We start from the raw sequence: 475,272 nt of genomic DNA, 5'->3' as shown, positions 1-475,272 counted from the left end.
ATGAGTAATGTAATAGTTCACCTCCATTTGAGGTGCGTGCCTTTAAAGTACTTTATGTATTTTGTTAAAAAGTGCTCTACCTTTTCTGCTGCAAAGACTGAGAATGGTGAAGGATATTTCCCTTTACATAGTTTCTTTTTTATTTTTTCCCAGTCACCCTCAGACTTAAGTCCCAAAAACAGAAGACAATCCCAACACCATTGGTTTGATATATATATATATATTATCCTCTACCCTAATTACAGAAAGTAGCACCTTGGCCAACACAATGCCTCTAGCTCAATTCTCTGCATCTAGTCTGCCCATGAAAGGAACCCAAAACACCGATTTTCTTGTTTGACTCTGACTCCATTATATAATCTGCTTTCAAGATCCTCACCCACTTAACTGAAATGGGAGAGTCCTCCTTAATCCGTTTTACATTAGTTTCCCTCCCCTCCACCCCCCAATTCCCCTTGCCAGTATTACATTATAAACTTACTGTGGTTTTGTGGACCTGGTCCTTTTTGCAGGGTTCTCCAGTACTTGTATCTTTCATAGATTCACATAGTTGTACTTACCCGTCGTCATGGTGGTAGCTCGCGGCATTTAAAATATTTACTAAAAAGTAAATTGAAATACCATAGAAAAAGCAAGTGACGTTATCCAATTCACATTGTTTTAATAAATCCAATCTTCAAACTTGCTCATCTAAAATCACACGTCCATTGAAGCTGCTGTAGCTTACTGAGCTCGTCACATGATCAGTGCTGCTATACCAGTAGAATGTTAACTGCTGCAAGGCAAATGGCATATTCACTTTCAAATAGAAAATAAACCCCTCAAATGAAATGCAGGTCTCGGTGAATAGAATGAAATAGGAAAGCTTATTCAAAAGCTGATCGGAGGTAATTTACACAGTAGACATCTTTGGTGACCCTAAACCATCATATTTGGGATGCTCCTAAATCTAGAATAGCTGTATGAACCTACTTCATTTTGGTTTACCTTTTTTAATGTTTCACTTAATTTCTGTGGGATCTAAAATGTAAAGTTAACATTTTTCTTTTCCCTACCACCTCAACTCACTTCCCTTCTTTAAAACCTTTCTCCACTTGGACAACATGCGCAGAACTTTCCTGAAACAATTGAAGGTTTATTGCAATTTGTATTTAGATTCACCAAATGGGACCCAAGCAATTGCAGAACAATGTAAGTTTCATAAGGTTAACAAACGTAACCATATCTAACACAGTGCTTTCCCTGCTGGTATGGTTCAGGTTACATTGCACTTTTGTAGGAAATCAATTATGCCATTTGACCTTGAAAGTCTGAAATGTAACCCAGCTGTGCACAAAAACATGTTGGCCACCTGATGGTACATGCAAATGATGGTTAGCTATTATTTTGGTATAGACATTACTCCACATAGTCCCTACCAATCTTTGCCATTTTCCCCATGCATTCTAATTCTGTTTTGAACTTCCCTTTTTTGGTACGGATCCATGCGAGGGATGTGGTTGGAGTTGTGCACCACAAGACAGCGAAGCAGCAGTGGTGAGGGAGCTGCTGCAGGATAGCTGGAGCCAAACAGGCTGATAGGAAGACCTAGCTGATGATGATCTACCCTCAGGGGCTAGACCTGGGGCCTGATACTAGCCTTTAGAGGTACCTCTGAGGCTGCCGAGGTTGGGGGGGGGGGGGCAGCATCTGTCAAAAAGGCTGACTCTGCATTGGCACCCGCTGCGTCTCCCCTTGTAGGGCTCGCAGCTCCCCCGTGGAGCCTAGTACGACCTGTGACCTGCCCAACCCGCTAGTGATCTGTGAGTGAGGTGAGCAGGGTGATGAGAAAGTGGCGGTGAGAGGAGCATGGGGGGGAGAGGTGCAGCTAGTGCCACTGCTGTAGGTTGAACCCGGAGTACTGCGGAAGCAGCTCAACTAGGTTCGGGTGCAGCTTGCAGTGTGATGTTCTACCCCCCTGCTCTCCCCCTCCCTCCAATTGCCTTGCCACATCTGTGGGCTTCAGCCAGGCTGACTAAAGCGAAGTCAAGCAAGGCAACAAGGGGCACTAAACAGCTGCACTCATCAAACCAATTAAACCAAGTGCGTAATTAGGGGATTTAGCGATCAGCAAGAGACTTACAAGCACTTTGTAAGTGCTAGACCAGTGACATCCGAGTGTGATGGATATGTGTCAGGCAAGTGCAAGCCAGGGAGGCCTCGAGAGAGATTAACAGCGTTAACTTGGTACGGTTTAGTTTGCATTGAGGTCAGGAAAGACCAGGACTAGTGTATAAGTCAACCAATGGAAAAGAAAGCGGGAGACCCCGGTACCTGAGATGCCTCACCCAAAAAGCAGTACAGTGCGAAAAATGACAGCTAAGACCCCCTGTCAAGGGTAGTCCTGCATTAGTGGATGAAGTAATCGGCTAAAACATTGGGGGTAAGATTGGTGAAGATCTTCTGCGGCCCATCAGTTACATGGAGTGTGGGAATTTGGAGAATGGCTACAAGAACTCAGACTCTAGACTTTTTTTTTTGCCTCTGAATGAGGTGGATCGACACTTAACCCACAACCCTGGCCCTAGGATTGATAACCTAGAAGATGGCTTTATAGATATAGGCTTGGAGATACATCCACCACCAATATCAACCACAACCTTTCTGGCCAGCATCCGTCGCTACCTCCTGCGTTGGCACTGCTGCTGCGCCTGACAGAGCCTACCAGCTCTGAGTCACGGTCCACCTCCACCCACAGTCACCCACCTGGGCCTCATCCCTAGTGGTGGTCTGTGTCTGCGGGTTTGTCTATCTTTTCTCTTTTCCTTTTTTCAGTTTTTTGCTGTGTACTTTTTCTGCTTTTCTCTTGCAAGAGTTTCTTCCTACGCTTCCCCACTCCCTGCCACTGCTGCCCCCGTGGCCTTGCCCCCCCCCCCCCTCCCCCCACAAAAGTGCTTTCTCGCCCTCCCAGCTGACCAATCCTGCCCCTTCTTAAGGGAGGCCACTGTGCAGTGACCTTTCTGGCCAGTGTCTGTTGCTCCCTCCTGTCACTGCTGCTGCCGCCGCACCTGACAGACCCTACCGGCCCTGTGTTCGAGGCCCGCCTCCACCACAGGCGCCCGTCTGCGCCTAGTCTCTGGTGGCCTAGTGGCCATTTGTGTCAGTCTGGTTTCTCTCTTTTTTCTCTTTTCCTCTTTTTTTGTTTTTTTTTTTTGCGGTTTACTCTTCTACTTTTTCAGCTTTTCTGTTGTGAGCATTTCTTCCCTACCACTGTTGCCCCCGTGGCCCACCTCCCAGCTGACCAATCTCTCCCCACCCTCCTCTTCTCTGTGGCTGCACAGAAGGGGCACCAAAGGCAAGCCCATTTGCTCCTATCCGTGCCTGGACCGTGCCCAGTGCCACAGACCCTGGCTCTGCCACCATCCACGATACAACATCCAAACCCTCCACACACTGAACCCTGGACGTTCGACCACCTCGCTTCCCCCTGCGTCACCCACAGACCTTTTTACCTGCTGCAACTGCCACTACACTTTCTCCGCATTCCAAATGCCAGAACCCCCAGCTGCAGAACTGTCAATCACCTCCAGACTACCTCAAGTGCATCCTTCTCAACATCTTCTCCCTGCACAAGCACACCGTGGACACTTGAGACCTGATAGACCACCTGCCCTGACGTTGCCTTCCTCACCGAGACATGGACAAACACAGCATCTGAACCAGACATCACCATCGCCATCCCCAGTGACTACAAACTGGTCCGCAACGACCGACCCTCCAGACCAGGTGGCAGCCTAGCCATTGCCTACAAGATCACCCTCTGCCGATCGATCAACACACAGGAACACTCCCACCCCCCCCCCCTCATGGAGCACCTCCACTTCCATGTGCACACCACCCGAACATGACCACCCACTGCACCCTCATCTACAGAACACCCGGCCCACGCCCAGCTTTTAGTGACGCCATTCGACGCATTCGACGCATAAGCGCTTCGACGCCTCGTCAGGGGTAGTAAGCGCTATATAAATACGATTACAATTACAATTGTCAACCTCATAGCCCCTCACGCACTTGCCTCCACCAACTACGTATTCCTTGGTGACCTAAACTTCCACATCGACAACCGTAATCACCACAAAACCTCACTGCTACTCGAGAACCTGGGCACAAGCAACTGGTCACCTCACCAACGCCCATCGCCAGACACACACTTGACCCCATCTTTACTGCCAGCAGCAACGTCACCACTTTTCCATCACCACATCTGCAGCTCATGCCTATACCGCTCACCCCCGCCAGAGGAAATGGAACCAAACCAGAGAGGAGCAACTCGTCAACACCCTCAGCAACTCACCCCTGACAACAGATGCGAACACCTCATCACGCAACCTCTGCCAATGGATCACCAATTGCGCCAACACCCTATCTTTACTCTGAACGACCACTGGAAAACACACCACCAAGAAAGCCCGCTGGTTCACCCCCTGAGAAGAAATGGAGGGACAGCAAATCCCCTGGTGGACCTTGCAGCCTTCAAATCTGCCACAAGATCTTACCATGGCCTCATCAGATCCACCAGAAAAACTGCCCTCCAGGACTCCATTAACACCACCACACACTACACAAGTCCTTTTCAACGTCATCAAGGAATTGGCCAAACCACAAGCTGAGGCCACTGACATCCCTCCATCTCAGGCCCTCTGCGACAGGCTAGCTGCTTTTTTTTCATTGGAAAATCAAGGATATCTACAAAAGCTTCAGACCACAAGATTCTCCGAACCCACCAACAACGCCCCCAACCAGGATCCACCAAACAACCACTATTCCTGCACGCCTGGTCCCCCCTCACAACGGACAAGACTCGCTCCATCACAAGCAGGGTCCACTCTGGAGCCACGACACTCTTGACCCCACTACATCTTCAACAAGGCCAGTGCCTCGATCGCACCCGAGCTCTGCAAGACATCAACTGCTCCCTAGAGTCAGCCACCTTACCAGAGAACTGGAAGCATGCTGCGATCCGCCTGCTACTGAAGATGCCCACAGCCGACCCAACGGATCTCAAGAATTACCGCCCCATCGCACTACTGCCTTTCTCAGCCAAGGTTGTTGAAAAAGCAGTCAACGCGGACAACAACCTCCTGGACATCTCCCAATCAGGATTCAGAACTAATCACAGCACCGAGACTGCCCTGCTCACATCCACAGAGGACATACGCCATCTCCTAGGCTGTGGCAAAACAGAAGCCCTCATCCTACTAGACCTATCGGTTGCCTTTGATAAGGTGTCCCACCACACCCTATCTGCCAGACTCCACACAGCAGGCATACGCGACAAGGTCCTTCAATGGATACACTCCTTCCTGACAGGCAGAACGCAGTCAGGCTCCTGCCACACCTGTCTGACCCTACAGAGATCCGCTGTGCCATACCCCAAGGATCCTCATTGAGCCCAACACTGTACAACATCTACTTGGCCCTGCTTGACCCAATCATCAGGAACTACGGACGGAACATGGTCTCCTTCGCTGATGACACCCAGCTGATCATCTCCCTGACTGAAAACCCTTCAACAGCCAAGAAGAACCTTCCAAGACTGGATGGAAGCAGTTGCTGCCTGGATGAAGGCGAGCTACCTTAAGAACGCTGACAAGCCTGAGATACTCATCCAGGGACCATCCTCCTCAGCCTGAGATGACTCCTGGTGGCCCTCAACACTTGGCAGCCCCAACAAACCACGCATGCAACTTCGGCATCGACCTCGACTCATCGCTCCTCATTACAGGAGACCAATCTAAGAATGACAATGTCCTTACAATGTGTTCTTGTAAGGAAATTATCGACAAATTGGTGCAAGTTCAAATTCTCCTAGAGGAAATGGTTGGGGAAATAAGAAATGGATAAAAAATTTGTAATGGGCAACCATCTGGGTGGTTGCCCATCAGGGATACAGGAAAAGTATCCAGTTCCTGGGAGGGATAAATATCAGAGATGGTGCTGAAATTTTTAATGGCTAACCCATCAAGCCCATTAAGGATCCAAGTGACCAGGAGACTAAGCAAGGCCCTAAGGCCAAACAGATTGCTCCATCCAACATCTCCCTACATGACGAAGCCGAAAAGGAAACCTTCAAGGAAGGACAAAAACCAGGTCTTCCCGACGAGTGCCTCCACAGGGCAAGCTCATGAAAAGACCTATGACAGGGGAACTGGCCTCTCACTGACAGGTATGCACTGTGACCATCAGGACATTGGCAAGGACCCATATTTTGCAAAGGATGAAGAGGGACAGCCAGAGATCATGAAAAGTTTTCGTCACCCTTGAAGCCAATACCAATAAAGAGGAGTGAAAAGCCCATATTAACCCCACCAAGCGCTGCCCCAACAGAATCGTACTGCCTCAGACACCTTGGGAGGCCTTAATAAAAGAAACTAGGTTAATAGTAGCCCTGAACAGAACCATATGGCACCCGAGTCTTCAGGTGGATTCAAAACAGTAACAAGCTCTGGGGACATCCTCTGTCTGTTGGTTTACTTTCCGGTGCACCCTGATTTGGAACAGATGACACTGTTGGCGTGCCCTGGCGGTAGGATGGCTATCAGTTATCGTGGATTTCAACATGAGGAAAAGACTGCACAGAACACGATGCCACCCTGCGCCCGAGGGGACAACAGTCAGGACACAAAGGGAAGAGAGTACAGGATTCTGTCTTGGCATTAGGTTGGTTAGTAGCCAGTGCAGAATCCAACCTGAAGAGGTTGGTGCATCACATAATGCCACCTCATGCCCAAGGGGGCGACATCGATGAAAGCGTCGGGACAGGAAAAGAGCACAGGTTCCCCAAGAAAGATTGTTCCCTAGGAAAGATTGCAGGTAATGCCAGGACCCCTGTCGAGCACTCTGGTTCTAAGGCAAGCCTACTGTAGATCCCTGAATTTAGATGTAGAGGAATATACAATCTGAAACCGAGCAAATGTCCTAAGGGTAATCAAGGTCCTTGTGGGCCTTGCAGAAGCAGGGTCTCAGGAAATCTTTACCATTACATTTTTAGCACCTCGAGGTAAGCATGCATTGGAACCCACACTGGTTACATTCAATTTGTCACTTATTCAAGCCAAAACTATGGCCATTAAGGAGCTGCTGAAAAGTTGGGATATTAAAAAAGTGCAACTTCAGGAGGACTGTTATCCCCTCCTCTTAGTACCAGATCAACCCATGAAGGAGAAAGTAACTTACACCCCAACTCTCCCGGAAAGTGGGTCTGTTGCAACAGGCACCCTCAATCCAGTGGGTTGGTCATCCTCTCCCAGAGTCTCTGGATTGCCAATCCAAACAATGAAGGCCCAAGAAGACTAGTAACCAAACAGGGTGAAATGGACAACTGGAGTTGGCTCCCATCAGTTTTATCAGTGTAACCCCACGAAGATTGAAACAAGATGTTCCCAGGGCACCGCGCAATAAAGCACTTGTATCTGAGCATCTGCGTCTGGAATCTGGGAGGTTTCGCTGTCTGAGTACTTTAATAAGTTGGATATTATTGCAATTCAAGAGACATGGGCACAATCCATAGGGTTACCAGAATTCTAAGGCCAAAAACCGGGACATTTTCCCAAAAATAGGACTACAATATTACTTCAACCGAGCGCACAGAATGACGGCGCTCAACAGCACAGAACTACAGAAGAGGCAGTAGGAACATAAATAAAATGCAGTTTTTGAAGCCAGTATAATGCCTGTTAATTAAATTCCTTTCTGATAACACCTGCTAACTATCCCTTCTTTGGAAAACAAATAACTTCCAACAGTCTTCTGGAGACCCTCTCTAAAAACGGGGATATCAGCAACATTTGCCAAAATCTGCTGGGCCAGCTGGTGAAAAGTCAGGACCATCCTGGCAAATCCGGGACACCTGGTCACCCTCAATTCAGCATTCCACTAATTGGGTTTATTGAATACAACAGGTCGGCATGTAAAAGCAGCATTTTTGGAAGAGCAAAAGAAGGCTTAACCACCTTCTGAACTCTAACCTAACTGAACAGGTCACGATGCTAGATATAAATGAGCCATGGGTACCGGCGCTGTATCGGGATAAGTGGGGCAAGCAGCAGACAACCCGGCCAGTCCTGGCTAATATTTGTTACCTGAGAGAATGCAGCAATTGTGGACAATCTGATCAACCTGCTCCTCGGATGGAAAGGATACCCCTGGATGGCAAACTTGGTAATCACTGAAGTCAATCGGAATCTCTTCCAAGACACAAATGAGGATGGTGGCGAAGCACCATATGCCTTACCCGCTGAAAGATATCCCCCATGTGGAAGGAAAGACAACCTTGGAAAAAAACTTCTGAGGGCCTTTGAACTAGCTTGATGATAAATGGTCGTCTTCCAGGGGACATTCCAACATCTTGATAAGGTCCTGCAACAAAAAGAAGTATTTTGATTACACCATGGTGAGTGCCAGTTTTTTTAATAGCAGGATAATTGATTTTAAATTTAAAATCGATCAGAGACCCGAGAATGATCATCAACCACAGAGAATCTGGATCGGTGTCAACACTATTGGGCTAGGCAGTACCCAGATAGTGCCGGAAGATGCTTATGCTGGAAATCTAAAGCACCTCAAATGGGGTACGGACAATATTCAAGCCTTTGCAAGCGTGGTGGTGGGACTTCTGAAAGCAGCATCAGTTAGCAAACAGAATCCAATAAAGTCATGGGAATGTCGCTCAGAGCGCCCGGTGGCAAGGTATCTGGTAAACAGCTAGCATAAAGGTACAAGCATCACACATAATAGAGCCTTTAACTGGCCAGGGTCGATTCGCCTCATTCGATCTCAGATCAACAGAACTCTCCAGCAAATATGGCGCTTACTGCAGAACCCTGCATTGTTAAAGTGCCGTCGCATTGATCGCAGGAGATTAAAGAGAGGTCTGGTCGCCCAGGAAAGGCAGGTATGAAGCACTGTGGTCCAAGCTTCTCTACTTCTTGAAATAAAACTATTGTAGGAAATTCTGGATGCTAATCAACAAGCTCGATAAGGGCCCCTGGGTGGTAAACAAAGTTAGTATAAGCGAGGAAAAATGGATGAAGTTTCTGAAATCACATTCTAGGCAATGTGCAGATGTTTCTACCACAACAGGAGTTTGTACTGTGGGCATTCAATATGCCACTTAATAAATACAACAGCAATGATGAGTCAAACATCTTGGAATATTCAACTGCGTCACTGGTGCAAGTTATTCAGAACTTGCACACCAACTGTGCATCTTGTCCTAATGGAATTCTGCCTGCCCTCATCAAAGAAAATATTGCGATCTGGGCAAGTTTCTTGCCCTCGACGTTAATCACATACTGTCAACCAAGAACATTCCAAAATTTTGGAGAGGGTCAATTATCCATTGTATTTTTTAATTGTGGGGCAGCTGCTTCCCCAAGTAACTATCGATTGATAGCTTTTTTTTTTAGGGGAGGACCTCAAATACTTAACTTTACTCCTGCAAGATCTCTTGGTTTGGACTAGAGGCAAGAAGGTAGCTGCTTAACCAACCTGGGTTCACCAAAAGGCAAGGGACTCTTTCTAACCTGATGGTTGTGGGCCTTATCATGGAAAGGGCGAGTGATATCTGCATGCTGCTATTTATGTGTTTTGAACTTTAAGGCGGCCTTTGCCATTGTCCCCGGCATAAACTTTTCGAAAAGTTACAACGCTGGGGGATCCTTCCAAAACTTCTGAGGGCAATACTGTTATACACAAAAACCTGGGTTAAGATCAAGGTAGGGGACAGACATTTCCTGTCTAGAGAGGTCCGCACCTCTCTAGGATTGAAGCAGGGATGTGTGCTAGCGCCGCTCCTGTTCAACTTGTTTATCTCTGATCTCCCATCATCCCTTGCCGAGCAGGCCTCTCATGCACCTAGTCTTGCCTGCCAACCGTTGTGTAACATCCTATACACAGATGATCTGCTCCTGCTAAGCAACACCTGAGCAGCCCTTCAAAGAATGACCAACAGGGTTGCTGAGTATTTGGCCAATAATCAACTGGAAATAAACATTAAAAAGACCAAAGTAACTCCCTTAAACCAACAATCTCCAAACAGGGGAAATGGCATCTAAATGGGTCCACGAGCGAAGAAACAGCGACCTATATGTACTTGGGTTTTAAATTGGACTCGAGGGCTTCCATGCTGCACAAACAGACCGCTTTCGTCAGATGCTGCCACAGGTTAAGGAGTGCCCTTAAGGATTTGGTCTTCTCCCATCCTTGGGCTTCATAGCGAAATGGCAGAAGAAGGGACAATCGGAGGAAATACTGTGCTGCTTGTGCCACTACGCAAAGGAAACGTTCTTGCACATACTTTTTCTGTGCCCTATTTCACTAGTGAACCGGAGGGCCCTGTTACTTAGTGTTTTTAGCCCTGGGAGTAAACCTGCAGGTTGCGGCCATAGAGGGCTTAAACCCACAAAACTTTATGCTGAATACTCTATTGGTGCAGTTTCTATACATTTTTAAAGACCTGACAACTTATACCATAAGGTTTAGATAAGGGTATATGCCCATGGCACACTAGGTCTAGTTTTCCCTTGCTAATGTGTTGCTAGGGGGCGAATAAGAGAAACTTTTCCCCTTATTCCTATGTTTTTAATGTTCTATTGGTGGGTTGCGAGGGGGAGTGTACGAGGAATATTGCCCCCCTATCCCGTCTCTTTCTGGCTAATTTGTTTCTATCACCTTCAATTAATCATTCTGGATTATGTTATAACGCCTCATGGACACATTGGCAGCCTCTGCGTATAATCAATGTATGCATTACGTCCTTACTCGTCTGTATAAGATTTCTTTCTCATTGAGCCTTTTAGCTAATCTGACAGGGTCTGTCAACTAACTGCAAGTCATTTCACATCTAGCTCTATGGGACAATTAATTATTGTTTGTCACTCTGTAGGTCGTCCGTTGATTGCTCGCATAACGCAGTTTTGCAGGATTGCTCTCCACAGCATGCATGGTTGGATAGCAGGCTATTTGTATATGCCCATGCGTGTTCTTTGCCCCTGACCGTTTGCACAATGCACCTTTTTGCACGATGTTCCTGCGTTTAGCCAGGTTGAAACGGGTGTGATCCACCAATTTTAAGTCGTTTAATCTTGTTTTTGGTCTATGTAAATGAAAGTATGATATTATCATGGATCGAACTGTGCATGTTTGTCTTTCTTTCTTTTTTACTTTTCTTTTTTTAATAAACTAATAAGCTAATAGCCATGTTTGAAGTGTTGGAAATCTGTAAGTATCTTATAGTAAGCTGACTTTTTTTGAGAAATTCGCATAATTTGCTTTCACAAATTGACTCCCGAATTATGAAAAATGCAGATCTGTTGTTTCCCGCTATACATATATTTTTTTTACCATGACATGCGTCCTTGCAGCATTATTTGGGGTCAGGACACATTTGAAAAAAACACTGAACATCATCCACTTGCCTTCTGTTGTTATAGGGGCTTTGTGCCGGTTCTCTTTATCCATTGGTCTTTGGTCATTCACGTTTTAATTCTGCCAACTGCAGGATACAGCATGGCAATGAGAGTCGGACCACTTCAGCCACTGGTTCTCTTCACTGTGAGCGATGACATTCCAATCTTTGATCTGTGTCACATTGAAATGCAACTCCCTTCTTAGATGAGTTCTGGCATCCTTTCGTATTCATCTGTCAGTAGCAGCCATGATCGTTAACGCAGTCATCTGTGGATAGAGAAGATGGCTTCCATGGTATGCACTCCACTCACGATTTAGCAGACTCCCACATACGGGTGCTTGTGCTGTTTTCAGTCCCCCCCCCACCCCCCATGGTTATGCACAAAAAGGTACAGAATAGGGTCTCTAGGCGCGTCATTCGAGTTCCATGATTCCTCAGCATTTCGGTCCCTATTTGAACTTTTTGTCAATTTTAGCACGTAGTTGTCAACAAGTGTTTTTGGCTCAAACGCGTGAAAAGCGACACTAGAAGCTGCATTTGCAAATTCAGTGCTCTTTGTGACACGTTGCTAGGGATCAAAGGCTCACCTCCCATTGGGATCAGTCTACACAGCGCTCAAACTATGCATGCCGCTCAAATGGAAGCGTGGCCTCCAAAGGATGGAATGGGGGAAAACCTGTTTTTTTTCTGTTGCAGGAAATTATTAAATATATTAGAACAGGGTGGAAGAATGGATGTCTTTGTCATGCATGTGCTTTTATTTTACAAGCCTATAAATGTTTAGATACCACGTTCTCTAGGTGGTTTCAAGATCGCAATCTGAGTATCCAATGTCTTAAATGTCAAGGTTTAATGCCTTGACTCTTAAAGTGCCGTCCAGGGGACCTGTAACCCTTCACAGGGACCCCAGCCCTTCAGGGGGCCCCTATTGTGCACAAGACCAATTCATATCTGTGAGGTACATGAGGCTGAGGGCTCACTCATCTCTATTTTACAGGATGGGGCTCCATAAGTTTGCGTTACGCCTTTAACCCCTTCTATACCAATACGTACATAATAAACTTTAACATGGGGGCCCAGATGTGCTAACACTCTGCTCTGGGTTTCCATAAAACAATTAATGCAAACCCAGTGCAAGGTTTTATGGTGGAATTTACTTTCCAATGCAAATCATGATTTGTGTTGTAAAGCTGCTTAAAAGTAACACAAAGTAGCGCACGTGTACCATGGTCCCTGGGCATTCCCATGCAACCACCCCTGAGTTTCGAAGCAAATCCCTACTTACATACATTTGAAGATGGGGACTTTTGCCGAAATATAGTGCCTTCTTGAGGCAGATGTAACGGGTGAGCAACTTGTATAAGTCTCCACGGTTTTCACACCTTGCAAGTGTCATCCACTGTACTGCACACATACATACTCACTGGGAAAAGTATTAAAGCATCGTTTTTGTAACGCAAGGGACCCCCTTAAGAACAAAACCTATTCTTGACAAAAGCACCCACACTCTTGTACTATGGTGCAAGGGTGTGTGCATGGAATCATGGCAGTCTAAAGAGCGCCTGCACTGGGGGGAGAGAGAAATGCACCATAACTTAGTAGATGTGGTGCTGTTTTTCTCTCGCCCTGTGAAATGACACAATGCAAAACTGCGCTGTGTTGCTCCAAAACATAGTAAATCTGCACTCTGATGTGCACTCCTGATCTTTTAAACGGTTTCTTGTGGAAAAGAGGTTCAATGTGTTCATCCTCCGAAGTCAATAAGTTAACCACTTAGCTCTAGTAATCGCTGTTTAAGAGACAGCTAGTTTGCCCAGAATAAAATACATGCAGTTTTGTCACAAGAACTGTGTACACCAAAGTTTGTTGTCAGTGGATTCCAGTCTTGTATGTTCTCTTTAAATTGCGCAGAGTTTGCCATTCCGATGCATCATGAGAAACATTTTTGTTAGTTCTTTTAGTTTTTTGAATTTTTTTTAGTATTTTCTTCAGGAACCTTTCTATTTATGTAGTTGTTGTAATGAGTTTATATAGCGCAGACCAGGCCTTTTCTTTAGCATTGGGACGTCTCCTTTTTTTGTTAGGTCTCAGCTACAAAACGCTTATTAGGCAGACCTATTGTTTTCTATACATAACACATGCCTCTAGTGGGCTGCAGATCAAGCTTTTTTGACTGCTTTATTGTCCGTCTCGGTTGTCTCCTCTTAATAAAATTGCTTTCCTATTTTTTTCCAGTGTTGACCAGCCTGGAGCATTTTAGTCTCACACTGTTGTGATTGGATGAGTAATATCCTTACACTGCATACTTATGGGGAATTGTTTTTTTTTCTTTAGCATTCTCTGGGAGTTAGGGTGACCACCTGTCGGTAATTTTCACAGACTTCCCGTAATTTCACCCTAAAGTCCGTTGTCATTATACAAGTTTTAACGGATGGCATTTGTCCCCCAATTTGGCTTTTGAGCCAAAGGACCAAAATAAATGAGAATTCCCCAGCTGTAGTGGAAAGGAGTCTCTTTTTCTGTTTTCGCGAAGGACGGGTAGACGCATAAACAAGCTTTCTTAGCAGGGGACCTGCTTCCCAGAAAGAAATTCAGATGTGTGCATTTCGTTAAATCTGCAATCCTGAGAGGTCCACTTGATCAGGGTGTAGCTCGGTCAGTAAGATTGAAGGGGGTGGAGGGTGGGGGATTTTCAGATTTCCCAACAATCACGCTGACACACATAGTGAAATTACATTATGACAAGCAGAGCACACGAGGGCCTAAAGAGGCAGTGGAAAAGGAGACAAATGCGGTTTGGTAGGGGAACTAATTGAGGAAAAAACAGAATATTTTGTGAATTAAGCAACATTTTTGAAGACTTTCAAAGCAGAGGGTTTGTGTGCATTTTTGTCTGTGTATGTAAAATGTTCTTGGATAATCAGACAGACACCTCAGCGTACCTGACTGAAAGCACCTGTACCCAATAATTTTCTAGAAAATATATTAGGGGGTGTAACACCAACCCCCATCCCTACCCCAACTGGAACTGCACCCCTATCTGTAGCCAGGACAGGCCTTAATGGATGGACTCACTTGAAGCTCCCTGTGACAAAAATATTTTTCTTTTTGAGAGTACTGTAAGGGTGCTAGAAGATGAGCTGTGGAGTGCATGCTTGTTATGGGCAGATATATAAAAAAAAGTTTGCACTAGGTGTAATCTGTATATTACTGAAATATATACTTTAGCTCTTTTTATCTTAACCTAAATTTATATGGACATTTTGTGTCAGACTGTATTATACTCTAAAAGGATGACTTACACATTCTGAATGCTTTCCGGAACGATTCAATTCTTTGGGCTTCTGGTTGCACACAGGCATCTGTAATGATTGCATTAACAAATAGAGGTTTCATGACATAAAATAGTGCACCCCCATTGAATAATTTAACTTTCTTTTACTTTTCATTCAATGTGTCTTATTTTATATGTAGTTTATTGATGGTGAAAGATCTACAGAATAGTTCAATAATATTTTGTTCTTTTTAACAACACCCTTGATTCTGTCTCCGCATTCACTGACCCCGTCCCAATGGCAGTATTTTTACTTTTTTTCAATGCAGTTCGACTGTTGCTTTGAATAGTTATGTGGGCCAGATTTACCATTTTTTAACGTAACAAAACAACTTGAAGCACTGCAGGAAGGGAGAGAGCAGGAATATGCCTTATCAAATTATGGCACTTTGCTGTCCCTTGCCTGCACTAGCGCACAATCTGCAACCTAGTGCCAAAGCAGGTACTTTTGCACCATGGTGCAAGGGTGCCTGTGTTATAATCAGTATTGTTTTTGTGCAGGATGGGACACGTTCTTGCACAAAAGCAATCCTTGGAGGCAATTTAGTCTGAGTGTGCTGCAAGATGCAGCACACTCAGAAGGAGGAAACAAGAAGAAGAAATAAACATATTTCTCCTTGTTGCGCCTCCCCTGGGAAGGCGTACCAGTGTTGGTAAATCTGTGAATCCTTAGAATACATTGGTGGATGCATGAAACATCCAAGCTCCACCCATGTAACACCTTCCCGGCGTAATGTAACGTAAGGCAACAACATGTGCTGCCTTGCTTTATCACAGAGTGACCAAGCCATGCAGGGTGCCTCTGCGTGGCATGGTAAATATCATTCTACAATTTGCGTCGCCTTCAGTGGCACAGGGGAAATGCAAAACCTTGCTAAGTCTGCCCTGCAATACCTAAAAAAAAGTGTTCTTAGGAAATGGTATCCTGCCTTCTCTTACCTTCATTATGTACCTTTTTTTAGAGTTGAGCCTGGGAGTGCATGTGTACCGCATGCGTCTTGTTTGCAAAAGACTGTTGCAGTGCTTAATTTGAGCCGGTGGGAGGCAGCAGCACTTATTTTTGGGGACCTGCACTTATTTGCCCGCATCATATATTCATGGAGTGAAAGAGTGGAAACACACAGATCGGTAAGACTGAGATAGAGAAAGATGACAAAACCACTGCAAAGTAAGGAAGCAGGAACCTGCAAGAGCGAGTAAAACTGTTAGGAACTGTCTGGTAGGGGATTAAAGTCTACCATCCTTGGAATTGGCCTCACTGATGTTTAAGTGCACCGGCCGCTGGCTTCTGAGCAGAGCTTCGAGCACCAGCACTTTTGTTTTACGAATTAAGCACTGCTCTGTGTGCAGTAAAGGGCCTGGAGTCCCCCTGTTGCTTGCCATTTGTTAGTTTGTGAGGCTCTCTTGTTTACAGCCTCATACTTTGTCACTGCTGGTCAATCACCATTTCCATTCCTCTGTGTGAAGCAGGGACAAAGCACTGATTGATTCAACTTAATCAGTGCCCGTCCACTGCTCCTGACGTGATAAACATACTATTTTGGTTGTTTTTAAGTTCCAGTATCCTGCAGACAGAAGGCGTGACTGGCAAAAATGTGCCCAGCAGGACAAACAAAATTGCAAAGTTTTTTTTTATTTTTTTGGAGCAACTTTCTTTTATTTTGCCAAGGCATCTTTTCTCACTTTGCACTCATGTTTTCTTTTGTTTTTTTGTGTGGGCGTTGTTCTCAACAAATGATGATTAACTTGTTCTAAATATTGCAAACTGACAACGTTTCTTTATTATGTGTAACTGTGAAATAATGCTTTAACACATAATCCTGCAGTACACCCCAATCCACCCCACTCCAATCCATATCTGTCCACCCCACCTCACACCAATCTACCCCACTCCAATCCACTCCCACCCACTCCAATCCCACGACCCACCCCAATCTAATCTGCCCCACTCCAGTTTGCCTGTCTCCAATCCAAAACAATCTCCACCATTCTAAAACAATCTACTCCACTCCAAAACAATCTGCCCCTCTCCATTCTATCCCAATCCAATCCAAAACAATATCTTCTACTCAAATCCGCCCAACTCAATCCATAACAATCTGCCCCACTCCAATCTGTTCCACTCCAAAACAATACACACCACTCCAATCCCCTTTGCCCAAATCCAATCCACCCCACTCCATCCCAATTCACTCCACTCCAGTCCACCCACTCCCATCAATTCACCCCACCCCAATTCAATCCATCCTACCCCAGCCCTATCACTCCCATCCAAACCACCCACCCAAACTAATTCACCCAATAAATCTACGACAATTCAATCCACCTCGCCCCATTTCAGTGCACCCTACAGCATTCCAATCAGCCCCACTACAGTCCACCCCACCTCACACCAATCTACCCCAATCCACTCCAACCCACTCTAATCCTCCGACCCAATCTAATCTGCCCGACTCCAGTTTGCCTCTCTCCAATCCACAACAATCTGCCCCTTCCAATCTGCCTCACTTTAATCCAAAACAATTTGCCCCACTCCATTCTATCCCAATCCAAAACAATCTGTTCTACTCAAATCCGCCCCACTCCAATCCAAACCAGCTGCCCCACTCCAATCTGTCCCACTCCCAAACAGTACGCACCATTCCAATCCAATCCCCCTTGCCCCAATCCAATCCATCCCACTCATCCCAATTCACCCCACTCCAATCCACCCCACTCCCAGCCATTCCTCCCCACCCCAACACTGTCACTCCAATCCAAACCCATCCGCCCCAATCCAATCAAATCCACCCAGTCAAATCCACCCCAATTCAATCCACTCCATTTCAATCCACCTCACCCCATTTCAATGTACCCTACTGCAATCCAATCTACCCCACAATAACCCACTCTACCGCACTCTAATCCACCCCACTCAATCCACTACCTCAATCAACTAAACCCACACCATCCCACTCTGACACTTTCTGCCACTGAACCACTTAACTTTACTCCCCTCTACTCTATTGATATGACACTCTAGTCCTCTACTCCATTCCACAACACTCCAACAAATCTACTCTGACACTCTACTCCGCCACACCACTCTGACGCTCCACGGCACTAACATTTGGCCATGCTGAACAGCAGTCACACTTGTGTACAACATGGCAAAACATATTGTCAAAACCAATAGTTCTTGTATAGGCGAGACCTATTGGCTTTGCCAATGCTTTTTCTTTATTAGTTATTGTGTCAAATTATCCTGTGGCATACATTTATTTAACATAGTGTACTATTAAGTTTACAGAACTGTACCAAAACACTGCCTTCTAGTTTTGTACCTGTTGCCTAGTGGTCTTGTTGTCCTGTGTATTGTGCCGCTTTCGCTCTCTCCCCTTTGCGCGTCTCCCTCCTCCTCTGGGCCCCCCCACCCTCAATCCAGCGCCATCCACCCGCTTCCCTGACTTTTCTCCCAGCCTACACCCCCTGCCACCTCCCCCGCCCCTCTAGCTATCTAGTGTTATTCCCCCCCCCCCTACTCGCCGCTTCCTCGCCCGTTTGCCACTGCTTCGGCCCCGCCCCCCTCCCGCAGCTCCTCCTCCCTCCACCCCCTCTTAATGCAGGTCGCTGCGCGACCGCGCCGGAGGCAAGCCCGTCCGTGCCTGGCCAGCGCCCAGCGCCAGGACCCCTGGACCTCGCACCGCACACCACCCAGGCTCCGCTACGCCGCCTGCCTCCACGCACTCAACTACGACCAAGACCGAAACCAATGCTGCTACCAAGCCGCCCCGAAGCACACCCACAGACCTTTCGCCTGCCGCAACTGCCTCTTCTCATGTGACCGAACCCCCAAGCCAATGACCACCAGTCCGAACCACCTCCGCTGCATACTCCTCAACACCCGCTCCGCACGCAAACACGCCGTAGAACTCTGGGACCTGCTCGACAGCACCGTCCTGGACGTAGCCTTCCTGACCGAGACATGGTGGAACGAATCATCCGCGCCAGACATCCCCATCCCAGACGGATATAAGATCTCCCGCAGGGACCGCACCAACGGCCACGGAGGAGGACTCGCCATCGTCCACAAATCCTCCCTCAAGATCACTACCCACACCGACGACCACTTCAACACCGCAGAGCTTCTACACTTCCGGATCAACACCGACCCCAACACCACCCTCAGAGGAACGCTCGTCTACAGACCCCCCAGACCACGAGCCCAGTTCTGCGACACCATCGCTGACCTCTCAAGCACCCACGCACTCGCCTCCACGGACTACATCCTCCTCAGGGACCTAAATTTTCACCTCGAGAACGACCACAACTCCTCCACGCTGATCAGCTACCTCACGAACCTTGGCCTCAGACATCTCGTCACGTCACCAACTCATGCCGCCGGACACACACTGGACGCGATCTTCTCCACCAGCGACCACGTTACCTTCAACGACACCACCAAACCCTACTGGACCGACCACCACTGCGTCCACTTCACCTACAACAAAAACACCGCACACCACCACAGCCGCCAACTCCCCCGCCGCAACTGGGGCAAAGTCACCAAAGAACAACTTCTCAGCACCCTCTCCCAGAACCATCCAAACAAGCCCACCGACCCAGACACCGCAGCCTGTAACTTCAGACAATGGATCAACAACTGCGCCAACATCCTCGCCCCACTGAAGAAACCCCCCAACAACCCCGCCAGCAAGAAAGCCTCCTGGTTCACAGATGAACTCCTGGCCTCCAAACACGCCTGCAGGAAACTGGAAAAGAAATGGCTCCAAGAACGCACACCGGACAACCACGCAGTCCTCAGACGCAACCCGCCGACACCACCACCACCTCCTCATCAGGACCACCAAGAGGTCCTCCTTCAGAGGCCGCCTAGACAACAACGCACATGACAGCAAAGAGCTCTTCCGCATCGTGAAGGAACTATCCACCCCCAACACCAACGACATCCCGACCTCTCAGGAACTTTGCGAGTCCCTCGCCGCCTTTTTTCACAGCAAGATCGCCGACATCCACAGCAGCTTCAACACCCCGACCGCACCCACCTCCGTCACCACCTCGTACCCTAGCATCACCAACCCCATCACCGCCTGGTCCAATGTCGACGACGACACAACACGCAAAATCATGAACTCTATCCACTCCGGTTCTCCGACCGACCCCTGCCCCCACCACATCTTCAACAAAGCCGACTCCATCATCGCGCCCCAACACTGCAAGATCATCCACGCCTCCTTCGAAACAGGCACCTTCCCAGAAGACTGGAAGCACGCAGACATCAACGCCCTCCTCAAGAAACCAAAAGCCGACCCCAAGGACCTCAAGAACTTCCACCCCATCTCCCTCCTCCCCTACCCAGCTAAAGTCGCAGAAAAAATCGTCAACCTTCAACTGACATGCCACATCGAAGACAACGTCCTCGACCCCTCACAAACCGGATTTAGACGCAACCACAGCACCGAGACAGCCCTCATCGCCGCAACAGATGACATTAGACGCCAACTCGACCGCGGCGAGACCTCCGCCCTCATTCTCCTAGACCTCTCTGCGGCCTTCGACACAGTCTGCCACCGCACCCTACTGTCACGCCTCCAAGAAGCTGGCATCCAGGAAAAAGCCCTAGCCTGGACCTCATCCTTCCTCTCCGGCAGAACACAGACCGTCCGCCTCCCACCCTTCCGCTCAGAAGCCAACAACATCTGCGGCGTCCCACAGGGCTCCTCCCTGAGCCCTACGCTGTTCAACATTTACATGGCCCCCCTCGCATAAGTGGCCCGCTGGTTCGACCTCAACATCATCACCTACGCCGACGACACCCAGCTCATCCTCACCCACGACCCTGCCACCGCCAAAGCCAACCTCCACGAGGGAATGAAAGCAGTCGCCGACTGGATGAAGAACATCCGCCTGAAACTCAACACTGACAAGACAGAAATCCTCATCCTCCGGACATCTCCCTCCGCCTGGGACGACTCGTGGTGGCCCACCACCCTTGGAAATGCCCCGACGCCCACCGACCACCGACCACGCCCGCAACTTGGGATTCATCCTCGACTCCGCACTCTCCATGGACAGACAAGTCCGCGCCGTCACCTCCTCCTGCTACAACACCCTCCGCAGGATCTACAAGTGGATCCCGACCGACACCAGAAAGACAGTGACCCACGCCCTCATCAGCAGCAGACTGGACTACGGCAATGCACTCTATGCAGGAATCCCAGCAAAACAACTACAGCGACTCCAACGCATCCAAAACGCCTCAGCCCGACTCATCACCAACGCACCCCGCCACTGCCACATCACCCCTCACCTCAAAGGACTCCACTGGCTCCCTGTCAACAAAAGGGTCACCTTCAAGCTCCTCACCCACGCACACAAAGCACTCCACAACGCCGGCCCCTCCTACCTCAACGACAGACTCAACTTCTACACCCCGACCCGCCAACTGCGATCTGCAAGCCTCGCCCTCGCCACCGTCCCTCGCATCCAACGAACCTCCTCCGGCGGCAGATCCTTCTCCTACCTCGCCGCGAAGACCTGGAACACGCTCCCTACCTACCTCCGACAGACCCAAGACCTACTCGCCTTCAGAAGACTCCTCAAGACCTGGCTCTTCGAACAGTAGCAGTCCCCCGCCCCCCCCCCCCCCCCCCCTTCTAAGCGCCTTGGAACATTAACGGGTAAGTAGCACGCTATACAAATATCTGTGATTGATTAAAGGGGACTGAGAAAAATAAATTAATCTAGTCAGTGGCTTAAGTGCACTATGTGTGATCGGAAAGCCTGGGTTCAAATCCTGGATTCGGCGCATGACTAAATTGTGTGATGTAAGTTAAATCAACTGTGTCTAATTTACTTGATAGCAATATTTGAGAGCACTTTCAAGTAATTCAGTTTAAGATGGACTGTGTACAAAAACACACTAGTATGTTTTATTAGCCTGTAATGTTCCACCATCCATAACAATAATATTGGCCATGATGTGAGGTAGTTAATTGGTTCACTGTGTTCACTCAGAGTTGTCAAGAGGGAGGATTGATGAATGTTTTAAAGTTCATGTTTAGAAACTTTCACTTCATATAAATGTAAATATTGTGATCTAATGTACTAAATTGAAACACTACCATATGTTTTTAAAGATGTTATTGTTGTATGCCAAACGAGGTTGCAGGATAGAAGCCAGGTAAGTAACAACAGATTCCATTGTACATTTACAGAAGAACAGTGCTGGGCTATACACATTTATGAAGAGTTGGTACACAATGTTTACATTTTTCTGTGTAACAAGCTGATCCAAAATAGACTGTCCATCTTTTCCCCCACCCTGTTGACGCTGCCTTACCTATTAGAATAGGAAGCAGAGCAATTAACCCTGTGGAGCTTAGTAGAAAATGTTCTAGCGGGGAAGTTAGGACAGTGTATCAGAAGTAGGTGCCCTTAGACCACTGCCTTGTGTAGTTACCTAGATGTGGCAAGAACTACTAGTAGACAGAATCTGAGTGTGTATGTGTTGGGGTGGTTTACAGGGGGGAAGTTATTGTCCTTTGTGCAGTCTTTAAAGCTCTCCCCCCCCAAATATTCCACTTCTGTGCAATAAAATATTTTCTCAGACCTGCTCATTTCTCTCTCTGTAACAGGGTGCTCTCATTTCGAAACCAAGAGAGCGAAACCTTGGTCCAACTTACCGTAGTCCCAGCAAGTGAATCCTTCCAGTGCAATGATTTTACATTTTGCTAGAAGAACCAGGTCAAGAATTTTGGTGGAGGGTTTCTTGAACTTAGGGCAGAGAATATGCCCAATAGGACCATTTCTGGGGAATTCATTAGTACACGGGCCATCATGTTTGAAAATCACCTCGAGAACTCTCTGGCAGTATGAAAGAATGTGGGGCAAGACCAGAGCATATGAAGTAACTTGACATCTAATTGCATACAATAAGAACAAATGCAGCTGCGGCTCCCTGGTATATTTTGGTAAATCGGGCAGTTGTGAGGTAGGTGCAGTTCAGAATATTAAATTAAATATACTTTAAAACAGAAGCAGTGGGATACTTTCTGGGGATATTCCAATATTTTAGCCCAGTTCGCATCGTGCAGAGATTTGGCCAGGTCACTTTTCTAGTTAGTAATGTTTCCGAAACTGTATACCATAGGTTTTAAAATGTTTAGAAACAAAATCAAAATGTTGCTGTTGCTTTCTCTCCAAGAAAGATTGGGTAAATTTGGATAAGGAAGGTGCCCTTAACACCGTGCTCAAGGGCATTAATTTACTATTGAACAAGGACATAATGTGCCTCTTGAATGTAGCATGCCTAGATGCAATCACATAAAGACAACAGTGACTAAATAGTGCTATGTAGAAAATAATAAATAAATGTACTGATAAAGTTGTCTTGTTTGGACTCTGCTTGGATGTGTCAGTACAATTGACTTTTGTTCTGAATTTTGACCCTCTTTCCTGACTTTTTTTTTTTTTTTTTTTATTGAATGTTTTTTTTTTTTTTTTACAGTCCTGTCCAGAATTTGCCTCCATACCAGGTGGCCATCCTACTGGGAGTTCGTGTTTTCATGCTTTTTTTTCTCCTGCTCTCTCACTCGACTCTTTTGACTTTCACAATCCCAAATACTTTTTGCTTGGCCCCCACAGGTTCAGTTTTATTTATTTTTTACTCATGCTGTGCAGCTGCAAAGTGCTGCTGGGCTGCTTGCATGATGCCGTTCCCTCTTCAACTTCCTGGGTGCTTCTTATGGGTGAGCACGAAGTGCTCCATCCATTCTGTAATCTCTCTTTGGGCTTGAAACCACGCCCATGCCACGTCAGTCACTTACATTGGTTTGTGGGCTCACCTTCTAAAATCCGCTTGCTTTCATTTGTGAAAGGCATGCATATGTCATGCCTTTTCCAGTGTTTAGCCCACCTACACAGCACCGGTAAAGTACCAAAAACATACGAGGCTTGATGTTTTCAGCCTGGAGTCCGGACTACTTTATCTGTTTATTTTCCACGCAGCGCGATAGCGCTGCATTTTACATAGCACGATAACGCTGTGTGTGTTTTTTTTTTTTTTTACAACGCTAATAGCTCGAAGTCGAACAAATGCGAGACCAGTTGCATTGAAAATGCTTGTTTGGACTCCTTCCACCCGGTCACTACCCATTGTCATTTTTTGATCGCACATTTGAATTTACAGTTTTAACATGCCCATCTGCCCTGTTAGAATGGTAAATTACAAATGTCTGCTTTGCATCATGCTTATGTGCTCTGATGTGTCGCGACACACCATTTCAAGATTTGCGAACCACGTGAACGCTTGCATCTTGATGCATTTGTTTGCTTGTGCTCAGCAAAACACACTGACAAAGCCGAAAACTGCTCAGACTTTGAGGCAACTCCTATCGGCCGTGCCAGTGATTTTTGTTAAATTTGATGTAAATAGTTGAGTTAAATTGCACCTAGAATTTAGCAAATTTTGTTTGGAAAAATGCTACTTTTTCGTCAGCTTTTTTCAATGTCAAATGGATAGCTAAAAAGTCCATGCTTTTATGTGACCGTGCATAATTTACCTAATTCTGAAGGACAATCTTCACATCTTCCTTCCCAAGTGTGCGCCCAAGATTTAGAAATCGTGTAGGCAGATCTTCAAGTAAACGTACATAGTTGAACAGAATGAACAGGCTGGTTTCATAGGCAAAAGTGCATTGTTTAGATCTGGCTAAAGACAGCTTTAGTTGTCTCACAAAAGTTTATTAGGTCGGATTAGTAGTAAAAGATCAGCCCTGGTTGTGTTGAGATGTTGAAGTTCTGCCATCTGCAAATGGCAGCAGTGATGGCTGCCAATAATCATGAAAGAGAGCACGGGGGAAGAACCGTACGGGGTTGCATAAAGGTCCCATTTGCCAGGGTTGGCAATGTGGGATAAACTAGGCCACCGCTGACGTCACTGAGTGTACAAGTAATGAAGAGCTCCCTCACTGAAACATCTCAGAAAATCTGCACTCACCCATATATTACCTCAACTGACCTAGTAACCATCCCCTCAGATTTCAATAATCGCTCCACCACACTTATATCCACTCACACACTTTCATCCACCCATTCATCTACTCAATACCCCAATCATTCATCCTTGCTCTCACCCATCCATTCATTCATCTTTGTGCTCGGCTATCCTTTCACCTACAAAGGTGTAAAATAAATAATTTCCAGCATTCACTCTCAAATTGATTCGCTAATCCATGCATACATATTTACAGATAAACTTGCCAGACAATGATGAAACACTTCCAGTAACTAACAAAGCTTGATCTATTAGATTTATTGGCGCCTGGAAATGTATTAAAGCTGAATTAAAGATAGTTAATTTGGATTCGGTTCTGATGCCATCTACTGCACATATTTCTTTTGGAAAAAAAAAGAAACCGACAGCAATGTGATCGTGATGTAAAAATAAGGATGTAGATTTACAAATCAGAAAACCCAACAAATGCCTGCAATTGACTTCTGAACAAAGAAAACATTCTGCGTAAAAGCCACAAAACTAAATAACAGAAAAACGTTTTAATGTTTATTGCAAAGTGCAAGTATTACATAACAACGTAACAAACATCCTTTACCACGCAGGTGCCTTCACCATGCAAGCCTTTATCACGCAAGGTGTCTATAGTTACGGTAGCGGTGTGTGTCTGTATGTATATATGGGCTATAGGATAGTAAGGGTATTTATAGGGTACAGGGATGTGTAAGGGTGGTAAGGGTATTCTTAAGGTATAGCGCGCTCAAGGTATTCCTAGGGGTAGTTAAGAGCATAGGGTGGTAATGATATTTTTAGGGTCTAGAGATGTGTAATGGTATAGGGTGGAAGGGTATTTTTATGTGTAGATAAGGGCATAGGGTGGTAAGTGTATTTCTAGGGGTTAAGGGTTTTGCGTGGTAAGGGTGTTTTTAGGGCTTGGGTTGAGAAAGGCTATTGGGTGGGAAGGGTGTTTTTAAGGTTTAGGAGTGGGTATGGGGTGCAGAGGGCAGTGTTAGGGTTCCGGGGTGGATAGGGCATATGGTGGTAGTGGTATTTTTAGGGTTATGGGGTGGGTCGGGCCATAGGGTGGTAACAACATTTTAAGGTTCAGAGGTGTGTAGAGGTTTAGGGTGGTAAAGGTAACTTAAAAAAAGATGGGACTCCACCAAAAAAAGAAAAACAAATTACATTTATATATGTATTTTTTTTTTTTTTTAAAAGTTAATTAAGTTAGGCCCAGTTTTCATAGAAAAAGCATTTTTTTTAACTTGCTTTGGCGCTGTTTGGTGAATCTTCACTTAATTTTCCAAAACAAAGTGCTCTGCTGATTCTAGGTGTGCATGGAAAGTCTCGGGGCAATACATCAAGCAGGCTGAGAAAAAGGGGGGGGGGGGGGGGGCATAAAAAGTGTTTCCTACAACCTGAACTCCTGGACGGAATTGCACCAAATTTGGCAGAAATGCAGATCTTAGTCCAGAAAGCATGCGTCTAATTATTTGGTTTAAATCCATTCAGTAGTTTTCGAAATATTAAAAGAAATCCTAATTTGTATATTTAGGTGGGCTGGTACTTTGCGACCCAATTTGCGATGAATCACGAACGCGAGAGCCAGCACTTATGCCGTGATTGGCTGGCGGCAACCTGAGCAGAAAGTTGCAGCTGCCATTTTAAGTAATGGGACAAAGTCCCCTGGGCTAAAAGTAAACATGAAAAGTGTTATAAGGGGTCAGGGTAGAGTTACCCTAACCCCATGGCTAGAATGGAGGGGTTTCAGAGATCCCTTATGTGTAAAACACATCAAAAATATTTTGTTCCCCCCACGTGCAATATTCACAAAAGCATTGTAATACTCCGGGTTGCACTCCGTGTAACATCACAATGCATTTGCATATATCGGGCAAAAACAATTTGCACACTCACTCAGACACTAATGCACTCACTCCAGGACCCATTCGGACACTCATGCACCCATTCACAGGCCCACTTAGACACACTCCCACTCACACAGACACTCAGTTATGCACCCAGCCCTGCACCCACTCACAGACTATCAGACGTTAACTCACCTACTCAGACACTGACATAACCAGTCAGAGACCCACTCAGTCATGCACCCACTTATAGACCGACAAAGACACTGATGCACCCACTGACGATCCTCTTACTCCCACTCCCTGTCAGATACTCATGCACTCACAGACCCACTCAGACACTCACAATCCCACTCAGAGACTGAGACACCCATTCTGGTAGTCATGCACCCACACAAGGCCAGTCAGATTCACATACCCACTCACAAACACTGAGACCCTCTCGGACACATACACACCCACTTACCCACTCAGAGACTCATGCACCCACTCATGCATACATTCAGAGACTCAGGCATCCAGTCACAGATTCAGTCAGGCACACATTTGCATACTCACCAAGCCACTCAGAGACTCAACCATCCACTCAGACCCTCTCAGCCACTCACACACCCACTCAAAGGCCCACTTAGACTCTCACGCCCCTACTCACAGACCCACTCAGTCATACACCCACTCAAAGACCCTCTCAAATACTCACGTACCCACTCAGAAACCCTCCCACACTCATACACCCACTCACAGGCCCACTCATCGACTCACACACCCATTTACCCACTCACACTCATGCACCGACTCAGACATTCATGCACTCACTCAGGTACCCACTCACATGACCACTCACAGACTCAGTTACAGACCTACTCAGAGACTCACACACTTAGTAACGGGCCTACTAAGAGACTCGCACATCAACACACAGGCCCACTCAGAGATTGACGCTCCCATTCACACACCGTCTCAGACACTTACGCATACACTCACAGACCCACTCAGCCACTGTCATACCCAGTCAGAGGCCCACTCAAACACTCGCTCACACAGCCACTCATGCACCCAGTCATAGAGCCACTCAGACACTCATGCATCTACTCACAGACCAAGTCACCCACCCACTCACAGACCCCTCAAGCACTCCTGCATCCACTCATAGACCCACTCAGATACTCATGCACCCATTCAGAGACACACACACTTACACCCACTCATAGACCCAATCAGATACTCATGCACCCACTCACAGACCCACTCATGCACTCACTTGCAGACCCACTCAATTACGTAGCTACTTACAAAGCCACTGAGAGACTCATGCATCCACTCACAGACCCACTGAGACTCATTCAGCCACTGACAGACTTGCAAAGACACTCATACATCCACTTATCCACTCAGTGCCCAAATCATCCACTTACAGAGCCTCTCATTCATACAGCCACACACAGACCCACACAACACACACTTAGACACCCAGTGATAGAGCTACTTACACTCTAATACTACTCACAGACCCACTCAGGCATTCATGCACCCACTCTGAGACCCAGAGACTCATGCATCCATGTATAGTCTCATTCAGACAGTGATGCACCCAGTGTGATGCACAGACTGAGTTACATAGTTGTGAATTTAAATTGTGCTTATGTATATTGAATGTTTGCTTTTGTTTTGCGTTTTTGCGACATATATTACAAATGTTGAAAAGAACTAAAAAAAAAAAAAAAAAAAAAAAAAAAAAGATTTGAAAAGAAAATTGATGATAACTACACATAACAGGTTGCAGTGGTTCAAGTTGTTGAGAAACACCCTGTTGCTATTCTCTGTGAAGTGAACTTCAGCACTTCTATATATTCCATCCATGTCAATCAACAAGTTGTTGTTGTAGATAGAGCCCATGGTATGGTCTCTGAGGAATGCAGAAACGATTTTATTGACATGTTTCCTGTCTTTATCTGTGAAGAGAATTTGCTTGCCCACTTTCATTTCTGCCTTTGGCATATGTTGGAGAACAGCAAGGCAGTCTTAGGGAAAACTACCATTAATTAAGCAAAGATATCCTTTTTTTATATTGTAAGTAATTCAAGTGCAAAATAATGAATTGCATAGTGTTAGAAATGGGGTCTTTGATTGGCAGTCAGATTGTCCCCTGTCCAAGCAAGGACCCTCACTCTAGTCCGGGTAAAGGAGAATCACACTCAGTTAACCCCCGCCCGCCCCCTTGGTAGCTTGGCACGAGCAGGCATGCTTAACTCCGAGACAATGTGTTAAGTATTTGTACCAACACACAAGCGAGGACCACAGCTTTGGTTGCAGGCGGCATCACGGGATTCAGCAGCGGTGTCTGTCCGGAGTCGCCCGAAGTCTGTTTTCTTGGATCTTCTTGGTTTTCCACCAGCTTCTCCTTTCAAGGGCCCAGGGATTGGATTAGGCACCACTTTGCAGGGCAGGATTCTCAGCAGAGAATCCAGGTGCTGGCACAGGACGTCTTTGATGGCCCTGAGACTTCAGAACAGGGGAAAGCTCAGTCCAAGCCCTTGGAGATTCTTTTCAAGCAGGAATGCACAACAAAGTCCAGTCTTTGTCCCCTTTCACAGGCAGAAGCAGCAACCGCCGGATAGCCCAACAAGCACAGTCACAGGCAGGGGCAGCACTTCGCCTTAGCTCTTCAGCTCTTCTCCTTTGCAGAGGTTCCTCTTGAATCCAGAAGTGATCTTGAAGAAAATCTAAATTATGGGGTTTTGGGTCCACTACTTATACCCCTTTCTGCCTTTGAAGTTGGCAAACTTCAAAGGAAAGTTTCTGTTGTTCACAAGATCCTGCCTTGCCCAGGCCAGGCCCCAGACACACACCAGGGGACTGGAGACTGCATTGTGAGAGGGCTGGCACAGCCCATTCAGGTGTAAGTTTATTAAAATATGTATTTTTAAATTGTGATTTCATAGACACCAAACTCCACATTTCTTTCTGTTCCCAAAGGGAATCTGCACTTTAACGTTATTTAAAGACATCCCCCTTGTTAGCCTATGAGAGAGATAGGCCTTGCAACAGTGAAAAAAACAAATGTAGCAGTATTTTACTGTTAGGACATGTACAACACATCAGTACATGTCCCACCTTTAATGTACACTGCACCCTGCCCATGGGGCTACCTAGGGCCTACCTTATGGATGGCTTACATGCATAAAAAGGGAAGGTTTAGGCTTGGCAAGTGGGTACACTTGCCAAGTTGAATTGGCAGTGCAAGACCGCACACACAGACACTTCAATGGCAGGTCTGCGATATGTTTACAGGGCTACTCTTGTGGGTGGCAAAATCAGTGCTGCAAGCCCGCTTGAGGCATTTGATTTATAGGCCCTAGGCACCTTTAGTGCACTTTACTAGGGACCTACTAATAAATCAAATATGCCAATCGGGGATAAACCAATCACCAATACAATTTATACAGATAGCATATGCACTTTAGTACTTGTTAGCAGTGGTAAAGTGCCCAGAGTCCTAAAGCCAACAAAAACAGGTCAGAAAAATTAGCAGGAAGGAGGCATAAAGACTGGGAATGACCCTGCAAAAAGGGTCAGGTCCAACACATAGTGACAGGGAATTCGCTCACAAGAGGAAATATATTAGTACAAATATGCAGAAGTCACTTTTCAAATGCTGCAATTATTATTGAATACTATGCTTTTCAGTGACACAGACATCTGCAGTGCATTAACTAATATAGGAACATTATAGTTAGACTATAAAAACCAGTGTAATTTACTGAAAAAACAAGGATAACAGGGACATTGTAGTTAGGAAATAGAATGTAAAAAAACCTTAGAAATTCACTAAAAAGGTTAGAGGGATGTTATAGTTAGGAAATAGAATACAAAACCTTAGAAATTCAGACGTTATAGTTAGGCTCAAATTTCACTCGTAGAAAACCATAGAAATTCAGCAGTTATGGTTACCTGACCTAACTGTAACTGACGCCCCAGCAATGCACTGCTTAGATCGGAGTGACTTGCCATAGAGTGGCATGTCATAATGTTTTACAGTGGCCTACCGTAACATGCAGTGGTATTTTGTACAATGTAATTTTGTATTTATTTTTTATTTCCACTGTTCTACCCAGATGGTTTCGATGAAATATTGCTGTACTCTAACATTTTTTTAAAACATATAAAAGAATAAAAATACTTTTTCCTAACTCTATATACTTTTCTAAAGTGTCATTTGTTTCTATACATTATAAAAACAGTATGAGACAATTTTTTCCCTTTAATCCAACAACAAACAATATAGCTGCCTTTTTATATTGTAAAGGCCGTCATTAGCCAATAATATTGTTTTGTCACGTTTGTAATTACAATGTACCGCAAAAGTGCTGTGGTCTAAAATGTCAGAGTTTTTTTCCCCAGTACCAAAAAACTGCTGAACCGATTTTGATAAAATAAGAAAAAGCACCCTTCCCACACCAGTCTATATTCCTGCCAAATTTCATAAAAATCCATTCAGCCATTTTACAACTACATCTGCCTAAAAAGTCATTAGTGGAAAAACATGTTTTGGGACCCCCTTTTATCTTTGCACTCCTTTTACTAATCACGAGGAATCTTTACATTATCTGCTAATAAAGAAAAAACAATAAGTCTGCACTTTTGTGGAGATTCAACAAATGGCAGCAAAGTTATTACCAATCAAAAATCTGAGGAATTCTTATCTCTTGAAATCCTAACTATAACTACAGAGTGGTTACCCCCCACTCTGTAATGTTGTTATATTTTTGTGTGTGAATATATATATATATATATATATGTATATGTAAAGGGGTTTAATTTTCCTTAACTTGTGCGGTAAAGGAATGCATGGTAACTGCATGCATTGTAAAGTCATACATTTGTATTACATTGTACATCCGATTTAAAGCCCAAAGCAAAAAAGCACCCCTGTTGTAGATTAGATATTAAGGTTTCCTTATCAGCCCCAATGACTAGTTATCTTACTGGAGATTGATACTTTAACCCAGATACGTTGAGTTTAGAGTGCCTATTTTATGGAAGAAAGAAGATCTGTATTCCAAAAGAGGGCCCGCAAATAGGCTTTACCCCACTGTATATTCGAGGTGACCACTAACAAATGCTCTGAGGTCTAGCTGCAGGTTCCTTATGTTGGAATATTCCCCAGGTGTCAGACTGGATCCGGAAATTTTCAAGCAGTACCTCTGTGCACGGGTAGGTGGTATTGTTCAGCTCCTCATCGGAGTTATCTTTGCCAAAAAGTTATGTGTGCAGTGCCTACAGAGATGCCACCCCAGCGGCTAACATCAGTTCTTTTCTTTCTGCACCATCATTTTAGATCTGCAGAGAACTAACTCTGTCCACTTTTTGGACCTTTTTCAACGTTTTGTCAAGTCTTTCGGAGACTTTGTCTCCCAGTGTGAGAGATGTCCCACATAAATCTGGGTTTTTAACCCTGTGGTTTCTGTCACAGATAATATCAATGACAGACACCCATCTTGTTTGTCTTATGTGCCCTGAGCCGGACCATGACTCCAAGACCTATGAGGACTGTCACACCATGAACCCCAAGGCACTGCAGGAGCATTCCTTGAAGCTCGTGGTAACCCAATGCTGGTCATCTGCAGAACATTCCTGACCACAAGGAAGGTCCTCGGTCCATTCCCAGAATCATTCAAGGCATTAGTCATCACGCTTGAAGTCGTCAGGTAAGTCCCACAACAATCTGAAGTCAAAGCACTCTTTGACTTTGGTGAGTGGGTCTAGGTCTTCGGATGAGGTGCAGGAACGTCCTCACTCTAGACCCTTCTCGCATACAGAGCCTGTTTCTGGGTCCACTCCACACCTCTCTGAGTTCCAACAGTGACCTCCACCCAACTGCACACATTTTATGAGGCCCTGCAGAGCATCTTTGGGTAGATCAACCTCTGTGGTGTGCCTTCAAGCCTCATGGGTTTGGTGGGTGCCTCCGTGGATTTCCGCCGGTTGGACAACCCTTGGCACCAGTCATGTCCACTGGATCCAGTTCTGGATCCGAAATGGCTCAGATCGCAAGTCCACAACCTTCCCTGGTGTTTATTACAGCGATGTTGTTCCCTGTGTCACAGACTCCTCATAGCAGCACGGACTGCATCATCATACTGTACTCCGATATGGAGCCAGATCGGTATTGGCTTACGTTGACTCAGGTGTCTGCCGAAACTCGACCTTCTGAATTGGAGGGACTGGTGGATGCCAGTGGTCTGGACACCTCCACAGGCACCGGCTCGGTCTCCCCCCTCTCAGTGTGGACATGAAGGAAGGGACTTCTTTTGCCGTGGCTGAGGTGTTGGACCTTACACTTCAGTCAGTCAAAATGAACATCTCGTCCAAGGTGCTTCAGCTGGGAGTCATCCCCACAGGACCTCTCATCCCTTTTAATGAAGCCCTCAAAGATGTCCTGCTCAGGGCATGGGCAAAGCTCTGCACAGAGGTTCCTGTTTACAGGACAACGGTCTTCTGCAATCTCTCCTGAGTTTCCAGCATCCGTCACCCAGTACTCCATGCTGGAGAATCTGGTTATCCAGGCCTTGATGTCCAAAGGTAACCCTGGCGCTTTCCCTGCATCACCATCAGATAGGGAACCCAAGTGGCTGGATACCTTTGGCAAGAGAATGTTCTCTTTCGCCAGCCTTGATCTGCAGTCAGTGAGCCCGTGTGCCTCTTTGATCCATAGACCCACACAGTTTGGGACTGGGTTTTGCAGGTGCTGCCAGTGGTCTCGGAGGAGGCCCAAGCCTTCCTGACCCAGGCTGTTGCTGATGGAAAGGAGGCAGCAAAATTCACCATTTACCATGGACTGGATACAACCGACTCACTAGGCAGAGCAATAGCATCGTCAGTAGCACTCAGACGCCATTCCTAACTGAGGTCTACTGGCTTTTTGGGGGATGTCCAGGCAACTCTTATGGACATGCCTTTCAATGGCGCCCACCTATTTGGTGATAAAGCAGATTGGGCTTGAGCACTTTGAGGACAGTCAGGCCACTGCCCTGTCTCTGGGTCTTTCCATGGTCCTGCACCAAACCCATTCTGCTTTACGCCCCTTCTGAGGCTTCCTTCCCAGCCACCAAAGTCTACGTGTTCCCCAGACCTTTTGTGGCCATGGATGCGGTTCCCACAAGCTTTGTGGGAACACAGCCAGAGGTGTACCCAGTCCACCACCTCCCCTCCCCCAGCAGCTGCAGTCTCCAAACTCATTTAGTTTGCCCTGTTACTGGCCTAGGCACCCAGTTGGAAGTAGGATCCATAATTACTTGCCCCACAGGCAGTCCATAACATTGGAGAAGTGGTCTACTCCAAGCAGGGTTACACCTTACCATTTTAGATATCCCAACCCCCACCATCCCCAGACAGGCTGACGGAGGACCACCTCTCCCTGCTGCGTCAAGAAGTACAAGATCTTTTGGCCAAAGGAGCCTTCAAAAGGGTGCCAGCATCAGAAGTAGGTCATGGCTTCTATTTTTGCTACTCTCGGGTGGGCACAAATGACTGAGGCCCCCACCCTATTTTAGACCTGCATCCTCTCACCTTCTTCCTGAAACGAGAAATTCAAGATGTTCTTGTTAGCTGGGGTTCTGTCTGCCCTGGATTCTGGAGACGGGATGGTAGCACTGGACTTGCAGATTGCCTACTTCCACATCCATGTCCTACCTGCCAACAGGCATTAACTATGGTTCACAGTGGGACACAAGCATTTTCGGTTCACTGTACTCATTTTAGCCTCAGCAGTTCTCCCAAGGTGATAGTTGCAGCACATCTGCAGAGGTCAGGGGACTGGCTGTTGGAGGCAGGCTTGCCCCAAGCAGTCATCTCATACCTCCAGACTGTGGCAATAATCCGGTATTTGCTGCAGTTCATTATCAATGTGCTGAAGTCACATCTGGCTCCCTCTCAGACACTACCTTTCATTAGAGCCAATCTAGACGCAGTGCAGTCTTGGGCCTCTCCTCCACAGCGGCAAGTGCAGGATATTCAGACTATAAATCTGTTGTTTCAGCCTCTCTCCTAAATTATGGTGAGGCGGACCATGAGGCTGCTGAGCCACATAGCCACATAGCCTCCTGCATCCTGCTGGCATATACAGACTGCAATGGACCTGAAATTGCAGCAGGTGCAGCATCAGGGTTATTGCTCTGATCTGGTCCAGATATCTGCGGGAACTGCACAGGTTCTGCTGTGGTGGCTGATGAACCAAGGTTGGATCAATATAAGGCACCTCTCCCTACCCCATGCAGAACTGACTGTAGTGACAAATGAGTCACTATTGGGTTGAGGCGGCCATCTGGGAGATGTGGAGATCAGAGGATTCTGATCTCGAGTTTCAGCTTCACATCAACCTGCCTGACACTGAAAGCTTTTTTTCCTTTTGTCAAGGGTAGGCTGGTTCATGAGTTCATGGACACCACCAGCACCAAGTGTATTTGCAACAAACTGGGTGGAGTGTGAGTTGCAGACCCTATGACAAGAGGACCTAGGTCTCCGGACTTGGCTGGAACATCAGGACATAGTCCTGGTGGTTAAAAATCTGACAGGTTCTCTGAAAGCCAGCGCCGACAAACTTAGGTGTTGATGCCTAGCAGATCACGAATTGCGGTTCCATTGGGTGGTGCAAGATCCTTTTAGAGCTTGGGGAGAACCTTGGTTAGGTCTGTTTGCCACCACCGAGAATATGCAATGTGAGGACTTCTGTGCACTGGAGAATCTCACTTGGAGACTTTTCTTCTCAAGTGGAGCTCAGGCACCCTGTACGCTTTTCTGTCAATACCAATGTTGTCCACTGTTCTCAAGAAGATCAGGAATGACAAGATCAAGGTCATTTATGTGGCTCTACAATACCACACTTTCTGTGCCCAATCCAAACTCCTGAACATGAGTGTCTGTCTTCCAATCAGGCTGCCCCTTCGGGAGGATCTATTGTCACAGTAGCAGAGGAGGGTCCTGTACCCAAATGCTCTGCCTTCTTGCATGGAGATTAAGCTCTAGCAGTAAACAGTTTCTGACCTCCCTACAGAATTCTGTGTTGTTATTTTGGCAGGCAGACCTCCCTCAACCAAGAAAGTATACACGTGCCACTGGAACAATTGTATGGCTTGGTATGCTTCCAAAAACGTTGATCCCATTTCTGTACCTTTGCTGTTTTGTTGTTTGTTCTCTTGTTAGCCCAGCAAGACTTTGGAACAGTCAAATGGTATCTTTTGGCCATATTGGGGTCCTTGCGGCTGCCGGATCAGCCCTCACTAATTAAGTCACCTGTTGTAACTCACTTCTTGAGAGGACTATAATGTATGTCTCCCCCAAAACCTTTCATCATGTCCCAATGGGACCTGAACGTAGCTTTGACCTTCGTGAAGTGCTCACCCTTTAAGCTCTTTCATTATTGCCTTCTAAGACTCTGGTCTATTAAAACAGCCTTTCTAGTGGTCCTTATCATTGGCCAGAAGGGTTAGTGAACAGCAGGTACTCTATGTGCATCCTCCTTACACAACTTTATTCCCAGACATACCGGTTTTGAGAATAATGTGTCTTTCCTTCCAAAAGTGATGTCACCCTTTTACGTAGGCAAAACCATCACACTCCCAACCTTCTATAAGGAGAGACACTGCTTCTTTGAGGAGATACTCCCCAGTCTGGATGCTAAGAAGGCGTTCTCATTCTACATTGATTGTTCCAAAGAATTCCAGGTGGATGATAAACTCTTCATTGAGTTCATCAGGGCAAAGAAAGGAAAGCCTGTGCAGAAACGGACCATCTCAAGATGCATTGTGCTCTCCATTAAAATCTGCTTTGCACTGGCCAAGAAGCAACTGCCTGAGGGCTTGCATACTCATTCCACAAGAGCCAAAGCTGCAACCACTGTGTTAGCTTGCGCAGTCCCTATCCTGGACATCTGTCAGGCTGCAACATGAGGATCTCTGCATGTTTACCATGGACTACTGCATGGACAATGAAGTCTGTCCTGACAGGCACTTTGCCTGTTCGTTTTTACCAGATCCAGTTAGTGGCATATAGGATTTACAGGTCCACTTCATTTCTGTAGAGAATATTTTTTTTAGCATGGGAACAGGGTACTACTGTTAATTTCAATGGTTGGGTCCTCATTATACAAGTTCCTTGCACTTGGTATTTCTATTTAAACTGTAGAATTTGCATTGTTTTTTCTACTGTGAATCTGAAGGCCAATTTCCAAAGAAACCTTGTGCCACAAGTTGATCCAAAAGAAACCCTTTGTAACTAACTGTTACAGTGGAACACTGGAATTTTTACCAGTCTAGTTGGTTATGTAGAGCGATGAAAATCTCCCTCTTGGTGCAGAGAGAGCTGAATTGCCGGAGAATGGAGCACTCTCTTTTAACAAATGGCTTTGATTAATTGCTCTTTTTTTCTCCTACATAACATGTCATCTTTTTTTTCCTGAAATTCCGAGAGTATTCTGTGTGATGGAGGATGCAGTACTTTAAGCTGGGAATGACGTGGAAGAAACAAAAATACTTTATAAACAATTGTAGTGGCCTTAGCAGTAGTATAAGTAATCTTATGGGACAAGTCAGTCTGTAAGACTTTTGTGCCTAATTCAAGGGAAAACTATGGGGCATATTTATAATCCCATAGCACCACCTTGCCCCACATTAACGTCATTATTTTTTACGTTAATGTGGCCCAACAAGGCCGTAATCCCCCCGCTGTATTTACAGAGTGGTACAATGCATGCATTGCACCACTCTGTAACCCTTTGCGCTACATTATGCTTGTGCCAGGCATAATGTATGCAAAGAGGGCGTTCCCCCGTTAGGGGGGCCCAAAAAAAAATGACAGAAGGAAATCTGAGATTTCCTTGCGCCATTTTTTACGGCAATTTTAACTCCTGCTTAGAGCAGGTGTTAAAAGGGGGATTCCATTCTTTAGAATGGGCCCCTGTGTACTCTGCAAGAGTAGCGCCAATAGTTTGGTGCTACTCCTGCAGAGTTCATCAATAGCATCACATTGAATTATGCTATTGCCCCCTACCCTGCACACATGGTGGTGGTAGGGAGGTGCTAAGGGGCGCAGGGAAAGTGGTGCTGCACTCAGTGCAGCACCCCTTTCCATAAACCTGCCCCTTTGTATTTCTTGAAGTGTTTTGGATAGGTGTGGGATTCTAGGATTTTTTTTTTTAACTTCATGCCTTATTCACAAAACGACAAGGAATATGCACTGTGAGTAACTTTAGGAATTAAGGGCCAGGTGCACTAACATTAAGAATAGCAATTTCCTAATTGCAATGATCTCTGACTCGCAATTAGGAAATCGCTATTCTTAATTTAAAAAACGTTCTTTTTTAAAATAGCAATTTCTAGTAGGTTGCAAATCCACCTACCTCCTGAATAATAATGAGGTAGGTCGCAATCTGTGACCCACTAGGAATCACCGCAACTAACAGCGAAAGTGCCATGCTTGGGTCAACCGACCACTATGTCTGTGACTGCTTTTTAACCAGCAATCTGTTTTTTTTTTTTTCTTCAAATGAAGGCTGTTTTCCATAAAGGAAAAAATGGATGCATATCAAAATAAGAAAATTAAATGTTTAAGTTTAATTTTTTTAAAGCAGGCATCGGTCCATGTGAATGCTGCCCGCTTCTTAAAAATATGTTTTAAAACATTCTCAATGACTAACGGGTCCCATGGCGATCCCTCTTCGTTTGCTAATGGGTTCCCACCAATTTTGAGCTAGCGGTAAGGTATAACTGTTTTGTGACTGTAATACACCTTCCAAATACGGAATGAGAATTGAGTCACAAACGCGAATTGTGATTCAATAACAAGTTTCAATTTGGTATACATTAAACAAAGCTTTTTTTTTTTTTTACTTTTGCACACAGCCCGATTCTGTGAATCTGGCTGTTTGAGACCTCAAAAAAAAGCTTGGCATATCTTACGAATGTTACTTTCCAGGAGCACCACAACTTCCCAACCCTACAAATGCAGATTCAACTAACTGCAGAAGTGTTGGAATATTTGTAAAATGTTACAAAACTTCCCATGGAACCATTTCACTAAAAGAAGACTTCATTCTCCCACACAACCTGAAAAATATACGAATCCTTCAGTTCCCCCCCCCCCCCCCCCCCCCCCAATTCACAACACTAAATGATGAGAACCGTGGAAAAGGCCCATTCTCCAGACCTACCTCTGATTATTCATAGGAACGTCCACAGCTCCTGTTGTGGCTCTCACTTGTGCCGGTGGCAGATATTCATGTTTTGCCCAACATCTTCAAGCCTAACTTCTTTAAAATTGTGCTTCTACCATATTTCAATGCATCCTGGGTAATAGGGAAATAACCTACTGGAATTTCACAGTCTACATTGAAAGATACAAACTGAGCCTGTCCAACATATTAAAACTTACTGTGGAAGTATAGATGTTGTAGAAAGTAATGTGTTTTGTATTGCTTTAAGAAATAGGATAAGTTGCCCCTTGCATTGAAAATGCCACCAATCAGACATTAGAATGGCAATGGTAGCAGCCATCGTTCCTAAAAATACAACTTGTGTATACCATGAATAACAATTTCAAGAACGGTGGCAGTTGGTGAGAAACATCTGAAATACTTTAATGAATTGAGGGGCACATTTATTAAAAAGTCAGGCAGTGCAGCGTGTCACCTCACTACCTCATGGGGAAAGGACAGGAATGTGCCATAGCTTCCATTATATGGCGCATTCCTCCCTTTCCCAGCACTGGCACACAATGTGCTGCCTAGCGCCAATGCAGGCACTCTTACACCGTGGTGCAAGGGTTCCTGCGTTGCAAGCAGGATTGTTTTCGTGCAGGAAGGGGCACCTTCCTGCACAAAAGCAATCCCCTGAGGCATTTTCCTCTTTCTATGTGTGCTGCAGGATGTATCACAAATGGAAAGAGGAAAAAAACAAAAAGAAATGAACATATTTCTCCTGTTACGCCTCACCTGTGGAGGTATATCATTTTTGGTGTATTCCCAGGTCTACCACTTATGCTAAATCTGGGAATTTGTCATAATTGATGGGTATTGTGTGGTAATACCCACTCATCACCCATGGAACCTGGGGCAGAGTGAGGGATTGCAGCGATTTGCGCTGCATTGCATTACTCTGGATTAAGAAGCCACTCAAGGCCATGCAAGGTGGCCATGGGTGGCCTGATAAACCGCATTTTAAGGGTTGTGTTGCTTTTGCACCCCGCTGCGTGGTGCAAAGGCAGCGCAACCCTTTAATGACTTTGCCCCGAAAGTTCAAATTAAGGAGCAATTTCTCAGTTTAGGGGATATGAGAGAGGGGTAACAACGTATTTTGCAGCTTAGGATGCATAAAGTGACTTCACATTTTGTCTGGGAGAATAAACTTAACATATGCTAACAGTGAGTGAGGCCATACCTCCCATCATAGGCTCTCATCTGGCAAACCTGTAAGTGCAGGAGATATCCCACCAGTCTAAGTGTTGTCCGGATATGCCGTACAACTGCCTACAAAGTGGCCTGTGATCCCCTAAGACTAATCCAATGCTGTGTGAGGATGCAGGATCACTTTGAAACCCTTTCTTGATGGCATGCTCTTGTATCAGAGTTCAACACCACGTGTGTGAATAGGGTTTGCAAGTCAGCTCAGTGCATCTCTGTGACTACAAGCTTCTCTGTCAAATTTGCACCATAGCACCATGCTCAGCTATTGTCGGCATTTGGTGCTTTGGCACGATAGCCAACTTCACCGCCGGGATGGGAATTTTATGCACAAGATAACAACTCAGTCAATGTTATAGATCTCATCCTCCCACCTAGACTTGCTGGGCACATTTACCACTTTGCACCAGTTGAACATGACTAGGTGGATTCTGAGTCTGATTTAGTCCAATACCCAATGGAATCTCACTATTGTACGTCATTACTGGAGATTCAGTTGATTGTTTATTATCTTTGATCATCATTTTGCTCGGTAATTCTTAGTTAATATATCTCTATCTTGCTATCAAGCCTTGACATGGCTCTTGAAGTTCTGATTTTTTTTTAGGGGTCTGTAGTTGAAAATTCACACGTGCACCACAAGCGTTTTTCCATAATCTACAGCTTGCTGCTCAGGCAATGCTACCACAGGTCAGCCATGAGTTACTTACTGGTGGTCCTGTTTGCTTCTGTTTGCCTTGTCCGATGACGGGTGAGAGCAGGGCATTAAGGGCAAAATGTATGGAGCTCATTGGCAGGTTGCATCAGCTCGTCTGCGACTAGCAAAAAAAGGATTGTACATGGCAAAAAGCTTTTTACCAGTCAGTAATCTATTACCGACTCGCAAAATAGTGTTTGCGAGTGGCTATTAGGGAAGAGCGTGCCAAGGGCGTCCCTTACTAATAACGAGTCGTAGGGGGTATGTAAGAATGATTTGCGTCCTGCCATGCAGTCGCCAAACATTCACAGTTACCACCAACTTCAAGCTGGTGATAAGCCGTTCGCAAACAGGAAGGCTTTTCCAAGGAACCCTTTCCCTTAGCCAATGGGGGTTCAAACATTTTTTAAGAGCAGGTGGTGGTCCCACGGACCACTGCCTACTCTTAAAAAATGAAAAGAAAACTTTTCAAATTTCTTTTTGTAATGCATCCCATTTTCCTTAAGGGAAAACGGTCTGCATTACAAAAAAGTGCTTTATTTAAAACCAATCACAGAAATGGTGGTGCACTGACCCCATCAGGTGACCACCGCTGTGATTACAGCCATTCACAGTGAGTAGCCACAATGGTTAGCAAATTGAGACCTGCCTCATGAATATTGATGAGGCAGGTCCAATTGCGATCCAATATGAATCGCTAACAGTGTATAACACACTGTCAGATACCGCAGTTTGCAATTTCCTAAAAGCGAATCTCTATCATTTGCTAATAGGAAATCACAAACATTAAACAACATACATCTGCCTTAAGTACGCCAGGTTCCCCTAAGTCTCGGACTGGGTAATTAAAAAACAGTGAAAGGGATCCCACCCTGGCCCACTATTCATATCCTTAGCTTTAATGGCAAATAACACTGATTGAACAAATAATGTGAAAAAGTTAAGATAATTAATCTCAGTGTTTTACCTCCTGTTTATATTTCACATTATATTGAATCCTCCATTCCCTAAGAGCGTTTCTAGGAAGTTGTTTCTGCATGTTTTTCGTGTAGCATATTAACTTTTTAATAGTGCTATTTTGAACGGTGGCGTCTACAAGTGCATATAAAAGGCCACGATTCAGACCTATGGAGCAGAAGCTGAAAGCACCTTGAGTTTCTTACCGTGCCAGCACAAAATGTTTGAGAATCTCCCCGTGGTGTTAGATATGCAGATAGATGAAAAGTGCATGCATTTCTAACATAGAGTGAGCATAATAATTGTGATTGAGACAATCAGAAGACCACTACCCCTTTCACAGGATCCAGTAATGTTTAATTCACGGTCTCACAATTTCGAAATGAAACATTTTCAATATCAATTATTTCCAATAAAAGTATTTATCTTAAACAGCTAACAACCACTGGTGAAGCCAATGGTTATGGCTTGTTTTAGGTGCATTTCAGTTGTTTCTGGATGCAATGTCAGAAAGCTTAGAGAGTAACCAAGATACCAGTTGGGTGGCACACTATTGGAATCACAAAATTTACAAGCCCCATGCACTGCCGGTGTCACCTTTTGTGACGCCCCAGTGACGCATAGTGCAGGCCCATATCTACAAGGCCATCGGAAGACACTTTGTGTGGCTTTTCATGGAATTGTAGATATGGTGTAAGGCAATGCAGAGCTAGTTGTTGCATTGCATTACAATGCGTCAGGGAGGCGTACCATTGGTGTTGCAGCGGGTGTTCCCACGCAACACCTTTGGGTTTTGACGCATTCCCAGATTTACAAGAATCTGTAAACCTGGAAATACGTAAAAATGCATGCCTGCTCAATTCAGGCGCAACGAGGAGAAATATCTTTTTTTTCTTCTTGTTGCACACATAGAAACAGGAAAATGCCTCACAGGATTGGTTTGTGCAGCAAGATGCCCCCTCCTGCACAAAATCAATCCTGCTGACAACGCAGACACCCTTGCCCCATGGTGCAAGGGTGCCTGTGATGAAGCAGAAAATGAAGGTTTTGATTTATTAACGCTTAAACGTAGTGCTGAAATAATCATGTGTGACATTAACCGAACTAATTAAGATTGTACGGGGACAAAATGTGCCCTCAGAGTAGTTTGCTATCATTTATACGCGTGCTTTATATAACGTGGTGTATTAGAATTGCACTAATCCGACATAATCATAAACGTGTGCTACGATTTGCTTGTTTGAAATGCTTTAGCTTAGCATTACTTTAGCGGAGGCTTTGGCCTAGTTGCCTGGTCTCACAGTTTAGATGCTCGTATTTTTCCACTGTGCTAATAAACGTGTATTTTTGCTTGAAGCTGTACTTTTCCACAGAAGCTGTTCACATGCTTATCTTAAAATTAGTGCCAGCATGGCATATTTTCTCTTTAATTCAAGGTCGACTTGCAGGTGCGGACAATGGAGGCTCTGAAAGTGAGCTAATTGGGAAACAATGTTGCGATTTGCGTACCCATCTCCAAGGATAATGTATGCTTAAGTAAAAGCTTGAGAACTGTCGTTTTTGATTGGACAATTTGAAGCCAACCTATGAACCCTCCAATGGAGACCCTACTGGATTCGAACTGTTGTCTATAAAAACCAGGTGCACGAGAAGAAGGTAGCCATTACCAGCTCGATACCCGCCATTTTGCAGACTTCGTAGCTATTATGGCCCACTTTGCTGCGACGCCAATTTGAAAGAGACTTTTGATGCTTTCTCTAATCGAGAGAAAGAGACTTTAAATGATTCTTGCCCTAGAGACTTTAATTTTGATTTGATCCCTTTGCATGAAGTAGTAGTTTTACCTTGCCGCCGTGAGGCAGTTGCCCCGTCCACCCTGCCCCTTTGTCCCGTCCTATGATGACCGAAGAACGGTACCTGTGAGACGAAGATTCCTTGTATGCTGATCGTAATTGGTAAATATGAAAGGAAAATTGTAAAATTGCATTGTGTTTCTTTTAGGTAACCAACTGCTGATTTTGATAAGAGCCCTAGCTAGGAGTTTTCTAAATTAATGTTGCTAAATTGTTTTTGCATGAAGTCCCACATGCCGATGCTAATTTGAGGTTAGACGAGGATTCCATATGTCGCACGATGCAATTTGAGATCTTGTTATGCTGACTAAATGTACGCAATTAGCCCATTACAGATTATCGTATTAGTGCTTTGCATTGCCATTATCGAATGCCTTGTGATTCAAATGCTACATAGATTACACTTGTTTCGACGATATGGACAGCTATTAATGTTCATTTACGTTTATCATTTGGTGTTGAGACACATATATATTGTGCTAGCTTTGTTAATATAGGGAAATAAATTCACTAACTTCGCAATAAACTGGTGTGGTTATTCCTGACTGAAAGGTCAGGGTTCGCCGAAATGTATTCTGGATTAATTGTAAAGTGTTATGTCGTCCAAGGGGTTGCTTATGTTCGTTATTGATTATTGATTTGATGCGACTGATCGATTAGGAGTACAGAGAGTTCCCACTTAGTCAAAAGATTCATCGGCCTAAAGAGCGTCCGAACACAGGTAAATTATTACCACGTTCCGCTCTATCAGTAGATGGTAGCAGAGGATGGTTTCGTCTTTTGGGACCCTGTACTATTAAAGTACATGGTGTCGAATTAACGGTTACGCATCTTGAGACCCCATTCGAGAAGTTGAATTAGATTTTTCTTGGATAAAACTGATTGACAAGATGATGATGGGCTAGGTCCACCGCGACTTTCCCGGGATCTCGGAGCTTGCGAATGGAGAGAACGGAGGTGTGGAATCAGCGTTGGCGGTACTAGTGATGGTATGAGAGAAGTTAGGGTTTTGCGCTTGCACAGCTTATCGCCGCAGGGTGTGTGAAAAGGTTGTGAGGATTTTCTTTTTGAGGATAGCGGAGGTGCGACTCCGAGTGTAGAAGTAGTGAAGTCGTCGAACTTCATAGAGATATCGGAGGTGCGGCTCCGAGTGTGAGAGTAGGGAAGTCGTCGAACTTCATGTGCGTCTGGCGCTTTGTGCATAAAAAGGTCCACGTGGTTGTTGTTGTTGAGACGGGCCCTGCGAGGTCAAGAGACTCCGGAGTATGTTGATCCATGTTGTGGTCTGGGCGGTTTAGTAGGTTGATCGGGCGTGGTCAACGAGTCGGGTACGTGTGTTAGGGAGTGAAAGAAACTTCGACTTCAGGCTCTGACAAGATTCTAAGTGCACTAGAACAGATCATTGACAAGTTGAGAGTAGGTCTGCGGGTCAGATTTGCTTGCGAATGTGGGGACTGAGAAAGACGGAATAGCGGCCAGAGGCTAGTGAAAAGTCCCGAGGCTAGTGAAAGGTCCCTAAGGTCCTGAAGCGATTGTGTTACCCTTCCTGTAGTAAACCGACAGATCTGTTTTATTTTTTGGTAGCTCGCAATATATGCAAGAAGTTGTTACGAGAGGAGGTGAGTGAAGGAAGACTAGCCGCAAGGCTTTGTCAGCCGCAGTGTGTGTGAGTGTGACGTCACTAAGAGCCGCGCTGGGATAGGTTGGTTGGAGAGAAGGGTCGCGCACGGATTGGACGCAGTCTGTGGGACTCGATTGGAAGGGGAAAGGCAGGTGAAGAGTATTCCGGGAATTAAAGTCACCTATTGATTACAAATTGTGTGGAATTAAAGTTACCTATTGATTATAAACTTTGTGAAATAAAAGACGAGAAAATGAAATTCCTTAAAGCATTTAGGAGTGCGATGAAGGGGGAGTCTTACATTAAAGCGAGCGTAGGAGAAGAGACGCCACCCGAGGGTACACCAGCTTACATTGTAATGGAAGAGAAGGGGGTAGCTCCGTGTCTTTGGCTAAAGCAATGGCACAAGTTGACAGAGAAACATGGGAGCGTAGCGTTCCCAATATATGGGACTTTCAATATAAAGATTTTAGAGAATTTGAGATTCACGATGTACGACATGAAGGTGCCTCCAAGGCCAGCACAGTTTGAGGCTCTAGCAATTTGGGAACTAATGGCCAGACAGCAACAGCAAAAGAAGTTCGAGACCAGAATGAGGAAGGTAGAGAAGACACTAGCGGATGCTAGGTGGGATAATGCACAGAAGGTGTGGAGGTCAGATGTATTGCAGGGGATAAAATTGTTCCCCGCAATTACTAAGGAAGGATAGGAGACAGGTAAGAAAGCCACCTGTAAGACAGACAGAAAGTGTCCCAAGGATAGAGAGGACGAGGAAAAGTTGAGAAGAGAAGAGGAGTTAGAAGATGAGGAGTTAATAATGGAATTGCTGAACGACCGTCCACCGCCTTATGCAGAGAATGGACAAGGTCTGAGTACCAGTTCTGCCCCTCCAGCACCGGTACAGAACAATGAAACTCAGAGTTCAGGAGCATCATCGGGACCAAAGGACCCGAGTCTGCTGTTCACCCCGCAGATACCGCAGGTTAGGAGAATATATCCAGATGTGCCCGTGTTGAAACAAGCAGAAAATTATCAGCCGCAGATGCCAGGGTACTACAACAGTGATAACAGTGCAGGAATGATTCTAGATCCAACCGTAAGGGGAGTACAGAATGGTTACAACCAAACGATGGCACAAGCTGAATCAACTCAGTTTTTGATGCCTCAAAAGCAGATGCAGGGAGGAAATGCACATGTTCAAATGACGGGGAGCCAGATGGGCATGCCGGCAGTGATGACCCATGGTGTGGGAATGAACATGCCACAGAACATGGGGAATGGACAGAACCCAGACGCGATATCTTTACCCATTACTGTAGGTCCAGCGGTACCTCTGTATAGTCAGCCTAATTCGGGTCTGAGCAGTCAGGGATCAATGCTGCAGAATGGGACAGAAAGAAGGTGCATAGAAAACACTCCAGGGATAACTCCGATAGCGGCTCAGCCAACTGGGTCTGGGTCCCTGATGGAGTTTAGTCCCATATGTGCTCAGTCAACACTGGTGAGGTCGAGCCCCCCACTGATAATACCTCTCACATCGAACACTGAAAAGCTGCCGCAGCCATCGATGGCAGTCGATGTGAATGCTACCCTGATGGGGGTGAATGCGCAACAGCTGACACAGTGGTTCAACAGTCTAAATTCCACACAAAGTTCAGACAGTGGGAAAGGAGAAGATTACTTGAATAGGATGAGGCTGAACATGGAAGCACAAGAATTGGTGGAAGGGAATATGGGTGTGAATAGGTTAGAGTCCTACACAGAAGAAGAGCTGAGGTATCTATGTCCAAAGATCACGAAAGAAGTAAACAAGGTGCATAGAAGTTTGCAGGAAGTAGCGGACAGAAATGGGATTGACATAGGCAAGACGAAACACTTGAGCAGGAGCTATAGGTTGGATTTTGGGACTACAGATTTTGAACACATGAGGTCAGCAGGCATACCTTAGAGAATTGTTGCAGAGTGCACAAGTGTGGAGATGCTTAGACAAGTGGGAAAGCAGGTGGGTAAAGAGGAAGGATAAGAGGAGGGACAGTGCTACAGAACACAATGAGAAAAGACCGCACAGTAGTGATACAGTAACAATGTTACCAATGAGGGAGACAGCAGGAGGAAAATTGGTACATGTACCATGGCACAGAAGCGACATTCAGTCTTTTACGAATGATTTTCCCAAACTAAGAGAGAAGCCGATTGAATGGTATCAACAGACTGATAGGTTTGTGAAGCTTGCGAAATGTCTCTGGGAAGACCTGAACACTCTGTTTGAGATTGTGGTTCCGGCAGATTTGTGGGAGGATTGCAAAAGAGCTGTAGGTTGGCCGACAAGTGAACCAGAGAGAGACAGAGAGACGGGTGCACCATCACCTATGGTGATGAGCTTGTACTATAAGGTGATTGAGCATTTGAAGACGAAGGTTGCCGCGAAAAATGTGGATTGGCAGAAAATTGATCGAACTGCCCAAGAGGCTAAAGAATCGATTCATAGTTACTATGAGAGGTTGTTGAAGGCGTTCAAGAATTACAGTGGCACGGAAACAATAGAGGCGAAGGACATGCTCCATTTTGTGTTCAGATTTGTGGAAGGGCTGAGACCAGAAATAAGCCAAATGATAAAGTCGCATTTGATTTGTTGGCAGTCTAAACCGATTGATGAGGTCTTGACTTATGCGAAATACTGTAGCGACGAAATTGAAGTAAAACAGAAAAAGCTGAAAGAGAAGGTGATGATGATGCAGCTTAAGGCAGCTCAAACAGGTTTGCAAGGTCTGCAAGGTTTGCAGGGTTTGCAAGGGATGCAAGGGTTCCCACAGCAGATATCGCAACAGCAGCCACAGTTGCAGGGAAACATGGCGTTTCAACCACAGGCCAGAGGCAGAGGCAGAGGAGGTTTTGTGAATAATGGTCCGGATTTGAACACTGTTGTGACGGGTGTGCAGGCAATGAAGAAGGTGATGCCGTGTCACGCGTGCGGAATTGTAGGTCATTGGAAACGTGAGTGCCCGATGGTGGTGCAGGAAGGTGCAGGTGTAGGTGTAGGTGTAGGTGTAGGTGTAGGTGTTGGTCAGCAAAACAATGATGTCAATGCGTTTCAGACAATGAGGGGACCAAAATTGAGAGGTCCAAACCCAAATTTTCAGACTGTAAATCAATTGCAGGGATTACAACCTATGCAGCCGCAGCAGGTGCAGATGCCTCGTATGCAGATGACGCAAATGCATCCGATGCAACAGCAGTTACCTATGGTACCTAATCAGCAAATGCAAATACCTTTGGCACCAATGAGTCAGCAGCAAGTGATGGTTCCTCCGCAGGTAACGGGTCAGGTAATGAATACAAACGGCACAGTACGACAGTTCCCATTACACAGTGAGAGTGGAATAAACAACGTATGGGAGAGTGAAAGTTCAGGAGAAGAAGGAGATTGTGTGCTTGCGGCATCCTTGGAAGTTGATCAAAGGGGTCCGTACGTAGAGGGAAGAGTAATGGGTCACCGTGTCTCATTCTTGGTTGACACGGGAGCCACGCGTTCAACTGTTAAGAGCAGTGAAGTACCAAATTTGCCACTCTCAGGGTGGACAGTTCAAGTGGTGGGAGTAGCAAACAGACATCTGACGAACCCAATTACAGATCCGGTACCAGTCAGCATCGGTAACTATCAAGGGGTACATCAGTTTGTGGTATGTGACTCAAGCCCGATAGCACTGTTAGGGAGAGACCTGTTGTGCAAATTGGGTTGTTCGATCATGTGTTCAAACGAAGGGATAACAATACAGACGAGCAGTGATGGGGAAGAAGAGGACAGTGTAGAGGGGGATGAGATGGAAACGGTTGACGAAGAGTATCCTCTGATTTGTCTTTTCCCGATGATAACTGAAGAAGATATCCCAGCAGAATTACGGGAAACAGTCGGAAAGGAAGTGTGGGACATGACAGGGAAAGAGGTGGGATTGATGAAAGGAGTGGAACCAGTAAAAGTGATGGTAAAGCCCAATGCGATCTTTCCCCAGACCCCACAATACCACATACCACATGCCACAAGATACCCTCATGAAAGTTGCTCAACTCATTGACGAATTTGTAAAACAAGGGGTACTGAAAGAAGTGTTAAGCAGCCCATGTAATTCACCGATAATGGGACTAATAAAGCCAAGTGGGAAAGTCTGACTCGTGCAGGATTTGAGGAAAATAAATGACATCATAATAAAGTGCTGCCCAGTAGTACCGAATCCAGCTGTGATAATGTTTCAAGTTCCTTGCGATGCTGAATGGTTTTCAGTCATCGACTTGTCACAAGCATTCTTTTCTGTGCCTCTTCATGAGGACAGCCAATTCCTCTTTTGTTTCAAATTCCTAGACAGAGTATACAGTTGGTGTCGAATTCCTCAAGGGTTTTCTGAGTCACCGTCAATATTCAATCAAATTCTAAAGAAAGATTTGGAAGAACTAGAATTGCCATTCGAGTCAACCCTAGTACAGTACATTGATGACTTACTGGTTGCATCAAAGACAGAAAGCAACTGCACAGCTGATACCATTGCTCTGTTGAATCATTTGGGAAGGAATGGACATAAAGTGTCCCCTTCCAAGTTTCAGTTCTGTCAGAAGAAAGTGAAATACTTGGGTCACCAAATAGAGAAAGGGTCACGGAGAATAATGAAGGAAAGAATTACAAGTATACTCCAAATGAGTCCACCTAAGACAAGGAAGGAGGTGAGGAAGTTTTTGGGAATGGTGGGATATTGTCGGCAGTGGATTCCCAACTTCTCGTCTCTAGCAAAGCCCCTACTGAAATTGACCCAGAAGGATGCCTTGGATGAAATTGAGCTGAAAGGAGATGAGATGGATGCTTTTGTTGAACTGAAGGAATGCATGTGCAGGGCTCCAGCTTTAGGTATGCCTGATTACACGAAGCCTTTCACACTGTTTTGTCATGAACGTGATGCATGTTCTTTGTCTGTCTTGACCCAAGCCCATGGTGGCGTAAACAGACCAGTAGCGTATTTTTCAGATACTTTGGATCCGGTTGCAGCAGCACTCCCAGGGTGTTTGCGCGCCGTAGCAGCAGTTGGTATCAGCCTCACTCAGAGTGAAGGAATAGTGATGGGACACCCAGTAACAGTCATGGTCCCTCACTCAGTTGAGATACTTTTGACCCGCTCCCGAACGCAACACATGACTGGAGCAAGACTCACAAGGTATGAAACGATAATTCTGGGCTCACCGAATGTGCAGCTGAAAAGGTGCACTACGTTGAATCCAGCTACCTTGCTTCCTGGAGAAAATGCTGAAATTGAGAACGCTGAAGACGTCGAGCATGACTGCCTTCAGGTGACTGAATTTTGCACAAAACCCCGACCGGACATCAAAGATACTAAACTTGATGAAAATGACCAGATTCTTTTTGTTGATGGTTCATGTCTAAGAGATGGGATGGGGATTTTGAAAGCAGGATATGCTGTATGTACTGTAACAGGAGTCTTGGAAGCGGGATGGCTTCAAGGAGTCTATTCTGCACAAGTAGCAGAACTTGTAGCCCTTACTAGAGCATGTCAATTGTCTGCATTGATGAAAGTCACCATTTACACTGATAGTCAATACGGGTTTGGGATTGTGCATGACTTTGGACAACTATGGTCACAGAGAGGTTTCCTGACTTCTTCAGGATCCCCAGTGAAGAACGGGGAAAGAATAAGGGAATTGTTACATGCCATTCAAGTGCCAGCCGAAGTTGCAGTGGTAAAGTGTAGTGCTCACACGAAAGGACAGGACTATGTGTCTCTAAGAAATGCATATGCGGATCAAGTCGCAAGATTCTGCGCCTTGAACTGTATATTACTAAGGGATGATTGGAATACAATAAGTGAGCCAGAACTGGAACCAGCTGAAGCATTTGCCTTGAAGGTCGTAGATACAATAGAGGAACTAAAAGCATTACAAAATAATGTCAAGGAGGATGAAAGAGATTCATGGATTAAATCACAATGTATAAAGAGACAAGATGAGTTATGGGTTTCACATGAGGGAAAATATGTTTTGCCAAATAGTCTCTTATCACAGCTTGCGCGGTTCTATCATGGGCAAGCTCACCTAGGGAGAGATGCCATGATAAGATTGTTCAAAACTGATTGATTTAACCCCAGATTTCGTCAAGCTGCAGAAGCAGTTTGCCATCGATGTGTCACTTGCCAGCAGATGTACCCAGGAAAGGGAACAGTCGTGAACGCGAGTCACATTGGTAGGGCAAGCGGACCTTTTAGCCGTATGCAGATGGACTTCATTGAAATGCCTGTGCATGGAGGTTTAAGATATGTGTTGGTGATTGTGTGCATTTTTAGTCACTGGATTGAGGCATACCCCACACGTAGAAATGACAGCCTTACAGTTGCCAAGCTATTGTTGAGGGAGTTGATACCACGTTTCGGATTCCCGATCTCTTTAGAATCAGATAGGGGAAGTCACTTCAATAACGAGGTGATAAAGTTACTCTGCGAAGCACTGAACATTGAACAAAAGCTGCATTGTAGCTATCGCCCTGAAGCATCAGGACTGGTGGAGCAGATGAATGGTACGCTGAAATCGAGAATGGCAAAAATATGTGCATCGACAAATTTGAAATGGCCTGACGCATTGCCCTTAGTGCTAATGTCAATGAGAAACACTCCTGATAGAAAAACTGGATTGTCTCCGCACGAAATTCTCATGGGCAGGGCTATGAGACTTCCTGCAGTTCCCGCAAACATGCTTTTGAATATTACAGATGATATGGTGTTAGACTACTGCAAAGGTCTGGCTGACGTGGTTCGCTCTTTCTCTCACCAGGTGGAAGCAACCACCTTGCCACCGATCCAAGGTCCAGGACACGCACTGAAAGCAGGTGACTGGGTCGTGGTAAAGAAGCACGTGAGAAAGTCGTGTCTGGAACCCCGTTGGAAAGGCCCTTTCCAAGTGATCCTGACGACAACTACCGCTGTGAAGTGTGCGGGGGTTCCCAACTGGATTCACGCCAGTCACACAAAGAAGGTGTTGTGTCCCACCGATGAGGAAGTTGAAGCGCTGAAAGTGCCAGTGCCTGATAAAACAGTGCCGAGTGCTGAGACAGAACAAAAGCGAACTGAAAGCGAACAAGCAGCAGCAGGAGAAAAGGAGATATTATTGGAGAACGAAGAGTCTGACTCACTTGGGGAAGACCAAGGAGAAAGTTCAGACAGCGACGAAGAAGCTGCAGGTGACAAAGAACCTGAAGCAGCTGAGGGTAGCAAAAAGCCTGAAGCAGCTGAAGGTGACAAGGAGCCTGAAGCAGCTGAAAGTGATACAGAGCCTGACGAAAGTAACGGTGACGAAGGGCTCGAAAAAGGTGAAAAAGCAGGAGAGCCTGATCAGAAGAGGGCTTTCCCAGAAGCAGACGATACAGAAAAAGAAAAAGAGAACGTGATTGATTCCCCAGAAGGAGGGAACGAGGCAGAACAGAACGAAAAAGTCCAAGCTTCCACAGAAAAGACAGCAGGTCCATCAAACGGACACGGTGCAAAAAGGAGATTAAGTATCTCACCAGTAAAAGAAAAGGGTAAAGAAAGTTTGAATGAGGGAGGAAGGCCAAAAGTGAAAGAGAAAAGAAAGGAAGTGACTGTTGTGGAACAATCGTCAAGTGAAGAAAAGGACTTGACAAAAGAGGAAAGTACCAGCGAAGCAGAGTCGAGAAGAGAAGCAAAATTGAAAAGGAAAAGGATACCGAACAGAAGGTATTCCGGTCCCGAATGGGCATATGCAGTCAATGATGATTGGACAGACGAGTTTGTATCTCTAAGCATCGAGAACGAAGAAGAAGAAGAGATACCAATAGAAAAGAAAAGTTTCATAGACTCTGTCGATTGAAAGAATATATGCTACAATATAACGTGAAAGAAGCAACCAGCTGAGACATTGTTAAACCGGATGAGACATTTGCTATACTGATAAGGACTGAGTTATTGCCGAATTGAGACAAATGCTGCTAACCGATAAGTGCCTGGCCTTTTGAAGAAAACGGTGTGAACATTGTGCTCGCTCAGCTTTGTAACTGAATTGCTAAAATAGTTTCATTTATAAGTGCTTCTAGCTCTCTGATTCTATACAGATCATGACGCAAAATAATAGAAAGAAATATTGTAAATATGTGTGTATAGGCTTGGTAATTACATGTGTAATAATAATAATGGCAATTGTGTTTGGAATGCATGGAAAGGGTGAGAATGAGACTATTGCTGCTTCTACTATTGCTCCTGTTACTGCCACTGAACTAACCCCGCTGAAAAGACTAGCACTGGATGAGAGACTCTTGCATGATAAGAAAGAGCTTTCGTATAACGTTTTCTATCGCTTACTAACAGAGTATGTTGAAACTATGGATGCGAAAGATTGTTATGTGTGTACCCAGATACCGACATCAGTAAAGGAAGGGGTAACTTATCACCACATGCCTCTTACATATGGGATTACATGTAGTATAGTAATGTCTAGGTTTTATGGTCAATCTAACATACAGTATTTTTACTCGAATTATGATGTTACCTTTGCTTATGTTCCTATAATAGCGCAGCTAAGCCAGACTGCAAAATATTGGGATTATAAAATTATGAGGGAATTTTTCGAGCCAATGCTACCCTTTGAAACGGCTCATGCTCATAGGGAGAACCTTACTTGCTCAGTTTCTGCTGTAGAAATAAGCTTTTTAGATCGCACAGATGATAGGAGGGCACAAATGAATGCGAAATTAGAAAAGGAGCTACATAAGAGGACTTCAGTAGATAATTATGATTTTGCTGCTATAAAGACACAAGGGAAAATAGCTTTAGATGCTTGGCATGTAGGGAAGTTTTGTATATATCGAGGGGAATCCTATTACGACAACATTTTTGTAGGAGCGAGTGAGTGTAAACATACGTTTATTTTTAAGGCCAAATGGACATTCATGATGAACGGACTTGACCCTGTCATTCCAGGTGTATATTACATTTGTGGGCATAACGCTTATTATCGTCTTCCAAAGGGATGGTGGGGGAGATGTTATTTGGGTATAGTGTTCCCAAAGGTTTATCAACTGGATGACGTATCGATGATTCAAAAGACATCTGGATCCCATCGTATCCAGAAAAGAGAGACCGCAGCTGCTGTGGTAGGTGATATATTTGGAGCCATGATTCCTTCATTAGGAGTTGTGTTGAATTCCATCAAAATAAGAAAGTTGTCTACTATAGTGGATAACATGTTGACAAAGTTTTCAGGTGCTATAATCCTGATAGATGCTGAACTTGCAGCGGAAAGAGCTATGACTCTTCAAAATAGGCTTGCTTTAGACATTCTTTTAGCAAAGGATGGAGGCGTTTGCAAAATGATTGGTGCACGTCATTGTTGTACCTATATACCGGATAATAGTGTGAAGATTAAAACTATGCTTGCTAATCTAACAAAAGAAAGTGCAGGTTTGAAAGAACTGAAAGAACTGAAAGAACCAGGAGTGTGGGAGAAGGTTGGAAAGGGAATAGCTTCAGTGGGACATTGGATTGGGGGAATTTGGAATGGAATATTATTGAAAATAATAGAAGGAATATTAATATTAATAATTTGTGTATTTGGAATATGGGGAATAAAAAGGGGAATAATAATGATTATGGAAAGAATAAAAAGAAGAAAGGAGGAGAAAATTATGAAAAGAATGGCAGAAGAATACAAAGCGCAAACTAGGGGAATTAAAAGGAAGAGGGAACTGACAGAATTTTAATGGAATAAAATTTGTGGGCTAAATTTGTGTGATGACAAGTAGTCATCAGAGGAGGGATTGATGAAGCAGAAAATGAAGGTTTTGATTGATTAACGCTTAAACGTAGTGCTGAAATAATCATGTGTGACATTAACCGAACTAATTAAGATTGTACGGGGACAAAATGTGCCCTCAGAGTAGTTTGCTATCATTTATACGTGTGCTTTATATAACGTGGTGTATTAGAATTGCACTAATCCGACATAATCATAAACGTGTGCTACGATTTGCTTGTTTGAAATGCTTTAGCTTAGCATTACTTTAGCGGAGGCTTTGGCCTAGTTGCCTGGTCTCACAGTTTAGATGCTCGTATTTTTCCACTGTGCTAATAAACGTGTATTTTTGCTTGAAGCTGTACTTTTCCACAGAAGCTGTTCACATGCTTATCTTAAAATTAGTGCCAGCATGGCATATTTTCTCTTTAATTCAAGGTCGACTTGCAGGTGCGGACAATGGAGGCTCTGAAAGTGAGCTAATTGGGAAACAATGTTGCGATTTGCATACCCATCTCCAAGGATAATGTATGCTTAAGTAAAAGCTTGAGAACTGTCGTTTTTGATTGGACAATTTGAAGCCAACCTATGAACCCTCCAATGGAGACCCTACTGGATTCGAACTGTTGTCTATAAAAACCAGGTGCACGAGAAGAAAGTAGCCATTACCAGCTCGATACCCGCCATTTTGCAGACTTCGTAGCTATTATGGCCCACTTTGCTGCGACGCCATTTTGAAAGAGACTTTTGATGCTTTCTCTAATCGAGAGAAAGAGACTTTAAATGATTCTTGCCCTAGAGACTTTAATTTTGATTTGATCCCTTTGCATGAAGTAGTAGTTTTACCTTGCCGCCGTGAGGCAGTTGCCCCGTCCACCCTGCCCCTTTGTCCCGTCCTATGATGACCGAAGAACGGTACCTGTGAGACGAAGACTTCCTTGTATGCTGATCGTAATTGGTAAATATGAAAGGAAAATTGTAAAATTGCATTGTGTTTCTTTTAGGTAACCAACTGCTGATTTTGATAAGAGCCCTAGCTAGGAGTTTTCTAAATTAATGTTGCTAAATTGTTTTTGCATGAAGTCCCACATGCCGATGCTAATTTGAGGTTAGACGAGGATTCCATATGTCGCACGATGCAATTTGAGATCTTGTTATGCTGACTAAATGTACGCAATTAGCCCATTACAGATTATCGTATTAGTGCTTTGCATTGCCATTATCGAATGCCTTGTGATTCAAATGCTACATAGATTACACTTGTTTCGACGATATGGACAGCTATTAATGTTCATTTACGTTTATCATTTGGTGTTGAGACACATATATATTGTGCTAGCTTTGTTAATATAGGGAAATAAATTCACTAACTTCGCAATAAACTGGTGTGGTTATTCCTGACTGAAAGGTCAGGGTTCGCCGAAATGTATTCTGGATTAATTGTAAAGTGTTATGTCGTCCAAGGGGTTGCTTATGTTCGTTATTGATTATTGATTTGATGCGACTGATCGATTAGGAGTACAGAGAGTTCCCACTTAGTCAAAAGATTCATCGGCCTAAAGAGCGTCCGAACACAGGTAAATTATTACCACGTTCCGCTCTATCACCTGCATTGGTGCTAGGCAGCAGTTTGTGTGCCAGTGCATGGGGAAAGGACAGAAATGTACTGTATCTTGTAGAAAGGCACATTTCTGTCCTTTCCATGTGGCACATGGCAGCACTGCAAGGTCACTGCCCTGCACCACGGGCTTGTAGATATTCCCCTTAGTTTACCTGTTTAAACCACGCCCTTCATTACACAGGCCACACCCCTTTTAGAGACCAGACACCTTTTGCATCCCACTTAAAACCCTTGGTAAGGGAGATTGGCTACCACTCACATCACGTGTGTGCAGAAATAATTATGTGAATCTGTTTATCTCTTTCTGCCTGCCAGGGTAATGAAGGTAACAACTTAGTGAGTGTGGTTACTTAAATAGTGCACTCTGTGGACTTCCCCTCAGAAAGTGCAATTTCAAACCCCCTTTTACATGGGTCATGGGTCCTTTAATCAGTACGTCTTGGAGCCATAATTTTATTTTGGCCCAGATTAAACGAGCTGCATTATTATCCAAGCATATCAAAGTGAACCTAGCAAATGCACATAAATGTGGGCCAAGTAACACCAGAACACATGCAGTTTTTCTTTTAATATAGTGCAAAGTATTATTAAGAATCATCGTTATTTATTAGCCCAATGCTGTACTGTGAAAAAAAAAAAAAAAAAAAAATACAGTTGAATTGTACCATTAAAGTTAGGTTCATTTTCACACTTAAGTGCAGGATTAAATAACCATCATATAGATTTATAGAAATAAATCTACAAAACAAATGCTCCTAAAATTTCCAGCTGAGGAGTGTAGCAAAGCAGTACATTAAATGGGAAGCTCAAAACACCTCATTAAATTGCAGGCAGGTTTCTAATAGTGACAGAAAAATTCAAACATGAGCCTTAGTTATCAAACATGTATACATTGTCTGACGTACTGCACACTGTTTTATGTGTAAAGTGTACAGTTTAGACAAAAGATGCTGACGAGCACATACTTGGTTTAGTGTCTGCAATGATTTTACAGCAATAATATATTCATAATTTATTAGCATTGTAAAATGTTTTCACGTTTCCTAAATATTTTGAAAGGTTATATATATGAAACAAAACATCTAATACGTTCTAGCGTTGTGCATGCTTGTGACCCTGGGCCCAGCCTCTTTTTCTTATAAGGAGTAAAACTTACTGCCTTCATGCCCTCTTTGTCCTTGGGCAGAAAGGGCATTGCTACGAGTGCCAAAGAGCAAGATAAAGGTAGTAGGTACTACCACTGACAACCCCAATTGATTGTCCTGTTTGGCTCTGTGCCAGTGAAAGCAGATACATAATTGTTGTTTAGGACCCTGAAATCAATACTTTTTTTCTAAGGTTCGTGGTCATATTAGAATGAAGCAAATTCCATGCATTAGCAACAGATGGGTCCCCATCGCTTTCTTCCATTTCTCTATTTCCACTTCTGAAATTTTCATTTTTTTCTTCAACCCTGAAAGAAAATAATTGTTATATTGGCGAGAATTGTGTACAGAGTAACAGCTGTACTTAGTTTCAAAAAGATAATATTTTTTAGCAACAATTTACAGTGTGGCCCACTAGATGGTATGTCTGAAGCCTCTTTAGGATTAAAGAATTCCCGTTGACTTCTGGAAAATCAATATTGTTTGTATTCATTCACCTTCCAGTAAAATGTAACCACTGAAACTTTCAGCATACTATTATAAGTTGGTTACCTTAGTCCAAATATTACATTATGATGATATTGTAAGCCACCAAGGGTTCAATGACCCTCTACAGGAGGTAAGGAGTTTCTTTTTAGTGTATGCTATCCTTGGCCTTTCACAAAAAGGTCTTATGGGTTGTAAATGTTCAGTAGTTGTGTAATGCATCCTTAAAAATACACATTCTAATAATCATCCTGTAATTTGTTGAAAAACTTTAAGCATTATAGTTATAATAATGTAAGTCAATATCAAAGCCAGCATTGAGATGTACTATGTTTATGTTAGTAGTGCAGTCAACAAACATACTTTTCATCTTCTGAATTACTGCTTACTTTCACAGAATAAAAAAAGTGTAATTATTTACCTTGCACTTAACAGTCCGCTTACACAGTTGCTTTTCCCAGCTCTATACTCCCTAGCATCACGCATTGGGCCTGATTTATACTTTTTTTTAGCACCGCATTTGTGCCATTTTTTGATGCAAAAGTGGCACAAACTTACAAAATGTAATTGAATTTTGTAAGTTTGTGCAGGTTTTGCACAAAAAAAGACGCAAATGCAGCACTAAAAAAGTATAAATCAGGCCCATTATGTCTTTACAGATGAACTATAATACATTGTTACAGTATTGTTGTGATGCCATTTCTCAATACAGATGACTAGAGATGTCACAACTATTGCTGGCTTCATTGTATTACATAAGGGCTAACTCACCAGTTATTGTACATTATCAGGATATTGCACGCCACTGAAGAGGTCTGTTACCATACATAGGAACACAGCCGAGCTTCTGGTTGTGATGCCATTTTCTCATTACAGATGAATAGGGATGTCAAAACTATTGCTGGGATCCATGTATTACATAAGGGATAACTGACCAGTTATCATACATTCTTAGTATTTTGTAAGGACTGAAGAGTTCGATTACCATACATAGGAACACACCCAAGCTTCTGAATACGATTATAGAACTCTGAAGGTGACTTTAGTTATAGACCTTTCATGTATGGTAGCAGACGTTTTATTCATTTGAATACATAGTCACCGACATCACCAAGTACCAATCTTCGTTCTCTCATCCAGACTGATTCTGCACTTGCAGATATTTAGAATAACGTGAAAAAGTGATGATTGAGTTCTGATTTCTTCAATGAACCGCAGCTATGCAAAAAATAAACACACTACATCAAATGTCTCCTCACCTGCTAGAGAATGACATTTCTGCGTGATATAGCTTGGAGGTGAGACACCTGAAAATCTATGTATTTATTTATTTTATTTGGGATCTTCTAAAGCAACTCTGTCTTCAGCTTTTATATGGTCACAATTTATATGGTCACAACACTCTTTGGTGACTTGTAATAACCCTTTAAAGTACAGCAGAAAGTACTTTATCCCATATATTGATGTGGAGATGTCCTGACCTTTTCTCATTGTAGACAAGTAGTGAGGTCAGACCTAGACTGCAAATAAGGAAATCTAACAAATGTTTTATACAGAGATTGGAGGCTTCTCCATAACGTAATATGAACATAATTTATATTAGTTTTCTGTGATGACGTTATGGGGGTCATTACGACCTCGGCGGTCTTTTTGCAAGACCGCCGAGGGACCGCCGTGCGGAAGACAGTCTGTGCAGGCGGTTTGCTGCTCAACGTATTATGACTGTTGGCTGCTCTCCGTCGTTATTCCGACGGAGAGCCGCCAACAGCCATACATGCGGGCGGCGGGGGAGTGGAGTTTGCTCCACCTCCACCGCCACGCCAACAGAACACCGCCCAGCGAATCACGTCCTGTGATTCGCCGTGGCGGTGTTCTGTTGGCGGAGCTGCCCCCATGGCTCCCGTCCCCTCCCGGAGGATCGACGGAAAAGGTAAGTCGATCGTCCATTAGGGGAGGGGGTGGGGGGTGTTGTGTGCGTGCATGCATGGGTGTGTGTGTGTGTGTATGTAGAGGGGATGTGTGAGTGCATGTATGCTTGCGGGGGTGTTGTGTGTATGGGAATGAGTGCGTGTATGCCTGTGGGTATGTCTGTATGATGTGTGCGTGTATGTTTGAATGTGGGTGTGCGTGCCTGACTGTGTGTGTGACTGTGGGCATGTATGTCGTGGTGTGTGCGTGTGTGTGTTGGTGGTGCCTGCATGCGTGTCGGGTGTGTGTGAGTAATGTGATGTTGGGGGTTGGGGTGGGGAGGGGGGCCCTGCCACTGTTGGGGGGTGGCAGGGGTGGTGGGGGGTGTAGGGGAGGGAGTCTGGGTGGTGGGTGGTGGGGAGACCCCTATCAGTGCCAGGGAAGGAATTCCCTGGCACTGATAGTGCTTACCGCCATGGATTTCATGTCGGTTCAAACCACCGGAAATCCACAGCGGTAAGCCGGGTCCAAATACCGCCGGCGGTATACTGACGGCCGCAGGGCTGGAGACCCAGGTCTCCAGCCCGGCAGTCGTTTCCGCCCTGGCGGGCGGGACGGAGAACCGGCGGATGACCATGGCGGTAACCGCCATGGTCATAATTCACCAAGGTAAGACCGCCAGCCTGTTGGCGGTCTTACCGCCGGTTCTCCGGCATCCGCCAGGGTTGTAATGACCCCCTATATCTTTTGGTGCTTCTTGTTAGGCATTCTTAAATTGATGTTCCTAATTTGAATTTCAAACAAAGCTGACATGGGCAACACAACATTGATACAATGCTAATCTGTCCAGTCTTGTGTTGCACCCAAGACACCATATTTTATTTCAGTAGTTTCTTTATTCTTGCTCTGCATATGAATGTAATATCTTGTAATGTAATATATTGTGCTATTATTACAACTATTTGTTTGCACTTTTGAAACCGCTTTCACTATCTAACCTGACTATTGTTTTTGCAAAGATCTCATACATGATATACAGACATAGATCGCCTTTCGGCCCGAAAGCCTCATTCAGTGGGCTGTTAGACATTCATTTACATTTTGCTTCCGCCCACCAAAGCATTCAGCCTGGCCTCCTTCACTTTGATTGTCTGCACAGCTCCAGATCAAATTGTTCACATCCTCTTTAAAATAGTTTATTTTTCTTCAGTGACAAATCTGGTTAAAAGTGTTTCTTTTTATGTTAACTTTAAATACTAGAAATCTATTTTGTTTTCACTTCTGGTGCCCAGTTAGGTGGTGAATTATTTTCTGCCCATTTAAAACTACTGTTATAAAGTGTTTAACTGACGCTGTTATTTGTAGCTTCATGCAGTTTGAGTACTTGGTTAGGTATTGATTAACTTTTTATTGCAAGCATATGGTGGTCATGCTTACGTGACATCATGTTTTCTTTTTATCCCTTTCCTTGCATCTTCTTGCAATAAAAAATAAATGTAACATCGCACAGAAATGCCAGGGCCAGACCTTTGGCTTTGCCAATGCTTGCTTAACCTTGCATCACAAAATTACATTTCTTTTGGCAAGATGTTCATGCCAGTACTAAACACAAATATTAAAATAAAAGATGATCTAACTGTAAACCATTACATCACAATGGGGTCACCCAAGAGACAGTAGGACCTGGGTACAGTTTGGTACAAAGAACAAAAAAATTAGAATCAAAATTTGCACAAAACAAACATTATTACTCGAGTGATGAAACGTATAAAGTGAGTCATGTCCGAAGATATACGGAACCACGTTCTATAGGTGCATTTTCAACAAGACTGCTACACCGTGATCCTCCATGTTGGGAGGACCGTGGAGTCCTCGAGCATGCACGTTCACGCTGTGGTACTTCCCATTATGTTCTCTCCCTCAGGGCTGCTCGCAGTTCTGTGCGGCCAACAAGGAGAAGAAGATACATTGTAATAAGAGCGATAAAAAGGGAGCACTGCCACTTCTGTGGTTTTTATTTTATTGAATCCCTATTATTGTTAGCAAACAGCCCTGTTTGTAACAATCTATCATTACCTTTTGCAGTCCATCTGGAATCTTTATAAAGGGCTCTCCCATTCTGTAACTGTTGATTCATGCAAGAGGACTCAGTGAGTACTTCGCATTAAGCACCTCTTGGTCTTATTATCTTCGTGACTTATTCACAGTGTTTCATCACCAATTTGATTTACACTAGATTTAATTTATTTTCCAGACCTACCTACAGTATAGAGGGAAGGGTGCATTTGTTTGTATGCCGCGCCCTTGCAATTATTGATGTACTTTGGGTGAGTGCCTATACCTATTCAGTATGTCTATGCATATAAGTTTATTACATGTAAGGTTGTACATGTGGATTCTTCCACGTCATATAAATTCTTGGATGCATCAGCCTTCGATGAGTAGCCCATGTGCCTTTGTTTACATTAGTTTAGTTTGTTCACTAATTTGCAGGATGATTGACTATGCTACTTTTGGTGAGTTTTTGCAAAGCAGGAGAACACACCAGACTTGTTATTTAGCCACAAGTATTCCCATGCAGGTTCCCCACCTATCTGTCCTGATGAAGACCCAAATCCAAGGGTTTGAATAACTGTAGGAGGCCGGCTTGGTGTGTAGTGGGTACCTAAGGTACTTACCTTATACCAGGTCCAGTTATCCCTTATTAGTGAAATATAGGCAGTGTTCTAGCAGCTTAGGAGGTCTAGCGGTAGCTGTAGCAGAGCAGCTTAGGCTGAACTAGAAGACATGCAAAGCTCCTGCAATACCACTATAGTTACACATTACTTATACACAATGAAAGACAATACTCAGTGTTACCAAAAATAAAGGTACTGTATTTTAGCGACATAAGGCCAAAAATATCTTGGAGGCAATATTCCTTCTGGAGGTAAGTATTACACACAATATATACACTAGTAACTAAAATCAGGTAAGTACACAGTCAGAAACTAGTGCAAACAGTGAAAAACACAATAGATTGCAATAGGCCTAGGGGCAACACAAATCATATACTAAAATATGGAATGCGAATAACCAATTCCCCCCCCCCCCCCAGGCAAGTGTAGTGTGTAGAGCGGCACTGGTAGTGTAAGAAAACACCAAAGCTAAGTAAAACACCCCCACCACAAAGCCCAGGAAAACAGGAGTAAAGTCCAGAAAGTTTCCTCAAGACACACTACAAGTCGTGATAAACGATTTTGCAATGACCAAGCAAGACTGCAAGAAACCCACAATGTATTCCTGGACCTGAAGACCTGTGAAGAAAGGAGGCCAAGTCCAGAAGTCGCAGAAGAGTCCAGGAAGAACAGGAGCTCCTGCCAACCTGGAAGAAGGTGCAAAAGTGGATTCTTCGGTCGGAAGAAAAGCACAGAGATGCACCAAAGAAGATAGCAGTGGGTTCTTGCTTGCTGCAAGAGATGTCCCACATTGAGTCGTTGGATGCAGGCAGTTTTCAGTGCTGGATTCCTCTAACAAGCCTTGGTTCATGCAAGTTTACGTTTTGCATCAAAATGGTGCTGCCCGGGCCCAGGAGGAACCTGGGGGTCTCAACTCAGATTGAGGAGACAGAGAGGGATCTCAGCACTTTAGGGAGCCCTCAGAAGACCAGGCAGCACCCACGGGAGTCCCAGGACACTGGGACAAAGAAGATGCAATATGCGGTTGTTGCAGCACTACAGTGGAAGGTCCCATGCCGCCAGAGAATAACTCAAGGAGTTTAGTGTAGCTTTAGAGTGCTGGGGACCTGGGCTATGCTGGACACATCGGAATCTTGGAAGAAGTGCACAGAAGCCCAAGGAGCTGCAGAAGACACAGTGCATAGGTGTACTGTCGCAGCACAGGTAGGCAAGGTCTTACATCCACCAAATTTGGACATCTGGATCTTTAGACAATCTGAGTCACTTCAGTCCACTACCTGTGTTCCAAGGATCACGCTTGTCGCCAGGAGAGGAGTCCCAGAGTACCGGTTGTCATCCCAGAAGGGGGCCCTGCTGAAGAAGGGAAGTGACTCCGTCACTCCATGGGAGATTCCTTCAGTTCTTCTGGTGCAGGGTGAAGACAGGCAGTCCTCAGAGCATGCACACCTTGGAAACTGTTGCAAATGCTGGCTGGAGATGAAGTTGCAGGTCAGGGTAGCCTTCCTGGATACCTTGTTGCAGTTACAGTGGTTCCTGGAGCAGTCTGCGGTTGATCCGACGGTCAGAAGCTGAAGCAGAGGACCTGGAGGAGTCTTGTAAAACAAATCTGAGGAAACATCCAGAGGAGAGACTCTAAATAGCCCTGAGAGGGGGATTGGCTACCTACCCAGGTATGCACCTATCAGGAGGGGTCTCTGAAGTCACCTGCTGGCACTGGCCACTCAGAGGTCTCCAGAGGGTCCCCACACCTTGGAATCCAAAATGGCTAATACCAGGTACACTCCTGAGTGGGGTGCGTGATGGACAAGGGGAGTGGTCACTCGCCTTTCCTTCGTCCAGTTTCGCACCAGAGCAGGGACTAGGGGCCCCTGAACTGGTGTAGACTGTATTTGCAAGGAAGGCACAGTTTGTGCCCTTCAAATCATTTCCAGAGGCCATGGGAGGCTAATGCTCTGAAGCCTGTAACACCTATTTCCAAAGGGAGAGGGTGTAACACCCTCCTCCCAAAGGAAATACATTGTTCTGCCTTCCTGGGACTGAGCTGCTCAGTCTCCGGGAGGGCAGAAACCTGTCTGTGAGGTGGCAGCAGCTGGGGGTGCAGTGGCAAACCTCAGAGAGCTGGTTTGTCAGTACTGGGGGTCCACGGTGGAGCCCCCAGGGTGTATGGGATTGGCCCCCCCAAATACCAGATTTGGATTTGGGGGGTCAATTCCATGATCTTAGACACCTCACATGGCCATATTCGGAGTTACCATTGTGAAGCTACATATATGTATTGACATATATGTAGTGCACGCTTATAATGGTATCCCCGCACTCACGAAGTCTGGGGAATTGGCCCTGGACAACTTGGGGGCACCTTTGCTAGTGCAAGGGTGCCCTCACACACAGTAACTTTGCACCTAGCCTTCAGTAAATGAAGGTTAGACATATAGGTAACTTATAAGTTACTTAAGTGCAGGGAAAATGGCTGTGAAATAGTGTATGCCCTATTTCACTCAGGCTGCAGTGGCAGTCCTGAAGAAAGGTTTGTATGAGCTCCTTATGAGTGGCAAAAGAAATGCTGCAGCCCATAAGGATCTCCTGGAACCCCAATGCCCTGAATACCTAGGTACCATATACTATTGACCTATAAAGGGGGAGGGGGGGCTCCAGTGTGCCAATCAGAATTGGAATAAGGAGTCACTAAACTATAGTGACAAATTTGGTAGAGAGAGCATAAGCACTGGAGTTCTGGTTAGCAGACTGACAACACAGATAGGCCACAAAATATGGCCACTGGGGTCCTGGCTAGCGGGATCCCAGTGAGACAGGCAAAACATACTGACAAACAGGTAGAATATGGAGGTAACATGCCAAGAAGGATGGTACTTTCCTACACCCCCCCTCTAAAACGAGGGACAATAAGGCTAACCTTACCCAGATGAGTCTTCTAAGTGGAAATATCTGGAGAGTCCATCTGCATTGGAGTGGTTACTCCCAGGTCTATGTTCCACTGTAAAGTCCATCCCCTTTAGGGAAATGGACCACCTCAACAATTTGGGGTTTTCTCCTTTCACCTGTTTTAACCATAAGAGAGGTTTGTGGTCTGTCTGAACAATGAAGTGAGTCCTAAATAAGTATGGTCTCAACTTCTTCAGGGCCCAGACCACAGCAAAGGCCTCCCTCTCTATGGCTGACCAACGCTAAAAGCAACAGGTTGATCCTGGCCCTCTGAGTTCAGTTGTGATAGCACTGCCCCAACCCCCAGTTCAGATGCATCTGTCTGGACAATGAATTTATTTAGAGTAATTTGGGCTTTTTAGGACAGCTGCAGTACACGTGCCTTCTTAAGCTCCTCAAAAGCTCTTTGATAGCTGGTTGTCCACAATACCCTTTTAGGCATCTTTTTAGAGGTGAGGTCATTAAGAGAGGCAACAATGGAGCCATAGTTCTTAATGAACCTCCTGTAATACCCAGTGAGACCAAGACAGGCTCTGACCTGGGTCTGAGTAGTAGGGGGAGCCCAGTCTAAAATAGTCTGGATCTTCCCCTGTAGTGGTTCAATCTGTTCTCCACCTACCAGGTGGCCCATATAAACCCCTTTCCCCTGCCCTATCTAGCATTTAGAAGCATTGATAGTGAGTCCTGCCTTTTGCAGGGCCTCCAAACCTTTCCACAGGTGGACCAGGTGGTCATCCCAGGTTAAGCTAAATACAGCAATGTTGTCTAGGTATGTTGCACTAAAAGCTTCCAGACCTTGGAATATAGTGTTCAGCAGCCTCTGGAAAGTGGCAGGTGCATGTTTCAAACCAATGGGCGTAACTGTAAACTGATAATGCCCTCCAGTGGTTGAAAATGCAATTTTGGCTTAGCATCCTCGGATAATTTGATCTGCCAATACCCTGTAGTCAAATCAAAGGTGCTTAGATACTTGGCAGAGGCTAGTGTATCTATGACCTTATGTGCCCTGGGAATAGGGTGAGTAACTGTTTTAGTTACAATATTGAGCCCTCTATAGTCCACACAAAACCACATTTATCGCTTGCTTTCTTTGCTATGAGGTTTGGGGACAACCACCACTGGGCTGGCCCAGTGGCTATCTGAGTGCTCAATAACACCTAGGTCTAACATTTTCTGCACCTCAGACTTAATACAGTCTCTGACATGGCCAGGCTGCCTATAAATCTTACTTTTGACAGGTAAACTGTCTCCAGTATCAATGGTATGTTCACACTAAGTAGTGGTGCCAAGTGTGAGTGAAAAGAGGTCAGCAAAGTGGCCTAGTAAATTCTTACAGTCCTCCCTCTGCTCTGCTATGAGGCAGTCTGCAAGTACCACTCCATCCACTAAGCCATCAGCTTCAGTGTTGGAGAAGAGGTCAGGGAGAGGGTCACTCTCTTCCTCCTGCCCCTCATCTGTGGCCATGAGTAGGGTCACATCTGCCCTATCATAGTAGGGTTTAAGGCGGTTGACATGAAGTACCCTAAGGGGATTTCTGGCAGTGCCAAGATCTACCAAATAGGTGACCTCACTTTTTTTCGCCACAGTAAGATGGGGTCCACTACATTTGTCCTGGAGTGCTCTTGGTGTCACAGGTTCCAAAACCCACACCTTCTGTCCTGGGTGGTACTCAGTCAGGACAGCCTTCTGGTCATGTCATTGCTTTTGAGGCTCTTGGCTGGCCTGAAGGTTCTTAGTGGCCTTTGTCATATACTCATCCATCCTTGATCTTAGGCTAAGTATATAGTCCACAATGTCTTGTTTAGGGGGCTTCAATGGTTGCTCCCACCCCTCTTTCGCAAGAGCAAGGGGACCCCTAACAGGGTGACCAAAGAGGAGTTCAAAGGGGCTGTAGCCCACTCCTTTATGGGGTACCTCACTGTAGGCAAAAAGGAGGCATGGCAGGAGGACATCCCATTTCCTGAGTTTTTCAGAGAGTCCCATGATCATGCCTTTGAGAGCTTTGTTAAATCTCTCAACCAGTCCGTTTGTTTGTGGATGATAGGGTGTGGTGAATTTGTAGGTTACCCGACACTCCTTCCACATAGCTTTTAAGTATGCAGACATGAAGTTACTACCCCTGTCTGATACTACCTCTTTAGGAAAGTCTACCCTGGAAAATCTTCCCAGGAGGGCCTTTGCCACTGCAGGTGCTGTAGTGGTCCTTAAAGGGATGGCTCCTGAATATCTTATGGCATGTTCCACTACCACCAAGATGAACCAGAAGTAGTTGAAGGGTCAAGGGGGCCAACAATGTCAACCCCCACCCTTTCAAAGGGCACCCAACCACTTGCAGTGGGAGTAAAGGGGCCTTTGGGATGCCACCAGTCTTGCCACTGTCTTGGCAAGGCACACAAGAGCGACAAAACTCTTTTGTGTTTTCTGACATGTGAGGCCAGTGAAAGAGAGGGACGGGTGTGTCCCAGGTTTTGCTTTGCCCCAGATGTCCAGCCAAGGGAATATCATATGCCAGAGTTAGGAGGAATTCTCTATACTGCAAGGGAATGCCCAGTCTCCTGGTAGCACCAGGCTTAGTGTCCCTTGTCTCAGTATATTTTTTAAAACTTTGTTTATTGGTATTTTTCTTTAAGGAATTACAATCATCTTAGTGTTGTGCCCTTCAGTTCAAAGCATCATTTTTAACGAATGCATTACAATCGGTGTATATATATAGTAACATAACTGTGGCATGGCTTTGCCGGATGTAATACAGATAACAAATATATACAGTATATCAGGATATGTTCGCCTGGTTGTACAGCCATCGTTCCACTTTGGACTTGCAGTATGCACTATCATCCTATGTGTTACCTTCTAAACTGTTAACTCAACTAATGTGAATGTGGAAACAGTGCGTTGTAGGGGCAGTTCTCTGCTGTGGTGTGAATGGGGCGTGCACTTGCATTGAGCTTCTTCATCTAGGGGGTCTGTATGATAACTGTAGCCACAGTCCTCCCCTTATTCCAGTGTGTTAGTGAGGTCTGCTCTGGCTGAGTGCCATTTTCCTCTCTAGCTTGGATGCCCAGGCTTGGCTTATTTTGGCCCAGTTGCAGTGAGTCCCGGTCTCCTTCCCCGTAATCAGTTACTCCGGACCTCACCCTGCCTTGCTGGAGCTACAATTCACAGTCCCCCACATCCCTCCTCCTCCTTAAGTGGTGCCATTGTCCACCTCTGGCAGGGTTTCATCCTCTCCAAGCTCCCTCGCCCCACACCCCGTGTCTCTGAGTCTCCCAGGTCTCTAATATTTCTGTCCACAATGGGGCTGTGTGATGCACCCGCACCCCCCGGGCCTCCTCCCTATGCAATACCTGCAACTCAGCCTGGGCCCCGGTTGACACATCTCGTCTCCAGTCCACCAAGGCTGGGCCAGCGGCTGATTTCCAGGCCATGGCAAGCTGAACAGGACTAGGGCGAGTGCCACGAACCGGCTACCAACTTTTCTAGAGGCTGGCCTCGTATGTAGGCCCAGCAAACACAACGAAGGGGCCAGTTTAGCTGCCTATCAAGGGTTCCTCCAAGATTCCCCAGAGCACCGCTCCAATACCTCTGTATATTGAGCATTCCCAGACCATGTGGTTGAAATCTGGGTCTACAGCGTTACATCTGGAACATTCCCTGGGTTCAATACCATATATTACTCTGAGCCTGTGAGGGGTGAGGTACGTTCTGTGCACGTAATTATATTGGATATATCAGAAGCGTGTATTTTGGGACACTCTACGGGGGTATGCCAGAACCTTCTGCCATTCTGCGTCCGTCAGCTCCTTGTATAACGTCCCCTCCCATTTCGTCTGAAGGATATGTATGGACTCCAGGACAGCTTCGTTATGGGCTCTGTAGAGCTGGGCGATCAAATGAGTATCTTCCCCTATTGTCAATAAAAGGTGTAGTATTGTATGTGTCTCTGCATTGATCGTGGGCCACAATGCCCTCACAGCATGTATCAACGTCCGATACATTAGAAATTGTCCCCCTCGGGCCCCATCCTCCTCCATTAACTCCGTGAATGGGTGCAGAACCCCCTCTCAGAAGATGTCCCCTAGGGTCATCACCCCGCCTGAGTCCAAGCCCCCATTTGGCTTCGTAGCAAGGTGTGGCTCAGTGTCCCCAGAGGTATCCCAGTCAGTCGTATCTCAGGGGACTAGGCCACTGTCACTCCCGTGCATCTCAGACACCGTCTCCAGCAGGTCAGGGCCACCATCAGCATGACGTTCCACTTTGGCAAGGTGATCCTGGCACCAAGCATACCAGCCAGCAAAAGGTCAGTACTTATGTTCCCTCGGGATTTGGCGAGATCCAAACGGTTCGCACTGGCCAACCAGTTAGCGACCCCCTGGAGTTGGCATGATAAATATAATTCAAAGTCTGGAACAGCCTGTCCGCCTCCTCCAGTGGGGCGGCGAAGGGTGGACAAAGATGTCCGCTGTCGGCCCCCGTCCCAGAGGAGCTCCCTAAGGTGCGCATTCAATTCCCTGAACCAGCTCATTGGTAGAGTCACCGGGAGATTAGTAAAGTAGTACAATAGGCAGGGTACCATAATCATTTTGGATAACAGCACTCAGGCCATCATGGAGAGCTTAAGAAAGCGCCAGAACTCCACACACCACCTTCAAGACTGGAGTGCTGCACCTAGATTCCCGTTGCTGAGATCTTGTAGATCATGAAATACCTGTGTGCCCAGATATCTGAAAGTGCGGGGGGACCATGGGATATCAAGAGGACAGGAGGAGGGGCGCTCCGCACCCGCAGTCAGTGCAAAAACAGATGTCTTTTTCTTTGTTACTCGGAGGCCGGGCGGACCACCAAATTCCTCAAGCAGATTGAGCACCAACGGGATTCCCAATGTGCCATCCCGTAGGTGATTAAGTAGGTCGTCAGCGATATGACATGTTCCACCTGACCCCACTGCACCCCTCTACCATGCTCCTCCATTCAAAACTGTGCTGCAAGAGGTTTGATGGCAAGTGGAAACAGCAGAGGTGAAAGGGGGAATCCCTGCCTGGTGGCTCGGAATATAGGATAAGTGGCCGACACCACTCCGCCCACCCTCACCACCGGTTGACAGTACAGCAGTTCGACCCATCGTGTCCCTTTCTCCCCCAAGCCTATTCGAGTCATCACTGACCGCAGATAATCCCACCTTAAGGAGTCAAATGCTTTCTCGAGATCTACTAAGAGAAGGACAGCACCAGGGTGTCGCTCCTCACGTGGTATATGTGGAAGTGTGAATAGCCGTCTCAGGTTCAGGGAGGTGTTATGCTCAGGTACAAAACCATTCTGGCCTTTGTGTATGAGGTGAGGTGCGTGTTGTAATAACCTATTAGCTAGGGTTTTGCTCAGGATCTTGAATTCACAGTCTAACATGGACAGAGGCCTGAAGTCAGTCACTGAAGCCTCGCATGTTTTGTTCTTGGCAGGGGGACCACTAACACCTCCCGTAGTGTCGCAGGGAGTATGCCTCTGTCAAACACCTCAGTGTAAAGGTCAGCTAGTGTGGGTGCTAGAATATCTGCATATGTCTTGTAAAACTCCATAGGAAGTCCATCCGAGTCTGGCATCTTGCCTGCTGCTAACTGTGCAATAGTGTTTTTTTTACCTCTTCTAGAGTGATTAGTGCACCCAGGGGGTCCCTATCTTCCTGTTTTATAGTACTGAGTGGAAGGGACTGTAAGTGATGTCCCAGCGACTGTGGCAGGTTTTCCTTGGGTGGTCTATAGAGGGTTGTGTAATATGATTTAAAAGCTTCATTTATTTCAAGAGTGGCATACACATGTCTTCCGTACGCCCCCCACACACACGTGACCGGGGCGCTCTCATCTCTGGGTCGCACCAACCATGCCAGTAGTCTAACGGACTTGCCCTCCTCTGCATGTAAGGACGTTAGGTGCCTCTGGTAGTCGTGACAGCATAGCCTTTCGAGTACTTGGTTACAGGACTCCCTTGCTTTGAGAAGTTCCTGCTGCGTCATCAGTTCCAGGCCCTGCTTGTTATCCCTATCATGTACATCTTTTTCCAATTGGTTTAGTTCAATCTCAAGGGTGCGTCGGATCCACACCGATTGTCCCAGGCAGTGGCCTCGCGCTACCACCTTTAGAGTCTCCCATTCTATGTGGTGAGATTCAGTGCATCCCTTATTAATACTCAAGTGTTCCAGGAGGTGAGACCTAAGTCCCTTCCTGTATACTGGATCCTCCCGGGTTGTCGGTTGAAGCCTCCATAACGGGGTGGGGGCCCTCACCCTCGCTTCCTGCCAGGTGATAAATAACGGGCTATGGTCCGATAGTGTTCAGCCCAGATAGTCAGAGTATATTATCTCAGAGGTAATCGTGCCAGTGCACAACACCCAATCAGTTCTGGTGTGGAGCTGGTGGAGGCATGAGTAATGTTCCTATCCTGGGGGTGTTGGACCTGCCATACTTCCTCTAACCCCCAGTATGTCATCCATTCGTTCAGTATCTTCGACATCTTGTGCGCGGTCACTTCTGGCAAGGGAAGGAGGGAGCGGTCCAGTACAGTATCTAGTACACAGTTGAAGTCTCCCCCAATCAGTAGTCACCCACCCGGCGACCTGGCCAATCGCCCCTTCAAGACCTGCCGGAAGGGGGTCTGTTCCTGGTTAGGGGTGTACACACAGATCAGCACCACTTGTCTGCCGTGCAACCTGCCTTCTATTATCACATATCTGCTGTCCTGGTCTGTGTCTATGTATGTGGGCTCAAATTGAACCCCTGCCCTTACCCATACCATGACGCCCCGTGCAAATGCCAAATACGTGGTGGCAAATATCTGCCCTCTCCATCTGCATCGTACCTTGTCTACTTCCCAGGAGGTGAGGTGTGTTTCTTGTAGTAGCGCAATGTGTACCCCCCTTCTCTTTAGGTATGCCAGGATCTTGTGGCGTTTGATGGGCGACCCCATCCCCCAGATATTGCAGGTTATCGGTTTGTAATCCGCCATTAGATGGGGTCTGGGTTGAGGAAGAATGTCCACCCCCCTCTGTAACATCTATACTTCACTGCCATCTCTGGGCCCCATGACACCACAGTCAGTAGTAATTCCTGAGTATCTAACCACCTACGCGTACTAAAACCAAGTAACCTTAGTCCCCAACTCTCATTCCCCAGGGCAGCACCGCAACAGGCGGTTGTCCAGCATGTGCAAAACCAACATAATAACAACGATAAGTCATATAGGGCCATATGTATGAACACATTTTCCCATAGACACAGAATGGGTAAAACCCTTTGATACATCTGGCCCATAGTGTTCTCGCCATTCAGTTAAAGGCGGTCGAGAATCTGGATGAGGGCCGTGGTCATCGTGGCCCCCATTGCAGGCTAGTGCCCTGGACATGAGGTTGGTGTCGCCAGATAAGGATCATCCCATATCATCAGCAGTTTGGGGTGTCATTCTTTTAGCCTCATGGAGTGGCGAGATTCTGAGTCTGTGGAGTGGGTCTGATGATCCGAGTCACCTCCGCCGACCTCGCCTGTCGATTCCGCCTGTCTCAGCGAAGCGACTGCTTCCAGGGCAGCTCGCCAGTCCAGCACGTTTTGCACTGGGGTCGGCCCCGCACCCAGGCGGGGTCTGTTCCGTTGTCTCCTCGTTTTCCTGGTACCTCGCTGTGATGACAATTCTTTTGTTGCGCGGGGGTCGCCTCCTGTCCTTTGCACCTCCAATCATTCACACGCCTTCTCGGGAGTTTGGAAAAAAGTAGTGTGGCCATCCATGATCACCCTCAGCCTGGCCTGGAATAGAAGCGAGTACTGCATGCCTGAGTCACATTGCTCTCTTCACCATTGCGTAGGAGGCCCGTCTGGACTGCACCTCTGCCGTGAAGTCCGGGAAGAGGGTCACAGTTCCATTTTCCATGCAGAAGGGCCCGGCCTCCCTGGCTCACTGCACAAGATGTCCCATCTCTGTAGTGCAGCAGTTTAGCCACCACTGCTCTTGACGGTACTCAGTGAGCTCTCCCTAAAGCAAAGAAGGGGGTGAGTTGCTCCGGGGTGACACCCAACCTCATCCATTTTTCTATGTAGGTCACCATATCCCTCGGCCTCCTCCAGGAGTCCTATGATCCGCACGTTGTTCCGCCGGTTACGGCCTTTCGGCATCTTCGACCCGTCGTTCCAGTCATTGGACATGGTCAGTCAACAGCACAATGGTGGCTTATATCTCCTGTTGGGCGGGTCTAAATCCGTGAGTGCAGTCTTCCTGCCTTGAACCCTATCCGCCAGCTTCTGGTGGTCTGTTCTCAACAGCCCCAGTTCCACAGACACTTGTCCAATCTCCTGCTGGAGAGTAGTTTTTGATTTCTCGATGGCTCCCAGGATCTTGTCCAGCATGTCCTGCAATGAGTGCGGCACTAGGTTTGTAATATCCATTTGGGACATGTCACTTTCACGTTGCCTCCCCTGTGACTTTGCCCTGTTTCAGCCTTTAGTAGTCATGCGGCCGACCAATGGTGGTTTCAATAGCAGGTTGGTTGTGGTTCCAGCATCCACCCTGAGGGGTACTCGTTCGCTCCCTTCACTTCATGTGCCCCATGGTGGGGCCACTGCAGCGCCTCAGTGCCGCCCCCCCGGGCCCCAACGTTCATGTAGGTGCCCTGCCGGCCGGCGCCCCCAACGTGTAAGAAGTGGCACCCTCAAGCTCTTCGGGCCTCAGCAATCCGCAGCGCTCTCCTTTGTGTGCCTGTTGCCTCTGGTAATGGCTATATAGCCGTTACCAAGCATGTTGGTCTCCTGGCACCAACCGATAGCGGAGACTCCTCTCTCGTGCCCCCGTTTCTCCTCGCATCCAACGACCACCTCAGACCCCTGCCGGAGCTATATGTTGAGGATTATCGTCTGGCCCAGACGGAGTGGAGCGCTCATGTGTCCGCCATCTCTGCAGGTCAGGCCAAGCCCTCCCCCTTGTCTCAGTATAAAGGAGATTGTTCTCCCAGTAAACTCTGTGTGAGTCACTGATATCCCCATTTTGCTGTTTGACAGCTTGCTGTCTTAGACCCTCTAGTGTGGGACAGGTCTGCTGTGCCACACTCAATTGATCCCTGGCTGCCCCCCCTGCACCCATGAGCTCAGCTGTGTCAGCTTTAAGATCCTCTGCTGTAGGTTCTGCACGAGGAGTTGACTCCTCCTCATCAAAAGGGGAATCTTCTGGAGAGGGAGGGATAGTAGACAAGGGCTTGCCCTTTCTACCCCCGGTTTTTGGGAGCACTTGGTCCATTGTTCCAGGATCCAAGTTTCCCTGTCCTCTTTGCTTCTTGCCCAGAGTCTTGGTAAGAGCAAAGATATGCCCTAGAATTCCCAGCATGGCTGCATGGGCCTCCAACTCCACCTCAGCCCAAGCTGAAGTTTCCAAATCATTGCCCAATAGAGACTCTACTAGTAAGTCAGTGGATAACAAAACCTTTTTAGGACCAGTAATCCCCCCCCACACACCCAAGTTGAGATTCACAACAGCCATGGGGTGGCTAACAGTGTTGTTATGGGTGTCAGTAACTTGGTACTGATGACCAAGTAGGTGTTGCTTAGTGGCAACCAGTTTTTCCATCAACATAATGACACTGGCATCTGTGTCCCTGTAAGCCTCAACCTGAACACCATTTATTAGGGGTAGTTGCTTGTACTTATCCATATTAAGGGGACAAGCAACTAAGGTGGCAAAGTCAATGCCACCATCAGAGACTAAAACAGCTTCAGTGGTCTCCCTAACTAGACCAATCCCAACTACATTACCAAAAGTGAGCTCAGCTACACCCTTTGTTTGGCTATTTGTAGAGTTTTTGCCACCACCACTGCTATTACTAGGGGCCCTAGTGGAAGCAGTGGGGGTTGTGGTAGTGGGAGGCTTGGTGTTTCTCTTGGGACAAGTAGTGTCACTTGCCCAATGGCCTTTATTCTTACATAAATAACACCAAGGCTTTTTCTGAAGATTAGAAGAGGATTTGGACCCACCACCCCCAGATGATTTTTGTGGGCCTGATTAAGACTCTGATGACTTATTATCTTTGTCCCCACCCTTGTCATGAGACTTACCATCCTTCTTCTTGCTGTCCTTGTCACCCCCTGTATGACCTTTTCTGCTCAATCTTGTTCTGACTCATTTGTCTGCCTTCTTTCCCAATTCTTGGGGAGAGGTCAAATCCGAATCCACAAGATATTGGTGCAACAAATCAGACACACAATTGTTAGGAAAATGCTCTCTCAAAGTCAGATTGTATAAGCTTTCATAGTCAGACACTTTGCTGCCATGCAACCAACCTTCTAAGGCCTTCACTGAATAGTCTACAAAATCTATGCAATCCTGTGAAGACTCTTTTCTGGTTTCGCTGAACTTGATTCTATATTTTTCAGTGGTTGAGCCATATCCATCCAAGAGTGCAGTTTTCAGAACATTGTAGTTGTCTGAGTCATCTTCTCTAACAGTAAGGAGTCTATCTCTCCCCTTGCCAGAGAAAGACAACCACAGGATAGCAGCCCACAGTACATGAGGGACCCTCTGAACTTTACAGGCCCACTCAAGTGGAGCAAACCACTTGTAAATGTCTTCACCCTCCTTGTGAGGGGGGCAATCTTGTGCAGGATTCTAGAATCAAGTGTGTTTTCTCTAACACTAGAACTTCTAAAACTACTGCTGCTGCTGCCGCCATGGGGAACTAACCCCAACCCCTGTCTTTCCCTTTCCACAGCTAGGGTTTCCCTATCTAAGGCCAACTGCTGCTGTAGCCTCAGTCTGGCCTCCTCCAACCTCAGCTTTCTGAGTTCCCTGTCTAGAGATTGATCCTCAGGGTTGGATGTGTGGAACACTTCTGATACAGAAGTGACTTGGGAATGAGCAGATGTTGACCTTTCTCTAACTTGAGTTACTCTAGTGACCTGACCTCTGTGTGTGACACCCTCCCACTACCAGCTACACTAAGAGGTTTGTTAAGGGAAAGATCTGTGGAAGGACCCTACTCTCGATCTTCGGGACCCTCTCCTGAATCTACCTGGGTGGAATCTCCCTCTCACCCCCCCACTTCTGATTGTACCAGACCAGTAGGATGCTCCTGGTCATCTTGCAAGAGGAGATTCAAGAGAAATTCCTTGTTTGGGTTGGTCCCAAACCCTAAGCTTCTTTATAAGCAGAGACCCTCAGATTTTTTTAATTCGGACTTTCATACGTGGTTTTAACAACCCTGGGAGTAGCCTCTACATCAGACAGTGAAAGAAAGGTTAGGGAGAAGAGTAAAAAGTTAGTAGACTATTTAACCTAACTTTTAGACGAGAAGAACAACTTTTCAGAACTTTTGAAAACTTTTAGAAAGTTTGAAATAATTTTTTGAAAGTGAAAAAATGACTGCTGGGTATAATTGTATACAGCTCTAAGTATTGGAGTACACATTTCTTGTGAAAAGCACCAGTAACAAGTGGTGAAGCAATTGCAAGTACTTATTCAACCGCTGCACCACCAATGTAGGAGGCCGGCTTGGTTTGTAGTGGATACCTAAGGTGCTTACACCTTATACCAGGTCCAATTAACCCTTATTAGTGAAATGTAGGCAGTGTTCTAGCAGCTTTGGCCGTATAGAGGTAGCTGTAGCAAAGCAGCTCAGGCTGAACTAGGAGACATGCAAAGCTCCTGCAATACCACAATAGTTACACAGTACTTATACACAATAAAAGACAATACTCAGTGTTACCAATAAAAAAGGTACTTTATTTTAGTGACACAAGGCCAAAAATATCTGAGAGGCAATACTCCTTATGGAGGTAAGTATTATACACAATTTATACACTAGTAACCAAAATTAGGTAAGTACACAGTCAGCAAATAGTGCACACAGTGAAAAACACAATAGATTGCAATATGCCTAGTTGCACCACTAACCATATACTAAAATAGCGGAATGCGAATAACAAATTCCCCCCCTAGGCAAGTGTAGTGTGTAGAGGGGTGCTGGGATTGTAAGAAAACACCAAAGCTAAGTAAAATACCCCCACCCCACAGCCCAGGAAAAAAGGAGTAAAATACAGCAAGTTTCCTCAAGACACATTACAAGTCGTGATAAAGGATTTTGCAAGGACCAAGCAAGAATGCAAGAATCCAACAATGGATTCCTGGACCTATAGACATGTGAAGAGAGGAAGCCAATTCCAGAAGTCACAGAAGAGTCCAGGAAGAACCGGAGCCCCTGCAAACCTGGAAGAAGGTGCAAAAGTGGATTTTCTGGTTGGAAGAAAAGTACAGAAATGCACCAAATAAGATAGTTGCGGGTTCCTGTTTGGTGCAAGAGATGTCCCACGTCGTGTCGTTGGATGCAGGCACTTTTTGGCACTGGATTCCCCCAACAAGCCTTGGTTCAAGCAAGTTTGCTGTTTGCATCAAAATGGCACTGCCGGGCCCAGGAGGGACCTAGGGATCTCAACTCAGACTGAGGAGACAGAGGGGTCTCTCAGAACTTTAGAGAACCCTCTGAAGACCAGGCAGCACCCACGGGAGTCCCAGGACACGGGGACGATGAAGATGCAAAATGCGGTTGTTGCAGCACTACACTGGAAGGACCCACGCCGCCGGAGCACAACTCAGGGAGTTGAGTGTCGCAGGATAGAGTGCTGGGGACCTGGGCTATGCTGTGCACAAGGGAATCTTGGAAGAAGTGCAAAGAAGCCCAAGGAGCTGCAGAAGAAGCGGTGCACAGGGGTACTGTTGCAGCACGAGGAGGCAAGCTCTTACCTCCACCAGATTTTTACAGCTGAAACTTTGGACAGTCTGGGTCACTGAAGTCCACTACCTGTGTTCCAGGGATCATGCTCATCGCCAGGAGCGGAGTCCCGGAGTGCCGGTTGTCATCGCAGAAGGGTGCCTGCTGAAGCAGGGAAGTGACTCCATCACTCCACAGGAGATTCCTTCAGTTCTTCTGGTGCAGGGTGAAGACAGGCAGTCCTCAGAGCATGCACACCTTGGAAACTGTTGCAAATGCTGGCTGGAGCTGGAGCTGAAGTTGCAGGTCACAGTAGCCTTCCTAGATACTTTGTTGCCATTACTGTGGTTCCTGGAGCAGTCTGCGGTTGATACGACGGTCAGAAGCTGCAGCGGTGGATGCAGAGGAGTCCTGGAAGAGTCTTGCAAACCAACTCTGAGGGAACACCCAGAGGAGAGACCCTAAATAGCCCTGAGAGGGGGACTGGCTAACTACCTAGGTATGCACCTATCAGGAGGGGTCTCTGACATCACCTGCTGCACTGGCCACTCCGAGGTCTCAGGAGGGTCCCCACACCTTGGAATTCAAAATGGCTAATGCCAGGGACACTCTGGAGGAACTCTGGGCACCACCCCTGGGTGGTGATGGACAGGGGAGTGGTCACTCCCCTTTCCTTTGTCCAGTTTCATGCCAGAGCAGGGACTGGGGGTCCCTGAACCGGTGTAGATTGGATTATGCAAGGGGGGCACAGTTTGTGCCATTCAAAGGATTTCCAGAGGCTCTGGGAGGCTACCCCTCCCAAGCCTGTCACACTTTTTTCTAAAGGGAGAGGGTGTAACACCCTCCTCCAAAAGGAAATGCATTGTTCTGCCTTCCTGGGACTGAGCTGCTCAGTCCCCAGGAGGGCAGAAACCTGTCAGTGAGGTGGCAGCAGCTGGGGCTGCAGTGGAAACCTCAGAGAGCTGGTTTGGCAGTACTGGGAGTCCATTGTGGAGCCCCCAGGGTACATGGGATTGGCCTACCACTACCAAATTTGGATTGGGGGGGGAGGTCAATTCCATGATCTTAGACACCTCACATAGCCATATTTGGAGTTACCATTGTGAAGCTACATATATGTATTGACATATGTAGTGCACGCTTATAATGGTATCCCCACAATCACGTATTCCTGGGAATTTGCCCTGGACAACGTATGGTCACCTTTGCTTGTGCAAGGGTGCCCTCACACACAGTAACTTTGCACCTAGCCTTCAGTAAATGAAGGTTAGACATATAGGTGACTTATAAGTTACTTAAGTGCAATGAAAATGGCTATGAAATAGTATATGCACTATTTCACTCAGACTGCAGTGGTAGTACTGAAGAAAGGTTTGTATGAGCTCCTTGTGGGCGCAAAAGAAATGCTGCAGCCCATAAGGATCTTCTGGAAACCCAGTGCCATGGGTACCTGGGTACCATATGCTAGGGACATATAAGGGGGTCCAGTGTGCCAATCAGAATTGGAATAAGGAGCCACTAAACTAAAGTGACAAATTTGGTAAGTAGAGAGAGCATAAGAACTGGAGTTCTGGTTAGCAGAACTTCAGTGACACAGTTAAGCACACTGACAGCACATATAGGTCACAAACTATGAGCACTGGGGTCCTGGCTAGCAGGATCCCAGTGAGACAGGCAAAACATACTGACAAACAGGTAGAAATTGGGGGTAACATACCAAGAAAGATGGTACTTTCCGACAATAACCCCCTGTATTTTCTGGGTCAAAACGTTGACAACTCCATAATCTGTGTCTGGACTGTCCGAGTAACCTCAAAGATATACTAAATTGATAAAAAGATAAACCTCAACCATATGATCATTGAATAGGTAACGGGCCATTAAGGCAGACAGGCTGTATTCAGTTGCCTGTGTGCACTGTGATTCATCTTCCATTGTTTTACTAGTAAATATCTGTCAGTTGTCACTTTGCACAAGCACATTTTCTAGCACTTTTTGAACAACAGAGCAATTATTCTATTTTGAATTTTGTGTATATATTTTTACCAAACTTTAATAAACATGATATTTGCATGTTTCATAACTCTGGTGTTTTTCTCTTTTGCTCTCTCTTTTGTTGATATTTAATAGGCTTCAACATACGAGTATTAATATTGTTTGTTTTGTGAGAAATTGTTTCTAATTTTAAATGACTTCTGTAGTTCCCCTTTGGACCTTTCTAGGGCTGAGCCAGCAAGTGCATGAGCTAGCTCATACGTCTTGCTTGCGGGACATTGTTGTGTTCAGTAAAGGGCTTGGAGCCGTCTGTCCTCACTATTTGTTGGTTTGCCTGGCTCTCTTCTTTACAGACTTGTAATTCATCGAGGCATGTCTGGCATCCATTCCTTTGTGTGGAGTAGGGAACAAGCATTAATTGATTTCAACTTAATTAGTGCCTGTTCGCTGTACCTGACTGATCGAGGGAATATTTTCCTCTAACTTTCAGTGTCCAGCAAACAGACTGGCAAAATCGTGCCCAGCAGGACAAACAAAATTGCAACGTTTTATTTTTTAAAGCTAACTTTATTTTATTTTGTTAAGTTGTTTTTTCTCAGTTTCTTCTTATTTATTTTTTTGTTTTTGCTCGTGGGCGCTATTGTCAAAAGATGACAATTAACTTGTTTGAAATATGCGAAACCCATTGTATTGCAAATGCTTTTTGCTGCTTGTACCAACTGTAAACCAGTCTGCCATTACCAGTATTCAGCGAAATTCCACTTGACTTATTCTTCATTGCACAGTTCTTTGGCTGTTTGGCATGCCAGCACAGGTACAATGTCGATTGCTTTTTTTGTTGTTTGGAAGCAGGGTGCATAGTGATGGATGATCAGTTTTTGCTGTTCTTACTCCATCATAATTTCATTAAACGTGTGTACTCGATTTCTCGATCTGACATTTTCTGAGCTCGAGTCTCATAATATTTACCTGAATCAAACTAGTGTCTTGTGTGAAGTTTCCTTTTGTTAGAACTAAGATCAAACCACATTTCATTTTTGACATAGGCAAATTGTCTGGATGCAAGCCTTCACAGACAGCAGTATGGCCCTGTGGCAGGACCAGATGTCCCGATGTCAGCAGGACACCAACACAACACAGTTCGAATCTGAACTCTAGCTGTAAATAAGACTAAGGAACATAAAGGAAAGAAAGTCATTTTTTTGTTTTTCTCTCTCAACTATCGTATACTTTCACTTTTTCATTATAAGCACAGCATGCCCGGAGTGGTTGGCTGAAACTCCAGGTTTGGTTGGGAGTGACTTTCATCTACAGGACCACAACACATTAGTTAATTATGCTAGTAATATATCTAATTTTCACTTTACCTTAAGTACCATTTTCCTTCCTCCAGACCCAAAACGTCCCCTGGGGTTCCGCTTCTCGGCCAAAGCCAACGTGGAATATTTCTTTCCATCAATAAAGTTGTGGTAGCGATCTTAAGAAAACATTGTAGGGCGATTAATAAAATATAAATGCATATCTTCCAAAAATATACAGTCAATTACATTTTAAAGGTACTTTTCAAGCCTTTATTATTATACACATTCTTCGTTACTAGTTTCATATATTGGTACAAATTGTGTTCTGTGTAATTAAGCAAGGATTTCCGGATTGGGCATAGTGATGTGTTGGGTTCTGCATGTAATGTGGGTGTTTGTTCAGTATGACTTAGGAATGCTGCACAACATTTTAAATTTGACCCTTGCATCTTCTGGAAGCCAAGTGAGAGTTGTAATGCCAGGTTTGAGGTCTTACTTATAAAGGTTGCTTGTTGCAATAATCTTCATAGCCTGTCAGTGCGTTGCCCAAGTCTGTAGTCAATTTGGAGAAGAGAATGTTTTTTTTATTTTTATTGCAGATTCATCCCGTTTATCAGTGGATAAAAGAGCAAATGAAAGTCTGGATTTAAAACGTGTACCCAAATTCCTTATATTCAGAGTGGTAGAAGAATGGGTTCCAAGACCTGGGGTGGGTCTAAGAGTGGTGAAGAGGGTGCAGACTCTATTTTTACTTGTATCTCAGTCTTACTCATTTTCATGCGCAGGAAGCTTGGATGGGTATTTACTTTCAAGGTAAAGGTAATTTGTGCTGAAAATGAGACATTTTTTCAGTCCAAATTGCTTCACATTTTCGAAGAGTTGAGTCTTTTGATTTTACTTTCTATTTGGTCTATGCCTACTTTAACAGCACCTGCATTCAGTAGAAAGGTAGGACCACTACCATTTTCTCTCTTTGTTGCTCCATATGTTTAGATATTGAGCAGAGTTTGACAATTGTTAGCATGTGATATCTGAAATATGTTGATCCCCCCCTTTAACATCAGGCAGCATTACCCCTCACACCCATTTATTCCAGTACCCACTCAGTAAAAACACTGCCAGGATTTTGATGCACTTCTGCTGATCTGTTTTCATACTTGATCGAACTGATCATATATTGATTAAATATTGAGAATTTAAAGCAAATGGTGTAGAAAAATATAAAGAAAAGAAATTTGCTGGTGTAGAACTCATTGATTTTTTTGCAATTTACAGAGATCGATTTATCTGCGTTACAGTAGTCTCAGAACAAAGAACATTTTTAGCGTGTCAACTCTCTGGATATGTAATTTAAGTTCTTCATGAAGTTGCATTTAAAACCCTCATCTGCAATGTGACGTTTCCACGTTTTAAGATTCTAAGAGACACCGGTAATGTAAGAGAGCTCTTTCTGGATGTTACACAGAAGTTGAAACTCACACCAAGTGTGTGTAAGGAATCTGGTTGGAAACCATGATGTCTTAAGGTGATATAAAACATGAAATCCAATATCCTTCAACATTTACTGTCTGAACAATCAATATATTTATCTTCTGATACAAGGAGGGTTCTAGTGCCCCAGTAAACAGCATTTCTCTTGAATGTATACAAATGTTCTTGTTATAAAACGTTTGTCCTTTTTCAATTTTCAATTTTGGGCCACATGACGTGTGATGTCAACATGAAATTAGACGTTGATGAAAGCACAGATCTGAATGGGTGCCCATACCTTAAGGAAATGGGGGGAAGGGGAAGAGATCAACGTCTTCAAAATGAATGTAATTAAGCACCATTATTGCCTAAATAGGAGTACACACAAGGATGGGCAGTGTTATGTAATGGTATCCTTGTTTAACCTTTAGTAATCTGACCTGAGACGTGAGATGAGGGTAATTAAAAACAGTTTCAGGCATTATAAGTAACAAAACAACCACTAAAAAACACCACCATTTAACAAGACAGTCGTATAAACATCTAAATCAAAGGTCTGATCCAAATTGAACTCAGAAGAAAACAATGTAAAAATTAAAGACAATCTGTTATGGGGATCAGAAGATATTACATATCAAATTATTTTCATCAGAACCCAGAGAAGCCGGCCTTATCAGACGAAAAGAGGTATTCTCTCATGAAAATGTTACTGCGACCTATGCCTGGCTATGAGTCCAAACAATCAGGTTATTTTTGGTGTTGTGCTGGTCAGGAATTTTACCTTTAGATGTAGACATTTTATTGGAATTCAAATCAGTCCAGCAAGTTGACCAAACAGACTATGGCCCTCATCGCTGTGGTGGTCCCACCGCAGACGGGGACAGTGGTGTGGACCACCATATTACGAGTGTGGCGGTTTGGCCTGTGCCAAACCGCCACTTTCCCGTTCCTATCCCCAGGGCAGTCAGACACCCGGGCCGGAGATAAGCATATTTGACCCAGTGGTCCACCTAAGACCGCTGGTATATTACGAGTCCCCTTTCTGCCAGGGTTTTCATGGCGATTGCATAGCCACGAAAGCCCTGATGGAAAGGCTACTGGCGTCTTGAATTTTCATTCCTGTCACAGGTAGACCACTCCCTGACACCCCCTACATCCAAGAGCCTCCCACCTCCCTTCCCTTACAACATTCTCACCCCTTACCCCCACTCACTGTAGTAAAACTGCACCCCATACTTGCCCCCCGCATACACGCGCACACTCAAACGCACACACTGACCCACACACAACCACTCACACTCACGCAAACACACACTACACTCCCCCCCAAATCCATACACACACTCATAGGCACACACATAACACCCCCTCCCCTTTTGGACAGGCACCTTACCTGGTCATTGAGGTGGTCGTCCGGGAGTTAACAGGACCTGGCGTTTGCAACGCTGCCAGCACCCTGCCAACACAACACCGCCATGCCGTTTTGCAAATTGAAATACGGTAGGTGATGTTTTGTTGGCCTGGCGGTGTCGACAGTGCAACTGCCACAAGACCACCAACTGACAGTAAGACTCAGAGCAGGTGTTAAAATGACACACCCATTTTAATCAATGGGCCTCCATGTGCTTTGCTGCATTAGCGTCAACATTTTTGATGCTAGTGCAACAAAGCATCACAATAGCATAAAAAATGTTAAAGCTATTATCCTAACAACTGCTATGTTGCGTGGTATTGTAAATACACCACAATCATGGTGTCGTTAGGTGGGGCAGAGGCGACACCAGAAAAGTGGTACATCTGGACTGATGCTCCACTTTCTTGCAAATATGCCCCTTGGTGTTTCCCACCTCATTGGGGATAGTGTAATTATCATTGGAAGGATGAAAGCCTGAGTGGAGCCACTTGAATTCTATTACATGACCAAACTGATAAAACAAAAACAGCACATTTACTAAAAAAGAGCACTACATAGCACAGCATAGCAGCCAAAGCTGCTTTGCTGTTTCCTGTTGCGCTGGTGGTAGAGATCATTGTAGAGACATAGCTAGTAAGATATGGCTCTGCTGCCATCTTCCCCAGTGCTAGTGCACAAACAGCCTGCATAGCATCATGCAAACTCTTTAGCTTCATAGTGAAAAGGTGTGTGACTCATACCTTACATAGGTTTTGTAGTGGAATGGTATCCTCCCAGTACAAAACATTGTTTAGACTACGTTTAAAAAAAATAGGAGGGTGGGAGCACACTGCTCACCATTCAGTTTGCCCCAATGTATTATGGCATATGCTGTACACGGTCACGCGTACTTCAGTGGTATTCTGAAGCTTTTGACCTTTGTTGGTGCAACTTGTGCTGTATATCTCTAGACAAATGTTTCTGGATTTAGTCCTTCATCAGTAGAGAGAAGCAGGCTTTTTTCTGGGGTTTCTGGAAATGCTGCCAAAGTCTTCCCAGGTCTCAGTACCACTTACTGGCACACAGGTGCATCAACCAGAGCTTGTCAGCTCATTGGCTCAAAGGAGCCTATTTAACCAGAGAGAGGGTGAGAGCACACTACTGCTGTCTACTGTGCTCCCACACTCCTTAACTTTGAAAAAATGTTCACACATTTGATGTGGTCTTTACAGAGGAGCATGCGTTCAATTTGTGAAAAGCTAGGAGAAATTAAAAAAAATTTGTTCACGAGTGCTTCAAGGAGGGATAATATTTTAGCACAAAGATCTATATGTCAATTTTAGTACATAGGGCTTAGCATCAAAAACTCTGTCATAATGGGGGAGTGGCCGTGTACTACCCATGTGACAGGCCCTCGATGCAAAGCAACGCAAAGCACTCTTTTTAATACTTTTTGGATTACTTTCCGGCGCACAAAAATAATTACGCTGGAAAGTAAATACTTTATCAAGACTGCACCTGTTGGTGTCTGTCACTTTCATGACTTTGCACTCGTCAATCTCAACTTTGGTTAGAATACATTAATTCACTTGGCTACCTGAATAGTGAATGCTAGTCACTGAATGAACATACGGGTATGGGGTAGAGATTTGAAAATCTGGTCCTTGTTTAAAACCCATCTTTAAAAACGAAGATGCCAAACCTTTAACTGGAATTTTTTTTGTGAATTATGATTTCACAGCAGGTAATTTAGAAATGAGCTGGCAGGTTGCCAAGTTGCTGGAGGCTGCCTCCACCCAGGTGGCTGAGGCTTGTCCACCACGACTAGACTGAAAGTATTTAATGCCAGCCCTCTACATCATGGCATTGAGTCAAGCACTAGCATTTTCTTTTTTTAGGGTCTGAACCCTGAATTGTATATTTGCTTTCCCCTGCTTTTTCCCTGGCACTTTGACAGTTTTCTCCTGTTGGTTTTCCATGTTTGGGTGTGCCAGGCCAGGTAGGCTGGGTAAACTGCTTTGTCTCCTATACTCTTCAATTAGCGGAAGATGACTCACCCAAAATGATCTCAACTGGCAATGTCGACTGAGGCTGCATATTCAGAATCAAAACAGGCATGGTGTCCCAAACAGAAAAAATAACGTGAAGCTCCTCTTTAAATCGATCTTTCCTTTGGCTGCCATGACGCCAGCCCCGCCTGGGATTTCTGACAGCAAAGCAGGCTGAGGCCTGCTGCCAGAAACAAGGCATTTTCCGAAACAAAGATATTTTACGGCAGGGCAACCACCGACTTTTGCCACCTGTCCTTACCCCAACCTCTAAATTAGGGCAAAGGTCTCCGTTTTAAGTCATATATCTTGATTTGTTTGACAAATAAAACTTCTCTTTAGTTTTACAATATGTAAACCTAAGATTAAGTAGTAAAAACAGTAGTGCTTACCTGTGCTTTCCATAAAGACTTGCGCTTGCCGGTTACTCTGAAATGAGTGTCGCCCATCAGTGCAATAAGAAGGTTCAACAGCAGAATGAATGCAAAAAACATGTAGACCATGTAGAGGATAATGACGAAATCTGGAAATTTAACAGCTGGAGGACCTGGAAGATCAGTGAGACCCATCATGAGCTGGAACACAGTGAACAAGGTGAATGGAAAGTCCCTGAAGATTGGGCATAAGGTTGTGTTTAATGCCTGGAAGTGGACATCAAAGGCTGCAAAAGCAAAGGAAACATTGTTAGTAAAACACTAAAGTTGCCTGGAAGAAGAACACTTAGGCCCATACTTATTATTTTTTAGTGCTGCATAGCAATTGTATTTTGTAAGTTTGCGCTGATTTTGAGTAAAGAAACGACGGAAATGCGCGCTAAAAAAGTATAAATATGGGCATTATATTTTTTGAAACATTTAGGGCCAAGTGTATACATCCTTGGGGGACTGATCACTACGATTTGTACAGGCACTCCCTCAACTCTGGATTAATGTATGTCTCTGTCATGAGTCAACTTGTGGTACAATAAGCTTTACTGTTAGGTACTTTCACATCATTAGTGCTCACCAGGGAGTTTTGTAATTTTATGTGAAGAATCTCTTTAGCGCTTTGTAAAATGAATAGAGAAGGACACCATTCAGGTGCTACAGGGGTAGCAGATCTTAACTGTAACTTGCACTTGATCTGGTCCTCTTAACTCTCCACTTGCCACCTCTGGCCTAAAATCAGGGACACTAGAATTATGTGATGTGCAGCCACAGCGTTTCTTGCATATTTATAGATGTGCTGCTTTTGCCCCATAATCCATCATCTGCTGCATAATCTGCTGATTTTAACAAAACAAAGTTTTTAGCTCAACTGGTTCAAAAGTTACAAAAAATGAGGCAGCATGGTGTAAGGCCCATTGCAAAGGTTGACTGACCACCTTTCTGTTGCTTATTTCTGTCAGGGTGTTAAACTTGTACTAATGGTTGCACCCAATGCCCAGACAGTGTTAACAGTGTAAACATGACAAAATAATGAAGTATTACAGTTGAGGCAGAAAACTCCTCTGCATCCCACTGCACTGCTGGGGAAATATTGTGAACCATACATTTTCAAATAATGTTCTAGGTATTTGGAAGGTTCAGGTGCGCGATGTAGCACACAATGTGCAGGAATCACACAGTAAAGTTTTTGTATATTTTCACAAATCAGGCAAAGCTTTCTCTTACTTGCTGTTTGCACCGCTAGGAACAGGGCGTAAAGGTAAATGTGACTAAGACTGAAGAAGTGTGAATCACCCCATGGGACCTGGAGCACCAGTGCTTCTCTGATTCACAAGATCATTATGCCCTGTGAGGAAAAGGAGAGCATCGGAGGGAGCAAGAGGATTGTCGGTATCATATAGTGGTTAGTACTCTGTGTTGTGGAGGGAAGGAGAGAATTACCTGAGAAAGATGTGAAAGAACAGCTGTGCATTGATCAGGTTGTTGACTGTGTGCAGTGTTGAAGTTGGGGATTCCAGTATGCCAGGAAAGGGCCGCAGTGGACTGAGCCGTCAAATAGCACATGCAGGACTTGCCAAACCAATATTGCTGTGTTCCAGGTGACTCTGTATGCCAGGAGGGGTCACTGGTAAAGTTGTTACTGTGAGAGCACTGAGACTCGTAATTGCCATGTCAGCAGCGTTTGCACCGGAGGAGTCTTTGTTCGTACTGTAAAGTACTGCAGCATCCTCATATGCCAGGAGGGGCTACCGGCACCAACATGCCAAGAAGCTTTAGGCTGTCGCTCAAGGAATAGATTGATGGTGCGTTTGACTGGTCGAGCCCACACAGCAAGAGAGCTGCCCTCACAGATCCAAGAGAACTGCCAAGGACGCCATGGACGATGTCTCCCCCTCACTGAGTTCCAGTCAGGAGCTGAAGAAAGGATTCCCCTGCCCTCTGCTGGAGAAGATCGATTTACTGCATCTTTGTGAGCTGAAAACTACTCCGATAATTGAAGAACTCCGGCAGTGCCGCTCAGAAGACAGAACCTGTGCCGCCGGGTTCTGCTCTGTGAGCCACAGGAAGCCTGACTTCTCCGAGCAGCATCAGAATTTGTGGGTGCTTGTTCTGAGGGCACTCGCTAAAAAAGCTGAACACTTCTGTGCTGCAGGAGTGGCTAAAACGTGAACTGGGCCTGTTGGTGTCTGGGGACTTTCTTCTAACGGTGCTGTGGCACCATAGACACTTTTGACTAATTCCTGAACAGTGAAAGGGGAACTCATGAATACAGCCTAGCAGTAAGCATTCCCAGGAGGTGGCCACCAGTGAATAGGGAATAACCCTGACCACGTTTCAAGGAACAGGAATTTTCCTGACAAAAGCTAGGGACCCGACATCAAGAGGATTGTGGTGTTGCTAATGAATGTTGTAATTCCTCTGCATGTCTAGAGGTACAAGTAAAATACTTCTTTGTCTTTTTTTTTTATTACAAAAGCAAGTATTTGACTGGACATTGATTTATGGTTCGTACTATTTGCGATTTGAGTTTTGAATCATGTTTACTTACCTCTATATACTGCCCCTCCCCCCGAGGAAGTCTGACGGCTCATCCACAGCTGCCACTGAGAGTCAAGATCATTAATGGTACTTAGCCCAGTTGCACAGAATTCATAGTAGACTGCACCCCTGGACATCAGGAGTAAAAGGGTTCAGCCATCACAGTTGTGCCCAGTCCCATCTACGTGCCCTGTGGACCTCTGAAAGCGGTTTTGACAATTACTATCACAAAATGCGCCACATTATGCCTCATAATTTACCTTTTCAATCGCTATTATTACCACACCCATCTTCTTTGCAGCAGCAATAAAAGATGGTCTGGTGTTACTGTTGGGTCTAGGGTTAGAAACTCACAACTTTTGTTTCTTCCTAGACAGGGGCATGACGCTGGTCTCTGCAGTCCCTGCTGCACAGATGGATAACAACTTTTAAGGAGCCCCCCAACCCTTTGCTGAGCCCCATTTCAGCCAAGGCCAATGAGTATCTGTGAGATATGGGAGATTCTGGGGTCACTCTTCGCATTCTACAGCACTGTCTCTCAGTAACACTCTGCTTGGTGCTTTGGAGATGCAATGCTTGACAGTCCTCCCTGCCCTGCATGACACAGATACACTGGATGTTGAAGACACATTTGCACATGCATTGGCTACATTGACTACATTGAAGGTTACAGTGGAGGCCTTATGTGAATGGTGGAAGGCTAACATATGACATTTCAGCAAGATTTGCTCATGGGGAGGATCTGATGGCGATTTGAAGACAAATCTGTTTATCGAGATGCTAGACCAGCCCAGCCATTTGAAACCATAATTTCATGCATGGAGGTTGCATTGGGCATTTTAGTCTATAACTTCACTGAGGAAGCTGCAAGAGGCACTCAAGGCTGAGCATGAACATGGGGAGACAGTACTATGAATCCAAGGCAAAAATCAGTGAATGTGGATTCCAGTGAAGCCAGAACCAAACACAGGTAGAACTGTAAGGACATTTATGGCCAAATCTGCATCTATGGAAGCTGCCCTCAGCAACTTAGGCCATACCTCTGTAATGGTGAAAGAGTTAGTGAGAGTGAACTGGTCACTAGGTGGGTAAAGTTATGGCAGGGAATGGTGCTTAAAGTGCATGACTATTGATGAGCCAATAGATGAATGTGTAACACACACGCTGGAGGGAATAGGCTTACTGGTAGGGTGCACATAACAACAGGAAGGAAGAAATGGGACTGCTACATAAATCCCTCATTGCCGTTGGGCCTAATGGGTGGGTTTGATGGCTTGAAGGCCATAGGGGAGTTTTTAAGAGTTACCTGGACGAGAGAGTCAATTGATGATTAAATGCATTGTGGAGTGCATCTTCAGTAATCCCCGTGGTACTGTATTTTGTAGGTGCTCTGACATGGGATACCCAATGGTTGTGGCAGAGTCCAGCAATTGTGATCCCAAAGCCTTTTAGGGGTGTCACTCAGAGTATTTATATGGTATGAGGGATACGTATGCCCATCGGGAATATGTATTGGGAATTTGGAGTCATACTTATGCCTGGAAGGGGTAACAGCACATTGGACGTTCAGGAGGACGCTTCGTTGACTATTTCAGACCACTCCTGCTCAGGGGCAGACTTCACAGGGCATTTGAAGCCAAAACACTGACTTGGGAATTGGGTATGTGAGAGTGTATATATGATTCGGAGGCTGCAGTTCCTTTTACTACACCGTGTCCTATGATGAGTAATCCGAAACCCTGCATCCTGGGGACGCAAGGATGGTACAGTGTAATGCACCGTGGTGACACTAACCCTGCTCACAGCATTGTCCGAACAATATCTCACCGAAAAGTACAGCACTCAAAAGACATCTAAAAGTCATTTATGCAGCCTATGGCCCAGTCGTGGTATCACTGAACCACTGGTTTTCAAAAATGTCCTAAGTATTTGGAAGACACAGGGGGGTGATGTAACACATAATGCTTGCTCGGGAATCGGACAATAAAGTTTTTTTTTGGGGGGGGGTTTACGTTAAATCAGGCAAAGCTTTCTCATACTTGCCCTGTACACAGCTGGGAAAGGGCATGAGGGTAATCGTAGCTCCGATTGAAGAAGTGGACGCAGTATGAATTAATGAAATGTGGCAAAATTACTTCGGGGCGGATATGGCAGGGAAAATTAACATTTCCCTTCACTGCCATGCCAAAAGTAAAATAAAAGATTCGATGCAGTTGCTGAAACTGGGGACAATGATTTCGTTTTTAGACCTTAAACCTGAGGGTAGCGAAGGAGAGCAGTCCGTGGGGGTCTCTGTCTCAGGGAGGTGCAGTGGGCTAGAACCTTAGACTTCTGCAAGGCACACAAAAACAATAAATCAATGTCCATTCAGGCGTTTCTCTATATAAAGAAAAAGTGCTTTAATGCACTCACAGCTCAATACCACCCACAAAATTACTAGTATTTTCAAGATTTCAGGTAGAATCACACATTAGAACTCCTCTTAACAGGCCTCACAGAGAGTGGCCAAGATGCATATCGTGTACCCTAAAGAAATATCACAGGAGGCAAATAACTCTACTTGCTGTGGCTTTATTTTCTAATTTAATTATGAAATGAACTGTGATTCTATCAGTTTGGGCATACTATTGTTTGAAGCTGTTTGTGTTTTTTAAACATCTGTCAAAATTGTATGGTATTGATAACTTTATTTTATGGAAGTGAAGTCTAGAAAACAAATTTACTAGTAACATAAAAGTAACCCCATAAATATGTTTTTATTTAGTAATGTGCAAGGTGCCATGAGGTGATTTGTGTACCAGATAAACCTATCCCTAAAACCCACCAACACCTCTATTCAGGACTGCTGAAATTCACAAGGTTTTTCACAATAATTCTCATTAAACTTATTGGCTTTGTCAGGTTGTTCAGCATTCAAAAACAGTAATGGCCACTTGTCTTTAACAAGCATTTCTCAATTAAAACATATGAATACAGGCTTTAAGCTACCATAAGGTCTCCTCCCAGGAAGAACGTAAACACATGTTTAGGTAGACCTGATAGCAAACAGGCTAATATTCAGGGACTGATTAGGAAAAGGCCCCTTTGAATGTGGTAAATATTGCATCCGATTAAAAATAAGCTTTGTGGGAATAACATGCAGATTTTGGTTCTTACTGCAGCGAAATACACATATCCCATAAATACCGTGCATTTTCCCCTTCTTAAATTCCAGCCGGTTTGGCCTGCTGAAATGTAACAAACAGTGCAAGGTTTATTGCACCTAGTAATTACTGGGTGTGATAAAAATTGCACTAGACTAAATTAATCTGAGTATAATCATGTAATGGTGATGGCCCATGTGCACCACTGAACACACAGCATGGTCTATACTTAAGGGCATATTCACTAATGTTTCATGGAACGCAGAACAGAAAGCACTTACTAAAATATGTCACACTTCTGCCCTCATAGCTCTGGCTGCACTGTGTGCTGCCTAGCACCAACATAGGCACCCTTGCACCATGCTGCAAGGGTTCCTGTGTTATGGGCTGGATTCTTCTTGAACAAAATCAATCTGTAGAAGCAATTTCCTCTTTCTATGTGACGCCAAAAATATCATGCATAGAAAGAGGAAAAAACTAGGTAAAAAAAAGACTTTAATCCTCAGTACCCCATCTTCTGGTAGGTGTACCAATTTAAAACAATCCTGGTTTACATAACTTTGTAAATCTGAAAATGTGTCAAATTCATGGGTGGTTGCAGGGGAAGGCCCATGCTCCATCCATGAAATGCCTACCAGCTTAAAATGTACGAACATGCAACAGGAACTGCTCTATTGCATTACAAAAAAAATCTCCAAGGCAGCACAAACAGACCTTGTGTGGCTTTGTATGTCCTATAGAATCCTTTGTGTTGTACTTGTGTTGCCTTACGTGACACAAGGACAACGTAAATGCTTAGTAAATCTGGGCCTTAGTGCCTGTAGATGGCCACAGATTAACTTAACTCCAAGACTGTGGAGTCAGCAAAACAATAAGAGACTACCAGCTCGTAGCCCTCGAGAAATGTGTCAGCCAATTGGTAGGTCTGAGCAGATCAGCCTTCTGCTGGTCTGTGCATGTGTGACAGACATCTTCTTGCAAGGTGATTATGAGTAAATAATCCCCTTGATTGTCGTGAGATGGATTCTGCACTGACCTGGCACCAGAGTCTGCTTTCCTGGAAGACCTATTCCCACAGCAAGGGCCCAACCTTTGGAGTAAACCCATGTGAGGTATACAGTGCGCCAAGAGTCTGAACGCCTTGAGCGCTTTATCCATGTATTAGGTTTGCAAACTGTAAGGTAGAAAAAATCTATTGGAGTAATGAGTGGCAGAAATTCTCTGACCTTCTAAGAACATCCAGGGCTAACATGGTAACTTGTAATTAAATCTTGTGTTGTCTAGGGGGCACACTCTGGGGGGGCTTCTATTAGAGAGCAATAACATTCTGTTACTTGCATGAGGGGAAAAAAGTTATTTTTTTCCTGATGAGGGTTCTGCATCTTCCCCTTAGAACATGGAGTTCAGCCCCAGGAAGGAGTTTGGATAGATTATGAAGATTTTCCACGCATCCTATCCCCAGGTCATTAACAGCTCTAAGTACATTATCCTAGACTCATGCTGACCCTGACCTGAGCTGATTCTTTTTTCCTGAGGATGCTTTTAGACCTGATGTGGTGTCCAGCTTGTGAATGGACTAGAGCAGTCATCTGGCCCTCCTGACCTGTTCTTGCGTACCCCTGGTCATCAGCAGCAATGGACTGCTTTTGCCTAGACTTGGCACTAACGTTAAAAAATGTCAACTAAACACGCTTTCAGGATAATTGAAGTTACAAAAGGAGATAACTAGGTTGTCTTGCACCATTTAACTTTAGGAACACTTTCATTTGGAAGACATCACGCATGAAAAGTGTTGAAATATGATAACGTCTCAACAGAATTAAAAAAAAAAATTCATTAGCATGCTGAACCGTTTCAGTTTAGTAAATCAGATTATAATAGTGCATTAAGAGGTTTTGCTTTTTTTTTTTTTAAAGTGATAATTTTTTTAACTTGAATTTGGAAACATTAAGGGGCATATTTATACTCCGTTTGCGCCGAATTAGCGTCGTTTTTTTCGACGCAAATTCGGCGCAAAACTAACGCCATATTTATACTTTGGCGTTAGACGCGTCTAGCGCCAAAGTATGGGCAAATAGCGTAATTTTTTTGCGTGAACGCCTTCCTTGCGTTAATGAGATGCAAGGAAGGCGTTCCCGTCTAAAAAAATGACGGCGACGCAAATGCGTCGTATTTATACTCCCGGGCAAAAATCACGCCCGGGAGTGGTCGGGTCAAAAAACCCCGCATTTGCGCCACTTTTTAACGCCTGGGTCAGGGTAGGCGTTAAGGGGCCTGTGGGCTCAAAATGAGCCCACAGGTGCCCTCCCCTGCCCCCAGGGACCCCCCTGCCACCCTTGCCCACCCCAGGAGGACACCCAAGGATGGAGGGACCCACCCCAGGGACATTCAGGTAAGTTCAGGTAAGTATACATTTTTTTTTTTTTATATATATTTTTTGGCATAGGGGGGCCTGATTTGTGCCCCCCTACATGCCACAATGCCCAATGACCATGCCCAGGGGACAGAAGTCCCCTGGGCATGGCCATTGGGCAAGGGGGCATGACTCCTGTCTTTACTAAGACAGGAGTCATGTAAATGGCGTCTGGGCGTCGTTTAAAATGGCGCAAATCGGGTTAAGACGATTTTTTAGCGTCAACCTGACTTGCGCCATTTTAAGACGCCCTAACGCCATTTTTCCCAACGCCGGCGCTGCCTGGTGTACGTGGTTTTTTTCCACGCACACCAGGCAGCGCCGGTCTGCTTGCGCCGGCTAACGCCATTCAATAAATACGGCGCCCGCATGGCGCTTCAGAATGGCGTTAGCCGGCGCAAAATGTTTTGACGCTAAACTGCGTTAGCGCAGTTTAGCGTCAAAAAGTATAAATACAGGCCTAATTCTTTCCGCACCCTAGCAACACTGCCAATAGTGAACTAAAAGGCAAGTCAGTTGTTATGTGACCCTTTGGGTGGGCTGTGTTCCTATTATACATGACCAACATATTAGTTTACTAAATCAAACACAGGAGACAGATTAGTACAGTGTGAACCCTGAATTCTTGTCTTTCAGGTCCTCTTAATGTGATAATGGAGGGAAAGTGGAAAAAACACAATTGCCTAGGATCACACAATTTGGTAAAGGGGGAAACAGGGATTAATCCCAGGTTTTCTGGTTTCACATTGTGCAATTCAGTCAATAGATGCATATGCTTTACTTTCCCTACACCCACCTTACCTCCAACACACCACGAATCAACCCCCCAAACATTACCACTACCTTGTTGGCATCAGTGCAGCCCTCGATCATATCACAGACCAAAATGTCCCCCCCCCCCCACGGGAAAAGCTTTGCGAGTACCCATGGAATGTATAACGGTTAAGCTGTCAAATGATATCATACCCAGTCCATAATATATTTGATTTAGTTCATAGTTCAAACAGCCAAGCACAAGATAAATGATAGAAAATGTACCTGCACTGAATCCGATGACAACAAGAATTAGAATCATGCAGAATCTTAGAAGGTCTCCCAGTATCATCTGCAGGAAGGAAAGCAAAGTTCTTATCAATTCTCAAGACAACACACACATCCTTCAATTTACTACGTAATATGTTTTAATTTCAGGAATGTGTAATCCTCTAAATTATATCTGTGTAACGTGTGATTCGACCTCAGGTGTAGCCTCACCATCACCTGGAAAAAAAGGGTCCATGATTAGTGCCTTATTTTGCCACAGTAGGAATAAAACACGTGGCATTCCTTTAGGGCTCATACTTTTCCCCTAGAAATATTTCATGTGTGATCCTAACATATTCTGTGTATCTCTATCTGCATTTTTGCGTTTTGCTATACCGTGGTTTATATTTTTCATTTGGCTGTGATGATTCTTTTTTCGTAGACACTTTCCTTGTAAAATATTCTTTGTAGCCCTGTGTGATGTCAGGCCAGCAGCTTTTGCTCCATATTCCCTTTATGCTTTACTGCAATGCTACAGTATTACAATGACAGCAACGGAGCCCCTGTGATATTGTGTGGATGAGTTAAACAGAATATGGTATATGCAGTAGCATAGCAAGGATGCCATGGACCTTGGTGCAAGCAAGAAAAATGCCCTCTTTGCCTGCAGTTGGTGTAGTAAAGTACAGCAGTTATCAGTTTTCAATGGGTTTCTTGGTTCTCTGGGTTTGGTGCCACTGCACCTTCTGCATCAATGGTAGCTAGGCCTGTGTATGAGTGCACACATGAAAACATGCTAGACCCTTGACAAACACTCAGTTTAACACAACATTAAAATACAGTACGCTGAATAAAAATATACTAAGGGGTCAACTCACAAAGGCCTACTGGAGAAACCTAGAGTTCCTGTAGTTCTCTTTTACTTACTCATACATGCCTTCAGGAGTTGACACTAAAACATCTAAAATGGAAATACTCAAGAAATATTCATATATAGTTAGTACAAATAGAAAAGACTGCGCCCTTTTTTTAAATGTATTAAAAGAGAGTTGGACGCTTCTCGTCCGATTCTGGAAAGCTCTCCTGTTGACTACTACACATACTCATAAAGGACTTTTTCAATAGCCCCTAAAGTAGTTCACAAAATAAGTTATATTAGGCCAGACCTTTTCATATCAGGCATACTGATATTACCATCTTTATTAAATATATCCTTCGATTTTGTTTTCTCTTTCAGTTGGCAGAATCCCCTAGGCATATTCGATGCCTGTAGCTGTGGTTAGTGAGTTCTGCGCCACTTTGAATTTATGTTTTTTTTTTAATGGAACCACATCAGTTCTCAGTAATGCTGCTGCTAAATGCAACACCAGTTGTTTTTTATTGTCTGGGCGACTCTTGTGTTACATTTGGGCTATTGCAGTTTGGTATGTTTGTTTCACGCTTTTACCAGAGTGCCGAAGTTCCAAAAGTCAAAAGCGTGGGTTTAACGGAGACAAAACTGCCAGGATCATTTAAGTCCAGCTCTGCAATCTGCTTAGTGCTTCCTAGACAAGAGGGATATTGCTGTGTAGTCCGTTTTCTACCTTTAAAGAGAGTTCTGGCTATCTGGAAGAATTGACATAATGATGACATTTGCCTCGAAATCGTGTCTCATATGTCTTTAGACACTGCCTAGCACTCAATGAGGGCTAGTAATCCTTAGGGAGGAAGGACAAAAGGTAAGCCTGACTTCCACTTGAAAGACTACGAAAAATGCCCCCATTAGTACTGGCTCCCTGCACCTGTTCTCTGCCAGACTTTTCATGGGGTAAAACCGCCATGAAAAGGCTGGCGGAGAACCAGGTCATAATCAGCAGGGCGGCGCTGTGTTCAGCGTTGTCATGGCTGATTGCAACCTGCGTCACCAGCAAAGACGGTCGTACCCTGGTGGATCATAATGTGGCGGTTGGACCACCACGGCAGAAGGGGTCTTGACCGCCACCGTGAGTCTGGCGGTCTAGTGACTGGCAACCTCCTAATGAGGCCCTTAAAGTTATGCACAAATCATGTACGCTATGGTCTCTTAAAGCTGCTTCAATTATCATTTAGATATAACATTTAACTGTATGTGCTTGGAGGGTGAGTCGTGTCCTGAAACATCATTTTTTCAGTTTTTTAAAATGCAAGCATTTTGCTATCAAATAAAAAACGTTTCATTTTGAAACAGTAACCGAAATTTCTCAGAGTAAAAAGTAATAATTTGCATGAAAATACACCGTTTTATAATAGCTATTGTTTATTTTTAGTAAAAGGCTGGTGCTCAGTTTGTCATTTTCATGAAATACTTATATGTACTCCTGGCACAAGTGGATATATTCTGCCTGTGTGCCTTGGTTTCACCATCTCAAACTATTGAGGCCCACAATATTCTAAAAAAGTACTTACATTATGTCAAACGTTTTACCAGGAATGAGCATTTTCATGCCATTAATGACCAAAAATGCTGAGAATTACCACTGTTATTTCAGGGCCAGAAAAATACAAAAGTAAGGTATCATTATGCCATCCATGCTCATAACATGCAAGGAACTGATGTTCAGCGACATTTATTTTATGCACTTTTGTCCTATTTCTTTGATTAATTCCATTACATAGATAATGGGCAGACTATTTTAGATGTCTTGAGATTTAAGCCCATCACAATATTGTTTCAGATATTCATTATGGGTTCAGGGCGAAGTTAGGCACCATTGAACAGTGTTTAAGCTCACATTTATTAATTAATACTCTAGCTATACTGTATCAGTTAACATCTATTTAGCACTCATGGGTTTAAAATGTGCCTTTGACCACATAAATTGCATTAAGCTCTGAGCCATAATGGACAACATGAAGGTAGAGGCAAATATTGTTAAGTTCTTAAGGCCACTGCATGGTGAGGTCATGGTCAGTGTGAACTATGGGCACTGAGGTGAAATCACTGACTCGTTTAAGCTCTCCTCTGGAGTGCGACAAGGCTGTGTCCTGGCAACTTTTCTTTTTTACCTCATACATACATGGCCTGGAACATCACCTTGTCAACCTTAAGTTTTGATGTTTGTCAGTGTGAGGGCCCATCTACACAATCCACCTTGAACTTTAGGCTGTTTTGCACATTTTATCATGATATTAGGAAAATAACATTATTACCGTTATTTAAAGAAACTAAAATAAGACTTTATAAGTAAGCCTTGTTTTATCTACAGTCATCGTCCTCCATGAGAATTTGCTTAACTAAAGTGAATTCTATTAATTGTACATCTAAATCCCGGAAACATGCTTACTTGTAATAGTCATTCTAAGTTTTTATAACCCTTGCGCTGGAATGATGTTTTTAACTTGTTTAATTCCTTTTGGTATGATGGTACAGCCTGACAACATGTTTTTTTTTATTTAGCCTTTAAGGCCTTCCATGTGGGAAAACATGATTGAGTGATTAATTGTATTGACAACAGAGCAATTAGAATCCACATAGTAATGACTTATATGGTGTTCTTATTTGTGGTCCATTACATTTCTGCTAACAGAGCGAACCCATATTTGAGGTTTTTGTTGACAGGCTTAATGTTGAGTGAGTCTGCTGTTGCCTCATTATTACCATTATCTAATTGTCTGCATAAATTGTTGTTTGCCCATGTTTTATATTGTGATGTTTATATCCAATTAATTTGACTCTTAGCTGTTTCAGATTGCTGTTTTTATGTACTTTTATGGTTCATTTGAGCCAAATAAAGCAAAGGATGATGATGATGATGCGTATGTCTATTTACGTCCTTTCTCTTCACCTTAGTAAGATTGAGGCCTGGACTTTGACCTAAACATTTTAAGATCGAGATTCTGTTAATTTTTAGCTATTCAACTTAGTTATGTGTTTTGGATGATCATTTTTCTGTTGTGTGATCTACTTCTGGCTAAGCTTTAGCTTTTGGAAAGATAGTTTTGTATTTCCCTCTAGAATCTGCTGATATAGAGAAACATTAATTTTCAACGTAATGATTTTGAGTTATGCCAGTACTGAGGCTGCAAACCAATACCAAATAATTTCCTATACACCGCCATGCTTAATGATTTTTCCAGGTCTAGTCATCCTAAGGTTCATTGAGATTGGGTTTTGCAACATGCAACGAAATAATGGAAAGAATGCATGAATTAATCACAGTGACATGTGATTACTCAGGGTAGCTTTCCAGTACATCATTTTTTGCCACCATGCCACTCTAGACAGAGATGACCCAAATGCACATCAGTCTTAATCCTGCTCCAATGGGAACAGCCCAGCCTGAACTAACAGTCCTAGTCCTCCCCAGACGGGAACACAAGCAAGCCCTAATTTGTTTTGACCTATTAGTCTTGATCAGTAAGGTATAACTTGAGTCCATGGCAAAGTGACCACGGGACCCTTGTCTTGGTACACCTGTTGCATTTATGGTGTCTACTGCAACAAAGTGACGGACAGAATGCGTCAATTACTCTCAGCACAGGCCCAAAATTGGGCTTCAGTCTAAGAATATTATGTGGTCTTACCATGGAATGCATATGCTGGGATGCCCCCTCCTAGGGATATTGGAAACTTTCTTGAACTTATTACTTTTCAGAATATTCATTTTCGCTGTGGAATGATTTACTTTTTTTTGTTTGGAAATGGCTTTCTAATTCTTCTCGATTAATGAGCTACAGCAATTCCTTCTTGGAGGATGCCACTTATATTGTTTGACCTAAGTATCACGTATGACAAAAACTGAATGTTCCAGACTAAACTGGCAGAGTTTCTGATATTATTTACAGATATTAGCACTTCCTGATGATTACGATATATTGTGCACTTGTTTAGTAGGACCCAAATCTAACAACATTCTTAACAGATTTGCAAGCAGTAAAGATGGATTTACTTTTCACCCACGGCTTCTAAATGTTGGCTGCTTTTTGCTGACGAAATGAGATGGAAAAGGTATGCTTATGAGTGTTATTGATCACATTAGATGAGTTTATCTACTGGACATGATGAAAAGTAAGTGAAGGTCAGATAGTTCTTAGGTGCATATTTAAAAGCCCCTAGCTCCACCGTAGCATCACTTTTTGTGACGCTCTGATGGCACTATGCCCAGTGCCGTATTTACAAGGTGGCTTAATGCCACCTTGTAAATACAGCCCTTTTACATGCAGCACTTTGCGTGGAAGAGGCATGCAATGAGTATTGCTGTGGGCATGCCACAGAAACACCCATTGCATTTTGATGCTGCCCCAGATTTCCGAGTTTTCGTAAACCTGAGGCAGTGCCAAAATCTAATGTTACGGTGGCGTTAGAGTGGCACGAGGAGAAATACTTATATTTCTCCTCTTTTTTTGCTCTTTCTATGTGTGCTGCATTTTGGAGCACACATAGAAAGAACAAATCACCATTTAAGATTGTTTTTGTGCAGGAAGGTGTTCCTTCCTGCACAAAAACAATCTCCCCCTCAACGCAGCCATCCTTGCACTACGGTGCATTTCCATTAAATCTGGGGCTTAGTATGTTAAATCATAACATATTAAGTAGGTCTACTTTCTTTTTCACATCAATGTAGGCCACATTCACTAAAAGTTATGTAGATAATGCAACAGTTCTATTGACAATAGTGCACTATATACATGACAATGACAGTAAAACACTCAAAGACGAACCTTTCAATGTATGGCAACTGACCGCAAGTCTGTATTTAGTCTGGGCGAGGGAACGTATAGTGATTTGACAGCAGATGTTCTTGGTCATTATGGGCCAGATGTACAAAGCATTTTTGACATCACAAATGGTCTGATTTGCTAAAATTATTTTTCTAATGCACAAAAAGCAAAATGTGATTTGGTAACTTGTTACAGAATCAAAATTTGCATTTGATATTGAGTATTTTGAAGAGGCTGGTTTAGGGTGTCCCTTCCAAATACTGAATCCATATGGTACGAGTTACTGTTTTGTGACCAAATTCCAGTCACAAAACAGTAATACTCTACCACTAGTTTAAAAGTGGTGTTAGGGGACACGCCCAATATGGCAGATGGATAAGGCAGACTTTTGTGCCTCTCTGCCTTCCCGCCACGAGCCCCCCCAGCCGCCGGCCCCCTGGGGCGACCAAAGCACGGCCTCCCGCCCGCCTTGTCGGGGGAGTGACGGGCCGAGAGGGGAGCCAAGAACGGCGGCAAATGAATAGTGAGGAGCAGACAGGGCCTGACTAACGAAGGCCCCGAAGCTCTGCAAGATGGCGGTGCCCACCAGGGCATAAGTGAAGGCTAGTGCCTGCGGGAGGGGAGAGCCCTGGAGCCGGGTGAGCTGACTGGTGGCCCCCTCACAGGGGAGATGCTGGGGGCCCGAGAGAGAGAAGGCCGGTCTCGGGGTCGGACAGCCCTGAGGCAGGCCTGGCAGGAGGTGCAGATCCCAGCGGGCCCTTATGGTGAAGTGGATGTTGCGGCAGAGGAGCAGCTTGCCGCAGAAGATGGAAGAGCGCAGTCCGGGGCCCGCCTGCCTGGTGACAACGCACAGCACTGGACTGCTGGGGAGCCTTAAATCCGGCCAAGTGAGTGAAGGAGAGGCGCAGTGAGGTTGACAATGACCGGGGGGCTGTGGATTGGCGGTCCACCTTGCCCGAGTTGGAGGTCTGGGTGGGGGGGGGGGGGGACTGGAGGTGCTGCTGGCGCTGGTGCCTCTTGGTAGAAGTGGCCGGGCCGAGCCCCGGGCACCACCTCGGCCCTGAACATATCTTGCCTCACAGAGAACCCCATAAACAGAAAAGGCCACAGCCCGGGTGATTGCGGGACACTGGCCTGGGACTAGACAAGCAGCTGTGTGAGGTGGCTCGTTGCGGCTGGAGGTGTGTGCAGAGCGCACCGCTGGGGCTGCAGTTTGACACCCTCGAGGGAGCCGTGTGACCCCTGAGAGGAGGAGGAGGTGGAGAGCTGAACCCAACGGAGCTGGCCGGAGGGAGTGAAGAACGATTGCCACGACATGATCCAAGAAAGAGAGAATAGTGAAAGACATGCTGACCAGGCCCACAACAGGTAAAGCCGAGATGGTAGCCCAGCTATGGAGCGGCACAAGCGTGAGGAGGAGGGAGAGGGTCCTATCACCCAGGCCTTTCTCGAAGGACTATTTACATTGCTGTGAGTGGACCTACAGGTAGTAAAGAGAGACCTGTCGAAGGATCTGAAGGAGGTGTGACGTGAGCTAGAGGAGGTCGGTGAGCTCTGGCTCCCCTTAGTGGGGTTGTTAGAAAATACTGTTTGGGTTTATTTCATTCACTATTGGGGTAGGGTGAACAATGTTCTCACACAGGTATACATACCTAATCGAAAGGAACATGGCCTCCATTATCATTTATCACACAGGGGGTGGGGATGGCGGGCTATGGGGGGGTACCTACCGGCTAGCGACACCACGCTTGTCCCATCTAAATAATTTAAAGTAGTCACACTCAACGTTAAAGGGCTGAACAACACAACCAAGCGCAGAGGGTCCTCTTCTATCTCGGGGGCCGAGCTGTGCCTTTTACAAGAGATCTGCTTACTTCCCGCAGATCATAACACACTACGATCAAGATCTTTCTCAATACAGCATTTTTCTTCACAGGAGACCAAGGTGGCACTCCTCGTCTCGCGTTCCTTCCATGGGAGGGTGGGATACAAAATTGCTGACATATAAGCTCACCTGCTGGCTTTCAGGATACATTTAGGTGGCTTTCAGGTCATCATGGCATCCATATACACGCCTAATGAGAGGCAGGAGGGGTTCCTAGACCGAGCACTGGCTGAGGTTATGACTATGTATGACAGACAGGTGCTCATAGGAGGCGACTTTAATATTGTCCTTAACAACGACTGGGACAGGTTGGCTTCTCTATACAGTGGGATGGGCGCTCTGTCACTGTTGGGACTGGGGAGGCTGGAGGTGCTAGGTCTTAGAGACCTATGGAGAGGTAGGCACCCTACAACCAGAGACTACACCTTCTACTCCCATGCACACAAGACATTCGCCCGCATTGACCTTTTCCTGGGCACTCAGGAAACCCAACAGATATTGAGGGAGATAGACATTGAGCCTTGTGCGTTGTCGGATCACGCAGCTTTCTCCTTGGCACTAAACGTCCCCCTCCCAGCCCAAGGCCCACCGCCCTTGGTGGCTTAGAACTACTCTTTTGCTGAGGACTGAAGTGGTGGCCCAAATAAAGAAAGCCATAGCCTGCTTCTTAGAAAAATGACACAGCAGATACAGCTATTTCCCTACTGTGGGAAACGCTGAAAGCAGTCATTAGAGCTGAATTTTTCTCAATATCAGCAGTGCACAATAAGATCCGGTGGGAGAAGAGGGCCCAACTACAGCTGAGGTGACGGAACTCAAGAGGATACATAAGAGAAACGGGCCCAAGAGTTTGGAGACAGCTTAGCGCAGCCAGGGTACAGCTTGCAAGTCTTGATATTGATAGGGTGGAATATGAAGCACTTCTGCCACTTCACTCCTTTTACGTGGGGGGTACCAAGTGCAGACACCTCCTGGGTAATAGGCTTCGAGCCCAGAGGCAGACAATGGCATTGGAGGCAATCAAGGCCCAGGATTCGACCGAGGTGGTTAGCCATACTCAGATAGCCTCGGCCTTCTGTGGCTTCCATCGGGACCTCTACTCTCCCCAACAGCTCAACTTGGACACCTCTTGCCAGTATCTCAACCAGGGCCGCACAAATAAACTTTCGGCTGCAGAGGTAGCTCCACTGGAGGCCCCAATCAGGATAGAAATGGTAGTCTCTGAAATAGCTAGGCTGGAAACCTCAGAATCCCTGGGAACCATCGGCTTTCTGGGTCTGTTCTACAAAATCTTCTGCAATAGCCTTGCCCCAAATTTGACTCGTCTTTTCAATGCCATCACAGGTCCGGGAACGATACCGCCATCCATGCTAGATGCATCCATCGTGTTAATCCCTAAGAATGGGAAGGACCCCACACAATGCGGGTCCTACAGACCTATTTCCCTACTTAACGTGGACATCAAACTTCTCATGGGCATCTTGGCATTCCGCCCGAACCCACTGATGCCTGGTCTGTTAGATCCAGACCAGGGGGGCTTCATCCCACACCAGCAGTGTGGGGACAACACCAAGAGGATTATGCAGATATTAGACAAGGCTCAGCGCAGGAGCTGATGCTGCTCAGCATAGACGCCAAGAAGACGTTCAACCTCGTTCACTGGTCACACTTTCTGGCAACTCTGTAGCACTTTGGTTTGGGACCCCAGTTCCGAGTCTGGATAGAGAGTGACTACAGCCACCTGAAGGCCTCAGTAAGAGTCAACGGGGTGACCTCTGCCTTGTTCCCGGTTGATCGCTGGACCGGCCGAGGGTGCCCACTTCCCCCCCTTCTGTTTGCTTTCTAAATGGAGCCCTTTGCGCAGAGGGTGAGGGACAGACCAGAGATTACTGGGACTATCTTTGGTGGTGAAGAATATACTATTGCATTCTACGCAGATGATGTGGTGGTTGCCTTGAGTGACCCGCTAAGGGCCCTCCCGGCTTTTTTTGAGGGAGGTGGAAGCTTTCGGGGTGGTGTCGGGTTTTCGGATAAACCTCTCAAAATCTCAGGCACTTAGGGGCATATTTATACTCTGTTTGCGCCCGCTTTGCGTATTTTTTTTTTACGCAAATCCGGCGCATACCTAACTCCATATTTATACTTTGGCACTAGACCCGTCTAGCGCCAAAGTTGCCTCCTTGACAGGGATGGCTCCTATGGATGTGAACTTGTGGGAGGCCACCTCAAGAGTCCTGTATACATCCCTTACAGCTCAACAGCATATACGTGCACATGAGGGGGGGAATAGGGGGGATGGGGTGGGGAGTTGGTCGTTAGACCGTACGTTTTCCCTTCTATGTTTGGTGGGTGAATCGTCACCCCTTGTTTTTCATATTGAAACTTCAAAAAAGAAAATTGAACCATAAAAGTGGTGCTAACCCATTCACAAATGGGACGGGGTCCCTTTGGGGACCTTCACCTTTGAGAATGTTAAAAAATATTTTTTAAGGGCAGGCAGTGGTCCAAGGGACAAAAATTAATACATTAGGAATACCGATGTCCTAATTGTGATTCAGAGATAATTGCAATTAGGAAATCAGTATTCCTAATGTTTATGGCCCTGTATCTTCTGGGATAGGAGTCTGAAATAACCGGCAGGTTGTGCCTGGCAGTGCACAACCACTTTGCCCCATGCTTCTATTTGTTGGGCTGGGTGAGGAGAAGTATGAAAGAAATATTTTCCCCCAAAATCCCTCCTCTAGCACTCCTCATCCTGACCCAGATTTGCATATTTGGCCACCTCTTTCACACAACCAGTGCATGCTCATAAGACCATCTTCTAATATGAGCTTCACAAACTGCACATCAGTGTCTGCTCTTCATCCTGCCCGCTAATGTTTGCTTTTCACAAGGTCTACCAAAGCTGGCTTTCAATACAGTTCACCAGTGCTAGTTTCACACACTGCCCACTGGTGCTAGTTCTTCATGATGCACGCTGGTATCAACTTCTCTCACCATGCACCAATATCCACTCTTCTTCCTTCCCACCAGTACTAGCTTCTAACATTGCCCGCCAGTGCCTCATGCTACCAGCATGCCAATTAGTGCCTGCTTTCACAATGTCCATTGTTGCAAAATGCTGCTGGCCATCTCCTCACAGTGGCCACCGTGCGTGATTCCCATGCTTTGTTTCAGGACTACCTTCTCACAGTACCCATGTGACCCAGCTACTCATATTGCCAGGGAATGCAATTTCCAAGCATGGTGTACCTCTGCAGTGAGTTTACACTATCAAGAAGTGCAATACACCAATCTTCCTACTTGTGACAGCCCTGTCCACCACCCAACAATGTGAGATTCTCATACTTCCTACCAGTGCAAACATCTCTCATGTGACATATCCTGCCAACGTGAGATTCCCACACTGCATGCTATTTCCAGATAATTCCTTGCAATACTGATTAGTTTCAACTTCTCTCACTCTCCACCAGTGCAGGCTCTTCACAAGGCCCAGCAGTCACCTCTCGTCACACTGACTTCAGTTACTCGTATTTTCCTAACAGCGCTGGCACTTTACACTGGACCCCAGTGCCTGATGCTGTCACTGTCATCAACAATCACTTACCACAGTTCCCTCCAGTACGTGTTTCTCAGCGCATTCTCTTTAATCTGTTCAGCAGTGCTACCCCATAACACAGCCTTCTAGTGCCTTTTATCTCACATCTCACCGGAGTCAGCCTCTTTCAGTGGCAACCAACAACACCTTTGCATACTGCTCTAATGGTGCTAATCTGTGTTAGCTCATCACATTACCCAACAGAGCAAGTTCCTCTTACTTCCTATGAGTGCTTGCTTAACACTCCACCAGCAGTGCCAGTTACACATACCGGTCACCAGTGCCAGTCCTCTCACGTGACCATCATAACATATATCAGTTTCTCCTACTGCCCAACAGATCCTCTTCTCAGACTACCCATCAGTTCTTACTCCTTACACTGCAACCCAGTGCCACTGCTCACATTTCCCACTAGTGGCAGATCATCAAACAAACCACCAGAGCTATCTCCTTGCACTGCATATTAGGGACCATGCATAATGTGGTGAACCAGTACCTCTGTTTCACACTACTCATCAGTATCCATTCTTTGTTCTGTCTATAAGTACCAATCCCTCGTGATTTCCGCCATTTTATTTCACTCCTGCCAACCAGTGCCAGTTGCTCACAGTATCAGCCAATTCCAGCTCCTCATACTGCACCGCAATTTCTTTAAGTTTTTGTTTCTCATACTTCCCAACTGTGCTATTGTCTGATATTGTCAATAACCATCAGCTTCTCTCACTACACAGAAGGGACAACCTTCTGTAGTTAACAGATGAACCCACTATTTTAAAGTGCCAGCTTCTCAAACCGTTCTCTAGGGCTAATATTACACACTGATAAAGTGCACAGGTTTATATACTGCTCATCCATGCCTACTCCTGAACTGCCCACTAATACCAGCTTTTCATACTGCCTACCACTGGCAGATTTCACACCACTGACAAATGCTTGCACTGTCCACCAACTCTAGTATATCTCACTATCAATCAGTGTCGGCTCCTAATATTGACCACCAATGCTTATCAAAATCAACTCTTCATACCGCCATCCAGTGCCAACACCTGATACTTCATCAATTCCAGATCTTCATATTACTCAACAGTGTCTTCTACTCACATTGTCCACTCGTGAGCTTTTCTTCCAACTTACTAACACCAGTTCATCGTTTGCCCATAGGTGTTATCCTATTTAGTTGCCCTCCAGTGCAAGATGCTCAGACTGCCATCACAGACCTCTCATCACAATTACCCCCAGTGTACTCTCTTCACATAGCCCATTAGAACCAGATCATCATACTAATCACCGCTGTGTGTGTCACACGGTTCTTTCTAGTGCCCACACTTTACTTTATTCACAGGGTCCTATCCTCACAGTACCAATCTTTGTGTGGTTATCATACTTACCATTAATACTTCTTTTCCACTCTCCCCAGCAATGCCTACCCCTATCCTGCCCACCAGCCCTGGCTCCTCACTGTCTCCACTACTAAGAGTTCATCACACTGTCCCTCAGTGCAAGCTTCCCACACTAGGCACCAGTGTTACCTCTCCACACTTCCTAGTGTTCAGCTTCTCATACTGCTTATTATTGTCAGTTCCTCGTGGCATCAACAGTGCAATCTCTTCACACTGCCAGCAAGTTCAGTACACTGAACAACAGAGCCAGCATCACATACCTGGAACCTGCACTAGTTAGTTATACATCACGGGCTCCATTGCCAACTCCTTCCACTGCTCATAATTGCCTTCTTCTCATATTTTCCCATAATTCTAGCTAGAACAAACTTTTCCACGAGGGCTAGTTCTTCCTACTGCCCACCGATAACAGTTTTTCACACTGCACCTACTTGTCTTTTCTTCTTTTATGTATCATCATCATCTTCGTCATCGTGCTCTTCTTTCAAGCTAAAACCCTATTGGGAACCCAGCTGGCAGTAATGTCCTCAATTGACATGCACGAGTCTCAAAAGTCTGACCAAACTATGGCTCCATCTGAGGTGAAACCAACCTCAGTATACCCTGTAAGCACAGACTACGAGTGGGGTCATTCCCTTTAAAGTATAAGCTTCATATAGTTTGATACTTTAGGTAACTCCATCTGCTTGAAATGTTCCCCTTGATTTTGCTACTGAACCTATAGATGTTTGACCTTTGTGGTGGGCTTTGGTCTGCTAACCAGACCCCTTAATATTGCTATGGAACCTATAGATGTTTGTTCTTTGGAGTTGGCTTTGGTCTATTAATAAGACCGACCACATACCCGTTTGCTCTGCTAAAATGTTCTCCTTGTCTCTGCCACCAATGCAACACCCACCACAATGTGACTTATCAAATTTGTGCTTGAATCAGCAGTCACAGTGCAGGGTGGTCATGCCTAAGTAACCAATACTCTTGTCAGATGATGTCATGGCCACCCTAATGCAGTTAGAGGGTATGCCAGCTATGATAATAAGTGGGGAGGTCTGTTATTCTGGCTGCTATGAACTATTTTTTTCTTTGTCCATGGCCACATCTAGATGGTCAACAGTGTGTATCTCTTTATAAGGGTTTTTCAAAATCATTACATATCCTAATTGGCCGATTTCACCAAAGGAGGAGGAATTGGGAGGCGAACTTCTAGGCCACACCTGAAACTGAAAAGTATGCATAGGATTCCAACTGCTGCTTCTGGACTAAACAGAGACTTCAAAGTTTCCTTTTCCAGATACCACTGGGAAAAGACAATGTTGGTGAATCGCTTTATTTCCATATGTGTAGGTATTTAAATCAGGGAGTGTACCTAATAGTGGGAATGGGAGAGGCACCTACCTAGGAAAGCAAAATTTCAAACATCTTTGGAATTCATAGGATGACTTTCTGAGATCTGGAAATTTTGCTAGATTTTCATGGGTTCAAATTGCTCATGAATTGGGAGTGCAAATTGTAAGAACCAGCTGGGAATTGGGCTATGCCCACCAGATCCAAATTCTATACAGAAGTTGCTTGGAAAAGGAAGAAGAAAGAAGAATGAAGAATCTGCAGAAGATGATTTATGAACCTGTTGTTGACCTGTCAGTCTTCCCCCAAACTTTTTGCCTTACTCCTCATTTTTGATGGTTTTGTTTTTGCTGACCTTTGGACTCTGTGCACTCTACCAATGTTGACCAATGCTAAAGTGCACGTGCTCACTCCTCGAAACATGGAGACATTGGCAAATTTAATATACTTATAAGTCCCTGCTAAAGTGGTAATACCTATACCCAGGGACTCATTTACAAGGTTTTGGCACAGGGCAGCGTCACAATGATTCTTGCTGCCCTGCCCTGCCCTGCGTCTAAAGAAAAGGGCAGTAATGCACTGTAGCTATGAGATACAGTGCATTCCTATCCTTTCCCTCTGCGCTGGCAGTACTATTGGCTGTCATGCGCCAATGCAGGTACGCTTGCACTATGGTGAAAGGGTATCTGCGTTGTAGGAATTATTGCTTCTGTGCAAGGAAGGGACAACATCCTGCACAAAAACAATCACTGGAGGTGATTGTCTCTTACTATGTGTGCTGCAGAATGGAGCATACATAGAAAGAGGAAAAAACAAGCAGAAATAAGGATATTTCTCCCTGTTGCACCTCCCTTACGGAGACGTAGGCTTTTGATGCATTCTCAGGTTTATAAAATCTTGTAAATCTGGGGATGCGTCAAAATCCATGGGTGTTGCCTTGGAACACCAACCGTAACACCCATGGAATGCCTCTTTGATGCAGACTAAGGCAGTGCATAGACTTGTGCTGTGTTGCCTTACTCCATATGTACAAGGACATGAAAAGCTACACAAATCAGCTTTGTGTGGCCTTGTAGATATGGGCCTTCATCCTGCACCGCCGAAGCATCACAAAAAGTGATGCACCGGCGGCACAGGCCACTTGTAAATAAGCCCCTGAATGCTACAAGTGGGCCTGGAGCACCTTTCGTGCCAACCACTTTAGTAGCCCTTTAAACATATCTCAGGTCCGCCATTGCAGCCTGTGTGTGCAGGTTTAAACTGCAAATTTGACCTGGCAAATTAAACCTTATGTCAGGCCCAGACCCTACTTTTTGATACCTATGAATGACCCCCATTGTAGGCCATGGACAGCCCAGAGGGCAGGGTGAAATGTATTTAAAAAGTAGGAGATGTCATTTTAATGTTTTACATGTCCTGGTAGTGAAAAACTCTTAAATTAGTTTTTTAAATACTGGAAGGCCTACTTCTCCTATGAGATAACATTGGAATTTCCTCATTATACTTAACAAGCTGTAGTTTCCAAATGGGAACAGGTAACTGTTCATGTTTGGTGTCTTTGAAATTGTAACGAAAAATCCTCTTTTAGGGTGAAGCCGAGGTTTAAATTACAACTTTGAAAAGGCCACTTTTTAAAAGTTGGCATTTTACTGCATTACCCATTTAGTGCCTGTAACCTGCCTCTGGGACACATGACTGGGTGTAGCTGACAGTTGGACTTTGTGTATTCTTCCTAGACAGCCACCCACAATAGAGAGCTTAGGTGTGGCTGGATGGGCCATCACTGGTAAGATGGGAGGGCGGAGCTGGGTACAGCCCCACTTTCACTTGAATAGACTGTGTCCTGTCTCAACACAAAGGGCTGCATAACTCCTGTAGTTAGTCTGGAGCCAGGGCTGGGAAGGGAGGATGCCTGTGGACTTCAAATAGGAAACCACTTGAAGCTTCTACCACTTCAAAGAATGGCCCAGATATAAATATTGGACCTCAAACACCAACAGCTCTTCAGTACACTTCTGGACCTGTGGATACTATGCCAGGAAGAAGGACCACTCTGCTGCCTGAAAGGACTGCCATTCTGCTGGACTACTGCCTTGAACGACTGCCTCCCTGCTGTGCCTATCTGCAACATTCTGCCCTCTTGCCAGGGTGAAGATTGGCCCTGCATCTGTTGTACCCAGGATCCCAGAATGCCTTCAAGGGCTGGTTGACTAGCCTTTTGACTAGAGCCTCAGGGACTGAAGGTTCCAATAACCTTGCATCCGGACTCTGACCTCTGTGAGTCCAACCCTGCCAATTGGTGTCCCCCGGTCCTGGACCGTTGGAAATATGCATGAAGTGGGCCTGCCCACCTTTGGACCCAGCAGAACTGATGCACCTCCTCTGCTGTGTGGGCAATCCTGAGTCGGACCAACACATTGCCTCTGCTGCAAAGGCTCTCTCAACGCAAGGACTCCACATTGACCTCGCAGCCTGCATTAGAACCCCAAATTATGTTTGGCCCGGGGTCCTCGAAATTCTTAAGATGTCCCTGAATGTACCACTATGCATTTTCTTTCCTTGTGAAAATACTAATGCATGCAATAATTCACCATCATTCCAAATTTAGACAACCGTAACATAAACAATTTAAAATATAAGCAACAGTTTTGGAATTATGCCTGCACTGCGCCTTTTAATATGTGCTGAGATTGCATTTACAGCCAGAAATAAGTAGTAGCAGACTCCAGTACGTGCCAGTCTAATTTTAGGGAGATGCAGGCAGTTGGTTGTTGCAGGGCACAGAGCATTAGAAGGAATATAGGAAGTGACTGAAAGCTGAGAAACAGGGCCCATTTTATGGAGAGCACAAAAGACTAAGGCAAAACATCTTGAAGGTAGATTAGTGACTGAAAGGGAATGGAACGTAGTACAGTGAGAAGAGATGGTATAGAAAGGGGGCATGCATAAGTATTTTAAAATATTTGCAAGTGAAAAATGTGAAAGGCGATAAGATCACGTTAGTGTTTCCATCTGGTGAACAATAATTTAATTTACAATAGCCTTATGATTCTGAGTTGACTAGACTGGGTGAATGGCACAGCTCCACTGTCATTAAAGAGACTACCGTATTCTAGAAGGCAATCCAAAGATGAGGCCCTCAGTTTTGTCACCATTGAATTTTAGTTATACTTCATCCATGAGACAGCTTCTAGGATACAAGACCAACATTTCTCTTGGACGGACCCAAGATCATTTCTGAAGAAAAACATTATTTAGATGTCATCTGCAGAAGTCGTCAGAGAGAAACCAAAGGGTTGTATGAATAAAAGAAACAGGATAAGATAAATAAACAGTGCAAAGTTCAGAGAGAAGTCACGAGGGATTCCGCAAGACAGAGGTTCGAAATGGGGGTGGTGGTCTGTTTGTGAAAAAAGGTGAGTCACACCAGGGCAGTAATACTGCATTGTTCCAATCAATTGCTTATTTAAAAAAAAACATTTAACTGAGATTCCCAAAACGTACATGTAATTTCAGTGAATATGAATATCCCCATAAACCACATACATTGGTATTTTAAAGTTTACTCTTCACATGATATATTCTATGCTTCCTAAAGAGCGAATGAAAGATACATACTTCAGTAAACAATACAAATAAACTCTGTAGGGGTTCAGCTTTTGCCTGTTTTTATGGGAGGCCACAACTATGCAATACTGTAATGTACAGTTTTGGGCCCCCAAGTAACTGTGTCTGCCAAGTTGGTAGGTCTACAACACTAAAGTGTTTTCGCCCTTTCAGAGAGGTGTGTGTTCCATCCCTTAATTCCCTCTGCCCATTATACAGTCTGGGCATAATTGTTAATCACTCATCAGTACAGTGTGTCATTCTTTCACGAGGGTATGTCAATCAGGATGACCTATAATCAGAAAGCTTTTCGATTTCCAATAATAATAGTTCCTGTATTACCAAACTTTCTGGCCCCTGTAGGTGTATAACTATGTGTCTCACTGTTCTCCATTCTGCCTAGTCCAATTTCTTTGTCTCCCTCAACCAGTTGTTTTGTCAAGTGCTGTCGTTGGTCTCCAAGACATGGCTAGCTGACACTTTGCTATCACCAGGGCCAGGTCTGCAAACCTATACTCTTACTTTGTTCCTTTGGATGTGGCATCAGGCCCAGCATGCACACCATCAGAGAAAAGCCTGTTCTGCCCACCCCTTAAGCTATTGTTTCAGTCATATATTCCCAGTAGGCTGCAATATTTGAGCAGCCCAACCCATATTATAAAATCTGGCCTCAGAACGTTTACATCTGGATCATTTAGCTTTAAACTCAAAATCCTACTGAGCTTCCTCGTGGTGACAGTGTTTTGATTAAGAAAAATAAATTGTATTCATTTGAACCAGGCATCATTGGTCACCTTTGCCTTATAGTTAGTGAGCCTGACCCAGTCATCTGTGAATTCCACTCACATTTGCCTCCCACTCGCCCTTCACATCGTTGAGTTTCTACGAAGTACCATGAAGAAGTGAGGGATATAGTGTTGTCACTTCTCCATGTCCCATCCATGTGGTAGTGTTATTCTCAGTCTCTCATGTGTGTCTGATTTGTTTGTATCTTATCTACATGTGTCCTTAACGCCTTTTTTTACAGTGCTGTACACGATAAATTGGCTTTTCTCCTTCCAAGAAAGTGTGCACTATACACCAATCGCCTACTCTTGTTGGCCCAGCCCTGTCAATATGGTACTCTCTCCAAATTTCAGTGTTGTTTGATACCTTGAGAGGCTCTACCACCTGAGCTGTGGTGCATGTAGTACTTGCATCTTTAAACAACAGTTCTATCAATATTGTATTGTCTGCAGAAGAGTCTGAAGTGCCTTTCTTCCTGTCTCTCCACATAACCTCTGCAAATTTTAAAGGGTGGATCTCTTTTGGTAAAAACAAGCACATTTGTACTCCTCCAGTGAATCCAATCGGTCACCCACTGTAATTGGTCTGTGATATAATACAGTTCAAAGTCAGGAGCCAATAGCCCTACTTCAGTCAGACGTAATTGACTTTATAGAAGCATACTGTATGGCTCCACTTCCTATTAAATTGGTGACTAATGCTTGTATGACTTTAAAGTAGGATTGCAGAATAACCATTAGTATATTTATGAAGAAATGAGGTAAGCGGGGTAGCATACCCATTTTCGCTATGCCCACCCTAACAATTACTGGACTGGCAGTGTACCCCAGAATTTCACTGAATCTTCTGAAAAGTTCAGTGCTTGTCCCAAGTTCTCAGTCAATAAGTCATCTCTAGTGTGATAAAACCACATGTTGGTCACTTAATCATAGGGCACCTCTGTCTCACTCTTCTACCCACCTACCACTGGTATAAGATTAACTCCCCATTTCTGAATCTCTCAGTGGGTTCAGTCAATAGCGGTCAGTTCATCCCACATATTCCAGGCCAGAATGCATAGATTCTAGGAGCTGATGTAAATGGTTCGATCTCAGAGAGCATGATTTTTTTTCTGTTTCTGAAAATGCTATTGCTAAGACATGGTGAGGATTGGAGGGCTGTCATCAAGTGGATCAATCTTGTCAACTTCAGGAAGTACCCCTGCCTAAAATGAAGCCATTGTTATAAAGATGAATATAGTCCGAAGAGAAAAGGCGAAATCTATTTGCTAGCACCTTCCCCAGGGTTTTATTGTCTAAGTTAAGCATTGAGAGTGGTCTATACAAAGCCCTATCACAGTAATTTTTTGTTTTCACTACTACAGTTGCCTTCTGGGTCATTGTGGAAGCATCTGAATGGTTCAAAACCTGGTATAGACCTCCAAGCTTTGAAGAGTCAGCAGTCTTTCGCACATCAAGTAAAATTCATGTGGAAGGCTACCTGACCCTGGGTTCTTTACCCTAGCCATTACTTCTATTGCTTGCCTAATTCTGTTAACATGGGAAGAGCTTGATGCCCTTAGATGGCCAGTAATTGGGCATCAATGTCTCCCAATGGTGGCGCATACAAGACAGTGTAGTAATTAATGGAACTGTTATTTACATTAGTCTCCGTATAGTGCACACGTCTGGTACCTCCTCAAACTACCTCTACTACTAAATGATCACTAAAGCTAATGGAGGCAGGATTGGTAAATAAAAGGCACACAGATTTTTCCACAATCTGATATTCAAATACCAGCTCACCTATATTTTTATCTGCACTTTAAATACAGCACCCCGCCCTCCCCCACCCCACAACCCTTCATTCTTTGCAAAAGAAGCAATGTCTGCTGTGAATGGATCTTATCCTCTTTTTATGATGTGCGTTTTGCAAGTTACTCTATTGTTCTTTCCTAGACAGGTTGGTCTGCCTTAACCTCACAGTAACACCCACTGCCTAACTTCGAGGCCATCTCATCGCTGTTTTCTTGCAGATGCAGCAATTAAGCCATGAAAGGGCTCTAAAAGATATAAAACAAACATTTGCAATGCAACGGGTCTCGCATTTGCTCGAGTTAGAGCTATTAGCACTGTAAACTCCTAAGCGGACTTTTCTTGCCACACAAAATACAAGAAAAAAAAACACAGCGCGATCGCGCTATGTAAAATGCAGTGCGATCATGCTGAAATTGAAAACAGAAAAACCGAGCACAATTGCGCTATGTAAACCCCAGCGCGATCGAGCTGCGTGGAAAATAAAAAGATAAAGTAGTCCGGAACCATGCTGAAAACATCGAGCCTCGAATGGTTTCAGTAGTTTACTGGTGCTGAGTAGGTGGGCTGAACACCGGAAAAGGCATGACATATGCATGCCTTTCACAAATGAAAGCAAGCGGATTTTAAAAGGGAAGCCCACAAACCAATGAAAATTCCTAACATGACATGGGCGTGGTTAGAAGCCCAAAGAGAGTTTACAGCATGGGACGGAGCGCTTTGCGCTCGCCCATAAAAACAACGATAACTGCAGAGGCTTGTTTTCTGTGCTTAAAATGCCGGCCTGCCCCAGCCCAGTTCACGGCCCCTGACGGGTGGGGGAAGCCCTTTTGGCCTAATGGTCGATGCACGCCTGATCACTCTTCCACACCACCATCAATGCAATCCTTTCTCCTTTCGTCGGGTCGGGGTGCGTCGTTTCTTCTCTCCGCAGGAGAGCGTGCGTCGATCTGGTCAGCACATTCAGGTCCGGGCAGGCCTTGTGTCGTTTTTACACGCCCAACGGTGTTTGGGTAGGAAATCCAGCCACACAATGATCCAAAAACCACGCAGCACGAGTTGCGATCTTACCCGCCTCCGTCAGCGATGCTGTGCGTCGTTTCTCCAGCCTCGGGCTTCGATCTTCAGTTCGTGTTGCAGGTGAGCGTCGATTTTCAGCCACGAAGCCAGCGGTGTGTCGATTTTTTAGCTGCAGATCGGAGTCACGTCGATCTTTTCCCTGCACGGTGTTCTGTGTGTGGATTTCTTCCTCTTAGGCTGCCAGCTTCTCCTTTCAGGGTCCCAGGAACTGGATGGGCACCACTTGGCAGAGTAGGAGTCTCCCCAGAGACTCCAGGTGCTGGCAGAGAGAGGATTTGCTGTCCCTGAAAATTCAAACAACAGAAGGCAAGCTCTAAATCAAGCCCTTGGAGATCTTCACAAGATGGAAGGAAACACAAAGTCCAGTCTTTGTCCTCTTACTCTGGAAGAAGCAGCAACTGCAGGATAGCTCTACAAAACAAAGTCACAGGCAGGGCAGCTTTTCTTCCTCAGCTCTTCAACTCTTCTCCAGGCTGAGGTTCCTCTTAATTTCCAGAAGTGTTCTAAAGTATGTGGTTTTGGGTGCCCTTCTTATACCCAATTTCTCCTTTGAAGTAGGCCTACTTCAAAGCAAAGTCTCTCTTGACTGTGAAATCCTGCCTTGCCCAGGCCAGGCTCCAGACACTCACCAGGGGATTGGAGATTGCATTGTGTGAGAGCAGGCACAGCCCTTTCACGTGTGAGTGACCACTCCTCCCCTTCCTCCTAGCACAGATGGCTCATCAGGAAATGCAGACATACATCCCAGCTCCCTTTGTGTCACTATCAAGTGTGAGGTGCAACCAACCCAACTGTCAAACTGACCCAGACAGGGAATCCACAAACAGGGAGAGTCACAGAAATGGTATAAGCAAAAAAATGCTCACTTTCTAAAAGTGGCATTTTCAAACACACAATCTCAAACTCAACTTTACTAAAAGATGTATTTTTAATTTGTGAGCTACGAGACCCCAAACACCAGATGTCCATCCGCTCCCAGAGGGTATATACACTTTAATCATATTTAAAGGTAGCCCCCATGTTAACCTATGAGAGGGACAGGCATTGCAACAGTGAAAAACAAATTTAGCAATATTTCATTGTCAGGACATATAAAACATATTACTATATGTCCTACCTTAACCATACAATGCACCCTGCCCTTGGGGCTACCTAGGGCCTACCTTAGGGTTGCCTTACATGTAAGAAAAGGGAAGGTTTAGGACTGGCAAGTGGGTACACTTGCCAAGTTGAATGTACAGTTAAAACTGCACACACAGACACTGCAGTGGCAGGGCTGAGACATGATTACAGAGCTACTTATGTGGGTGGCACAATCAGTGCTGCAGGCCCACTAGTAGCATTTGATTTATATGCCCTGGGCACCTCTAGTGCACATTACTAGGGACTTACTAGTAAATCAAATATGCCAATCATGGATGAGCCAATTACATACATATTTTGTAAAGAAGCACTTGCACTTTAGCACTGGTTAGCAGTGGTAAAGTGCCCAGAGTAACAAAAACAGCAAAAACAGAGTCCAGCACAAATCAACAACCTGGGAAACAGAGGCAAAAAGTTAAGGGTGACCACGCCAAGGATGAAAAGTCTAACACGTGTCCCCCCCAGCTGAAAGTGGGGAGCAACTACCCAACCTCATGGGAGTTCTCATCACTAAGGCAGAAGATCCTGGACAGACCATCAGCATTGGCGTGTTCTGTAGCAGGACGGTGTTCCACCATAAAGTCCATCCCCTGTGGATTCTCACCCCTTATCTGCATTAACCATCGGAAGGGCCTGTGGTCGATCTGAACTCAGAAGTGAGTCCCAAACAAGTAGGGTCTTAGCTTCTTCAGTGCCCAGACCACAGCAAATGCTTCACGTTCTATGGCACTCCACCTACGTTCCCTGGGAAGTAACCTCCTGCTAATGAAGGCTACGGGTTGATCTGGGCCCTTTTCATTAAGCTGTGTGAGTACTGCTTAAATACCATGCTCTGAGGCGTCTGTTTGCCCAACAAACTCCTTGGAGTAGTCAGGTTCCTTCAGCACAGGTGCTGTGCACATGGCAGCCTTCAGGGCATCAAAAGCATTCTGGCAAGCCTTGGTCCAGATCACTTTCCTGGGTTGCTTCTTAGAAGTCAACTCAGTCAAGGGGATAACAATGGTACCATACCCCTTGACAAACCTCCTGTAGTATCCTGGGTGACATAAGAAGGCTCTCACTTCAGTCTGGGTCTTGGGAGGCTCCCAAGCCAGAATGGTGTCAATTGATGGCTGTAGGGGTGCCACCTGGTCACTCCCCACCTGGTGTCCCAAGTACACCATGGATCCCTGCCCTAATTGGCACTTGCGCGCCTTAATAGTGAGGCCTGCCTTCTGCAGGGCTTCTAACACTCTCCAGAGGTGTTGCAGGTGTTCCTCCCATGTGGAACTAACCACAGCAATGTCATCCAGGTAGGCGGCACTGAACTCATCCAGCCCAGCCAACACTTGGTTGACCAACCTCTGAAAGGTGGCAGGGGCATTCTTCATCCCAAATGGCATGACTTTAAATTGAAAGTGTCCATCTGGGGTAGAGAATGCTGACCTCTCCTTGGCCTCCTCAGTTAAGGCAATCTGCCAGTACGCAGATGTTAAATCAAACGTACTGCCGTACTTGGCAGCTCCTAACCTGTCAATGAGCTCATCAGCTCGGGGGATGGGGTGTGCGTCAGTCTTGCTGACCGCATTGAGTCCTCGGTAGTCCACACAGAGCTGGAGTTCTGGAATGGCACCAGGTGCAGCAGCCTTTGGGACCAATACCACTGCACTGGCCCAATGACTGCTGGAGTGCTCAATAACCCCTAGGGTAAGCATTTTGGATATTTCATCTTTAATGCATACCCTGACCCTGTCAGTCACCCTGTAAACTTTTTGCTTAATGGGTGTACTGTCCCCAGTGTCCACATTGTGTGTGCACAAGTGTGTGATTCCTGGGATTAGGGAAAACAGCGAGGCAAACTATCCCAACACGTGGTGACAGTCACTCTGCTGCTCTTCAGTCAGGGAGGGAGAGAGGATCACTCCCTCCACAGACCCATCTTTTTCTCCTGTAGACAGGAGGCCAGGAAGAGGCTCACTCTCCTCCTCCACCCCATCATCTGTCGCAAGGAGCATGGACAGTTCAGTCCGCTCAAAGTGAGGTTTTAGGCGGTTCACATGCAGGCCCCTAGAGGGTTCCTTGGAGACTGCAAGTCCACCAGGTAGGTGACTTCACTCTTGAGCTCCACCACGTCAAATCGTCCACTTATCCTGGAGTGCCCTAGGCTCCACTGGCGCCATCACCCACACTTTCTGACAAGGTTGAATCTCGACCAGAGTAGCATTCCGGTCGTACCACCGTTTCATGTCCTCCTGGCTTGCTTCTAGGTTCTCCTGTGCGAGACTCCTGAAGCGTGCAGTCTGGTTTCTCAAAGCCAGCATGTAGCTAAATAGATCCTGTGGGGTTTACTAGGAGCTTTCTCCAAAGCCTCCTTCACCAGACTCAAAGGTCCCCTCGCATGGTGGCCATAGATGAGCTCAACTACTCTAAACCCAAGTCCCTTTTGAGGCACCTCCCTGTAAGCGAACAGTAGGCATGGCATGAGGACGTCCAACTTACGTCTCAAGGGCTCTGACAGGCCCTGAATCATGCCTATCAAGGTGCGGTTGAATCTCTCAACCAGACCGTTACTTTGGGGGTGGTAAGGTGTGGTGAACTTGTAGGTCACCCCACACACTTTCCACAGAGACTTCATATACCTGGACATGAAGTTGGTACCCCTAGCAGATACCACTTCCTTGGGGAACCCCATGCGGGTAAAAACCCCCATCAGTGCACGACCCACCACAGGGGAAGTGACTGACCTCAGAGAAATGGCTTCTGGGTACCGGGTGGCATGGTCCACCAAGATCAGGATGAACCTGTTGCCCAAGGCTGTCTTGGGGTCCAGAGGCCCCACAATGTCAATACCTACCCTCTCAAAGGGAAGACTAACCACAGGTAAAGGTTGGAGGGAAGCCTTACATTTCCCCCACTCTTGCCACTTGCCTGGCAAGTTGGGCAAGACCTACAGTGTGCAGCAGAATGCTTGTGCATCTGGGGCCAATAGAAGTGGGAGACAAGTCTCTTATAGGTCTTGTCCTGCCCCAGATGTCCTGCCAAAGACACATCATGAGTCAACCCCACTAGGAAGGCTCTGAAGCACTGGGGAACCACCAGCATACGAGCTGACCCAGGCTCAGGAACCTTAGGCTCACAATACAGGAGGCCATCCTCCCAATAGATCAGGTGAGTACTGGGCTCCTCGTCAGCCGCCTGGGCTGCAGGCTGCTGCTGCAGTCCCTCTAGAGTAGGGCAATTTTTCTGTGCTTCACAGAATGCCTCTCTGGTGAGTCCCCGTTCCTGCTGCCACTGCAACAGCTTAGGGACCTCCCCCAGTTCATCCACCTGTTCCCCTGTAGGCTCCGGGGCATCACCCCACGGCTCCGCCTCCTCCCAGACCGTGGGAACTTCTGGGGCCGGTTTACCATGCCCCCTGCCCTTCCTCTTCTTGGCGGTCCCCTGGGCCACTGTTTCAGGCTCCATGGGCTCTTGACCATCCTGACGGGCTGCCATTGACCTGGTGGATACGCATACCCACCCAGGCAGATCCAACATCTCCAAGTGAGACCTGTGTTCCACCTCCTTCCAACGGGAATACTCCAGGTCATTGCCTAGCAAACAATCAACAGGCATGGTTAGACTCACAGATACCTTCAAGAAACCTGTGACCCCCCCCCCATTCAAAGGGAACCTGCGCCACTCTGCAAAGCCGCTCTGAGTTGTCCACTGCAACTACTTGGTGAAGTACCCAGGGATCAATCTGCTCTTCAGACACCAGCTGACTCATCACTGTAGTCACACTGGCTCCTGTGTCTCTCAGAGCATCCACCCTCTGTCCATTGATGGTCACCCACTGCCTATACTTCTTAGTGTTCTCAGGCACTAGGGTTCTCTGGACCATCTCACTGTCCCCTAGTGAGACAAGGGTCATCTCAGCTGGCTCCCACCCACCTGGAACCAACTCCTCCCCAAGCGCTACACTGGCCAAACCCTGGGATGGCCCACCAGTGGGTACCGGTGTACTTTTGGGGCATATGGGGTCCCCCCGTACATGACCCACCTGGTAACATGCATAACACTTATGTGGGGGACCACCTGCCACTGGCTTCCCTTTGGAGACCCATGGCTTCTTCTCACTGGGGGGCTTGGGAATCCTTACCCTGGGAATTAGTGTGGGGCCCTTTAGAGAACTCCCCCTGTTTACCCTTACCCCCCTTTCTTCTGAGAGGACCCTGCCCACCCTTGGCATGGTCTCCCCCATACCTCTTTTGGACCCTGGTGCTCTCCCAGAGGTCCGCTTCCTGCACAGGCTTCCTGGGATCAGTCAGCTTGCTGTCAACCAGGTGCTGGCGCAGCTCTGGAAAACATAAACTGTACAAGTGCTCCCAAGCAATCAGATTGTAAAGCCCCTCATACGTAGTTACCTTACTGCCCTTCACCCAACCATCCAGTAACCTGCAATAAGAATCAACACATTCCAATCATGTTTGGGATTCCTTCTTCTTAGAGGATCTAAACCTGTCCTTATACTGCTCAGTGGTGAGACCATATCTTGTGAGTAGGGCATCCTTCATGATAGTGTAGGTGAGAATCTGAGCATCCCCTAAGGCTGTCAGTGTATCCCTCCCCTCTACCTCAAAGTGCTTCCACAGAGCGCCCCCCCAATGAGCTTCAGGGACTAGATTCATGTGGAGAGCAGACTCATACCCCTTGAACCACAAGCATATGTCATCCTTCCTTTTGTAATCCTTCACTAGATCTTTTGGGATGTGTACCCTTCATTCAGGCTGCACTGTGCTGTTGCTGCCACCATCTCTACTAGACTGGCTCCTCTGATCTAACTACTTTAAGCTAAGTTCATGAGCTAGTAGTATCTTCCTTTCCTCAATGGCCATCCTTCTGTCCTCCCTTTCCCTCTCCATCTTTAGCCTGAGCTCCAATTGGTACTCTCTCTCTGCCTGTCTGTCCTGTAACTCTTCAGGCGTCAGACCCTTGGATGACACACTGCTACCTGCCCTGGAGACTCTCTACTTGGACATAACAGGCCCACTCACTATACCATTATGGATGGATTGCACCTCCTCCTCGTCCTCCTCTTCCTCCTATGCATGCCCCTCAGCTTCTTTGGCTGCCACCCAGGCCCTCAGCGCCTTTTGCAGCTCCTCCTTCTTGGATGAGCTCTTAATGGGGCAGGCCAAATCCTTACAGAGCTGCTTTAACTGAGCCACTGTGTAGCTCTCCAATTTCTCTATGTCAAAAGCAGAACTAGCTGATGCATCTCCTGATTGAGACATGATGAAGAGTCAAAAACAAGTGCAAAGTTCCAAAGGCAGAAAAACAAGTTCCCAATGAAGTTTTAAAAAAAAGTCTGTCAAGGGATCAGCGAGAAATAGAACAAAATGAAAGTCCCAAAGAGAAAAGCAAAAATCACAAGACAAGTAGTATGTGGTCACATAGTGGTCTGAACTCAAAACAGTAGTGTACACTTAATTACTGTATGTCAAGTACTAATACAAGTCCAATCCCATCCGCTGATCACCAATGTTAGAAATGGTGTGTTTGTTTGGCAGTCAGGTTACCCCCTGTCCAAGCAAGGACCCTCACTCTAGTCAGGGTAAAAGAGAATCACCCTCAGCTAAGCCCTGCTTTTTCCCCCTTGGTAGCTTGGCACGAGCAGTAGGCTTAACTTCAGGTGTAAATTATTTGTACCAACACACATAGGGGGTTATTACAACTTTGGAGGAGGTGTTAATCTGTCCCAAAAGTGACGGTAAAGTGACGGATATACCACCAGCCGTATTACGAGTTCCATAGGATATAATGGACTCGTAATACGGCTGGTGGTATATCCATCTCTTTACCGTCACTTTTGAGATGGATTAACACCTCCTCCAAAGTTGTAGTAACCCCCATAGTAACTTAATGAAAATACTACAAAAAGACACAAGACAGGTTTAGAAAAATAGAGAATATTTATCTAAACAAAACACGACCAAAACAACAAATATCCACAATACACAAGTCAAGTTATCAATTAAAAAGCAAAAAGAGTCTTCATGTAGTTTTAAACACACACTAACACTGTTAGGGGGTCATTTCAACCCTGGCGGTACAGGACCGCCAGGGCTGAAATGACGGAAGCACCGCCAACAGTCTGGCAGTGCTTCCAGGGTCATTACGACCGCAGCGGAAGCGCCGCAGTCGCACCGCCGGGGCCGGCAGTTTCCCGCCACAATGGCCCCGGCGTTAGTAATCCCCCAGGGCAGCGCTGCCCAGGGGATTACGAGTCCCCCTACCGCCAGCCTTTTCCTGGCGGTTTGAACCTCCAGGAAAAGGCTGGCAGTACGGGGAGTCGCGGGGCCTCCTGACAGGGCCCCATGCGGCTTTTCACTGTCTGCTCTGCAGACAGTGAAAAGCGCGACGGGTGCAACTGCACCCGTCGCACGGCCACAACACCGCCGGCTCCATTTGGAGCCAGCTCCCATGTTGCGGCCCACATCCCCGCTGGGCCGGCGGGCGGAAACTCTGTTTCTGCAAGCCGGCCCAGCGGGGATGTCAAAATGGGCACCGCGGGAGTGCGGCCGCATTGGCAGCCGCACGGCGGTTCCGCCCGCCAATGTTGTAATGAGGCCCTTAGTGTGAAAATGTACCTTGGGTGCATCAAAAATAACCCCGCACGGGCAAGTGTGCGTCAAAAAGGGCTTGCGATGCATCAATTTCACTCACAAGTGAGACCATGCGTCATTTTTCCTTCCGTCGGGTTTGGTTGCATCGTTTCGTCTCTCTGCAGTAAAACAATGCGTCGATCCGGACAGCACGTTCGGCCCAGGCAGGCCTTGCGTTGTTTTTACATGCCCAGTGGTGTTTGCGTCGGATATCCAGACGCACGATGATCTGAAAACCACGTAGCGCAGGTGTCGATCTTCGGGTCGCGTTGCAGGCGAGCATTGATTTTCAGCCACGAAGCCAGAGGTGCACCAATTTTTCAGCCGTAGATCAGAGTCTTGTCAATCTTCTCCCCGCACAGCGTGTTATGCGTGGATTTCTTCCTCTTATGCTGCCAGCTTCTCCTTTCAGGGTCCCAGGAACTGGATGGGCACCACTTGGCAGAGTAGGAGTCTCTCCAGAGACTCCAGGTGCTGGCAGAGAGAAGTTTTTGCTGTCCCTGAGACTTCAAACTAAATGAGGCAAGTTCTAAATCAAGCCCTTGGAGATCTTCACAAGATGGAAGGCACACAAAGTCCAGTCTTTGCCCTCTTACTCTGGCTGAAGCAGCAACTGCAGGATAGCTCCACAAAGCACAGTCACAGGCAGGGCAGGTCTTCTTCCTCAGCTCTTCAGCTCTTCTCCAAGCTGAGGTTCCTCTTGGTTTCCAGAAGTGTCCTAAAGTCTGTGGTTTTGGGTGTCCTTCTTATACCCAATTTCTTCTTTAAAGTATGCCTACTTCAAAGCAAATTCCCTCTTGATTGTAAAATCCTGCCTTGCCCAGGGCAGGCCCCAGGCACTCACCAGGGGGTTGGAGACTGCATTGTGTGAGGGCAGGCACAGCCCTTTCAGGTGTGAGTGAACACTCCTCCCCTCCCTCCTAGCAAGTATGGCCCATCAGGAAATGCAGACTACACTCCAGCTCCCATTGTGTCACTGTCTAGTGTGAGGTGCAACCAGCCCAACTGTCAAACTGACCCAGACAGGGAATCCACAAACAGGCAGAGTCACAGAAATGGTATCAGCAAGAAAATGAAATGCTCACTTTCTAAAAGTGGCATTTTCAAACGCACAATCTCAAAATCAACTTTACTAAAAGATGTATTTTTAAATTGTGAGCTCAGAGACCCCAAACTCCACATGTCCATCCGCTCCCAAAGAGACTCTACACTTTAATCATATTTAAAGATAGCCCTCATGTTAACCTATGAGAGGGACAGGCCTTGCAACAGTGAAAAACGAATTTAGCCATATTTCATTGTCAGGACATATAAAACACATTACTATATGTCCTACCTTAACCATACACTGCACCCTGCCCTTGGGGCTACCTTGGGCCTACCTTAGGGGTGCCTTACATGTAAGAAAAGGGAAGGTGCGACCAATGCCATCGCACTTGGCACTGACTTTGGGTGGGGCTGGAGGCACCGTGTTTGCAAGTAGATTATTGCTTTGAAAAGCACCTGCTGCCGCATTCTCGCTGCCAACAATGTTCATGCAACAATAAAAACGTCAACCTCGAGAAAGATCGGAGTTTTGTCTTCTAGAGGTTTTGACTCATTGAAAGGTAGCACAGAGGGTTAACATACCTGCTGCAAAGTAGCTGTACCATGCAGATCACACAGTGCATGTAATGTTAATATGTCAATGGGTTACTGCTTCTTAGACCTGGCATCCTTGGCGTAGTTTCCCCTGTCTTTTTTGCCTCTGTTTTTCATGTTTTGACTGTGTGCTGGTCTCTGTTTTTGCTGTTTTTGTTACTCTGGGCACTTTACCACTACTGACCAGTGCTAAAGTGAAAGTGCTCCCTGTGTAAATTTCATGTGTAATTGGCTTTTCCATGACTGACATATTTGATTTACTACTAAGTCCCTAGTAAAGTGCACTAGAGGTGCCCAGGGCCTGTAAATCAAATGCTACTAGTGGGCCTGCAGCACTGATTGTGCCACCCACATAAGTAGCTCTGTAATCATGTCTCAGACCTGCCCCTACAGTGTCTGTGTGTGCAGTCTTGCACTGCCAATTCGACCTGGCAAGTGTCCACTTGCCAGGCCCAAACCTTCCCTTTTTATATATCAACGGCACCCCTAAGGTAGGCCCTAGGTAGTCCCAGGGACAGGGTGCAGTGCATGTTAAAGGTGGGCATGTACTGATGTGTTTTACATGTCCTGACAGTGAAATACTGCCACATTTGGTTTTTAATGTTGCAAGGCCTATGTCTCTCATAGCTTAAAATGGGATCTGCCTTTAAGTATCCTTAAGGTGCAGTTTCCGTTTGAGAGCAGATAGAGATTGGGAGTTTGGAGTCTCCAAACTCACAATGTAATTTTTTTTTTTTTAGTAAAGTTGTTTTTTAAATTGTCTGTTTGAAAATGACACTTTTAGAAAGTGGGCATTTGTTTGCTTAGACCATTCTGTGACTCTGCCTGTTTGTGTATTCCCTGTCTGGGTCAGACTGACAGTTGAGCTGTTTGTGAATCCCCTCTAGACAGGGACACAAAGGGAGCTGGGCTGTAGCCTGCATATCCCGATGAGCCATCTGAGCTAGAGTGGAAGAAGAAAGGAGTGGTCACTTACATCTGAATTGGCTGTGCCTGCCCTCACACAATGCAGTCTCCAACTGCCTGATGTGCGTCTGGAGCCAGGCCTGGGCAAGGCAGGATCTTGTGAACAACTGAGACTTTCCTTTGAAGTTACCTACTTCAAAGGCAGAAAGGGGTATAAATATTGGACCCAAACCCCCAGATTTTCAGATTTTCTTCTGGAACCAGGAGGAACCTCTGCCAAGGAGAAGAGCTGAAGATCTGAGAAGTGCTGCTCTTGCCTGTGCTTTTTTGGGCTATCCTGCAGTTACTGCTTATGCCTGTGAAAGGGGACAAAGACTGGACGTTTTGGTATATTCCTGCTTGTGCAGAATCTCCTAGGGCTTGGACTGAGCTTGCCTCCTGTTTTGAAGACTCGGGGCGGTCAAAACCTTCCTCTGCCAGCACCTGGACTCTCTGCTGAGACTCCTGCCCTGCCAGGTGGTGCCCTATCAAGTCCCTGGGCCCTTGAAAGGTGAAGCTGATTGAACAAGGACTAAAATTCCACACACAGGAAGCCGTTTGGGGAAAATTTAGACACACCACCTGCAATGCGACTGTAAAAACTTTGTGGCACCCGCTTTGCTGCTGATATCGACGCACCACCTGCATCGTGGCTGGGAAATCGATGAATTACCTGCATCGCGGCTGGAGGAAACTACGCGACACCCGCTTGCGGCTGCTGAAAATGACACAAACCTCACGCAGCATGGTTTTCCACCACCCTGCAACCGGATTTCTAATGCATCATCACTGGGAGTCATAATCATCGGGAACCTGCGTGGATCCAAGGTGCCCCGTCTGAAAATCAACACATCGCTGTCTTGTGGGAGGGAAAAATCAACACATCCACCTACCTGACCAGAAAAGAAACGACGCACGGCCTCACTTGCGAGTAAGGCATTGACGCATCGCTGACATATCCGACGCACGCTTGCGGCTTTATTTTTGACACAAACCAGGTACTTTGTGTAACAACGTTTCCATTGTTTTCTATGGAGTAAGACTATTTTTACTTTAAAAATTCATATCTTGACTTGTGTATGATGGATTTCTGTTGTTCTGGTCTTGTTTGATTTAGATAAGTATTGTTTATTTTACTAAACTAGTGTGTTGTCCATTTTGTAGTGTTTTCACTGTATTACTGTGTTTGTTGGTACAAATACTTTACACATTGCATTTGAGATAAGCCTGACTGCTTGCGCCAAGATACCAAGGGGGTAAGCAGAGGTTATCTGAAGTGTGTATCTCCAGTGGCCTGACTAGAGTTAGGGTCCCTGCTTGGACAGAGTACAAACTGAATGCCAACTAGAGACCCCATTTCTAACACTGCTTTTATCAAGGAGTTCCTTTAATTACTTGCAGTTTATAAGTTAAAAACCTAATACAAAACAGTAAGGAATTAACTGTTATCAAATACCTGCATGCACATTGCACGGTATAGATGATAGCGTTATGATTTTCCTCAGTCTTTCATTATCCTAATATTGGAAAAAGGGTTCATTTGGGTAGCGATCAATTCTGCTTATCAAAGAGAAACCCCAACCATGGTGTTACATTTTAAGTTCTGAATTTGTGTTTCTCCATGTCAAGCACTCATACTGCCTACCAGTATGGGTGACATGTGATCCCTACACCTTGCAGTCCTCCGTCTTCTGTAATATTTCATATACACTGATTTACACATGTATGATTTACTGTGTAAAGTGTATTTGATGCACATTGCTCTGACACCCTACACTAGTATGAAAGGTGCTATAAAACTAATTAAATGCATCTGAGAGAGAGTGGTTCCGAAGACCTGAGGGGCACTGTTAAGGGGTGGTAGTGAGGGAATCTGTGGCGGAGGTGGTCACTGGGGGGCACCAACATTGTCGCACTTCGCCTCCAGCACTAAAGCCGGCCCTGACTGCCTGGCTCGAGTCTTTGGAGAACAAGTGAGGCTGGGCTGCACAGGGGATGGTGTAACAGCTATGAGAACATTGCTTTTGTTTCCCACTGATGCTACGTCATAGCACCGAATAAACAGTTTCAGTATTAAGGATTTATGCTCATGGGAATCTATGATAACCTTACACAACTTTGGGTTATATCTATCATGGCATAAATACAGAAACCATCAAAAAGCATATTTGTTTAATTCCATATAGTAATTTTTTAAGTACATACCTTTTGAATCATGATACACAAAGGTCCGAGGTGACTGGATCCTCGAGCAAAGTAGATCACGTTGCACCAGGCACATACCAGAGCCAAGGGTAACACAACACTCTCCCCATCGAGGCTGAAAATCCTCAGTATCATGGCTATCACAATAAAGCATGCACACAGTGTCCTAAAACGAAAAAATGTCTCTTAAGAAAATGCATTATCCTCATTACAAGCACGTATGCATTGTTCATACTGAAATTAACCCACCTTGTCAATTATCTGAAACATAATCCATCAGAAACTACTATCCTTAAATGTGGAGCAATTAGGGATATGGTGATATTTTTTAACTTTCTGTTTTCACATTGGTTATTTATTTGGGTTGGCCTCAATTCTAGTTGTTTTTTTTTGCACTAGGTGGTACTATTTAATTTCTACATACCTCCAAACCGAGTTGTTTCTGATATTATTTCTATTTACAAAAGAGATACATATAAATAACACGCCTCGAACGCCAGTAATTCTAAAGCATGCAAGGCTACAACGGGCCTTTCAGCAAAAAATCCTTAGAATGAAGGGATACAGCAGAAAGTAGGTGAATTGCTTATCTGAAGATATAAAGCCGATATCCCCACTTCTGCTGCCCTCCACAAGCCCCATTCCTCTCTTATTCCTTGTATTCCTTTTGATAAACGGAAGGCCAGAGTTTTAACCCATTCACAGGTGAAAAAGTGTGTGGATGAACCATGAAAAATACTATAAATTATTCAGGAATGGTCTAGAGAGCCAAAGAAAGCCCTTGAGAAAGAAAAAGATGTAACAATGATGTTTCATCAAATGTATTGTCCGCAACCCATAAATGTTCTGCTTTTTCTATGGCTTGGTATTAAGCCTGACATTCTTAAGGTATTCTTCCCCCAACTTTTTACCTGCCTCCTTCCATTTTTTGGATCTCGTTTTTATTGGTTTTAGGACTCTGCACACTTTACTACTGCTGACCAGTGCTAAAGTGCTTGTGCTGTCTCCCTAAACATGGAAACTGTAAGACCTGACAGCCTTAGGGTGGTCTTCTCCCAACGTTTGTGCCTGCCTCCCTCCATTTTTCTGATCCTGTTTTGCTGATTTTACCACTTTACCACTGCTGACCAGTGCTACTGTGCATGTGCCCTTTCATAAACATGGTAACATTGGCTCCTACCCAATTGACATATTTAATTTACCTGCAAGTCCCTAGTAAAGTGCACTGGAGGTGCCAGGGCCTGTAAATTAAATGCTCCTAGTGGTCCTGCAGCACTGATTGTGCCACCCACATAAGAAGCCCCTTAATCATGTCTCAGGCCTGCTGGTGCAAGGCATGTGTGTGCAGTTTCGCTGGCAGTTTGACTTGGCATTTAAAACTACATACCAAATCTTAACCCCCCCTTTTATAACATATATGTCACCTCTAAGGTAAGGTAAGTGGGTGTGTGACCGAAAGGGAAGGGTGCAGTGTATTTAAAAGGCAGGACACTAACTTTTATGTTTTACATGTCCTGGTAGTGAAAAACTTCCAAAGTTGTTTTTCACTATTGGTAACTCTGCTCCTCTCATAGGCCATCACTGAGAATCCATTAAAATATTTTAAAGCTGTACTTCCTGATCAGAAAGGTGTGGCTATCTCATGATTCACATCATTGAAATGATAGTGGTAAATCCCCTTTATTGTTAAGGTCAGGATTGAGATTGCTGTTTTAGAAATGCCACTTTTAGAAAGTAGGCATTACTCTGCTCTTACTGCTCTCTGTGACTTAGAGCCTGCCTCCAATCCAGGTCTGGTCTAGGCTCCCCTTGTACATTCTATTCAGCCAGCGATAAACAAGGGACACTCAACTGCATCTTCATTCATCTGCATACTGATTCTTCTCACACTTCCATTTCAAAGTTTGGGGGCCAGACAGATAACCTGGCAGACAGGACTAGGCTGAAAGGGAACTAGTGCACTTCAAAACCACTCTTCAAAGTCTACCCCACTTCAAAGGCACATTTGGGTCTGTGATACCCTCAAAGAAGACACTACTGGACCACAGAACTAAAACTCAAAAGAAGAACTGCTATGCTACCCAAAGGACTCAACTGGACTTCTTTCCTGGAAGGACTGCTCTTCTGCTTGTTGCTCTGCTGCCTTCTGCACTCTGAGCCTGCTGGAAGGATGCTACCTTCCCACCAGAATGGTCTCCAAGGGCTTGCTGGCTTGACCTCTGTTTTCCCTGAGGTCTCAGGGACATCAAAGACCTTGTAAACGACACTTCATCCCAGCTCCAGCACCACTCTGACAAGGTGGAACTTTGTTACAGATTATTGCAAGTGAGCGCAGTGCTTCTTTGCATGCCCTGCGCCGCTCTTCTGAAGTTGTGCCTGCTGTCACGGATTACCACTGGTCAGCGTGGTGCTTCTTTGCAGCCCCTAGACTGCTCTTCTGAAGTTGTGCCTACTATCCCGGATTACCCCTAGCAAGCGTGGTGCTTCTTTGCAGCTCTCGCACCTCTCTTCTGATGTTGTTTCCATAGCCTGGTTTACCGCTAGCCAGTGCGGTGCTTCTTCGCAGCCCTTGCGCTGCTCTTCCAAAGTTGCGCCTACAGTCATAGATTCTCACTAGTGAACGCAGTGCTTCTTTGCAGCCCCGGGTCGCTCTACTGAATTGGTGCCTACTGACTTAGAGTCCCAACTCGCGAGTGCGGCGCTACTCACACCCGCCTCTCCATTTTGCAATCAGAAACCCACCTTGTGGAATGCAATGAACATCCTAGGAGGAGTGTTTCTCTCATCTTTTTTCCTCGAGCCAAGTTGCTGAGTATGGGCACACTTCACTCATAGGTAATGAACTTCATGGGTCCGCATTTCCTGCTACCGACCCCCCCTCAGTGGTGCCCATTCACAGCCTCTGGGCCTGTATTCAGACATTACCATATAACTCCTAAGAGGAGTACCATTGATCTCCGAAGCACTTCGTGAATAATTATGCAAGTAAATAACTCAAATACGCTTATTGGATTTGTGCCGTTATGTTCTTCATTCACTTAGATAAATAACCTCTATTTTTTTAAACTGGTGTGGGATCAGTTTTGGTGGTGTTTCGCTGTGCTACTGTATGAATTATTGTACAACTACTTTACACATTGTCTTCTAAGTTAGGCCTGCCTTCTATGTGCCAAGCTACCTGAGGGTGAGTACAGGATAATTTAGCTTCTGTTGTGACTTACCCTGACTAGAATTGTGTTCCCTAATTGGTCAGGGTGCTTACCTCTGCCAACTAGAGACCGTGATTTCTAACATATCTGCCTCTTGGAGCTACTTGGGGTGTTGGTTTCAACCATCATATGCAGTCGGTGGATTTCACTAGCACAGGAGACACTGAGGGGCATATTTATGAGGATTTGGCATAGGGCAGCGGAGCAATTCATCTTTTTTTTTTTGAGTCCCCATTTATAACAAAAGACAGGAGGAACCGTAATGTGTCCCGACTCTGGTCAGATCCCTAACCCAAGAGTTGACACCCAAAGGGTTGCCTCCATCAACCTACGGAGAGGAGTTATGAGGGGGAGGGGTGAGTACGAACAGATCCACACCCTCACCTTCTCTCTTTTGCGTCTTAATAAATAATCATTGGACTCTTGCCATATTCAAATGCCAATAGTTTAATCATACTATGTTTCCCCGGACTAAGAATGCGAAAAATTAGCTCTGTAGAAAGCCAGAAAAGGTTCCCATATTCTCTGACACTTAACCGAGCAATTACTACAGTCTAGGTCAGAGATTCTCTTCGCCGACAATAGCCAATCAGTAAGAGTGGGGGGAAAACTAGAAATCCACTTAATACATATTTCCTGCCGTACTATCCCGCAAGTAAAAAAAAAGGTGCGCCAGAGATTTCTCCAATTTATTGTGTATGTTTCTCCCAAAAACCTCATATAATCCAAATACAATCATTGGTAGGCTTATCTCTACTCGTCTATTTATGATGGATAAAATCATCTTGCCCACTTTTTCCCAGAAGGTTTGAATTCCCGGACACCGGCACTAAAAGTGTATATCATCCGCACCCTCTAGATTGCACTTATGACAGTTGCTCTTCCCTTGAAGTCCTATTCTAGCTAGCCTTCTGGGAGTCCAATAGGCCCTGTACATCGTGAACAAGTGATTCCTCCTTAGGGGGCGGATTTCCCCACAGACCAAAGTATATTCACAGATGCCTGCCAAAGATGAGGGAGATCAAGTGCTGGGAGATCAGATTTCCACCCCTCTATGGGTAATGGAAGAGAGGCATTTCGGCTTGTATTAATAACCAGTACCTCCTAGAGACTTCTTTCTTTAATCTCTGGGTGCCTATAATTTCACTTTCCCAACCCGTGACAAGCCCTGCCTCATGCTCTCCTTGAACCCAGCTTTTAATTTGTATATATTTGAACCTGGATAGCTTAGCATTTGTTGCATCAGATAGGGATTCCCATGGAATCGCAGAGCCCCTACTAACTATTTGTCCCCATCGTACAATTCCTCCCTCTATCAATGGAGTAGCTAGTGCATCTTGTAAACACATCGGCGTACCAGGCGAATCCCAAATTGGAGGCAGCTCACTGTAGTACGGGATTCCCAATCTCGTTCTCACTGCAAACCATATCCTACAAGCAGTATTAAGAACTCTTAATCTTACTTTTTTGTAATAACTAGGATGGCCAAATTTATAGAGAAAATGTGTGCCCTGCTCCCGGAGGCTCCCTGTTAGCACCCGCAACCGGGAAGATACGTATTCTTTAGAGAATAGTGGTCTAATGTTTTTCAGTTGAAATGCCCAATAATAAAGCTGGAAATCTGGAAGTGCAATTCCTCCAACTAACTTCTTCTTTCTCAATTTCTTCCAGTCATTCCTTGAATTTTTATGTGACCAAATAAAACTAACTACTTCCCCCTGCAATTTCCATAGCCAGTCAGTTAAAAAAAATAAGGGGAGAACATTAAAGATGAAAGTGAATTTTGGCAATGTTACCATTTTTATTAAATTCGTTCTACCTAGAATAAAGAGTTGTAAATGCGACCATTGGAGGAGTAGCCTCTTTGTTTCTCCAAAAAACTTTAAAAAGTTCACCTGAGCCATCTTTGCCAAATGTTTGACCACTTTTACCCCTAGATAACAAATTTCATCTTTCTCTAGTATACTATCCTATGGACCATTCCAGGTCAATAGCTCAGATTTATTAGTATTAACTAAGTAGCCTGAGACTTCCCCAAAACCTGCTATAGTTTCAAAAAGTGCCAGAAAATAACTTTTAAGATTCTGCGTATAAACTAGGAAGTCATCTGCATATAAGGCTTCCTTCAGAACCCAGGCTTGATACTGAAAGGGTGTTATTCTCTGATCTAGTCTTATTCTCCAAGCCAAAGGTTCAATATATAGATTGAAAGAAGAGGAGAAAGAGGACATCCCTGTTGTGTTCCTCGTTCAATTTTAAAAGATGGGGATAAGATACCATTAACCAGAACCTCAGCTGTAGGTGCTTTATAAATAGCTTTGATTGCCTTAAGGAAATTGTCTCCTAAGTTGTTGCGTTTCATTACTGCCTGCAGGAAGAGCCAGCTCACCCTATCAAACGCCTTTGAGGCATCGATTGTTAATATGGCGAGAGGAATATTAGTGGTAGTGGCGATATCAATTGCGGAAACTAAATCATGAATCAGATCCCCTAAGTGTCGATTTCTCATAAAGCCTTTCTGATTGTTGTGTACCAGGTCACCAATTGCATTGTCCAATCTCCTAGCAAGTCCTTGTGCAAAAACTTTATGGTTATTATTAAGCAATGAGATGAGTCTATATGACTCACATCTCCTAGCATCTTTCTGCAACTTTAATATTAAAGTTATAATAGCTTCTTTCCATGAAGTCGGAACCAGGGTGGACTCTATGAATATTGAATTTATAAACTGAGTTAGAACTGGCACAAGTTCTTCTTTCCAGAGTTTGTATACTTTGGCCTGGTATTCCATCTAGACCCGGAGCCTTCCCATTTTTAAGCTCAGCAATAACGTTATCTACCTCACCGGTTTGAAAACATTGATTAAGAATCTTGCTCTTATCTGGTTCTAGCCTAGGGAGAGTATCTCCCATCAGCCAGTTTTCAATCACCTCAGTCGAAGCCATGGTGTCTTCCCTGTATAATTCAGAGAAAAATTTAACAAACGCTCCTGCAATATCTTGATCTTCTGAAGACATTCTGCCTGACTCATCCATCATTATTCCTTTATTAGTATTCCTGATATTATCAGACTTGGTTTTCCAAGCTAGTAACCTCCCACAACCTTAGCCATACTCAAAGTGCGCTAGTTTACTAGCTTCCCATTTACTCCTCACTATTGATTGCAAGAAAACCTCAAGTGAATTTTTAACTTCCTGGATTCGGTTCTGTAAGTCAATTTATGTTGTTGCATCCTTAGAGATATCCATCCGGGCTTGTAATTTGTGGAGTTTATCCTCCAAGGTCTCTACTGTGGCTTTAGTTCTCTTTGCCCTGTGAGCTGCATAACCAATCAATTTCCCACAAATAAAGGCCTTATATGCTTCCCAAACTGGAGTTATCGATGCTGAACCTAAATTGATCTAAAAAAAGTCCTTGGAATATCCCTTTTCAGCTTTTGTACAATCTCTTCCTCCCCCAGGAGAGATCTATGTAGTGTCCATCTGGAATATGCACGAGGAGCAATGAAGATTATGTCTAGCTGTACCGCTGAATCATCCGAAAGATGACTCTGCTGGTGAGAGGCTCCCACTAGATTATTTCAAAGTTTTGTGTCTATCAAGAAAAAGTTGATTCTAGAAGCGTGACCGTATTTTTTGTTCCAAAAGGTGAACGCCTTAGTCTGCCCCATTCTACTTCGCCAAGGGTCAATCAGGCCGACATTCTTCATTATTTTGTGCAGACAATTTCCTATCCTGATTGTACTGACAGTTGGTCTGGGGGGGGACCTATCTAGAGTGAGGTTGAGCAAAACATTAAAGTCCCCTCCAACTATTATAAGGTTCTTAGCTCTTTCTGACAACTGCTCATAAAGATCCATAAGTGGGCCTGGGTCATCCACGTTAGGTCCATAATAGGAGGCCAGGGTATACTCGACTCCTTCTAGCTTAATGTTTGTCAACACCCATCTCCCCCTGGGGTCAGCCCTTACATCAGTCAAATGACCTTGAACCTTGTTCTTTACAATAATTGACACCCCTTTCACATTGCTAGATTGATTGGTGCAAGCAAACTAAGTGATCCATCTTTGTGCCTTCAGAATATTCATCCACTCCACGTGTCTTAAATGTGTCTCCTGCAGAATTTTCTGACTGCCGGATAATCTTAAGAATTCTAGAATTCTCCTTCTCCTGCTGCTTACTCTGAGTCCATTTACATTCCAGGTAAGGGTTTTAAGTTTAAAAGTGACGTCGGACCTCATCATCCTGTTCTAATTCAAGTAGCTGTCTCCTTTCCAACCCAAAAATGACATTAAAGTATAAGGACTCTATTTTGTTTTCTCCCATCTTCTCCCCACCCAGTGAAAACTTAACCAAATCATTTTACTATGTGACATCCCAAAACTACCCTTCCCCCAATCCTCCCTAGGGAACCCTCCTTTTAACCATAATGGATGGTTCATTCTACCTTTGAGCCCCACCACTCCGGAGCCCGCTAGCTCTCCTGTTTATCTGTTCAATTAGTGCCATGACTTCTTGGGGATCTATCATATTGTGCATTTTATTTCTCTACATTACTCTCAGGGTAGCAGGGAATCTCAGTTGTGGGTAGCACCCAAGGTCTTAAGCTCCTGCATGCACTTCCCCAGCTCCCATTGTCGATCCCGTGTTACCCTGGACATGTCAGATCTTATTGAGAAAGTCCAACCCTCATGCTTGAAGCCCTGAACTTTGAGAGCTTCTGTAAGGATCTGCTCCTTCACTCGGTATGAGGCAAAATTAACCAGCACCTTTATGGGTTTATCCCTGTTAGGGCTTCTCTTAAAGGGGTCCCGGTGGACTCTGTATTTCCAAGTCCAGGTCGATGGAGGCTACTGTGGGGATATGTTCTTCAATTAAGGTTATAATAAGACCTTTAATTTTGTCCCCTTCCACTCCCTCTGGAATATTCAAGAATCTAAGGTTGTTCCGCCTGCAGTGATTCTCCAAGGATTCTAATTTATCTCTCAGATCCTTCTTACTTTGTTTTAAAGCTTGAACTTCATGTCTGTTAGTCTCCACCTCTGCCTGTAACACACCAATAGTGGACTCCATATCCCCTAATCTCTCCATCAGGTTGGTAATTTTTGCGTCAAGACCATTGCAAACCACGGGGGCGTGGCCAAGATGGCGACCGGAGCGGCAGCATAAACTGCAGCTCCGATCCCTGGCCCAAAAAACATCCTGTTAGAGGCGACCGGGCCCCCCCTGGAGTGGGTCCGCCCGTCGATAAGTGTGTTGCCCGGGGGCTGCATCGATGCCCGCGGCCGGAAATGGGCTACCGACACACAGTTGGCACTCGGCTAGATCGCGGCCGGCACCTGATTTTCAAACAACACGCTCGCAGAGGGCGCTGCACAGTGCCACTCGCGATCCGAAGCTGGAGCGCGGGCTTGCGCTCTGCCGATGAGGAGCACCATCGTTGATTTTACCCGGAGGTGAGAAGCGGTGTGGCGCGCCGGCCGGTTGCGAACACTCTAGTGGGGTGGTGCCGACCAGGCCACCTCCGTTACAGCGTCATCTTCATCGGGTTAAGCCCTGCCGAAATAGGCCGAAATAGGCTTACCCGTTCGTCACCCAGCTAATGGGGCTCTCCGTGCCGGAGCTCCCCCGCTAACTTGTGGCAACACGGCGTCCCGCGGCCGGCCCGGAGGTCGGGCCGCACGGGATACGCCTCCTCTCGTTGGGGCCCGGGTTCGCGCTGCATGGATGGAGGGCGCCACTGCGGATTCTACCCGGAACTGAGCGCTGGTATTGCACGCCAGCCCGTGTGGGACATATCGTGAGGGCGGCGGCGGCTGGAACTTCTTTGCTACACACATCGCGGATCTGGCCGTTTACGCGAGAAGAGCCTATCGGTGACAGTCATCGAGTTGTAGTGCGTACACGCATGAATCACCCCCCTTGGGACGCAAGATAACCAGTGCAGCTGCAACCTCCATTATACTGCACAGTGTACTGCCCCTATCCCACTAGACCTACAAATTCACACCAGCACCGTAATTATTAAGATCCACAAGTGAGAGTAAATGTGCCAGGCTACTATTCATCTACAGTTTCGTTTGGTCCTCGCCTTACTCCTCCTCAACACCCAGGCTGAACTGGCAGGACACTTGACTTGGCCGCACACACTGCTTCGCGCTTTCTCAGTACGCTAACGTCTAAAGCGCTCCCGCACTTGCCAAATGGTCAAACCAAAAACCCCACGAGCACCTATGGGCAAGATGGACCACGCCACCTCATCCTCCTCAGAGCCCTACGCCACCATGCAAGTGGCTTTGCAGAAGCTAGAACTCACCCTGCAATCACACACATCACAATTTGAAAAGATACTACAAGCCATTCTAGACACTAAAACTACTCTAGAGGCTAAAATAGGTTCGGTAACAGAAGATCTTAACATACTTCGCACTGACCAACACGCACTAGCTGATAGAGTAACCGAACTTGAAAAAGACACTGTAACCCTCCCCCGCTCCGTGAAAGATCTCCAATCGCAACTAGCTCATTTATCAACAGAGGTGGATTCTTTAAAACGCAGAGCTGAGGATGCAGAAGGCAGATCTCGCCGCAACAATATCCGTATGGTGGGATTCCCCGAGCAGGCCGAGGGCCTCAGTGCTGAACTATTTATAGAGAAATGGCTCACTGATACTATTCTCAAAGATAACATCCCGAAGTTCTTTTCTGTCGAAAGGGCACACAGGATTCCCGGTAGGCCTCCCCTACCTGTCTCACAATCACGTCCGCTTATAGTAAGACTCCTTAACTACCGTGACAGAGACCTTATCCTACAGTTATTCCGCAAATCTGGCCCGGTAAGCTTCGAAGACGTTGTGATTACAGCCTACCCAGATTTTACAGCAGAAGTACAGAAGAAACGCAACTCTTTTTACCATGTTAAGGCATGTCTCCGAAAACACAACATTAAGTATGCGTTGATGTTCCCTGCCAGACTCCGGGTACAAGATGACACTCGTACACTCTTCTTTACTTCTCCGGAGGACGCCTGGACCTGGCTACATGCCAAGGGTCTAGCTGACCCGTTAGACACAAATGCTTTGGGAGACAATAGACCCTCCTCCACGCCGGGTCGGAGACAGCGCAAAAAACAAGGCGCGAAGCCCTCGCCTGAACAAGCGCAAACTGAACGCTCCCGGCTCCTGCGGGCCACATCCAGATTCGTTAACACGTCACCAACTGCTTTCTCTATACAAGCGGACGTCGAGCAGGAACAAGATGCAAACTCTGACTCAGCTGAATCCACACGTGGTCCTACCCTCACACCACGCACAGCGGACGATATCTGCTAAGTAGTTGGGTTCTACTTGTTCTTACGAATTGAGGATAGCATCACAATTCTACTACACCTCCTTCTGGGCGCCGTCGACGTCTTCCTACTACGTCGCGTGCTTCGTTTGTGCCCCTGGGCGGCGCACTCTGCATCACAAGTGAATCGGGCAGGGTAAACCCATGACTCTGCACCAATGCTCCCTGACGCCCCCCTGTTCCATATGGACCATTCTCTCGAGCCAGCAATTGATGGAATTGATTTCTATCTTTTAATTCAGTTGTCATTATATTTTGTTTTAGTGTGCACCTTTCTATTTAGTTGTTGGTTCTGTCACATGCTAGTTAATTGTAAATGCAGCAGCAAACGTACATGTCATAATTATTATAGTAACAGGAGTACAGCTCACAATATTGTAGTCACCAGCGGCCCAATCTTAGCGAGCGAGCATCACAATGTTTTCATGCCGTGGTCAGCAGACACCCATTCCCTTGGATACACGAAAACCACAAATATATCATGGCCACTCAAACTCATCAAAGCATTGTAAAATACAAGGTGCTCACGTGGAATATTAGAGGTATGGCAACTCCACGGAAGCGACAAAGGGTTTATGCCTTTCTCAAGAGGCATCAGATACACATAGCTCTACTACAAGAGACACATCTCTCTTAAACTACGCTAGAAAACACGCGCTCGAAATGGAAGGGGCAATTGAATGGCACAACTTCTTCATCATTTGCCCGCGGGGTGGCGATCTGGATCGCCCCCGGGGTCCCATTTACCGTGTCTCGTACACAATGTGACTTAAATGGTCGGCACTTGATAGTTGAGGGCATACTGGATGGGTCCCTTTTAGCCCTAGTTGCACTGTACTCCCCAAATGCAAACCAGCGCGATTTCCTATCCACACTTTCTACTGGTAACCTTAATGACCCCGCGTTGGAATGCGTTTGGGGAGGAGACTTCAACAGTGTCTTAGATACTCAAACAGACCGCTCGTTCCCCCCGCTTACCTCAGCTCCTTCCAATCGCGCCTCTCAAGCACTAGCAAGTTGGGCTTTAAATAACGGCTTGAGGGAGGTATGGAGGACGGCCCACCCCACCCAACGGGAATACTCTTATTATTCCCCTGTACACAAGTTATATACCAGAATAGATATGATTTTTGTATCCGCAGCTGTAATTCAGAAAGTGTGCAGGTCTGAATACTTAGCGCGCACTATATCAGATCATAATCCTTTATGTGTAACAACGGCCTGGGGTCACATGCACACTCGTATACCAACATGGCGATTGCAGCCGGAAGCTCTTTTAGACCCCCCCTTTCAAACAGATATAGCTAAAAAATTAGCTGATTACTTCCTGCGAAATAAAAACACGACATCATCCGGCTCTATAGAATGGGACGCCCATAAAGCGGTGATACGGGGACACTGCCTTGCAGCCACGGTGGGGGTGAGAAAAGCACTTACCAAAGAGCTACAAACATTAGAGGTAAAAATCCGCAATGCAGAGAATGTGGTTGTCAGGGACGAGTCCATACTAACAACACTGAACTCGCTCAGGGCTGCTCATAACGAAGCAGACACCAGACTAGGCAAACATGACTACAGACATTATATGGCAAGACAGCACGCTGAAGGAGACAGATCCGGTAGACTATTAGCCTGGCTGACCCGACAGCCCTCACAGCCAACAACTATCGGCGCGATACGTCTAAACCCGACGTTATCGTCAACACTCAGTCAGGCATCAACGAAGACTTTTCCATATATTACCGCACACTTTACACGTCTCCTCCCCCTCCGCCGGAATCACACTTAACTGATATGCTACAACTTGTCTCTCAAAACCAACTTATCCTCGATAATACCCCTACTCTGGATGGCCCCATTACTATTGAAGAACTGCGCTTAGCTTTGGTGCAAATGGCGCGCAGCAAAACCCCCGGATCGGATGGACTTCCGGTGGAATACTTTAACTCCCATGCGAATCATCTCCTACTCCCGCTCGTAGAGGTGTTCAATGAAGCGTACCATAACTTACAACTGCCAGATTCTATGCGCGAAGCTTTAATAGTTGTCCTTCCAAAAGCTGGTCGGGACCCCCTTGATGTTAAATCATACAGACCGCTTTCCCTCCTCAATACAGACTGCAAACTATTAGGGAAAATATTAGCGAATAGGCTCCTCCCCTACTTACCAAGTCTGATACATCAAGACCAATCCGGCTTTATTCCTGGTAGGAGCACCTTCCTAAATATTAGGAGGCTGCTCCATATAATGCACAGCAACACAAACACCGAAGCGGTCGCCCTCTCCCTAGATATTGAAAAAGCGTTTGATACACTAAGCTGGAATTATCTTCTTTGCACACTCAAGGCGTTCGGTTTTGGACCTGGCTTCATCAGCTGGATCAAAACGCTATACTCTAAGCCCACAGCACGAGTAAAAAATGGCCGCATTATTTCCGAAGCATTCCCCATAAGCAGAGGCACCAGACAAGGCTGCCCATTGTCCCCCTTGTTATTTGCCATTGCCATGGAGCCACTGGCAATTAAACTACGCAGCTGCGCACATATGTGGGGCATCCTGGAATCTAACACCTATCATATTATATCCCTATATGCAGATGATGCCCTGATTTACTTGCGTAATCACTCTACCTCCTTGGCAAAAGTGCTGAAATTGTTGGACTCCTTCGCCCTCGCCTCTGGACTGCACGTCAACTGGTCCAAGTCCAGTATCTTCCCTCTTGTCTCCATCCCGGCTGACACACATACAACACTACCGCAGTATAAACTACCGTGGTCACATACAACCATTAAATACCTCGGGGTGCAGATTTATCATTCTATTATAGATCTAAAAGAGGGCAACATTGACAGAGTATTGAGCTCCATCCGCAGCTCGATACCATTCTGGAGCTCACTCCCCTTATCCCCGATGGGCCGGGTAGCAATAGCCAAGATGCTTATCCTCCCGAGGTTCCTATATTATTTCACTGCCCTTCCAGTGTGCCTGCCACGCTCCTTCTTTAGTAAATTGCATTCAATACTAACCGACCTACTATGGGGCAAAGATAGACGCAGAGTAGCGCTGACCATAACACAACATCCGCAGGAAATGGGCGGGCTGGGCATGCCCAACCTTGAAAGATACTACGCAGCCGCACAATTGTCGTGGCTGTCTGCATGGCTTCGTGATGTCCCTTCCACGGAGGGCGTAATGCTGCAGTCATGTATGGTCCCGCAAGGGCTGCTGCCTACATTGTTATCTACCCCTCACTCCCTATCCTCGAAACTCATACTGATGGAGGCAGCTCGCTTTTGTTGGCGCAGATATGTCCAGGGCAAGGCCCCCTCCCCCCCTTACTCACCCTTGCTACCGCTGTTTCAATTGCCGGGCACCCAAATTATTTCAACACATCATAACACACGTGACATAAATACACTGAAGGTGGGCGATCTATACTCCAATTCCGCGCTGTACTCCTTTACGGAACTGGTGTCTGCCGGGGTGATGCACAATGGGGCCTTTTTGACATACAGCGCCATTAAACGGCTGCTAAATAAGCTTTGGGGTCTCGGCAATGACGAACCTCCTGAGTCCCCATTGCTCACCACTATCCTTACAATAGGTAGCGCAAAAGGAACAATAACTAAAATATACAAAATACTATTAGCAGCAGTCTGTACCACCCTGCCGCACGCTAAGGCACGCTGGGACATGGTCCTTTCTTCACCATTACCACAAAAAACCTGGATCGCAGCTCTTGCAACGATCAAATCAATATCCCGGAATCCTCGCTTACGTTACACCCAATTCAATTATATCCACCACTCTTACTTATCCCCAGCCCGCATTCTAAGAATATACCCGAACACAACTCCGACATGTCCAAGATGCGCTACCCCAGCAGCCGACTTTTACCACATGGTTTGGAGCTGCCACTCAATAAACTCGGCCTGGCACCGCGTCACAGACGTCACAGCAGACATCTCATCCCTTGCATTATCCCCCACACCAGAGTCCTGCTTATTGGGCGTACGTCACCGTACTAGAGGAGATAAACAGATACACAGATTCATAGACCTAGCGTTTGTTGTCTTCAAACGTCTGATTGCAACACATTGGAAGGCTCCACATGTCCCATCCCACCTGGTTTGGCTACGAGACCTACACAGTCGCTCACAGGCCGAGGCACAGACACTCAATTTACTACAACGCAAAGGTCTCATCGAGGAGGCCCCGAAATCTGGAACACCTTCGTGGTGGCAATAGAAGCGCGTGATGACTTGCACCCCCCGTGAATAGTGCACCATACATAACTCTTACAGCCAGGTGGATACGGTCAGCATGATACTTGAACTGCCTCAATCTCATTTGTTGTCATTGCTGGCATTCTCATTCTTATCCTCAAAGTATTAACGTAACACACCAGGCTGTTTTCACTGCGTGCAAGACTTTACGCAGGTCAAACCCAGCTCATTCAATGCCAATTCTGCTTAGCATCCCGTTGCAATCCGCAAAACATAATCCTCGTCCCACTTCTGTCCTCCGCTCTACACACACTTACATATATCAGCTGTACTCCTTCCTCTAACCTCTCCTTACCTCTGTCAGAGGTAGCAAATATCATAAATGACATTAACCGCGCTTAGCTGCATTGTTACTTGGCAAGTAGTTGTCGTACAGTATTTAAGCTGAATGTCTCTTTTTTTTTTTTTTTTGCTCTGTTAGCAATATCTTATGTTTGTTTATAGTTTGATTTCTCTTTTCTCTCTTTCATACAAGTCACTATGTAATAAGGCCGTGCAAGTTTATATATGTAGGCAAACAATTCGATAATTCATTAACCGCTTAGGTGCGGGCGTCGGCCACTGGCCGACGCCCACACACCCTCCCTGGTGCGGGTCACGACCAGTGGCCGACACCAGGAAGGGCATTAATAAATCCTCGGGTGCGTCGCACCCGAGGATTTTTTTTTTATTTTTTTTCCCCCCCCGGGAGACACGGAAGCTACCGTGTCTCCCCCCGCCCCCCACCCGCCCCTTTGTGACGTCAGCGCGCCGCGAGGCGCGCTGACGTTGCAAAGGTGTTTTCCCCATGAAAGCAGGAAGCAGCCTTGCGGCCGCTTCCTGCTTTCATGGGGAAAACGGCCTTTTTCACGTTCGGGAAGGCCTCGTAAGAAAGGGGAGAGTCTCCCCTTTCTTACGAGGCCTTCCTGAAAGTGTTTCCTGGCCCCCGATCGCAGCACAGCTGCGATCGGGGGCCAGGAAACACTTTCAGGAAGGCCTCGTAAGAAAGGGGAGACACTCCCCTTTCTTACGAGGCCTTCCTGAAAGTGTTTCCTGGCCCCCGGTCGCAGCTGTGCTGCGATCGGGGGCTAGGAAACACTTTCAGGTTTCCTGGCTCCCCCGATCGCAGCACAGCTGCGATCGGGGGGGTCAGGAAACATTTTGAAAAGGCCTCATAAGAAAGGGGAGACTCTCCCCTTTCTTACGAGGCCTTCTGAAACTGTTTCTGGCCCCCGATCGCAGCTGTGCTGCGATCGGGGGCCAGAAACAGTTTCAGAAGGCCTCGTAAGAAAGGGGAGAGTCTCCCCTTTCTTATGAGGCCTTCTGAAACGGTTTCCTGGCCCCCGATCGCAGCACAGCTGCGATCGGGGGCCAGGAAACCCCACTAGACACCAGGGATTTCACTTTTGGGGGGCAGCCCCCCCCCCGGAAAACGGGCCGCCCCCCCCCCCCGGATAATTTTCCGAAAAAAATAAAAAGGTAGGTGCCCCCTGGGGAGGGGGGGGGGGGGGGGGCGTGATCGCGCCCCCCCCCCCCCCCAGGGGATTTAAAAAAAAAAAAAAAAAAAAAAAAAAAAAAAAAACAATGAAATGACAGGGGGTCGCCCGTGGCAATTTTTTTTTTAGATGTTGTAGGGTTTCCCTGGGGGCCATTTTGGCCCCCAAGGAAACCATACAACAACTAAAAAAAAATATATGTATATATCTATATATATATATCTATGTAGATAGATATATCTAGGTACATGGATATATCTATAGATATATCTATGTAGATATATATTTATATATATATATATATTGGTAGATCTGTATCAAAGAGATTTATAAAGCGCGCTACTCACCTGTGAGGGTCTCAAGGCGCTGGGGGGGGAACGGGGGGGAGGGAAAGGGGCTAGGAGGTTCACTGTTCAAAAAGCCAGGTTTTGAGGCCCTTCCTGAAAAGAAGTAGGTTTTGGGTCTTGCGAATGTGGGTTGTGAGTGCGTTCCATGTTTTGGGTGCAATGTAGGAGAAGGATCTGCCCCCGGTGGTGGTGTGTTTGATGCGGGGGTCAGAGGCGAGAGAGAGGTCAGCTGAACGGACGTTTCGTGTGGGGGTGTGGAAGGTGACTCTCGTTGAGGTAGGCAGGGCCTGTGTTGTGGAGTGATTTGTGTGTGAGGATGAGGATCTTGAAGGTGATCCTTTTGTCAATGGGGAGCCAGTGGAGGGATTTGAGGTGTGGAGAGATGTGTTCGTGTCGGTGGAGGTCGAGGATGAGTCGTGCTGCTGAGTTCTGGATGCGTGTAGTTTGCACTTGAGTTTTAGAGTGGTGCCGGCGTAGAGGGCGTTTCTGTAATCAAGCCTGCTGCTGATGAGTGCGTGAGTGACAGTTTTTCTGGTCTCTGTGGGGATCCATTTTAATGTTTTTCAGTATACGGAGTTTGTTGAAGCATGAGGAGGTAAGAGCGTTGATTTGTTGGGTCATAGAGAGGGAGGAGTCTAGGATGATGCTGAGGTTGCGTGCGTAGTTGGCGGGGGTGGGTGCAGGGCCTTGCGTGGTGGGCCACCATGGGGGGTCCCAGGTTTTTTTGGTGAGGGCCAAAGAGGATTATTTCGGTTTTGCTTGAGTTGAGTTTCAGGTGGTTGGCTGTCATATATACATCACTTTTGTCAATATGTGTGTGGTTTCCCTGGGGGGAAAAGGGTCCGACTTGTCTAGTGGCAGTTTTAGTGCCATAAAGAAGCGCAGAAGGTTTATATGCCTACTGCAAAGAGCACATCTGTATTTTATGTAAATAGCTGAGTACATTAGTAAAGTCTATGGAGAGATGAAGGGCACTTTTGCTGGGTGGTAATGAGGGAATCCGAGGAGGAGGGAGTGGGAGCACCAATAATGATTGTTGGACTGGGCGCAGGAGGTGCTAAAGACTGTGACGAATGGTATGTGACAAGGTGTTTTTTGAGTGTCTTGAAAGTACGTGCTGATTGAGGGAAGAAGCGCAGGTAAGGTGGCCTCTACTGTTGCACGTATCTCACACACACCATCGATTTTGTGACTGTCTACGTAGGCTAGTGTTTTAGAGCAACAGTTTAGCCAATAGCAGAGATGGCATCTTGATGGATGACTGCTGCCTGCACTCGGGTTATAGAGGACCGCTCTGACATAGGATCAGAGACTGAGACATCAGATACTGAGACAGCATCTGAGGGATAGGACAATGGCGCAGACTCTGGGAGTGATTTTTCAGTCAGAGGAGTCCCATTCGAAAACTCCTCTTCCAGTACATTATGAGGGAGGTGATGAGGACAGTCCTGCTGTCCCTTCGCAAGCTGTTCGTGCAACTGGGTAATAGTGGGTTAGGCCAACCCAGAGAGCAGGTGAATGCGGCGGCAAGCAGAGAGAGAGTGCTCTCTTGGGAGCTCACCAATTTAGTTCAGCCCCAAATTCCACCACCCAAATCATATTGTGGAGACATCAAAATTGTCTATGGCAAAACAAACTGGTTTTGTAAGGCAGGCACCTGTGTTTTTGGTCCTGGATTCGGCGGCCATATAGAGAAACACACTAAACCCAAACATTTCTGGAAACTAGACATTCGGGGGAGTCCACAGAGGTGTGACTTGTGTGGATTCCCCAAAGTTTTCTTACCCAGAATACCCTGCAAAGCTGAAATGTTGAGAAAAAACTCTATTTTTCTCGCATTTCTGTCACACAAACTACAGGAATATGCTGGGATCCACAACATTCCTACCACCCAGTGACTCCTCACCTGTCCTGATAAAAACACTACCCCACTTGAGTGCCTACACCTAGTGCCTGTGTCAGGAATGGATCACCCCAGGGTCAACAGCTGCCTCACGTAAGGACCAACATTGACCGTTGTGTGATCTATTCCTGTCGCAGGCACCAGGCCTAACCACACAAGTGAGGTATCATATTTATCGGGAGACTTGGGGGAACGCTGGGTGGAAGGAAATTTGTGGCTCCCCTCAGATTCCAGAACTTTCTGTCACCGAAATGTGTGGAAAACGTGGTATTTTAGCCACATTTTGAGGTTTGCAAAGGATTCTGGGTAACAGAACCTGGTCCGAGCCCCACAAGTCACCTCATCTTGGATTCCCCTGGGTTTCTAGTTTACAAAAATGTGCTGGTTTGCTAGGTTTCCCCAGGTGCCGGCTGAGCTAGAGGCCAAAATCCACAGGTAGGCACTGTTTTCTATGAAAAAATGTGATGTGTCCACGTTCTGTTTTGGGGCATTTCCTGTCGCGGGCGCTAGGCAAGTGAGGTATCATTTTTATCGGGAGACTTAGGGGAACGCCGGGTGGAAGGAAATTTGTGGCTCCTCTCAGATTCCAGAACTTTCTGTCACCGAAATGTGAGGAAAACTTGTTTTTTTAGCCACTTTTTGAGGTTTGCAAAGGATTGTGGGTAACAGAACCTGGTCCGAGCCCCGCGAGTCACCCCTCCTTGTATTGCCCTAGGTCTCTAGTTTTCAGAAATGCACAGGTTTGGTAGGTTTCCCTAGGTGCCGGCTGAGCTAGAGGCCAAAATCTACAGGTAGGCACTTCTCAAAAAACACCTCTGTTTTCTTCCAAAAATTTTGATGTGTCCACGTTGCGCTTTGGGGCGTTTCCTGTCGCGGGCGCTAGGCCTACCCACACAAGTGAGGTATCATTTTTATCAGGAGACTTGGGGGAACGCCGGGTGGAAGGAAATTTGTGGCTCCTCTCAGATTCCAGAACTTTCTGTCACCGAAATCTGAGGAAAACTTGTTTTTTTAGCCACTTTTTGAGGTTTGCAAAGGATTCTGGGTAACAGAACCTGGTCCGAGCCCCGCGAGTCACCCCTCCTTGGATTGCCCTAGGTCTCTAGTTTTCAGAAATGCACAGGTTTGGTAGGTTTCCCTAGGTGCCGGCTGAGCTACAGGCCAAAATCTACAGGTAGGCACTTCTCAAAAAACACCTCTGTTTTCTTCCAAAAATTTTGATGTGTCCACGTTGCGCTTTGGGGCGTTTCCTGTCGCGGGCGCTAGGCCTACCCACACAAGTGAGGTATCATTTTTATCGGGAGACTTGGGGGAACGCCGGGTGGAAGGAAATTTGTGGCTCCTCTCAGATTCCAGAACTTTCTGTCACCGAAATGTGAGGAAAACTTGTTTTTTTAGCCACTTTTTGAGGTTTGCAAAGGATTCTGGGTAACAGAACCTGGTCCGAGCCCCGCGAGTCACCCCTCCTTGGATTGCCCTAGGTCTCTAGTTTTCAGAAATGCACAGGTTTGGTAGGTTTCCCTAGGTGCCGGCTGAGCTAGAGGCCAAAATCTACAGGTAGGCACTTCTCAAAAAACACCTCTGTTTTCTTCCAAAAATTTTGATGTGTCCACGTTGCGCTTTGGGGCGTTTCCTGTCGCGGGCGCTAGGCCTACCCACACAAGTGAGGTATCATTTTTATCGGGAGACTTGGGGGAACGCTGGGTGGAAGGAAATTTGTGGCTCCTCTCAGATTCCAGAACTTTCTGTCACCGAAATGTGAGGAAAACTTGTTTTTTTAGCCACTTTTTGAGGTTTGCAAAGGATTCTGGGTAACAGAACCTGGTCCGAGCCCCGCGAGTCACCCCTCCTTGGATTGCCCTAGGTCTCTAGTTTTCAGAAATGCACAGGTTTGGTAGGTTTCCCTAGGTGCCGGCTGAGCTAGAGGCCAAAATCTACAGGTAGGCACTTCTCAAAAAACACCTCTGTTGTCTTCCAAAAATTTTGATGTGTCCACGTTGCGCTTTGGGGCGTTTCCTGTCGCGGGCGCTAGGCCTACCCACACAAGTGAGGTATCATTTTTATCGGGAGACTTGGGGGAACGCCGGGTGGAAGGAAATTTGTGGCTCCTCTCAGATTCCAGAACTTTCTGTCACCGAAATGTGAGGAAAACTTGTTTTTTTAGCCACTTTTTGAGGTTTGCAAAGGATTCTGGGTAACAGAACCTGGTCCGAGCCCCGCGAGTCACCCCTCCTTGGATTGCCCTAGGTCTCTAGTTTTCAGAAATGCACAGGTTTGGTAGGTTTCCCTAGGTGCCGGCTGAGCTAGAGGCCAAAATCTACAGGTAGGCACTTCTCAAAAAACACCTCTGTTTTCTTCCAAAAGTTTTGATGTGTCCACGTTGCGCTTTGGGGCGTTTCCTGTCGCGGGCGCTAGGCCTACCCACACAAGTGAGGTATCATTTTTATCGGGAGACTTGGGGGAACGCCGGGTGGAAGGAAATTTGTGGCTCCTCTCAGATTCCAGAACTTTCTGTCACCGAAATGTGAGGAAAACTTGTTTTTTTTAGCCACTTTTTGAGGTTTGCAAAGGATTCTGGGTAACAGAACCTGGTCCGAGCCCCGCAAGTCACCCCTCCTTGGATTCCCCTAGGTCTCTAGTTTTCAGAAATGCACAGGTTTGGTAGGTTTCCCTATGTGCCGGCTGAGCTAGAGGCCAAAATCTACAGGTAGGCACTTTGGAAAAAACAGCTGTGTTTTCTATAAAAAAAATAGGATGTGTCCATGTTGTGTTTTGGGGCATTTCCTGTCGCGGGCACTAGGCCTACCCACACAAGTGAGGTATCATTTTTATCGGGAGACTTGGGGGAACACAGAATAGCAAAACAAGTGTTATTGCCCCTTATCTTTCTCTACATTTTTTCCTTCCAAATATAAGAGAGTGTGTAAAAAAGACGTCTATTTGAGAAATGCCCTGCAATTCACATGCTAGTATGGGCACCTCGGAATTCAGCGATGTGCAAATAACCACTGCTCCTCAAAACCTTATCTTGATCCCATTTTGGAAATGCAAAGGTTTTCTTGATACCTCTTTTTCACTCTTCATATTTCAGCAAATGAATTGCTGTATACCCAGTATAGAATGAAAACCAACTGCAGGGTGCAGCTTATTTATTGGCTCTGGGTACCTAGGGTTCTTGATGAACCTACAAGCCCTTTATATCCCCGCAACCAGAAGAGTCCAGCAGACAAAACGGTATATTGCTTTCAGAAATCTGACATCGCAGGAAAAAGTTACAGAGTAAAACATAAAGAAAAATGGCTGTTGTTTTCAGCTCAATTTCAATATTTTTTTATTTCAGCTGTTATTTTCTGTAGGAAAACCTTGTAGGATCTACACAAATGACCCCTTGCTGAATTCAGAATTTTGTCTAGTTTTCAGAAATGTTTAGCATTCCGGGATCCAGCATTGGTTTCACACCCATTCCTGTCACTAACTGGAAGGAGGCTGAAAGCACCAAATATAGTAGAAATGGGGTATGTCCCAGTAAAATGCCAAATTTGTGTTGAAAAATTCGGTTTTCTGATTCAAGTCTGCCCGTTCCTGAAAGGTGGGAAGATAGTGATTTCAGCACCAGAAACCCTTGGTTGATGGCATTTTCAGGGAAAAAACCACAAGCCTTCTTCGGCAGCCCTTTTTTCCCATTTTTTTGGAAAAAACAAAATTTTCACTGTATTTTGGCTATTTTCTTGGTCTCCTCCAGGGTAAACCACAAACTCTGGGTACCATTAGAATCCCTAGGATGTTGGAAAAAAAGGACGCAAATTTGGCGTGGTTAGCTTATGTGGACAAAAAGTTATGAAGCCCTAAGCGCGAACTACCCCAAATAGCCAAAAAAGGGCTCAGCACTGGGGGGGAAAAGGCCCAGCAGCTAAGGGGTTAACAGCCAATGTACTGGTATGTGAATGTTATGCTTAATAAACAGATTTAAAAAAAAAAAAGACCATTGCAAACCACCTGAATTTTAGCCTGGTTAGACTCTGATACAGCGAACTTGTCTCATCTTTTGCAATAATGACTGAAGTAGAGTATCAATGTGGGCTGTGCTGCTTCGTACAACCTCTGCCTCCTGCGGTTATGTGCCCCCCCCAACTAAGCCGTGTCCTATTTCTTGGGTGACGGGGGTTTGCAGTGAGTCCAGCGGGGTGGATGGTGCTCCTACCTTAATGTCTTCCATGCTATGGAGGTAGACATACTCTATTGAGTAAGGGGGTTGATATGGTCTTGTACCTTAAAAAAGGATCTAAGCGAGGGAGTGATTTTAATTCTCCTGGTAGTAAGTCTTGCTATGTCCCATATTTCTTTAGTATTTTTAGTCAGTGGAGCATGGTTACTTTGAAAGGCGCCCCTCCCTCATAAACTAATGGTGACGATAATAATAAGTTGGGGGGCTTACCTTTAACAGCTCACTTAACCCGTGGCCCGTGCCTGACAATAGGTGAGCTGAGGCTAATGGGGGTCCAGGTGGTCCAAACTGGGCTTGGATAGCTGTAATTTCTGCCCCTGCTGCCGTGTCCTGGCCCCAGGCCCCGATGGATGCCTGTGGGTCATGCAGAGATGTTCAACCTGGGCAGCTCCCCTCCCAACTCTTGTTCCAGCCAAGACAGAGCCATGAATGAACCTGTGCTGACTCTTCCCGGCCGCCCTGGAAGCACAGTCTGGCCGCCGCCTCTCTGTTCCGGCAGATCAGCCAAGCTGCCTGGGGCCAGCGCGAGGGTAACAGTGAGGGAAAGCATGGCGAAGCCTCAGCCCCCATGGAGGGATCCCCCTGCCTTGGGACACCCATCCGACGTGTGCGCTCTCAGGTGAAGTGCAGATTCAGGCGACAGGCTGGGAGAGGGTAGGAGACCCACGGTCAGCGTGACTAGCTGACTGCCATGTTTCCCTCTCTCAAGATTCGCTCTGGGTTACTCTTGTAGTTGCAGCAAATCATCTTGCTGTGCTGCCCTGTACCAAAGTGAAAGGGTAGGAATGCATGGTATTTATGCAATACTGTACATTCCTGTAATTTCCCCCTGTATGAGTGGCCCTGAGCCTAGCACCAATGCAGACACCCTTGTGCCATGGTGCAGGGGTGCCTCCATTGCATGCAAGACTGTTTTTGTGCAGGAAGGGGCATGTTCCTGCACAAAAACAATCCAGAGAAGTGTTTTCCCCTTTCTACGTGTGCTGCAGAATGCAGCACTCTTAGAAAAGAGGGATAAAAGAGGAGAAATAAAGATATGTCTCCTCGTTATGCCTCACCTCTGTGACACGTAGGGTTTTGGTGCTTCCCCAGGTTTACGTGATTTTGTAAAACTGGGGCAGCATCAAAATCCATGTATGTGACATGGGAAATTCCACCACAACACCTGCGGAACGCCTCCCTGGCGCACAGCAAGGCAACATAGCAACTTGCACTTCCTTGCCTTACTCCATATCTACAAGGCCATGCAAATTAGCTTTGTGCACCTTCATAGATATGATTATGTAGTCTGTGCTGCTGGAGCAACAAAAAAAGTGACAGTAACGGCGCCATTAAATATACCCCTATCGGTATAGTTCATGTTACAGTGGATGTACTTTGAAGTTTCCCAGAAAATTAAACATAGCGAGCAATGACCTTGGACAGAGATCTATTCTGTGAAGTAGGCCTGGGTGTTAGCATGAGGTAGCCTGTCCTATGAACTTCAAGTACTGAAATCACTGCTGCACTCCTCTTCCTCCAAAAATTGCTTCACTCAAAGGCTCTCCTTCTTCCTTGAACACATCTCAGCTCTGTAGTTCTTGATGCTGCAGGTTTCTCTGGGGATTTGTTATTCATGATTGTCACACCTTTTCCTCTTCATTTTTTAAACTCTTTACTAAATCTCTGCACTTAGTAGTAAGCAAAGCAACATACAATTTTTTATAAAGCTGAATGCCGATTGTTGAAAATGCAGTCTCTGTTTGGCAGAGATTTTCACCCTGTCCACGTAGGGACCACAATCCTAGTCAGTGTACTTAAGTTACACTTCCTAAATTAACCTGTAGCCACCCTCTTGTAGGTCAGCACAGAGCAGTCAGGCTTAACTTAAGAGCCAATGTGTAAAGTATTTGTGCAACACACACACACATGGTAACACAAAGAAAGTACCACAAAAAGACTCCACACCAGTTTAGACAAATAGAGAATATTTATCTGAGACAAACAAGACCAAAATGACAAAAATTCCATCAGTAGAAGTCATCATATACATTTTTAAGGATTAAATGTGAAAGCAGTGCTTAGAAGGTAATAGCTCTAAAAGGTTCTCAAGGGTGAGACGGAACAAGGTAAATCCAAAGTTCAGGCTGACCACAATGGAGGGCAGACTGGCTACAGGACAGAAACAGGTCCAGCTAAAAAAGTATCTTGGATAGAGCAAAGTGTTGGCGTTAAAGACTACAGGTGCGGGGCCAAGGAGGTGCCCGTTGTGGCTGATCCGAAGTAAGAGGAGAGGCTCGCCGCCGATCCACACCACTGAGGATAACTTAGGGGTGACAGATATGTAATGAAAGGGGAGTTGAAGGCTTGGCAAGAGGTTTTAAATGCCAAGTGGAAGTGGCAGGGATACTTAAGTGGGTGACACAATCAGTGATGCAAGCCCACTAGAAGCATTTAATTTACAGGCCCTGGGTATATGGGATACCACTTTACAAGGGACTTATAAGTAAATCAAACATGCCAAGTGAAGATACACCATTGATATAATTTTTAGGGGAGAAGTACATGCACTGTATCACTGGTTAGCAGTGGCAAAGAGCTCAGAGTCCTAAGGCCAACAAAAAAGAAAGCTAAAACAGCAGGGGGAGGCAAAAAGTATGAGGTCAGACCACTCTCAGTAAGGAAGGTCTAACATGTGTCCCCCCCAGCTGAACATGAGGAGTGATAACCAACCTCTAGGGAGATCTTATCACTAGGTCAGAAAAACCTAGATAGGCCACCAGCATTAGCATGGTCTACCCGAGGTCTGTGTTCCACTCTGAAGTCCATACCCCGTAGGAAAATGAACTACCTAAACAGATTTTCACCCCTCATTTGCATGTGCCACCTGAGGTGCCTGTGGTCATTCTGAATCAGGAAGTGAGTGCCAAACAGGTATGGCCTCAACTTCTTCAGGGCCCAAACCACAGCAAAAGCTTCTCTCTCAATAGCACTCCACCTCTGTTACCAGGTAAGTAGCCTCCTAGAGATAAAGGCTGCAGGTGGTCCAGGCCTTCTTCATTGAACTGTGATAAAACTGCCCCTACGCCAAGCTCTGAGGCACCTGTTTGAATGATAAACACCTTGCAGAAGTCAGGAGCCCTGAGCACAGGGGCTGTGCACATGGCTTGCTGTAGGGAGTCAAATGCTTTTTGGTATGCCTTTGTCCAAATCACATTTCTGGGCTGCTTCTTAGAAGTCAACTCTGTCAAGGAGGCAATAATGGTGCCATATCCCTTGACAAACATCCAAAAGTACCCAGTGAGGCCCACAAATGCTCTGTCTGCAGTCTGGAGCTTGGGGGGGCTTTTAGGCCATGAAAGTCTCAATCTTGGCCTGGAAGGGCTACACTTTCCTCCTGACCACCAGGTGTCTTACGTACAACACTGACCCCTGTCCTATCTGGCACTTACTGGCCTTGATAGTCAGGCCTGCCTGTTGCAGGGCCTGAAGCACTTCCCAGAGGTGAAAGAGGTGGTCCTCCCAGCTGCTACTGAAGACCGCTATTTCATCCAGATAGGCTGAGAAGGCCTCCAACTCAGCAAGGATCTGTTTTACCAGCCTCCAGAAGGTGGCAGGAGTGTCTTTTAATCCAAAGGGCATCACTCTAAACTGATAGTGGCCCCCTGGAGTGGAGAAGGCGTACGTCTCCTTGGCTCCTACTGTTAGGGCGATTTGCCAGTATCCCAATGTAAGATCAGAGGTACTTAAGTACAGAACACTCCCTAACCTGTCAATGAGCTCATCCCCCTGGGGGATGGGGTGGGCATCAGTCTTTGTTACAGAGTTTAGCCCTCTATAATCCACAGAGAACTCAATTCCCTTGTGTGGTGCCCCGTGTGGCAGCTTTTGGTACCAGAACCACAGTACTGCACCAGGGGCTTCTGGAGTGTTCTATCGCCCCTGTCTCCAGCATCTTAGAGACCTCACTCTTGATGCTGGTCCTCACCTTTTCTGGCAACCTGCAAGATTTATTCTTGACAGAGAGGTTGTCCTTGTGTCCACATCATGGGTACACAGGTGGGTAATACCAGGAGTCAGGAAGAAAAGAGCGTAGTACTCTTAGTGACAGTCCCTCTGCTGATCAGGAGCCAGGGTGAGGTAAAGGATTACTTCTTCCACAAACCAATCCTTCTCTTTGGAGGCTCAGAGGTAAAGGAGAGGTTCACTATAGCCATCCTCCTCCTCAGCCTCATCAGAGCTTGGTGAGTTCAGGCCTCTCAAAGTGTGGGTTGAGACGATTGATATGAAGAACCCTGTGGGGTGGCCTGGGGGTCCAAGGCCCACCATGTAGGTGGCCTTTCCATTCTTCTCAGTCATCTCGTAGAGCCCAGTCTATCAGTCCTGAAGGGCACTGGACTCCATGGGGTCCATGACCCACACCTTTTGCCCAGGCTGTACCTCCACTAGAATTTTAGTCATACCATTCCTTCACCACAGTCTGATTGGCTTCTAAGTTGTCAGAATCTTCCACAACTTAGCCATTTGGCTTCAGAAAGTCAGCATGTAGTTTAGTAGACCCTGAGGAACCTCTTGAGAGCTTGCTTCCACCCCTCCTTCACCAAACTGAGAGGTCCTCTAACAGGGTGTCCATATAGAATCTCAAAGATGCTGAAGCCCACTCCCTTCTGTGGTATCTCCCTGTAGGAAAACAACAGGCAGAGCAAGGGGATAGCACACTTTTTCCTGAGGCTGACTTTTAATCATGTCTTTTAGGGTCTTATTGAACCTTTCAACAAGCCCATTTGTTTTAGGTGGTAAGGGGTGGTAAACTTTCACGTTACTGCACACTCTTTCCACAAGGGCTGCATATATGCAGACATAAAGTTGGTCCCCTGTCAAACACTACTTCCTTGGAGAAACCCGCTTGGGTAAAAATCCCCATAAGGCCCCTTGGCATGGTTCACTGATAAAATATCGAAACGTTAAATATTGTGATACAGAAATATTGTGTCAAAAATATCAAGCACAAAAATATCATTTTCCTATACTTATAACTGAAAATGCAAAAATATTGAAAAAAAATCATTTTACACTAATATCGAAAAATATAGACAAAATTATTGTTTAAAAAAAAAATATATATATAAATATATTTATATATATATATAGTTGAAAATAGTAAAAATTTAAAATATTAACATGGAACAGTAATTTAATGTAATTTAAACATACTTAAACAATGTAAAAGTATATATAAATATATGCACAAAAACATATATATATATATGTATATGCATATGTTTATCCACACATATATAATGTAAAACTACTATTTCAATAAATAATAATTGTTGTAATTTATAATTTAATGTATATATTTTAAATGTATATAATAAACTGTAAAAAATTAAAGTACCATACCAATTTTATTACACATAATAAAAGTGAACAATTAAAAAAATGCACTTCACTAAAATATATTATATATTACAAACATTACTAATTAAAAAAAAAACTTCACAGAAACATATTAATAATATAATTTTAAACAATGTAAACAAAACCATAAATTTCTGGGAATAATGCATATAATATTCGCAGTCCACTCTGTGCAACAGTACGGAAAGCGCTGGACTCAAGAGGGGTCAAATTTACTATTCCCACTCCAGGCTTTGCGACAGTAGGTAAAGCGTTGGACTCAGGAGGGGTAACATTTACTATTCCTACTCCAGTCTTTGCAACAGTAGAGAAAGCGCTGGACTCAGGAGGGGCAAAATTTACTATTCCCACTCCAGTCGGTGCAACAGTAGGGAAAGCATTGGACTTGGGAGGGGTAAAATGTAATATTCCCACTATAATCTGGGCAGCAGTAGGGAAAGCACTGGACTCAGGAGAGGTAAAATTTACTATTCCCACTCCAGTCAGTGAAACAATAGGAAAAGCTTTGAACTCAGGAGAAGTAATATTTACTAATCCCACTCTAGTTTGTGCAACAGTAAGGGAAGTGTTGGACCCAGGAGGGGTAAAATTTACTATTCCCACTCCAGTTGGTGCAACAGTAAAGAAAGTGTTGGATTCTGGAAGGGTAAAATTTACCATTCCCAATGTAGTCAGTGCAACAGTAGGGAAAGTGTAGGCTCAGGCTCAGAAGGGGTAAAATGTACTATTCCCACTACAACAGTGCAACAGTAGGGAAAGTGTTTGGACTCAGGAGGGTAGAATTTGCTATTCCTATTCCAGTGGGTGCAACAGTAGGAAAAGTGTTGGACTCAAGAGTAAAATGTACTATTCCCACTCTAGTCTGTGCAACATTAGGGAAAAAGTTGAATTTAGGAGGAGTTATATGTACTATTACCACTCCAATCGGTGCAACAGTAAGGAACGTTTTCAACTCTGGAGAGGTAAAATTTACTATTCCCACTCCAGTTGGTGCAACAGTACGGCAAGCGTTGGACTCAGGAGAGGTACAATTTACTATTCCCACTCTAGTCTGTGCAACATTAGGGAAAAAGTTGGACTCAGGAAAGGTAAAATGTTCTATTCCCACTCCAGTCCGTGCAACAGTAAGGAAAAGGTTGGACTCAGGAGGGATAAAATTAACTATTCCCACTCCAGTCTGTGCGACAGTAGGGAAAGTATTTCACTTCAAACACATACCTTATTTTAATACAGGTGTTATTTTCATTAAATTATAAACCTATTAACATAAAATTAAATATATGCATTAAAAACAATTCATTACAATAATTATACATTGTTTAATTAACGAATATAGGAAAAAATGTTATTCAATAATAATTTCATTAAATTCCCACAGTATAGTCGTACATTAAAATATATTTACACAATCTACATAATTACTTAATTAATAAATTAATTATAAATAAATAATAATTAATAATGTATTATTTAATTAAGTGCCCACCTTATACCCCCTACAAACCCAACAATCCACACCTAAAAAATAACTAAAAAATATTTACACAGTTTCCATACTTAATAATAAAGGATTATTTTTACTTTAAAATATATACATTAATTATACATAATTAACTTCTCATCCTGTATCCCATACACACCTCACAGCCCACTATAACACTATAAATTGCTATTTTAAAATTACATTAAAAATCTACATAACTTAAAATTATAAACTATATTTAAAAATATTAACAATACGCAAACGATATTAAATGTAGACAATTAAAATATTACTTAAACACATGAAGAAACTTAAAAAACGACTTTACTTACCTTAAAACATTGATATTTCTGTCAGTTATATTTTTGCACACAATATTTATGTGTCACAATATTAAAAACTCAATATTTCTGTAACTCAATATTTTGGTGATCCTCAGAGGGATTGCCTCTGGGTACAGGGTGGCATAATTCACCAGTACCAGGATGAACCTGTGACCATAAGAAGTGTAGGCATCCATAGGCCCAAGAATGTTGATGCCCACTCTTTGAAAAGGGGTGCTAATGACATGTAGTGGTTCCAGGGGAGCGTTTAGCGTTTTCCCTGTTTTCCCACTAGCCTGGCTGGTAACACAGGTCCTGCAGAATGAGTCTGAGGAAGTACTGATGTTAGGCCAATAGAAGTGGGGGACAAGCCTTGCAAAGGCCTTGTCTTGGCCCAAGTGTCCTGCCAGGTGAATCTCATGGGCCAGCTCCAGTAGGAAGTCCCTGTAGCATCTGGAGGATGCCCAGGACCCTTATTGTCCCCTGGACAGGAACCTTAGGCTCACTGTAAAGGAAGTTGTCCTCCCAGTAGATGTGATAGCTCCCAGAGACATCACCTGCTTTTTGGGCTTTGTCCTGTTTCCTCTTGCCCTCAAGGCTTGTTCACTCCCTCTGTGCCCTACAGAAGTCCTTCATGGTGGGTCCTCATTCAACATGCCAGTCAACAGGTGTAGGCAGGTGACCAATGGGAGCAGTGCTTTCTACAGTGGACTCAGTGGGAGCCACTGCAGGTGCCCCATCTATCTCACTAGGGGTACACACCGGGGCTGGTTTCCCAGGCTCTCTGCCTTTCCCATTTTTAGCTGCTGGCTAGGCCATTGTTTCATGCTCCAGCCCATTTTGTCTCCCATACCTGGCAGCCATGGACGTGTGGTAGCACAGATCCAATCAGTTAGCCCCAACATCTCTACATGAGCCTTGAGTTTCACTTCTTTCCTAATAGTAGACTCTAGGTCAATACCCAACTAACAATCCACAGGCATGGCAGCGCACACAGCAACCTTCAGAGGTCCTGAACCCCCACCCACTCAAATGGAATACAGGCCACAGGATATTGACCCTCTCTTTTGTCAGCCACCAAGCAAACTTGGTGGAATGCATGGAGAATCACCTCCTCTGGGGACACCAGCTGACAACTTTTCATAGTCATGCTGTCACCTGTGTCTCACAGAGCCTCAACACCTTGCCCATTCATGGTGACCCATTGCCTATACTTTGTAAAATGTGATGGCATGTGATCTTAAGAATCTTCTCAACATCACCCAGGAACACTGAACTCCCCCCCATTAACTGGGAAAAACTCCTCCTCTAGTACTATGGTAACCAACCCTGGGTTCTTACCTCCAGTGGGAAGCTGTGCTCTTTTTGGAAACCTGAAATCCCCTTGTAGTGTCTGCACTCATAGCACTTGGGAGTTTTGGGCTGCTGGCTTTTGTCAGGGTAATTTTGTTTCTGGTGGCCAGATTGGGAAGAAGAATCAGACCCTTTCCCCTGTTAGTTGTTTTGGGGGCCTTTAGAGAAATCCTTTTTTATCTCCTCTGTCTTTTTTCTGTTGGGGACACTGACCCCCTTTTGAGAGTCCCTCCCATATACATTCTTGGACACTCTGGTGCTGACCCAGATGTCTGCTTCCTCAGCTAGCTTCTTGGAGTCAGTCAGCTTGATATCCACCAGATGTTGGTGCAGTTCTGGAAAACAATTATCAAGAATGTGCTCCTTCAAAAGAAAGTTGTACAACCTTTCAAAATGATCATCCTTGCTGCTCCTCACCCAGTACTTCAGCGCTTTACCAGCATAATACAGCAAAATCTACCCAACTTTGGGTGGCAAGTTTGTAACTGGCCCTGAACTGTCTATACTTCTCAGGTGTCAACCGAAAACTTTCTGACTAAAATGGCCTTCATGACAGGGTAGTTGGGCTGGTCTTCCATCTCCTATGTGAGGAGTGTGTCCCTCCCCCTGTGGGCAAGTACTGACAAAGACTACGTCCCCAGGACTCCGGCGAGACCCTGTACACTTTCAAAGCCACTTCAGAGAATGCCAATCATTTATCTATATCATCCTCCACACTGTAACTGGGCACCATATCTTTTGGGATATGGTAGCTGGACTCACATGCAGGCACTGTAGGTATCCTGCCACTATTATTGCTGTTGCTGGACCCGTCAGTTAGGTTTCTTATGTCCAGGACTCTCAGGTTCAACTCCTGAGCAAACATCATTTTCTTCTCCTCCATGGCAAATCTCTTCACCACCATCTCTTTCTCCAATTTAAGCTTAGCCAGCTCCATTTTTTATTTCCTCTCCTCCCTCCTGTCCTCCAAGTCCACTGGGACAGGCCTTTGGATGACATGCTGCTCCCTGCCATGGAAGGTGCCCTCATTCCTGGAAGTAAGTTGCTGTCCTCCTCCACAGACAGCTGCCCAAGGCCTCCTCTCAGGCCCTGATCCAAATCATTCTACACATCCAGCTCTTCCTCAGCCTCATTCTCCTCAGAGGTCTCTTTCAATGCAGCATTGGCTTTTGAATAGGCTCTCAGTGCCTTTGGCAGTTCCACCTTCTTGGTGCTGCTCTTTACAGGAAGCTCAAAATCCTTTCAGAAATCTTTGAGCTTGGCCACCATGTAACCCTCAAGTTTCGCTAGCAGGTGCAGATGCAGAACCTCCAACCAAGGACATGATTTAGAGTAAAAAGGAAAACATGGCAATCACAGAAAATTGAAAAATGAAAAATGAAAATTGAAAAAAGTAGGGAAAAATGCCAATGGTGATCAGAGACAATTGTTTTGAATTGGTCTAGTCCTATCCTCACAGTCGAACACCAATGTTAGAAATGAGTTCTCTAGTTGGTAGAGATTTGCACCCTGCCGAAGTAGGGACCTCCTAGTAAGGGTAAGTAAGCTACACTCCCTAAATTAGCCTGTACACCCTCTGTTAGTTCGGTACAGAGCAATAGGGCTTAACGTAAGAGGCAATGTGTAAAGAATTTGTGCAACACGCACAAAGTATTATTATGAAAACACCTTAAAAAGACTCAACACCAGTTTAGAAACATGACCAAAACAACAAAATTCCAATCAGTAGAAGTAGAGATATTGGGGGTTATTCTAACTTTGGAGGAGTGTTAATCCGTCCCAAAAGTGACGGTAAAGTGACGGATATACCACCAGCCGTATTACGAGTTCCATAGGATATAATGGACTCGTAATACGGCTGGTGGTAAATCCGTCACTTTTCCGTCACTTTTGGGACGGATTAACACCTCCTCCAAAGTTAGAATAACCCCCATTATTTTTTAAAGATTAAGGGGCATATTTAAACTGTGTTTGCGCCGAATGTGCGTCAAAAATGTTGACGCACATTCAGCGCAAACCTTGTCCCATATTTATACTTGGACGCCCGACCCAGTGGACGTCAAAATTCCTCTGTGTGCGTAATTTTTGGGATGCGGGAAACCGCCTTGGATTAATGACATGCAAGGTAGGCGTTCCCACCCAAAAAATGACTTTAAGGCCTGTGCACCTTATTTATACTCCTGCGTCATTTTGATGCACAGGAGGAGGGGGGCCTTAAAAAACGTCGCCCAGCCTGATGTGAGCCGTTTTTAACGCCTGGGTGAGGGCAGGCGTTAAGGGACGTGTGGGCTCACTTCCATGGTCTCTAACCATGGTAGCAGTCCACAGGTGCCCTTCCCTGCCCCCTGCGACCCCCTGCCACCCTCGCCCACCCCTGGAGGACCCCCATGGATGGGGGGACCCATCCCAGGTAAGTACAGGTAAGTTCAGGTAAGTATTATTTTTTTTTTTTTTAAAGTGGCATAGGGGGGCCTAATTTGGGCCCCCTAGATGCCACTGTGCCCAATGGCCATGCCCAGGGGACAGAAGACCCCGGGGCATGGCCATTGGGCGAGCAGGCATGACTCCTGTCTTTGCTAAGACAGGAGTCATTTCAATGGGGGTTGGGTGCCAAAAAATGGCTCAAGTCCGGTTTGAGCCATGATTTTTTACTCAAACCTGACTTGCACCTTTTTTTGACGCACAACCCCCATTTTCCCCTACGCCGGCGCTGCCTGGTTTGAGTATTTTTTTTTTACTCTGACCATCCCGCAGTGCCGGCTAACGTCAATCCTTAAATATGGCGCCCGCACGGCGCGTAGGAATGGTGTTAGTCGGCGGTAAAACTTTTGACGCAAACCAGCGTCAGCGCTGGTTTGCGTCAAAAAGTATAAATATGTGCCTAAATGTGAAAACAGTGCTTAGATGTTAATAGTGCTAAAAGGTTACTCAAGGTCGCGAGGGAACAAAGTAAATCCAGAGATTTTTTGATGCACTTTCAGGTTTGTATTTAAGTAGAATAATAAGGTGGTTTAGAACTCACAGAAAATTGCACGAATACTACACTAATTGTTAAAGCATTTACTTACATGATTGTGTGAAACGGTCCGCCAGTTATTGTGGTTCCAAATAAGTGTGCTAGCCCTCTTCGATAAATGCGTGGGATCTAAAACAAGCAAATATGGTCAGATTACAATGTTTTTATACCCTGCCATCCTTCTTCATAAAGTACACTTTCGGTTATCCTGAGAGCAATTTATTTGTAACGGCTTCTAGACAGTAGAAAATATCGTTACAAAATGTAGAGAAGCAACAGGAATGTAATTATAGATTAATTTAAATTGTAATTATATTTTTCCAATGAAACAGTTGATCAAGTATTTCTTCTCTGTGGACTCGTGAACAACTGATGGGCTATGATCAGCCAGACAGAAGGCTAGTTAAAGGCTGTGATAGAGAGTTGAGCCGCTCAACATCTCCAGAAACATTTAGCCGAGCTGATTGTATTAATTGATTCATTCAACCAAAATGTAATATCCACAATGTCCATATGTGTTATTAGCATAAAATTCACCGGGACATTGTTATTGCTGTAGGTAAGGTAAAAACACTAGTATTGAAAAGATAACATAGGGATCACTGAATCGCCTGCCCCCTGAGCATCAGGAAGTGGCAGATTGATGCAACCCCGGAATTGTTCCATTTGCACTGTCAAGTAGGTGTCCTAATCCTAAAATGTTCAATTTGGGCATTAGGCAATTCTAGTGTTAATAAGAGGTGCGCATGTTTTCAGTCTATAAAATGCACCTTGAATCAGAAGATGGTATCCAGAAAAGAAAAAAAAAAACTCACTGCGGAGTGCAGTCTTGTGGAAGAAAAGTTTCTTCCCTACACAATTTAAATGACACCATGACAAAAAATGAAAATGTCCACCACAAGCATTAATCACTGTTCTTGTTAGGTCCAGTAAAGGTTTCAGTAAAGTACACATGAGCTCAAACCCAGGTAGTTGTGGCACAGACCAGATCAGCTTAACTTAAGAAAATGAGTAAAGCATTTAGTGGTACCAAAATAGTAAAAAAAGAAAAGCTCTGAGCGGAAACTGTCTGGCGCCCACTCCCAGGAAGTCATGGAAGTCAAATGAATGCTGCTCAGCATTATATCCTGTGAAAATATCTACCTCTGGACTTTTCTGAAAATCAGATTCCTTCAGCGGGGAAAGGCTGCAGGCTATAGCCAGAGAGGGTTCGATGTTGCTGGATGCCACTTTGTGTTGGCCTGCTCAATCTGATTTGCTGCTGCAGAAAAGATCGTTGCGGTAGCTGTGCCAAAGTCAAACCCATCAGTGATGCACCACCTTCGGCAGATCAGCTTGCAGGTGAGTCCCAGTCTTCTGTTGGTTCTCCGGGCAGAAATTCTTGAACATGTTTTTAATTCCCAGCCTTTAAGGTTAAGCAGTAAATGCTGGCACTTTTCTAAGGGCCTAAGGTCCTTGGGACAGCACTTACAGGGCAGGACTCCTCGGGAAGCCAACATCATGTTGCAGGCAGTTCCAGTTAGAAATGGTCAGATGGGCTCTTCAAGTAAAGTGGACTTCTTGTAGATTTTGTGTCCCTGTAGCTTTGCAAAAGGTCCTCAAACTGACCATTGGAGTCCAAATCTCAGTCCTTTTGTATAAAAGGAAGCAGTCCAGCCCTTGGGGGTCTCTTTAAGGGTTACAACAGCAGGTGTAATGCTTGTTATGTCTTCCACAGGTCCAGAGATGTTTTGAAGAGGGTACTGGGGTGCCACATTTATGCCCAGTGCCAGCCTGTGGGTATGGGAAAATCTGTGCCAGTCCAATGGGGTAAAAGTTACCAGGGGTGAACCTGCCCACTTTAGCAGCACTTTCCATGTCTTTTACTAAAAGGTATCCCAGAGTACTCTTCCCTACCTAAAGCCAAGAGGGCAGACCCTTTCTTACCCTATGCAGAGCTTCCTGTGTCCACCCAGGAGTGTGGCTATAATGATGGGAAAACCCTCCCCTTAGGTCACTCGCAGCCAGGGTAGGGAGCTGCTTCTCTCCCACTGGGATTGGGGCATGGCTGACTGGCAAGACAATAGAGGTGACAAGTAGGCATCAATTGAAGTTAATTAAGTTCCTTCACACAACCCAGAAACCCATGCTCTTAGGGGAAGGTCAACCCCTGCCCCTTTGGCTCAACTCTGGGAGCCACTTCAGACCTAATTGAGGAACCATTTAGCTGCTGGATGACAGTGATCCATGATATAAAGGCACATTTAGCTAAGACAGGAAAATTATTACTTTCTAAAAGTGTCATTTTCAAAATAGTAATATAAAATTCAAATTTGCCATTACTTTTGATTTTAAATTGCTATTAAAACGAGTCCTTGAATTATTTCATAGCTAGTCCAAAACTGAAGCTAAGCATTAGAAGGAGTTATAAGGTAACCCTGTGCTTTCCTATGGGAGAGCCATCCTTGCCACATTGAAAAAAAATGTTGGAGATTTTCACTGCCATGACATGTAAAACACAGAATATACATGTTCTACATTTTAAATACCATGCCCCATTCCCCATGGGCATTTAGCACCTTGCTTAGGTATAACTTATATGTATTACAAATGAAGATTTGGACCTGTCAAAAGGCTGATTTTGACAGGTCCAATTGACAGTTTTTAAACTTCATACGCAAGCACCAATGGCAGGCCGGGAGACATGCTTTGCATTGTCACTTCAGTAGTTGCACAATATGTGTTGCAGTCCACTAGTGACATTTAACTTTCAGGCCTTGGGTGCACTTTGTACCATATACTAGGAACATGCAAGTATGTTAAATATGTTAATCAGAAGTGTAGGAAATGTTGACATTTTGAGCAGTCAGAGCACGGGCATTGGGGCCTAGTTAGCAGTGCCCAGAGTCAAAACACCAGCAGCATTAGTTCAGAAAAATGGGGGTGACCGTACAAAAAGAGGCATTTTCCTACATTGCTAAGATATGAAAATATTAGAAACTCAAGCTTAGATGTGTATTATAATGTACATATAATCTTGTAAATTTCAAGAGCCCCAGGGGGACAAGGAGGGGAGAATTAGGGAAATGCAGTTGCAGAGGTTGGTGTCTCATGTGTTACATAACTGAACTTAATACTAAGGCTCCAGGTGGTCTAAAATGGAGGAGGAATTGTATATACGTCTTTAATACCTACCTCTTCTCTTTTAATATTGGGAGGTAACTGTAAATCATGGATAATGGATATCAGTATAGATAAGGGCTTGAAAATGTATTTATTAACATTTTAAATTTGATTATTGAGTGGACGAGGTTGTAGCTCAGAAACCCAAGAGTAGGTTAATACCAGCAAGTTATAGCAGATGTGGTTGTGTTCATTCACAGTGGATGTTGGCCCACTAGGACAATACTTCTTCACAAAAGTAAGCTGCAATAGAAAAACAGGGGCCACAGGGGAAGAATTTAGAATGTGTCGCGAGAATGAGAATATGCAAGAAATAATGTATTCTACATTAGATTAATCAGCCAAGGACAGTGTTTACGTGCAGTACCGTATGAGATGTAGGCTTATGCAATGTATATGTGAATTTACGCACCCAGTACTTTAAGCAAAACACAGGTGGCCACACCTTCCAGAGCCTTATTAGGCCAAGGGGACCCCATCCCCCAGGGACCTTTTTTCATGAAAGGGAATGTGGGGGCCTTGTTCCCCCAAGCCTTATAATACCCTGGGGACCCCCATAATCCAGGTCTCTTTTTTTAATCCAAGGGAAGAGGTGCTGCATGGCCTCTGTGTCACTCCCCTGGGGCCTACGGCATCAGGGTATCCATATCCTGTCTCTTTCAATTGCTTTTAATTTTTTACTTCAGGGCAGTGGACCAAGTCGACATGTACTGTAATGGATGCTAGCAACATTTTTCTGATGTTGCGGGCAGCCAATCAGGGCACCCACTCCCACAGGAGTCTGACTCTCACGGCGCAAGATGGCCCAAAGGAAATAAAGCACACTGGATCAATCATATTGCTCTATTTTTAAATGAGAACTCCCGTGAGAGTTTCTTGAGCTTCTCACTGACCCAACCGTCCAGCTATATAATTATTTTTGAACCTTAATATCTCAAAAGCTACTGTACAGATTTACACCAAATCACAAAAATCACAATCTGCATTCCAGGATCTAGCTTCCTGCCGAATTTCATGGATCACCCCAAAGCTTTCCATGTACAAACTAGTTAAAAAGAAGGAGCTTTGGAAAAGTTTTGTGGAGACTTGTCAAAGGATGACAAAGTTATCTGCAACACAAAAAATACTCTTTATACTCTTTTGCTATGAAACAGCCAACCACCACTAGGTAATAGCTATTTGTTTCAGTATGTATATATATATATATATATATCACTTAAAAAAACAAAGGTTACAGGAACGTTATAGTTAGGCTCATATTTTAAACGTATGAAACCATAGAAATTCACCAGTTATACAGTTACCTCAAGTAACTATAACTCGTGCTCTTAGGTAACTATAACTCATACCCCCGCCATGCAAAGTTTTTTTCATCAAACTGTCACTGCAAATATAATATTGTGAGCTAATTAGCAGTACATTGTGAGTACATTTTATATCACTGTTAAATGCTGGTAGAGCTTGCATTTTTCCTCCTCTATCTGAATTAGAACTAACATTTCCTAGACAGAGCTGACAGTGCACAGACTAAGTTCTAATCATTTCTTGTTTCAGGTGCACTGAATCCAGCTGTGAAGAGACTGAGGAACAAGTTAAGGGACATTTGGGTTTTGCAGTCAAGTACTATAAACATTTTCAAATAAAAACATAATCAGAGACAAATCAATAGTCTGGCCTGCATGATCCAAGTATCAACTAATAATACATTCATTTGAGTGACTTTGAATCTGGGTTCAACATGCTGTCACTTACGGAAGCATCTCTGATGAATATCCAAGGACAAATCCTCTCTGCATAGGACCAGGGCTTAATTGCACACCGAGGCCTCTTAATAACATTTCTAATAGTTGACCACAAAATACTCCTTAAATAGATATCATGGCTTAGGGTATAAGGAGGTACAGAGATGAAATACTACACCTCATTTTTTGTAACAGTTGGCAACACTTAAAGTGGGAATACTGCTTATCCAGCTCCACCAGCTTCTCATGTGAGACATAGGGCCTGATTTGGATCTTGGCGGTCGCATTGCCAAGCCACTCTGGGTGTGGACCAGAGAAGACCACCAAGTTGACGGTCTCTGCCTGCCATATTTGGATGTATTGCGACTGAGCCGAAGACTGCCACAACTAAGTGCTCTTCCTAGCTGTCAGGTAAGCGGATTCCATCTGGCCGTATTTAGATGTCACAGTTGGACAGGCGGTGTACAGTCAGTGGTTTGCTGATGGAGAGAGGCCATCGCTGGACCCAATGGGCATTGGACAATACCAGTGGCCGTAGAAAAGAGGTAAGTCACATGCACACCAACATGGACCTGCGTTTTGCATGCAGCAACACAACACACTAACACAATATACACAACAATATCCACACCATATAACAAGTGGCACACATACTGATACAACCACATCATACACTACACCTCCCTTCATTCAGGTCCTCTTGCAATGTGCGTACACCAGCACAGTTGACAAGTGTGAATATACCGTCATTCTGGTGCCAGAATTCATTTGGCAATAAATACTGATGCCATAATTGCAGTTGTGTATGTGTTCGATATGTGTTGTATACCGGTGTGTCCACGCCCGTGTCCCCGACATATGCATGTCACAGCAATGTAAAAAAATCACTGTAACGTGTAAATGTCTGCAATGGTCCCGTGCATATATGCAGTGACCCCCAACGTACACAGCCAATGTGAGTTAACTACTTTCATGTCCAGCGATGGTGGGGTAGTGTTTTCTCTGGAGTCTAATGACAGCAGCACCAGAGGGTCCTGTCCAGGCGTATCCAACCAGGATCGGAAGTTAAATCAGGAGAAAAGGTGAGTTTTCAACCCCTTCCCTTTCCAATCCACCAAATCAGAAGTGGAAGTTAGACTGCCACTTTTTGCATGGCAGTAATGCACATCCAAATCTGCTCGGCGGTAAGTGTAGCTGGCGTCCTGTCATCAGCCACTCTTTCCAATGGTGCTGTGGTGGCAGATGGGATTACTTGGCGGGGTCAGCGGGACTCGAGCGGGTTAGCCTCTGCGGCACCGCCAATATCTAAGTATGCCAGGCAGACCGTCATAGTGAGGGATGGGTTTTCAGTCAGAAACCCAATGGCGGGACCGTTACTGCCAAGATCTAAATCAGGCCCATAGTCTTGTGCCCTCATCATCAGTGCCTACAAGGTACCCTTCAGAAATATCTTGGACAGTTTCATCACCAGGTATTACAAGTACACTGACCCCACCAAAATCTATAAGAGCTTCAATGGACCTAGAAGCCCATTATCAAATAATGCACTTTTTAATACAAGTCAAAATCGGAATGTGCCACAGAAGGTTGTATCTCAAAGCAGAAAAACTAAGGTCATTCTACTAGTCATGGTTGATGGTTTTTATTTGTCTACAACCTGAGAACTACTCTCTATGGAAACCTGTCAATCATTTCTCTGGTAATCAATGTTGATAAACCCAAATTCTTCCAACAAGACATCTTCTGCAGTTTCTACCCTAAGCAACTGGCCCTGTTTTAACTGTGGTATTCAGCAATTATAATGAAATGTGTATTTGTCTCCCTACTGGGGCTATACACTTCAAGCCAGGGATATTGTTGGAAGCATCATTCAGTGTTGATTGTAGCTGGACAGTAGGCAAGCTACAATGTGTACAAGATCATGATTCAACATAATCTTTGGCCTGAAGTCCATATTCCATATCTCACCTGCACTAATAAACCCTTACAGACCCTAATTAAGTAGATGGTGAACCTTAAGAGTTCATGTCTTGTGCATACATTTCTTTACAGCTTTCCAAAGTGACCAGAGTTCCAATTCTTGTGAATGTTGGAAATGACCATCTTCTGCGTGGTATTCCTTCAGATTTTTGACCGAACTGTTTCTGGTGGCTTTGGAATGCTGCTCACTTTACTCATCTAACCGTAATAAAGTACAGTGTTCTTCATTAAAACATGCTGAAATTGGAATACACCTGATAGGTCCATTAAATTTACTTATAAGTCCCTTAATATGGTACTGCAGATCCCCAGGGTCTGTAAGGTAAATGGTACCCACATATTTCAAATCTCTCTATGAATTCCCCCCATTCTTCTTTATTTATTTTTAGATTTGAGGCCTACTAAAACAAGACCTCCTTGCCTATAATCCTAGACCCCAGAAGTGACTTTTAGGATCAGGCGTCTGACCTCCTGTTTGTTCTACAGGGCTACAACAAGTTCACGTAGGCCTTTTCCTGCGTCCTGACTGATAAAACCCAACCAGACCTGTCCTGGACCCTTCTGGTGGCTTCTGTTGGAGTGAGTCCTGATGTCCAAGTAATATTCCCAATGTCCTCAACCCTTGGTTGTTGGCAGAGTGTACACCTCCCTGCCTAACTAAAAGCTTCAACAGAGAGTTGGATTGACCATCATGTTTCCACTGGTGTTGCCGATCTGGTTGATGGAAACCTTAGACTGACAGCTAGACTTTGGGCCGTCCATCTAAAAACCTGAGCCTGTTTGTCTTATTTAGGATGGAATTTCTGACATACTTTTTTCCTATTCGTGTATTGTCAGTTCGCAGGGGAAAAACTATGCAGGGGCATAAACAATAATTCCAATGAAAATTACTTTCCTTTAAAGCTTCCTTCCTTTTCCTTTTCACTTCGAATATGTCTTTTCTGAAAATCAAGAACACCATGAAAAAAAATCTGTTCGAAAAAGGAGGAAGATTACACCTTGGCAACATGCAGTTTCAACTATATGGTCTTCTGAATACGTTAACATAAACATCCATTGCAGCAAGACACCAACTCTCTGTGCACTCCTCCCCCACAACGAACAGCATGGGAGGAGCAAGTCTTGGCAATCATGCAGCCTGAGGGCCTGGCAAGAGTAGGAGGAGGACTGGACTCTGGTAAGTCAACTCTTTACTACTATCACCCCCTACCTGCATGCCATCACATACCCCCACCTTCACCCTCACCCTCACTCCCATCACTCCACCTCCCACACACCCGACCATCACATCTCACTCATCCCAATGCCAAACCCTGCATGCTCCTATCACCAAAGCATGCACAATAGAGAGAATCAGCTAGCCCACCACAAACCAACTTACACAGGTTAAAGCTGCCAGGGCAAATACAACCAAAGAGGGCAACCCACTGATGCACAATATGTCACACACAGAGAAACAATCACTCATAATTTACATCCCCACAGATATCCCAGCCAATGTCACTGGAGAGTAGGTGCCAGCTTTATCCAGTCACCCAACTGAAGAGGCCCACAGTGATGACAGCAACTCTGGTCGCCTGGATCTGGATGATCAACCTGGCCCATCAGGGACCTCTGGACAGTCGGTTACCCATGCCCAGTCACACATCACCAAAGAGCCTCCCCCATCTGGAAACACCACCACAGCACCCACCCAGCGTACCCATAGCTCTGTCCCGAGGACACATCAATCAGCAGTGTGTCCACCTCTACAGGGACCCCAGGGCACACCTCATACTCAAGACAATCAGGGACCTGGGGTCAGTGGCAGTAGGCACACGGTTCAGGGGACAGAGGCACAGGACAACAGGGAAACTGGGAGGATTGCTGTGTGCCAGGGGGAGGACATGCCCAGGGAACCGACTCTCCAGGAGGCACTCACCGAGAGACTGTGAGCCTATCAACATTCCCAGGGCACGATGGGCCAGATCCTGGACAATGTGCAGGAGAACAGGGGGCTGCAGGAGGGACAGTACCATGGGATAAGAGAGGACTTGCAGGCCATCAACACCACCCTGGTCTCCATAGCAGGGGTGTTGGCAGACATGGCCATCGTTATGAGGGAGGCAGTCTCACAACAGCGGGCCCCTGTCACTAGCCAGACATCTTAACTACCTTCCACCTCCGCTTCTGCTAGTGGACAGGAGGCCCGCTACAGGACTCACAGGCCACCAGCACCTTTACCCCTGCAGAAGGTGAACCACCCTGCAAACGTTCTCTGCGATCCAGGTAGAAGCTGGAGACTATTGCCAAGACCCCCGCCAGGAAATGAGTCTCTCCTGATTGTCACCCTTGTGTCCCACTCTGTCACCCTGTCCATCTTGAACTGCCATTGCTCCCCTTCCTATGCCCCCATAGACAATGCACCTGTGCTACAGACTGGAACTGTACCCTGGAATTCCCTCCATCATCATCCCATCCCATTGCACTTGCCCCTCTTTTTCTTAGCACTTCAATAAACACCCTTTGAAAAAATACAAGTAAGGAGTATGTCACATTTTTCAAGTATGTATATGTTTAACCAGGTACAAACATTGCAATTCAACTGTACAATAAATGAGCACATAAGAAAGACCTGTAGTTGGCTGCAGAGATCACACCAGGAGCTATAGTGAGGCACCAACATCTGTAAAATGAATCACCAAAAGGGTACAGTAAGGGCGCATAGAAGTGGGAAATAACAGGATGCCAGTGTCAAAGAATTTCAAAATAATGACAATGAAATGTGAAGTAATACTGTCTTACCTGTGTGTCATTGGAAATATTGTCATATCACTGCTGTTCTGTTGTCCTCATCCTCATCCTCTGCCTCCTCATCCTCACTGTCCACAGGGTCCACTGCTGCCACACGGGCATCTCTAACCTCCTCCTGCAGAAAAGGGACATGGCGTCTCAGGGCAAGGTTGTGAAACACGCAGCATGCCACTATTATCTGGCAGACCTTCTTGGGTGAGTAGCACAGGGATCACCTGTTAGATGGAGGCACTGGAACCTGGCCTTCAGGAGGCCAAAGGTTCTTTCTATGATCCTTCTGGTCCACCCATTCTGCCCTTGTCCTGTCATTCCTCACAGGGGTTAGTAGACATGATAGGTTGAACTAACCAGAGTCACCTGCAAATATTGAGGGACAACATTTAGCTGCACACCATCCCATATGGCCCACACCATGCCCATACACCAACATATACTGAGTGGGGACCAGGGCTCACCTATTAGCCACACCCTGTGCCTCTGTAGTTGGCCCATCGCATTTGGGATGCTGCTATTCCTCAGGATAAAGGCATCATGCACCGACCCAGGATTCTTAGCGTTGACATGGGAGAAGTCCTGGTCCGCCGAGCACACCATCTGTACATTCATTGAGTGAAAACTCTTACGATTTCTGAACACCTGTTCATTTTGACGGGGGGACAAATGCAATATGTGTTCCATCAATCACCCCAATTATGTTGGGGATATGTCCCATTGCGTAGAAGTCAGCCTTCACTGTGGCCAAATCCTCCACCTGGGGAAATACAATGTAGCTGCACATCTTTTTAATCAGGGCAGACAACACTCTGGTCAGCACTATTGAGAACACTGTCTGTGACATTCCTGTTGCCAAGCCCACTGTCACTTGGAAAGAACCAGTTGCCAGGAAATGGAACACTGATAGAACTTGCACAAGAGGGGGATCCCAGTGGGGTGTCAGATAGCAGATATCAGGTCAGGCTCCAATTGGGCACATAGCTCTGTGATTGTGGCCCTGTCAAGCCTATAGGTGAGGATGATGTGCCTGTCCTCCATTGTTGCCAAGTCCATCAGACGTCTGTACATAGGGGTATGTCTCTATCTCCTATTCATCCACAGCAGTAGCAATCTAAGGGACAAAAGAGTGAGGAGCCGGTCACAAACTGAACAATGGGGCTACAACAGTACAATGCATGCTGTCTTATTGTAATGGGTTAGTGAGAATTGTCCTATATGTCCAAATTTAAACAGTGACGCAGTAATAATCCTGGGCCTGCCCCCCCCCCCCCGAAATGGTGTCCGCCTGTCCTGTGTGGAGGGACAGGTGGAAGTGAGGTAATTCCGCTGACGTTGTGCGCCGTTGCGGGAGGCGGTCGGGAACCGCCGTGCACCTCCTCATTGGTTAACACTGAGATGTATGGGGTACAGAGGCCAATGGTGATGTACGCCGGTGGTGACAGTATGCACCGCCGTGGACGTGACCGACATTTTCTATCTGATTTCTCACTTGCTACCTGACCTTCAACAGGAGAGGACCTACACTGCATGTGCTGCTGTGACCTATGTCTGGAACCTACCATGGCCCGTGTTACTGGGGAAAGGGCCCCTGCCTTCACCTCGGCGGAGTTGGTGAGACTGGTGGATGGGGTCCTACCCCAGTACGGACTGCTCTATGGGCCTCCAGACCAACAGATGAGAACACTGTGGGCACGATGCATGTGGCATGAATGCATCGAGTGGTGTGTGAAGGCCTCGTGTAAGTGGGGGTGGGTGTGTCTCCCCTGGGTGGCGTACAGGTTGTGTGCTGGGCCATGTATGTGTAAATGATGATGTGAAGGGGCATGGTGGGCCATAAGTGGAACAGGCAGGACTGTCCGACTGATGCTATTTTCCTGTGTGTATTCCCTCTGCATCAAAAGAAGGGTATATGGCGTGCCATCGCCAAAGAGGTGCGGACCCTTGGGGTCTATGGCAGGCAGAGCACCCACTGTCGGAAATGGTGGGAGGACCTGAGATGCTGGGCATGGAAGACGGCAGTCGCCCAGCTGGGGATGGCCTCCCAAAGAGGAAGGGGTGCCTGTCAAACCCTAACCCCCCTGATGGCCCGCATACTGGCAGTGGCATATCCTTAGCTAGATGGGCGCTTGAGGGCATCACAGTAGCCACAAGGGGGTGAGTACAGTGCCCATCATTTCAACTTACGCATGGTAGGGTGGTATCTGGGTGGGTTTGTGTGTCAGTGGGTGCCCCTAGGCCAGGCCTAACATTGCAGTGTAGGTCCCTTGGTGGCAAGGGTCCAGAAGGAATAATCTGCTACCTAGCTCGAAGGCATCCACTACTGGTCAGGGCTGCATGGGTCCCAGGTGTGCTGCATTTGGCGGTATGTGCCCCTCCCCATGCCTTGGTAGTGCAATGCATAGTGCGTAGGCTTGTTCCCTGTGTGTGTGGGTGCTGTGAATGCCAACGGTGGTGTTGGTGCAGCCACTGACCAAGTGTATCCTTTGTCTCCCCCCCACTTTTTGTTTTATCACCCTGTCCTTAGGTGCATAAGCATCATCTAGCGGAGGAGCAGAGGCACCAGTGACTGAGGTAGGTGCATCCCACAGGACCCAGGAGGCGGAGTCCACCGACGGTGAGGGCACCAGTGGTACGGAAGACAAGGGGAGCACCACGGCGGAGACTGGAGGGGACAGTACCGACACAGGTACCTCCTCCGATGGAAGCTCCCTGGTGGTGGTGGACACCTCTGTGACCACTCCAGCTACAGGTACAGCCGCCACCCCCTGTACCAGCACTGCCCTCCCAGCAGCCCCTCAGAGAGTTGCCCGTGCCTATTCACCCAGGAGGGTGGGCATCTCCTTTGCCCCAGGCACCTCAGGCCCTGCCCCAGTACTTCCCTGAGTGAGGAGGCTATTGACCTCCTGAGATCTATCTATGTAGGGCAGTCAACCATTGTGAATGCCATCCAGGGGCTGGTAGCCCAGATGCAACAGACTGATTCATTCCTGGAGGGCATTCACACTGGATTGGCGGCCCAACAGAGATCGATCCAGGCTCTGGCCTCCTCTCTGATGGCAGCCATTGTCCCTGTTTCCACCCTCCCCCCTCCAACTTCTTCTTCCTAATCCCATTCCCCTCAACCCCAACCTATCCCAATCACACAAGCAGATGAGCATGCACACAAGACAACACACAAGAATGGCACAGGCAAACACAAGCACCACACATCATCCCACAAGCACTCACACAAACACCATCCATATGCAGACACACCAACATCCACAATTTCCATTATGTCCCCCTCCTCCTCCACCTCTCTCCCAGTTCCATCTACACTCAAACCTGCATGCACTACATCCTCATCCACTACCAGCATCACCACCACACCTAGCAGAACACACACCTCACTGGCAGACACCTCCACCACAGCCATGCACACGTCCCCTGTGTCCTCTCCCACTGTGTCTGTCCCCCCTCCTAAAGTACACAAACGCAAGCAGTCAGACACCCAACAGTCATCCACCTCACAACAGCATCCAGCCCATGCACCTGCACCCAAAATCAGCAGACAGACACCTCCTACAACCACTCCCTCTTCCTCCACTACCAAACCTTCCCCCTCTTCCCGCCCCAATGTCCCTAAAAAGCTTATCCTAACCACCACTGACCTCTTACCTACCCCTCCCCCGTACTGCACGTCTGGCCAGGGTGGCAAAACCCAGGGAAGCACCTCAGCTACCCAGTCCACGGGCCCAGTAGTCACCACACCCACTCGTGGTGAGAAAGGATCCAGGGCACATGTCCTGAGGATGAAGGAGCCTGCACCAAGCAGCCTCAAGGGTAAGGAGCCTGCCCCAGCTGCTGCCAGGAAGGCCAAGGATCCTGCCCCAGCTGCTGCCAGGAAGAGCAAGGAGCCTGTCCCAGCTGCTGCCAGGTAGACAAGGAGCCAGCACCATCAGGCAGGAAGGGCAAGGGGCCTGGGGCAGGGACTCTGACGGAGCCCCCACCACCAAACACGGTTGTGCAGCCATCCGAGGCTGCAGGGGATGGGCAGGAGCCTCCCCCCCACTAGAGCAGCAGCACCACTACCACCACTGAGCAGCCGTCACCGCCGGCGGACGGTATGTAGTCCTGCCTCCATGGGCTGCTGAGCGGCCTTTCCCCTGCAAATCCAGTGGGTATGACACCCACCTGAGAGACTGTGACCTTGCACTCCCCAGGATCAAGAGCACAGGGCACGATGCCCCCTCCAGAACCAGTGGGTAAGACACCCATCCACCCGAGCCTCCCCAGGATCAAGAGCACAGGGGATGATGGCCCCTCCAGAACCAGTGGGTAAGACACCCACCAACCCCAGTCTCTCCAGGATCAAGAGCACAGGGCACCCTGCCCACTCCAGAACGAGTGGGTAAGACACCCACCAATCCCAGCCTCCCCAGGATCAAGAGCACAGGGCTCGATGGCCCCTCCAGAACCAATGGGTAAGACACCCACCTACCCCAGCCCCCCCCCAGGACCAAGCACAGGGCATGTGGCCCCTTCCAGGGCATGTGGTCAAGTCACCCTTCTGAGAGACTGTGGCCTTGCATTCCCCAGGACCAAGCACAGGGCACAATGCTCCCTCCAGAACAAGTGGACAGGTCACCCACCTGAGAGACAGTGGCCTTGCACTCCCCAGGACCAAGCACAGGGCATGTTGTCCCCTCCAGAGCAAGTGGGCAGGTCACCCACCTGAGAGACTATGGCCTTGCACTCCTCAGGACCAAGCACAGGGCATGTTGCCCCCTCCAGAACAAGTGGGCAAGTCGCCCACTTGAGAGACTGTGGCCTTGCACTCCCCAGGACCATGCACAGGGCATGTTGCCCCCTCCAGAACCGGTGGTCTTGTTTCATCTCCCGGCTGAGGTGCCCTCCGTCCCCCTCAGGTGCCTGCCTAATTACCAACTGATGCCCCTGCAGTGTTCTCTCCGTGTTGATGCAGGTGACAAGTGAGGCCTTGGACTTTGGCCTGTGGCCCTGTGGCCCACGCACATTAAAGACTGGGCAGTGTCCCTTGAACTGTACAATTGTATATATCTGTTACATTGCATATTTCTTATTTATACTATGTTGATCTTATTACACTCACTTTAGTAAATTCCTGTTGTCCTTGAATTATTCATCCAAGGTACGGGGTAAATACGTTTTAGTACTGAAGCTGAATGTGTGTATGGTGTTAGGGGTGGGGTGTGTGTGGTGCGTGTGTCACTCTCTCCCCCCCCTCCCTTGTGTGCTAGGTGGCTGTACTCACTGTTGTCGTCTTCGCCATCGTTGGTGTTCGTGGTGGAGCAGCATGTAGAAGAGCATGAGGAAGACATGCAGCTCGGGCTCCGTGGCGGCGTGGGTGTTCCCTGCGTCTCCAATGGTGAGCCCTTTCCCTTCTGTGCAGTGGTTCTGCCAGGCTTTTGATGTCGTTGGTACCGCCCAGGAAAAGGTGGCGGATTGGCATGTCTTAATACGATGGACGGAACATTGACTTCCGCCTGGCTGTAGGCATCTACCGCCATGTTGCCTGTTGTTTCTGCCCTGGCAGTCGGTGTGGTAAAGTGGCTGTCTATCTGAGTTCTCTCCGCCATGGTCATAATTTGGCGGTAATTACTGCCAACCTGTTGGTGGTATTACCAACACTTTTATGCCAACCCCCATGGTTGTAATGAGGGCCATATTCTCTTGAAAGGTTAACACTGTGTTAAATCAAATCAGATCAAGTAGTGCAAAGGCACTGTCATGGAGTAGTAACAATTTTTTACAAATCCAATAGCATAGTTTATGTATACGACTGGTCATACATCATAATTATAGACAGTCTGACCAGCATGTAGAAAGTGGATCAAATAGACACAGCAGTTTGTTCTTGGTGCTGGATCACACACACAGACCCATCCAAATTATTAGTGCCCACAACATAGGCTGGGTCATTGAGCATCCTGCAAACACCTAAAAAAGTCTGACACAACCAAAACATAAATCACCCATCCTCACAGAGTGGGCTGCATGAGAGAAACATGGTAATGGGCCTAGAACAGAGACTGTAAAGTGGGGATATACTAGGAGTTGGAGAGAGTGGAAAGAGTTTATTAGCAATTCAAATGCAGGACAGGGTGGAAATGTGCGGAGAGAAAGAGGGAATTCCATACTTCCAGTGTGCAATCAGAACATGATTGCTTCATTGTGCACTTTTGGTGAAGGCAGACATATCAAGGAGAACTGTATCAAAGCTAAAGGGGGCTATTTAGAGTTAGATGTGCTGTTCTCTGTTCTGCCAGTGCAACAGAGACATACACTTTGCTTCCCTGACAGACGCCCACCATAGTTCTCCACCAGCCTGTGAAGATCTCTGGAACTTCAGAAGAGCTGCCACACACTGACTCCTCTGAAGACACTGTACGTTCACTGAATGGCCGGCATATTTCATATGGCTGCTTACCAAACATATTTGTTCTACAAAAACATACTTCCAAAGTGGGAGGTTGCTTTTCAAAAACAAAAAAAAACTAATCGCCAACTAATCTAAGGCACTTATGAAAGGTTTGTTGGAACAGAATGAAGTACTAACCAAATATAGTAAATTAAACCATCCCAGGGAAAGGTGTTTACCTAAAGTGGCTTTCATCAGGAAAATGAAGCATAACATGAAGAATATTATTTAACACACTGGATTTCACTATTTGTGTCTTTTTTCATGGCCTTTCCTTCGACAGATTTTGGCCGGTTTGTCCTGTTGAAGTGTATCGTGTGTGTGTCTGTGTGTGTGTGTGTGTGTGGGGGGGGGGGGGGGGTGCCATTAACTTATAATGATATTTCTTCCAGGGTTATTTTTTTTCTTTTTGGGATCATCTGGCTTTTCTTTCCTGGCAGTCTTAATAGGTTAAAAAGTTAATCAGAATGTCCATCTTAAATAGGACAGGAGGTCACACCCAGAGTCCATCTGGCTGTTCCTCTAAGGTTTCCATCAGAGGAGCAAGAGGTGCACCGCCGACGGAAACATGATGTTCGACCCAGCTCTAAATAGGGCAGGTGTACCATCAGTTTGGCAGAAAGGATACCCCACCACATTTGCGGAACCTTGTCTGCCAAAATCTAGTTGTAAGTTGGAATTCCCTTCACATCTTCAATTTCCTTTCTGAGCGAATCTCACTGCCCCAGTGATCCCCTGTGCGCAGCTTTCCTCAGCTCACACAAAGTGGTTTGAAACCACACATGGGCATTTTCAAAGTAAATATCATATTATGAGACATACCGTTTTGAAGACAAAAGTGCCATATACTTACAAGATATTAAGAACATTTGGATGATTGCTTCTAATAAATGCTAATAATAATTAGTTTTTTATACAGCACTTCATTGCACACTTACATTTACTGTACGTAACAAGCGTTCCCATTTCACAATTTAACGATATTCAAACTATTCATTTTGGAAGGATGGAAAGCTGAGTAGGACATTTTAGAAACGATGATTTGTCTGTCAATCGCCACAAGTTTCAATAACAAATATTCACTAAGCCATATAGCAGGCTAGTGGAACTGTTTAAAAAAATGCAGTTATTCCTTAAAACCTGTGATGAGGGTTAGCAAGCAAACACATACCTCTAGGGCAATGATAAAAAACGCTCCCAGGACCACAATTATTTCACCTGCCAATCTTAAGAAGTCCATTCGTGTAGCATATGCTTCCTGTCAAGAATAAAATAACTTGGGTTTATGGTAATATATACAAAAAGTCAAAATGTGCTAAGCATTAATCATAGGCAAAACAGAGCCACATACACCAAACATATCATTACGTTTTTTACAAAAGAGCATATGGAAATTTGCTCAGTTGAAAGACAAGACCTTCAAGTGTTTAGCTTGGTTGTCCTTGGCTTGGTGGTGGGTAGTAAAGATTTGGTTAATCCTGAGAACACACGATTGGAGATTCCTGCATCCTAGGTATAGCAAAGGCTGAATTTTCAAATGGATTTTGCATTTTCTCCAAAAAACAGAGTATTTTCTAATGCCACTCATTTTTAAATCAGGTACATAGTGAGACTGACCGAAGAGTCTGTCCTGGGGAGGTGTGCTCAAGTAGTAACATCGAACCCAACATGTTCTTTTGAATGTGGACACATCACAGAATCATGTGGAAACACCACACTCTCACACACTAAATACATTTATAATGTGATTTAGTTGAGAGAAGGAATAAGTCATAAATATAGTATATAGTATAGATCATATTCCATAAGTTACATACGTTAAAAGAATAATAAGAGAGGAGATGTGTTAAATTGAATTGTTAGTTGGAGGCTGAAACCCTACTCAAGTAAAATTCACAATTCCTGTAAGGCAGAAACACAAGCAGACTCCAAATTAACCTGTGCTTAACACTCTGGTAGTTTGGCACAACGTTGTCTGATTTAACTGAGAGGCAAAGTGTAAAGAAGTTATGCAGCACTTCAAACAGTAATAATGTGATTACAGTCTAGTATATATAGATCAAACTTTAATAAATAATTAAAGACCAAAATGACAAAATTCCAATTAGTGGAACATGGAACAGGTGACATGCAATTTTTAAAGGTGTTGAATAAAAATAGTGCCAATAAGCAAGAAGCAATATGTGCCAATTGTGTTTATCTGGTTGAGGTGGACCAGGCCCAAGGCACAAAGTCATGCCGACCATGATGGAACGCTGGCCAGTTTCAGAACAAGGTAAATACCATTGGTCTGCCAGGAGGGTTTGTGGGATGTACCGAATCCTAGATATTCAGCGCTTGTGTGCTTTCCTCTTAGCAGGTTCTGCCATCCATAAGAGAAAATACTTTCAGTAGAGTTCTGCTGTAATTCCATTGATTACAAATAAGTGAGTGTGTAAGGTTGATGATGTATGTGTGTTGGTCTTTTAGTGATGGGTTTGTCGTTAAGCACAGGTGACAGTGGCATGTTTGTTGAGGAAAAGACACGTGGTCCTGTTGAGATGCTCAGTGGGTGTGGGGCTTCAGCATTGTGTTTTTGTGATGATTTGCTGCACACTTGTACTGTCTGCATGTGTATCATGGGAAACTTTATAGGTGGTAAAGGTCTTGGTCTTGTCGATATTGTACAGTCTTTATATATAAAATAATTATTTGGGATTTTTACATGAGATTAATAATCAAGGAAATTATTGTAAATACATTGCATACGTGTGAAGGTTTTCTGACATTATTAAAAAAGAAAAAAGAAAATAATATGATGGACTACTTAGAAAATTAGAAGCTTGTTGAAATTTGAGAACGAAGTTGTAAAATAAAAATAAAAATCTTTTGTATAAATATGTAAGCCTCTGTATGAGTATAACCACTTAGGACTTATTGCTATTGAAAGACAGGCATAGGTTTACTGGGATCAATTGCAGTTTTGTCGGATACATCACTGTGTTAAGTCTCCTGTTAAAAGTGCCTTGTGTCTTTGACATCGAGATGCAAAGTCCTTATATTGGCCTGAGCAGCACGGGCATCGAGGAGCCATCAGGAAGAGCTTGCCATGCAAAGTCCTGAATCGAGATGTGTTGTGCTGCATTGGTGCAGGAGAAGCTACAGATAAGGAGCCACAATGCAGGCTTTGAGCTGCGTTGCGCTGCATCAGGGCAGATGAAGGAGCTAGTTCTGTGGGACTTGCTTTCAGATTAATCGCACTGAAACAAGATGCATGGAGCTAGGCTGGTTGTTGGTGTTGAAATGCGTCGCACTGGGTTAATGCTTGCAAAGCCACTGGATAGAAGCTTTGATGCACAGTACTGCATCGAGGTGCGTTGAGATGTGTTGACCTGTGCTGTTTGTCAGCATCAAGATGCATCATGCTGGGTCGGTGCTTGCGAAGCTGAGTAACAGAAGAAGCGATGAGTGATCCTGCATTGAGGTGCATTGAGATGTGTTGAGTTGGGCCAGTTGTCAGTGCTGAGATGCATCATACTGGTCTGAAGCCTGCGCACAAAAGCTGTAATGTGTGGTTCTATGTTGAGGTACATAGAAATGCTTCATGCTGGGCTGGCTGTCTGCATCAAGATGTGTCACACTGGGTCAGTGCTTGGGAATCTGCAGAATAGAAGCCGCAAATTGAGTTACACTATCACCGAGGAGCGGGTTGTGTCCCTGTATCTCAGAACAGGAAGCCAGCCAGCTAGCCCTAGGACTCACTCTGGTGGTCCTGGGTTTATGGTGTAGGAATAGTGCATCTTCCTAAGGCAGCAGGGCAGTAGAACAGTCCTTGCTGGCAGAGCAGCAGGGCTGCAGAGCAGCTGGACAGTTCTTCATGCATCAGAGCAGCAGGGCAGCAGATCAGTCTCAGATCAGTCCTCCTTTGAGTCTTCAAAAAGTCCAGAAGTGAACTGAATAACTGGGTTTGAGGGACCACTATTTATTCCTTGTGCCCAATGTCGAGAGGGAGAAACGTCTAGACTTCTCTCCCCCAGATGTGTCTAGAATGTCCTTCCTCCCTGCGCTGGACCCAAATTGTCTTGGGTCACAATAGACTGGTGCACTGGTTCCCAACCTGTGGTCCGGGGACACCTGGGCATCTGCAAAGCCTCCTCATTGGGTCCGTGACTGCTTAGAAAATTCAATAATATAACAGATTAACAATATTAAAAAGTGTATATGAATAAAGTGGCTAAATGGCCAATAGAACATTTTAAAACATAGTGTAAATGTCAAAGAATTTGAAATTGGAGGCTAAAAATTAAATTAGTATCCTCAGATTGATTTGGGTTAGCAGTGCAGGGGCATCATAAAACAGATTATATTATGGAGGATGTGTGGCTTTAATTGAATTTATAAAAGCTCAACCTTCGTATTTGAATTTATTTTTTATTAATATTTGTTTTCAAATGAAATAAAATGCGTTATCATATGTGTATGTGTTTGATGAATGCTAGTTTCTGTATTTTTTGTGTTTTGTTTTGCATTTGAAATCATCAACAATGTTTAGGTCGGGGTCCCCAGCTTCCTGTCATGACTCAGTGGGGGTCCCAGGGTTCCAGTAATGATAAAGTGAGGGTCCACAGAAGTCAAAAGGTTGGGAACCACTGGACTAATGTGAGATCTTTTGTGAGTGTGCTGGAGTAGTCCCTTTTAGGTGCAAGTGTGGTATGTGACAGCTCCTTCACCTCATCCTGCAAGAGATTGCCCATTCTGCCAACACTCAGACCTCCTATTTTGATACTGTGTGGGAGAAATACACCAAGACCAACTGCCAAGTACACCTATTAATGTGATGCAGGAACAGGCCGCAGGCACCCAATGCCTAGGACAAGAAAATGCCAACTTTCTAAAAGTGGCATTTTCAGAATTCTGAATTAAAATCCAATTTTACATTTTAAATTACAATTCCTTAGAAAACAAACATTACTTTTCTACCCGCTCCCAATCAAACTTTATCACTTATTAAATGTAATAATATAAACCAATGTTATCTTATAGGAAAGGTAGCTTTGTAGTAGTAAAAAACAAATGTATGAGTTTTTCACTATCAGGACATATAAAACTTAAATGTACATGTCCAACTTTTTAAATACACAGCACCCTGCACTAGGAGCTTGGAGGGCCTGCCCAAGGGGTGACTAGTATTTATTATAAAGGAAGGCTTAGGCCTTGCAACAGGTTTACTTTGGCAGACTGAAATGGCAGTTTAAAACTGCACAGCACACACAGGCTGCAATGGTGGGTGTGACAGGTTTAAAGAGCTACGTAAGAAGGTGGCACAATCAGTGGTTCAGACACACTAGTAGCATGTAATTGATCGGCCCTGGGTACATGTCATAAAAGCCATCAAAAATGGGTTCAGAAAACAGAAGGGTGAAGTCAAAAAGTTTGAGAATGACCCTGTAGAGATGGCCAAGTTCAACAGCAGGCAATACAGATAAGGTTTCTTACATTCCTGTGAAAAAATGCCAGAGACTCCTTGTGAGCTTTCATAACAACCAACAATGCACCAAAGAGAAACCAATTGCTGTGCCATATGCAGCAGCATGCACTACTCTGTGTCAAAAATCAGTCATATATCCACTGATACAATCTTTTATATCTCACGCTGTAAATTATACTCATAAATTCACTGGGTAGACGCTAATGTATTTATTCTAGTTCTCTACAAACTCCATGTGTGGCTGCTCATCTCTGCTTGTCCAGTGGATCCAGTTGAGTGTTTCAAACTCCCTAGTGGAGGCTTCTCTCCTTATCAATGATATGTATCTCATATACAGGGAGTGCAGAATTATTAGGCAAGTTGTGTTTTTGAGGATTAATATTATTAATGAACAACAACCATGTTCTCAATGAACCCAAAAAACACATTAATATCAAAGCTGAATATTTTTGGAAGTAGTTTTTAGTTTGTTTTTAGTTTTAGCTATGTTAGGGGGATATCTGTGTGTGCAGGTGACTATTACTGTGCATAATTATTAGGCAACTGAACAAAAAACAAATATATACCCATTTCAATTATTTATTATTACCAGTGAAACCAATATAACATCTCAACATTCACAAATATACATTTCTGACATTCAAAAACAAAACAAAAACAAATCAGTGACCAATATAGCCACCTTTCTTTGCAAGGACACTCAAAAGCCTGCCATCCATGGATTCTGTCAGTGTTTTGATCTGTTCACCATCAACATTGCGTGCAGCAGCAACCACAGCCTCCCAGACACTGTTCAGAGAGGTGTACTGTTTTCCCTCCTTGTAAATCTCACATTTGATGATGGACCACAGGTTCTCAATGGGGTTCAGATCAGGTGAACAAGGAGGCCATGTCATTAGATTTCCTTCTTGTATACCCTTTCTTGCCAGCCACGCTGTGGAGTACTTGGACGCGTGTGATGGAGCATTGTCCTGCATGAAAATCATGTTTTTCTTGAAGGATGCAGACTTCTTCCTGTACCACTGCTTGAAGAAGGTGTCTTCCAGGAACTGGCAGTAGGACTGGGAGTTGAGCTTGACTCCATCCTCAACCCGAAAAGGCTCCACAAGCTCATCTTTGATGATACCAGCCCAAACCAGTACTCCACCTCCACTTTGCTGGCGTCTGAGTCGGACTGGAGCTCTCTGCCCTTTACCAATCCAGCCACGGGCCCATCCATCTGGCCCATCAAGACTCACTCTAATTTCATCAGTCCATAAAACCTAAGAAAAATCAGTCTTGAGATATTTCTTGGCCCAGTCTTGACGTTTCAGCTTGTGTGTCTTGTTCAGTGGTGGTCGTCTTTCAGCCTTTCTTACCTTGGCCATGTCTCTGAGTATTGCACACCTTGTGCTTTTGGGCACTCCAGTGATGTTGCAGCTCTGAAATATGGCCAAACTGGTGGCAAGTGGCATCGTGGCAGCTGCACGCTTGACTTTTCTCAGTTCATGGCCAGTTATTTTGCGCCTTGGTTTTTCCACACGCTTCTTGCGACCCTGTTGACTATTTTAAATGAAACGCTTGATTGTTCGATGATCACGCTTCAGAAGCTTTGCAATTTTAAGAGTGCTGCATCCCTCTGCAAGATATCTCACTATTTTTGACTTTTCTGAGCCTGTCAAGTCCTTCTTTTGACCCATTTTGCCAAAGGAAAGGAAGTTGCCTAATAATTATGCACACCTGATATAGGGTGTTGATGTCATTAGACCACACCCCTTCTCATTACAGAGATGCACATCACCTAATATGCTTAATTGGTAGTAGGCTTTCGAGCCTATACAGCTTGGAGTAAGACAATATGCATAAAGAGGATGATGTGGTCAAAATGCTCATTTGCCTAATAATTCTGCACTCCCTGTATGTCAGAGTGCATTGTCCGCAGAAACTTTTCTCAAACTTGAGTGACTAACTTGGACAAGGGAAACATTCATGCTAGTAACAACAACTTTTAAGATGCTCTAAGCAAATGCACCATATCTTCAGATTTGTGCACAGCATCATCTGAACCAAGTTATTCCTCAAGTGACATTAAGGGCCTCATTTACAAGAAATGATGTACTGCTGTGAGTCAAGAAAATTACAGCCATGGTATGGCAGATTGTAACGCCATGATAGTGTTGTATTTACAAAATGGTGTACAATGTCTTTAGGATCCTGGAAGCATAAAACAAATGACGCTAGCCTGTGCACCGCAACAAAAAAAGACTTTAATACTGCAAAAGTGACACTAGGCTGAATTTCATGCAAGCCACTTTTGCGCTCCACAAGCGTAAGAAAAAGTCAGAAAAAGCTGCATTTCAAAAACAAACACAACAGGAGACACTTCAAAGCAATCATGGAGAACCCCAGAGGAAGAGTAAGTGCAAGTTTAGTGAGGAGGAGAATAACATCCTGGTCACTGAGATGACTGAGCACCAACACCAGCTCTTTGTCACCTAAAAATTGCCTTTAGGGAGGAAAGATGCCATTTGGCAGCCCAATGTGGACAAAGTCAACAGTGTGGCAGACGTCAAGAGGACAGTCATCAACTGTAAGAAGTGCTGCCACGATTGCAAGTGCAGAACAAAAAAGAAACTGGCCAGAAACCGCTAGTCAGCAGTGCAGACTGGAGGTGGAAGTCCCACTCCCCAGGAGCAGCTGGATGAGTTGGAGTAGATGGTTGCAGGTGTCATCCCTGAGGAGTTGTTAGTAGGAGTCCTAGGAGAGAACAGTGCAGCATATGATGAACAACATGAACCACAAGGTAAGTTGCAGCAAATGTCAATGTGGCAGCTAGGCAATGTCAGAAGGTGCTGACTGCTAAGTCTCAGTGCTAAAAACCAGTATCTGCAGGCCAAATGGTAGTATGCTAGGACACTCATGGTTAAACAGCAAAGACATGTAATGTGCACTGACCTCCCATAGTTTGCACAGCCCAGCCCAGTACCGTCACCTCACTCTCTTCATTGTGTGAACTGCAGCATCAGTCCACTTTTACTGTACTCTGTATTCTTGCACTTGCAGTGCAATGTACAACAATACTCACCTCAACTACAACTCCCACAGTACACTGCAAAAAACATGGACTGGTACTTTTCACATCCTGTATGTTACAATGCAGGACACTTTACACCCTGTAGCTACTCATTCTCACTTGGCCCTCTGCACTCTGATCTATAATTTTAAGCCTCCAAATGGAATGGCTATGTCACAACACACATAACTCATGACTCATCTGAGAGGGGGACCAGGTGTGGACCTGGGAAGATACTACACATAGGGACATGGCAAGAGACATGCATATGGAACTAAATTGCACCCTGCTGACCCCGCATGCAGGGTGAGTGCATACAGGTGTCATCCACCATGGAAGGGACCACAGGAACGTCTTGCAAATAATCAAATGGCGGGTTGGGGGAAGGTAAGAGAATCACACCACAGGACCATGTGTGTACAAACTAATGATGATGTGTGGGCATGGTGGGCCACTACTACTGATGTGCAATGTAGGTGGTGACTGTGCATGTCCAAATGAAATTTGGTTTGAATGGTAAGGCTGTGCATACTAGGGAGGTGGGAATGGATATGTGTACTAGATTGTAGCTACACAAATACACATGTACTGCTGGGTCTGACTATGCAACACTTGTGGCACATGTGGGAAGGGATGGAAGTGAACTGCCAATTGGGGGATTGTAACCTACATGTCATGTGGATTGGGGGGAACATGCAGCAGGGAGGGAGTCTGGTGCAAAATTGTCTCATAGTGCCCCATGTAAAAGAAGTAGGATGTCAAAGATGAATTTGACAAATGATACCAAGAACAACATAGCCATCACAAACTAAAAGACTCATATAACACCCCAGGCAAAAATTTGTGGGCTCTCTGTTGTGGGAATCATATGTAGGCACTTTCCACTATTCACACCTCTACTACAAGTGGGGTGAGGTCTCACCAATAGCTATTTATTATAACAAAGCAAAATGTGGCACCATTTTACATGGGCACATATATTCCATGTGTCACTGGCATATGAGAAGTTAAGTATGACCTAGGTAGGTTCACTGTCTAGCACTTCACAATGTACCAGGACCCAAAAGTGTATAATCAGAGGAGTTATGTACATATACAATAGGGTGGGCCTCCGTCACATGATGTGACAGTCTGCAGATCACCAACTTTGATCATAATCAAATTGGAGGAATGTCAGTCAGCTTATTCTACCCAGTAGGACAGAGTCCATCCCCTCAGAGTAGGTACACAGTTCTTGTGAGAACAATGCAGAGATACTACCATTTGTTACAGAAATACTGTGAATCAGTGCATCAGTACCCATGCCTAACAGGTTCACTACACATCAATGTTGAACTGAGGGCCTCATATATGAGGAAATGCATCATGGCCATCTTGTTGTGTGGTGCTGCATCAATTTCAAAGTGCAGGGATGTGTATTATTTACAGAACAACAACCCATCACTGCACTTCCTTCAGTGCAGGTGCACAAGCTGCTGCCTAGTGCCAACACAGGCCCCCTTGCACCATGGTGAAAGGGTGCCTTCATTGCAGGGATGATTGAATGAAGGGACATCTTTCTGTATACAAATAGTCATTAATGGTGCATACGTCTTTCAATGTGTGGTGCAGAATGCAGCACACATAGAAAGTGGAAAAAACTGGGCACAAAATGTAAATTTTCCCTGCTGCACTAGTTCAATGCCACCTTTGAGGTGGTGTAGGCATAGGATGCATTTCCAGACTTTTTAATCTGGGAATGTGTCAGATTGCTTTGGATTCCAAACTTGCCAGACATCCCCGGTACAGCATGAACAAGGATGTATCAATTGATGTGTCCTTGGCATATCATTCTCAATCTGCATTAATGTAGCTCACATTGGCCAAGTTGGATTGAGGCATGGAAGTTACTTGTGCATGTAATTGTTGAGCAGACTGTGATATACAACGCCAGCAGGTTGTGTGGATATGTGAGCATTGTCTACAGCCCCATGTTGACATCAACTTGTGTTTAGTGGTCATCCAGGTCACCCATGTGGGTTGTCCAGCACTGATGCCCCAACAATGACCCTGGAATACACCTATTACACTGAGTGTCAGAGCCTCTTGGGGTGTGTTCAGTTACTCCATAGCTATGAGTCCACCATGAGCCACAGAGCTTGACTTTGCATGGCCTTATGGATATTTTTGAGCAGCTTGTACCACCAGATGGTCCATGTGATGAGTGACATCGGGGTCATCAGCCTGTGTTACCTAGGCTCATATCTGTGTGATTTGCCATCCTAGGTGATGCCACTAGCATCCTGTGTTGTTGGTTACAGGACTGGCAGTCGTATGTCTTCTTTCTACTTTTATTTATGATGCCTACTACAGTGGCAGGTTGTTGGATATCTCATTACCTATCTTTGGATTCTTTTCATGACTCATTGTGCTCTTTCATAGCAATATTTTTGATTATATCAGTGATTCCCATGTTAGCCTGTGGAGCTAAGCCTCTACACTGAGAAAATATTGTGAGGTTCAATTTTCCCATCACCAGGGCCTATGAAACATCTTTTGAATTGTCCCTGCTCATAGTTACATGGCACCTCACGCCTGGGGCACCTAGAGAAGCCTTTAGGGGTGAATGATCTGTTAAACTAAGTTGCCCTAACATTTTCAGATACAGTTTCTTAAAATATAGATTTGCCACATATGTCACTTTTTGGAGACAGTTTGCAAGGCAGGACTGCCTCCAGACAGGGATGGCAGGCAATACAGCAACATAGCAGTGAACAGTTCAGTGCAGAAAAATTCTACTGTTCCCCCACACCCTACTATGTACTAGGGTTGTTTGACTCTCCCTTGCCCTATTATCTAGTAGGTACTTACAGTAGCCTGTCACAGGCTACAGTCAGTGTCAGTTACCACCTGTATCAGTTATATGTATTAGGGTGGCAACCCTAACAAGAGGACTTTCTCACACTGTTACTGGGTAGGTAGGCTGTCTACAAAATGGGTTTGCTTCTGTTGGTTTACATGGGTACTATGATGAATTTTGTATTAACCTTGTGACATTGTGAAAGTTATTCACGCAGGTGGAACACATTCTCTAGTATATGGTACATCAGCCATGTTGTTGTTGCTGCTACTGTTGGGATATTTAGAACTTGCTCCTCATCTTCCTCATCCTCACTGTCTATTTGTTATTTTGTGTATTAGGTAATTGCTGTTTACTTACCTACAAGTAAACCATTTCCATATTGTCCATCCTAGAATCCCTGGTTGATGATGGAATGCTGGAATATGAAGGCATAAGCACACTGCCAGGGTATTTGGCCACCACATTTAGGATCAACACACAATGGCCAACAATGGCAAGTATGTTCATGGAGTGTTTATGTTTCCTGTTGCAGTATGTATGGGCAATTACAGCAAGAGGAACAAGTTGCACATGTGTGCAGTTCATGGCACCCACCACATTGAGAAAACCAGCAATGGTGGAGAAAGCTTGTTTTGTTTCCTGCTGCAGTTGCTGGGTACTGGGGAAGAGGATGGCTAGGTGTGAAGCAGATAATAGCATCCAAGACAGAGGGGAGGGATGCTAAGAATGATGGCTGTGAAACTCTACCACTCCGGCTGCAGTGGTCTGGAAGGACCCCGAGGCCAGCATGTGCAGCACAGCCAGAAGCTTGGTTTGTGGTGGGTTATTAGTGACCCTGTCGACCATTGCCTGCAGTCAGGGCACAACAACGTGTAGCAGTTGTAGAGTGGACTCCCTCTGCAGTCGGTCATGAGTGATTACCTCTTCCTGCCTGAGTCCAATCAGTGAGATTCACTGTTGATAGATGCGCTCTCTTCTGTGCTACCTCTGTAGTGCTGGTGATTATGGTGGTGATGATGGAGGTGGTGGTGATGTTGGCCTTCTTGGTGCTCCAAGCTGAAGGAGGAGTAGGTCCAAGGTGTCCTAAAGTTTTCCAGGCTGATCTGGGTCTGTTATGCCTATGTAGCTGTGCCAATGCGTCATTTTTATGCCTGGTCTGACCAGGGGTTAATTTTTTTATGGATTGCAAACTTTGTGCGACTTTTGCGAAGGGTGCTTCAGGTTTTAAATATGCCTGTGTCAGTCCTGTGTCATTTTTGTAGGTGGAACGCGTGGTAAATGAGGCCCTGAGAATCTTGCACAGGCCAAACTCTTTGCACTGCAGTGTTATAACCCCTAAGAGGTTATACAATGAAGACACATGAAAGGCTTATCCTTTCACATTGCACAGCACCAATTGTTCCCACACTAGTTAAAATGGTCCAGAGCCAAAGCTCTCACCAACAGAAGCACAATAATAGAATAATGCTGAGAACTTGACTACATGGATGAATCCTGTCTGAAAAACTATTGCCAGCGTTGTAAGGTTCTCCCCTCAGCAAAGGAGATTCCCCTTTTCTCTGTACCCACGCTGGTTGCAGTGGTGTCCTCACTCCCGGTGGCTCTTGCTGAGGCTGTTCCAAGAACTAGCCTCCTCAGGTTTAATTGCCACTCAAAATGGTGGCTGCAGATCTTTGTGAGTTTAGCGCTCTAGTGTTTCTACGTTAGTCTTGTGCTGTAGTTTCCCTCCAGCTGTTCCTCTCAGGGAGCCGTGCACTTCAACTGTCATCTTGAGGAGAATGAGCAGTGTTCCTGTGGCGCTTGGCTTCATTGAGAATTCTCTCAGTATTGAGTAGTTAATCCTTTTTTCCTGGTACGGTGTGCACTCCAGGAATTGTTTCCATTTTGTTTTTTCCTTCTTCCAGCAACTGGCTATCGGCTTTCAGAGGAGAATTTGTTCTCGCGCAACTGAACTTCAAGCAAATGCAGTAAGAAATTCTTCCGTATAATTTCCAGACTTGCCACTATAACTATATAAATATATATCTATATATATATGTGTATATATATATATATATATATATATATATGTATATATATATACATATATATATAGATATGTCTATTTTCATATACATAGCTACATTTATGTATATATATGTATTAAAACTCTTTGCCTTTCAGACTCATCAGTCTTAAGAGACAAACCTCAGAACTCAGACTGATGCCTTAGAGACTGTGATAAAGAAATCCGAACTTTGAGAAGGAGGTTTCTAATTCTGTAAAAGAGAATAGTAAATTGTACATTTATGAACTTTTGGATTGTTCTTCAGAGAACCTTGGATTTATCCTTTGGCTTCAGGAGAAAAGAAGATTCTGAGATAACAATGGTCTTTTAGAGAGAGAGGCTAGTTTCTCAAAAGATTCAGGTTAGGAGTGCGATTTCATTGGGTGAATGAGAATGACTGAACAGTTGAATGCACAGTAGGAATGTGCACATTTATACTCTTATCACCCCACTGCAGGTACTTCCCTTAAAAAAATCCTGAAAAGAAGAAAGGTGCTAGTTTACAGAAGCACACGCAGAATACCCTATCTTCAAGTGGGAAACACAGGCAGGAACTGGATCTAGAGGCGGTCTCTCTTTTCCATTCCCATTCCCCTTTTTCCCTAGTGGATGCAGGGTTCAGATAGTCGGTCAAGGTCTGAGCACCATCTGTTGGAGGGAGTTGAGTAAAAGGCATATGCTCCTGTTAAAGTTTGATTCAATTGGTAATCTTCTGACAAATCCTGTACCACTTCCCTAGATGTCAAACAAAAATGTTTCCTCATGAATGTGGTACAAATCTACAAACGTGTTATACTGTATTCTTTCCAATGAAAACAGAGTAAAGGTAGTGACCTTACAAAATATATTAATGTCACAGATCTACTATGCAAGAAGCAAGCAAAATCTGACTAATATATACATTTCGTGACAATCAATCTAATCTCCAGACTTGTTACTATCTGCCCATCAAGCAGTAGCCATCCGATGTAGCAATACCTGGAATACATAAATAGTCTAAATGATAAAACAAAACAGATTAAGGGGGTCATTCTGACCCCGGCCGGCGGCGGTAGCCGCCGGCCTGGCTGGGCCCGCCAGAATACTGCTGCGCGGTCAAAAGACCGCCGCAGGTATTCTGGGTTTCCCGCTGGGCTGGCGGGCGACTGCCAGAAGGCCGCCCGCCAGCCCAGCGGGAAACACCCTTCCATGAGGATGCCGGCTCCGAATGGAGCCGGCGGAGTGGAAGGGGTGCGACGGGTGCAGTTGCACCCGTCGCAATTTTCAGTGTCTGCATGGCAGACACTGAAAATCTGTGTGGGGCCCTGTTACGGGGGCCCCTGCAGTGCCCATGCCATTGGCATGGGCACTGCAGGGGCCCCCAGGGGCCCCACGACACCCCATACCGCCATTCTCTTCCTGGCGGCCAAAACCGCCAGGAACAGGATGGCGGTATGGGGCTCGGAATCCCCATGGCATGAGGATTCCCCAGGGCAGCGGGAAACCGGCGGTACACCGCCGGTTTTCCGTTTCTGACCGCGGCTGTACCGCCGCGGTCAGAATGCCCATGGGAGCACCGCCAGCCTGTTGGCGGTGCTCCCGCGGTCGTTGGCCCTGCCGGTTTTACCGTCAGGGTCAGAATGACCCCCTAAGTTTACAAACTTCCTAGTGAGTTGGAGTATCCACTTGTATGTAACCACATTTTCTATACTAGACAACAGTCCTTGGGACTAGGGCCATATTCTAGTTTGAGTACATTTATAAATGTGATTTTGGATGTGCCCCACATTTTAACAAGATGTTTTAGCCCTAATAAGGGTGCCGGATTTAAGATACAGGCACTGAAATTAAACACCAATTCACAGAGTGCTATATATGAAGCAACTAATAACGAGAGTAACCATAATAAAATATCTGTATTTATAATAGTATTTTATTTATTTATTTAAATACATTCAATCCCAAAAATATGGACCATTTAAAATTACAAAAAGAAAAAGAACAATCTTATATAGTCATATAAAGTCCGTTGGAATCGCGATAGCTCATCATAATTCAAAGTAACAATCATTCAGGATATTGTAAAAATCTAATAATCAATTAATATATAAAATATTCCAGTAAAATCCTTACAGCTAAGATTAAAATCAAACTTAAAATACAGCAATTTGCAAGTTTTAGCATAAAAAACGTCTCTGTGAGCTTGTGCGATCTCAATTTGGTCCTGCAAAGGGCTACGGATTCTTACTAAAAAACAAACAAACAAAGAAAAAAAGAAAAAAGTGACACATACGAAGTAATAGTTTCAAAATAATGACACAGTATATGGCACGTTTTAAAAATAGGAAGAGAGACGAAGGAATATAAATCTTGGTAAAATCTCCTTCTGTAAACAAACAGGGGCACGGCCTAGAGCTCTAAGGGCCCTTCACAGAAATATGCTTGCGACGGATACACCAAGCCTCCGATAAAAATTTGGAAACTGAAGAAGCTACCAATGTGGATGTTTCATATTTGCATATTCTGATGGCATTGGCTCTGTCCAACAGTAATAGGTTTTTACAGAGGGGGATAATCCACTTTCCTCTAGGACTCTTATATATAGGACAGAAGAACAGAGTATGCTCAGTTGTTTCTTTATAATGAGGGTAAGATATACATCTGTCAGTTGAGGGGTCTCTGGTTGACCAGTGGGCCATATAATCATTAATAGGCAGGGAACCATATCTGAGCTGTAGATAGAGGGCATGAGCATAAGGTGGCATAGGGAGGTTCAAAAAAGTCTCGGGCCAGGGTTCGTGTTTGAATTGGAGGAATTCTGTTGTTAACCTGCCCAGCCCGTTTTGGCACAGTAGATCTTCATTGACTTTTTCCCAGTATCTTCTTTTAACAAGTTGTTTCGCATTATTGGGAATCAATTTCCGGGTATTCCCAGTAGTGGGAGAAACCTATTTTAACCCAGGCAGATTTCATCTCCTGCAACCATTGGATTTTGATTGGGCCCTGAGGAGTGGCTATAAGTTCCCTCACTGCCGCCCTGTAAGGTTCGAGTTCGGCAGTTTTCCAAAGTCGGATCCAATAGGAAAGCGATCTCAGGGCCGCTATGGTTTTGATGCTGTTTAATCCTAAATCGAGCCTTAGAGGAATCATTGGGGTACCTGCCCCTAACCGAGAGACCTGTCTGAGGAAGTTGTTTTCTTTTGTTTGTAAAATATCCAATCTTCTATGTAATCCCCAGAGTTCCGCTCCATACAGGGCCGCCGCACAAATTTGGGCATTATAGATCTCGGCAATTGTGATCAAAGGGGAACTTGGTGCCTTTCTAGACCTACGTACTAGGGCCCCACCTCTTTGGCTTAAGATAAGTGCCCCTTTATCAATGGCTGCCTCCCATTTTCCTGTGGTCGATAATCTAATTCCCAGATAGTCAAACTCTTCCACTTTCTCAAGCAGGACTGAATTCATTTCAATTCTGGGACGTGGACGTTTTCTTGAAGTACTGTATATCATAAGTTTCGTCTTTTTAACATTAACGTCAAGCCCAAAATCCTTACAGAAAACACAAAATTGGTTAACCAAACTTTGGATCCCCATGGGTGACTTAGCTAACAAGATTGTATTGTCCGCGTACAATAAGCAGGGGATTTTTATCCCAGCCAATTTGGGTGAGTCATTTGTGCAATTCTCCAGATAACGGATACAATTGTTAATATAAAGCAGAAAAAGAGTAGGAGCCAGAACGCACCCCTGCCGGACACCTCTGTTGATAGCCACAGGATCTGTCAACTCACCCTCCTTACCACATCTAATTAAAGCATAGGTATTGTCATGAAGTCGGGTGATAAGGTTCAAGAGACCTGAAGGGACCCCCATATTAGAGAGTGTCGACCATAGCATGTTCCTGGGGAACAGATCAAATGCAGCTCTCAGGTCTATGAAGACTACATACAGATTCCCCCCCCCAAGTCCACATTCTTCCATTTAATTGCCAGGAATCTCAAGACTTGATCAATGATACTCACAGCAGGTCTAAACCCTGCTTGAAGATCAGATAAGGCATTAGATTCCAAGATCCATTCGTCGAGGTGGCACAAAAGATGTTTAGCATAAAGTTTTTGAAAATTGTCCAGGAGACTGATCGGGCGATAATTTGCTGGAATATTGGGGCTACCTTTTTTAAAGATGGGAACTATCTCAGCCCCTTTCCATGAGTAAGGGATAGGGGCTCCTGCTGCGATTGCATTGCAGATTTGATTTAGATAAGGAGCCCATATGTCAGGTCTTGTCTTGTATAAGGCACCCGGAATCTTGTCAGGACCTGGAGCCTTTCCCCAATTTAGTGAATCTATAGCGGCACTTGTTTCAGCTAAGGTGAATATGATCGGGGTAACATCTAGAATTGTTGGGACGTCAAGGGGCATGACAAAAGCCTCAGATGGACCTGCATATAAATGGCCAAAATGCTCGACCCAGGCTGTGGTAAGAATTGATGTGCCAGGTACAGAGACGGAGTCTCCACAGTTTTCTGCTATTAATTTCCAAAACCTGGAAGTATCTTTTGATTTAGCAGATTCCAAAATAGCAGCCCATCTAGCCTCTTCCCAGCTTCTGAGTGCCTTGGTGCATTCGATCTTATAATCTTTTCCAGCTGTTCTTATGGATTCAACTTGGCCAGTTTTAAGAGCTTTCAATAAAGTGAGCTGTGCTTCCCTACATGAATTAGTAAACCACTGTGCCCGACACTTTTTCTTAGGGTTGCTAGTGATCTCTTTTGTAAAAAGATGTTTTAGGGAATCAAACGGTTTGCTGTGGGCTGCTAAAAGCCTATCACCCTCGTCGTCTTCTTTATAATGGAGAATGCACTCCATTTGATTGGCTAGCAGATTGTATATTGAAGAAAGATGCTCGGGAATGTGGTAACAGACTCCCATTTTAAATTGCATCTATTATTTGATAGAGCTAGCTGTTGGGCATAAGCCTTAGAGTGGGGTATCTCAAGTAAGGGGAATAGGCCTCTAGTCGACAGAATCAGTGGGTCGTGGTCACTCTCTACATGCTCTTAGTATTTGAAAAGGGAATAAATAATTTATTGAGTATTACTGATAAGAGCATTTTGAGAAACTCATTTAGTGAGGGGTAAAAGATAGTGAGGTGAAGCCCAGATTGCTAAAGCTGCAGAACCAATTCTTGCCCAACACTTACATTTCGTATTTAAAACATTCTTGAAAAGTTAGACAAAACTAGCATGCACATATTCCTCTACCACAGTAATGGTGTAATGTGGAAATTCCTCATAATCTTCAAGAACTCAGGCAGCCTTTTGTCTGTCTGCTCCATGTTTGTTATGACCCCGAATTGAAGTCTTGGAGTTTGGGGAACCCTATTCTCATGGTACAGGAATTAGCAAGCACCCACAATAATACAAGGATTTATTACTAAATAAACAACTCTATTGTAAAGGTATCAAATTTGCAATGATTTCTATTAGTATCTAGCATATGATAGTTGAAAGGTGTGCTCAAGTAGCTTTTTTAACTTTGCTATTGTCTCTTGATTGGTCAAAAAGGCAACCAAGTTGTTCACCAGAAATAATTATATAGTTGTGGCAAGACATCCTGAAGTGTATAACATCTAGCCTTGGAGGATGCCAGCATAGCAGGAGTCATCCTGTCAGAGAGCTCACCTTCCTTTCTTCATAAGAATTCTAGATGGCTTTGACATGTCACTGATAAAGGATCAAAGCAACACCAGTGAAAGTGAGGACCATCATTTCCTAAACCACATCCATAATTATGAAACTCAAGAGACGGTTGTGAGTTTTCTGCCCAGTCTATGATTAGGCCTATGTCAAATTGTTATTACACTACTGAAAATTCTGATGCAAAATTTCACCCAATTTTGTTCTGCAATGGCCAAACTAGCAGAAGGATCCCTTCCCTTGTAGGTAGTTTCTATGACTTTTGAATGTAAGGTATGTACTAGAGATTGATTTTTACAAGATATACTAAAATTTCACAACATTTTGTGTCATTTTCACACAATTTTATGAAATTTCACAATTTTGCACAGGTCTATTTATGATGGAAAATAATATATAATAAACAATTCTAATGATAGTAACAGAAAAAGTTTGTAAAGTAGTTTATCTTGTTTTAATCTGTGACGGCAAACACAATACTGGCCGTACTCCATTAACACTTCTTGTTAATTATTAAGTGTGAGAAATGGCTCCTTTTGTGTGATCACACCCATTTGTAACTTATTGTGCACTGGGACTTTGTTATCCAGGCCCCTGTTCAGATTCCCAAAAACACATTGGAACAGGTTTTTCTCTCGATTGGCATATTTAACTTACGTGTAAGATCCTAGTGTATGGTACAAAAGTGTACCCAGGGCCTGTAATGTAAATGTCACCAGAGGACTGTAGCATATGTTGTACCACCACTTAAGTGACAATGCAAATCATGTCTCCAGTTCTGCCCCTGAAGAGTGGGTGTTGCAGTTTTAAAACTGTCAATTCGACGTGGCCAAATAAACCTTTTGTCAGGCCTAAATCTTCCTTTTTAATACTTATAAGCCATCCCTAATGTAGGTCCTAAATGCCCAAAGGGCTGGATCTCTCATAGGATAGCACTGGGCTACATTATAAGACCTTATCACGCTTAACTTCAGTTTGGGAGTAACTCGAAAAATGATTCAATTACTCATTTTAATATTAATTTAAAATTAAACTTAACGGGCAAGTTGGATTTTATATCATGATTTTGAAAACTACACTTTTTCAAAACTTGTCACTCCTCTGCATGAGATAAATGTGCCTTTCTGCCAGTGTTCAGTGTCGCCCAATCAATCAATCAATCAACCAGGGATTTGTAAAGTGCACTACTCACCCATGAGGGTTTCAAGGCGCTGAGGAGGGGAGGGGGATAGGGTGGGGGGAGGTGCTGCTACTGCTCGAACAGCCAGGTCTTCAGAAGTTTCCTGAAGGTAAGGAGGTCTTTGGTCTGGCACAGGTGGGTGGGAAGAGTGTTCCACGTTTTGGCGGCGAGGTGTGAAAATGATCTACCACCGGTTGTAGTTCTGCGGACGCGTGGGACGGTAGCGAGGGCGAGGTCAGTTGAGCAGAGATGCTGGTTTGGGGTGTAGAAGGAGAGTTGTTTGTTGAGGTATTCAGGTCCGGTGTTGTGCAGTGCTTTGTGAGTGAGCGTGAAGAGTTTGAAGGTGATTCTCTTGTTGACTGGAAGCTAGTGCAGGTGTTTCAGGTGGTCTGTGAGGTGGCAGTGGCAGGGGATGTCCAGGATGAGGCGTGCAGAGGCATTCTGGATGCGTTGCAGCCTCTCCTGGAGTTTGGCCGTGGTTCCTGCGTAGACGGCATTGCCGCAGTCCAGTTTGTGGTTACGAGGGCTTGTGTGCCTGTTATTCTGGTTTCGGTGGGCATCCATTTGTTGATCTTTTGGAGCATGCGGAGGGTGTTGAAGCAGGAGGAGGAGATGGCGTTGAATTGCTGGGTCATGGACAATTGAGGGGTCCAAGATGAATCCTAGTATGCATGCGTGGTCGGTGGGAGTCGAAGCGGTTACGAGAGGGGCAGGCCACCAGGAGTCATCCCATGCGGAGGGGGTGGAGCTGAAGATAAGGACTTCCGTCTTGTCCGAATTGAGTGTGAGGCAGCTGCTCTTCATTCATTCGGCGATGGCCTTCATTCCTTCATGGAGGCAGGTCTTGGTGGAATCCTTGGTGAGGTAGAGGATCAGCTGGGTGTCGTCAGCGTATGAGATGATGTTGAGGTTGTGGGATTGGGCGATGTTAGCGAGCCGGGCCATGTAGACGTTGAAGAGGGTCGGGCTGAGGGACAAACCCAAGGGTATACCGCAGATGATTTCGGTGGCCTCCTAGCAGAATGGGGGGAGGCGGACTCTCTGGGTTCTGCTGGAGAGAAAGGAGGTGACCCAGTCCAGGGCTCAGTCGCGGATTCCAGCATTGCTGAGGCGTGAGCATAGGGTGTGGTGGCAGAGGGTGTTGAAAGTGGCCGAGAGGCCCAGGAGGATGAGGGCAGAGGTTTCGCCGCTGTCCAGTATGGTTCTGATGTCATCGGTGGCGGCGATGAGGGCGGTTTCGGTGCTTTGGTTGCTGTCGAAACCGGATTGGGAAGGGTCCAGGGTGTGGTTCTCCTCTAGGAAGCGGATTAGTTGTCTGTTGACGGCCTTCTCAATGACTTTTGGCGAGAAGGTGAGCTGGGAGATAGGCCGGAAGTTCTTGAGGTCCATTGGGTCCGCCTTGGGTTTTTTGAGTAGGGCGTTGATCTCGGCATGTTTCCAGCTCTCCGGGAAGGTGGCGGACTCGAAGGAGCTGTTGATCATCTTCCGTAGTTGGGGTGCGATGACAGAGCTTGCTTTGTTGAGGATGTGGTGAGGGCAGGGGTCAGATGGAGAGCCGGAGTGGATGGTGTTCATGATTTTGATGGTGGTGTTGTCGTTGTCAGGGTCCAGGAGAGTAGGAGGTTGGTCAAACGTGAATCTGTGGTGTTGGTGATTGCTGGGTGGGGTCTGGGTGCCCAAGAGCTAAACAGCTCCTTGATATGGTGAGAAGTTGCTTGCAGAGATTAAACAGAGCAGGTTGACCTTCCCCTTACAGGATGACAATCTGCGATTTGCCCAGTATGCCTATCCTGTTTCTGGCAGATGTAGCTCACACCTGGGCTTGCCCTCTCTATTGTCCTGGTAACCAGACAGTTACCACTCCTGGTGTGAGAGGAGCTGCCACCAGAACCAGTTTTTAGTGACCACAGGGGAGGGTTTGTTCACACATCTAGGGTGGACACAGAAGTTCTGCCTAGGACTAGAAAGTTTCTGCCATGTTGGTTTTAGGTAATGTGGGACCTTGTGGGATAGTTTACGATGAAACACACAGGAAGAGCTGCAAAAGCTGTTAGGGTCACTCCTGGGAATTTTGACACCAGTGGTTAGAGAGTGGCCAGGATTTTCCACTACCCACATAAATGTGGTATCCCTAGTTGCCTGATAAGAACACTACCAGACTTATGGAAGACAGAAAGAGGACAGCACCTATTGTTGTGACCTTTAAGGAGACTTGAGAGGCTGGACCTGCTCCCACTTGTATCCAGATCAAAAAAGATGACTCGAAGGTTGGTTGACACCCAGTTGTCTTCAGAGACACAAAAGCTGCATGAAGACCACTTTCCTGAAAGAGCCCAGCTGACCAATTTCAAGAAGACCTGCCCTGGACCATACTCATAGCTTGCGTTGGAGTGAGTTGTGACACTCAAGTGTTGTCCCTGACATTCTGCAACCCTTGGCTAGTGTTAGAGTGTAGTCTTCCTTCCCAAAATCCAAAAGTTGGGAGTTAGAAACTTTTTGCCATCTTTTACCTAGAGAACTGACAGAGACTGGGATTGCCTTCGATGCCAGGGGTGTAAATCAGGTCTAAATTACTGAAACCTTTACTTTAGACCTAACAAGAATAGTCACATTATTACATGTTGTGGAGTACCATCCACCCTAACCAATAATCCACTGTCTCACAGTAAGAGGTACAGAGTATTTGAGAACTGGTAGGCAATTCTCAAAGAAATGAAAAGGGCCGGCCTACCATGTTTATCCATTTCCCAGTTTGTTCCCAACATACATAGGGCCAAATTATGAAATCTGAGAAAAACACAGATGCCATAATTTTGAACCCACTAAGGCCCATATTTATACTCAGTTTGCGCTGAATTATCATCATTTTGTTACGCTAATTCAGCGCAAACCTAACTCCATATTTATACTTTGTCGCTCGACACATCTAGCGCCAAAGTAATGGAGTTAATGTCATTTTTTGGAGGTGAAAACCTACCTTGCGTCAATGAGATGCAAGGTAGGCGTTCCTGCCCAGAAAAGGACGATATGTCCTTTGCGCCATATTTATCCCCCCTTGCTAAAATCCACCACGGGGGAATGGGGGTCTCTGCTTAGCGCCATTATTTAATGTTCAGGTATGGGCAGGTGAAAGATGACCTTTAGGCATATTTCCATGGTCAGACACCATGGAAAGTGCCCACAGGTGTCCTTCCCTGGCCTCAGGAACACCCACACCAGAGGGACACACACAGGATGGGGGACCCATCCCAGGTAAGTCCCAGTAAGTATTTTTTGTTATTATTTTTTACCGCTCGGGCCCTGCCTTGGGGCCCCCTGCACGGCGCTGGCCCCAATGGCTATGCCCAGGGGACATTTGTCCCCTGGGCATGACCATTGGGGTGGTGGGCTTGGCTCCTGTCTCTACTAAGACAGGAGCTATGTCCATGGGGGTTGTGCTCCAGAAGATGGCACTACACTGCTTGGAGGCATTTTTCTGCTTCTAAACAGTGTAGCGCCATAATTCGGCGCACAAGCTCCGGTTTCCCCTACGCCTCCCCCACCCTGTTAGCATCCTTTTCAAGGGCATGGCGCTTGCCGGCACTATACTTTTTTGCGTAAAACTGCGCTAAGGCAGTTTTGCGTGAAAAAGTATAAATCTTGCCCTAAGTGCAAAATTGGAGTTGCATGGTGCCACAATAGTCTGTGTTTCAGAAATAGGAAATGAGTACACTGAGCTACTTGTGCATGTTTTTCTTACTTCAACAAATACAACATGATACTTGCGATGTTTGCCTTCTTGAGTTGTGCCAGGTGGAACCTGGCAAATTTAAATTTGCAACCCAAAAAAGGTTTTTCCACAGTTCTCGGAATGAGGTATAGTGTTCACATTTAGAGTGGCTTATTCACTACTCCCTGTTTTCATAAACTCATTTTAATTAATAGTTTACACAAAGATTTCGATATTTCCTACAGTCTTTTTTTGTATCTTCTCCATATATGACCTGGCAAAACCTTTAAGAGGCTAATTCAGCTAGCCAGACAAAAATGCATTATAAAAATGCATGGTATAATTTCTAGCAAATTGCCAGTTTGCTTCTACGCTAAAATTAAACACGTTAGCAGATTTGAACTAATATTTTAGCATTGCTACAATACAGAAAGGAAAGAAATGTACATATTCATAAACAACGTGAGCATGGCTTTTAAGCATATGACCTGAAGACTTAAATTCGAAATTTGAAAATAATAATGTTGGTGTGTGCTATGACACATCCATATAAATTACACCTGCACATACTATAAAATTACATTTGAATTGGGCAGTGGTAAAATACTTGAAGACGTACATTTACGATGTAGTGGTTGGCGAAGTAATACCAGTTCTGCAGTGATAAGTGATGTAAAGTGATGTATTTGAGATTGATGTAGTCATATACCACAACCCAACCAACTCATGGTTCATTCAGAACCTTGTATCTGGTTAAATGTAGAATATGCATGAAGAAGCATCAGTGCCCAAAATATAATGTGAAGTCATATCCAGAATATGTATAATAATGTAGCCTAAATATTGAGGACAAAAATGTCAAAAGATAAGTACATATAGGGCAGTAATGATTTACTATTCTTAACTCCCCTTCTATGTACCTTGATGATATATGTTAATATGTTATATGTAAGTACACACACACACACACACACACTTATGGTGTTGGGCGTAATCGTTTCACATTACTATTAAATAAGACTATCCACGTATCCTGTGAGTGCTGCGTATGACTTTGAGTCGTTTGTTGGTGAAGTAATACAGGGAATGCGTCCTTCCTTGACGCGAGCACCGGCATATATATAATGTATCTTTAAGGGATGTAGGTATGGAGTTAGGTATAGAAAATCTATGCATACTTACTTGTTAATATTTTTGTTCTTGCTATTTTGGCTACTGTCATAGGACTCTTGTTATGGGGAACAAGACTGCTGGTTTTGAGCACCAGCACCACAGTGCGTAGAGGACTGAGTTGATCCCACACCGTCTGGTAGCTGTCAGCCCAACCCTTTCCAGCTAGCTAGCAGCACCTCACCCAAACCTAAAAGTAAAGGTGATTTGTGGCAGCCTGATGCATGACACTCCGACTTCTCAAGGAAGTCATGGTTGGCAGGTCTAACCCTTTTCTCTCATTAAAACAAGTCTCACACAAGCACAAGCAGACAAAGACATGCAGGACAGTTTTCAATATGTTTATTGAAAAGACTGTAATCTATGAAAAAATGCAAAATGCATTAGCTGCGATAGCACAATAAAAATGGTTACCATAAGTAAGAAGTTGATAAACAATCTTAGCATAATGGAATAAGCATATGTCCCCAAACCCCTACATATTCTTACCTACACGTCTAGCGAGAGCATAGCAGTGGTAGTACATCTCTGCCAATACTAGTCCAGGGAAGGAACACCCACCCCATACCTGAAAAGCAGGGGTTTGACTGCCATCTCCTCAGTTGGTTGTAGAGACAGGGCTAAGGTAAGCAAAGTGGCAATAAAATGGCACAGCATAGTGTGGCTCCTCTTGCTGGAATGACCTCTCTAACCTTCTTTGCCCTGCATGACATTTTATAACAAAATGTGCTGTGTTGTGAGAAAGAGGCCTGACAGAAGTGTATAGGTTGGCTATGCACATTTGTGGTTGTATTACTAGACCAGTTATGTGCAGCCTTGGGCAAAGGTACAGCATGAAACTGTTGTGCAAAGAACTAATGTCAACACTTTCGCAGAATAGTAGCTGATTAGAAAAATAAAATATCCCTGTTAGAAGCAAGATTCACTAAAATTATTTAAAATGAAAAAATGAAATAAAGCAGGTAAAAGGGCACAGATCAGAAGCCTAGGCTATAATAAGTGGACCCAAGCAAGGCTTTAAAATGGACCCAAAACAGCCTCCACATTGTCGAAAAAGAGTGCAGGGCCCAAGACCTAAAACAACGACACTACAAAGAAAAATGACTAAAAGCTCACCAAAATATACATAAGGAGATAAAAATTTTGAAGTTGACAAGCATGGCAGGATAATAGGCAGGCCAATTAAAAGGACAATTTAGAATATAAATCAAAAATGCCGAAGGTATAATTCGGCAATTATCATGACCCTGCAGGAAATCTGCAATATTATCAATGGAGATAGAAGTCAGGAAGGACCCCTCTATGGCAGGCAACAAGGTGACCAGCTCCTCACATGTAATATTCACGGAGCACAAATGTGCAGATGTCTCAGCCATGGATCGGGCGGAAGGGGCAGCATTCTGTGCAGTGCCAGATGTAGAAGGAGCCATGACATCCACAAGGGGAGGCCCATAAGATGTCTCTCATAACAACCACTGTGTCAATGGGCATGTTCGTAAATGAACTCTCATCTAGGACGTTAACAGATCAGCTTCCAAAGACTGTACGAGCTGCACAGCAAGGCACACTTTTGGTGCACATTAGCAACTACAAGCAACAGAAAAGTAGCTCCACACAAGTGAGAATTGGTCTGAATGACAGAGACCAACGCAATTCCAATTCTGGGGTTCTGCCCCTCGGATAATGATTCCTCATTCTCCAGCCTTTCCCTGGTGGGTTTCCCTGCCAGGGAAAGGCTGGTGGAAGGGGTGCACCGGGGCACCCCTTGGGGCCCCTGCCCTGCCCATGTACTTGGCATGGGAAGTGCAGGGGCCCCTGTGCAGTGCCCCATCACGATCTGCGCGATGGGTGCAGCTGCACCCACCGCACAGAGGCATTGGCGGCAACTCCATGTGGAGCCACCATCAATGTCCCGGACATGCATTCCTGTGGGCCGGCGGGCGGAAACAATGTTTGCAAAAACGGTGCAAACTTACAAAATATAATTGTATTTTGCAAGTTTGCACCGCTTTTGTGTCAAAAAATGACGCAAATGCGTCGCTAAAAAAGTATAAACATGGGCCTGTATGTGGTGACAATACCAGAGTGTTGTGTGATGATGTAACGAGAATCAGGTCAGCTCACTCTAAAACCCCTTGTGGAGTTGACAGAATGTGCATGACAACCAATTGTGTCCACTGGCCATAATAACCAGTCCTCAGAATGTGAAAGTTATGAATTAAAGATACTGTTCTGAATCAAACTAGTAAACTGTTCTTAAGCGACATATAAAATCTTTTGCTAATTGTCAAATTTTGCAAAGGTGGGAATACTGGGCGCATTCAGTTATTTTATTTTCATTAACCCAAGGCAAGTTCTTTGCTGAACAGTGTCATTAAAAAATATCATATATAAAGGAATAAGACATGTTCTAAATAAAACTTCCCTTCCCTGTATTTGCCAACACACTCTTCAAATCAATCATTTTTTTCCAAAACTGATAGCCTTTATAGGCCAGCTGGGAAACAGAGAATTCTGAATAAATCAAATTGGCGTTGGTTAGCAATATTTTACTCACTTTAGAGGAAGGTCACTTACAATAATATGACTCAGCATTCTTAGCATTGTGCCGAGTAAAATATGTAAACTTGTCTATCCATGGTTTGGAACTTTCCACTGGGGGAGTTGGACAATGTTCCCATTGTGTGAATTACAAACTAATCTCAGGGTACCAGCTTTTTGAAGAAAATAAAGCCCGTAATGATGACAACAGAACATTTCCCCATAATTTGCAGTTGTCATATAAACATGTTCACTTTCATAGTATAATATTCAAGCTCAGAAAGCTTAGAATCAACTGTTTTTTTTACATACAAACCATCAGAACCAACCCCTGATATCATAACATCATTCACAGATATTTTGAAAACATATGGAATTTGAATTACTTCAGTAGGACCAAATATATCATAATGTACTTTATCCCAAACAATTCCATTGGGAATTGGAACTGCTGAAATGTTCACAAGGAACAAGTCTCTTCGTACCTTATGTGATGATAGGTAAGGTGTTAAAACCTCATGCACCAGTACAACAGCAGAGCGTTCTGGAAGATAGTGACCAAGTATCAGCAGTAAGAAACAGTGACTAAACCAACACAATGCAGAAAGGCAAGCAATGACAATAGTATGTATAAATAGTATGATGAACAAACCAAATAGTTTTTTGAAGCCAGCTGAAAAGCTTATGTACTCTTGATACAGATGACAGTTGCTGAAGAATTTGAAGAAAAGTCGTCAATGTCAGCAAAGGAACTAGAAGCAGTCTGTGCAAAAACTGGAGCCAGTGTAGAACTGGTAGATGTAGTCAATGTTGGTGATTCATAATAAACAATGTAATCTGTTTGTGTTTCAGTGGAATCGTAAAGATCTACATCTTGGACATTTCTTGTCGGTGAAGTGGTGTCAGGATTTAGCAAAAGTTCATTTTCCACCCTCCCCATGCTCAGAGGGACAACTGTAGCACTGTTCAGTGTTGAAGCATTGTTGAGTGCTTGAAGAGGTATATCCCAGGAAGTAGTGAGAGAGGCAAGGGAACTGCCCAGGAATCCTCTTGGTCTACTGTGCAGGATCGACCACATGATGCAATTTGACATTGTCAATTGAAACAAAGCAGTTTTCTTTAGAACCAGTCAGTAGTGGTACAATGACAGTTCTGGTAACATATATTCCTAAAACTGGAACCAATGCTCAATATCATAGGCTGAACTCCTTCTTTACAGCAATTTTTCATGCCCTACATCCCCGACTTTAGGAATCCAGCCAGTAGATGTTGTTGACAAATCTCTCATCCCAAGGTAGTGGCAGGCAGATTAATTTTCATCACAGAATTGTTGTGTTTCCTGTAAAACAGTGACATATTCACTTATGTCAAAAGGTGTTTCTGTCACCACCGTGCCAGGGCAATGAAGGTCTGGGACATATGTAGGAATCCCAAACAAGACCGCATAAGGGGTACGTCCTCCCAAGGACCTTCTGGTCAGATTATTTAGAGCTCTCTGGACTCCATACATGTGATGAAGCCAACTACGAACAGAACCTAATACCCTCGCTGTTGAGGATTGCTTTACGTCTCGGTTTTTCTGCTCCATGAATGAATTTCCCTCTGGACGTTAGGGAGAACACCCAATGTGCCATGTTGTCCCTAAATGCCCCGGAGGCAAAGGCAAGGACCTGGTCCGAGTGGAATGCTACAACAGCATCTGTCCCGATGTAGACTTTCAAATCTTTAAAAACAGTTTGGCCATCAGCAGATCATTGTGCCATACCCACAGAAATCTAGAGCATGAATCTACAGCAATTAAGATGTATCTGTATGCACCATCAGGTTGTAAGGGACTGCAATGGTCCAGGTACACATATAGTAATGATTTGTTTGAAGCCAAGTGGGGTGTCTGTGGTGGGCATTTGATGGTAGATCTTTAATTTGTTGGCAGATGTCACACCAAAGAACATACTGTTTGGTCTGATTGTACAGACCTGGCCACCTGAAGCATTTTGCAATAGAGAGATGGGGGCCGCCACATCAGCAGGGGCAAAAGCAAACTGTCAAACTCTGCTTTGATGAGATCTAATATATGATCTTGGTTGGGAGGGACATGGGATCACCACCCCTGTAATTGTTGCAGATGTAATGTTTTGGGCACTCAAGTGGTAGGAATATTTATTTGTGTGTGCTTTTGGTAATGGCTTGCCAGCAGCCGAAGCTTTCACAGGAGCCAGTATTTCATCATCCATTCTTGTCTGAGAATGAGTAATCACAGCAACAAAAGCAGGAGCTACTGCAGCCAAATTATTTTGTACAATGTGTATTCCATCATGTTGATGGCCAAAGATTGAACTACATGAGCCTTTGGTAGCTTGTCTTTGAAATCTGCTAACCTTCCCCAGAAGAATTTGTGTTTCGCTTTTGAATCTCTGAACCCGTTCATGCACCAGTAGTGTAAATATTCATTTAAGGATTGGTCATAGTAGTACAAATCACACACAATCAAAATAGAAAGTTCAGGATCCGTGTGTTCCAGTGTCAAAATTATAGCCTTAAGCTCTGCAGGTTGTGTGGTGCAGTCCCCTAGCGTCTCTTTGTACGTACATTGAGGGTGGAATTTACCAACCCTCATTACTCTGCTAACAGCTGCAGAAGCACCAGAGTATTAATGTTTGGTACCTACAGCTGGTTGTGCTGAACTATCAGTGTAAATGATAATTCCGTATTGACCAAGAGGCAAGACGTACATGGGGTACTCACGTTTATATTGAAGGAATTCTTGGGTTGGAAGTTTTAGATCGAAAATATAATCAACATCAGTGCCTGTCAGAGATGCTGTCCATTGAATCCAACATGGATGTAATGCTTTTGCCTTTGGGATGCTAGCCTTAGTAACAGCCTCACAAGATAGGTACCATTTCTATCGGGAGACTAAGGGGAATGCTGGGTGAAAGGAACTTTGTGGCTCCTCTCAGATTCCAGAACTTTGCAGCACTGAAATGTGAGGGAAAGGTGTTTTTTGCCAAATTTTGAGGTTTGCAAAGGATTCTGGGTTACAGAACCTGATGAGAGCCCCACAATTCACCCCATTCTGAATTCCCCTAGGTGTCTAGTTTCCAATAGTATATAGGTTTCCTAGGTGCCGGCTGAGCTAGAGGCCAAAATCCACAGCTAGGCACTTTGCAAAAAACACATCAGTTTTCTTTGGGAAAATGTGATGTGTTCACGTTGTGTTTTGGGGCATTTCCTGCTGCGGGCACTAGGCATACCCACACAAGTGAAGTACCATTTTTATCGGGAGACTTGGGGGAATGCCGTTTGGAAGGAAGTTTGTGGCTCCTCTCAGATTCCAGAATTTGCAGCACTGAAATCTGATGGGAAAGTGTTTTTTTGGCCAAATTTTGAGGTTTGCAAAGGATTCTGGGTAACAGAACATGGTGAGAGCCCCACATGACACCCCATCCTGGATTCCCCTACATCTCTAGTTTGAAAAATGCACAAGTTTGGTAGGTTTCCCTAGGTGCCTTATATTGGTAGCCCCAATGCCCTCTCCTTCCCCTAAACTTATGCAGTACCCATGACTTCCAGCATATTTGTGACTATATGATAAATTAAGCAGCAGGCTCCTAAATGGCAGTGCTAAAATACCTTGTATGCTGAAAAAAGATTCTCCATCATAGATTTCATTCTGAAGTATGATTTGATGAGAAATGAAGCTAAAACAATGGATGTGATGAATACGAGGATACATGTAAAGTGAAAAAGGTTGTTATAGAGCAAATGAAATGTGAGTATGAGACTAGTAATATGGTCGCTTATAAGGCGTCAGAATACTTGACGGAGGTGATTAAAATGTTTCAAGATGTAGGGTCCAATTCACCAAGTCATTACAGCTGCAAACCTATGTCTAAGACCGGAAATGACTCAATTATGATTGTAAGTCAATTAAGCTGCAAAAGGATACACCCAGGCGGAGTAAATGGTTTTACTGCACAGCCGTATACAGCTACAATGTACTAAACAATATTCAATGGGGTATGGATAGGTGGATCAAGAAATGATTTGTCTTACGAGCTTGTGAACACCCACAGATTGTGAGTTCGTTGGCATTTGCAAACTACGCTCCAACCCTTTCTAAACAAGGACATTGTTGGTGATTTACTCCAGCTGTAGTAAATACAAGTCTAGGGTGGTAAGCGGACTGTAACAGCCCAACTTTCATGAGGGTGTAGGAGAAGTGGCTTCCCCACTGGGAAATCTATATTCATGCAAAAAAAGAAAATTAAACAAAAGTGCCTGGGCTACCTATCTGCAATGCAAAGTTGTATTACGTGTGGACAACTCCACATTGGAAAAATAGTAAATGTCACATAACATTCTCACTAGTACACCAGGTAACCAGTGATGCCACATTATGAATGTATGTAAATACCCAAATCTCAAATATTCACACATGTGTGTAGGAATACATGTACGTATGTGGATTTACAAATAATCTTTGTAAATTGTGCCCCTCTTGATCTCCAAAGAGAGATGGATCTTTAATTGCATCCCGAAATGAGCGTGGGTTGGGCGGTTCTGATGTTGAAAATAATATTGTTCCAGGTCCTGTGAGCACAGATGGAGAAGGCCTATTTGCACTTACCATCTTTCTTAAGGTTTGCATTGAAAAGTAAAATGTGATTGTACAATAGCTGAGGTTTCACGAAATATAAATTACTTCTTACCCGTAGTGTTTTTGAGACTTTGATTGTTATTTGGTCGAGTGGAGAATCTGCTGGTTTCAATGGGCGGTGAAGGCAACAGATGGTGAGGAGGACTGTGTATGACACATAAAGGAAGGTCCAGAGGAGAAAGAACTTAGAACCATACTTCTTCCATTTGTAGTGCATTAGCTCCTTCACCGGAGTAAGTTCCAAAAGTATTCTTGCCTTATTGAATTAAGAAACAATAAACAGACTATAAATAAAGAGCTGGGCTCTAACAATATCTAGCTTTTCTTTATACTATGTGTGCCCGATTAACAAAGATTTTGCTGTGATATACTCCTGCAGTACTCACGAATTCCAAAAGTAAGTCAGGAATGCTTTTGGCTTACTCTTGAAATTCATGAGAAAGCCAGGAATTCTAAAAGAGTGATTCACATCCACATAGACAACAGTCTTGGTAACTCTGTCCCAAAATACACAAATTACGCTTGTAAAATATATCTAGGGCAAAAAAGAAATCAGTGGACCTTATTTATCTTTTCTCGTTTTAGTAGATGAAGGGCAATACACAAAAGGTGCGAGCCGTATAACTTTGAAAAATGATAAAATTGTTTTGCTTTTGTTCACTGAAGTAGCTTTACTGTGTGCAGTTCAATAGGGATCACCATTTGGATGTTCTTTGACAGACAATGTTCGTACAAATAGATCGGTAGAGTTTCCCTCAAATGTGGATCTTGTAATTGAGGCCAAGTTGGCATTTTCCTAGTATTGCTACTCAACATAATAAGTACTGCGGGCATAGTTACCAAAAATTCACACAATGCCGGGCAGCAAGCAAAGTAGCTGTGATGTACTGTGTGAATGGGAGAGATCTAAGATATGGTACTCTTCTGCTCTCTCCCTGCACTGGTGCACTCGAGTCAGGACAATTTGAATGCAGACACCCTCATACCATGGTGTAAGGGTTTCTGCGTTACGGGCTATTGCAGCCTCCACTATAGTAAAAGAAGAACTTTTACCTGAGGCCGCATTACATAAAGAGCTCCAGATTCATAATGGTTGTGTGTGCATGCTTTTTGCACTCCCAAGGGCACTCTGGTATTGTAGAAAGGACCTCAGACTCTTGTAAGGCACTTCTGCAATGCAGATAACACACATGCACATGTAGCACTGTCATTATCCTGAAGCGGATTTGCCTCATTAGTATGGGCGATCATGGATGCAAATACAGTGGCAAAGAAGTCATCGGGAAGGGTACTGACTGTGCACCACAACAAGGTGGTGCACACTTTGTGCGCCACTGGAGATGGCTCCAGCAGGGGGAGAAAAAGATCCCATAGTCCTTCCCCAGACACTCTCCTGCATGCAGGTGCAGTCACTCACTACATAACCAGTAACAGGACACACTGTCCCTGTTTTCGCCGAGCGCACACTCCCTTTTTGCTCCTGGCGCACCTAATCGAAGGTGTGCTACAGTGCAAACAGGGACTGTGCGCTCTTCCCCTAGCACAGCCTCTGGTGGTTCATTTTCCAGTGAGCTAGAAATACAAGAGAGACCTAGATATTCTAGTAATTCAGTTGCCCCTTTATAGTCAGCAGAGTCTTCTTTTTCCCTTTAGGTATCTGCTTTTAAAATGAGCTCAAAATATATCTATCTAAGGCATTTGTAGTATGGATGATCACCCTGGAACCACTCCTTCCAAAAACAGGAAATTGGAAAACTTAAAATACCTTGATTGTTCAAAATCTTATTCTCTGGAAAGCTTCACCATCACCATTCATGACAATTTAACAATTAATGCACTTCTGCAATTATGGACTGGTCCGTTCTTACTTTCTGCACCCCTTCTTGTAATTGCTTGGCATACTGTTAGAGCACTTCTCCTACACCTTTTCCTTTCCTTTCCTATTTCTAAAATAATTTCCTTTTTTGTGGCCCTCTGCAATATTAAGCAACATTCCAGATGTTTCAGCAACTACTATTTTAGCCCGCCCTCCTTTTGAATCATCCCATATTAAGCTTAGAAAAACCTTTAGACTAGTGTTTTAAATGGACAGGTACCTACAGGTATTGAGTACCAGGCTTACATTGATTTTATTGGATCAAAGTGCTTCAAAGACTCTTCAGGGATTGTAGGTTCTATATAAATGTAATTACAATGTAATCAAGTGGCCTACGAGTGGCAATGCAAACCTATACGCATGCAGAATACTGGTAGCATGATGAGGGGAGCTCAAGATAGAATTCAAAACAACTCACATCATTCTTTTTGCTGCTGCATATAATATCCAGAACCGATTGCTTGTCGTCGTAGGAATCAATTCCGGTGAGGTCATAAAGGCTGGATGATACAGGGCCAAACACACAGTATGGCTTCTTTCTCTTCTCCATGAAATACTCAAACATCTGTAGGACAAATCGAGAGGACCATGAACAGGACAACAGAAAACTGTGCTAAGGATAAAGATTTAATCTGACAATTTTTAAAAATGTGCACATATATATAAATATGTGTATATATATATTTATATATATATATGTACTGTATATTTTTTTGTGATGGCAGCATTTCTTCAAGGGACACACTTCACTGACAAATGCAAGAGAACCCTTTTATAAAACTTGGGTAGCTCACACACAACATTGCCCATCATTTTCAATACAGGTCAGAGGGTTCCTGGCCTTCATATTTCAGGCACTTGGCTGCAGAATATTAAAAAATAATGTTTATCGATGAGGGCAGAATTATCATTATCTCCTCATCCATTTTTCGGTATATGAAGATCACTAATAAGTAATAGTGTTATTATTAGCAATGCCACATCTTTTTTGACAGGGTATATCCTCTAAGGATTTAAAAAGGTATGGTCCCAGTGCATATTTCAGGTCAGATGTAGATCCAAACTTACGTATAGCCCTCTAGATGCATCTTCATTTAGGACTGGTTGCAAGATGCCTGGAGTTTATTGAAACCTGCAGAGCAGTCATAATTCCGAACTGGATGTTTTTTTTACTGCACCCAGTGATTACTGGGTACATTAAATAACTTACCCACAAATTCCAAATTTCCAACTTGAAAATGAGTTGCAACATATGGAATTGTATTTAACACAGCAAATTCCACATATTTTGCCTTTTCATGAGCCATTTTATTATAGATTTTTGCAGGTTTTACCTGTGGGAATCTATCAGGGGTAAACTGTAACAGTATGATAATTATCAAAACCTATGAGTTTGTTCACATGGGTACTGCAAGGTCCCAAAACATCTCTATCGCCTGCGGTGTCCCCCAGATTTCCATCCAGGCCTCTTCTGTCTTTATCCTCTACATGGAGCAGCTTGGTCCTCCATGCACTGTAAAAGTAGCAGGGTTAACTAATATGCCAATGACACCAGGGGGTGGAATTTAATAAAATATTTACTTGTGCATGGGACATGTTCCTTCATAAATCTACTTGCCCTGTAAAAAAACTCTACTTGTCCCTTTGGTGCCATGTAAAACGTCAAGACACTTTGGCAAACATCTCATTATTTAGGAGCAACATTAAAAGCCTCTCTGGTTATCCTAGGGCTAATACTATAGAAGAGCTTGAATACTAGCAATTGCCTTATTTTGCCACTTTTCCGCAGATCTACATACTGGGGCTAGAGGCAGCAATAAGCAAACGTTCCAGAGCTAAAATGCCCTTTTGAGTCTGTGCAAACCTACTAACCTGCATGTTTTATGGGTTTTCACCAGCCCTTCTCAAATCTTTTTCCATGCTGGGAAAGGTTGGAAATTTACTCCTGACAAGGGCAGAGGTAAAACTTTTTTCAGGGATGGGGATAAAAGTGGTTGGAGTGAAAGTGAACTTGTAAACATCCAACATATTTTCACATGAGCAAATCTACACATGCATATTTGCTCGTGCTAAAATACAGTTCACAAATATTTTCTAGGAGTATGGTTTTCTGGTCTACTTCTGTAAAGTCTTGTGAGTTCATGAAATATGTAAATCTGCACTAATGCAAAGACATATAAAATGGGTGCACTTTTGTGACTTTGTGGGCCCCTAATTGGATCTGACCTTTTGTTTTTATTAAACTTCCCTCTCTCTCTATCCATCTATCGGCTGGCTTCACTGTGAGTGATAGCAATTTTCTCTTTCACAAGGAGCGTATCAGCATACAAAGTAGTTTTGTTCAGTGCCAGAAACTACTGAGATAATGTGTGCTTTTCGAGACCAACAAATATTTTTGCTTTTTGCCAATGTTTGTTACAATGGTGAGGGCCCAGCAGCTCCCACAACAATGAAGTTTTACAAAAGCCATGTCAAAATAAGACACATATTGACAAAACTAAAAGACTAACCACCAATGTCAGACCTATTGGCTTTGCCAATGCTTGTTTATTTTCATGTTTCCCATACTTTTGTTGAAATTGGTTTCACCGATTTTCCATTATGGATATTTTTGGGATAAAGTGCCATGCATCAAAACGTTTTACTGAATAATGCTTTAAAGAAGTTTTACCTAAAATTTCACAGTAATTTCTCGACACATTTCTTTCCTAGTTGCATTTTTTGTGAACATTTTATTTTGAAAGCAAATAATCATCAATCTTGCTTCAAACTTCTGTAAATATTTGCATATAATCAGAGAGCATTTAGGGAGCATTACATGTAACCTCATATTGTTAAACTTTGCAAACATGTGTACACATGTTTTTTTACTGGAACCACTGTAAGCACTGCAGTCTGAAGTTATAACACGCATTTAGGGTGCTCACCATAATAATAAAGGCTTTGCTTTAATAAACCATAAATACAAGCTTGATCAGCAATCACAAATGGGCACAAATATTACCTCAACTGCAGACAATTCCCTTTCAAGCTCCATAATGTGGTATTGTAAACTGGCAGCCAAAGGGTTTGTGCATCAGCGGGTTGTCCTACTTGTCCGATGGACAAAATAAACATGAAAACATATGTCCTGTGCATCTTATCAGGCTATAGGAATTCCACACCCCTGTGACACACAAGTTTACTTCAAAGTGTCCTCTGCTTCAAACATCCAAGGCCTTAATCTCCTCCTCCAGATCGTCCAGACCTGGATGTCCTGTGCCCACCTCAAGCTCAACCCAGCAAAGACAGAATTCATCCTATTTTCCTACAAAAACAGACAAGGAACAGTAAAAACCTGGCTCACTGACATGAATTGTGATGGAAAGAATTGAATTGAAGATGCACCTCTTTGAAGAATACTACATCACAGTACATTAACCAGCCACAAACCAGCTGACTCTTCTCTGAATTATCACTTTATGATTGCCTTTGACCCTGTGCGGTGCTCCACTTCCTTTTGAGTGGGTTTGTGCTATAAAATGACCACATATATACATGCATATCACACAACTCATAAATCCAATCGCTGTGCAAATTTAATTCTTCACATGGTTCGGAATTTAATCCTTTACTTTCAACGAAGGACTAAATTGTAATGCAGGATTTTAACTTGAGGACTGGAGACCACTTCCTGATTCAGTAGTGAATGTCAAACTCAAAAGTCCGTCATACTGGCTAATATCAACCATCTGTCCTTGCTGCACTGCCACTCCTTCACTGTAATCAAAAAACCACAGGAGTAACCTGTAAGACCAATACGACTGGGGTGTAGAATGTCTAAATACAATGATGGCTAATTAGGTATCAGTTGCCAACACCTTTTGAAATCTGTCAATACCTAGTTAGTGTATTCTGGAATGCCCAAAGAGGGTCAACAATTTAAAACAATACAGGATGTGACCACAAATATGGGAATCACAAAGAAAGGAAAGTTACTGAAACTAACTTAACTCTAATCGGACATTGTTGTATTTAGACACTCCTTCACTGTAGCCAGCATAATGTGCAGATACAATAATCCCCTTTAATCAGGAAGTGGTCCTATGTACCACACTAAAGAAAGACAAAACACAATAGGTGCAGATGAAAGGATTCTAGAATAAGTGGCTTGACTGTGTCAATCCAATATTAGATTAGAGGATGTCTGAAGGGAATGGTGTGTTGGGACGGAAAAGTCCAATACATGGTAAGAGACGTGGATCCTTCCATGAATGCCCAACTGTGCTGTTGTCTGAACCCCTAATGCTGATTGTTTGTCATAGGCTAACCCAGATCATGTGTTTGTGCAATTACATAGGCCTGTCTCTCAGATTGAAGTCTTGTTGGAATGGGAGTGGTGCCCAAAGTTCACCAGTTGTAAATCAGCACAAGCACGGTGGTGGCAGCATACCGGGTGGTGGCCAGTAGTAGTGAACAGGACCTCTTTACCCTGTGTCACTGGAATGAGGCCTACAGGCTCACTTACCTCTTGAAAGTTCTACTGATTTGTGATTAACCCACCCCGGCCCACCGTAGTTAGATGTGGAAGTGTGTGTGTGATGGAAACATGTGCTTAGTGTATGTGTGCTTGCAAGATGTGCACTACACAAGGGGAGAAGTGTGATACAGTGTGTGCATAGTAAATATGAGTGTGCTGGCAGTGTGTGTTTTTGAAATCACACACTCTGTTCAATACTGCAGCCTTTCTGTATTGCACCAGTGTACTCAGACTGAATGCGTTTGCTGCATGTAGTTATACTTGTGGTGGCATAATACATGAGGAAAACTGCTGTGCAGTAAATGTGCTGTGGATGTACAAGTGTACAAGTACAAGTGTTTCTGTCTGGTACATTTCATGGAGAAGGTTGGGGTTCCATTTTGGGAAGCCCAAACATGCCTGGTGAAAAGATAAGGAGTAGTAGAATCCCCCCATATCGATTTGTGTATTGCTGCATCCCTGTAAACTGGGAGGGACATGCACTGGAGGATGGGAGAGCCAAGGTCTCTCCGTGCATTTCAAAGGGTTCTTAGATTCAATAATAGATCACAAGGAAGGGGCCTGGACACTTCTCAGGAACAGAGAGATGGGGCTGTTAAGGGAAGCAATAAAGAGTAGAGCTGGGTACCCAGGATTACCCTTTTGGTGCACATATCACTGTGTCTGATATCCAGGTGAGAACTCTGTCCACTGCAATGAATCTTGTTGTGGGTTAATCAACTTTGGAGTCCTGCCTGCTGTGACAAACATCCTTCAGGAGGAAGAGGAAATGGTAAAGATGTCAATTTTAAAGAAGCAGAACACCAATATAGAACAAAGACTCAGACACTAAATTACATTTTGTGTCTGGGAAAAGGACTATATGTCGGGGAGATTGAGACCCAAACTTTGCCATCTGCCGAGCAGCCGGACGGGAAAGCTCTGCTTGACTACTGCCTGTGCCTGTGACCAGGACTGGGCATCAAGGCCTGATAGTCTCTCTGATGGGTGAGGAGACATCACCCAGGGAAACCAAGACCACCTGCAATGGAGCCTGGAGCACCACAGCCTGCGACCTCACCAAGACCAGTGTGCCTTGTGACCAAGAAGAGAGCGCTGGAAGGATCAAGGTTCAGGGGTGAGCCTCATCATAAGGACTCCGTGTGCAAAGTGTGAGTAATCCGCTGTGCACCGATCGGTCTGTACCCAGTGTCCTGGATTCATTCAGGAACCTCAGTGTGCCAAGAGAGGCCATTGTGGACTACGCCAAGGAGCAAGGTTTGAATGGAGGGCACCAGGCCTGCATGACCTCTTGGTGGGTGGCCCTGTGTACCACAGAAGGGGCCATCATGAACATCAATGCCAGGTCAGTGTGACTGGACTTCTGAGTGCTGTGGCAATGACCGCACATGCCATGAGTGGCCGATGGAGACACTGAGGCCAAGGGTTCAGGCCATCGCCCTGGAGCAAGAAACTGCTACTGTGAACAAAGCGAACTGCACCGAAGGAAGAGGATGATTAAAGGACATCACTGGAACCGCATTGGAGCAGGGAGATCAGCCCCTCCACCTCCCAAAGGGAGGTGTGACTTACCTTGTGATCACCAGAGCGGGAACAACCCTGATAATTTTAACCAGCTGGTAGAAAGGCTCGGAGGAGAGAGCCTGCACCTGCTCGGTGCTGCCGCTTGTGACCCCCCACAGCCTGACTTTGCCGATCTGGGGAAGGACTTTGCTGCGCCATTTAGGGGTTTCATACCCTCAGAGAGGGTAAGCCATAAACTGGGCCTTTGGGACCCCAGGCGACATACTGCGATTGATACTGCGACCCCATAGACTATTGTGACTAAACTTCGAAAAGGAGTCAGAGGGGAGAACTCTTGAGTATGTCCTGGATATGGCCATCAATGAATGATGAATGACATCAAACTTGTTGCACTAAAGTTACTAGGGGAGGGAGTGCCCTGAAAATTACTATAGCCTTGCCCTCAAGGGCTATGGTGTTATTGTTCTGAATGCCGTTTACCTTTGCATGTGTAGAGTTAGAATTAAAATACTTCTTTTTATATAAGAACAGGTATTTGACTGGACATTCATTTATTGTTTGTGCTGCTTGCACATTGAGTTATGAGTCGTGTTCACTGATCTCTATCTGCATTCCCCCCAATGGAGCCTTGACTTCTTATCTGACGCTACCTAACTGAGAGTCAGGTGCAGAAGGGAAGCATGGTCCACTAGAGCTGGATTCATAGTGAGGCGGGCCCCAGGACTTCAGGAGTAAAAAGCCTCAACCACCACGGTTGGGCCCTGTAACTCCTGCTTGCCCGTTGACCCACTGAAAGCTTTCAAAACCTGAAATCTGCAATTGACTTTGGATTAAACAATAAACGATTGCTGCATCTTTAAAAGATCTTTACCCTAAAAGTGTACGTACCCTAACTACTCCCTACTTCAGTTTTTAATGTCACTGTCATTGAATGTGTAAAAAGGATATGTGTGACACATCTGTTTAGCATAAAAATCTTGCATCATCAGAACATTACACACTCATGGTTAAACATATGATATGAAATCAAAGAATTCAAAGTACAAAAATAAAATGTGTAACACTATGGTTAAAACGTTTTGCAAGCTGGCAGAATGGCATTCAGTTGCCGGAAGATAGCTAGCATTCAATTAAGCAAGATAGGATGCCCTTTCCCAATCTGGGGGGAGGTCCCACTTTCTCCAAGATAACTTTGATATTGCTCCAGGAAAGACTTTCTGAACCATCACTTTGACCTGGAGATCTTGTTCCCAATAGCGTGTACGATTTAACCCACCTCTTAGAATCCACCTTTTATTGCTCTGGAATGGATTCAAATGAAATGTTAAGAATTATATAGAAGTTCTTAAATAAAAAATAATACAAGGAAAAAGTTACTTGATTACACAGCCAAGTTGAGAGACATAATGGTGGTAATTCACAGAATAATGTAGCAATTCATAGCATAAAAAATGGTGCTTTCATCCAGGACAGTCCTGGCCTTTCAGAATAATAATAATTATTGGCATATTTAAGACACCAAGGATATATTGGTGCAAGCTCTTAGCACAACGCTGAAATGTGCATTACATTGTTACTTGCTAGCATACTGAGGCCATGCATGACTTGATGGTGCCCACCCTCTGGATAATTTTAGACCTGACATCTTGGTGATAGTAATTACTTCTGGTAAAATCTTGGCTCTACTGTCATGGTGACAAGTCTTACCATACTGTAGGAATAAACCTGCAGGCACTACCACGCTGTGGATAGTGGGTTGAATCAATATTGATGGGTTAAGGAACAGGGACCCTTTTCATATTAGCATTTTGCTGGCTAATAATGCTCATTGGCCTGTTACCCCACTGTCATCACCTTATCTTTTCGTCCACCCATACCCTAATTCCTGTGGACATTTACTATTTTCTTAGGTATATAAGGAGCTGTCATGTTCAAATCTCTATGTGTCGGTTCTACACCTCAAGTCCTGTTATTCCAGGTCTGTTGTGGTAATTTTTCTTGAAGCCTGTCTCCTTTTCTGCATTCACTGGGAGTTTTTTAGGCCTAAGATCTTTCCTTCAGTAAGGTTTTGAAACCTCTCCAGAAGCACCGGGTCCTTTCACATGCATTGTGTATGATCAAGGTGGCTAATGAGGAGCGTTGTCATTTCCTCGGAACCAAGTCATCTGGGAGGTCATTACATTCAGCCCTTGGCAGGCATTGGCTTTATCATCATCCATATTGTAAAGTGCTAGGTCAGTGGTTCCACGTGTCCACTGGCTGAACTTGGTGCTTTCAATAGTGATAGCAGCACAAGAAGGGTGCATAGCACTTGAGCAACTGTGGCAAAATTATTTAATTTCTCAACTTTCCAAACTTTTTTCCTTTTACTGGGCAACATCATGCAGGAGGGAAATGGTCTTCACATTGTCCTGATACTAATTTCTGACCTTCATGGTGTGTAGTTTATATGCAAGTGATAATTTCAGAACCGGTTCAGATTTGATGAGAATGTGGATAATGTTGATTTGATGTTTGCTGCTCTTGTGTGGCGAAAGCATATTTGGGAGCGTCATGTCTGGCTCTCTTAGGATGATGGAGTGCAGTTTTTTCAATGATCACCCTTGAGTGACTTGCATGCAATTTGTCTATTTGTTCAGTGGTTTCCTGTTTAGGATGTGGGAGCAGTAAAAATCCAAATCTGGAAGGGGATTGAAGTAGCCGATCAAGGACATTCCCTGCTAGAGTGTCTCAGTTTGACACACCCTGGACAATCAGGAGGGAGTACTAGGGAGTGGGTGGCAATTCCCTTGGAGGATTTTGTCCTCCTCACCAGTATATGTGGTGAGGTTCAGCGGTGGTAGAGGACTGGCACATGCAGTGATTGACAGAGGTCTTAGAAGAGGTGGCCTAGCTACCTTTACTAACTTTCCTTATTTAATGGGATAAACTATCAAACATTTACGGATATGATAACACCAGAGCCATGCTAATGGTCCATGCATGACACTATAGTCACCTCTGTCTTGCCTATACTCCTCTCTTCCCCTGCTGCACCTCCTGAGAGATTGCAATATTAATTCTCCTCTCTTGCATCTCGTTCTTTCCTTGTTGACGCCTTGCATGAATGAAAAAATACTGCACCCTTCGGAGGTCGACTCTTTGCCTACCACTTGACTTCCATTTACTGGGTTATAGTAAAACCTATAAGAAGAATTATGACATAGAGAAACTACAGACGCAAACGCAATATAGAAATACATCTATGGTTATTTAAGCTGTACATACCTTAAGGTTTCCTTCACTTGCGGCTAGCTTTAAAGGGGTGAACCCACAATTATTCTCAATTTTTTCCAAACGTAAAATTATTTCACATGGAATGAGAGAAATCATAAAATCATAGATTTTACAAGCCATAACTCTATTAGGATGTAATGCTAGCATGTGGAGAGCAGTGTTTCCTAGAGACAAAAAGAAGACATAACAAAAATATGAGTTAATTCTGGTATCATTGTCCTGTTTCCATACACACAAATTTGGAAGTTATACAGGCATTATAGTGATCTAATTTTTATTCCAGGAGTAATACCACTAAAGGACACAGTATTTTCTCAGGGTTATGGGCGAGGATGAAACAAATAAGAAACAATTAGCAATAATTAGCTACACAATTTTTTGTGCATATGTATTCCACTTTGTTACCAGCAGCCTTCAGCTGGCGGTAGTGACTCAACATATGAGTTTAGCAAAAAGTGTATGGTAACCCTATTCCCGCATATTCCAGTGGAAGCCAGAAAATGCTGGTCGTGGTTCCTTATCATATGTTTTGCCACTTCAGTTATTTTATTAATAATTTAGGAGTGTTAATAAACGGTTTTCACTGTAACAACAACATTCAAAAGAAACATACTATATAACAGCATAGAGGTCTCTTTTGATTATTCAAAGCGTCTCCATTATTACAGCACACGCTAAAATGCTTTTAATTTACAGCACATTTCAGCACATTTGCTTTAGCCTAGAGCAGAGGTCTTCAAACTGGGGGGCGGGCCCCCCTTGGGGGGCCTCAAGTGATCCTAGGGGGGGCGCCAAACTCTGGCCAAAAGAAATATTATACAGATAACATGCCTTTGTTTTAAGCAGAAGCTTGTTATTGCAGTTTTAAAAAGGTAACAGTACTTAACTGCAATGTTTAAATAGGTTTAGACCTATTTAAACATTGCCATCTTTCTAAAATAATTGTGAAAAATTCTGAGGGGGGTCCAATGATTTTTATTTTTCAACTGGGGGGGGCGCGGCATTAAAAAGTTTGAAGACCTCTGGCCTAGAGGGTTCTGCAAAGTCGGTCCTGGAGAGCCAGGTCCATGCCAGATTTTTAGCATATCCACATTTAGAAAAATGTAGATTTCTGAAACATCTTTTTTCTAAATGTGGATATGCTAAAAATCTGACATGGACCCAGCTCTCCAGGACCGACTTTGCAGACCCCCCCTAGAACATTATGGTCATTAAATCATTTGAACATTTGAAAACAGGTGTCATAAATTTGATGAACTTCTGTTTGCTTCAATGCACTATAACAATTTGGAACATTTTTCTCTGATACCATAACTCAACATTGAAGCAATTTACTTAGTGAAGCATTTGCTTTACACACGTTTCCAATAACTTCCTGTTCCGACTGAAGACTTGAATACCGAGTACAAGAATACCTTGGCACATTAATATCGTAGACTAAAGATCAAGACACAAAGTATTAAAATGCATATAGGGAAGTATAGATTTACTCTTCTTAATTCTACATCTATGTACCCTGACAACATGTATATCATCAAGGTGCACAGATGTGGAGCTAAGCTTATAAATCTATGCATTCTTACCTTTCAAAATGTTATCCATCTAGATTTTGTCTATGATATCACTTTCCTACAATTTTCTGTATTTTATATTCATGGCCCCTAGTCCTGCTCCTCCTTATTCTCTTTTCCTCCTTCCATTCTTTATGAGGAAGCAACAACATTACAGACACCCTTGCTTTTGTTTTGTAAACAAAAACGTCCCACTCACCTTCTCTTTCTCTCACTAAGAGGCTCATCCTATTAAGGGAAAACATCAAAAGAGTGTCCTTCGCACACACAATCACCCTGTCCTTATGAAAAAGGGATCGCAAGGAAGAAAGTGCAATGGTGGATATGTTGTAAGTGATGATATGGGAGGGGAGATATTGAAGTAATGTAAAGTACCGGTAAGTAATCCCAACATTTTCATAATTACTATCTGCCTCCTTTGAAAAACAGGATAAACATAGTTTTAATTTCTCTGCCTTTGTACAGAAGCACAAAATCCACCATATTTTTACCCGAAATACTAGTCCTTAAAGATTACTTAGTACAAGCTATGGTCAAGAGATTGTAACCATGTGAAGATGTATTTCTATTTATAGCTCGATGCCGTGGCATAAACATTCCTTTCTACACAAATGCAGTTTTGGAGACACAGTCAAAGCTCAGAATTATTGATAATTGTATCTTCTAAAATTTAAAGCTAAAGCAATCTTAATAGCATCCTCCGTACACAACCATGAAGTCCTGACAAAGGCCCTCCATTTGGCTTTGGCTGCAATGTGTAGAAGCTGTTTTCCACCTAGGGAAATTATTTCCTCTACTATCTTTTCTGTGCAGAGATCTCTTCCACCATTGTAAAGATATAGGGAAAATAAATAAATATTCTATAGCAAATGTGGGGGGAGGGGCGTGGGAGTGGTGGGAAAATGAAAAATAATTTCTCCCCTATGGGTGGGATTAAAGGAAAATGAAGGAGGGTTTTGAAGGGACATGCTAATACAAATACACACCAACAAAAGAGTAAGACAATGGCACTTAACAAAATATACTTCTAAAGTTATTACAGGCTGAATGGTGCTGTGTACTTCAGCCAAGTCTTGGAGTAAGTCAAACCCAAAGCTCAGCCAACCACTGGTACCACAACACACTTCCACAGATACCAATGGAGGCAGGGACGTAAACTAACACCACAAATGAAAGCAGGACATAAAGTAACGCTATACATATATATATATATATATATATATATATATATATATATATATATATGTGTGTGTGTGTGTGTGTGTATATATATAAATAAAAAATGTTGTTTGAAATTATATGTATAGATGTATAGTTAAATACTGACCTTTTAAATTTACACTTAAACTTACTTTAAAATTGTAACAAAATATTAAAATAAACCTTTTACTTATTATTAAAAAATATAAGCATACCTAAATCAAATAATTACATGGATATTTTACCATGTATATTACAATTGAACAAAAATAAAAATGTCAGCAAGGGTGGGTATTTTTTAAATTATGTTCTAGAAATGAAGATTTATACAATAAATTCATAGTTAAATTATTTTATTATTTAATACACATTTAGCTTAAGGAGTTAATGTGATGTAACATTTTATTTTATCTGTTTCAGGTTAATATAACATATTTTACTTTTTTTCATGTTCCTGTTTTTATATACACATTTTAAAATGAATAAATCGTATTACATTTCTCTAGATTGCCCCATGAGGAGAACTCCACCCCAGTGGTGGTAATCTCCACAAGTAGGTGAAAAGGTACTTGTAATAATTTGAAACTTGTGAATCCATTCATAGGAGGGTCCACCTCCTAATTGTTGGGAGCGGAGACAATGAAGTTTACATTGAGGCATAAATCTCCACTTGAAAATGATAAATAGCAAAAAGGTGGAGGGTTACATTTGAGAGTGGTATTAGATTCACTTGTAAGTAGATCTACACAAGTAAATTTAGATTAGATTACTTTAGTTAATCGGGCCCTATAAGAGGCGCAGAATACTACCTCGTAACTCCCCTCCCTCAGAATCAACGACATTGTAGGCATCATCAGTTCTGGAGAGAGGGCATAATTATTCCCTAGTATTACATTTGGGAAAAACATGTGGAAATTAGTGATTTCCTGCAAATTTCTGCATGTTTTTGCCTACAATTTCACTCATTTTGACCACACACAGCCTGAAAACGGAAAGCAACATGTCCAGGTGAAGAACTCTGGACCTGCTTTTTCCTGCTGATTTTATAATCCTGAACGGGCAGATAATGGGATAAGGATTTGTGGGGTACTCATGGTGAGACCTTAATTGTTGACTTGAACCAAAAAAAGGTCTATTGAATTAATGAAATGTTTCGTAGAGCATACAGCTACTACTAGAGTGTCCAGGCGCTTGGCAAAGAGCTGCCTAGAAAAGGAGCGGCATCAAATAATCCTTAAACAGATGGGTTTTCAATTGTTTCCAAAAGAGGTTTTTTCTTTGGAATGTTTCTGTGGGGAAAAGGAAGGTCATTCAAATATTTGGCTGCTAATACCAAGCAAGCAGAACCACCCCAATTCTTCCTTTTGGAAAGGGTATGGTCTGAAAATTTGCAGACTGATAGCTTAGGGTTCTTTGAGAGCAAAATGCAGTTAGCCTTTTGTGCAGGTATGAGGGTCCAGTTTTATAGAACCCCGAGTGTGCTATTTTCAAAGTCTTAGAGATGATTACAGGTAACCATTACAGCTGGTTGTGGTATAGGGTGATAGTAGCATATTTTGGCAGACTGAAAATCCATCCTGCAGACTCAACCACGGCTGCAATCTGAGTCTTAAAATGATAGGTGAGTGTCAATAAGAACCCCTAAGTTCCTAGCCAGCTCAGTACGAGGGGACGTGTAGTACAACTGTCAGGATTTCTGTTTTTCTGGATTGCCTTTTAAGGAGTTAGCTTTGAGTCAGCCAATAACTATTAAAAGACATAAGGTAACTATTAAAAGATGTAAGGCAAATGTTACGTGTATATATACTTATTGGTTAAAGAATAAGTGAATATTATTTGTATAACAAAAGGTGTATGGAACTTTGTTGACCCATGATTTACTTTCAACAGCAGTGAGTTTTGTGGTGATACAAATATGATTAATTTAAATATTTGAGATGTAGGCCTCCTTGACAACTAGTATTAATTTCTGATTCAGCTAAAAATGGAGTTTCCAATATAATCAGGAATTAAAGGTAATGTGAAAATACTGCACCCCTGATTTCCCTTCACTGGACTTTGAAATTTGTAGATGAGGAATGCCAACTAAGTGGGCACTTACCAGAGTAACTGGCTGCAATAATTGATTCCTGTGGTAATTTCTGTTCCCATTTCAGAATACCAGATTAGTCCGATAGCCTGGAATTACAAATCCCCTGTGTCGATAATGGCAGATAATGTTTGTGTATGTGCGAGTTATCAAACTCTGTCTTGTTGAAACCTTCTATTTCCACATAATAATAAAAACTATGAATCAGTATAACTTGTTATTCTGCAATATTACTCTAACTTTGGATGGTGCAGTTAACAGGCAATGTGAGTTTAACAGATCATTTTGAGGTTTGTGGGACTGCAACTACAGGATAAATATAGCATCCATTCATTGTCAAATTCAGTAGTATAACCAAGGTAATTATGAGAAACATGGTGAGTACTGGGCACAGCCCTAAATAGAACATCAGAAGAGCTAGACTCTATCAATATTACCATACTTACAAAACCTGCATTGTTTACCAAAAGAAAATGAGTCACTATAAGGCTTGATTTGTAATTCATATTTTTGTCACCTTGTTTATCTCGTGAGTGTAATGGAGCACCACTTTCAACTAAAAGTTTAATAATCTTCTCATTTCCAATGCAGACTGCAAAAGATAACACATATTCCCCTGAAATGGAAAACAATATGATTTATTCCAATAGGCAAATAAAATATATTTGTCACAAAATATAATGTTAAGAGATTAAAAAAAACATGCTGATTGCCAGTTCTTAAATTATATTTTAGTTCTAATTGTTATTACTGTAATATTTCCGATTGTGTTACAATTCACGCACACCACTTATTTTTATTCTATTTTACCTTTACTTGCTCATGTTTTTCTTTTTTTCCCTAGTCTCAGATGTATTCCCTTGCAATGTGAACCAAAACGCTTTACTGAAGGTTATCTTTCATCTTTAGACTATTCTTTCATATCAATGAGTGCTTGTAGAAGGCCAACGTAGCTTCTATGAATCTACACAGATTTATGAAAATACATAGCTAGGTGAAACTTGGACGTTCATATAAGTACTTACCTTATATGAGCTGCAGTTTGTTGTTGCTGCCTTAGTACAGAATATTCACACATTTAGAAATGTGATTTTAAAAACAATTCTTTAAAAAATGTTATAAATAATATTTTATGGATCATTTTGTTGTACGAAACAAAATAGTTACACTTTCCCAAAGCTCCTAAAGGCACTGACAAATGGAAGCACCCTTCGAGATTTAAAAAAAATAAGAATTTTAATTATAGTTCATTTGCATACAGCAGTGGACGAAAATATTCAAGAGCTCAGATTCACTTAGCATTTTTAGGAAAAAAGTGAGCTCCTGCTACTGTTAACAAATACAATTCTACACTAAAACTTAAGTAGACTGGAAAGGGAAATTGTTACACCAGAGACTGTTGACCAAATTCATAGTCCAAACTAACACAAAGAGAGGGAAGATGGAGCAACACTGATAGAAACATTTTACCTTGGTGACAAAAACACAGACTAGATCAGAAAAGAATCAAATAATCATCATTTACCAGAGAGTGTGAAGGTTCAATATGATTGTGATATTTGTTAAATCTACACATGACTGAAAAATGTGAATCATCACATTTCCCCATGGAAAGCTTTCCAAAGTAGGGTGACCAGACCTGAGGTAGCCCAATTTCTAAAAGTACATTTATTTTGCGGTAGAATAATCAGACAACTGATAGCTGGTAAGAGCCTTAGCTGCAGATGACCCTTCTAGTAGGTCCGAATTACTCACAATTCCTTTTAGCGTGGTAAGCGCCATCCCAAAATAAAGACAACCTGTGTGCAAGGCAGAAAATCTCTGTCAAATGGCCAGATGTGGCGACCTATGCTCCAACGATTTGCATGACATGCAGGGTTGCATACTTTACCATCCCAGTCAGTTGGCTTATGTTGCCACTTAAAAATCTATGACTCCATCAAACTGAAGTCAATTGATTGCAGCGACAATGTAGGCTGTCCAAAAAAAAGATGTAGGAGTTCTGGGAAAGTGAATATGTTGACTTATCAAATGGTGTCTCCACATTTAAGTGCAGAACCTGTCACATATGTTATTTTTGTGCAATTTCTTTTTGTCAGGCCTCAGAAGCAGGAATTACAAACCTTGTCTTTAATTCTGGTAGGTGTAGTCTATTCATGTAAAATTACGGGTGCGTGAGACTTTGCTCTTTTCCTGTCTCCACAGAATCTAGTGGAACCCTGCAGCAAAAACCATTGGGCACCAACTTTCAAAGAAATAGAGATGGCTTGGACGTAGCTGGCAGAGTAGAAACACTGGAGAAGGGCAAGCTGAAGAGTTTGGAAGACTGATGCACATTTGCTGGCTATGGAGGGGCAGAACATCATAATCCACAATAAATACCAGGATATTGAACTTTGCTTAAGGCAGAGTATTATACGCATACAACGAATCCCGCACACCATCCAGAGTCAAGACTCCAGGTACTATGTCATGGGCCTCTTCTTAGCAATCCAATCCTGGAAGAGCAGGAAGTAGCACCACCTGAAATTGTCAGAGAGCACAAAGCAGCCCCTATAACATCAGGATGTAACCTGGCCTTAGATATTGTTGCTATTGTGCGCTTTTACGTGCCAACAAAGATCACATAGAGAATGTGGGATTCTGAACCCTTTTAATACAATCGAATGAGAATTGAAATATTTCAGGTCATTTCTGCAAAACACTGGCTATACACAAGACTTTGTATCCAATCATAGCACAGTTTTGAGGCATGAGCTTTAAGTGTTTATGGGACTACCTATTCAGGTTGATGTTCACCTGGGAAGGACAATTTCAAACTATTACATCTTTGAAAGTGCTCAGAATTTTCTGAGGATACACAGAGAGAAGATGATAGAAGTCTTTTAGCAGGTGCTCAGCAGTTGTGCAGTGACCTATGCAGTGAACCTTTGGTCAACAAATACTGATCACCAAATCTAAACCAAGCTGAGATCATGGCTGGCAAATAGATGTATTAAAAGGAGAGGTAGTGACTTGGACCTGTCTACTCAAGACTTAAGGAGATGCATGGGGCAATCAGGAAAGTTTGGAGACAACAGTGGGAGGGGTGCAAATGTTATATTGATTGTTAAGCATGCAGAGTTTAGGACATCCATGGAGGAGGAGATGAGTTTACCAATGAGGGCCAAGAATCCTCAGGTTACATAGCCTTCTAATACTGGCACAAATAGCAAGATAGTTATCTCAGTTTCTGTCGGCATATACACTGTGCTCAAGTAAGAAATTGTTTCTTTGTCCTGATTCTTGGGTGTTGTAAGCGTGAGGAGGGGATCCAAGGAGGGAAACATATATCAACTCTAATTGCAAGGGACGAAATCATTGAAAGCAGTCAGGAGCAGAAGGGATCAGTACACGATGCATGCATCCAATGGTTAGGGTAGTTGGCTTAAATGTGCAAGCCTGAATACCCCAGCCAAGAGGATTGCAGTCCTCTACAACTTGAGGACCTGAAAGGTGATGTGTATCTTCTCTAAGAAACTCATCTTCATACAAAGGATCGGTATAGGCAGAACTGTAAATGGTTCCAGTTGCAATATTTTCCATCTAGTCAATACAAAAACAAGAGTGGTGATGACACAGTGCTTAATCGAGAAGGCAACAAGAGATGTGCATGATAGGTCATTTTGCCTATATATGGAAGTAGAAAGGTGCACAATCACCATTGCATTAGTGTACACTTCTAATGATAGGCAAGAAAGTGTTCTAAAAGAAACCATTATAAACATAATATACTTAGCAGAGGGGTAAAAAATAATGGAAGATGATCTCAGTATAGTGATGGGAGCGATCAAGAATATGTTGAGGGGTAAACAGAGAGGTGGTGGTGCTCAGTCTGACTCCTTTAAGAAATGGATGAGTCAAATCGGGTTTATCAATTTGTGGAAACATGCACACCTCACTCCATAGGCTACTCTTTAAAATCTGCTGCACATGGCTGTTGCATGAGGTTAGATTACGCACTGATTGGGAAGGCACGGCTGCATACACAACAAAAGCGGAGGTGTGGCAGATCTCGATTTCTAATCAAACCCCAATCTAACTGTAAGTCTCCTCGGTTGAGTCTTGGCTCAGACTGCAGACAGGGTGCTTAAATTACAGCTAAGGAATTGGGTGAGCAAATCACTAGAGAAAAAGTGGTGGTAGCCATCAGTAAACTGAAATTATGAAAATGAATGCATGAAATTTTTTTGCCCTATTTTAGCCCCAATACTACCATGATTTTCGGGCATAGGGGTGAGGTTGGGTGTTTTTAGGGTTAAGAGGTGGGTAAGGGTATAGGAATCTACAGGTAGTTTTACATTTTAGTGGTGGGTAGGCGTGTTGGCTGGTAAGTATGGGTTTAGGGTATGGAGTTGGTAAGGGGACAGGGGGGTAGGAGTGTTTTATCAGGTTTAAGGGTGGGTAAGGTTATATGGTGGTAAAGGTTCCCTTAGGGTTCAGGGGTGGGTAGGGATAGTGGGTGGTAAGGTTGTTTTTAGGGTTTACGAGTTGGTAGGTGTATTGGGTGTTCAGGGTATTTTTAGGGTTTAGGGGTGGGTAAGGGTATTGGATAATAAAGGTGTTTTTCAGGTTAAAGAGTGGGTAAGGATATGAGGTGGTAAGGTTGTTTTTAGGGTTACAGGGTGGTTAGGGATATCAATCAATCAATCAAGGATTTATAGAGCGCACTAATCACCCGTTAGGGTCTCAAGGCGCTGGGGGGGAGCTACTGGTCATACAGCCATGTCTTGAGGCGTTTCCTGAATGTCAAGAGGTCTTGGGTCTGGCGAAGGTGGAGCAGTGGGGCGTTCCAGGTCTTGGCGGCTAGGTGAGAGAAGGATCTTCCTCTGGATGAGGGGGATGGAGGCGAGGGCGAGGCTGGCGGAGCGAAGATTGCGGGTTGGGGTGTAGAAGGTGAGTCTGTCATTGAGGTAGGCTGGGCCTGTGTTGTGGAGGGCCTTGTGTGTGTGGATGAGGAGTTTTAAGGTGATCCTCTTTGATACTGGTAAGCAGTGAAGGTCTCTGAGGTGGGGGGAAATGTGGTCACGGCGTGGGATGTCCAGAATGAGGCGGGCAGATGCGTTCTGGATTCTTTGCAGTTTTGTTAGGAGTTTGGTTGTTATTCCTGCATATAGGGCGTTTCCGTAGTCCAATCGGCTGCTGACCAGGGCATGGGTGACAGTTTTCCTGGTTTCGACGGGAATCCACTTGAAGATTTTGCGAAGCATGCGGAGAGTGTTGTAGCAGGAAGAGGAGATGGCATTGACCTGCTGAGTCATGCTGATTGTGGAGTCCAAGATGAAGCCTAGGTTGCATGCCTGGGTGGTGGTTGAGGGAGCGGTTCCTAGGGAGGTGGGCCACCAGGAGTCATTCCAAGTTGAGGGGTTGGTGCCAAAGATGAGGATTTCTGTCTAATCTGTGTTTAACTTGAGGTGGCTTGATTCCATCCAGCTGGCGATGGCGTGAAGTCCGCTGTGGAGGTTGTTCTTTGCAGTTGTAGGGTCTTTCATGAGGGAGAGGATGAGCTGAGTGTCGTCTGCGTAGGAACCTATGTTGATGTGGTGGGTTTGTGCGATGTTGGCGAGGGGGGCCATGTAAACGTTGAAGAGCGTGGGGCTGAGCGAAGATCCTTGGGGAACGCCACAGATGATTCTGGAGGCTTCTGACAGGAACGATGGGAGGCGGACTCTCCGGGTTCTGCCTGAGAGAAATGATGAGATCCAGTTGAGTGCCTTGTCGCGGATTCCATCGTTGTGGAGGCGTGTGCGGAGAATGTGATGACATACCGTGTCGAAAGCTGCGGAGAGGTCCAGGAGGATGAGTGCTGCTGTTTCCCTTCGTCGAGCATGGTCCTAATGTCGTCTGTGGCAGCAATGAGTGCAGTCTCAGTGCTGTGGTTTCTGCGGAATCCGGATTTTGGGAGGTGTTCAGTACCTTGCTGTCTTCCAGGAACCGGGATAGTTGGCTGTTTAATTTTGTTTTGATGACCTTGGCTGGGAAGGGGAGGAGGGAGATCGGCCGGTAGTTCTTGGGGTCGTCTGGGTCTGCCTTTGGTTTCTTTAGCAGGGCGTTGATTTCTGCGTGCTTCCATCTTTCTGGGAAGGTGGCTGACTCGAAGGAGCTGTTGATGGTTTTACAGAGGTGGGGGGCGATGATGATGTTTGCCTTATTGAAGATATGGTGTGGGCAGGGGTCCGATGGTGATCCGGAGTGGATGGAGGCCATGGTGGTGGCAGTGTCCTCTATGTTGACTGGGGTCCAGGTGTGGAGGAGGTGGGTGTTTCTTGGAGCGTTGGGTTCTTGGGTGTTTGTAGTCAGCTGGTGGGTCTGGGGTTTGAAGCTATTGTGGATTTCTTCTATCTTTCGACAGAAGTGGGTTGCCAGTGAGTTGCAGAACTCCTGTGATGGCGGGGCTTCATTGGAGCAGGTCCTGGGGGTGGAGAGCTCATTGACGATGCCGAAGAGCTCTTTACTGTTGTGAGCGTTGGCGTCGATGCGGTTTTTGAAGTGGGTCCTTTTGGTGGTGCGGATCAGTTGGTGATGTTTGCGTAGGGCATCCTTGAAAGCGATGTGGTTGGAGTTGGTAGGGTCAAGGTGCCAGGTTTTTTCCATTCTGCGACATAGCCATTTGGATTCCTGTAGTTCTGGGGTGAACCAGCTGGCCTTGATTCTGTGGGAGGTGTTTGGGGTTTTTTTGAGCGGTGCGACGGTGTTGGCGCAATCTTCTATCCAGCGATGCAGGTTGGTGGTGGCTATGTTGGGGTCTGGGGTCCCAGGGGGTGCGGCCCGGGCGAGAGTGGAGATCAGTTGATCCGTTGATATTTTGCTCCAGTTGCGCCGGGGGGGTTGTGTGCGGTGGTGGTGAGTGACTGGTTTTTGGTAGGAGAAGTGGATGCAGCGGTGGTCTGTCCAACTGAGTTTGGTGGTGTGGCTGAAAGAGACGTGGTTGCTGGCTGAGAAGATGGGGTCGAGTGTGTGGCCTGCGGAGTGGGTGGGTGTAGTGACAAGTTGCTTGAGGCCGAAGTTGGCGAGGTTGTCGATTAGGTTGGTGGTGTTGATATCGTTGTTATTTTCTAGGTGGAAGTTTAGGTCACCAAGGAGGATGTAGTCTGTTGAGGCGAGGGCTTGGGAGCTGATGGCGTCGGCGATGTCGTCACAGAACTGCAGTCTGGGTCCAGGGGGTCTGTAGACCAGTGTTCCTCTGAATATGTTGTTGGCGTTGATGTGGATTTTGAAGTGGAGGTGCTCGGCGGAGTTGATGGTGTCGTGGGAGTTGGTGGAGACTCTTATGGTGTTTTTGTGGACTATGGTGATTCCTCCTCCTGATCTGTTGATTCGGTCTCTTCTGGTGATCTTGTAGTTTTCTGGTATGGCCATGGCTACGTCTGGTTCTGAGGCCGAATTCATCCAGGTTTTGGTGAGTAATGCGACGTCGGGTGAGTATGTGGTCAGGAGGTCCCAGAGTTCAATTGCATGTTTGTGGACGGAGCGGGTGTTAAGTAGGATGCATCTTAGGCCGTTGTCTGTTTTGATTTGGAGTTTGGAGGTTAGGTTGCAGGTGAAATTGCAGGCTTTGCAGGAGAAGGGTCCTTTGGAGCGCGTGGGTGTGGACTGGAAGCAGATGGAGGAGCGTCCTGGATTAAGGGCGTGGAGTTCGCTGGCAGTGTAAAGGTGTTTGGTGGCGTGGGAGGCGTGTTGGCCAGGGGGTCTGGCGCTGGGCGCGGTTTTGGCGCGGACGGGCGCAGACGGGCTTACCTTTGGCAGGCATAAGAGGGGAGGTGGGAGGGAGTGACAGCTGGGAGGAGGGAGGGAAACCTCCAATGGGAGTGAGGGGGCAGCAGGAGCCAGGAGTGGGAAGAGCTCCGAGGAGGAGGGAGGAGGCGGGGCCTTCCGGGAGAGGAGAAGCCAAGAAGCCCAAACAAGCCCAAACAAGCCCAGACAAGCCCAGACAAGCCCAAACAAGGCCAAAACAATGGCAGCGCTTACTGGAGCAGTGGTGAGGAGGAAGCGACCTGCCTGCAAGGATGTAGGGTCAGGGTATTGGGTATTTTTGGGGTTTGGGGTAGGTAGGGGTATGAGATGGTAAACCTAATTTAAAAAATGGGGTAGTTTGGGGGATATATATATATAAAAGTTAACCCACCTCAGCTCCTTCCTGGAGAGTTTGTTGGTGATCCATCAAGCAGGGACCGAGGAAATAGGGGTGTCCCAAAACACAAATTACCTATACATTTTCCATAGACTTCTTTAGACAAGACTAGAGCAAAAACTTCTGAATAAGATTACACCAAAATTAGCAGGAAGCTAGATCTTAGTTTGCAGGGTGTGCTTTTTGTGATTTGGTGCAAATCTGTTCAGCCGTTTTTGAGAAATGAAGGCTAAAAAATAATTGTATATCTCAACAGTCCGAGTTTGGACATGCTCTGATTGGCAAATGTAAAGGGGACTAGTCAATTTTGATTGGTTGGTGACAATCTGAATAATATGTTGTGGCAGCCATTGCAAGACTCAGCGACTTAGTCCCTGTGTCCTGAAAATGAATATAAAAATAAATAAGGGGGCTGGGAGAGCACACCCAGACCCCAAAGGGCATTTTGGGGGTGCCCAATGGGACCCCCCATTTTTGGCTACGCACAACATGGAGAGGCTCTGTGCCAGCACTCGAAGGAAGGACTCCTGGACATGGTCCCAGTTGAAATGCATTGTAGCGGATGGCAGGTTTTTCTGGTCACAAAAAGGAGCACGTATAAAGGGTGATAACAGATTTTATTTACAATGTGAATCGTTTGTTGGAGACACCATACTAATGTTAGGAATTGTGGTGTGTTCTAAGGTGATTTCACCCTGAATAAAATGCTGACTGTCTGCTGCGATTTCATGAATCATGTTTGAGAGAAAACTGTATTCTCTCATGATTTTCTTGTAGAGGTTATGGAAGGTGCTCAAGAAGCTAAAATGAAAGCATATTTTTTGTAAATTCACACTATCGTCCTCAGCCATGTGAGTGTAAAGTCTGACATTCTCAGTAAAATATGTACTTTCAACAGCAGCGCCTGCCAGCTAAAAACCTGTGTTCCAGTGGTTGTTAACCTGTAGACTGTGGACCCTTGTGGTCCATGAAGCCTGCACAGGGGATCCGCGACTGCTTAGAAAATGAAATAATACTAACAGAATAATAAAGTTTAAGTGAATAAAGCAGCAAAAATAAATTGAAGTCTAAAATGTAAGTTTTTTTTCTGATTGATTCCTGGGAGCAGTGTAAGTGCACACAAAATATAATATGTATGATGGGTTAGCTCCATTAAATCTAGAAAAGCTTCAACCTTCCCATTAAAATTTCTATTTTTGTAACAGTTGTTTGTGAATTAAATAAAATATTTCATCACATGTGTATTTGTTTGATGAATGCTTGTTTCTGTATTTTTGGTTGTTGGACCTGGCCCTTTTTGCAGGGCTATCTCCAAACTTTTTGCCTCCTCCCTCCTAATTTTTCTGACCTGTTTTTGGGTAGCTTTAGAACTCTGGGGACTTTACCACTGCTAACCAGTACAAAAGTGTGTATGTTCTCTGTGTAAATTGTGATTCTGATTTGTTTTCCATGATTGGCACATTTGATTCACTGGTAAGTCCCTAGTAAAGTGCACCCGAGGTGCCAAGGGCTGTAAATCAAATGTTACTAGTTGGCCTGCAGCACTGATTGTGTCACCCACATGAGTAGCCCTGTAAACATGTCTCAGACTTGCCACTGCAGTGTCTGTGTATGCAGTTTTGCACTGCCAATTTGACCTTGGCAAATGTACCCACTTGCCAGCCCCAAACCTTCCCTTTTACTACATGTAAGTCACCTCTAATGTATGCCCATGGTAGCCCCATGGGTAGGGTGAAGTGTATTTAAAAGGTAGGACATGTACTGGTGTGTTTTATGTGTCCTGATAGTGAAATACTGCTCAATTCGGTTTTCACTATTGCAAGGCCTATCTCTCCCATAGGATGACATGGGGATTGCCTTGAGATGTCTTTTAAGTGCAGATTCCCATTGGGAAAAGATGAAGATGTGGAGTTTGGGGTCTCTGAATTCACAATTTAAAAATACACCTTTTGGTAAAGTTGTTTTTTAGATTGTCTGTTAGAAAATGCCACTTTTAGAAAGTGGGCATTTTCTTGCTTAACCATTCAGTGCCTCTGCCTGGCTGTTGAATCCACGTCTGGGTCAGACTGACAGTTGGGCTGTTTGTGAATTCACTCTAGACAGTAACACAAAGCAAGCTGAAGTGTGTCCTGCATATTCCGATGAGTCTTCCTGGGCTAGAGTAGGAGGGAGGAGCTGTTACATGCACTTGATGGGCTTTGTCTGTCTCCTCACAATACACTGTCCAACCCCTTAGAGTGTGGCTGGGGCAGGGCAAGGAAAAGTCAGGGTCTTGTGCACTACAAGACTTTCCTTTGAGGTTTGCCTACTTCAAAGGCAGAAATGAGTATAAGTAGAGGACCCCAAAACCCCAGACTTTTGGATTCCTTCTGAATCAAGAGCAACCTCTGCCAAGGAGAAGAGCTGATGCTTGAGGAGCACCTGCTGCACTGCCTGTTACTTTGCGGTGCTGACCTGCTGCTGCTGCTTCTGCCTTAAGATGGAAAGGACTGGACTTTGGTTTCTGAAATCCTGCTTGTGAAGTTTCTCCAAAGGCTTTGACTGATCTTTCATAAAGTTCTGAAGTCTCAGGGCCGTCAAAGACTTCATCAGCCAGCACCTGGGCTCTCTTGCTGAGACCCCTACCCTGCCAAGTGGTGCCACATCCAGTCCCTGAGCCCTTAAAAGGAGAAGCTGGTGAACCCAAGGTGAAAATCCACGCACAGGAGCCGAGCGGCAGAACAATCAACGTAGCGCCTGCACCACAGCTGAATTACTCACGCAGCGCTGGTGAAATAGATGCATCGCCAGTTCAGCATGGATTCATGGTGGCCGTGTGGGCGGATTTTCCTTACATTGTTCCGGGGCATCAAACCTTCAACATAACTGCACGGACCCGAGGCTCCCTGCCCGGAAATTGATGCATCCCTTCCCGGCGAGGAAAAAAATCAACGCATTGCTTACTTGACTTATAAAGAATTGACACATGGCCTCACACGGGAGTAAGGAATCGACGCATCCCTGGCTTTTCCAATGCAGACCTGCTGATTTATTTTTGTTGCATACCAGGTAATTTGTGCTAAAAAACACATCCATTGATTCTTATGGATTAAGACTCTTTTGATGTTAAAATTTAATATCTTCACTTGTGTATGTTGGATTTTTGTTGTTTTGGTGTTGTTTGATTTAGATAAATATTGGCAATTTTTCTACACTGATGTGGAGTCCTTTTGTGGTGTTTTCATTGTGTTACTGTCTGTGTTTGTACAAATACTTTATACATTGCCTCTGAGATAAGCCTGACTGCTTGTGCTAAGCTACCAAAGGGGTAAGCAGGGGTTAACTGGAATGTGTGACTCCCTTACCCTGGCTAGAGTGAGGGTCCCTACTTGGACAGAGTGTAAACTGAATAGCAACTAGAGACCCCATTTCTAACATTTGTGTGTTGTTTCGATGTTCAACTCATCAATAGTGCTTAGTTTGGGGTTCACAACTTCCAATAATTATTTAGTGGGAGTCCCCAAAATCGAGTAGTGATTAAGTGGTGGCCACAGAAGTCAAAAGTGAAAGAAGAACTGCTGTACTCTATTGCAGATTCCCGATGTGTTCTAAATAACAACTAGAGCACTAACGGTCTTACTTATGACGCATTTTCTGTAAATTCAAACTATCTTCTTCAGCCATGGGAATGTAAAGTCTTACATTCACAGTAGTGTCTGTCAGCTGATACCTTGTATTCTATTCCAGCTTCCCAAAGTCTTCTAAAGAACACCTAGAGTCCTAACAGTTTAACTTATGACAAATGCGTGGCACACCTGAACCCCATCTTGATTTATTCAACCTGGTAAAACTTAAAACATTTCATTTAGAAAGGAACAAAATAAGCAGGTTCATTTTGTCATAGAAGTTGTGGTTAGTGCTATAGAAAGCAAAATTAAGACACATTTTACATGGGTACTCAAATATTTTCCTCATCTATTTTATTAAAATCCTCCGTCATCCAAAATAAAACGTGCATTTTCAACACCAAGAGCAGAATTAACTAATCTAAGTGGAAAACTGGAAGCTTTTTCTATTACTGATACCGCTGTAAATGAGGAAATTAAGGAGCTTCATAATAAACATACTCTCCCAAGAAAGCAACCAGAGAAAAAAGAGCCCAGATGTAGCTCAACTACTAACTGAATATAACCCAACTGTAGCCCAATGAAAGAAGTGCTTAACATGCATAATCTTTTTTTGTGCAGTTTTACATAGCTGGGACATAACCCAAAGTATTGGAGTGCTTTACATGAGAACACATTTGCTTTGGTTTTTGACAGTGGGAGATTAAGTGATTAGCCCAGAATCACAGGAGGTTGAGCCAATGCACAAAATGGACACTGCAACTTGAACCTGGTTTCCCAGTTACAAAGTCAGCAGCTCTGACCGTAATTCCACATCCTTTCCCCTAATTGCAACAGATAATCAAGTGATCAACTGGATAAAAAACATCAAGGTAGCAAATGATTGAAAAGTGCTTTGTCGCTATTTGAAAACTCAGAAAATGTGTCCACTTTTTAGAGCCAGATGTACGACCATCAGAGACAGCAACTCACAATTTGTGAATTTTAGCGATTCGTAAATTGCGTGTCGCAATCTCTAATGTACAACAGTGTCTGAGACACTGATTATGATTCCCAACTGGGGTATATTCATGAGGCAGTGAGCAAATTGAGACAATTGGGACCAATGCCTGCCCTTAAAAAACATTTTCGCATGCATTCGCAAAGGGGAAGGGGTCTCCTAGGGACCCCTTCCTGTTTGCGAATGGGTTACCATCAAATTGAGTTTGAATAGAATTTGCTGGTAAAAAGCTAATGTAAAAAGTGAATGTTTTGCAATCACAATTCAGTCGCAAAGCATTCGTACATACCACTGCGAGTCACTATTAGAAATGGATGCCCTTGACATGCAAGATCCTAATGCAAAATTGCATCCATTTTACAAATCGGTAATAGATTTCCGGATCACAAAATAGGGTTTTGTACATGCAAAAATGCTTTTTTCTGGTTGCAAACGGCTCGATTAACTGTTTGCGCGATTCGGACCGAATCAGGCTGTTTGTGAACAGAAAGCTTTGTACATCTAGCCCATGATTTAATAGAGCACTAACCTTAATTTTTATGGGAAAATGCCTCCTCATTTTTATAATTTCGAAAGGAAATGCTTTAGGTTTTACTGTTTTAATTTCATCAAGATGACTTCAAGTGTAACATACTTTTGTTATAAATACAGAATGTTAGCAAACTAGTTGTTCTTTAGAACACTATGGGGAGACAGAGGTTAGGAGCAAAGTCTCAGACAATGGAGGGCAAGGAGAAGGGAGGAGAGCCTGCAAGTTGACCATACTGGGCAGGCGGGAGGGGCAGAGGCAACACAGTGGACCATGGAGGGCAGGGGGAAAGGAGGCAGGGCAGCAAACCAAAGCATGCAGGACAGGCAAGACAGGCTGTGGCAACACAATGGACCATTGAGGGCAGAAAGGAGAAGCAGTGGCAGTACAATCATACATGCCAGCAGACCCAATTCAGGCAGGAGAATTCTGATTATTTATTTATTTTAGCTGTCTCCGCTCTAAAATCCCCTCTTTTTCAATGTAAGTCAATGGGTAAAATCAGTTCCCCTGATTTTTGTTTTCAAAATCTCCCTCTAACTAAGTTTGAAATGTTTGCATGTATGGAACAATGGGTCATGGAGGGCAGGTTGAATGGGGTATAGATACGGAGTCTGCCAATAGAGGCAGGCGGGAAGTATCAGGGACAGCAAATTGACCTTACAAGGCAAGCGCCAAGGGTTGTGGGAGAACATTACTCCACAATGGGCAAGCAGGAGGGCAGTGCAGCACAATAGACAATGGACAGCAATAGGGTTGGGACAGGGCTGTGCACACAGAAAACAGAGGACAGGGGGAATAAGGCAAGGACAGCAAGCTGACCATGCAGGGCAGGCAGGAGGGCCAGTGCAGCACAACGGACCATGGAGGAGGCAGGGGCACGCCAAGGAACAATGGAAGGTGATAGGTGTCCACACATTGACAACTGAGTGCAGGGGCAAGAGTGCTTGGTGGAAGCAGCAAGCTGACCATGTAGGGCAGGCAGGATGGGCTATGGAAACACAAGACACCATGGAGGACAATCAGGACCTTATAAGGGCATACATAAGAACAACCAAGGGAAGGTGGGAAGGGGGTCAAGGGCAGCAAGTTGACCACATAGGGCAGGTGAGACAGGCAGTGGCAGCACAAAAGGCCATGCATGGCAGGTAGGAGGGTTAGTGGTAGCACAACGGTCGTGGTGGGCAAGAGGGAAGGGATAGGGGAATGCACAAAAGACCATGGAGGGCAGACGTGAGGGTAGGTGCTAGACACTGACAGCAGAGGGCAGGGGAAGTGGGTAGGGGCTTCATATCAGACCACACATGGCGGGCAGGAGGAGCACTTGCAACACAACTAAGCATGGAGGGCAGAAGGGAGTGGAAGCAAAATGGACCATGGAGGACAGGAGGGAGGGTATAGGGGCATGGAACTTGGACAATAGAAGGCAGGGGGAGAGGGCAGGGACAGACGGCAGTCGTCTGACCATGCTGGGCAGGCAGGTGGGCCAGAAAAACTCAACGGACTATACAGGAGAGGCAGTTGCAGCTCCATCGAACATGGTGGGCAAAAGTTAGAGAGCAGGGGCATGCACACAGACATTGGAGGATGGGGTAAGCATGGTAGGGGCAAAGCACAGAGGTTAAGTAGGAGGGCAGTGACAGGAGCATAAACTCAGGCAATGGGGGGCAGGGAGGAGGTAAGCTCAGGCAGTAAGCTAACCTTTCAGGGTAGGCGGGAAGGGCAGTGGCATAAAATTGGCCAAACAGAGCTGGAATAAGAGTGCAGGGGCATGGACTTGGATAATGGAGGGCAAGAAGGAGGGGAGCGGGGGCACAAGCTTTGGAAGGGCTAGAATAATGGACAATGCCAGGCTAGACCATGATTCCAACCCCCACTCTATGCATTGTGATGGTCAAGGTGATGTTATAGTTAGGAATAGTAAACATAACTAACTAGTCATTAAAAAAAAAAAAAAATCTCTGAAAACAACAAAGGTTAAAGGGGTGTTGTACTTAGGTGAAACTGTTACGAAAAGCATACCTTTTGAAACTAACAAATCCATTGAAATTCACAAGTTATTTGAAACTAGCAAAACCACTAAAATTCACCAGTTATTTTTATCTCAAGAAATTTTAATTTGTACCCTTGAGTAAATATAACTTGCAGCCCTCCCATGCTCTGTTTTGTCAATAATAATGGCATTTAAGATGTGATTAGGGATGTCATAAGTGTAGTCAACGAGTAAGTCATGAGTGATTTAATATGCGAGGATAAAAGCATGAGGATGGGGTCCCCGTGGCCAACTGAGATTCGGGGAGGGGGCTGCATGCCCCTCTCCCCTTAATATTAGTCACATTAACCACTAACCACAGATATATGGGAAACCCCCATTGCATACTGTGTTTAATATGTATTCCACTGTTAAGAGAAGCAACATTCCTAAAACGTCTGTTCCAGAATTAATACCCTTCTGTTGACAAATGTTATCTGCATCAAACCCCTCACAGTCACCGAACCTACATTGGGGAAATTAAGTGGATATGATTAGAAATGTGTATACTATAAAGGGTTTACTCTTTGGAGAGAGTTTACTCTGTACCACACTGTTTGCAGACACTGAAATTCTCATGAATAATACACCACACAGTATTAAAAGGTATCTACTAAAAATAGTGTACACTCTATGCAACACTTTCACAAAAAAGACACTATTCACTAAAATAACCAAGGCTCAAGGTGCTAAAGATCATACGTCCTGCAGCTTTCATTCTGTGGTGAAAACGTTACAGATAGCCCATCTTCTGAAGCAAAAGAAGTACATGTGCATAGGTTAGTACCTGGTGCACACAGTCTTGTATGCTATGTAGAAATTAGCATATTTAGATGTTTCTATCTAATAACGCAAGGCTGCTTACAATACTTAGTTCCATAGGATATAATGGACTCGTAATACGGCTGGTGGCATATCCGTCACTTTACCGTCACTTTTGGGACGGATTAACACCTCCTCCAAAGTTGTAATCAGGCCCTTAGTATCTACTATGTAAAATCTTTGCCATGTTGGAAAGTTTTTCTACAGACCCAAAAACTTGTGTGGGACATACTGGACTCAAGTCATCAACTGTCATCTGCACACAAAGTTACTCTTCAATACAAAGAGTTATAATGAGCTCAGTACCACTACACACACACCTATTTTGCATTACCAGCACCTGTGCTTTGTAAACACATCCATTAGCTGGGCACAGGCTGTACCAAATTAGATAGACAAGTAATATGGTAGTTACCTGCCACTATGTAAACTATAAAACAAACTAACCACCCATTGGATGATGTCATCAGTGATGTCCTCAATTTTGTCATTTGAGATGTCATCTGTGATGCCATAAATGATGTCATGGGACATATCATGAGTGATGTAACATGTAAGGTCATAATCAGTGCTTGCTGGAGGTGCAAGTTATAGCTAGCTTTGCTGAAGTAACTGTGATTTTCTGTGTTTTTATGTAAAAAATGCTAATGTTGTCACTTACATATGCACCTACTTTATATATATTTCTATTGCTTTGTAGAGGCATCAGTGGTAAAGGCATATGCGTGGTGAAGGCTTGCATTGTAATGGATGCTTGGTAAAGGCATGCATGGTTAAGTCATACAATCCCTTGGTGTGCCTTACAATATAATAGTTCTGTTCAACACTCCTGTTTGCTGACTTCGTTTTTCCTGGCTTTAGGACTCTACACACCTTACTACTGTTACCCAGTGCTAAAGCGCCAGTGCTCTCTCCCTAAAACATTGTAGAAATGGCCTATACCCCAGTGGCATATTTAACCTGTACGTCTCTAGTAAAGAGGCACTACCTGTGCCCATGGCCTGTAAATTCAGTGCTACTACTGGGCCTGCAGCACTGATTGTGCCACCCAATTAAGTGGCACTTTAAACAAGTCCCAGGTCGGCCACTGCAGCTTGTGTATCTGCAGTTTTAAAGTGCTATTTTGACCTGGCCAAATACACCTTTTGCCAGGCCAAAATCTTCCTTTTTAGTGCATATAAGTCACTCATGGGGTAGACCCTGGACAGCCCTTTGGGTAGGGTGCAGTGTATTTATAAAGTGGGACATATACTTTTTAGTTTTACATATTTTTACATGTCCTGGTAGTGAAAATAATACTTTTTAATTTTACATAGTTTTACATGTTGTAGTAGTGAAAATCTCTTTAATTTGGTATTCACTACTGCAAGGCCTACCCCCCATAGGATAACATTGGAGTTACCTTATTACATTTAATAGGCTGTAATTGTCAAATAGGAACAGGTAACCAGTTCATGTTTGGTGTTTTTGGCATTGTTATGAAAAATCCCAACTTCTGTTGAAGTTGATTTTTAAACTATAATTTTGAAAATACCACTTTTAGAAAGTTGCAATTTTCCTGTCTTAGCCGTTTGGTGTCCGCAGCCTGTCTCTGGGTCACATGACTCTTCGTAGTGCCAATTGGGGTTCATGTATTCCTCCTAGACAGCCACACATAATGGGGAGCTCAGGTGCACCTGGATAGGCCATCATTGCCAGGAAGGGATGGAGGAGCTGGGCGTAGCCCTACTAACACTTGAATTGTCAGAATTCTGCCATCCTTCCACTAGGCGGTGCTCATGAAGGCCCTCTGTACACCTGCCTTTACCACAAAATATGAGGTTATACACTTCTACACCTTGCCTTGTCAGTTACACTTTGTATTCCAGTCCAGGCTTTCACTCTATTGCTCTGATGCATCATGGTCCTTGTTGTTCCCTTTATCTTCAGACCCTTCCTAGATCATGTCCTGGCAGTGTGTTTTTGTTCACTAGATTCGTTCCTGGATCCTACGACTATTTTGAACCCATTCTGTCTGTATTCTGGACCCGTCTCTATGTTTGACCCGATCCACACTCTGCTCTAGGATTTCTGTGTCATGACTTATGGTTTCCTTGGTCTTCCTTCCTACAAGCCTCAGTTCAAACTTCCCTTCATTGGTGGTTCACTGATTCCCTGACCTGAGTTCCTTGCACCTGGCTCCCTCCCTGCACCTGTGCTCTTTACCTGAGCATCTAGCTATTTCAGCCCTTTCAGAGCAGAGTGTGCTGGCTAAAAACTGACTTCAGTTGAGTCTTCTTGTGCTCTGTGTTCCTGCTGCTGTATTACAGGCTTGTCCTTTCATTTTGTTTCCCTTTTTCTCCAAGCTTATTGTCCTGTTTTTGGCTATTTGAAGTATCTGGTTCTGTCCCTTGTTTTTGTCAATCTCTGCTCCTGATTTAGACATAATTTATAGTCTCCTGTTTCCATTCTTTGCTTATCTGGATGTCAGTTTCTGCCTTAGCCATAGTTCATAGTCTATTTCTATCCCTTCTTTTCTGCAACTTTGTTCCAGTGTTAGCCATAGTTCTTAGTCTCCAGTCTGCACCCTTCTTGATCTGCCCAGTTATATGCAGACTCCCTGCCTTGCATTCTGTGTTCCTCTTTGTCTCCATATTTCCATCTTGTCTTATTTGAGTGCCAAACTGTGCTAGCCTTTTTCTAAGAATTTCAGTCCTGTTCTCAGAATTTCAGTCCTGTTCCTGATCCTATTCCAGTCCTGACTTGCCTGAGCCCAGTTTCTCTTTGGGTGTTCCCTGTTTTGTTCCCTGCTGTTCTGCCTTGTATTTTTGTGTGGGTTTTTATTGCTTCCAATGGTGCCAGCTGGATTCAAAGGATTGTATCACCCAGTGCACCCTCTCCAGCTGCTGGTGTCTCCCAGAACGCTGTGTGATTAATCTGCTCCTTGCTTTGGTATAAGATCTTTTCACCTCACAGAGAGATAATTTCCAAGGAGCAAACAAACTATCAACTATGACAGTTCATATATTGTTTCACTGATTTATATTCCTGTTGTGTGTACTTGGGTTTCCCCGCAGACTTCCATTGCACTATTCACAGCCTACTCCAACCTGCTTCAGTCTCGCTTCCCTTCCAGCCTTCTGGTACTCTCTAGTTTGTATTCCCTTCAGAGACTAAACACAAACACAGTATACAGTCTTGTCTTAGTCTCACTCAGCTAGACATCTTACCAATCAACCAGTTAGTTCTCTGTTAGATCCCTAACATTAATAGACTGTGTCCTGTGCTCACAAAAAGGGCTGCATACCCCCTGTTAGTCTGGACCAAGGACCAGTAAGGCAGGGTATCTGTGCACGTCAAAGGTCTGCCTCTATATTCGTCTCCTCTCCCTACTTCAAAGGCACAACTGAGTATAAAAGAAGGACCTTAGACACCACCACATTAGTGCTGTTCTGGACCTTTGGATACAAGGTCTTTGGTGCTGCTGAAAGGCCTGCCACTCGGCTGGACTCCTGCTCTGAAGAAGTTGCTGCTCTGCTGTGCTAACCTGCTGCCTGCTGTCCTCTTGCCTTGGGCCTGCATTTCTTGAACCCAGAACCCAGAGTGACTCCAAGGGCTAGTTGCCTGGCCTCATGATCTGAGGGCTCAGGGACACAACAGGCTTCCAACATTCTTGCACCTGGGTTCCTCCATCTGTAAGTCTACCAGGCCAACTTGTGCCACCCCGGTCCTGGGCCCTTGGAAGTGGGCCTAAGGTGCTTGCCAGCCTCCATGGATCGAGCTGAATCAATGCATATTCTCCCATGAGCTGGTCAGCCCCTAGCAGAAATAAAGCATTGCCGCTGCTGTATGGATTGGACCCGTCGCAACGACCTGCATTGGCGACGCAACTGGAACCTCCTTGGAACCACCGCTGCACAACTCATTCTTGGCATAGGCCCCTGCATCTCTCATTAACAGCAGCATGATGGATTCCACATCGCAGCCTTGCAGGTCCTCAGAACTAATGCATTGCCCCGACTGGGCGACACATCCTTGATGCAGGACCTCTTATCACAAGCCCTCGTTGATGGGATATTTGACGATGATGCATGACCTCTCAGAATCGATGCATTGCTTCATCTGATGAACGCGTTGTCAATGCTGATTTTAGCAATGCTCCACCAACAAGGATTTAAGGTACTTTGGTCAGCGGGCCTAACTGGGCTCCTGTAGATGGTCTGCTACCCATCGCAGTCACCCTGAACTTGTGATTTTTTCCTGGTCCAGCATGACCAGATATCCACATGTGGTGCTTTGTACTTTTTGTTGTTATTCTGACTTAAATCTTTAAAACTGCATACCTCCGGTTCAACTGATTTTTTTTTGCTGTTTTGGTCTTGTTTTGTTTATTAAAATAAACTGTATTCTTCTAATTTGGTGTGGGATCCTTTTTGTGTGATGCTTTTCACTTTATTAGTTTGAAGTATTGCACAAATACTTCACACCTTGCCATTTAAGATAAGCCTGACTATTCTATGCCAAGATACCAGAAGGTTGAGCACATGTTAATTTAGAGTTGGATTTTGCCTTACCCTAACAAGGACTGTGATTGTTGTTTGACCTCAGCTCACACGCCAGTAACCCAATTTCTTACTGATGGCAATGTGGTGACAACACTAAAAATATTCTCCAAATAGTGGTAAATATTCGGCAAGTGAAGAAAAATGTGAGCCCTTACTAGGGACATAAATAAAGGTGCTATTAAAGGTACAGGGCTAGGGCCTTGGTTCCAAAGATGGACTGTGGCAAGTTACCACACTCCAAAAGTGAGGTTTAGAATCAATGGGGTTACCTTCACCACCTTTGAGCTTAGCAGAGACACAATGAGGGAGTCTCCACTGTCAGTATCTTCGCCCTATCCATGGCAACTTTTGCAGAGCATGTATGCCATGATAACACAATCAAGGGTCTGAACAGGTTGCAAATACTTTAAATTAACAAAGTTTGCAGATAACTATTAGTGTCATTGTCAGATCTACAACATCACTGCTGGTGCTTTTGGGGGAGTTGGAGAAATACTATGAGCTGTGTGGTTTTTATATTAATCTGGTGCAATTGGAGGCCCTTGATATAAAGGTCTTGAAAGATACCTTAGCAGTTTTGAAGGAGGGCATGACTTATCTCAGAATTGCACCCACCCAATCACATCCTACACTTAGCTATCTCTCACTAGTGGATTTTGATATAAAGAAGTGGACCCTAGGTGCTTACTTTGGTTTTGGCACAAATGCTATTGTGAAATGGACCATCCTGCCTAAAATACTCTATCACTTTCAGAATATACTACTACCCCTTACACAATGCCTGGTAAAACAATTTCAAACCATTGCAAACAATTTTATATGGACCAGTTAAGAAGTCCAGAGTAAATCACATGGTACTTTTTCTTCCAAAAGATGAGAGAAGCCTAGCCTTACCAAATCTAACACTAACCAAGCATCCAAGCTCAGATTCTTAATGGAGTGGGAAAAAGAGAAACATAACAACAATGGTGTTTTGTGACCCACTTGATCCCATTCTGGAGTGTCCAGTGGATGAAAAGGAACATAGAAGGGTGGGGATGATAATCCCTGTTTATAAAGGGAGCTTCACTGGGCACCTGGGACAAAATGGAAACATCCAGAAGGCTCACACCTTTTCCACTCCCCAACTACAATCATCTGCTGTTATCCTAACTCCTCTCCAAGAAATATCACGGGAAAATTGGAGGAATGGCAAGAGAACAGGTGTAAGTTCATTATTTAAGATAGGAGAGACTAAGGGCCTCATTTTGAGTTTGGCAGTCCCACAGAGGGCCTGCAAAGTTCGTAGGGAGGATGCCATGGCCATGGCAGTGACACCCCCCCCTGCATATTACAGTGTAATATGTGGTTCACACTGGGCTGCTAGGCAGGAACAGTGTGACAATATTGGTCTCGGCTCCCTCAAGCGCAAAGCAGAAAGTGCACATTCCGAGGGTGCTGAACAAAAGGGCCCCTGTGCTGCCCATGTGGCCCCAGCACTGGCTTTCCACCAGCCTTTCCATGGTGGGGTCCCCGCCATGGAAAGGCTGGTGGAAAGCTGAGTTGTAATCATCCAGGCGGTGCTGAGTTCAGCACCACCCTTGCTGAGTACAACTCCGGCTGCTGTCACCACATCGGGGACCATGTTCCTGGCGGGGACAGCAGAGCTTAGGTGGGTCTGCCTGCCAGGGTTGTAATGTGGTGGTAGGACTACCTGGAGTCTGGCGGTCCGACCGTCACTGCGAGTGTGATGGTCTTGGGTCCACCATACTCATAATGAGGGCCTAAGCCTTTTGAAAAAAGTTAAGAGATTAAAAATGCATCTAGCTTCTCAGATCAGGAATGGTTTTACTACAAATAAGTGACCAATGAGTCTTACAAATTGTTATGAAGACAGATACCATAGGGGAACTCACGATTTAAAAAAATGGATGATGTGAGGGAAACATGGCAAATGACTTTTGTCATTATTCTATAAACTTCTAATAACCAGCCTGCCACTGTACAAGACGGTGGCGAGTAAGAGGTGGGTAAGGGATTGGGTAGAACCTTCACAGATATGAAGTGGGAACATATGTACACAGAAACGCACAAAACAATAAGAAGTGCCATGGGGAGGAAACCCTATGCAAATGTTTGCTCTATTGGAATTTGACCCCCTCCAAGATATTATGAATGAGTGAGTCTAAGCGGCGGACCTATTGGAGAGGTTGTAATCAGAAATGCACCCTAACACACATTTTATGGAAATATGACAAACTGTTGGACTACTGCAATGAAATATTGGTAGCAATTGAGGAAACGCTCCACCTTAAAATCTCCAAAGACCCAGGGGTAATTTTGCTGGGACCACTTCAAATGAGAGAAATATCGATAAAGACCCTATGGCGCAAACAGATATTCATAGTAATAGAGGATTTTGGCTAGATCGGGGTGGAGAGAATTCCACCTTGGCATGATTTGGTTTTAAAATATGGGTGATTATAGCTGGGGAGAAGTTTACACTTACCATAGAGATTGAAGATAAGTGGTATGATACTGATTGGGACCTGATTTTGATATATTTAGCTAAAGAACTCTGAGACCTAGCAACTGCATAAAGTGTATATAATAGAAAGCAAAATGTCCAACTGAAAATGTTAAAACATTCTGTAAATATGAAGGAATTTGAAATTGGAGGCTAAAAACTAAATTATCCATGAATGTTCATCATTTATGTACTTGTTTGTTTGATGAATGCGTGTTTCTGTATTTTTGTATATTGTTTGGCGGTTCAAATGATGAACATGCTTAGACCAGAGTTCCTGGCTTCCAATAATGATGTACTGGGTGTCCTCGGAATCCAATAATGATTCATTGGGGGTATCAGAGTTCTTGTAATGATTAAGTGGTGGTCTACAGAAGTCAAAAGGTTAAGAACCACTGCCTTAAAGTGATACGTCTGATCCCTGCAGAACATTCACAATTGACACACAGCTACAAGGCCATAGTCCTGTTACTGGAGAAAAAAGGTTAGGTCATAACATTCGGGTTTGGGGAAAGACAATTTGTGTGAAAGGATGTAGACCTGTGGACAAGGGAGGTGGGAGCTGGTGATCTTGAGTGGCTGGAAATGTTGAGGGGTAGATTTACTCTCTTTTGCATTTTATATATGGTAACTTGATTAAGTGGCTGACTTGAAAAATAGCTGCTCGGCTTTTTGGTTGTGGGTGAGAATATGTGTGATTAAATGACAAGAAAAAAGAAAGAAACTTCAAAAGCCAGAGATAGCAGCAAGACATAAATAAAGGGCAGTTTGTGCTCAGCTCCAATTTGGCTATGGTGCAAAAAGAATTGTGGTGTACCAAATTTATAAAACTTCTTCAAAATACTTGTCACTTTCACAAAATTATGGGGGTCATTCTAAGTCTGGCGGGCGGCGGAGGCCGCCCGCCAGACTTCCCCCACCAAAATACCGCTCCGCGGTCGAAAGACCGCTGAGGGTATTTTGGGATTTGCCCTGGGCTGGCGGGCGACAGCCAAAAGGCCGCCCGCCAGCCCAGGGCAAATCATCCTTCCCACGAGGACGCCGGCTCAGAATTGAGCCGGCGGAGTGGGAAGGTGCGACGGGTGCAGTGGCACCCGTTGCGTATTTCAGTGTCTGCATAGCAGACACTGAAATACAAAGTGGGGCCCTCTTACGGGGGCCCCTGCAGTGCCCATGCCATTGGCATGGGCACTGCAGGGGCCCCCAGGGGCCCCGCGGCACCCCCTACCGCCATCCTCCCGCCAGGAACAGGATGGCGGTAGGGGGTGTCAGAATCCCCATGGCGGCGGAGCGCGCTCCGCCGCCATGGAGGATTCACATGGGCAGCGGAAAACCGGCGGGAGACCGCCGGTTTTCCGCATCTGACCGCGGCCGAACCGCCGCGGTCAGAATGCCCTGCGGGGCACCGCCGGCCTGTCGGCGGTGCTCCCGCCGACCCTGGCCCCGGCGGTCTCTGACCGCCGGGGTCAGAATCACCCCCTATGTGTATTAATCAAAAACATTTCAATAGCATTTGTGATACATTTTCCCATGAAAGTATATCTTTCACAAAAAAGCCAAATGATTTACTGGGTTAGTGAAACATTTTCTTCACACACAAACTTTTCATGATGCAAAATAGTGAATATTTCGCATTTTGCGTAACACAGAATTTGGGAATTCTGTGACATTAAACTGACAACAAAATGTCATGCAGGCATAAAAATCTAACATAAATACTGTGTACAGTAGAACTATTTTAACACTAAGGGCCTCATTACAACTTTGGGGGTCTTTAAAAAAGACAGCCGAAGCCGCGGGAGCCAACATACTGCCAGTGCTAGCGGTATGGCTGACCCCCTATTATGACTTTTCCGCTGGGCCAGTGGAAAAGTCACATCAACATTGAAGCCGGCTCATAATGGAGCCGGCGGCATTGTTGATGTGCAGCGGGTGCAGCAGCACCCGTCGTGCATTTCACTGCCCTAAATTCGGGCAGTGAAATGCGCAATGGGGCTGTGCCTGGGGGCCCCTGCACTGCCCATGCCAAGTGCATGGGCAGTGCGGGGGCCCCCAGGGGCACCCCAAGTTCCCCTTACCGCCAGCCTTTCCATGGCGGTGTTTAATGCCATGGACAGGCTGGTGGTTGGGGATTATGTTCACCCGGAGGAAGCCTGGCGGTATAGTGGAGGGGCCGGCGGTATGGCCGTGGCTAATACGCCATGGTCATAATACACTGGCGGGACACCGCCAGCCTGTTGGCGGTGTTACTGCCAGTGTTCCGGCGGCCGCCAGGGTCGTAATGACCCCCTAAATCCATTCAAGTCAGTTTTCAGTTCTACAGGCATTTCATACCTCAATTGCCTGCTGTTTTCAGTCCAATACGTCAAAGGTAATTTGGTCAAACCCGCTGAATAAAAAATTCTATGTTAATTTACTTTACTGACTTAAACGTTGTCAAAACTCCCACATATTCTATATAGCCTGTGATTGTAGGACATTAAAGTAAAATATACCTTAGTAGATCATCACGGTTCACGTTTAGCATATGAAGACTGGTTTCCTAAATTCAAAGTAGTAGCACTTACCATAATAAAAATTTCTAGATTTTCCTGGAGCAAAGAATTTGCCAACAGCACAAGCATTTTCTATGTCAGCTTTGCGAGCCAGTAATTCTTTAACCATTGAAACGTTCTGATTCACAACAGCAATATGTAACGCAGTTTCTCCTAAACAACGAGCAGAAAGACAAAATGGCGTCCTTTAATCCAAACATTTTATATATAAGATAGAAATTGTGGAATAAAGTTTAAATAAGCAATTACTAAGGGAGAATATGTTCTATGCAGAGTTTCCACGGAGCTCATATGCCGAGAAAGTGTCTACGGGTGAAATATAGATTATTCAGGCCCCTTTCACCACACTCCCCCATCCCTTTAAACAAATAAATAAATAAATAAAGGGAAATCCATTTGAACCACTTTTGTTGCTCGCTAACAGGAAATGGAGCAAACAGTATTTACATCATGTTAATCGCAGGAAAATTGATTTTGCGCTTTTTTAGATGTGCTTGCAAAGTTGGAAAGTGATAGTATGCATTTTCCTCGCAGTTCAGGTGTGAAAGATGTTATTTGACCTTGAGTCCAAATGCGTTCCACATTCATCACAAAAATAACAACAATAATGCTTTTTAGTTTACTCTGTTTAAAAAACAAGGAAGCGCTATTCATGGACTTCAACTCCTTTGTGAACATTTCTATCATTTGAGGAAAATGAGGGCTTGGGGGGAGCGTGGCAGCAGCACTTATGGCGTGTATCTCACCGGCCCAGAAAACCAAAATGTTTCATCAGAAAAGTGTCAGGTAGGAAAATTCGCGCATCGCTGGAGGGCGGTGGCGATGAAAATGCAGAAAATGGTTGTAGCTTACTGATTCAGGGCACAAGCAGCAGGAGAGGTGGTCCGAAGTTTGTGCGCTGTTCGGGCGCGTCGCCTAGGCAGCGCGTTGTTGGTAGAGGCAGGGGCTTGATTTCGAAGAGTGCAGTGGAGGAGGAGGGCAGGTTGGGGCACTTGAGCGGTGTCACGTATGAGCTTTGTGAGACATGCATCAGGAGGGGAGGAGGAGGACATGCTCTACTCCCCTCAGAAACAACATGTGAGCGAGGGGAGAGGGCATTAAAAGAAAGACCCATAGGGGCAATATCAAACATGATGACGCCAACTGCAGAAAATCGGGACATTGTGATTGTGGTGTCTGATGAGGAGGAAGAGGTGTGTACAGGCACAGGGAGCTTCAATTCAGGTTTGGAAATGTTAACTATGCCTGTGGTTATGCAGGATGATAGAATGATGCAGTTTATTCCTAGGTTGGTTAGTATGGACCGGGATTTCAAGATGATCAACAGTTGGTATCTGAAGAGCCATATACCATCCGGGCGCTGTCTTCGTGGAGCAGAACTATGGCCTGGACGAGGAGGTTTTAGATTACGATGAAGGGGAAGAACCAGAAGAAGAGAGATTGTACAACAGAGGGAGTAGAAGAAAGGTTTTGGGGAACACTCAATTTCTAATGGGGGAAGGTGTTTTGGTGTTTTTCAGGCAACAACAGGGAAGGCGGTCTGGAGCGATCGTCAGCATGGAAAAGGAAAGAAGAACATCACAGCTGTAAACTTACCTCGAGGTGAGAAGAGAAGGGAATGTTTTGAAAGTGGGGAGGTATCCCAATTGGTGAGGGTTGAAGTAGGGGCAAAGTCCTTGGGAAGGGACATGGAGATTCAGGCTGTTATAGGGGAAAAAAGTGATGTTGACATTGAAAATTCAACACAGGATGTAAATGGAACAGCGGTGGGTACAGGTAAGTCGGACTTGATTAAAGTCGGAAAAAGTCAGGTTAAAGAAAAGAAGTTGGGAAATGAAGGTACTGGGGGAAGCATTAAGAACAAAAAGCTTCCATACATGTCAGTGTCCATGCCTTTAGGGGTGCATCTCACTCAGAATATGAAAGCAGAATATGTAAAGGTGAATGTTTATATTACTTCACAGGGAATTTCAGGTAAAGGAAGGTTCAAAAGAAGAAGAGTGGGAATTAGCGCATAGGCTCAAAGTACCTACCACTATTGAGAACTGGACTTCAGCCTTTTTTATATATGCGAGCATTTATTGTGAGCGCTATCTAGCGGTGTGTAGCTTTGTTTAAGTACATGGATATTGTGCAGAGAGCTCAAATGCATTATGGCGGTTTTAGACAGTTCAGACATTATGAGGAGTTTAGGGCAAGGATGGCTATTTATCCGGACAAGGAATGGGGGGAGATTGATAATGAATTATAGGTGCAGTGGCTTAGACCACTAGGAACTCGCCATTAATGCATACAGTAATGCTTACAGTTGATGACGCAGAAAAAGAGGGTCCTACATATATTCATACATATTGCATAATCAAACATATAATATAGAGTGATGTTAGTAAAAGAAATAATATACGAGGGAAAATGTGCCCTCGGGGTAGTTCGCCATCATTGTAAACGAGCTTTATTAATCATGAAGTATTGAAAATGTAGTAATCCGTCATAATCGCAAATGTATGCCATGATTTCTTGTTTGAAAACTGTTTTGCTTAGCTTAAATTTAGTATAGGCTTTGGCCTAGTTGCTTGGCTTCAAATTCTAACTGCGTGATTCCTTTTTTTCCCTTGAACTAATGAAACATATATTCTTGCTTGAAGTTGTATTTTTCCAGTAGAAACTGGCTGGTACACTTATCTCCAAGGTTTCGTGCTAGGCCGGTTACATCCCCTTTGATACAAGGTCAGTCTCTGCAGGTGTGGACAATGAAGGTACAGATACCAAAAATAATTGGCAAACCATGAGACAATTTGTGTTCCAAGGCTCCAAGGCTAATGTATGCACAAATAAGTTCTAGTAAAAGGCAATTTTTCATTGGACAATTTGAAGCCAACCTATGAACCCTCCAATGGAAGACCCTGCAGAATTTGGAATGTTTCTTACTTAAACCCACCTGACAAAGAGGAGTCAGCCATTTTTCCTCGATGCCAGTTTGAAGCCTGATGCCAGACTCCAATTTGGACGACACCCTGATACCCCTTTCTCTATTCGAGAGAAAGAGACTTGAGAATTCTCACCCTAGAGACTTTAACTTTGATTTGCCCCATCTTGCCTATGCAGTAACTTTGCCCCATTCTCCTTGCCGCTGCAAGGAAACTTGCCCTTAACTTTGCCCCTTCGAAACTTGCCCTATGCTGATCAACCGGTACCTGAAGGACGAAGACTTTTCTTGAATGCTGATTGTATTTGGTAAATATGAAAGGATAAATGTATTATGCATTGTGTTTTTTTTCCTTTTAGGTACCAACTGCTATTTTGACAGGGCCCTAGCTAGAAGTTTTCCAAATTTGTGTTGACTAAATTCGTTTCGCATGAAGCCCCACATGCCAATGCTAATTAGAGGTTAGTCGAGGTATTCATTCAATGTATCATGAAGAATTGAAATCTTGTTATGCTGACCGAATGTATGCAATTAGTCAAATACAGTTAGTCACATTGGTGATTTGCATTGCTATAACAGAGTGTATCATCATCCAGATTTTGCGTAGATTGCGTTTCTTCCACCGTTATGGACAGCTAGTAATGTTCATATACATATATCAATTGGTGTTGAGACATATATATATCGTGCTAGCTTTGTTAATATAGGGAAATAAATTCACTAACTTTTAATAAACTGGTGTGGTTATTCATGACTGAAAGGTCATGGTGCGCCGAAATACAAACTGTTATTGATTTCTGATGTGCTATATTGACCTATTAATTGGGTATTGATTACCGATTACAGTAGTTATTGATTATTGATCTGAGTGACTCGACTATTTTAGGATGAGGAGAGCCCGACTCGGTTAAAAGATTCACCGACCTCCAACGTGTCCAGGTACAGGTCATTTTATAAGGGCTGGACGCGTTACCAGTAGATGGTAGCAGAGATTGATGGTTTTGCCCTTTGGGACCCCATCCGAACAATAGACAGAGTCAAGTTAGAATTTTTCTTTGATAAAACAAGTCGGAGAGATGATGATGCCCTAAGTCCCCAATGACTTTCCCGGGATCTCGGAGCTTGCGAATGGAGGACATGGAGGTGTGAGAATGGTCTCGGGTTTCTAGTGACGGTATGAGTGAAATTAGGGTTTCGTGCTTGCACAGCTTATCGCCGCAGATTAATTGAGAAGTTTGTGAGGATTTAAGGGGTTAAAAGATATTAGAGGACTATTCCTCCAAAGGTGTGAGAGTAGGGAAGTCGTCGAACTTCACGTGTGTGTAGCGCTTTGAGCAGAGAAAAATTGTCCACGTGGTTGTTGATGTTGAGACGGGCCCTGCGAGGTCAAGAGACTCCGGAGTATGTTCAAAAGTGTATGTGACACTTGTTTGATGTTGTGATCTGGTCGGTTTAATAGGTTGATCGGGCGTGGTCAACAAGTCGGTATGAATGTTGCAGAGTGAAAGAAAATTTCGACTTTGAGATTTGACGAATTCTAAAGTGCACTAGAATAGTTCATTGATCAGTTGAGAGTAAAGTTTGCGGGTCAAATTTTGCTTGCGAAAGTGGGAAACCGAGAAAGATGGAATAACTGCTGAGGCTAGTGAAAAATCCCTAAGGTTTCTGAAGCGATTGTATTACCTTTCCTGTAGTAAACCGACAGATCTGTTTTATTCTTTTGGTTAAGTACTCGCATTATATTGCAGAAATTAGTTTATGAGTGAAGCCGAATGAAAAGAGGACAAGCCGCAGGACTTTGTCAGCCGCAGTGTGTGAGTGTGACGTCACTAGGAGCCGCGCTGGGATAGGTCGGTTGGTGAGAAGGGTCGCGCACGGATTGGACGCAGTCCGTGAAGCGCAATTGGAAGGGGAAAGGCAAGCGAAGAGTATTCCGGGAATGAAAGTCACTTATTGATTACATATTTTTTTAGAAAAACAAAAGACGGAAAGATGAAATTTTTCAAGGCATTTAAGAGTGCCATGAGGGGAGATGTTTATATTAAAGCAAATGTAGGAGAAGAAACACCGCCTGAGGGTACGCCAGCTTACATTGTCATTGAAGAAAAGGGTGTAGCGCCATGTCTTTGGCTAAAGCAATGGTGCAAATTAACAGAAAAACATGGAAGTGTAGCGTTCCCTATCCACGGGTCGTTTAACCTAAGGGTTTTAGAAAATCTGGGGTTTGCGCTATACGACATGAAAGTACCCCCAAGGCCAGCACAGTTTGAGGCATTGGCAATTTGGGAGCTAATAGCTAGAAACCAACAACAAAAGAAATTTGAGACAAGAATAAGAAAAGTAGAAAAGACACTAGCGGATGCTAGATGGGACAGCACACAAAAGGTTTGGAGATCAGACGTATTGCAGGGAATTAAATTGTTTCCAGCGATTGCCGAGGAAGCGGAGACGGAAGGAAGGAAAGCCACCTGTAAGACAAACAGGAGTCAGTCCAGAGAGGGAGAGAGCAATAGAAACTCGAAAAGGGGAGACGAGTCAGATGATGAGGAGTTCATTATACAATTGCTGAATGATCGCCCACCGCCATATGTGGAAAGCGAAAAAGGCTCAAGCATTAGTACTGCCCCTCCAGAACCAATACAGGGTAATGTAACGCCAAATTTGAGAAGATCTCAGCGGCCGAACAGTTCTGACATGCCTTTCTCACCACGAATACCACGGGTTCAGAGGATGTACCCAGACGTGCCAACATTGAAACCTGCTGATAACTATCAGCCACAGGTTCAAAGGCACTGTTGTGATGAGCATAACATGGGAATTACTTCCGATTCAATGGCGCAGGGAGGGCAAAACTATCAGAGACCGACATTGATTCAAGCTGAATCAACACAGTTCTCGATGCCCCAAAAGCAGACACAAGAAGTGCGAGTAGTAGAAAGCCAGTTAGGTATGCCAGCAATGATGAACCACAATGTGGGGATTAACATGCCACAGAATTCGGGGAACAGACAGAATCCAGACGCGATATCCCTACCTATCACTGTAGGTCCACCAGTACCACTGTACATACAGGCAAATTCAAGCACCAGCGACCAAGGGTTAATGATACAGAATGGGACAGGGAGAAGATGCATAGAAACCACTCCAGAGACAACTCCGATAGCGGCACTGCCAAATGGATCTGGGTCCTTGTCGGAATTTAGCCCAATTCCAATTTGTGCTCCGTCAGCCGTGGTAAGGTCACATCCACCACTATTAGTACCGTTAACCTCACAGACTGAAACATTACAGAAACCATCAGTGGCAGTTGATGTAACTGCTACACTGATGGGACTGAACGCGCAACAGCTAACACAATGGTTCAACAGCCTGAACTCCCCACAGAGTGTATCCAGCGGGAAGGGAGAAGAATACCTGAATAAAATAAGGTTGGGTATGGAGGCAGATGAACTGGTTGAGGGAACAATGGGTTTGAACAGATTAGAATCATACGCGGAGGAAGAACTAAGATACATGTGCCCTAGGATTACAAGAGAAGTGAGCAGCATACATAAGAAATTACAAGAAATTGCAGACAGACACGAGATTGATATAGGTAAGACTAAACACCTGAGTAGAAGTTACAGGTTAGATTTCGACACAAAAGACTTTGAACACATGAGATCCGCAGGGATGAAAACACACCTTAAAGAGATACTGCAGAGTGCACAGGTCTGGAGATGTTTAGACAAGTGGGAAAGCAGGTGGGTCAAGAAAAAGGATAAAAAGAAGGAAAATACTTCGGAACGAAGTGAGAAAAAACAACAGAATGACGATCTGATAACCATGTTACCAATGAGAGAGACAGCAGGGGGAAAACTTGTGCATGTACCATGGCACAGGTGCGATATTCAATCCTTTACGGACGACTTTCCCAAATTGAGAGAAAAACCGATCGAGTGGTATCAACAAACAGATAGATTTGTGAAACTCGCGAAGTGTCTCTGGGAAGACCTGAATACCTTATTTGAGATTGTGGTTCCGGCTGATTTGTGGAAAGATTGTAAAAGGGCTGTAGGTTGGCCGACGAGTGAACCAGAGAGAGATAGGGACACAGGTGCGCCATCACCTACGGTAATGAGTTTGTACCACAAGGTGATCGAGCACTTGAAAACCAAGGTTGCGTCGAAAAATGTGGATTGGCAAAGGATTGACAGGACCGCCCAAGAGATTAAAGAATCTATACACGCATATTATGAGAGGTTGTTGAAAGCGTTTAAAAATTACAGTGGCACGGAAACGATTGAGCCAAAGGACATGCTTCATTTTGTGTTCAGGTTTGTGGAAGGGCTGAGACCTGAAATTAGCCAGATGATTAAATCGCATTTGATTTGTTGGCAGTCAAAGTCGATCGATGAAGTGTTGAATTATGCAAAATACTGCAGTGATGAGATTGAGACAAAGCAGAAAAGATTGAAGGAAAAGGTGATGGTGATGCAGCTCAGAGCAGCTCAGACAGATTTACAAGGTTTGCAAGGTTTTCAACAACAGATGCCGCAGCAGCAGCAACAGGGAAATGCTATGTTTCAGTCGCAGATGAGAGGCAGAGGCCGAAGAGGTTTTGTGAATAATGGTCCTGATTTGAATACCGTTATGATTCCAAATGGTATACAGGCAATGAAGAAGGTGATGCCATGTCACACGTGCGGAATTGTCGGGCATTGGAAACGGGAGTGCCCAATGATGGTGCAGGAAGGTGTAGGTCAGCAAAACAATGATGTCAATGCATTTCAAACTATGAGAGGACCGAAACTGAGAGGTCCGAACCCGAATTTTCAAAACAATATGAACCAGATGCAGGGTCTACAACCCATGTAACCGCAGCAGGTGCAAATGCCCCGTGTGCAAATGACACAATTGCAGCCAATGCAACAGCAGTTTCCCATGGTACCTAATCAGCAAATGCAAATACCCTTAGCACCAATGAATCAGCAGCAAGCAATGCTTCCTCAACAGGTCACGGGTCAGGGAATGAGTCAAAATGACACAGTACACCAATTCCCACTACACAGCGAGAACGGAATAAACGATGTATGGGAGAGTGGAAGTTCAGATGAGGAGGGAAATTGTGTGCTTGCAGCATCTTTGGAAGTTGATCAAAAGGGTCCGTATGTGGAGGGAAGAGTTATGGGTCATCGCGTTTCATTCTTGGTTGACACAGGAGCTACACGTTCCACTGTTAGGAGCATTGAAGTGCCAAATCTGCCACTTTCAGGGAGAACAGTTCAAGTAGTGGGAGTAGCAAACAGGTACCTGACAAACCCAATCACAGATCCAGTACAAGTCAGAATTGGCAACTATCAAGGGTCACATAATTTTGTGGTATGTGACTCGAGCCCGATATCACTGTTAGGGAGAGACCTATTGTGCAAATTGGGATGTTCGATTATGTGTTTGAACAATGGAATTAGAATTCAGACGATCAGTGATGGGGAAGAGGAGGACAGTGTAGAAGGGGATGAGATGGAGACTGTCGATGAAGAGTATCCTCTGATTACCCTTTTTCCGATGATCACTGAAGCAGATATTCCAGCTGAGTTACAGGAAACAGTCGGAAAAGAAGTGTGGGATATGACAGGAAAAGAGGTAGGATTGGTGAAAGGAGTGGAACCAGTGAAAGTGACTGTAAAGCCCAATGTAACCTTTCCCCAGACCCCACAGTACCATATGGCACAAGACACCCTCATGAAAGTCGCCCAACTCATTGATGAGTTTGTAAAGCAGGGAGTACTGAAAGAAGTGTTAAGCAGTCCATGTAATTCACCAATTATGGGACTAATAAAGCCAAGTGGAAAGGTGCAGGACTTGAGAAAAATAAATGACATAATAATAAAATGTTGCCCTGTAGTACCAAATCCAGCTGTGATAATGTTTCAAGTCCCTTGTGATGCCGAGTGGTTCTCAGTCATTGACTTGTCACAAGCATTCTTTTCGGTGCCTCTTCATGAGGACAGCCAATTTCTCTTTTGTTTCAAATTCTTAGACAGAGTTTACAGTTGGTGTCGAATTCCTCAAGGGTTTTCGGAGTCACCGTCAATTTTCAATCAGATTCTAAAGAAAGATTTGGAAGTGTTGGAATTACCATTTGGGTCAACCCTAGTACAGTACATTGACGACTTACTGATTGCATCCAGGACAGAAAGTGACTGCACAGCTGACACCATTGCCCTATTGAACCATTTGGGAAGAAATGGACACAAGGTGTCTCCTTCAAAATTACAATTCTGCCGGAAGAAAGTGAAATATTTGGGTCACCAAATAGAGAAAGGGTCACGGAGAATAATGAAAGAAAGAATAACAAGTGTACTTCAAATGAGTCCCCCAAAGACGAGGAGGGAGGTGAGGAAGTTTTTGGGAATGGTGAGTTATTGTCGCCAATGGATTCCCAACTTCTCAACTCTAGCAAAACCTTTACTGAAACTGACCCAGAAGGATGCATTGGATGAAATTGAACTGAAAGGAGAGGAGATGGATGCTTTTATTGAATTGAAAGAATGCATGTGCAGGGCTCCAGCTTTAGGTATGCCTGACTACACAAAACCTTTCACATTGTTTTGTCATGAACGTGATGCATGTTCCTTGTCTGTCTTGACCCAAGCCCATGGTGGCGTAAACAGACCAGTAGCATATTTTTCAGCTACTTTGGATCCGGTCGCAGCAGCACTGCCAGGGTGCTTGCGCGCCGTAGCCGCAGTTGGTATCAGCCTCACTCAGAGTGAAGGAATAGTGATGGGACACCCTTTAACAGTCATGGTCCCTCACTCAGTCGAGATACTTTTGACACGTTCCCGAACACAGCACATGACTGGTGCTAGACTCACAAAGTACGAAACAATAATTCTGGGATCACCTAATGTGCAGCTGAAAAGGTGCACTACGTTGAATCCAGCAACCTTGTTTCCCAGTGAAAATGCTGAAATTGAGAACGCTGAAGACATCGAGCACGACTGTCTTCAGGTGACTGAATTTTGCACCAAACCAAGGCCTGATATCAAAGATACCAGATTAGAAGAAAATGATCAAATCATTTTTGTTGGGTTCATGTTTAAGAGATGAACTGGGTGTATTGAAAGCAGGGTACGCTGATTGTACTGTAACAGGTGTTCTGGAAGCCTCTTGGCTTCAAGGGGTTTACTCTGCACAGGTAGCAGAATTGGTAGCCCTTACTAGAGCTTGCCAACTTTCTGCATTGATGAAAGTTACTATTTACACTGACAGCCAATACGGGTTTGGAATAGTGCATGATTTTGGACAATTGTGGTCACAGAGAGGCTTCATGACCTCTTCAGGATCACCAGTGAAAAATGGTGAAAGAATAAGAGAATTGTTACATGCCATTCAGTTACCAGGGGAAGTAGCAGTGGTGAAATGCAGTGCACACTCGAAGGGACAAGACTATGTTTCCCTGGGAAATGGATATGCGGATCAAGTCGCAAGGTTTTGCGCATTGAACTGTATATTGCTCAGGGATGAATGGAATTTGATAAGCGAACCAGAACTTGAACAAAGCGAAATCTTTGCTCTAAAGGTTATAGATACAATGGACGAATTGAAATCCTTACAGAATGATGTCAGTGAGGATGAGAAACTCTCGTGGACCAAATCACAATGTGTAAAGAGACTAGATGAATTATGGGTTTCAAGTGAAGGGAAATTCGTTCTTCCAAATAGCCTTTTGACACAGATAGCTAGATTTTACCATGGACAAGCTCATCTTGGGAGGGATGCCATGATTAGGTTGTTTAAAACTGATTGGTTTAACCCCAAATTCCGTCAAGTTGCTGAAGCAGTTTGCCACCGTTGCGTCATTTGCCAACAGATGAACGCAGGGAAGGGAACCGTAGTAAATTTGAGCCACATTGGAAGAGCAGGGGGTCCATTCAGCAGGATGCAAATGGACTTCATTGAGATGCCTGTGCATGGAGGCTTGAAGTATGTGTTGGTGATTGTGTGCATTTGTAGTCACTGGATTGAAGCATACCCTACACGCAGAAATGACAGTCTCACAGTTGCAAAACTACTCTTGAGAGAGTTAATACCACGTTTCGGATTCCCGATCTCTTTAGAATCAGATAGGGGAAGTCACTTCAATAATGAAGTAATAAAATTGCTTTGTGCAGCACTGAACATTGAGCAAAAGCTGCATTGTAGCTACCGCCCTGAAGCATCAGGTCTAGTGGAGCAAATGAATGGCACATTGAAATCAAGAATGGCGAAAATATGCGCATCAACAAACTTGAAATGGCCCGACGCATTGCCTTTGGTGTTAATGTCAATGAGAAACACCCCTGACCGAAACAGTATAAGTCCTTTCAGGGTTGTCCCACCCAATATCGGGTGAGGAATGCGTCAAGAGGACAGCTGCTTCAGACTGGGGCACACTGGTCATTCAACAGCGATGTGTGTACAAGACAGTAATGCAATTTTAGACGTGACTGCTCCAGCTGCGGAGGTAGACATCCGGTTTACCAATGTTTCGGAGGAATGCATTGGGGATGGCAAGGTGCCCATGTTAAAGGCAGTGACAGGGGCAGGGGCTCCATGCAGCATGTGGCGGGTAAAGGGTCCCACTCCTATTAAATTGGAGATCCTGAGGTATTGGTTGCAGTTTTATCCAAAGGAGTCGAAGGCAAAAGTTTTGTTTTGGGGTTTCGCAGAAGGTTTTAGATTATGTTACCAGGGACCAAGAATGCACAGCGGGGCCTGAAATTTGAGGTCGGCAATTGGAGCAACCCGAAGTGGTGAGGGCTAAGTTTTGGAAGGAACTGGAGTTGGGGAGAATTGTGGGCCCCTTTGATTATTGGCCGATGCCAAATTTGACCATTTCCCCACTGGGTGTGGTACCCAAGAAACAACAGGGCGAGCTTAAGTTGACACATCATCTGTCATGGCCGGTAGGGGCATCCATTAACGGCTTCATTGCTCAAGAAGACTCCACGGTTCATTATGGGTTAATTGATGAAGCAATTTCTTTGTAAGATGCTGTGGCATTGGGCAGAAGTGGCAAAATCGGATATTCAGTCAGCTTTTAGACTCCTTCCAGTGCATCCAGATGATTTTTCTTTGTTGGGCATCCAGTTTGACAAGGCCATTTTTGTTGACAGAATGTTGCCTATGGGTTGATCAGTTTCATGTTCACTGTTTCAGATGTTTAGTTCATTTTTACAGTGGTTCTTCCAATCAAGGAGTGGTTATAAGTATGTAACTCACCATTTGGATGATTTCTTTTTAGTGGGAGCAGCTGATTCAGGTGACTGTCAGACAGCTTTGGTGGCTTTTCAAGAGGCCATGCTTGACATGGATGTTCCTTTGGCTCCAGAGAAAACAGAAGGGCCCACGACTTGTTAGAATTTTCTAGGCACTGAGCTAGATTCTATAAAAATGGAAGCGCGTTTACCTAAGGAGAAAGTGCATACACTGGCTACATTGTTAAAGGAGGCAATTCAAAGACCTAAGTTGAAGTTGAAGCAGGCGCATAGTTTGTTTGGCCATTTAAATTTTGCTTGTAGGGTTGTAAGAGTAGGCAGGGTTTTTTGCAGGAGGTTGTGTTTCGCGCTTAGAGGAGCAGTATTACCTCATCACCATGTGCAGCTAGGGCTGATTTGAGGATGTGGATTTCCTTCTTACAAGATTTCAATGGAGTGACTATAGCCCCCATTATAACCTTGGTGGTAAAAATGGCCTACCACTGCGGCAACGGCTGCCAAAAGACCGTTGCCGCAGCTACCAGCCATCTGCCATATTATGACCACAGCCGGATTTCTGTCAGAAGAATGGCAGAAATCTGGCTGTGGCCATGCCGGCGGATGGCGGTAAGGTGGCGCTTCTTCCACCAGCAGCGCCATGCAAGTAGACCACTGCCAGCCGTATTATGAAACATAATACGGCCTAGCGGTGTTCTGCTGGTGGGCGCTGCTGGCAGTAGCAGCGCCCCGTCCCGTCTCCTGCCGGAGAACCCCCCTGGACCCAGGTAAGTTGGGTCTGTGACAGGGGAGGGGGCTGGGAGGTGTTTTGAGTGTGTGTGCAGGTGTGTAAATGTATGTATGTGCGTGAATGCGGGTGTGTGTTGAGTGTTGAATGCGTGTGTGCATGTACAGACGTGTGAGTGCGTGTATGTTGTGAAATGTGAATGCGTGTCTGCGTGTATGTTTGGAAGTGTGTGCGGGTGTGTGTGTGATTGGATGTATGCATGCGTGTATGTATGTGTGAATGAGTGTATGTATGCGGGTGTGTGTGTAGGGGGACATGGATGTAGGGGAGTGGAGGAGGAAACTGGAGAGGGGGGGGGAGACCCCTATCAGTGACAGGGAAGGAATTCCCTGTCACGGATATGGCCTACGGCCATTGTTTTCCCTGTCACGGATATGGCCTACTGCCATGGTTTTCGTGGCGTTCGTAACGGCGTTCGCAATGGCGGTAGGCGGGGTCATATAATCTCCAGCCCAACTGCTGTTACCGCCATGGAGGTCGAAGTGGTACATTGGCGGGTTACAGCCACATTATCGCTGACCGCTGGGGTCGTAATGACCCCATTTGTTTGTCGAAGATGAGGATTGGTTTTGGCAAGTTCAAATTTTCTTGGATTCTTCAGGTGCACATGGTTTTGGTTTGTTCTGGGATGGACATTGGGCTGCTGAGAGTTGGGCAAATTCATGGAAAGCGTCCCGACATAGTATTGCCTTTTTTGAATTTTTTCTATTAGTAGTGGCATTGTCGATATGGGGACAGACACTAGCCAATAGAAACGTGGTTTTCAATGTGGACAATCAGGCAGTTGTGAATTTAGTGAATTCTCAGAAAGCAAAGGATGAGAAAGTATTGAAATTACTGAGGTTGTTTTTACTGAATTGTTTGAAGTTTAACATAATTTTTACGGCGAAGTATGTTCCAGATGTTAATAACAACATTGCTGATGCGCTCTCTCGTTTGCAGTGGCAGAGATTACGTGGGCTTGCACCGGGAGCAGATGAGCAGAAGACAGCAGTTCCTGGGGCATTATGTGGGATGGGAATTTGAGGATGTTGGAGCTGATTCAACAGTTCATAGCTCCATCTACACGGAATAGTTATGATCAGGCTTGGTCAGAATTTCTAAAATCAGGTGCTGTTAGGGGAATGGGGGGGTCCGACCCAACCGGAGAACAAACGACATATGGCCTCCTTTGCGAGGAAGAAATCAACGTTTCCAATGCACGCTCGCCTGTGCGGCTTTAGTTTTGATGCTATCCAGGTACTTTCTGCAAAATCATCGTTTCCATTGTTTTCTATGGAGTAAGACTCTTATTCTTTTGAAAATTCATGATTTAACTTGTGTATATTGGATTTTTGTCATTTTGGTCTTGTTTGATTTAGATAAATATGACCTATTTTTCTAAACTGGTGTGGTGTCCATTTTGTAGAATTTTCACAATATTACTGTGTTTGTTGGTACAAATACTTTACACATTGCTTCTGAGTTAAGCCTGCCTGCTCGTGCCAAGCTACAAGGAGGTGAGTGGGGGTTAACCAGGTGTGTTTCTCCTTTGTCCTGAGTAGAGTGAGGGTCCTTGCTTGGACAGGGGGAACCTGACTGCCAACCAATGACACCATTTCTAACATTGGTGACCAGCAGCAGGGATTGGACATGTATTTGTACTTGACATACAGTGATTAAGTGTACACTACTGTTTTCAGTACAGACCATTATGTAACCACATATTGTTTTTTCCTTTTTTTTCTCTGGTGTCCTCCTGTATTTTATTGTTGACACTTTGAAACTGGTTTTGGGTTGCACTTGTGAAGCCTTTGTTGAATGGAAGTCAACTTCTGGCACCGATTCATCTATACAAAGAGGGAGCTAAAAGTTTTCTGCAAGGAAAGGGGCTGGTTGTGAAGAAGTGGTCCAGAAGGGAAGATCTTGTTTCAGCCCTGTTTTGTTATGAGTTGAAATGCTGCCAGGCATCACTGTAAGACATTTCTGAGAAGGAGGACTACTCTTATGAGGAGGGCAGTGCTCCTGAAAGGGAAACCAGAGAGAGAGAAGAATGGAGTCTAGCTTGTGAGTGGAGCCTGAGAGAGCTAGAAGAAGAGCTGGAGAGGGCTGGGGCTGAGGAAGCCTTAGCCCTGGTAAAAGAAATGTTTGCAGCTCATGAGCTGAGCTGTTAAGAGCTGAAGCTGGAAGCCATGAGGGCTGTGTCCAGTTCAGATGGTGGCAGCAAAAGTGTTGCATCCAGTACTGATGAAGAAGTGCACATGCCCAGAGTCTTGGGCCCTTATTATGAACATGGCGGGATAGCCCACCGCCGACCATGCTGACTGTTGACGGAAGACCGCCAGTGGCTGCGGCAGGCATCCTGCCGTATTCTGATGCCTGGAGCCTCACCGCCATTGATGACGGTTAGGGCCACCATGTGCTATGCTGGTGGTCGGTGGTGGGGGCGGATGCTGCTCCACCCTTATCGCCACATCAGTCCAGATACCACCACGCCTATAATGATACAATCATAGGCGTGGTGGTGTATGGAGGTGCGGCAATGTCGGCAGGACAGAATCCTAGGAGCCCGTTCCCTTCCAGAGCAGCTCCACGGAACAGGTAAGTGCTGCCCGAGAGGGAAGGGGGTGTGTGTGGGTGTGTGTGTTGAGTGAGTGACTGGGGGTTGTGGCAAGGGGGATGCCTGGCATGTCACATACAGGCGACAGGAATGAGAATTCCTGTCACCTGTATGCTTTCCGCCAGGAATTAGCTGGCGGGGTATCCCGCCAGGAAATCCCTGGTGGAAAAAGGAACATTATCCCACTGCCGGTCTGGCTTCCACCACCAGGTCAAAAGTGCCTACCATCGGCTCAGCGGTCGAATCTGGCCTGGTGGTGGGTAGAAGTGAACTGGCTGCTTTGCAGCCAGTTCATTACTTTTTTCATTATATGGCGGTCTGAACCGCCATGCCATTGGCGGTAATTACCGCCACCGCTTGCGGCGCGATCAGCACTACCATGTTCATAATGAGGGCCTTGGTTTCCAACTTGAAGGAGGACGTTGACATACAGCAGGAGGTTCATGGGTATGAGGTAGCTCCAGTGGTGCGCAGGGTCTCTGAGGTGGATTGGGGAACTGGTATGGGGAGTCATATTCTTTATGGTGGGAGGGACACTCTACTGGCTCTAGGTGCGAGGGACAGGGAGAGGAGTTCCCCCCAGGTGGAGGTCCTGGTTATGGAGTGTGGAGATACCCCACAATAGTGTGGATTGACTGTCAGGTACTGTCTCACCAGTCTCAGGAGGGTGATGTGGGGTATTTTTTCTAGGCTGTGCCACTCGATTGTTGGGTGAAGGGTAGTTTAGTTGACACATGTGAGGGGCTGTGTGATGTGATTGCTGGAGAGCATATGTCCAGTCCTTGTTTTCCAGTGCCCAGCCCACACCAGGTGGAAAGTGTGTTCTCTGACCCCAGGGAACTTACACTGGAGGCAGACCTGTGAGTGAGTACTAGATGGTCTGAAGAGGCATTTGCGGGTGCTCCTGTCGGGAGTGGTCTAGGTATTTCCCAACCAAGTGAGGTGGGAAAGGATTGCAGTGCCCCAGGTAGGTCCCAGTGTAGTGGGGTGGGTGAGGGATCCCATGTCCAGTCTCAGAGGAAAGGGAATGGGGGTGAGCTGAGTTCCAGAGTGCCCGAGATCCAGTCCCAGGTCCTGGAGGGTTCCATGAGTGAATGCCAGTAGGGGAGCCTAGCCTGTACCGTGGGGGCCATCTGCTGTGGGAGACCCCATAGTGTCAGGAGAACGTGGGGAGGGGCTGTAGCCAGCGTCCCACTAGATCTGGTGTCTGGCAGTACCACTACTACTGAGGGGATGCAGAAGTCCAGATAGAGGGTGGATAGGGGGTTGCAGGCCCCGTGGAGAACCTAGAAGGTCAGGGGTTACCTCTGAGGTCAGAGCTCCCCAGTAGTGACCTTGGTGATACCATTTCTGGGATGGGGAGGAACGAGGCTCTACCAGGTGGGCAGAGGTCATGGGACCAGCACCAGCCAGACTCCCGTACAGCCCTTGGGGAAGGTTTTCCCTGGTGGGGGTAGGTGTGCTCCCCAAGAAGTCCTGGCTTGTCAGGCAGTGGTCCAGTCTGATGGTTCAGACCCTAGGCTGGAGGATCAGGTGCAGGTGGTAAACCCTGACCTGATGGGGGGGGCGGTTTGCCCAATCACACCTGTGTGACTTCTAGGGCTACTCTCCATGGTGGGGGGGAGGGTGCAGAACCCTGCGAGTAGGGGCAGGGGAGAGAGATACTCACCCCTGGCCCCAGTTCAATCCAAGGGTACAGACCCTGGGGTGAAGGGCCAGGTTCAGGGTGTCCCTACCTAACCTGGAGGGAGGGGCTACTGCTAACAATGCCCCTACCTTGTTGGATTCTGAGGGGTGGGGGTCACTCCTAGTGGGGGGGGGGGTGAAGGGCCCCAGAAGGAAGGGCAGGGGGAGGGAAACCTTGCCCCTGGCCCAACCTGAAGGTACAGACCCCAGTTTGGAAGACCAGTTGCTGGTTAAAGTCCCTGCACTGGTGGGAGAATTGTGCAGGACTGCTTCCTTAAGCACCCTGACAATTCTGGATTCTGTGGGGGGTCACTCCTAGTGGCGGGGTGCAGGACCCCAGAAGGAAAGGCAGGGGGAGGAAAGCCTTGCCCGTGGCCCTGGTTCAACCTGAAGGTATAGACCCCAGGTTGGAAGACCAGTTGCAGCTCAACATCCCTGCACTGGTGGGAGAATTGTGCAGGAATGCTTCCACAAGCAGCCTGACAATTCTGGACTCTGGGAGTGCCGTTCCTAGGGGGAGGGTACAGAGCCCCAGAGGGGAGGACCAGTGTCAGGCTGTCATCCCAGACCTGGTGGAAGGGAGAGTAGTCAAACAGTGCCAGGAACCTGGGGCTACTGCCCCACACTCTCCAAAGTCACAATGGTTAGAGAGCCTTGAAAGGCCTGGGGCATGGCTCTCACCTCCAACAGAGATCAGTGGCCACTGTGGCTTGCTGACCTGGTGGACAGAGTTGCCACTGGGGGGGAGGGGTAGGAGTCACACCCTGGGGGTGGAGTGGACCACACCCCTGTGTTGGCCATGGTGGTACTGTCTGCCCACTGGGATACATCTTTGATCAAAGTAAGGTTAGGTGTGGCACAGATGGTATCTTTGCCTGAGGAGAAGAGTTCCCCATGGGCTAGCTTAGTGGGCCCTGAGAGTACAGAGGGATCCAATTGGAGTCAGGAAGGGGTAGAACTGGACCATGACCCTGCTGTTGTGGGCCTGGGTCCCTGTTCAATTGCCTCAATCAGGGAAGTCCATCAAGGTATTGATTGGTCTCCCCTTGCTTTAGGCTGGTGGGGGTGTTGTGTTGAAAATGGCCCTTTTTGCATAGTCATCACCTAAACTTTTTGCCTCCTTCCTCCTATTTTTATTTACCAGTTTTTATTGGCATTAGGACCCTGGGCACTTTACCACTGCAAACCAGTGCTAAAGTGCATATGCTCTCTGTGCAAATTGTATTGTTGATTGATTTATCCATGATTGGCATTTTTGATTTACTAGCAAGTCTCTAGTAAAGTGCACTAGAGGTGCCCTGGGCCTGTAAATCAAATGCTACTAGTGGGCCTGCAGCACTGTTTGTGCCACCCACATTAGTAGTCCTGTAAACCTGGCTCAGACCTGCCACTGCAGTGTCTGTGTGTAGAGTTTTAAACTGCCAATTCGACTTGGCAAGTGTAAGTGTACCCACTTCTCAGGCCTAAACGTTCCCTTTTCATACATGTAAGGCACCCCTAAGGTAGGCCCTAGGTAGCCCTATGGGCAGGGTGCAGTGTATTCTAAAGGTGGGACATGTACTGATGTGTGTCACATGTTCTAATAGTGACACACTGCTAAATGTAGTCTTCACTGATGCAAGGCCTATCTCTCTCATAGGTTAACATGAGGGCAGCCTTTAAATAACTTTAAAGTACAGATTCACTGATTCCCTTTGAGAGCAGATAGAAATGTGGAGTTTGGGGTCTCTGAACTCACAATTGAAAAATATAACTTTTAGTGAAGTTGGTTTTTAGATTATTAGTTTGAAAATGCCACTTTTATAAAGTAGGCATTTTCTTGCTTAGACAATTTTGTGACTCTGCCTGTTTGTGGATTGCCTGTCTGAGTCAGTTTGACAGTTGGGCTGTTTGTGAATCCCCTCTAGACAGTGACACAAAGGGAGCTGGGGTGTAGCCTGCATATCCTGATGAGCCATCTGTGCTAGTGTGGAGGGAGGAGTGGTCACTTACCCCTGAATGGGCCGTGCCTGTCCTCTCACAATGCAGTCTCCAAGTCCTTGGTGTGTGTCTGGAGCCTGGCCTAGGCAAGGCAAGATCTTGTGGACAACAGAGACTTTCTTTTGAAGTTTGCCAACTTCAAAGGCACAAAGGGTTAAATGTAGTAGACTCAAAAACCCCATACTTTAGATTACTTTCAGCTCACTTCTGCAACCGAGGAACCTCTGCCAAGGATAAGACCTGAAGAGCTTAGGAGGAGTGCTGCCCCTGCCTGTGACTGTGCTTAGTTGGCTCTCCTGCAGTTGCTGCTTCTGCCTGTGAAAGAGGACAAAGACTGGACTTTATGGTATATTCCCGCTGGTGAAGAATCTCCAAGGGCTTGAACTGAGCTTGCCTCCTGTTTTGAAGTCTCAGGGCCATCAAAGACTTCCTCTGCTAACATCTAGACTCTCTGCTGAGACTCCTGCCCTGCCAAGTGGTGTCCTATCCAGTCATTGGGCCCCAGAAAGGTGAAGTTGGCAGACAAGAACTACAAATCCACACACAGAACACCATGCAGGGGAAATTTTCGATGCACCTTCTGCAACACGACTGATAAACAACGTGCTGCCGGCTTCACAGCTAAAACTGACGCTACACCTGCATCGTGGCTGGGAAATCGACGCATCGCGGCTGGAGAAACGACACACAACACCTGCTTGCGGCTGCTGATAATGACGCAAATCCCATGTAGCACGGTTTTCTAACACCATGCAACTGGATTTTCCACGCTATGTCCCTGGATGTCAACATCAAGCCAACTCTGCACAGATCCGAGGTGCCCCGTCTGAAAATCGATGCATTGCTCTCTTGTGAGGGAGAAAAATGACGCATTGCTGACACAACCAGAGAAGAAACAACCCACGGCCTCCCTTATGAGGAAGGAATCGACGCATAGCTGCCTTTTCGACGCACGCTTGCCCAAGAGGCTTTATTTTTGCCGCTAATCAGCAACTTTGCGCAAAGTCATAGTTTCCATTGTTTTCTATGGAGTAAGACTCCTATTCTTTTCAAAATTCATATTTTAACTTGTGTAATTTGGATTTTTTAAATTTTGGGGTTGTTTGATTTAGATAAATATTACCTATTTTTCTAAACTGGTGTGGTGTCCATTTTGTAGTGTTTCCACTATACTACTGTGTATGTTGGTACAAAGACTTTACACATTGCTTCTGAGTTAAGCCTACCTGCTTGTGCCACGCTACCAAGGAGGTGAGTGGGGGTTAACCAGTTGTGTTTCTCCTTTGCCCTGATTAGAGTGAGGGTCCTTGCTTGGACAGGGGTAACTTGACTTCCAACTAAAGACCCCATTTCTAACAGATATGCTGTATTTACAATACAGGGCTCCATGGCGCAAGGATGCGTCAGAAATTCTGACGCATCCTTTAGTGCTAAAGTGATGCAATGCTGGAGCTGGTCATAAGACTGACGCAACTCCAGCAATGCATTAGAACACAGAGGGGAGTCCCATGTTAAACGCCCTTGCTCAATCCTCATGCCTGGTTTTGAGGAGGCACAGGGATTTTGACGCAGGCAAGTAGATGTGTGACACAGTGAAAAGTTGTAAATTTCGCTGTGTCAGTTCTATGTGGCATTTAATGTGGGAATGCCTACCCTGGATACATTATACCTGATGCAGGTATAATGTGACGCAGGCCTCTACAACCAATGTATTGGGCCCAATGTGTCAGTTTGTAAATATGGAGCAGTGTGGAGCACTGATTCCGCTACTGCTGCGTGAAAAAGAATACACTGTGGCTGCGCAAATCTGCTTGTAAATATGGGCCTCAGTGCCGGGGTCCAAAGTATTTCCCTGTAGTCCAGTGCAGTTGGCACCGCCCACTGCTCCTGCCACTGCTGACAAAAGGCGTTGACAGCAGTACCTACATGCTTGTTTATTCTGGATGAATTCTGCAATCAAATAGAGGCACTTTGTGTAGAAATAAATGCCTGTGCCCAGCACAGGCAAACACTGACATGAATTAAGCACTGCATCCAGGACAGCGTTCAAACACGGCAGAAAGATAGAAGAGAGTGCAAGCATGCCGAAAAATACAAAAGGCAGACAGGGCAACTAACTGGTTCTGAGCCACTGAGGTGGATTTCAAATAAAATGTTAGAAGGTGAAATGAAGGGCACCGGGAGGCCATGAATGAGGCTAGCATTGGAGGGAGGCATTGTGATGGAAAGAGAAACAGAAATATCTATCACTGGAATGATTCTTGGTTTACAGCCCAGAGAGGGCACTGTGGGGAGATTGATTTTCAGGTTAATTATGCTTTCTTGTCCTTGTTAAGGTTATGAATAATGGGGGCCACTCCGTCACTCCAGAGACAACAACAGTCGCACACGTATGCTTTACACAGCTAACATTTAATGAGGGGAAAGCAGTAAGGAGTAAGGAAATAAAATCAGGGTAAGACAGTGTATTGAGGAAAACACGGTTAGGTATGAATGCAAGGAAATTCTTGAGCCTCAGTATTATAGGCCTCAATGCCCTTTCACTGTTAAAGGACTAGTGGCGGGAGAGATGTCCCCTTCAGGAAACACATTTACTAAATAAGCATTTGAAATGCAATAGGCCTCGCATAGTTTGAGCAAGCTAATTGTCATCTGTTGACAACAGCGCCCAATAGCAAAAACAAAAAAAAAAGAGATGAGACTGAGAAAAGACGATTTAGCAAAATAAAATAAAGATAGCTTTAAAAAATAAAACTTTCCAATTTTGTTTGTCCTGCTGGACATGTATTTGCCAGTCACAAACCTTCTGTTTTCTGGAAGTTAGGACAAAATAGTACCTTGATCACGTCTGGAGCAGCGGACGGGCACTAATTAAGTTGAAATCAATTAGTGCTTCATCCCTGCTCCACACAGAGGAATGGAAATGATGCCAGACATGCCTTGATGAATTACTAGGCTGTAAAGAAGAGTGCCACACAAACCAGAAAATGGTGAGTGACAGGCAGGCTCCAAGCCGTTTACTGAACTTAACAGTGTCTCACATGCGAGACACATGCCCAAGCGGATGCAGTCGGAGGCCCAAACCTAAAAAGGAAAGGCACAGTCCATGCTCAAGATCATTTCCTTAACAGTATTTCTCTTCCAATACAAGTAAGAAAACAGGGTTAGCAATCCAGGTAGCAAACTGCTTCAAGGTAGTAATGAAATGCTTTGTGGCAGATAATACCAGGTAGAGAAGGCTATTCAGTTCAGTTCACCTTGTGGGTACACACCTTCATGTAGCATAAATATGCACCCAAAAAGGCAAGGAGACATTCCTTAGTCAGCCATCCCACTCATAATGCAAAGTTCTGAAAAAGACGTCCTCATTGGAAGATACTTCAATGTGGTAGGGCATTATAGGCAGGATAGGTAAGCTCAGTGGGAGTGGCAGACGGGCCATATCCCTATAGAGCAGGGAGTAGTTAAAGCAAATCAGATTGATAGGCACATGGTGACATGCACACTTAGAACAATAAGGCAATAAGGACAAAGGGGGGGTGAACCTAATATCTGGCTTCTCAGGGAAAACCTTTAAAGCCAATAGAGAGAAAGTGAAGAAAGACACTACAACTTACATCCCAGAAAACTACAAAGATGATTTACATTTACATACACTTTGGGATGCTCTGAAAGCCACAGTCCATGGCACGCTGATTTCTATAAAAGCCAACAACAATAAAGAAAGGAAGGAAAATGACAGTTAGAGGATCAGATACGGGCCTGAGAGTGAGCAGGTGCATGATTTACACTCTTGGCTCTGATGGATCTTTTTAAGTTGATTGAGACGCCTAGGGAGTTATCAATAATAAAACAATTCAAATTTCACGAAGCCCATTTGGCTACACAAGAAGAACCAGAAATCGGTGATTGAAGTTAAGTAATTTTATTTCCATTCAATAGTCAGTTCAACAGATATGTACGTCATGAGAATATTAAGATACAAGATTACAGCTGGCAAGCTGAAATATCCCAATTGGTTCATTCTCAATAGATTACGATGCAAAGCAATTACAGGCACTGCAACACACAAATTGAGAACTAGAAATAGATTGTCCATAAAGAAAGTCCTGTTCTTTCTCCTAAACGTGAAATTATTCTAAAATCATCTAATCAGAGCTCTAAATTAGGAATGAGGATGGATTGAATGAAGTTTTAAGGAAATTCAGAAAAGCCAGAAGGTATCAACATAGTAAAGACTCCAGTAGAAGTCTTCCAGAACTGGAATAAGTGTTAGAATAAAGCTTCACAATTGCAAGAATAAAGGAAGCAGAGAGATCTGTACCACTCAAAGTTTAAGGGAATAAGCTCTAATTTCTAACAGTGTGAACATTAATTAAAACAAACAGAACCTTCAGCAACAATGGTATCTCTTCCCACTCCACTGGGAACCAGTCATTTCTCTTCCCCTGGATATGCATTTGTAACATCACTTGAATTTCCCATCCCACAGTACTTGGACAGTTACTGCAACCTTGAGCATCCTCCATTCCACATACGCGATGAATAGGAGTCTTTAGCTGCTCATTAGGTCCTCACATTTCTTGCCCAGATTTCTCGTCTCGGACCTTGCTACCAGCGAACTAATACATATTACACTACCCTTTTTCTCTAGCAGAGGCAACCTTGAGAACGCACCTGCAAAAGAAAAAACACACTAACCAAGCAAAATACATTTCAAAATGAAGGCCTTTTGTCAGGCTAACTTTGTTGTAAAGTTGCTTTAGCTAGTATATAAGCATATTAGTTTATTTTTTTTAGCTTAGGCCTGCGGCTTGTTCCATTTCATCTAAATACATAACATTTTATTTATTTTCTTATTTTAGTAAAGGTTTTGTTTATTGGAGATGTTTTCTTATTTTATCAGTTGTTTCTCTGTGCAGAATTCGGTTATTCTTTTCCTACATGCCATATTCACTCTGTGCTGTCTCCAAGGCTGACTATGATAATCTTATTAGTTATAGCATGTACAAAGCGTTCAGCTTGTCACCAACGTTTGTGCACAGAAAGATATGGGTTATCACGTCAGGGCAGTTTTTCAGAACATCTCATGTTTTATTATAAAACACCTCACTGTCCCCTACACGTTAGGGGGGATTTTCAGCCTGTTGTCATCATGAGCTGCATGCTGAATTTGCAGTTTCTGGTGAGTTCTGACACCTCCTCTGCCTATACAGTATATATGGGAGGGCTCTCAGTAGACCAGCAGACCTCTTCTTTAACTACAACCACAGGTATGGGGATGGGTTCCTTCCAAGGGGTCTAATGGGCAGATTAGGGCTTATACTGTAATGCTCTTCAATAGAATATTAGTAGTAGAAGTTGGGATTCTAGAGCCATTATTGTGACAGTATGGTGAGACTTTTCCTATGTTTCACTTTCCTTGCTACTGCTTTGCTTCTATTATGTTTTAGAATCCTTATAATAACAATACATGCCTTTTTATATAGAATGCAGTTGATTCAATAAAACTTTTTGAACATAGTCCTTCTTCTGTTTGTCCTTTGCCTGTATGAGATATATGTGACCGAGAGAAAGAGGTATGATTTCTACCACCATGGTTTCTCTGAGAAATCCAAGGAGTCATGTGATGGGCTGCCACAAATCACCTCCACTCTTGGGTTCTGGTGAGGTGCTGCTAGCTGGCCGGAAGTGTTAGGCCGACAGTTGACATACACGCAGGATCAGACTCAGGTCCATATTTATACTTTTTTAGAGCCGCATTGGCGCTTCTTTTTGACGCAAAAGCGGCAGAAACTTACAAAAAACTTGTATTTTGTAAGTTTGCGCCACTTTTGCGTAAAAAAATGACGCAAATGCGGTGCTAAAAAAGTATAAATATGGGCCTCAGTCCCCCCGTGCTCGGTGGTGCTGCCGCCCAAATCCAGCAGTCTTGTTACTATGACAAGAGTCTCTCCACGACAACTTTAACTAAACATTCAATGTGCCTTTCAAATGTATAATTTTACATGCACACATATAACTTTCAAAATAAATGCAAAACATGAATAAAAGTAACGTATTTTATTTCTGCAATTACAACATAAAGAGTAAATATCAACGTGACCAAATTAAATGAACATCAGTGCACACGTTTTAAAAGCTTCAATTTCCCAGTGGTTACATTTCATTAATGAGTTTAAATGTTTGAACATGTTAATATTATTTAGGGCATACAGTTAATATAATGTAAAAAAAAAAAACATATTTGTGCAATGATGACATGTGACGAATGGAGTCTAAATTGTACCAGTCCAGGCCCTAGAGGAAAACTTTAAACGAACAGATCTCGCAATATTTGGTGCAAACTTATAACTTGTAGAGTGTAGCTGAAAGCACTATACACCGATAGGGTGGAGTATGCCCCTCTTAGGGTTAAATAGAAATATTACCAAGTGGAATAAAGCAGGAAAGCTATTGGCATACAAACACAGAACCACAAATCGACAATAAAGACTAATACAGAGGCGCTTTCCACCAAAGAGACACACATCAAACTTATATTCAGAGAGTTTTATGAGAAATTATAGATGGGGACGACATACAAGAGACTAACGAACATCTTAGATCAAGTCTCCCTACCCAAGCAGACAGAACTACAGGCACTGACATTGAAAAACCCAATTGCGATTCAATAAATAATCTCCGCAATAGCACAATTAAGGTTACAGAAATGTCTAGGCCCAGGCGGATATACCTCCCTACTCTACAGAACATACTGCCAAACAGCACCAATTTTTACTCGCCTCTTTAACCATTAACCCAGCAATGCAAGAGGTAGCAATCATTGACCTACTTTAGCCAGGAAAAGTGCCTCAACTTTGAATCTTTAACAGGCCAATGTCTGTACTAAATGTGGATGCCAGATTGTTCACTAGCATCCTTGCCACTAGACTAGGAACATACATACAAAGACTAATAGACACGACTAGGTGGGTTTGACTCCTGCACATAATGGATCAAATAGAGAGATCAAAAAAGGAGGCATTACTGTTTGCAACAGAAGCAGAAAAAGCATTTGACTGCTAACCCTGGGCTACTGGAGCGCCTTCAGTTTCTAAGTGATACAACTGCATATTTGTAGGTTTATGACATGTAGGATAATTTTTATTAGAACTAGGCAGGTATTGGAGAAAAGGATAAATAAAAGTTGTTGTCGGTGACCAGGTGCAAGAGGGCCATAACTCATACAGATGTTAAGAAGTCTGTTTCATGTGAGTATTGTTTAATGGTTCAATTCTTTTTGATGACAAGGGCCTCGAAGAAGACGATGCTGCCTTTGAAAACACTTAAGCATTAAATGCTGGGTGTGATTAGTGATTGAATCCCCTTAATCGCAATCAAGAGGGCCATCAAGGATTGGGTCTTGTTAGGAGGTTTTAGATATGATGGTGAATTTAGTCTTTGTGGGATCTAGTTGTACAGTAAGTGTTCGACATCCAGTTCTGGATGTTGGTGAGGCAGGATGTTACCCCATCAATGTTCGTGCAAGAGGTGACTTTTAAACAGAGTGGAATGTGGTTCATGTTGATGTGTGTTTGCAGCACAGGGAGAACAATCCACAGGAAGAGTACTCTGACATTTAGTGGTTTGTAAGGTAGTAAAAATGGGGTTGGCATTGTTCCATAAACATGGTTTTGGCTCATAATGTATTGCTAAATATTTATGGTGTCAATCATTTTGAAAAGAGACTTCTTTCTGGTTTTGACTGAAGCAATAATCAGGAGTCCTTTGTCTCTGATATACACATTGTTGAAATGATTGATTGACAATGTTCGGAATAAAGGCTGCAATTCATCAAAGAAGGCTCTGTTTCTGATATAGAGCAATGTGGATGTTGTCTATAAATCAGAAACATACTTCTTTCTGCTACATATCTTTAAATTATATTCAGTTTTTGGAAGGTCTCTAGATGTGATTATGACTGTCACCCAGGTTTGGTAGAAACCTTCACCTATGAATTTGCACTGAAAGATATTGAGAGATATGTTTTATAGTACAAATGGTGGGGTTTAATTTCAGACTTATAACATTGAGTCAGACACTGTTCTTTGTTTTTTCATGTGTACATTTTTGCTTTTCTTCCTGATCAAGTACTTCGGATTTCTATTTGTATACAGTATTAGCATTTTTTTATTGGGTTAATTTTGAGTTACAGACATGGCCTCTTAGGGGTTGCTTGGTCATAGCAGGTGGGAGGGGCCGAATCAGTAAGTCAGCTTTATGGAAGAATGGGCCTTTAGATCTTTATTAAAGCCATGAGAGAAGAGGAGAGTCTGAGGTGAAAGGGAAGAAACTTCCAGCATCTTGGAACACAGGAACGAAGGCCTATTAGTGTGTTGTGATCCTGGTGGGAATCCTTGATGTCTGGCCTTGCTGGCATATTAAGACACTAGTCCATATTAGACCCCACCAGTTCCTAACTGAAGAAGGTAGAGATGCCCAGGATATCCCTTGCTGGAAGATGTGTAAGGAGCCATGTTGCCACCTTACCTCTTCTGTTCTTAGGAAGGATGGCACCCAGTTCAATTCAATGTAATTCTCAATCCCCCTTCTAGATGACTGGGTGTTGGTCATATTTTTTATATAGATTCATTGATATTAGCAACAGCAAAAATCACCACAGGCGGCCAAAACAAAATGAAAACTAAAGAGAAAATGTGTCCATGTGGTGCTGTTCGCCTTGATTACTCATCTCCAGGTATGCTCCAAGGGGGTGAAATATATCATGAGGACAAGCTGTTGCTGGCCCAATATTCATCCAGTCTCTCCTGACAGTAGGTCAAGTCATTCAGCCATTCACTCTCCCATGGTGCCAGGCATCCACCCAAATGTACTGCCACCCTTCTCATGGCAGTAAGCAAAATCGTGGTGATGAGTTTATGATATGCAGCCGGGGTTTCGCTCACATATCACAGCACCGTAACCACAGGCTCTCTTTGGGCGTCCCAACCTGTTATGTCCTCCACATAGTAAAAACAGAGGTCCAGAAGTGTGCCACTCAGTTGCATACCCATGCCAGGTGTGGAAAGTCAGCACCCTCTTTCACACAGTGGGAACAGCATGAATCATTTCGAAGTCCCATTTTACAAAGCCCTGACGGGGTATTTTAAATCCTGTGTAAGTACTTGATGTGTATGAGTCTCAGTCTGTGATTAGGGGAGAGTGCAGCCATCTGGGAGAAACAATATTTGCAGCATTTGTCAGTCAGTGCGTGTCCCAGATCCCATCTCCAGCATTCAATACCCCTACGGGCATCATGCTGTACTGTTTGGTGATCAATTGTTTGAGTGATGGAGAGACAAGCATGTTTCCAAAGGCAGATTGGGAGTTCTCAGGGGAATATACAATGTATCATTTTGCAGGCAGCTTTCATTCAGTAATTCAATAAAGTATTGAATGCTATATCCCTGAGCCGGGTCTGCACTTTATACTCCACAATGAAGTTACTGTTTCGATCAGTTCCTCCATTTCTTTGAGGCCCTGAAGGGCCATCTGCCTCCAAGCCAGGCCCTCTAGGGTGAGGGGTAGCATTGGATTGCTCTCCAGCTGTGTGTTCGCTCCATCAAGGAGAGAGCCATGAGCCGATCTTCAAACAGGGCCCGCTGCATGGATTCAATATACTTTTCCACCGTCATGGAGGTCAACTTGGGCAGGCCAAAGATGCGAATGTTATTGTATCTGGAACAAGCTTTCAAGTCCTCATTTTTAGCCTTCATGACCACTAGTACCTTTTCCATAGTGAGAAGTTGTTTATTGTGTGCAGAGACACCTTCTTCAGCATCAGACACATGTTGTTCGAAGTGCCCAACCTGTCATCATGCTTCTCCAGGCAGTCTTCCATGCAGATCAGCTGATTAGTGATGGTGTCTATCTTGGAATCTATTGCTCGGAGGCTGTTATCAACATCTAGCAGTAGAGTCTTGAGTCCGACTCCACAGCGACATCTGCACAGTCCTCAGCTGGCAGGGCCCTGGCCCCCCGATCAAGTCCCTGAGGCTGAGTAGTGCATTTGTTATTGAAAGAGAGTTTAGAATGCTGTTTATCAGCCTTTCCCATCTTGGTTATAGATGTTGCTTAAGGTCTGCTTCCAGCCACAGAAGGGGGGGGCACTTGGATGATCAACAGTGTAAGACGTCCCCCTCATCGCACAGAGGATGGGGGCCATGAGCAGGCCAAGATGATCCTACAAGGGCATTGCAGGGAAGGGGGGAAACGGGACATCCCCATTGCCTGGGCTCTCACATGCAGGTTAAACAGTCAAAAGGGGCCCTGGCCTCTCAGCTCCTGGTCCAGCACACCTCGCCCAGGGCATCAGGCCCCTGCCCCAGTTCTTTAGGGCAGTCTCTGTGGATCCAGTTTCCCTCTGCATCAGATCGGGGATTGGACAGCCTTGTCCCCAATGCCTCAGGAGTTCCCCATAGGCCTTCTGTAGTTTTACCTCAGGACCAAGTGTCATGGCCTAGCTCGGTGAGTGATTATCGAGGGAGAAGGTGGGAGTAAAAGCAAAGTAACCACCAGGATGCCCCAGTGCCTGTCCCTCTGCAGGGCCACCTACTCAGCAGCTCCACTGTGGCCCCTGTGTCTATGTCTTACCTCTGCCCCCGGGGGTGTGTGCAGCTCTCCTGTGCTCACAACAGAATTTGCCACTCAGCTGGCCAGGATGGGAGGATATCCCATGCCGCAGCTCCCAGCCATTCAGTTCCCAATCTGGCCACAACGAGGCCAGCCTGGCTGGTGCTCTTAGGGCCCTCCTCCAGGCAGCACAAGCCTCTCGGCCACCACCGAATCAGGCACCTCCGGCAACAGGCAGGACCCGGGAGCTCCACAGTGCAGGGCAGGCAGGGGGAGAGTGCCTAGCACTCCATTAGCAGACGGATGTAGCCAGATGTCTCACTGGACCAGCAAAGCCACTCGCAAACTGTCATCTTGCAGCCCAGCTTTCCCTGCTCCCCAGTTTGGGTCATATTTAATTGCACTAATTCTTTTCATTCCATTGTAGACACATGTCCTTGAATATACATCCATAATGTGCTTAATGCCACTTAAACATCTATGTATTTATGTATTTATTTATTCAGCTCTATATGCCACACACAGCTTATTTCCATGTATCAATATTCAAATATGTGGCTCATTCAAAACTTACCTTAAGGAAAAACCATCTATGTTAGAGAATTAGACATATGGAGAAAATCAGACTGATCAAGCTTAATCTATTTATCAAGACTACGGCCCTCATTATCACCCTGGCGGTCTTCTGACTGCCAGGACCACGGTGGTGGTTCCACTGGCAACAGGTTGGCAGTAAAGACAGCCACATTTTAAATGTGGGGAGGGTTGGCCTCTGCCAACCCGCTACATCCCCACTCATACTGCCATGGCAGTTGGACCCGCCGGGCCGGAGATGAGCATCTCTGACCTGGCAGTCCACAGAAGACCGCTGGCTGTATTTTGAGCCGGCTTTCCACCAGGGTTTCCGTGGCAGAAAACCCTGGTGGAAAGGCTAACAGTGACAGGGAATTTCTTCCCTGTCACTGGAAGACAAGGCCCGCACCCTGACCCCAGCAAGCACGGTACCCCCACCCCTCTTCCCCCCACCCCCCTCCAGGCACAGTGCCCTCCACCCCACACACCCACCCCCGTCCCCACAAAAATGCACACAGACACCCACACGCACCCTGCATACACTCATTCACTCACATGCATCCATACACGCATTCCCTGCAACACTCATACACACACTCACCTCAACATTCATACTCGCATACACACCTGCAGAGAAACACCCACTCACACATGCGCACACAAATGCATACACACACAAACACCCCTCACACATGCGCACACAACACCCCCCAAACTCCCAATCCCCTCCCTGTCAGATGCCCAACTTAACTTATCTGGCAAGGAGTTCGCCTGGCAGAGAACGGGCGCTTCCACCACCGGCAGCACCCCACCATCAGGATACCTCCAGACCATATTACTGCTCGTAATACAGCTGGTGGAGTCCTTTTGGCGGGCGGGGCCAGTGGTGGAACAGCCCGTGCACCTCCGCCTGACAGCATGACCACTGTGGATTTCCACCCAAAATGTGGCAGAAATCCAGCAGTACTCATAATATGGTGGGTGGAAGACTGCCACCACTGGCGGTCTTCTGGTGGCCGTGGCTTTGGCGGACTTTGAAAAAGACGACCAAAGTCAAAATGAGGGCCTATTATTGTTGCTGACCTATATAACAAAGGGAAACACTACTGGCTAGGGACAATATATTACATTGTCAGATGGAAGATTCAGTTCCTCACTTTAGTTTGCTTGTAGCTCTGAAATAATTTTCTCGACTTGATCAATAGAGAGACCATTGAAATCCTAATGAGAAAAATGTATTCAGTCGAAATGATCGGGGAAGGCCTGCCATGAACTGTCCATCAGCAGATCTTGATTAGGGAAAATGGTCAGGGGTAACACATATGTTGACTGTCATTCCGTGTATTACACATTGAAAATAAGGTGCAAATTCTGTCTGTGCTCAATTTATGATTCTGAGTAGGTGGATCATTTATTTCTCACTTACAATATTTCCCCATAAAAAGTTAGCCAGTTAATACTACATAATGGTTCTTTATGCAAAACACATGATTCCAAGTTTTTGGGAGTAGGAGAAATCATGTGTTATTACCCAAATAGCTCCAATTCCGACGTGCCAAACTCAGAATAGGAAGGCAAAATGTAATGAAGGAAAATATAAACCGTGGAGTATTAGTGTTTCCTCCAGCGCTTTTGCTGCATGCAAACACCATAGCCCTCCTAGTAAGGAAATTAGTCTAGGGATTTAGTTGCAATGGTTTTTGAAAGATGTTTTGATAAAAATTACAACTAAAACAATTTCCATGTTACTCTATTAAAGCTATGTAGTCGGACAACAGTTCCAGTCAGTCAATTTGCCTGGGTTAAATTTGTCAAGCTTGTCAGTCCAATATAGAAGTACCTTCATTGATCTTCTGCTTTTGTGATCTCAAGACGAACAATCCATAAGAAAATCAGCCCAGATTGGTTTCAGCCGCAGGACTGCTCCAAGCAAAGATTTTAGACTTTAAATGTGGCGAGTAGCAGAACAGAGTTGGCGCGCATCTATCAGATTAGATATCTAAACATGAATTACTTGTCTCTTGGAACAATATACAAAATCCACGAAGGCTGAGATTGCTGTATTCATAACATTTTCCTCATCCTAAGAGCACAACCTTCACAAAATTATTCTTGGTCAGATTACTGGCCAAAGGACAGAGCTCTTCTGTGCTGATGCTTGCTCAAAAAACTCGTCTCAGACATCTTTCTGGGGCCCTATCTGTCTGCAGTCCTGACAAATTTATCAGGCCTGTCTCCTAACATGAACGTTTGTTATTGAAGCCCTCGCTAATGTGATGATGAATGAAATGATGTTGTCCAAATCAATCTCCCCTCTGATGTGTGTATTTGCCTGCAGGGTCATATAGAGCATGTATGGACATGGGATGACCTCCAGGTGTCTTGCAGGCAATCATTTAAAGAAAAGATTAAGAGCATTTCTTTGCATTCCTGTGTTTCGATGATTTAGAGGCATGGCGTTAATTGGTGAACTGCATGTCTATTTCTTTAATAATATTGTAGAGGAAAGAACGGACTTAGGAATTACCCATATGTTACTGTTACCAACCTATTATACATGTTTATAATGCATTTAAAGTGGTAGATGCACATTACCTTGGTACATCTCAGACTCCATTGGCTTGTTGAGCAAGAATGGATACGCATCCAGTAATGTAACAGCAGCTTGCCTGTTGTTGTAAAGTGCTGCTACGTGCAAAACGTTTTCTCCCAATGCACCTAGGAAAGAAACATATAAGATAATAATAAAGTAAACTTTAGTGTGATGTACTAAGGAAAGTCACAGGGGCTGAAGATGTTTTGTGATGTACAACCTGGAAAGTAATTGAAACAAGTAACCAGGATAAGGTGATTTAAGGAACCCCTCATCGATGAGGTGACCCCAAGAGGTTTTTTGTTCTTACTCATTTTAGACTTTTAGGGCCAGATGTATCAAGCCTTTTTGCAATCGCAAACAGTGCGGATGCCCGTTTTCGAATGCAAAAGTGCCTTTCAGGATGTATGAAAGGCATTGGCAATGCAATTTTAAGTGATCGCTAAAATAGCGATTCCTTAAAATTGCGAGCATATTTAGAGAATCGCAAATAGCGATTCTCTAAATAAGAAATCGCAAATAAGGAATCCTTATTTGCGATTTCTAAACCACATGTAACAAGCAATTCCTTAATGCGAATTGGGCATTAAGGAATCGCTATTACCACCAAGTTGAACGTGGTGGTAACCAGGTGCAAATTTTAAAAATGCATTAAAAATGTATTTTTACAATTGACATGTAACGCACACATGCCCCTTTGGCATGTGAGCGCCTTACATGTCCTTAAAAAACTTCTTAGGGTGCAGCAGAGGGGGCCTTAGGCCCCCAGTACCCTGGGGTTTGCATTTCCCAAATTGCAAATTCCTGTTAGGAATTTGCAATTTGGGAAATTCAAAATATTTGCAAATATGGGCATAAAGGCCCATAGGTGCGAATGGGGCCGGTATCGCAATTTGTGATTCGGTAATAGTATTTGCGATTTTTAAGAAATCGATATTACTGAATCTCAAATATGATACATTGCATTTTGCGATTCAGAAATAGCGATTTCTTAAAAATCGCTATTTCCGATTCACAAATGCCTTTTTTGATACATTTGGCCCTTAGTGAGGAATGGGTCTGGTTACATACAAAGGCTAACCGTATGCATCTACGTGCCTAAATAACGTATCATCCATTTGCAAATTCCACTGATATAATTGAATGTGGGCTTGTGGTTGCTAGAACTACTGATAAAAGAGACAGAATCTTTGTAAGGACTAGGGGTTCTGGGAGAGTCAGTTAATACTGGCTGAATTCTAAGAGAATGCTGTTGGTTGGCCCTCATGTCTCATTTTCACCAATCCAATAACAGCAATTGAATAATCCAATTATAAAATTAATCTCTCGTGGCAGCCGACTCCAAGAACGGCGAAATTGTGCAGACAAGGCTTACTTTAACGACCCCATTGCTAGTTACCTTTTAAAATAAAAGAAGAGGATAACTCTGGTCCTTGCGCAAGACTTTTAAACACTACCCACACATCGCCTACGATGGAGACGCACTTTTCCATTTATTGCTCTTTCATGTAGAATTAGAGTTTTACTTTACGACTGACTTCGATGCATTATCAGGTTACCTGAAATGCAACACAATCCTCCAGATGAACACAAGGTTCATACCAACAGTGTGTTAATTTACAGTGAACATTTGGAAAATCCTTCCTTTTGTCCTGTGAGCACTTTCTGTGCTGGAATCTGCCAATGGCAGCAAGACACGTGTGCATACGGGACAAGTGTACATTGCAGTGGCTAATAAATATATTAATCTTTACCTGGCTTTTGCACCCACATTTACCAAAATGTAAAGATATATTTAACATTGGATGAAACTGCAAAGTCTGTTAGCAGTTTGGTGAAAAGGTGTTTCTAATTTGTACCTTTGTCATCATCCTAACTGCATGTCCAAATACAAATGCTTGGCTAGGAATTGCCTGAATAGTTGGTACAAATGTTCATTTTTCTAGAGACGAAATACCTTGATAGAATGTTACACATAGCCCTCCTTACAGTGAGTAGCATATATTAAATACTCCTTGTCATATGGATATTTCTCATAAATGAAGCAGGGCAGTCTGCCTGCTCAAAGATCAGCAGATGGGAATGACCCTGCTGGGAACAGTGCATTTTGCTACCGGACTCCTGAGCTCCACCCTACAAAGAGTTGTTTTGGGTCCACTCAATAATACGATTTAAATAGATGTGGTCTCAGATGATGCATTTTACAGGGATCACTGATGGAGTATCGGTAACAATACATATCGACTGGACAGAATATTGTGTTTGAAATGTCGTGGAACAAAATATTGAGAAGGTAAATGCAAAGAGGCAAGTATAGATTTACTAGTCTTAGCTCCACATCTACGTACCTTGAAAATATACATATCATCAAGGTACATATATGTGACGATCTAGAAAGTAAAACTTTGCTTACCCTTAGAAACGTACCTTAGGGATATTTTTGTCTTCGATATTCTTTTTTTTAAATATCTTTATTAAATGTTAAAAAAAGTAAAATAATAAAACGAAAACAAATTGGATCATGCATAGGGCCAATTTTGAAAGTTATATCTTTAAAGCATGGAACATGCAAAACCCATGGTCTCAAAAGAAATGAAACTTCTATACAAGTAAAGAGGAATTCCTCACAAGAACTGCCCCAACAATGACCACACCACAGTACATCCAATGTCAACATAGCAAATAGAGCGCTACCGAGCATTCAACTCCAGGGACAGCTCTAACTGGACAACTCTGACACGTCGGCGGGACCCCTTGATCCCAGATGTTTACACTCATTCTTCACAAGCCCCAAGTCATAATATCGTCTCCAGGGACCCCATATTTTTTTGATTTGCGGGGACATCCCCTGTGCTTTTTATGTGATTCTCTCTGCTGTCATGTACATATCCATACCTGCTTCCATTCACACAATGTGGGGACCTCGCTTGCTCCCCAGTATTTAGCAACATCCCTTTTCGCAACTATCAGGCCCAGATTACGGAACAGGAGTGCAGCCCTTGGGACATCTATTTCTATAGAGGTTCCCAGAAGAACATATTTTGGGTCAAGTGAAACCTCCACCGCCAGAATGCCTTGGAGTTCTTGAAATATCTCCAACCAAGAGGTATAGATGACGGGGCAGCCCCAAAGCATGTGGAAGAAATCACCACAGTCTCCATACATCTCAAACACGCCCTTCCCATCCCATGCAATCAGGCACAATCATAGTACACCCAATGGAATATTTTAAATTGTACTAGTTGAAGTTGTGGCTGCATTGCCACTTCCCGGGGATGCATTAAAGCTGCCACATAATCATTGTCATCAATCTCCCCCAAGCCCACTACTCATCTTTCTCACAATGTGCTCAGTTCCCAGTGTGTCGGGAATATTATTGTTGATGCTTTTATGGCCTTAGTGCCAAGCTCCTCCATTCCCTCCAGTGTATTCTGGCAACTGAACCTCATCTAACCCCTCAGCCATTGAGGCATGCCAAAGTTGCACAAATTTAAAGTATTGTTGTTAAGATGAGATACCCGACTCAAAGAGGGGAAGGACATGAGGCTCCAACCCTCCAGTACATCACTGCCTTTGGAGATGCCAGTCAATACCCGGGGTTCAAAATGGCGCAGTTTCTCCAGTTCCCTCAGCATTCACCCCTCCTACAGTGGTGTTTTCCGGGTAACCTTTGAGGCCCACCCAATCATCTTAGTGCCTCTTCGCCACACTCCCAACAGCACCTGGGTAGCCAACAATAACCTATTTGACCCGACACCGCCATATACATAATATACAGGGGAGCACGTCAGGAGCAGTGCCCTCCAGCAAACAGGTCGGGTGATCCGGTGGCACAAGCAGCCAATCATTGATTGGTATCAAATGTGCAGACCACCAGAAGGCCCGGACATCTGGAAGAAATATATGCTCCCATTGTAGGAATTCTGCTGCAGCATTCACAGGGTAACCCTGGGATGTCTACCACCCCATATGAAGAGCCTCATCTTTTCCAGGAATGTATAGTATGTGTATGAGAGGCTTTAGAGCAGTTTCAGCAGTGTGTTCATCCTAAAGATGGTCGCTCTCCCCAAGATAGTCAGAGGTAGCCCACGCCATCTTTCTTCCAGCAGCCATCTTACTTCTTTTGTTGCTGCTGCACACAAGATAATTACTAACCTTCCCTTACTTCCTTAATGGGCTTCTTCGTTTTTGTCATTTTGATGATTTATATTCAAACTTGATGTTGTTCTTGCTGTTTTTATTGTTACTGTTCAATAACCTCTTTTTATTTCCAATCATATTAATTTACTAGTTTAGTTTGTTGCTTATATTTAAACACTTCAGGAAAGAGGTTTGTAGTAATCTATATTTTCTTACAATCACTGTACCCGCTTTACTATTTCGTTCGTGTTCGGAACTTAGCGATATTTGTTTGTTTTTGCTATCTCAATCAACACATTGGCAAGCCAGTGCTTCCACTTTCCGGGACGTCGCTTTGGCTGTCTGCCGCTTATTCATTATTGTTAACCACATCATGGGAATAGCGTTGGCTTTATGCCACGCGCCCCCTTTCTCAGCGGGAACCCTTTTTAAATGAATGTGCGTCGGTGATATGCTGCACGCTTTTATTTCTTTGCAGAGCTTGACAGAGGGTCACATGGGTCTCAATTCCATGTGCCCTTCTTATACATGAAGGACGTGATGGCTTCCTGCTGCACACCTAACATTTACCGTTGAAGTCTCTGCTTCACAATCCTCAGCTCTAAGGGGCTTCTCATCGGACATCGCAGTGCCGCTCCTCAGTCGTCCTCCAGGGGAAAGTACTTATTTCTCTTCCCTTTTTACGAAAGTACCTGTAGTGTTCTGTGACGGTCTAGTTGTCGGAAGGCGGATCACAGAAGACTAACCTGGAAGTACGGGAGAGGTTCCGGGGGAAGCGACAGAGTATTTAAATAAAGCGGAGCGCAGGAGTTTTCAGTTTTACCCGCGGCTCCAGAGTGCATATTGTATCCGTGTGGTCAATTACGGCGTGCGGCGTGGGGCAAGAGAGATGCCGAGCATTACACTGGCGACGAAGGTGGTCTCTACAACACGCCGATAACACCGCCGGTGTTTGGGGCCCCCTAGGGTGTGAATGTGAGCCAGCTAGAGGGCCAGGAAGATGCAGACAGCATGGTGAGCTCCACCACAGCGTGACGCAACACCACCACACCCAGAAGGGAGAGATAAAGCAAACGTCGGACTCCTGCACGCCTTGAAGTCACATTGCGCCAACAGGACATGCAAACAGGTCATGACAAACCACAACGCGAGCGCAGAAAGGGTGCACTGCGACACAACAGACTGGGAGAAGTGAGCCAGAGCCAACGGGCACGAATAACACTATCAGTGTGCAGATGAACCAGTGCCAGCCATCCATCAACTACCACAGCGCACCATGACAGGCGCGCTACCACCATTCAGCGAGCTTGCAGATCCCGCCACAGCGTCACCGAGATGGAAAATATGGTTAGGGCACCTGGAGAACTACTTTGTGGCCATCCGCGAGAAGGATGGGGAAGTCAAGAGGTCATTGCTCCTCCATTTTGTGGGTGATGAAATATACAAACTGTTCAGACACCTACCAAACACAGGTGCCAATGCTGACTACGACGCAGCGGTGAGAGCTTTAAATGCACTTTTTGATCCGCAACTGAACCCGGATTTTGAAAGGTTCAAACTACGACAGGCAAGACAGAGAGAAGGGGAGAGCCCATTGATCAATTCTATGCCCGTCTCTGGGAACTGGCAAGTACGTGCACCGACGATGACCAACAGAAAGAGGTACAAGAACAAATTATACAGGGATGCAGAAATAAGACACTAAGAGGACTAATATTGAGACAACCAAACATCACTCTCGACAAAATATTAATCATGGCGTGATCCCATGATCTATCGGCGGCTAGGGCAGCTGAAATGGACATGGCGATGTCTTACATGCCAGAGAAGACCCCGGCGGTCAAAGTAGAACGTGCTGAAGTGATCCAATTGTCACAAACGAGGAGGAACCCTAGATCGTATGCCCCCGCCAAACCAGGAGGGAGGTGTGAATACTGTGGGAGAGATGAACACAGCCCAAGAGACTGTCCGGCACAAGGGAGGACATGCTCCAACTGTGGAAAACTGAATCCCTTTGCAGCCGTATGTAAAGGAGGAGTGAGAGGAAGAGTAGCAAGAGGGAGGCACCCACCCACCAGAGCGGTAAAGCAGCTATCCTTAGATGACCATGTGACACGGGGGCAATTGACGCATCGTCGCGTCATACCATGGAGGACTCCTCCCCAGGAGAAGATGAAGAGGAAGAAGTGTTCTTAATATCGTTCACCAATGACCTAAAGAGGCACCGGCGGCCTCAGCCCACCTGCATGATTGAAATAGCAGGGTCACCTGTCAAGGCCCTCATAGACACTGGAGCCTCAGTAAATGTGATGGGAGTACAACAATATCGCCGCCTCCAGCCTAGCCCCACGTCGACCCCCTCAAACACCAAAATATTCACCTACAGAAGTCGCACGCCCTTACCGCTAAAGGGACGCATGACAGTGACGTTGCAGGCGGAGGGGAAAACGATAAACACCACGTTCCATGTGGTCAACAGGGAGGCAGACACGCTACTTGGCAGTCAAGCGGCTGGGGAGCTAGGGCTGGTGATGTTTGCAAAAAGTATAAGATCTTGCCAAGTCGATGAGCTGCGAGGAGAATTCACGGAACTGTTCACAGGCCTTGGCTGCCTCAAAACTCCCCCGATCAAGGTACACATCGACAAGGCTGTGAAGCCGGTTGCATTTTCGACACGGGCGAATACTGTTTCACCTAAGGCCACTAGTAGAGCAGGAACTGGCCAGCCTCGAAGAGCAGGGAGTCATTGAGAGAGTATCGGGCCACACTCCCTGGGTATCACCCATGGTCATTGCAGAGAAGCCGAAGCAACCAGGAAAAATTCGACTCTACATTGACATGAGGTTGCCCAACCAGGCCATAAAGTAAGAAAGGCACATCACACCAACCATAGACGACATCATAGCTGATCTAAACGGATCCAAGTGGTTTTCCAAATTAGACTTAAACGTGGGATACCACCAACTTAGACTGGCGGAGGAAAGCAGGTATATCACCACTTTTTTGACACATCTTGGCCTAAGAAGATACAAGCACCTCAGTTTCGGCGTGTCATCAGTGGCGGAGGTATTCGAGGACGCCATTCGACAGACACTGTCAGGCCTACAAAGCGTGATGAACGTCAGTGATGACATATTAATCTACTCCGCGACGGCCGAAGATCACCATAGGCAAGTGAGAGACACCCTCAAAAGGTTGTCGGAACAGGGCCTCAACCTCCATAGAGACAAGTGTGTCTTTTTTCAGACAGAAATCAAATTATTCGGATATGTTTTCAACTAGGAAGGCATCCAAGTAGATCCCCGAAAGTCGAGTGCCATCAGAAAAGCCCCTGCTCCGAAAACTGTGAATGAAGTGAGGAGTTTCTTGGGGATGACAACATATCGTGGCAGATTCATCCCAAGACTAGCCACGCTGTCCGTGCGCTCCGAGCCCTCACGAAAGTGAATGCCCCATGGGAATGGGGAAGCCGAGAAGAAGAAGCATTCCAAGAACTCAAGAAAGCTCTCCCGTGTGACACTACGATGGCATACTTCGACCCGATGAGAAAGACCGAACTGACAGCTGATGCAAGCCCGGTAGGCCTCAGCGCAGTGCTGGCTCAAGAAAGTGAGCCAGGTCGGTGGGCTCCCTTAGCATATGCTAGTAAGGCCTTAACACCTACCGAGCAATGCTACTCCCAGACCGAGAGGGAGTCCCTGGCGATCATGTGGGCGTGCAGGCATTTCCACCTCTAGCTCCAAAGAAGACCCTTCTGGGTGGTCACGGGCCATCAACCACTTGTTCCCTTGTTCAAGGGGAGCGCACCACATCCGCCTCCATGGATCGAAAGATGGGCAATTCAGCTCCAACACTATGGCATGGAGGTAGTGTACCAGCCAGGGGCCAAGAACCCAGCAGACTTCCTATCTCGACACACTCCAGACCAGACCCAAGTTCCCAGTCAAGATGAGGCCGACACTGAGGGGCATGAGCACGCGCTCGCCCAAGGGAGCTGTCCCAAAACAATCGTCACAAAGGAGATCTCCAAAGCGATCCTTGAAGACGTGGTGCTGCTGAAGGTGAAGCTAGCGCTGGAAGGTGGGTCATGGCACAATTTCCTGTGGAAAACGGGCAACTGGACCACAGAGGAATGGGAGCGTTTGAAGAAACTATGGAGAGTCCGGAATGAGCTAAGCTCTACGGCAGATGGTCTTCTTCTCCGGGGGCACAGGCTAATAATACCACAGCAGCTACAAGATCATGTGATCCTGCTGGCACATGGAGGGCATCAAGGAATGATGAAAATGAAAGCGCGGATGAGAGCAAAGGTGTGATTCCCTGGACTTGAAGAGGGAGTGGACCAGTGCGTGCGGCAATGCCCAGCGTGTCAGTTAACAGCTAGTCCGGAAGCGCCAGCTCCGATCCTAACAGATAAAGCAAGTACGAAACCCTGGGCGCAAGTCATCCTGGACTTTGGGAGTTTTCCGGACGGCCGGACCACCCTGGCGCTCATAGATGGATACTCCAAATATCCAATCGTCGAGGTCATTGCGTCCACTGCATTCACGCAGGTGGGTCCAGCTCTTGAAAGGATCTTTGCAATGTTTGGTCTCCCGGAGGAAATCAAAACGGACAACGGACCGCCTTTTCGAGGTAGTGAGTTTCAGGACATGATGGGGCGTTTGGGCATCAGACACAGGAGGATCACGCCGCTATGGCCCCAAGCCAGCGGAGAGAATGAGCGTTTTATGCGCACGCTTAACAAGACTCTTAGAATTGCTGTATTAGAAACCACAGATCTGGAACTCAGCCTTCACCGGTTCTTACGAGAATACCTAGGAACCCCACACTGCACAACTGGCCAGACTCCGTGGTCGCTGATTCTTGCTGGAACGAGACAAGACACCATACCCACTGCCCCCTGGTGGGAACCCACCCCCCACCCCCTATCGCCCAAAGCAGACACAAAATAAGAGGAGAGAAGTCAATGATAAGGCGAGCAGGATGAGGCTGGCCAGGATAAGAGACATTCGCATCAGTGATCAGGTGATCGTCAAGGATCGGAGACCCGGATGGAAATTCCGAACACCCTATGAACCCGGAGTGTGGACAGTGACTGGGCTGTCCGGGACCATGGTGACCGCCGAGAAAGGGAGTGAGTGGGTGACACGAAACATGTCATGGTTCAAGAAAGCAACGTTTGCGAGGCATTCAGGAAATCAGGAAGCAGAGGATCAATCCTTTGATTGGCCGACCACCGAAGACCCTGAGCAAGAGCTTGAGGGTGAACTACCATCTGTGGCTGGACCAGGCTGTCTGAGACAACCGGTGAGTACCACCCCAGTGACTCAGTGCAGGGAGCCCAGGTTTAAGATGGGGAGATACAATTTAAGACCCAATCCGCCAACCAGCCAAAAACTAAAAGACTTTGGGGGTCATTACAACCCTGGCAGAAGACGGAGAACCGGCGGTAAGACCGCCATGGTCATCCGCCGGTTCTCCGTTCCGCCCGCCGGCCTGGAGACCTGGGTCTCCTGCCCGGCTGCCGTCACTATACCGCTGGCGGTATTTGGACCCGGCTTACCGCCGTGGATTTCCAGAGGTTTGAACCGCCATGAAATCCATGGCGGTAAGCACTATCAGTGCCAGGGAATTCCTTCCCTGGCACTGATAGGGGTCTCCCCCACCCCCCGCCCCCACCCAGACTCCATCCCCTACCCCCCCCACCCCTGCCACCCTCCAAAGGTGGCAGGGCCCCCCTCCCCACCGAACCCCAACATCACTTCACCCATACCCACACGACACACACGCAGGCACCACCTACATACTTACACCCACACACGCCAACATACATGCCTACATCCACACACACAGTCATACACGCACACCCACATTCAAACATACATGCACACATCCATACAGACATACCCACAGACATACACGCACTCATTCCCATACACACAACACCCCGCAGGCATACACGCACTCACACACCCCCCTCTACATACACACACACACACCCCCATGCACCCACACAACACCCCCAACCCCCCTCCCCTCACAGACGATCGACTTACCTGGTCCGACGATCCTCCGGGAGGGGACGGGAGCCATGGGGGCAGCTCCGCCGACACCACACCGCCAACAGAACACCGCCACGGCGAATCACAGGACGTGATTCGCTGGGCGGTGTTCTGTTGGAGTGGCGGTGGAGGTGGAGCAACCTCCACTTCCCCGCTCCCGCCAGTATGGCTGTTGGCGGCTCTCCATCCGTAAAAGGACGGAGAGCTGCCAACGGTCATAATAGGCCGAGTGGCAAACCGCCACCAATGGCGGTCTTCCGCATGGCGGTCCCTCGGCGGTCTTTAAAAAAGACCGCCGAGGTCAAATGACCCCCTTTGTGTGCTTGTTAACTGATTGATCCAGTTGGGGAGGGATGTAGTGTTCCGTGACGGTCTAGTTGTCGGAAGACCGATCACAGAAGACTAACCCGGAAGTACGGGAGAGGCTCTGGGGGAAGCGATGGAGTATTTAAATAAAGCGGAGCACAGGAGTTTTCAGTTTTACCGGTGGCTCCAGTGTGAGTGCATATTGTGTCCGTGTGGTCAATTACGGCGCAGGCACGGGGCAAGAGAGACTCCGAGCATTACAGTACCTTATGATAAACTTATCCCTCTAGTTCACCTATTGAGGAAGGTTACTTGTTTCCATTATACCAGTTACTTACTGACTTTCCAATTGTCAGGTTATGATCATTATTATTATTGTTTAATTTTTGTGAGAATTGCTGAGAGCAAGTTGCAACAGATTTTAGAAGATAAACTTGAAGGGATGGTTAACAAGGACTGGGGCCGTCTAATGGATTCTCTGAAAGAGGCTATCAGTAAAAAATGTGACGCTCTAAATAAAAAAAGTTAGTATTTTGAATCCTGATGATTAGCCAGGTGGCTTGCATCGGAAAGAAGTTTGGGCACAGAAGATAATGTTAAATATAAAAGAGCGAAATTGGCAGGAATAGACTTGACATATGATGGTGGTCACATTGATCTTAGTGCTTCTGACACTGTGGATGGGCATCACTGAGACCCAAACGTTCCCATACCTATTGATACTGATGATGATTCTGAACCTGAAATTAATCTGTTATTCATCTGACTTTGAATCTGAATCAGATGGTTTGGAGGTCAAAAAATGGGAATGTCAGAGGAGGTATCTAAGGCCTAAGATCACTATGCCTATTGGTTATGTAGGGAGATTCCTAAAGAGGTGAAACCCTGCATGAGGTCCGAATGCTCTCATCCTTCTCTCCCTGATAAAATTACAATGGCCCCTGATTTGGACTCAAAAGTGGTGGCCTTTATCACCAAGAGTGGCAACGACCCTATAAAGGGCCTAGATAGAGGCCTAAAATCCTGCCAGAATCGGTTTTAGACATCATTGGTCCCCAAGCAAATATTTTTTAGATGGGTGAGGATGCCAATTTAAGTGACACCCCAGTGGATGCTAATAATTACGCCAGTGGTCACAAAGAACCATCTGCCTATTGGGCAATGCCAAAACTGCCTTGTCTAATGAGAGGAGGAAAAGCATCCTACTTAAAATAGACCTAAAGCTGATTGAATTGGATAATAAGGAAGTTGGCCCTTCCTCTCAGGGACACCTCTTTGGGGATGACTCTATTAAAGAGATGGCAAAGTATGTTCGTGTATTCAGGTCTACGTAGAAGTCTCAAAAAGATATTAAAAAAGCTTTTCAAGACAGAGGTTTTGTCAGGACTGGGAGAATACAGGGTTAGTTCCCTGGCCACGGGCAGTCTGTCTCCAGACCCTATTTGGCATGTGCAAGATTCAATCAATCTTCTTCTGGATCTTTCCAGGGCTACTATCCTCAATGACACATTTTTGCAATGGATCCCTCATATAGGATAGAGGACAAAGAGGATTCTCTTCAGGTAGAGTCTCACAAGACCTCTCTTAGATACCCCTACAAGGGTGGGAGGCAGAGTAGCCCAATTTTGTGGCAAGTGGAGGATAGTAACACAGGATCCATGGTTTTTAGAAGCTGTCAAGAGATACAAACTGGAGTTTATAGATACCCTGATTCAGTCGAACATCCCATGAGAAATCACCTTTTCAGCCAAAGATTCAAAGTTGGTAAGTCAGGAGGTACAAGAACTATTCGCCAAAGGGGCAATCTGGGAATCCACAGATGGGGATCTAGGCTTCTCCAGAAATATCTTCTTGGTTGAGAAGAAAGACAAGGGTAAGCGCCCAGTAATAAACCTAAATGACTGGTTAGTATACCACCACTTCAAAAGCGAGGGGATTTACCTATTGAAAGATATCTGAAGAAAGGGGGATTGGTTAATGAAACTGGACCTAAAAGACACTTATCTAACTATTCCCATTTGGCCCCCACACCAGAGGTACCTACGCTTCAGGTGGATGGAAAACCTTTGGCAAATCAGCAGTCTCCCCTTCCGCTTTTCTTCAGCACTTTGGTGCTTTACAAAGGTCCTCTGCCCAGTTGCTACTTGGCTTCAAGCAAGGGGAGAGAGGTTGATAATTTATCTAGACGACATCCTAATTATGGCCCAAGACATAAATGCCATCATAATTCATATATAATTGACTGTAGACTTCCCGGAATACCTGGGTTTTGTCATAAACAAAATGTAATTCTCCTGAGAAACTCAGTTTCTAGGCTTTGTGGTAGATAAGATATAAACAGAGTTGAGGTTACCTTGAGAAAAACTAAAGAAGTTAAGGGAGGAGTTGAAAAAGGTGTTAGAGGTCGGAGTGATCCCTTTGAGAGCTTTGGCAAGGATTCTAGGTCTGTTCTCTTCCACACTTCAGGCTATATTTCCAGGTTCCTTATATTATCGGGCTTTCCAGAGGTTGAAAACCAGATCCTCAAGAACACATTGCTCATATTCTCAGATTGTATCATTAGATCAGGACTCGACAGAGGAGTTGGAATGGAGGCTCAAGAATGTTGAGTATGGAATGACAGAGCAATATTCGGGCTGGAACCCGAATGAGTAATACGAGTGGATGCGAGTTTACAAGGCTGGGGAGAGAAGTGTGGGAATTCTCCCGCAGGTGGACGGTGGATTCCCTAGGAGAGGAGTTTTCATATCAATTGCTTAGAATTGTTGGCAGGTTTGTTCGCAATTCATTGTTTTACTTGCGGAATGACAAAATGTTGTGTTATGCTCCATATGGGCTATGTGTCTGCCATGAGATATGTCAACAAGTTCGGTGGCCCTCACCTGAAGACTGTAGCAAACCCATTGAAAGAGTTTTGGGGATTTTGTCTGACCAAGGAGATCTCAGTGGTGGCAGAGGATATTCCTGGTCTAAATAATGGTGTGGCAGTTGGTTTTCACACAAATTCAAGGACTCCAGCAATTGGTGATTGAACAGGGAGATATTCCTGAACCTTTCAGGAAACCAGGATTTAAAACACTCTGTTCAATAGGCCTAACTGGGTCCCTGTAGCCGGCCTGCACTCCATCACAGTTGGCCCAAACTTGTGACTTTGTCTCGGTCTGGCATGACCAGATCTCCATAGTTGGCACTTTTACGCTTTTTGGTGCTATTTTCATGAAAATCTCAAACCCATAAATTTGAATATCTCCATTTCCACTAATTGGATTTTTGCCATTTTGGTCTTATATTATTTATTAAAAATACTAGGGGCCATATTTATACTTTTTGATGCAAAACTGCGCTAACGCAGTTTTGCGCCAAAAAAATTAGCGCCTGATAACGCCATTCTGAAGCGCCATGCGGGCGCGTATTTATTCAATGACGTTAGCCGGTGTTAGCCACCGGCGCTGTCTGGTGTGCGTTAAAAAAAACGGCGTACACCAGGCAGCGCCAGCGTAGGGGGAAAATGGCGTATGGGCGTCCACAAATGGTGCAAGTCAGGCTGAGGCAAAAAAATCGCCACAACCCGATTTGCGCCATTTTTTTACGACGTCCATCCCCCATTGAAATGACTCCTGTCTTAGCAAAGACAGGAGTCATGCCCCCTTGCCCAATGGCCATGCCCAGGGGACTTCTGTCCCCTGGGCATGGTCATTGGGCATAGTGGCATGTAGGGGGGCACAAATCAGGCCCCCCTATGCCACAAAAAAAATAAAAAAAAATACTTACCTGGACTTACCTTAATGTCCCTGGGGTGGGTCCCTCCATCCTTGGGTGTCCTCCTGGGGTGGGCAAGGGTGGCAGGGGGTGTCCCTGGGGGCATTCTGAGCCCACAGGTCCCTTAACGCCTGCCCTGACCCAGACGCTAAAATCCGGCGCTAATGTGGGTTTTTTAGACCCGCCCACTCCCGGGCATCATTTTTGCCCGGGAGTATAAATGCGACGCATATGCATCGGAGTCATTTTTTAAGACGGGAACGCCTACCTTGCATATCATTAACGCAAGGAAGGTGTTCACGCAAAAAAATGACGCTAACTCCATGAACTTTGGCGCTAGACGCGTCTAACGCCAAAGTATAAATATGGAGTTAGTTTTGCGTCTAATTTGCGTTGAAAAAAACGACGCAAATTCGGCGCAAACGGAGTATAAATATGCCCCCAGATGTTTCTAACTCTATTGTGGGCTCTTTTTGTGGTGTGTTTTCACTGTGGTAATATTTGAAGTGTTGCACAAATACTTTATGCATTGCCTCTGAGCCTGACTGCTCTGAGCCAAGATACCTGAAGGTTGAGCACAGATTTATTGAAGGTTTGCTTGTGACTTCACCCCGAGAAGAGATGTGGTTGGTGCTTGAGAAGGATTCCAACCCCCACATCCAGTCACCCAATTTCTTCCAACCATTTTGTAGCACAATTTCCTTAGAAAATTGGTTTGGTCAAATGTCATAGATTAGTCTGTTTATGCAAATTTACTTTGACATTATTTTCCATTCTGCCCTTTCTAAGCACGTTTTCTAGAACCAGTCATATAATATGACTACAGGGGACAATATAGGAAGAGGAAGTTACAAAGACCTCATAACCTCAGATGTGAGATGACAGAGTTATCACACAGGCTACAGAGACCATACAGGTTCAGATATCAGACATGTCCATTGGGATTTATCCACCTCACAGCTTTTAGCATTGAACAGCAATTATGTATCATTATAAAAATAATCAAAAAATATACATCTGCAGAGCTCTCAAATTTCCCAGGCGCAATAGTTAACTCAGTCAGCGTTTTCTAGGTCAAGCCTAAAAGACAGTACAAGCTGTCTAGTAGCAAAATACATATTATGGACTTACTAAGAATATATCGGGGCTTTGATCCCACCCAAAACTTAACATTGACTGTCTTTACCTTCACTGTAATTTGCTTTATTCTTATTCAATGGAGTGCCTTGTTTATCTTGTGTCTGTCCTTCAATGTGGAGCATTTCCAAGTCCTTCCACTAGTCATGTTTAGGGAGCTAACTTTTTTGTTTGTCTTTAGCACTCCACAAGAGTACAGGTATTTTCCAGATTTCTTCTTAGCGTGCTTCTGTCCCCACCTCTGTGCCCCATGTAGCGCACTCTCTCTCTCTTGTCTGTGTGTGGCTCCACTGCCCTCCATGACACATTCCTCCTCGTGTTCCACCATTTCTTTTTCCCCAGCTACACTTTGCGGTCTCTCCCACCGTTTGCTTCCCTCCCATGTTCCACGTAGCTCTCTGTCTCTGCCTGTTGCTTTACTCCTACTCCCAACTGCACTACTCATCCCCTGTGTTGCTTCCACCCCTGAACCCCTGTTTTGCTTCCACCCCCTGAAGCCTTGGGTTATTTCTGACCCTTATGTTGCTCTCACAGGTTTAAAAAAACATATTTGCGCCTTTTTTTCCTCTTCATTTACCATTCACCTCTTATCGGTAAATGAAAAAAAAAGTGGTGTTGTGTAGGCATGAGCATGCATGGTGCATGTGCCTAGAAAATAATGTAAGTGGCCACATCATAGGCTTTCTCTATTCTTTTTTGAGGATGCTGTACAGTATTGATAAAAACATTTGCAAATCCAAAAGTTTCCAAATGCAAGACCTATTGGCTTTGTCAATGCTTAGCTTAGGATAATGCTATTTGTTGTCCATAATTTATAATGGAACAAAGAGTTGTAAAATACCAGAATGGAAGGGCTGCATGAACCCTCAGATGCATGGACTTTGACATTTGAAAGTGCAGAATAAATAGACATGATGAAATGCTTCCACGTGAAATGGCTACCAGAGTAATATATTCCCTCTGGTGTGAAAGAAATGTTGTCATAACACTAGAAATAGGTTTAAAAAACGTAGCATAAATTATCACTCAAATGACATCTTAAATGTATTTTGGAAAATTCATTTCTGTTGACACCAAATATAAGCTGGTCATTTCTGGCAAATTCTCTCTCCACAAACTAAAGATTCTCATTGTCTGTAATTTATACTTCTTATGAAGAAGTGGGCGTTGTTATTTCTGGTACATTTTATTGGGCAACTGTACACTTCTTCTATTTGGACACTATTTAACCATGATTTTATCCTATCTTTTCTTTACAATTTTAGTTGTAAATGAAACCATGATATTCAATTCCTGGTGAATTGGCCGAGCTAAAGTCCATGATTTCTTTTTAATCACACAGTTTAACAAGCAACTTGTAGGATTTGAAGATGTAGCATGTGAAAATTAAGAATGGAGACTTTGTGGCCCATCAGTAATTCTGTAATGCTCGTGGGGTGGATCCAGTCGCAGACTCTGCTGCAGGCACACTTGAACTTTTGAGGTACTAGCTCTCCCCAAATGGCATATTATGCCAGAAAGACAAGTCTAACTCTAACAACAGCAGTATCCTCGTCCAGTATTGGTCCTGAAAGCCTACACACTGCATACATTTTTCATCAAATACATACAACATCATAAACCTCAAAAATTGATTTACACAATTGTGCAAGAAAGTAAAATTATTGCTCGAGATTTGGTAATGGGTTTTAACACCTTTTTTGACCATGGGATACTTAACAAGTCTTGAATTTAGGAACCTGTACTTGTAATGAACATTTAGGGCCATATTTATACTTTTTGACGCAAAACTGCGCTATCGCAGTTTTGCGCCAAAAAGATTAGCGCCGGCTAACGCCATTCTGAAGCGCCATGCGGGCGCCGTATTTATTGAATGGCGTTAGCCGGTGCTAGCAGACCGGCGCTGCCTGGTGTGCGTGGAAAAAAACCACGTACACCAGGCAGCGCCGGCGTTGGGGAAAATGGCGTTAGGGCGTCTTAAAATGGGGCAAGTCAGGTAGAGGCAAAAAAATCGCCTCCACCCGATTTGCGCCATTTTAACGACGCCCAGACGCCATTTACATGACTCCTGTCTTAGTAAAGACAGGAGTCATGCCCCCTTGCCCAATGGCCATGCCCAGGGGACTTCTGTCCCCTGGGCATGGTCATTGGGCATTGTGGCATGTAGGGGGGCACAAATCAGGCCCCCCGATGCCACAAAAAAATTAAAATAAAAAAATAAATTATACTTACCTGAATGTCCCTGGGATGGGTCCCTCCATCATTGGGTGTCCTCCTGGGGTGGGCAAGGGTGGCAGGGGGGGTTCCTGGGGGCATGGGAGGGCTTCTGTGGGCTCATTTTGAGCCCACAGGTCCCTTAACGCCTGCCCTGACCCAGGCGTTAAAAAGAGGCGCAAATGCGGGGTTTTTTGCCCCGCCCACTCCCGGGTGTGATTTTTGCCTGGGAGTATAAATACGACGCATTTGCGTCGCAGTAATTTTTTTAGACGGGAACGCCTACCTTGCATCTCATAAACGCAAGGAAGGCGTTCACGCCAAAAAATGACGCTCATTCCTCATACTTTGCCGCTAAACGCGTCTACCGCCAAAGTATAAATATGGAGTTAGTTTTGCGTCGAATTTGCGTCTAAAAAAACGACGCAAATTCGGCGCAAACGGAGTATAAATATGCCCCTTAGGGCCATATTTATACTTTTTGACGCAAAACTGCGCTATCGCAGTTTTGCGCCAAAAAAATTAGCGCCGGCTAACGCCATTCTGAAGCACCATGCGGGCGCCGTATTTATTGAATGGCGTTAGCCGGCGCTAGCAGACCGGCGCTGCCTGGTGTGCGTGGAAAAAAACCACGTACACCAGGCAGCGCCGGCGTTGGGGAAAATGGCGTTAGGGCGTCTTAAAATGGGGCAAGTCAGGTAGAGGCAAAAAAATTGCCTCCACCCGATTTGCGCCATTTTTAACGACGCCCAGGCGCCATTTACATGACTCCTGTCTTAGTAAAGACAGGAGTCATGCCCCCTTGCCCAATGGCCATGCCCAGGGGACTTCTGTCCCCTGGGCATGGTCATTGGGCATTGTGGCATGTAGGGGGGCACAAATCAGGCCCCCCTATGCCACAAAAAAATAAAAAAAATAAAAAAAATTATACTTACCTGAACTTACCTGAATGTCCCTGGGATGGGTCCCTCCATCATTGGGTGTCCTCCTGGGGTGGGCAAGGGTGGCAGGGGGGGTCCCTGGGGGCATGGGAGGGCAGCTGTGGGCTCATTTTGAGCCCACAGGTCCCTTAACGCCTGCCCTGACCCAGGCGTTAAAAAGAGGCGCAAATGCGGGGTTTTTTGCCCCGCCCACTCCCAGGCGTGATTTTTGCCCGGAAGTATAAATACGACGCATTTGCGTCGCAGTCATTTTTTTAGACGGGAACGCCTACCTTGCATCTCATTAACGCAAGGAAGGCGTTCACGCAAAAAAATTACGCTCATTCCTCATACTTTGGCGCTAGACGCGTCTAACGCCAAAGTATAAATATGGAGTTAGTTTTGCGTCAAATTTGCGTCTAAAAAAACGACGCAAATTCGGCGCAAACGGAGTATAAATATGCCCCTTAATGTATGTGTCAAGCAAAGTGGCTAAGACTGGTCGAAGGGCCACACATTATATGGGCATTTTGACAGCTATGAATACATTGGTAGTCAGATACAATTATCTTGGTAGATTAAACATTCATTTAGTATCTATTACAGGACGTCCCTCATCAAACCCCGCTCAAATGAGTCTGTCAAACTACTGCCTCCTTCTGTACTGCGTACATAAGATACAAACAAATATTTCTGTAGCTCAATTTAAATATACTCCATTGTAATTCAGGTCCCTGGTTGAGGATGTGAAGCAAACCAAATAAATAAATGCAGAAGCAAATGTCGGCCAATCAGAAGACAGCTACTTGGCAGATTTACACCTTTTATTTGTATTGCATTTTCTATATTCTTTGAACAGGCTAACAGGATGCAGCATTAAAGCTTGGTGCATCAAAAGCAGGACAGTGTCACTTATGCAAGTCCATTAAAGCACTCAAAATTAATGTCTTCATTTCTTGCCATATAACATAAAATTCTAATTGTTTGCTTATCCTTGGAGCTGAGAGTAATCTACTGGATGTGATGATGGTCTTGGCATGCATCAACTGGCATGGTTCAACCCAGTCTTTTTTCACGATTTTTTCTTGTAGTTTATTCTCTTGATTCAATTGCAGTTAGTCATCGTTTTGCTTGACTTCACTCAGTCTTGCCTCTAAAACTGATGGAGCATATCCACTGGCTTTTGGTGTCTTTTTCCTCTTTTTATGCATTATGGTAAGAGATACCTTATGACATGCCTAATGGTTAGATATGCTTAATTAAATGGCTGAGTCAAATCTGAGTTTTGATTGTGTAATCAAGTGCCCTTCCCATCTCTATAACCCCTTCAAAGCCATCGGTAGCCATGTTGTTTATGACCTCCTTACCTTTATGATTATCGAGAGCAGTGGCAATTCTTGAAATGGCCAGCAAGCTTTCTGGTAAAGTAGGGTGACTAACTTGCTCTTTTGGCTTGGATTACCTGTGTTTTTGTTGCATGCACATACAGTGAATATCCCTTGTTCTGGGCGTCACTTTCCCAGAAATACATTAGTGGATTTTGGGCAGAACTAATGACTGTTGCTGGTTGTGTTTGTTTCTTAATCTATGTGACCTACAAAACTGACTTGCTCGTCATACATGACTTTGAAAAGTGTAAATGTTATGCCTAAACACAGATGTTGGCACTCTCTATTCCGTACACACACTACACTTTACTATGATTTAGTGAGAGTAATGTGACTCCTAATAGTTTGAATGATTTAAATGAAAGTCTCTTTTGCAATATCCCAGTAAATTAGGCAGGTAATTACATCTATGGAGAAATATATTCCACCTAATAATTAATTAATTGTATTTGTTAAGATAGCGAGAAAGGTACATTTTATTGTGCTGCCACCGTTTCCAGGGAGATTCTCACCTTCCAGATAGGTCAACAGTGAGCAGTGGTTCAACAATCTTGGGAAGGGTCCATAGGCAACTGTCTTACTGGCAAAACATGTTTATCAAGCAGTGGAGCAGAACGGTGTCAATGGTTAGATAATTTTCAAGTGTAAATCCTGAGATTTACCCTTTGCAATTTGACCAGTAATGGGTCAACGCAGATAAGCAACTTAAAACACTGCTTTGTCACAGACATGAGGAGGGATTTTGGTGCTGCCCTACCTCGCCAGGGCCCATCATGCTCTATATCAATGGCTTCATTTTGCCTCACAGCCAACGAGGTCAAACAATGTGAATTGTGAAAGGGCTCTGGACTCTGTTCTTTTATTTGGAATATTTTCTTTAGAGCACTCTAAACTATAGATAGCCATAAGAAAAATAGGCCTGACAAAAAGCTACAGACATTTCACAATTTTAATTAAATCTGGATGTCCTCTCCAGCACCCCAAATAAAACCGCAGATGACCTGACCCTTTCCACCACTGAATCATTCATCAGTCCTCCTCATTCTATGGCATACACTTAGTGACTCAACACATTCCCAGCATAACTAGTAACCTAGTGCTGGAGGAGGAGGATTCCATAATAATTTTAAAGCCGTCGGTGCTTTGTGACACAACATTAAAATCACTTTTATGCAATGGTAATCTATCAGAGGTTTGTAACTTGTTTCAATTTTATCTCATTTGTCCTGCAGGTCAGAGATTAGCATTTTCGAGCCGCAATCGACCAGAGCCATCTCAATGAGTCCCCAACACAGGAGAAACATTAATCAAATAAGCAGCTATTGTTTGGCAGTCAGAGTCGAGGAATAAGGATCTGGGACTAGATTTATCAAAGTTTTGCATCGCCCTAGCCCCACTTAAGTAACGCAAAACCTAGATGAGATATACCAAGCAACACTAGGCCACCTTGCGTGGCCGTGCACGGCTTGGATGTGGAGGAGGTTTAACATGGGTGGAGTTTGGGTGTTCCCACGCACCCACTCATGTATTCTGAGGCATTCCCAGAATTTTCAACTCTGGTAGACCCGAGAATGCTTCAGAATTGTATGCCTTTCCCCCAGCGGTGCAACAAGGAGAAATATCTTTATTTCTCCTTGTTGGTTTCTCTTTGTTGCAAATTTGTTTTCTCGTTTGCAGAGGTATGTGCCCTGTCCAAGCAGGAAGCACAGTCCTAGTCAGGGTAAGTCAGATACACACCATAAATTAACATATGTTCACCCTGTCGTAGCTTGAGACAGAGCAGGCAGGCTTCATTTAAGAGACAATGTGTAAAGTTATTCGTGCCCCACAACTGGTTGGAAAAATAGAGCTTAATTTTATGAGTAACACAAGACCAAAACTACAAAATTCCAATAAGCAGAAATCAAGATATGAATTTTTGAACGTTAAATGTAGTCATAGTGGCTAAAAGCAGAAAGTGGCAGCCGGGGCTATCTGGTCATGCTAGACCGGGTGAAATCCCAAAGTTCAGGCTGACGGCAATGGAACTCGAGTTGGATACAGTCCCAGATAAGTCCTTCTGAACTTTTACCTTCTCAATAGTTGAGCCAATTTTCCCGTTCGCAGGGAAAAAGTTTGCCGGGAGCAAGGAGAGCGTTGTTGGCGATGGTCTGCGGGCGGGATTTGCGAACGGGCGTGCTGGAGCGGCAATACTTGCTGTGTGAGGAGACAAACTTGTGGCAGCTTGCGCTGAATCTTCAAGTGAGCGGTGTGGTTCTCGTGCGAACTGGCCTGTTCGCTGTAACAAAGAGCCCAAAAGCTTGATTTCAGGTGCCACAAAACCACTTTCAAAGGCCCAGGACCTCACAGGTGCCTCTTGGGGGTCAGAAGCTTGTTAAAGACAGGTCCAGGAGCTGTGGGGAGCCTGTTATGTCCCTGAGACTCAGATCAGAAGGCCAGCAGACTAACCCTTTGAGTCAGTCTGGGTCCCGGGTTCAAGATGGAGGGTTGTAGGTCCAGTTCTCCTTCCCCAGGAGAGAGGGCCTCAGGCAGCAGGCCAGCTTAGCAAAGCAGGAGTCCAGCAGAGTAGCAGCTCAGCAGAGTGTCAGTCCTTGAAGTCCTTGAAGCAGCACCGTAGTTCTTCTTCCTGACAGAGCAGTCACACCTCTGGAAGTGTACTGAGTTGGTGGTGTTTGAGGTTCAGCATTTATACTTTGGTGCCCTGGTTATGGAAGGTGAGAGAAACTTCTAAACAGTGGTTTTAAGTGCAGGGACCACCCTTCCTCACCTTCCATGGGTCCAAGCCAGCTGGAGTGACAATACAGAGTCATCAGGCCTATCGTGTGTGGACAGGGCACAACCCATTCAGGTGTAAGTGTGAGGCTGTGAGCAACTCCGCCCTCCCATCTGCACAGGTTTGCCCATCAGTCACAACTAAGCTTCCTTCGTGTGTGGATGTCTAGAGGGAATGCACAATCCCAACTGTCACCCCATTCCAGATGTATATTGGAGACAGGATGCAGATGCACAGGGCTTAAGAGTAGAAAAATGCCAACTTTCTAAATGTGGCATTTTCAAAATTGTAATAGTAAATTTGGCTTTACCATTAAAGAGGATTTATCATTACAATTGCATACGTACTAAACATGAACGGTCTACTCCTCCCCAATCAGGAATTACAGTTTATTAAATGTAATAAGGAATCTCCAATGTCATCCAATGAGAGGGGTTGGCCTCCCAGTAGTGAAAAACACATTTGAGGGTTTTTCTCTAGTAGGACATGTAAAACTTAAAAGTACGTGTCCTAACTGCCCTATGGGCTACCTAGAGCCTACCTTAGGGGTGACCTATATGTAATTAAAGGGTAGTTTAAGGATTGGCAAGGAGTTTTGAATGCCAAGTCAACATGGAAGTTTAAACTGCAGACACTGCTCGGCTGAGACATGTTTAAAGGGCTACTTCATTGAGAGGCACAATCAGTGCTGCAGGCCCACTAGTAGCACCTAATTTACAAGCCCTGGATACATGTAGTACCACTGTACTCAGGCATACAAATAAATTAAATGTGCCAATTAGATGTAAGCCACTTTTACCATGTTTAAAGGGGAGAACACAAGAAGTTTAGCACTGGTCCATTTAGATCACCCCTCAGGTAGGCCCCAGTTACCCCATAGGACAGGATACATTGTAATTAAAAGGTTGGGCACATACGTTTACATTTTGTATATCCTGGTAGTGAAAAAATGACTACATTCAGTGGTAATTATTGGAGGCCTACGAATCCCATAGGATAACATTGGGTTGCCTTATTACATTTAAGAAGTGGTAACTTTTGATTTAGAACTGGTAAGCATTTTATGTTTGGTGTCTGAGAAACTGTAATTAAAAATCCTGTTTAGTAATAAAGTTGGATTTTAAGTTGCAATTTTGAAGATGACACTTTTAGAAAGTTGACATTTTCCTGCCCTATTTGGTGCCTGCATCCTGTTCTTGGGTCACATGACTTGGTGTAGTTGGCAGTGGGACTTTGTTTATTCCTCCCAGACAGCCACACAATAATGGGATTAGAAGTTCTTAGATGAGCCATTAATTGGTAGGATGAAGGGTGGAGACCCACTTGCAACTGAATACTCTCTGGTCTGCCTTCACACAAAGAACTATCAGCCCTGCATTCTTGATGCAACCATCATTGCACCATGGTAGGCAAGGATGGACACTTTAAAGGCTTCAAAGGGAATTTCCTAGAACTATCTCCTCCTTTAAAGAAGCCACCAGATATAAAAATAGGACCCTCAGACCCAACTCTTCAGTACACTCCCCGACCTGTGGATGCTACAGCAGAAGGACTGTGGTGATGCTTTGCTGCCAGAAGGACTGCCATTCTGTTGACCTGCTACTCCACTCCTATGCTTGCTGAGAAGTACTGGAGCTGCACCCTTCATCCCAGGCTGAAGTGACTCCAAGGGTCAGCTGACTGACCTCCTGTTTTGAGCTACAGGGGCATATCAGCCTGGACCTGCAACTGGATCTGTCTGAGCCCTGCTGGTCGCTGGTGGAGTGAGTTCCTCACCCCCAAGAGGTGCCACTCATGTCCTGGACCCTTGATGTGGCATCAGTTGAGCTCCTCCCCAAAGAAGATGAGAAATCCAGATATTTTAGGCTCTTTGTGAATGTGAAGGGATCCATTCATGCCAAGATCTTGCCCACCAACACCAAGTTCCTGTGAACCCTACTGTTCGCATCCCAGTGACCACCAATGATGCTTAGAGGCATCAAATATAAAAAATATAACCTATTTTTATAAATTGATTTGTGATTTGTGTTATGCATTTTGTCTCACTTATTTACTGGATTGGTGTTTTTTAATGCTTTACACTCTTGTCTCCTAAGTTAGGCCTGCCTGCTCGGTTACAGCTACCAAAGGTTGAGCATGGGGCTAATTTACTGAGACCTTTACTGAACCTATATTTGGTTAGTGGCCTTATTGCCAGTGGTATGTTCATACTTACCACTACCAATAACCCACTTTCCAACATTTTGTTAGCATTCGCACTTCTCATCGACATCTCACAGTGACCACCAATGCGAAGCTCCAGCAACAATTGTCTACAATGCCTAACAGGATCTTTGCGCTACCTCAACCAGTAACTCAGTTTCCAATACTATGGCCCAGATTTATACTTGCTTTGCACTAAATTAGCGTAATTTTTTTTACGCTAATTGAGCGCAAACCTAACTCCAAATGTATACTTTGGCGCTGGACCCATCTAGTGCCAAAGATTTGGAGTTACAGTAATTTTTTGCTAGTGGGAAACTACCTTGCGTCAATGAGGTGCAAGGTAGGCGTTCCCGAACAAAAAATGACTCTAAGGCCCAGGTGTCTTATTCATCCTCCTGTCCCTTGGGAACCCTTTCCCCTTTGCGAATGGGTTAGCACCAATTTGAAATTGGTGTTAACTGCTATTGTTTTGTGACCGCATTCACGGTCACAAAACAATCATACATACCATTTAGATTCGGTATTAGGAAGGGACGCCCTGAACACGCCCGATTCCGTGAATTGGCCCGTTTGTGACTAGAAAGATGCTTTGTACATGTGGCTCTAAGAGCCTTGCAGTTGTAGTTGTGCAAATGCAGTTCCTCTGGTTTGACTAGGACATGTATTCAATAGACCAATAGATCACGATCTGGCTCAGTAACAAATATTAAGGTCTGGCTGAGTAACCGCGAGTAATGTATCTCCTCAGCAGGAACACATGTATGCTCTTGCAAAAGAAAATGATGTACATCTGCAAGGATAGTTTCATGGCGGGATGGACTGGCAGTTTCAGGACCTTAAGACTGCTGAGAGTTTTCTTGGTGTTTTCTTGGTTTCTCAGGTGACTTCTCTTCCTAATTATTAACACATAATTAGCAAAGTACACTACCCTTCAGCTTTGCTGGCGTAGACTGGGTCACTGGCTCATGGCTCTGGAGAGCTGGTCTTGTTGAACCACTGGGGGAGGCTAGAGCTAGATGTTTCCAGTGGTTCATGTATTTTCCCTCTGAATTATCAAACTAGTAGCATCTGCTCTATGACTGCAGCACTGATTATTATGAAAAGGCAAAAGAGGGCTCAGTGAGCTGAACACTCGCTGCTGACAAATGCAGTACACTGAAGGTCATGAGCTCGAATCCGAGCACAGAAGTAGCTTTCCTATTTTCAGCAGTGAATTGAATACCCAATATGTGTGATAGCAATATCTGCTATTTACGAGCTCTGAAATGGCTTACGTACTGCTGGAAGTGCAATATGAAAACGAGCTACCGTATGTTTTTTGACTGTTACAATTTTAACCAAGAAAAAGGGAACAAACTGCCTTAGAAAAATACTTTTTGCTTCTGCTTGGATATCTTAGGGAAGCATTCCTTCATATACTCCAGTCATTTATGTAAAATGTATTAGTGAAATACTTCATTTTCATCAATACATAGGCAGTGATAAATTATTTAAGAATACTTTTATTTTATTTAAGGGAATAATTGTTAAATGATTCTCTAATGCATGTGCTTTTTTACCAATATGCTTCTGGTATAAAATGTGTATTAAGCAAACATTTTGTAAAAGAAAAAGTGCTATTTTAAGCTTACCTTTTATAGAAGGATCAACATCTTCTCCAATTAATTTCTTCAAAAGCTCAATATTATTTTCTCTTGCTGCCTTAAATAAAAGACTTCCTGCTCTAGAAAAAACAGAAACACAATTATTTTCCATAGACATGTGAAGGAACAGTGAATAGAAAAACAACAAGGATAGCTTAAAGTGTACCTCTTCAGATTGTTGTCCTAATTAATTGAAAATTAAATTCCTATCTCCATCCAGGATTCTAGGGGCCGGATTAACACATATTTTTCTCTGAGTAGCTGCTATTTACCCTTCTGGTACTCCTGGCTTACTCCTGAAACCCCAGAGTAAGTAAGTCAGGAGTCCTACACAAGCAATTCACAGCAAAATGTTTGTGACTTGGGCCACAGGAATACATTAGAAGAAAGCCTGGCTTATTCCCTTTTAAATCCCATAGTAGGACCTTTATAGCTGAGCAGTATAGGAGTAAGTCACACCAAAATTTTGAATGTTCAAGAGTGAATATGAATCAAGGTATCAGAATATATCAGTAAAGTGTAAGAAGCTATATAAAACATAAAGTATATTGCATACAATCCAACATAAGCAGGAAACACTAGAGCACTTAGACCGATTACTTCACTTTCCAACCCTTTTAAAAAACCTAAAATAAAACTACTTAAATTAACGGTTGCACTAATTTGTTTTGCACATTTGTCTTCTACTTTTTCTCTGCTACCCCGTACCCTCTTGTTCCACGTAGCAGAGGTCCTTAACCTTTTGGGTTCTGTAAACCCCCACTGTATCGTTGCTGAAATCCGGGGACCCCCATTGAGCCATTATTAGAAGCTGGATACTCCCTAACCAACCAACTTCTATTATCTGAACTTAAAAATACTACATAAAAATACAAAACCAAGTATACACCAAACACACTCTCAAATATTGAAATATTTTGTTTAGTTCAAAATCAAATATAGAAAAAGTTTTCAAATGTTGTTTTGCTTCTTTATTTGTACTAACTTTTTGAATTTGAAGGGGCTCTTTCCTGCATAAAAACAACCCTCTGAAGCTTTTTCTTCTTTCTATGTGTGCTTCAGAACACAGCATGTGTTAACATACTCAAGAGCTGAGATCTCATCCAGTCTAGCTCCAGATATTATTTTTCGCTTTTGTTTTGAAAGAATGGATATGATATATTTTAAGTAATGGATTCATCAAAAGGCAGTGGGATAAGATGTGAGGCTTCCAATTCATCTGACCCAGAGTATAACCACCCCCTCACTCCCTTTCCAATTGCTTGATCTACAACATCTGGTGCAGGCAGTAACAGTACAAGTTAATGCTACTGGTAGAGTTATAAAAAAACAAGAACAATCTCATATCTGCCGGCAGACAAATAACGATCTCTATAGGGCCTGGCCTTCAAGGGCACTGAGTAGCAATAAATCCCACAATCTGACATATCGACATGCTTACCAAAAAAATATCACTTCTGTCATGGAACATGGTGAGACTCAATATGGAATCATTCACTTTTGAGGTCACAAAAAACATCCATTATTGGCCTCTAGGAAACATAGCTAGCAGATGACTTCTTAGTAGATTCTTACTATGTCTTTAATAGTCTGGCTACTTGCTCTAGTAGAGGGACTGCTAAAGGAGGTTCTGCCATCTTTTTGTCTACTGACTTTGATTGGAAAATTTGCTAAATTACATACTATAGTAATTGGCTTCTATATTTAAGGATTGATTTGTCACTGATAAATTATGATAAAGGGCACTCCCTCTCCTTATTTTGTATTCCACCAGGTATACAAAACAATGGTATTCTTACTGAAATATTTGTTTTTATAAATAAGTTAAGAGATAGGGGAGGATTCCTCTTGGATTATCATCACAGGTGACCTCAATGCCAAAATCCTGACTGCATAAATTGTCCGAAATATAGCCCTTGAGCAGAATGAATTGAAGACACTGGGGGGGTTATTACAACTTTGGAGGAGGTGTTAATCCGTCCCAAAAGTGACGGTAAAATGACGGATATACCACCAGCCGTATTACAAGTTCCATAGGATATAATGGACTCGTAATACGTCTGGTGGTATATCCGTCACTTTACCGTCACTTTTGGGACGGATTAACACCTCCTCCAAAGTTGGAATAACCCCCTAGGTGCCTTTACGCTAAATGGTAGGGTAGACTCCGATATTCCAGCTAAGGCGACAAGACAAGGTCTTCTTTGCTCTTTCATTATTGATTACGTGATTGTATCCTATATGGTATTTGCTTTGGTATCGGAACTTAGCATTACTAAAGCACGATTTGGTGACCATTCTTTCCTTTTGAATTTACGTGAAAATACTTCGGTAAAAACCTAGAGACTGGGGATTAGAAACTGGCTCCGGTCTTGTGGTTATACAACATATAAATGCTAGACTACACTAGAAGCCTCATGACAACAACCTTTTTAATGTTCTGGTAACACAATTTTGCATGGCTTCTCAAGACATTTGACATTCAAGGTCCTATAGCCTGTACCAACTACTTATGAGAGACTCATATAAAAGCCAACAGTAGCTTTCACATTGAGAGATTTGTTACGGCTAAAATGGAAATCCAATAATCCGTTGAAATAAATAACCTTATTTGAAAACCGTTTCATCCTTTTCTCTCCCCCACATGAAAATAATAAGGTTGCCAGGGGTTTAGCTTGATCATTAAGATTGTGGGGGTTGGGGGGGGGGTTGTAAGCTTCAGATTTACCGACCATCACGCTGGCATATAATGTTAAACTATATTCTATGACAAGCAGGGTGCGTGAGAGGGGCTTAAGGGACAGTGGAAAAGGAGAGGAACGCGGATTGGTAGGATAACTAAGGGGCATATTTACAAGCACCTATTGCCACCTTGCGTCACCCTAGCGTCATTTTTTTTAGGCTAAGTCGGCGTCAAGGAGGCCTTTCTGCTGCACCGTATTTACAAAGTGGTGGAATGAAAGTATTGCGCCACTTTGTAAACCCTTGCGTCACATTATGGCTGCATCAGGCATAATGTATGCAAGAGAGGGTGTTCTGTCACAGGGAAGCCCCAAAAAATGGCGCAGTGAAATTTACACGATTTAAGTGCACTATTTTTTCTGACATTTTTAGCGCCTGCTCATAGCAGGGGTTAAAATGGTGCCTGTTAGAAATGGGGTCTTTGGTTGGCAGTCAGGTTACCCCCTGTCCAAGCAAGGACCCTCACTATAGTCAGGGTAAGTAACACACATTCCAAATTATCCTGTGCACACCCTCTGGTAGCTTGGCACTGAGCAGTCAGGCTTAACCTAGAAGGCAATGTGTAAAGTATTTGTGCAATAAATCATACAATAACACCATATAGCACCACAAAAATACACCACATATTGTTTGGAAAAATATATAATATTTATCTGGGTAAATGCAGGTCAAACTGATTAAAATGCAATATGTTGAGATATCACTGAAAAGTGATATAAACTGTCTTAAGTCTTTTAAAAGCAAACAAAGGGGGTCATTCCAACCCTGGCGGTCATCGACCGCCAGGGTGGATGACCACGGAAGCACCGCCAACAGGCTGGCGGTGCTTCCCTGCCCATTCTGACCGCCGCGGTCAGAAAAGGGGATCCGGCGGTTTCCCGCCGGATTTCCCCTGTCTGGGCTGAATCTCTTCCGACCCCCTTCCCGCCACCCTGTTTTTGGCGGTTTGTACCGCCAGGAACAGGATGGCGGGAACGGGTGTCGTGGGGCCCCTGGGGGCCCCTGCACTGCCCATGCCACTGGCATGGGCAGTGCAGGGGCCCCCTAACAGGGCCCCAGCATGATTTTCACTGTCTTCTTAGCAGACAGTGAAAATCGCGACAGGTGCAACTGCAACCGTCGCACCCCTGCAACACCGCCGGCTCCATTCGGAGCCGGCTTCTATGTTGCAGGGCCTTTCCCGCTGGGCCGGCGGGCGCTCCTTTGGCGGCGCCCGCCGGCCCAGCGGGAAAGCCAGAATGGCCTCCACGGTCTTTTGACCGCGGAGCGGCCATATGGCGGTGACCGCATGGCGGGCGGCGCAGTCAGAATGACCGCCAAAGTCTCTTTCAAGCACAAAGTACCTGGTTTGCGTGAAAAATCTCTGCAAAGAACCGCAGAGGATGAGAAGTGTGGAAACAAAGGGGTGTGTGTCAATTTCTCGGGCTGCACGCGGTGATGCGTCGTTTCGTTTTCACGCAGGGATGGCTGTGCGTCGATTTCCAGCGCTCGGTTGTGGATCCTCTTTGGGTTGCGGGGTTTTCGGACGCCCCAGGGGCGATGCATGGATTTCCGGCGCTGGCAGTATGAAGTCACAGGAGCTACATCGATCCCAGTGGGCATTGCGTCGAATTTTCTACCGCACAGCAGGCACTGCATCGGTTCTGTTCTGGAAGTTGGGCTGCGTCGTTCCGGCTCGGCTGTGCGTCATTCCGGTTTGGCGTGCAGTGAAATTTTCACAGTGGTGCAGGCTGTGCGTCGTTCCTGGCAGGTTGTACGGCGAACAAGGAGTCCTTCTTGTAGAGATGAAGTGTTTTTGGTCCTGAGACTTCAGGGAACAGGAGGCAAGCTATATCCAAGACCCTTGGAGAGCGCTTCTTCACCACAGCCAGAGAGCATCAAGGCAGCAGGGCAACAGCAAGGCAGCAGTCCTTCACAGAAAGCAGATAGGTGAGTCCTTTGAGCAGCCAAGCAGGTCTTCTTGGCAGGATGCAGGTTTTGGTTCAGGTTCCCTTCTCCAGAAAGTGTTTGAGTTGGTAGGGGCAGAGGCCCTGTTTATAATCCCAAGTGTGCCTTTGAAGTGAGGGAGACTTCAAAGAGTGGCTTAGAAGTGCACATGGTCCCCTTTCAGTTCAATCCTGTCTGCCAGGGTCCCAGTAGGGTTTGTGAAAGTCCTTTGTGTGAGGGCAGGCTACTGTCCTTTGACATGCAAGTGTCAGGCCCTCCACCCTCCCAGCCCAGGAAGACGCATTCAAAATGCAGATGTATGCAAGTGAGGCTGAGCATTCTGTGTTTGGGGTTTGTCTGAGTGAACGCACAAGGGAGCGGTCACTGAACCTAGCCAGACGTGGATTGTAAGGCACAGAGGATTTAAGTGCAGAGAAATGCCCACTTTCTAAAAATGGCATTTCTAAAATAGTAATATGAAATCCAACTTCACAGTCAGCAGGATTTTGTATTACCATTCTGGCCATACTAAATATGACCTTCCTACTCCTTTTAGATCAGAAGTTACCACTCAAACAATATATGAGTTTAGCCCTAATGTTAGCCTAAGAAAGGAGCAGGCCTCACAGCAGTGCAAAAACGAATTTAGGAGTTTTACACTACCAGGACATGTAAACTACACAGGTACATGTCCTGCCTTCTGTCTACACAGCACCCTGCCCTATGGGTTATCTGGGGCATACCTTAGGGGAGACTTATATGTAGAAAAAGGGGAGTTTAAGGCTTGGCAAGTACTTTTAAATGTCAAGTCGAAGTGGCAGTGAAACTGCACACACAGTCCTTGCAATGGCAGGCCTGAGGCATGGTTAAGGGACTACCTATGTGGATGGCACAATCAGTGCTGCAGGCCCACTAGTATAATTTGACACATGTAGTGGTAAAGTGCGCAGAGTCCTAAAACCAGCAAAAACAGTGTCCAAAAAGTGCAGGGAGGCAGGCAAAAACTTAGGGGTGACCACCCTAAGGCTGTCAGGTCTAACAGAGCCTCTATTTCAATCGATGGGGGAACGATGTACCACTTTCTTCTGAATAGCCCCTTAGTGAGAGAAACACAATATTTTATAAAATAATCAAACATTATAATCAACATTTTTTAGGACTTCAATAACAGAGATGAGAGAGAGGGACAGCATGTATATTTTTGTCAGTGTATGCATTCTGAGAGCACCTGTACTCAACTATTGATCAGAAAATACATTTATTGGGGGTGTAGCACCCCAAACACCCCCACCCGAATCTACACGACTGAAGGTTACTTAGGAAAAAAGAGTAAAAGAAATCGATCGGCATAAAGGAGAAGACAGCAGGCTCTGAAATGGTATTACTTTCATTAGGACGCTCTTTGTAAAAACAAAAGTCTGTGGTTATTCTGGTGTATTGTAGCTCTCAGTAGCAGTTAGAAAAACAAACCTGCTGCAAATGTTATACCTGTCAAGGTTTGGGCTGATTACATTGCAAAGCTTGATGAGACCAATAAGGATGCATGCATGTTTCAGCTTATTACCCCTAAACCAATCATACTCCTCAACCAAGTTGTGATCATATAAATGGTTAAGTAAAAAGAGCCTGTGCTTAAGCTGTGATGGGGAAAAAAAAATCTGATTTCTGTACTGAAAGGGAATCCAGAAATGTAGGCTAGAACTCTAGGACCTCTAATTACTTATTGTTTCCTGTTGGCGCCATCCTGAAATCTTAGAAACTGAGCGTTATCGTGCCACTACACAAAAATTGATGCAAAATACTCTGGGTAATTACGCCAAATCGCTTATTAGATGCTATAGGTATGAACTTTGCTAGGAGTGTTCTGGAGCATTTGGAGTCTTGGGCCTATGAGCCTAATGGTATTTTACTAGAACAATCAGGCTTGGTCATGGCCAATACTGCAGACTGTTTCAGACTATTTTATACAACTATGTTGTAAAAAACAAACAAACTATGGTAGTTATTAAGATGCGACCACCAGACTTGTGGTGGCGGTGCAACAGGCCAACAGGCTGGAGGTGGGACCGCCACATTATGACCGTGGTGGAGCCGCCACAGTCGGACCACCGACACGCCAGGCTGCCTTAAGCCAGCAGCCTGGTGATTCCAATGGTTTCACATCCCATTAGGAGTCCCCGCCCGCCAGCCTTTCCATGGCGGTTCACACCGCCATGGAAAGGCCAGCAGAAGGGGGGACTCGGGAGGCCACTGGGGGCCCCTTTACAGGCATGGGCAGTGCAGGGGCCCCCATGCACAGCCCCATTGCACATTCCACTGCCCGAATTACGGGCAGTGAAATGCGCAATAGGTGCTGCTGTACCCGCTGCACCACCACATTGGTGCCGGCTGCATTAGGAGCCGGCGTCAATGTTAAGGCTTTCTTCACCGCAGTCCTATTAGGGCCGGCGTGATTCAGGCCGCACAGGCGGTCTGAGGATGGGAAGTGTTTGGTGGGCCTATGTATGTAGTTTTTATTCACTTTTCCACTGCATTTGACTGGTTGGATAAACCCTCTCTATGGCATAGATTGTTGTTATGGGGCATTTTGAGCAAATTACTGCTATTAATTATCACTTTGCACTCTTCAACTTGGCATAAAGTCTTCCGGGGGGGGGCACTGAAGGTCTTTCTTTTCCTATAGCAACACATAATGTACTGAAACAGGGTTGTGTTCCAACCCCATTGCTATTTTAACTGTATTTGTCTGATTTTCCTTGTCAGTTTTTGTCTGTAAATATTTTCCCTCCAAAACTAAGTTCTAAGCATATGCACACTTTTATGAATGTACATAATGTAATTTTATTTGACCTGACACCATTATGTCTTCAAATGAATGTGATGGTGCTATACAATTATGAAGAAAAACATTTTTAAAGAACAATATATATCAAAAACAAAAACCTAGCTTTTTGAGGTATAAAAAGGGCGGAGGTATATAATTATGTGGCATGAGAAAACTGGAAGTGGTGAGAAATGATGTCTACCTTGGTAGAACCTTCATCAGTAATTTAAGTGATAAGATGCATTTTCAAACTTAGGGGGTGAAGCCTTGAAGCATGCTGGCTCTCTCCAGTCCCTTTACAATTCTATGGAGAGGAGATATTTTAATTATTTATTACAAATCTAGAGAACTGAACCCTAACCCACCTCAAGTTAGACCATTGAGTCAATTTTGTATCTTAAATGCATATGAAGGAAGGGTCATAAGGAAATTGTTTTGTGCCACCTCTTTGCCCTTGCCTTCACACACACTCACTTACCCCCACCCAGTCAAGATCATAGTTACCATACTTTATGCGCTTCAAGGGGTGTTTGTAAATGTAGACGCCTGGAAACACAGCAAATCAACAAGGCCACATTTTAAGGCAAACTAAATTTCTAAGCATTTGAATATGCATTTTTGCCCCTCTGGGAATACAGCCACAGAAGCCCTGTAGAGTGTACCCCCACAGTTTGAAGGCCTCTGCCCTACGAGGTACCTGGCACTAAAAAAAGAATGATGCATCATAGCCATATATTTGAATAATAATATTAATTGAAAATCCATGTTTTAATATGTTTTCCAAAGATTTAGAAATTTATTTGTAATCTGCTCTTTAAAGGAAACTCATACCAAGTGTTTTGGTAGGACCATAATATAAAGATCTGCCACCTATTTTAACTCTAGGAACAGCCGCCAGGCATGCGGATGCACAATGCAAACTTCCTGTTGGATTGTACAAAATGTTATGAGATTGTATATTAGACGGCCCTTTATCTGTGAGAGCATTTTGACAGTTACAAAGAACTTTAAGAAACATCACTTTTGCATAGGGAGCCACTGCAAAACATGCAAATTTCACGTTATTGAATTATCCCTAGAGACTGCATCCAGCTGATGAGTCCATCACTAGGAAGAAACCAGTCCTGGCTTGCTTGTGTTCCGGTTCAGGGGGGACCTGGCTAGGCAAACAGGGGCAAGACTGATTTACTCATTGCTGGGTCCAAACTGAGGTAGCATGGTGTGCAAAATTACTGCCTGGACAACAGTTTTTCATTTCTCCTCTGGGAGAAAAGGTAAACTTTTTCGCAAGAGCCACAGATAATAGAAGCAATTAATACTGACCATTAATTTGTGTGGGTAAATTTAAATTCTTATCAAAGATTATACCTAAAGTTCTACCTGGGTAAATGGGGTTGAGGGGAAAACTCAGCTTGACCTGACACCAATTAGGTGACCAAAAAATGGTATGTCTGCCTCCAATTTGTCCCCATTCAGTTTCAATGAAATGGCAGGCATCCAAGAAGATTATTCAGCCATACTATGTCTAAAATCTGCGTGATAATAACAGAAACTGAAAGTCATAAGAACAAATTAGCTTGGCCAGGGAAATGATTACAGTTGAACAATCTACTGCTCAAATAGAAGCTCTGGTGAAATTCATATGTAAGAAGATGTGATTGAGAATAGAAGGGGTTAAATTTGCTGGCTTAAGATAGATAGAAATTACTTACTTGAACCAGGCTAGCTCTTTGCCCTAAATACAGCATGATTAAGGTTAGCCTAATAATGACTTATGATGCATGTCAAAGGCAGACTTTGATCATGCAAAATTAGCGCTGCTCTTCCTCTATGGTCAAGTGTAGCTTGTATTGATCCTGACACTATCAATAAAGCAGATTCAGTACTAGTTAGAGACTTAAAACCTGATTGTGAGGAATCCAATATTCCTGAGGATTAACTATCCTGAGATAGCTGTTTATTAACTTCCTTTTCTAAAATTTTGACAGGAAATGGTACAAGTCACAAGGAACAAAAAGTATTTATGATTGTGAGGTCCGCTGTTGGCTTTTTCAAAAGGGGTGTAGGCGAGCATGCTTTCAGCTGGTTGGTGCCATCCAGATGAAAGTGACAGGTTGTATGTCAGAGAAAGCACCATAATCCCTACTTTAGATACGAGGTGCAAGATATGTGGTGGTTAGGGACCTGAGAAAGATCCTTACCTTGTTTATAGAATAGCTTTTCAATTCTGTCTAAAGAAAGAGCTGAAAACTGTTCAGTGGGTCTTAATTTATGCCAGTTTCTCACAGAGTGATGCTATTTAAAGACCTATTCGCTGTCTTTGCAAAGCTGACTGTTTCTTCCAATTTTTCTGAAAAAAAGTGATTGATCTTCACAAAGAAACTGAGTACCATAATAGTTGTAGTCAAGTCAGCAAGTTTGTACAGATTTTTCACAATCTTGAAAACTCCTCTTGATGAATATTTAGCTGCATCAATCCTATTAAAATAATGGTCCCTCAGAAATTGTGTTATCTTATTTTTATGTTGCGTTAGAAACTTTGCTAAAGGCTCTTTTTGACTCTGCACTGTAGTTTTTGCTCAATATTCTTTCCACGTGTTTACAACCTTGTATAACAGCACCTACCTCATCCGAATACCAAGGGGCAGATGGTACGGTTCATTAGGATTTTCTTTCTCTAATATGGAGAAGAGAATTATGTGTTGTGGTCATTCAGGAGTTATAATTAGCTGCTGCTTTCCCATATTATTAGCACTGCAGAGGCTGGTCACATTATTTGAGGATGCCAGTGCCCTGATTAGATTATCCTGAATTATTTTAAACCATTGATGCTTCGTCACAATTTATCTACTAGAAATAGCTGTGTCTTGGTAATTATCACTTCTATGAACAGCAGATACAACAACATGATCAATACATCCCAGAAGGATTGGCTATTCCACATCTAGTAGATATTTGGGAGCAAAAATTGCATTCAATGTGTGTCCTACCAAATGTGTAGCCGGTTTACTTTTAGAATCAGGTATAAAGGAGTTAAATGATCCAAACAAGCAAGCACCTTCAGGCTAGAGGTACCATCAAACCACAAATCCATGTCACATTATTTAATAAATTGTTATGATTTCACAATAGTAGAGGGATAAAATCAGTTAAAATTTACAAATTTCTTAAGAAGCATAATTTCTGCTTAAAAGAAAGTCTTCAGGCGACGTAATGACTTTCAAAAAGTTTGATAAATGATTACATACACCCTCCTGTTTTTTGTACATAGCCTCACTAAATAATCAATTAACCATCTATAGCAATTTCTAGATCAGGCTTTGAGGCATCAGATAGCCATCTTCATGTTAAAAATAGTATATTTATATTATAGGTAGTAGTAGAGAGTTACGGCACCTCATTATGGGCTGGTGAAGAGCATGCATTAGGCAGAAAGAAATTGTATAGACTGATGTTGTGTTGATCTGCTACAGTATCAACATGATTAACAGTGTCACTATTAATTGTAGTAGTAGTGGTGGTGCTGTGGGATTGTGCACATCGTACCTGAATGGATTCTCCTATTTTCAAGGGCTTCTTCCTTGAATGTGTGAATCATGATAATTGAGAGCCAGACAAGATGTGGACGTGTGGAGACGGGTTTGCCTTTGGTAACCAAAGGTGTGGCATGCCAACTGCACCTGCCCACTGCACATGTGCAATGTGCAAATGTGAAAACCTACTGCTTAAGTACTGGGCCATGCACATCTCTGAACTGCTAAGGCATCCCTGTGCACCTACGCCCATGAAGTCACACGTTATTGCTAGAAAGCAAAGAAAGACTACACAGTATAATTTGGTGGGGGTAGAAATGTGGTGGAAACCACTCATTTGACTGACTTCTGAATCATCACACATTTAAAACAACTAAAACGTGTTAGAGTGCTTTAATTAACAAGAGCCACCTTCACACATGGTGCCAACAGTATAAGAATCACCAGAAATGTAAAATCGCCAAAAACATAATTTAAAATGTAATTATCATGACGTTTTAGCAGCTTGTTTCAGTTCAGCACAACAATGCCCTTCAGCCTCGTGCAAGGTGTAATTCTACAACATTAAAAATAAGTAAAAAAATGTATGAAAATAAAACTTAAAAGATAAAGGGGAAAAAATACAAAATATTACAAAATAAAGATCTGAAACAATTGTATAGTTGTTTACCACATTAAATTCATGGTAATCCAAACTAAGTAAATCCAAAATAATGTCAAAACAAAATTATGGTGAAGAGAATAGTGACATACAACCATACTCATACTGTAGCAGATCCCTAACTATCCACTCCAGTCTTTTTAACCTGTAATTATCCAATAGTTGGCAAATGTATTATTTCACCTTCTCCGGAAAATGTTCTGTTACCTATGTGATCTTGTACGCACTATAAAAAAACATCAAATAAAAAAATATGTAAATCACAAGTCCCACAGAAGACTGCTCTTCAGGCGAAGAAGAGCACTCATTATGTTTCACTCCTGTTTACTATGTTAATTCCTGACATAGTCAACACTAAGAAACACAGTGGATATATTTTTGTTGCTTTCTGAATTCTCTAATCAACTGCAAACCAGTATAGACCAGTTAAATCCAAATACAAGACTAGGTGAATATGCCAATTATGGATTGCAAATCCAGTAAACAAATATTGGAACTGTTTACTACAATTAACAATACACTCATTGGAAAGATACAAACAGAGTTTACTGCCATAATAGACTCAGAGAGAAAAAAAATGGTCCTTTAAGGAAAACGGGCACCATTTAAAAAAAAAAACTTCTCTATTTAAAAAGCAGTCACAGAGATGGTGGTCTGTGTCCCTAGCAGGCCACCGTCCCTGTGAGTGCAGCCATTCCCAATGGGGGTGCAAATTGCAACATACCTAATGAATATTAATGAGGTAGGTCATTTACGACCCAATTGGGAATCGCAAACAGTGTGAGTTACACTGTTGTGCATTTGGTATTGCAACTCGCAAGTTGCAAATTGTGAGTCGCAAAATTTGCGGTCGTACATCAGGCCCTAACAGATGAGTTGTGTTGCAAAATGGGTTTGCTTTTTTCATCACCTGTTTTGGACTTTGTACTGTGGGTGAGTCTCTCTACATGTATCACGCCCATGGTAATCATACAGTAATGGACTGTGCAAGTTTATCACCAATGTCTGCTTTTTAAGATAAGGCTTCTGCAATGCAGTTACTGTAAAGGGCACTTGGCTGGTTACACATGAACACATGTGCCCACATGTGGTCAGACGTATGCAGGCTGCTTGTGCAAGACTACTATTGTGCGCAGCTCAGTAACTGCACACAGGTAGCCTGGTGCAGAGGGGACTCTGTGGGGTTCGGTATTGACCTGGACTAGACCTTAAAATATTAGTGGACACATACAGGTGAAGTCAGTATGGTTTATGGTTTTGTCTAGTGACACTTGAGGAGAAACCTGCCTTAGAGTGCAGTTTTGTCTCCCTTAGGCCTACAAAGTCCTATGTGGTATGAAACTTGGCTGGAAAGTGTGCACCCAGTTCATATGGGCAGGTTCCGAGATCACACATGTATCCTGTATGAGTCATCAAGAATGTTTATGTGGCTAAGCTAAGAATCAGAGCCCAGACCTTTTGTCACTCTGCTGAGCCAAGTTGAGAACATTTCTCCCCAGCAAAGGGAACATATGCCTTTTTACAAAAAAGGAGTAACTAATAGTACTTCCCTCAGCTGCTGAGGAGGAAGGTGTGGGTAAAAAAATCTGCATCTCTTAATTAGCTGGCACACTGTACCAGGACTGTGGACAGCTAAGGCCGACTGAACAAAAGAGGAAACCCAGACAACTGGAGCCAACACAGGATCTTTGAAGGTTTGGTGGGAAAGGTTCTGGTAGAGATGTCAGTGAGAGACATAGCTGAGGCTTCCAGAGGAGATGTGACCAGTGATTTCTGGACGGCAACATCTTGGACTGTCCCAGTATGCTGTGCAGGAGGGTTGGGACAAGAGCAGAGATGTGATGTGGCTCTCTAGGATTAGCCTGGGATGCCTGGCTTCCGGAACTTTCCACCCCCATTTAAAAGCCCTTGCACCAGGGAGGGCTTTTGTTCTTTTTCCTGTGCTTTTCACTAGGACTGCAAGCCATAAGGTGAAATGGATACAAAATTCCAACTGTATACAAACATAAGGGCATTGGACAGTCCAATGTCCATGCCTACAAAGGCACAAATGGCACTGCACTGTGCCTCTACTTGACTCCTAACTGCAAAATGATCTCCACAGGCTAGGGGTATCAGAGGGGCAGACAGGCAGGCACCTCAGGGTGTGGGGGGAGTAGGAGGCAGGGTTTGGGCTTGGGAGGGGGGGACCGTGGGCATGGGAGGAGGGTCCTTGGGCTTGGGTCTGGGCTTGAGAATGGGGTCCAGGGCCTTGGGAGGAGCAGACTTCTTGACAGGGGCATAGGCACAATGGGGGGCAGGGGAGGACTTGGAAGTGGAAGGGCTGGACTTGGGGAGGGACACAGAGCGCTTGGGAGTCTCACAGGGTGGGAGAGAGGTAGGGAACAAGGAAAACTCAGATAGGTAATGTTTCTTTGACTCAGGGGCAGTCATGGCAAAAAGGTTTGGGAGTGGAGGGAGAAGGAGTGGCTGTCAGATGTGTGTTGGTGGATGTCTTGGGTGCAGGTGCGTGCGAGGAATGCTTGTGTGTGCTAGGTGTCTGTTGGGTAGGTGAGTGCGGGTGTTTAGGTGTTTTAGCAGGAGGTGGGGAGGAGGTACTGGGAGATGCCATGGTGGATGTGTGACTGTGGGGTCGTGTCTGCAGGTATGGTACATGTGCTGCATGTGGGGGTGTCGGTGGTTGTGGTGGGTGCGGATCTGGTGACTGAGGTGGATGTCTGTGGGTCTGATATTGTGCTGACTGTGGGTAAGATGGGACTGGTGGCTGGATCTGTCAATGATGCTGTGGTGGCTGCAGTCGTGTCTGGTGTAGTGTATGTGAGGAAGGGGGTGGCGGGGGAGTCAAAGCAGTGAGTGGATGTTGTTGTGTCTGCAGGTGGCTGTTGCTGTGTGCATGCCGGTGGTGGGTCTTGTGGTGCTTATGTTTGTTTGTGGAAACCTTGTCTTTTGAGGTGGATGCATGCCTGTGTGAACGTGTGCTTTGGATGGGTATGGGTGAGTGGGGCTAGGGTTTGTGTAGAGGTAGTTGGATGGGTGACGGTAGACAAAGGGACACTGGCTGCCATCAGAGTTGAAGCCAGAGCCTGAAAAGATCTCTGTAGGCCAGCCATAGCACCATGAATGCCCTCCAGGAATGCATTGCTCTGTTGTACCTGAGCTGTCAGTCCCTGGATGGCATTTATGATGGTCAACTGACCCACAGACATGGACCTCGGGAGGTCAATAGCCTCCTCACTGAGGGCAGCAGAGCTGACTGGGACTGAGGTGCCTGTGGCAAAGGAGACGCCCACCCTTCTGGGTGAGTTGGCACGGGCAACTGGGTGGGGAGCAACAGGGAGGGTGGTGGTAGTAAGGGGGGGGTGGCAGACAAAGTTGTTGCTGGGTTGGTCCCAGATGGGTCTGAAACTGCCAGGGAGTGCCCACTGGAGGAGGATTCCGATGAAGAGGTGGCAGATCTAGTCTTCCCCATGGCACTCCCCTCACCCTCCATCCCACTGGGTCCCTCGGTGTCGCTGGTGCCAGCTTCCTGGGTCCCATGGACTGTTGCTTCCCCACTCACCTGTGCCAGTTCTCCTTCACCAGATGATGCTGATGCACAGAAAGAAAGAGAGAAGGAGGGCAGAGAGAGGTAAGGGGCAAAATGGTTAACTTTACCTCGCATTGACACAGGTAAACATGTACATCTGTAACAATACTTATCATGGCTAGGCAATCACACTTGCCAATACACATAACCTACATAACGTCATGACATGTCACCACTACCCACATCTGTCTGCCAATCCTCACGCCTGCAGCAATACCTAAGTAGGACAGCACTACTACACATATCCCCAGGATACCCACCAATGACCTTTGAAGCTGGCACAGCATACCTTAAATGCAGTATCAATACAATGCCTGAATACACATCTTTCCTCTCTATACCCCTATCACCCACTGGATGTACAGCTGACGCAACATAACACAGCAGGCCTCTACAGTGACAACACCTGATAGTCCATGTCCTCTGTACCATGTCCATTACAGCGAAGACAACTCCACTCACAAACCACATGCCATCTACCTGTCCTCAGACATGGCTGCCCACTCAGTATAGTGAAGCTATTATGGAGGAGAACTCAGATTTAGCCAGTACCAGTCAGACACCCAAACACTTCACATCAGATGTGTACAAAGTGAATCTGTGGTATAAACATGTGAGTAGTCAGACTCATCACAGAGCCCGAGCTGCTGGCACAAAACGCATATATCACTACTCAGCATATTGCCAAGTGCATCTACAATGGGCCATGTACCACATGTACACCATCCTAACACATCCACTGAGTACAGTGTCACAACAGATGAACCTCTGGAACACACATACCACATCACTGACCACTTCCCATGCCAACACACATGCAGGTACAGCAGTTGGAATAGGCACCATGACAACTCCACCCTCAAACACACCATTCTACAAATGGCAAAACCTGTCACTGAGCCCAGGCAACACACATCTCATGGGGGTAAATACGTGCATGCAGTAGGCACACATGGACAACCATCACTGTCAGTACACCTAATACACATCCCACTAACACTTAAGCAGCCTGATGAGACAGAATACAAGATCACCTTCACCTCAACATGCCATGTGTCATGCAATACCCAAACCACTCCTAATCTGCCACTACCTAATAGCCAAGGCAAGCTGTAAGAGTCACAGGCCATCAGAAGTGCCCCCAGATATCCATGTCGACATAAAGTAGGCAGTCAATTAGCAATGCAACATAGGACTACCTAGGGCTTTGTCAGCAAGGTGACACACAAGGGTCCTCCCAGGGCACTTACTACCTCCAATACTAAACCATAGTTTGGAAGGCCACATCCCCACAAGTATTGCACCTAGAAATGCATTCTCTGTGCAACCAGACTTCATCATTTCAACATGTTTCAGAATCCCAAGTTGCCTACCTACACATTCCCTAGAGCCAGCAGATCACCTATATGTGCTCAGTCAGCCATCAGGCTAATAATCCTGTTTCATGAAGGCCAGTTTTGTGGTGGAACTGTAATGTGATGCCCACAATATGTTAATACACAGAACCAGTACATAATTTATTAAGTCCGAGTGATGAAGGAGAGTCACACAGTTGCATATGCAGGTAGGCTACACAGGTGGCAGTGGATTGACACATCAGAGTCACTGATGCAGATGGCAGGAGCTTGTCATACATAATGCTCAGGGTGGTACTGACACTCACATCCACTGTATGGCCACAAAGGAATCACAAATGTGCCTATGTCATTAGTGCATCTCTACATTACTGACATGGAGAGGCATGGTACAGGGAGATTTACATACAATGATTGGTATGCATGTAGACACTTCTACAAAATATATTCTGCCAGGGTGCTAATGTACCATTTCCTAATGTTGATACACATGTAGCATGTACTACTATGCCAGGAATGAGGCACCCAATCCCATTTAAGGCCAGGCAAGTCCCAGGAAACAGTAATTACTCACCCCCTTGTGGCTGCTGTGCTGCCTTCAAACGCCCATCCAGCTCAGGGTAGGCCACCACCAAAATACGGGGCATTAGGGGGGTCAAGGTCCAACAAGCACCCCTCCCTCGTTGGGAGGACATCCTCAGCTGGCCCTCCACAGTCTTTCGGGCCCAGTCTCAGGTCCTCCCACCTCTTGTGACAATGGGTGCTCTGCTGGGCATGGACCCCCAAGGTCCATAGTTGCTTGGCAATGATACACTAGATTCCCTTCTTCTGATGGGTGTTGACCTTCATGGGTGACACAGACAGAAGGAGAAAGTCATGTAGACAGGCACCATACCAACAGCAGTGGACTATAGACATCAGACCTACCAAATGCCCACACAAACCCATCTGAATGCATCACATGCATTAGTTCCATGTCCCCTGCATGAACATGTATGCCATTCACCCTCACACACACCCCTATCACACATGACTATGGCATTGGGCTCACCTGCTCCTCTGGTGCCACATACAGCTGTTCATACAGGGGTATTACCAGCTTCTCAATCTCTTCTTGGGTAAAGTCTGGGGCCCTATCACCTGCAGGACGTTGCATGATCGCTCTCAGAGACAGTACACAGCAGTTCATGTAGTGAAGATATTGCTGGCAGGAGTGTCAGGAGTCAAGTGAGCAAGGCTGCACAAAATGGCGGTCACAACTGCCACATACAGGACCGTCACCACCAGCGGTGATCGCCATTGGCCCCAGTCCCCCATAGGCAGCAATATTAACCAATTAGAAGTTGCACAGCGGTTTGAACAGCCTACCGCCATGTCTACAAATGCCGGCAGACATAGGTCACTTCCATCTGTCCAGTGCTGCGGGACAGGCAACTGCCATTTTCTGCACATTTCGTTAGTTGATACAGCTAAATAAGTGTGCCACAAACTTTTAACAGCTGAATGCAGAGGAGGCCTATGTTGAGCCATCTTGGTTTGGCTCCTACATGTGACATGCATGACACAGTTGCCTCATATGGCTGGTATGTCAACAGTGTTAGATGTGTGCGACAATGATATGTAGTCCTAACATGTGTGGAGTGTATATCACATTGTGCAATCTCTCATTTCTATCCTAGATATTGTGTCATGAGGATATTGAGACATGCAGCAGTGTAAGGTCTGCTGGTGGATCTTGCAACCCTGGAGGAGAGGTACATAATTCAGACCTATCGTCTGAATCGTCATACCATCATGGATCTATGTACCTAGTTGTAGCCTGATCTATTGTCTGCCAAATGTAATCCCTACACCATCCCCCCCATAGTTCAAATTCTGTCAGTGCTATACTTTTTTGCCACAGCCTCCTTTCAGATCACAGTGGGCTTGGCAGCAAGGATATCACAGCCCATGTTCATTCTTGTGCTGAAGGATGTACTGTGTGCTTTACTGAAACACATGGACAGATACATCAGGTTCCCCCAGCATGGGGATTTGCCCTTTGTGAAGGCAGACGTCTATGATGGGGGTCACATGCCTCATGTGACAGTGGCCATAGATGGCACCCATGTAGCCTTGGTCCCTCCCATTGCCAAGGAACAGGTGTATAGGAACAGGAAAAACTACCACTCCATCAATGTTCAGGTGGTATGTGTAGCAGACCAACACATTTCCCAAGTGACAGCCAAATTGCCTGCATCTGTGCATGACTCCTACTTTCTGAGGAACAGCAATGTCCCCCACATGATGGCATGACTACAGAGAGAGAGAGAGAGAGAGAGAGAGAGCTTGGCTCGTTGGTATGTATGCAATTGGATGTGTGTCTCTGTAATGGCACCTGTCATCACAATCTTCCCTGTGTCTGTACCTGTATTGTGACAATTCCCACCTCTGTGCACACAGGTGACTCTGCCTATCCTAACCTTCTCTGGCTGTTAACACCAGTGAGGTACCCTGCCAATGAAGGGGAACTCCATTTTAATGAGGCCCACAGCAGGACAAGGTGTGTGTTAGAAAGAATATTTGGCCTCCTGAAGGCCAGATTCAGGTGCCTGGACGTCTCTGGAGGTGCCCTCCTCTACAGTCCCCTGAAGGTATGCCAGATCGTAGTTGCCTGCTGCATGCTCCACAATCTGGCCCTGAGACATCAGACACCCTTAAAAGCAGATGATAAGGAGGCAGCTGGACCAGTTGCTAGTGATGCAGAAGTGGAAAGTGATGAGGAGGCATATGAGGAAGGTGCAGCTGAGTCCAGGGCAGAGCTCATCAATTAGTACTTCCAGTAGCATACAGGTATGCTGTGTGTGTATTTGCATGCATACTATTTGAACATACTTTGCTGTCAAAGGTGCTCCTGATATTGATTATCAGTGGTGGTGTTAAGTGTTCCTATCTCTATGTGTGTGTTGTGTGAGGTGAATGAATGCATGTAAGCTGCTGACTGAATATGTAACATGTGTACACTATCTGCAGGTTGCAAGATTGACATCTCCTATGGAAGCCCTGTATTGTGGTGTGTGTCCTGCATTCTCCTGTTCCGTGTCATTCCAGCAAGTGACTGTATCCTGTTCATTCTTGGCTCTGCTACCTATTGCCTAATCCATTCATGTTACTTAGCCTTTGATTACTGTTCACAGAGTTGAGTTTAGTGCAATACAGATGGCAGCTATAGTGTTTTGTGATGTATTACCTGAGACTGGTGATGTGGAAATGATATTTGTTGTGCCCTGTTTAAATGGCTATCTACACTGGACAGGTCAACTATGTACTGCCTATGTGGTTTGTGTGGTACTATGCCTACAAGCCTGATGGTAGTCATGATCTTTTTGCAGGTTCAAGATTTGGTTTATTGTGGTGTGTGGCTATACTGGTGACTTCCTCACATCTAACCTGGGCCATTTCTGTTGTACTGTGTCTCCTGCAGAGGATGCCTCTCTCTCCAGTCAATGTAACTGCCTGTTGGATTAGGGGGCATACCCACATAACATTTTTCAGACCAAACATTTGCATGTGTGCAAATAAAGACACAAATGCAGTTGTTGTGATATGAAGTGTTTATTGTGCATACAATGGCAAACAGGTGATGAGTGGGGTCATGGTAGATGGTATCTTCATAGTAGGTGGCACGGTTGTTGGTAGCACAGCCATGGGCCATTGAAAAATAGAGTAATGTCAGTGAACAGTCAGCAGGGAGTCTCAGTGGCACACAAGGAAGTGTAATCATGAGAGGGTCACTTTCCTGGCAGTGGGTTTGGCCTTGGCATCTGCTCCAGCCGGATGTCTGGATCGACGTCCACCTTTGTGGGGTGGGGATTCTTCAGCTACAGAGGCAGGGGTGCCTGATGACTGGGGTTCCACGGGCAGGGCCTCCATTTCACCAGGAGCTGCAGATATATATGGCTCAGATGTGATGAGTCTAGTGGAAGGGACCTGCTGGTGGGTGGGAGAAACATGCAGGGTTGAGTTGATGTCCTTTAGCACCCCTGCAATGGCGGCCATGGAGGCATTGTAGTCTGCCACTACTGCATGACCTCAGGTGGCATTCCCTCTGCAGGCTCTGGTTTTCCCCCAACATGGTTATTATCTGGCCCATCCTGCCATGGGATTGATGATATGCTCCAAGGACTTTGGAGATGGCTTCCTACTCAGGTGACTGTCTTGGCTGCCCCACCCTCTGGACCACAGGTCCCCTCTCAAACCCTCTGGCCCTGTGTACCTGTGCCCCTGGCACAGTGTGCCCATCACCAATGTCAACATAACCTTAATTGTCTTGGGTGTGAGGGGTGACTCAGGTCCCTGTACTGTGGGGCACACAATTGATTGTACAGCCCTTGGGGCACAGGTTTGGGGACAAAGGGTTGGCTGTGATGTTGATGCCACAGGGTGGGGGGGTTGATGTGGGCCGGGTGAGCCAGGGAGTGGTAGACTGACCAGGGGTCCCAGATGGGCGAGGGAGGTTGTCAATGTCCAGATATCCAGCGGCATTATCTCCACTGGTGCCTTCATCCTGAGGAGAGCTGGCTGTCTCTGGTATCCTCTCCATGGTGGCAGGGGTACCTGTGGATGGAGTGAGAAAGAATTAAATGGTGGAGGTGTGATTGATTGTCTGTTTGTCTGATGCATATAGTGGCTTGACTTGATTCCTAGCAATGGCAATGACAGGTGCAGATGTGCTAACACAGTTTGTGGATGGTGGATTGTGACATGTGTACCACGCTCCATAGAGGTTGTTTTGCATTTCGTGGTGCCATTGCATCACTGTCATTGCCATGTCGTGGTCCTCAGTCGAAGCATCCAGTTGTTGTAGCTAGTGCCATAGTCATACATGCAAGTGATGTGATGTGCATTGTGTGAGTGGTGGTGATGGTTATTAGCTGTGCTCTCCATGCACTTGGCAGGGAGAGTGTGGGCATTGGGTCAGGGTGGTGGTGTGGCATGCAGGAGAGGGGCTTTAAGTGATAAGGTGGGAGGTGTAGTGGGAGAAGGGGTGAATTGGGAAGTGTTTGGGTGGTGTGGAAGCATGCTGGGCAGGATGAATGTGTGCCATCAGAGTGGAAGTTGCTTACCAAAGTCAAGTCCTCCGGGTATTCCAGTCAGGCCCTTAGGATGCAGAATGTCCATGACCTTCTTCTCCAACGATGCGAGCTCTGGGGGAGGAAGACGGGGCCCACTGCCTGTCTTGTGTATGGCTATCTGGTGTCGTGAAGCCATGGAACGCACCTTCCCCCTAAGGTCGTTCTACCTTTTCCAGATGTCCTCCCGTGTGCGTGGTTGGTTGCCCACTGAGTTGACGCTGTTGACTATTCTCTGCCATAACTCCATTTTTGTGGCTAAGGATGTTTTCTGTACCTGTACTCTAAACAGCTGGAACTCAACCCTGATGATTTCATCAACCATGACCCTCACCTCACCTCATCTACTGAAGCGTGGGTGCTTCATGATGGTTGTGTTGTGGGTGGGTGTTGTGTGCGTGGAGGGTGCAGTGTAGAGTGCTTGTAGGGTTGGGGGTGTTTTGTTGTGAGTGTTGTCTGATTGTGGTGTTTGTGTATAGTTGTGATGTGTGTATAATGTTGTTAGTACAGTTGTGCGGTGTGTTGTGAGTGTGAAGTGTAATGTGCCTATGGTGTATGAGTGATGAGTAATAGGTTTGTGGCTTCTCAGTGTCTGTGGGGTCATTTTAGTCGCAAAGGATTGTGTGTTGTATGGGGGTGTGTTATTAGTGCTGTGAGTAGGTGTGTCTGCTGTCTGTATGTGTGTAAGGTGTGGGGTATTCAAACTGACCAATGTACTGTGTGTTCTGGCAGGAGTGAATTCTGAGTGCGGCGGTTCAGACCACCAATAATTTTCCGCCATGGTAGAACCGCTGTGGTAATTTGAGGGTTGTAATCTGGTGGGTGGAAAGTTGTTGGCATGGCGGGGCTGATGGTGGAACCGCCTCATTCCCGGCCTCCTGAGTCCTGGCATTGTAAATTTTTTAGCTGTATTTTGGCGGTCTTCTTGGTGTGACTCTTAACATGGCGTTTTTTTTTACACCTGCCACTGCGGCAGTCTTGCACGAAGACCGCCAAAGTCTTAATGAGGCTCACAGTTTTTACTACTTAGCACGGTCTAGAGTATTTAACAAAGAATTATGTTGCAGCATTATGCATTCTTGCAGCTGAGTGTGAATTAGAAAACTTAGCAATACAACTTATAAGGGACCAAATTGCAGTTGGTTGTTGTGACAAGCATGTACACCAGAAGCTGCTGACTATGAAAAATCCATCCGTAGAGGAAACCATAGACACTTTCTAAGGCATAGAGATGTCATATTCATAGTTGAAAGAATTCGAAAAGAAAGAGAACCTAAATTTGAGTCATAATTGACAAATCGAAAAGAGGAAGTGAAAGGAACTAATCTTTATGAAGTGAAAGATTTTTTCAAACAAAACAATATGGGGGTCATTCTGACCCCGGCGGTCTAAGACCGCCGGGGCCAGGGTCGGCGGGAGCACCGCCGACAGGCCGGCGGTGCCCCGCAGGGCATTCTGACCGCGGCGGTTCGCCCGTGGTCAGAAGAGGCAAACCGGCGGTCTCCCGCCGGTTTACCGCTGCCTTTAGAATCCCCCATGGCGGCGCAGCTTGCTGCGCCGCCATGGGGGATTCTGACACCCCCTACCGCCATCCTGTTCCTGTCAATGGCATGGGCACGGCAGGGGCCCCCGTAAGAGGGCCCCGAAAAGTATTTCAGTGTCTGCTAAGCAGACACTGAAATACGCGACGGGTGCAACTGCACCCGTCGCACCCCTGCAACTACGCCGGCTCAATTCTGAGCCGGCGTCCTCGTTGCAGGGGCATTTCCTCTGGGCCGGCGGGCGCTCTTTTGGAGAGCGCCCGCCGGCCCAGAGGAAATGTCTGAATGGCCGCCGCGGTCTTTTGACCGCGGTGCGGTCATTCAGCGGCGGTACCCTGGCGGACGGCCCCTGCCGTCCGCCAGGGTCAGAATGAGGCCCTATATGTTTCGTATGTGTTTTCATATGCCCCATGGAGAAGGTGGTCGTCTATGTTCTGCGAAAGGTGTTATATGTAGAAGTTGTGGCAAAGTGGAGGATTTTCCAAGAATTTGACAGAATGGGAAATAAAGAACTGCTTCAGTAATTTCCAGGAAGGGGGGTCCTTCAGACAGTCAAAATCAAGATTTTGTGTTGTTATTAATGATGCACGGTAGATCAATTTTGATAAAGAAGAATGTTTTCATCTGTACACTGACAAAAAAGTGAATATACAGAATCTGTATTTGTTTGTTGATTCTGGGCTCATATATAAATGAAAACACTAGAAACCCCAAACTCAAGGTGGAGATATAGAAGGTTAGATCCTCCAGACAGAGCTCCTGTGTCATTCAAAGGGTGGAAAAATGACCTGTTGTGAATGTTTCAGGTGAAACTTTGGTTTAAAAACAGGGTAATATAGTATTGCAAATAAAGGTCAAAGCATTTAGGGTGTTACCAGTAGGGATTATTTGGGTTGACACTCAAGCTAGCAGCAAAAGACCAGACATTGTTGGTGGTGATAGAAAGTTATGTGGAAGTAGACAATGTTTAATAGTGAATTAAGCTAAATGCTCAAAAGCAAAATTGATACCATAAAAGGGTTTAAATGGAAAATTAACGTCAATGAATTTGCAAGACCAACTAAGCCCAAGTGAATAATTGTGTCATTTAGCTGCTAAGAAAAATGGGTGCTCTGGGTATTATAGAACAAGTTGAAACTTCCCTTCGGTTGTCTCCCTGGTTAAAGCTAGAAGAAAATGGAAAGTTGAGAGTTTTCATAAAGCTCAGAAGATTAAACAAGGAAATAAAGGTGGACCTGCACTGTCCCCATGGGATTAATGTAATTATGTTATCTTTTGGGGAGGACCGTAGTTTAGTAAAATAGACTTGACATCCGCATCCCATCAGATTGAGTTACTTTCTAAATCCAAACAACCCACTACTTTTGTGTCTCCTCTTAAAACTTCTTAGTTCTGTAGAATTCAATTTGGGCTCACATATGGAGCCTCTGTTTTTCAAAGGATAATGTCCACGATACTATAAGGAGTCAAAAGCACTGTACCGTATCATGATGAAATTGTCTTGACTGGGGAAAGTAGGTGGGAGCCATATGAGAGGTTTTTAAACAATTGAGGGAGTGTGAAATCATATTAAACAGAGACAAATGCAAATTTCATAAAGAAAGAATTTACGGGCAGATGTAGCAAAGAGGCGCAAATGCCTCTTTGCTATGTAGAAATACATTTTGCAAGTAGGATCCGACTCGCAAAATGCATTTCCGACTCGCAAATAGGAAGGGGTGTTCCCTTCCTATTTGCGACTCGCAATGCTATTCATTTTCATTTGCGACCGCGTAAGCGGTCGCAAATGAAAGCGCAGTTACCATCCACTTGAAGTGGATGGTAACCCAGGCACAAACGGGAAGGGGTCCCCATGGGACCCCTTCCCCTTTGTGTCTGGAAAAAAAAAAAAATTCAGAGCAGGCAGTGGTCCAATGGACCACTACCTGCCCTGAAAAATACCGAAACTAAAGGTTTCGTTTTTTTTTTTAAAGTGCAGCTCGTTTTCCTTTAAGGAAAACGGGTTGCACTTTGAAAAATAAACTGCTTTATTAAAAAGCAGTCACGGACATGGTGGTCTGCTGTCTCCAGCAGGCCACCATCGCCGTGAGTGCCCATACTCACAATGGGGTCGCAAACTGCAACCCACCTCATTAATATTAATGAAGTGGGTCTTTGCGACCCCATTGCGAGTAGCAGAAGGTGTCTGAGACACCTTTCTGCATACCAAATTGCAACTTGCAATTTGCGAGTCGCAGGGACTCGCAAATTGCAAGTCGCATTTTGGGAATTTGCTACATCTGGCCCTAAATCTTTATGACACTTTCTGTCTGGTGAAGGGATAAAATTATGTCCTAGCTTGGTAGAATCCATACTGCATGCTCTCAACTCCCACAAACAAAGAGGAAATATCCTAATTTTCTGGGATGGGTGGGTTTTATTCTAAATTCATTTTTGACTTTTCCACCATGTCATAGAATATGCAAGATTTCCTGAGAAAGAGAAAACTGTTTGATTGGAATGATGCATGTGAAGGAGAGTTTTGATATTGAAAAAATTATGTTGTATCGAGGGACATATTAAGAACTTTTGATGTTAAAGAAAGATGCTGGATTGTAGTCAATGGAAGAACGTATGAGATTGGGGCTGTATTCTATCAGATGTGGAGAGGATAACACTGCTGGTTTTGCCTCATGCAAGTTGTGCCTTTTGGCCAAACTACAATCTTCTGTCCTTGAAATAGAATGTTTGGCATGCTGTTTGGCAGTTAAAAAATGCAAAGTTACATTTGGGGCAGGACATTCACCTTGGTCGCTTATCATAAACCTCCATTCTTCTTAATGGTGACAGTATCAAAAATCCAAAACCTAGAATTATGAGGTTCAGCTCAACGTTGCTACAGTTTAGTTTTGAGGTGGAACACATAGTAGGAGGAAAACCTTTAAGGATGATTTACTTTTGAGAACCCCTGGAGAAGAGGTAAGAGAACTGGAAGAATAGGAGGTTTTGTTGATGTGACTGGATCCAGAGGAATTTCTGAACAATTGTGGTTTGCTGCCGTAGAAGGAGGTCAATCTTGACGCAGGTTAAACATTTCATGAATCAAGGATGGCCATGTGAGAAAGTGCTTCCCATTATCCTTTAACCTTTCACCAAGGTTTGAGACGTGCTGTTCATTGCAGGAAGTTCACTTATGCACGAGAGGAAATTTGTTCCACCACCCACAGTCAGACAAAAATTATTGAGTTAGGTCATGAAGGACATTTCAGTAAGGGCCTCTTTACGAGTGTGGCGGGCTACAGACTGTCACACTTGCAGCAGCAGTCAGGACCACTGCTGATGCGATGGTCCGACCACCACATTTCACCCCTGCGGTCAGACCGCCAGGGAACCTCCAGCTGCAGTGGTGAAGATCATAATATACCTTGTTCTCCACCAGCGTTTTCATGGTGGTCACACCGCCGTTAAAAAAAGGCTGGTGGTGAACAAGTGCAGGGGGCAACGGGGGGCACTCCCCATGCACTTGGCATGGGCAGTGCAGGGGGCCCCCCTGGCCAGCACCATTGCAATGATCACTGTCTGCTTTACAGACATTGACCATTGTTAGGATGCTGGTGCACCCTGCTGGCTACAGCATTTCCGCTGGCTTGATTACAAGCTGGAGACAACACTGTAGCCTGTTTCCCGCTAGGCCGGTGGGCGGAAACAGAGAGGGAAAATGCATGATAACTCTGGTGGAGAGGTCGCCACGAAGGCGGCGGACACCCCATCAGGAGTTTGGCGGATGGGCTTTCCTGTCTGTCAAAGTCAAAATGAAGCCTTTAGTCTTTTACAAAGAGGAGGGTACCCCCAGAGGTTTGATGACCATGAATGACCACAGAAATTAAGGAAATAGGCAGAAACTGTGTTTTATGTGCTAGTAGTAATAAACAATTGAAACCTGTCACTCTTCTCTTCAGCCAATTGTGCTACAACATGCCTCATGACAGAAGTTGGCTATAGATTTTTTTCACCCTTTTCACTGTTTAGGTGCCAAGAACAGGTACACCATTGTTCTTGCTGACTACTACAGCAAATGGTGGGAAGTAGAATTTGCAGCATGACCGAACACAAGATCTGCCTTTGGTTATTTTGGAAGCTGTTTATTAGAAAAAGATTTTCCAAAGAAATTGTTTCAGATATTGGTGTCAATTCATCTCTAGTTAGAATGTTGAATTCCTGCTGGATCCCAAAATATATCCCACAGAATCTCACTTTAATACCAACACCTTAATGGATTATTTGAATGAAATAACAGGGATTTGGTGGATAGTATACTGTAGGCCATGTCATGTTAGATGGATGTTGACAAAGCCATGGAAAGTATGTTGTTGTCATATAGGACCAGCCTCATTCAGTCAGTGGAGTGAGTAGTATCTTGGAATCTCTGAGGAAAAGGGTACCTGCCTCAAACAATTGGCCTGTATGTGTCAGGAAACAGCATCATTGCAAAGTTGACAATGAAAGAAGTGATGTATGTCTGAGAGTTGAAAAGGCTCCATTCAGTTATGAAAGCACTTTGACTGGAGAATGACATGACTAGAAAGGATGATTAAAACAAAATAGGTTATTGGGCCTGGGTGAAACATTTGGAATAGGCATTATAAAACACAGCATATTCAGGGAACAAGCAGTTGTGGAGGAGGTCAAGGGGGATGCTTCAGAGTGTCTGGGAATGAATGGTGGAGTTTGGCAAGGATTTCAAATGTGCAGAGTGTTTGTCACAGTAACAAGAAAACAGATAATTTGTCTAGAGTCGCAGATTGTTCCATTATGAAGAGCGCAACAATTTGCACACATAGAGGGCCTGATTCACACAGGTAATTTACGCTTTTGAGTAAGTTTTCATGTTTCAGTAAGTTTACTACTTTTCACTATCCACAAACTCTGAGTATAAGTTGCTACTAAAACAAGCATTTACAATGCAACGGGTCTTGCGTTTGCTCATGTTAGAGCTGATCGCTTTGTAAACTCCTAACCCGACTTTTCACCTATTGGGCAAAAGTGCATTTGTGTACACAACCCGGAAAAGTGAAATTAACTGTGTAAAGCGCTCGACTTCTGCCAAGCGAGATCGCCCTCGTAAATTAGAGAAAAAGAAGTCCACGAGCCCGATGGAAAACAGCGAGCCTTGCATGTTTTCTGTACTTGGTCGATGCGCTCAAGGAGGGCTAGCCACCGGAAAAGGCATGACGTATGCTTGCCTTCGACTAATGAAAGCAAGCAGATTTTATTAGGCAAGCCCACGAACCAATAAAAAACACTGACGTGAAATTGACAGGGCTCCGAGCCCTTTTCTAAATACAAAAGCGTCTCGCTGCGATACGCATGCGCGAGCGCATGCAACGCAGGCTCGACGCTAAAAAGGTGGACGATAGAGTATCACGCGGCTCTAAGCAAGATAGGGATCAGAACAACCAGAAACAAGCACTGGCAAAATCAATTGCTTGAACGTTGTCAGCTAACTTATTGGCATTGCCAAAGGCTTTGTTTTGTTTTGCTTTGACTTAGTTTTTGTAAAACCTTATTGGTGTGGCAACCAGTGCTTAATGTGTGCTTGTTGTTTCCGGTGCGGAGAACCGGCACTTATTTTTCTGCCTCAACCATTTACTGCGAGCAAAAGACACACATCAGAAAGACGGAGGAAGGGAAAAACGAAAAAGCGTCGCAATGGGGGGAAAGCAGAAAGCTGCCAGAGTGAGCTGAAGGGGAAGGGAGTGGCTGTAAGTGGATTAAAGAGGCCAGCGATGGTTTCAGGATTACGCTGCCTCACTATTCCCTGCTCACACATTTAATTGCAGCAGCTGCATGTTTAAGAGGAGGACTTTGAGCACTGACGCGTTTTTATTTACAAATTAAGCACTAGTAGCAACTGCCTGGCTCCCTTTAATATATTAAAAATGGATAGGAGCAAAGATATTTGTTGGTCTTGAAAAAGCACCTATTGCCCTAGTAGTCCTCGGCACTGAGGCAAACTATTTCGTAAGCAGATGAGCTACTAGCAAAAGAGCAGAAATGCTAGCACTCACAGGGAAGTTGGACAATGGCTGGAGTGGGCAGCCTCACTGCCCCATGCTGTACACCGTAAGGGGCAGAAGGAAGTGTGGATTACACAACAAGAGACTAATGGACGAGGAGGGCTGGCTAGAAGCCCCTGTAAGTGAATATATTATATATACAGTTTTAGTAAAATCAAAATGTCTTGGCTGATGCCGGAGCCTACAAAGTGCTGGCAGTTTCTTCAAAACAGAGGTCCCATGTTAGGGGGACATTTTCAGACGGACCTTGCTTTTTATCCAGCAGTAATTTGTATCTTAGACTGTAGTTTCATTTTAGACGAAGTGTTTTATGAGTGTGGTAATGAAGGGGACATAGCTTACTAACAGAAACTGTATCCGGCAAACCCCCACTATAGGTTTGTTGTCTGCTTCTGGTGCCATGGTGTACCCACATTTTAGTGCTCAAGATAGCCCTTTGCCAAGTCTTGCCTACTGTCCTGACCCCTCAAAGGAAGTGGAGCCCAGCGTCCATCTTGAAACAGGGATGAATGCGCAATATGGCCTCAATGTCTTTGTGCTCCTATACTGTTCCTTAAACATAGCATTAGATATTGACCTACAAATCCCATGAAAAATGTTGTTCCCTAAAAGGCCATGACTGCTTGAAGGTGGGAGACGTGGGACCGCGTGGTAGCTGTTGGTCAGCTCTGGGGGATCATGAGCAAGAAGAAAGGTCCCCTACCAAGGGGAGGAGAGATTAAGGCAAAACAAGTACGGGAAATGAACTCTCAATCGCCGCTCATTTCTCGGAGCTCCCTGCGGAGAAGCCATAGAATGAATGGGCACGAGGCCTGAATGACACCTCCATAGGTGATTTACTGAAAGTGCTAAGAGGAATCTATGAGCATCAAGAGGTGTCTGTCCCCTGTTCCGAAGACACATCTCTAGAAAGAGACAGACCTGTACATTCACCAAATGCCCGTAGAGTCTCAAGCAAAGGCCGCAGGGTGTCAGCTGTTGTTCACTAATTGCCTGTTGACTCCAAATTAAGAAATCCTATTTCTTAGGCAGTTCCTGCCAGGATGCCCTTCTATAATAAATCACCTCTTACACATGAGACCGGGTGATATTGCTCATCCGGCGCAAGTTGTAAAATCAACTGGGTACTGTCTGCGCAATTATAAAATCAGGCACACATTATCTTAACAGGCCATCAGCATTAAAGCATCAACACTAAAGCAGACCACTTAAAACGGGGTCCGGTAATACTGAATCATGTAGTACGCTGCAGTTGAAACCCTGAGCTTCGCAACAAAAACAAACATTTACAATGCAACGGGTCTCGCTTTTGCTCATGTTAGAGCTGATCGCGTTGTAAACTCCTAACCCGACTTTTCACCTATCGGGCAAAAGTGCATTATTGTACATAACCCGAAAAAGTGAAATTAACTGTGTAAATCGCTCGACTACTGCCAAGCGAGATCGCGCTCGTAAATTAGAGAAAAAGAAGTCCACGAGCCAGATGGAAAACAGCGAGCCTCGCATGTTTTCTGTACTTGGTCGATGCGCTCGAGGAGGGCTAGCCACCGGAAAAGGAATGAGTTATGCCTGCCTTCGACTAATGAAAGCAAGCAGATTTTATTAGGGAAGCCCACAAACCAATAAAAAACACTGACGTGAAGTTGGCAGGGCTCCGAGCCCTTTTCTAAATACAAAAGAGTCTCACTGCGATACACATGCGCGAGCGCATGCAACGAAGGCTCGACCCTAAAAACAGTAGTAAGTTCAGCATTACACATGGACAGCCACTGATACTGCAAAAAACCTCCAACTGAAAAGAATGGAGGTAGGAACCTAGGATATACCCCTCCCAGGAAATGATCTTAAACTAAACTAAATTATTTAAAATAGTTAAATATATATATATATATATATATATATAAATGCAAATTAATGTTAGGAAATATATGAACATACTACATATGTATTGTTTAATTATAAAAATATTTAACAAGCTATTTTGGATTAAAAATAATGTAACAATACATTTCATTAAACAAATAAAAATCAATTTTGGATTCTGTACATCACTTTTAATAATTATTAATTAATGCATATTAAAATAAATATTTTTTTATTTTAGTTGAAAATGTATTTTTTAATTTAAACTCATGAAAAAAATAATTTAATTTTAATATGTTTCCATTAACTAAAGGTTCCATTCAAAATAATGTATTTTGCTCTACATATAAATTAAAAATATAAAATGAATTTACATTAAGATTTTAAGTATTTATCTTCAAGTTAAATATAGTTTTTACATGTACTCTATACTTATTAAATTGCATTTAGCCGGAAAACAAATATTAAATGTATTTTTTATGTTAAATATTATTATGAATTCATTTATATACCTCTATTAAATGTAGAATAAAAATACTACAACACTATTAAATTAATTTTGAACTTCAATTTTAGTTAATGGAATATCTGAAAGTAAATTGTAATTATTTTTTTAAAGTTTAAATTAAAATTCATTTCCACATACAAAAACAAATATTGTATTAATAATTGGTGAAGGGGGCATATTGAATTTAAATAAAATGCAGTTTCACATTATTTTTCAAATTACCAATATATGATTTAAACATCGAATAACAAAACAATAAGTATGCACTATTTATAAATATTTTTAATATTAATTTATGTTTATATTTCTAACTATTTTAAGTACTTTAAGTTAATTTAACATTATTCTCATGGGTTTTATTTTATTTTAATTCTTACCACCATTATTTTCTATGTGAGGGTGTTGCAGTAACAATGATTGGTCATGTGCAGTGCTGGACTTGATACTTTTTTTGTTTTAGTAAGAACTTACACTCAAAGTTTGTTAATACTTTTTTTTTCTAATGTGTTATTTATGGCGCATTGTTTATTTTGGTTATTATGTATGATGTAAGCCAGTTGTTCCCAACTTTTTGGCATCTGTGTACCCCACTCCATTATTACTGGAACCCGGGGAACCCCCAGTGAATCATTACTGGAATCCGGGGCCCCTCACTGAGTCATTACTGGAAGCCAGGCACCACGGCCTATACATTGTCAATGATGTGAAACACAAAACATTACACAAAAAATACAGAAACAAGCATTCAAACACATACATAAATGTTAACACATTTTATTTAATTTGCAAATATAAATAAAACAACAAATAAAAAAATTAATTTTAATAGGAAGCTTTTGTACATTCAACTTAAGCCCCACATTGTCCATTCTATATTATGTTTGATGCACCTTCACTGCTCCCACAAATCAATCTGAGGAAACTAATTTTAATCATTAGCCTCCAATTTCATATTCTTTGACATTTACAGTGCGTTTTAAAATTTTCTATTGTACATTAAGCAACTTTATTTATAGACACTTTATTAAACTGTTATCATTATTTAATTTTCTAAGCAGTCACAAACTCCCTGAGGAGGCTTTGCGGACCCTCAGTGGTCCCCGGACCACAGGTTGGGAATCATTGTTCTAAGTCTTATACAATGTTCTTAATGGAATGTTCGGGTTTGAATTGCCTGGGGATCCCATGCTAGTACTCCTCTGATGTTCGAGTGGGCGACACATGAGCAAACTTGCCTCTTATTTGAATTTTCCAGTCCAGGACTGCTGTAGTGTCATGTTGAATCTGGACTGGTAAAGAGCAGACTGGAATACCATGTTCCTCAATATTGTTATGTAACTTCTCTATGACTTGAAATATCATTACAATGTACACCTGGGGGTACTTTATCGTGCATATAATACTAAGGATAATGAAATACTCGTATAATGAGAACGGCTTTATTTCTTTATTACAGATGCTTTCGGACGCCAGAATGCACATGTAATAAGGAAAGAAATCAGAAGCAGCTTGTAACAAGGTATAATCAGCGACTTCCAATGGGACGCTTCATCATACGCACAACGCCATCTTAGTCTTTCAGCTATCAGAAGAAAACTGCATGGTATGATAATAGACATTCTTCGCAGCTAAACAAAAGAAAGCTTCAAGGGTAATCACTGAGAGAGAGGTGAATAATCCCCATCAGGGAAGAGCCCAAGGCGGGACTAGCCTTATTGGTCATTGGGCGTATCCCCGGGAGGCCTGTGGTCTCGTGCCACTATATGTCATGGAACACCTTTCATTACTGGGGGCCGGTTTTGCAGCAGTGCAGCAGTTTTAAAAGCGCTCCACAGTTCCTGGTGCAGTCAATAGTTTTCAGGCAACAAGAAAAGTATCAAGATAACTCTGGTGATTAATGTATCTGCTGGTGAGAGAGAGATCGTGGTTTTTTCTAGTGGCAGTTTTGACTTATTTAAGGTAGCGCAAAGCGTTGATATGCGTGCTGCAAAGAATCTGTACTATGCAGATGACAGAACAGTATTTTATGTGCTTAGCTCAGTCGAATACTGATTTTGTCACAGAGATCCATTTATTACTGTGCAGTTCATAAATTACAATCATAATCTAGCACAGTGAGCTATGAACTGCCGCCAAAGAGCTACATGCAGACTGCATGGTACAGCTTAGAAAGTTATGTTTTTTCCCACTCTTTGATTATACTAAATTTGTAAGATGGGTTTGTTTTGGTAGAAATAAATTGTTATTAGTAGAGTCAACTCAAACCACTGTCTTACATTCTGAATCCAGAGTTTATGTTTCCCCAGACCAGGTACTCTTAGAAAATGCCTATCAGTATGGATGACATGTGAATCCTACACCTTATAGTTCCCTCTGTCTTATGTAACATGTTCTATACACTGATTTACACGTGTATGATTTATTGTGTCTGTATGTGTGTGATGTAAAGTGCTCCAACACCCTACGCTGGTAAGAAAGGAGCTATAAAACAAATGAAATACACATGAGAGCGGGGCTATTGAGAGGCACTGTTGGAGGGTGATGGTGAGGGAATCATTAAAGAGCCCCAATAATGATTGCTGTATTTTAGTACACTTTAAGGTCATCCTCTACTATGCTTTAAAAACTGATACAATTGAATATATAATGAAAGATGTGTTGTAGAATGCACAGTTGTTGACATTTTTTCCCAAATTTTCATGCAGGGGAGAACCCCCCAAGCCATATTGTAGTGGTCAGGCTCACTCACTATGCACCCTAACAAGGCTGGTCTGACAAAATTTGCCAGGGCTGCTTTGGAGTCCCAGTTTGTCCCTGGAAGAGCTCTTCCCTGCTGTGCCAATTACCATAAACAAGGCTTCTAAAACCCTTGCTTACAACAAGTGTGGCACAGCTTACACAGAAAAAAAACCTCTGCTTTGATAAGGATGCTGAGAAAAGCCTCTCGTAAAACTCCTTTAAGCATTTTAAAAAATCCCTGCCCACAACATTATTTAATTTTCCCTGTACTTTATAGGGACTGTACTTTTAGTTGAAATAGCCACCTCAAACAGTACATTAAAGCAAAAATATTCATATTGTCACATCAGCGTTTCTTATTGTAATCTATTGTGCTCACTAAAGAAGGAACATTCCTGGAACTTATCAATTTTACTCAATAAGTATCATATTACATAAATGCTGTTATCAAGGGAGCTGCATTATGCACAGATGCAAAAGGTAATATATTTTAGCAGATATTGTTTTATTAAAATATTCTCTTAGATGGCTCAGTTGTGTGTGAAAGCAAAGTGATTGCTGTAGTTTTTCCATATTGAAACTTTGCTGGTATGCTTGAAGGAAGACTTTTTTAACACAAGACACAGAGAAGCTTCTGTATACACCACTAAGGGCCTCATTACAAGTGTGGAGGTCCAAGGATCGCCAAACTTGTGTTGGCAGTCAGACCGCCACACTTCAGGCAGTCCGATCGCCAATGACAACCCTGGGGGCGGACCTGCCAAGGTACTGCTGTTCCTGCCAAGAACATGGTTCCCGACATGGTAAAACGGTCCGAGTTGTACTCAGCCAGGGTGGCACTGAACTCAGTGCCACATGGCTGATTACAACTCTCCTTACCGCCAGCCTTTGTATGGCGGTTTCAATGGCATACAAAAAGGCTGATGATGAGGGTGTGCTGGGGGCCAAAAGGGGTCCCCTGCTGAGCACCGTCAGAATGCTCACTGTCGGCGTTGCAGACAGTGCTCATTCCGATGGTGCTGTCATTCCCCTCTGTGCTACAAGATAGCACTCGGCTCCTTTAAGGGAGCCAAGTGCTATTTCGTAGCTCTGTTCCCACTGGTCTGACTGGTGGGAATGCTCTATTACAATGTCCTGCCAGTCATACCAGTGGGAACATTGTAATAGGGTGGGGGGATGCCACCGCCATGGTGGTGGCGTCCTCCCTGTGAGTTTGACCGTCCCGCGTTGGGTCAGCCAAACTTGTAATGAGGTTGCAAGTCCTTGCATCCAATAAATCAAAGAGCTGTGCAGCTCGGTGACTCTCTGCCTGGGAAGGTAGGAACTGTTTGTGTCTTTCTTTTATGTTGCATGCTAGACTTGACATCCTTGGCGTACTGTCAATCTTAATAAAAATACCGAAAGTATCCTCAGTCTTATATGGATTCAAGAACCCCCCATTGTATATTTTAAGGATATTGCTCAGAGTGTCAAAACTTTTAAAGGCACTTGGCCTGTGGCCTCGTGCCACTATATGTCATGGAACTCCTTGTTGACTTGCAATATCCATATAATGTACAGTAGAGGGTATTTTACCCAATATATATTTTGCCTGCAATAAGCAATGCCATTGCCATACACAGTAAAGCCACATCCGAATATTAGGTTACCCTCCCTGTGATTTTCCAGACAGAGACAGATGAATGACTGTATGAATATGCATTTACAACTGCCAGTCATGGTATTGTCAGCAAAAAACTAATGATTCTTACATTTTGCCAAAAGAGCAGCAGATATAATGTGACAATTCAGTTTTAATATAACAAAGTAAAAATTCTCTATTTAAGAACATGTTTTCCAGTCTGCTTTTATACCTAACTTAATTTCACTATGTATCATATGCATGATACAAAACATACATTTACCTTGATACATATTTCATTTCACTGTGTAATTTGTGCTTTTTTGCTTCAGACTACATGCATTTCAATGCATTTGCTTTAACACAAGTGGTATATGCATATTAGCTTATGAGGAATGTGTGTTTTGGATTCATTAATATATCCCAAAGCATATCATTGAAGGTTTACTTTCACAAATAGTAGGCAATACATTGTAATATTCGCAACTAATCATCTTGGACATAAAATAGCGTTTGATACAGCAACACAATTGTATGCTTGATGTAACAATGTTTTTTTGTGTCACGCATGGAAGAAAAATCGTACACTTTCTGTGCTCTTTTTAAAGTCAGTTTCCACCATCCAATACAATAGTACACAGGGAAATGTATTGGACTCTGTGTAGAGTCACCGGGTAAAATGTGTCCATCAACTTTTACCCAGTGAATTTTTGTTTTGCATGCTAACCAATGTACTAATAGGTCAGTTCGTAAAATACTGAATTGTAGTGAGGTGCAATTTGATCTACCTCATGAATATTAAATGAGTGCCCCAGACCACTGCCTACTCCTAAAATGGTTTTTCTACATTCACAATGGGATCCCTTCCTTTTTGTGAATGGGTTAGCACCTCTTTTGACCGTATTTTGGTCGCAAATCATTAATACGTACAACAAGAAATTGGTATTTCGAAGAGACACTCTAAACAAGCCCCTTCCAAATACTCATTTGATATGGTTTCGTAAACTCATTTAACTATTTGTAAAATCTCCTCTGAATTGTTGATGAGGGTCATTGGCCTATCTCCAGGTGTTTGACGTCTTAGGATGATCATTGCATGTGCCTTTTACTATTACTGGAGTAAACTGTTGTCCTCCACAGGCCCTCAGGTAAGGAGCAGGGTAAAACCCTGATAATTTCACGAATCATTTGCAGAGTACATTGCAAATTACATTTCACCTCCTACAAATCAGCCCAGAGGATGTACCCAAAGCACTACCTTTTACTTTTGTCTATGGGTCTTTTCAATTCAATGACCTGCAGACAGTGACTGCGCAGACTGCCAAAGCACAAGTGCAGTGCACGAGGCTTAAACAGCTGTTGATAGTTAAAGAAATATTCATCTGCACACATATCCAGACCTGTTGACCTTGAAAGTCACCTGCCCTAATTAGGCCTTCTTCCTGTTAAAGTAGGAGTGAGCCTCATGTTAGGCCTGCTTGTAGCAGTTTAAATGGTGCTCATTTTTGCTTTGACTTCCAGTGGTAGGATGTGAAAGCCTAGGCTGCAAAAACATACTTTGTCTAAACAAAATACAGACTTCAATACATGAGCCCTAATTCTGAGTACCCAGTGATTTGATATTTATCACAGTAGGTCAAATCTAATGCACTGGAGTAAGGAATTTACAGGGTGGGATAAATGGTACCTCTTATGTTTACCCATTTAAAATGATGAATTACCTGCAGAATTTGGTGCAGAGTGCATATTTTGCTGCTTTATTAATCGAAGTCTGGATGTATGGGCGCTTATTAAGCATTTCACACCACTAAATTTCGGCTTTAACATTCCTAAACATTGATGTGGAAAACTGCGGGTGATACTGTAATTACAACAAAACTCGTGATTAAGATCTCTGCGTAAACAAGTGTTGGATCAGAGTTCTGGAAATTCGGGCCACTCATTGGCTTTTAAAATGTGAACGTACGTAAACATTTCCTACAAAACTGTCGACCGACAGATCATCAAAGTGCCTCCAAATAATCAAGAACATAATTTGGAAAATGAAATTTAACATTCTTTGTGTGGCAATTAAATTCAGGTCACTGTTCAGAGATATTTATATAAGGAAGACATTTTTCCAGACTCTATTTTGTAGTGTAATTGTTTACAAATCATGGTCCTGATTTAGAGTTTTGCGAAGGGGTTACTCCCTCACAAACGTGAGGGCTATACTGTCCGTATTACAATTCCACTATAGCCTGCCGGAGTAACCTCCTTGCCAATCTTTAAATCAGGTACTATGGCGGTCATTCTGACCGCAGCGGTCGGCGGTCGCTGCCCGCCAAGCGGTTCCCGCCGAAAGACCGCTCTGCGGTCAAAAGACCGCGGCGGCCGTTCTGGCTTTCCTGCGGGGCCGGCGGGCGACCGCCAGAAGATCGCCGGCCGGCCCAGCGGGAAAGCCCCTTCAACAATGAAGCCGGCTCGGAATGGAGCCGGCGGAGTTGCAGGGGTGCGACGGGTGCAGTGGCACCCGTCGCGATTTTCACTGTCTGCAAAGCAGACAGTGAAAATCTTTGTGGGGCCCTGTTAGGGGGCACCTCCACTGTCCATGCCAGTGGCATGGGCGGTGCAGGGGCCCCCAGGGGCCCCACGGCACCCGTTCCCACCATCCTGGTAACAGGCTGGCGGGAAGGCGGTCGGAATCCCCATGGCGGTGCTGCAAGCAGCGCCGCCATGGCGGATACCCTGGGCCAGCGGGAAACCGGCGGAAAACCGCCGGCTCCCCTTTTCTGACCGCGGTTTTACCGCCGCGGTCAGAATCGCCCAGGAAGCACCGCCAGCCTGTTGGCGGTGCTTCCGCCGCCCTCCGCCATGGCGGTCATGGACCGCCAGGGTCAGAATGACCCCCTATGTGTTTTCAGCCTATGCTTTCAGATGAAATGTACTGCATTTGAAAGCAATCTGTATTTAACTTAATTAACAGATTAAAAATGTCTATTTTTTTACTGACAGTAAATAAAACATGTTGCTTGCACTTTTTTAAAAAGAAGCAATAATTTGTTATGTTAAGAAAGAGTTGTGGCAATCAGATTTGCATGAAAAGGATGAGAGGATTTAGCAGCACCCTAATTCCTGATACTGTAGGCAAATTTCTGGATGTGCCCAATTATAGGCCCAGGTTTGCATGGCCACGTAGGGGCTACTAGAGCCATTGGGGTACGACTGCTGCACAGCCACCAGATGTTCAATGCATCAAAGGTCAACTAAGAAAAATCATTACCACCTGCTTTATACAGGGCTGAGTTATTGGAAAGAGGCCAGGTTAAGGACCTCATTATGAGTTTGGTGGTCCATGTACTGCCATCTTGGCAGTGGAGGTCCGACCGCCGCAACTCTGGCGGTCCAACCTCCATATTACGAGTTTGGCTATGGGACTGCCAGCGGTCCACCGACCCCGCCATACTGTCTGTCAGTATGGCAGAAACCGTGGCGGTCCTTCACCGCGGTGGTCGGTGTTAGAGATCCTGGCATCAGGACCTCCATAGCTATTATGACGTGCAGGACCACCAAGTTTTCATTGAAAACTCCACTGCCATAAATGGCTTGGTGGTCCAGCAGGTAAGGGGCCCAAAACGGGGGGCCACAGGGGCTACAGCTGCATGGAGGGAGATGCAGGGGCCCATGAGGGCCCCCAAAAAATATGGAGTTCGGGGGCGCACTGTGCCCTGTGCAAAGCATGGTGCATTCGAAACAGGCTGCCCATTGTGCTGACATGGCCGGCAGAACGCTCCATTGTACTGCCCCATGCCTCCACCAGTCACTCCAGCCCTATGTAGAACTCGCAATACAGCAGTCCTTGGAACTCGCCAATCTCGTAATGAGTCCCTTAGTGGTCATTAAGTACAAAAAATAACTTTTTAAGGAATCTGTTGCAGAGTAACCCTGGAGCTTTTGGCAAACAAAGATGCTACAATATTGACATACAGGACTAAAAAAAGAGATCTCTAAAAGATGGGGTAGACAAGTTGGAAGGCTATAATCAGGGCCACTGATGTCACGAGGCAGTGGAGGACTAAATCAAACCGTAGAGTTGATTAAATTAGGTGGCAGAGAAGTCAACCTATGCTGCATAGTGCAACACAGTCCAGGAAAATATTTCACCTCATTAGTACCAGTTGAATAACCAAATACAGTAATAAGAAACTGAAAAATGACCAGTCAATGTTTGCCAAGGGCCTTCCATTGCATGGAACATGTCATCATATCTTTAGTACCTTTCGATCTGCTTGATCTAGAACCGTTTTTTTAACAAAATCTACAGAGAATGAAGCAGAAGATGAATTGTGTGGCAAATGGAGCGAATCCATAATTATGTGGAAAAGGCTGTGGCAGCAGAACTGCATATTTCCAGTGACCTTGGATATGGTACACCTGGAAGGCAAATCTTTGTAGGATTTGAGGACAACCTTGCTAAAGTTGGCCTGGTCAAGGTCGGAGACAGTATGTGAAGTTTAAGCTAGAGGAGATGCCAGAAACAATAATGGTAGACAGGTGGTGGCTCCATCAAAGAGAGATTGCTTCTTTTTGTGTGATCGTGAGACCGTAGGATCTCCTGCACGCATCTTACTTTTTTGAACGATATATAATGTGTCCAGGAGGTGCTGACTCAGACGGTTCCTCATGGAATTAAGTCGATAAGAAAGGGTATGAGCATGATGACAGATACCAGTTATATGATCATAGTTAAGGATGTACCCGATGCACGAGTAGACCCAGGAATCAAACAAGGCAAGTAAGGCAGACTGTGACCTCGCCATATGTTTATAATTCATAGATCAAGGGCCACTGGAATTATGCGGCAGGGAGGGCCAGGTTGTGCAGTAGAGTTGAGTAAATTACGTTGCAGGAAAAGGCAAATATAGCCACGAGCAACAGAAATGTGACCAGTGAACCTTTTCATATTGCTGCGTTTTTTGTAACTTTTGAAGTGTTTGAGCTAGAGATTGTTTTTAAATTAAATATGAAGCAGCTGATGAATTATGTGGCAAATCTGTAATTATGCGAAAAACGCAGCGACGTCACAATGGCCCTGCTTACACCTATGTTTTATGACAGTGCCTAAAACCGTGTTCCATTGTTTACCATCTAAATGATTTTTACATGTTTTAACAATGATTTTATGTCTGTGTATTTATTAGGAATTATATTGTGATTGAGGAAGCAAAGTCCCTAATAAACAGATTGTTTTGTTTCAACGGTCTTGTACCAAGGCGCCTAGGAGTATCTTCCTTTCCATGAAAGCCACAAGGAAAGCAACTATTCTCATTAAATAGGCCTTGGGAAGATTTGGGCTGGTACCTTGGCAAACAAATGAGGTTTTTAGACCTTCTGTGATCCCCTACTATGATGACACTATCAAACGTGGGGATGTTTGCAAACCAAGAAAATGTATATCCACTTCTTGATCTAACGCTCATCCACTAGCTCTTTTAAAATGTGGCTCCGAATAAATGAAGCGTAACAAACATTGTTAAACAGTATAGTTATGGTTGTTTACCTAATCACCGTAAAAAATAGTTACTTATGAAACTCTATTGTGACTATCATATACTGCAACGCTACATTGAAAAGACATTAAAAAGTATCCATGCACACATTGTATGCAACATTCATGCACAGAGATTTTTGTTGTAATGGACCAGACTCTAATCATCATTTGTCCACGAATGCATGTATTTCTTATTGCGAGTTATCTTTACTTACTCTTTGCTTCTGTTATTCAGGATGTCATTCATTGTCACGTTGCTGCTGACGGTGGAGAGTCTTCCAGAGTCCATCAAAAACCTGGTGCTGGAATGCGAAGAGTTTGTTGAGATCCGAAACATGTCGAAAAAATTATTCATTGCCTGCCGGGATGAAAAACCAAAAACATAAAATATGTGCTACCGCTGACAATTCTCCCCCCAAATGCAGGATCAGCTGCAGGCTACAGCTGGATAGTATTGCTGTTGATACATTGGAATGCCCAGTTAAGGAAAACTTACTGCGCCGTCTTTGGTTGCCTGCTGCTCTCAGGGTTTGCCTTCAGTTTATCATTTGCAGGAAGTCACTTGCTCTGTAAAGTACTCAAAACAATGACATGCTAAATAGAAACGATCACCAACTTATTTATACTAAACAAGCACTTCAGGCAGGTAGCTGGGAGTGTCCCGGCAAGTGCCTGACATGGCGTAGTACAGAGATAGTCCAAGGAAGGCGCGGTCTCACCTGGGTGGATCATTTCTGTTGACACCAAACAGGTGAATCAGATGCAGAGTTTAGCACACAACTACCGCATATTGGGTCAGATTTGCAAAGAGTTGGCTCTGAGTGGGCCTACTATTGTAATACTCCCGAATTCCAGGAGTAAGCCAGGAGTACAGCTTGGCTTACCCCTGGAATTCAAGAGTTAGCCTGGAGTAATAGTAGAGTAAGTCAAGAGAAAAATCCTTGTTAATCAGGTCCAAGGAGTAAGCCTGGCATCAGACAGGAGTACTCCTGTCTTATAACTGAATTTAAGGAGTAAGCCAGGAGTATATCACACCAACTCACATCCAGATCATTATCAATCACCCCTTCTGTGAATCGGGCCAATAGTGCAGTCAATATAACACAAGCAAGCCAAGCTATAGCTAAAGCCAAGAGCCTTGAATAAGCAGATTGTGCCCAATTCACAAAGGCTAGTGTGAGTCAGTATGACTTACTCTTTTACTAGTGGTTTTCTCAGTAATTTCAGGAACAATTCAGAAGCGCTCTGGGCTTACTCTGGCTTTTTCCTGGAATGCAGGAGATCTAAAAGAATATCTCACAGCAAAATATTTGACAATAAGTCTTTAGAATCAAGAGAGAGTGCTCCTGGGGCTTATGTCTGGAATTCAGGAATGTAGGAAATTTGCCTTTTCTGTGTGGTCATCCCAGATTTTTCACCTCTGGCAGCACCCTATATTTTTGCTGGTTTTAGACGTCTGTGCACTGTACCTTACCTTGCTAAGCAGTAGTAACATGCCTGTGCTTCCTCTTTAAACATGGCCGAATTGGCATATTCTTAACTGGCATATTCAATTTGCCTCTAAGTCCCTACAGGTCTATGCTGTGTAGCTTGGCTGTAGCAGTGTAAAAACAGCAATGTTGGCCTGTGAAAAACCCTTAAAACATGTCAACGCCCCCTTTGAGTACTTGTAAGTCTCCCCCACGTACCCCTTGTAGACCAGAAGGCAGGGTGCATGGTATTTAAAAGTAGGACCTGTAGAAATATAATGTTAACATGTCCTTACAAAGACTACCACCAAAACGCTATTTTCACTGTACCAGGCCTAGCTGTCCTATATATAAAACCAGAATAGAGATTACAATCCTAATACTGTATCTCAGGAATGGGACTTGCTAGAAAAAATAATAATCAACTTTTTTAATACTTATCAATTAATTCATTTAATGATGAAGTCAGATTTTTTATAAATATTAAGGAAAAGTAACTTTTAGAAAGTTACAATTTCCCTGTTTAACAATCCTCTAGACTAACTTGCATTTCCACTCCATCTTTTCCCAGGTATTAATTATCATTTGAATATATATAAAAAGGGTATGAGAAATGCAAGTGCCAAACAATAGACTGGCCCGAATGGTCAGTCTAAACCACAAAGAATATGCAGGAAGAGGGCTGTGGTCATCCCTTTATACACTGCAGGGTCAAATACTTCTGGGGTGTCAAATTCTGGTTGAAGGGTCTGCTGAGTTTACATATAACACTTAGGGGTCACTTGAAAGGTAGAGATTAGGATGTCAAGATAATTCTTGTATATTCACTACCTGGTTGCTGAAGGAACCTGCTCTTTCCTTCCATAATTACACAACTGGATGTTACCAGTAACACTTGGGGTGCACTTAAAAGGAGAGGTTCAGGATGGCAAAACAATTCTTGTGTATCCACTATGTGGTTGCTGAAGAACTCTGCTTTTGTCCTATCAGGCTTCTGTCTTTGCAGTGGCAACTTCAAACTGGATTTTGGTGAAAGCTGTGGGAGGACACTAGGATTAATATAGTACACTCCCCACAAATGCATCCCAGCCCTCAAAGCCCAAGTTCTACTGCAACTATTAACTATCATTGGCACTATGTGCTTCTTCGCACTTTCCAGACTTAAAACTTCAAAACTATCCACGGTTCCCTTTATTGGAGTTTTATAATTCTGGTGTCTTTTTGTTTAATAAATGTTACTCTATTTTTCTAAACCTATTTGGGATTTTTATTGTTTTGTATTTTGACCTTATTACTGTTTTGGTACTGCATAGATAATTTCCATGTTCCCTTAAATGAAACCTGTCTGCTCTTGCCATAGCCTCAGAGCTTTGAGGTCAATGTAATTTAGTGACTTTAAGTGTTCACTTTGACAAAGGTTGTGATTTTCCCTTGATGTGGATAGTCACCTACCAGATTATTAATACAATTCCTTACAAGGAGTAAGGCAGGAGTACTGTCGGAGTATGTCACAGTAAAATCTTTCTGAATCCGACTCAAGGGGTTGGAAAAGGGAACCCAGGTAACCACATAACATAAAACAACTTCTTCATTTAGTGCTGATTCGCATAATGGATAATTTTTGTTTTTTGACTGTCAGGACATAGACAGGAAGATGCCTAGTACTTATTTCATGTCCCCTGATGGTTGTTGTGGGCACTGAATTGTCAGACCAATGTGGGACAGAGAGGTGTGACGATCCTACTTTCCTTGGAAGGGTTGGAGGCCAGCCCTTGAACAATAGCAAATGTACCAACGAATAACAGATACTGGTGGTTGTCTTGCCATTGTCATCTCAAATCTAGTGCAACCAGGACCTCTCCAAGAGGGAGTGTTCGTTGCAATCAGTAAATATATATTTCTAGTGGGACAGTATAAAACTCACATCAAGATCAGCAACACTAACAACAATAATGTTGCTAGGAGACCATATCATGAGAAGAATGTGTAGCAATGGTGGTGCGGCAAACTCAATGGCTAAGGACACTAAACTAGTTCATCAGGAATATGTGCCTGATTCATTTATTTTCTTTATCTGTAGATCTTCTCTCAGCTATTATTGCCTCCTTTATTCTTTGAAATTATGTCTAAACCAATGTCAAACAACACTTCTTCCCCTTTCAAAGACACACTCCAGCCCCCACAACTCTCTCTACTTGTCTCTCATCATTAAACACCTGTCCAAGCACACATGACATCTAAATTCTTCAAAGACGGAGATCCTTTATTTATGTGCAGCACTTCAATGCTTTCTTTTCCATGTTATATCTTCCATTCCTTGTGTTCCTTCCTGCTTGGCTCACAATCCAGGCATGATATTTGATGTCTATTTTTTTCTTTCGGTATGTATCCTCCATCCTGCCACTTTTAACTTGACAAACATCACACAATTCAGAGAAGCAACACACTTTTCTAGCTGTGATCTGAGACCACCACAATTCAAACTCACAGGTCTATTTTTTCTGCAGCAGTAAATAGAATGCACAACCCTATTTTACTAAAGAGAATTAGTGAAAAAACAAAGGTTAAAGCGATGCTTTAGTTAGAAACTGTAGTAATAAGATCTTAGCTTACATTAAAGAAAACTGAAATTAATTGAAAAATAATGGTTAAAGTGACACTATTGTTAAGTGTTGAAATGAGAACAAAGCTAATGCTTAAAAGACACTGAAATTCAAAAGTTGTAGTTTGACATAACTTGTGCCCCCATTATGCAGTGTGTATCCCTTCACATATTACCTCATTCATGACATTTTAAATGACACCATTGATGACATTGCTGATTACATCTCAAATGACATCATTGATGATATCACTGATGACACCATCCAGTCATTTTGACCACATCCTATGCGGTTTGTGGACTGCAAGTATGTCAGTAAGCAACACAGGTGCCCAATTTTCTATCACCAATCAAGTGATAATGGGCATAGCCTTTGACCACATGCTGAACACATAGCATATCTGTCGAGTTATTTACAATCGCTGGATGTTCCCCTCTTTTTACCGTATTCACCTACCTAACAAACACCCTTCTTCAGGTAGACAGTCACCAGCTGCACACAGCCAGTAGGTTGCCTGGAGGGCCTGGCTTCTGGCAAGACACTGTGCCCAACCACCCGTCGGCACCCACCTACATTTTCTTCTCCTTTTACATTTTTTTGGGTACTCTGGTACTCCCATGGAACTGCAGTACCATGCAAGCTTCTCAGGGAAGATTGCACTGTACTTTGTTACCATGGGATGGAAGCTAGTATAGGGTCTCCTGTGGAAGAACAGTGGTACTTCATCATAGGGCCTTGCTCAGTCCCACAGCCCAATTTGTTTGTTTACTTTAACCTCTAGGGGTCAGTCCCCAGGGCCACTCCTCATAAGTGCCCGGGGCTCAGGGTGTCCCTACCTGCTCTCTTATAACCCTTTTAAAAAACTTTTTCAAGACACAGGGACTGAGCGCAAGAGTCCTGTAATGAAGACCGAAACATTTTGCTCACAGTACTGAAATGGTGAACAGGAGAAAAAGCTCTGTCAATCAAAAGCCATTCAGAAGGCTCTATTTAAATTTTTCTGTAGAGTGGAAGTACCTGAGCCCCTGTTTAAATGCAATTTTTTCAGAAAGGGGTGATCAGATTTACACTGAATCACAAAACGCACACTTCTGGAGTTAAGTAACATTTTGCCACATTTGTGCACCTGTTTTTTTCTGTATCAGAGAGTAAAGTTTCCTGTGGGAATTAACAGGGAAAATCAATGTTTTGGTACTCACTCTTTTTCTTGGCCCCTGTTTGATGGATTGAAACAAAAATCACACTTTATATGGAAACACTGACCTAAGTATAAGTACCAGTTGAGCCCCCATTATGTAATACATAAGTACAAATCCAAAATGCATTCCTAATAGGCAAAAGTCAAATTCCACTTAAATAGCATAAAAGGATGACATTTACATGAGAAAATTGTTTACTGCTGACAGTTTGCATGAACATATCACTTTACATTTGGAACCAACTCTCCTAATAATCAGTAGCCCTCTTCAATGTGACTTTACCTTACTATTCAACCTGAGGCAGGGGTAGCAGGTGGGTTGGGCACCAGCCGCAGGTTGAGAGGTGCCAGACCCTGCACCCAACCTCCGTTGCATATGGCCTTTGGCTGTGGCTGCTGAGGTTGGGTACCCACAGTGATGTATGTATGGGGCTTGTGTTCAATCCCACTTTGCAAGGACAGGGGTTGGAAATTAAGTATAACATAAACATTGTGAAATTCACTGACAAAAGTAGTTAGAAAGTGAGTTGTGGTTCTGGCACAAATTAATAAAATCTCTGAAATTCACCAGTGTAGGTAGATAGATATATAGATATATAGATAGATAGATAGATAGATAGATAGATAGATAGATAGATAGATAGATAGATAGATTCACTGGAAAACGAACCTTAAAGTGATGTCGTAGTTATGTATAGTAATACTATACTACTTTATATTTAAGGCTCCCATTTTTCTGTTTTTACTGATTCGTACAGATAAATTTACACACGTCTCCTGCCTGTAATAGTTTTTAGAAGTGGAAGAATACTGAAAAATGTGCTTCTTGTGAGTGACTCTCCAGGCTGTCTTTTGTGAATACCAGGAAAACAACTGTGCAGAAAGACAGCATGGGGAAATTAAAAACAGGTTGAGATTTCCATCAATAAAGGCATATGTTAACATATATTTGTAGTACAATGCTGATATTTAACTGCAGGTGTAGTTTGCTTAATTTGCTAAAACACGACAGGCATCAAAGTATGAGCACGTTTATCAGCTAAATAAATGTGAAAATATACCATTTTATGACTCCATTTACTCTCAAAACGCAAAATAAAAATGGATAAATAGCAATAAGATGACCAAAAAAAAGAAAACATGGAAAAATACAGATGGAAATGTTAAAAAATAAATATCCTAAAACCAGGAGACCTATTTATATTTTTTGAAACTTTGAAATCCACAGAAAAAATAAAAAGGTAAAGTGGCCATATAGATTGGTATGTCAGTAAATAAACTCAATTTTAAACTCAAAACAGCAGTATTTCGAGTTTCAATTTTATTGATTAAGATCTCTGCTGTGATCAATACCAAAAAACAAGATTAAAAACCACATAAAACCATCACTGCTGTACATTGTCAGTAATAATTTAGAAAAGGTTCAAGAATGAGCTAAGCAAATTTAAAATGTTATAGCAGGCAATTCTTTCAGCTGTGGCAATGTTCAAGTTATCAACTTGTCAACATTCGTTAGATTAAATTTAAAATACAAAGGAAATGAATAGCGAGTAAGGGGTATTGCGATCAAAGGACATAGAGATAAACATGTTTTAAGTATTGGATTACTCCATTGCCCAAGTCACATATAGTAATCTTTGCTTTCAACGCAGACCAATGACTCTTGTATGTCTTCAGTGGGAGCATAGCCTAGGTCAAGTGCTAGTTTAACTCACCTAATGGTCAAGTCTAAACGAGGTACTCTTAAGGGCACATATGCTCTATGTGATCTAGAAAAGCCTTGAAATGCATGTGTTATAATTATATGAAGTACCTCTGATTTGTGCCCTAAAGTTAACTGTAACCCATGCCCTAAAGTAACTATAGTTCGTACCCTCCTCATGCACAGTGTGGTCATAAACAATGTCATTTCAGATGGCATTAGGAATATTATGAATGCAGTCATCGAACATATAATGAGTGATGTAATATGTGAAGGTATAAACAGTGCAAGGCAAGGGCGTGCGTTATAGTTACTTTAGAACATCAGTTACATTTCAGCCTTAATTTCTCAAAAACTACTGAATATATTTACACCAAACCAGTTAAAGCGAGTTTTCTAAAGTACGGTCTAGCTTCCTGTCAAATTTGGTGTTATTCTGTTCAGTCATTTTTTGAATTGTCCCTACAGAAAATGCACTATGGAAAAAAGTGTTTTGCCACCTCCTTTTTTCCTTGCCTCACATCGCCTCCCCCACCCCCCGAAGGGTCACCCTGAAACTTTCCAGACAGAAGCTGAGGTGGAATAACCATTTTGGGGAGAGTTTTGTGAATATTTGTCAAATGGCACCAAAGTTAATAGCAAACCCAAAAAATAATTTACTCTTAAAATGTGGTCCTAACTAAAACTATCCAATATAGAACACAGTGGCTGTAACTTTGATGTTATAGCCCATCACTTTATTTGCATTACACTCAGGAACACTTTGACAATCAGCATTTACTACATGTCAGTGCCTGCAGTTCAACAAGACGATCAGGGGTAGACGAGATGCAATGATTACGATTAGGTGTGTCATGATCTTTCTCAAGCGCCTCAGGGCCTGAAAGATGCCAAATATAGGTGGCCTCTTTCATCAAGGACATGCCACAGCAAATAGACAAGAACTCTGGGCAAAAAAATCAGCCCTTGCAGTCCCTGAAAAACAAAATTTCCTAAGGGAATACAATTGGATGGTGTTAACTCGTGATGACACCTGAGCTATTACCTTTGATCAGATAGTAGGTTTCACGCATCAGGCCGATTGGACCGAACCAAAATTGTATGGAGGGGATGTCAATTGCATGACGCCATAATCATCACATTAATGCAAACCAATACACTCTACAATCCCATAATACTTCAATACCCACACCAAGTTTAGTAAAAGGTTAACAATTTTTATATCCCTATATTAACAACGCTAATGTCACGAAAATAATTCTCAAACACAAATTATATATATAAAGGGTCAACAAAGACTGATTAGAATGTCTCATGTGTCTGAGTTTAATCAAAGCAAACAAACAAATCAACTCAATGATTATAACACAAAAGCATAGCACCAAGATCTTTGCCAGCGAAATCAAATACATCGGAACAAATGATAAACATCAATAGCAATGCAAGAGCATATGGAGAAAAACATGTTCCTCACTAATCACTAATTAGCATTAACATGTTGGGCTTCATGTAATATTTTTTGTAACAATAATTCTGAAAACATCTAACTCGGAAAAATCATTAGCAGCAGTTTAATTCAGACAGTTGCAGCTGGTACCTGGAAAACAAAAACACATAACAAGTACAGTTTCATACATTACCGAATTTTACTACAATCTCAGCAAGATAATATGCTTAATCAGAGGAACACCTTCAGTAATCAGCAACGGAATACAGGATACAGGATAGAACAGGGTAATGGTTTAGATTTTGGTTCAGAAGCTATACTAAACCATTGAAGCATTCCCAAAAGATCTGTCAAAGTGACAAACCCAAAAATTCTCTGACTCTCCTCCAACTCGAACTATGAAAAATCCTAACTCAAATGATGGTGACATTAAATTTAAACTGACGAATGAAATGACTGGATAAAATATAGGGTGGTTGAAGTATGACCAATTAGAACAAAAACAGATATCCAGGGATTACACATTTACCTTTTCCATATTTTCATTGGCTGTCGAGTCTCTCAAATAATACATTTGCATCTTAGATTTCCTTCTCTTCCGTCTCGTCTGTGGATCCTTTGTTTCCTCCTCATCAAGAATTTGTGCTCAGGATATGTGATTTAACATAGTTTCTCTGCTTTCCAACCTCGAGGAAAACACACACGTTAGTAACATTTTCTAACAATGAAAATATTAAGACTTCGGACTTCGGGCATCAGTTGAAACATTTCATTAATTGCATCATTCCAAAAACCCGTATAAGCTTATGTTTTAGTCCTGTAGATGTCACTGTTAACACATTTATTTTCTTAAGAAATGCACTTTAAAGTATATGTGCAGAATAAATAAAAATAATTCTACTCATGCTAAGTTAACACAGACCTTTATAAGTTGGTGGCCATTTCATAAAACACTCGTTTTCATTACTTCATTGATTAGTCAAAGTTAAACCACACATTAGTCTATAAAATGAGTACATTATCAATCTAGATTTTTATCACTAAAATCACTGCTCCCCCAATGGCAGGCTTGTCATCTTAGATGACACTTGACTCAGCTTCCTCTAGATCTACAATTAGCCCTGAAATATTTAATGAGGTAAATATTTTCAAGTTCACCATCTTGGCAAGGTCCGCTTACCCTTCCATTGTTCTGAGTTCACTACATTATGTAGTAATATTGTATTAATAGTAATACTTGGTGGTTAAAGCACTTAAAAACTGCAAATGTTAAATAGGAAGCATTAAATATAGAAAACAAATAATTTGTATTGTTTTGCTTACCCAGAGAATGATGCTGCCAGAACCAAACAGAGCATAGATCCCTGCCCAGCCTTAAGCTATCTGTATCAAATTCAGACAATTGCTAACCTCATCTTTATTTTGTTGAGCTTGTAGTTAATCCCAGAAATACCCAGAGGCCTCTCAGTTACAAGAGTAAAATTTCGCTGTTTGCGACGTGCAAAAAGCACATCACGATGCCCAATCCCCGTTTTGCGAGTCGGTAACCTGGTTACTGACTCGCAAAACGGGACTGCGAGTCGCAATTAGGAAGGGGTGTTCCCCTTCCTAATTGGGAGTCGCAGCGCGATGCTGTATTGCTTTGTGACCGCGAACGCGGTCCAAAGCAATCACAGTTACCACCAGTGTCACACTGGTGGCAACCCATTCGCAAAAGGGAAGGGGTCCCCATGGGACCCCTTCCCCTTTGTGAATGGCATCGAAAACATTTTTTCAGAGTAGGCAGTGGTCCTGTGGACCACTGCCTGCTCTGAAAAAATGAAACAAAAACGTTTCTTTTTTTCACTTTGAAATGCATCTTGTTTTCCTTGAAGGAAAACGGGCTGCATTACAAACAAACAAAAAAATTGCTTTATTTAAAAGCAGTCACAGACATGGTGGTCTGCTGTCTCCAGCAGGCCACCATCCCTGTGAGTGCTGTGAGTGTCAAGGGGGTCGCAAATTGCGACCCACCTCAATTATATTAAGGAGGTGGGCCTTTGTGACCCCCTTGCGAGTCGCGGATGGTGTCAGGGACACCATCCTGCATTCTGAATTGCGACTCGCAAATTGCAAGTATCAATTCAGAAACTACGTACATCTGGCCCTTGATTCTGCCCACTTTGGGTGGTTAGCAGAGAACACTTTCAAATGAGCCATCACCTGTACAATTCTGGTGTGGCAGCAGAGTCTATTTAAATGCCCAAAAAACGATCCAATATCAATCCATTTCAATACTCCAATGTAAAATTACTTTCTTTTCCTATTGGCTTGAATAGAGTTGTAGGAAACATCAGTACATACAGTGACATGTAAGTCCAACATGGACCTACATTGAAATACAAATGTGGATTGCAGCACATGACTCATACCAAACAATACTAATATATGAGAAAGGGAGGGGCTGGGGGAATAAGCTACAGAGAAGAAAAAGAGGGAAAGGAAAGAAGGACAGAGATGAGAAAGTGGGGTAGTTGGAACTATGAAGCACAGGGCAGGGAGGACGGAAAGAGCCCAAAAAGGGTGAAAAAGTGAGGCAGGACAGGTAGAGCCCTAGTACAGTAAAGCGGAAGGGGAAGAAGGAGGGGAATGGATACAATGACAGACTAGGGGGTGACGGTGATGAGGTATCATGAGTCAGGATGATGTGGGAGGATCAGTAGAGGGTTGTCTTGTAAAAAGGGGGACCATGTGAGAAAAAGAAGGTCTGCTTCGTCCATCGGGTTGTAAATTACCTTTTCATAAGATGCGTTCTTGTACATCACATTGAGCCATTTCTCGTGTGTCTGCAGTTGTGGGATACCGATCTTGGCAGCCATGAGGGCGGTGACGAGTAGGTGGCGGGCATGGCGAGTGAGCTAGGGGAGGTCGCCAGATCATGGAGAAGAATTAGGGGGTTCTGAATCGGCGAGGGCACATCCAGAGATTCCTGGAGTGTCGACCTCACTGCAGTCCAGAAGGGGTGGATGGAGGGGCAATCCATTAGGATATAAGCAATATTACAGGGCACATTATCACACCGCCAACAGACAAAGTGAGGGAGCGTCCCCAAAGCCTGATGCCATGCCGCTGTCCAGTACCAGCCCTGAAGGGTCTTAAAAACTGAGCTTCATCCAGGGCTTCTTGACTCCCTGGTCCAGGCACTCCAGAAGTTCTGCCCAATCCTCCTCATCAAACATCACTTGCCGGCGATCCTACGAGGTTGCCCTGTGACTGGGAGTAGAGGTGTGCAAATCAGGAGATTGTAGAATTCAGACATTGCTCCTTTAAACCAGACCCCAGGTGTTAGGGTAAGAGAGCACCAGAGAAAGGGGGATGGACCAGGGAAGGGGACCCAGTTTGCTAAGTGAGTCCCCTGAGTTTGCTGAGTGTGAGGAAGGCCAAAATTGTCCCGTAGAGCCTCAGAGGACTTGAGAGTGACTTGAAGGTCAGTGGCATGAGGGTGAGAATTCCAGTTCTGTGTCAGTGGCCCCAGTCAAGCACAGATCCCCTGTGCAGATACCAGTATTGTTCCAGAAGGGGGCTTTGTCATGTTGGTGTGTGTCCACTGAGAGGAGCTTGTGGTCCCGCATCAAGGTCACTACATCGCTTTCAGCATGGGGTTCGGTCTCAGTGGTGATGGGGCCAGGAAGATAGAGGGCCTGCAGCCTGATGGGCCCTCCTGGAGTCTATGCTCTTTTGCAAACCATAATGGGTGGTCCTGGACCCTGGGGTGCATTTACTCCATTTATGCCGATGTAGGGGCAACCAGTAATGTTCCACAGATGGCAGGCCCTGTCCCACTGCGGACCTATGGGTGATAGGCTTACAGATCGATAGGCAAGGTTTCATCACCCCCCAGGTAAAAGCCTTAATGGCCTTGTCTATATGATGGAGGGTTGAGAGGGATAACAGTTGGGGAAGCATACCAAATTTGTGAGTGAATCATGGGGGTGTAACCTTTTTTATTGCTTGTGTCCCACCCCAGAGAGATAGGTTCTGGTGGGCCCACTTCACAAAGTACAATTGCATTTGCTCCATAAGTGGGCCAGGTTGTCCACCAGCATGTACTCCAGGCCTCTGCTAACCAGGCCACACAGATATCTGAGGTGGGAATTATTTCACTCAAATGGATAACTGGCAATGGTGCTGCATGTGGTGATCCGCGATAGCAGTAGGGCCTCAATCTTCCCCCAGTTCACCTTCCAGCTTGAGATCACCGCAAAGGCATCAATGGTCTCTAGCATCACAGGAATGGAGGAGGGGAGAGCTGATAGAGTGCGTAAGATGTCATCCGCACATAAATAGAGAGTTGAGGGCCAGGAATTGGAATAACTATGATATGATCCGATTTGTTGTTCTGTGCGAGCCACTCACCTGAATTCCAGGCATTCTGATGGGGCAATGACAATTCCCCATTCCTGGTGAGGACTAAAGTGAACGCGATGAAGAGTACATTGACCTCTTGCAAGTCCTCAAGGGGAATGGGGATTTGGGAAGAGAAAAAGAGAAAATACCAGCACCTGCTTTGTGGACTTCAAAATCGGACTGCTCGACCCTGGACTACAGGTCATATTGGGCGTCAGGACTTCTGATTTGTCAAAATACTGGGTTCTTGGTTTTTAGGACTCTGGGGTAGCTATAAGGCTGAAAAAGTATCTTCCTCTTTTTATACTAGTTTCAGAGTCTCTGAAGCAATGTCCTAACTCAAAAACAATCAACTTCACTAAAGGGCTTCTTTGTGTTCTGGCGTAATCTCTTGCCAATATTAGTTTGGAGAAACTTGCTCTATTTCCAATCTCCTCATTCACAGGGGAACGCTTGTTACAGGAAATATGTCTTTTCTTAATGTCTGTTTAGCAGTATGTAAGAGATTCCCACTTAAATGATAAATCATGTTAGTGCTTATTGTCATAGATTATTTAAAAGATAGAGCTCTGTTTTGTTTCATTTAAGCGATTAATCTTTCTTTGCCTTGAAATTAAGTTATTTGCTTGAACATTTCAGAGAAACCCAAACTGGGTTTTTTTCTCCTTTCTTATTTTCTCTCTTTTACAGGAAATGCGGGATCATCTGCAGAAGATGGAAGAGAAGAGCCCGGGACACTGCAGGAAGCGGATCAAAGGGCGAAGAACATGGGAACTTGACTGGAGGCTGTCCTGAGGATGAGAAATGCTGGAACGTGACTGGAAGCTGGTCTGAGAAGGAGGAACACTGGAACTTTACTGGAGGCAGGCTGGAGAACAAGGAACTTGACTTGCACTGGAACTCAACTAGAGGCTGGCTGGAGGACAAGGAACTTGACTTGACCAGAAACAGGTGAGCAGAGCAATAGGTACAAAGCCAATCAAGGCCTCAGACTCACAAGCCTCTTTAAATAATCAAATGTGCCTGTTGGCAGTTGACTGCTTGTTAATGAAATGAGCAATTATCCTTCTGATTGTGGCACATGTTCAATACAGATCACATTGTGAAGAGCTCATGTTTTGGCAGTTACAGTTGGAGCAGGTGGAAAGGCAGTTGGTTGCTTGTTAAGGAAATTAGCAATAAACTTCCTGATTGTGGCACATGTTCTATACAGATCACATTGTGAAGAGCACGTATTTTGGCATTTACAGTTAGAGCAGGTGGAAAGGCAGTCAGTTGCTTGTTAAGGAAATTAACAATTATCTTCCTGATTGTGGCCCATGTTCAATACAGATCACATTATGAAGAGCACATGTTTTGCAGTTACAGTTGGCACATGTTTAGCAGATGGGATACAATGTGCATAATTAACAAACATTGGCTATAATGAATGGGACATTTAACAAGCATTGGTTATTGCAAACTTGATATTCAAGGATGTAATGAATATACCCAAATAAGACTGAATGTTGCAAGCAACAGCACCTTACTGTAATTGAGTTTTTTGGATGTGCTAGTGTACCCACAACAGTGGTGCAGGAACGCCACTCATGGCTCCATCGCAAGGAGAAAGAGCAAGGGTTAGAGTGGGCAACTCGGACGTGTACCCCTGAGGAACGGGAATGGCTTGGAAAGAAAGCTCCCACAGTTGACCTGCGCTAAGGGGGAGTTGTAAAGCCATCTCACTTTGTAGATGAAGTTGTCACTGAGGCTAAATTTTGGGAGCGTAGCACAGAGGTAGTTCCATTCAATCCTGTCAAAGGCCTTCTCAGCATCCAATGACAGACCCAAGGCCTCATCCTGGAGGTCCACTGTTAGCCAAACTGCATGGGCTAGCAGGCAGAGGTGGCTGCGCGACATGCAGCCTGAGACAAACCTCACTAGTGAATGGTGAATAAGAAGGGGGAGAACTCAATTGAGGTAGGTGGCCAGAATGCTGGCCGGTATTTTGACAACCACATTAAGCAGGGATCTGTAACGATAACTGCCCCAGGGAAGGGCAGTCTTCTCCTGGTTTGAGGAGAACCAATATCAGTACCCTGTTCGACAGTAAACACAAGGAGCTAAAATGGTCGGCCTCAGTGAATGTCTCCTGGAGAAGGTCCACCATGTTGGTTTCGGTTCACTTGTAGAATTCTGCCGGGAAGCCATCCTCTCCTGGGGCCTTGTGATAGGGCATTTCCGATATAGCCTGTGCAATCACCTCCTTGGTGATTGTGGCCTGAAGCAGCTTCCTGCTATCCTCCATGAGGCACGGTAAGCGAACACGATTCAAAAAGGCCTAATCATGATGGCTATGCCAAGATTCTGGGGTGCCAGCAAGTCGTTTGCGACTTGCAGGGGACAGCAGCTATGTATCTCTTCGCTCACCCAATCCTGCCAGAGTTTTTCAACATTCGCCTCAGTAAGGTGCATCTCGTGGAGGAGGGCTATGTTGGTATACTTGGAATTGAGGTAAGAGAGCACATTTTTGCGCTTGATGTAATGTGTAGAATTATTAATGTTCCAGGAGAGAACGTTGAAACTTGAGTGCGTGGATATAGCGATCGCAAAAAAAGCAGGGGGGAGCTGGAGGTCATGGACTTTGTTGGACGGGTGGCAAGGGTCTTCATCAAGGTCCGTTGGCAGTCCACAGAGTGCGGGAAGGGTAGACAAGAACAGGTACGAGGTGGCCACATGTCATGAGTGGTGGAGATGAACAATAAAAAGAACATGCAAAAGGGAGGCGGTGCCTTACCAAGCCCACAAGAGGGAAAATGAAGGAATTAGAAGGCAGAATAAAGAAGGAGGGGAGAAAAAGAGCAGGACAGGTGGTAGGGGGGAAGGAAAATAACAATTCACAAAAAAACTCAACAATACACTGCAAACAAAAAACAATCATGAAATTTAGTGCACTGTGCTGCATGTCCTATCAGCTGTGGTTGGCGGCTCAACTGTGTCTCAGAGGCCTCTGGATGAGTGGCCAAGTTGGAATAGGGGAAGCAAGCCGTACAATTGGTTTAGGACATTGGTTGAGGCCAGAAGTGGGGTGGGCGGTGAGGTGGAAGAGAAAGTTCACAAGCGGACCTGCTCTGATATTAGCTAGCCCAGAGAGAGGGAAACTAGGGAGAAGGCAGAGCACACAATGCCTCTGCATTAGGCGAGCAGCGCTCGGTGGGGGTGTTCTTAGGGAGGGATACAGCCACATAAACTGTTACACTGCAGAGTGCTCAGGTAGGGAAGGTTTGTGCGGGGTTTGTGTGGGGCCACTTGCTTCATATTAACAATGAGTGAGCCTGAAGAATAGCCTAAAAGCTATGAACTATGAAGGGCAAAAAGGTGGAAGAATGCCAGGGAGAAAAAAGGCATGATTAGCAAACAATAGAAATCAAACATGTAGTCAATACTGCAGGCCGGGATAATGCTGCAACATAGTCCAGTGCGGCTGGTGCAGCAGGGTGCCTGCCTTAAGTTTCAAGTGGGATTTGTAATTCACCTCTGTCCTGCATGTGGTCTGCCATTGCTTTTGGTGTTTTCTCCCTGCCACTTTGCATGCAATAGGTCTTGTCCAGGTGCTGGGATTCTTGAGGCTGTGTTTCAGGGCTCTACAGGGTGGGGAAGTCCCCCTTCCCGGCAGAGAGGCTGGGAGGGCATTTGGAGGTGTCCATGGTCCCTTGCTTTAGGCTGTACAAAAACGCCTGTAGCTCCCAATGGTCAAAGAAGTCCTTGTATTTACTGTCAATGGTAATCCACATGTGTGCAGGTCTGAAGAGGCCAAATTTTATGTCCTATTTGTGGAGCAGTGGCCGAAGGAAGAGAAAAGCTCTCCCTCTGTCATTTGTTTTCTTGGAAAAGTCTGCTGCCATGTGGAGTTTGTGACCATTGAAGTTATAGGGCCCTTGAGCTCTTGCCACTGTCTGGATCTGCCACACCTACGTGTGTTGAAGAAAGCATGATTGGTCTCAGGATAGATGAGTCTCAGGTACATCATGGCCTGATTCTATGTACTATCTGCATTTCAAGTGGAGATGAGAAGGCGATCCTCAGAATGATTGGCAAGAAATCATTAAGAAAGCCCCTAATGTCTGAGCCCTCTGCCTTCTCAGGGATCCTGAAAAAGCATATGTTGTCCCTGTGGCCACCGGACCTCATGGTCTGTGATTTTGACTCACAAGGCTTAGAGTTCCAGGTCTCTGTCTGGCAAAAGTTCAGCCCTGGATTTGAGAGAGGATAGACAGTGGACTAGCATCTCCACTTTGTCATGGAAGCTAGAGATTTTGATGTAGATTGACCTCGTCTCGGGGGCTGAGATACTGTCATTTGTTACATCCATCATCTCCAGTCTATGACCCACCTCCATTATTTATTTGAGAATTAGGTTTCTCATGGTCTCCAAAGGTCCCTGCTGAGAGGACAGAGGTTTCGTTTGGGAGACCAATTCAGTGAAGAGCAGCTACCTCGCCGGCTTCCCGGACACCATACCCTGAGATGCGTGGTTAGGTCCTGACTGCAGACAACGGCCCTTGGAGGGGTAGGGCTTCGGTGTGAGCATGTAGAGTGGAGACACCGTTGTTAAGCAGGACAAGAACTGGTGCGGCACTCTGTACCCCACTAGGGGTGGGGTTGTCTGTGAGCCTGCTGTTGGCAGGGGGGAAGTGGGCTCTAGGAGGCAGTGAGGCCCGTGTGTGCAGGGCAGAAAGACACTGCTGGTCGGAATCCCACATATGGCAAGGCCCACCGCTAAGTGATCCGTTTCTCCTCATCCTTGGGAGGGGTAATTTCGGGGGGATGTGGCACAGGATCTGGACCCTCTTGGCAGGGCTTACTCATGCCTGGGAAGAATCAGTTAACGGAGGCCCTCTCTGTTATATAGGCGACCCAGAACACCGGACGGTCTTGCACCCTTGTAGGACTTCCGGTGTAGAGCAGAACAAACGCTAATGAGTGTTTTGGGCCAGGGTTCATGAGGGGACCGCAAGTTCTGAGACTCCCACAGAGGGGAAATCATCAGTACATTGGCCAGGGGGCAGGCTGTGCCCTAATGAAGGTGCCCGTATTCTGCATGGGTGGTTGCAGGGGACTAGCAGAAGTGTATGTAGGGAGGAGCGGGTTGGATTGAGCGCTCAGTACAAAATGGTCCCCCAGGTAGGTGAGGCTTGCTGCTGCAGGCCCAGCTGTCTATTGCTGGGTCTACGTACAGCAAAGGATAAGTCAGTGATGAGGCAGGCCAGGGGTCCAAAAGGCCTGAAAGATTGTGTGGCAAGTGACCAGGGAAGTAGAGTGTGAGGCTAGGGCCCTGCCGGCTGCAGGCTATCACATCACCTCACATGTGATAGTGAAGAGGTGGGCAGAGGAGGGAGGTTCACGTGGGGTTTGTGAGTGAGGGGCTAGGGTGTACTGGGCCCTCGTGCCACCCGTTGTCACCGTCGGGCACTGACAGGGTGGGCCAGGTCCTATGACATGTGGTGGAGGACAGGCTGTGCCCCACAATAATGACCAGACCATGTGCTCCGTGCTTGTGCTGGGGGTGCAGTCTACTCACTGCAGTATTTGGTCTTGTGTGGTATGTGAGGGCCTACCACAGCAGCAGTCAGGCATGTCTGGCCCATCTAAGTTCTCCAAGTGTGCCCCTGTTGGAGTGACGGTAAAGATTGAGGTCAAGGAGAGCCTCTTATTTCAGGGTCTTCCCAGCCCTCTGGTATAGGCCAGATGACCCGCTGCTGGGATGTCACTGCTGCACCCGGGGTGGGATGCCACCTCCAGTAGGAGAGATTGCAGTGTGGGCCCCTGGGGTGGTGTGATGAACAAAGGGAAGAAGTGCCACAGGTCTTGTGAACCCCTTCCCATTAAGGGCAGCTCACATCGGTCCAGAGGCACTAGCAAACCTCAGGGGTCTAGGGTTGGCCACTCTGAAGCACCTCTTTGTGTCGTCCGATTTGAAAGTTGCAGCTGGACCAGGGCCAGGATGCCGCCTCCAACAGGTGAGAGGTTGGTGCGGGCCCCAGGGGTGATTTACTGGTCTAAAGGGGGCTGAGGAGCAGGTCGCTTGTGCCCCCGGCCCTTTGGTGCTGCTCACATAGGCCACAAAGCACTGGATGTCACAGAGGCCGCAAGCAGACCGTTTTGATGTGATATGCTGTGCTGGTTGGCCAGAAATGGGGCGCTGGGCCCCATATGGGATGCCTCCTCCCAGCAGAGGCTGGAACTCCTCATGATTGGGCCTGGAGGTATCAGGACTGCCGGCACCTCTAGGATAAGTGCAGGGCCCCCACAGTAGCCTCCCCGGATTCTCTACTCAAGTGGGTTGATTTACCATGAGACAGCAGTTAGAGACCGCCGGACAACAGAGCGACCTGCTTCATGGGGCCTCCCAATGCTTCAGAGCTCCCAATTCAGGCAGCCGTCTTCGTCAGCAGCTATGCTCCACCACCTGCAAATATCCTTTTGCAAGGTTCTGTTACTTAGGAAACACAGGTTTCAAAGCATGGACAATCCATGTGATTAAGTGCTTTTCTTCAATTTGTCTGACATTGCACTTACCACACACTTTTTCCTGATGAGGGAGTCTGTAGCCCCCGTTTAAAGCTCCTGCTCCAATGCTTGGCTCTCTAGTGCTTGTGCTACACTTAATATTCAGCAGTGAAAGCTGTATCACACTGTGTGATATGTGTTGCCATCTGTGATGTCAATGATTTCGAAAATTATTACTCAACATTTTTGAAAATTTGGGTGCTAAATAGTTTGGTCACTTGAGTCTGTCATTACATACACTGTTTTCAGTCCTGGGCTTTTCACATTTAATAATGGCTAACAGATTTGTTAGTGCACTTGGGTCATTGGACACTATAAACTAAGGCATGAAGAGGAGCATAAGCTAGTTCTTGACATGGGACAACTTTGCTGATCTAGGGTTTCCTAAATTACGTATGATTAGTTAATCCAATCAGTTGTCTCCCTATAGTTTCTGGTACTTTTAGTTTTACTGTTCACGTTATAAACACTGATATTTGGGTTACTCATTTCAAACAATCAAACAAGAATGGAACTTACCAAATTATTTTCAGCTACTTATGATCTAGTGTCACTCAAATTGACACAGGGCATGTAGAGTTCACATCTAAATAGACAAAAAACCTAGGAAGGTCACACGTACACAGAAAACTGGAGAACTGTGGTAAGATAAATCTCTCACTTTGTTAAAAGCCTTATATGCCAATTTAGAGCTTGGAGAAGGGAGTTCACTGTGACATTATCTCTGCCATCCTGCAGTATCAGTATCTCTGCCTGCCAAATTTACAATTGTCCTCTGGCCCTCAGATATCACTCTGCATTGACAGTGGGAATGCATATGGCCCATTTTCTAGTTTTCTAACTCTGATGACTCTTTTTAGGTTCTACAAGGGGTAAGGAGAAATACAACAATACTTTCAGTCAATTTATAGTGTAACCCACTCTGTCACCCATTGAATCTCAAAGGCGGAAATTAAAGTTTAAAGATTTTATCACAAATTCAAAGCCAGACTTATGAATATGAGTCTCAGAAACATACTGTACAAGAACAGCATCGCCAAAGGTGAATAAATGTGACTAATCTGGCTAAATAGTACAATACAAAAGATAAGAAAAAAATACTTGATGCTCAGAGTCCAGATTACAATCCTCCTGTCTAATAACTGAAAACTAATTAAATATAAATATGCTAATTAAACTGAGGGAAACAAAGATTTATCTGGAAAGGTAGGAAATACGATTATAATTAACAGTGTTAGCATAGGAAAAACATCAGTAGCAGTTCTGCAAGAGAGAGAAGTGCGTAGCTTAAAGCCACTTCAAACAAAGTAAAGTATAGATCTGTTCCACTCTGAGTATGAAGGAATCCACTTCAATCAAAGAGTGAAAAGGTTCTGCCTCACCTAACTAAATACCACTGAACACCTTGCAGAACTTTTGAAAAATGTCCTCATCATCACCAGTAGTTTTGCACCTTCCTGTACACAGATAGGAATCTGCCACTCCCATTATGCTTTCATCTCATGAACTGAACATCAGGACAAGCTTGGATGCCTCCTGTGTCCAGGAGCTAGGAGGGGAGTTTATCTTCATATCCTCTAGTTGGTGCTTCTCGTCTTTGCCAACATATATCCTTCATCTCAAACCAACAACAAGCCTTTCATTAACTGTACACTTGTGCAGACCTGCAAATAAAGAAAATGCAAAATAAGGAAAACTCCACATCTAAGGTTAAACATGAAAAAACATTTCAGGCCTTCTTAAATCAATTTAATATTAAATGCAATGAACATTTGAATACATAGCTCTACATGCAATTCTCTTCATCGATACAATAAATGATGATTAACTGTAATGATATAACATTTAACTATGACACCATAATCCAAATAGATGGAATATAAATACATACATGTGTTATTTTCCAGTCGATATGTGTCAGTACAAAACACCCATACACCTTTCCTACATTTCTACTTATAAGTGCACCTCAGAAATACAGCTTTTCGATGCACCATGTTAAAATGAATACATATGAACACACATTACATGTCATTGATTACAATTTCTAGACACTTCTGGAACACAAAATGGCACAGCCAAGTTTTACTGTCTCAACAGAATACACAGTCATGGTAGATACTGTCAATGTAGGAAACGTTTAATTGACTGAACTGTCAGTCATGACGGCCAGCCGGCAAACTTTTCAAAACTTTTTTGTTTTTCAAAAACAAACTCCCAAAGAGGGAGTTTGTTTTTGAAAAACAAAAAACGAATTACCTCCACATCCTGGGAATTTGGGATTTTGTTCCCAGGGTGTGGTGGTAACTTGAGGGCTTTCCTGTCAAGGATGGATGGGTGAAAGAAAGAATACATGGATTTGTTGATGGGTGGTTGCATGAAAGATACAGCTGTACATATGGATGGAAGATTAAACGGTGTAGGTAACTCTTGGTGGGAGGGGTCAGGTTTCCCGGCCTTATGTGCTCAGTACAATTAGAGGTATGAAGCCTCTAATTTAATTTCATGACAGAAAATCCAGTTAAATGGCATGTCGTTCTCCGAACAAATAGCACACTCTGCGCATATTTCTACATTAAAGTATTTCGAGAATGCATTGTTTAGCGAATGTAATATAGCCATTAATTAAATTATTGCACCTTAAAGATCACTGAACAAAACTAATTTTATATTTGACAGTTGGTTAATTATCAATTCTCTCAATCAAGCGTACGAAGGAGCCGAGGCTTAGCTCGTGCTCCGCTTCTGCTCTGTGAAGTGAAACTGGGACCGGAAGTGATAATCGGTTGCCAGGTAATGCCTTGTAGTTCTAGGGATGAAAGTTGATCCTTGGAGTGCATTGTGTGGCCTGAAAAGAAGACGAAGAGGTGGAGGCAGAATTCTACTCCTTGGACAGAATGTGAACACTGTAGCTGGTTCCTCGGTAAACATGGCGAGGATGTCTTTGCTACAAGGGCGATAACTGTATGTGCAGCGTAAGGAAGCACAGCTGAAAGACATGTCAGAAAGGTAAGAACATAGACGAGGGAAGCGAGGTCCATTTCACTGACACAGCAATGCTACCGTGGGCCCAAATGCAAACATGGGCCTTTCTGCCGCCAGCTGTGTGGAGACAGCAATAGTTGGGGAACAAGGAGGCTCTCACAGCCTTAGGCCTCGGTGCCATTGCACCTGCTGCACCTGTGATAGGTAAGTCCCGATACCTTTTGGAACACAGGTGGCCTGCTCGAAAACCAATATTGTATTACTGGATTAGGTGACTTCTTTCAAATTGGGAGGGCCGAGATTGGGCTAGATTCTAAAAAGAAATGTTTGGAGCTTTATCATGGCTGCAATTACTTGCCCGCTTAACTGAACATGGGGGATTGATAGTTTTACGTTGGGTAGTTGTAGGTAGGAGTCCTATGCAAAATGCTATTTCCATCCCTGTTTTCTTCTTCTGTTGGTGTCTCCTGTTCTCGTATTCTTTCTTTCTCACTAGCTGTCTTTCTTGCTGTTTCGCTCGGACAAAGTCTGATGATGAATTTAATCATTTCTATTACTGTTTTCTATTTCACCCAGTGATTCTACACGAATCCAATTCAGAACAAATGTAATAATCTGAAAGTATCCTATTTCCGCAACGATCTTTCTTTTGGAAGCTTCTGTTATAAACAGATTACTATACTGTGGGTCACATATTTTACCGTATCCTCATTCAAATATATCTACACGAATTAACAAATCTATATGTCTCATTGTTTTTGTCATTGTTATTTCATACCCTTTAATTCATCTAAGCCTGTTTTCAATGACTTAATATTGTATTTATTATTTCCAATAGGAAAAATACAATATTTTCTAACTGAATCAGTTCTTTAGGGGATATTATTTCCAGTTTATTCATCAAATATGACTCCTTTTGGCCTAAGGGCGGTCCCCTCTCCTAGATAAATAATTCACTTCATTCGCTATTTGAAAACGTATTTGCAGGAGAAGAGAGATATTTACTGCTCATCCCCAAAGCGTGCTCTTCTTGCACATGGTATCAACACAAGGTCTCACCTGTTACAAACAGGTGGGCGGTTCCTGGCCACTGGAAAGCCCAATGCCCACATTTGAGTTAGGCACAAAAACATAGTTGTATTTTTGGCCTCTGTTATCATATAAATCTAAATAAGCCAGTGGAAAATGCCTGTGGTCCAAAGTCACTGACTAAACAACATTACGCTCTTCCAAATGAATACCAAATTGCTATATTTTCAATCAGCCTCACTCCATTGTGCAATTATTTTATTACTCATTTTGTGCTTAATTACGAACTTGTTTAATAAATGCACTTAATCAGGAATACTCTTCACCAGGAGCCAAAATCAAGGACTCTGTAAAGAAAAGATTATACTGTATGTTATGAGTATTTGTATAGCACACAACTCACCCAGAAGGGTATCCTGGTACTGAAGCAGGAGCTGTATGGGCTGAGCCTGGGCCGGTGATAGGGTAAGAGCCGGGTCTTCAGTTTCTTGCAGAAAACTGAAGAAGCAGCTTTGATGTGCAGGGCCTTCCAGGTTTTAGGAGTGATGTAAGCGAAGGCACTGAAGGCCGGATCTGGTCTGCATATGTAGTGAATACCAGTAGGAGTCCGGCTGAGCTGAGGTGAAGGCTAGTAGGTTTGTGGTCCAGTGTTGTGTAAGGCTTTGTATGTGTGTGTGAATAGTGTGGAGAGTGATCATTGGTGGATTGGGAGCCAGTGGAGCTCTTTGATATGTGGGGTGATGTGTGTGTGGGGAGGCATGTTGAGGATGAGCCTGGCAGCGAGTTTGATATAAATATTGCACTTTACCCATTGAATTAATAATGACTGAAAAAACAATAATTTGGAAGACTTTACTGGTGTGTAGTCAGTGAGTTTTACCCATACATTTTCCGCCAGCTGGTTTACATTTAATTACCCCTGGGCGAAGGGGCACAGCAAGTGCATGAGAAGTACAGGAGTTAGTCAAAACACCCAGAATTGTAGAGTTAGGGCAAACAGGATAACATCTTACCCACATTTGCTGTATGCAATACTAGCATTAAAGAATGGGTATAACCATTTTCCAGTGTCTCCATTGCCTTCTCCAAGGAGAGCATTATCTTGCACAATTGAACAGAGGATGACCACTGTCAAATCAGAGAGGAGACAGAATTTTGTGGGCAGAACCAGCACTCATCAGTCACAATGTGCTGTGGCAGAGCTAATGCTAGTGCACATAATTTAACAGTATGAAGCACAGTAGAACATAAATAATGTGCACATATAATACCTATTAGCACTTACATTGAGGAAAAAACGTATTTACGAAGCGATGGGTCAAGTGTAATGCTTTGCATGTATTACACATAGGAAAGATAAATCCAAACTAAAGTGGTCGCAGAAATTTCAAAAGATCCAAAGATGGCATTAGGAACACATGAAGCGGGCATCAAAATAAATCAGTGTACCAGAAATTACTATGAAAATGTCAGGCAATGTAATAGTAAAACAAAGATTATTAGACTGCAACCTTCTTAATATAAAGAGATTAAAGATTGAATCACAGCTGGAAAATAATATTGCATTGGAGTAAAAAAAAAATTGACAGAATCAAAAGTGTTACTCTGCCTGGGGGCCATGGCTAACCCACAGGCGAGAAAATGTATTATCAGCTGAGTATTCTGGTCTACTCCTACTTCAAATTAGGATTGCTGAAGTAGGATGTTTGAGTAAGGAGAAATTCTATGAGGCTGGGAGAATGTTTGCTACTTACTAAATTTGAAGGAACAGGGAGATGCTTTCAACAATAAGAGCCTTTTAATTCTGGAGCACAAGTCTAATTACTGTACCAAAGGCGAAAGAAAGAAGCATAACATGCCCCAAGAGAAATGCAGTATAACCAATATTCCTACCATAATGTTTACTGCTTTCCAACCAAAATGAAGGATTTGTTATTTAACAATATTGTAGGAGTTGCCATGGCCTTGTTTTGAAACAAGTCTCTATGTCATAAGCATACATATACTAAACCATTTCAGTTAAATATCCTATAGGATACGTGCAGCAATATTGGCAAGGATTTTACATATTACATGTAGCTCAGTGCCTGGGTGACCATTGAAAGCTTGGTGGGTACGTTAGTGTTGTTCGGCTCGTAGTGAGGTTGAGAATGACCGTAAAGCCATCTTTATGTTCCGGTTGAAACTGGTATACAGTGCAGTTGTTCTTGCTGTGAATTTGGGATGCGTTGGCCCTTAAGTAGCCCAACACAATGTCCCTTTTTATAGTGATGCACAACTTAAAAATCATATGCACATGTAGACTTTCACTTACTAATCTTCACCTTTTGTACATTACACAGGTGCAATTTTGCTCTTAATCTTATTTTGAGGGAGTGCAACTAGTTACTGCTAATAATATTTTCCTGGTTAGTGGACCAGACATATTGTGTTGGAAGATGAGTCGTTAACATTAATTTTGTGGCACAGATAAGCTCACAGGATGTGATGTGTGCTTATTGCAATTCATAAAGGGTTGTCTGCATGTGTGCGAGAAGAAGCAACTTGTCCCACTGATCTGCTCAAGGAGGAGAAGCAAGCTGCCAGAAAGGAGCAACCCATGAGAAGCGGACTGATTTGGGAGGGTGTCCAAAAGCTTCCTGCCCTCCCTGCATACCCAAGATAAGCCTCTATGAACCTGCGGCCTGCCAGTGTTTCTGGTCCAGCTATTACCAGAGAGGAAGATAGGAGGAACTGTGCCCACTCTGCCTTTGTTGTACCTGAATAGCTGCAATCCTGCACAACAGACATTTAGCAAGGAATCCCCTGGACGTTAATACCAGATTTGTCTGATCAGATTGCCTTCACATTGGCTGCTGCAGCTTCTTTTGGCCTGGCTTGGAGAGAGATGTAGGTGAGGCCCCTGAGCTAGCGCTTTGACTTTCCCATGAATTGTTTTCACAGTACGGTTGAAGACTGCATACCCACACTTGGAGATCCCAAGAGCCTTTTATCCAAGGTGACACTAACACCTGAACAAAACATTGACTGAAAACTTAGTAAGACTTTGCTGACATTATTGCAATCTGCTTATGAAAACTGCTTAGTGAAAGCATAGGGAATAACATATAGGCCATAGAACTCAGGAAAGCAGCTCCATTTAACCATAGTAATCCTACACCTGTGTGTAGATCTCGAGCTTCTGTTTGTGTAGCAACCCCTGTAGCTTCCATACAATGCATTGCCTGTAGTGCTGCTTATTCTGTACAGGGCTAGGAAGGCCTTTTATTCCACCAGGCTTTTATTCTTCTGGCTGAGGCCATTGGTGGTTAGTTTTTATAGCCCATGGCTGGTGCCTCAATCACTTTCCCCAGCTCCCCAAGGTTTCTTGCAGTAGGCACTGGGAGGCATCAAGAGGGAGGAAGAAAGAGAGAGAGAGGGAGGGAGGGAAGGAGAAGATAGAAAGCAATCAGAAAGGAAGAAGAGAGAGAGAATGGGTGGATAGATGGAAAAAGAGAGCTAGCACAAGGAGGCAAAGGGAATGGTGGTGTGATTAAAGTACTATTTATTTCCTAAAAGAAAAGCATTGTGCTAGACATTCAATTAATTGTTCCTATTGTTTGGGCTCTCAAAGACACCTAGAGCTATCCAAGGTGTCCTTGAGTCAAGTGGAGTAGGTGTGAACGTGGCCTAGTCTGCTGGCCCAAAACCCAAGGGCACCAGAGGCAAAAGACCCCAGCACCCATGATTTTGGCCAAATAGCCCTTTTATGAATCCTGAGGAAGCCACGATGGGCACAGATTGGGGCACCCTCCACCCGAGAATATTAACATAACATGGGCCTCAAACAAAGAATGAACAATAAAGGGCAGTTTATGAATTCTTAGAACGGTGGAGATGCATTCTTTGGAATGGAATGTTCAGCTTTGTGCCCGAAGAAGTAAGATATTGTCAAAGTCAACCTAAATCTAAACTCATGTCAAAATCTTTTTTTAAATGGTGGGCACTACTCAGTCGATACGCATGGTGGCAGAAACACCTCACAAGAGTGACATCAGATATCACAGACATAATGGTTACTATGTTCCAGGCTTCTCCTCATCTGTGTTCGCTTCAGAAGCATGGAAGGCCTATGTGGGCAAATGGGTGTAGTGCTGGTCATCAACCCACAGCCCAGCGGACTGTGCCTGCCCCGTGGCCCCCCTAACCAAGTCTAACACATAGTATAGTTCTTTACTTCTACATTTCACTTGCTTTCCTTTACACTCTCCTCTGAAGTTGATCCTTAGTCATTTATTAGGATTGAGAATCATCGTGGAATGTGAAAGGGGGGAAATAAATTGTAAACAAATCCTATAGTCTCATACCAAAGCAGTGTTATCTTTAAAGTTATAGTGGTAAAACAGACTGGTCTGGCAATACAAGTGAGGATCTTAGACAGTAACTGCAACTAGCACTCAAATATCACTTTTAAGTATATTTTAGAACTACTATAATCTCATCCCCAGACAAGATCTTGTCAGTTAATAAAAATAAGCACATTGCTATTGCATGCATTCATTTGATTTAGAAAAAAGAAACTCAATTTTCAAAATGACAGTTAATAATTCCTATGAAAAACAATATTCTAGCCCTGAAATATCAGCTTTTCATATTTATTTTTATCAAATATTCAAATGTACAACAGTCACAAATAGAAAGGTTGTATCTTGAAAGTAGTGCCCATAGTTGGACTCAGAATTACTACAATAAGGACCATATTTTACCAGGGTTGGGCGACGTCATTCCATGGATGCCCACTGCAGCAAATTCAGCTTTTCTACATGGCCAACAGAGATTTCTCACACTTTTGTGGACTCTATTTTTGCTATTATTAGGACTCTTAAACCTGTGATGCTGCTAAATAGGGACACAGGGTGTATGTTTTTGCCCTAAATTAGTATTATTAAAATTGGTTCCAGCCAGTTGGTCTACTTAAATGTCCTGCAAGATCTTTGTAGATGGTACTGAAAATGCACCCATGGTAAGGCCGTTAATTACCCTAAGTGGGTTTCTTTGTATATTTTAAATATTTTACACAACCCACATATATGAGAAAAATATATGTCTGCCAGAAAGCATGATGTGCTATCGCTGGGCTGCAGTTTAAATGCACTGCAAGGACACATGGCAGGGAAAAGTGCATTTGGTATGTAGGAAAAGCCTTATTCATAAGTCACCCATAAAGTGTGTATCCTGTAAGCACACATGCCAGAGAGCTAATATATAGAAAACAGGCATCCTACATATTAGGGTTAGTGCGCTCTCACAGTGAAGTACAACCCAAGACTTATTTCACTGTTTAGGTTTTCTACACTTTTGCAGAAGAGGCACCTCAACCACATCTTCCTCAGAATATTCCTAGACCTGGGAAGACTCCACCTGAGGAAGAGAGCTTTGCTGGAAGAAGAGAACTCATCAAGGACTACTGAACACAGCTGCCTCCCATGGATTAGAATTGCCCTCACAGGGTTAAGTGCATAGTCTTCTATTTGCCTGATTCAAGGAGACAAAAGGCAGAGGGTCTCCTGATTCCAAGAGAGCCCAGCTGACCACTGAAGGATGAAACCTTCAATGGAGCTAGCTGTACTGAGACCTGATGCCTGGAGGCCTGTCCTGAGGAGCTGCAGGACTGATGGAACATACCCAGCAGTTTGAGAAAAGCGAGACTTTGTGATTTTTCCACCTCCAGAGGACTGGTTCAATGTGCTCCGGCTTGCCCGCGATGTCATACTCAAGACAGGCAAGAAGTCCAGGTTTGTCCGACTCAGAGCTTTTGCCATGCCAAATACTGGTTCAGTGGGACTTCTCATTGAAGGTATTCCACTTTGTACATACTTGCCTGGCTTCAGCTTATGCCTTGCCCTGTTGGAGGATTTTGACTTCCAAAAAGGTGACAAAGTCCGAAGGTAACACTTTGGGCTTTGTTAAAGTGGCAAATCTATTCAACCTTTGAAAAGACATCAGCAACTACGACATCTAGCTTTGCCCCACTTGGAAATTTTGCCACCAAAACCAATGGCTTGAGCCATACCCCAATGACAGTTTATCTGGCTTTGGGGTACCTCAGCGCTCAAAGACTTGGACCTTTCCCCTTGGGAAGATTCTGACTTCCATTTCAGAGACTACTTAAGAAGGTAAAAGGTTTGACTGGTATACCTGCTTGGTGTATCTGATCTCTGTTCCATCATGTCAGCCTAAAATGTTTGTGGTTTGGGTGCAAGTAAGTGTGTCTTACTCTTGTAGTATTGCTGGCTTACTCCTGTAATTCAGAAGAGAATCAATGGGACTTCTGTTTTAAAGAAGGCTTAGTACTGGAATTCAGGAGTACACAAGGAGCTCTACAAGAGTAACTTATACCTGCTCACAGGCAGTCTTGGAGCATCAGGCCAAATGTGGTAGATTAAAATAAAAAACAAATTATGATGCTACCACAAATATTTATCTTTATTGCTTTATATTGAAATAAACATATAGAATATGCATCCTTTCTCACACAGGCCTCCTTTACCGTTTAGAAATGATAACAAAAATATTTCTGCCAAATATGTCTAGACTGAGGGTGAAAGAAAAGTAATTTGTGCTTTAAAATTGTCACAGTGTTTTTGTAGCTGCAATCAGTTAAAATCAAATTCAAAGTACAAATTCCAATTATGACCCTGGAAAATCTGCCCAGTATTGCTTCTTGGCTACTATTATATCTTTAGGTTTGGGACAGGACAAAGAGTGCAATGGAGAGGGAGGCAGGTAAAATGTATTAAGCACTCTTAAACTCAGAAGTTGGTGAATATTCAGCAAACTCTTTTGCCTGATCCACAAAGATTTAGCTGTGAGAAGGTTTATCTTACGCTTGAATTATCCTGGCTTACATCTGAATTCCAGAAGTAAACCAGTAGCACTGTTGGCTTACTCCTGGACTTTACGCGTACTTCAAGAGTATGGGACTGATTTACTCCATCACAAACAATCTTCATAGGCTACTATGATAGTAATACAGTGGACGGTATATCCATCACGTTTGTGATGGAGTAACCCCCTCTGCCATTCTCAAAATCAGACCCGATTCTCAGCAAATCCTTTGTGCTTTGGGCCCTTTGATTGTAGTTTCCTATCCAGGAAATAGATGTAAAACTACAAATGTCAAAGGGAAGCACAAGTACCTTCGCCGAGGGTGTTTGCAGAGAAAAATATTTTGTTTATGGCATCGAAAATGCACTTGTGACTTTGCCACATTTTTGATGCACTTTGCAAAAGTAAAAACCAACCAAACCCGAGTTTGTGGATCTGGATTTGGAATGTTTGGGTCCAGTTCACAGAACTTTTGCTATGACTAGGTGTGTCTTATTATTGTAGTATTCCAGACTTAATCCTGGATTCTAGACGTAAGACATGTGGCACTTCGGATTTACATTCGTAATTCAGAGAAAGCGTTCAGTACTACAAGAGTAAGTCATAGTAATATCAGAATCACCGAATAGGGCCCTATGTTTCGAATTTGCTGCCTTTTTCAAAGTAAGTGCATCGCACCTTAGTTTGTAATAGAGTTTGTGAGTAAATACCATAGTAAATCTAAAAATAGACAGATATGCATTCAAGACTTAGGGCTATACCTGCGAGCATTAATAACATTTTGTTGCTGCTTGTTTGATTCTTGTCTGTCTTATTGCATGCAATCATGTAAATGTTTATTTTATGTGTTTTTTATTTCTAGCTCCTCAGGGGTGAATATAAGTAGTGAAATCTATTCTAAGTCTTCCTCTTCTGATGACTCCAACCTGTGCAACACAAATACAGAAGTGTCTTTTTTAGCAAGTTACAAAGGAGTCCTGCAGGAGGGCTGTGATTCTGGCATCGCTTCACCGGTAAGTTAGTTACTACCAGATGCAAGCTTCTTCGTGGCACCTTTGCCTCCACACATGGGTCTGATTCACAAAGATTTTGCTATGACTAGGTGCTACTTACTGTTGAATTCCATAGTGTTTCAAATGTTGTGAGTAAGTTTTTATGGTTGTTAAAAGGAAACATGAAATTGATGAACCTTGAGAGATGAGGCTCCTGCTCACCTCTTCGATTTTCAGATTAGAAAACAGACCCGTTCAAATGTATGAATGCATTGGTAGGGGTAATGGAATTTTTTTTGCTGAAATATTTTTAACGTAAACATAAACGACACCAGATAGTATGTTATACTCTTATGTTTCTGATTATGTTCTCATATTCCTAATGAAATTGTTTCGACTACATTACATTTTTGGAACAGAGATTTGCTTTTCAAAATGGTAAATTCTTGGGTATGGCCCACTTCCCACTCAACAACACTTCAGCTTATCCCAGACCGTGCCCTCAGAAGGTGGATTTTTACCTCAAATTGGTGATTCTTAGGCCAGTGAGTGTGCAATTGTGGTGAGCTTGAGAATTAAATGCCTTTCTCAGAATGTGGCTTAGGACAGTTGTTTTGTGGCTTAGACAATAAGCACTGCCAGTTGACTGATTTAACATGAGGTCAGATGTCTTCCTCCTGTATCTACATTACATTTTTGTCAAATGCAAAACTCCTGTCTATAAAAAGATGTGCAAGGAACATTGGGCCAGCTGTAGCAAAGGGTTTTACCCATTCTGTGTCTATGGGAAAATGTGTTCGTACATATGGCCCATTGTCTTTTTAATCAAGGTGAACTGCCTTTCCCTCTGATAGTACACAAATAATCAACAAGTGACAGGTGTGAAATCTTTACTAACAGCACGTGTGTTGAAATTAACAATCACAAGGCTATTTTAGTTTCGGCTATGTTTTTGTAGGGGTGGGCAAATTCTCTCTTTTTATTAGTCCACTGTTAGCGAATGTGAACCTTAAAGCAATTCTGCGCCTCTGGCTTTGTATCTACCTGCCCTAAATGTTATAGAATGAAATATACAAAAAGTGATTGATGGAATGTTTGAATTGATCTCAGCCACTAGTAAGTACTCGGGCCGCATCCCAGTCCTTAGTTATTTCGCACACCATGCCACCTCAGTTTGTACTCAGTCATGTGCAAATCAGTCTTGGCCCTGCTCAGATGGGAAAAGTCCAGCCTGAACTGCCAGGCGAGGTCCCCCCTGTCTGTGGCTGATATTAATTCAAGCAATCCATCCATGACTTTTTTTTATTACTTCAGTGTGTCCCAGTTTTGAAAAAAGCCAAAAGGCAACAAGAATGCTGTGCAGTACTACAATTCCACGCTCCGTGCAAAAGTGTATGGAACGTGGAATTCCTGTGTCCGTCCAGCACTTTCTGGAGTCGGATAGTGCAATTCTATTAAGGCAATTACATTGCCCGTCCCCTTGCAGTCTATCCGACCAGGTTCTGCATTAAGGGATCCTGTGTGTGGCACTCTTGCCTGCTATAGCGCCAGGAGGACCCTGGAGGCAGGTGCTGCACACAGACATTCCTGCTGAGGACGTTGCTTTCATGTGCAGAAACAATTAGCATTAAGTTACATTCATCCAGATGGATAATAAAGCAACTGTGTGCAGGGTGTGCTTCATAATGTGCTATAAAAAGAAGAGGAAGGGGAAAAAAAGTCATACTATTAAGGTCTAGTTTCACAGAAGCCATATAAATCCTAAATCGATTTTTGGGTTCATATAAATTCATATTTCTTTCTGTGCAATCCATATAGTACCCCTCCTGCTTACTGAAACGAAAGACTTCAGATCATAAATTGCCTGCACCACTGTCCCTTATGATACCCATTTTGGTTAGCAGCATCCTAAAACAAATTTGTATTGCCCTAAGATTCCGTTGTGGGATGCAGTATATTAGAACAGTGTTGCACTTTCAAGGTCACTGCACCATGTGATGTTAGTCACTTGTCCTTGCCACCAGTTTGGCTGCAAGAGACTCCAGTCAAATTTATGACAGATATAAAGCTAGTTCATACAGTGACAAGCAAGTAACAAACCTACAACGTATCAGGTAATTGTTTTAACTAGCTAATTTACAAAAAAGGGTTCTACAGATCAACATAAATTGAATCAACTGTTCGTCCAGAATTGGATTAGTAGATGCAAGCTGATGGATTTTGAATGCATAGTGTTTAATGCACGCAATGAGGTACACATATGTAGATCTACAGAAAAGTGATGTAATGAAAGTAAGAACCATTTGGCACCAGATTTGGAGGCACACAAAAACAGTCTGCCACAAAACAGCTAGTTCTCCCTCCAGACTGACCGAATAAACCACTGTAGGAAGGTGGAGTATTATGCAGTGATGCTGGTTAGGTTTCACTATGTAATACTCTCACAATACCCCAAAGATGGCCCTTTGGATTCACAATGGTAAATCCTTAGCTCAATCCTGGCAAACAGCGGTCAGGCTTTACTAGAGGAACAGGTGTTAAGCATTTATTTCGGAGTACCAACATGGACGATAAGTAATTGACATGACTCAAAAGAACTCTGAAACCAATTTATAAAAATAAGGCAGATTTTGATCTTATTTTAGACACTAAAACAAAGTAAAACAGATATGTATAATCGGAGGTATGGATTTTCAAAGGAATCAAAATTCAATGCAGTTCAAGCTATCAAACTTTTACTATTGTGATAATGGGGAAAATCACTAGTGACACTCGGTCACTTGTGGGGTGAGTTCAGAGGAACCTACTTGTAGTTAAGGTTGTGATGGTCCCAGAAACAAGCTGCAACAGTCTGACAATTTTACTTGGCTTGTGGGGCCCAGTTGTACATGTGTATTGGCTGTCCTTGGTGCTGAAAAACGGGAGTCGCAGGTGCTGAAAAATGGAACTTGTGACACTTGGTCACTTGTCGGTCCTGGTCGGAGGGACCAACGGGAGGTAAAGCTTGTGTGGACCCCTAGACCAGGATTCATCAAGCAGAACAACTCTACCTAGCTCAGGTGTCTTGGGTGCAGAGGTGTGCTTGGCTATCCAGCTTGGCTGTCCATGCTGCTAAACGGGAGCTGCGGTTAGTGTTTTAACTCTTTGACCGTGCCAGTGAAGAAACAGATGCAAAAACTCAACAATGGAGCCACTAGTGATTTCAGATGAAAATGTTGCGAGTGCACTCAGGGTGCACTGTCAAGTGAACGTGGTGATGACCGGACTGGCCACCAACAAGTCTTCGCAGAGGTAAGGTGAAGGAGAAGCTATCTCTCCTTCCAGAGGTCCTAGAGAAAACGGCAGCTGGATGTAACTTAGTGGTGAGCTGAACTGCACTTCCCACAATGCACTTGACCACCTGCTTTTTGGCAATCCCTTTTGGGTTCCGGTAGATGATTTATATTTGCGGCAGACTAGTGCCATTAGTCCAAGAGAGCCTGGTCTTGCCTTTGGCTCACAAAGGTTTTCCTCGTTCGGGGGGAAAAGGTCTTTTGTCTTGGATATGCCCCAGTCCTGCAGTTCCAGGATTTCCACAGGTTCAAGGTATCATGCCTTTGGTTCGCACAGGTTCCAGTTGTTGCCAATGCGGGTCTTCTCTTGTCCTTTCTTCGCAAGTTAATGCAAATATGAGGTTCAGGTGCCAGGGGTGCCCTTAAATGCAAGATTTAGGGGTGTTAGTGGAGTGGGTGGAAGAAGCCAATGGACTAATAGCCCCAGAGGCTAATCTGCCCCTGAGGTGGCCACATCCAGTGGATTGTGGCACCTTTTCTACCCAGAATCCTCCATGCTGCCTCTTTTCAAGATGGTGTAAGTCTTCCTCGAGGGTACAGACCAGGCTGCCCACCCTAGAGGTTTGGATAGTCTTATGCGGGTGTACATCTTCAGACTAACAAATTTTCCCTCCTGCCTGGGTGCAAATGTGCCTTTGTGCAGGAGGAGGGCTTTGTCCTCCGCTGGGGGACAGCCTGCTTGCATATCAGAGGTGAAGTTCTCTTTAAAGCTCACCATATTGATGCGCCACTTTTCTAGCCTTCCTGGGTTGGGAGGGAGGTGTGACTTCCTTCCCATCCAGGACTTCGTCCTGACTCCTGGGAGCATTCACACCTGCTCCCAGGGAGTCAGAATCCTGTCTTGGTGGCAGCAGCTGCAAGCTGACAGCCAGAGGACAGAAAAACTTGAGTAACTCGGTGGGCAACCTCTATGGTTGCTCTTTGGGTCCATGCCACATCGCTCTTGACAGGAGATTCATGTCAGGGGTGAGAAGGCACGTTGTTTGATACCAAACATGACCCACTTCAGCAGTAACATTATAGAGCTAGCGACCTCGGGTTTGCCCTGGTGCCGGGCTATGTTATCCTATGAACCGTCTGTCACTTATAGTAACCTTTAACGGAAAAGACCACTATAGGGACATAATAGTGTGACCTTTTATGTCCACACCATTAATATAATGCATCCTGCCTTCTAGGCTCAGGAGGCCTTGCTTAGGGGTAACTGACATATATTAAAGATAGTGCTTTGACTGTGCCACACATGGTCTGGGCACAGTCAAGTTCTCGCAGTTGCACTGCTCCTGCAGTCTGCAATGGCAGGCCTGGGGTCAGTAGTTTCTTTTGGTCACTCAAGGTGGCACAAACAGTACTTTGGGGTTCTGATGACCCCTTTAACACCCATGCCCAGGGTACCACTGGCACCATATAGTAGGGACTTATAAGGGGGGTAATAGTACTTGACAATTTGGGATACCAATTCACACTTGCCAATTTAGGGAGAGAACACGTGCACAGGGCCAGCCTCCAGTGCACTTTCAAAGTCATAACCAAAGGCATCCAGAGCAAAAAGTGTTGGGGGGGGGGGGAACTATTCAAAAATGGCACCTTCCTACAACTACTCTAGTATGAGTAAATTAAATGGCTGATGTGTTGCACATGGAGACTCCTGAGCCCCAACTAGTAGTTCCAACAACATTTGCATGTAATTTTGTCATGTGGTTGATAGGCCACTCAGTTGATAGATGCCGATCCGCCACAATGTCTGGTGAATTTAACTTCCTGAATGTTTGACACTCGCATGGAAAGTTAGTTTGATTCCTTTACATGCTTGTTGACAACCCACAGTGTGTTAGGGAGACCAGATACATAGGCCTTGACAATGGACCCCCAATTTAGGGAGTCTTTCTAGTGCCCACATTTGATGGCAGGAATTCCATCAGTGGTAATGGGCATTCATGGTATCCTGCAGAGGTTTACTCCCTAAAGTAGCTCCTTCCCCTTTGGGAAATATCTTCTGACTTCATGAACACTCTGAGTTTGGCAGCCTTTTCTCTTCTGACTAGGAGTAGGCAGACATTATACCACAATGGAATTACATACAAGTTGTACACAATAGTAGACACACTCTTTATTATTAAGGATGTTCCAGTTTTGGCTACCTACAACAAAAGGAGAACATATTTTCAGCTCACAATGTCCAGTGCAAATTTTGGTTTTAATTGCCTGCTCGCCTTTGGCGTTTTACTAAGTGTATACAAACCAGTGGTCTCTAGATGTAATCAGATGGTCGATAAGCAGCCATGAAGCATGGGGCGAAAATCATCAGTGGGTGGGCTAGAAGCATTGATCTTCACAGGATCTAGGGTACAAGGCAGGAGTCTGCGACCGTGAAGGCAGTGAGGACTTCTGTACATAGGTTTCCAATGGGTTTCCCTCAGTTCCTCGGCCTTTACAGCCGCCCCCTCGGCAATAGTGAAGTTCTCTAAGAACAAAGAAACATATATCAATTATAACATATGTCAGATATATGATATATTTTGATCTTAATGTAAGTTTTAAACTCAACATTATTTGCATTTTAAACATCATAAATCCATTTTAGAATTACATATGAACTTAAAACTGGACTGTGCTGTTGTGTTCTTCGATGTCTACCCAAAGGTTATATCAAACTATTGCAATTTATTCAAAATGTAGCTACCAGGCTGGCCTTAGTTTGGTCAAATCTCATATTTCTAGGGCTGATCTCTGTTCCCCTTTATTGGCTGCCAGTACTGACTGTGTCATTCTCTGACCAGCTTGTTTACTGTTCAGATGTCTAAAGAGAAATGTGCTAATCTGTCTCCGAGAGAAACGTTCATGCCATCGCCCTCACAGTTGCTGAGATTAGAAAGTCAGATGCTTCAGAAACCCCCAAGAGCAGAGCATCATTGGAAATGAGACTACAGTGTGGCTGTCTTGTTTCCACTGGTATGGAATTCCTTGAAAAGGAGATTAAAAGTAAACCTACTTTGTTAAACTTCATGAAAGTGGCCTAAGTGTTATTGTTCATTTTGTAAGCCTCTACTTCATACTGATAAATCTGTAACTATGCACTGTAATTTATTTGTATGATTGTTTTATGCAGATACAATTTATTTGGTTGTGTGCATCAAATAAACTCTCACTGGTTAAATGCCTCTTCTCCCTCTATTGTCTCTTTCTTGCTCTTGTTTGATCTCTTACAGTCTCTTGCTCACCCTCTGTCCCTTGCTCTCTTTTTCCCTTGCACTCTCTGTATCCTCAGTTTCTCTGTTCCCTTCACTCTTTCTTTCACTCTCTTTGCACTTTCTTTTTCCCACCATCTTTCTTCCCCTCTACTGAGCCTACAGTGGCATGTGTAGTTAGGAAAAGCTCAAGCAACTCTGACAGAACATGGGCCATCAACTCCATTCTCCACATAGCACATGTGACTGGAGAGCAGTGACTAAAATGTGTATCAACTCAGTGCAGGTCAGGGAACTGCATGCATATTTATTTATTTGTTAATTTAATACAGACATCAAGTATTTCAGGGCTGGTTTGTATCAACAGTTCTAAAGCAGATATTCTGCAACTCATCTTCTCTAGATTTCCTTTGATAGCTAGCCTCTCCTCTTCCTGCACCTTTGTAGTCTTAATCCAACCGCAGTGTTCGTTTTGCTGTTTCTCCTCAGGCTCAGTTTTCCAATGGTTTCCTGTTATACAGACTTTTACTGTCTTTTCCTAGTGTCTTTTATGTACCAAGAATTAGAAGTAAGAAAGCAAATATTCAGATCTTGAGGATAGTACCTGTTTGAGTTTCTTGGAAACCTATCTTGGGGACATTTCCTCTTTTTCCCCACTTTACAAACTCAATGGGTGTCCACCTTCAACCTTGATACTTGGTACAAAAGGTCCATGGTCATTTCTTTTACTCAATGCAACCAGGAGTGATGTCTTCCGACTTGTGGTTATACAGGCCACCTTACCAAGTTTAAAACTTCAGGTCCATCTCCTACCTTAGATGGGGTTTCAGTGCAGTGAGGTTCATGTCTTTGTATGAAGGGCATTCTCCTGACAGTCCCTTGAATTTGCCAGCCTACCAATTCATACCTGTTGGACCTGGCCCTATTTGCAGTGACATCCCCAAAATGTTTGCCTTCCTCCTTCATTTTTCTGACCTCTTTTTGTCGGCTCTAGGACTCTGGGCACTTTATCCCTGCTGATGAGTGCTAAAGTGCATGTGCTCTCCCCTGTGAACTTTGTATGATTATCTTACACCTGATTGGCACATTTAAGTAACCTGTAAGTCCCTTGTAAAGTGGTATCCCTTATACCCAGGACCTGTAAATTAAATGCTGCTAGTAGGCCTGCATTGTAGCTTGCCCCACTGACAGAATTAGCCTTTCAAACCTGTCTCAGGCCTGCCACCGCAGGGCCTGTGTGTGCAGTTTACTGCCACAGTGGCCTGGCATCTAAATATACTTGCTTGGCCTGGAACTCCCCTTTTACTACAAATAGGTCACCCCTAAGATAGGCCCAAGGTAGCCCCATGGCCAGGGTGCTGTGTAGGTAAGAGGTAGGACATGTGCCTTCTTGTGTGGCATGTCCTGGTTGTGACAAATAGCCTATTTGGTTTCTCACTGCTGTGAGTGCTGCCTGTCTCATAGGGTTGCATTACAAATGCCCTTGCATATGGCTAAGTCGTGTTATCTATGAGGAGCCACATGGGCATGTTTTGTTTGGCTGGAATGGTAGTAAGAAAAGCTGCTTATTGATTTATTATTACCATTGTAGAAATGCCACTTTTAGAAAGTGAGCATTTCATTGTGCTTATGACTCTTGTGCTTTGCAGCCTGATTCCAATCCACGCCTGGGGTAGAATGACAGCTGGGCTTTGTGCATACTTTCCAGACAGCCGTCACACAGGGAGTGTGGAGGTGTAACAGGATTACATCTGCAAACTGAATGGTATCCCTGGGCTGGGAGAGGAGAGGAAGGGCACACTTACATTTGTATAAGCTGTGTCCTGCCCTCACACAAAGGGCTTGTTTACCTCCTATTGATATCTAAAGCCAGGGCTGGGCATAAAGGGGGGAGTTATACACTTCTAAAGGTTCTTTGAATGGCCCCCTGAGATCAAGTAGAAAGTGAGTATAAATACAGGGTTTGTTCCCCATCTCTTTAGACACTGCGTGGACTTGTACCCAGGTGCTGCTGGAAGGGACTGCAATGCTAGGAACTGCCATGAGGACTGACCTGCTTTTGTACTGACCTGTGGCCTTCTAGGCCCCTAAAAGGAATGACATTTTGCTTATAGGAGCCCTGATATGCTGGCCTGTTTCTACCTCCCAGCATCTGCCTGCTCCCCAGTTGATCTCCAGGGGTGGGAGGTTTGTGTTTCTCCCCCTACCCCTGTTCTGCTGCAAGCTGATTTCACAGGAGCACTTAGTGCGCAGTGGAACTTCCCACTCCTTTACACCTGACTAGTGTGTGTGGTGAGCACTGAACTAAATCCTGAAAGGCACGCGTTGAGTGCTGGACTAGATCCTGAAAAGTGCGTAGGAAGCACTCCCACTTCTTCTTCCAGGGCAGTGCTGACAGTGTCTTTACAGTTCTGTCCCCATAGGGAGGGAGACAGTGACAGGCAGTGGTGATGAGAGTGCTGCTCCAGGATCCCGGCGGTCCTCTGAACAGCCGGCGGCCATCTAAACCCCCACCCCCGGGCTACCCCTTCCATGGTAGGAAGCCACTGTACTAAGGCAAAGACACGCCGAATGCCGGGGGATGGCTATCCTCCCTGCCGCCAGCTTCCGCCTGTTCCAGGAAGAAGGGAAGGGCTATTCTTGCTGGCCTGTGTGCTTTCGAGTAGCCAGTCCCCAGGAGAAGGACATCCAGGATTGGGTGAGGCCTTTCGACCCCCCCCCCCGGACCACTCCCCTTGCACTGGGACTGGCCACCAGTATGGCACTCGGGCTGTTGTACTAGGGTGTTGAACCCGGTCGGCTGCCTGTGTTCTCTCTCATGTGTGGCACCCAGAGAGCTCTTCATGCAGTGACAAGGGAAGTGTGTGTACGCCCCCCCCATATTGCCGGCGTGGCAACCGGGCATGGAAGTTAGCAGCTACACCACATGGACGCGGGCAGCTGCCTTTTGTTTTCCTACATGCGGCGGACCTAGCGAGGTCTCTCCACTAGTTGGGACAGTGTGTGTGCCCGCCCCCTCCAGGCAGCATTCCTTTAGTGGGAATTTACCAATCGGCTGACAGAACGTGAAGGGAACCCTTCACGGAGATCCCGTTCCTGCCGAGCCGTGCCATATTTTCAGTTGTAGGTGTGCGGGAGTCCCTGTGACCTACACTATGGACTCGATTTTACCAAACAACTTATAAGATGCGTGCAAATGCATGGTGACCCACATATGGGAGATACTGTGGTACGATTGTTGTGATGTTCTGCACTGTAATACGCTTATCATACAAAAGAGGTGCAGATTTATGGAGTTGTGCTTATAACCTATCAAGCATGTGCCCTGGGGTTGATGTGTGTGCAAATACTGTTTCAGGGGACCCTGTGACATGCAGAGAAATGCTTCTCTAGGATGTTTTCTTTTCTCCTGACATGTGCCATGTGGAAATGTTTCATTATGTTTGCACTATGAGAGTTTGACAACCATATGCTGGGCAGTGTATTGCTGATGTATGCCTTTATTGGTCTACAGTCTATTTTTTTTATGCAATACAGTTTTTTTGTTTTTCTTTGACATTTTTTATTAACATTGCATAATGGTACAAAGCAGAAGAGGACTTGGGACCCTGTACGTTTGTGAAATAACATAGGTTGTATCGTAGGAGTGGTAGAGTAGGCTAAATACATTCAGCAACAAACCTAAACATTATGAAAGGACAACGGAGGTGGAGATTAAGGAAAGAGAAGGTGTATAGGGTGAAGGGGAGGGAGCGGGGGAAAGGAGGGCAAAGCTGAAACGTAGGCAGCATAATGGTGCGGTGTCTGGGGTGGTATGTTGCGCTGTGGTGAGACGCAACTCAGGTTAATTTTGCTTCATTGACAACAGAAAAACCTACTAAGAGGCCGCACCTTCCTATAGTGTAAAGTATTATCCCGGTGCTCAAAACATTCAAAACATGCCTGTTATCAAACATGTGTTCTGGGGCAACAGAAATTGCACCAACCATCTATAACTATAAAGAGAATGGAGCACACTACTACATAGTTTTCTAATAACAAATGAGTTGTATGCATGGATCCTAAAATTATATAGAAGAGAAATAGAGGTAAACCTGATTATTCAATTGTGATATCAGTGGGATTGGACAGTTTCCAGATTGTGGTAATCAAAATTTTAAAAAAAAATATTTTTTTAATACTGACGATACCATTGTAATCTCAGAACAAGTATACAGATAATTGAAAACAAGACAATGGAAAAAAATTCAAAGAAAAGCCAAAATATAAACATATACAGCAAAAACATATTTGAACCACACATCATTGAAAGTTCAAACCAAAACAGTCTATCTCCAAGAACTGATCATAATCAATATACCCAATTCCAAATATTCCATGGAACGAGTGTATAATGTCCAAATTATTGACTTAGGACAATGAAAGTTCTTGCCATCCAATATGAAAAGTGATGATACAGTCCAGACCAAATTCAGCCTGTCATCCAATACGTTAAGATGATTGTACACTCCAAACCGGATTCAGCCGGTCCAGACCAAATTCAGCCTGTCATCCAATACATTAAGATGATTATACACTCCAAACCGGATTCAGCCGACACGTGTTTCGTCCTATACAGGACTTTATCAAGGCTGATAAAACAAATCATATAGGGCCTGATTCCAACTTTGGAGGACGGTGTTAAACCGTCCCAAAAGTGACGGATATACCACCTACCGTATTACGAGTTCCATAGGATATAATGGACTCGTAATACGGTAGGTGGTATATCCGCCACTTTTGGGCCTGTTTAACACCGTCCTCCAAAGTTGGAATCAGGCCCATAGTCCCTTATTTTGACTAATCTTTTTTATCATTAGTCAAAAAACAACCTAAGAACAACTAACATAATGTGTCTTCATGCAGATCACTGAATGAAGTGCATCGTATCACAAGCGGACGTTATGTAGTTAGTAAGTCAATTCACCAAAATACCACAATCATCACATCAAGTCTAAGAAGACAGTGAGCAAACAGAAACCAATCTACTAACCATGCCCCAATGTGTATCATTTTGCGACGAAAAAACTACATGTTTGGGGTCCAATTAACCCAAAGAGAGTGACAACAAGCACATAGGGGGTCATTCTGACCCTGACGGGCGGCGGAGGCCGCCCGCCAGAGTTCCCCCCTCCGAAATACCGCTCCGCGGTCGAAAGACCGCGGAGGGTATTCTAAGTTTTTCCCTGGGCTGGCGGGCGGTCGCCAAAAGACCGCCCGCCAGCCCAGGGAAAAACTCCCTTCCCACGAGGATGCCGGCTCGTAATCGAGCCGGCTGTTGCACCCGTCGCGTATTTCACTGTCTGCCAAGCAGACAGTGAAATACTCGTAGGGCCCTCTTACGGGGGCCCCTGCAGTGCCCATGCCAGTGGCATGGGCACTGCAGGGGCCCCCAGGGGCCCCGCGACCCCCCCTACCGCCATCCGGTTCCCGGCGGGCGGACCGCCGGGAACTGGATGGCGGTAGGGGGGGTCGGAATCCCCTCGGCGGCGCAGCTAGCTGCGCCGCCTTGGAGGATTCAAAAGGGCGGCGGTACACTGGCGGGAGACCGCCAGTGTTGCCGGTCTGACCGCGGCTTTACCGCCGCGGTCAGAATGCCCTGCGGGGCACCGCCGGCCTGTCGGCGGTGCTCCCGCCAGAATGACCCCCATAGTGTCCATGTAAGTTATATATTCATAGATTTGTAGAAAAATATAATAAGATGAAAAACATAGAGTTCCAAAAGGCCAGAAATACGAAGATGATTAGTAATTAGATGTGTTTAATATATGCTAATTAGCACCTACGTTGTAACAACGAAATGTGTACTCTAGTACCTTATCTTATTATGTTGAGAGAGAAACTGTTCAAGATATGGCAAGCCGATTGGGTGCAGCATCCAATATGTCTGAAAAACAGCATAAGGATTGTACCATATTCAAATGCAAGCAGCCAAAATGATGTGAGCTAATAATCTCAACGATTCGACAACCCGTACTAACTTAGCTCCAATGGAAACCCTACAAAATAAATATACCTTAGATTCGGAAATGCAGAACATGTCTCCCCGAAAAAAAAAAATTGAAAATCCAAACACATGTTTTATCTGAAACAGATAAGAAGAAAGTGACGACAAAAGTTATCGATGTAGGGCAAAGGCTACGATAACTACACCCCCATAATAAAGGTATTGAATATGCCACTGGTTATCCCGTAGCTGTAAAACTCATCCGATGTCATGTAGATGAATCTATATTTATAGGGCACCGCGTCCCTTGAACTGTAGTGAAAATATACTGCCTACCTTATGAATAGAGCCCGTGCCGCGATACCCATCCTCCTCAGTCAAAATCGGCGAAACGGACTGAGTCAGGACTTCCTCATTTTAAGGAGCATAGACATGGAAGTAGGACACAATTTGTTGAATTCTTACTTCCTTTTAGACCGCTTCACAATAACAAATAGCCTCATACTGGAAAATATAGTTAACCAGAAACGAAACCTGCAAAACCAGGTCACATTTTAAAGTCCACACGTCCACTTTGATATAAGTGGTCCCATGGGTACCTTAGTTACAATCAATGCACGGAGCCAATGGGTGTCAATGGTCATACATACAATTAAAGTACCAAACTCAGGCGCCATCTTAGGAGAACCCATAAAGTACTAAAAGTACTACATCAAACTGCACAAAGCGAATAGTAGCTCATGTATACTCCAAAAAAAATTCGCTTCATGTATCTGTTCTAGTACAACCTTGCAGGTTCCTTCCCCTCGCACTAGAGATCGGGATATCTGGGGCCATTTCCACAGATCTATGTACAATGTGTAGGTAGAGACTGGCACCCTGTGTGACAACCATGGCTCGTTAAGAGTTAGCATTAAGGAGGTCCGGCATGAGAGAAAGTAAGGGGCTAGTGCTAGTCACCCTCATCAGTGGATGGTTGCGGAGTCCGCTAGAGTCTTCGCGTGGTGCAAGGCAAAGCAGCCTGTCATGCGGGGAAAGAGATGATAGAAAAGAAGGGAGAGGGAGGAGAAAAGGTAGAAGAAAAGGGAGGAGAGAGGGCTGGAGTAAAAGGAGCAGCAGGAGGCACTGTGAAAAGAAGGGGGGGAGAAGATAGGGACAGAATGGGGATACAGTGTGGTCGTTAGCGAGGCCCCTAGGGTGACAGCCGAGTGGAGTTCTACCATCTGGGAGGGTAGGGGGCAAGGATAGAATAGGGTGGTGGCTAACTTGCATGTGTAAGGTGCAGGGGGAGTAGCTGGGGCTTTGACTAAGGGCCAGTAGGGTCAGTGGGATCAGTGGGGTCAAGGGCGAAGATGGTCGTGGGACAGAAGTGGCTGACGGCAGACAGTTTATGAAGGTGGTACTGCAAGGAAGGGGGTCCACACCTGATTGAATACAGCAGCCTGATCCTGTAGATTATAGATGACTCTTTCATGTGTGGCGATGCGGGTCATTGCCACAATCCATTTGCCGGGGGTTGGAGAAACTACCAATCACCAGTGGCAGAGGATACAGATTTTTGCAGTTGCTAGCGGCGTATTAAACAGTCTTCGTTGCGGTCTGGACAGGGCCGGAAGGGAAGCCATATCATGCATTATGATAAGTGAAGAGGAGAGCGGTAGTCAAAGCGGTACAGATTCAGCCAGGGTGAGTCCCACAGTTTTCCATAAAGGCTGGACCGGTGGGCATTCGATTAGAATATGGAGCAAATCGCAGTGTGACTCTGGGCAGCGCCAACACTGCGCGTGCGGGAAAAGCCAAGTCCTGTGTAATTTCATCGGGGTCCAGTACCAATCATGGATTACCTTGAAGAGGCAAAATTTTAGCCGAGCTTCGCGAGTACCCCTGTCTAGAGCCTCCAAAATGTCCGTCCAGCCCTCTATGTCAAAGGTCCGCTGCAGATAGGCTTGCCATTGTAGGCGTAGTTTTTCCAGAAGAGGTTGCGAGTACAGACACGTAATGACCTCATAGAGGCCTGCCATGATGTCTTTGTGCTTTCCCCATGTCTTTAAATAAGCTACCACGGGCGAAGTCTGGAGTCCCCAGCGGATATTGCCAGCGTTCTATTGTAAACAGTGTTTAAGTTACAGGTATCGCCATTCCTCCTGTGGGTAGAGGTTAAATTCCAAAACTTGAGCAAGGTTATTGATACCAGCACTGCTCCACTGCTGCCAGTTGAGCACCTCCCTCCCTATCTGCAAGCTATCGTTGTTCCATAAGGGGGCCTGGGCGTGTAAGAAGGGGTGCACTCCAAGCAAGCGGTGGGCCCTACACAAGGCCGCTCAGGACGCCCTTAAGATTGGATTCGCTGTGGTGGAAGACGAGAGATCGTCACGGTAAAGCCCGCCGAGTCCCCCGTCATGGGAAAGCAGCGTCCTCTCCAGGGCTACCCACTGCGGTGGTTCCTGCGATCCAGGCAGTGTATGAGCGAGTTGTGACCGGTGCAGAGCTAGGGCGTAGTGCTCCACCAAGAGATGTCCCATTCCTCCATGAAAAAGGCGCGCTATTAGCTTGGCTGATGCCAGTCGTGGTCACGTGGAACCCCACACAAAGGCTCTGATTGCCGCATCAATCAGCCTTAATGTCGAGAGGGGTACTTGTAGGGGTAGTAGGCCCAAAACGTAAATGAAGCGAGGTACCGTGACCATTCTCACCGACAGCATCTTGTCCCACATGGAGAGGCCCAGATGGGTAAATTTTTCAGAGTCAAGCTTCATTCGCGTAATGAGGGGGTCCAAATTGTCTGCCACCATATGGGCCAGGCCTTGATTGACTAGCACTCCCAAATACTTAAGGTGCTTTGGGATCCATCGGAATGGGAAGCCGAAAAGCGCAACTTTCGTGGTCACAAGTGAGAGGGGGAGCGCCTCGCTCTTGTCCCAGTTTATGCGGTAACCGGAGAGGGCCGCGAATCCATCTATGATCTCCAATAGGGCTGGTAGGAAACGTTCCAAGTCAGTTACGGTTAAAAGGACATCATCGGCGTACAAGTATATTTTGGAGGTACCACTCAGCAGAGGAAGGCCCGCTATCAAGGGAGAGGAACGGATGGAGGCCACTAGCGGCTCGGTTGCCAACAGGAACAAAAGGGGTAAAAGGAGATATCCCTGCTGTGTCCCTCTGCCTATGGGAAAGGGGTCCGAAAGGAATCCCCCACAGTTAACCAGCACCGTCGGATGATCATAGAGCAGGCGGACTTTAGAAATAAACTGGTCACCCAAACCGAACTTTGCCAGGGTCGCGAAGATGTAGGGCCATTCTATGCGATCGAACGCCTTCTCAGCGTCTAAAGATAGGACTAATGCAGTCTCTGGCGTGTCCCTGGATGCCCATAGGGTATGGCAGAGAGCGCGTAGGGGATTCCTGGAGGTGCGACCTGATACAAACCCCACCTGGGTGTAGTGAATTGGGGATGGTATGACTTTGCTTAGGCAGTTTGCTAGAATGCTGGCTAATATCTTTATATCGCCGTTCAGGAGAGATATGGGCCGGTAGCTGCTACAGAATAGAGGATCCAGTCCCGGTTTCGGTGTGATCGCTATTGTGGCATTGTTGGAGAGTGCGCCCAGAGATTCCGTCCGGCACATCAATCATCTCCTCCCCCGCCCACTTATAAAATCCAGCGGGGAATCCATCTTTCCCCGGGTGATTTATGGTAGGGGAGGTCAGAGATGACTTTCGTAATGTCCAGCCTGTTTATTTCCCCATCCAGCAGGTTGCGCCCCTCGTCGGAAAGAGAGGGTAAGTCAATGTTAGTGAAAAAGGCCTCAAATTTGGGCAGCGTTGGATGTCGACTCCGGTGCGTAGAGATGTCAGTGGAAGGATGAAAATTCATTGACCATTTCTTGTGGGTGCGTAAGTGTCTCTCCTGTGTGAGTGCGAATGGCCGGTATAGCGAGGGCAGCCGTTCTCTGATGGAGCTGGGCTGTCAGCAGTCGACCAGCCTTCTCTTCTTGCTCATAGTGTCTCCCTTGTAGGCGTTGCAAGGCGTATTCAGCCCTAGAGGTGTATAGCTCATTCAAGGCCATGCGGGCGCGTTCCAGGCATCTACGTGCATGAAGAGAGGGGTGGCTTGTATATTGATGCGTGAGACGTCTAATATCAGTTTCCAGGGTCACTTGTTGTGCTTTTCATTCTCAATTTGCAAACGCGGCGTAACACATCATTTGTCCACGTATGGTCGTTTTGGCCGCTGCCCACACGACCCTCTTGGAGTCAACAGTGCCCAGATTATCTTGAACGTATGTGGACGTGTGAAATCGTAACTTCGCCTTACCGTTTGGGGAGCGGTAGTGACCTGGGGACACCAGGCCCACCTGGACAGCGACGTGGATTGGGGAGTGGTCTAAAAGACTAAATTCCAGTATTTGAGCATCCTGGGCATGAGCCACTATGGTGTGCGAGATAAGAAAATAGACTAAACGGGATTGAGTGCCGTGCACCGGCGACAGGAAAGTATACTCTCTGTCGACCGTGTGTGTTAGCCTCCAATGGTCTACCAGGCCGTTGTCCATCATCACATCAGACTGTAGGGCCCTGTCTGTGTTATTACTGATATCCAGAGGTCCAGTTCTATCTAGCACCGTGTCTCTAGCCAGGTTTCAGTCTCCCCCAATTACATAACGGGTTTCCCCTATTTCAGTCAAAAGACAGTTGATTTTCAGAAAGAACAGTCGCTTTGAACCAATTGGCGCGTAAATGGAGCCCACACATAGTGAGAAGTCCCCCAACTTTAATTTAGCGAACACGTACTGCCCCTCTGGGTCAGCCCATGATTTAATGACAGTGAGAGGGATTGTTTTTCGTAGCAATATTGTGACACCGCATTTCTGGGGGACACTACCACCTAGTACTTGAGGGGTAGGACTGCAACTAAATAACGCTGTTCCGACCCAGTCCTGGTGCAGTTTATCAGACTCAGCCCTGCCAAGGTGTGTCTCCTGGAATAGGGCTATATCAGCCCATTTGGAATGGAGGTAGGAGAGCATCTTCTTCCGTTTTATGAAATGGTGAAGGCCGTTGACATTCCAGGATATGATCTGTAGCAGGGTAGGAGGGGGTGGGAGAAAGCCAGCCATAGTGGTACTCAGAAATAGGAGGGGGGCCGAGAAAGCCAGACAAGGGGGGAGGAGATATGGGGGAGACGGTAGATTAGTACAGGTATCTATATAGAGAGGCTGTCTCGACAGTTGTTGAGGCGGTAGGGGGAGGGGTAAAGCTAGGATGATGAATCGGGGTGGAAAGAGAGGAGAGAGGGGAAAAGACATCAGGGAGAAAGAAGAAAAGGGAGAAGAAGAGAAAGAGGGGAGGAAAAAAAAGAGAAGGAAGAGAGCAGGGGGGAGAGATAGAAATATGAGGAATGAGCCAAATGGGTAAAGAGTGGCCAATACCACTCAAGATCAGGGATAGGAAAAGGAAGAGACAGAGAGAAAGAAAGAAGTGAAAGGAGATAGAAAGGGAGAGAAGAGGGCGGAGCAGTGAAGCCCCGCTGATCCTGAACTGCAGTCTGCGGGTCTAAACCTAAACCTACGAAGCTCGATCATCCGTCCGCTCGACGGGCGCCTGGCCCGGGGGAGGACGTGCAAAACAGCCCAGTCCCACTGTCCCAGTCCCTGTGCCTCATCGTAAGCACAGTAGGGGTAGTGTGTGAGCTTGTGATTAAAAGCCGGCACAGCGTTGCACCGCCAGGGGGGGAGAACAATGCCACAGAAAAAAGGCCACAGCAGGGGCAGCGTGCCGCCCAGAAATAGAGGGGGAGAACAGGGGGGTCATCGCTGTGTGTGTGCAGTGGGTGACATCAGGCCGGGGCTGCGGTAGTAGTGACCAGCCGCACCGGTGATGTGGGGGCGTGACATCTGGGTGAGGGAGGGGGTGGAGGGGTGGGGAAGCATTCATCATCATGCCCGCTGAGGAGCTCACGCCTCATAGTACGGTGACCCCCAAGTGAGACACCCAAGTCATGGTGTTTGTTGTCAATCGCTAGCAATGGATGGGAAATATTACAACCATGAGGGGGCCGATTGGGCATCACGGGGGGGGGAATTCCGTCTTGGGGGGTGAGGGGGAGGGGTAAGGGAGGAGAGCAGGTAAGCTGGAGAGAAAGAGAAAGTGGATCGTGATCATATGAACGATATGACATTGAATACTTGAGACAACGGACAACAATCAGGTGGATGAAATCAAACTGAAAACATATTGAATCTAAGTGGCACGTTATGCAACAGGTTCAAACCGCACCGACGGGGGTTGGGCAACAGATTGTTTTTTTTTTAGGATTATTGGAATACAATTCAACTGCAAAACAAAACATCAGTGACAACATATAGGCAGGTACTCATCCTTCCGTCGTCTCAGTGGGAAGACCATTGCGCTGTGTTCAGGGCTCCATGTTCATCACCGTCTCAGCTCCTGTGGTGGGCTGAGTTGCTTTGTTATCAGGTGGGGGCTGGTGGGCTTCAAGGGGGAACAAGACTTGTCTCTGTCTGTTGTTTGCGTGTGCATCGCTATTGCCTGCAGAACTTGTCCCCTGTCGTCGTGGCTCTTCATGAGTCTGTCTAGGTCTCTCCCCCTGAGATGGAAGTCCACAGTGGGCTAGCCCATTTCCTCGGGGGTGGGGTTCGGGGATGGCACGTCTTGAGTCACCCCAGGCAAGTCCTGAGGCCAGGTTGGAGTAGCTGTATCCATGGATTGGGTCTCAAGCCCTTCCAGAATAAATCGCAGGTCCTCAGGCTCGTAGAAGTCCTTGGACACACCATTTTTAGTGATCCACATTCTTGCCGGTTCAAACAGACCATATTTCACTTCCAGCTGGCGTAATCGGGGTCGGATGGCCAAAACGCCTTCCTTCGCTCGTTAGTCTCTCTGGAGAAGTCAGCAGCCAGTCTGATCTCTTGTCCATCCATCCTGAATGGGCCATGGGCACAGGCCGTCTGTAGGAGTTGGCGGGTCTGGGCGTGTCGCAGGAGGCATGCTATGATTGGGCAGGGCCAATTGGCATCATCCCGGCGCTTGGGGCCTAGCCTGTGCGCTCTCTGAAATTTCAGGGGGGGGTCATAAGTTAGGCCAGTGAGCTTGGAAAGCATCTCTTGCAGGTAGGAGAGAATGTCCGCACCTTCAGTGTTCTCCGGGAATCCAAAAAAGCGGACATTGTCCCTACGACTCCTATCCTCCAGGTCTATTAGCTTGCTATGGAGGTATATAAGTTCCTAATCTCTGTCCTGGGAGGAGGTGATGTGTGCTTCCACCATTGTCACTCACTGACTGTAAGCCTGCAATATCCAGGCGCATGGATTTCGTCTCCGCTGCCAGCGAGGCCATGGTGTTGGCCATCCCCTCCAGCTTGCAACCCACCGCCGATATCTCTTGTAAGATGCGGTCCATGGTTGCTCCCTGCGTTTGGTCCGCCATGTTGCTGGGCGGAATGGTTGGATGCACTTCTGGGGTGGAGGACGGGACCCACGAATGGTGTAGGGCTTCCGAGAAAAGTAATTGCCTAGTCGGTTTACCTGAGTGCTTGCCCGATGTCCTGCCACCAGGCATCGCAGACTCCCTGATGTGGGTGTGGTCCAGTAGGCTGTAGACCCAGGGTCTCTCACTGAGTGCTGGCTTGCAGTACAGCAACAGTTTGCGGATGAGAAGGACGTGTGGGAGAAGGAGGGGGAAGAGGCTCCTGCCACTTCCAGCAATGGATCCAGTACGTAGTAGGAGTCAGAGAGTGACTGCTGCAATGTCAGTGGTCAGAAGTCAAAAGTCAAAAAGAGAGAAGAGTGGTGCGTGCCTCTTGGATTTAGGACCAGCGAGGAGGGGCAGGTATAGTGCATGGGGTCTCTGCCTTTCCAGCAGTGGTTTAGGCACTCTATGCCTGTAGGCCCTCCAGTCTGGAGGCTGTGGGCAGCACTGACAGTCTGCTGTCGCAGAGTGTATGGGCACAAATGGTCCTCTCTCCGGTGGTCACGACAGGCTCTCTTCGCTCTTCCTGCGCAGTGTCGAAGGGAGTGCTTGGTCCGGGACGCCTGCTGTCCCGGTCCGCAGTCTCACGGGGCACAGTTCCTCCGTGGGTCATGCCAAACTCAACAGATCTTACTTCCCCTAGATTATAAGCGCAGTGATAAGGAGGGGGGGGTTATCCCCCTCTTAAGAATCCAAGGGATGGAGTGGTATTTGGAGGATCAAGGGCCAACTGACCAGGGCCCCTCTTTGTCAATGTTGCGCCATAGTTATGAGGTTGCTGCGGTCCCTTGTCTGCAGTCCACCGTCCCCTTTCACCTAGAGGCCAGCCTCGTGGGGTACAGTGTCCACTCCCTTTCTTCCAAGGGGCGGGTGTGCGGGGTCACCTTCCTTGGTTTATGGGCGGTCCAGGTTGCAGCTTTTCACCCCACCTTGTATCGTCGGGCGCACTTAGTTCCTTGCGCCTGGAGGCAAGCCTGGGGGCGCTGTGTTCACTCCCTTTCTTCCGAGGGTCGAGTGTGCTGGGTCACCTACCTTGGTTTATGGGCGATCCAGGTTGCAACTTTTCACCCCACCTTGTATTGTCGGGTGCACTAAGTTCAAAGCGCCTTTGCCCCTTGAGCAGGATCTCCCAGGAGGGGGTGAACGGGGCGGTAAAAGGGAGAGAACGTGTGGGGGAGCAGGGTCGTGGGCTGTGGGGGGGCGGCCCACCGGAGAGTCCTCGCTGCAGTGCGCACTTTTCCCGAAGGTGCTCAAGGCCACTCTCTCCTCCCTCCGTGTCAGGCCGAATTGTCACGGGAGGCTGCGGCTCGCTGCAAAGGCTGCAATAGGCCGCAGTGGGGCGTGCATTCCGCGCAAGAGGTAGCAGGCTTACCCCACGTCCACCGAGTGGTTCCATACGCCGCAGCGTCTTATGGCACCCCCTCGGTGGCAGAACTCGGAGGCACACTGTCCGTGCAGCGCCGCCACCCCCGGTACGAGGCCCACCGCACCACGGAGCTCTGTTCCTAGGTGGCCATCTGTGATCGTGGCCAGACCACACCCTCAATACAGTTTATTTTTATATAACTTGTTGTGGAGTTTTCTTTGTGGTGTATTTATTGTGTCAATGAGTTGTGTTTGTTGTGCAAACGCTGTACACATTTTGCCTACCAAGGCAGTGAGCAGGGGTTATCTTAGGTGTGTAGCTTCCTTGTCCCGACTAGAGTGATGGTTACTGCCTGGCTGAGGGGCCTACCCTAGCCAACCAGAAACCCCATTTCTGACAACGCTGAAGTTGGAAGTTATTGATTGCAGCTCTTTTGGCTATGATAGCTATAAATACATTTCATTCTTCTGCCACTATCCCCATCTTAACATGGATGCTAGTTTCTGTTTTTAACACTAACATATACTGAAAAGTGATGGACTGAATGCTTGAACTAATCTTAACTACTGGTAATTACTCAGGTCGCCTTCCAGTCCATCAATGTTTTACACACCATACCACTTCAGTTTGGGCCCAGCCATATGCAAATCAGTCTTGACCTTGCCCCAAATTGTCCAGTCTGAACTGCCAGGGCAGGGCCTCTCTGGACTGAAACACAGGCAATCCAGGACTTGTTTCACCCTCAGTTAGTGCTCATGAGGCAGGGATAGCTTGGTTCAATTGATAGTGTGCATGAGATCTATGTCTGGGCATACCCTTCCAACTTCTGTTGTTGAATACTGTGAGCATTGGGGGAATTATCTATGTGTATTCACTTGATAACCACTCTAAATTAGACACCAATAATGATTAATAATAAATATGTTATGCTTGACGTTTACCTAGCAAGCACACAAAGGTAAGGGGAGCAATGCTTGTAAATAGTTTAAACCATTGGCACCACTAAGGCAGCAAGATAACCACTTTAAACCTCTTACTTGTGTAGCTATATCACCTAGTCACAAGTAGGTGCATAATTTCTTGAGAGCAGAGTTCTGTTTGGCCCAGATTTAAGAAGGCCTAGTGCCACATTAGCATAATTTGTTTTAACGCTAATGTGGCGTTGGGTTTCTAAAATCGCTGCGCCATATTCACAAAGGGGGGTTTTAAGGGACTCAAGAAATGTGGCACTGCATTGGCTGTAGCGCCACTTTTCTTAAATCTGCCCCTTAGTGTTTTATTCAAATTTTCTTTCTGTTGATGTTCATCCGTCCATAATAGTGTGTTATTGGGGCTTATTGTTTATAAGCAATTTTCTTTGGCTGTTGTCTCTCCCCCTTTCTCCATATATATACACACAGACACACACACACATGCACACCCACACATGGGCGCGCGCGCGCACACACACACACACACACACACACCAATGTATTATAATACTAGAGTGTCTAAATAAGGTTGCTTTGGAAGCATTTATATCCAGTTCTGATATTTTGTACCAGCTTTGCTGAGGTCATTGATCTGCCCCTAGTTCGATTATTGATATATTTGAGTTGTGTCTGTCAGGCGAATTCAGTAGAGCTGGTTTCTTCCACAGCAGGAAAAGTAAGATGTCTAGTCTTGAAAAAGAAATACTGTAACTTAAATGGTTCTACTAAAAGTCTAATTTGAAAATCAGGAGTTTGATACCCAAGTTGATATCTGATTAATGCGTATTAATTGGAATGGAGAAATGCCTGTCTGGTCTCTTTCACATTTTCTCTTTAATAATACACGACTGTTCTTATAGAGAATAATTTGTATTAAGATAATATAATGGTAGTATTTAGCAAATATAGGTCATAAAGATCAGTACAAAGCAGAGACGATTCAGTAATTTTCATTAGTTAAAAGATTGACATGTATTTGTCTCAAATAGATACAATATTAAGTGTAGGTTAAGGGTTGTAATTTAATGGAATTATGGTGTACATTCAAAGTGGCTCAACTGTTAAATTATTTGGTCAGAAGGATGTTTCCTTGGAAGTTTTGAAAGTTTCCATGGCTGGTGTTATAACATTGAGCATGGGAGATACTTGGTGAGAGAAGATGATGTTGAATTATGGGAGATATCTCAATAATTATCCAGGAACCAGGAAGATTAAAGAGTAAGAGAGGAGAAAGAGAGATGTTCAGAGTTCAGCTGTTTTCTGAAGTTACCGACAGTAGTGTAGCTGTAATAACAGAAATCCAATAGTCCAGGAGAGAGTGGTTTCTAGTTTTCATACGAACAATGCTGTGCATAAGTGGTACAGCCACACTTTATCAAAGTCAGCAGAGGAATTTCTCCCTCAGATAACAAGGTGTGACAAAGAACAAAAGGAAACCATTGAGGGGTTGTCAGGTAATCTGAGATTTTAGCAGGCTGAGGCTAGTAAATTTAAGATGAATCAGGAAACCCTCCCTTCGAATGAAAGAAGTAGGCATAAAACAGAAATGAAGAAGTTATAAGCAATAAATCACAAAAGCTAAGGAGGCTTGTTTCTCCAAGAAAATAGAGAAGGCTAATAACTCAACTAGGAAACCCTTCTACACTTTAAAGGGCATTGAGTTTTGTACAGGTGGAAGCTTGGAAACTGCTTATTTTGACAGCCAGCTGGCCCTTCCCAAATTGTGCAGTCTGGGGATCCAGCACAGTAGATGCTGCTGGACTTGTCTGTAGAAATTGGCACGTTCGATCAGTCAACCTTATGGAAAGTGAATGGAAAGAGTGAGTCAAATGGTGAGAGTGTTGAACACTTTGGAAAGGTGGCTGTAATCGTTTTGTTAGCTCATATGGCCAGGAGGATATTGGAAAAAAGAAAGCACAGTAGAAACCCATTAGTTATGGCATCCCTCAGAGCCTCTGACATTCTTTCATCCTAATTAATTTTAATTTGCCACTACTCTTTGATGCCCTGATGAATCTTTAGGTCGATTTTCTAAATTATTTAGATAACACCAAAGAGATTTTCCATCTGTTCTATAATCCCTTAAATGACAGAGACAGTGAGAGTGTGGACTAAATGAAGCTAAAATGAGTTTCTGATTCTAGTTTTTGATACACAGCTAAAAAAGGGAAGATTGTTGTTTGACTGATTTAGCGTGCGCCAAACTAAGATTTTGAAAGGCTCCCATAACAACTGGTCCATTTTTTATGTAATAATTACTGTATCGTATCAATAAAATCTGACACCAAAGGATTTATTGTTTGAGAAAATTGTCACTTTTTTAGAGTTTTGCTCATGAAATGGGGCATAACATTCAGGGTTTGGTGCATACTCCACAAAAATCTGCATGTTCCAGTAATTACCGGCATTTTTGTCCCTTTGAGTTCCGACATGTTTGACCTGCCGAAGTTTAACAGGGGAGGCACAACTCATAATTCCAGTATGTGTGTTAAAATAGTTCATGCACATATTGGGTATGATCAGTTCTTCAGTAGTTAGAATTTATATTTCACCCCACGTGTGCATGAATGGCCACATGAAAAGCCTAATTTTGTCTTTCAGTTTTACCACATTAAACTGCTGATGTTTTTATTTAAGGAGAATAATACAATAAAAAAAGATCGATCTTAGATACTATATTGTATTATCGAAATCCAAAAGCTTGGGCAGTAGTCATTCTACCTATTTCTTCCCAGATCAAAATATAATGGCAGTTGTATTTGATTCTGGTATCATATAAATTCCATTTAAAAACGTAAACTCTTGTTCATTGAATAGTCTACAACAAGTTAACGATTACTTAAAAGAACAATTTCACATCTGTCCGCCTGTGGCATCCTTGAGATCCACAAATAATAAACAGAAAATACAGCTGAAAGTGTGGAAAAATGCGTAACAGTTTTATGTAAGGTTATCTTGAATGAACAAAGAATGACAGAGAAACTTCTTCCCTTTACCAAGGCACTAAAGATGCACCTTATCTTAAGTAAATGTTTTTGTTGTGCATTGTCGGCAGTGCTTAATCACCTCGTCCGATAAACAAGCATATATAAATGGCTTGATGGTGAGGGGCACCACGGTAACATTATATGTACACACAGTTACCTTTCTCTTGCAATTTCAGCTGCCTGTTGTAATAGGTGTTCTCACATTAAACACTGTTCCATGATAGACGAAGTCGGAAGCCCTTACCTACACCTAGTTCTACCAGTAGCGGTATTGGAATCTGCTTGGTAGAAAAAGTTTTAAAACTCAACCGAGATTGCATCTGAATCTGCCACTTTGCTTAAACTGGGAAGAGATAGCTTTCTAGATGTCTGCGCTCATGAGATCCCTTTCTAACTTGTCTGCATCTTCCTGTGTCTAGCTTAAAATGACGCAAACTACCATTAGACGGTGCGTTTTAAGATCAAGATCTCAAGATTAGAGATTTTTACAAAATATTTACAGATTATGGCGGTGCTTAATTTGTAAATAAAAACGTGCCGGTGCCCAAAGCCCTCCTCTTGAACACGCTGCTGCATTTTTTATGTACGAGCAGGAAATACTGGGGCAGCATAATCCTGAAGCCATCTTGGGCCTCTTTAATCCATTTACAGCCACTCCCTACCCCTTCAGCTGACTCTGGCAGGTTTCTGCTTTCTCACTTTGTGACACTTTTTCCATTTTCTCTTCCTCCTCCTTTCCCAAATGTGTCTTTTGCTCGCAGCAACTGCTTGAGGCAGAAGAATAAGCCCCGGCCTTCAAAAATAAGTGCCGGTGCTCAGCACCGGAACCAGCAAGCACAAATTAAGCACTGGATGATGGAGGAGATGATATGAAGAATAGTGCCCTGAAATGGTCATATATGCTGGGGCACGATGTCAGCTGTATAGATATCATAAATGCACAGAAAATGGGTTTTGAAGCATTCAGGTCTTCCACGCTTCGTTTATAGCACTTCAAATTACTTAATTGGACCTATTGTACACCATTGGTAATATTCCGATTTAATATCTAGAGGACTCAAATTGTCCCAGATTTTACATGGACTATAGGACGTAATGTGATTTTAACTGTTAAGACCCTTAAGTCTGGAACTGATGATGAAATCCCACAATAATGGAACTATTTTGGGTTAAATATTATAGCAATGCAAGACTTTGTATGTCCTGAAATCGATCAATTCCAACCTTATAGTTACGACCATGTTTCAATAGAAAAAGTGTTTTTTGACTTGCCTGTATCTTTGGCACCGTTTGACGAATCTTCGTGAAATTAAAAACAAAAACTGCCCATGTGATTCTTGTTACACACAAAATGTTTTGGGGTGATCTGTCAAGCCGGGGCCAAGAAAAAAGGGAGGTGGGGAGATAAAAAAATGTGCGTTCCGATGTTAATTCCCATAGGAGTTCTGAACACGACTAGAGCCCGAATTGCTGGACATAATTATGCCAAATTTGTCAGAAAGCTAGCTTTCAGTTCACAGATTGTGCTTTTGATCATTTGGTGTAAATCCGTTCAGGACGTTTTTGAGATATAAAAGGGAAAAAACATTTGTAAATCTGAGTTCATAAACTCTTTGCAAATTATGATGAGCTTGTGCAGGGAAATGCACAGATCTAATTGGCTGCCAAAACTTCAGCCAGGAAATGTTGGCAGCCATCTTGGGACTCGGCTTCTGCTGAGTCCCAGAAAAAGAGGAAAAAAAATAAAAGGGTGCGGGGCAGGGTCACCCTGACCCCTTAGCTCTGGTGCTGGGGCACCAGAGGGACCCCACCAGAACAAAACAAACACTTTTTAAAAGTTTTGCTACCGTGAATTCGCAGCGCCACTGCGAATGTGTGGTAAACATTAAAAAAAACAAAAGAGGCCCCCTTTACTTGTATTTTAGGACATATAAAAACTAAGGAGAGGGGCTCATGGGACCTCCCCTCCTGGGCTTATTATTGCCCAAGGATTGCCACCCATGGCAAAATGTAGTATTTGAAGTAGGGGGTTCCTGTGGACCCCCGAGCCTTGGGGACTGCCACCTTCCCGAGACTAACTTAGAATTAAATGTGTTGGTGTGCCCAACCCCCGCACAACTTCGGGGAACACCACCTCCCCTGGTCCAAAGATATTATTAAATGCGGGAGCCACCTGCCCCCCCGCAGCCCCCAGGACTGCCACCTCCCTTTGGGCTGAATTTAAATAAGATAGGGGGTCTGTTGCGGACTCCCTTCCCCTGGGACCACCACCTCCCCTGGGCAAAAATGAATGTCAGATGGGTGCCACGCAGCCCCCTTTGTGGAGACAATAATGGCCCTGGAGACCGTGACACCCCTGGGCCGGCTCCTATTATGTCCTGGGGTGCCTAAACCCAGGATATAGCTGTTTGCTCTGACTTGGTGGCAGCTTTGACAGTTGCCGCCAAGTCAGAGCAAACACTCTGCTAGCAGCAAGTGAGAGCTGTTAAACAGCTCTCACTTGCTGTGAGCAGAGGTTTACTCAGTTTCCCTGCCCACCGGCAGGGAAACCGAGGAAATAATTGCTTTGGCAGACAGTGAGCTGCATCTTTAGCAACTCCCTGTGTCCAAAAACAATGCCGGCTCCACAGGAGGCGGGGAGTCGGCTGGGACCGCAGAGGCCTTCAGGCTCCCTTGTGGTCCCCAATGCACACTGGGTGCCCTGTGGGGTACCCAGTCTTGATGGCCAGTCTCCGGGGGTGGGGTGCCCGGGGCCGAAACCGGCTGGGGGGCGCGTGACCCTCCTCCCCTAAAAAAAAAGTAGATGGTGAGGCCGGGTCCTAGGGGATGGGGTCCCTGGGGCTGGAATCAGCTGGGGGGGGAGCTGCGTGGCCCTTCTCAACCAAAACAAAAAATATTAATAATAATAAAAGGCTGGGCCTTGGGGGATGGGGTCCCTGAGGCTGAAATCGTCTGGGGAGGGAGCCATGCTCCCCCCAATAAATAAAGTTTAAAAAAGGCTAAGCCGTCCTGGCCTACATGTTCATTTCACAGAAATTAAACCTCAACAGGAAGCACTTACAAATATAAACGTAGAAGTTGAAGCTCCACTTCTGGAAAGGACAAAGGATGTGCACAGTGTCGGGTTCAGTGGTTAGGCGTGGTAGGCCACAGGGACTAGCTGTAGGCAGTGCACTGTGGTGGTTGTATTAAGGTATAGTAATGAAAATTATTTTACGTTAAACAACCATAGAAATTAATTGATAAAAACAAAGGTTAAAGGGACGTTACAGTTAGGAAATAGCATTTAAAAAAACATAGAAATTCACTGAAAAAAACAAAGGTTACAAGGACGTTATAGTTAAACTCACATTTTAAACATACAAAACTAGTCTTTCACCTGTTATAGTTAGACTTATCTCAAGTAACTATAATTTGTACCCTAAGGTAAGTATAACTCGCACCATTTCCATGCACTGCAAATTACCCCACTGCCTCATGACATCTTTGATAACATCAGTGATAATTTCAATGTAATACTTGCACTAACATCTTTGAGGAAAAAAATTTCATGGCTGGGGCACGATAGGAATTCTCATCTACTAAAGTTTTGAGCAGTTGCAAAGCTTGCAAAAAAGGCTTCACAAACCGCAAGGCCTCACACCAAAAACCGGCAACCAAAAAAGGCTTCACAACCGTAGAATATGTTTTTATAATGTACAAACCCCCTTTATTGAGCTGGGAAATACTTCTGATTTGTAGAAGGGATTTTGCAACCCTTTCTGAATCTCAAATTGAAGAGAATGTGAAAGAGGTGTTTCCCTCTTTTATGCAATTCGCAAAAGAATGTGTCAATGGGTTATCATCCAAATTGTGGCCTCAAATCATTGAAAATTTACCACCTCACAAGTTGGGGTGGTAACTGATTTCAAATGGGAAACTGTCCCGTGTGCACAGCTTCCGATTCGGGAATCATATTCGATGCTGCTGGGGAGGATGGGGTGTGGAGTTGGTGGTAGCAAGTGGGGGATCTAGGGGATGATTGTGGGGTTCCTCCATGTATCCCCAAATAGGAACTTTTTATTGTTAAAGGAGTCCATGTCTTTTTAAAGGACACAAGTTGCATTGTTTAATATAGCCTTAAACCCGCCGTAGCGGGCTCTACCGGCTATTAAAGGCCCGCTCCTGCGTTAAAGGCCCGAGCCGAAGGCGGGTTCTAAGGCTATTAGAACATTCTGCCACTCAGGGCAGAATGTTCTATTAAATAAAACAAATTCCTCACCCAGCCCGAGGGGATTAAAATCCCCTCGGGCTCCCTGAGTCTTTGTTCACAGCTCTTGCTGTGAACAAAGAGAACATTGGAATGTTGGCGCTGTGGGCTTTTACCGGCCAGTATAAGCCCAGAGCACTCCATTGTTTTCAATGGAGCTGCCAACATTCCAATGTTCTAATAAAAAATAGTGTTCGGGAGATCAAATGCAAGGATAGTAATCTGCTGTCCCCTGCAGGCCACGATTCCTACATTCCCAGCCATTCACATGGGGTCACAAATAGCTACCTGCCTAATTAACATTCTATTAGTATACAGGTTGAACCACATTTTTTTTTCTGTTCACAATCTTCACATCCCTTATTTGTAGAAAGGGATAATGCACCTTGCCCTTAACCTTCTGTACAAACTGATGGCTGGGAAACTACTGAATTTTGTTCTTTCAAAAGCTGTAATTTGAAGTATTAGAAAATTGTTTTCAAATTTAAGGGATTTTACGAGCTGTTAACACACATTTCAATTATACAGCTAATGATGGTGAACACCGTGACAATAATGAGACTGAGTTGTAGAGCAGTGGTTCCCAACCTGTGGACCGGGGACCCCTGGGGGTCCGCGAAGCCTCCTCAGGGGGTCCGCGGCTGCTTAGAAAATTAAATAATATTAAATTAGGCCCCCAGACCTCAGTAAGGACTTAATGGGGGGTCCCCGAATTCCAATAATGATTCAGTGGGGGTCCCCGGGTCCCAGTAATGATAATGTGGGGGTCCACAGAAGTCAAAGGGTTGGGAACCACTGTTGTAGAGGATTTATGGAGGATCAGGCTGCACTGCAGGTGGGCGTAGTGAGCCAGGTGCTGGAAATGCCCTGCCTAAGAGACATGTTTGGGCGATAATGTTGGACGTTTTCTCGTCTAAAAAGTGACACAAACCACAAGAACTGTGAAAATGTCAAATACTAGGACACGCTGATATTATTGGTGGTTGTGCATGGTATAGCAATTTTATGCAGAACAGTAGGGCACTGGGCCTCGTGGACCAGAGGAGTACAAAAACATAGTACAGGAAATCCACACCTCTGGGATACACAATGAGCAGGGTGAATTTCGTTCACGATTTTAGGAATTAACAGAACACAAATAATTACGTAGGGAACAGAAACATCACGGGTGTGTTAAAATGTTTAAGGCCAACAAGTGAGTTCAGACTTTTCTCTGTACAGAAGTTATTTTTGTTCATTCAAACCCAGATTTTTCCACTATTATTACTGCAAATAAACCTGTGTTTTGGCTCACCGGCAGCGCCCGTAAAACCACGTTTGCTGCTGTGTTTCGCTCGCTTTTGAGAGAACTGTAAGCAACCACACATTTTTATGACCTTGTTACTTCCAAGTTGACACAGTTTATTTCATCCTCAAATACCTCAAAACACTTTCGAATTAAAAATCGACCTAAATTTTGATGCCAGTGGTGTCCCCCAAAAATAACTGTTGCTGTTAAATGAAAATCATAGACATTTTTAAAGACCACTTTATTGGAGTTATGTGGAGGGGTGGTTTGACCCCTATAAATGGTTTAAGGTGATTGGGCCAAATAGGACATTTGAAAGCGCACTGGGCTAGTAACATTGGTATAACTTGATAAGATATAAGCATTACTTTATATAAAGATGTTTGCATTTGCCTCCTAGCAGTGTTCTGGGAAAATAGTGCTAATAGGTACACCTGAAAGCACCTTTACCAGTAATAATGGGCAAAAGTATAGGATAAAAAGAAACACCAAACACAATGCTTAGATGTTTTAATTCATCTGGAATATTTTGAGAGAATAGATGTAAAATTGTGAATATTAAAACATTGTTCCTGAATCAGTGACTCAAAAACGTGATAAAGTTTAGAGGTAATTTTACATGGTGATTCGGAATTATAGACATTTATCGAATAAATAAGATGCTCACCATTTGGACGAATTTCCTCAGAAATACGTTGTAAGGTATGCTGATTTGCTCATGCATGGGTCCTGGTATTCCAGTGCATTCCTTCCACCAGTGAGCTTGACAGTCATGCGAGTCTCTTGGCGATTTGCCCCTTTAAATGACTTTTGAGTTTTTGAAACTTGTCTCTTATGACAGTTACCCAAAGGTCACCACCGTTTCCAAGAGGGGCTACTGCCCCTCTAAAGTGACTATTTCAAGACTGATGGTGGGAGTGTACCTCATTGTCATGGGCGTCGGTTTTTTGACCTCTACTTGTGGGGGTGGCACTTAGTGGCCCACACTCCTAAAGTTTTTTCAGTCCCTATAACTGAGGATGTTAGACCTGGCATCCTTGGCATGGTCTCCCCTGTTTTATTGCCTCTGCGTCCCATGTTTTTGACTGTATGCTGGCGCTGTTTTTGCTGTTTTTGGTACTTCGGGCACTTTACCACTGCTGACCACGTGCAAGTGTTCCTTTGTAAATTGTGTGGGTAATAGGCTTTTCCATGATTGGCATATTTGATTCACTAGTAAGGCCCTAGTAAAGTGCACTAGAGGTGCCCAGGGCCTGTAAACCAAAGGCTGCTAGTGGACCTGCAGAACTGATTGTGCCACCCACATGAATAGCCCTGTAAACACGGCCAAGACCTGCCACTGCAGTGTCTGTGTGTGCAGTTTTACACTCGCAGTTCGACCTGACAAGGGTACCGACTTGCCAGGCCCAAGCCTTTGCTTTTTATACATGTAAGGCACCCCTAAGGTAGGCCCTAGGTAGCCCCATGGGAGGGTGCAGTGTATGTTAAAGGTGGGACATGTAGTGATGTGTTTTATATGTCCTAACAGTGAAATACTGCCAATTTCGGTTTTTACTGTTACAAGCCTATCTCTCTCACAGGTTAACATGGGAGCTGCCTTTAAATATCCTTAAGTGCAGTTTTCCTTTGAGAGCAGGTAGAAATGGAGAGTTTGGGGTCTCTGAACTCACAACTTAAAAATACATCTTTTAGTGAAGTTGGTTTTTAGATTGTCATTTTGAAAACGCCACTTTTAGAAAGTAGGCATTTTCTTGCTTAAACCATTCTGTGACTCTGCCTGTTTGTGGATTCCCTCTCTAAGTCAGACTGACAGTTGGGCTGTTTGTGAAGCTCCTCTAGACAGTGACACAATGGGAGCTGGGGTGTAGCCCGTATATCCTGATGAGCCATCTGAGCTAGAGTGGATGGTGGAGTGGTCACTTACACCTGAATGGGCTGGCCTGCCCTCACACAATGCAGTCTCCAACCTCCTGGTGTGTGTCTGAGACCAGGTCTGGGAAGGCAGGATCTTGTGAACAACAGACTTTTCTCTAAAGTTTGCCTACTTCAAAGGCAGAAAAGGGTATAAGTAGTGGACCCCAAAACCCCAGATTTTTAGATGACTTCTGGAACCAAGAGGAGCCTCTGTTAAGGAGAAGAGCTGACGCGATAGGGGAGGAGTCCTGCCCCTTTGCCTGTGACTGTGCTTTGCTGAGTTAGCCTGCAGTTGCTGATTCTGCCTGAAACAGGACAAAGACTGGAGTTTGTGGTATATTCCTACTTGTGAAGAATTTCTAAGGGCTTAAACTGAGCTTGATTCCTGTTCTGAAGTCTCAGGGCCATCAAAGAATTCCTCTGCCAGCACCTGGACTCTCTGCTGAGACTCCTGCCCTGCCAAGTGGTGCCCCTATCCAGTCCCTGGGCCCTTGAAAAGCGAAGCTGGCAGAAAAAGGCTGGAAATCTATGCAGAGTAAGCCATTCGTGGAAAATTTTGATGCACCACCTGCAACACGTCTGAAAAACGACGCACCACCCGCTTTGTGGCTGAAATCGACGCTCCACCTGCATTGCGGCTGGGAGATCGAAGCATCTCGGCTGGAGACATGACACAACATCCGCTTGTGGCTGCTGATAATGACGCAAAGCCCATACAGTGCGGTTTTCCAACACTGTGCAACTGGATTTCTCACGCATCGTTGCTGGGCGTCAAAGTCATCGTGAACCTGCACAGATCCGAGGTGCCCTGTCCAGAAATCGACGCATTCCTCACTTGCAGGGGAGCTAAACGATGCATCGCCTACCTGACCGGAGAAGAAACAAAGCACGGCCTCATTTGCGAGTAAGGAATCGACGCATTGCTGGCTTTTCCAAAGCACACTCGCCAGTGCGGTTTTATAATTTGACGCAAACGAGGTACTTTGTGTAGAATCAACGTTTCCATTGTTTTCAATGGAATGACTCTTTTTACTTTGAAAATTCATATCTTCACTTGTGTATGTTGGGTTTTTGTCATTTTGGTCTTGTTTGATTTAGATAAAATTTATCGTATTACTGTGTGTGTGTTGGTAAAAATACTTTACACATTGCATTTGAGAAAAGCCTGACTGCTTGTGTCAAACTACCAAAGGGAATGAGCAGGGGTTGTCTTAGGAGTGTAACTTACTTACCCTGATTAGAGTGAGGGTCTCTGCTTGGAAAAAGTGCAAACTGACTGCCAACCAGGGACCCCATTTCTAACAGAGGACACATGATGTTATTCTTTATGGGACATCTGTGATTGATGTCTGTGTGCAGTGTCTGTTGGTTTACACTATCCCGAGTGCTGGAGCGAAATGGGCTTCACATTCTGCGTCTTGAATCAGATGCTCTCACACTGCTCACTAGAGCCCTCATCTTCTGTTCCGACACATTACATATCACTTTTTCTAACCCTGTTGACATTTTATTAAGCAATATGTCAAATGGATAGCAATTAGTGATTTTTTCAACAGTACCAATCCTAAATTTCTTGTCGCGTCCCATTGTAGTCCATTTACGGGGACTGAATCCTTAATGGCCCCAACACAGCCATATTGCACCGATTCCTCAAGGTTAAAATGTAAAGAGGCATACTGATGGAAAGGTGATATTGATGTTTTTTGTATTCATTGCAGCCATGAACGTACACATCATTAATATTTTTACGCATACGAGAGGAAAAGTTGTGCTCATCTGCTCTATTACTAGAGGCTGTGCTCTACCAATACAAACAAGTAGCACATCCCATGCAGGAAGAAACTTCCAAGTGTGTTATTGCACTGAAGCTCAAAGCATTACAACACTACAATGCTAACTTGTGTTATAAGATGAATGTTCCTTCTTGCACTTTTGAAAAACAGGTATCAATTTTACTCAATTTACTGTCACTTTGGAAGAATTTAGCCATTTACATTGTATTTTGTGACCTGAAGGTCACACTAGATGTCATTGGGAGTCTCTTAACTCACTGAGTCATATTGCAAGCATATACAGCTTGATAAGTATATTATTCACAAATGTTTTACAGTGTGGCCAGTAGAGAGAATAAATTAAATGTGCACTACCCCTACCATACAAACAAGCAACACAAGCTTCCACCTAATACCTAGATGAAGATCAATCCATATCAAGTTCTTTCACTCTGCACCCTTGCATCAATGTTGCACCTGTAATTTAAAAGCGAAAGTAAAATATAGTAACTCAGATATATATAGAGCTTTTGATTCTTCACATCAAGAGTGCTGTTGAGTCACTCAAACATACAGGTTAATAGATCACACATCACCAAACTGTACCTCTCCATGTGGTCAGTGAGTGTGGGAGAGCAAGCTATTGGAGCCTGCAAAGAAGAGCATTAGAATTAAGAGGCACAGCTCTGGGGCGTGTGGCCAGTGAGCCAAGATGGCAGGCACACTTTGAACGAGCTCCGCAATCAACCCCGGTTGATCCATCTACACGACGGCAGGGGGAGACTGAAGACCGCCATCCATCCTGCGCATTGCTGAGCGGAGTCTCCGGTGGGTTGACGGTTCTGACTGCGGAGGCGAGGGAGGCTGGGAACCCTGTCGGGCTGTCGCTCCCCATGTCAGGCTGTTGGAGGTGGCCTCCCTGGTGAGTGCTGAAGGGCAGACCCGTCTAGAAAGGGGAGCTGTGGCCGCGCGAAGCCTCTGGAGATGGCTGTGCGGGCGTGAGTGCTGGTGATACCGCTTGGGTGCCAGAGTGGACTGAAGGTGCTGGAGCGCCTCTGCTGCTTGCCTACCTCTGGTGTTTTATGATAGGCCTGGAGATTATTGTAACTACCGCTCAGTCTGAGGGAGCACGGCATTGCCCCCACGTACACTAGGCTCAATGTGGCTGTTGGTGAGTGCTAGAGCAATTGCACGCTGTGGGTGCCTGGCCCTGGACCACCATGCATGGACACCCATTGGGACAGCACCATGATGAGCGGAGAGGCTGCTCATGCTGCTGCACCCCATAGACACTGGTGCGCATGCAAGCGGCCCTTTCCTGCTTCTGCACTTATTGCTCATGAAACAGAGCCTGACCCTGTTGATGGCTGTGCGTTGCGTGAGGGGGGCTCCTGTTTGACCTCCTGGCTGCCTACTGTTGCTTGGTGACCCGGAGAACGGAGGTTCTGTTTCCTTCTGGTGGCGCCCAGATGTGCTGAGTTGGCTGGTCGCCTTGCCCGCCTCCTGCGGACCTGTGCACAGTCTGACCTTCTTTGTGGTGTGGATGAGACAGAGGAGGGGGCTGCTCGTTCTGCCGTGGTTCCCTTTCAGACGATGTGTGCAAGCGGGCCCCCACACCCACGTTCGCTGTGGGCTGACTGGTGCCTGCAGCGACACCCTTTGGCAGCATATACATTTTCCTTGGTGCAGACATGGTGAGCACTGGCCGCCTCCATTCTGGGACTGGCCTTAGGCCCTCCTCAGAAGCGCTGCATCGGGACAGTCACAAATTAGATGCTGTGTTGGTGGGGGTGGAGCGCATAGGCGCTTCCTTGGAACCGGTACACACATCTCTTGAGGGCAAAATAGATAAGGGGACCAGCAACCTTACCTTGCTTCATGCGGAACACCGCAAATTGGCATACAGAACATGCACACTTGAGGACCGGCTTGGTGAACTGGCGCCTACAACGTCTTGGCTAGAGTCTGCACTGCATGATGCTCTGACCCGAATAGGCGAGCTGGAGTGTTGTATTGAAGATGCTGAAGGTCGCACCAGGAGAAATAATATTGAGGTCATAGGCCCCCTGGAAGATGTGGAGGGCTTGGATGCGGTCGCCTACTCTGAGTACTGGCTTCAGGGACTAGTGCCGGAGGGGTCCTTGACCCCTTTCTTCTCGGTGGAGCGTGTGCAAAGGGTCCCTACCAGGGCGCGGCCAACGGGGAACGGTCCATGTCCCTTTCTGCTCCATCTACTTCATTATGCAGACAGAGATATTATCCTCCAAGTGGTCAGGTCGTTGTCCCTGATTCGAGTGGACAATGCCCAAGTCATGCTGTATCCCGATTACATGCTTGCTGTACAAAAGGAACACGCCTCATATCTGCCTTTAAAACGCAAGCTCCGGGCCCTTAACCTCACGTACTCCCTTCTATTTCCAGCCAAGCTTCATATAACAACTGAGAACCAGTCCCACTTTTTTACCACACCTGAATTAGCATGAGAGTGGCTGGAATTTACTGGTCGCATAAGCGGGCGAGACGTGGTAATGGTTCAACCGCTGGTGCGGGCCGGTGCTCCTGCAAAAGGCAAAACCGCAGAAATAGAGCAGCCACCACGAGTAAGATGACGCATGTTCCTGACCTGGAGCAGATCATACAGGAGCGTCGGTGTGTGTTGCAGTCGACGGCAGCTATTAACGCACTCCCGATTGTTTCGGAAGTGGAGACAGAAATCTCACAGTCCGATGGGGATGAACCTTCCTCTCTCGAGAACTCATCCGAGTTGGGATCCCCGGCTCACTCGGAGGAGCTCCCCAGAAGGCAGATGATCTGCTCTAACATCTCTAAATTGACCTTTTGCCTGCTGATATTGCTTCCGGACGGTGTCATCAGGAGACTACCCCCCTCTAAACTGCTGCAGATTATGTAGATGGGGATGGTGCCATGCTACCTACTCCACCACCCGTTGGAGATTCTGCCTGCCATGGAACAGTCTTTGACGTTTTTGGGCGCTAGTAATGGCTTTTTGTGGGGTGCTTTGCACTTCTGTTCCCCTCACACACTTCTCCGCTTTGCCTCCATTGGCCCCCTACATTCATATTACCCGGGGAATCTGCTCTACCTTACGATCACCCACAACTCACCTTGCCTACCCCACTCTCCTGATAATGGAGACTTGTTGTTCACACCAGTTTTCTTAACTCTACGAGTTGCTCGGTTTGGGCAGATACCAGTTGTCCCTAGGCTCTAATGGTATTTTTTTTTGTTAGTTTTTGAATGGAGTCTGGAACCTCTCAGCCTACCAACCTGCCGGAGCCCTGCTGTTGTCAATACACTATCTCACATACGTAGCAGCCGGCCGATTAGCTGCTATCTTTACAATGATCCACCATGAATCCCTATTCCGTTCTTACGTGAAATGTGCTCGGCATTCACACGCCTGCACGCAGATATTCCATATACTCATATCTTAAGAGACACTCAATATACATAGCTTTTTTTACAGGAAACGCACTTGGCGCAGCCTGAAGTGCCTCGCTTGCGGCAACGATGGAGAGGACAACTCTACGCAACAGGTTATTCTTCCTATGCCAGAGGTGCCTTCGTTTGGATTGGGCCGGGCATCCCCTTTGTAGCAGAAGATAAAATTATTGATGAGCGGGGACGCTATGCCTTAGTGCGGGGAAGACTTGCGAGCCGGGCCCTGGTGTTGGGCTCCATATACCCACCAAACACGGATCAAGCGTCCTTCCTCCATTCACTGTCCAGTAAGCTTTCAAGATGGAGTAGCTGCCCTTGGTTATTGGGGGGAGACTTTAATAGTGTACTGAATCCCGACTTGGACTGATCCTTCTCTCCATTGTCCACGGTGCCTACTATGGTTGCTGCGTGTGTGTTGAACGCCTGGCTCCAGAATTGGTGTCTACTAGATATTTGCTAGATATTTGGGCCACCGTAATGCTACCGCCAGAGTCTGCTCATACTACTCCGCCTGCATCATTTGCATGTTCGTCTTGATAGACTTCTATGCACAACTAACTTATATCCTGCAGTGCTAGATATGGTCTATCTAGGACATACTCATTCGGATCACAACCCGCAACTCTTGCATCTGGAATATCTCTCTCTCACATATTCCTACCTGGAGGCTATGGCCTGAGCTCATGGAGGATGCAGCATTCAGAGTGTCGTTGGATGGTGAGATCCCCGAATACTTTGAACATAACATGGGCACGGCATCCTCTGGTTTAGTTGAGAGGCGTGCATTTAAGGTCTTCATTAGCGGCCACTGCGTGGGTACGCAATGGAATCTGCGTCGCTATATTGAGAGTGCTCTCACAAAGGTGGAAAGAACTTTGTTGCACTCGAACAGAATGCCACTCAAAATTCTACAGGAATGGCACAACTATCATCAGCCCGGGTCGAGCATGTGTCCCTTCTGGAGAGGCTCCGCTGTTTAAACTACGCAGCCCACTCAGCACGCACACATGCTTCTGCTGACAAGTCGGGCAGGCTCTTAGCCTGGCTGACCCGGAGGGAGCAAGACCAGGGTCCGGTTGTGGAGCTTCGCTCAGTGACCGGGAGTGTACTTCACGCCCCCTCGGAGATCCACTCTGAGTTTACACAATACTATGGTACGCTCTATAGCTCTACTGTGCCGCTGAACCAGCAGGCCTGTGAAGAATTTTTCTTGTCAATTACTCTGCCCTGCTTGTCGGACGCGCAAAGAGAGATGCTGGTGGACCCGCTATCACTTTCCGAGATCCAAGGAAGTATTCATGGCCTATCAGCAGGCAGAACCCCTGGTCCGGATGGCCTACCGGTTGACTTCTACAAGACCTTCTCTGCAACCCTTGCGCCTCACCTCCTTCATCTATGCGAGGAATCTATACATGGGGCATCCCTGTCGGTATCACAAAGAGAGGTGCTGTTGGTATCGCTCCCCAAACCTGGCAGGGACCAATCGAAACTTGGCTCCTACAGACCACTGGCAATGCTTAATACTGATTATAAAATCCTGGCCAAGGCTCTGGCGACACGCTTGGCACCCTTGGTCCCACAACTGGTTCACACTGATGAAAATAGATTTGTGCCCGCACGAGACACTTCTTATAACAGGCATCTATTCTGTGTCATGAGATACTCAACGGGAGATTGGCCGTGGGCAGGGTGCCTGGTCCTTGACTTGGAGCATGCCTTTGACTCACTGGAATGGCAGTATCTCTTTGAATCTTTACGGCAGTTTGGCATTGGCCCACAATTCTTGCGAATGGTGCAACTCTTATACACCTACCCTAAGATCCGGGTCAAGATGGGTGGAAACATTTTGGACCTAGTTGGAGTGCACAGGGGCACAAGACAGGGCTGCCCCCTTTCCCGGTTGCTCTTCTCCCTGGCGATGGAGCCGTTGGCTGCGGCGCTTCTTAGCCGGGGTGTGCACTAGAGTGTGGTGTTGGGTGATGGTCTCCACACTGTATCACTGTATGCCGACGACCTCCTGTTGTATTTCAGAGATCAATAACATCCCTTCAGTGTTTGGGATCATCCTGCAGCACTTTGCAGCTCTCTCAGGCCTGCGGGTCAACTGGGTGAAATCATGCCTCTTCCCCTTCGACCCGGAGCTTCCGAATCAAGAGCTGTGTCTTTCTGGTGTTGATATTCCTTGGCAGCCAACGACGTTCCGATATTTAGGCATCCAAATATACCATAGGAAGGAGGATCTATATGACAGAAATCTTAGAAGGGCAGTGGCATCCATCCGCTCTCAAATTACCTTTTGGCAATCGCTGCCACTTTTAGTTGCAGGCCGAGTCGCCCTCCTGAAGATGATAGTGCTACCGCGATTATTATACTATTTCTCGAATCTGTCATACTATGTCCCAGTTGGCTTTTTCAGGGAGCTGGAACCCGGACTACGTGAGTTTATCTGGAATAAGGGTCTTGGCAGAGTAGGTTTGAAAAAACGCTACTTACCTTTGGAGCACGGCAGCTTTTCAGTGCTGAACCTGGAGCACTACTACCTGGCCTCCCAGCTTCAGTGGGTGTCCCGATGGCTGGCGGACCTTCATCTTTCTGACACAGCAACCACCTCCAAGCCCTGGACACTTGCACAACTAGCACACCTTTTCCACCCACTTACGCACTCTGCACCACCTGAGGAGCTCTCGCTTAACGTAGCCTATCGCTGTTACCACAGGAGCCTACATCTTACGAAGGGGACCATCGCATTTGCCTCGGCCCTGGCACTTCTGGGTACACCTCGTGGCCCTGGAGTCACATCGGCCACTGAACTCAGGCTGTGGCATGGTGTGGACTTATACACGTTGGGCGATCTCTATAACGATAACAATCTGGCTCCATTTCCTGCACTGGTGACTGAAACGGGCCTCCCGGTGGGCCAGTTCCTGTTATATAACTCGCTGTTGAGATCATTATCTCACGGATGGGGGGACCTGACAACCGCACCTCCAACTCACTTACTAATACAATATGTGCAGGTTTTGGGACACAGTAGACATCTGATTAGATGGTTCAAAGACGCACTTCGAATTCACACGCAACACGATCACAGTACGCTGTGCGCTGCATGGGAGGGGGACTTGGGCATTCCCTTTACAGACACGGAGTGGAGATCAGCCCTATCCAGCCATACAAATATCGTCCGCAACACTAGATTCCGACTCTTCTAATTTTATATTATTCATAGAGCATACCCTACCCCGGCCCGCATTAATAGGTATTTCCACCGCACTGACGCAGCCTGCCCCCGCTGCAAACAAACAAATGTGAACGTCCTCCACGTTGTGGTCCTGCCCCTCATTACGAATCTATTGGCACACTATTGTGGCGTGTTTGTCGGCATGCATATCACGCTCGTTGCCACACAATTGGGAAACCTGTGTGCTACGCCTGTTTCCTAGAGGCACAAACTGCAAGGCCACCACCAGATTTCTAGACCTCGAGCTTTTAACAGCCAAACGGTTGATAACCTGGAGATGGACAACCGCTGAAGCACCATCTGCGCTGGCGTGGAAGCACTCCTTTGTGACATGGGCGGAGGCTGAAGGGGTAGCGCTGAGACGAGAGGATTCACTTGGCCTATTTAAATACCCCCTGTCTGATAGCTGGGGGGCGATGTTGACATCTTGGCGTGATCCGGAAGCGGACGCTGACGCTACTGTGACAACTCAATCACCCACAGCAGCTCTGCAGCCATATAATTTTTTTTTTTTTAGTATGTTGAGAGTGTCATTGGCCATTTCCTCATTCATTACACTTCAGTACGAGTATCCCGAATGATCTATTGGTGACAGTTTACATTCAGGCACGAGCCAATTACTCCATGTATGGGCATCCGTGTACCCATGTCAGGGACCTCCTTGCACGCGGGGTATTGAGTTGGTTGTTTCAGGCTCCGTATTCCATTGAATTTTCTTGTTATTGTATTTTACTGTTTTGCTTAACACTGCTCTAGAATTCATACTTATACACAAATCCATAGTCACACTAACTGCATTCTGCAGAGCAATAGAGTTGCTAGACACTTCAATATATATATTTGAACACATGTAGTTCACCAATCAATGCATAAGTTGTTATTACTAAAGCCTCCATGGACACTACTGGTTATAATTTGCAGTTCGCACGCATTCGTAGCCACCATAACAGTTCTTTAATCTAGTCGCTGTTTAATGTACCTCCCATTGAGAATATTATGTGATGCATGAGATATGTAACTAATGCGCTGTCATTTTATGAGGAACGACATTAATGTAAGTAATGTTCTGTTAATGTAGACAAACTAACAATAAAAAGATTCATGCAAAAAGAGGCACAGGTCTGCCTCTAATCAAGCAAAACCAACTGGATCATTGCTCCCAGTACTTTAACCATCCCCCAGTCTTGGCAGAAGTATTGAAGTATTTCTGTTCATTGTGGGTGTCCTTGTTTCCAAAGGCACCATAGTAATAGGTGGCCACTCAAACATCAAGAGTGCAATGCTGTGACACTACCAAGTAGCCACCACTCAGGAAGGCAGAAACTATATCACACTTCTAATAAAGGAATTTACAAAATTGGAATGAACTTGATTACATTAGCTGTCCATTTCATATATTTAACAAATACCCAGAAAACAATTTCAGTATATTGTAGGGATGGTGGGACCTGACTTAGAGAAGTGTGGTAACAGGACATCCACTAAAATACAAAAGGTCCTCTGTGTTATTTTCAGTGCAACAGAATATGTTGTTCTTGATGACAGGGCCTCTCTGGAATACACCATATGCAACAGCCATTATGTCACCTTTCTTCTGAGTGTGCCTGCCACTGAAACTGTGATAGTTTCAGACAGAAATCTGTGATAATGACTCCACACCCTGAGGGAAGACTCACACTGTTCCATGTTTATGTTTCACTCTGTCCTGATCAATGCCTTCTAGTAATCCCCATGTAAGGATGAATGTCTCTGACAACATTTGGCTAACATCCCTAATTTTCCCTTTGTCCCCAACGACCCCCGTGATTATTGACATTTAGCCACAGTTGTGATTCCTCTCATCCATAATTGTGTAGTGGTGCTCCTTGAGCTCACTTGTTGATTGGGAAATGAATGGGTAGACCTTCACCATCCCTCACTGAAGCCCCCACCCTGCCCAAGCTGTTCTGTTTTGCTAAAAAAAAGAGCCAGTGCCCTGTCTGTCCCTCAACACGAGACTAAAGCAGTTTTCTGGTGATTCAACATGACATGCTTGAAATCATTCAGTAAATCACTTGTACCACACATTAGCAATAGAAGTTGGTTCCCCCAGACATAGACTGCAACAAGTGAAAGAGAGACAATGGTGACTCAGTGAGGTGAGTGCAGGCCCCTTTCCATATGTTCTTATTTTTTGGTAGTTCCCTTCTCCTTGCTAAGCACTTCCCTGATGTTCACAAAGCCACACAAACACCAAGACACCCTCCCATTTCTTGCATTTACTCTTGACAGTTGTATTTGCCATCGTGTGTACCTCGTTTTGGGTTGCTTTAGATACTCACAGCTTCCGAGGGCAGTGATGACGCAGAAATGAAGGTTTTACATTTATTAGCGCATAAACGTAGTGCTGCAATAATCAAGTGTGACTTTAACCGAACTAATAAAGATTGTACGGGGACAAATGTGCCCTCAGAGTAGTTCGCCAACATTTATAAGCGTGCTTTATATAACGTGATGTATTAGAATTGTACTAATCTGACATAACCGTAAACGTGTGCCATGATTTGCTTGTTTGAAATGTTTTAACTTAGCATAACTTTAGTAGAGGCTTCGGCCTAGTTGCCTTGTCTCACGGTTTAGATGCTCGTGTTTTTCTAATGTGCTAATAAAATGTGTATTCTTGCTTGAAGCTGTACTTTTCCAGTGAGATCGGTTCACATGCTTATCTTTAAGGTTTCGTGCCAGCCTGGCATCTTCTTCTTTGCTCCAAGGTCAATCTGCAGGTGCAGACAATGGAAGCTCTGAAAGTGAGTTAATTGGTAAAATATGTTGCAACTTACGTTCCCGACTCCAAGGATAATGTATGCCTAGGTAGAAGCTTGTGAATTGTTGTTTTTGATTGGACAATTTGAAGCCAACCTATGAACCCTCCAATGGAAGACCCTACTGGATTTGAACTGTTGTTTATTTAAACCTGGTGCACAAGAAGAAAGCGGCCATTACCCACTGCATCCCATTGAGAACATTATTGCCTATAGCAGCCATTAGCCATTTGCCATTGGCTTTTTTAGCCATTACCCGCCATTTGCAGGACATTGCAGCCATTATGGCCCATCTTGCCGACCTCGTCATTTTGCCATCTTCTACGATGCCAATTGATGTTCGACGTCATTTTGAATGAGACTTTGATGCTTTCTCTAATCGAGAGAAAGAGACTTTAAGTAATTCTCGCCCTAGAGACTTTAACTTTGATTTGCCCCTTTGCATAAAGTAGTAGTTTTGTCCTTTTATCTTGCCGCTGTGAGGCAATTGCCCCGTCCACCCTGCCCCTTTGCCCCCGTCCCATGCTGATCGAAACCGGTACCTGTGAGACGAAGACTTCTTTGAATGCTGATTGAATTTGGTAAATATGAAAGGAAAATGTACAATTGCATTGTGTTTCTTTTTAGGTAACCAACTGCTGATTTTTTATAAGAGCCCTAGTTAGGAGTTTTCCAAATCAATGTTGCTAAATTGTTTTTGCATGAAGTCCCACATGCAGATGCTAATTTGAGGTTAGATGAGGATTCATTTGTTGCACGATGCAATTTGAGACCTTGTTATGCTGACTAATGTATGTAATTAGCCCATTACAGATTATAGTTTTAGTGGTTTGCGTTGCTATTATCGAATGCATTGTTATTCAAATGCTGCATAGATTGCATCTTTTTCGCCGTTATGGACAGCTATTAATGTTCATTTACATATATCATTTGGTGTTGAGACACATTTATATCGTGCTAGCTTTGTTAATATAGGGAAATAAATTCATTAACTTTGAATGAACTGGTGTGGTTATTCATGGCCGAAAGGTCATGGTTCGCCGAAATGTTTTCTGGATTAATTGTGAAGTGTTATGTTGATCAGGGCATTGCTTATGTTCGTTATTGATTATTGATTTGATTAAATTGACTAATCTCGGGTGAAGAGAGCCCCACTTGGTCAAAAGATTCATCGACCCAAGAGCGTCCAAATGCAGGTAATTTATTAGGTCGGAACGCTCTATCAGCAGCGAACCTCAGCAACTACCATTGAGAGCTGCATGGCAGAAATCTCTAGATTAGGTGGCTCGCCAACCCCTAGTATTGCGAAGGTAATGCTATTGACTCACCAACTTTTTTGCAGAAGACAGCCAACCTTATGTTAGCCAAATAGTCTCTTACATTGTTTTCTGAACAGTAGGCATACATTTTCCACTTTTTAAGTTTTAATATCGTATTCTGACTGTTGCTGTGTGTGTCTGATGTTTTGTTTATCTTTTTGATATTGCTCTTAGCTTCCGTGTGATACATTCAAATATCTCAGCTGGCACAAATTAAAGGAACATGATGTACAAGGGACTCAGCTTCGGTGTCCACGAGTCAGAGAAGGTAAAATTAAAAGCTTTCCTGTTTTAGTACTTGAATATTTTATAACGATTTCATTTTGAAATGTTACTTATGCTTGCTTTAATTGAAACATGTTACATCTTAGTAGCACTGTTACCTCATCCAGTGATACAAAAGATTCGTAACACATGCTTTAAGCGAAAGGGGCAAATCTATTCAATACAAAAAAAAACATGTTTCCCTCAATGATGTGACTTTACAAATGATACAACTACTTTTTTCCCCATTGCCACAGGTCTTCTATTAGACCTCAGAATGTATAGAGGTTTAGTTGTAACACATTAAGGGGCACATTTATTAAAAAGGCACGCCGTGCAGCAAGTTACCTTGCTGCTCTGCACGACAGGAAAGGTCAGGAAGGCACCCTATGTAAGACAATACATCACATTCCTGCCTTTTCCGCTGTGCTGGTGCTCTTTTGCTTGCCTAGCGCCAATGCAGGCCCCCTTGCCCAATGGTGCAAGGGGGTACTTTCTGCACAAAAACAATGGCCCTCATTATGAGTTTGGTGGGCCGCAGAGGCCACCTGCCAAACCCGTACCACCATCCGACTGCCAGTGAGACCAAAACACCGCTGGCCTATTACAAGTTTCCCGCTGGGCCGGTGGGAAACAGGACCTTAACATTGACGCCAGCTCGATTATGAGCCGTCGGCAATGTGGTGGTGTGGCGGGTGCAGCAGCACCCGCTGCGCTTTCCATTGCCCGTAATTCGGGTAGTGGAAAGTGCGATGGGGCTGTCCATGGGGGCTACTGCACTGCCCATGCCAAGTGCATAAGCAAAGCAGGGGCCCCAGAGGACCCCCAATGCCCCCATTCCACCAGCCTTTTCCATGACGGTCCAACCGCCATGAAAAGGCTGGCGGATTGGGAGTCGTCATCCCCAGGGCGACACTGCATGCAGCGCCACTCTGGCGGATTGCACCCACCAAGACCACCAGGCTGTCGATTGGCAGCAACCTGGCGGTGTCGGCAGTCAGACCAAGGCTGCTCTGCCATGGTTGTAATGTGCCACAACCGCAGCGGTCCGACCGCCACCACGAGTCTGGCGGTCCAAAGACCGCTAGACTCGTAATGAGGAACAATGTACCCAAAGGCATATTCTATTATCTATGTTCACTGCAGAATCTAGCAAACATAGAAAGAGGAAGTACGAAGGAGAAATACAGATATTTCTCCTTGTTATGCCTCCCCTGGGAAGGCATATCATTTTGTTGCATTCCTGGTTTACCAGTTATTGTAAATTTGGGAATGCATATTAATCCTTGTGAGTTGCGCGGGAAAGTCAACATAGCAATTTGAAATGCAATGCTTTACCCCAGATTTCTGAAGCTACTAAGGGCCATGCAAAGTGGCCTTGCATGGCTTCATAAATTGCAGTTGGGGTTTGTGATGCTCATGTACCACATTGCGTTGTGCAGACACTACACAACACCCCCATAAATATGTCCCTCAATTGAGGATAGCCCATAAAGTTACATCTTGGAAAGTGACAGCAATCTTGGAATGTTAAAAAAGAACCTTAAGTTGGCCATCATGTTGCATCTTTAGTAGACGTCACGTTCATCTTGTAGGCATTAAAAAACACTAGACGATGGCTGGATGCTGGTATTGGTAATCAGTGGAAATTGGCAGAGCCAATAGTTCGAGCACACCAACATTGGCAAAAAGGAGATCTTTTAACATTGCTAATGCTGGCAGTGGCAGCTGGTGATCGCAAAAAGCAGTGGTGCATAAACCCCAAGTCAATATTTCGACCACTCTGCATGATCCCACACAGCAGACTACAAAACAAATGAGCCTGCATCAGAACCAATGAAAATTCGGAGCTGGTGTACTGCAAAAAAGATTTCAACAGGACACAAATGGACTTTTCAATTTTTGTGCGCGAATAGGCCAACTAGTCCAGGTCTTTCCTACTTTGCATTTTGGAACTTGCAGTACATGACATCCCTTTATAAAATCTGGATTATAAATCACACAAAAAAGTGAACTGGATGAGCATCCACACATGAGCCTAGGAAACATGAGCCTGGGAAACAGGAGAGTGCTGCACAGTTTCAAGGTTATCAGCAAACTCATGCATGCATGCAGGACATATGTAAGTTTTGATTTAATAAAAAAGTGCAGGCTGGGATTTGTAGTCTACATGTTCTTCTTCTTACCTTAATGATGATGATGATGAGTTTTTATAGGATACCCCTGCGCTAGAAATAGTGTCGCAAGGACATAAAACAATGTGATAACTTGACAACAATCCATCCATAGCTAAACAATTCTTGTGAACATAGAGCCAGATTTACAAGTCCCTAGCGCCTCTTAGCACCACACCAGTTTTATTTTTTTTAACTTAATGTGGCATAAAAGAGGTCATTCTCCTTTGTCATATTTACAAATTGGTGCAATGCTTGCATGGCGCTGCACTCTGTAACCCCTTGCACCACATTATGCCTGGGGGGCCCGGAAAAATGGCGCAGTGAAATTTACAACATTTCAGTGCACCATTTTTAGCATCATTTTTAACACCTCCTCAGAGCAGGCGTTAAAATGACGCGCCCATTACTTTCAATGGGCCTCTTTTTACTTTGCAGGATTAGTGGCACAATTTATGGAGGTAATCCTGCAAAGTACCACAATAGCATCATGAATTATGACGCTATTGCCCTAACGTGAGCCGTGGTGCGACATATTGTAAATACGGCGCAAACGTGGTGTCATTACGTGCCTGAAAGGGGGGGCACACGAAAAGTGCAGCATCACAGCTGATGCTTCACTTTCTTGAAAATCTGGCCCATAGTGTCCATCTTTCAAATGCAATCTTCGCAAGCCTCCTTTCCAAACACCCACTCGAAGGAGGAGAAAAAAGCAGATTGCTTTACCAAACAAAAGTCGCAAAACAAGAAGCAATGTTCCTGGGAGAAAAACAGGTATACTTAAATGAAAGTGGATATGACCTGCCGTCAATTAACAAGGACTAGCATGGCTTTCATCTTCCTATAGCCTGAGATGCAGAGTGAAACGCCCAAGTCTGATTGTACAGCACTTCCAGAAAGAGAAGGAGAATGGGGAGCAATGTGACCTGCGATCCGAGGCAACACAAGGGTTGCGTGTAAATAAGCTCTACTTACGCCACAGTGCAGCATCAGGCACGCACCCCGAAGTACGATGTAGATACCAAAAGTGTCTCACTGCATGCCTCTGTCTCAGAGCAAAGTAGTCAGGCATGAGGTGCACTTGCAATGTCTTGATTCATGGAAAAATACATGAATTAAAAGGGCCTCACAGTGGGTGGTCGGTACCCAAACGCTCTCAGGCCGCAGCTGCTGCTGAATGCTTGTCATATAAATGCTGCCTCAGATCTGTGAAGTGCAGTTTGATCGTACCAGATACATGAATGTACTCTTTAGGGTCGAGCATGCGCAAGCGATCTGGACCATGTTGTAAGCTCTCTGTGGGCTTCTAACCACGCCCATGTCATGCTCGTCACTTTCATTAGTTTGTGGGCATGCCTTTCAAAAATCAATTGATTCCACTTGTGAAAGGCATGCATACATTATGCCTTTTCTGGTGTTTAGCCCTCCTCAAGCGCACCGGTAAACTACTGAAAACATACAAGACTACGTGTTTTCAGCTGGTTTCTGGACTACTTTTTTTCATTTCCTGACCAGCGCGATATCGCTGGGCAGAAGTCGAGCGCTTTGCATGACATCGACCCTGTTATATGTGTAATTGCACTTTTGCTGGTTACATGGATAATTGCACTTCTGCCGGTAACATGGATAATTGCACTTTTGTCGATAAATTTCACTCCGAGCGAACTTCTGTTTCCTTTTCTGTGTCTCCTTCACGCTCATGGAGACCATCGGCTCGCAAATGTGAAACTGTTTTACTTTTCATTATTAGTTTATGTGGCAAGAAAAGTCTGGTTAGGAGTTTACAATGCTAATAGCTCTAACTCGAGCAAACGCGAGACTCGTTGCATTGCAAATGCTTCTTCTTGTAAGCATGCAGGTAGCTTATAGGCATGTCAGGCAAAAGAAAGACCTAAACATCAACACAAACATTGACTGTCCATTTCTATATGCATCAATGAATGGGACCCAATACTTTGGTATAGATTGAATCCTATGAGACACTTGAGGTAGAAACAGGTACTTCTGACTTCACCATAGCCTCGGCCGTCCCCCATTGTGCTTCTAGTGTCATTGGTGGACTTTAAATGGCCTTCTGAGGAAATATATAGGAAATATAGGGGTAAATATCATGAAACTAATTTTTATCACTAATTTAGGGGTAGTCACGCTGCACAGATGCCCTGTATGAGAGTTGTTGAACACAGTTACTAATTCTATGCAGAGAACCTATTTATCATTTGTCTACTCTCCACATTCTTCTGCATTGGTCCAGTCCCACGTCCAGACTTGTGATGTGCCAGGAAGGGTGATAGTGAGTGCAGTGCCCACCATATCTCTTTTTTGCGTCACCAACAGGCCTTGCTTTGGTCTTGCCGCATCCAAATGTCCATCTCAATGTGCATGTTGTTTGCCTGGCCGTATAGGTGTATGGGATTTATTTCGCACAAACCCGTCAGATTCCAGTGTGTGTTGCAGATTGAAAAATAAAGATTTAAAAGGAGGACACCTTGGCTTTAGTCCTTTAACTATGTTCATTGGCCTCTACAGGGCCCTCAGACGAAGATCTGTTTCTGAGAGGAGAAGAGCCTACAGTGAAAAGAAAAAGAAAATTAACAGAACAAGAAATATGGCAAAAGAGACTACAGGAAAACTGGGAGAATTGCCTGGTGAGAATTAAATTGTTTTTTACATTAAAGGTCACTCTTGAAAGTGGTTTATGCACGGCCACACAATAGGAAAACAATATTTGTTGTTCTGCAAAACATGTACAGAGGATAATACTTCGTTATTTGTATTTTTTTAAGTCATAAAGTGTGGCCGTGCAAAGATCGAGTAATGTGGTGTGTAATTTGGGGTAGTAAATAGTAAGTTTAAGCTTTTCTTTAATCATTTAATGATTGTGTTACCTTGGTCAAATGACCTTTTAATCATGCCTTAGAAAATGTTTTCTATGTGGCATTTAAGGATGCTACATAAAAAAAATTGAGACTTGTAATTGTTTATTCTTCGCAACTGTTTGCATCTCTGCTTCAATGGAACATCAGTTCAGGCATCCAGTTTGCTTGTGTACCATTCCTTAGAAATTAAATGCAGCAAAAACAGACCGTGTTCACCTGGCTCTAGTTTTTGTTGGAAAAAATGGCCTAACACATCACTCTGTGGCACACAATTCCCTCTTGTACAGTTAGTAAAAGAAGTACAACCAGGCAGAAGATATTGTGCTGATTTTTCCCAAAGTTCAAAATTGACATGACCTGTTTTGGAGCAGGTATGCATTAGGTCTAGAATTCTTGTACATAAACATAGAGAACCCACTGCTTTTGTGGCAGCTGTTCGTGCAAGAATATATATAAGAATATATGTTCTACACCTTTTAATCTTCTTTTTTTTTCAATTCTTTTATGGGTCAGTTTGGCAAGCCAGTCACGTTTTGGGATTCTTCATGAGGTATACTGTGTCTCCCCATTCACTATACTTCTGAACTGGTGTGTGGAATGCTGAGAGTGAATGGTGTAACAGAATGTTGCTAATCACAAAAGGAGGAAGGAGCACACTGCCAGGCATACCAGCTGTCTTATCCAGGTGACTGGTTGACACCTGTTCGGTATAAGTCAATAAGGACGCTCAATGAAGGACCACACGCCAATTATGAATACAATTTAGCTTTACTAGAATTTCAGGTAAATGTAGGCATTTAGCACATTAACAATAGTGGAATAAGTATAGCAATGAAAAGCATCTATTTATATATAAGTACACTACAAAGAGCATCTATGTATACATATGAGCAAAGAGTTCATTGACAGATGTAAGCTTGGAATAACTGTATACCGAGATGTGTTACACTACGATGTTCAGGAAGTAAAATATAAACGAGTTGAATACTTCAGATAAGCTTTGATTTACTGCACACCAAAATGCATGTTTCAATTACTGCAGCAGGCTCCCACTACAATGTTCAAAAAGCAAAATATAAACGAGCTGAACTCTTCAGATTATAAACACAGAGAAACAAAGGCCTTTCATCCCTGTGTGGAACTTAACTTAGTCCACAAAATGCTGGGAAGCCCTCTACCGCCTACTTGGACCTCTCTCCCCCTCAAGCATCACGGTCTCTGAACAGCAAAACAGGGAGGCAGCGCTGGGCCATGGCAGCTTTCACAACCCCATCTGCGAGCTTCAAATCCCTCACCCGCACTTCAGTGCTTAAATAACTCGAAGCTTGGATTCTATCTCTTTCTGGCATTTTCTAGCTATGTAATCAGCACTTGGCTGCTCTGCCCTTCCCCAGCCTTGGTTTTCATTCCATCTTCTCCCTGTACTCTCGTTCTCAAGGTTGAGATGGAGTCTTCTACACAAACAAGCTTGAAAATAATATCATGAGCTTTTCCACGTTGTTCGGTGATTTCAGCAGGCATCACTCTCATCTACACTGCTCAAGCTAATTAACCCTTCGCGTCACTATGTCTTCCGCCCCTTTCCCTATACTGATCACTCCACCCCCTAGATGAGCGAGATGCATGCAAAACAGATATAATTTACTTTGACATTCCGATAGCTAGGTTGCTACTAATACTAATACTTGTCGCTAGCTAGGTGAGCGACCCTTGACCCAAGGGTAGGTCGCTCCCCCTGCCGCTGCAGCTCCTCCAGGTTCCTGAGTTCCTGAGACCCACCCCACAGTAAGTACCCCCCACCTCCCAGCCCCTCGTTCTGCCCCGCGCTACTCACCCTCTCTCCTGCTCCTGCTTCTTTTCCTCTTTTCTTCTTCTCTGTTCTTCCTCCTCTCTCCTCGTCTGTATTCTTCTTCTGTACTCCTCTTCTCCCCGTCTTCTCTCCTCTTCTCTTCTTCCTCATCTTCTGCTGTGGTCTTCTGCACTCTGTTTCTTCGTTTTTTGTATCTTCCTCCGTGTTCTTCTGTGTTCTTCTGTGTTCCTCTGTCTTCTTCTGTCTTCCTCTGTGTTCTTCTGTCTTCCTCGGTGTTCTTCTGTCTTCCTCTGTGTTCTTCTGTATTCTTCTCTGTTCTTCTGTCTTCCTCTGTGTTCTTCTGTCTTCCTCAGTGTTCTTCTTTCTTCCTCTGTGTTCTTCTGTCTTCCTCTGTGTTCTTCTGTATTCTTCTCTGTTCTTCTGTCTTCCTCGGTGTTCTTCTGTATTCCTCTCTGTTCTTCTGTGTTCTTCTGTGTTTCTTCTGTTCTTCAGGTCTTCTGCTCTTCCGGTCTTCAGTCCTTCCGGTCTTCTGCTCTTCTGTTCTTCTTTTCTTCTGTTCTTCTTTTCTTCTGTTCTTCTGTTCTTCTTGTCTTCTGCCTTCGGCTCTTCTGCCTCCTCCGTCCTCTTCTCCCCGTGCCTGCCCTCCTGCTCCTGCCTCATCCCCCTCCCCCACTCGCATCCCCCCCCTCTATCTCCCCTATCTAACCCGTTCACTTTCTACCTCCCTCACTTCTCCTATCTACCTATCTCTCCATCTCTCTATCCCACTATCCAACTCCCTCACTCTCCACCTCCTCCTATCTTCCTATCTCTCTATCTTTTTCCCTATCTATCGATTTCTCTATCTACCTTTTCTCTCTACCTATTTCTCTATCTCTCCCCACCTCCCGCCACCCCCTCTATTACCTATCTTCCTATCCCCTCACTCTACCTCTCACCCTCAGCCACCTCTACAACCCCCCCTCCTCTATCTTCACAACCCTACGCCTATCTTTCTCCCTAATCTCCTAAACCTCCTAACACTCTCCCCCTTCCACCCTTAAACCCCCCTCCCCCAGCTCTTCTCACTCTACCTGTCCCCCCTCCCTCGCGCTTTCCCGCCACGACCTCCTGCACGCCCCCGCCCCCCAGCTCCCATTCGCCCCCAGCTGACCCCTCCCCCCCCTCCTACCTCATATGGCGGCCGCTGCGCGACAGTGGTAGCGACCCTTGACCCAAGGGTAGGTCGCTCCCCCTGCCGCTGCAGCTCCTCCAGGTTCCTGAGTTCCTGAGACCCACCCCACAGTAAGTACCCCCCACCTCCCAGCCCCTCGTTCTGCCCCGCGCTACTCACCCTCTCTCCTGCTTCTTTTCCTCTTTTCTTCTTCTCTGTTCTTCCTCCTCTCTCCTCGTCTGTATTCTTCTTCTGTACTCTTCTTCTCCCCGTCTTCTCTCCTCTTCTCTTCTTCTCATCTTCTGCTGTGGTCTTCTGCACTCTGTTTCTTCGTTTTTTGTATCTTCCTCTGTGTTCTTCTGTGTTCTTCTGTGTTCCTCTGTCTTCTTCTGTCTTCCTCTGTGTTCTTCTGTCTTCCTCGGTGTTCTTCTGTCTTCCTCTGTCTTCTTCTGTATTCTTCTCTGTTCTTCTGTCTTCCTCTGTGTTCTTCTGTCTTCCTCGGTGTTCTTCTTTCTTCCTCTGTGTTCTTCTGTCTTCCTCTGTGTTCTTCTGTATTCTTCTCTGTTCTTCTGTCTTCCTCGGTGTTCTTCTGTATTCCTCTCTGTTCTTCTGTGTTCTTCTGTGTTTCTTCTGTTCTTCCGGTCTTCTGCTCTTCCGGTCTTCAGTCCTTCCGGTCTTCTGCTCTTCTGTTCTTCTTTTCTTCTGTTCTTCTTTTCTTCTGTTCTTCTGTTCTTCTTGTCTTCTTGTCTTCTGCCTTCGGCTCTTCTGCCTCCTCCGTCCTCTTCTCCCCGCGCCTGCCCTCCTGCTCCTGCCTCATCCCCCTCCCCCACTCGCATCCCCCCCCTCTATCTCCCCTATCTAACCCTTCACTTTCTACCTCCCTCACTCCTCCTATCTACCTATCTCTCCATCTCTCTATCCCACTATCCAACTCCCTCACTCTCCACCTCCTCCTATCTTCCTATCTCTCTATCTTTTTCCCTATCTATCGATTTCTCTATCTACCTTTTCTCTCTACCTATTTCTCTATCTCTCCCCCCCTCCCGCCACCCCCTCTATTACCCATCTTCCTATCCCCTCACTCTACCTCTCACCCTCACCCACCTCTACAACCCCCCCTCCCCTATCTTCACAACCCTACACCTATCTTTCTCCCTAATCTCCTAAACCTCATAACACTCTCCCCCTCCACCCTTAAACCCCCCTCCCCCAGCTCTTCTCACTCTACCTGTCCCCCCCCTCCCTCGCGCTTTCCCGCCGCGACCTCCTGCACGCCCCCACCCCCCAGCTCCCATTCGCCCCCAGCTGACCCCTCCCCCCCTCCTACCTCATATGGCGGCCGCTGCGCGACAGTGGTAGCGACCCTTGACCCAAGGGTAGGTCGCTCCCCCTGCCGCTGCAGCTCCTCCAGGTTCCTGAGTTCCTGAGACCCACCCCACAGTAAGTACCCCCGACCTCCCAGCCCCTCGTTCTGCCCCGCGCTACTCACCCTCTCTCCTGCTCCTGCTTCTTTTCCTCTTTTCTTCTTCTCTGTTCTTCCTCCTCTCTCCTCGTTTGTATTCTTCTTCTGTACTCCTCTTCTCCCCGTCTTCTCTCCTCTTCTCTTCTTCCTCATCTTCTGCTGTGGTCTTCTGCACTCTGTTTCTTCGTTTTTTGTATCTTCCTCCGTGTTCTTCTGTGTTCTTCTGTGTTCCTCTGTCTTCTTCTGTCTTCCTCTGTGTTCTTCTGTCTTCCTCGGTGTTCTTCTGTCTTCCTCTGTGTTCTTCTGTATTCTTCTCTGTTCTTCTGTCTTCCTCTGTGTTCTTCTGTCTTCCTCGGTGTTCTTCTTTCTTCCTCTGTGTTCTTTTGTCTTCTTCTCTGTTCTTCTGTCTTCCTCGGTGTTCTTCTGTATTCCTCTCTGTTCTTCTGTGTTCTTCTGTGTTTCTTCTGTTCTTCCGGTCTTCTGCTCTTCCGGTCTTCAGTCCTTCCGGTCTTCTGCTCTTCTGTTCTTCTTTTCTTCTGTTCTTCTTTTCTTCTGTTCTTCCTTTCTTCTGTTCTTCTGTTCTTCTTGTCTTCTTGTCTTCTGCCTTCGGCTCTTCTGCCTCCTCCGTCCTCTTCTCCCGCGCCTGCCCTCCTGCTCCTGCCTCATCCCCCTCCCCCACTCGCATCCCCCCCCTCTATCTCCCCTATCTAACCCGTTCACTTTCTACCTCCCTCACTCCTCCTATCTACCTATCTCTCCATCTCTCTATCCCACTATCCAACTCCCTCACTCTCCACCTCCTCCTATTTTCCTATCTCTCTATCTTTTTCCCTATCTATCGATTTCTCTTTCTACCTTTTCTCTCTACCTATTTCTCTATCTCTCCCCCCCTCCCGCCACCCCCTCTATTACCTATCTTCCTATCCCCTCACTCTACCTCTCACCCTCACCCACCTCTACAACCCCCCCTCCCCTATCTTCACAACCCTACACCTATCTTTCTCCCTAATCTCCTAAACCTCCTAACACTCTCCCCCCTCCACCCTTAAACCCCCCTTCCCCAGCTCTTCTCACTCTACCTGTCCCCCCCTCCCTCGCGCTTTCCCGCCGCGACCTCCTGCACGCCCCCGCCCCCCAGCTCCCATTCGCCCCCAGCTGACCCCTCCCCCCCCCTCCTACCTCATATGGCGGCCGCTGCGCGACAGTGGTAGCGACCCTTGACCCATGGGTAGGTCGCTCCCCCTGCCGCTGCAGCTCCTCCAGGTTCCTGAGTTCCTGAGACCCACCCCACAGTAAGTACCCCCCACCTCCCAGCCCCTCGTTCTGCCCCGCGCTACTCACCCTCTCTCCTGCTCCTGCTTCTTTTCCTCTTTTCTTCTTCTCTGTTCTTCCTCCTCTCTCCTCGTCTGTATTCTTCTTCTGTACTCCTCTTCTCCCCGTCTTCTCTCCTCTTCTCTTCTTCCTCATCTTCTGCTGTGGTCTTCTGCACTCTGTTTCTTCGTTTTTTGTATCTTCCTCCGTGTTCTTCTGTGTTCTTCTGTGTTCCTCTGTCTTCTTCTGTCTTCCTCTGTGTTCTTCTGTCTTCCTCGGTGTTCTTCTGTCTTCCTCTGTGTTCTTCTGTATTCTTCTCTGTTCTTCTGTCTTCCTCTGTGTTCTTCTGTCTTCCTCAGTGTTCTTCTTTCTTCCTCTGTGTTCTTCTGTCTTCCTCTGTGTTCTTCTGTATTCTTCTCTGTTCTTCTGTCTTCCTCGGTGTTCTTCTGTATTCCTCTCTGTTCTTCTGTGTTCTTCTGTATTTCTTCTGTTCTTCCGGTCTTCTGCTCTTCCGGTCTTCAGTCCTTCCGGTCTTCTGTTCTTCTTTACTTCTGTTCTTCTTTTCTTCTGTTCTTCTGTTCTTCTTGTCTTCTTGTCTTCTGCCTTCGGCTCTTCTGCCTCCACCGTCCTCTTCTCCCCGCGCCTGCCCTCCTGCTCCTGCCTCATCCCCCTCCCCCACTCGCATCCCCCCCCTCTATCTCCCCTATCTAACCCGTTCACTTTCTACCTCCCTCACTCCTCCTATCTACCTATCTCTCCATCTCTCTATCCCACTATCCAACTCCCTCACTCTCCACCTCCTCCTATCTTCCTATCTCTCTATCTTTTTCCCTATCTATCGATTTCTCTATCTACCTTTTCTCTCTACCTATTTCTCTATCTCTCCCCCCCTCCCGCCACCCCCTCTATTACCTATCTTCCTATCCCCTCACTCTACCTCTCACCCTCACCCACCTCTACAACCCCCCCTCCCCTATCTTCACAACCCTACACCTATCTTTCTCCCTAATCTCCTAAACCTCCTAACACTCTCCCCCCTCCACCCTTAAACCCCCCTCCCCCAGCTCTTCTCACTCTACCTGTCCCCCCCTCCCTCGCGCTTTCCCGCCGCGACCTCCTGCACGCCCCCGCCCCCCAGCTCCCATTCGCCCCAGCTGACCCCTCCCCCCCCTCCTACCTCATATGGCGGCCACTGCGCGACAGTGGTAGCGACCCTTGACCCAAGGGTAGGTCGCTCCCCCTGCCGCTGCAGCTCCTCCAGGTTCCTGAGTTCCTGAGACCCACCCCACAGTAAGTACCCCCCACCTCCCAGCCCCTCGTTCTGCCCCGCGCTACTCACCCTCTCTCCTGCTTCTTTTCCTCTTTTCTTCTTCTCTGTTCTTCCTCCTCTCTCCTCATCTGTATTCTTCTTCTGTACTCCTCTTCTCCCCGTCTTCTCTCCTCTTCTCTTCTTCCTCATCTTCTGCTGTGGTCTTCTGCACTCTGTTTCTTCGTTTTTTGTATCTTCCTCCGTGTTCTTCTGTGTTCTTCTGTGTTCCTCTGTCTTCCTCTGTGTTCTTCTGTCTTCCTCGGTGTTCTTCTGTCTTCCTCTGTGTTCTTCTGTATTCTTCTCTGTTCTTCTGTCTTCCTCTGTGTTCTTCTGTCTTCCTCTGTGTTCTTCTGTATTCTACTCTGTTCTTCTGTCTTCCTCTGTGTTCTTCTGTATTCCTCTCTGTTCTTCTGTGTTTCTTCTATTCTTCCGGTCTTCTGCTCTTCCGGTCTTCAGTCCTTGTGGTCTTCTGCTCTTCTGTTCTTCTTTTCTTCTGTTCTTCTTTTCTTCTGTTCTTCTGTTCTTCTTGTCTTCTTGTCTTCTGCCTTCGGCTCTTCTGCCTCCTCCGTCCTCTTCTCCCCGCGCCTGCCCTCCTGCTCCTGCCTCATTCCCCTCCCCCACTCGCATCCCCCCCCTCTATCTCCCCTATCTAACCCGTTCACTTTCTACCTCCCTCACTCCTCCTATCTACCTATCTCTCCATCTCTCTATCCCACTATCCAACTCCCTCACTTTCCACCTCCTCCTATCTTCCTATCTCTCTATCTTTTTCCCTATCTATCGATTTCTCTATCTACCTTTTCTCTCTACCTATTTCTCTATCTCTCCCCCCCTCCTGCCACCCCCTCTATTACCTATCTTCCTATCCCCTCACTCTACCTCTCACCCTCACCCACCTCTACAACCCCCCCTCCCCTATCTTCACAACCCTACACCTATCTTTCTCCCTAATCTCCTAAACCTCCTAACACTCTCCCCCCCTCCACCCTTAAACCCCCCTCCCCCAGCTCTTCGCACTCTACCTGTCCCCCCCCCTCCCTCGCACTTTCCCGCCGCGACCTCCTGCACGCCCCCGCCCCCCAGCTCCCATTCGCCCCCAGCTGACCCCTCCCCCCCCTCCTACCTCATATGGCGGCCGCTGCGCGACAGTGGTAGCGACCCTTGACCCAAGGGTAGGTCGCTCCCCCTGCCGCTGCAGCTCCTCCAGGTTCCTGAGTTCCTGAGACCCACCCCACAGTAAGTACCCCCCACCTCCCAGCCCCTCGTTCTGCCCTGCGCTACTCACCCTCTCTCCTGCTCCTGCTTCTTTTCCTCTTTTCTTCTTCTCTGTTCTTCCTCCTCTCTCCTCGTCTGTATTCTTCTTCTGTACTCCTCTTCTCCCCGTCTTCTCTCCTCTTCTCTTCTTCCTCATCTTCTGCTGTGGTCTTCTGCACTCTGTTTCTTCTTGTTTTTGTATCTTCCTCCGTGTTCTTCTGTGTTCTTCTGTGTTCCTCTGTCTTCTTCTGTCTTCCTCTGTGTTCTTCTGTCTTCCTCGGTGTTCTTCTGTCTTCCTCTGTGTTCTTCTGTATTCTTCTCTGTTCTTCTGTCTTCCTCTGTGTTCTTCTGTCTTCCTCGGTGTTCTTCTTTCTTCCTCTGTGTTCTTCTGTCTTCCTCTGTGTTCTTCTGTATTCTTCTCTGTTCTTCTGTCTTCCTCGGTGTTCTTCTGTATTCCTCTCTGTTCTTCTGTGTTCTTCTGTGTTTCTTCTGTTCTTCCGGTCTTCTGCTCTTCCGGTCTTCAGTCCTTCCGGTCTTCTGTTTTTCTGTTCTTCTTTTCTTCTGTTCTTCTTTTCTTCTGTTCTTCTGTTCTTCTTGTCTTCTTGTCTTCTGCCTTCGGCTCTTCTGCCTCCTCCGTCCTCTTCTCCCCGCGCCTGCCCTCCTGCTCCTGCCTCATCCCCCTCCCCCACTCGCATCCCCCCCCTCTATCTCCCCTATCTAACCCGTTCACTTTCTACCTCCCTCACTCCTCCTATCTACCTATCTCTCCATCTCTCTATCCCACTATCCAACTCCCTCACTCTCCACCTCCTCCTATCTTCCTATCTCTCTATCTTTTTCCCTATCTATCGATTTCTCTATCTACCTTTTCTCTCTACCTATTTCTCTATCTCTCCCCCCTCCCGCCACCCCCTCTATTACCTATCTTCCTATCCCCTCACTCTACCTCTCACCCTCACCCACCTCTACAACCCCCCCTCCCCTATCTTCACAACCCTACACCTATCTTTCTCCCTAATCTCCTAAACCTCCTAACACTCTCCCCCCTCCACCCTTAAACCCCCCTCTCCCAGCTCTTCTCACTCTACCTGTCCCCCCCCCTCCCTCGCGCTTTCCCGCCGCGACCTCCTGCACGCCCCGCCCTCCAGCTCCCATTCGCCCCCAGCTGACCCCTCCCCGCCCCTCCTACCTCATATGGCGGCCGCTGCGCGACAGTGGTAGCGACCCTTGACCCAAGGGTAGGTCGCTGCCGCTGCAGCTCCTCCAGGTTCCTGAGTTCCTGAGACCCACCCCACAGTAAGTACCCCCCACCTCCCAGACCCTCGTTCTGCCCCGCGCTACTCACCCTCTCTCCTGCTTCTTTTCCTCTTTTGTTCTTCTCTGTTCTTCCTCCTCTCTCCTCGTCTGTATTCTTCTTCTGTACTCCTCTTCTCCCCGTCTTCTCTCCTCTTCTCTTCTTCCTCATCTTCTGCTGTGGTCTTCTGCACTCTGTTTCTTCGTTTTTTGTATCTTCCTCCGTGTTCTTCTGTGTTCTTCTGTGTTCCTCTGTCTTCTTCTGTCTTCCTCTGTGTTCTTCTGTCTTCCTCGGTGTTCTTCTGTCTTCCTCTGTGTTCTTCTGTATTCTTCTCTGTTCTTCTGTCTTCCTCTGTGTTCTTCTGTCTTCCTCGGTGTTCTTCTTTCTTCCTCTGTGTTCTTCTGTCTTCCTCTGTGTTCTTCTGTATTCTTCTCTGTTCTTCTGTCTTCCTCGGTGTTCTTCTGTATTCCTCTCTGTTCTTCTGTGTTCTTCTGTGTTTCTTCTGTTCTTCCGGTCTTCTGCTCTTCCGGTCTTCAGTCCTTCCGGTCTTCTGCTCTTCTGTTCTTCTTTTCTTCTGTTCTTCTGTTCTTCTTGTCTTCTTGTCTTCTGCCTTCGGCTCTTCTGCCTCCTCCGTCCTCTTCTACCCGCGCCTGCCCTCCTGCTCCTGCCTCATCCCCCTCCCCCACTCGCATCCCCCCCCTCTATCTCCCCTATCTAACCCGTTCACTTTCTACCTCCCTCACTCCTCCTATCTACCTATCTCTCCATCTCTCTATCCCACTATCCAAATCCCTCACTCTCCACCTCCTCCTATCTTCCTATCTCTCTATCTTTTTCCCTATCTATCGATTTCTCTATCTACCTTTTCTCTCTACCTATTTCTCTATCTCTCCCCCCCTCCCGCCACCCCCCTCTATTACCTATCTTCCTATCCCCTCACTCTACCTCTCACCCTCACCCACCTCTACAACCCCCCCTCCCCTATCTTCACAACCCTACACCTATCTTTCTTCCTAATCTCCTAAACCTCCTAACACTCTCCCCCCTCCACCCTTAAACTCCCCTCCCCCAGCTCTTCTCACTCTACCTGTCCCCCCCCTCCCTCGCGCTTTCCCGCCGCGACCTCCTGCACTCCCCCGCCCCCCAGTTCCCATTCGCACCCAGCTGACCCCTCCCCCCCCTCCTACCTCATATGGCGGCCGCTGCACGTCCGCGCCGCTGGCGCGCCGGAGGCGCGCCAGAGGCAAGCCCGTCTGCGCCCGTCCGCGCCTGGCCCGCGCCCAGCGCCATGACCCCTGGTCCCCAGCTCTCCCAAGCCCCGATGATCCGCTACGACCCCACCACCCTCCATGCCCTCAACCCAGGACGCTCCAACACCTGCTTCCAAGCTCACCCCAAACGCACCCATGGACCCTTCGCCTGCAACTCCTGCAAACGCATCTTCCACCACGCAACAACTACGACCACAAGCCCACGGGCCATCAACCACCTCAAGTGCATCCTAGTCAACGCTCGCTCCGTTCACAAACACGCCGTTGAACTCTGGGACCTCCTAGACTCCACAGCACCGGACGTCGCCTTCATCACGGAGACCTGGATGAACGCCTCCTCTGCTCCAGACATCGCCACCGCCATCCCCGAAGGCTACAAGATCTCCAGGAAAGACCGCACCAACCAAGTAGGAGGAGGTATCGCCATCGTCTTCAAAGACTCCATCAGCGTCACCACCTCCACTGAAGACTCCCCTCTCGCCGCTGAACACCTGCATTTTCAGATTTGCACCGACCCGAGGACCACCCTCAGAGGATCCCTCGTCTACCGTCCTCCCGGACCTCGCGCCCCTTTCAGCGACGCCATCGGCGACTTCATCTCCCCGCACGCCCTCGCCTCACCGGACTACATCCTCCTAGGCGACCTCAAATTCCATCTGGAACAAAACAACGACCCCAACACCACCACCCTGCTCGACAACCTCGCCAACCTCGGCCTCAAACAACTGGTGAACACTGCCACCCACATCGCCGGACACACACTCGACCCTATCTTCTCCGCCAGCAAACACGTCTTCTTCAGCCACGCCTCCGCCCTTCATTGGACCGACCACAGCTGCGTCCAATTCACATTCCGACGCGAGACCCGCCACCTCCGCACTCAACCCATCCCTCGCCGACAGTGGAACAAGATCCCTGAAGAGCAACTCTTCTCCGCACTCGCCGCCAACCAACCCACCCTCACCACCGACCCCAACGACGCAGCCCTCAACCTCACAAACTGGATCTCCAACTGCGCAGACAACCTTGCTCCCCTCAAACGCTCGCAGCGACAGAACAACACCAAGAAACCCCTCTGGTTCTCTGACACCCTCAAAGAATCAAAGAAAACTTGTCACGCACTTGAGAAAGCCTGGCGCAAGGACCGCACCGCTGACAACATGACCGCCCTCAAGAACGCTACCCGCGAACACCACCACCTGATCCGCGCTGCCAAAAGGAATTTTTTCACCGATAGACTGGACAAAAACAGCCACAACAGCAGAGAACTCTTCAGCATCGTCAAGGAGTTCTCCAACCCCAGCGCCAACGCCAACGCCATCACGCCCTCACAGGATCTATGCGAATCCCTCGCCACTTTCTTCCATCGCAAGATCAGCGACCTCCACAACAGCTTCGGACACCAGACCCAACCAAACACCACCGAACCCGCATCCCCGACCATCACCCTCAACAACTGGACCCACATCAGCACGGAAGAAACCAAATCCATCATGAACTCTATCCACTCCGGTGCCCCTTCGGACCCCTGCCCGCACTTCATCTTTAACAAAGCCGACGACATCATCGCCCCGCACCTCCAGACTGTCATCAACTCTTCTTTTTCTTCTGCTACCTTCCCCGAATGCTGGAAACACGCCGAAGTCAACGCCCTACTAAAGAAACCTACGGCTGACCCGGGCGACCTGAAAAACTTCCGCCCCATCTCCCTTCTGCCTTTCCCAGCCAAAGTAATAGAGAAGACCGTCAACAAACAGCTGACCACCTTCCTGGAAGACAACAACCTGCTCGACCCCTCACAGACCGGATTCCGAACCAACCACAGCACTGAAACCGCCCTCATCTCAGTCACAGACGACATCAGAACCCTGATGGACAACGGTGAAACAGTCGCCCTCATTCTTCTCGACCTCTCGGCTGCCTTTGACACCGTCTGTCACCGCACCCTAATCACCCGCCTCTGCTCCACCGGGATCCAAGACCAGGCCCTGGACTGGATCGCCTCCTTCCTCGCAAACCGCTCCCAAAGAGTCTACCTCCCTCCGTTTCGCTCAGAACCCACTGAGATCATCTGCGGCGTACCTCAAGGCTCATCACTCAGCCCGACACTCTTCAATGTCTACATGAGCCCCCTCGCCATCATCGTACGCAAGCACGACATCATCATCACCTCCTACGCCGACAACACCCAACTTATACTCTCCCTCACCAAGGACCCCGCCAGCGCCAAGACCAACCTACAAGAGGGTATGAAGGACGTCGCAGATTGGATGAGGCTCAGCCGCCTAAAGCTGAACTCTGAAAAAATGGAAGTCCTCATCCTCGGCAACACCCCGTCCGCCTGGGACGACTCCTGGTGGCCCACGGCCCTCGGCACCGCACCGACCCCCGCAGACCACGCCCGCAACCTCGGCTTCATCTTGGACCCTCTTCTCACCATGACCAAGCAAGTCAACGCCGTGTCCTCCGCCTGCTTCCTCACCCTCCGCATGCTCCGCAAGATCTTCCGCTGGATCCCCGCCGACACCAGAAAAACCGTGACCCACGCCCTCGTCACGAGCCGCCTGGACTACGGCAACACCCTCTACGCCGGGACCACAGCCAAACTCCAAAATCGCCTACAACACATTCAAAACGCCTCGGCCCGCCTCATCCTCGACATACCCCGCAGCAGCCACATCTCCGCACACCTGAGACACCTGCATTGGCTCCCAGTCAGCAAAAGGATCACCTTCCGACTTCTCACCCACGCACACAAAGCCCTCCACGACAAGGGACAGGAATACCTCAACAGACGCCTCAACTTCTACGTCCCCACCCGCCCCCTCCGCTCCTCTGGCCTCGCACTCGCCGCCGTCCCTCGCATCCGACGCTCCACAGCGGGTGGGAGATCTTTCTCCTTCCTGGCGGCCAAGACCTGGAACTCCCTCCCCACCAGCCTCAGGACCACCCAGGACCACTCCGCTTTCCGGAGACTCCTAAAGACCTGGCTGTTCGAGCAGCGATAACCACCCCCTTTGTCCCTAGCGCCTTGAGACCCGCACGGGTGAGTAGCGCGCTTTATAATTGCTAATGATTTGATTTGATTTGATTTGTCAGCGTTATTCTAAGTGCCTGCATCTTAGTATAAAGCTGTTTTGTGCATACATATAGTCTACATAGTATAGTCACTAGCGTAACACAAACAATCAATAACCAAATTAGCTGTTGTAACACTATATTTAGCGTCTTCATAGCTCCTAGTGCCCAGCCTAAGAAGATGTCATACCAGTGATGCTCAGTTATTTGCTGGATGCATGAAGCAGTGTGCATAAGCTGTTTAGCGTTTATGGTCATCAGTATGGCTGTATCGTTGGTGTATTTAGCTGTCATATCAAATTTAACAAAGGTAACTTGTGCGTAGTGCCTGATTGCCTCTGATCTGGGTAGCTTAACAACAAGCGAGATGTTCGACTCTAACTGCGCACACATTTGCGTCTTTAATGTGGTTATGGTGAACTTAGTCGGTCGGTACAAGATGTGAGTGCTTATGTCAATAATGCTGGTAATATTGCACATACACATTACTTGCTCTCCGGTGGTTTGTATAAGTCCGTTAATAAGTAAGGGATGATTAATGACATAACATATGCTCTCTGTCCCTATCTGATATAAACTGTGCCATTTAATAGGATAAGGTAACCATTCACATTCTCCCGGTATTGTGTGTAGACATCGATCTAGCACCCGTCCAGTGCGGGTACATACCCACCCCTTAGACCAATCTGCACATCTAGTGGGATCTACAGTGTGATTTATTTAATCAATCCACTTTTTGTCAGTGTGAGGTATCCACCATTCGTTTACTTATCACTACGGGGAGCAATATGAAGGGGCACCATATGTCAGGAGGAATATCACTTCTTGCTATATCAAAAAGAGCATAACACATTTCTTCCTCACAGTGAAACTGTATGGGCTTTACCCATATTTCTTCAGGCAAATGCAATTGTTGTTTCCAATATTCACCCTGAAGCTGTCCCCATTCTGCTTTAAGGTCTGCAAACTGTTGATTAACAATGCTTTGCCATAGTATGCACTGGATGCCCTTAGTCACTGTTTGTGTGTTTTGAAAGGTTTTTCCGAATTGTTCATAAGTGATATTATGTAATTGCCAATCGCGATACAACCCACGCAGGACTTTCCATACTTCTTGTGAGTGTGTGGGTCCCCATTGAGAAATTACTTTTATGGCCTCTCCTGTACTATATCCTGTAGAAGATAGCTTATTCCTAATGGCTTCAACATCAAAAGAATTCAGGGCCCCTACCCCGATTCCGGTGGCCCCAGCTATCAAGGACCCTAGATCTCTTCTAATGCGTAACTTTGGCAAGGGCCATAACTGTGGTGTCCATGGTGCACATAATGGATCATACTTTGAGACATTCCCCTTGGCAATATTTATCTGTAACATAATACGATTAATTATGCTTGCATGCAGAGCTTGCTTACATCCTATACTATATCAAACTATAGAAACGTTGCTTAAGTTGCTAACCATGCGTCTTTCGGTTTCATAAAACATGAAGGCTGGTGGTTTGGAGTATCAAACTCCTTTGGTTCCATTGTTCATTGTAACAACCACCATGTGTCCTGGTATCACAATATTTACATATCATGTTTAGCATATAGCTCAAAGCCTGTACTGTTGCTGGCATCCCCTGCAACTCGTTCAGTCCATTGGCATGTCGGATTTGCTGTCCAGTTACCTTCCAGGTCACAGCTTTGGCAGCCATCCACTTGCCTCTAGGTACCTCCACGTTGCAAAGTGAAACATTTCCCTGGTCATCAGTTACGTTAGCGGCTTGAGGTGCACAAGTGACATGAAGGTCCGTAACGACATTCTCTGCTATCATCAACGCAGATGTTATCGTTTATGACCGTGGGGTAAGTCTCACTGCAGGTACAAATATAGGTACATTAGAGTTATTTAAAAGTACAATATACGTACTCCCCACCCCTTGACTCAATAGCTCTCCTGCCTCTGGCTTTTTCCCTGGATGGTTCACCCATACTTTTCTTCCTGTGCTTCCAAATCCTCCCTCAGCTCTCTGGGTGTTATCGGGGGGGGCAGATCTTTCTTCAATATGGGGGGTGTACGCTTGTTCACAAATCACTTGTGCAAGTCTGTCATGTGCTGATAACTTTTTTTAGTTGTTCTTTCACCAATCCGTCATATCTCCGAATCATGCCTGCAGCTTGTGGATAATAACCAAAGTGCACAATCCACCAAATTCCCTGTTCCTGCGCCCAGCCCTGCACTGTTTTCCCTGAAAAGTGTGTGCCCCTATCTGTTTGGATCTCATCAGGTGCCCCATGATGTTTTATCAGGTAGTTTAGCCCTCGCAAAGTGGACTTTATGATCTGCAGACTTACAGGGCAAACCCAACATAATGCCAGAGTAGGTGTTCACCATGGTCAATACATAGCTTTTCCCCCCATTCTTTTGGTAGCGGCCCGATATAGTCCAATTGCCACAACATAGCAGCTGCAGTTCCTCTCCTGATATGGCCGCTAGGCTTCTTTTGCAGGGGCATTTGTCTAATCTGGTTGCATATGGGGCACTCCTTTACTGCTTGTTGCACTTGTTCTTTAGTAACTGGAATTTGTCGTTGCAGTGCCCATGCATAAGTGCTATTCTCTCCTAGATGTCCGGATGTTACATAGGCCCTGTTTGTTAAAGCAGCTTCAGCTTCCTCCTTGATGACCACCGTTCGCGTTTTGGCCATTTGATCTGCGGTGTTGTTGAATAGAGATGCAAGTTAGGTATCTGATGGCAATGGGCATCCACATGTCCCACATAGATTTGACATTTTTGCCCTTTCTCCCACATCTCTTCCCATAGCTGCTCGCCTCCCGAAATGGGGGTGCCTTTAATTTTCTATCCATCCTTGCGCCAAGTCGGGGCCCAACTTACTAGTCCTTGGTAAGTGGCCCGACTGTTAGTGTACACAAATGTTTTCTCTCCGATGGGGGCTTGATCAATCACTGCTGCTACCCCCAGTTCTGCAAGCTGGCTTGATTCATTATCCCCTCCTCGCAGCAACATCATTTCTGTAGCAGGCTGGAATGCGACTGTTTGCCATTGTCTTTTTCCTTGATAGTACCGGGCGGTACCATCTGTGAACCATGCATTTTGCTTTTCTTCTTCGGTGAGTCGTTCAAAAGGCGGGGCTGTCTTAAATGATGAGGATTCCATTTCAGAGGGCTCTGGCGCAAGGGCCATTGCCTGCAAGTCCACTGCCCCTAGCTTACCTTCTTGTAACTTCAACACTCCTGCTGGTCCCGGTTTTGCCCTCTGCTGCAGATACCATTTCCACTTCACGATGGCAAACTCCTGCGCTCTGCCTACTTTATTGCCAACCCCTCCTTCTCTTGTCCAACCTAGTAAGGGTACCCATGTTTTTAAGGTGACCGGCCGATCATCAGTTATGCGTTCTGTTTCCACTAAGGCCCAATCTTGTGGCACCCTCTTTTTTCCCTGCCTCTGCCATAGGCTCCACATCACTACATCATCTACATCATCCTGTACTATCATTTCCAGCTCAAACGGGTCTCCTTCTGTGATGGGACCTAACGTAAAAGGATTCTGTAATGCATCTTTTGCTCCAGTGTCCCACAATCTCACCAACCATTTAAACAAAGGCTCTGCAGGCATCTGCCTAAACATACGGGTTATCTCCAACAACTCACTCTGCGTATAATCTCTTACCAAATGAGAATTCTGAATTTGCCCACCATTCACTCCCTTTTCACCTTCAATTTCACCTACACGTCCTTCTCCACTTTCAACTCCACCTAGTTCTGTTACACGTACTTCCACCTCATCCTCCCAATTCCAGTCATCATTGTCTGAGACTGTTCCATCCCAATTTTCTTTGCGTACCAATGCCCTCACTTGCACAGTTGAGGGTATTTTAGGCTTCTGCCTACTCTTCTGTTTGTGTACCAGTGCCCTCACTTGCACAGTTGAAGGCATTTTAGGCTTCTGCCTACTTTTCTGTTTGCGTACCAGTGCCCTCACTTGCACAGTTGAGGGCATTTTAGGATTCTGCCTACTCTTCTGTTTTGCCACTCGTGCTTCTAATGCGGTGCACCTTGCCTCCATTTGATCACCCCGAGTCACTGCACTTTCTATGGTCTCTTTCATAAGTACCTGCCTTTTCTGCAAGGCTGCAACCTCATCCCGCAGTTTTCTTATCTCTGCATCTTGTGTTAATGTTTTCCTGTATACCGCACGGAGCACAGACAGGAAAAGCCATCCCACTTGCCCTGCTGCTTTCAGCTCCAGCTTCGCCCCTCTTAGCTTCACACTCTCAATCGCATCTTCCACTAAGAGAGGAGTCACTTTCTCATTTAATGCCTCCCATAACACCGGCGCTGCCCACCGGTTCAGGAGTCCTGCCATACCAGAGAACGGGTCAGTTGCTAACTACCCGGGAATGGATCTGGCTTCTGCCCCATGCTGCCTTCCGCTCTCTGCCTCACTTGTCTTACGTCCCCAAAAAGGCATTATTGACTTATACCCCACTTCTGGTACCAAAATGTCTTATCCAGGTGACTGGTTGACACCTGTTCGGTATAAGTCAATAAGGACGCTCAATGAAGGACCACGCGCCAATTATGAATACAATTTAGCTTTACTAGAATTTCAGGTAAATGTAGGCATTTAGCACATTAACAATAGTGGAATAAGAATAGCAATGAAAAGCATCTATTTATATATAAGTACACTACAAAGAGCATCTATGTATACATATGAGCAAAGAGTTCATTGACAGATATAAGCTTGGAATAACTGTATACCAAAATGTGTTACACTACGATGTTCAGGAAGTAAAATATAAACGAGTTGAATACTTCAGATAAGCTTTGAGTTACTGCACACCAAAATGCATGTTTCAATTACTGCAGCAGGCTCACATTACGATGTTCAAAAACCAAAATATAAATGAGCTGAATTCTTCAGATTAGCTTTGATTAACTGCATACCAAAATGCATGTTTCAATTACTGCAGCAAGCTCACACTACGATGTTCAAAAAGCAAAATATAAACAAGCTGAATACTTCAGATTATAAACACAGTGCAAGCATAATAATCAATCATAATAATAGAGCAGAGAAACAAAGGCCTTTCATCCCTGTGTGGAACTTAACTTAGTCCACAAAATGCTGGGAAGCCCTCTACCGCCTGCTTGGACCTCTCTCCCCCTCAAGCATCACGGTCTCTGAACAGCAAAACAGGGAGGCAGCGCTGGGCCATGGCAGCTTTCACAACCCCAGCTGCAAGCTTCAAATCCCTCACCAGCACTTCAGTGCTTAAATAACTTGAAGCTTGGATTCTATCTCTTGCTGGCATTTTCTGGCTATGTTATCAGCACTTGGCTGTTCTGCCCTTCCCCAGCCTTTGTTTTCATTCCATCTTCTCCCTGTACTCTCGTTCTCAAGGTTGAGACGGAGTCCTCTACACAAACAAGCTTGAAAATAATATCATGAACTTTTCCACGTTGTTCAGTGATTTCAGCAGCAATCACGCTCATCTACACTGCTCAAGCTAATTAACCCTTCGCGTCACAATGTCTTCCGCACCTTTCCCCTTTACTGATCACCAGCTCAGAGCCCAGATGCACTGTGGGAACTTCAACATAGGATAACACTTACTTTAGTTGTACGTCTTTACTTTAATATGCACCATTGTTGGTGCAACAATGCTGTGCATCTCCAGACGTGTATCAGGATTGCTGCCCTTAGTGTTGACAAGCACTGCATTTACCACAAGCACTGGGAAGCGCCTGTGGTCTGGGATGGTACAGATACCTGGGAAGACTGTGAGGAGCATTGCCAACACCCCAAGTTTCACTTATCTCTACTAATAGAGGGCACATAACCTAATAGAGGTTGTGTGCCCTCTCCTCCTTTTGTAACTGAATATTACTGTCTGGCCTGGAGTGGAAGCTAAGAAACAGGGACAGTGGGAGGAGAATGGATCCCTCACTGGACCTAGGAAGTCTAACATGGAATAAAGTCCATACCCTCCTACCTGAGTGGCTCCAGGCTCTTGTATGAGGACCCTGCCTCCCAGTTACAACACTTCAGTTTTTGGATTTCCTGGACTTCGAAGCACTGCTTTGCTATAGTGCCCAATACAACATGACACACAGACCTTGGATGAGTTGAGCAGTCTCTTACCAATAACCAGAGCTACCAGTAGTGCAGCAGGTGCAGTGGTACTGGGGCCCGGGATTGTGAGGGACCAATTGTACCTCAGTTATAGCCTTGTTTTGTTGCCAACCAAGGGATTGGGGGCATTTAATTGCTTGCATTAGGGTCTCTGGGACCTGTTTTCAGTCATGATTATTTCTTGCTGCAGCAAACAGAGAAAGATTGTTTTAGTGAGTAAATGCATTTAAAATTACATTTATCATTTATATACTTTTCCATTTACTTTTAGAATGTGAACCTTTCGTTTCAAGACCTGGGAGACCCTTATCAGCAAAAAAACATTTACGGCATACTTCGCAGATTAATTCGAGTGGAAAGACTTTGGCTTGTGGACAATTCTTTGACAGACTTAAGTGCCATACGATTGCCAAGGTAAGTTTAATAACTGTGTTTCCATAAAGCAGTCAAGGTATTTTCAATTATATTTGTTTTTAGCTCATCTACAAGAAATGCTGTACATAAGAAACAAACACTCAATACAGTAAATTGAAAGTTACGGGGCGACATTGAATATGTGGTCATTGTGTGCCATGAATAGGAGTCAAACCAGTAAATGACACATAACATGATATTCATCTTAAGTACCTAAAATATATACATCTTTTACAATAGAAAGTGTATGCACTAACCTATATCTGATTGGGTGTTGAGGTGGCCTGCATGACTGCAGTGAACCATTCTTGCTGCATCAGTGGGCGAGAGGTGGACTACTGCTTGCTGGCTGTGCCCTGTCAGGTCAACCTCTCCCAACACATCCCCTTGCCAGTGGCCGAGTCCCAAACGCTATACCATTACCTGTGTTGTAAGCTCTTTCTCTGCCACTGACAAAGTCCCTCTCTTCCACGCTGACCCCGCACTATCCCAAAGCAAGAGACTCCCTCACTCCTCGGCTGCCACCTCTTAAACCATCACCAACTCATGTGGCCATTCTGAGCCACAGTTTCCTGTGCTTTGTGAGTGGTGCATATCTCAACTGGAGACCAGCGCACAGTCAGCTTAACTACCCTGACGCCCCTTTGTGGTGACCTATAATACACTTTCATAAAAATAGCAAAAATGAACAACTAAAGAAGTGTTGATAATTGTTGATGGTTGTGAAAATAAATGTGATAATTGTAAAAAGTGGATGGAGTTGTTCATATTTGAAGATTTTGAGCTGCACAGAAAAGGAACTTATTCATCACTAGAATAAAGTGGCAACGTGACTTTGAAATAGTTCTATATTATGATTGAGCGAAATACTCATCCATTCATCACTACACAAAAAAATTCACCATTCTCCATACTTCAGGGTCTTAAAGCAGCTTCTGGTTCTTTCCGTGCAATAGGCGATGACTGACCCAAGACGTCTTTCCTCCCCATCTACATTCCCAGGTCTTTTCTACTGAAATGGTATCCAATTCCCTCCTGGGTGACCATGGTATGTTTCTTGAGGGGTGTACTTCTTGTCTTGTTGCTGTAGCTAGCTGCAAAGAAGTTTGATGTTCATCTGAAGATATGCTGCACAGGTGCATACTTATATATGAGGTTCCCAAGGAAAGTTGTCTTTGAAATAATCTCCAGCAGACTCTGTTCTTTTACTTTTCTTGTCTCGTTTACATCCTATTACCCATCCTTGAAGGACAAAAATAATCCACGGCCATCAGGGCAGTTTTTCCATCTCTGTTTCGCTTTCCACTGCAGAGGTCACCTGCTTTTCCTCACCTTTTGTGGCACAGTTTGCGGGTGCACATGGTCCCGAAGGAACCTAAAATTGCAGATCCAGTGCTAATCTAGGACCCCTTTTCATGTTCCTGAGATTGGAGAGAACACAACGTGTTGGACTGACCTATAGGGCAGTCAGGCAGTGCCCAGTGGGCTGGTCTGACAAGTCAGTGTGCTGGCTGTTTTTTTGGTTGTTTATGTTTTTTTTTTATGGTAGCTCGGTCTGGTTTTACTGTTGACTTGCCTGATATTAGAGCAAACATTTTATACAGCAAGCAGAAATCCATGCAGTCTTTGATACCTTGCAAAACACTCATAGAGTATGACTTAACAAGTTTAAAACGACCCCAATTTGCAAACATGGGCCACTTTTGTATGGTCTAATTCGCTAATGTTGGCCATTTTTACTTTGGTGGCTGGGTGCAAAAATTGAAATATTTGTTGAGAGGGTTGAGAACCCACCTCAAATAATAATCACAATTCTTGTTAGGGTAAACAACTAGTCACTAATTTAACCTGTGCTTAACCCTCTGGTAGCTTCGCACAAGGCAGTCTGGCTTAACCAAGAGGCAATGTGAAAAGTGTTTATGCATCACTCACACAGTAATAAAGTCAAAGCACAGCACAAAAAAAACAAAATCAATTTAGAAAAAAATACTGTAGTAGTTCAAATTTCACCAAAACAATAAAAATGCAATCAGTAGAACCACAGATGCAATTTTTTAAAGTTTGAATTAAAAATAGCTCCAAGAAGCTCTATGCGCCAAATGTGATTATCTGGTCTCATTAGACCACATCAAAGTCAAAAGACTGACTGCTAAGCAAAGCAAGTTGCATACAGGGATCATGTTCCTCCTGGTGGAAAGTTTAATTCTGACTTACGGCCTGATTTAGAACTCGGCTGATGGGTTACTCCATCACAATGGTGACGGATATCCCATCCGCCGAAATCTAAATCTCATAGAATTGTGTTCCTGTAGCTCAAAGAGGAGTTGAGACAACTGACGCTTGGAGTCAGTTCCGGGGTCCTGGGTTTAAGGCAAGTTTGTCTAGTCTTCTTTCAAAATTCAGAGAGCAGGGCAGTTCTTTGGATCATCACAGGTCGAGGAGTGACCAACATGGCAGAACCCTTCTTTCCCTTTTCAGAGCTCCAAAAGTTGTATCTATGATAATGGGCAAACCTTCCCATGTGGTCACTCCTAACAAGTTCTGGAGCTGCAAGGGGAGGCAGGTTTAGGAGTAAGCAATATTTGCCTTTGACAAGGTAGGCACTCTTTTAAGCTCAGAAAGAGGCTGGACATCACATTCAAGGCCATTCTGCTTAAGGAAGAAAAGCACCTTTCCACACTCAAGCCATTTGTTCACTGTCTAGGAGCAATACGCATCTCACCACGTCACTAGACACTGGCATGAAGGAACATTCGGCTTACGCATGAAAATGATAATGTTCTAAAAGTGTAATTTCCAAAATAGAAGTATAAAATCCGACTTTATCATTATGTTTAATTTTATATGTCTATTACAATAAGTCCTTGAATCATTTTTCTAGCTGATCCCAAAAACCAAATTAAGCATTTTAAGGTATTCTGATGTTACCAAGCATTTCTCTATGAGGGAGTGAGCCTTGGTACAGTGAAAAACAACCTCTGAGGTTTTTCACTGTCAGGCCATGTACAACTTTAAGCAACTTTAAATATACATGTCCTACTTTCTAAATAACATCTGTCCTAGCCTATGGGAATTTAGGGCCTTCCTTAGTAGTGACTTATAAGTATTAAAAATGACGGTTTAGGCCTGGTCAAAGATTTATTCCCCAAGGTCGTAATGCCAGTTTGAAACTACTAAACTCCAGCTGCAATGGCAGACCTATAGACATGATTTACAGTGCTATTCAAGGGGATGGCCGCAGATTGTGCGTACATTAAACAAAGATGGAACCACAGCAGTCAATACTACTCCAGTGTACTATAAATGGAATGAAGGAAGTCACAAAGATCTCAGTCCGATGCAGTCTTTCTTAATTGCCGAATGACATTATATTCATACAAAGATGCTAGATATCAACAGTTTCAATCAGATCAACCAATCCTTCCTTTGTCAAATAACGCATGAACGGCCAACATGTATTTCATCACAACATGTGACTTTTTCAAGGTAACAAGTAGTAAACTAGAGTATGGCAGCAGACCATTAGTGCCTAATCACTCAGGTTAAATAACTGTTCACATTGAACAAAGTCCTTTAAAATGCATCTTAGTGGGAAAGTAACCAAACATCCACTTAGTAATATTCCAAGGATGCAAGTCAAGTTGATAATCCAAAGCAGTAGTATGCCATGATCACAATATTGTACCACATACTAGGTACTTACAAGTAAATTAAAAGTGCCCATTGGGTATATGCTAATTGCATCATGTTTAAAATGGAGACCACTAACATTTTACCACTGGTTAGCTAGAGTAAAGTGCACAGAGTCCTATGGCCAACGAAAACGGGTTCAGCTAAAGAAAGTAAAGATCTGGAGGAATACCACAAACAGATGGTAATTTCCAACACTGAGCCTATTTTCTGTCATAGTACAACTCTGGAGACTACCAGAAACTAGCACACACATTAAATTAACCTTTCAGGTCAGGGTTAGATGGAAGCTCTTTCATGATCCAAGGTCACCCCTTGCCAAAGCCTCATGAAGCCGATGTCGGTGGGTATATTTTCTCTGGAGATTGGGCTCTGGATCAGGATTTTCAGCCTGTAAACCTAACCTCAGCATCTTTATACCTTTTTGAGACATGTTGTGTTGTTGTTCCCTAGTTAGCCACATAAGCTGAGGTATGTCCCTCCTAACCATAGGTGCTGAAAGTAAGGCTGCAGGGGGTGCCGGAGTTAAGAAGGTGAATAATAAGCAATAAAGATGCCCTTACGTTTTATTTTATCTTGTTAAATTTACTGTGTTCAAAGCCAGAAGTTAAATGTCAAGCTATGTCTTCTGACAATTTTTTTTAAATTGGAGATTGGTGTTCACTTTACTTTCTCTGACTGCAAAGTTAGGGAATTGTGTAAAGTGAACCATCTGACAATCATGCCTGGGTACAGTGAGAGTGGAAGGAAAGGATGTAGGACGTCAGTATTTTTTCAAACATGCAACAATATTTACATTTCTGTAGATGAATTGTACAAATATTTCAAAATATCAGTAGTTAGGAAAGCTCAAATAAAGCACACACAGTTTTTGGAATTCTGAAGTGTGATGGGATCAATATTTAAATAGGATCAAAACAAATCGAAGAACTTTGCTTGATTATGTGTAAATTATAATTACTTACTGAAACCCAGTTTACATTGATTATTTGTGTGCTATATAGTTTTTGTTTCAATAAAGCTGCATGTTAGTACAAATTGTGTCGACATTTAAGTGGGAAGTGTGCTGTCTGCAAATCACAGTATGCTACCACATCATGATTTAGTAACACATTTGTGACAGTGTGCTCCAACATTTACCACGGCCACATACCAAATCCTTACCAGTCTTCTGCTGAATGAGTGTGGCTCATGTGCTTACTTGTTCTTTGTGTGAAGCTTGGATTTTTCACAATCCCTATATTTCAGTTATGTAACAATGATGACAGCAGTCCCACTCTGAAAAACGTTCCAGCTTCTCTGCTACCAGAAGTTAAAGAAGGGCAGGCGCTTCCTCTTGATACATGATGTCTTTTCTATCTTTACATCTATCAGTCTTGTAGAGCTTGTAACAAAACTGTGTTTGTTTAAAATGCTGTATTTGTAGCTCTTGTGCTTCTTTACTTCTTTACTTCTTATGCATAAAGTTATGTCTCAAGTTAATTTACCAGCCATCAGGTGAGGATGTGATGGACATGAACTCAATGTGTTGCTTTCTTCTTTTTTTCTTTCACTTTTTTCTACATATCAGTTTCTCTTTCATCTTTGTTGTGTAGAGTAGTAACAATTAGTAAAGAAAAATATAAACAAATGTTTTTTTTTCTTTTCTTCTTTGTATGTTGTCAAGGATATACATTAAAAATAAAATTAAGAAAATAAGAAATACATTTATTTTGTGATAGTTTATATCACAGTTTTGCCTTTCCTAAACATGGTAAATCTGGTGTGTTACTGTCTCAAGCGGATTATGCCCATTAAGTACCCTCAGAATGTTTGCTTTTGGATTACCTAGTTCTTGGACCTTTATTCTGGGTGACTCTTGTTACCTGAATCTCAGTAATTTCATGGTAAATTGGACTGAGTGTGTCTACAGCCAGTGTTCATGTTTTAAGATAAGGCTGCTGTGACATAGCTAGGGTAAGGGGCACTGGGCTGGTTACATGTGAACACACACATTTGGAAAGGAGTACAGACTCCTCACGAGGCACTAAGGTTGCTTGCAGTCTTGTAGCTGCACACAGGCACCCTGCTTGTGGTGGTTTTAACCTAAAATGTTGACGGCCTAACAGTTCCTTCCAAATATTAATAAGGCACCCATATTAAAGCCCTATTGCCCATACATGCAAGATGCAGATATTTAAAAGTAGGACTTGTAATAACTAATGTTCAAAGTCCTTACAGTGAACTATCCCCAAAAACAATTTTCAATGTAGGAAGGCTAGCTGCTGCCATTGGAAATCATAGGGCCACATTGTTACATTTATATAATGCTAAATGCAAATTGGAATCAGCAAAAAAAAACTTATTGCACCTTTTTGAATTATAATGTAAAGTTCTCTTTGATGGATAGGTTGGATTTGAAATCATTATTTTAGAAATGCCACTTTTATAAAGTTGGCATTTATTCTGCCTAAAGTTTCGGGGAGTTTTCAGCTGCCAGGGATGGTGATGTCTCTCCTACTGGGAAATGCGTAATGGAGCCAGACAGTGCAGTAAAGGGCCTGGGTGTAGAGGGGAGTGAGTCTTCCTGACAGGACGACTGGGGGCAGAGTTGGGCCCTGCCCTGATCTCACAAAAGGGAATTTGCCCAGCACACACAAAGGCATCTGTGTGCTGCTTTTTGTGTCACTAGATGGGCGCGGAGCCAAACCCAGGAAAAGGGAGAGGTTAGACAAGGGGGTAATCCCCCACCAGCTGGGCTGGGCATAAAAGTGGCACCCCAGAAGAACATGAGGGAGAGCAAGACTTGGGCTATGGATTGAGACAGTAGCAACACCACAGACAGCTAGAATGACAAGCCCCCTGATGCCTATATTGACGGAGGACTCTCTCTACAGCTGACCCTTGGACTACTGGGTTTCCCCTTGGCCAGTGATGCTGCCTGCCTTACACTCCCTGATGACCGATTGGGAGAGAACCTAGACTCCACCGCTGACCAGATGCCCTGCAAGATGATCAAGAAGGCATGGGGGTCTATGGAGGGCATGGCACAGGAGAAAGCTGGAGCAAAGTACATACCTTGTGAGGCCAGGAAGCCTGCTTAGTGTACTCCTGGTGGCTAGAGCTAGCAAACCAGGAGTACAATGCGCCCACGATCATTGAAATAAATCCAACTCGGCCAGAGCTAGGCATGTTTTAGGGTGCACATTTTAACATACATAAACACGAACAGAGCGTGTCAAGCTCAGCTGCTATTTCCAACCTTACCCCCCAGACTAGTCCAGTTCCCAGGGGTTGACACAAGAATAATTATTTTTTTCCCAGGGAGGAGCGTATGTGGAGCTCATTCTGCAGACTATCTTAGGCTCCAGGACCATCACCCAGGCTGATGGCACTTTGATTGGGGGCTTGGGCCCCCATTCTTGTCCTCTACAACCTCAGATCCAGAAGGATTACATTGCTCCCTGCTGCATGAGCACAAGGGAAGTGTTTCAGCACAGCAGGAGCATGAGGAGATATGTTTCTGGCTCCTGCCCAGCACAGAGGGTGTGTGCGGGAAACTCGTCGGGGTCACAAGGGCCTTAGTGCTCTCCCTGCACACAGAAACTGCCTTGGGGATGTCCAGAGTGGGATCGGTCACTGCTGCTCAAAAACAAAGATAAAGGAGGACAAATTCGCCCTCCCGAAAAAAGCGGTAGAGTCACTAATAAAATATTCACTACTCCACGGAGAGAGCACCCTCATAGTGCGCTGTGGGTCTTCATTTAAATTGTTTCCTCTGCTTGTCGGGCACCACCAAGGAATTAAAGAAGGGTTGTGGGGCGCTGCAGGAGTTACAGCAGTCCCCCAGGGAAGATTTGTGAAAATGACCCTACGTTTCTGGGATCAATGGATGCATGACCCTCAGGCTTTTCATCATCTTATTTCAAAACATTCCTGAGGCTGGAATAGTTAACAGTCTGGAAGTGCAGGCCCCCCTAGTGGTTTGTTTGGCCTAAAGGTGTATAGAAATGCTCATACACTATGTGTTGTTGGTTTTGAATGCTTTATTGGCAATATATTGCAGACTGTAAAACATTACAATGCAATATTAATAATAATGGCTGCATTGAAACATGGTTATTGATTTCAGTAACATAGTGGTGACTTTAACATGTGATGATTGTCCTCTAAAAGTGGTGAACCCATGACCAAGTCAATAGGCCTGCCTTATATATTGTTGTTCTGACTCCTTAACAAAGCCAATAGCCCTGATTTGCTTAAAGTGATGTCCCCTGAAAGGTGGTGTTTTCATGTGGTATGGGTTGGGCATTGTGATTTGTGGAGGTCAAATATGATTTTAGAATGTCACTAAAGGTAGTTTCAATTGGTCTCATGTATATATTTGTTAAAAATTAATCTGTCTGATGCATATATCCGTAAATTAATGTGTAGTATGTAGTAGTGTGTGTGTAATAAAAGTACTTGTTTTTAAAAGAAAAATTAGTGACTGGACAGTCTTTGAGTGCCAGCAAATGATGATTACTAGCACACACTACCTCCACGGTGTAGTCTTTGTACTGCTGTGCTTTGCTACCATGAGAGAGTCAAGTGCTACAATGTGGTGCTCGGTCCCCAGTGAGGAGACAATTGTGGGCCTATTACTTGTGCAGACCTCACATCCTGCACAACTAATAATCCAATTTCTTACATTCATAAAAGTCAGTTTAACACTGTTCAGTATATCAAATTCAGAAGAATGAAAGGATGAGTTGGCTGAGAAGGTATTCAAACCTGGAGGTCACAGAGATTTTAGGGACACACCTTCAGTTTGTTCACTCATCCTGTTGAATATTTACATATACCTGCTGAATATTTTGACACTTTAATGTAATGCTGATTGAACAAGTTCTCAAATTATGTGTTATTTTTGACATTGCTGTCATTTTTACAGATGCAGAGAATTAAACATCAGCAAAAATCACTTCACGTCTTTTAAACAGCTGCCAAAGATGCCACAAATTCAGCACCTCTCATTGGCTGAAAACAATATTGAGTCACTGAATGGAATTTTTGACTTGAGTTGCACGAACCTAGAATCCCTTGTACTGAAAACTAATCCATGTGAGTTTCAAGAAAACTACAGAGCACAGTAAGTCCTATTGTTTCTGTCTGTATCGATTGTAGGTTGACCTGGTGGGTAGCTAAATTGTCCCTAGAAGATTTAAATATGGTGATACTGCAAAAGGATAGGGCCTACAAAAAGTTAAATTGTTTAAGTTGGTAAAAATTCTAGGTTCAAAAGGAAGTTACCAAAAGAAGCCAATGCCTTAAGGCGGCTTACCTGAAGTCAACTCTCTGTGTAATTCTTATTAAATTATAAAAAGTATTGTGCTCTGCCAGAGCCAAACAAGCATTGGCAAATACATTAGTTGCTGCTATTTTAATACCATTCACATTCACATGTCCTTCAAAAACTGTATTCAGCATCTTATCGATTGAGTCTTAACTAACTCAGGTAATTGCTGGGGGTCCCTTGAGGAGGTAAACACATCTTTTCTGTAGCATGCTACAACACTTTATGCCAGCACAAGAGGATTCATGGGTAACCAAGAGAAAACACTGTCAGATGCAGGGTCAAAGTGCTTTCTCAAGGACCTAAGGTAAAATACAGTCCTCTTCAGCACGAGCAAGATGTTGTTTATTTTTTGGTGATTTTATAGGCTGTAATGATATGTCGGTCATTCATGTTCGAGGTGGGCAAAGTTCCCTTTAAAATGTCACTGTAATTTTATCTCCTGCGACTTATCACACTGATAGGGTCGGGATGCCCTTATTGGCTCTAAATAGCACTTGAGCTGCTTGGGGTGCAGTTTGCACATGCATCTGTCTACATTGCAAGCACACTCTTCATCTGAAATTGATGAAGCCAAAGGAACTGGCTCATTAAATGAAAATGTCTGGATGATTTCACCGATGGATTCAGTCATTCATTCGTCTGTGCATTCTATCTCTCATCATTACACTCATTCATCAGTTTATTCACATAATGTCTCAACCCTATGTTCATCTTCGTAGCCACCAACAATACCACATACAACACCTCAAACTTTCAGTTATAAGCCAGACCTACTTGCTTTGCAGCCAGGCTATATAGATTTGGGACAAAAATTATCTATGACAACCAACAGCAGTATGTTGTGTTTCTGCGTAATGGCAAATCTATTTAAAGGGATGTGTTGCAGGTGATGTTAGCCAAGGTGACTGTCCCAGTTGTTGAACACCTACAACTGTGTGGTTTTCAAGGTTAGTAAGTCCCTATGGAGGGTGGCTGTGGGGATGAACATTATTCTTGGTATCTGTGACTGATTACTGAGAAGAGTGCTGAAATCCCTTGTGATTTCCATCTCAGTTAGAAAGTTCCTTCAAACACAGCCATGAGTCAATTGGAGTACATTTCTGGCTATCCTTTGTGAATCAGGACCAGAAACTACCTGTGAACAGGTGCCTCTCACAGGTATCATATGCAATACACATTTGCCCATAAACATTAACTCCCCCTGTCCATATGGGAACATGAAAAAAACATTAAAATTGAGAGGTGCACCGTTCACTTTCTTTACATGGCAAAAAATAAAACTCTTTCCCCATCACAATGATTGCCTGCAAAGGTAAGCAAGGCCATTAACCAGGAAACAAAAAGATTGCTTCATATAGATCCAATGAGGGCTAGATAAAAAGAAAGCACTAATGTTCTTAATTTTTAATAGCATTGTCTACATCTATATCTAGAACATAATCTGTCACCTAATAAAAAAGGTCAATAGACAAGTATAAATGGCTACCATATGGTTGATAATTATGTTCTTATTTATTTCCAGAGTGTTCTCCAGTTTGCCAAATTTAAAGATTTTGGATGGGATTCCGAAATTGCCTGAGGATTGGTCACCAATGCAAAGACGTTCTTTCCCTAACATGTGTACAATACTATGAAATAGACTAATGTACCCTGTACTGCATCAGTGCGCTGGTACTGTGTTCTACTGTGGAATAGTCAGTGCTAAGCACGCCCTAGCTTAGACATTGATTTGTTTTGTTATCTGTTCAATAAATGTTTTAAGACAAAACTGTTTTTATCGGAAATTAATTAGAAAAAAACATGTGGGATGATGGTGGCCATCTGATTTTGCAGGTTATTATTAATCCTGATATTTCGTTAGTCTAGGGCTTGCATAGAACTTTTGTAGTTGACAACAGGTTCAGCGATGGTGTGAAAAAGGTGAGGTTGGATGCAATGGGTGATTCAGCTGTGATGCATTTGTGTGGCAGAGTCCCTGTGAGAAATGGCTCCATATCCGCTGGGGCATAGCCCTGTACAAAGTGCAAGTTTTGCGCCCAAATCCCTGTTTTCACTTTGGTCTGCAGTAACATTCACAGCTCTGGCATGGTCAATGGAGTCCATTACCTTGCTTTGTCTCTCCATTTCTACACATGTGGTGGAGTAGAATTACACACCTCTACACCTTGGGGGCTCCTAGGAAGAGATGCACCCAGCAGCAGGGGAGGAGGTTAAATTGCACAGCAGAAATGGAGGACTAAGTCAAGTGTAGAATTATGGCATGAAGTAGACAGAATTGGCTATCAATCACACTGAAAGTCCCACAATGCAAGGCGTCACACAACTTGGGGGGTCATTCTGACCTTGGCGGACGGCGGAGGCCGTCCGCCAAGGTACCGCCGTCAGAACACCGCACCGCGGTCAAAAGACCGCGGCGGTGATTCTGAGATTTGCCCTGGGCTGGCGGGCGGCCGCCAAAAGACCGCCCGCCAGCCCAGGGCAAATCAACCTTCCCACTAGGTGGACGGCTCAGAATTGAGCCGGCGGAGTGGGAAGGTGCGACGGGTGCAGTTGCACCCGTCGCGTATTTCAGTGTCTGCTAGGCAGACACTGAAATACTTTGTGGCGCCTCTTACGGGGGCCCCTGCCGTGCCCATGCCATTGGCATGGGCACGGCAGGGGCCCCCAGGGGCCCCGCGGCACCCCCTACCGCCATCCTGTTCCTGGCGGGAGAACCGCCATGAACAGGATGGCGGTAGGGGGTGTCAGAATCCCCATGGCGGCGGAGCGCGCTCCGCCGCCATGGAGGATTCTGACGGGCAGCGGAAAGTCGGCGGTACACCGCCGGCTTTCCGCTTCTGGCCGCGGCTGTACCGCCGCGGTCAGAATGCCCGGCGGAGCACCGCCGGCCTGTTGGCGGTGCTACCGCCAACCTCCGCCATGGCGGTAATTACCGCAGGGGTCAGAATGACCCCCTTAGTGCCCATGGGGACAGAAGTGTCATATACCAGTTGTTTGTGGTGGCGGCAATACCTTTGGTGTAAGGCAAGCTACCATTTCTCCTAACTTTACATTTACAGGGACTAAGGAAGGTGTTTTCCAGTTGTGGGTGATTTTTGCCTGTGTTAGGCGATTTATATCAGAGGAGATCCAGGCAGATTCTCCCAGAGAAATGAGATATTGTTTTGACAAGAAATTTGGGTGCTGGCTGGTGTAATTGCATGTCTCTGCCTTGTAAAAAGTCACTTAGCTTACATTAATATTTGCATATACCCTAGGACATCACTGGAAGACAGGCATGTGAGAGACAAGGAATATTGTTGCAGGAAGTCTGCTTTTGCAGAACTGTGCTTTGGGAAAATAGAACGTCAGAATGCAGTTTGCTGCACCACTTCTGCCAAATCAGTACTGACACACCAAAATACCTGATTAGCCCACAGTGCCTTACTTGCCCTTCTAACCTTACAGAGTGGCAAGTAATTGTGGCAACCCAAAAGATACAGCACTCTACCTCCCTTTCTCAGGGAACTGTGGAAAACAGGTCAATCCTTTTCATACATTCTACAGCAAAACAGACACAATGTAAGTACAAAATATATTTATCACAACTAACAGTCTATTATGAAGCAAATTAGATGTGCTCACAATTCTGGCAATAATTATAACAATCAGAATAGCAGTTAGAAAACTGTACAACACAACTAGTGCCACCATAATGCACATCTAGTGGACTGAGCCTACCCAGTACTTGTATGCGCAGGAAAGCTTATTATTGTAATTCATGATCTCTGGGAGTGGAGAACCCCAAACAGGAGTGCTACTACCAATGAGAGACACAGGAGCACTGTTTTTTTAACTTTCTTTCTTCATTTTCAAAAAAAGAGAAAAGAACGGGAACATTTGACAATCGCACATTCCATATCATTGAGTATTATGTCAGCAGTAGTCTAAAGAGGTAACACAGCAATTTCCATCAGTGAGAGTATCTTCGTCAATAAATGAGCTCATGGTATCAATAATGAAGAACTAGGGGAATTACATATATTCATGGAGTGTGGCCAGGTGCAAGCACATCAAGGAAATTCTGAATGATTTGAGGAATCTAGAGGTGCAGTCTGTGAATCGGATGCATGTGTTAATAAATAGTCCTGCACGGGTTACTATAAATCTTTAGGTCTCGAGGTAGGTGGCTGTAGGGTGGTGCACATTTCGCTGGAGGTGTCATGATAGAGTATACTGTTTATCCATTCCTTTATTGTAGGTCGTTTTCTCCTGCCCTAGCAGAGGGTCAGTTCGTGTTTGGTGAGTAGGAACAGAATTGCAGTGTATCTACGTGTTGACAGATGAACATGAGACACATATTGCAACAATGTCATCAGGGGTACAGGTTCTAGGTCAGCCTCCATCATCAAGGAAATATGTACAAATAAGTAACCCCCGTTTTTGTGGATCCCTGTCCATATGTATAATAATACCCAAGTACTTAGCCGAGTCTTCGCACCACTGGAGTGGGTAATTGCAGGAGTGGCAGTAGTGGCACGAGTTAATGGGAATATTTCGGATTTCGCGCAATTGATATGCAGCCCTGAGAATTTCCTGAAAAGGGTGATCTCGGAGATGAGGGTGTGAAGATTTTGAATAGGGTCGGGGACGGATAGTAATTTGGCATCCGCGTACATGGTGAGCAGCAGTGGGCCATGCTTAAACCGAAGCCCACATTGCATATTTTTAGCATGAAAATGACGGACTAAGGGGCCAAGGCTATAGTAAAAAGTATGGAGACAGGGGACATCTCTGCCGGGTTCCTCTAGCAATCAGGAATTGGTCTGTGAGTATACCATTTGCCCTTAAACGTGCAGTTGGGTGTGCGTGATTAGCATGATGAGTGCTAGAAACCCTTTAGGGAGGCCCAATTTCTCCAGCACTGCCCGAAAAAAAGACCTTTCCAGGGACTCAAAGGCCTTTTCCAAATCCAGGAGTGCGACAGCCACCGGGATGGTGGGATCCGGTTTATGACCCAAAAAACTGTCTGCAGATTGAAAGCTGTGGACTTGTGAGGAATGAATCCAGTCTGCACTGTGAAAATATTCTTGTTGATAAGCAGTGCAAGCTGTATAGAGATGACCTTGGCTAAAATCTTATTATCGAAGTTTGACAGTGATAAGGGGTGATATGATGAGAGTAGCTTGGAGTCTTTGTTTAGTTTTCAAAGAAGTGTGAGCACTGCCCTGCGTAGGGTAGGTGGGAGTTCTCCTTCCCTTAAGGGCCTCGGCATACACCTTCAAATGGTGTGGAGTCAGTATGGGCTTATATGCTTTATAGAAGTAGCCCATGAGACCATCTAGCCCCAGGACTTTATTCCCATCTATTATTTGCCTGATTTCTTCAGCAGAAGTTAGTTCACTGAGATATTGGCACTGTGCATCGTCTGTCCACACCATTGCCACCTCCTGAAGATATGTCATCCTAGCCTTTTCATCACCGGCAAGGGTGGTGGAGTACAGGCCATTGTAATAGCACAGAAATGTTGTAAATATACTTGTGGTATCAGTAGCTTTGGAGCCTTCGGTATTGTGAAGTTCTGTCGTGTGAGTGGGGTGCTGGGGCGGGCGCACAAGGTTGGCTAATGTCCGCCCAGGAAGTTCACCCTCGCCATAATGGCAGGCTCTTGCATATTACCTCAAGTAAGTGACCTCCTGCTCTGCCAAGAAGCAGAACTCTTCCATTAGTTTTGAACACTCAGTGAGCAGCATCCTTCCTCTTAGTGTCATATCGGGCCTGTCTAAAGCAGTGAGTTGCTCCTCCACTCGCTTGATGCTACGGCAGATGTCCTTGAGGACTCTGACATGCTTGGAAATGGATACTCACCGGATGTAGGCTTTGAAGGCTTCCTAAAGGGTGGCTTGGCAGGCTTAGCGCAGAATTTAACCTGACATATTTCAATATAGCCTCCCTAAGCTTAGTATGAAAACTGTGTCTAGTAGGGCAGCGCTCAGGAAGGTCCAACGATTCTCCAAATCATATTGGAGCCGGATATTCAGGTTCATTTTGACCGGTGCGTGATCTGAAAGTGTGTGTTGAGTCATTGAAAGACGTTCACTGACAATAGCCAGTAATCTATGCAAGTCATATCGTGTGTGGAGAACAAAGGAAAGAGAATGTAGGAGAGCTGGGATGTAAGTGACACCACGCGTCTCGGATGTAAAACGTGTCTTTGGTATCCTGAAGAACCTTAGCGGCCTTAGGTTTATTAGTGGAATGTGAGCCAGTAGAATCAAACAAAGGGTTTTTATCATACTGAAGCCCCTCCCCCCCAATCAGTGTGACAGCAACATCAAATCTACTGATAATAGAGGAAATATCATGAAAAAGGTCAGGGGCATCAGAGTTTGGCACATTCACCAGCAGCACCTCGAACTCAAGGAGGCGACCATGGAGTATAATATATCTGCCTTCTTTGTCTAGCAAACTAGTGATTAGGTAAAAGGGGATAGATGTAAATACCCCTTTAGAATAGGTGCCATAGCTGGAAAAGTATCTCTGTTGCCTCCAGGACTTGGCAAATGCAGGGGAGCCACTCGGGACAAGAGGGTCTCCTGGAGGAAAGTGATTTTTGCCCTGTGTCTATTTAGATAAGTTAGTACCTGCTTTCCCTTACGTGGGTTATTTAAACCCCGTAAATTCCAAGTAATGCATGAACTGATGTTAGATGTATCTTGATCCATGGTTCTCTTAGTCATGGGTACTATAATGGGTGTATTGGCTGGATGTCAGAGAGTCAATGGTGTGAAATTGGCCTCTCTAACAGTGGAGGAAGTGTGAGAACTCATAAGATAAACAATCAACAGAACAAATAACATCCCAATTGCCCCCCACCCACACGGAGCTGGATCAGCTCAGTGAATCCCATTAAGGAAAACAAAAATCATTCTTTTAAAAAAACATCCTACGTGGTAAGCATTAGAGGGTGGGGCAGAGGGTGGATCAACACCGCGGTCAGCGGTGCCCAGAAGATACAGTAAGGTGTAACAGCGTAACTATTGGTTTCAGGCATTTGCAACCAGCAAAAAAACTATGAAAGACTCAAAAATTAACTCACTGTTCAACAGCATGGCACACTTATCCTGATATGTGGTTAGTTGACCCAGACTTTATCTAGACAACAGCTATGCTGCCGAAGAGGTCCTCCCTGGAGGAAGCTCGTGAAACATCTGCAGCAGAGTCCGATGTATGTTCACGAGCGGAGGCGGCACTTCTGTTGTTCGATTTGCAGAAATTGAGCGCCCCAGCTGGGTTATCAAAGATTCAGGCTTTTCCCCCAATGTCAATGCGCAGTGTGGTGGGATATAACATACCACATCTGATCCTCTATTTACCGAGCATTGTTTTAATGCCCTGGAATTTGAGATGGGCCTCCTGCATCATCAACTTGAAATCAAGGTAAATGGATAAGTGGTCCCCTGGTAGTTCAATGGGCCACATTCGCGGGCTAATTTAAGTGCCACATCTCTATCCTGAAAATTAAGCAATGGGTTGATGAGGGGTCAAGGAGGGGCACCGGGGACCAACGCCCAAGAAATGATGGGCTCTTTCAACCGCAAACGTGTCCGTGAAGCTTTGACAGTCAAACAGCTCTATCAAGAGCCACGAATTGGTGCTGGCGACCCATGCTGGAAGACTCTACAATACCTGTTATGCAAATGTTATTTCTTGTGCGATCTGGCTTCCAAGTCCTGGCTGTTCATTGCCATTGTTTTAAGTAGGCGCTCCATTTTAAACCCCAAATCCTCACATGGGAGATTGCAGTGGGCACTCTGCGGCTTCGGGGATCAAGTGTCATAGGAGGCCCAATCAAGTCGGATGGAGAACCGTCAAAAGCGGGAGCTGCCTGACCGCGAGCGCCAGGCAGGCCGCACTGTCATCATGGGTGGAACTGCACCCCCATCGGCCATTGGAGATCGTATGTGCACGGGGTCCGGGCAAGGTAATGGTGGTCCTCTCGTAATGCTGCAGTAAATGTAATGGACACAATGATGTTTGTGCAAGAAAACAATGTTTATGGGCACCC

The 475,272-nt window shown here is 44.9% G+C and overlaps 2 protein-coding genes across 4 annotated transcripts; one reads left to right on the top strand and one right to left on the bottom strand.

The window, feature by feature from the left end:
* Positions 1 to 57,662: 57,662 nt before the first annotated feature.
* Positions 57,663 to 356,401, bottom strand: LOC138265473 (transient receptor potential cation channel subfamily V member 6-like). 2 transcript variants are annotated; one of them, XM_069213213.1, is made up of 16 exons: positions 356,312 to 356,401; positions 356,031 to 356,173; positions 314,208 to 314,299; positions 287,672 to 287,794; positions 254,682 to 254,822; positions 229,424 to 229,522; positions 224,038 to 224,210; positions 215,146 to 215,292; positions 212,904 to 213,107; positions 181,678 to 181,764; positions 164,449 to 164,525; positions 130,031 to 130,196; positions 96,318 to 96,384; positions 87,150 to 87,418; positions 81,913 to 82,022; positions 57,663 to 58,116 (listed from the first exon to the last, which is right to left on the bottom strand). In XM_069213213.1, the coding sequence occupies exons 2-16, from the start codon at positions 356,168 to 356,170 to the stop codon at positions 57,969 to 57,971; spliced, it is 2,043 nt and encodes a 680-aa protein (XP_069069314.1). In that variant the 5' UTR covers positions 356,171 to 356,173; positions 356,312 to 356,401; the 3' UTR covers positions 57,663 to 57,968. The 2 variants fall into 2 exon arrangements, with proteins under 2 accessions (XP_069069314.1, XP_069069316.1); XM_069213215.1 differs by lacking the exons at positions 314,208 to 314,299; positions 356,031 to 356,173; positions 356,312 to 356,401 and adding an exon at positions 292,380 to 292,537.
* Positions 356,402 to 377,956: 21,555 nt separating this feature from the next.
* Positions 377,957 to 468,982, top strand: LOC138266574 (uncharacterized). Of its 2 annotated transcripts, XM_069215421.1 has the most exons (7): positions 377,957 to 378,178; positions 386,913 to 387,063; positions 432,578 to 432,671; positions 437,371 to 437,489; positions 458,076 to 458,218; positions 466,821 to 467,018; positions 468,748 to 468,982. In XM_069215421.1, exons 1-7 carry the CDS (start codon positions 378,168 to 378,170, stop codon positions 468,857 to 468,859), a joined length of 828 nt encoding a protein of 275 aa, XP_069071522.1. In that variant the 5' UTR covers positions 377,957 to 378,167; the 3' UTR covers positions 468,860 to 468,982. The 2 variants fall into 2 exon arrangements, with proteins under 2 accessions (XP_069071522.1, XP_069071521.1); XM_069215420.1 differs by lacking the exon at positions 377,957 to 378,178 and having other exon boundaries at positions 386,834 to 387,063.
* The last annotated feature ends 6,290 nt before the right edge of the window (positions 468,983 to 475,272 follow it).

Source organism: Pleurodeles waltl, chromosome 11 (genome assembly GCF_031143425.1).
Source record: "Pleurodeles waltl isolate 20211129_DDA chromosome 11, aPleWal1.hap1.20221129, whole genome shotgun sequence".
NCBI lineage: Eukaryota > Metazoa > Chordata > Amphibia > Caudata > Salamandridae > Pleurodeles > Pleurodeles waltl.
Note: the sequence above shows the minus strand (reverse complement) of the source record. Positions and strands in the feature narration are given on the sequence as shown.

Bases quoted from the DNA above. Each gene is read 5' to 3' on its own strand.
- LOC138265473 (XM_069213213.1), bottom strand. From the start codon at position 356,170: ATGAATAATTTTTTCGACATGTTTCGGATCTCAACAAACTCTTCGCAT. The intron at 213,108-215,145 runs GTGAGTTGTTTT...TAATTCAATAAG, and splicing joins GCAGCAGCAAAAAGAATGAT to GCAAGAATACTTTTGGAACT. The intron at 82,023-87,149 runs GTAAGCACTACT...TGTTTTCTTAAG, and splicing joins AGTCTTTATGGAAAGCACAG to ATCGCTACCACAACTTTATT.
- LOC138266574 (XM_069215420.1), top strand. From the start codon at position 386,869: ATGCAATCATGTAAATGTTTATTTTATGTGTTTTTTATTTCTAGCTCC. The intron at 387,064-432,577 runs GTAAGTTAGTTA...TATTGCTCTTAG, and splicing joins ATTCTGGCATCGCTTCACCG to CTTCCGTGTGATACATTCAA. The intron at 432,672-437,370 runs GTAAAATTAAAA...TGGCCTCTACAG, and splicing joins GTGTCCACGAGTCAGAGAAG to GGCCCTCAGACGAAGATCTG.